This window comes from Dermacentor silvarum, chromosome 6, assembly GCF_013339745.2.
Source record: "Dermacentor silvarum isolate Dsil-2018 chromosome 6, BIME_Dsil_1.4, whole genome shotgun sequence".
Taxonomy (NCBI): Eukaryota; Metazoa; Arthropoda; class Arachnida; order Ixodida; family Ixodidae; genus Dermacentor; species Dermacentor silvarum.
In genome coordinates this window covers 68959057-69474156 of record NC_051159.1, presented here as the reverse complement: position 1 = coordinate 69474156, position 515100 = coordinate 68959057, and the positions used below count along the sequence as shown (strand labels likewise).

The window sequence follows — 515100 nt, the reverse complement described above, 5'->3', positions numbered from 1 at the left end:
AGTCACAGGGGCGGCGCCATTGGCCGCTCTCGGCGGGGAGGGGCGATGGGAAGGGTCCGCGGTGAGCCGCTCATAGGCCATCGCTTGGCAACTGAGCCGTTGCCCCCGGCAACCTAAGCGCGCGCCTGACTTGAAAGCAAATAAATAGAAAACAGCGAAAAACTGCCCCTGCCCACCGACCACGCCGTCTAGGGGCGCCGGGAGGAATCGATTGCTGGAGATAACGCAAAGTGAAAAGACGAGAATGAAAGAATGCGTGGAGCACTCTCCAAAGAAAAGAAGAGAGATACAAAAAAAAAAAAAAAAAAAAAAGATCTGTGCAGTTCTTGTGTGGCGCGTGGCGCTACTAACCGGATTGTGCTCCGCGCAGCATAACATGTGCGCCCTTAATTTCTCAGTTCTCATTGTATTTTTTTTCTGTTGCTTGTATCGCCACCTCGCTTAGTTATGCGGTCCAACTTCTCTAGCATAGCGGTCGATTCGCGATCGCGCCTGCGAGAACAATGGCCCGATAGGGACGAGAAAGAAGAACGCCTGTACATCACGACCTTCTTCCCAAAGGTTCGAGCACTCACGATGCCTCGTTCGTTGCATCCTATCAATAGCCGGTGCCATCTTTACGAGCTGCAATTACATCGATGATCGAATAGCAAAAACAATGGAGGGCCCGTGCCCACCTGCGGTGTTCGCTTCGTGATCGTCGAGCGAAGACAAAAGCGATCGCCTGCTCCGCCGAGATGCGTGTGTGTGCGTGTGAGGCCTATGCTTTTGTTCCTCGGGACACCTTTCGACGTTGTTTCCCGGCCTGCACGGCGATCACATACACAGTGCGCCTGACGTCACCGCTAGTGCAGACAAAAGCGGTAGCGTCGGCCGGTGGGCGAGGAGGGTGCCGAGGAGGTGGCAGAGAGGGCTAGGGAAGAGAGACTGGCTCCTCACTGCGTCGATGTTGCGAGGAGGCGCAGCCAGCCACGCGCCCAGCGGGGGGAAAGAGGCAGGGCGCCCTTTTATGAGCCAGGGGGATAAGAAAGGAGATTAAAGCCCGCGTAGAGGCGAGCATTTGTTGCGAGCCTTCGTCCAGCCCAGGGGGGTAACCGCCCGCGCGGAGAAGTCGGCTGCCCTGCACGACCCTCGCCTCCGCGCAGCCTGCAGCCGTTTCGCCGCGTGCAGCAGTGTTTGTCCGCCCGGACTCTACCGCGTCGTAGACGGGGCCGGCAAGCCCGTAGTCGAGCCGGAAAACGCGCGCTGCAGCCTGCCGCGGCGGCGCTGTTTGCTTACTCCGGCGCCGTCGACGCAGCCATCGACTCCCAATGTGGCCAGCAGAACGCTGCTCGGTCAGCGAGAGCTGGCTCGTTTTTCTTTCGCGCCGAGAGGGTGGAGGGGGAGGCAACGCCGCCCTGCCTCTTTCGTAATGCCCCCCTCTGCAAGCGAGGGCGAAGATGGACAGTGGGCTGTCGCGAGCCGGGCTGACGCTGCTGTTGTTGCTGCTGCTGCCCGCCACTTTCCAATGACGATCTCTACAGCGGGGGAGAGCAGCGCCCACCTTGCACGAGGGACAGGTGAGTTACGCATTGCCGTAATTTCTGGTCGTGTGCATCCCGGACAGGCCCTTGCACGTCTCGCGTTCGCCGTGTTCCCTACAGTCGCTAGCTCTCGAGCTCGTGTACAGTGTATACTATGGCTGCGGCCTTGCACGAGCGCGAGAGGCCAATGGCGCCCCTGTAGCCATCAGTTCGCGATGCCCTGGCGAGCGCTATCATATGTCCCGGTGCCTTACTGGATCTGTATACGTTCGGCGTAAATCATGGCGCCAAGAGCCCTTGCCGTGCGGGGCTCGGCCATAGGAGCGTCGAGCTTCGAGGAAGTGCCTTCATTGTGACCCGCGGAGCTATGAGGCATGAGATGGGCCGGGAAAAGCGCGAGGTATGCGGGTGGGTCGATTCTGCCGCGATTTCGTATAATATAGGCCGGGGGATCTGTCCCTTCGCGGCTAGCGTATAGATATATGTGCTCTAGCCCTAACCGGCCGGGTTCCCGCGATACTTTCATGGCAACCGATCCTGCGTGTAACGCCTTGCTTTTTTCTTATTTCTTTTTGTCTACTGTGTATAGGAGGAACATCTTGTTGTGAACAGACTCGATGTCCCGCAAGCCCGTCCCAGCTTACAAATGTGTTCGGGTCGCCTGTTACGTATACTGAAGGTATACCGGAAGATTACTTACTCAGGATACATTCAGTATACGAACAGGAGGCGCCGTGGAGAGCAGCGCTCGCATCCATCGTCCCGGAGGCTGGAGTCCCGCGGGATGATGGCGCAGGGATGCGGGACCAAGATGGGAGGAGGATGCGGAGGAGGATCGACACGGGGACGCCGTCCAACATGGCGTCGGGAGGAGGCCCCCTGCGAAAAGCGGAGAGAGGAGCCAGCAGAGGGAGAAGAACCTGGCGTCCCGAAATGTCGCCCACTGCTGGCCACGTTTCGAGGCAAGTATTTTCGGCTGGGTCTTTTTTGCACGGACCGTTTCCTATAGAACGGCAACTTCGCAGACCAACAAGAATCACAACTGCGACATAATCAGGAAAAAAAAAAGAAAACAGTGACAGCGCGGCCTGAAAATGAAAGGTTATGTTAACAACACTACTCTTTTCTGTCTTTGTTTCACCCTACTACGGATTCGACTTACCGGCTGCGAACGTTATCCCGATTTCAGATATTTATAGACATAAAAGTGAGAGGCCCCCAACGCTCCAATTTTAACGGCAAGTTTTTGTTCGGCTGTTTTTGTTCCCTTTACTCAAATGCTGTTAATGTGGGTGTGCAATCGCTCGTTTAAATTGTTTTGTTCGAAGCTCCGCATATGGCCGAATAAAAGCGCTATTTTCTCCTGTTCGCTAAGCTCCCATCGCTGTTTACCTGAATACATGTTAAAAAACAGCGCTTTCTTCGATATTTGCACCGTTTGTAGTTTGCCCAAGTGAGTCAATCTAAATAAAGATTTTAATCGTTACCCTTGTATACTTCGCAATAACATCGATAACCGCGCATCTAGTAAATATGTAAAAGAAACAACAATGGCCTGCCATTTGTCACGTCCACAATTGACCATCACTGTAAGCTTCACAAAGTTGAAGCATTCCATAATATGGCGTTAATAGCAGAGTTAGAATTCTAACTTATTTCGTGTTTAAATTATTCCAATCTAAATTCGAAAGGAAGAGTAGCACAGCTAAGGGCCTGCAGCGAGAAATACGTTACTTTTATTTATTTTTCATTGCAACGTATTATAATAAAATCCTCCATGTTTCTGTTAGCCACTTACCATATATTGATATCGACAAGGAAATTGGTTTGCGTGGTCATTTTTTGTTTTGATGTTATTTATTGTATTCATAAACAGCGCTTTAACGAATGTGGCCCCTTCTCGTTCATGCATTGTTACAAACATTCGTTCACACAGATTCACTTCGTCAATTTCTAGCTGTGACAAAGCGTGCTCGCATGGTAGCAGGACAGTATTATTCGCGCTCTACGATCAAATGAGCAAATTTGATACTTTTCAAAAGGACCTGTAAATTGAAATGCATAGCAATGTCGGAAAGATGTGGGTAAGAGGAGGCCAAGAAATATTTGCTTACATTTTTTTTCTATCTCTTTTTTTTGCCTTGACTCTCTATAGCACCGGATAATTCCTTACCGCGAATGAGGGAATTAAAATAATTAAATGTAGCTGGCAACTGCGCTGTGTCAATGCAAGTAGCCTTGTCATGGCTGTGCGACTTTGGAATGCTTGTTCACGGAAGCGAATTCACAACTGCAGGCTTTTCCACCTCGTTTTGATAATGCTTCAGCATCTGAACCTATTGGTTGAAGATTACGCAAATGTACAGTCGAAAACAAAAGTTCGGGGACCACTGCATCGGCAAAAGTTTCTTTAGCACAGTTTTGCGACGCGAAATTGCTTCACTGGTCGAACAGACACACGAATACAATACCACTTCACAAAGGCTGTAAAGAGACACATTTTCGTGGTACCATTGGACTCCAAACTATTGCTTGCGACTGTATGCACACAGTTCGCGCAGAGTACGGCGTAAACCTCACCCAGGGTGCGTCATTGTGTCTCTGTTCTCACAACCACCGAAGGGGTCATCATCTCCATAACCACAGTAATACATCGGAAGCGTTTTCACACAACGCTATTCTCGCTTGCGAGATTTAAGCGAAGGGCGTTGATGCTGTAAATGATGGAGGATCTCTTTATTTGCTCAGGCAAAACGCAACTGTAAAGGAATATGCTTTGCAGGATTTCTTTTCTTTGCACCGCGAGTGTCTCTACAAAGGTGTGTCAGTCGTCGTAAGTTTGGTCACGATCGTTAAAGCGACCTGCTAAAGCGATGGTGTGGAAATAAAGTGTTGACACAGACATCACTGCAAACAAGAATTGTTTCATGGTGGAAGGTGTACATTTATGTACGCAGAGTAAGTTACTCGATGCCAGCGGTTTCTCTTGTTTTTGTGTTAGCGCACTTTAGGGTCTCATATTTAGTAAATTTGACAAACCTTTTCAGCGTGTTTACACGAAAACATCAGCTTCAAGTTGTACTTGATGATTTTGGAGATTACATCTCTCATATTATACCTTATCATTGCTCATAATTAAATATTTCTGTACAGATGAGTGTGCCGTTTCGGTTTCCTAATCTTCTTTACGGCGACGTTTTACAACAAGTATACGTATGAAGTTTTCTTTGCTAAGGTGATCCATGGTTGGAATCTCTATTTATGTTCTTCATAAGTGCAAATTCTGTGTGGTCAGTAAGTGATGGAAATAGGCTATGAGGCATGTGGAACCACCACCACACACAGAGCGTGCAATCAGTGCATTATCTCAAACGATTGCGTCAGCTATTCTCTCAGCTGGGGCTTAGAGTAGTTCGAGTATGGAGTACTTAGATGGAGTATGGAGTATACTTAACTGTTACATTAGATTCTTGCCATATAAACTCAATATAACGTTAACGAGTGCATTCACATTGTCTCACATAAACATGACTGGAAGAAAGTAATGTTATTGTTACCGGAGTCTATAATTGTAATGGGGACAAATGAACTTAAGTGTTAGTAATGAAGGATAATATTGCCACTCGTGTGCGATATCTTTTCTGCGCGCATGCCGCGAAATTAGATTTTACAATACTGCATCGTAGAATTCAGTGTAATCTTTTTTTTCTTTTTCTTTCTCTGCATACCTGTCCCGACGCCCCATTGTTTTCCCATTAAAACGACGTACCTGAACGTAAATTGAGTCACTTCTGTTTCAATCGAATCAGTCAGGCAGCAGCGCAGGCTAACGAAATTATTCTGCAAATAATTGAGCGTAACTAATTTTTCTATAGGAACCCAATTGAATCAATGCACAATTGTACATTGTCGGCGACGTTAAATTAACTTGAACATTTCTCCCTGGGCCGGATTTTTGAACATTTAAAAAAAGAGACAGTATTTTGTTGTGGCTAACCTCTGCCTACCGTTTCTTTTTCTAGGACGATCCTCCTGGACCATTGGCAACTTACGGATCACCGAAGTTTCGGAATCACTGTACACATTCATGCTGTTCGTGAGTTTTGAGCTTCTTTAGCGCGTTGTCCGGCACATACACTGCAATAAAGTTACTCAGGGGAATATTTTTTCACTCATTTCATCGTCTTTCGGACTGTACACTCTCCCGATTAAAACGTGCTGTCATCCTTGGCCTCTGTCTAAAATTTCATTTCGTACGTACCGTTTGCTACACGAGGCACCATATCTGGTTCATCTTCGCTCTGGAAGAGAACGTGCAGTGAGTATCAGAAAAAACTTGTGCAGGCGCACATCTCAAATAAATATTTCGTCATGCCATATACGCTGATTTTTACCTTCATTGCTATCGTTTCATCTTTAAGTATACTGGATAGGCGCTGTTGAACATGAATGCTCGCAAGAGGGTTGCTGGAAACGGTGACATTTGCAAGCGCGTCCGGCATTGCGCAAGCTCAACGCCAGAACATGAATCACAGTATATGTAACAGATGAGAGAACGAGATAACAAACGAGTGAAAGCTGATGCAGCTTTCCCACTTAAAGCAAATCAGGAGATAATGGAACGAACTTAATTATTTATCTTTTAACCAGACTTATGTCTGCATGTAAAGTTCTATATACAGGCTCGTCTGTGTTGCACAATAGTCGCCTGCAGTATGCTTTACGTTAATTGAACGATTCACAGAGGTGTCGTAGATATTGCGCAGATACACATACGCGACCACCTATAGAGCCCAAATATCACAGACGCTTACATAATTGCTTCCTGCGGCAAGTGTTATTTGCCAATAGTCCTCAATTCTGGATGATGGTTCCATTGAACGTTTCGGCATGAACGTATGTTTGATATATATAGTTTCACGCCAAGGAAATGATGCTGTTTCACTTTGTTGTCTCTTGGCCACATATAAAAAAGGACGATTACTAGCGCGGTGTGGTCTGTCACACTCAAGCTTTACGCTGAACAGGACTAATCGGTTTGGTGCAATTATTTAAAGAAAACATTACTTTTTATTGCAATGCCTTATGCAGGCAAACAGCTTCTATGAGACTATGCTGAATATCGAAGCAATTAAACACAAGTCATACACTTCAGACTCCATCTCCAGGTGGTTAGATTATGTAGGAATATTGGTTTAGTTATTAGAGCCGCTTTATTCGGTCCCAGGAATCCTTGTGGCTGGGCGCTGACGCTTTGTACACATACGTGGGATGGTCTTTATCGTGCTAATATGAATAGACGTACTTGGGTATTCAAATCATGATGTCAATGACCGTATAAGTACCTCAACAATCAAAATTTTAAGCGTGAAGGCCGGCAAATTTCTGCTCAAATTTATTGCTGCGGCCGGCTCGAATGAAGATCGCTGTTATGTCGCCATGTTCTTTTTTTCCACGTGTGTTGACAATTGTTGACAATTGTTGACAAGCCACGTTGACAAGCCACGTTTGTTGACAATTGGCTTAAATAAGTGCAGGGCATCTTTGAAAGTCACAAATAAGCAAATACGCGTCGTTGCGTGTCTGGTATACACATTGGCTCGAAGCGCTAGGAGTTGTTCAGTGAGAACGTGCATTCGAAAGGGCAGCCCCTCACTTTCCGTTCGCAACACAAGGCACATTCTTTTGTAACAGCGTACATTATGCATCGCGTTTTGTTATGCTTTTTTTAACAGCCAAATATCGGTGTGTTTCTTTTGTCATTAAGCACACTGCTTGATTATATTACCACATCTGTTTTTTCTCGTTCAGATTCTCATTAACATTTATCCGTGCATTTCTGGCGTAAATTGCATGGTTGGGCTATGGATTTGCTACCATATTTTACCACACATTTATTATTTAGCTTCACCAAGCCATTTTATATTTGCACTATCAATCTTGACCTCAAATGTGCACAGATTTGCGGCTACTGCAATATGGCTGATTTGTATGCTGCATGCGCTTTAAGAATAAATGAAAGCGTCGAAATATTGCTTTTTCTTTCTTTGCTGATGACTTTTTCTGGTGCAAACAGCGCTTGCTCACGAAAGTGACCATCATCAGCTCGCAAATGATTACAAAGAAATACCTGCCTCTCATCTGCGTCCGTTCGTTTTCGCAATAAAGTAACTTTCATTGACAGTTTTCCAATACAGCGCTGCAAGATTATAAAATACTTCTTTCACAGCTCATTCATTAATGTTTGAAAGTATTGAAAGAGCTCCCAATTATCATGGATAACTATGAGCAACAAATGACATTGTCAACAAGCTGATGGAGAAAATTCCGGCCTTTTGGAGCATCGACGTGCACGATATACCATACAACTGTTGGTATTAGTTTTAAAATGATTTTTATTATTGTTTGCCACTACTATTTAATGAAACCGAAGGCTCATTTTAGTTTTTTTAGTTACTGTTCCTTTCACTCTTCTTGCTCAATGCACATATATATCGGGAGGGTCTCGACTATGGCAAGCCTTGATGTCTTCAGGTATAGCATACCGGGGTTGCCTGACTGGTTGCTTACTGCTAAGTTCATGTACTACACGTGATGCCTGTGCTTGAAAGGACGTTCCACATTCGCCATAATTGCCGTCAGCGGCACTCGCTAACACTCCCGTGGCTAATCTTGTACATACACAATGGGCGTATGCTATGATATCATTAATGATATCACGCACCACACACGTAATGCGAAGGGTGCAGGTTCGGTTCCCACCTGTGGCAGATTGTCTTTTCGTGCACTTTCATTTTCTCTTTCGCAGTCGAAGATGGTTGCCTGTTCCGTATGCTTTGCGTATACAGGGAAGTTATATTTTACCTCGAACTACATGCAATGAAAATGTGAGTGAAGCATTCTGGTCTACAAATTCAATGACTAACATGTGTTCTCCACGGTTCCAACACATCGGGCATTGTTATTTCATTCATCTAACTGCAACATCCAATAAGCAGCACGTTGTCATTCCTCCTGCAAGATTATATATACACCTTCGTGGCACCTACACATTTTGCTGGAAAAGTGAACTAAGTGACTCGAACTTGAGTCTTCGCCTATCAGTGGTCGCCAGGTTCTGTGGAAAGTCATGCTATTAAAACAATTTCTCTTGTGACTTAGTGCCTGTAGTGCACTTCGCCTTCATTACTCAACTGTCATCAATCGTGTGAGGTATATACAATGTTGTTCGATTTATTTTTTTTCTCGTATGCAACATTGCTTTCTCTAACGATGGTGTTGCTTAATAATGTTGCGGTGGTAAGCGTAACTGACATTCGACTGAACCAGGTATGTTGAATGTGTGGGGAAATATTCTGCGATTAAGGAGCGATTTTGCTCGGCTAGCTGGTGCGTATCGACTGGTTCGGTATAGCAACAGCGTGCTGCAATGCCGAGAAAAATGTTATTGTTTCATTTGCTGTCGTCCCTTGTCTTTCGAAACGAACGCCGAACGAGTATATTCATAATGTTTGTTGCAAGAACTCTGAGAAAGAATTGAGGTAAACAAAAATACAATGCAACCGAAAACTTACATGATTATATTGCTGCCGCAACTACTACTTTCCCTTTCGAGCTGCTGAAAACGTTGTACCATAGTAATTGCACTTAGCGCTGCGTCAGAAGTGTTCTTTTCATTGCTATATTTTGCACCTATAGTATTTTTGCAATTAAATAAATACGTGACACGTTGCAAAGACGCAGAAAGTATTGGTTACAAAAGAAATATAAGGCAGATGTGAGTTTGTTTTAGATAAGCTAGCCACAGAATGGCAATATTTATTTTATGTTTGTTCTGCTCACGACTGCGACGTGTCGAGTAGCTTTGATTTATTTATTCTATTTTTTGGGGATCGCACACTGACCCTTCATCTCATGATATACGTTCCGTGTACGGAAGGTTATCCTGTAAGTCATGTGTGTCGTACTGGCCAATCACAATGGTGGACTTGACTCGAACTTCCTATCATTATAGATGACAAATCTTTTTTGTAAAATGTAAAAAAAAAGTAAGTTTGCTTTTTAAACGATTTATTGCAAGTTCATGTGAGGGTACAGCAGATAGCATACCTTCGTGTACCTTCGTGTACATGTACTTTGGAGATGTCTTTAAATTTTGTGCGTTCATTGAGGTTAGGGCATCATTTGTACTTGCTCAAGGAAGTCATTCTGCCTTCAATAAAAGAAGCAGTCAGTTTTGTGGTATTCTTATCAACCCGCCAGCGTAAAAAAATGGCTGTCTGAGAAAAATACAAGTTCTATATTAACCTAATGAGCCGCGAAGGATGACTTTCAGATTTCCGTACAAAATATAATGAAGGCCTCAAACCAACATATAATCTCGTCGCTTTGAATTCGAGAGTGCCGCGGCTCGGCTATATTTCAGTTGTTTGACAGACGCATTTGCGGCTCTTCAAATGTGTTCCTAAATAATGGTGCGGGCTTCACTCTGTTTCTTGGTTTTTTTTTCACACGGCAGAGAAAATACACTAATACTTCAGTGTGCAATTTACCAGCCCGCTTCATATCCGCTTAAGGCATTGCTTAATTCTGTAAGATACAGCTGCGATTGCGATTGAAAATGGGGCGCTTGATGTTGGCAATAACTCGATTGTATGTTGCGTATCGTAAGCTGAGGAGTGAGGAGGTAAAAATGTATGATATTTAACTGCCCAAAAGTCATTACAATATACTGAAGGCCTCCAATTCAATGTGTCTTCAACCTTTCTTGTATTCTTGCCGCACGCTGTCTGAAAGAATAAGTTACTCCCATAGGACGCGGAGTGTAGCTGAGGCATGAGTAATAATTCCTTCGAATTAAATAATGGTTCTCGCATATGACAGAATACTTTAGTGTAAATAAAAGCATGCAGCAAGGATGTGGCTTATCACAATTTAAACATCTACACCTAATTACTCTTGATTCAGAAATAAATTTGACCATTAGACCGGAGTGGTACGAATGACTTGCTCGAAACATGTTCACATATGATGAGTGTGGAGAAAGGGGAAAATTTCTTTATTAAATGGAAAGGAGGTCGGTATGAGGTTGACACCTCTAGTATGCTGATCTACAGAAAGTGTCTTTTTTCTGCACGTAAAACTCTAACGGAGCACGTGAATCAAATACAAGCACTTACCTGTTTGGGCTTGGCACCCACAACGAAACGGCTCGAAGAAATCAGCGAGATCACACAAGTATTTTTTTTATTTATTCAGAAAGTTTCTCTTTATTGCGGATCGTAGTACAAGTACGTCATGCAGAGCATCATAATTTCCAGCACATGAAAGGAGGCCTCATGTAACATTTCGCAGACTGAAAGGTCTACGTACACTTCACCTTGACGGTTGCATATCCTGCACTTTCTATTCGCGTAACGTTTGGTGTATTGATGTTTAGGATAATGTTTTTAGAGCACGTGTTGATGTGTGTGAATGCCAAATAAATTACAAACGAAGCTTTTTCGGTCTTCACGACATACACATCGTTTACGTTTATCTACAATTTGTAAGGAGAAGCACGCATGGTTGTCCTGAACGACTGGGATCTTTTTTTTTCACATGACATTGCTCTTGTAATCATGGTCTGAGTAATTTATTAACATAGAATCGCAAGCCAAGCGATTTGGCAGTGCAGCGATGTTCAGGATGAAACACAGTCCCGACGTACAGCCACATATAAAAAGTACAAGGAGGTAATATGGTGAACTGCATTTATATTCTGTGGAACATTGAAAGAAGGTTGTACGCTTGCGGTACATTGTTTCTCGCTCAAACATTGCAACAAAGTTCCATTTTTTGTATGCGTTGTTCAATAATGCCCCTTATATCTTTGTTTGCCTTGTTTGTCGGGAAAATACACGACAACCGTCGCTGTGTGCTCACCTCGCTATCGTCGAAGCTAGCTGCTGCAAGACCATCGAAAATTTTCGCTGCTTGTTGGTATGTAAAAACCAAGACGAAGCAGATCAATTACGATGGAGAATTCTGCTGAACGATGGCGGTCCAAAAAAAAACTACAACACAACATTCTTGTTGCGGACTTGTTAGGATAAATGCGCATGTCACATTATATTATAGAAAGCATGACGCGTTAGCATCCAATGTGTGCATCTGGGTATACATAAAATAAGCCTTATTTGCAAGATGTTGGCCGTGAAATGAGCGGCCTGTGAGCATAGCTTTCAAGAAAAGAAATAACGACAAGGGCTTTTGCAGATACAGAACGAGAAGCGATGACGATTTCTGTTACATATGTGGTTTTTCTGAGCCTTCTTCAATACGTGCGACGCGCCAACAGTGATGAAAAACGCATAGACAGGTTGTTCATGTGGGTCTTCGCCTTAACGCGGCGTTATCTTGTGATAGGTGCGTGTGTAGGAAATCTTATCGGCTTCGGAAAATAATTATTTAACCTCTGTTACAGCTGACGCGTAGAAAACAACGCGAGACGGCAATGTTTCAATTCAACCGCATCTTTTTAAATTTTACTAGCAGGACAAGTGCGCGCGTCGCATTTATACGCAGGTTTTCTACTGGCAGTATGAGGCTAGCAGCCCCGTCACTCTGAGAGCCGCACGCAGCCGTTCTTTGAGCTTAGTATATTGAGGGATCATTTCTTTACGTCATCATTTGCTACTGCAATATTTACTTTGGCTCAAAACTTCCTAATCCCAACAAATCAGAATTGCAATGTTTGTCGTGAAGGCCGCTTTAACAAAGTACTTGTGCTGATCCCTCCACTATTAGAAAGCAATAATCAAGATTAAACCTTTTTAGCACCAGAATGAGAGTCATTGCGTGTTGGTGACCTTCACTCAGAAGTGTGAAGGTGACCACCCTAGTGTGGTTCTAGTTTGATTTTTTTTTTGCTTAGAAACACTTCAAAATCATAAATGCCCCGATCAGTTTCATTCTGGCTAATTATAGGGAAAGAAGGGAGAGGTACCAAACTTAGGAACGGGGATCTTTCCTTTAGCGGTCACCAAAAGAGACTCTCCTATCGTACAAAAGTTGAAACTACTTTCGCATTTTATATAGTAACATACTATAAAACCAGACAAAGAATAGAGGAAGTTATTTGCTATGTTTGTCTGAAATGTAGAAGTAATAAGGAAAAGGGAAATGAAAGTGGACGAAAAGATAACACGCTAGTTGGTATGAAATCACTTTATGGTGTATTATAAGTTGCATGGCTTAATTGGATCAAGCTGACACGGTAAACATGAAACGGTATTCGTTCGTTTTGGGCTTGGATGTCAGTCTCCCTGTGTGTATCACCTAAGCAGCGGTACTCACGCCTGGAATGAGGTCTTATACAGGTTGTTTTCAGTGAGGCACGACATTAAAGGAAACATGAGAGCAATGATCACCATGGCCGACTAATGTGCAGAACTTACGCAATAGTAATAGGAGATTTCCGCGCGCTTCGGCGGTAAAAAACTTGGCACCACATTGAGCTCTGTCGTACTACCTGGAATACTGCGAGAAATGTCACATTTACGTTCGCTGAGGACGCAGACGTTCTGAAAACTATAAAGCGTCAATGCCAGTAGAATAGAGTAGCCAAATTTATGCGAACAATACCAGGCTCCGTTTTCAGGAAAGCTCACATGACTGCGTGTATACGGAACGACCCCGTGTTATTCTTTCCCGCTTCTTTTCTCCGCTGAAGATAATCGTGTTTCATGTAGACCATAAGGAATCAAGGGAGAAAGATCTGCCTCATTAGCACTTGTTTAGAAAGTATTAGCAAGTGTTTCAGTTGACTGTTACAAAACAGTGAAATATTTGCGTTTGTTCAGAAAACATATCTGCACATAATCTCCACTCTGCCTGTTTCGACTAACTTTTAGGTAAATATGGGCTAGTGTGCATAAGTGTTTGTAACGCTTGGTTTAATCTTGTGCACATAAGTGTGAACAGTGCGTTACGATCAATGCTTGCGCATTTTGTGCAGCTATAAGGTGCTAGCGTATATAATTGTGTGTATTGATGTCGTACGTAGTGTGTGAAGAATTAGCGTATTGTATTGTACGTATTTCAAGGCACATGTTGGTTTATGTTCAACTATGTGCAATTTATACTGAATTACACAGGGAGCGAGAGGCTTATTCTCTGGCTATTATGGACTTTAGCTCTTGCCTACCTTTCTGTAAGAAAACGCCAGTAAACTTCAAACTTTAGGTAATGGTTTAGGTGAGCGCTGAATTTTTTTGGCATCCTCAAAGACAAAGCTGCAGCGTTGCTGTATCAGCACTGCAAGCCTTAACTCCTCTCAAGAGAGGAATGTCGGTGCCTTGGTCGAAACTGGGTTGTAGTTTGTCTTCCGTATTATCGACAGACCGAGTGTGCTCTTAATATTGTCTATTGGTCCGTAATAGCACAAACATAACAAAAAATTGAAGACGTTTATCTGAAGCAGTCTCTTCATTGGAATTGAACACATTGTCGCAACTGTCAATGTGGTAAAAGGGTTCGAGAGCCTTGTCAAGCGGTCGTGTAGACTGCTTTTTCTCTGAAACCCCCAGTTCGTACCGCGCACTGTATTGCAAACTGAAATAAAGCTTTGATTGATTGAATGGGAAGCCGCATACTCAGGCGTAGCGCCTCAATGAATTCGAACACACAGCCTATATGCAGGTTGGCTTTTTTCGTATACGGGATTCGTTGTTTTCAGCTAAAAGCGTAGTTTGTCATAATTTGGTGCCGTCTACATGCCCAATAAATATCTAAGTAAGCTCGAGTTCTCCAAGAAAGGTGGTCTTCCCATGAAAACATTTCTCTCGTTTTTCGACAATTTCTTGCGGACACGCTTTAAACGGGCTACGTTGCATTCGCAAAAACAGACCCTACAAATATTTATATTCTCTTTAATGTCAATGAATTCACTCAACGCTGTAAATCTTCCTTTTATTTCCGTGAAGCAGTTATGCTAATATTTAATATAGCTTGCATGTCGCAGAAGTATAACTTTGTGACTGTATTATTTTCTGTCCTAATGCAGAATAATTATCTACATATTTATTTATGCTGGTCTAGTCACCGCAGGAATCGAGAAGCGTAATGAAAAAAATCAGCTGTCATGATTGCACAAAAAAAAAAAACGTTTTGGTGAACTCGCGATAAGTATCTGGATTCAGGTTTCTACATGCTGCATAAAAATCTTAGTGAAAGGGAACGGCCCTGCGTCGTACTTCTCTTATATCAGATGTTTTTTTAATTAACCTCGGTGATTTACATTGATAGTGGCTTGGTTTTGCTTTATTCAGCGCTCTAACTAGCATGTGACCGGGCTTGTCATAGATTTAGACCTTGATTCTCATTTATCTTGATTGTGTTGAAGTCACAACGTCAACATACGCACAGTTTCTTTATCTGCACAATAGTACTCAGCTTTTATCTTCTCCATTTTTTTTCTCTGAATTTGACTTTTTTTCCAACAAGTTGATTGGTTTCCGAAGAGTTTCACGGTGTTTAACGCCTTCTGTAATTGGTGATCTCCCAATTTTTTTTATTGTTTCACGCATTGAGAGATTCCTCACTAGATTTCTTTTCGCCATGCAGACGTTGCAACAGATTCGTTTCGTAGGATGCGCATGAGAATTGCTGGGAATTTTACACGGTATCCGCCTCCGCAGCTGCTCGGCAACTTGAAGCGTTGGCATACAAATTTCGCTCGCAGCCCTGTATCGCTGAATATTGTGAAGCTGGGTAAGGCTGGACAGTTCGGTGAAGAAATATGGTGTTCTAGTTGAAATGTAAAAGCATGCACCGACACAATATTTTAAAATTCGGAAGAAAAAAAAAACACATGACGAGCTTTCCTGTGCCCTTGGCAGAACAGTAAGCTTGCGCCACTTTTGTGTCTGCCCATTCATGCGTGATTTGGAAGCAGACAACACAGCTACACAGTTATTTATATAAGACCACATTATGAATAATCAAAAACAACAATGAAAAACAAATTGAAAACGTCGTAAAGAATAGCTTTGATGCATCGCCGGCAAAAGGAAAAAGAGAGAAACAGCCGAATCGAGCGCCATTACTTCCTTGCCCCGTTTACTACATCAGCGAAAGGAAAAGTATATAATAATAAAGAAAAAATGATGACATTGAGATCGATTGAGCTATATATAACCAACGAATACGAACACCCAAGGTTGAAAGTGGAACAACACGCATCGCCAGTTACACGAAATTCGTATATCAATAAGTCGCAAACACGACGCGGAGCTTGCGCGACTTCACGCTATGTTGTAAATAGGTGCACCTCATGTTCGCACACGCACCAACGTACAGACGCCGCCTCCCGTGAGATAAGCTTCACGTTCTGCGGATATTTCACTTCATTCGAGTATGTGGCACTGTACACAGTATGTTGTCCACATAAGTCGCTGCTTTATTGTTAAATTGTCATTCCTATTACCTTGGGATTAATTCATTGTGTGATTAATTTCTGTGGGTTCTTCGGGCATAAAAATATTGACCAGAAGTAAGTCAATCACAGAGTCTTAAACGTAAGCCCACGTCTGCAATATCTATCAGCCACTTGCGCACTTTTTTATAGAGAACGGTAAGATCACGTGCTTGTAAAAGGAATACTATACGGAACTTTGCCACTCGCAATGCAGTTTGCAGCTTATCTGTACCACATCGGTGTTTGAGGAATAAAAGCTTTACAATGCCGATGTGCTAGTGAAGTACACTGCTGTAGTTTTAACATGTGTCTAATATACGACGCAAGCGCGTCGTTTATATTGCATAGTCCGCTTGTTTGATCAACGATCAACAATTTTTGTTAATGCGTATTCTTTATTCGGCTGCTCATAAGAGATAATTAGCTGAGTTGGTTTTGCATAACTACACGCTAATGCGTGAAAGGGGGCGAAGTCTTGAGGAAGACGCGAAGACCACGCGTATACGAACTGTTTCGCGTGAGTTTGGGTATTCTGGGGCCTTCAATATATTCAGTGATATACTTCCAGGTTTTATATTTGCCGTTATACATGTCTCGACAACGCTGAAGCACAAAATAAGGTGTTTGTCCGCTGTGTATTATGGCAGCGCGGCATCTGATAAAGGTGTTGTTTGTCGTTTATGGCACACTTCAGAAAAAGAAATATTGGACAATATTGCCGAATAAGCCTGGCGTTATCTCTGCACCAATTCAGCATTCCCAACACGCTTTTCTCATTTTTCATTTCTTCGCTTCAGACACGTTACATACAGGCCAGGGAATTAGGGCAGGGCTAAAGGCACAAAGTACTGTCTGACATGCTCATATATACTGAGGAATCCTAGATACGGTGCTGTACAGGAGGTTTCCTAAGGGAGCGCTAACTGAAAGACGCGAGTGTGGAGGCTATAATGGTTTTTAAAAATGCTGAGCTACACAAAATACATATATTCTGGTGATTTACTGTTCAAAGTTTAAAAGTTATTCGCACAATGGGCCCTGTTGGGTTTAGTTGCTGTTAATTTAGACTATTTACGATTTGTTACACAGCGTGGTGTAATTTTTTCACTGTGCTTGGGAAGTTAAAGGGGTGAATAGAAATCGTAGTAATATTTGAATAACAGTTTGTGGGCGACTGCATCGGCGCTAGGCGTGTGTTATTGGAGTTATGTAATGAAGCCTGACACCGCATCTTAATAATAATTCGTGCTGTATGTTTACTGTCATAAGTGATGCCTCTAAAACTTTAAAAAAAGGTAAACGTAGCATAAAAACTGCGACGGCTGTAACTATTTTCAAATCACAGCCCAGTTGCTTTTGAATACGGTGATATCATGCTTCATAAAGTTATTGTGGTAGGAGAGTAGTCAGACCAAGAGAAGTAAGAACAAAAGAGTTTCAAGACTGGTTAGTGTTTGATAACGGGCCTGTGATAACTGGCCTGTGATATAGAAAACAATCAACTCGGATTGTTCACTTCATGCCACGATGTTGACGGCCAAACCTGAGTGTAGGCTCGCGCTTTTGTATTAACACGTCCCCAAAACCTTAAACCAAAAAGAAAATTTTATTTCATTCTTTTCTGCAGACATCTGAGCATATCATAGATGCTTATTCCAGTATCATGGAGGACGCTTACACTGACATTCCGAAAATATTTGCGTAATATACGCATCTCAACGCGCACGTGGGGTTTGAAAAGTGCAAGGGCACCAGATATTTCTGTGTGCGTGCTAAGAAACTTGGCACTGCTCTCTCATCAAAAAGCCCAACGGCATCCATATTTCTCTCACGAAAGCGCTAATGGCCCCGAAAGGAAGCAGCTAAAAGCAGATTGCTCTCATAGTAGGTGCTTATGCGCCAACGGCACGCCAGCAGAATGAGTTATCATTGGAATGTATACGGCCAGATGCAGGCATAGGGTTAATGGCTTGCACGCAGGCAGGTATTTCAGCGTTTTATTTTTCTTTGTTATCTGCTACTGTCGCAAAAAGCTATACTGCAAGACTATTGGCCGGTAGAAGTTGCATCTTTTTGTTGCGAATAAGTACGCTTTGGCAACGCGGGCCGTCTCGCAGTTTTGCGCAAACCCTTTCATCCGTGCTTTAAGTTAGTCGATGAACATTTTCATTCACCTCTCAAGCATTAAAGCGCTATACCAGGGCAAGTGACTCCCTGTAAGACGATTTTCTCACGTATATTATTATGCTATATACTACGCAATATTACTAAGCTCCTTCGCACATTGATCGCGGCTACCGCACTTTTTTTCACAATTCTGCGATATTTTTCACAATTCTACTCGTGGCGACATATTTGACGCAGAAGGAAACACACAGGTGGGGCAAGTGCCGGCCAAGTCTACCAAGCTAACCCCGTCTTTAGCACCGCCAACAAAACAATCTAAACACCAACATCAATTACAAGCAGTATACAAAGCATTATTTTTACCAGAATTTATTTCACTGATTTGAACGAATGGTACAAAGAAGAAAAGCACCACCAAATAAATTCTTGTCCCTGCCGCTAAACATGGCCCAAGTGCACACAGCATACATGTATTTGGAGGTAGCGCAAGGACACATGGCTAGCTTTCAAACTGTACCAATAAATGAAGCCTTTTAGTATTGTACCCCTAGTACTAAGCGTATACAGACACCATATACTTCGCAACATTTGTATGTGTATTGCTGCTGTTCAATGCAAAGGGAGAGGCCAGTTATCTTGTTTTTGGCTATGCAGCTATAAAGCAACACGGGAACGGTACAAATCAGAAAGTCATTTTTACAGGTGAATTGCCGATGCGTACTGGCCTCGCCCACGTGTGCACACGTGTGCACACGCGCGAAGCCTAGAGCGCACAGCGTTCATAACAACTAAAATTTAAAAAACTATATTTGCGCTGACAGTTGCAGGGTGAGATTTCATTAGACTTGATAAGATGTCCTTTTTGTTTTTTGAAGAGCTGTTGCTCTGCTTTGATGGAAACTATCAAATCATACAGTTCAAGCTGAGTTAATGATATGGTATGGTTAAGTGTAATATGTTGAACAAGTTGCGGCATCATATTCACGCAGGCAACCGTTTTCAAGACTAGCGAAATGAAAAATTTGTTTAGACTTTGCGGTTCGATAATTCATTAAAGGTTCTCTTTCAGTATTTTGAGTCGCACATAGAATTAGCAACTTGGAAACCTTAACACAATCTTTTCGAGATATTTATTTCCTTAAACCAACTCATATTTCATATACTGAAGCCAAGTACAACATTTACTATAGTAGTGCTATATTGGATTTAATGAGGAGTCAGAAAGAAGTTGAAAACCTTACCAGGCAATATTTGTTTTGGCAGGTACAGTTTTGGTATTATCAAGAAATTATGCTTTCTGTGACAGATTTCATCCTCACGTAGTGGCTAGCTCTTCGAGTAATGTTTAAGCGTATTTTCCTTATCTGATGAAAGCATTCGTAACAGCATATCTCTATTTTATGCATGACAAATATAATTTGGCTAGCACTCAACATGTTCTACGTGTCGACTTCAAATCAAATATCTCTACTTCAACCACTTCCATGTGCGCGCGTTTACTCCCTAAGCACCTGTAATATTGTCTTCAGGAAATACACAGATATTTTTGTACTGTTTCAACAGTTACCAAAAAGTGCATAGGTGTATTCTACCAACCATTTGGTGAAATAAGTTTCGTAGCTTTATGGCTGGTAACTCTCGCCTAAAGAAAGCCAGGCCCCTAGTGGAAAATTGATTGAGGTGTCGCGAAGACTTAATCTCGGCTGACATAAACAGCTTCTCTATTGATGGTGTTGATGCGTGTGTGTTTTTATATTTGCATACTATTTAAGTCGAAGCTGCTGTAATCCTGCACGCTGCTTCTTTTACGGCATTATCCCGTTGTATATTGTGGTAGTGGAAGTTCTCGAATGTTATGAAGGAAATCCAGTCTGACCTAACCTCTGCCATAGTGAGCGCCACTTGCGTCACCGCCAGTTCTCTGGCTTAGAGTATACAATGGTCACTTTTAACTTTCTCACAAGTAGATGAAAAGGAAGCTAAATAACACTGAGAAATGCTTCGCCACTCCAAACATTAACATAGATTAAGACGTGTGCGTACTGCGCTTGCTCTGTGAAGGAATATTCAGCTCTCATTCTTATCTGACTTCATCCTGCCAGAAATAGCCGTCCCGACGTTGTCCAGCGTATAGACCCTGTTACTCGTTATTTATTTCAGTTTCCAAGGGGCCAAGATTTTTTAGACCTTCCACGGATATTCATTTTCGAGCTTTTCCGAATCTGAAAGAGGATTGGCAGGGTCGAATTAACTGAGAGCTCACAATTTAATTTATCCTCGTGGGTTTATTTTCTTTGCAACAAAATTAGGAAGACGGATACTTTTAGGGGTGTTCGAATAGTGAAATGCCCGAATTGAATCAAATACGAATATTCGAGAAAGTTATCGTCAAATATCAAATCGAATATTGAACAATTTCTCATTAGTAAACTTCACGAAATGTAAAGTTCCTTTTGGAGACCACTTGTTAAAGATTATTGCATATTTACATTAATAATAATAATAATAATAATAATAATAATAATAATAATAATAATAATAATAATAATAATAATAATAATAATAATAATAATAATGTTTATTTCACCTTGAAATATACATATTGTTTTGGTGCGTCGGCCCATCCAAAAAGAAGGCTTGTCGGGCGGCTCTCCCGCTGCAGAATCATTCTGAACATGACCTCACCTGCATCGAATGATGTTCCTTCAGACACCATAAGTGTTGTAATCCCTTACGTGCGAACAGAAACGAATATTCCGCAACTTCGAATAGTGAATTCTTGAATCGAATAGCAAAGGTATGGCTATTCAACTCGTATTCAAAATCTCGAATATTCGCACACCCTAACTTTATTTTTCTTTCTACTCCCAATCAAATTCAACTGCCACTTCCCAGGCTAGAAAGTGTGTCATGGATGGGTAGCAGAATGTGGTAACCAATGAGCTCCAGAAGGGTGAACAACTGGGTTAGTTGGTAGATATACACGGCATTCAAGCGCAAACAAACGCAAGCACTGAGGCCGTACCCCACAAGCGCTCGACTCATTGGTGGCATTGAAGTGCTTTGCGCTTGAAGACCACCGATGAACTACACGATTTCGTAGCCACCTTTTCTTTCTTTCTTTCTGTTTTTCTTTCTTTTTTTGTCTACCGTATCATTAGTTCATCCCATTGAAGAATAAATTAATATTCGCCGCAATTCTTTGTGAAGATACACAGCACACTAAGTAACATAGTATGACGTGACACCTGCAAGTAGTACAAGATTTGCGCATCTCAAGTGCCCATAAATCTGATGAAGTGTTTCCTTCCAGTGGGACCGGAATCGACTGTTTCCTGGCAAACACTATTTTGCATTCTTTTGCCTAAAAATGTGAAGCAGAAAGCATAGAAAAACGTTCGTTGCCAAAAAGTATAGCAGAAGAACCCTTTCTGCCTCATTTAATACTGATACTTTTATTGCCAGAAAAACCGGTGCAACAGGATGAAACAATAGCTTTTCCTTGATACGCGCAATATGTGTGCACAAATTGTCAAAATACTGCATTCCGTGCGTTTTTTATCGTTACAGCATTCCCACGTACTCTGCAGTGTAGATATAGGCAAGTGAAGTTTAGTGCCACATTTCGCATACTAAAGTTGTCTCGTCTCTTAACTTTTACATCTCCCCACATGTTGCTAAAAGCGCGCTCCTTGAAATAAGTTTTAAAAGTGATATATTGGGTTTGTTGAAATTTCTATTTTACCGCTCCGCGCACCTCTGGGTCTCACTGCTCATAGCTACTGTGTCTGTGTTCGTGCCAAGGAAAAAAATTGCCACTGCTTATTTCCGCTTGAGCAAGATGCCGAAATATATCATTTGGAAGAAGAAGAAAAAAAAACGAAAGCCTCAAATGAAAGCACATTATACGAGCCATGTTTTGAGGCAACAACTACAACAACAACAACATTAACCTCCTGGGATGTGAAGACAGTTAAGAAGTATAATCATTTCCGGGTCGGTTCATAATATTGACTTGTATGGTATGAACGTGAAAAACGTTTTTGTTTACATGGCACCCTTAGATTCCAGAAGCGGCATCTCCGTGTACACGAACAAAGTAAGCATCTCCTCGTGTTTTATATGGTAAAAACAGCTTTTCTTCGCATAAACAGGGATATAAAGATGCAAACTTGATGGGTAAATTGACACACTGACCTTGAACCGTGGATTTTAGTGTCATTTCGTGGTATTCGAAACGCATTTCGTGGTTTTTTTTTCCTCGCCTGTGACAATAAAGCTATCTATGGTGTCAATTTTCTCGGAAGATGGCGACAAAAGTGTGATTAAACCACTTTCATAGAGTTCTTGAGGCATCTGAAATCTAATGCTGTGTTATTATGTTACGCAGTTGCTTCATAATAACTTCTGGGAAGAATGAAAAGCAACGTGCAATATAATGTACGTGGAATCGAAGCTTTGGCCGAGAACTGCTCATCGAAAGCATGAGTATACGGTATACGAGATGACCGTGGACGACTGCACCGGCAGTGTCAACAGCATTTATTTAAAATGAACCGCGACTCTGACTACCGGAATACTACAAGCGATGTTGGTGCGCTTTGCTCACAACAAAACAAAATATCCACGAATGTTGCTGTACATTCTCGCGGAAACTAAACTGTGTCGCATGTACTTGTGCATTTCAACTTCGAACCTCTGCAGTGCAGACGCGTAGAAACGTTAACATTTTCACGCCTACTTTGATTTGAAAAATATAATCGGTCAGGTGTACTGTAACCAAAGACGGCGCGCGCCAGTGTGCGTTCGGCACGTTCGACATGTTCAACATTTCATTTAAATGTTTCATTCCATATATATGTGCCTAATTTACACGCTGCCCGTTTCAACTTTTTGCGATAACATTGTGAACAGTTATTGGTCTTGCTCGTATGATCTTGCACTCGACTTGCCATGCACTGGCAGCCAAAGGCAGCTTTGGTTTGGCAAGCCTGATTCTCTTTACTGTAAACTTGTGTGTGTAAAATAAAAGCAAACCTACTAATATTACTACAAGTATTACGTGCGTCTGGTTAACATCCCTGCCTTTCCTCTCTTCTATTTATTTCTCTCTATACTATATATTATGTGCGACATCGCCATCTACGCGTAATCCGGATGTTATAAACCGCATGGCAGATAGGAAATCACGAAACTATTCTGATTTCAGCGATAGCTTGGAACATTGATTTCAAACGTTTACCTAGCATTTATTTTAGGTAAACGCTTGTGTGGTTACGTTACGGACATTGGCTAAAACGAACAGAGTTAAATATCGCATTGCGCACATGGCTCTCAAATTGCACTGCCAATATGAACTTTCCAAGTTGTGTATACTTATAAAATGTCATTGTACTTTGTAACAAGGAGAAAAGTCAAGTTTGACCACTCATTTCTATTTATTGCCATTGGGAATACATTAATTCTTGTTCTGTGCAATTTCGCTGATACCGAAATCAGCATCATTTTCAGTCTTTAGATTTTTTTACTTCTAAACAAAACTTTCAAATATTGCATGCTTACTCTCTTCGTAATGATGAACTTGCAGGTTTCAGAAAACTTTTCTACGCATGAGAAAATATGAAGGAGATAAGAAAAAATGCTTAGTTTTTTTATCGAGGCAAGCAGTTTGAAATTGAAATTTTCGCTGTATAAGTGCACGTGTGACCAATGGAGTCTCGGTGTCGTTATAATTTTTTTCAATGCTTCTCAAATAAAATGCGGATGGATAAACTCCAAATCTTTCATAGGAACTTCTACAATTTATGAAAATGCAGAAGATTGTGAGCTGAATATTTTTTTCTTGCCATCTTACCGACGTTTATGTCCTGCATGAGTAGATGCTCTGGTTGAAAACACAAAGCAAATAGCCTCCAAACTTTGTACGTGAGAGAGTTTTTCTTTTTTCTTCTTTTTGCGTTTACTATGTACTTGCGCTTTCGACTCGTCTTGTTAAACAACAATAAAGTTTGCCTCGGTACCTTTTTCTCTTGTTAAGATAAAAATGTACCTCTATTTTTTTTCTAAAATGTTTGAAGGCCTCACAAAATTGGCAGAGTAACACGCAGCTACGAAAGATTATGTCGCATGTCATTGTGGAAGATGGGCTAAATTAGAGCTGTTGCGGAATTATGTGGCACCATGTAAGTTCAGTGTTGCGCGCACCTTATTTTAAAAATACTTTAACCAATTGAGTGTTGCCTTTCAGAGTTAAGTTCTGGTTCGCGGCTATTACGGTGCAATCTCAAATAAAAAAGTCGTATATCGCTTTATTTTCTGCGTATATACCTGGTTATGCTATAGTTAGCATTTGCCGTCTTGAATTTTTTACTGTTGTTCCCGTAACCCTTATTTGCAACAAGCCAATTAACTGGTTTCTTGTTGTGCAATTCATTGCACGCGTGTTTCTTTCTCGTGCAACTTCTCGTGTCATATATTTATAAAGCTTTGTATCGGCTTTCGTGTTTCTTCTTGCTTCCTGTGTGCTTTCTAGCCTGTTCCTTACGCACAATTTTAGTCGCCACGCTCTGTTAAAATGTATGTCCAATGCAAGCGTATTGCTTGCGTTTGTATCTGCTGTAGGTTTGTGCGCGTGTATGTTTGTATACGTGATTGAGCTTGCAAGTTTGTGTGTAAAGCTTGCGAAACAAATGGTGGCAGACTTGGATATTGTTGCTATTCCATTGCGTCGCAAGAGTGTATAGCGCGATGAACTAAGAACAGGACGACATAATACAGGGATGAGGGCTATATTCCAACTATAAGATTTATTGTGAAAATGCGGGCATTTTACCAGAAATGTGGTAACGCCTTGGGACTATATGCATGTATGTTAGACGTATGCGAAAAATGAAACCTGCGGCGCTGTTGTTTTGGGTGCCACCAGGCGTTAAAAAATTACGACTCGAATTGCATGAGTTGGTTCTGTATTAGACATCATTCATTTGTTTGTTTTATTTTCAATCAGCTTACTAAACACCTCCTTTGTCTTCATCAATTCAGTCTTCAAATTTGACTTCACTGATTTTCTTTTTTGTATTTATATGTAGTCGTTATGCTGTTATCTTTACACTGACAGAGATTTCATTTCATTTTTACCTTAAAGACCCCGTTCGGGGTACTACATAAGGGGTGGTTAATATGTTTACACAAGAAAATGCAGGTGTTACGGTGAAATACAAGTTTGAATAGTTTCCAAGAATTCTGAATGACATGTGATGGCAGCGGCATTGAAGGGTAGGTCGTTCCAGTCTCTGGCAGCCCGAGGAAAAAATGAAGTCTGAAATGTGACAGTTCGTGTGCGAGGACGAGCCACTTGCAGTCGATGGCTGGTGCGCTGTGACATGCGTGAGGATGATGCGGTGATGTAAGGTGGGCGACTTAGCGGGCTGTAAAAGAATTTGTGATAAAGAGAGAGCGTGGCGATACGACGACAAAAAGCAAGAGATGTCAAACTAGATTCTGTCTTTAAGCGTGAAATGCTGATGTTATATGAATATGAAGAATGGATGAATCTAGTCGCACGATTCTGAACTGATTCGAGTGCATTGATGATATATGTTTGGTGAGGGTTCCAGATGGCAGCGGCATATTCCAGTTGTGGTCTGACAAATGATTTGTATGCGAGTAGTTTGACGTGCTGCGGAGCTTGACGAAGGTGACGTCTCATGAACCCCAGTGTCCTGTTAGCTGACGAAATTACGTTAGTCGCATGCGCATTGCAGGAAAGGTTGTGGGACAGGGTTATACCTAAGTATTTATACGCTAGAACTGATTCCACTGGGACGCTTGCGATTGTGTAGGTTGAAAGATAGGGATTACGACGGCGGGAAATTGACATAAGTTTGCATTTGCTAGGGTTCAATGACATTTGTCAATGGTTGCACCAATTTTGCACGTTATAAAGGTCATTCTGCAGAGATGCTTGGTTATAGATGTTAGTCACAGTTCGATAAATCACACAGTCGTCAGTGAACATACGAATAGAACAAGATACATGCAGCGGAAGGTCGTTAATGTATATTAGGAAAAGAAGCGGTCCCAAGACTGAACCTTGAGGGACGCCTGAAGTGACAGGGAGGGTTTTGGAGGAGTAGTTATTAACAAGGACGAACTGGGAACGATTTGTTAGGAATTGTTTTATCCACTGTACTACGTGAGGATCTAAGTTCAATCGGGATAATTTTATTATTAAACGGTTATGAGGTACTGTGTCAAAAGCTTTAGAGTAGTCCAGAAAGATCACATCGGTTTGAACATTGTTATCAAGGTTAACGTGCAGATCATGAAGGAAGATAGAGATTAATAACAGATAAAAATAACAGTACTGCTAACAGAGCTGCTGTAGGCGCCGCTATACAAGGTCATTTTTTTACACACTGGAGACTTAATCGCACGTCCAGCGTGCGGCGCACTGTCCATTAAAACCTAGGCTTAACGACAGTTCATCGGCAATAAAAGCTCACGTCGGAGAAATAATCGCTTTCTTAGTGCGCCCAAGCGCGCAGTCCTCAATCTGAAATGAAGCCATGAAAGATTTTACGTTCGGTTATAAGAAATATCTGTCGAATCTATCGCAGCTTCCGAAATCGTGTACACCTTATGGGCTATACCGTGGCTTCAGTATCACGTTTACGTCGTTTGAGGAGGTAAAAAAAGTGAGAGAGTGAGAGAGAGCTGTACTGATGGCATGCCGCAACCGCTTCTATAATGAGAAAGCTTTTTACGGCCCTTACCCTCTCTGTCTGTGCACTACGCACAAGCTGCCTCATAATAGGCCCTCGCTTATCTTAAACGAGCCGATATTGGCAGCGGCCATTGTCTTGCGAATCGGTAGGTGTCTCGTTTTCGCGCAGATTATCATGTAGGGAGCGAATTTCGAACGCGCCCTCCCTGAGCGCGCGTTAAAGGTTCCGGCGGCTTAACGGCGGTTCGTCCTTCGGCAGTGGTCGCAACTGCGTATACCATACGAGTCTCGCTCGGGCATCCGGAACCCATATACGGACCCTGACCCTGACTGGTTTCGGACCCTATATAGCTGCGCTCGCAGCGTGTCACCGAACACGAGACTCGTACACTGTATATTACAGATGCGATGGGTTTTTATTTTGCAGAGGCTTCGGCGTGGCAGCTCGTGGTGGCCAGCTTCACCAAGATTGCCCGTGACGAGGCCAAGTTTAACGACTCGTGGCGGAAAGCTTGGAGCAGTGCATAAAGCGCGTCCAGCCTGTATGCGTGGCTGTCCCGTGGACCCGAGGTAGGAAAGCGTGCACGCCGCAGGAAATTTGTTTTTTTTTTCCTCTTCTCTTCTCTTCTCGACGCCCGCCGTCACGCGCCGTAATAACGGAATTCCTACCGCAGCGCGGACTTTGATTAACGAGGTCTGTCTGCGTGATAAAGTGCGCGCCGATCGGCGCAGAGCGTTACTTCGCTCCCCCGAATCCCTTCCCCACGCTCGCGCATACAAGCGAGCATGTAGGCGATGGCGCATCCTGCGTGTTTGTATTGGCGCAAGCGCATCATAGATTGGTGTATGGAAGCTTGTCACTTTCTGCTTCGAGGGAGAGAACGTGGGCCTTTCGTTCTTCATACACTACATAGGCGTACTCGTGTAGTGCAAGCAATCCGCAACAACAGAGAAAGGCAGCTTTGATTTGCCGTCCATTATCTGGCGCGGCAGTAAATATTCTCCCTGCCGAAAAGCGTCGTAATAACGACGCTCGTACAGCCGATTTCTCGACGCTGCGGTTGCGTGTCGCGGTTCGGCGATATTGAATGCCGTGACTGCGGATGGCGCGGGACGTGCGTCGCTTCAAAGAGCCAAAACGATTGTCTGTTTTGTTGTACGTTGTTATAGCATTCATTTTTGTATTGCTTTCCATCGACACGTGGTCTTACACTCGCTGGCGCTTCTGTATTCAATGACGCACTGCTGAAGAAGCTTGTCTTCACCGCAGACACCAGCGAGATGTTGCGAAGCTTGCGGCTCTGGAGCTGGTCCAGTTGCGATGTATCTTTGAGCGATGTAACGGCGTCATGATCCGTTTAGCTTTCAACGTTGCGTAGAACCAGGTGGCAAGAAGAACCAATGCGCTTTTCGTATCATTCGTCTTTGTGCCATCACTTTCGCCGGCACTTTTCTAAGAACGGCTGTTTCAGTGTGGAGCAGGGGGCAGGAGTCAGGGTCACACCTAACACCTTGCTGCGCACAAATGCTACCGAACGTGCCTAAGGTGTGAACATGCTTTCTCAACATGTGCGTTGAAGGCCGTAACAAAGAGAAAGCTTGGGTTAACTGCTTGCGGCATCGAAATGGATGAGAAGAAAGGTTAGGCGGTGCACCTTTACGCTGCTGTTATTGTCAAATAACACCTTCGCACCAGCGCATTGGTAACGTATCCTGACCCGGAATAAATCACGTCTGACAGCGTTCTTCAACAGGTCACCTGCAGTGACCACTAGAGAAAGTTGAAGTCTCAGAAAGGAATGTACAATTTTCGTCTAAAAGTATAGCAACGCATATGGCAACGGAAGCCAATTTGCCGTATTTCCTCTGTGCCAGAGTACGAGAAAAAGAAACGAAGGCAGCTGCGACGACACGATGGAACCGAGGGGACAGATGTTTGAAGTCTCTGGGAAGGAACCCTGTGGCTTCTATACAGACTCAAAGCTTCGCGCAACCAGGCTTGAAAGCGCGAGCAAGAGGTGATGACGTTTACGACAATGCTTCTCCACGTGAACTCCAGCGTTCGGGTAGTTTTCGGGCATGTGTGTGCGTCCGAGACAATGGACATGCGTTCGCTTTTATCTCGGCGCCTGCAAAGCATCTCCTGTGCGCGGTTCAGAAGACTTTCAGAAGAACTCTCGGAGGCGAAACAGTGCTAACAATATCTGCGCCGGCTTCTGTTGGATTCGGGAGAGAAAGAAAAGGGAGATTTGTGGCCCTCCCACGTCAGCCCGCTGGAGACTTTCCAGGAGAGAGCGCCTTGTGGGTCCTCCTATACCAACCCCGTGGCACAATCTGCAGGCGTTGATTGTGCTCGCATGATTGCTCTCTACCTGCCTTCTTTCATCTCGCAAAACCGTTGTGACTCGCCTCCCTATTTTTTTTTCCCGTGGGACCTCTCTCGGGGCCACTGAGCTCGGCGTGGTGTGGTAGGGGGGCAGCAAAAATAACCAGACACAAAAGTTTGAAAGGGAAGCGAACCAAACCAGGTTTCACGGTGTGCAGACTCCCTAGGCCGTGCCTGGACACCATTGGTCCAGAATCCGGACCACTGAGGAGCGAGCGAGATGCTTTGTGGGAGTGAGTGAAACGCTCTGATTGGCGGATACTGGTGATCTTCGTAGTGCTAGAGGCAGCGGAACGAAGAACGTAAAAAAGAAAGGAAAGAAAGCATGAATGCCGAAACGTTGCAGGCTGCTTCTCACGGGCGAAAGCCTCTGCAAGCCGCACGAGAAGACACCTTAGAACCGAAGTTGGGCCGCGACTGTGTCTGGACCTGTTTAACGACGTACACACGGCTTCCGCGTTGCCAGGTCGTTACGTTGGAAAAGTGGCGCATGATTAATAAATAAACACTGCAGCTCGTGGGTGCGAGAAGACGCTCAGGCTTTCGTGAGCATAATACTCTAACACGCACAACCAATATTACAAACAACGAAGGCACGAACGCAGAAAGAAATACAGTCACAAGAGAAGTAGTTCCTGAGTTCCGTAATTATGATGGTGCGCTAAAGTAACACAAAGTCGAGAACTTTCCGACTTTGCTTTCTTGGGAGACACGTAGTCTAGTAAGTCTAGCGCATCGGATCTTTCAGAGGTGCGTAAATACTACAAATAATATTTACAGCAGACGCTGAAATCGGGTAACGATAAGCTGAGCCATATAGCCTGACGACGCAGTGCAGATGACAAGCGTTACTAAATTGTGCTATGTTGGCTTCCTCACGTTTTCTGTGTCAAAAATTTCATGCATCGCAGTGAAACTAGTCCAAGAAACAGTTTGTAAGGTAACGTTGAAAGTCAGGTAATGGAAGCTCTGTGCAACAGCCCAAATTGCAGAGCTGTGAGCTTGTTCCAATTAATACAGTGGCGTTTGGCATGGCTCATGGCGATTTTTGCATCGATGTTGACGTGCTTCTTAGTAATTTCTTGAGTTAGAACTCCGTATTCGCGATACACAATAGGTACCAAGGGAGGGAGGCGCAGTCGAGGACGGCGGAAAACTAGGTGGGGTTATGAAGTTAGAAGGAAGGAAGGAAGGAAGGAAAATAAGAGGCGAAAGGCAGGGAGGTTAACCAGGTTAAGTGTCCGGTTGGCTACTCTGCACGGGGGGATGGGGTAAGGGCAGAAAAGATTAGAAAACAAGAGAAGATTAAAAAGAAGGAAAAAAACACATCTGTCCGCACAATTCTATAGTTTTTCATGAAGTCCTGGTTCTTTTAAAAAACGTACTAGCGCTTTTAAAGCAGTTCGTTCCGACGTCGGCTGGGACCAGGGACCAAGAATTCTGGCTTTCGTAAGGGGACGGCTGTCTATCTTGTCGAGCGTGGTTCTGAGGACTTTCCTTTGTGCACTAAAACGACGACAATCACACAAAATATGTGCTATAGTCTCTTTGCACCCGCAAGTTTCACAATCTGGACTTGTGGCCATTCCCATCAGGTAGGAGTACGCGTTGGTGAAAGCTACTCCAAATCTTAGGCGACAAATGAGAGTTACCTCCCGTCGTGGTAAGCCATGTGGAAGGCGGAGCTTCAGATTAGGATCCAGGGAACAGAGGCGCTGGTTTTTAAAGTCCGTTGAATTCCAGTGGGCTAACGTAAGCTCGCGAGCAAGCGAACGGAGCTTTATTGCTGCGTCTGTTCTGCACATAGGGATAGCGACGCAATCGGTACTGGTATGTGAAGATCGAGCGGCTGCGTCCGCTTGCTCGTTTCCAAAGATACCACAGTGAATTGGCAGCCACTGAAAGAAAATGTCATGTCCTTTGTCAACTGCCTGATGGTAAATTTCGCGTGTGTCCGCGACAAGTCGTTCATGGGGTCCACGGCGTAGTGCAGAGAGCAAACTCTGGAGGGCGGCCTTGCAATCGCAGAAGATAGACCATTTCTGGGGCGGTTCCTGGTCGATAAATTTCATTGCTGCACACAGAGCTTTAAGTTCGACAGCCGTCGTCGATGTCAAGTGCGATGTCCGGAATTTTATTACTGTAGATTTTGCTGGGACAAATACTGCAGCTGCTGAACTTGAGTGACATCCCACCATGTCACCAGCAAAGGTGTGCCACAAGGCGGAGTGTTAAGCCCCACGCTCTTCAACGTAGCACTGCTAGGCCTTGTTGGATCATTGCCAAGGACGGTTCCTATATCCATCTATGCAGATGATATCTGCATCTGGGCGGCCGGCGTAACTCGTCCGCAGATACGAGCGAGACTGCAGAAGGTGGTCACACAAACTTCGTCCTATCTGCGTATGAAAGGCCTAGAATTATCCTCCGAAAAGTGCCGATTAGTCGCATTTACGCGCAAAACAATGACTCCATATGTTATACACATAAATGGACAAGTAATTGCTTACGAAACAACACCGTTTCCTTGGAGTCATCATCGATCGTGATTTGTCTTGGACGCCACATATTTCATATATGGGAAAGAGGTTGACTGCAATAGCACATGTATTCAAATTTGTCGGCGGAAAGTCTTGGGGTGCATCTGTGCAATCGATGCTACAGCTGTACCATGCATTATTTATCGGCTTCCTAAGATACAGCCTGCCCGTGCTGGGAAGCACCAGTAAAACGAACCTTCGAACACTCCAGAGTATGCAAGCCCAAGTTCTACGGACGTGCCTCGGCCTCCCTAAGTGTGCATCCACAGCGGCCACAATCTCCATAGCACGTAACCACCTTATATTAACACACCTTGCAGTCGACGCTCTAAGAGTGCACATTCGACATGTCGCAAGGACACCCTTTCACCATCTTGCTTGCTGCCAACAACTAGGCCGCATACGAGTTTTAGCCGTTTCCTGACTATACACGGAGCATCGCTACCATCGAATTACGTCCCTGCAGCATGGCCTTTGTTACCACTGTGGTCTCTGCATTCACCTCGAATATTCCTCACCATTCCAGGCGTAAAGAAGAAGGCACAGATGCCGTCAGCAGCATTGAAGCAGGCAGCATTATTGCTACTACATGAGGTCCACAGTGACCGCTTACATGTTTACACAGATGGGTCGGTCATGCACTTATGAAGTTAGAAAATTTTCAGGCGCAAGTTGGAATCAGCTAGCGCAAGACAGAGGTAATTGGAGAACGCTGACGCTGAATATAGGCCTTCGTCTTGCGGTGGACCTAAATATAGGCTGATGATGATGATGATTCGTGATCGTGGACCTTTTCTTTCTTTTATGCATCAACGCATCGCTGACCACAAAAGATCCCAATAACCACTGCCTGATAGCACACCGTGATTGTGTCTGGTCGGTTAGTAAGCGATCAGCAGAGCATTGTAAAAACTTTTTTTTTGGTTTTGTAGATAGAGGGGCGAAACAGTGACTAACAAAAACGAATGAACGTAGCACATTCACGTGACATATATTAACTCAGCAAAAGGTGTTGTTATTTCTCCTGTATTTGGCGTTTACTTGATGTACCGAAAAGCAAGAAATTAGTTTGGCTTTATGATATTAAGCAAAACATATAGGCAAGATATAAGTGCGAGAAAACTTTGAAATCGCTTGACAGCTCTCTTTTTTTTTTCTTCGCAGGGTACATACTGTATCTGATGCGCAATTCAACTATAACACTTTACGATAACAATACAATAATACTGTAACTGAGTTGTTAGCTCGATAATACAACGTGACAGTCTGTTTAGTCTGAAACCACATGTTTAAAAAATAAACACAAAACTGAGACATTCAGAAGCCATTATTACTTATGCGGACTTCGTTGCTTATCGACGTTGCAAACTGATCTTACAAGTAATAATATTTTGACGGGAAAGATTAAAAATGAATGGTGTACAAAACGAGAAATTTGTTATTTTTTATCACATCTTTGGTGTGGTATCTTGAAGAAATTAACTTAACAAATGTGGTTAACGCAAGTCATTCGTATATTGCAGTGACTCCGTATACGTCTCACAATTATGATGCTGTATGTCCGGTCATCTACCCTCAAGGATACACGTGCTTAAACTCAGTTTAAGAAATGTGCGTTCCTTATAGTTATTTTTCACGCTGAAATAAAACAGGGGGTTACATGCCTCTTGTTTGAGCTTTTTGCGCTAGTTCACAGTACATAGATTTATGGTCCATGCCACCAACAGGGAAAATGTCCGATAGACGAAAAAAGAAAAGAAAACGCAAGGTTATTCTCACAAGATAGGCATACTACCTTTCATGTAAACGCTTACAAATTGACTCGCGTGTTAGTATACAAAGTGGCAAATTACTATGAAAAATGTAGCTCCCAGCGCCGCGGTTATACTGAGTAGTGTGCCGGAACACAGGGTTTCACCTGTCACTTTTTACCAGTCAATTCAGTTAGTATACGCGCATTGATATTCTTAATCAATATCCAACAGTTATCATCAGTTTGGGTTTATAACACCCCCTTTTCGCCAATTATTTAGTGATTATAACTATCTAGCAAAAGAAAACTGAAATCCGCATTGTCCTAACTTTGCGTGTAAAGAAAGCAACCTTCACAGGTTGTTCACACGCAACACACAAACTGATAAGAACGCGCACTGATAAGAAGGAAAAAAAATTCGTGAGGGATAACATGGTAGGAAATAGTGCGAAGATTTTTTACACTTCTGAAGCGTCGGAACGGTTCACTATTTGCTGATGCTCGTCATTTTGCCACTGCCTATAACACAAAGATGACAATTGCTAATGTGCTAATTTCAAAACGCGCATGTGACAGACAATTTGCACATTCTGTCGTGATTGCACTAAGCAGAGCAGGCGCTAGAGCGGTTAATTAGAACAGGCGTCGACAAATTGTGCCAGGAAACGTGTTACTACCGACTGCTGCTGAGTGCAGCCGATTGCGGCAAGCAATTCTTGCAAACAAAAGGCTTTCTGATTTAACCAACTCACTCAATTTTGTCGTGAATGATAAAGACGCAAGCCAGTTCCAAAATTTTAAAAACAAAACAAAAAGGCGTCATTGCGCTCCCGAGATAGAGATCAAGTTCTTTGTGAAACCTAAAAAAGGGGCAATCATTCCGGTAAGCGAATATAGCCGAAGATTTAGAGCAGCCCACGTGGCTCACACAGTTACAAGTGGTGCGTACTCCGTCATGAGCAAATGTTTACGAACGAGAATGCGTTACTTCTATAGATGGGGTTTGCACTAACTTTGTAGCGGTCTTGTGTGGCTATTAAGCCGAACAATTTCTAGCTAGGCCCTCATCAGCTCTCTGATATATAGCGTCCACATCCCTGTAAGCGAATACCACCGAAGATTTACAGCAGCCCATGTGGCTGCTGTAAATCAGATCGAAAGCCCGACACATCAAGGACGATATCTGGTGTCTGTACTGGAAAAGTATATTTGAAAAAAAAATTAAGTAAAAGCGTGAACTTTTTTTGTCGCATTACCCATTAGGCAATTGTATTTTCTGCAACCATGATAACCAAAAACGACGACATTTAGGCTATCGTACGCCGAGTTCGCATTCAATAACTTGGTTCCGCTTCCGCCTCAAGACCTATGCTCTCATGCTCATCGCTTCTAAAAAATTAAAATAAAAATAGGTTTCTTTATGCTAGAGATCTCCTCCAATAAATCTGCGTTATCCGTATCCTACAAAGTGACGTGTCTGTTATCCCTGCAAAAATACGACTATAGAGGCTGCGATTTAAGCTATATACGATGCTGCATATACCTTTCAGTCTAAATGCACGAAAGTGGCTCTTCTTTATAAGATAATACGCATTGCATCTAACTCCGCATGACTGTTGGCAGGCACGGAAATGTAGCATGCTGTTTGGAATAATAAAAAAGAACTAAAGCTAGTTAAACTACACGGTTGCCAGAAAGAAAACCAATAACATCGTCTAGAGTTAACATGACGGCATTCTGCATTCGAACTGTAGAGAATAGGTGCGTCTTTTAAACGCGCTGATATGTAAATCAAGTTTGAAGCAAGGTTGAAGCGTACAGCATATCCGGTGCCACTAAAGTACAAAATATCTTATCTTAACGTTGATCTTGTGTTGAGTAACTATTTTAGTTTATATATTACTGAAATAGAAGTCACCAACCAGAATTTTTAACTACCGTTAACTTGCGTAACCGCACCTCGTTGGTCCGGCATGTACCTATTGTGAAGCAAAGCGTTACCGCTTCGGGGAGCTTATTTACAAGCAGGTTCAAATTATTATTGGAATAATGCTTGTTTGTAATATCAAATGCGCACGTAATATTACATTAACGCGCTCTGTATAGGTGTCATTTCGACGTACGAACACCCGGCAAAAGCAATAGCTTATGAAGGAACACAACTGAAGGTTTGTATTTTCGTAAGTTTATACTTTTGCACCTTCAACATGGCGGTCATCTGCCCACAAATTTACCACTCTGTCTTCATGTGTGAGGGACATCACATTCCAGTTATGGAACAAAGTATATACGAGCGAAGTATACGGAAAACCTCCAATGTACATCTTGGTATCGTACTAGCTCTGCACTCAACACTCGATAAAATGTAGTAAACAAACCAAATAGATATTGTCAGGTTGTCGGGACGGTGAAACTTAAGACAATGATAAATGCGTGACTTAAGTTCATTCTTTAATGGGCGAACTTGCGTCCAGCAGAACAAGCACCACTCAGAGCAGAACGATATATCGACAAGCACAGTCGTCCGCGGGTCAAACGTGTCGGTTATTTATTTATAGGTGACTCATCGTACGTTCCAGCGGTAAACGCTGGTGCTCGCCTAAGATGAAGAATGTACAACACTATTCGCGACACGCATGGAAATATGTTTAGACCAGGTTGCCTCGCTATAGAATCAGCGACAGCATTAGACAGTTCGGATGTATGAACACGCGTCTTGCGCCTAGCGGTAACATTTTAACAGCGCTTGTCCGCTGAAAAACGGTCATAAAAAAAGAAGAAAAACGGCTGCACGCATGTAATTATCGTTAAATTTTTTTCTTATATGTAATGTGAGAGATCTGGTGCACAAGAGCAAACCATATGTTTCACGTATGTTTGAGTAAGGCTGACACTAACGCATCTTCATTGTTGCTTGAATACAGTCACACAATAGGGTGATAACGTGCACATAAGAGCCTCTCTTGTTCCGTTATCTTTCTTGTTCTGGTCTAGTATAAAGTAGGGATTTCTCTCGCTCTGTTGTTATCGTTTAACGCTCATGAACGGCCAATCCTTCTGATAACAACATGTAACGTATCAATACTTGTTGCTGTGCTAGTTGGTTCATCTTACTCCGCAAAGTGTACGAAATTCCACTTAATTTCGGCAGGGTATATATTGGCCAGACAGGCCGTTGCGTCAATGATAGGGCAAGGTGTCTCTCAAGAATAATATTAGTGCACTGCGAATCCTGCACGTGTGAGCCAGATCTTTCGCATATCCGCATTCTTGGTAAAAGCAACGGTTCCTTGGCACGGGAATAATAAAAATCATCATCATCAGCCTATATTTATGTTCACTGCAGGACGAATGCCTCTCCCTGTGATCTCCAATTACCCCTGCCTTGCGCTAGCTGATTCCAACTAGCGCTTGCAAATTTCCTAACTTCATCACCCCACCTAGTTCTCTGCCATCCTCGGCTGCGCTTCCCTTCTCTTGGTATCCATTCTGTAACTCTAATGGTCCACCGGTTATCCATCTTACGCATTACATGGCCTACCTAGCTCCATTTTTTCCGCTTAATGTCAACTAGAATATCGGCTATCGCCGTTTGCTCTCTGATCCACACCGCTCTCTTCTTGTCTCTTAACGTTAGTCCTAAGATTTTTCGTTCCATCGCTCTTTTTGTGCTCCTTAACTTGTTCTCGAGCTTCTTTGTTAACCTCCAAGTTTCTGCCCCATATGTTAGCACCGGTAGAATGCAATGATTGTACACTTTTCTTTTCAACGACAGTGGTAACCTCCCAGTCAGGATTTGGCAATGCCTGCCGTATGCACTCCAACCCAATTTTATTCTTCTGTAAATTTCTTTCTCATGATCATGGTCCCCTGTGAGTAATTGACCTAGATAAACGTACTCCTTTACAGACTCCAGAGGCTGACTGGCGATCCTGAATTCTTGTTCCCTTGCCAGGCTATTGAACATTATGTTTGTCTTCTACATACTAATCTTCAACTCCATTCTTACACTTTCTCAGTTAAGGTCCTCAATAACTTGGTGTAACTCGTCCCCATTGTGGCTGAATAGGACAATGTCGTCTGCAAACCGAAGGTTGCTGATGACGAGATGACGGAGGTACGGGAATTAATGGAGGCTTGTTTCATCAACATGAAACGTGACGTCTGTGTCAACGATACGTCTGTGGCTGTACGCAGCACTGAACGCCAGTTTCTGCGCTGTATGATTGGAAAATGATGCAAACTTTGGTCGAGTACTGTGCGCTAATGTACGTGCGCACATGGCCACCGTCTTCTATAAATGTGACCCCGTCTGCTTTCAATAAACCAGTTGCATGTGACGCTCTTTCCGGTCCTGAAGCTTTTTTCTGCCCTTGGTTGCCTCTTAACTTTGCGGAATAACATGTATTCAGCACAAGTAACGTATGGGTGAAATAAATGCCTTGCGTGTGACTGACAAAGCACGAAAAGCAAATAATTGGAATGCAATCGCGATAGACGATCCCAGCCCATTTCTCATCCTTATATCTCGTTGTGCTAATGTATACGATGAGTTTGAGTTTGAATTTGAGTTTATTCAACCACATGGTACATGAGAAATGTGCATTTGTGGTTGGGTATGACGGGAAAAGAGCTGCATAGAAGCAGTTTGACGAGCCCTATCAGTCCCTAAAGCAAAACAAAAGCAGCAAGCACAGGCAGCAGAAAACAACGGAACATAAAAGTACATATACATATATGGTCTTTCACAAGACGTTGCAAACAAAACATTTACATAACGCGAAAACTAGATGCTCTGTAATTGTTGAAATAAATACACCATTTTATATAACTGTTTTTGATAAAGTACTCATGTTCTCAATTGTTAGTTTCCACCTATTTAGTACATGTAAAAGACAGAAACGAAGGGTTTCAACCGCATAGTTAGTTCGAGGACGTGGTACATACCAAATCTCTGTATGTCGAGTTGGACAACATACAGAGATTTACGACACACGATGAGTGTTTTGCTTCGCTTTACCTGCTAAGCTCCTTTACGGGAGGACATGGCTTACGGGAATACATGCTGCTGTCTCGGTTTTCCTCATCTGGGACCGAATTGACAAAGCATTTAGTTCATAAGTGTTCTTCGCCATCTGGCGGCAGCCTTCACTAATATTATGACCAGCGTAACGATTGGTTGGGAGCTTCTCTTACGAACTGCACTAGTGTATATAAGAGCATTTTTGAATACCGGCCCTGTAGTCGGAATTCACAAATGTTTCTGTTCTTATGTGCGTTTTTTATTGATATCTTATGTGCGTTCTTTTCCACGGACCAGCGCCGCCTTCGCTAATGATACGTCCAGAATCAAGATTGGCTGAAATTTTTCTCTTGGGAACATTTCTGGCGTAAGAGAGCTTTGTGAACACGGGCCCCGTTCCGTCAATCAGCGGTTTAAGCCACGCGTATCGGACTCGCGCAGTTTTCTACCATTATGCGTTTGCACGAATGCATCTTTCTCTCAATGCTCGAGCATTGACGAGTATTGTTTAACGCATCTCCAAATTGGACAAGCAGGGCGGCATCCGTCGACACCTGAAATGTGAATGGCTGCTGACAGACCGCCGCGCCGTCTTGGAGTGATCCGAGGAGCTTGATATACAATGTGGGCTCCGCGCGACGCAACGAGCTTTTTTTTCAAAACCAACCCCTTTGATACGGGAAGCCGCAGACGGAGCGGTGCCTTCGCTGAAGGGACTCCCTCGCAACGCGCTCGACTGCTGCGTGGCTTGCTCCAGTGGCAACGGCGGCGGCGGCGGCAGCTGTTAACTGTCAGTTGTGTCTCGCCACGTGAATGAACCGGTTGCGATGGTGCCACGGCCGGTGTTACGACGGCTTGCGCGGCACGCAGCACACTCACGCACAAACACGCGCGAGCGAGGCGTAAAGTCCGCCGCGGCGCACGAACTGGCTCCAACAAATTAGAAGGACGTTGCAGATATATATATATATATATACTGGCATGCACGCGACTGAAAATTTTAAGCCGTTTACTGTCGCGGTGCTAATTAGGCGGATGAGTTGTGACTCCCGCCAGCCGCCTCATTGGTCGCGGCAGAATTTTCGCGCTGTAGGATTTTTCGGGCGGTATATGCAAGGAGGTAGAATTAGCAAATCTATGATTGTCTTGATAGGGTTATTTTTAAATTTCATTCAAAGTTCTTTCTCTCTCTGTCTGTCTGTCAAAGATCTTGCCATGGAGTGCGAATCTTATACACCACGTAGACAACAATGTAGGAACAACACGATGATTACTAGCTTTTCGATATACTCCTACGGGTAGAACTTTATGTACGAGTTTACGTCTGTAAGCTGTACAAAAAAATAATTACGGTGATGCTGCCATTCATGTTTCAGGAGTTCACTTGGACTGTCATTTGCAACAAACGAAATCACTATGCGCGACAGAAATATCAGCAGTCTGCCAGTGCAAAATGGCACCTATACTACGGTGGGTTAAAACGTGAAAGAAAGTGACGTAAGACACGGGAAAAGTGCAAAACTACGATGCCTGTCCTTGTATTATTTCACTTGGTTTCGCATTCTAACACACCGTAATGGGTTTGAACCAGCTTGGCCTGGCAACAATGAGTGATAGGGCACCTTTAGTTTAGCACAGAATCGGTATGTGATGGATGCAAATGTAATCGAGCGTTGCATTATGCAGGGAACTCAATTACGCCGCGAGATTTTTTAATCAACCTAAGTGAAATACCTTGCACGCCACCTTAATGGCGGCATGTATGCTATGGTGAACTCTGCCCTGCCTGCCTGAGTCTAGAGAACATATGACGTCTTCGTTGCCAAGAGTTTAGCGCACAGTGTCACGTCGTCATAGCCGGAAGAAATGCAAATGAGCTGTTGGATAGAACGCTCCAAGTAATTAGCGCTTCCTGGCATGGCAGCGACAGAGCCGAACGTTGCGCAAGCGCTTACATAAAAATGAACGCGGCACGCCTCAGAGAATTCCGTGAATCACAGTTGCTGGGCTCTGCGTGAGCTAGTACACTGTTTACTCCCACTGCCTTCCGGAAATCTGTGCTAGGTGAGAAAAAAAGAATAAAAAGCAAGAAATGAAGGTTTAGAGGAAGGTGTACCTCAGGAAGCGCATGTATACACATATATGTGTACCATATACACAGATATATGTGTGTCAGCATGTCGAAAGCGAAATGACTTAGATTCACGGGTGCACTGTACTGGCAGCGGTAGAATGAATTCTGTCTTGTGTCAGTGTCAATTGTTTGATCTCAGCACGTTGACGCATTGCATTGCAGCACCCTCCAGAATCAAAATTTAAAGGCGAAATGTATACATTACTCCGATTATTCTGTCTCTTCTAATAAAGAATCTTTGCTGTCAGAACATTGCACAGGTTCTTTCTTGTTCTTTTTTTAATACGCAAAAAAATTGAGAGGCCTAGAATTGAGAAAAATTGAGAGAGCAAGGCCTAGAATGAGGGATGAAAGCGGATGTGCTGTGCGTTGTTAGCATGGTCAAAAATTAATAGGCCGCTATTAATTACGATGGAGCAGATGATCCTCTATAGTTTCGGTGAAGAAATGCTGTATACGCTTGCATTACAGTATGCTTTCAAGAATGTTTCTGTTACTACTGCAACAAAGTCAGTGTTCATGTTACTCCAGTTTTCCCAAAGCAATGGTTTTTCTTTGGAAGGGAACGACTTAAGACTGGAAAAATAATCTAGTGGAAATAGGTGTGACGGTCAGCAAAAGGAGAACAAACGCACATATACTGTGCCTAATAGAGAGTTATCTGAAAACTAAAAGGTTGATGACATGAAAATCAAGTACACCGCAATGCTAGAATGCCTTCATTGGCACATTAAAAAAAGAAGACTACGAGAAAGGTTGAAATGAATTTCTAACCGAAGAACTCTCTCTCTCTTTGTTCCAAGTGTTCGGTGGGACAATACTTTTAATGCGATACCATCATAGGCCCACTCCTCCCACTTCGGTGGTATCTATCCGAAAATAAGGACCGATCCCGAAGGCAATGCGGTCTAACATAGTGTCTCTAAGCACTAGCTGTCACCAGAAGAAAATGCGAGAAACTGTTACGTGACGCACACGCGAGACGTTTCAAAGAGCGACTTTGGCACTATAGAAGCACGCGTTTGCTTGTGGCCTAACGGTTAGAGCACTGTGCTGCTGTGCTGGAAGACAGAGGTTTGACCCCACCCATCGGTCACGCATACTTTCATCGCATTATAGGTGTATTTCACCCACTTTAGAGGTATCTAACAGAAAACGTTTTTGAGCGTACGCGAGTGTGTCACAGTCAGCATGAAATAGCGAGTTTGTAAGGAATACGAGGTAAAGAAAACATCACTTTGATAAATAGGAGTGTGCAAAGTCGCCCTCGACACACGTGAGCGTAGCTGTCGAGCCGTCACATTAATCACAGCCTAAGTATGCATACTTAGAATGTTAGCCGTGCTGCATAAGTTCTGGTCAAGATTTTCGAGCTCAAGGCAATTCTTTCAAGACGTGCGACAAGCTTCAAATGGTGCGACAAGCTTTGGTACATAACAATTACGAAGTATAAGACTTTAATGTCCCAAGTAGCTGAAATAATGAATCTAAGATGAATGTGAAAAGTCTGAATGTATTTGCATACTAATGAAAGCTCACACTCGCTAATATGGTTCACAAGATAAATGCTGTATCACTACATTGTGTAGTAAGAGCAGCCAAGAAATATTTTGCAATAAGACACTGACAATTAATGAGGGGGCAAGCGGAAGTAAAGCTGACCGAAGATTTGGGAAGATAATAGTGATAAGTATACTCATCATTAAGACGCTGAAATATTGGTCACTCAGTTGTCGGAGTGAGATTTAGCTGAAAAACAAAGGCCCATATAGAAATGAAACAAAGCTCAAAAAGATTACGTGGAGAGCAATATCAACAAGGCTGCCAGTTGTTTTGAGTAAGCATGATGTTCCACTAATGGATGGACTTCCATCTATGAAATCGTCTGCGTAGAAGAGCTTTCAGTGTATTTAACGAAAACAAAAAAAAACTGCCTGCATTATTGATCGTATTGTTTTAAACAAATATAAAAGTTTGCGAAAATGTTGCATATAACACAAGTTCTTTCCGTAGAAACCTCGGACGGAGGCACTGTTTAACAGTTCTCGGCCTTAAAGAGCGTCATTCCTTCGTTAGTACGCAAACGTATGGCCATGCAGTTTGTTCTTATAAAGTCGTCGCGATATTTATTGGTAAATTCCGAACAATTTTGGTGCATATACTGCTACGTTATTATAAACATTAGTTATACATTAGCAGCAGCATAGACCTTCAAAACAGAGAGTTATTCGTGACCCTCACTCTAGTAACTATCGCTAGTACACCAGTTACTAAGTTAAGGATTTCAATTTGCTAATGAGTACAATTTTTAGTGTTGGATTCATGCAAAACGTTGAAATCGCCAAGCAATACTATGGCACTAACACAGTTCCTTGTAAAGGCTTCTTTCGTTTTTTTTTCTACATTCACCAAATGCTAAATGTAACATTAACGAGGATGTTGATACATCTTAGTGTTGGTGTTCGTGTTGCGTTTGTATTCTCACCCTGCGAGGCCTCTATTTTACTTGCGTCATACAGCATTTGTCTTTGCCTAAGACTGGGGGCGCTGTCGCCATGGTTTCAAGTTGCTCTGGAGTTAGCACTTTCGACTACAGGTAGAATACCGATTGTGTCTGAATCAGTCACAATATGGATTGAATATATGTATATGAAATGTGTTAACTATAGAAGCGGGTGCGCGAGCAGCAGAGAAAATTGTAATCCATCGGAACACGCCTTGTGGCTGAAAATGCATAATTTTCCGGTCGTTTTAGGACTATAAATCCCCACTAAATTACGACTTAAGCACGTGACATGTATGCTATTTCATCCGTGTTGAAAAATTTTCTTAGGATCCTTGTCAAACGTTGTTGCGTTGGCTTTAAGGTTACCGAACACATTTTTTTTGCTTAGAGTGCCGGTTTTTTTTTTCCTTCGCGTCAATTAGCGAATAACCACGTATTTGTTTTACCTGCTTTCCAATGAGCGCCAGACGACTTGTTCCTTGAGGGTAACACGCTCGATTTCTTTAAAGTCCATTCCTCTCCCGTTTTAAGTTTTCGGCAGCGAGATCGGAGCGGTATTTAAGCTTGAATCAAAACAAAGACGAGGAATGGTCATGTGGGATAATTCCACCCATATCGATGTCACTGCCTCCTGAAACACGCCAGTTGGAAGTCAGCGCTTGTCCTCGCCGCCTCTTTTTGCGCTAAGTGTCTGTTTTTGAGCTGCTAGTATCAATCCCCAAACACGCCTCTTCGCGCTAATACGTTTCAGGGCCCTATGCCCAACGAAAATGTTCGCAAGTGCCTTCCGCGATTATCGTGACCTCGGCGGTATCCTCCTGCTCGCAGCTATCGCAATCCTGATTGGCGGCCGTCGGAACGCTGGCAGCTGAAAAAAAAAGCACTTTTACGCAAAGAGGGGTTCTGTCGGTACAGGCCTTGGCCCGTATTCACAAAGAAGCTCTCAATGGTTTGTAAGCGCACATTCCAGTCAGTCCTGTTGCTGGAGTTATAGGGAAGGCGGCCAGCCGATGGCAAAGAGTAATTTACAAACGAAAGGCTTTGTGAATCCGGTCCCTTGGGCCGAAGTCACAAAGCATTTCTTTCGTAAGAACATTGAGTAATAGGTCGGGCACGTTTGCTAATTACATGTCCACTGTGAAGATTGTCTTGAATTTGCTCTCACAAACAGTTCTAGCGGAAAAGTTTCTTCGTGAACATGACCCTTGGTCATCGCATTCCTTCGAAAGCACATTGACTCCGTTAAGCTTAACGGGACGTTCCTGAGGAGAAGCGGCAAATTTCGACATATTTAGGGACACGGTTTTAGGGTTATGTTGAAATTGATATTTTAACCTGTGTTTCCTTGCCAATATTTTTGTTGCAAGGGCGTATAACACGAAGTGGTACAACAGGACGGTAACAGGCAAAGACGAACACTTAAGAACAAGCGTCACCCTCCCAAGTTACTTGCTGTTTTACTGCTCTTTTAATTATTGGCCGTTATCACCCTTGTCATGCGGCCGCTTGTGCGCCAGAATGCGTTGTTAATATCAGTTTGGGTGAGTGCAGCGTGTCAGGTGTATGCGTTCAATGAATTCTCGATTTGCCACCGTTTGTCTCTAGCAAAAGTTGTGACTGATATTTGATTGAATGTCAACAAAAGATTAGCTGAATACAATAAAAACTCAATGAAAACACACAGTGACATATATAACGACCTTTGTAGGGGGTTCCAGAACAGACGATGACGCGTTATAAGTAAAGACTTGTTCTCAATTGGACAGTGCTAAGCAAGACGGTAGCAAAAGGGATACTGACACTACGCTGTAGATTGTAACAATATGCGTCTTCTTTCCGCGTTATTAAGTCTTCTTTCCGCGTTATTATTATTCTGGCGTTATTAAGTAGTGACCTATATGCTATAATATTCTATTTTATTTCCCGGTGTAAAGTTTGTTGATTTACAGTACAAAGTTGATTCCAGCAAGTTGGAATCAGCTAGCGCAAGACAGGGGTAATTGGAGGTCACAGGGAGAGGCCTTCGTCCTGCAGTGGACAAAAAAAAGGATAATGATGATAATAATAAAGTTTGTCAACTATACTTTGCCCTTTTTCTGTCACCAGCTTATGGCAGTACGTTTCAACTAATTGTTGTGGGAAAGGGCGATGTGCTGAGAATCACAGAGTGGTGGTCTTTTTAGTGAGTATTCGGTGTAAGGTAATTGAAAATAAGCTCCATGATTGCTTTATGCTTGACAACCCCTTTAAGATTTCAGAATTCCAACTGCATCTTTCTGATTTAACGCAGCTGGTCAATGTTGCACATGACCTTGGTTTGCCAAGGAGTTGACAATATTTAACCGAATGCAATGAAGGGACTCTTTTTGTTTCTAATCGTCGGCTTATATGAAATAAACACTGATAGCAGGCTAATTAGCAATTCCATTGATAGCTTAATACTTATTGGGCACAAAAAGAAAGCGTAGTTCCTATGGAGATCTCTCGCGTTACGTCGGCTTTGTGTTGCCGAATTCCCAGGTGATGTTTACCTTTGTCCAGCTACCTCATTACATCATTACATCATTAATTGCTAGCATCGGCTTATGCAAGACGTTTTAGTGTAAGAACTCTTTTTTTTGTGAATACAGGCCCTGGTAATTACCAAGGTTTATGCCTTCTATTGACTTTCTCTTATTCCTTCGAAATAACGTCACATCAGGTGCTTCTCATGATTCCACATATTTTCATATCACGATGTGCACTCGAAATGCCATGTTCCTTAGCTTTTAGGTACGGAAGATGCAAGAGGGTGATTTTGTTAGACCTCAGTTTAGCTGCGACTGACGTCAGGAAAGGCTTCTTGCAGAAAATTGAAGTCTGACTGCAGTTATGCTTTATTTTTCCTAAATATGGGCGTCCCATGGAGCTGCATGCATGTGGTACTGCGTGAGAAAGGCTTTTGAGTAGGGAGATTCGAAGGGTTGAATTTCCAAATTGACTCGACTACGACTGCCAAGGAAAACAACCCTCCGATGAGTCAGTATAATATCGAATATTTTCTGATTTCTGACATAAAGTCAGAGACGAATTTTGCGAGGAGTTTGTCAGGTAAAAAAAGAAAGAAAAGCTAATTCGTATATAGACTGCCTAAGAGCGAACCATTCCTATTGAATGAATAGATGGATCAGAGCCCGTGCGTTAACTCGCTCAAAACATGGTGCCCTGGCGCGACAACCGCATCTACCTTGCAGTAGAATGACCCGGGGACACCTCACATTTATCTGTCTCCCTCGAAACTCCACTGAGTGTGTTTATCTCTTATATATCCAAAAGAAACGAATATTCGACAACTTCGACTAGTGAATTCCCAAACTGAATACGAATTTAACAATAGGGACTATTCGATTCGCATTCCAAATTTCGTATATTCGCACAGCAGTATACTTTTGAGGAAACTGTCGCGTGGTACACCAGCTGATGTACAGTCACCGTCATATTTAACTCAAACACTCCTTAAGCGCCTGTTTACTTCGTTGGGCTTAGGTGTTGTCCTTTCCAAAGGATTCGATGTGAGCGCTTCACAGCCCGCGTTACTTAGTTAAACCGCTATAGTATATATATATATATATATATATATATATATATATATATATATATATATATATATATATATATATGGCGTTTTAAGGCGTTTATATAACTGCCTTAAAAACGAGGACACACGATACCAGGAGGGTTGTTTCTTTCGTATTTTCGCACAGCTATATAAATGTCTAAAAGCTCTGCATCAACTAGCCCACCAGAACGTCCTACTATATATATATATATATATATATATATATATATATATTTATTTATTTATTTATTTATTTATTCAATGTTATTTTATGTTTGATGGCGGTTGTATACTTCCGCCCTCCATCTATCGACATATACAAGTATCCCGGAACTAAAATTTATCTCGGTATATGTGGAAATTGGCATCGCTTCACCACTGGCTGTATTCAGTTGCAGAAAAGAAAGGCGGCCTCATAAGGATAGCCATTCAATTCTAGTTAATTAGGGTACTGAAAATGTGGATATCGAAGTCGCAGCCCAGAAGTCGTGGCCAACGGGCCGCCCATTCCATTTAAGAGTGTTCCTCGTCTCCGCCGATTCTTGGCAGCACCGCTAGGGCTTTCTGGTCTTGCGGCACATAAATAGCGTTGAATCCACGCATGTGTATAGCACCTAAAGTTTCTATAGACCACCATTGTTAAGAATTTGCTGCCGAAATGTTTATTTCATTTTAAGAGCGTTTTTAAAGGTATCCGAGTTGCATGCCGGTGCATACGTTGTAAAGTACCACCAAATATAAAAACATCATTTCGTTCAAATTTTGCAATAAATTTTCTTACAAGTCATATCATAATCGAAATAGGCAGTGATGGACTATGCATACTATTTTCAAAGGACTTGAATGTTATTGCCGCCTTAAACATTACACAGTCTAACTATTCGAGCATTGGGATAAAATTGAGTTGATTTGAAAGAAATAGACATCGGAATGCATTGCGCGACTAACATATGCTTCAGGCTTTTTCCAAGGCAATTCTAGCCCAATTTATCAAGTACCCGGGAGGTTGTCTGCTCTTAAAGCACGTCCATTGTTTTCGTTGAATACACCTGTATTCGCTGGGACTCGTATGCTGCTGAGTTAAACAGCAAAGGGGAGCTCATATCATTGGTGCCGCCTTAACATTAACAATTAGCCGAAATCGCTCGGCACGACAGAAACTAAACAAAAGCGTGGGTTGCCGACCCTTTTGGGAAGCTTACCAAGAGCAAAGCAAAGTAGAATCACAAGTAGTACAGGAGAGCAACGGCATGCGCATCGCAGCTAAAATTTCAGATTTTGTGTCTTTTCTTTCTTAAGGCTGATTTCACTAAATAATGTTCTTCGCAAGACCAGCATATCGTTTACACCTAATGCATAAATGCATTGTATCTGTTTTACCTAGCGGCGTGCGGAACATCTTTCTCGGGGAATGTTGCTATTTCCTATAAAATGTATTCCGCAACATCTCTGGTAAGCTTCTTTTATCTGTTCATATTTTGTATTTCCAATAACTGTAATGCCCCAAAAAACGGCAACGCAGGGACACAAATAAAGAAACAAAGAGATCAAACGCAAAATAGGCAGAGGATAACTTGATACAGTTGACAGGCACCTCTGCGCAGCATAAATGTTGCACCATTTTGCTAAAGCTTTCGCGCCATGGTAAGGCTCCCTACGGTCATGATAGTCTTCACCTTCTAGCTCCCCCCGATTCTGACAGCTTCAAATGGCATGCCTCGCTCAAGGCTCTTTAAGAGCGTGAAATGTGCTTCTTCGAGAATGTGGAACGCAGGCAGCGCCCCTCTGTATACAGCATTCGATAACCCATGAGACGCGTCACTGACACTGGTGAACGAAGTAAAGCAGACACGCTTTCTCAACGGGAGCTTGTCACCACCGCTCCAATTAGGGCAAATTCCTTTGTAATCGCCTCGCTAAAAGCACAGCTCCGATTACAGTGTTTCCGAGATAGCCGTATATCAGGAAACGCCGGTGAAAGTTTTGCAGCTATAGCCAGCAGGTTGCTCTCATCACCAACAGACCGTGAGAGTACTCCGCAGCCGCTTGCCCAAACGGACGTCCAAAATAAAAAACAAAACAAATGGAAACACAAGCCGCGATGCCTTTTTTCGCCTGTGCCTCGCATGTACACACCTCGCGATCCGCATCTCTATCCCCATTGGTCGGGAGGCGAGCGTGGCGCTCGCTCGCGATTGGACGAAGCACGCTTGTCTCTTTGCCCGTCTCGTTTTGTTCTTTTTGCGAGTTCTCGTGCACCCTTGTACGTCTATACTTGCTCATGAAGCGAGAGGACGGTAATCGTGCGGCCGGTCAAACTCGGAGTGCCGGAAAATCACGTTCAGCTCAACCGGAGGAGGCGGGAAGAAAAACAGAGATAGGACGTCGGGGACGTTCGGTGCGAGCCCTTGCGCGCGTTGGTACCTCGTTGTCGATGTTTTTTGTCTGTTTTTTTATATATATTTTTAAATCGGGCACGCTTGTTTTCTTGAACGATCCACTTGGTTGGGCGAGGCGTAGAACTCGCCCCTTATCCGCTATGGAAGCAGTGTACGGAGGTTTTGCGACGTTCATGAATCAGGTACAGGGAGTGCGAATTGAACGAACCTACCCACCTCCTCCCGCGTCCCCTCCCTTCTTCCTGCCCCTCCGTGGTGATGCCTGTTGTGAGCTGCCTCGGTGCTCAGAATACTATATGAGACGAGAATCTTCACTCCGCCCGAGGTAGATTCATGCCATCCTGCTCAATGAAAGAAGTCGATGGAAACATATAGCTCGAGCGTGCGTGGAGTGCTGTACAGTTGCTAGGCACACATACTACATTCAAGCTCGCTCTTTATCAGGTGTAGTCGTGAGCAAAAATACGTTCTTGCCTGCGGGAGGAACGTCGGATGTTATCTTTCAAACATAACGAACGCTCGGGATAAGATTAAAGAATAGATAGAAACAGAGAAGAGATGATGATGCGATACATTGCACGGGGTCATTAGTTCGCGCTGCTGCCTTGTCACTTAGGAGCAAAAGTTCACCGTCGAGATTCGTGCAGTACTATAGCGGAAGATTCATTCGTCGCCAACCAATGTTCGACGTGGCCAGAAGCGTTATTCGTCCCGAGTTCAAGCGCATAATAGAGTTTCAGCGTATATCTCGTTTCCGCTGACACGCCATCCTTCTTCTCTGTTCGGTTATAAATTACCTGTATTCGATAGGTTAAATACGTCCCGTGCCAAGTCTGCTCCAAACAAAAAGCTTTCACAAAGACAACCAGAAGGTATAAAATAATCGCACATTTATTGCCATTTTGCCAACAGTTCAGTCAACTGAATAAACACGCCAGCTGCAGCAGCTATCTTGCTATCTTCAAGCACGGATGGGCAGCTCTTGAACATTCTCCGGAATATTAATCACGAGGACCAAAAGCTGGTTTATATGGTTACCATCTGATACGCTGTGCCTAGCAAAAAAACAAACGCAAAAATAAAATCGAAGTGAACAGGACAGAGCGCAGACATGTGAGTTGACGGATGTAATACTAACGGGCTCTCCTGTCCACTGATATTTATTTTATTTTTGTCGATATGCATTAGGCACATTGTACAAGACAAAGGAACAATTAACAAAGTTGCTAATTTAATCTCATTTTGTGAACACGATTAATCACAAACGCTAACCGCATTTCTCGACTGGACATCTCACCTAAATAGTCACGCGTATGCAGTCTTTTTTCTACTGAAAGTATTTTCTTACCACAGCACTTTCTTGGATATGGCATTTCACCTGAAATTAACGCATCTGATTTCAAGGTTAATGAAGCATGCAGTCACCCGGCGTTCGCAGTTTTTACTTCATACGTGATTACATAATACGGCGTCAGCAGCAATAAAATTTACTAAGAGCCTTGAACCTTCTGGATCCAAGCCACAAACGTGATGGCAATTTTAGGACTCACAGAGAATATTTTCTTTGTTTGCTCAGACCTGAAAAAACGGACGAGAAATTCGACCATCAGGTGGCATGATAGCCAAGAGAGGCCTATATTTCTCCCCCAAAATAAGAAGCACCTCATTAAGAAACTTCTTTGCCGTTGCTTGATAAGAAAAAGGCTAAACCATCGTTTGCAACGCATTTAAGTCGGATAAAGTCAAAGAAAGCCACGGCTATCAAGAGCCTGTAAAAACACGCTCATTTGCGCGCAGACACCGTTGTTTGACGCTTTTGCATGTAGCTTTTCACAGAACTAAATTGTGATCCAATTTGAACTTCAAGGGCAAAAGCAAGCGAAGTAAGCAAAGGAATTTGCAGAGTCCTCGGACATTCGTTTCACCGAAGATGTTTTCAGCTCAATCTTGTACTGAGCTATTTCTTTAAACCCCTCTAAATATACTCTCACGTTGAAGCTTTAGCAAAGCAGCTGACCACATGGAAGGGCTTGTCACCAGATTCATATTCGCTTATTTCTCAGACTGGATAGAGGTAAAAACGGGACTTTTATTGCCTAATATCATTAGTTTGTTTGCGTCTCCCTTAGACGCCGTTAGACAAAAATTCAGCGCAATGGGGAAAATGCATTTTTGTCGTATTTTGTAAAACATATCTTGAAAATGGCACGTCTCAAAATTCAATGATGGCGTCAATCCTTCAATCATTGATCGGCTTCGATTTCTTAGTGCGGCATAAGCGTAATCTAATTATTAAATAGTTCACATAAAAATCGACTCGATCCTATAAAATTACGGGTATTCAGGCTGTAACACGTACTACTTCGCAATTCTCACAGAAAGTACATGGTTTCTGCACTTTAATGAAAACGTATGCGGAATTCTTAGCAACCCATGTCAACATTCAGTAACGATAAACTGGAGCCGTTAACATCGTGAAAACACGTCTGATAAACAAAAATTAGGTTGTGCGAGTTTGAAAAGCCACTTTTTTCTAAGTTCGTAATCAAACCTGTCCGCCGAAGAAGCCGTGCTGTTCGCATAACGTAAGCACAAAAAAGTCAGTCATTGTCACTATTCTTCATGCCGGTATCTCACAGACACAATCGCATTTACGTATCTGAGTGATGTATGGTGGCAGACCGGAAGCGCACAGGACGGCTGCGCTCGGCCGCGTGACATCAAAAAATATAACTTAAAAAGCGATGGCAGGAGAGCGATGACGCAGGATTCTAATGATAACATTAACGCCGAGAAACGGGACACAGAGCTTGATTCGTAATCTCTCGCAGTGTGCACTGAATTTCGCACTGCTTGAAGTTATTACGCGAGACGCTATGACAGTTTGGCTTATCTAATAATGCAACAAAGAGGTTGCAACTTCTCGAGATTTTTTATTGAAGGATACGTCCCGAAATAACTTCAAATGAACTTAAACCACCTGTTTATTTTTCTAAATGGAGAAATTCTATCGCAGTTATCTTGTGGTTTTCCATTTACCTCAGCTTAACGCGTAGCCATTACCCCTACTATAAAACCTACATCCGATATTGTGCAACGTTATCTTGATGTTTATTGAACTATGTGTAAACGTATTCGGAGAAGCACCGTTTAAAAATAGAAGCGTAGCGAAAAAAAGGCATGGCCATTTACTTTGCACTTGGTGACTGGCCGTTTGTTAACTCTCTTTCCAGATGAATTCCTAACATCTCTATATTCTGTACCGGGGCACCAGCACAATGCTAATTGAGAGTACGAAACAGCCGTATGTACGCGCAAATACATCCGGTCTTTCCATATACCTTGAAAAGTAATATCAAAACTAAAAAATTAGGCGCCTTGTTTTGTTTAGCATTACGGAGCAGAGTGGTTTCAGAAAAATAAATGATTACATCAAATGCATAATGCATCAATCACATCAATCAGCACAAGCTCTGAAAAAAAACGCGATAAGTGTGGAATGAAGATAAGAAAGTAAACGAGAACAAAATGGAACAAATTGAATCAATGAAGTAAAAACCTTGAAAATATTGAGTACAATTAGTTAAAATCCTCTTGAAAAGTTGATGTTTTGCTATATCTGTGGTCGAAGGAATATAAGTATTGCCGTAACAAGCAATAAATTTTTCTTGTTTATTCAATAAACTTGAATAAACTTTTCAGATCTGTGAACTACTGTAACCTTCCTTGCCGTCCTCCTTCGCTCTAGGGCCAATAAAATGCACTTTCCTTGTATTTATAGTTTAGTTAAATGAACCTGAATTTGTACGCGGACTTTCTTGCAGTTCGTTCAAGTTACTTTAACAGGCACTTTACTATAGCTGCATTAAAAAATGATGCACAATGCCAGCTGAAGTCTTGCAAAATAATAATAAAAAACAAATCAATTAGAATTGTGTGGCGAATGCGGTATGACTGTGCAAATAGTACTCGTGTGTTACCGATGGGGAAATGAATTTGTTCACACCTAATAATATTACCAGCGCACTAAAAAATGGGTAAATTCACAAGCCAGCAGCAATGTTTGTAATATTATCAAACATAGTCGATTTCATGGGACACCCTGCTATTTTCACAAATAAATGCCTTATTATTTGGAATGCTGCCAGTGTTTACACATCTAGGCCAAATCCCAAAGCTTTTTGCCTGTAAGTGCTCTATGCCATTGGCCGACCCGGCCGTCTTCCCTAACAGCGGACCAGCATCAGAATTGGCTGAAATGTTCTCTTACAAAAAATTCTAGCGTAAGATCTTTTTGTGAATACAGGTCGTGATTCTGACTAACAAAGAGCACCTTTAATACTTTCTAGAACTTCTTGTTCCTTTCAGTTCGTCGCAATCATTCGCAGTTATTGTAATTTTACATTCGTCTGACCAGTCTAATAGTTCGCATATGGTCTGTTATGCGCTGTTTCGTATAGAACGTTTGGAAGAGCAATGAATTGAAGCACTTGTACTGGAGCCAGTTGAACTAAATGCTTAAAAGTAATCTCGCCATCAGGTCAAAAGTGGCGTGTCACCATGGTTACGCAATACATCCGCTGACTACAACGCACACATTGTTTTAATGAAGCGCGGCATGTCTTTTTACTAAGAAAATTATACTTGCGAATGACACGGACGTCACCAATGTCCGGCATGCCATTACGTTTCCGGCTTTCAAAATAATCTCGCTTGCATCGGAGTCTATCAAAAGACAGCGTCATAGCCATTAACCACTGATGTTTTCTATGACGGAACGTTTCCCTAATTATTCAATACGTTTCCTAACAAAAGATGTTGTACTATAAAACGGCAACCAAACCAACTTTTATTCAGCGGACACGCACACAGCAACAGTGGGTCTTATGGGCTGGATGCTGGGGACGCTGCTGAGGTGAACATGTGCTCAGAAATGTGCAATTCACAAATGTGCAAAACACTCAGAAATGTGCAATTCTTGCATGCATGCTTAGAACTTCGGCTTTAGTCCAGCGATGAATCCTGCTATGTTTGCAGTTATGCGAAAGTGCAGCGCTAAGAAGCATGCTTAACATGTAGAAGTATTGTTCGTCGCGCATGTTCGTGGATAAGGGAAAACAATATTTTGTTTCGCTCGATTTATTATGGACAAAATATTCAGATAGTAATGTTAGTGCAGAGCCATCAAGCTTAAAATCAGTTTCGCGTTGAGGATGCAAAATATCGCTGGCAATGATACCCAGAAACAGAGGTTGGGCAATAAATAAGGGGGGGGGGTCAAGTGGGGGGGGGGGGGGGATCGGTGCGAATGCGTAATATTCAAGTAAATTGCGAAGACAACCATGATCGACAGTAATTAAGATATCACCTAATTAAACAACTAAAGCAGACCCTCAGTTAGTATTTTCTGTATTGAGTAGACAGTATTCCATTTTGAGTGGCTGCATGTTAAAGGACAAGCAATAACATTTCTGACGTCATGTCCTGCATGGTTGTTTCCCTTGCTCAGCAGATGCTAGGTAGAAAATTATATTGTGTCAGGAAATACTGGTATATCTGAATTAATATGGCTCTCCATACTTAAATACAAAAAATCGCGGTATTTTAATGTGCTGATGCAATTTGGGATACAGGCTTTGTTCTAATTTCACCTGAAGCCTTGTGTATGTCGGTTAAAATGAATAAAACAACATGACATAGGTAATTTAAACACTGATGCAGGCAATATGCGTTACAAAAAGTATCCTCAGAGGTCTATCGAAAACCTTTCAACATTTCATCTTGTAATTTCTGGCTGTCAGCTGTGAGCATATATTCATGGAATCTATTACGCGAATGAATGGATCATGGTCCCTTACCTCCTTTGAATATCTAGCTCATTGGTCAGAGATGTATGTTCTGGAGCATTAGGATTAAGCAGGTGCGTAAGAATTCGGAATTGATTCGCATAGAATATAATAACTCGTTTACCATGTCCATATAGTGCACACTGATTTCTGGCGCCTTCGCGCTCACGTAAAAATCGGTTATAAGAAATGACGTGATCGTTATTTTCTATGCTATATAAAAAGTGATATTTTCGTTAATTGGAAAGACCCAGCAAAACTTGAGCTTGAGAAGCACAACAAACAAGGTAGAACCGTCGAGTGACAAACTTGTTTGTGAATATCAAGTGCATCGGAGCTCAGAAATGCATTCTAAACATAACGGGGAGAGCGTGACACCGTTCATATGTCTTGTTGACAAGCAAAAAAAAAAAAAAAAAAAACACGAACGGTACAAAGTAAAAAGTCATACCTGATGCCATTTCTGTCCACATCGGCGAGCGATCTGATAAGCAACCGCGCCGGAATCCACAAATTTTCCTCCAACGAATCTTCCCGAACGACGCCGACCGAGCACGGACGTCAACACCTACTGGCTCGAATGTTATGCGTGCATCCATGCCAAACACGTGCGGCCTCAGCGCTGATTTTTGCCGATTGCGCTGCACGTTTAAGCTCGAGAGCCTGCCTCTGAACTATACGCGGTGCACGGACGAAGCCGTGACAGCCTGTCATGACCCTTCATTTCGCTCGAGGGACAATCGAGCCATCGACCGGAACAACCTCGTCCACGTCACAGCAAGGGGGAAGGCGCGCGGCGACGGCGAGGGGCCGGACGCGCGATCCTAAAACAACTAATGGGTTCTGCCTCCCCTTTCTTCGCAGGTCGGCAGGTTCTGAGTGGTACGTTTGCATTTCGGTCACCTCGGTACTCTCTCTCGCTCTCTCTCGGCCACTCCTGTTAGCTCTTCTTCTTTTCTACCTCGCAGCAGTGGCCACTTGTCGGCAAGACAAGAAGGGATGATAACTTCGAACGACCATTGTCGGCGAGCCATTATGGGAGGCGCCGCAAGGCCTCGTTTTAGCGTTCACTTCTAGTTTATGACGGAGCACGCCGGCGTATACACGGTAGCAACACGCATGAACACTCAGGGAGAAGAGAGGCGAGAAGCAACGAACTATCAGAGCCTGAAGAAACTGCGGAAACTTTTGGAAAGTGGAGAAAGGAGGTGACGAAGGAAGGGCCTTCTCTTCTGGACTGACCACAAACGGGTCTGGCGCGAAAAGCATAATCACCACCATGCTGTATATGATGTTTGGAACGGGCACTAGGTGTTACATTATTTAGGACAGGCAACATTGGAAAGGAAGCACTGTACGATAAGAGGCAATTACCTACTTCTTTGTATACTTCGTTCAGGTAATTACGAGAAGGCACAGTTGCATAATGCTACCACTTTGTGCTCTGCATGCAAAGATGAAATATACTTGTATAGTACCAAACAGTAACGTTGTTACGGCAAGAAGTAATAATAATAAATGAATACATACATACGCACAGCATCATAAGCGCAAGTTAGAGTATATGCTAGGACATAACCATCATCAATATCATCAACAGTACCATAATTATACCAACTGTAGGACGAAGGCTTTTCCAGCGTTCTTCGATGGCAACTGTCTTGTGCCAGCTGACACCATTTATGCCTGCAAATTTCCTCATTTCATACCTATATACTTCTCTGCCGACTACGCTTCCCTTCTCTTGGCACCCATCCTGTAACTCTAATTGACCACCAGTTAGCAGCCCTATGCATTAAAATGTCCCGGCCAACTTAATTTCTCCTTATTATTGTCAACTATAGAATAGCGGCTATCCCTGTTTCCTCTCTAATTCACACCACTGTCTTCCTATCTCTTGACGTTACACCTATCATTGTTTGTTGTATCATACTAAAATTACCATGAGCACCAACAAAATTAGGATCGTGAGATTCACAGGATGATTGTGAAATGTTCTTAGCATTGACACCTTAGATTTGTTTACCTTTGGTCTAGTTCATAGCCTGCTACTTATTGCAAAAGCCAAGGAGATTCGTCATGAGCACACTCTCGTTTTTTACCTTATGCAGCCGGCGTGCTATATTAGCACGACCAACAAAGAACACGCCCCAATGTGCCAGGTGCTCTTACAGTATACAATCGCCACTTGCGACTGTATTTCTTTTACCGCTGCTTTCCACTGTAATAACAAACTTTTGATATGACAATGATACCAAAAACAAAGTTTAATTAAGCTAACTGAGCATTGAAAAATATCTCATGAGGTCAAGAATTCACCATTTATGTATGGTGCTTCCTTGGTGCCAGCGTGGGTTATTGGGGAGCATGCGCAGTATGTTTCGTGCTTCCGTCTATGCAATACAGGATACGCCCATCTGAGCTATCGAACACTGCAATCTCGAAAACTCATTAAAGTTGTACTATCGTCATAACTTATCGCAATAGCCGATCGTGATGAGGTTTTGGAGTGAGCTATTACTGATTGCTTAATGGCAGAATAGCGAACTGGTAGTAAACGTTCTTGCACCAAATATGTACGGGGTAGAAACAAACGAAGTTTTACGTTCCCGAGATCTTTGATAAAGCTCGGGCACTGAAGGCGCGTTGCAAATATTGCAGGGGATAGTACTGCGAACCCGTTGTTGTTCTTTCCGCTCTTCTTGGTGATGACGTTCTCTTCGTAGCTTGGGAAGCTGCGTCGGATTGATGAGCAGTTCATAGACCCAAACCTGAAAAGAGCGCAACAGGAATGCAACGTAAGGAACAGGCGTGCCAGGACACTTCACGCAGCAGGTTACATGGTCAGTTCTTACACGCGAATAGAAATCACGGTTTTCGCTTTTCTTAATTTTCGCATTCAAAGTATTAATACAATGAGAACTCCTGTTTGGTAGGAAGAACACCTTCGTACGCGCATCAGTAATCTTATTATTGGGAATTCCTAGTAAGGAAAAGTGATGAATCGAGACGTTGCCTTCCACATTGTAGTAACTATGCTTTGTGTTCTTCTTTCGTCTCTGCCTGAGAAATCCCTTGCTACTACAGAAGTGTGAATGAATATGTTTGTAGAAAATTGTTTTTCTGTCCCGTGTTGAGGGGCATGTCATATTTTTCAATGTACAAAGGAATCCGCTATAGGGTAGTAGCTCACCTGCCAATTTTACTATTTCTAGTGGTATGTATACAAATTATCGGTCAAGTTTACCCATACGTTTATCATTATGATGTGTTTTTGGTAAAAAGTGGTTTCAATACAAAAGCAATGGCTACTATAACCACGTCTGATAGATGCAGGTGTGGCCAAAAGTTCACCTTCGTATACTCTATAGACGTTTTCACGAGGGCGCTTCCGACGGTCTGGCGTGGAGCGTATGTGTCAGTGTTGCCTGTTTGGTCTGGACTGTGAGCTTGCCTTGCGCTTGCGTTGCGGAGTGGTAGCTTTCCTTCGATGTTTCCGTTTATTTTGGTCACGGATTACTTACGGTCGTAAATAATGGCATATACTCGTCAAGAGGCTACAGGCCAGCACTGTGCAGTTTATGGGTGCACAAACAACCAGCGGAAAATAACGATTTTGGGACTAAGTGCGTGCACAACACAGCGCTCCGCGAGACCACTGCCGATGTGGTATGTTCACGCTGCACCAGTTTCCTGCATCACCTGATGACTTGGTATTTCAGTCTAATGTGAACCAATGCACACATCAGTAAAATAATTCATTTTGGTAAACCCTTTTCGGCATATTCTCCAATAGGTTGCGAGCATTGTCGGCTTTTCGATGAAATATTTTCTCGTATGTAGTGGCAGAGCAGAGGCTACATTTGTTATTCTTTCAAACACGACTTCATTCCATTGCCTAAGTACGAGGGTCACATGGCGCACTTTTGATCGTGATCGAGTCTGATCTGTATCGAATTTCTCGGTCGCGATTGGCTTCTTTTCTCAATCTGCGGAAGGGAGCCAATCGTGGTCGAACATTTCGATTCAAATTCTGCTCGATCGCGATGAAAAGTGGCCGTGTGACACCGGTATGAGACAAATTGATGTATTCTGCAAGAGAACTAGTCGGAAAATACACTTCGCAACGATCTAGAATAATCGTGCCCTATGGAAGATGTATGCAGCCCCTGTGTTCGCCAAAACATTGTCTCTGCGTTCGTACGCGCCCCTGCACATAAAGGTAATTTCTAAATCTAGAACCTGGGCTGTATCAGTTCGCCGAAGGTACCGCGCAGGTCGCGCGCTACGCTTCTGCTTAGACATTTGGGTATAAGCACCCTGCGCTGTACCAGATTCAATAAATTTTGCATGACTGAGCTGTTGACTTGCGTCGGAAGCGTATGGAGTAACCACCGCATAGTAACCACCAACCGCTGACACGCGTCGGCGGGCCGCCGGCGCCAGCTTCTAAGCATTGCCCGACAGCTACATACGCGCCTGCTTTCGCCAAATGAGGTAACCTTCAACTACGAAACGTAATGGTGATTAGATTCAATCGAGGACTACAGTCACATGTGCCCAGCATTAACAATGAGTAAAAAATTATTACATTCGAGAGCAGCAAAGAACGGGGTACGAAATGCAGCTCCACTAGCGTCAAACCTGGGAAAGTGCGAAGCAGTGATGCACCGGTTCTGGAGTAGCGCTACAGCCCGGACGGGATCAACCATGACGGACGCCGAAAGCCCGGGCCCCTAAAGTGCTTCGTGTGTCCGCGTTTGTATGCGCTAAGCCAAGTTGGCCATGGTAAAAATATGGGCAGCTCAAAAACATCATATATGGCATTTGATGCAGAAATACGCAAAGGGGAAGAATGATTAACAGCCGCGAGTTCCTCCTTCGAGTTCCGTTTGTTGGGCTTCCAAAAAACATAATTATTCCTATATAAAAATTACGGAAAATTCAGCTCTAATTATTCTGCAGCACATTTCCTGAATCTTTCTCTTCTCAGCTTTAGATGTACATCTATAGTGTGGGGAGTGGGTAAAGAATGACCCTCGAGTTTTTTTCAAACTTGGGCCAGCTCACTCTTCTGCTTTTTTTTGTAGAAAGTAAACATCTTGAAGCACTGAATAGCTTATGAAGATTAGTTATCTTTATAGAGAATTAATTAGAAGTCGTTCAGTCATTAACCATGGTGCCTCCTTCTCTGTGTAACATGCACTTATGATGCACGTATATTTGTAATGTAGTGTAGGGATTCACCTCGATATAAAATTTCAATCCGATTAATTGGCACCTTTTAATCGATTAGTTAATTGATTATCCGGATTTTCGGATTTAGTTGCACAAGCGATAAAGATCAAAGCCGGTGATTTATCACGGTACATTCACTCTGTAGAAGAAAAAGATCGGGCTAGTTCAATCAACAGTTATCTTTATTACTTTGAACGACACTGTGCGCAAATGGACAATGAAGCTTGTCACACTCAGTCAAACGCAGTCACAGGTTCAGTTTCAGAGGCAAAGAAGCTTGTTAACGCTCTCTGCCAGTTTCTGGCAGCTCTCTGGCAGATTTTGGACATGTGAGCCTAAAGGATAACTCGCAATAAAAAATATATATTCGCGAATAAAGCTTTAGTCGATTAATCTGAAAGTTAATCGATCAATCGCCCAGCCCTAATGCACTATACTGAATGATATAAATCTGAACAGCAGAGTGCGTAGTTCTTTATGCGAGAACTAGAGTAAAATCAAAGGTTGCGAAGGTATATGGCCAACTGTGATGTGTCACAAATACCGCTCGTGGCACAGCGCTGTTTGTCCTTGGTCAGAATTCAGAATTCAGAAGCGCTTTTATTTAGGCAATAAATGAATAACACAATTTGTGTATACAGAAGGAGCTCCCATAGTCAGTCCTCGCGCCCTTTGAGCCTATCGCTGTAGGTACGCTACTCATTTCAATTTTTCAGTAATATACAATAAATACTATTTGCTTTGAGAGAAGTTGTGCAGGGATTCGTGCAGGTTAACGATAAGATTTCAGCTAATATATTGTTTTGTGGGCTTTGCAATTATCGGAAACCATCGAATAAAGAATAAAACATGTTCACATTCGTTTCGCTCGTCAAACTGAATAGTCGTTATTTGATTTGGTCCTCGAATGGAATCAATCACAATAAAATGTTGTTTTAGATATTCGGAACTGAGTACTGCATGATATTATCTGAAGGTGCGGCACCTGTGTCCTCTCGGCGGATTAAATGTGAATGTGTTTCATTGCAACATACTTGATACAATAGTCACAGCATCTGTCGCAGTCTTTTGAACTAAACCAAAAAGTTTTTTTTTCGCTCTGCCATCACCGCAGATGACGTGCATTTCTTGTTTGGTCACGAAGTTATGCACAAATTTTCGGTGGCCCACAACATTGCCTTTGCAAAATTTGTATGGCCGCGTATGCTCCCAAGAGTGCTGAGCTTTCAAATGGGTTAGTTGTTCCTCATGCAACATGTGGGTTTTTAATAAAGCACGCTTTGTTATGTGCAGTGTAATGACATATACTTTCTACTGTTGTGAATACCGCGATGTGAAAATGGTTTGGTATTAATGGTGGGAAGGTTCTACGTTATTCACAATCTATTCGATAAGTATTCTATATTTAATTCGAATTGCTTCTGACACTTTTGTATTCCTTATCGATTCGATTCGCTTCGCTTCCAGCGCAATTCGATTTTCATTCGATTCGGCCTGAAAACCTACTACTCGCATGCCCCTAGTTTGTGTTTCGTTGTTGTATAAGTGTAGTGCAAGGCGACATGTCACGCTGGATAGGACCACTCAGTGCAACTGGTCTGATTGCTGGTGTTCACGCCAAAGGGGGTCTACTGGAGATATGCAATATGCAACACCCGCATTCATACAAGCTCCGGCACTGCAGACGTGACATTAGAAACATTCAATATACAATATGGTATGCGCAGTTGGGCTTGCGCAGTATAATGACATACAGACGCGTTAGTAACGGCATAATGGTTCTAGGTGATCTAGAAGTATAGCTTTGAAGCCCTAAATCAGACAATAAAGGGTGGAAAAAATTCCTTCAAAATTTGTATATTCATTTTTTTCAGAATTTCTTTCATCGAAAGCAACAGTGTGGCAAATTGTCACAGAAATGATATTTTTTGCGTTATGTCTGTTAAGCGCAATATTTTAATGACATAAAAAATTGCCTATTTTTTAGGTTTGGTTTGTTGGCTTCACTGCTGGTTTGCTTCCTGAGGAAACGAAGCAGTGACTGCGCTGTATAGCTTTTCTGAAGAGCGATTTCGCTCGCAAAGAGTGTTTTATACTAGTTTGTTTTGGCTATTCTATACGAAGTATTTTTGCAACATGCATGTTAATTTGTTGGGAACAACTGTGTTTCTTCAGAAGGTAGCTTTCGCGTTAGTTTCGCTTACGTTTTCTTTCTGTTCCTTCTTTTTTTTTTACTTTTGTTAAATTTCTGGTTGTGTAAAAAAGAGCACCATGCCGTTAACTCTGTTTTTTTAATAGCCATCGTTTTGATGACCAACTCTGTAGGACTACTTTCACCTTCCAACGAGAAATTACAGCACCTGTGCAACAAATACAACAAGAATAATCAATATTCTAGCATCCATGGCCTCTTGTTTTTATAGCGCGACACAAGACGTTGCCCAAGCGTTGTTCACTATATTACTGCTAATGCACCTCTCTGCTGACTGAATTTGTGTGAATTTGCGTCTAGGTGACAAATAATAAAGAAGACGTATTTCTCGTGAATACAGAGGTTACTTTGATTGTTCGAACATGTGATGTAATTTGTTATAAACTAGCTCGAACTTACTAATCATGAGCAGAAGTCAAAGGCAACTGTTCTTGCGCTTGCCGTAGATATTAGACGTGGATAATACCGTAGATAATATATACATTAATAATAACCTAACATGTAGTATATACGTAAAACACCGTAGATATAATACCTAGTTATAAAACGTACGCTTAGTAATCTCAAAAGCTTGATAACTGCTCCTTCCCAAAAAGACCCGTTTGAATGCTAATTTATTTGGTAAACGTTTCTGATAAAACAGTTGGGAGTACAGTCATCCGCAAAATTTTACGGAACATGAGATCTGAGAGAAAGCTGAATATCTACGCAGCCCTCCCAACGCAGCCTAGTATTCGCATTTACATCCTCTACCAGTGTTTGTGAACAACATTGTGATGTTCGGTTTTACTGACTACTGTTACAGGCTGCTCTGAAATGGAACGTTTTGTGCGATGCCTTTGTCCGTAAGCTTTTCTGGTTGGCTGTACATCGATGCCACCGAATAATTTAGCCCCTACAAAAGCTGATAACTCAATATAAAATATGAACGCTGCAGATAGGCAGTGGTCATACCATGGAGCATGCATGACACACGTATTACGTAATATAGCACTGTTGCAGAGCAAACGGCATGAGCGCACATTTTATATATTTATTATCATGCAGGTTTAGGATGATAGTTTAGTTTCGAGGCAAATAGAGTCTTCCTTTTTTCACTGAGACCGTTAGCGTCAACCAGTCACCAACTCCACTCCCGTGCACCTCAAAAATACTGTACGATGAGCGAAAAGCCACACTTTGCAAAATGACACAACGTGTGAGAAACAGGATAAAGGTCATTTTTGTACGAGGACGCTGCCTTATCAGCTTGCGAAACCCGCCGGGGTGGCTCAGTCACCTAAGGCGTTGCGCTGCTGAGCACGAGGTCGCGGGATCGAATCCCGGCCCCGGCGGCCGCATTTCGATGGAGGCGAAATGCAAAAACGCCCGTGTGCTTGCGTTGTAGTGCGCGTTAAAGAACCCCAGGTGGTCAAAATTAATCCGGAGCCCTCCACTACGGCGTGCCTCATAATCAGAACTGGTTTTTGCACGTAAAACCCCAGAAAGAAGAAGAAAAGAATCAGCTTCCGAAGAAACACGCCGAAATACCACTACAGGGTATAGGCGCTAGCCTGATCCCTTAAAGTTTCTAACCATTTTTTGAATATTTTCGAATTGAGAAACCGCAGACGTTTTACTGAGCTGAAGCAGACATACATTGTCATTTCAAGGTTTCGAGGTTCAAGGTTAAATGTTTCAAGATTACAAGCTTACACTTACCTCGATGAAAAGCACTGGTTTGAACAAATGTGAAACACGATTCTTCACACGTCCCGCCGGGCATGGCGAGAATCGTCGAAATATTTCCGGTCCTTTTCCAGGTGGAGGTCTGCACATAAACAAACGCAAATTAAGGAACAGGTGGCAACGATGCATGTGCGCGTATCACTACGCTTACTGTTTCGAGAACTAGTCAGATACTACTAAAGATAACTGCTGTAAATGTCCTGAAAAAAAAACTATGCTGATCCAAAACCGACATGTCGGAATCTATGCAAAGCGAGGCTTTACATACCGAATGACCAAAACAAACAAAACACCAAGTAATTAAAAAAATGGTTCAATATACTGCGCTATTCAATTCAGAGGTTTGTGTGCTTGGAAGATACCTATTAGACGACAACGTTACAGGTTTAATGTGGGATATTGTGTTATTATTATTGTTATTACGTAGAACTGGAGGTGCGCTTCCTGGCACTACTTTGTCGGTCAGCACACAGGGACCTGTGCATGGCCTCACTTTCATGTACGCAGATGCAAAGCTATGTTGGAATCTAAATGACGAGAAGCTTGTTTGAGTTAGCGAGGTGGCAGTAATAGCGTACGAGACGAGCCCAGCTTCGTCGCCTGTAGCTGTTAGCTGTCCTCTGTTATGAGAATGACGGCGATGTATTATATTTGTCGAGGAATAATGTTGATCAGAGGTGCTTGGCACAGAGAAATGTGACACATATCTAAACACATTTAAGGATTCTATATCCTTTGTAGTACAGTGGCCCATTAGTGGGTATTGACCAATAATGGGCAGATGCCTGCCGTGGCCGTAGTAAAGGTAGTCAGTTACGTAGTCAAGGAGTACAGGAAGCCTGGAAGTACAGGAGTACAGGAAACCTTAGCAAATATATATAAAGCGTCCGCATCTACCTTATTGCTTCATAATAAAAGCGTAAAAATACCGATCGAAACTGTCCAGTGTAATTCCCTGCATGCTTAGAAAACTATTCAAGCTATTAAACTTAGAAGGATTAGGAGTGACGATGAGCGGGGAATAGCTGAGAAATCTATACGGCTTGCAGATGACACTGTCCTGTTCAGCAATGCTGGTGATGACTTGCAAGAAATGATTGACGACCTTAGCCGACAAAGTGTACGAGTAGAATTGAAGGTTAGTGTGTAGAAGACAAAGGTAATGTTCAATAGCTGGGCGAGAGAACGAGAATTCATTACTGACAGTCAGCCTGTAAAGTGGGTGCAAAAATGCGTTTGTACAGTATAACGCTATCCTTGAAAATATAACTGTACAATCATTGCATTCTACCGTTACTACCAGATGAGGCATAAGCATGGACGTTGACGAACGAGCATTATGAAGACGAAGTCAAGGACCCCGCAACGAGCGGTGCCGAAAAATATTAGGCGTGACATTAAGAGACAAGAAGACAACGGTGTTGATTAGAGAGCAAACGGGGTAGCCAATATTGAAGTTGACATTAGGACGAATAAATTTAGTTGGGCAGGCCATATAATGCATAGGGCAATAACCGGTGGTCTGCTAGAGCTACAGCGTGGGTACCAAGAGAAGGGCAGCGCAGTCGAGGGTGGCCGTTAATTAGATGGTGCGATGAAATGAGGAAATTTGCAGGTATAAGATAAAATTAGTTGAGTCTAGACAGAGGTAATTAGAGATTGGTGGGAGAGGCCTACGTTCTGCAGGGGATATAAATATGGTGACGACGACGATGGTGGTGATGATGATGACAAAGACGATGACCACCCAGCGACCCAAGTCCTATTCAGATCATACAAAGTTAAATACCCAGTGGTATAAGTTGTCCATTCGAGCCCATACCCAGTGGTATATACCCATTGCCCCGAAGTACTTGGGCGAAGATGCTATAGCGAAAGGTCTGATGCCCCAAACATGAGGCACGTTTGTTTATATTTCCCGATCCCCACACGCGTACGGGCCCTCGTGCCCCGGTCCAGCTTCAACTTTCTCTTCTTCTAGAGGTGCCTGCGCACTCTTTGTTGCTCCGTTCCGGACGTTTACTACAGAGACAAAGAAAGCTTAACAAAAAAATTTGTACAGAGAAGAAGTGAGAAAGTCGGGTTGGGCTGCGTGTTTTAGTTTAACCGCCAGCTTCTTGGCCCATCCCCCGTGGTGGGTATGCGCCATGGCATAGGAAGCAAGCAAGCCCGAGGTCGCCGCAGCTGGCTTTGCATCTTCAGTCCACGTGGTTCAGCGATTCCTGGGAGCTTCTGAGTGTATCAATGCTTAACGTGGACTTCAGGATCCTCGGGGTGAACGTCTCCGACGGCCTTTATTTGGCGCCACCAGAACTTTCACAGAACCTGTTGCCTATGCCCTGGCTGAAAGTTGGAATTGCCAGCACAGCGTCCTGCGATGATGGTCGAGGAGCCCCTGCTAAATTCAGGTAAAAGTTCGAATCCGAAATGCCGATTGCTGCTTCCACGAACGGATACTCGAGCAATGAGTCGAAGTCGTCGACCACTGACTCCTTTCGAGAAGTCGGTGGTGACCACAGGCGTTGACGGACCAAACTGAGAGTGTTCCTGCTTTGACGCCGAGTAGGGCCGCGAGGAGGAGTGCACAGGACTTCAGCTCCAGCAAAGTCAGGGATGAAGTTGGCATTTCCAGTCGCTGCTACGTAGAATATAAAGCTTGACTGAATCGCATTCTTCATCCACCGCTGGCTAATCATCCTAAATTCGGCGGTGCCCACAGGCACTGACGGGCTAAGCTGAGGCCATCCCGGTTGTAGCGTCGGGGAGGAAGGCATGGAGCAGTGCGCTGGAATTGAGCTCCTCCATTTTGTCCGTTGGCGCTGCTCATATGACACAGCGTCAGCATCTTCTAGTGTTCGTAAGGGAGCGTCATGCAGGTGCACGTTCTCTCGCCTTAAATCAGTTCGCTTGAAGCCCAGGTCATCCACATCCGCGCTAGCGTCTTTATGGCGCACTCCAAGTTTCAGATCAGACTGTTCGAGGGTGAGTGGGCAGGACTTGAGCTCCGCCGCTCTGTTCTTGGCATTCGTAAGAGAGCAACATGTAGGCGTGTGGTCTCACGCTTCAAGGCAGTTCGCTTGAAGTCCAGGTTGTCCACACTCTGCTCGAGTGCCTATATGCCACGCTCCAAGTTCCAGATCAGATTGTTCGATGATTGGGCTGGATGATCTCCGCCGCTCTGTTATTGGCGCTCGTAAGAAAGCGCTATGCAGGAGCGCGTTCTCGCGCCTCAAGGCAGTTCGCTTGAAGTCCAGTTCGTCCACATCCAGCTCGAGTGCCTATATGCCGCGCTCCAAGTTCCATATCACACTGTTCGATGATTGGGCTAGAATCGAGCTCCGCCACTCTGTTATTGGCGTTCGTAAGAGAGGACCATGTTGGCGTGTGGTATCACGCTTCAAGGCAGTTCGCTTGAAGTCCAGGTCGTCCACACTCTGCTCGAGTGCCTATATGCCGCGCTCCAAGTTCCAGATCACACTGTTCGATGATTGGGCTGGAATCGAGCTCCGCCACTCTGTTATTGGCGTTCGTAAGAGAGCGCGCTCCCTCAAGGTAGTTCGCTTGATGTCCAGGTCGTCCACATCCTGCTCGAGCGCCTATATGGCGCGCTCCAAGTTCCATATCACAATGTTCGATGATTGGGCTGGAATCGAGCTCCGCCACTCTGTTATTGGCGTTCGTAAGAGAGGACCATGTTGGCGTGTGGTATCACGCTTCAAGGCAGTTCGCTTGAAGTCCAGGTCGTCCACACTCTGCTCGAGTGCCTATATGTCGCGCTCCAAGTTCCAGATCACACTGTTCGATGATTGGGCTGGAATCGAGCTCCGCCACTCTGTTATTGGCGTTCGTAAGAGAGGACCATACATGTTGGCGTGTGGTATCACGCTTCAAGGCAGTTCGCTTGAAGTCCAGGTCGTCCACCCTCTGCTCGAGCCCCTAAATGGCGCGCTCCAAGTTCCAGATCAGACTGTTCGATGATTGGGCTGGAATTGAGCTCCGCCGCTCTGTTATTGGCGTTCGTAAGAGAGCGCCATGCAGGAGCGCGTTCTCGTGCATCAAGGCAGTTAGCTTGAAGTCCAGGTCGTCCACATCCTGCTCGAGCGCCTATATGGTGCGCTCCAGTCTGCAGATCCGACTGGTCGAGGATGAGTGCACTAGACTTGAGCCCCTCCTCTCTGTTCACTGGCGGTGCCGATCAGACAATTCCAGCACCTTCTGGAGCTCGTCAAACAGAGCGTCTTGCAGGCGCGTATTTTCGTGCCTCAAGGTCAGATCAGACTGGTTGTTCGAAGTCGCGTGAGGTCAACCTGCTGTACGTCCCCAATCTCACCTCTTAAGAGGGCCTCCTTGGCATGGATGAGCTGATCTTCCAAGCCTGCTCCGCACGTCCCTCTAAGCGTCGACAACCCTACCAACGAAACCCATGGCGCGGGCGAAATCTGAGGTGTCGCTCGGCTGCCGGAGTGGAGGGATGTGGGTGCCACCGTTGCATCGTGCATCGCAGAGCTCCCAAAAGCAGCTGACGATGGTGGTCCAAACGTTCAAGTGGAGACGGCGTCGAGGCAGAATGTCCCAACTGATTCTGCTGACCGCTCATGGCAGCGGCTCTTGCACAAGAGGTTCCACTGTCCTCTTCTTCCGCAGCTCACGGCACGAGTTGGTGATGTGGATGATAATGTCATGTACGTGCAGTGCTCAGCGATTGAAACGCCATACTCGGACCGCATGGTGGCCGGTGCTTCTTGCACCCATAGTGATTGCTGGATCATCGCTGATGGGCCGAATGCAGAATCACAAAAGCTCCCGCTGCCATGTGATAGAAAAATACATCAGCTTGGTGTCCCCAGCACCCGCCGGTGGCGCAAGAAGCACCGGCAGCCACGCGCTCCGAGTATTGTGTTTCAATTGCTAAACACTGTACTTTCCCTATACGGACGGTGGCCCATGAATCGAATGACCAAATGAACTATAATCGAAGAAGCTTTCTAAGCTGAAAAAAAAAATAAACTGCCCAATTCTTGGCCTATCCCCAACGGTGCGTAGGAGCCACATGTGCCTAAGAAATAATATAAGAAACAAAAAACAAAAGAAAGATGGTGCCAAAATTGCAAGCGTTATGCGTTATTACGAAGTCAGGTGAACTGAGCCTATACCATGAACATATATACAGGGTGTCCCATCTTTCACGCACAAGATTAAAAAATACGCAAATGCCACGTAGCTGGACATAACCAAGGTAATGTTGTTTCCCGTCGCTTGGAGATACTCAGATTATTTTGTTGCATTCCGCCTAATTACACAATTAGTCTTAACTAATCATCTCCTCAAATATTATAATTAAATGAAAGCTGTCAATGATAAAATTGTAGAGCAACATGAAAAACTCCCGATACAGCTTTCTGTTGCTCAATACGTGCTACATAAAAGTGTTTTTCCGAGCGCGAAATAGGCCCGCGAATACACGCAAAATTGTCGCGCGACTGGCCGCTCGAGGCACTTTGCGTGCATATTCGGGGGCTTCTTCCACGCTCGGAAAAACACTTTTATGTAGCACGTATTCAGCAACAGTTTTTCATGTTTCTCTACAATTTTCTCATTGTCATTCTTTATCTAATTATAATATTTGAGAAGGTTATTAATGTATTAAGACTAATTATGTTTTTAGGTGGCTTGCGATAAAATAGTATGAGTATCTCCAAGCGACGGCAAAGAACGTTATCTTGGCTCAGTCCAGCTACGTGGCATTTGCATATTTTTAAATATTGCTGCATGATAGTTGGGACGTTAAATTGGTATGTTAAACTATAATCTATGAAGGGCCATTACATAAAAAAGTTCGCAGTTTCACCCGAAAGACGAAGCATGAATTGCGATAGCAAAATAGTAGAGAGCTATACGGAGTAAGGATAGTAGTTTTATCAGGGACATGCAGCAGCACCAGCAACGCGCAGAACTGTTGTCTAAGCCGTCGGCGTTTTGCCCGCGTTCGCACCGAACGCGCGCGGTGCTGGTGACTGGTGTCGGTGCCTCTCCAGGGCGGCTTGGAGGTTTTCGACGAGATCAGAATGGGACACTCGTTGAGCAGCGTCGCAAGTCTTTAAGGAGTGAAAGCGCGTCCCTTGCGCGCTTTCACTCGCACATAAGCATACAGCGCGCGGCGACGATTTCATCGCTGTTGACGTCATACGGAACCTCACGGCGACGGCGACGCCGACGGCAGTAATCCGCTTTGAGTGTCCATATAATTGCTATCGCAATAAAAATCAGTCTATAAACATGTATGAATATCTAAGGCACATGTTGGAATCTATGTGAAGCGAAGCCTTCGTAAAGCGGGTATTTAAATGCTATAAATTTGCCCATTTCATTTCCTGCGTCTTTCGTATAAAAGAAACTGGCGCGCGCATGTAGGCTCGTCTAACCGTGGTGCGCAATGTGACAAATCGTATATAGGCTTGCTTTTCGTAATTTCCTATAATATTTTAATTATGCCAGCCATTTCTGGACCCAATACTCTACTCCGTAGTGGCGCGGACATGCAAATAATTGGAGAACTAAACACCATCCCAATTACTGGTGTTTATTACATCAATGTTTCGTGTGTCGGCTCCGCCGTGCAGTATTAATTGGAGCCCTTAATTCTGAACACGTGCACCCTGTTGCAGCTCATAATGCACGCGACTGTGCATCCCGCTTCTTGGCCAATCCCCCACTGTGGGTATGTGCCGTTGTATAAAAATCACAATCATCATCAACACGCGGTGATCGTGACAATGGTGGCTGGCGTTGACACGATGTGTGCCACCCGCTTTTTTTAAGTGAATCTGAATCTGTTGGTCGGGCGAGAATCCGACCATCCACCGACCGACTGATCGACCGACTCAGGCTAATCCATGGAATGGTAGACAGAGAAACCTTCGCCTTAAAAATTGTAGTGAAACTTTGATCATCTGTACAACGAAGATAAATATAGACATGACAGACGGAAATCATTTCTCGACCACGATTACAGTGACCAGCACCCACAAACGTGGGGGGAAAAGGCAAAGAATGTTTCGGTCTGAACTTAAGTTTAAAGTTTAGCATTTATACTTAAGGAAGTTTTAAACGACTTCATTGAAAGTCAGCCTCGCGGAAAACGTATAAATTTATGCGAAGATAGCCATCATGAAAACATGCCAGCAGAGTAACCGGTGTTTTCCTATTCATCACTGTATCTGGGTATTGGGTCTTAACTTACTCTGCTATAGTATTGAATAAGAATAGCGATGTGGGCGAGTTGGTTTTAGTTCATGGTGTAATTTCTGCAGTGCGAAGCATTGAAGTGCGGAAAGAAAGGCAAAAAAGGGCGAAGGGGAATAGCAAGAGAAGAACAACCCCTCTCTTGCTATTCCTTCGTCCTTTTTTACCTTTATTTCCGCACTTCAGTGCAATTGCACCATATACTATAGTATTCATTCGAAAAATAATAAATAAGCTTAATAACTCTGGCGAACTTGGCATTCAATAGGAAACATTTGGACACGCCAATCCCGGAAGTATTGTCCACTCATGCAGAAGCGACAGACCACTGTTAATAAATAAATACCGTTGTGTGAATAAAGCGAAAAGTTCTTGTTTTTCTAGCCGTTATTACACATGCAGAACCTAAGCCTAATTTAATGAAGCCGAAACGTACTACTAGTAGGATCGTGGTTTAGCCACAACTGATTTTTCATCCATTATTACTGAACTATACATATTTTAACACTGAACAATCTGATATCACTATAGAAATAACCAGCAGATGTCTGCGGCTGAAACCTTCCCTGGGAGAGATTGCCCAGCGAATCAATTTTGCATGTTTCTCTCATGTTCGTAACTCGGCAGTGCCGGATACGAAGAAAGCATGGCGTTGACATATGCGCGGAAGTAATAGAGGTCCAACTTTGTCCCCTCCTCCCCAACCCTCCTTCAACGGACACATCTGTCACACTTTCGTGCGTGCTGGAAACCTCGTTGAGTGAAGTCCCGTGATTACAGCCTCGAGTCTCCGTGTTCGCCACTGTGATCAAAAGGCGATGCCGAGAGCCTGTAAATTTGATTCCTATAGTCATACCCAGAACATCGTGTACGCAAGTGTACGCCATGCTTTTGTGCTTCGATTAGTAATAAAACGAACAACGTGCGCCTCCAAAGTCATAAAGATGCACTTACACGGAACAACATCTGCGCCGAAAATTTTAACCCATGCATAAAATATAGAGAAAGAAGGGTTATGTCTCTTTCTTATGTGTGTTTTCTTTTTTTCCCCTTTGAACGCAACATTCAGATTCGACGGTCGTCGAAAAGAACGTTCGAATAGGGCATACGCCGCTTAACTCGAGCTTTATTCTTGCTCTTGCGGTGCCACACGTTATCTTTTTTTTATTTTTTTATGTACTTCCTTTTCTTTCGAGGAACAAAAGTCAAGGCGCCAGCGATTCAGACGGAGCACGTGCAACGCGAAAGCTCTTTCTGCAACGATATAACGACCTCGCTGTATTCCGCCCGGCGCGCATATTTCTCATACAGTCATCTCTGCGAATAAAACGAAATCGAAGGCTGAGAACACGCACACATGCGCAAGCGCGCTTTGTGCTTTTCTTTCTTTTTTTCCTGTTCTACTTGATTTCACGCCGATTTTATTCGCCTTGCACCCGAGCCGTATACGGAGCCGTCTCACTCTCGTCGATCGCCCCGCGTCATTCCACAAACTCGCGTTATGCGGGGCGGGTTATCCTCGCGACGTCGAATCCGATTATGGACGCGTCCGGGTTCGCGGCCGTCTTTTCTCCCAAGTCGTGCGCACCCTTCCGCGTCTCCTGCGAGCGGTCGGGGACGCACGGGGTGGAGCTTGAACACCCGTGGAGGCTTCGTGCGTTCTCTCTGATGCGGTGGTATACGGCAGTCAGGCAAGGAGCAACAGCTGAAGCGGCCGTATTATACCGTATACGAGCACGAGGATCTCTCTCTGTATAGCCGTAAACTTTCCACCGGCGACATCGCCTCCCTCCCCCTTTCCTGTATACTATGCGGCCCTTCTGGCGCATCTGCATGAACGCTGGGACCGTCTTGCTCCCAGCCACCACCCATTCCCCTCCGCTGCCCTGTATGCCGCCACATCCCCGAGTTTTTGTTCTTGTTCTCTTTTTTTCCTCGGATCACGCCCTTGGTCGCAACCTGATTCGGCCAACCAGACTTGCAGGCGCGGAAGGTTGTAAAGAAATCCCTGATCCTTCGCAGGGACCAGGCACAGGGTGCGCGATCTGTCTCAGAAAACTAAAAAAAGAAATAAACAGAGAGATAACTTTCGTATTTTTTCTTCTACTCGGGGCATCCTCGAATGTGCCATGGACGTCGCTGAGCGCACGCACATCCCCGTTTTCAGCTGTGCTTTACAGGCGTCTCACAAGCGCGCGGCCGCATAATACTTTCCGGAGAAGAAAACAAGACGAAGAAAACACAGAGAGAAAAAAAAAAGGGGGGGGGGGAAGGGGGGGGGGGGCAAACAGAGCCGGAGTACAAAGGGGGATGTCTGATCCGATCCTCACGCGCCGAGCAGCGCTCGCTTCTCGGCTCCCGAGGGTGCCCGTGTGAGCGTCGTAAATTTTCGATTTAAAGTCTGCGGAGCTCGAAAAAAAAAATGATGCTTTATTTTTTTATTTATTTAGGGACGCCTCGAATATACGTATACGCGGCAAAGACTTGAAGCCGCGCCGTTGTGTGCTCGCGACACGCCGTGCGAGCCTCTGTAAACGGAGGCAGCGCTGCGCGAGTTCTCAACCGGGTTCTCGCGCATGTGCACGTATTGGCAGAAACCTTGGGTGGCGCCTGGGTTTGTGCGCGGTTCCTCTTTGTACGTCACCGTTCGTGACGGCCGAGGCACAAAGGAAGGTCGCCCATACGGTGCGTCGCCAAGGGGTTCGGGAGGGTGTGTGAATGGTCGTCCGCTCCTCGTCGTTTCTCGTCGGGGCGTTCACAATTGATCGCGCCATGGGTGCTTCGATGGGAGCCCATTCGGCATCTTCGAACCAGTGGCAATCAAGCAAGCAAGCGAGCGAGCTCCTTGTCGGTTAACTCGGCGAACGACCGTCACTGTCCCTCTGAATGCCGGACGGGGCTTCGAGTCAGCGAGACCTGCGCAAGGGTGGCCAATGTTGCCGACCCATTTACGTCTTCCGGTGCATTTCGCGAATAGGCGCGTCGAACGCCCATACTCTGCTTGAAGGTGATGCTACTGCCGGCTGCACGCACTGTTCATTGTTCAGCCTTCACGGAGGGACGTTAAATCCCTGAATGTTTTCCGACAGGACACTGACTCTGGCATTTGCAGTAATTTAGTATCAAGAACCGTCGTTTATTGCTCCTTAAGCTTCTGCATTGCAATGCACAATATATCTGGAGATTGCAAGTTCCGGAGCACACAATGCGCGCACTTAGTGTTTGTAAAAATTTCGCCTCGGCGAAGATCGATTCGTACAGCGTCATCCGTTTCCTGTATTGTTCACATGACTTTGCCTAAATATGTGTGTTGGAATCGAGCGACCTTTCTATACGCTTTCACCGCGCTTCGGGACAAGAGAAAAGAAATCGGGTGGACGCGGGTTCAGGAAGCGTTTACGAGCTAGGGCTATGGAGTGTGGGCATTTGCGTTAAGGCTTGGAGACTCTCATGCGCAGTTCATACTGCGGACGTCGCAGGTAGAACCTGCGCGTTGACTGACGTCGCTAATAACTCAGACAATAGGACGCCACAATCAGCTTCCACTGCTACAGTTGTGTCTGCTCCATCTGTGAACCGCGTAGTGTGAATGACATGTTAGAACCAGCCGTACATACACCTACCACTTTTAGTAAATAAAAGAATAGATACTCCGATGATCACAGATATCGGGAGACACAGTGCACGCACTAAGTGATCCCAAATGTATCGTCTCCGCGAGGATACGTTCATATACAGGGTTACCCGTATTCCGCATTGTGTTGATGACGTGCAACAAGTTGGCCTAGTTTGATTACCTTCATGATGAAAATAAAAAGCACGCTTTAGATTCATCACGAGCAATGTTGTACACGTTGTTGTTCCTTCATACATTGTCTATAACGCCATTTCTCATAGCCTCCTTCGTTCTTTGCAACATTGCGAAGAAGCGCGTGCTTTTTGCAATCGCTTCTACGGTAACCAAAGATGTGCTGGAGAAATCAGAGGCTATCGTATATAGAGCGTGGTAATGTGGGCTTGTTGTTGACGCATCTTTAATAGTTTACCGTAGCCCTGTGTGTGTCCTTGTGCGTCGTGTGTCTTCTGTTGTCCTCTCTTTTAATCGCGATGTTCAAGTATATAGATCAGCTTGCAGTAGCGACATCCGAGTGAAAGAAAAAAGAAATAAATAGCAGGCAGCTCTTGAGTGATTGGTGGGACGGGGAGCCATCGGATGGAGCTTGTTTGTTTCGTACTGTTGTTTTCCCTTTTTCTTTCGGTGTTACCACGGGAAGACAAGGACGAAAGAGGCCGCAGCATCCCTTTCGTCTCCAATGCGTGCGTGTGTCTGTGGCACTGGCTGAGACGCGTATACATGTAGACGCTCGATGGCGGCAAGTCCTTTCAAGGCACGGAGCCACGTCGCCAGCTCACTGGCGACGTGGCGCCCAGGGCCAACACAGGGGCATCTATCACACAAACAAACACACAAACACAAAGAATGGTGTTTTTGTATACGTTGTATTTTCGCGGCGAGCTCGGAGACCAAGCCATAGAAACAGGGAGCCAGCCCTACACGTTATACCATCCTATTCGTGCGGTTCAAGGAGTTTGTTCTCAGCTTTTTTTGTGTGTGTGTGTATTTATTTGTGGCTATAGAGCGTGTCTGGTGTATCGCTGAAGTCGGTGGTGGCGCCAACCAAGCAGAAGAGCGCCTGCCGCCTCGCGTCTGGGATTTGGCCGGCGTGCACCTTATATACTTTACGACGTGTCCCTCGTGTCATCAAGCAGAGTTGGAGAAAACTCGCCCTTTTCTTCTCCCTGTCATCGAGCGCATTCCAGCAAAACAAATGTGACGTCGGATACCGTCGCCGGCCATAAAGGTCGGCCAGAAAGGATCTCTGTCCGCCGCTGCCGCGTCGGCGTTATTGATCAGGGCAGCAGTTCGGAAAGACGCTCTCGTGGTCGGCGTGAAGCTTGGTTGAAGTGAAAATGGGACAGTTCTTAACTTCCTAGGAAGGATGGATTGTTACAAGCCACTCGCACCAATCACGATGGTCGGGAACAAGGGCGAGGCGGAATGGTTCTGCACGAGGTTGAAACAGGTAGAATCTTTCAAACGCCGAGTGTCTTTTAATTCGCAATAATGTGAGGTCGTCACTCTCAGGATAATTTACCCATAAGGTTATAAACGTACCGGTGCCTAGCGCAAAGAAAGCCGGCCTTATTCACTCGATACAGCATGTGCGACAAAACATAACTTCATAGCCATCGTCATTTGCTATTTTTTAAATAAGTTCCTTGCCTACATTGCTATAGTGATGACACTTCAGAAATGTCCTATAGATATTATAGTCGTCAGCTGCAATATTATGCTGCTCTGTACGCCCGCTGCCCTGTACGTTTTCAGTTCTACCTGCGTGTACCGCGTCAGATTACACCATAGGCCACGACATTGCTGTCGGGAAGAGGTGACAACGCCAGGCTGATTCTGCACTCCATACACATCGCCTGCTTGTCCCGTCGTTATTCCGACCCATGCCCCTATATGTGTGAACGTTTCACCGCTATCCACTTCCCTTGTATATGACACTCGTTTTGATTTAACTTAGTTGTTTCGGGCATGCCTCGCACACCAAAAGGCGCGCACATCGACCACAGTCGTTTCATAGCCGGCTTCGCGCCTATACGTGCGCGCTCGCTTGTGTCCGGGAGGTCGTTGAGATGGACATTTCCTTGCTTATTTCTTCCTTCGTGTTGAACTATACAGCGTGGGGCTCTCCCACTTCGTTCCCTGCAAATCCCGCAGCAACGGGCCTCGGGTCATTTCAACCTCACACCCCCAAGGAGTCTGCGCAGTGCCGCCAAACGCAGGGCCTCTGCTGAATTGTAGCGCGGCCTCTGTTTGCTTCGCCTCCTTTACACTCCGTCGCTTCTCGCCGCCGCCCCAGCAGGACGCGAAAGAAAAAGGAATAAGTCCTTTCCTCAGCGCGTTTCCCTATATATACCACTCTCGGCTTTGTTCTCGGGCGCTGCCAATTTTCTCGTCTCGCGAGTCGGCTCACACATTTACGATGGACAATCCAATGGGAGAGCTCCTCGGGGTTGCGCTCCTTTTGGCGCGCGGCAATTCCCTGCCACCACCGCAGTCGCCGCTGCCGCAGCGCGCTTCACCGACGTCACGACCCGAGCGGCTGGCGCGCCTAGCGCGCTGTGTTTGTAGTAGCACATGTCCTGTGTGGCACGCACACACACACACACACACACACACACACACACACACACACACACACACACACATATATATATATATATATATATATATATATATATATATATATAATGTTTCTGTGTGTGTTGCTCTTGCTGTCTCAATCGCGGCCGCCTGGCCAAGAAGCCGGCCTGTGTTATAGCAAGGCGTCGCTTTCTCACTGTTCTCTCCCCCACCTCGCCGGTGTTCCTGGCTCAGACTCTTGCGTTGTCTTTTATTTATTTTTTTCCTTATCTCGCAGTTGTAATATAGCATCACTTTACAGCGCAAGACGCACTTTTGTAACTTTGGCCATTGTAAGCGGTTCAAGTGACCTGAAAAAAATTCAATTGCTGCACTTGTATAGCTACTTCTTTTTTCAAACGGTAAATAAAGAAAATAGCGTTGACATTATGATATTTATTTTTTACTGTCAATCGAGCTCTGCGTGCTGGTGAACACAACGTGTGAGAGGTTTCGCAGGTGTCTTCTAGGCTCTGCCGTGTTTCTTTTTTTTTTTTGTCGAAATAAGTAAATAAAAGACCGAATCTAGCTTGAAACGAAGGAACGAATGTAAGCCTTGCAGGCTAATAAGATGTTTTACGTGTGGTGAAGAAAGCATTGTGAGCAGATGTGTACGAACAAGAAATTATGAAACCTAGGGATGTAATCTTTAACGCTTACTTTAGCCTGTGAACACTAAATGTCTTCATTAATCACTGAATTTTGGTTGCGACAACGCTTAAAAGCATGAGACTGCGTTTGCTGTGTCCGTAGTTGATTGTCCGGCTACCCTATCATTCTTAATTTCATCATCGCTCTATGCCCCCAAAATATAACTGTAAATCACAGGTAATCGAACTCAAGCCCCTGGAAATGTACTGTATATATGGATGCGGAAGCGGTAACCACTGCAGAATTTCAGAGCTTACTTGACTCACTCTTTACTGCATTTTGAATTAAACAGTATAGCTCTCTACAAGTGCTAATGTTCTAGTATACAGATGGCTATTACTCAAGCAGGCAGTCGCATGCATCCAGCGAATACATAATTTGGAACTGCGGCTCTTGAGCCGCCTACAGTATAGTATGCCACCGTTTCCCGTTTTTTGATGATCACGTGTTTCAGCAACCTTTTGCACATCCTATACTTATACAGCCGTTATGGAGACCAATTAGCACAAAGATATTATATAGAGGGTCCTTGTAATTTTTGAAATGCAGGAAATAATTGAAAAGGGTGTTATATCAACAATTCCCAAAGTGGGTTCTTTGGAGAACATCCCGGAAAATGAAAGCGTCCCTGAAAGTCTGTAGTAATGTAGTGTTTGCCTGGCAATCTTTGCGAGGTTTTGGTCGCCCCGCAAACTCTGAGACTGGTGGCGTCTGTGCATCTATTTCGGAGGGCACAGCAAACAATACGAATATAGTAGCGGAAGAAGACGAAGTTGTGTGCATGACGTAGAAGAGATTGTTATTGAAAAGAAGGCTGTGTCTGCAGCGACCACCTGCTGCTGTCGCGGTGTATATAAAGACTTCAGAGCGGGAGTAATCCATGAAGTAGGCTTTTGTTTAAACTAATTAGTCTACGATTTAACTTTTTAATTAACTAATCCACTGAACATGTTACAATTGCAGGAATAAAGGCAGTATGTATATAACGCATGTCCCCTTACCAGGCAACCCGAGAATAGAACTATAGTTTTCACTTCTCCAAGTTGGCGGGGAAATGCATTGACGTTGTTGTTTCTTGCAGGAATTAAGCCATCCTTGAGGACTGCGGAACTGGAGAATGCGGAACGTCCTAGCATTATTTGGCGAGTATTGAAGACCGATGCATGTCAAGAACCCTTTTTGAGATGTCCTTGAGAGAAGTTGCGGAGTAATGTGAGGGTGCTCATGTATTACGGAGAAGATGTCGTAAAGTTGATGTCGATAGAGCCACTCGAAAACGTTATGCGCGTGTTTTCACGGTGTCCTAAAAAAATAAAAGGGTATGTCATTGACCGTGTTTATATTTATGTTAAATGTGAGACATGTGGGTATGATGTGCAGGTAAATTTCGAAGTATCTGCGTTAAATAGGGGCTTAAATAAAAATTTCTAAACTCTCATTTTCTGCCTGTTCAGAGGTGTTGTGTGAAACGCTTATAAATTTCCCCAATAACCTTGGAGAACCAACAATACCAGCAATTTATATTTAGAGAGATTAGGGTCCATGTTATGAGTGGCCAGCACAGGAACGTTGAACTGTGCATATTAGCTTTAGCTTTTGCAGCAAGACACTCACACAAGCGTTCCAGAGCTTAAGAAGCATATTCTATGAACCACATAGAAAGTTTGCCCAATGTCTTTCGATAACTAAACCTGCCGCAATTAAAGTTAACGTTTCATGTAAATAAGGAGAATCTTATGATCAATGTGTGGGTAAACTTTCAAGAGCGTCAGCTAAGTACGGGATTTATGAAAAAATTCATCGGCCCTTCAAGCACTCCGTGAAGATGGTTAACCAGCGAAGCTGAAACGTGCGGCCCCGGTGTGAAGAAATTAATCCCTCCTTGAATCCTGGGTTAATCCCGAGGGTTCATTGAAGTATTTCTCAATTATGAGGTTACACACACGTTCGGCGGTCACGGAGAGAATGACGTCACTGACGGTATGCCCGCAGTCCACCGGTGTCGCTTGCGTTCGATGTCTCGAGTTTGCTCGGTGGCGTAGTTAGCCGCATTCACCCGCCATTTCCGCTTGCGATTCTTCGAAATTAAATTGCTTCAAAATCAAATCTGTCTGTTACGTAAGACAATGAATGGCACATATACCCGTAAACGCGGCCTCCCCATTGCGACGACAGAAGAGAAGGGAAATTCTACGCTGGAATGATTACCAGCAACGCGGCCAGCTGTGGAAGCGCAGATGACGACGACGAATGCGGGAGCAGTATAGTAGCACGAGCGCTTGCCGAGCACGAGCACGAGCCAACGAGCCAGCTGCGGAAGAGGACGACGACGCTCGAGCCAGTGCTGATGTTGATAGTTTTCTGTGAACAGGCGATTTCGCCTAGCCATATAAAGCTTCGCTTTTAAATTTCTTCTGCAAGTGCTTGAAATCCTAAGTCGGTCATTATTCGCTGTTTCCCAGTGCGCCGTAAGAAGTGTGCGTACACAGTGAGTTCACATCTGGAGAAAACGGAGGGTGCGTTAAGCATAATGCGTGGCGAAACTTTGGTTTTTACAGCGAAGCTGTTAAGGGCTCAGTCTCCGATGGTCGCGTCCGCGTGTAGACAGCGAAGCTGTTAAGGGCTCAGTCTCCGATGGTCGCGTCCGCGTGTAGAAAAAAAACTCTCATTGGCCGTATGCTGTATGTGCGAGTGAAAGCGCGCGAGGGACGCGCGCTTTCACGGGGTGCGAACGCACGGTGGACAGCAAACGCGATTTCTTCCGTCGCGCGAAAGGCCGTTGGGGTACGGGAGGGAGGGCAGGCGACGTTTAGCTGCGGCACCAAATGCGTATCTTGCGACCGGGCGCAAAGGGAACTGGCGACTCAATCACAGTCAGAGAAGATTTAACATAAAAGGCATGCGCTGCCGGTGTTTTGTTTCACGACATTTGTTTTTGGGCTGTCATTCTCGAAATTCTGAGGAGCTGTATAAACTTGGACATGTAGCAGCACCAGCAACGCGCAGAACTGTTGCCGACGGCGTAGGCGTTTTGCCCGCGTTCGCACCGAACGCGCACGGCGTTGGTGACGTGTTTATGAAGAATGTGCCAACCTTTGCCGTACACCCAATGGCGGTGTACCGTAGCGGCCATAAGGCCATTGTCCATGTGGTCACTAAATAAATGCAAACCACCGGATCATATATATTTCTCATTCTTTAATAGTTGAAAATAACCAATTACACCATCACATCTTAATAGTCATAATTGGAAATACATAATCCCCACCATAGTACAGCTTCGCTAGTCTCAGTGGCTATGGTGTCGGGCTGCTGAGCACAAGGTCACGGGATCGAATCCCGGCCACTGCGGCCGCATTTCGATGGGGTCGAAATGCGACCCCATCGAATTTAAATTTAGGTGCACCTAAATCGTACTTAGATATAGGTGCACGTTAAAGAAACCCAGTTGGTCCAAATTGCCGGAGTCCCCCTCTACGGCATGCCATGCCTCATAATCAGATCGTGGTATTGGCACGCAAAACCCCATAATTTAATAATGTTTTTCATATTTTCATAAATTAATTAATTCCATATCCACCCCAGTTGAAGAGCTGACAGTTTTTTTTTTATTAACTTAAAAAATAATCACTGAACTCTCGTTTTCAGCCTCTTCATGTGTTCCACGAGACACGTGTACTATACCATAGGTTGTCCCGATGTCATTGGTGAACAAAACAAGCTACTTCGTTTATATTAGCTGAAAATAGGAGGAAGGTTATGTATTAAACGTAGCGAAGTACGAAACGTGTAGAACAATAATGGCTTTTGCAGTAAATTACATATTCAAGCGCTCTGGAGCATTATGGATGCGTTTTACGAGAGACGCAGAATTTAGGCCGCTGTGCTATGAGAATTGTAACCGCAACCAAAATTAAATTTGGTTAAAACGCGGAGGATATTATGGCTAATGAGCATACAAAGTGAGAAATCTGCGGATAATTAATGGGCTTCTAAAGAAGTCCTAAAGGAAGTGCTCGAAAGTGTTATATACAGCCGTTATTCGATATGTTTTCCCACTGTCCCAAGATAACTTTATAGTTAAAAATTATCGCGTTTTACGTGCCAGAACCTTCATATGATTATGAGACACGCCGTAGTGGGGGCCTGACTACCTGAGGTTCTTTAACGTACGTGCACATAAAGTTAAGTACACAGGTATTCAATTGCATTTTGCCCCCATCGAAATGCGGCCGCCGTTGCTGGGAACTATCTAATTATCAACAAGTGTACATTATGGGTAAATGAGGGTTATGTTAAGTGTAATGTGCGACGAAACTTTTAACGTTCCTGAAATAATTATAAGCTTTGAAAATGTTACTGAACCTTCGTTTTATACCTATTTTCGTGGTATAACGAGAACAAATTTGATTTTAAGAAAAGGGGTGGGGTGGAGGGGATGGGAAGGGGAGGGGCATAGTGGTAGATCTGCATGCGAACTTAAGTGTGTGTGGCTGAAAAACGGCCTTTGCTAAAGTTTTCTTAAAGAAGTGCCCGAACGCGCTATATGCGGGCAACGTTTTAAAGTGTGTGGTTTTATTATAGGCAACTAAAAGTTCTTAGTACTCGAAAGCAATAGTTGCGCTGAAAATTGGCCTGTGATTTTATAAGGCAGCACAAGTCTACTTTCTTTTTTTCTTTCCGCGAAGACTTCCTGAAATGTGCATTGCAGAACAATACTGTGCGGAACACTCATATATTGTGTGGACAATAACTTCAAAAAGAATTAGTCGTCTCCGAACTTGTGTTAGGTGGAGATACCTTGCCCACTAACATGCTTCAATTGCACAAATGTAAAAATGTGCCCTGAAGCAGTTGAGCAAGTAGCTCTTTTAAATTAGTTCTGTGATTTAGTCAACGATTATATCTGTAGCACTATTTCTCATCTCCTCTGGCCTCTATAACGGGCTAAAATAAATATTTGTGCGCTGAAGTATTCTGCGTACTTTGAAAAGATTTTCGATTCAATGGAAGCGCAGATGTTATGCGGACATTGCTCAATAAAGGTAGGAAGTATACGTAATATATATTAGAAAATAAAAAAGGAGTAATCCTTTGACTTAGAGATTGACTCCATCCAAATAAGGGAATTTATTAGCCCGACGTTTCAGAGCCAATTCGGCTCCTTCTAATATGAGTCGAAAGTCACGAAAAGTGTCAAGAAGGAGTCCTCCGTTTAGCCGTCTTCCTCGATCATGACGTGCTTGTGTAAGTTATTCGATATGTTTGATAGTCATAAATAATTGCAGGTAAAAATGAAAGGGAAACATATTGGCAGTCCGACATTGCCCTGCAAGTGACATTGCGCTGTTAATGTGCAGAGGACCCGAGGTTTCAAAGTTCAATGGTAGGTTTCATAAATACCCCACAGGAAACTGTGCCAAAGAACAGTAATCTATCTCTAGTTGTAAGCTGCTACAAGCATCGAAATACTATGTTTGCCTGTAAGCGAAATGTATAGTTGCTGAAGATTTTCATCAATGCAACGAAATCTGCTGAAGAATAACAATGGGGCGGAGTGCATTCTGAATTCGCTTCAACGCAGGCCATAGACAGTGGCCTTACCGATGTCCTTGAAGGATAAAAGCATTGAATAGCTTTTACTTGTGACGATGAAAAGTGGAGGTTAGCAATTAAACATGTAAGAAACTTGAAAGAAAAAAAACGACGAATAGGAAAGTGATACAGACGCAATGTTAACATGATAGATAGAGACCCGTATACTAGTGTACTGTTGCTCAAAGAAGGGGACATGATAGTATAGTCGAGGTTTAGTTGAGGAAGTTGTGCTAGGAAAGTCATGTATTCCGTGGAACAGATGACCGGTGCTCTTTGACGGTATCGGAATGAGCTCCAAGAGGATATAAACTCGCTCGATTCGATGGAGTCTTGAAGTTTGAATTTTGTCGGCGGGCTCAGCTCGCGTATTAGAGGGTTCATTATGACATCTGATAGAGATCCTTGTCCTTGCAACATAGCTTAAGTAGGTCGACGATGGTTATAATGATATTTTGCTTTCACCATGGCAAGCGCTCAATATTTCACTACCTATGCGCTGACCATAGCCTGAATATATTCTTTGTTTACTATAGGTGCATCTTAACTGAGATATCTGGCGTTGTGTCCATCATGTTCACTCGGGCCCTTTTCAACGAGTGCATTAGATCATCCGGCAGTGAGAAACCGTTCTCTAAGGGTGTTTGTTCAGTACAGCATTATGCAATCCGGCTTCCATCATTTTCAAGGTCGACTCCCTGCTCTTTTTTCGCTATATTACTACTTTTCCTTTCGCATCTTCTCACCCTGCTCCCTTTTTCGCTCCTTTTTTCCTCCTTATCTCCTCTTCTAGCACTTTTGCGTCCACTCAAGCATCGCCTTACCCCTTTGCTCTTACTTTCTTTGACTCATTGGTGAAAATAACAAAACGGGGGCTCTAGGTGGACTACACCTCGCGGCAACCAAAAGTGGACGTCACGGCAGCTGACGCCGCATATTTCACCTCGTTTTTTCACGGGGCTTACAACGCCAGCCACTTTCGCACTCGCTCTCTCTCTCCCCTCCCCTCCATTTCTTTCTCCAGCGCGGCCACTTTCGGTAGAGGCAACCCTTACCACGCAAGACGACGGAATGAACCGGCGGCCGTCCGGCAAGCCCATCTCTCCCCTTTGGCGCTTCTCAATGGCACCGGCCGCTCTACAGAGAAGGTGCCGACGCCACACGGCCATGTCCGGAGACGCGCCGAGGCGGCGGCGGTGGGCCATCTGTTGCCGCACATCTTTAAACGACGTCTCGTGCCGTCGCCGCTGCCGCCGCCGCCACCACTGTACACGAGGGCATCTCTCTCGAATTAAAGACGAGGCGTGTGTGTTGTATGCTTTCCCCTTCTCGGCGCCGCATGAAGGAGACCGGTCTTCTTCGGCCACCGGGGGTCTTTTGCGGCCGCGCTCTCGGACTGCGGCGCGCGATCTCCTCTTTTTAGGGGGGACCACTTGCAAGGCGCAGGGAAAGACGCCTTGGAGCGAAAGCCTCTCGGCTGCGGGTAATAAAGAGTAGCTGGTTCGCTCTCGGCGTCCCTTATTACCGGCCGACCAATGGAGTGGCCTCGACAAATGCCAACTTGCCGCCGCTTTTTCTACGCTCGCGGGCTCCTCTTTCGAGTTTATGTATGCCCTCGGCCCGCGGGCTTGTTTGTGTATATGTAAACTGTGTACGCCGCGCGGACCGCGCGAGCGCGAGCCAGCCCCGTCCTTCATTGCATGCCTTCCTATAGCTCCGGCGGACGCGCAGCGTTTTTCCCTTCGGTGCGACGCCGATCCCGCTAAGTGCGCGTTCGTGCGCTTCCCGTGTGGGCCGCTTCGACGCTAATCCACAGACGGACGACGGCCCGCTGGCAGAGTGAAACGTCCTCGAGGTCGCCGCAATCCTGATTCATGCCGTCCCGGCGCTACTGTCCCGTGACGAGTCGCTGCTAGACACTTTCGCTTTCTCGAGTGAACAGCGAGCGTCACCGTGTCCTTGGTGAAACGGATGAGGAGCGTGTACGTACGTCTCAACGTTGGTGAGTGCGATACGGTTTGGCCTATACACGGCTCGTCTCGGTCGCGGGCGTAAAGGATGCGTAATGGTCCGACGTTGTGTCTGTTATTATGGCCCCAGCATCATCAAGCGGCAAGTCTATACATTATACTTGTGTTTGCATACAGTGATTCCACCGATCGGTCTTGAAACATGCGTTTGCTGCCTGCAAGTTTCACCTACACTTGAGGGCGCTTCCATCACTCCGTACCGGCTTTTGAAAGTATTGAGTTGCGTAAGCGCATGACTTGGTCTACCTGGAATGATCTATGCACACCTTTGCGCCAAAGTCGCTTGAGGATAGTGGCATCAACTGCCTTTGCACCTGTTTGCAAAAGTCGAAGCACGATATTGATCGGCGCATATTGAGGTGCTCGTCTTCAGGTACTCCAGGTTCTTGCACGATACTGAGGTGCGCATAATTGTTAACAGTGACAAGTGCCGTTTCTACTTCCAAAGGACAATCAGATTATCGTCCTGTACCTGTCATTCACGTGGTTTATGTGTGCAGCAACACTGCCTTTCTGTGCTTTCTTACTCAAACGCGGCACAACCCAGCGCCTCAGCTTGAACAAAGTATGACGCTTGAAATTCCAAGCCATTGTGGTCAGTTCTCACGTTATTTTACCCTCCCGGCTCCAAAAGTGCGTGTTGCTTTGAGTGGCTCTAGACAGACTATAATCGAAATGACAGCATCCCCCAAAATCTAAACATTAGCTGCAAGACGTAACATATGCTATTAATGGAGAACCTGTCATTATCTTTGAGTATGCCAGCCGCCCGTCCAAGCATTCAAATATCTACAATGTGCCTTTTTAAATGACAGTCTTCGCACCGAATTTAAATACCATAGCCCTATTTTGAGCATCGCTCCCGATGCCGCAGCTGCCAAAGCCGTTTTTCCTTTTTTTTCTTACCATTTTTGCTATCAAAATCTGCATATAACACACAACTTCGATTTTTTTTTTGCAGCTGTGCTAATGTAAATATTTGCTCGATAGCTGAGTGCCAAGTTTTTAAGGTTTTAACGGAGAGAAAATTGCACCACTTGTGAGGACTTTCCCAATGGTCGAAAACGTTCCTTCATAGTTGGCAGTGAGTTTCAGAGTGATCAGGAGGATTGCGTCAGCGTTTTCAAAGTCGCTATGGAGTGTCAGACATGCATGGTATATCACAATTTCAGGGCTGCAAATTATTATCACAGCTAAACTTAGAGGTCGAAATGCGATGCTAAATATGGAACACGGACTCATATATATAGTAGAACAGTCCTTGCAAAGATGCCTTCAAATTCAAGATAGCCTTGTCACAACTATATATATATATATATATATATATATATATATATATATATATATGCTTCGATGAGCATCTTATGGCTGAAGGAGTCGACTTTGCGAAAACTTCACTCTTGAGCATGCGTGCGTAAAGAGAAAGAGAGAGAGAGATAGAAAAGCGATAAGGGAAAGACGGAGATGTTAGTTCAGTTCGCTACACACTACACTGTGAAAGGGTAAAGGGAGCTTAAGTATGAGGAGAGAACTAGGTTCATACCATGCACGGACACACACAAAGAATTAACTGTTCATCGCTCAATTGATCACAAGCGGTCATACAGGCTGGTGCATCTGGTGCATTTTGTGTAGGCCAAAGCAAATCCCCAACCCTTTTGTGACTTTTGCACATTGCGGACGCGTGAGGTCGTGGTATCAAGATCTTCTCTACTATAAAATACCTGTCAGTTAATGTCCCTAAAGCTTTCCGAAGGGCAAGCTTGCCATCTTCGTATGATGGACAGTCACACGGGAGCCGTTCTTTAGGTTTATTCTAAGCCACATGTCTACCAAGTGGCACTATTCGCTTACAGAATTAGCAATGAATATGCACTCGTAGAAGAAACTCCTACTCTCAGGCGACATAGTATAAGGTCGAACAAGTGCGTGCCTCGAAAGAGAAAAGCCATGAAGAGACACCTAAATTGCTAAATCGCTCTTTTGAACGAAAGAACATTACTCAGATCGATGCAGTTAGCATGGGCTATATGCTACGTCATCATAATCATATATAGCCAAAGCAATTTGCTGATCTAGAAGAACTACGTGCAGCGTACAATTAGACACTTTTATGACATGAATCAACGCAGACTCGCAGCGTATGGGTGCCTCACGACTCAGCTTTCACATCTTCATGCCACGTGGGAGAATCTAGACCTGTAGACGCTACATAGACCAGGAAGTAGCCACCAAGCAAGAACTTTTGCGAATTCGGCCATGGCAAATGATAAAGTTTTATATAATTCGCCGTGTATAACGTATTATTGCTTGATTGAGTATACCATTATGCATGAGGCGCTGCAACATATATATCTTAGTGAACGTACAGCGTTCAGCAATGTTTCTGCAGTTACAAATATCTAAGCGAGCTTGGCGCATGCACAGCCCCAGAGTGAACAACCTGCAGTATGATTACAGTCGGCTCTGATTGCAATCGTAAAGCTTTTATAGAATTTTCGTTGTCATATTGAGCCTCAAACCAAACAATAGCACAGTCGACCAGTTGTTCCTAAAAAAATATAAATAAAACAGTGCAATTATGACTTGTCACATCGGAGGTAAAATACTTACGACACCATTTCGGGTCATTAACTTCCCCCATACCTTCAATCAAGTACAGCCATCGCTTTCTTTTCGCGTAGCTGAAACAGTCATTGAAATATTCTATGCTTGATTGAACAGAACGTATTGATGCGCAAGAAGGACAAGATTTGTTTTCCGTATGGCACTTTGGAGCATCGCGAACTTGGTTGATTGTGCGTCAGATTTTCGCATGGTACTCTATAGGGTTCCGGTTACTTCTACTCATCGTCACGTCATAGTCACCGCCACGTCCTAGTCATTGTCACGCGATAGTCATCGTCAGTGCCCACGAAGCGAGTGTAGACAAGAATCTTGTTCTTCCACTGTGAACAAAGTGTATACCGTTCGCTACGAAATTATGAAATGTGCAGGGGCCAAGCCGAATACGGCTGCACCTGACCCTTGAGCGGATGCTCGCTCTCTTGAGGGAGCAGTCACTCACTGGAGTGACTCCAGAGTCACTCCAGTGCTTCAAAGATGTAGCTGCGAGATAGAGAACCCATACCTTGCAGATCTTTGAAGTGTGTGCGTGAGCAGCAGGAAAGCTCGGACGGGTCAGCCTGGCAGAAGCCCTTGCCACTGGCGTAACCGCCCTTCCAGATTTGAGAAACGCTGTTGATATGAGAGGGTTGTGGCTGGTGATGAAGATAAGCCGACATGGAGGACTTGGCTGCCGGAGCTACTGTGCCCACGTCACTTGCCCACATCCGTCTCGTTCTCTGCGCAATCAAGAAGAACGTACGAACCTTACTTTATTCTAATCTGGGAAGTTCAGGAAACCAATTATTGCCCTAATTATGTTGTACTGCTTCTGCGACTAACGCGGCATAAAGCATTCCAGCACCATAGATACGCGTAACACTCCAGCATTTCTATATTCGTTACTCTTGAACAGACAGAGAAGGCGTCAGTTTCATTATTTCCTTTTCTTTATTATTAGCCATGATGTATATTCGAGAAAATAGCCCATAAATTAGCCACAAACTGTCTTGCCTTTTCATTTACTTACTCTTCGTGGTGTTTATATGTGTTTATATGATTAATAACAATAATAATAATAATAATAATAATAATAATAATAATAAATTTGTGGTCTTTCTGTAGGAGTTCTGCTTTGTTATTTCTACTCACTGACGCGTGTGAAGTAGTACGTGTGAAGTAGAGTAGCGCGAAGGCTAGGGGATTTAACCTCAAGATTCTGTCATCAAATTGCACCTACTGGCGAATCGTAAGCTCTTATCTGATGGATGACATTTATCTTCATGCCGCATACGCAATATATTGAACAGCGTGAAGCTATAACCTAATTCATAGCTTAGCGTCTTCAATGCTGTGCAAGATATAATTGTTTCATTATTTTCCGTGTGAAAACGAAGATTTGATTATGAGGCATGTACAACATCTAGGGAGCATGACAAATATTAAGTAAATCTCACTGTTCTCGTGAAGTAAATGCCTGGTGCTTTCTTTCTTGCTGAAAGAGAGTAATTGATGATTGATTGCAGGGGAAAAAATTTCTAAATTTCTCGTCATTTCTAAATAACGGGCTTGCTTCGACATCATTTTCCGTCAATGTGAACTGTGTAGACAGAATTGGTGCAGTGCATTTTGACTATAGATACTATAGCTAGCAATCTTGATTAAAAACCTGTTCATGACGAAAGTGTTTTTAGAGAATCACCAGTGATACTACAAGACATTAACACCAGCCATTTGGCTACGAGTTGACACTTCTGTTTATTCGTATCATGTAGATTTTCTTTAATGTGTAGACTTGGTTGCAAGAACCGGCAGCTTTCTAAAATCGCTTATCGTGCTTTATGTAAGTAAAGAAGATTGCCAACAGAGTTGGCTAAAACACGGGTCCTTCTTGCTTGACTGCGCAAAAAAAAAATATCTGCGCGTACATATATGTACTTGTATATGCACACGGCATATGCATAGTAAGTGCGCTCACTACGTTTGTGTTAAATGGTGGCGTTTGCCTCTTTTCCATATTCTGCGACTGTAGCTTTCGGCATTGAAACCTTGTCTTATTTATTGACAATCGTTAAACTGGCTATACACGTAAAACGTGCTTGCTCCGTCAATAACTAGAAGGAGCTTCATACCTCGATTACCAAAAATTTATTCGGAATCCCAACAAGAGAGGAAAATAAAGTATGAAAGGAATGTAACGCAATGACAAGGCCACTCAATATATTAGTTTCCCATGAAATGAAACGCACATACGGTAGCGTCCTGTTTTTCAGTTAAGAGTTACGCTCTGACGAGATTCAGCGTCTGGGTCTCGCAACTGATACGTCGTTCAGTACAGGAAACGTAAATTACCTTCTTGTTTTCCTTCGTCACCCTATAGTGTGTCGTCTTCCAAGGCGTCTGTCTCGATGGTGATACCATCGTTTTCCCAACGCGAGACCGTCACTCTATGTGGAGCTTCTGTCGAAAGATACGGGACCGGTTCTGTTAGGATTGATCTTTTCCGAGGCCCCAATAGCATTCTCGTATACACAGGCCATCTTGGGAGGTCTGCAGTCCCGCGACAATAATTTTATTTTGTTTTATGTATGCTTTATCAATGCTGAATTTCATTCGTTTGGTGGTACTCATTGAACTTCCCGTTTTTTAATGAAGAACTTGCATTTCAGCAAATGACTATTGTAATATCCGGCTACGTTACACAGCAGGATATTCCGGGAATGCAGCCATGGCTACATTCCCGTATACGGTAGATCCTTTAAATGGTGATCATTTCACTTGTGTGTGTGTGTGTGTGGGGGGGGGGGGGGGGGGGGGGTGGTGCGTGCGTGCGTGCGTGCGTGCGCGGGCGCGCGCAATTATTGGTGTATTTACGAGAGAACAGATTCCTATTTCTAAAAACAAACACGAGTGTTGTTCTATAGTATACAAATGATAAACCAGACTCTGTGATTTATATGAAAATAAACAGTATATACTTGATGGACATTAAGTGGTTAGAAAGGGGTTAAGTGTACGAGGAAAGTTACTGTTTCTTCTGCACATCACTTTCTCTTGTGATGCTGTATAATTAACACAAGAACTTTCGTCATAATAATTTTTTAGGAAAAAATATTTTCTAACAGAACTATAAACCACCGTATACTACATAGTTTGCTCTGTTAAGACTATGACATCTGCGCCACAATTGCCAGCAGAGAAAGTCTGAGAAACTCTGAGTGTTTTCATATATAAGAGCACTTATACATTTGATGGCCTCGTCTTGGCTTAGTTGCATGGTATAGCTATATTTCAGGCGTACTTCTTCGGGCATGCGCAATCATTTCAGGATGAATCGCATGGCAAAGTTTCTAATAGAATTATTCGATTCGACGATGTGATATTTGATTTGTGTGATTATTGCCGAATACTTGCACGGAGCAACTACGACTGTTGGAGCCTGCCTGACATAGCAAACGGTCTGTGCATATGGTACACCGGTTCCTTAAGGTGCTCTTGGTAAGCTTAGCAGGAACTGTGGGGACACGTTTAACTTTATTGCTTATTCCCAAGAGATCGAGATAAGTGGACTTCAAAATTACATCTAATGCTTGCCGCACTTGACCCGTGTTGCTTGAAGGTTTCAATTCAGGTTGCTTCCTTGCACCTTCCTCTTCCTCCCCCCCCTCCCCAATAACAACAACAACGGCAAAAACAAGAAGAAGAAAAAAAGCTGGCAGCTTCACAAAACATCTTTTTTACTCTGTTACTGCCTAAGGTTATGAGAAACACTAAACTGTAATCCATAAAGAAAATTGCATCGGAGGAAGTGTTGAAGCTGCCTAGCGATCCTTGATTCGTCTAGCGCGAGTTAGTGGGCTTATGTGGCGAAGGATTCTTTTTTGCTATGCAGCGAGACGTTAGCCAGCCTGTGGTATGTGTTATTGCTTTCTTGTGTTCTTTATTGGCTTCTGCAGCCGGGCAGGCACGTTACGTACAGTCTAGGCATGTCCAAAAATTTAAAGAAATAAATCGGGCTAACTGCGGATGGCAGTAGCACATACCGACATCATTAGCTGCGACCCCTGCAGTTCGTGCATGGATGCTTGTCGGAACACTAAACGCAAGAAGTCAAAGAGGAAAGCAAAAAAAAAAGAGAGAGAGAGAGAGAGAGAGATAAAGGAAGCGACCGACCGAAGTAAGAAGCAAAACAAAGGGGGGTACACCACGTGCACTAGACAAACACAGTTCCCTCCTCTGAAAACGTCTCGACTTTCCACTAGGGAACCTGTCCCTGACTCTCCCGCCACCTGGTGTCTCCCTGCCGAAGTTCCGTTGTTAGCCGACGCACGGCGGCGAATAAGGCATCTCGAGTTTGCAGGAAAAGCCGACCGGCACAAAGAAGACGCCGCCTGCAGCTTCTGGCATCCCACTCGGCGTGGCTTCGCCACAGAGCGTGCCTTCTTTCTGCATCCGTCGCCATGTCTCCTTTCCTCCTCCTCCTCCTCCTCCTCCTGCTCCTTCCGTTGATAACATCACCGACCGCAAGTTTCTCCCGAAGTGGTGCGGCGGCGAGGCGAGCTCTCCTTGGTTCCAACCGTCTCCACGTGCGCTGCACTTTCCCGCTCTCCCTCTTTCCGCTCGCCTTTCATTTTTCTTTGATTTTCGTTTTCGCCACGCTCTTTTTCTTTTTCTTCTTCCCCTGCAAGAATAAGAGAGAAACCATGAAGACAAAAAAAAAAGAAAGAAAGAAAGGCAATCCGTCAACATAATGAGACAAGGGGAGGAGCCCGCTTTTTTCTCTTCACTTTTATCAGTCCATCGGCCCGCGGAGCTCCGCGATTGGCCGCTTCCTTATCAGTTCTCCTCTCCGCTTGCGAGATAGGAAGGACTTCAGCGGGTTTTTTGAATGCATAATCCGGCCAATTACTGGTCTCAGTTGAATCCGTAATCGTTGGTGGCGCGCCACTGACGCGCACTTTCTCTCTTTCTCGCTTCAGCAGCGCCATATTGAATCCTGGTGGGTTTCGGAGGAACTACGCTTATCGCCATGTTAGTGGAGACTCGGGTGGCTTTGCTTGGCCTACCAATGAAGAGCGTCACACTATGGGTCTGATCGATGCGCCACCGTTTACTGTAGCGGCCAATCAACGTAACTGAGGACCGAGAGCCTGCCGATGTTTATTATGTTTTTCTGCTTCTCTGTGGTAATGTAAAACGAAGTTACTTTCATTAACTTGTTCTTGAAGATCCGCAAATGTTAATTGTCGCAGGTAAAGGCGCTGCACCGTTCTGCTCTTTTTTTGGAAACATCTGCAAGGCAACGGAACATTAATACGCTTTCTTAGAAACGCTTTCAGAAAATGACCTCAATCGCAAAAATTCTCGCTAGGGAAATACCTTAAAAACCTACAAGAGATAGTCCAACACTACCGCAATCACACACGTGTTACCGTTTCGTTAATCCAAAATCTCACTCCATAGTCCTACGGCAGACATTCCTCAGTCGATTCGCATGCATAGTGTAATTTCATCTGAAATAAATTTCTACAAATCACAATTATACTCGTTCATTTACAAATAGATTGCTATATAGATTTAAAGTAAGGTGTCGTTTTGTAAAAGTTATCTATTTAATGCTTCAAAGTAATATAAGCTATTCCGGAATATTTAAATTATGCGGATCATATCTTTCTAGCCATTCATAATAACTGTGTCGCAACAATGAAAGAGCAAGTACTTCAACACCTAACTGCAAGTACTATAGGGATCTCGCAATTAATACGAACATTTCAAATTGATATTCGTGGGAGACGAACAGGAAAGCAAGTATACATAAAATAACTGACAATTGATATTTAAAAAACGCGTGCTGTGAAAGATTCATAGCTCGGTAATCGCTTGTACTTTACGCTCTTGCAAGATTTTCTGAAAGAAGACAGACACAAGAAAAAGACACAATAACCAGAAAACCTAAAAAGACCAGCTACAGGCAGAACATAGCTACAAACTGGTTCAACCCGTTGCCAGGCCGGCCCATTTACTTTCTTATAACGCGCCCCGCAAGAAAAAAAAAAAAAAAAGCTTGACACCGAGTAAGCGATAACGATAGAACGAATAAGCAGCCGCAGAGCGTGGTCGAAATTTCGTGACGCGTGTCGTGCAACCGAGCATGCGTTTTCCATGCATACTGAACACTTCCGTGTGTAATCTGTGGTCGAGCTCCACACTTATAGGCAGTGCCCTGTGCCGCGGACACGCTTGAGGCCCTGCTGCGATCTACACTGCCACAAGCACTGGCTCGCGCGCTTATACGGCGTCGGCGCCCGGCCATAAATAATGCCTCTGTCGCGAGGGTCGACCCTTCCATGAATTTCAATATTTATAAGAGAAATTTACAGTGACCCACTTTCCATGGTATCTTTGAAACTGTGTGCGCGCCGCGTCGACGTGGTTTGCGTTTTGTGTCGTTCTTTAGTTCGTACATATTCGTTGTCACGAAGTTGTCGAAGCTCTGGTTATCGACAATTCATTGCTGGCGCGACGGATCCGCAGTTCGTTAACTACACTTTTGTCGTTGCTAACCATGCCGACCTGGATAAGCGATCAGGTGCCCTTTGTACAAAATTCCTTTAATAAGTGCTATAGCCTGACTAAGGACTCGTCATTGACATGCATCAGCATTTCACGGGTGCCAGGTTGAACGTTGTATAGTGCAGGGAGAGGGAGATTTATTGAATCCTGGAGAGGCTTGCCTAGTGGCATGCATGCTTAACATGCAACTCCAGTTGGCTATATTGGATTAAAAATGAAATGATGTGCACAGTTCACAACCAAGATACACAGCATATCATCGGGGTCCACTTTCCTTCTATGCAGAATAGCAATGCAGGCAGCCTGCTAAGTTTTCATCTTCAGATTCACTAAAATGATTGTAGTCCATTTACAGTATTTGTATTACAGCATACGGTAGAAAATTATTCAGCAGCACTCGTAGATATAGCCATGAGTTCCTACAGCCGCTTAACTTATATACTTCATAAGTGACTTGTGTGTATAAACTGTTGCTGTATATTCTTGTAACGTTCTGTTATGGTGATTACTTGTGCCGGCTTCATTTATGCATTTTATTCGAGTTTGCTCCTATTGTGGAGATTCGTAGGGGACCTGCCGCTTGAACGACATATATTGAGGCGTGCAGTAAAATGATAGCGATTATACCGTGAAATAAGACTGCCTCTGGAAGGCCTAACAGATCTTACTCCTATAGCTTATGTCACAAGTGCGGATATCTAAATTACCATGATCATTCTCATAGTGGACAATTTGTTTGGTTACTATTGATGAAACTTTATCGCATCTATTCGCGCGTATTACTCAATTTGACAAATGCATGCTATTCCAACCGCACTCCTCCCCGTCTTCCCGGATATAGTACCTGTGACCGAATGCGACAGTTTCGACACGTTTCTTCACAACGTCCTGCAATCAACGGGACGACGCTTTTGCCTTCTTTTTTTTAATATATTGCCCGGGGGGATATTGAACCACCTTAAGTGCTAACTGCAACAGCATTTTATACTTTGGCTAAGTTGGTTATTCTTTAATGGAAGTAAACATGACAAAGCGGCTGTGCTGGTAGTCGTCTACTTTTTTTTTTATTAACAGTTTCTAAACAGTACCTTAGAAGACGACGGGAACACCTGGTGGTAGGCGGATAATTAACAGGTCCCAGAACCGCACACTGTCCATCATGTCTGGATGCCCAGGCGGGTGCTATACTTTTTAACGTTCTTTGTTCTGCACCATTTCCAACCAGTGGTAATCGTGGTGTTCCTTTTTTTTTAGTTATGATATCAGGGACATCGACCTTTGCGACTTCATTGTGATGGATCCGCTCGTAATTGAAACGTAAATTTGTGCGCGCATATATAGGCTGCTTCGTATATATACACTACCGGAAACGAGGCTTATTGCACGATCCAAAACTTCCTTGCGGAGGGCATTTAACGGACAGCGGCTCATAAGTGTACAATGGGCGATTGCAGTGAATTGGCTCGGTAAAATTTGGGTTTTGCAGTATTGTTCGCTTCAAAAGTATCCCGCTTCCTCGGTTGACGTGTGATCGTGCGGCAATCCGAGAAGAAAGGCACGCAACCTATCAAAGTTATCATTGCAACCACTCTGTCGTGCTTTTTTGTTCGTAACCTTGTTTGGTGCGGCCGCATCACCAGAAGTAGAGAGAGATGCCTGAATAATAAAACAGTTCGTGACAATATCAAATTATAAAGTCATTCTCAAAACCTCGAAGAAAGTGTAACAAGCACCATTCGCGCACCGTGATATCCCCCTTTTTTTTTTTTTTTTTTGATGTTCTCACCTTATGACTCCACAATGTTTTCATGCGTGAGTATACCGACAAGCCGAATAACGAGCACTGTTGCGATCCTTTTCCACAGTTGTTTATATACGAACGCCGTATACATATAGCATTGCTTCAAGGTTCTGCGTCAACGTATAGTGAGGAATGATTATCACGCGTATGATACCTCCAAAACATTGATCACTGCATACAGATCCAACTGCATGCAGTTCAGTAACAGTGATTCAGCTCTCTGCTTAAGCTCACCCATATTATAGGTTGTCGCATCTTAGCTCTAGTGGTGAGCAGACGCAGACTTTATGGTGTCGGTGGGACTATATACCATCCATCGGCCGGCCAACGCACCAGCAGTCTCAGTCCCTCAAGAGGAGATAGGTACCGCTGTTCGTCCTGAAACAAAGCAAACAGGAGACTATGAATTGAAGCAGGTTCAATAGAACAAGAAGCAAAGCCCACTTAGTGCCAGGCGATATACCGATAGTTTACTAACGCACGCATAGCCGCTCACACGCATGCGCGCGCACACACACAGCAAAACACACACAAATACAAACGCACATCGCACACGCTGACAGAGAGAGGGAGCGAAATAGAAGAGAGAGAAATGCTTGCAATATATAATGGATCGAAGGGAGAGCAAGTAGGTAATCTTCGGAGAAAACGAAGATTGAAGGCTTCGTCCGCACGTCGGAAGAGGCCGCTAACAGAGAGCAGTCGGACAGGGTAAAATGGTGAGTGCGGAGATGCCGGCTGCCTGGAAGGCACCAACAAGCAAAACAATAAATTTGGGGGCAGGCCCAAAAAGACTAAGCAGCCGAAGGAAGGCACGCGGATACGCGAGGCCTGCAGGCAGCGACGATCGAGGCCTGTGTCGAAGAGACAATGGGTCCCATAAATCCGTCTCCCAGCGACGTGGGCGTAATTGAAATCGGAGCGGGTACACCGAGGAGGAGGAGACGTTCCTCTTCTCTGCGTGTGTGTGTGTGCGCGTGTGTGAGCGAGTGTTGTGAGCAGGCACAAATAGTATCCCCGCTCCATGGCTTTCGAAGAGCCCGCATGGAGTGAGTGAGTGAGTGCAGATACTCTTTGTGTCGCTATCTAAGTCTGGTTTTCTTTATCACTCGTTACTTGCGTTGCCGCTAGTGCTGCCCACTGCCCTTTCTTTCTTTCTTCTTTCTTTCTTTCTTTCTTTCTTTCTTTCTTTCTTTCTTTCTTTCTTTCTTTCTTTCTTTCTTTCTTTCTTTCTTTTTCTTGAAAGGCAATTGCAGTTTAGTTTGCTTCTTCGTATCTCCTAGTGGCGGGTGTCATTCGTTCCATCTCAGCAGGCGACGTTACAAGTGGCCAGGCAATGAAGCAGCCCTCCCACCGGCATCCTCCTTCCATTCACGCAGGCGCGCTTTAGTTTCTTGCGGGGTCTGTTTACTTTTTGTTTCGCTAACGTGTGTGCATTTTTTTTTTTCTGTCATGGGTGACGAGTGATACATTATTTAGAGGAAAGTAAAAGAATTAGACAGGGATTTCCGGAAAAGTACCAGCTTCCATACGCAATTAATGACAAGAGTGAAAGCTCGTAAGGAGTCATATCTTAAGACTGGCCGTTTTTCTGGCACACCTCGTCGCTTCTCGCTTTTTATCGTGCGATGCGATTTGAAATTTCTGGCAATATAAATATATATATAGACGAAGAAGAAGAAGCGAGTCCGCTTCCGTTCTACACCTCCAGCATAAGAAAGGTTGAGCAAGCAGATCTTGGGTTTCGATCAACACCAGCCGAAAGCAGGCCATTATTTATTTTTGCTCGCTCTCCAACTGCGCAACCAGGTGCTATTCACCTTGACAAATTTGCATAGTGTTTACCTTGAGAAATGTTTGGGGATCGCTGGCTGCACCACAGCCGCCGACAGGTTGCGCCTGAGGCAATAGATTGGTATCGCATCGAATGCGCGAAACCTTCGAAACGTGAGCGTTTTAGCACCTTGCCCGTATAGCTTCTGGATCTTTTATGGCCGATATCATTCTCATTACACGTGCCGCTATTACCTGCCTATTTCGCACGGTTTAGTATGGCCTTTTACGCCACACACTGAACCAGAGTTTTACATTTGACATTGCTTTCCGCATTACGTATGCAGCGTTAATGGGGCACTAAAACCACGCTAACTAGTTGCGTGGTTATCCAGATTTCGCCGACGCGCGCCTATTTAACTCGCCTCGTACGCAGTTTCAATTACAAACTTAAGCTTCAGTTTTCAGATACGAAATCTGGTTTTCAGGCGCGAAATCAGGAACAGCGTTTCGCACGCAACCCTCCACACCACCCCAAAGAAGGAAGAAAGTTGCAGGGGAGGAAGGCTGAATGAGCACACGACATGTTTTGCACGACATTTATTACACTGTTCAAGAACTTATCTCCATTACTGCAACGATTTCATATATGCGCTCATTAGTGTAGCGTATATGTCAAAGCAATACGACTGAATTTCACTTGTGCAGGTCGTTCGGCTTCGAATATACAATTATTCTATACAGGCAACTAAAGCTATATTTGCAAATCAGTTCTGCGGAAGCCCAAACATCGAGGAAAGCTTATGAAGGGGAAAATATTTCATCCAACCGGCTGTAGCACGAAACTATAAAAAAGGAGACCCCTACGGGTTTCTCAAAAAGAGAACACCGCAGTTGAAGAAAAATTCGACGGACCAGGACAAATTTTTCTTCAACTGCAAGGTTTTCTTTCCGACAAAGCCGTATTAATTTCCTTTGCGGCTTCGTGTTAGTGTCGGTTGGATGAATTGTTTTTCTTTTAGTAAGGGTATACGCTGTCGATAATTTGTCCTTGTAATATGGGCTTGTTGATTGAGGTTAATTGAGGTTAACTTATGAGTGTTTGTTCCATCCATGTCGCAAGACATATGAATGGACGGAGCTAAGTTTATTAGTTACTAAACAGAAGACACAGCATAGTCCTGTGTCTCAAGCTTACTTATTCTGAACGAAACATCACCACCATAATCGTATTTGTTCTTGCTGTCGTTTTCAGAAGGAAGACCGAAATTGATCAAAGTTTCCATTCTTATTTTCGAGTGACGGAAAGTTGGTTAGATGTCGATGGTGCTATTGCAGCCGCTGTCGCAAGCGGTGGCCAAAATGTAATCGTTCCATGGTGGGTGAACAAATAATTCCTCAGCCCGCAGTCAACATTTCGACAAGAGCAATTGTCGATATAGAAATGAGTTGGAAACAAGTCCCCATGCTTGTCAAAACCTTGGGTCCGCGGGCTGTGCATTCTCCTTTGTTCACCGGCTGTTGGCCAATTCAAATCTCCACTTTCCTGTGACTTATATGCATGCACACATTTTGTATGCATGTATTTGATCCGGAGTGTAATAGTCACCCTTGTCATAAAGCACAATGTAAATCAGCAATAAGACAATTCAAGACACTCATAAGACAACGCTAACCGCGACTAATCGAAGCAGTAGCGTAGAAAACTTGATAAAAGTATCAGTGTCGCATGTCCTGCTGACTATGTCTTGCTGTGAAACGCGCAAATCTTCCAACACATTTTTTTTTTTTTTTGCTTTGACAAAAGCACTCCAGAACTTGCTGCCACTGCCGACGACTCTTAATTCTTAACGCTTCACCGCACAACATTCAAGATTTCGACGTTGGCAAAGTTGATGCATGTCCAGTATATGAAAACACTATTTTCTTTCTTCTTCTTCTTTTTTTTTTTTTTGTACGTGAGGAACGATGACCCGAAATTCTATAGCCTTATGCCCCGCATATTATTTAATATAGTTTCATTTTTCCATGTCGTACTTTTCTTAAGCAGTAAAAGAAATGCTGGCTTAAATTTGTAATTTACACGCCTCCTTTTTCTTTTTGCTTTTTTCCTGCGGGTGCGTCAGCAGAACTCAATACGTTTTCGTCTTCGTTAGTCTTCCTCAAAATGCGTAAAATCTTGGCTCCCGGGTAATCCAAAAGCAGTGTTTGAACCTCCTTATATCCCATTTGGCAACTGTCTATAGACTATATGCCCTTTAACTGATTTTTCTTGTTCCCTGATACTCAGCGCAGGTCTGTGGAGAAGTCTGTTGTACATCACATCCAGGCAGCACGCGTCGAGATATTGGATAGGCGTGTTCGCTACTACGTAAAAAAAGATCCCGACGTCGTGCCTACCCCTAAAATGAGTCAGGTCCGTTGGCCCTCCGATGTGAGAGAAATTCAGTGCAAGAGGCTAAGCAGGCCTAGCCTCCTGAAAACGAACCCGGATGTCCTGCTTCCTGAATAGCGTCAATCGATGAACGAAGGCTCCACGGCCATTGCGTGTATAGGATCCACTGCCATTGCGTGTATTTTTTTTTATCTTCGCTGACTAACAAAAAGCCAGGGAAAGGCACAGAAAATGGGACCTGCATGCACGCCTCGTAAACCTGCCGTCCGTGGTTCTACATATCGAGGGAGGAAAGAAATGCATTCTCGATGTCTCGTGTGGGGCCTGGCGCTTAATTTGTATGCAGCGTCGGCCAGCTACCCATGCATCGCTTACGCGTTGCCAGTGTGTGGGCGAACCTATGCACGCAACTACGGATATATAGAATGCTGGTATTTATCTCCGCATTCGCTCGCTTGTTGGAACGACGCAATCGGCGAAATGAAAACCAGAAGAGGCGGCGCGCAGGGGGTGTCAGCGATGAGCTAAAGCAAGCGTCTGCGTTAGGATGGCTTGCCACGTTCGCTCCCGTATATATAAGATGAACACGGATCAGTCGCCTTGTTAGGACGATAAAACAGGCACGCTCAAGAAAACGAGCAGTCATAATGTCCGGCCGCTCGCCGTAAATCAACTTTGTGCTCGTGCGCTCTGCTGGACTCTGGTATCAGCTTCATGATATGTGGCTAGGATCCATGGGTTCGCGTGCGAGGAGCCGTTGTATGTATACGGTACCGTCCACAGAAGGGCGTACATTGCGATAAGTAAATTTGGTGGCTTTGCAAGCGAAGCTTGATCAATCTTATTTTTTCAAAGTGCCCAAATTGTAACGTGTCAAAGTCTAGTTCGTGTGCGACTATTCCAAATTAGAATCTTTCGAGGGGAATGGTGTTTTTTTTTTTTTTTTGTATCTGCAGGACGCACATTCAGCGGGTTTTCTGTCTCTCTTTCTCTCTTTTTTTTAAGTTCTGCAATTATGTGACTCTGCAGGACTCTCACGTAAAATATTTCCCCTTTTGTTCGCAAATTGAGGCCCGCAAATGAGCAAGTATTTTTTTTTATCTTTCCTATTTGCAATTTGCGATTTAGTCAACTGGAAGGTCCTTCCTGAAGCCATGATATTATAAAATACATGCTTCGCGAACTGTACAGCACGTCTCAACGTCGTGAAATCGTTCCAAACCATTGTTAAATGCACGACAGCCGGTGCTTCATCGATATAAGGCATGCTATATATCTCTATATACTGTGGCCGTCAAGGCGCTCCTGTTAGTAGAAGCATGCGAGCATGCGAACGACTGCAGCTATGGGTATTCAGGAGCACCTATAGAAAACAAATATTTAGTATCAGCTTTCGAGAGCATTACAATATCACGGCGAACGGAAGTAAACTACACCGCGCCCGGCTAGCGTTCACTTCAATTCACGGATAAACGTACTTCGAGCTTTCATGCATGCGAACCAGGGGCGCGGCTGCAGCCTTGGAGCTGGCACCGCGGTGATCTCCTTCGAAATCAAGGTCGCGAGTCAGCCAGCTGCGAACAAGCCTTCTATCGCACTACCCCCACCGACTTTTTTGATCCTAATCCCAAAAGCAAAGCCTCTGGTTCGACTCCCATACGCGTTACGAAGGCGAGTTATTGGAGCGGTACAAAACGAGCCAACTGCGAGAGACACGCCTTTAAAAACGGGTAAGCCTGCAGGGGACAGCCATTCATTATGCGCCGACACACGGCGACAACTCTCTCTCCCTCAAATCTCATTGTAGCATGCGCAATCCCAGCAGGAAAATGCACGTTGACGACCACGTTAAGAAGGATGTTGCGGCGGCTAAGATTGGGCGAGCATGCTATATGTGCACGTGTTGAGTGTGCGCGCATACGAGTGCACTGTACAAGGTGATCCTGCTTTTTAGCCACAAGAAAGCCGTGGCCGCAGCCTCGTCTTGTTCGCGCCAGGGACTGCCTGTGTCATACGGCGCTCTTGGCAAATAGGAGAGAGAGATGAGAGAGCAGGATCCCCTCCGCTTTTCGTCATTTTACGGCTCTGCTAAACAAGCGACCCTCTCTCCGCGACCGTGCGACTCCCGAGAGGGAAAGGCCACCGGGATTATCAGCGAGAACACCTGGCCTTCGTCTGGTCGGGTCTCGGGCATCCATTCTTATACGTCGCTCTCGATACTGTTTGTTTTATTTCGCCTTCTCCGTCATAGTGCACTATTAAACTTAGTTCTGCGCTACGCGGATGCGTTGGGGAGAAAAATATAGCCCACCTTCGTAGAAATTAATTTGCGTAGACAGTCAAGGAATTGTCTAGAGCATTGTTGTATATCACGTTACCTGTTTAATAACTTTAATAATTAATGGGCAAAAGTAATTAACAATTCGGCACTTTTTATGGGTCTGTTGTGGTATCACAGAACGGCTCCTTCGGAGAAATCGTTAGACTATAGTGTGTAAGATCACATGTTCACAGGCTGTCTATATATATAGACAACCTAAAGAGTTCCCTGAAAGAAACGTGCTTAGACTTTCTGTTGACGGTTGAAATAACTTTCTCTGCAAAAGGTAGCCGTGTCAGGTGTCAGAAAGACAGAAAGGAAATCGGCGCAGGCTTTTCAAAATGTAGACGATCGATAGAGAGCTTTAAAAAAATGCCGTCCCTGATCGACTTAGCGTACTAAAAGACCCTACCTTTTCTTGGCTTCTTTTGTTCTTTTCCTATGTTATTTTGTAGGCCCCGTCGATAGCGTCCCGTAACCTTGCGTCACCTATTTCTAAAACTCTCTAATGTCAAGAATCTGTCACTCGTTCCTCAGTGTCAAGTGAATCGGTTGGATATACGTTTCATTTCGTTCAACAAGAGCAAGTTTAATTTTTTTTTCTAGTTCAAGTTACTGGTTTAACAAGTGCCAAGAAGAGAGAAAACAGGCACAGTGTTATGCATACACTTACCCTCACGTGTGCTCATAATCGTGCAAAAAAAATCCGAGCGGCCAAAGCAAGAAATGCCTGGTGGTGGCAAGCGGAGGTCGCATAGCAAGGCAGCATGCACCAACGCGAGGCCGAGCTGAACACTTCCGGTGCTGCTTTGTATGCAGAGTCTCGCGGGCTTATAGGCGCGGTTCACCGTCCCATAATCCGCTTCCAATCGCGTACGCCGGCGCTTGCCTTCCAGTTTCTCTTTGTGTACCTGGCAGCTAGCGGCTACCTTGTTTTACCTTTTGCCTCATTATGTTTTGTTTTCCTCTTCTCAAAGCACTTTTCCTAATCGTATGTGCGTAAAGCATACAACTCGGTTCAGGCGCCGAAGGCGCCGTCCAGCTTTTCGGGTTCACATTAAAGACAAGCGCAGTTGTATACGATGCCCTCGTGCACCTTTCAGGTGGCCATGAGAAGAAGACGAAGAAAGAACCGTAATTGTTTGCCACGACGTGTTTAGCCTGCAGCAATAGCAACGGTGAGACGACTGGGGGCGTTACATAATTTCTTTAGTTATTTTAAGTGAATAAAAATGTAAAGCTATAGATCTATGTATTGCTCTTTCAGAATACGTTATGCTCAATTTGTAATGTCCCAAATCGCGCCGCCTCAATAAGCTCCTATAGCATGAAGTTGCTCGAAGACTTTCCGATAAGATGTGGTTCTTGTTCGCGGCGTATTCTCAAGTGATTTCTCTGTTTTCTTTTTTTTTTCTGTGTATAACAGTGCATTGTAAAATCATGCTAGAGACTCCATGTGTAATCAGCTAAACTTTTGTGAACTTCAAAGTGTTTGAGTGACCCGGTACTTGCGTATTGTGCGAGTGCCTATACTTGAGTGGACTCCTGACTTCTAATCTAAATCTCATTTTAGTGCACTAGTAATACCATCAGAAGCAGACTGTGTCACCTGAAGGCACCAACACGTGATTTAAAAGCAAGAAAAGCGTTTACAGTGTTTGCAATGGCGATGAAATTAAAACAAACGAGAGGGAAATTCAAGAAGCGCAGAATTCACAACCACTTACACAAGAAATTCACCAGTGACATAACAACGTTCAAGAACCAGTTTGTTTACGTTTATGAAGCGCCTAAATACGTAAATTGCACACAGGTCTGTTTTATGAATGATCATAACGTTCCGGCAACAGACGATAGTGATCGAGAGCACCGCAGTCGGCGCCGGGTAATAAATTCTGGCCACTCCGAATTTCCAGGTGTATACATACGCGGAAGTTCTTTCACTCCGACTCTATCGGAGTGGTAATCGAACCAGCGACCTAGTTCCCAGGGGCACAACGCCAAAAACCATCGAGGCTCCCTCCGCTGGTACAGCGCACTTATTTCTAGCAATCGCGTATTGATCGTTATTAATGACGTGCGATATAGGTGGCGCGCGCAGTTGTCACAATCAACCCCCATCTCTATGGCTCCGCAAAAGACTTCGAGCGAAAGAATGCGCGACCAGAGCTGCGCTATGTCGACGTTTCAAAAGTCTCGGAATACCTTCGCGAACCAGACAAGATCACCTTGTATATATATATATATATATATATATATATATATATATATATATATATATATATATATATATATATATATATATATCAGCTGCTTTTCGCTGCCAGTAGAGCCGGGAGGGGTGAGAGAAGTGCGGCAGGAGGTTTGCCCAACCGTGCACGGACCGTGTGCCGCAAGCGAAATACACAAAGAGAAAGACAGACGGCAAGACCGGATAAATGAGCGCATAGTCCTGATAAATGAGGTGGCCACGATGGGGCGGCTGCCAGCGAAGACCATCCCTGCGTGTGCATTCGCCCGCCGATGCGGGGGTCGTCTGTCGGCAAAGGCTCCTGGGCGATTGCCTCCGAGGGCTCGGGAAGATACGGGTGGGGCGAGGCGAGCGCCCGGGTACATCCGGACGTCCTGCATGCCCGCCTGCCTGCTCGCCGTGCCTGCCTGCCTCCTGCCAGCCATCATGCCGGGGCCCATACATCACATAATCGGCCTTGCTGCTTTTCTTTTTCTCTCCGCGTTCCCGCCGCGCCGTAGCAGCATTAGCCGAGGGCGTGTCTGCGTTCGCCTCCCTATCTGCAGGCTCGTCTCCGGGCGTGCTTCTGTGCTCCATACGCGCATGCCAGCCGCCTCTTCTGACCCTCAGGCGGCGCTCGAAAGCGTTAGCTGCATGCACACTAACGCCGCTGATGCCGCGCGGGGTCACTGCCTTCGCTGGAATGGTGTTGGCGAGAGGAACGAGAAGGGAAGAACAGGGGGAGAGAGCGGATTCGGATGCCTTGCTTTGGCCGATGTTTTTTCGCCATTATCGTTGTTTTATTGCTTCTGCCTTCGTTTAAATAAAGTTTATCGACTAAAATAAAAAGAAAAACACGGATATTTGTGTTTCGTTAAGTGCAGTAGTGCTTAGAGACGTCGTAATTCCGTAATCGTGTTCGATTTAGTTCGTTACAAATATCTGGTGACCGTCGAAGTACTCCAGAGCTGGCATAATGCACGAAAGCCTACTCAAGCGTAGTAGTCTAGCCCAGTTATTATTTTGTTATTTTGTTATTAAGCAGCAACAAAAACACAATCCACTACTTTGAGACGTTACTAGCCTAGCAGAATCTGGCAGCAGATATTTTGACACAAGCCAGAAGGCTAGCACAGTATCAGAAACACGTAACCCGGTCAGGATCAGTGAACTAGAAGCAAATAAAAGGATTCAAAACATAATTCTCGTCCTGCAAAATATTTGGAGTGAGCGTGTCCGTACCCACATCCATATCAATGTCCATACCCACGAATTTCAGGCACTGGGCCTGTGACCATCTGTCGAACTTCATCGCAATGCACCAGCGTATGTAACTCTAGGGGCAATTTCAACAACTTTCAGGTAGCAATGTCGAGAGAGTACGTCCTTCTAATAACATCCGTATTTGTGGCACTTAATCGTAACTTTCCTGCGATGTTGAAGCAGCATTTTGATACGGTCTTCACAGCAGAAGGCGACGAAGGCAATAGTGAAGCTCCCCGGTCAAGCGACCTTGTTGAACAACTGTTGCACTCCCACGTTGTTTGTTATGAGGATATCTTTTTTTTTTTTTAATTCCCTCTCTTTCTCTGCGTGTGCTTTTCTTTATCTTTCTGTCTCTCCATACCACTTGCACGTGCAGGGTAGCAAACTGGATATATCTTTCGTAATCTCCCTGCCTTGCGCATCTCACTTCTCTCCCTCTCTTTCAATCCTGACCAAAACGCTGCTTAACCGCAGCAAACACGGTACAACTAAGTGTCGTGAATGCGCATGTTAATAAAAGGGCGTACGTTGCCAACTGAAAGTTGTTGAAATTCGGGTGACCTTCTGAAATATCGTTGTTTGAAAATGCGACCCATTGATTTACGCTGTTGCACTGCGGTTAAGTTCGACAGTTAACCGAAGGGTTACAATGTCCAAAATTCTTGGACAAGCGCGGTGTCAATGCCCTATGTTCATTATTCATTAGCGAGAGGCCTAATTCAAGAAGGACCTCAAAGAAATAGCTTTTCTTCATTCTTTTCTTTTCTGCCCCCTTTTCTTTATTTATTCTTCTAACAATACATTCCGGAAGAACAATTCATTGCAGAAACAAAGTGCTCTTTGCTGCGGACATGGATTATATACTCACGACGCATTTTAAACAGCGAGCCGGTTACTCACGACCTAACGTAATGTTTCTATATGCAGTCCAGTCCTTCTAGGTTTCCTGCGCTCATTTTATAGAGCTCATATTAATTATGTGTCAATTCTTACGTTTCCCGTGCGAGTCGTGAAGAAGACTGATAAAATGTTCGTCATGAATGCTGAGCGCTTTAATGTTTAGTCTCAGAGGCAGCAGCACTACGATTGAAAATCTGATAACGGATAGTTTATGTGTATAACCGGTTATGCGGCACGCCATTCGAACGTGTCGAAAGCCTGCCCATAAGTGTAAGCAACTCAGCGGCCGGTATTGTCCTAAAGCGGGCCTCTGCACGGTCCGGCGAATATCGATCCAACGGGACTGCCCGTGTGCACCGACCCGTGAAATGTTTGCCATAAAGCAAGGCGAAGGCGCCAGATTTATGCGTATTCGCCAGAAACATAGCGATCTCCGTCTGTTTTCCTTTTTTTTTTCGTACTCAGAGAAGGCGACACCGGCCACTATGGCCCAGCGAAGTGGTCAGCAAGGCTCTGCTTTTTTTTTTTTTTTTTCAACTGTTGAGTAGATATCAAAAAAACTTTCGTATATGGCGGTTGTCGTGATTCAAGCGCAACAACATTTTGCGGGACATATGTAGCTTTGTATGATTCGTATGTTATACGTCTTGATATATAGATTAAGCGTGAGTTTGGAAGGAGGTGCTTGTTCGAGTATGCTGCAAAGACCTGCGTGCGCTCCCGTACTTCACTCATTGATCCGGGTAATATACTGACGTATTGTCAGTGAAGGCGGCCGGCCGAGTGCAAAGAGCACTTACGAACTAAAATATTCATGAATTCGACCTTATATTTACGAATGCTGATTTTTTTTCGGAGTGTTTATTGCCACAGGCACGTTGAGCATGAAGCCTAGACCATGGCAAGTCGACTCTTAAAGCGTCACATGTCGGAACTTTATTTATTTATCTGTTCTGCCGTCGTCGAGGTGCCTTTAGCAAAGTAGCTATCTACGTATGTTTTTAGCATTTTCCCTGGTACTACGGCAACGCTCCATGGTCGTTAGACGAACCTGTAGTGTTCCCAGTATATAGACGTGGCTATTTCTACGATTCATTAAAAAAAAATGGAGTTTTTTTTCTGCAAGTCAGATGTATACATGGCTTTCAAAATTACGAGTGTATACATGACTGATAACTGCAGGAAATATGCAAGGAGTTTATTCACATACAAAATGAATTAAAGATGCTAAAGTAATTTGGGGTCAGCGATATCCGGTCGCGACTCGTGGTACAACAATCCTTTCACAACGACATGGCCTCTTATTTTCTGTGTACAGTAGCTCCAGAAACAGTGGTGCACACAAAGGTATTGAACTTGGAATAGTGAGGTCGGAGCGACAGTTAGTGACGACACGGCGACGGCTTACGTCGAAACGACGGCGGCTGTTTATTCACCAGGAGATAATCGAAAAAAAAAAGACAAAACAAGTAATCACCCCAACTACTGCCAGTTTGGCCCGCCCTATTATGCCGCACGACGCAGAACCAAAACCATCTTCGATTTATCTATTTTTCTTTGCGAACAAATTGTCATGTAGCACATGTCTGTTTGACACTTATAACACGGAAGCACTGACTGCAAGCTTGCGGAGTTATATATATATAGTAACTAGATTTTTCAATGGGCCACGCGTATTTAGAAAGATGAGGGTTATCTTTGGTTTATTTACCGAGCAGTTTCGGTCGGAGCGCCCTTGACAAATTTCGGTCCACCGACCGACACTGTTGGCTAAGAAAACCAGATAACCGCGAAGTTGTGCTTCTCATGTTTATATATATATATATTACACAACGAAGATATAGTAAGCACTATCGCGCTTGCTCAATTAGGCGCTCACTTGCAATTAAAGTTTTCCTGTGGTCGTTTTACTAATAGATCAATACCAGATACAGTTTGCGCTAAAACTACTGCAGAAGACGGCTATAGACTGCTTCCAAACTGTGCCCGCTGCTGTTGCTCTCTAGCGCCGCCATCCGACTGGAAGGGACCTCCGGCTTCCCCGTCATCCGTCCTCGCGGCCCGAGCGCCTCATTCGCCCACCGCACCGGGGGAGTCGAATCACGGGGCGCACCCACAGTGCCGGTTCACGCTGGGGTGGCAGCGTCCAATGGCCGTGTCGTGCTCATCGATCGCGCGGCGGGGAGAGAGAGCCCTGGTCGCCGATGCCGCACCGCGGTTTCCATGGCAACTCACACGGAGACGCACCGCGCAGCAGAGCCGCCGCCGTGCCGACGGGTCTGGGAAGAAGCCGGGTTGTGGAGAAAAAAAAGCGCGGTTGGGGAGAAGGAAACCGGCTGCTGCTGCGCTGCCTTGCCTGCCTTCTCGTCACCACCGCCGGCCCAAAATGGCTGCTCACCGATGTACGCCAGCAGAGAGCCTGACGATTGAGTCGGTCGCGGAGACGACGGAAGAAAAACAACGGGCGGCTCTCCCTCGTTCGTTGAACTCATCACACGCTTGTCTGCTATACCGTGGAGAGAGCGTGCCGCTTGTGTAACGTCTGGTTCGCGTCAATGAGGCTGGCGTCACTTTCCTCGTGTCCTGCGTGTTTTTCTTCTTTTTTTTTTCTTTCTTTGGTTTGTTCCTTCTTTCGATTCGATGGCTACGCATACCGATCTGCAGGCGATCAAATGCTGGGCCTACGCATGCAGGATTCACTCCTATAGAGCTCGGCGGATATTCCCATATATACCAGAACGCCGCATGGGTAAAATGCTGTATACCTTTCCTGAAGAGCGCATTTTGATAGCTATAGAAACTCAACAGAAATTCACTGGAATATAAAGAAGAATTTTTGTAACGGACTGGTCGCTTGCGTTAGTATGCAATCTCAAGTCGCTCGAGGTGGAAGCGCCATGTTTCGGAAACGCGTACACGCGAGGTGTCGTGCAGGCATTGTCATCATCGTGGATTAAGTTACGTCCACTGCACAGCAGAAGATATTCCTCACAATATTCGCTTACCGTCTACCGAAACAAAGCTACACGCTTAGTTTCTAATTTCGTCGCAGTCTAATCCTCTGTAGCAATCAACTGCGCCTGCTTCTCTTGGCACCCCACTTTGTTATACGTGCACGTCAACCACCGTATATATACGTGTTATATGCTGATTATACGGGACACCGAAATATCCTCCGCTAAGTCAGATCCGTTGTTAACTCTTACTGACAGGCCAAACTCAGCCGTAATGACACTGTCGTCGCCATCGAGTGGAAAAAATATTTCTCCACTCTATTCGGTTAATATATGGGCGCGCCTATATGTCAGTGTTTGAAGCGGTGTCCTATCTTTGATTACGTGCTGCGCTAGTTGTCCTCCCCGAATACTCTTCTTTCTTTTTTATTATTCGTAAAGTGACGCGTGAGTTTGCCACAACATATACTCATGTGGTTACAGCACGAGAGCTAGTCCACGTTTATTTCATTCCATTCAAAACGTTATGGCTCATGCATATATGAACGCCAGCAACGACGCAATTCTCAAGCTTTCAACACGTCGCAATAGATTAAAAATTCGAATTCACATATTCGTCAGGCATGCATCGAATAAAAAATAAAGCAGAAGCAAAGAATAGATGCAATTACAAAATAATCATAAACAACCATGTGTTTACAGGATATTAAATAATAGCCGGTATAGTGTAACAATTATTTTCGCTATATAAACTTCATTCCTGTCTTATCATATACCACTCAGAACACGTTGATCCCGGTGAAAACGGAGGTCGAGTGTCAGTCTACAGACCACCACCAAGGAAGCACGAAAAGGAACAACAGTGAAATATATATATATATATATATATATATATTACCTCGGCCCGAGGTAACAGGTGCAATTGCGCAGTCGTCACCGCTATCCGTTCTTTAATCAAGAACGTATATTAGCTGCTGGTGCGAAATATCTTGTGCTTCCCCTAAAGTGCTTATTCTTTTAGCATTACCATAAGCTACATCGCGCATTTGTGCAGTTTTTGCTTTCTTTTTCCTTTCGCTTTTGCTCATCTCTCTTTTTCTGCCATCTCTAGTTCGGTTTACGCCCGTAACCCAGCACAGGGTAGCCAGCCAGTCGACACACCTGCTAACTCAGCTGTCTTTTCCATATACCTGTCCTCTTGCTGCCCATTACGAGAGCCATTTGCCTGAACCGGCACACAGAAGTCAACAGAAATAAGCTTTTGGAAACATGCTCAAACAGCGTGACTGAAACAAGAACACAAAGAGAAACCAATGCCACATTACAAGCGCTGACGGCCAACTGAATCTTTGTTTGAAAAACGACAGAATATATACGTATATGTCCAGCCTAAAATATAAAGGCTGGCGTTCTTCGAATAAAATATCAGTTGGCAGTCAGCGATTCTTCTGCAGTATTCGTTTGTCCGTATGTCATTGTTTCAGTCGCGCTGTTTGAGCATAGTTCTAAAGATGAATAAACTATAGCCTTCACCAAGATGTTACTAATTACAAACAATCCCTTGCTCTAAGCTTAGGAAAAATGTAGCCTTCGGTCAGACTTATTCGCCTGAGTTTTTCATAATAGTGTCAACAACACTGTCTCTTGTTTAATTTTTTATTATTATTGTTATTATTATTTTAGGTGAAACATGCCTATCCAGAAAAGCTAGCACAATTGGTAATAATCTTGGTAATACAGGAATATTGGGTCGTATACATCGTAACTCCTCGAGGTGACCTTTCGATCGATGCACCAATTTGTGTCGCCAGAAACAGTTGCAAGGCCAGCGCCACGCCCTGAAACCACACACACACACACACACACACACACACACACACACACACACACACACACACACACACACACACACACGCACACGCACACACACACGCACACGCACACGCGCACGCACGCACGCACAGTATTGAACACAAGAACTGCTGAAAAGAAGGTCACATATTATGATGCAAGAAATAGCACAGGCCCATACTTGAATGACACGTCAATGATTTCAAATTCAAGTAGATAATGCTAGTTTTATGTTTGCCCGGTCCTGATTACACATGCTCGAAAGTTGCAAATCACCATTGTGCCATATTTTAGACGCTGGATGGAATTACATATGGAGAATGCATGTATACGTACAGAAAAAATCATAACTTTTTTTAAGGGGTTGGGTGGGAGAAGGAGGCAGACGTTTTTTGCTAGGCTTGCGAAGTTTATGAAGTAAATTAGAAAAAGGCAGTGACGGCAAAATGATAAGCCATGCAGATATTTCGCACGATGAGAACAATAAAGTATACGCAATGATAAAAATGAACTAATAAATCCATTGAAAAATTATGCAGCATACATGACGCTCTTCAAAGATGCGCATGAGGGCAATTTTATGCAATACACACTTTCCAAAGTTTTTTGAAACAACTTGGATGTTATATTCGCTACAATACGGTAATTACACGTTCCCGCTTTCTTACACGCTTTCTAAGGATTATAGTTAAAGCAATTCGTCTTTGTAATTTCTAAATCACATACATATGGATTATGGATACACAAAAACATGAATATCCGCGCACTCAACAAATGAAGGCAAATGCAGATGGCCACGGCAAATTGCAAGACATTAAGTTAGATCCGCTGCAACCACTGAACTATACATCCCCAAAACCGCATAACACATTAAAACCTATTGCCTTAAATTCAAAAACACATTAAAACACATTCTTCGTGGAAAATTTGCTACTTGGAGCGGCATATGTTGAAAATTTTGAGATTTCGAGCATCATTCTCCCTGCTCGGCTGATGTCAGTCGATATCCGCCATATCGATATATGTTCCAACAATGGCAGCTTAGAAACCACATTGATTGATTGATTGATTCATTCATCCATTGATTGATTCATTGATTGAAGTAGGTTGAACGTCCCAATTTGGCACAAGGTCTTCGACAGAGGCCGTACCAATATTGAAAGGCTCCGGATTATATTTCGAAACCTGGCACCCCATTATGTAACGATTTTACAGCGAAGCTGTTAAGGGCTCACTCTTCGATGGCCGCGTCCGGAAATAGAAAAAAACTCTCATTGGCTGTATGCTGTATGTGCGAGTTAAAGCGCGCAAGGGTGAGGGACGCGCGCTTTCATGGGAAGCGAACGCACGGCGGAGAGCAAACGCGACTTCCCAGTGGAAGGGGAGTGGTGGGCGAGGAGGGCATCGAGGCACCCTAGAATGTGCGTGTGCGTGCCCACTCTCCCACGGTGGCGCATGCGTGCAGCCCTGCCGGCCTTTGTCGCCTGCGCCGCCGACTCTCTCTAGGCTCTCGCCCGCCTCTCCCCTAACAGTGTCGACAACGGCGTTTAGCCATTCGGTCACGTAGGCAGCGTTTTGACAGCGGTTGTGTGCGGTCACAAAAACAACGCGCACAATTGTTGTCGACAGCGGCGGCGTATTGCCCGCGTTCGCAGCGAACGCGCGCGGCGTTGGTGACGTGTTCATGAAGAACGTGCCAACCTTGGCCGTACACCCTATGGCGGTGTACCGTAGCGACCATAAGGCCATGGTCCCTGTGGTCACTAAATAAATGAAAACCACCGGATCATATATATTTCTCATTCTTTAATAGTTCAAATAAACAATTATGCCATTATATATTAATAGTCATAAATGGAAATACATAATTCCCACCATAGTATAGCTTCGCTGGTCTTCCATCTCCACCCCAGTGGAAGGGCTCACAGCGCGAAAGACTGCGCCTTTCTAACGCGTTTGTGCTAGCCCGTTACGGCCCGTGTAAGAAGCTGGTGTAAGACGCTGTGGCCTCTCCGCCTTACCCCCGTATTCATAAACGCTCCTCGACTTGAACTTCACTTGCCACCGCCTCGGGCAGCGCGTTCGAAACTCTCTCATAAAGCCGTCATAATGAAGGGACAACGCAAGCCATCCATCGTCTAAGAACAAATTAAAGTTGATTTTGTATATATACACACAGTGTTTCTCAGCGTCTTTACATGATGATCGACTGGGCGAATTACACGGAAGATTCACGGTTTACCGATGATTCCCTCCGGAGCTTCGCCCACTCATCATCATTCACCCCGTGGATATGCTGTGATTTTTTTTTTATGTTCCATTTCTTAGTGTCCTTCCTCATGATGGCATGACGCCAAAGCTTTGTTAATATCGTCATTATTGGCCACTTCCCGCGACAACTCATAAGAAATGTGTAGTATGGAAGGAAAGGAATCCATTTTCTGTAATTTATTTCGTTTCATTTAGTTCTTTCTCGTTTTATTGTAATGCAGCGCTGCGGGTGACAAATATCAGCGATGGCGGAAGCGAAACTTCGTCTTAGGCAATGGAAGAGGGCGGCAAAGAATTTAATACAAAATGAATCGTTGCAAAATATCATCCAAGTTTTTTACTGTGTGCCCAAGCTCGGCACACGAAGGCTCTTATGCTCCACCTGACATCAAATTAAATGAGGCCGTCGATCCCGGAAGTCAAACCTGTGGCCTTGTTATGAAGAAAAACGCCCACTGAGCCACTATACAATGAATAAGTTAACAATCAGAATGCATTATCAAGCGTGTCTCATATACTGACGTATATTTAACAGACTACGCAAGCTATACGGCTTAAATTAATGTTCTGCAGCCGCACTGTGTTTTGATTTCGCTGACGGTATAGGTAGTTGTCAGCAGAAATTTTCTAATAAAAGTAGACAGGACTGCTGCGGCTACAATGCGCGAGAAAATTATCACACTAACTTTAAAAACGTTTTTTGTGCATGGTAAATCGAGAAATGAAAGATTAAAGCAGGATGGTAACTATAGGTTGACAACGTAAGCAGTATAACATGCAGTCACACTTTATATGACAAGTGAAGGTCTCTGTCAACGTGGTATCGTTAAAAGTGTGACTATATGATAAACACGATATTACCTCTGGCTGACAAATGGATACATTCAGATTTAGCAAGTGCGGACCCCAGCTTTGATCGATTTTATGTCTCATTAAATCTGGACAAAAATATTTTTCTGTCTCTCTCTCTCTCTGTATATGCGTGCATGCGTATGCATGCGTGCGTGTATGCGTGCATGTTTGTGTGTGTGTTAATTAACAGTAAATTATGGGGTTTTACGTGCCAAAACCCCGATCTGATTATGAGGCACGCCATAGTGGGAGACTCCGGAAATTTGGATTGCCTGGGGTCCTTTAACGTGCACCTAAATATAAGTACACCGGTGTTTTCGTATTTCGCCCCCATCGAAATGTGGCTGCCGTGGCCGGGATTCGATCCCGCGACTTCGTGCTCTGCGTTTGTGTGTGTGTGTGTGTGTGTGTGTGTGTGTGTGTGTGTGTGTGTGTGTGTGTGTGTGTGTGTGTGTGTGTGTGTGTGTGTGTGTGTGTGTGTGTGTGTGTGTGTGTGTGTGTGTGTGTGTGTGTGTGTGTGTGTGTGTGTGTGTGTGTGTGTGTGTGTGTGTGTGTGTGTGTGTGTGTGTGTGTGTGTGTGTGTGTGTGTGTGTGTGTGTGTGTGTGTGTGTGTGTGTGTGTGTGTGTGTGTGTGTGTGTGTGTGTGTGTGTGTGTGTGTGTGTGTGTGTGTGTGTGTGTGTGTGTGTGTGTGTGTGTGTGTGTGTGTGTGTGTGTGTGTGTGTGTGTGTGTGTGTGTGTGTGTGTGTGTGTGTGTGTGTGTGTGTGTGTGTGTGTGTGTGTGTGTGTGTGTACCATGTGGAGATTTGTGCTGAGTCGCGTTGCATTACATGTGAAATTTAATCAAATCAATAACGAGCGATGAATTCCATTTTATTTTTTTTTTCACTTTGACACAGTTATGTCGCCATTTGTGCGGGGTGGACTGCCTGTCTTCTGAAGATGTTTATGCATCAGCCCCTCTGGTCTCCCGCAATATGGTTGTGCATAAAGTTCAATTCAATGCAATTCGTTGAAGGCGACAGCCCTCACGTCTGAAGTCTACAAATGGTTACCAGATTCTTCCCACCCGTCGGTGCCCCACGGTTCTCCCACGCGAGCTTCGGCGACATCCCGATGGCGGGGCCCACCGCGAACTTCGCCCCGACCGCGAGGGGGCGTTCGCTCCGCCACTGCGCAGGAAAAGTGGCGGGCTGTTTGTGCGGCGCGCACGAAAAGAGCGGAGAAGGAAGGAAACGCGTAGGCCTCGCTACTAGTGCGAACGCGCAGCGCACAAAGCAGGAGGGGTGCGCACTCGCTCGCGCACCGTGCGCTGTGGCCGGCATAATCGACGGGTTTATGCCTACCAGGGGCGCCGATGGGGCAAGGCCTGCTGCGACAGCCGCCGAAGGGGAGAGAACCACATGGCTTCTTACTGCGCGTCCTTCCTCCTCTCCCGTGAGCTTCGGCGGTGGATGAATGTTCTCGGCGAAAACCCGTGGTTGGCAAAACGAGGAGAGGAGGAGAGAAAGGAAAAATAGCGGGGCGCGCACGCTGAGTTGGTTGGGGAGGCTTTTTGTAGAGCGGTCCTCTGTCTCCCTCCTTCGGAACGGAGGTCCCCGGGTGAGCCAGCGTCCGTCGTAAATTCTTCAAGCCCGCAGTGACAGGCCCCAAACTAAGCGACATCCCTCCCCCACTCTCTCTCTCTCTCTATCACACACAAACTCTCTCTCTCGCTATGCTGTCTGTGCGCGTGAAAAACCCGAGATTTTTTTTCCGAGAACCTTTCTCTCCTCTTGCGGCTTCTCTGTTCTAATCTGCACTTCTATATTTTTCTATGGTTATCTTGGTTTGTTTCATTCGCCCCTAACCTAAATTGGTCCCTTTTTTTCTTGCCCTTGCACCGCCTGTGCTCGTTTGTCCTTCAGCCCAGCACCATGCCTCTCTTTTGACGTGCAAGTGGAGGCAAGTGAAGGCCGCCTGTTGTGTTGCATATATATATATATATATATATATATATATATATATATATATATATATATATATATATATACGAAGCGAACGTCAGTATAGACGAAAGCAAGATAGCGACTTAAAAAAGCCGATATCCAAAGCGAAGTCAAACGAAGTTCGAAGAAGCCCTGCCGGGTGAAATATGTGCCTCATGGAAATAAGCGTGCCGCGGAGACGAGACGACGCAGACCAATCTACCGCGGGGACACGGGAACGTAGTGTTGACAGCGCTGACAAGCGCGGATCACATTGGCATGCAGACCTCGTTTTGAAAAAGGCCGACCCGCCTGCTGTAGCCGCTCGCCTGCCTATACATGTCTCAGCTTTTTTTTTTTTTTTTTTTTCTCTCTCTCTCTTTGCGATCGGTGCGAGCTGTTGAGAAAGGGCCGGACGCGAGAGAATTCGGCCCCACGCGATGACGCTCTTCCTCCTTTGAATTCTCGGCAACCCTGACAGTCGTTACTAATGCCACCTGTCGATGCAAATGGTGGCGCTTAATCTAATTAGGTCCACCGTTTCTTGTTGTGTTCTTCGTCGAGTATTTATTCCTTCCTGTGGTCACAGTTCTGCGATAACTGAGGCGGGGTTGAAAATTTGAACGGAAGAAACTAACTTGCTTGATCCTCCCTTACGCGTCTCAACAGGGCTGTCTGTACAGAACGTTAAAGGAAACAACGCGCAACAACAACAAATCTGTCGTCAAGTGCCCAGTGCGCTTGAATATTTACCGATAAATCCGTCAAAATTAAGAACACAGTGAGATGATCATGTGCGAATTGCCGCACATAATCGAAGATGAATAATTCGTATTGAGGGCTTGATGCCTCGGAGAACAGACATTTTCGCGTCTACTTCCTCCTACCCGATCTGTCGATCAATGAATAATTAATGATCAGTTATTGATTGCAATGATCTACAACCATGTGAGAAAAAAAGCGTAGCTTGCACTGGAGGCGCAATGCTAAAGAGACAGCGAAGCTGATGGGCACTTAGCTAGTCCTGGCGTTTGGGCTAGGCTAAGCACTATACCAAGTCATCCCCAGCGTTTTCCGAAATTGATTGATTATTGATATATTAGCTATTTATTGGCTATTGATTGGGTATCGCAAGGTATTGGCCACGTATTTGGGCTTCGCTAAGCACTACCAAGTCATCCCAGTATTTTCAGGAATTTGTTGATCGATTAGCTATTGACTGGCAATCGATTGACTATAGCAAGCTATTGGCCACGTATTTGGGCTAGGCCATTGAAAAGGTCACGTGTTTTTTTTTTGTACCACTCGTCTAGACGCCGTGTTTCTGTACGTTGTATGAGTGATTCCCATGAATGTATGCACTGTTCGCTTCACTTTGCTGAGTGCTTGTAGCCTCTGCATTAATAGAACTATGAGCCATTGCATTTTTGCTTGCTTAGAGGGGTAGGAGCCATTGCTGATGATGACAGTTTTTGTACCACTGTTTCTTTTCTTTTTTTGAAGGCCATCAGGGTTATGAGCCACTGAAGGCTTTCGGCTTAATAAACAAATACCAAATTTTTACTTGCACACTTTCGTAGTCCCATCACTAAGCCGTATAAGACCCGGTGAACTATTTTGATCAATGTTTATTGATGCGAAAGCACCAAATGGCCCATTGAGCGAAAAAGCCGGCGGCGTCTGTACCAGCGAAACGGCACATTGGCTGCGGCGCCACGTCACCAGTGCGCCGCGACGGAGCAGAGTGGGCGAATCGGAACACCTGCTGCACGATAGCGCGCCAGGTGTAGCGTCAGGGGAGAGGCATCACCGCGACGCCACGTCACCAGCGCGCCTCGACGGAGCAGATACGGCGACGCGACGCCGCTGGGCGAGACGGGTTGCCGTCGGCGAGGCAGTCGCGTGACGCGCTTCCGCGGTCTCTCGTCGTGCAGCACGTCGGTGGCATTGGCATCGCTGGCTGCTGCTGCTTGCTGGCTCGGGCAGCACGTGCCGCTATCGTACATTACTCGCAGCGCAAAACTCCAAGGGCCGCTCAGCGGTGTTCAGTTGGACATTAATGCTGTCGCATTCACAACTCACAAGAAGTGCTTATATATAGGTGTCCTCAGTTTCGTTTTTAATCTGTAAATTAGTGACAGGTGCCTAACTTCGACGAATTAGTGATTTGTCATTGCGATATAGTTAGAGTACAGAATGACGGTATAGGCATGTAAAGGTCAAAATGTAGGCAGTAATGTTCGAGTTTTCCCTTTTTGTATAGTGAGCCACCACACCCCGCCGGCTGACACCTATAAGACCATAAAAAGATTTTGTTCACGTTCCGTGGGAACATTTTGCCAAAGTCGGAATGAAGGTCTTAGTACTAACATTGTATTGTTTGTTTTTTTATGTGACACTGGCCTAGAAGTTCGTTCCTGCGCTACGTGGCTCACTTGAGGTAAGTGACAGGAGTGGATGGGAGAAAACGCGGAAAGCAAGCAAATTTGGCTCTCCATGGCAAACCATGCCAGCAACCAGTGCAACCCCAAGAAATAATTGATGCCATGCTGAAAGCTGAGCCGATGTGATAAAAAGAATACAATCGGGAAAGTTCGCGAGACACTTGATGACAAGGGCGGCAGTTACTTGCTCAAGAAGCACTGAGAACTATGCTGTGCAACTTCTGTTGTTTTTTTTTCTCTCTATCTCTTTGGTGACACTGGTGCTTTGAAACATGCCCATCTGAACAATGCCCAAGCTGTACCATACTAAAACTTTTTCCTCTGTGAAGGGGCATCGTCCACTTTTTGAAGCCCAGTCGCGAGCACCTTTCTTGCCACATTGTAGCGGAGACAGTCACAGAGTAGGTGCTTGATCGTCTCCTCGGAGCCACAGTTGTTGCAGGCAGAGCTGTCGGCCATTCCAATGCGGAAGGAATAGGCTTTCGTGAATGCCACGCCGAGCCACAGGCGGCACCTATGTGTTGCTTCCGCTCGTGGTAACCCTGGTGGAAGATGGAGTTGCAGACGTGGATACAATCTGTGGAAGCGTGCATTTCTGAATTGACTGGTGTTCCACGGAGTCTGCTTAAGCTCGCGTGCGAGGGAGCGAAGCTTTGTGCCTGCGTCTGTTCTCGACAGTGCACATGTATTGATATAATAGGGGCACCATCGTGGGCCGATCGGGCAGCGTGATCCGCACTGTGATTTCCCGAAATTCCGCAGTGACCCGGTATCCACTGGTAGATGATGTTGTGCCCCTTGTCGGTTGCGTGATGGTGAAGTAGTCGGATGTCTGCGACTAATTGTACGTTAGGTCCGTGGTTGAAAGGAGACAGCAGGTACTGGAGAGCTGCCTTCGAGTCACAAAAGATGGACCACGACTGTGATGATTTGGGACCAATAAATTCCAGAGCAGCACGGATAGCTGCGAGTTCTGCAGCCATCGATGATGTAATGTGAGACGTCTTGAATTGGATGGTGACAGATTTCACGGGAACTACCACTGCTCCAGCTGAACTTTTGGAGTAGACAGAACCGTCCGTGTAAACATGGGTGTGTTCTCTGTGCTTCTCATGCATGAATGAAAGCACGGATTGTTTGAGGGCGAATGATGACATCTCCGTTTTCCAGACGGGTTTCGGCACTCAAGGCTTAAGGCTCTGCTGAAGTTCTTAATGGGTTGTGGATTGTGCGACCGACATTGAACGTTGTATGCGCGTAGGGTCACGTTATTGTGCGAATTTTTCTTACTACATTTTTATTTGTTTCTTCAATCACTTTTTATTCCCTTTACCCCTTTCCCCAGCACAGGGTATCCAGCCGGTACTATACACTGGCTAACATCCTTGTCTTTCTTTCCGTTTCTTTCTCTCTCTTTCTGTACCACACCACGCCTTATAATGTATCCGATAAATGTTTTTGCTCATAATTATTTTTCATATTACCGCGTTGGATCTTCATGTTATCTTTATGTTCTTATGTTTTGTGTATAAGGCTTAGAAAAACGCAATAGCCAACTGCGGTACCAAATGCAGCTATACAAGCATTGCCTGCAAATTTATTCAGAATAACACACCAGAAAACGGACCGCCGCATTCATATTGCGCACATGTGATCACGGACTTATTCCTCGACAGTTGACAAGAATGTTGCATTGCCTCAGGCTTAAGAAAGAGTCATGCAATTTCCTACAATTAGAAATGCAGACATCTATAACACAACCGTAACAAGTTACTACTATGCAGGTCGCAACTGAAGCCTCACCTAAGGGCGAAAATTAGTTTTCACAGAGGTTTCGCAATAATTAAACTCAACAGTAGAAAGCCAATCACAACCAGAAATTTCGTTAATTTAAACTAGATGCACCGCAACCCTTTACATGGAATACATTCAAGTAAACACAGACATAAGTGAGGCGTTCAAAAGAACTGTGATTCGCAGCTGAAGATGCCACATTTCAGTTAATATGTCCAAGAAACAAGAAATCGCTTCTCAGTGATTGCTTGGATGAGCCTCCTGCTCTTTCTTGCAATGATTTCGCGATAATTTTGCATAATTTTTGTGGTACATCTACGGATTTCTTGCGAACACGAGACTTGTGTACAAGAGTGGGATAAAATCTATACGGCGTTTAAACATTGCCGTGTACACAACTCTAACAATGCGGATAAAATGAGAACTCTCTAACCAGAGACACAAGGTCCCCAATCTGAAATCCACTGTTACCTTTTTCCATCTACTTATCAACCTTTGTGTCTTCGTAATGTCATGCTTGTATCATGCGTGGCGTACGCCGCATATTACAGATACATGATGCATATATATACCAGATGTTTTCCATAGCGATAGAAGTATATGTTGCAGAACATAGATAAGCATATGTCGAAACTGCAGTGTGCGCAGCGCACCTTTTCAGATCAGCGTTCCAGATAGTCATTTTCCCGACCTCGTAGGATAAATAATTGATTGCTGCCTGCACAAAAACCATTGTACGTCGAGATATGGGTTGACTCTGTTGAGATAGCTGTCGTAGCAATTTTTGGGCATCGCTGACGGCCCCCATGCACTCCTAATCTCGGTTCTCGCATTTAGAAGCGTACGCAACATCAGAGATAGGCAGCTGTGGAAAAACCAGTGAACTATGATCATCGCAGAATCTGATTATTATTATTATTATGTACTGACGCGAGCGAATCGCTGGACCCTATACCATAGGAGCCCCAACCACGGTACCCCAAATTTTGTTTTATTCCATTAAGTTTCTCTCTCTCTCTCTCTATTCTGTACTGAATACTTAACGTAATGATCTCATTCTTGCCATCCAACTCAGCAATTACTATTGCCGCGTGGACTATTTTAAATGCGTGTAGTTCTGTATTGATCAGAACCAGCTAAACCATTCAAGAAATATAGATCATGAAAGCTAATTCTACAAGCAAACTTATACTTTAATGCTTCTTCTATTCGGAAATATTGAATCGGCTGTTTGAAGAAATTTGAAGTATAGCTCGCAGTTAGTTTTAGCGTATACTTGCATCGACGTTGTATATGCATCCCTTCAACCCTTCTTATTAATTGTTTTCCCTCGGGCAGGGCAGAAAGAATCAACTAGATTATTAAGCACCGTTGAACGGTGACTTCAAGGGACCTGAAAGCCGGTATATTATATAGGCGCATAGAATGTAATAGCAAATGCGTCCTCTTGAGTAAGTAATATCTGCTACACAATATAATGCACATTTTATATCATGCAGAGGAAGGAAGCGGGACGCTAAAATGTTGTTTTTAGTTCATTGAACGCGATTATTGCAAGTATTCTATAATGCACACATTTACAGCATTAAAACAGCAGACGCTGGATCAAGCCTGCAAATGTTACAGCCCATTTCGTCTTTCATCTGTGCATGCATTTTGTTACATATATATTTATACATTTTTTTAAGATACAAAGGACTTTAAGATAGGAAAGATCTGAAACTTGAATGTGAGAGGTTGTAGTGTAAGTGCTTGTTTCTTAGTTTTTGGCATGTCTACATTTTTCTGGAATATTATATAAATCACTATTTTATGTCATGTTACTCGTTATTCACTTAATCTGTGCAACTATATAAGAATTTACTAGTGTGTAAAGAGAGCCAGACGAGACATTTCTGTGATTAACCAGCTTCTCTTCAATCCCTCCCCTTCCGTCTGTACTAGGGCTTTTGTGCTTGTGCATCAAAATGATGATAAACGAACAAAATAAATGCGGTCTCGCTATGTTCTGTCACAAAATATAATATTTAGCTTTGTTCTATTCCGAGGGCCGGTCGCAGACGCGAACACGGCTTTCTATACATATATATATATATAGGAAATTATGAAGGGTGATATCTTAGAAAACGGTGGTTTAATTTCATTTACAGTTTCCACAAGTTCTCCACATTTTGACTTCACAACTCGTCTGCTGAAATCTGCAGTAACCGTCCGTACGTTACTCGAGCAACGTGTAACGAAATTTTATGACTGCCGGTTATCTCCCAACTTCTGAGTAGTATATACACTAGCGCTCGGCTCTTCAACACACATACACTTCCACTAATGCCGACACTGTCAGAACACCAAAATCAAAATGTTCAAGCATTGTCAAAAGCGATACAACTAACTGCTTTTTTTTTTTTTTTTTTTGCGGAGATCATCGCTGATTGAAATAGTTTAGACCGATCACAGAGTCATGTCGCACAATGACGACTACACTTAGAACTTTATTTATATATTTTTGTGCATTTTGTTGTTTAATAGATTTGCTTTGCTTTTTTAATTCGTGCCCTCGCCGTGTGGACCTCAGCTTTGTAGTATATACCTCCCAACCCCATGCAATTGTGATGAAGCAAGTTACGCTTGATGTCAGCCATGTGCTTCACGCCCACGCAGGAAGAGCAAGGTTACGCCTATTATAAATAACAATAATCATGTAAACATATATAAACCCCATGTACAAAGAGGAGAAGAGAAGCGGCGAGCCTCATAGTGAAACTGTGGTTTTTGTACATAAAACCCCAGAATTCAATTCAAGGAGAGAAGCGGGCAATTATCTCCTAAAAGAGACACCACGCTCACCCGCATGAAGAGCAGAGAAGAAGAAAAAACGTAAATGGAAGATGAAGGAGATAAAGACAGGAAAAAAGGAACAGGAAGGCACACCACAACTCATTACACGCAGAGTATGCGAACATTATACATGAGAGTAAAGTCCCGTGGAATTGACAAAAATCCCAGCACAGTTTTGTGACGCCTATATATGAAGCGAAAAAGGAAAACAGTCATTGTTATCAATTGTTGTTCACAGTGCATTCTTATTTTAACTAAAGAAAATAAATATAAGAACTAACGATTAGCGTACTACTTCTAAGAAGTCACTAGTATCTAACCATATATAATGAGTAAGACATGCTCTTAAGAGAACAGCCGATTTTTAAATATTACACAGGGAGGCAGGAATGGTTTCTTGTGTAATGTAATTCCTGCATTGATGGAAAGGTCCAGAAAGACATGACGAATGTATCAAAACCAAAAATCCACTCCATTGCTTATTTATGCGTGCTATCTTTAACCGCTGCTCCGAGGAACTATACCTTCTGGAGCCCTATTGAACAAAACTATTATATGCCTCTCTTTGAGACTAACATTCCTCAAACAGTTCAGCGTATCTTCTTTAGAAGTTCGCCGTTTTCATTTTCCAAGAAAAACAAACTGGTGTTGCTGGAAAAATAACAAAGAGATCAACAGACGCTAGCTAGCCGTCTCTTGAAATCTGTAGCGCACTTACTCGAAAAAAAAAAATACTTTTGCCTTTGCTTACAGATTATAAATGACCAGCGGGAAAGCAACATCCGCGGAGTGCGCGCCACACCAAGGCTCAAGCAGAAGTTCTCCCAGACACAGCAAAGCAAAGTTTTTTTTTTTTTTCGGTAGATAAAAAAAAGAATAGAACCAAGGATGGATACGAAAACCGAAGGAGATCAGAAGGTCAGCGTTATCCACCTTAGACCACTTTCGTTTCACTCCACAGCGCGACGGATGGCATTTCAAGTCGGTGAGTTATGAGAACCGCCATCGGATAACGCACAAGGCATTACGCACACAGGCGGAGTGGAAGCGCGGTACTCGATATCGCCGTGCGCATAAATATACGCGCATCGGACCAGTGCTCGGCATCGATTATCACCACCGCGAAGCAAGCCAAGTGGCCCCATCGAAAAGCGTTTCGGGAGAGCCGCCAGTATACCGAGCTCCTGCGCTACGCATCATTCTTTTGCTTTTCATTTTCCTGTTTTCACCGTGGTCGCTCCATTATTCTTCGTGCCAAGATGGAAGTACACAGAAGAGGGAGCGATATATAGAGAGAAGCAGAGAGTGAAGGAATAAGAGGAAGAAAAAGCAAGAAAGAAAGCACGACCTTCACCTTACAGAGAGGCACAAAGCGCGGTGATAAGGCGCGAGTATTGAACCATAAATCTCTCGCCGGTGGCCTATCTTCCGATAGTCCTTGGTGGCCCGAGCGCGTGCGAGCAACTAGCTCGTCCGTCGGTCGCGCCCAAGTGTACGGCACGGCGCCGCAATCTGCAATGGTAATTTGAACGCGCTCGCTCCTCCGCTGGGGCTCGCACGATGCGTCCCTGCCGCTCGACTGGGAGAGAACTGGCTCCTAACGTAGAGGCGAGAGGGCGGAGCCGAGTGCGTCAGCCCACCGCCTCGCTCGCCATTGGACAGCGGCGACCGGGACCTCCTTGCGCGCCCCTCTCCACTCTGTCTGGAGCGCTGCTATTGGTTCGATGCTGTGACGTGGCCTTGATTGCCAGATGCGAAGGGCGGAGTGGACGCACCATTTTTTTTTTTTTTTTTAATCTCCACGTCGCGCGTTGTCGTCGACGTGAAATGAGGAATGACTTCGAAGCAAGAGCAAATCGGTCGAGCTGTTCTCCCTGCTTCTTTCTTCTCCTCTAGGCACGCCGCTTCAGGATTACGTCAGCGATTGTCGACTCATTACAAAAAGGCGCGCGCATGGGCGACGTTCTCTTTCTTTCCTCTCAAATCGCGAGAGACACAAACTATAGTCGCGACTTGCAATACTCGCCGACAGAACAAATCACGGTGTGCTCATTCTATTATTATTTTTTTCTTGCCCGAAAGAAATCGATTGGGAAGCAATGACGTACAACACCGGCCTTGCTGAACATTATACCTTAATGTAAACGCCATGATCAAGTTGATGTCGAACACAGAAGTCTGCCGCGTAGGTTGTCCGATTCTGAAAGGCCCGAGTGAAAGAAAGAAAGAAAGAAGAAGAAAGAAGGAAGGAAGGAAACAAAGAAAAAGAAATTAGCGTAGCTTGCACTGGAGGCGCAATGCTAGAGAGACATCAGAGCTGATGGGCACCTAGCTAGTCCTGGCCTTTGGGATAGGCTTAGCACTACCAATTCATCCCCAGCAGTTTCCGAAATTGATTGATTATTGATTGATTATCGATTAGCCATTGATTGACTATCGATTGGCTATCGCAAGGTATTGGCCACGTATTTGGGCTAGGCTAAGCACTACCAAGTCATCCCCAGCACTTCCCGGAATTTATGGATTATTTGTCGATTATCGATTAGCTATTGATTGGCTGTCGATGACTGACTCAGCTTAAATTGTCCCAACCACGCTTAGCTAGACTTAGCCAGGCTCAGCTTCGCGAGTTCACAGGGGTATGTGCCATTGCGCTTGAACCCTTTCTGCGCGACCGTCAGGATCGGCCCGCATGCCACTTTATTTCTGTTAACGTGCTACAAATTACGGCCGGCTTAAACAGCTCCGCTGTTAATAGAAAGAAATGCCATGCGTGTTGTCTGCATAGCTGTCTTGCAGCAGGTTCTTCTGTTTATATTACCAGTCACGTAACCATTTATACAAGACCATTCACTGGCACACTGCCGCTGATCTCCATTTCGTATTCCACACACACATACGTGTTACTGTTGTATAACTCCTCTGACTAACGTGTATGACAAGCGGTGGTCTCGTACGCCGACAATGGAATTTAATATTCCTACTGCGCTCCTCGTTATTAGTTTTCGCAAAAGGAATAGAGTAGTTGTAGGGTTGCTCCACATCACAGTGACTTATTGAATTTCAAGCGCGGATGTGTCTAGTTGCAGCGGGATCTCTATAAATACTGAACGAAGATCGCGCAAATGGCATGTGAAGTGATGGCATGTGATTAGACTTCAAGCGTCGTTTTTATATTTTCATATACCTGTAACCGTTCAGTGTTTTTCTTCAGTGCAAGAAGTACTGATGTGACTTTCCATAGTGTGGCTGTCTTATTATTTTCTTTAATTTGCCTGGATGAATGGCAGTGCAAGGAATTATGCTTAAATAACCAACTTTAAAGCGAAACACAAATGTTTATTCTAATGGAGACAGTACTATACCTGCATTTGTTGTTGTTGGCAAAGTGTCAATGCACTGAGCAAATTTAAGGCTGCCTTACTGCCGATAACTGTGTGAGTTATAGGCGAATTTGCACCCTTAAGGACCCTTAAGGGTGTAATTTGGTTCACACTGTTAAAGGGGGAGAAAGCAGAAATCAAGCTGTCCTCCTCGCGTTCGCGTAATGTTCGCGCAGTTAGCAATGGTTACCTCTTTCAGCTTGAATCATGAGTCCTCATGAATCTCATTACAAATCTTTTGTATTGGTAAGCAGTTAACTAAAGCTTTGAGGAAACACCATAAACATGTATGTCGGTACGGAGAGCTGTGGTGTAGAGCTCACGAGCAGGGTGTCACCATTCTTTCGTGTTTTTCCTTTCTGGCTTACAGTAGCTGAGCCGATGGTAAGAGTGATAAAAATTATTTATCTAAACATACTAAACAAACGCATGGAATATTAAAAAAAATAGTGGTAGTAGTAGTAGCAGTAATAAACTTAAATGATCCCCAAAATATCGGTAATAGCAATAAATACACATGAAAATAAATATAAAATAATACTGTATCTATAGGTCAACGCGTATATGGCTCTCAGTTCGGTCAGTTCTAAGAGGTACCAATCTATACGGACTGCTAGAACTTTTTGCATTAGCAGAGTGTGCACCTTTTTCACTATAGTTATGCTCATATGCCAAACTGTTCGCATTAATATATACGAGGGCGATTCAGAAAGTAATGCCTCCAAGCCCACTACTTTGCCAATATTACTGCAAACAATTTGAACTCTTTATCATTAATGCACCGGTGTTCAAGCTATACGTATATGTCACTACTTGCCTCACCTTCCTATATCTCTTCTCGTTCCAGGATAATCGAGCAATCCATGGCATCAAGTGGTGACGTCCGGTTGAAACTGCGGGCTGTAATTGAATTTCTGACTGCGGATGCCTGTGCGCCCATCAACATTCATCGCCATCTGACTGCACTTTACGGTGATGCCTGCGTTGACGTCAGCACTGTGCGGAGGTGGCCAAGGGCTGTGAAAGACCAATTCAATTACCACGTCACCACTGGTGATTACGTCACCACTGGATGTCATGGATTGCTCGATTATACTCTGGAACGAGAAGAGATAGGAAGGTGAGGCAAGTGACATATATATATAGCTTAAACATCGGTGGATTAATGCAGAGCATACGAACAGTCCTGTCTCACCGGAGAGTCTGCGAGCCTGTTTTCCATGAGGGGCAGGGAACAGGTATACATGTTATACTCACAATTCAGTGCAATGCTAGTGGCACCGACCCACACAAGTAAAACAATAAGAATGCACTGGCACTTCGCGAATTAAAAAAAAAGTAATAGCGAATTCGGGGGGTTTTACGTGCCAAAACAACGATCCGGTTATACATGAGGCATGCCGTAGTGGGTAACCATGGGTTAATTTTGCCCACCTGGGTTTCTTTACCTTCCACCTAGATCTATAGTATACACGAGCGTTTTTGCATTTCGCCCCCATCGAAGTGCGACCGCCGCGGCAGGGATCGAACACGTGACCTCGAGCTCAGCAGTGCAACGCCGTATACCACTGAGATATATCGCGGTGCATGGTTGCAAGCTCAGGAATGCATGAAATTCTTTTAACACATACAGGTTGCATTGTGAACAGAAAGCTACTTTATAAAGCTACTTTGTACGTAGAACTTGAATCTGAAAATATTCTCCTTTAGTAAGGTCATGAGTATACGGCGTGCATTGCAGCAATGTAAAGAAGATGTATGCGCGGTATGGTTTCTCTCGGTGAAATGGACACGAACGGCTGAGCCCGCAACGGTGAGAGGGGTGACACAACGATAAATTAATATATCTATGCACACTATTATTCACGTCGTTCTATGACAAGCTTTGCAGGTGGACGGGATTTTAGCGTTCTTCAGACCACCACTTGCGGAACAAATAGAATATCGACGCATGTTGCTGTGGCATCCTTTTTTTTTTCTTGCACAAAATTAAACGTCTTTTGTAGTCTCCGTCGTGAACTCATAGGCGGGGCAGGCAGGTTTATGAGTATAAAGGCATGGGCAGTAAACTTACAGAATTTTTTTTTTCGTTGTACCCTGGCGTGCTTTGTTTCCTAAGGTTACAGCGCTTGCAAGGGATTTCAAGGCAAAAAAAAAAAGAAAAAAATCTGGCTGAAGATGTGGTTTGTAAAGCTAATAGGAACTATATATATCGTGGTTTCACTGTAAGCTAAGGTTCACTATATACCCTTTTAAACATAAAACAATTTATTGTACAGAAAACTACTGTGCCTTGTTTTATGGCCGACTAGCTATAGCGCTGTCGGAAAAGGTACATGCTCTTTTAATGAATATGTTCTGGGTGGGACAACTGTAGATAACCGATTGCTACTGACGGCCTTTGCACTGCGTTGCCTTCGTATAAATTGTGTAAATCTAGGTATAATGTAGTGTCCCTAAAGGGAAGTCGTCAAAAATGTATTTCTTTTGACCTATTGCTGCCGGCAGACTTCCAAGTCGACTCTTTGTAGAAAATTTAAAGCGTTATTTGATAGATATTGAAAGGTCATAAAATCACCTGCTACGAATCTATAAGCGACCAATAGACTTCTCAGGAAAACGTCCCTATATACTGTGCCTGAACAAACACTTTTTGATGGCAGTGCCCTCGAGCAGTGTGGGAAGCGGTTGCTCGATATTTTTCGCCGCCATTCTGATATGCAACGCGGCAGAAAGTGTATCGCTTTAATGCGAATGGCATTCTTGGCATTGCAGACCAGTTTTCTTTCCGGCTACCTATCTAACCAAGAGTATGGGCCGATCTCAAAGTGCAGTCTAGAAATGTGGGCCGTTCCCGTTGGTACGTGCCACTGCGTGTGTTATTGGGCAGGCACGGACTTCGTGGCAGCACCTCTAGGTGGCGCAACGTGCCAAGAAGAAACCGCGAGAGAGGAGCTCCTGCTACAGTACACGCCTCGCACATGATGCGTTTCGGCTATTCGCATACTTATTCATTGCAGATGACTTCTGCCCAAATTTCTTTTTTAATTCTACGTTCATTCTTATCCTTGCAGGGGCCCTATCGAGCCAGCTGCGAAATACCTTATAGCCAAGTGCTCCTGCACACGTGGAAGTATAGAAGCCGAAGAGGACCTTTGGCAGACGTCGTGCAGTGCTGTAGGACAGAAGGCAGTATTTACGACCTGATTACAGGACGCCAATATCGAACCGGACGAGAAAAGCTGGATACCAGATTGCCGGGCTTGCGCGAGAACCGGTAAGCAATCCCATATACGCTTGTCCCGCTGTATGCGAGCAAAGTGTAGCGGCTTTAGTTTAAACGGGCGCATGAAACAACATGAACCTGTCATCTCACTGCAGGCGGTTGCATTCCTATGGTTCAATGCATGCATGGTGACTGGCGTGACAGGTATATTTGCATATGTACACAAGAAAATTGCTACTGCGTGCACTTTGCTGCCCCCGCTGCAAACAAGGGTGGTTATATTATAACAAGGTCCATGATAAAAAAAGAAATATGTAGAATAGTGTTTGCCTGAGCTCGTTGGTTGCACATAGCACAAATGGTTTCCAGCAGACCGTATGGACACGGACAGAAAGGGACGACGACACACGCTGGCGTGTGTCGTCGTCCTTTCTGTCCGTGTCCATACGGTCTGCTGGAAGCCATTTGTTCTATGAGAAATATGTAGGTGAGCGTTGATGACCAGTAGAAGTGGCAATAAAAAATTGACTGTGGCTTAACTCAGTTATGCGTGGGTGTGCGTTGCGAGAGGTACGGTTAATAATATTGTTTAGCTTGGTTCTCTCTACGGTTACATCTTTATCGTTTAGCTTCGTACGTCTGAGTGTTTAGGTTTGGTTGTTACATCTCCTTAAGTTATGGTTACAATAAAGACTAGACAGTTTTAAAATGTAACGCATTTATTTTGAGTCTTCATCTTGTTGTTTCTTAATTGTCACAAGGACGGCCCGATGGTCGGTGAGGCGGGACGATATGGGGTTGTCGTCCAGTGACTTGAACACGTTTCGGGTGCTATCCTCATCTGAATCCACTCGCCTGGCCGCTTCGTACTTACGATGCTTCTCAAGGCGTGCGGCTCGTTCTTCCTCCATCTCCTCGGCTCGCTGCCTCCTCTTGGTTTCGTTCCGACGACGAAGCCTGGCTACTTTCAGTCTCTCCGACTCACTTTCCATATCTGCCGACGAATCCCACTGAGCCGCCCCTTCTATATATACGATGCAATGCCGGCACCTCCTTTATTGCAACGCGGTTTCTCCGGCTCCTCCTCTTACGTCATGCCAGATGCAAGCGGCGAACGCTTGCAACACAACTGCGGCGGCGGCGGCGCGTCGCCGCGCCGTGGTAACTCGTCTAGACGACGCCAGATGGCGCGGCGAGCGGCACTGCCAGTGGCGGCGGTTGCTAGGCAACGGCTCAGCTAGTTTATGCTAATTTACGTAAATGTGCGCAGACATTATTTATTTATTTATTTATTTATTTATTTATTTATTTATTTATTTATTTATTTATTTATTTATTTATTTATTTATTTATAGATGCCATGCATGCACTGAATAATGAGGATTATTCAGGAAGGATGCATAGTGGAATCACGCGCACCTTACGTAACCGATATAGAGATGTAAGTTGCATAAGCGCGTGGTATATTATCAATGAAATGCAATATCGTATACAGCGGACAGATACATTAGTGAAGTAACAGTTAACAAATACAACGGAATAGTTAAAGTTGTAATTCGACGAAACGAGCCAAGTAGAAAGCATGACGTTGAGATACAGCAGTGCATGAACAATAAAAAAGTTTCAGCCATTCCAATGGGGTGGAGATGGAAGACCAGAGAAGCTTTACTATGGTGTGAATTATGTATTTCCAATTATGACTATTAAGATGTGATTGTGTGACCAGCAGGGACCATGGCGTTATGGTCGCTACGGTACACCGCCATAGGGTATAGGGCAAAGGTTGGCCCGTTCTTCATAAAAACGTCACCAACGCCGCGCGCATTCGGTGCAAACGTGGGCAAAACGCCGCCGCCGTCGACAACAGTTCTGCGCGTTGCTGGTGCTGCTCCCCTCCCTCCCGACCCCCCAAGGCCTTTCGCACGACGGAAGAAGTCGCGTATGCTCTCCGCCGTGCGTTCGCTCCCCGTGAAAGCGTGCGCCTCGCGCGCTTTCACTCGCACATACAGCATACCACCAATAAGAATTTTTTTCTACACGCGGACACGACCATCGGAGGCTGAGCCCTTAAGAGCTTCGCTGTAAAAAAAGGAAAAAAAAAGGACTGCTAAACGTGTTCGCGAAGGACTATTATTGGACTACGCAAGTCATGCTTGACACATAGTTATTTCCCTGTTTCTGCCAATTCTTGACTTTTGTCTGCTGTAGATTTGGCTGTAGTGAGACTCTAAAGAAAATAAAAGGTCCTTAGCTGTCTGCGAGTTCAATGTGCCTTTAACAGTCCCAATAATTTGTCACTTGGCCGTGCTTTTGTACAGATATGCAAACTGTCATTATTCCTGTTTACGTGAGTCAATTTATGCTTAAGATGACAGCAATGTTTATGGCTCACCGCAATCATGGCGATCGAAAAACAGAACGGCATCGTGCACCAAGCGTTTAATTACAGCTCTTTAAGACACATTGACAGCAAAGTAATGCGCCTAAATTGAAAGCCAGCTTTAGCTTATACAAGCTGCTTTAATGCCAGCTTTTACCTGACGCATAGCACTCTAACTGTTGGCCTAGTTGGTGCTTGGTGAAGGACACGTTTTTTTTTTCTTGCTGCACATTAAGACACGAACAAAAAAGGGAGAAACATAAGTACCCGTGCCATCGTCTATCTTTCTCCCTTTTTGTTTGTGTCTTAATTTGCGGCAAAAGAAACATGTCCTTCGGCACAGCACCATGTGGTATGCACTCGCTTGATTGTGCAGGAAAGATAATATATGCCATATCAGTTTATCTAACGTATGTGCCCTGAGACAGCTCCCAAGATATTCAATGATATCGTTAATTATGTATTTCGTCCCGCTGATCTTGCGACACCCAGTTTAAATGTATATATATATATATATATATATATATATATATTGCTCCACACCAGACGTCGGCGAGATTCAGCGTCGTACAGTACTTATACTAACATGCAAATTGGTCTCATGTATACGACACTTCGTTCCAATTGCGCCACCGGGTATACCAGAGTAAGTCGATTCTTATTATTTTTTTTATTTTTATCGTGAAGGCTGACTGCAGTGTTCGGCTGCAGTACGGCCGTGGAGCACCCACATCTGCGCAGTATGCACCCTCTGTGTACCCGCGCATATAATTACCAGGTGATCAGGGAGCTCTGAAAATGGCGCCGTGCCAGAGAATTCTTACGTACGCTTCTCACGTTCGAGATCCGTGCTTTCGGGTGCCATATAAGACAAGTTGGCAAGCGCTTGTTTATGCAAAAGGCTGAAACTTTAGAGCCGCGTTGATGGGGCCGGTAAAAACCACTTCTTACGGCAATAAAGACACCTTTTCTTTATGGGTGTCCTTGCCTCCGTGCAAAACGGTTCCCTCGCTATATTGCCAAAATCCCGCCCGACTAAGCCCGTGTGGAATAGCAGAGAGCGCCTATATCCCCCTATTCTGTGCACAAAGCTCGGAGCGACTGACTCCATTATAGCGTATACGTAGTACAGTTGAAGCACTGAGGAGGCAATCTTTTTTTCTGGACTGTTGAACACTTGTCGAGTAATTTTGAAACGTGCAAACTGTTGCATAATCGTTAGTCTACAGTGCAATGACCACGGTACATAAATTATTTGTGTAGGAATATTTCGTATTACTCTTATTTTTCACAACTTTTGTCTTGTTTATTACTTCTTTTGTTGCAGAAGTGAAGCAATTATTACTTTCTTGAGCGTGCATTGATCACGCATTTAAGGTTAAACTTCTACCTTGCGTTGCTAGCGAATTCTTTAAAACGCCAGTTAGTTTTGTGTGGATTCTTTTGTATAATCTAGCCCTACTTTGTTGAAGCTTAGTGGGCCTTCCTAATTTAGTTGCACCTGGACTAGCATAGCCCCACTAGCTCTCGGCAATATTTTTTTGTAGTGTCAAGCGCAACTCCATGCCTGAAAATGTAGTAGACTGGAGGAGGATTCGAACTTACGAACTTCAGATTAGAAGCCGGGTGTGATACCTCTGCTCCACGCCACCAAAAACCAAGAGAACAGGTTGGCTTCAGTAAGCGATATTCTACGATGGATCATATCAATGTCATCAATCAGGTAATCGAGAAATCTGCGGAGTACAATCAACCTCTCTATATGGCTTTCATAGATTATGAAAAGGCATTTGATTCACTAGAGACACCAGCAGTCATAGAGGCACTGCATAATCAAGGAGTACAAGAGGCATACGTGAATATCTCGGAAAATATCTCCAAGGATTCCACAGCTACCTTGGTTCTCCACAAGAAAATTAGAAAGTTACCTATCAAGAAAGGGGTCAGGCAAGGAGACACAGTCTCTCCAACGGTATTCACTGCATGCTTATAAGAAGTATTCAAACTCTTAGAATGGGAAGGCTTAGGAGGGAGGATAAACGGTGAATATCTCCGCAACCTTCAGTTTGCAAATGACATTGTCCGATTCAGCAACAATGGGGACGAATTACAACAAATTATTCAGGACCTTAACCAATAAACTGTAAGAGTGGGGTTGAAGATTAATATGCAGAAGACAAAGATAATGCTCAATAGCCTGGAAAGGGAACAAGAATTCAGGATCGCCAGTCAGCCTATAGAGTCTGTAAAGGAGTACGTTTATCTAGGTCAATTACTCACAGGGGACCCTGATTATGAGAAAGAAATTTACAGAAGAATAAAATTGGGTTGGAGTGCATACGGCAGGCATTGTCAAATCCTTACTGGGAGCTTACCACTGTCGTTGAAAAGAAAATTGTACAATCGTTGCATTCTACTGGTGCTAACATATGGGGGAGAAACTTGGAGGTTAACAAAGAAGCTCGAGAACAAGTTAAGGATCGCACAAAGAGCGATGGAATGAAAAATGTTAGGCCTAACGTTAAGAGACAAGAAGAGAGCGGTGTGGATCAGAGAGCAAACGGCGATAACCGATATTCTAGTTGACATTAAGCGGAAAAAATGGAGCTGGGCAGGCCATGTAATGCGTAAGATGGATAACCGGTGGACAATTAGAGTTACAGAATGGGTGCGAAGAGAAGGGAAGCGCAGTCGAGGACGGCAGAAAACTTGGTGGGGTGATGCAGTTAGGAAATTTGCGGGCGCAAGTTGGAATCAGCTAGCGCAAGACAGAGGTAATTGGAGATCGCAGGGAGAGGCCTTCGTCCTACAGTGGACATAAATATACGCTGATACCATCATCATCATCATCATCATAGGCTGATGATGATGATATAAATCGGCGCGTTGACCAACCGACCGACCCGACCGACTGACTATTTTACTTGTTTGTTCGAGTGATTGACTCACGATTGATATTGAGTTATTGATTGATTGATTCTTGTCTATTTTGTCAGTTGCACTGTCGCTGCTTCGGCGTTCAAGTGCTGCACAATAAATGGCCAATAAAGCCATTTAGGGCTATTGCGCATATCGGAAATCAATCTAGCCCTTATTCATTCATAAACTCATAACTAGGGCCGAGGGTAACCCATAACAATCCGTGACGTCAAAATTGGCGGGTGCGGTAATTTAACTTCAAGCTGGCATTGTCACCATCGTTCGTTTTTTCGTCCTTTATACGGCTTAATGATGCTCAGATAACTCCAATACTGACCTTCAAGGGGGGGGCGCGGCCTTCGAACGACCTCAGTACTCCAACGCGGGTAGTTCTTTTCTTCTTTTTTTTCGATTTTGCACTTGTGTGGTGCCCGCACCGATGGTGGGCAATCTGTATTCCTTTACCTTTTATCCTCCCCCTTCTCCTACCTTCAACAACCCGGATATTGTGTCACGTAACCTCCCTGCCTTTTCTTTTATTCCTTTGCTTTCTCTATGAGGTACTCCAAAAATACATTCTCTATGCCTATTTGACGAGGCATCAAAGCAGCTATATACTATTTTGGAGGTAGCAGTTATGCGGACACTCAAGACGCGTTCACGCTGTCAGCTTTGCAGCCGCTATTTTGCTGTCACGGTATGGACGGCGCATACCGTCAAAAGGTCAGGAGAGGCCAGGTCTCCAGACACGAGCAGTGCGTTTTCGCTGCAAAAACGACGAAGGCAACTGGATGCACCATCACGCTCCACTCAATCGGCGGGGAAACAGTTGGCATGAGCGTGGCGCGCGCACACATAAGCGTTCCTGCTGAGAAGCTGTGTCCATGCCAGACCGTAATCAAAGAAAACTGCCGTATTTTTTTGCTTTTTATTAATGCGGAAAATTCTTCTCCGACTCTAGCCACTTCTAATGCGAAATCATTGCATGTCCCATGATGCACAAAAGCCGCCGTTGTTCGCAACGAGTGCCAGAGAAAATCATCATCAGCGTGGATTCAGGTGGATTAAAGTGAATTAAGGTGGAATAAAGTGGATGAAGGTAGGTTAAGGTAAATTAAAGTGGATTAGGGTGTATTAAAATATATTAAGGTAGATTAAGGTGGAATAAAGCTGTTCAATATGAATTACGGTGGATTAAGCTTGAATGACGTGGATTACAGTGGAATAAGGTTGGTACAAATTAGAGAAAGGTGGATTAAGGTAGAGTGTTAATTTAAAGGGATAACTAAGAAAAGTCATCACGCTTTCGCATTCAAATCACATATTCTTAAGTGACTGTGAATATTTTTTTGGAGAGCGAGCCTATCTCACCGTTTTTGTGGGCCTATCCCGGCCATAGAGCATGCGGTCTAAAATTGTGTGGCACAGGGGCGACTGGATATGTACCTCTGGCGCTACTGGGTATATGCCATTGGTTTTTAGTATGCTTTCAATCTTATATCTTGCCATTATAAACATTCTCTCTCAGTCATTATAAATATAAACACGTTAGCCTATAATTTTTCTAAGAAACTTTTACGTGCCGAAAGGACGATCAAGGCGATTCATTGTTATCCTCCAAGCAGAGCTTGGCTGCTCTAACTTAGGGCAGCTAATGAGAACATGTTCTACGTTCGCCATGAATGGCCACGTGTGCAGGAAGTCATAGCTGAACGGCGTATATGAAAGAAAAAGCTACCTGCACACGACACTTCCAAACTGAGGTGATGAATCATTGAGTCTGCATGTATGTCGCTGCCAGTACCAGCAGAGCTCAACAACTACAGATGGGGGCCAGGTTTATGCAGAAGGTTGTTACCAGAATCGGCATTAAATCGATTAACTTGTGTTGTAGACTTGCACAGTTATATTGTTCTAATGTTAGTCAGTCTTCGTGAATCGAGTTAGTGTGGCAGGAGCAGAATGTTGTGCACATCTCTGGCCAATTTGTCGGCTTGGGTGTTTCCTGCGATACCGACATGTCCGGGACTCCATTTCAGCTTCGTTTGATGCCCTAACGATATAGCTGTAGATCTATTTTCAGGGAAGTCTGATAGATAATCATTACGTTTTGATCACTCAAGCATGCAAAAACGCTACATGCATTCAAGAGCGGACCTCAATTGAATCTGTTATGAATAGGCCGCACGAGAGCTTTATCCCAGGCTTGAAACAAGTGAGCGGTCAATAGTATCGCATGGATCTCTGCTGTAATTGATGATGTCCTATGTGAAAGACGGCAAATTTGACGTATTTCGAGTTATGGAATTAAAAATGTGGGTGCTGGTCCTGACGAAGTTGTTGAACAGTCAGTATAAGCGTGTCTGCTTCAGTGCGATAATCATGTGGGTGACAGAGTTAATATTTTGGCAAAAAGTTTGCAAGCAGCATTCTTCTTGTCCATTCGAACAGTGTCGGCATTTATCGGCAGTGGAGGGAAAAGCCAAGGGGGGCGATGTGAATCGAAACTCCAATGCGCCTGGTGTGGAATCGAGAATGAAAGACCGCCAAGTAATCGGCTGAAGAGGCTGTCAGGTCGTGCAAATGTGTTAGGTAGGGCATCCGTAGAAAACATTCGAGGGTTAACTCTGAACTAGAGCACTGCATTGGCCGAACTTTACGGGGACGGCTCGCCCTATGAGGCCCGGACCCGGCCTGGGTCCATGCCTCCATGACCAGACCCGGCCTGGCCCGGGCCCGCCGGAGGAACTGAGCCTCTGCATGCCTTAAAACTGTCATTGCATGGGCGATGTATTCTAAGACATTACAATAATACTGTATGCAGTATATAACAATAAAACATCGCGAACAATTGCTTCATAAAAAGCACGTGTACAGCTAACAGGAAAGGCCGACAGAATCAAAACCTGGTTAAAATATTTCTGGCAAGGCAATTTATTGTACACAAGTGTACAAAACTTCTTGTGTCCATCTTATGGTGTAAACCCCAAGAATTATACACGCTAGTAAATTATGTGACAGTTTCGCCACAAGGCGAAGCATTTATTTTGTTACGCAGCATGGAACAAGATGGAGTACTAACTAGCCCGGTCCCATATCCTGCTTAAGCGTGACCTATATCTTCGACGCTTTTGCAGCTAAACGCAACCCTCCATGCACGGAAATATACGCATGTGCGTCGATACCGTGCAGAGCAGGACGGCGGCGGCGCGAGCGCCTTTTAAATGTGCTAATGGCTGTCGCAGTAAAATGGTTCAAGTAAAAGGCTGTTATAGCAGCAAAACATCCTTAAAATTTATTACGTGCAAAAGGATCTGAATGTTCAAACGCGCATATTCTAACTTGGGCACGAAAAATAAATGTTGGAAATGCACTGCCATACCAACCAATCTGTGCCCACGAGGAAGGAATTCTCAATGCGCAAATTTGAAGAAACAAAAATTTCTGGGTTTTACGTGCCAAAATCACGATTTGATTATGAGGCTCGCCGTAGTGAAGGGCTCCTGATTAATTTTCACCACCTGGGGTTCTTTAACGTGCACCCAATGCACCTATTACACGGGCATTTTTGCATATCACCCCCGTCGAAATCCGGCCGCAGCGGCCGGGATTCGATCCCGTGCCCTCGGACTTGGCAGCGCATTGCCTTATATCCACTACACCACCACAGAGGGTTTTTTGAATAACACTGCGAATACTGTTAAGGCGGAAGCAATGTATGCGTACTTGTGTGACCATAAAGCAATCTTTAATGTGGAGCAATAAATAACAAAACGATTAACATGACGCAATTGCAATAAAATATCGCAGTTTCGCCTAAAAGGCGAAGCATCAATTGCGATGGAATAAGGATAGTAGTTTTATCAGCTGTATAAACTTGGACATGTAGCAGCACCAGCAACGCGTAGAACTGTTGTCGCCGTCGTCGGTGTTTTGCCCGCGTTCGCACCGAACGCGCGCGACGTTGGTGACTGTTGCCGGAGCCTCCATGGCGGCGACTCGACGGTTTTCGACGAGATCAGAACGGGACACTCGTCGAGCAGCGTCGGAAGTCTTTACCACTTTCTCCCCTCCCAACGTTTTTATATAAATACGCATTTGGTGCCGCAGCTATACGTCGCCTTCCCTCCCTCCCTCCCATCCCCCCACGGCCTTTCGCGTGACGGAAGAAGTCGCGTTTGCTCTCCGCCGTGCGTTCGCTCCCCTTGAAAGCGCGCGTCCCTCGCGCGCTTTCACTCGAACATAGAGCATACGGCGCGCGGCGACGATTTCATCGCCGTTGGACTTCATACGGAACCTCACGGCGACCGCGATGGCAGAAATCCACTTGGAGTGTCCATATAATTGCTATCGCAATAAAATAATCGTGTCGAGAGCGATCAAATAGTGCAATCGTGATAAGCGGTACCAGCTAGACCATATCAAAAGCGTTTCGGGGTATAATTTTCTTTTTTCGCGAGAGCAAATGTTTTTGTAACAATAAAGCAACAAAAATAATTTGAAAGCTTTTTACGCAATGACATCAAACAAAAAAGGATTACAACTTCTATCTTTTATTTTGTTTGCCAAGGTAATTAACAGCCAGTTTTTGCCAAGTTTTCACTTGAGCTTTGCACAAAATGAATCGGATTTATGCTGAGCGCCCGCATGTGTTCGAAGGTCCGAGCTATATATAAGCTCATCAGCCTATAGCTCGGTCAGGTGATGATGTTGGCTCATAAACTCATTAGCCCGGGCCAGTGCAGTGCTTTACTCTGAACTGCATAAAATATAATAATTCTCCTGGATATTGCTGGTAGCTATATATTGCGACTTGAGGTTTACACAGAAAATATCTATACCCCACACACAATTTCTACACCAGGACATTATGACAATCAGTGTTCAGGTGAAGTCAGAATCTCTCGAAAACGCCCGGACATTCTTATAGGCATTTTTTGTACTCGCGCAACTGATAAATGAAGAAACATGCAACCATCAATTCGTATAGTTTGCTACTGTTATGTAAATTTTCGATATTCTTGCCGTCATAAATGGCATTTCGAAATAGCACCACTTGCTCCATCTCTATACGATCCATACAGTTGAAGGACACAACACCAAATAGAGGTACGTATATGATAACACATAAAACATAGGCCACTGCAGACAAGGAATCAAAAATTAGCATTCTGCACCCAGAACAACAAAGAAATGTACCTGGTGTACCTAACTATGCACAATACACACAACACATGATGCAACAAATGACAGTAGAATAACACACAAATAATACGACATGACACATAACACAAGGAATGATCGACAAACAGCGCGGCACGATTGCATCAGGCAGACTGACATCATATTTTAAATGCCTGCTGAGTGTACAGTGCTTTGCTTCGGCCACAACTACAACGAAGGACGGTAAGTACAAACGCTGCAGTGATATTGTGAATACAAGGAGTACGCGACTTTCACGTTTAGTTTGTGGCGCGCTTCCCACAGACGTATTAGTTTCTGAACACAGCAGTATATTTACATTAGTTTAGAAACCAACATCTGTCTTCGAGCCACATGTAAACCGTGTGCCGGAGCGCAGTCATCCAAAGCACCCCGTGTTAAAGCGTAAAAGCTGGTCAGTATTTTGTTCCGAGGAAACCTCGAGCCGAAAGCAGCAAGCTCGCATAGCTTTATCCGCAGAGAGCAACCAGACGAAGCAACGCGCAACGACACATTCCGCGTCATACATTTCCCAGCCATCTGCATGCAGCACGCAGTTATCGGACACGCATCTCGAATGTGCTTTCTCGTGCTTTAAGGTGCGCCGTGAGCAGCTTCCCGCAGACGTGATGGTCACGAAAGGCCGCGCAGTTCTGTCCTAAATGGAGTGTCGATTGTTCTTTAAGTGGCCAGCGACATTAAGATGACGTCAAATGAGGACACAGATCTCCGTCATGGCACGCAAACAGACCGGTGATAACGGTATATCCTTTAGTCTAAGCACGTATAGCCTTCTGTCCACACGTGCACGCGTGAGAACAGCACCTTGCGCGGGCGCTGAAACGCGAGGAACGTATGTAAACAGGCAAACGCGAAAGTCACTGTGTACGAACGCGTGACGACTTTTAGTGCTACAGAGAGGGAGAAAAAATGGAGAGAGTGTGAGACATACAATGCGCCTTCACCTGCAGCGACCACACGTTACGGAAGATCTCGAGACAACGTAAGCTATTCACCGGGCATGCTATAAGACTCACGGTGCTGCGTACTGGCAGCGTTTTACGACCTAATCGACGTGAAATACTGGTTTATTGTTTGTACTGCGTAATATGCGTGGCATGGCTCCTGGTTATGCATATATCGCCGTGTGTGTGGTTGTCTATATTACACGGCTCCTTGTGTCTGCCCACCTCCAGCTGAGTAGGGCAAGGTAACAAACACATTGTTTACCCGTGGCTGGCAACCGGCGCATATTCAAATATGGAAATGAGGAAAACGAAATTAGGCGTCTACGTCAGCGCGTAAGGAACAAATGTCGCAGGCATGATGACTAAGAGACAAAGCGAAGGTCACTCAGCAAGCCACTTCTGAAATAAACATGTGCCTAAAAGTAAATGACATAGCAGATAGAAGCGCTATACTCGTGCGCGCAGTATGGTTGTCTTTTTTTTTTTTCTGCGTCATTTCATTGTGAGTGGTGGTGCTAAATTGCCAGCAAATTCACCAACTCAATAACCACAATAAATTTCGCCATCAACATAAAAAAAATACATCACAGCACTTTTATTTCCAATACTCACCCATAATTGAAATATCCGTTAGTTGATCGTTCTCACTGTCGTAATACACGAATTTTCACCAGTAAACACTGACCATACACCACAAATAGGTATTCACACGTGCACACCGACGGAGGCACACAGCGACGCTTTTTCGGCACCTGCAACAGAAAAAAAAAAGAGCAAGAGTACGTCAGTTAACAGCGGTTATAGGTCCCATTTTCCACATTCTGCGTAACACCCTATATTATCCCTCAAAAGAAAGAAAGAGGAAAGCTTGAATGGTTGCTCTATGAGCCAGTAAGGTGTAAGCGTCATGACGTCATGACGCAGAAGGTGGTCACGTGAGAGCGCGATATCGCAACTTTTTGTCACTCGCTCCGCTCTCTTGGCATAGGCTTCCACTGCTGCTACTCTTTGCGCGGCGGACGCGATGTAGCAACCTAACAGATCACCGAGCGAGCTGGAGCAACTGCTAAAACGTCATGATGTCCTACTCCCACGTGACCACCTTCTGCGTCATGAGGGCACGACACATACACCTTCTGGACAGCAGACCGAAAATGGATCTATAGAAAAGCTACTGCAATAAATTATTTAGGGCCCTTCAAGGCTTGCCAGTACTTTTTCTAGGGTCTGGAGGTCCAGGACTTGCATGTAGCGCGGAAAGTCAAAAGTCGAAATAGTCATGTCAGTACTCCGTTGAACTACATTCACTTGTGCTATACTTACATTGCAATGTTTACTTAAAACACTTCGGAAGGATATTTTCAATAAATAACAGCCTACACATGCATTTCGTTTTACCCGTGCAATAGTTTTTAGCCGTCTAGCACTCATATGGTAGCAGTGTACCTTTAAGGTATATTGCATTGGGCACATTGGCAATATATTTTCAAGACCAGGAGATACGGTCTGATATCGTTTTCTAACATCAGATTAAGTTCTTTCTTCTTCCTGAGGTTTTACGTGCCAAAACCAGTTCTGATTATGAGGCACGCCGTAGTGGAGGGCTCCGGATAGAGTAAGTTCGTTGTAGCAGCTCGTATCAGCCACGATTGCCTACCATTTTATGTTCAAGATTATTAGCGCAAATACATATATACAATACGTAGGTCAAATATGGTACGTTTTGAGGGGGAGACCCAAAAGTAACTACTGTGAGGGGCCTCCGATAAGAATTACACCGAACAAATTTGCAGTAAGTGCAACAATGAACAAGAGGTTAAAAATTTATCTGGTATTATAAACAATACGGCTTAGATACAGGCAGTGCAAGAACCTAATAGTTACACGTAGTAGGGTACTGCAAGAAATACTTTTTCAAGGAAGATCAAAAACTGTTTAACCTCACCAGTTTCAAATGGGACCCCAAGTTTTTCCAGACGAAGATGACACTGAAACAGCGACTTAATCCTTTCCCGTAAGTCTGTAGCGACTTTTCGCAGGAGAAAGTTACTTGATAACGCATTCATTGGCGTATTTTTATTAGCGAATCGATAATTGTTTCAAAACATCAAGGAAAGAGACGGTGAATATTACCCAAAGGAATATCGAGGTCTCCGTGCTGCTGACTCATAGTGTTACTCGTAATAGATTGCACTACGCAAGATATTCAGTTCGTACCTGGAACGTACAGTCTTTTTCAAAAGTATAAGGGCTACGTTGTCTGGGACCACCATTTTTTCTTAAATGGTGGTCCATTGGTCCAAATGGTTTAAACTATTTAAAGGAGTCCCGGTTGTATGCCAATAGTTCCAACATGCTGGGGAATGAAAAGAACTCCAGTTATTTCACATGAAAGTCTGATTCCACAGGTCCGAAGCGTCAGGATCACCACGGGAACCACAGCACGAAACCGAACGACATATATAGAAAATGCACGTCTACGTTTTGCAATGTCTCTGCATGAGTGCGCACGTAGGGCACAAGAAAACATGCGGTTTCTTACTGGTAATTAACTTTTATGGAACGACAGCTACAGCTTCGTGGAACGCTACTGTTGTCCCGTGTATCGTGAACTGCTGGCCATTCATGAGCTAGTAACGAATAGATCAATCTAAATAGTGGAATGTCAGTTAAAAAGAAGAAGTAGCTTTCAAATTTATTATTTCTCTTTGGAAGAGATACAAAACTATATATTAATGAACACGTTCATGAGTCTGACAAACGTAGCTCAGTAACGTGCTCTGGGACAAAAACAGTTCACGAAAGTGTACTTATGGGTGTTACGTGAAGGGGTGACCGACCTGAAGACTATACATTTCATAAGGTGAGGTTCTTTCGAAATCTGCATGAAACGGGCCTCTATGCTTGCATGAAATTTCATTCTGACAGTATGCCATGTGACAATCTAGGCGAATAACAAAAGAAGCGTAGCCATGATCTAATAAATGATTAGCCTTTCTTTTTTCTTTTCTCCCTTACTTGAGCCACATGCATCTTCTGAATGTGAGACTTGTTTATCAAAATCGCATTGGTTAAAATAATGTATTTTATTTATATCATAGTCTCCGGCACACTTTCTAGTTTAAAACATAGCTCGAACCACGAGCAATGATGTACCCGCCGCGGTGGCTCAGTCAGCTAAAGCGTTGCGCTGCTGAGCACGAGATCGCGGGATCGAATCCCGGCCACGGCGGTCGCATATCGATGCAGGCGAAACGCAAAAACGCCCGTGTGCTTGCGTTGTAGTGCACGTTAAAGAACCACAGGTGGTCAAAATTAAACCGGAGCCTTCCACTACGGCGTGCCTCATAATCAGAACTGATTTTGGCACGTAAAACCCCACGAAGAAGAAGAAGACGACGAGCAATGATTGACTATTCAGCTTTGAGGAATTCGCGATTACCACCCGAAAAAAAAATATGGCAGACAAACGAAAAAAGAACATCGTAAGTTGGGGACCCTGATAAGATCAACTTTGCAAGCTCTTTGCTGCGAAGATTGTACTCAATTTACCATCGTAAATCCGGCCTCAAATTTTCTACTATAGTTCGCTGCTGCTATTGTGCTCCCATTTTTGGTAGTTCTTACAGCTAGCAAACATTTCAGGTTGGAATAAAGCAAACTTCTTGAACGTGTGGCCCCCTTTCTCCGCAAACCGGCGCCGTTGTTTTTAACGGCGTACAGCCACTCCACGTGGAGCTGCGTTCGAAGTTCAGGCCGCCACCGCAAGAGGCGCGCCTGCATAACTTTCCTCTCGCTCGTTCTCCTTTCTCGTTGCAGTTCAAGAGTTCTCCGCTGCCGCCTCCAGCGCTGTTGCGGCGCCTCCCGCCACAGAGAGCCGACATTTCCGGCATGCGCCAACGCGGGAGATTCAATCTCGCATTACCGGTGATGGGCGCCACCATTTGTACTCTCGAGTACGAGCCACCTTGAGCAACGTGCAGCGTCCGTAGACTACAGCTGTTCAAACATCAGGAGCAAGCATTAGACGGTAAGACCAGCTTGTGAGTACTATTATTTTCTTCAATATCGATTATATAATTCAGTGTACACCGCCAAATGAGTTTCTTATCAAACCGCCAAGCTCACTATACGGCTCTCTTCGTTTTGAACATGTGCACTGGCATCACTCGAGACAGCTCACACAGCATAAACCGTCCTCCACCTTTAAAGGATTCTCTAACAGTGAGTTCAAGTTCAAGTCAAGTTTATTTTCCTTGCAATTATGCAAGGAGCGGGCCGTTTCATAAAGCAGCACCGAACTGTAGCTTGGTTAGGCGAATGCCCCTATTTTGGGCCGCAACATGTAAAAGCACCTATGGAGAAACTTTAAAAAAAAATCTTAACGTATGTGTTAATATATTTGCTCAAGTTCATACTGTAACATGCATTCTATTGGGAAAGCGCAGTTCGCTTCAGCTAGTAGAGAGAAATGTCTAAAAGCTTGAATATTTGAAAAACAAACGAGCAAATTTGCTCGAAGGCCATGCTTGCACTAGCATGCGTCTGCAATAATGTATAAGCAGTAATGCACTTGCCATATCTGATTGTTTGCAGCGCCAGCAACCGGTGCCCATAGCTTAAAATGTGCAAGAGAAATTTTTTTGAAACATATTTAACACGAAAGTAAGTTCAAGGGAAGCTTGGCAAGCTTCGTTGTAAAAAATGAATTTTAATCAGGCGTATTTCAAATGAATTGTTTAATCGCTCGTCATGGCGTGAAATGTAGTGGTTAGAACACACGTTATTGCATTTTTTGGTGGGTCTGAATAAACGATTATAGATCACGTTGACCTGCTTAATTGAAATCCCAATCCGGGAAAACTTAGCTCGACAAAAAAAATTGTATCCCAAGTTCATGCGTGTATCTAAGACAGTGCAATAAATTATCATTATTATTGTGTTGTGCGGCTGCTGCTGTATGTCGCTGGAGAAAGTTATAGCTGCTCGTCATTAAATATTGCTCCCAGTGTTCCACTTGGAATCCTTGACGACCATCACGGGGTACTCCTGAGATCCATAGCTAAGCAGAACATAGCTAACACGTCTGCCTAGTCAGAAGGCATGTCAGTGCTTGACATTTCTTATCAGTGTCTGGTGAGGGAATCGATGCTTTAAGGTTGGTCTATTTTGGGGTTATATCTGCTATATGAAGCTAATTGTCTTGAACATGCAGCCATTTCTCGTAATCGCTCTTTCACCACGTGTCATCGCGTGAACAATTTGCACGAGGAGACTCCCGGCGATAAGAATTCTGTGAGTTGAATTAATTCCGCTGTATCTTTCTGGCGGCCGCGAATTGGGTGAATATTTGGCAACGAAATGTCTCAAACTTGTCTCAGGTAGCCGCGTTGCTTGAAGAACGCTAGAACCAACGTACATCCGTATGCTTAATATGAGCACCTAGAGAGATGCTACACTGCTTACGTAACTCCTAGTGAATTCTTTAATCATTGTATCTTTTTGTGACAGGTACACTGCATCCTATCACGATGTCTTGTCAACAGCACTGCTTTGCCCCTCTGTGCGTGTCACGCGGCCAATGTTCCGTCATGGAGACTATTCCAGTGAGGGTAAGCTCTTTCCGATCGAGATTTTACTTTCAGTATTCCTACAATTTCTGTCTTTGCTGCATGTCTCTGGTTTTCTCTGTCATCTGTGCCAGCAGGCGTCATAGCCCTTCTCGGCCTGTGGTCGTCTGTAGTTATGGAATTTGCGTCCCTTGCACTACGGAAATGTTGACACGTGTCTTAGTTACCGAGCATTCGTGTCTTTTTGGGCAAACGCAAGAGGAGGAGAAGTACGATCTCGCGTTTCTCGGAAATTCCCGGGCTATCACTCCATCAGCTAAACAAGCATGACCGTCTCAGCATCTTACGCCCTAGGAGTGTTAGCCAGCGCCACTCAGAACCATGGTGGGCGGATGTGGAACATCTCTTTTAGCGCGACTAGGGCTAGATCTAGTAAACGTAAATACCCAAGTTAGTAGACGAATTGATGGCCGTCGACGTAGAACAATTGGTAGTGCAACGCACGCGTAATGCGGAGGTTGCGGGTTCGGCTCCCGCCGGCGACAAGTTATCTTTTCGTCCACTTTCTTTTCCCTTTTCTTCATTATTTTCTACATTCCAATTTCAACCACATTTAATTTCCCCGATGCTTTCCTTGGCTTCATTGTCTGTTGGCTTTATGTGGTTATGATTACCAAAATCGAGCCCCTCGGTTCCCCTTCTTCTCTCGTATTCCCAGAAACTAATATTTTGATTGCAAAAGCGCACACATAACTGATCTAAACAGTCAAATTTAAATTTAACTGTCCTGTCAGACGACAGTATCTGGACATGCAAGCATAGATGACTCTGATCCAAACGGGCGTTGAGAAATTAAACGATACGGTTGTTCAGCGAAGCAGACTACGACAATTCAGATAGTGCGATACTCGGGGCAGATGGACATCGGCCGCACATTCACGCTTTATACTGTATATGCACCCTTAAATTGTGCCGCGAAACTTCACGTAATCATATTGTAAGCGCATAGGCCGACTAACACTGATTAAACAATTGATCAAGTGCTCAAAACAAGTGCTATGATTAGTCGCACGAAAAAAATGAAGAAAAAAAAGAGGTGTGGGCGCCTACGATGTCATTTTTGTTATGACCAAAATCGACCGGATGAGAAACAGGTGCCAAAGAATACTGATCATCAAAAGAAGAAGAAGAAGAAGAAGAAATATACCGGGAGCTGGTACACGTGCAGGTTACTGTCACTTTTTTTTTGTATGTGGCCTTTGTATTAAATTGCACTGTCATTTCGAGCATTCCGGGAATATCATGCCGAACCGACAGCATAATGCTAAGACTGCTTTCTATTAATCTGAAACACCTCTGTCCTGAATATATTACCAAGCAAGGCCATTCGTAGTAACATAAATACCATACAAAACTTATATTCATTTTGTTGAATTTATGTAACCATCAGGCAACTTCCGTTGCACGAAACGGGATGGCCTATTGGTCGACGCCGCAAGAGAGGGAAAGGTAGTGGTGGAGACTCGCATGCTGTATTGCTTTAGACGTGTCAGCGTACGCGGCATTTCGGTCACGGTTATTATGCGGCCTTTCGTCACTGTCGAGGCCACTTGCAAGGTGGCGGAACGAACGAGGTACGCCCTTTCACCGGAGGGCGGAGTAACCATGACACGCGGAGAGCAGCTTTTAATGCGCGTTCCTTATCGCCACGCACTCTCCTGCGTCGCCATGATGTCTTCGGCACCGTGAAGTCGAATTACTGCCGGAAGGAGTACATGAAAGCGCGCGCGTCGAAGAATTATGCGGTAGAAAGGCAAGCAAGAAAGAAGGTCGTCAAGATTTTTTTTTTTTCGGAAAAGGCAGCTTTGGCTTCTGGAGAAATACAGCCGCGTGCCTCGGCTATCAGGATAACTGCGGACAGCATGTAGCCCTGCCAAGATTGCATGTTGAGACTCGCGCTTGCATCTCAGAGGCTGTGGTGTTAAGCGCCATGTTGTTGGTTTGACTCCCGGCATTCAATCTATCCATTCATATGGTGAGATTAGAACGACCAATAATTTTCGTACGGAGACCTCACCTTCTGGTGTATATTCCAGGAGTTAAACTGGGGAAAAAAACCCACCAGTTAATGAAATAATTTTTCAAAAAACGCTAGTAAAACGGGAAAGGTCGAATAATTGATTAGCCGTTGCACTTCCCCCGACTAAGCGTGAATGCACCTCGCTTAATGGGAAAAAAAAAATGTCGCGTAGTGAATAAATACGCGTACTGCACCTATACGAGGGACACACCTAAGTATTTGAGCTGTTTACCGTGAAAGGGAAATAACTGTACCACGTGACAGGAAACTTGGATGTGTATACGCACGACGCCACCCCTTCGTTTACTTCGGATATAGTCATGTGGTATTTATGAATTTTTTTGCACACTCCGCTTAGTTTCGCGCTCAGTAATGATGGCGCAATTGTTTTTTCTTGGTGCAACCGTAAAGCATGTGGCCGGCTTTGAAAGTGCTGAAAAAAAAAAGAGAGTGCAATGCTTTTCAAAGGTGTGACGTCATCAACGTTCTTCGTGGAAAGTGTGCAGAAAAAATGGTTCCACATAATAACAGACCACGAAAGAAGCATGCTGGGACCGAAGCCAAGAAAAACACTGGTTAACTGAAGTATTTCATTTTGTAAGGGAATGTTATATACTTGTATACATTTATGTTTATATACGGGACGAAATGATTTAACTGATAATAAAAGAAAAGACTTGTAAATTTCTTTTCTAAAGAAATTTACGGGAGAATAAAGTTGGGTTGGAGTGCATACGGCAGGCATGGCCAAATCATGAATGGGAGCTTACCACTGTCGTTGAAAAGAAAAGTATACAACCATTGCAGTCTACCGGTGCTAACATATGGGGCAGAAACTTGGAGGTTAACAAAGAAGCTCGAGAACAAGTTAAGGACCGCACAAAGAGCGATGGAACGAAAAATCTTAGGAGTAACGTTAAGAGACAGGAAGAGAGCGGTGTGGATCAGAGAACAAACGGGGATAGCCGATATTCTAGTTTTGACATTAAGCGGAAGAAATGGAGCTGGGCAGGCCATGTAATGCGTGGGGTGGATAACCGGTGGACTATTAGAGTTACAGAATGGATACCAAGAGAAGGGTAGCGCAGTCGAGGACGGCAGAATACTGGATGGGGTGATGAAGTTAGGAAATTTGCAGGTGCTAGTTGGACTTCATCTAGCGCAAGACAGGGGTAAGTGGAGATCACAGGGAGAGGCCTTCGTCCTACAGTGGATATGAATAGGCTGGTGATGATGATGATGAAAAGAAAATCAAAATGCCATGGTTTGTCCTATTCTCGCCTGATATCAGGCCTCCTATTCTTGCCTGATACCAGGCCTCAAAGATACTTTATTCATATTTAGGGGAGGGGGGGGGGGGGGGGGGCAGATCACAGGGAGAGGCCTTCGGCCTGCAGTGGATATGAATAGGCTGGTGATGATGATGAAAAGAAAATCAAGATGCCATGGTTTGTCCTATTCTTGCCTGATATCAGGCCTCATACAGATATATTTAGGGGGGGGGGGGGGGGCGTTTGTCTTCGTTTTCTTTTATTTTTCTGCTTTTGCTATAACAGTACTTGGGACTTATGTGGTTCTAGTCGAGCCTATTATACCTGAATGACTGGGGTACTTAATGTCATCTTCCTTATTTCAGAACGGCAACAGCTCCATATTATCGTCGTAAGGCCCTGGGATACGAATCTGTACATGTTAAAGGGCAGTTTACAGATAGTCGTAGTAACCTACCTATCAACGTTTAGCCTTTATCGTCAGAATTTATCCTGTAGCGTACACCACGAAGGAGCAACTATGAAGACTAGCTCGTTACTATAGTGGATCACCTCTAATGTTAAAAAAAAACTGTGTACTTGTGGATTCCGAAACTATGTGGTTTTCAGATACTTTATTCATTGCTACAGCAAAAGCGAGCGAATGTGCACTGTAAGATGCCACTGAACGTGGAGCGCAATTTGTTTCAACCTAATGTGGCTTCACAAAAAGTTCTTCGTACATAGTGACACAATAGGATAGCACTTATTTTTTAAAAAAAGGGCAACATTGTCCTTGTCGCTATATATGGATAGATTATAATTATATAGATACTGTAGGTATATGTAAAGAGGTAAGGAAAGAAAAGTTTACTGAGTGTTTCTTTAATAATATAATGTATATAGTCAACCTTTCTTTCGACGAAACTGTGTGATCATTTAGATAATGCACTGCTCATAGAGAGCTACTGTCTTGAAGAAAACGCGAGGTTTAGGGTGTGGAAAGTTGGCTTTTTTTATCCCTTTCGCTCTTCTTTATTATCTCCACATTTCAAATAACAAAATATCGTTGATTTCATTACATTTTCATAGGCTTCATTGTGTGTTGGCTTCAGATATTGTCGTTGCAAAAAAAAAATATCCAGCCTTTCAGTAACCTTGATTCTTCTATTGAATTAACACTGCAAAGTGTGGCAACTTGCATCAGCGTATGCCGTGCCCCACTTCGTACTGTCGTCACCGTGCGCTTACAAATGAGCGCTAATATGGAAGAGACGTATAGACAAATCCTTATGAATGCTTGTTATCATTACTCACAAACGTTGCCTGCAGCAAAACCATTTTGATAACAATGTTTCCTTGTTTCAATGCAGAGGAATGTAAGCGAACCTGGGACCTGTCAGCCCGTGGAGGCCTGTTAGAAAGGCTGGTCTTACCACATATCCCGGTAAGCCTTCCCATCATTCATAAATGAAGTCCAGCGTCGCGTTGGACACACACGACACTGCAGTAGACTGCTTGCGCACATACGTGAAAATACACAAACGCACCCATGCAGAAACGCGCTCACAAGCGAACGTCAAATATGTAAGTCGGCGGCTTGATAAGACGCACGTTCTCACATTCACCTGACAGTTACGCTAAAGCATTCACATCACTCATAGTCTTCCACAAATGGCGTGAAAAATGCGCTCTTCGTCATTTCAGTTCGGGCTTTTTGATGAAATTGCCGGGAATTCATAACTCCGTAAAAATTAGCAGCGGCAGTTTTGCAGTTCTGATTGAAGAAGGCCGGACCCCGGCCGAAACGTCGAAATGAAATGTTTGGTCTTGCTTTTCTACACATGCGCCTGTACGTATTTCAACATATATATATAGTATTTTATATGATGATAAGTTAAGTGCCATATACCGGAAAGCAATTTATACCGAACTGTGTAATTAAGGTACTTTGAAACGGCACACAACAGCGGTAAAATCTTATCTAGAGAACCTGTCGTACGTTTTATTGATATCGTCATTCATGTGCTTATTACAGTGGTATATTTTGTAATATTCGCTTTGAATATTATATTTACATAGGCTTATTTCGCTACGGCCAGCACATACCATAATATATTTACGAAAGGTATCGAAAGGTGCAAAGGACCCGTACTGCACGCAGACAGCAGCATAGAGCGCACATGTCAACATATACTCAGTCAATTAAGATCGTTGAAGTGCGCCAATATGTACACTGCTCACTGATGGAAACGTGATACTCAGACCGCATGGCAGCCGGCGCTTCTTGAGCCATCCGGAGATATCTGGGGGATCGCTGGGGGACCAAATGCAATCGCAATGCGTCGCATGGGCTTATCGCCTTCATCGCATACCACAATTAATCAACTTGGGGTCCACATCGCCCAGCAGTGGCTTAAAAAAAGTGCCGGCAGCCACGCACTCCGAGTATCGTGTTTCATTCGCTGAGTATTATACGTCCTGTAAGTTTTTGTCAAACGCTTTTGTGATGATTGTGACGAAGCGCTGCTTATACGATGAAGACGATGAAGGCTCACTATTTGTGCATCTGCTTTGAGATATAGTTTTCGGATATATTGTGATGTTGCTGCTTTTTTTTTTTCGTGTTCCCCACAGTGAAAAGTTAGTTCTGCTGCAATTTGGTCGAACACAATGCGATCTATTGATATTTTGATAACGCAGTTCTGCTGCAATTTGGTCTAACACAATGCGATCTATTGATATTTTGATAACGCATGTTGATAAGTGTTTGGGGATTATTCATCTGCTTTCAGGCATAAGTCACTTCACACGTGACATGCCTGACTCTGTATGCAACAGTGTAAAGCTTGAAATAGAAAAGTGCTTTCCTAAAACAAGAAAAACGAAGGAGGCCATATTGAAAATCGTTATTCCTTGATATATCCATAATAAAATACTTAAAGGACACGAGATAGAAATATTGACTTAAGTTGTGTCCTTAAATCAAGTCATGCCGCTCGAACCGCAAATGTGTCAGTCATACCGCGACCTTGTTCTTGTCATGCAAGAGAGCGCGTAAAAATGAGAGGCTTGGTAAGGCTTTACCTAGAAGTTTGTTCATCAGCTCTGGCTTTCTGTTTTATTTGGAGTCTGTTAGCAAGTATTCTTGACTATTAATTAATAAATGAACATGTTATACAGCATTGCAAGCTATAAAATTTGTCAACCTGGCAAATCCTGTGGCTTTTTCTGCGACAATAAATAAAGGATACTTTCAATCGATGACGTCTCTAAGAGATCACGAGTTCTCGCTTTGAGCACAAGATGCAAGAAGTTTGGCATCAATTTTATTCCTTAGTAAGCTACCCTTTTTTGCCGAAGACACGCAGACAGGTGAAGTTCTGAAATAATAATGTATCAGTATAAAATTATATAGTGTCTGCCTTCTCTGTCGCTTTCACATGCTAAAGGTCACACTATTACATGTATTTGCTTTTTTTGTGCGTGTGTGTGTGTGTGAGAGAGAGAGAGAGAAGGTACCTTTGGCAGCCAATGTATTGTAGTCTTACGAGACGATTCAAGTAACGTCAAATCAACTTCTTATGTCCCGCAAATTAAGTCGCGAATAACGTATGTACCGGAGGAAGCGCATTGTGCTGGCATTTTTCATGGACGACTGGGAGTGGAGCCTGAAAATACTACACAGACTAGTGAACCTCGAGCCTACACTTGCAATACCAGAGCGGCGGGTTGATACGGATAACATACACAGCATGAATTACCTACATAACAATGGATAGTTGGCCGAGTTGGTACGGTCAACTATCCGTCAAACATTGTCTCTGTTATGTCTAATGATGTTTTCTTTTCTATGTTAGCGTAACCGCGTTCAAGTTTGTTTCAATGACATCTGTATTTTTGTGACTGATTGTGATTAGTGGTTATTTTTATTAGTTGTATGACTGACACTGTATGCATTTTTTTATCTTTTTATGTATACCCTCCCCCACTGTAATGCCTGTTAAGGCGCTGTGGGTAATAAAATAAATAAATAAATAAATAAAAAAGTTGTCGCAGTTTCACCTGAAAGGCGAAGCATCAATTGCGATAGCAAACTTGTAGAGAGCTATACGGAGTAATGATATTAGCTTTATCAGCTGTATAAACTTGGACATGCAGCAGCATCGGCAACACGCAGAACTGTTGTCGACGCCATCGGCGTTTTGCCCGCGTTCGCTCAAAATGCGTGCGGCGTTGGTGACTGTTGCCGGAGCCTCTGATATAAATAGGCACTGCGTTCCGCAGCTAAACGTCGCCTCCCTTCCCTCCCCCTCCCCCACGGCCTCTCGCTCGTCTGATGAAGGCGCGTTTGCTCTACATACATGGTGATTGTGAAGAACAGAGACGCCTACTTCTGCAGCCCTTAAGCGAGCACGGCGCAGAACGCGCGTTTGTTCTCCGCCGTGCGTTCACTCCCCGTGAAAGACGCGCCCCTCGCGCCCTTTCACTCGCACATACAGCGTTCGGCGCGCGGCGACGATTTCTTCTCCAAATGACGTCATACGGAACCTCACGGCGACGGCGACGGCGACGGCAGAAATCTGCTTTTGAGTGTCCATATAATTGCTATCGCAATAATAAAAATAAATAAAGTAACATATTCTTGATATAAGCCACCGTCCGTGTCTTCTTCGCGCTTATATAAAGAATATGAATTACCTAACATTAACCCAAAATTGAGTTCTTGATAGCTATGCCAATTCCTCCAGCTAGACTCTGATGAAAGTGATCTGCTACTCGTGAAGTGATGTTTTATATTTGCCTTCATCTGCACTCAGAGATCAACTTTCTTAAATGTTAATTGCAGGAGTTGTAGTTATTGCTTCATTAGACAATTTCTTGCATCGGTCAAAGCTCAATAAATTGGACCACTCAACGCTGTTTACACATATAAGGAAAAAAAGGAAGAGCAGCACTTTTTATTTTAAATGCAGATACCGGGGGAATTTCTCTCTCTCTCTCTCTACGAAGGGCGTCATAAAAAGAAAACATCATTTTCAATCGCATATGCGGTTAAGTATTCAAGCACTTGCACCATGGTCTCTTAGTTAATGTACTATATTTGACTACATTACAAAAATTATGTCATTGTTTTCCATTTCAGGCATCACAATAGTCCATGCCATGGTTCAATTTACGAAGCCCCAAGCATTGACCTATCTGTCAACGTTGAGACTTCAGAACAGTGACAGAAACTTCACGGTAAATGTCATTTCCTTCTTGACCATTTCAACCAAAAGCCTAACTAAGACAAAGCCCCCATATGTGAAATTGAAAAAGTGTGACGACTGCGTGAATGCACGACTGAAGAGACGACTTCAAGCAGATTTCGAGAAAAGAACGTGACATTACAACGGGTTGAAGAAATTGGTGATCTACTGACTCAAGGCGTCATAAAATTGTCATAGCATTAAGCTACTGTTTTACTGAAATGCGGCATCAAAGCAAGGTGTGTAGAGCACAGAAAAATACGCTTATGAAGTAGAAAAAGAGAAACGTCTGTTCCGCCTAATCAGCATCACCACCACCACAACCACTAGAACCATAATCATAGCCATCATCATCATCATCCTATTTGATGTTCACCGCAGGACGAAGGCCATTTCCAGATATCTGCAATTACCCCTCTCTTGCACCAGCTAAGATCCTATTCCAGCTTCCACCTAACGGATTGTCATAGTCAGACCCATTACCCTTCGTCATTAATTCCATCACCCAGTACAATTACATCATTGCTTGGTGCTATTCGGCCATGAGTGGCCCTTGCTCCATAAAGCCCCACATATTATCATCATCGTCATCATCATCATAATAATTCACCTAACGGGCCATAGATTTACTTCATTCTAAAAACAGCGCAACAGCGGACGGAGGACGGACAGAACGGACGAACGAACGAACAGAAGCGCTGACTTCCAACTGAAAGTTTATTAATAAGGGCACATATACAGGGTGTCCCAATTATCATGCACCAAAATTTTAAAATATGCAAATGCCACGTAGCTGGACAGAACCAAGGTAACGTAGTTGGCCATCACTTGGAGATACTGAGATTATATTTTGCAATCCTAAGAAAGAACACTTTCTCGCTGCTTCTAACAATAAACGTTCATTCCTCTTGCTCCTCCTCCGCCTAATTAGATAATTATTCCTAATTGATTGATAAACTTCTCAATTATTATAGTTAGATGAAACGTGTCAATGAGAAAATTGTAGAGCAACATGAAAAACTCCCGATACAGATTTCTGTTGCTCAATACGGGCTACATAAAAAAAATGTTTTTCCGAGCGTGAAACAAGCCCGCGAGTACAAGCAAGATTGTCGCGATGGGCCGCTCGAGGCGCCTATTCTCGTATTATATGCACTTAATTCCCAGATTGTGCGACCATTGCAGTGTGACCATTTACTGGTAATTACCACTAAAACTCCCAATCATTATAGTCAGAATTTTGATAATAGAAATTCGGACTGTAATATGAATCATGACTTTCCTGCGTAGTTTCACAATCTAAAATCACCGTACTTGCAGAGACTGCTATCTTTTCGAGTGACTCGGATTAATTAGAGGTAGATAACGGCTAAATAGTGTCTGTATAAAACACTTAATGATTGGATGGACCCGACGCCTTCCGGATAACCGACATGTTTCGGCCCCTTGCATGCTTGCGCTGCATAATCTTGAGCAAGCCAATGTGCTGTATTCGAGTTAAACCTCTGAAAATTTTTACCAACTTTTCCTTTTCTTCCATATACGTTTTTTATGTGTGTGTGTTTTCTCCTCTTGAGCCGATGTAGATAAAACAGGGCGATGAAGAATCGTTGCCGTACGGTCGACTATAAGCGTACTTTGCGCCTCCTCGATAAAAGGAAGCTTAATCTATCGCTACATATGCCCATAAACATTATAAACACAATAGCGTTCCACAATGTTATACAATTTTTATTTTATATATCGAAATACCCAGTCTAAGTCGGATATATCGAACCCACGTATAAAAAATTATTGCCTATAACGAACAGCAGTAAAATCTCCTTGACAAATTTTGTATACCATTTTTATTTGATATATCGAAATACGTATATATCGAACTTTTTGTGATCCCCTTCAGATTCTATATATCCAGGTTCGACTGTACATCTTTGTCTTCAGGACACCTCACTTTTCGTGTGCCTTGACTGAGCAAAATATTACAGCACGGATCGCGTCACAAAAACCTGAACGTCCACGCACCGTCCAAAAATAATGCAATAGCAGTTTCTTGTTGCAGGTTTTCCAAGACTTTCTGTAGTTTGTATTTCAGTGTGAAGACGCGCTTGAAAACAAGAGGCTACTGTTTCATATTACTGAAGCGAGGCCTGACATGCTTAAGGAAGATTTACACTCTCGGTGAGATTGACTCGGACCTATACGAGCACCGTGATTCCATCACTGTCAAACAGCTTAATTAGAGGATACCGGTTATGCACTTTTCTTGCTTTGCTCCCTTTTTTTCTGTCATAATTACTTCGCACTTAGAAAAATTTGGCTCATGCAGATGAGTCAGCACCGGTGCCTGAATGCGTACGCATTCCCACTAACATAGCACGCAGTGTATTTCTTCATGACGCTATAACACGATGCATAATAATCATTAGTGCCATGTCCATGCTTCCTAATAGCGCTCGTGATTCTATTTATGCAAAAAAAAGGGGAGTGAGGAGGAGGGTATGTTGCGTGCGGACACAAGCATCTGGAAAGTTCATGCACGTTGCTTTTTTGAGATAAATATATTTGCAATGCTGACAGTACAATGACACTCCATAATTGCCTGTCATTAGTGTTATACAGGTAATTTGAAATTTTGTCAGGCAATTTAGATATTTCTGCTTCAAGGATTAAAGAACCAATTATAGTAAGTTCACGGTAGAAAACAAGTCATCTACAGTAACGCCATTCAGCTGAAACGAACTCAAATGTAAGCTGTTCATCATAAAAACGCGCTAGTTCAATATACGGCCACGTGAAACACTTCACAAATGTTACTGCTTTAATTTTTGTCATTGCTAGCTACGGTTCTTCAACTCCTATTTTTCTCTTAGCGCATAGAGTGACAAGATAATATAATTCAGTTTGAAGCAAACTTATGCAATGTTCTTTCGCTCCGCACAATCTGCGAGACGTCCCAGGTTACAAAACATGGAAGATAAACGAAATCTATGGAAGCGAAAATAATAAATTTAGGACACAAATGCAATTTAGTTTCTTTTTTTGTCAAGGTTTAATGTGGACATGCACGTTGGTAAAATCGCTAAATTTTGACCGTTACGTCTTCGGCACGTAATCTAATATTTTGGAGTCTCCGTTTTCTTATTAAGTGAATTGACTGCGTTGACACGCCCGGGACGAACGTTCGACATGCGTACAAGACGGGTGCAGTGACCTGTGTTGCTAAATCTAATGTGCGCCGACTTAAATGCATAAAATGTTTTCGCCATTAGCATCCCTCAGAAGCGATAAGTCATGGGGTGAGATCAGAATACCCACCAGCCATTGACGATATGTATAGCCCCCAAACAAACCTACAGGTAGTTCGCAAGATGTGTCGTATTTCACGCAGTTACCCGTAAGGTTTCAGACCCTCGCCTCGGGGCTCTGACGCTGTGTGCTATTAGCTTTCAACTTTACATTATAAGTTTCAACATTTTTAGCAAGAGTTCTGTAGGCCATAAGCTCACAGAATAAATATACACGTCGGCACCTGACGTGCAGAGCTGTCGGCTAATTGTTCATCGTGCGTACTTATTTAGCGGAATACATTGTTTTTATCATTCGATTTTAAGCGCTGTAATAGCCAGGTAGCAATCGGCCACATAGCTTCGCGCTCACATTCCAGGTCGACAAGCAGTAACCGGCTACCTACCGTGAACTAATTGTTTCTAATTTCAAGCGCCACTTCCTTAACTAGCAGGGGGCGGAAGGCAGGAAACACGTCTTTCTATTGTTTTGGGCTTGTCTAACAGGTATTAGAAGCTTGCAAAGATACAGGGGACATCGAACTGCAAGCACCTCATTTGAATTTGAACTTCCGTTAAAAAAAGACCCCGCTTCCGCGAGTGAATGCTCGCGGAAACACCAGGTGCTCTATTTGGTACGTATTTTTATGCGTCTTAGAACCACTTTTCTAAGGAGCTGATGCGTAGTTGTTTATTGTTTGTGTCTTTTTGAGTATTACGGTCTTTGATTTCACTGAACTAGAATTATCAGTTAAAAATAAAAGCTTAATTTTAGCACCTTTTTTTTCTTGAAACCCCTTATCTTTCTCATCTTTATCTTTATATATATATATATATATATATATATATATATATATATATATATATATAGCTTTTAAGAAAGACATTTTATCGCGCTCACTCAATTACTGCAAATATAGGTCAGTAGTTGTCCATGCTTATGTACTCGTAGAAAACGCTGAGAAAGAATTGGCCTTTATGATTCTGTGTATTTGAAATAATGTCCCAAAGGGAAAAAATTACATATTTGTGGCATTTATCACAAAACTGCAAGAACACCTTTACTTTAGGTGAACTTCAAAAAGTACATGCGCTGAAGCATTTGTTCTGCAGCTACCAGGAACATCTGAGCTATATGAGCAATCACGGAACGGAATTAGGGTTTGGGATGTGAGAAAAGCGAGATGAATTATTATTTCTGGTATTTGTCCATAAAGTGGCCTAGCGGAATCTTATCAGAGAAGAAGCAAGGCGATAGACGATTAGGAACCGAAAAAAGGGAAATCCCATGAAAAAAATTAATGTGCTTCATATCTAATAATGTCATTGAACATATCGGGATCCTATACAAAAACCCGTATGTCCATATATAATCATGAGACGTTCCCCGTATGATATACGGGAACATGCACGTTTTTTATATAGAATGTTCGTATACTGGATATGGGGGTCATGTGAGACATTACCCATATGATAGTACATGGAAACACATGGGTTTTTAGGAATGTTCAAATAATATATATGTGAATCATATGGGACATGCCCCATGTGAGTTTGGGAACACACGTGTTTTTTATATCGATTGTTCATATAATGTATAGGGAGATCATATGGGACATACCCCATATGGTATGTGGGAACTTACGGATTTATATATGGGAAGATATGTGGGAGGATATGTGCACATAAGATAATTGAATATGAGGCAAACGAGATTTTTTTATAGGGAGGGAACGGGGACGAGGTAGGAGCAGAGATGAGGCATATCGAGCACTGTGTTATCAATGTCAGATATGTGTCGTCCTTGACCGTGTGCCGATTTGTTTATTTTGGGATGTTGAATGATAGGTTTCTAGTTGCCAGCCCAACAAATTACTACATGGCAACTATAAAGTTTAGATTTCAAAAACAGAAACAAAATACAGGCGGAAATAAAACTAAAAAAGAAGTTTTAGTCTGCTTCATCTCCTTCCCTTTATTCCTGCTGTCCTTTCCTGACTCACAAACGAGAACAGTGGCCCCTGCAATCAATATTTTGAATGAGTATTCGAGGCTGCTGTCATGAAACGTTTACTTGTATATATGTAAATGTTTCATATAGGCGGACCTCAAAAATTTTACATGGGATTAAGTTTCCTTTTTCTTTTTTTTTCTGTGAAGTCTGGATAGCCTCTTTTCTTCAGCACTTTCATGGAATAATTTTAACTCGAATTATTTACTTTCGTTACAAGGCTTCGTTTTCAACATTCTATTCTCTTTCTTTTTTTTTCTCGGCAAGGATTTTGTCTCTATACTACCAACACAGCCAAGCCACTAATTTCCACCTTTCAAAATTTCTTGTTGCTGCAAAATCACTCGCTGGCGCACTATCAACGCATGCAGAAACGTCAAAAAAGAAAGGCTATTGTTCACGCCTTATAATTTACTGTTATTTTGGCCATTTCGACGTTGTTCACATCGCAAACAGACTTCAGGAAAAAAGGCAGAGGGCGAAAGAACGCGAGCCATATATTCCGAATCCCACTGTTGCGTTGGTGTGAAATTGGAATAAGGCTGAGCTTTGCCGCTTCAGGTGTCCTCTTGCAATGGGCGCAAGTCCAGTGGTCACACTCAGTGCAAGTAAGAACAAAGCAAAGTTAGATATTTGCTATTGTATTTCTATTGTATTTCGATATATATATATATATATATATATATATATATATATATATATATATAAAGTGTTCGTGTTTTCTGCGTTTTCATGAACCATCGCTTTTTATACTATATATATGGTTGGTGTAAGAATACTTTCCCTCACCCCTAGTGCAGGGTAGCAAACCGGACGCTCTTCTGGTTGGCCTCCCTGCCTTTCCTCTCCTTGCTCTATCACTAAAGTGTTTAGGGGGTATACGATTTACCACTTTCACACTAAGTATCCTTCAGGCCAACAGCACATGCTTATAGCTTGACCGCAGGACAGCAGATGACGACCATAGATCGGAAGCTGCGAGATTTGGTCCTCAGATGGCATGTGCATTGGCACGTACGTTGCCTGCACGAAATAATCATTTATTTACAAAGGAGATTTGAGTGAAAGACCTGCACCAGGAGTTCGACACGGATGATTTCTATACAGCAGATATAGCATATACAGCGATATAGATCGAGAGCTTTAGAAGCGGGCTGCCTGTTTCCATATTAAAAAAAACAAAAACAAATATTCTTGGCATTTACGAGACCCATTCCTAACTCTATCACTGTCGAGGTTATTTTGCGGGCGTTCTATTCTGTCTGCATACAATAGCCATTATTTTCAAATGCGTGATGGTATGGGGATATTGTGCTCCGACCCATATGTCTACACGCTCTGATCATTTCAAGAAGATGCACGAATATTATTATCAGGCTTTCAGACTTGACAGATGTGTTTTAGTAATATCTCTGACTACAAGAGACCTATCAATGCTCTATATAACGCGCACAGATGTTTATTACTACTGCTCTTTCTTCGAAAAAAAAAGAGAGAAAAAGACGACGTGATGTTTGTTGTCGTTGCACTATGCAAGGACACAAAAAACACTGCAGCTTCAAGTAAATACACATACTTGAATGCACATGCGTGCAGACACACGCGTACGCGTGCATAAACAATACAAACGCGTGTGCGTATAGATACAGGGTGTTTTTTTTTACACTAACATATTTGTTACATGCGCTAAGTGTAGTTTTTGCAAAATGTTGCAAATAGATTTTTGTCCACTTTCACATTGCCTTATTGGAACATTGTGATGTTACGTTCCGTTATGGCCTTAAAGATAGCATTTTCTGTCACACGGGAAAGCTATTTAGTCGGAACAGAATTTCTCACTGTGACAACAGTTGTGCCTCAGTCGTTTACGAAATCTGTTGCATACCTGCCATTATTTGCGCTTTTCTACTAAAGTGCGATTTTCAAAGCTTCTTTACGATTGCTCCAATGACACCAATAATTTTAGAAGGTCTTGCTTGTGTTCAAAACTGACTTATGAAGAATACAAATACAGTTAGAGAGCGATTTTTGGGACCGTTCGTTTGTGTGTGTGTGTGTTTAGTTCTTCTTTTTTTTTTTGCTGTTTGCTTGTGGTGTGCCTAAAATAGACGTTAACCCTTGGTAACACTTTGACTTATTCCACGAGCTATAATAATATAATAATAACTAGTAAGTAGTTAAGGTTTTAGTAGATTAACAAAAGGATGCTCCGCCAAACCCGAGCCACAGACACCGCACAGGGCCTCGGCCAAGCATCAGTCATCCATCGATTATTCGGACCTATATAACCGCATTACCGCCACCCAACCTGAGACACAGTACATAACGCCAACCGCAATTTCGGCCGTAGTTATCATCCGATAAACGTCTTGAATATTTCAATTTGTGGCACAGATCATTCTATTTAGTCTGCAACTGAGAACTTCTAGACAACAGTGGTTAAGAAGAAAGCTTGTAATGTTTTGAATAAACAGTAAACATATTGACTAATAGCTTTTTTTTAGTATAATTCAGCTTTTCGTTTGGCTTTTTCTGCTTTGTTTTCTTGTATTTTGCTACGACTGTAGTATTCTTTAAAATTCCAGGTGGGCAGTTCTGCCCTTGACATTAAACCGCAATTCATAGCAGGGTATTTTATACCAGAAGTGTAAATAAATAAAACTTAAACACAACACCTTCAAAAACTCTTGCCGAAAACAGGAGAATTGAATTTTTTTATGAAACAAAACAGTATTGGAATTTTCTTTTTGTTTTCCCGTATGACAAATTCAAAATGACGAAGAAAAGAACCAGGAACAAAACAGATGTAAAGTCTTATTTCTGCGGAACTACCTCGACGCTCCTAAATTCACGGAAAAAAAATTAAGCCAGCACCGATTGTTCACTGCGAGCGTTCACAGCATGCTCTCTCCGCTGTCGAATTTTACTCTTCGTCGCGCTACAGACTTTATTGCTTGCCAAGGCAACGGGAAAGAAAACTGAGCAGCTAGTACAGCGTGTGCAACTTCAAAGCTTGGAACCAAATCAGGCTTGCTTGTTGTAAGGAACGGTGCGTCATACAATTTCATTCCCCGCTTAAACAACTTCTGAAGTGCACACAATAAACCGTGCTTTCACGTATATAGGAGAAGGCCGAAAAACAAAAATGTCCGGTATTTGTCACTTCGCCTATAAATAGAAGATAAGTAATGCGCGCTCGAATCCTTTCCCGATGCGATATGCTAATTCCGTTCATTTGTGCGCTCGCTTTCTTTCTTCATCGTGACGTAGGCGTCAGCGCGAGAAAAAACAGGAAAAAAAGAGACAGAGATAAAGGAGAGAGGGTATACGAACGAATTGTAACAAGGCAGTGAAACACGAGGAAATCCTCGAAAAGGTTAACCCGGAAAAGGAGAAAAGCTCCTCGCCGCCACAGCTCAAGTGGCAGCCAGGCGCGCCAGTAAAGAACGGTGACGGACAGTTGTTTGGCTGCCCGGTTAAGCGGCCGTATCGACTTAGGTCTGCGACGCGAAACAAGGCTGCGAACGGGATCGACAGCAGGTACGGCGTGCGTGCGTAAATCAGGCGCCGTTTCAAGGCGATCAATTTGCGCTCGTGCGCGCGCCAACCGACACAGATTGGCGGAGGAGAAGGCGGGCGAGAGAGGGGGAGGTGGCTGTTGGTTACTCGAAAGGAAACCCGAGCGCTGAGCCCTGTTTCGGCTAGCAGCTGCTAAAACGCGATCGGTGGCGCCGATGGCAACGCGCCGATCATTTCTCGCGCATTAGGCGCGTCAGAATAAAGACTAATGAGGCATTCAGCGAGGTGTTGGCTCTCTCTCGCCACTCTGCCTTCCTTCCTCTTCCTCATTTTTTTCCGAACATGCGTACTTTGTTGGTTCTTTCCGGGGCTGCACGGAGCGGGATGGTAGGCAGCGAAGGGGTGGGTGAGGGATCGAGAGGCGAGGAGGCGCTGGATCTAGACCCCGAGCCGAAGGCACACATACACACGCGCGGCTGGCACGACGAAGAGCGCGTAATTAACGAGCGACGCGCGCGGAAGGCAGCAAGCAGAGCGGCAGGCCGAGCGACGGAACGGGCATCACCGTCACGTGATTCCCTAAGCCGCGGGGGCGCCCGACGGAACGAACGCCGAGCGCTCGCTCGCGCGCGCGCGTGTGTGTGTGTCGCACTTGTTTCACGTCCGGCGTGAATGGGCGGCCCATTGGCTGCCGTGGAAAGCGGGACCTGGCCGGTTTCTGCCATTGGCGTGCCTTGTTTACCCTCGCAACTCACAGCTGATGTCTGCGAGGAGGCGGCGAGGGTAACCGCGAGGGGGGGCTTCTCTCTGCGAACACGCCGGAGGCAGCGGCGACGGGCGGCAAGCGACGGGGGCTGTTGCGGGCGGCTGGCTTTTTTTTCCTAGCGCGCGCGTGTGCGTGCGTGTGTGGTGTAGGGCTGCCGGTTCGGCGCGACGGACGAGCACGAGGTGCGGAGAAGGTGTCCGACAAAACCGCGCGCTGCCAACATAATGAGACATGAGCGTCAATTTTATGGACGGCCTCTTGGGAAATAGCGTCGCCAAGCCGCCGGACGCCGCAACGGTGGCCGCGACGGTCGCTTCCGCCGTGACGGCCGCCCCGGTGCCGTTCCGTCCCTACCAGACGACGACGGTGACGCGCGCCTCCTCGGACATGTACCCGTTCGTGCACGCGGCAGGGCCGCCGGCGACGTCGACGGCGTCGCCGCTGGGTTACTTCACGTCCATGGATCTGGCCAAGTCGGACGCGATGGCAGCGGCGGCGGCGGGATACGCGGCCGCGGCCCTAGGGCTGGGGCCGCACGCCGCCGCCGCTGCGGCCGCCAGCGGAGCGGCGACGTCGCCGGCCGCGACGGCGTCGTTGATGGCCTCCCAACAGTTCCTGGCCGCGGCCGAGCTCGCCTACCCGCTGCCCCGGCTCGGAATGATGAGGCCCGAGGACGCCCTGAACGACGTGCCCCGCTACCCGTGGATGGCGCTTGCAGGTGAGACGCGATGTCTGAGGAGGTCCGGCTGTCACGTCGGACACCCTCTGTTGACCCGCCGCACGTGCAGTGCACGTGCTGCCGAGATTCAGGACAACAATGGTGCTTGTGTCTGCGTCGAATGCGTATAAGTGACAGCGAAAAAGGAGCGAAAAACCGTCGAAGCACACAGACGCGTTATGCTTGACTCGAGGCACCGCACATGTTCCGAAACCAAAACGTGGCCTCTTTCGTCTCACATGTTCAATGACTCATAATGAAGGAATGAAAACACATCAGCAACAGGAAGCTACGTGCCTTTCCGGATGTCAGTGACAGATGTTAAATCATAACTCATAAAAAGGGAGTCTGCTAGCGGCATTGGCTTCAGCATAAGCAACCAGCGATATTGTATAACGAGAGTGGTGATCAAGAGGAGGAAATCTTATGCGGACTTCTTGTGGGAGCAATGACACGTGCCTCTTAAATATACGCGTACTTACAAATGTGTGGTGACAATGTTAAATTGCAGCGACGAGTTCATGCAAGCCAGGATGATGTAAAGATGTGCCGTAACAACTGCTCTGTATGTGGATGTCATATATCTGCACGATTGGCAATGTCTGCGGCTCTGTATTGCGTTACGAGAGACTCCGCGTCGCCTTATCATTATGCTTTTAGCTTCTAGGAGTTCGTCTTACCTGTTACTTTAATCCCAACCAGCGCATCCTTAACGATAAAATACTTTTCCGCCATTAGCACGCACATATAGTTCCGAGAATGCTATTGAAGCAAGTTCAATGTCTGTAAGCATGACGATCTTATTGACGTCAGTGACATACGCAGTTCTGAGAGGGACGTTCCGCAAGTTTTGGCAAAAGACAACCGCATCCGTGTTTGTGGCCCGTAGTTTCAGATATTGACGTACCACCTTATACGTATATAGGCGACATTTAAAGCTGCAGCCCACCTGTGAAACATTAAAAAGTCCCTGTTATTCCTCGTTTAACGGAACGAGCGCACTTTCACAAATATCGTCTGCTTATATTATTCGTGTATAGCGTGGCGAAGCTGTTGTCATTTCTGATTCATCCACCACGTGAGCATCCACCAACGTTCATTCCACGCATTCGTCGCCTCCACAATCCATGGCGCATGAACTCGTGGTCCATATTGCATGAGTCTCTATGGAGGTATATGCCTACATATATAGAGAGGCTGTTGCACAGTGTCACTGCCGTGTCTTTGTGAGATGTGTAGCGTATTGTGTGGCTTCAGGGACGTAGGTGTGTATTTACTGCAGTTCGATAACGGCGAGCAAACGAGGCAAGACGAACGAAGCACGCGAAAATCATTCTATGTTCATCGTTTCGTTTCACGAACGTACAGCTTCTTTCGTAAGTTTGAAAATCACTTCCCAAGTGAGAGCTATCGTCTGGCCCACTCTTGAGGCCATACCTAGCAGCACTGTGTTTGCGAAATTGAAGGCATAGAGGAGCACTATCTGTATAAAACTCATAATCAGAGTTAGTCTACTTATGTCAGTAGTGAAATGGTAATTCCAAAAGATGAAACTGAATTGAGACATCCTGTGCGTGATGACAAGAATTATTGCACTATTTAACAGTGACAATGCATCAAACTTGTAAACACAGAATCCTTTTAAATATTATCAATAAAGACATGATCTAAATACAACGTAAGGCTGTGAATTAATGAATATTTTGTTCCTGTTCTAATAATGTCCTGTTCCTGCTGTTTGTCCTCGTACTAATAATGAAGATATATATAGTCAGCGATGAAAACTTCACAAGCACCAAAAGTTCCTGAATAGGTGTTCCTGTATGTGTCCTGACGACAGGGTGCATGTGACGCAGCTGTGGTTTCGAACGACTTGGCTAATGCTGCACCTTCAGAAGGCGTGGCGACGAAGTGCAATAAGCTGCTTGCAGACATTTCTGCTTTTCCCGCATATAGGCGCAGGTGATACTGCGGAAGTTTGTTTACACACTGACGTAAGCTAACTAGCCCACTTTGGGCTATGCTATAGCCATCAGACCGAGCATTACCACGCCGTGGATCTTTATTATTATTATTATTATTATTATTATTATTGAAGTGATGTAATAGAAGAGGTTGGCGCCTTTAGGTAGCACCGGCTTCTACTCGTCGCTTGGCAAAGAAAAATATTGTCACAATGTTTCTTAGAAAATACGGCACATAAGTATCACAAAAACAGTCAGTCAGGCAATATCAGAAAGTGGTGTACATGAGTCCAGCGACCCACAGAAGGTAAACATGTATACAGTTGCATATGTAATCACGTGTGCTCCGCATTGTCCGAGAATACATAAAAGAAGTTCAGTTTCACAGACGCGTGCGCAGGCTGTAAGTACACACATAACATACTACATAAACTTTCGACAAATTAATGTGTCGCGTGATATCTTTCACTTTACGATCGCCAATCGGTGGAATGAACCTCAGTTGTCGCGCCCGGGCGAACGCCAGCTAAAACTTTCGGCCGTGTCAAACGTTTAATTGAAGTCGTTATTGTGAATGCCTAATGAAGCTTCGCCCTTATGAGTGTCGTAAAGCCCGTTTCTTTTTTCTTTTCTATTGCAACTGCTAGCTACAGGTATCTATATAAAAATTCGGGCATTTATTCATACTTGAGATAACAGTAGTTACTAGTGAACGTTAACGAATTGCCTGTATTTTATAAAATGGTTTAAAGTGAGCTATTTCGCCTTATGGCAACAGGTGCGATTAACGCGTGACAAAGAAAAATTAAAACACGGCAAAGGGGTTTCGTTAGAGGAAAGCCAAGGCACAGTTGGCTTTCGTAGCAAAAGCCAGAATACTGCAGAAACTCGCTATCATTAACATTTTTCTTGAATTCACTCCTTGCTAATGCACTTCTTTCTTTTAATATTTCCCTTTCTCGTTTTTATTCTTGATCTCAACAATATAATTGCAATGTCTCACTCGTTTAACTGAAAGAACGACAAATATCGTGATGACCCGGTGCAATAACCGTCTCGTTGGATGTGGTGGGGCAGTGTGCTTAGCTAAATTTCCGGAGCAATAATAAAATACGTCTGTGAACAGTACTACGCGAAAGGCATTCTATATAGACATATATAGTGGTAATGCGAACTGATAATAGAACTTGCGAGTTTCGCTTGGATTCGTGCGTTGGCAAATTCTCTTGGCAACGGCATGCGTTGCCAAGTATAGCATTGACTTGAACCGTTTCTTCGGTGTCTTCCTTGGAAATTCCAACGCGCTGACGCACCTGAAAGTGCGTTTAATTGTTCTACCACGAACGTTTACACGAAACGGTAAAATGTAAATTGACTGCGTATTTGCGTGCTTTACTGCAAATGACGTGGAAGCACGTATGAGCGTGGTGCTGCTACGTCAATACACGGCATGCAAGAAAAAAAAAATTATCTTTACATTGGCGTCGTGCAGTGGGCACACTGTTTTTACATCCTTGCATTCGAATAAGGTTCTGTGCGGATAGAAATTGTTGACTCGACATCGACATCGACACATCTGACTTGAACCAAAGGCAATTACAAACACTGCACACTGAACCGAAGTCATCATTTAGGAAATAATTTTGAAAATGCTTACGAACGAGCGGCTACGTTGACCTGGGGCCGAATTCACAAAGCTTTACGTTCGTAAGTGCTCCTAGAAATTGGCTGACCGCTTTCGGTAATATGTGTCGCGCATCAGGATTGGTTGGAATTCCCTCTTACGAATAATTCTGGCGTAAGAACGTTTTGTAAATACTGGCCCTGATTGTTGTCGTGGAGAGCACTGCGCGTAAGCTTCCCTTGTTCGACCAACCTCGATTATTCCTATGAACGTTTATTCCACTAACACCGTGGCTGCTTCAGCATCTGTTAAGTGCTTGTATGTTTCTTTTTGTTTTGTTGCCGATGCTTTATTCATGTCTTGCGTCAAGAACTATACTGTATGTACAGGCCGGTATATATGCTGTAGTTGAGCGCTCTGGAGTGATTGTCGCAATCATGGCTTCTTTACCATTCACAAAAAAAAAAATTCCGGACGCCGATGCCCGGAACTTCAAGTGTATTTACCTAATTACATGGGTGGGAGAGGACACAGGGGAAAAAAAAGCAGCATAAGCAGCTTGACGAGCTCATAGGCCTCCGCCGGTTCGAACCCTCAACCGCTTGCCAAGCGTACGGAACGCCATACAAAAGGTGACCCACCTCAATGTCTCGCTTCTCCTACGGAAGGGCGCATGTCCACAACTGACGTCATCTGTGGCTAGCGCACCTTCGCTGGCCAGTTCTTTCCAAGATAAGTGCTCGAAGTCCTCATAGAGACGTAAACTTCCTGCGGTAATATGATGCGTAATTAGATGCGTGCCCATAACAGCTCGAAATGCGCAATAAAAGTGCCGGTAGCGGCCTGGCATGCGCGACAATCTGCGCATGCGCACTACCGGCCCGCAATTGTTTTCGCGCGCTCAAGCCAACTACGCAAGCCGCTTACTAAAGCTATACTCGTTGCATTCGTAATTTACAGCCCTTTGTTCCGCCTGTCGTTACGTGCCTCAGCGCGCACAAAGAAGCGTAAAAAAAGGTTTCTTTGTCTCAGATGGCTTTAAGTTAGTTGCTTGTACGTAATTGCACACACATAAATGTGTTGGCCGTATCGCCCTGGGAGCGCCATACAATTCCTCAAGTTTTATCGCAGACTGCTTTCCTGTGCAAGTTCCCCTGGCGCGAACCAAGAAAGTGTGGCTTTTAACTCTGCATCATGTACCACTTTGCTTTTTATGAGCATGGTTTCTTATCTAGCAATCAGCTGCAAGGTTACCGAATTTTAATTGTATTGATAGTAAGGATATTCGTGGATGATTAAAGAAAAGTGTCCAAATGTATTTGGTTTTCTAATTTGTCTTTCATTCCCGTGATAGGCAATTTCGAGAAGAAAGAAAATTGCACTGCCTTCACGCTATACTGTCAGCACTGCCGGCTTAGAACGACAGTGGCGGCCCCTATAGCATTGTCTGGCACTCCGGAGTGACAGAGCGAGAAACAAATGTGCAGCAGCTGACAGCCAGGCAGAAATAGTAACTCGAACGCATAGCGACATTTCATTCTTATCAGATCATAACGGTGCTCGCGGAGAATGCAGAACATACGACATTTTTTTTCTTTTTATTTTATTTTATTTTCCCACCTGCGGCGAAACCGAACGCTTTGTTTTCGGCTAGAGAAATTCTGTAAACTCACAGTTCATACGGAGGTTACTGACCTTTCATGACTTATCGTATAGCTGCCATCAGCGCAGCACCGCCAGCCAAAGCCACGGAGAACGATCAATGAACTCCGGTGACGGCTTTGTGCGTATCAAATAACCGAGTGTCGCGTGACGCAGCAGAAGTGAAATCGGTAAAGAACGTTCAATCAAAACGACCGTTAATTTCCGCGAAATGTATACTCATTAGGATAAAAGATGAAATGAAATAAGGTAGTTTGACACCTGTTGTTATGGCCGTTGACTCAGCATTTCTATTGCTGACCTCCCAGAGTTGCTATTTAAATGTCGCTCTATAGTGAGCCGCTTGTTTACCTTTCGGTCGCAGTAACATGCAATCTTTGGACAGGAAATTAGAAATAAGGTGTCCTTTTTTGTTTTCTCTTTGCCTCAGCGTTGTGAGCTAATTGTGTTGAGTGATTATAATGGTGTAGGACAAACCACGTTACCTCGTACACAGCGCAATGGACGCAACTTCTACTGCCCTCCTTAACATGTCAATATTGTCTTGGTCCGTATCAGTTTGTCAATAACGTCGATAACACAGAAACGTGTGTACGTGTGTGCCCGTGTGCGCGTGCTTGCGTGTTTTCGTGTGGATATTGTTGTAACAAAGCCTAATTTTAGAAAAAACGAAAAGACATCTTTCTCTATCTGAACGTCTCATAACAGTTGTGAGGTTTAAAAAAACCTAATTGCCGTACGATGTACAACATACCTTCAAAACAGCTTGTCTCGTTCACTTAACCTATTGGCTGTCATGCTTCGTGCTTCGTGAACAGCGTATATATATAAACGCTTCTGTACTTAGATTTAGGGGCATGTTAGAGAACCGCAGGTGCTCAAAGTCAATGTCCCCCACTGTGGCGTGCCTCATACTCAGATCGTGGTTTCAGCATGTAACAACAAACCCAGAATGTAATTTTTCATTTAAGGGTGGATAATTGGACGTTGCTTTATAATGCGTGTAGAAATGATGCTTTCGTTCATAAAGTATTCTACGGTTTTGTCTTTCTTTAACGCATTTTTCATTAACCACTATACGTGGTAAACCATGTGGTCACGCTATTTTTGTTATGTTGAAGAAAAAAAAAATGCCAATACGGAAAGCAGTGCAAAAACATGATTCACGATTTTTGCTGACTTACTTATCATTTGTACCTGGAGTGCCATATGCAGCCTCATAGAATAAGTCATATATTTGAAAATTATCAATTTAGTGAGTATTCTCACCGCTCGGGAGATTCGGTGCAGAAGTGTGGTCTATGGACTACTTTCAGCATGTCATGTTAATCAGCAAGATGTTGCATTTGATGGCCTGATGTGAACAGTTGGCAGCAAGCAGACCCACGGAGCATTCAAGTGTTACAGAAGAAGAAACTACGTTCGCAGCGCTACTAAATTGCACTTTTAGCTGACAGGCTCTAAGTATATGTACAAGCAAAACAGAAAAATTTGACGAACGCAAGGAGTGATGACGTATGTCGCTGTCAGTCGCACCCACGTTTCCGCTATGGAGAACGTCACAACGGCTCCATGCATATCCAAGCTTCGCTCTTGAGATCGCGGCTGAAGGCATGCTGACGCACATGCTATATAGAGCAGTGTGCGAATGCAAACAGACTGCGTCATCGCATTTCGCGTTGACGATACTTATATGTTTTACGTGTGCAGCGGTCAGTGTTTTTAACTGCATAGAGAGAGAGAGAGAGAGAGAGAGATGCGAAAGAAACTATAAAGGCTGGGAGGTTAACCAGAAGGGCAAATCAGGTTTGCTACCCTACACTGGGAAACGGAGTGTGAGAAGTATAAATAAGAAGACAAGAAAGTAACGACAGACAGAGAGTACAGACAGGCGATCACCGCCGGTCACTAATGCCGCGCACTATATGACATCAACGAATCACGGGAAGAACTATGAATGCCAGTCCTGGCTACAACCCTTCGTACATACAGATCCGTCGTCTTTGAAGACTGTATAGCAGTTCCTTCGTCGCTCTCATGCATGCTATACGATGGCTTATCAGGTCGGCATTAAAAAAAAAAATTGTTTGCTCCGGCAATGGTTTGTGATCAACGCGAGCTAGCGCAGTCGCAAGCGATCGTCTCTGTAAGCGAGAATGCATAGTTCAGTAAAGCACTTGGCATCGTTGTTTGCTTAGTTAGTCCGAACATTTATTTGCGAACCGGCAGCAAAGTATATACTTCACGTTTCTGCATAACCTCGCTTTTCCAATGGTGAGGCGCGCATGCGACAGCAGATTATATTTTTCCGGGAAGGATGCAGTCAAAGTTGTCATTTGCTTTATAGGACGATGCGTACTAAAGAATGTGATCGTGTTGCGAAACTTGAGCATAAAACAAGGCGGGCGTAAGTGCAAAATCTCCTTTTAATGTACTTTGAATAAAAACGCAGGTTGCTTTGTCCCTATACCTGTACATGAAGGGCGGTATGTCAATAAAGTATTGGTAAGTTTGCGCTATATGATTGTAGGTATCGCTTGTAGCCCGCTTTTTTGCGCGCTATCCTTGCGCGCTATTGTGATGGATAAGCAACCTGACCGAGATTTTGTCAGTGTATGGCGCAATCCTGTAATCCTGTCCTTAGGCGGTACGCTGCCCAGTCGGAGAATTGCTATACATGAACATGCGCATGACTCGACTGCGCATGTGTGTAGCTAGCTGTCGCATGGCTCATGCTGCCTACTGAAATGAGAGCGGAATCCAATCTGCTCTATTGTCCTCTATATAATCGACTGTCGGGCTTATGTGCGCATGTCAGCAGAGGTTGAAATTGCGATGGATTAGCTGTCAGACGGGGATGTGGGAATGCTTTCTTGTTTTCACTTAGCTGTAATTGGCCGTGTCATGCGCGCATTTTCGCGTAAAAGTTTAGACGAATATATCCGGTCTTTTTCTGACTGGCGTGCTATAACTATTTCATGTTGACAAACAATACATCGTCATTCATCAGAGACGCACCTTCCTGCTGAGTTTGGCGGGTTTTGTTGATTTTGAAGGGGCAAAAAAAAAAAAGGAAGATAGTAACCGAGTTATAATGACAGAATATCCGTATATAAGTCTATCATTGTTTGCTGTGGGCCAATATATGACTTTGTTGCGCCGAAAATTGCCACCGATACTCCCGCGGCCGCTCCTCACTATGAATCACCTGCGACAAAACGAGCGAGTTGACTTAATCCCCACGTGACTTCTCTCTCTCTCTGCCGCTCTCTGTGAATCGGCCACTTCTGACGTCACGTCAGAGGCACCATATTGCAGGACAGGTGCCGCCACTCCTATTTTCCATTTACGCCTTCGCTGCGAATGCCGAATTCGTGATTACAGAAACCTAAACTTTCAATATATATAGCTCGACATAATATTTAATTTTAGCGTCCCTTTCACCGCACCCGGACGAAACAAAGTAATTTTGTCTTTGGTGAAAGGCGCTGAATGAGGACATCAAGCATCGATGAACGACATATTACGACCATGCATGCCAAGGCGGATGGATGCAGGGGCACACTGCGCCATCTATAACGTTAAACTGAACATCACATCGAACTTCGTGTATCACGTGGAACGCGTATGCGTTTACCAGTACAGCAGCAAACTCATTTCAAGCATCTGACAATGCCTGTGGCCGACTGCTGGAATTTGAGAGCGCTAGAGTTATTATAAGCCTACTGACGTGCTTGTTTTAAAGGTTTCCTTCATCATTCCTAAATATGTGGCTACTGCCTTAGCCTGCCCGTTTGATGACGTCAAAAATATGATTGACGTAATGAGGTAATCTACATGGGCGTCATCAGCTCATGCTCATTCCAAGAGCATTCATCCAACTCGTTTCCAGTGTGTGAGGCGCCGGAGTGCATTCGATCATCTCGTTTGTAATGTGAGAGGCATTGCTTAGAAACCTGCACTTAAAATTTCAAAGTGTGCATTACCGAGTACAAGTGCGTGTGGGGAGCCCTTACAGATTACCCTTCTACGCCATTTAGTTTCCTCTCCGACAAACCTCATAAACGTAATGAGGAAATTCGCAGTTTATAGAGCGCACCTGGATCGCGTATAGACTGTACGTGGCACCTGTGATGACGGAAAACAAAACGCCGCCGCGCTACAGCTGCAAATTTAATCGCGGGTTTCCCATTAGGGAGCTTTTAAGTTGTCTATATAACCGCTTCGACTTACAGGCAGACCTCAAGCGTTCTGACGCGGGACGATATATCTCGCCGGCTCAGCCTCCTTAGTGAGTGGGTTCTTTGGCAAGGACGTATGCTTATACACCCTGAACGCAGAGTAATCGAAAGGCGCAAATGGATTTCAGAAAGGCTGGGCATCGTATCTTTTCTTCGAGGACTCTCTTCTCTCTCTCGCTCGTCATTAACTGCTTTTCCAACACCGGCTTGAGTTTTTTTACGAACGTGGGTGGAGCGGAACGCGATCCTTATCAGTATTCCTATCTTCTTTCTTTCTTCTTAATTTTTTTTGTTTTTTTTTTCAGCGCAGGTAGTACGCTTAATAAAAGCAGTGGCGTTGTTCCGGAGAACCACAAGAATGCACCACGTTACGCGCATAAATGCTTGCGCAGAAAAGGAGGTTGACATTAATGGCGTTTGTTAAGGATAAAACGAGTGTGTCTGAGAGTAAGATAGTGAGTCAGTCTATCGACGAATAAATAAAATCGCTTCAGCCAACTACGTCTCAAGGAAAGAATGACGTACACGGCGTGTTGGACGCCGTGATTTCAGTCGGTAAGATTTGAGATTTAGGCTGCGAGAACTGGTTTTTTAAAGCAAATTCGCGGGCTTGGTGGCGATTGGAAGTGCTGTTGAGGAAGTGTGAACAGTTGCCCCGTTGAGATAACAAACGAAGTGGCCACTTTAAAATGTGATTGTAGTGCAAAATAGTTTGCGACGGCAGAAATGCTTTAAAATGGACGCCTTATATTTTTGTCTTAAATGTGCGGATTCACTGGAATAACTTAGTCGTTTATTATTCGTTGTGAGTACGCATACAGCTGTTCCATAAATGTAACTGTATTTAGTGATGATTCAGAATTTGGCGCTTTGTGTTTGTTAAATGACGTTGTGGTACGCAAAACACGCTTGTTTTTGTTTTATTTTTGCAATTTTGTCTAGAAGTTTTGTTTCTCCGTCTTTCACTGGCATTTGCAGATTGCAAATGAATGCGGGTCAAATTCATTGTCGGAAATAAGAGATGCTCTCATGAGCATGATTTCTTGTTGCAACCAAGTAACAGGAAAACTTTGGTACACTTGCCATAAAGTTGCCTGATGTTCTGTTTTAATTAAGAGTTTCAATGAGGTTCGCCTACATAGATTCGATTTTATGTCATGTTCACGTTAAGTTGACAAATGTTTTGTTTTGCGTTTGACCAACACGATGACCTAAGACAGCATAAATGCATCGTGTGGTGCAACTTTCGGGAGTTTAAAATGGATATATACAAAACCCTCTTTGGCTCACTTTATTAGTGATGCACTCTGGTCGACTTATTAAACATGAAATCATAATTGGCACCGATATATACGATGCTTTGAAAACAAGGCTTTGTATTCTCAAATCAGTCAGTCTCCTTGTTTGTTAGTTTCTCAGCAGCCAGTCAGCTTGTTTTGTTCTTTTCTTCATAGATCAGGAATATTGTTAGGAATTTATTGTTGAGCTTTTCTTGTTCTAAATGACGAATATAATCGTGCACGTTTTGACACATTCACCGCAGCAGAAAAAAAACGTTTATTTACAGCGAAAAGCAGTCAAGCACGCTTGAATCTGCCTACGTCAGCGATGTTCAGTTGTAGAAGGTCATAGAGCGAGAGAAAGTATACGGTGTGTGACAATAAGGACAGGAAGGTGTATGCAAATGAAAGAACACTTTATCTATACAGGCATATTTCCTATGCACCTTCGTGTCCAAACCCGTGTTACATAAAGGGCAAAGTGAGATTCGGGTGACCTCCAAGTAATTCAAATACCGATTAGGTTTTCTTAAGGCGAATGTCTATATACCGCTAAGAAAGAACAAAATAAGCAGTTCCCAGAAAAGAAAAGAAGAAAAAAACATTTTAATGTGGCACGTTTTGTCCTTCAGTTTCAGATATCCCTCGATAAGAGAACACGGGACGTATTCTGAAACGTTCCACTTCGGCGATATTTCTTTTTCGCTTTCAGGCGCGCGACGATTGGCTGTTTTAGCAAAATTGTATGAGCTGATTGGCTGGTTACGCCCGACGTCATTCAATTTTGCTCAACCAGCCAATCAGCGCGCGCCTGAAAGTGAAACAGAAATATCGCCGAAGTGGAACGTTTCAGAATACGGCCCCACAACGCGAACAAGCGTGGTGTCTGCGGTATACGTACGCAGTCTGGGAGAACCGAAAAGTTGGAGGAATCTTGAAATAATATCGAAGAAGCAAGCAAAAAAAATTAATCAATACAATGCAGGATCGTGGTTTTGAATCTCCTCCGCCGCGGCATGGATGGAGAAGTTAATATTTCGCCAGTAATAGGGCACGCAGACCTCCCGTCGAGTCCTCATCAGTTCGACCGTTTTTCACGAACGCTTGGTGCTATTTTCTTTCTTTCTTTTTCTCTTTCTTCTCTCTCTCTTTCTTTTTTGCATTTAACGCTCGCCGCACATAGTCCCCGGCAAGAGTCGCGTCAGAAACCTCGGCTCGCAGCGTCACAAGCCGATGCGGTGCGCCTTCTCGCACCCTTTTCTTTTCGCACGTCCCACATAACCCTTTCCCATCCACCGTCACCTCCAGCCACAGCTCCCCCTGCACTCAGAAGTGCGCTGGGCGTTTTCAAGTGACTCATTACGGGTGCTCTATACTAATACGCAAAAAGACAAACGCCTATATCGCCCGCTGCCGCCCTCCCCGATCCGTACAGCGCGGTAGAGAACTTCGCTGCCGCCGCTAGTATATACCGCAGCCACTTGAGAACACCTTCGCTCTTTATTGGGCGGGATTTATATGCCCGCTCGGCGCGCCACGATGGCTCAGGGAACTGGGAACGCGTTAGGAGCTCGGATGCCGTAAATCACGGGCTTTGACTTAAACCCTTCTCGCACCCCTCCCCCCCGCAAACGCCCCCTTCAAACAGCTTCTCTGAGCCCTGTTTCACGGTGACCTTGAAATTCCTGGCCCGGCTCCGCCGTCTCTCCGAGTGTTCTGTGAGCTCTATAACGCTACGTAAATACACAGACATCGCGCACTACACTCCGCGGGCCACACCACATGCCGAGAAACAACCCCGAACGCTTTTGTCCCGTGACGCTGTTTTTTTATGTTTTTTTTTTTTTTTTTTGGGGGGGGGGGGGGGGGATGAAGCGCTGCTTGTGGTGCGTGCGCGTACGCACTTACGTTTGTGTGCGTGCGTACGTGCGTACATGCGAACGAGCTAGAGACGCTCCGATCGCAGCGGTCGCACTACACGCTTCGCAGAGTCGCGGCTACAACCAACGAAAATCTATTGTCCTTTAGCTTGTACGTATGTACTATAGGTGCATCGCTGATATCCTCGCCATTTGCGGCGATCTCAATTGGGGCACACAGTCGAAGCCAATGCTATATACGCAGACGCGACGCGGAACAGGTTTTTCGGCCCCAAACTGTGTACAGTCGACATGTAAGCGAGGGATTGAGTTAATTTTTTCTTCTCCTTCTTTTTATGATAACTGCGCGTTCCGGGCGTTTTGTTTGATGCACTGAAAGGCTAGCTGGGTGTGTGGTGCCCCCTCGCGTTCCTGTTGGTTCGAGGTGCGGCAAACAGATCGGCCGCTCCCTGCACACTGTGTACTTATACACATGCGCGCACTGTTCAGCGCAGCTTTCTTGACAGGTAAATCTCTTTCTTTCTTTTTTTTTACGCCTGGCTCCGATGTTCTTTTATGTAGTACAAGCTGCGACAAGTAGAACGTGTGATTTAAGTTTGATTTGCGACTCGAATTCTACATCTATAAAGTGTCACCCCCCGCCCTACTGGCCCTCTCGAGCTACTCTCCTATTGTGGCTTCACCTCACCTCGCGCAAGGCGTCATAGCTCGTGGCGCTGATTGTGCGGCGTTTCTATTTTTGGCGCTGTTTCGGTCGCGCCCCCGCAGTCTCGTTTAATTTGTCCCCATTCGAGGTTTAAAAATGTCCCATTGTTGTGTCGAACGTATCGGACGTTGTCGCGGGCTGTATTTACGGCTCGGGATAAGCCAGACTACGGCGCGCACAGTCGGAGACGAAGCGATCCTAAATTTTATATCCCCGCCATGTGTCGCACGTGTATACCGTGTATGAGTATACGAGCACGTGCTGAAAAAGGAAAGGAAGAAGAATGGAAATGCGTTGAAGGCATATTCTCTTTGCGTTGCGTTTCCTTTATTGAGTCGACCCTGGAGCAGGAATATTTTGTTCTTGTTAGCTCACCAATATTATTTTCACGCAAATGCAATATGCAGTTGAATCTCGTTGATACGATTCTGCATAATACGTTTTTTGTTATATACGTTTTTTCTTACATATATACGATTATTTTCGGATAGTACGATTGTCGGATGATACGTTTTAGTTTCCGCTTCCCTGTAAAGATCGTATCAACGAGATTCCACTGTATACCGCCATTTCGCCTTGGTTTCCATGGAACGACAACTGAAAAGCGGCGAAACACAATTCAGTTGCGATGTCAAAAAGAAAAGAAGGAAAGATGGCAGCTACCTCTCAGGTGAAAAATAATCACGTTCGTAGTTTCGAACAAGCTGCTGGACACTCAGAGCTGTAACTAGCCCAGTATACCGGGAATTATGGCTGTGTACGTTTAACTGGAGTGTTAGGTACAATAAACATTCCCAACGATGCCCAAGAGTGATGGGAGTCAGGAATGCCATTTTCGAGCTAGCCAGAGTTCGCGCACAGACTTAACAATGTATGCAGTACGGAAAATCGAACGCTATTTCCATGTGCCATGTTATTACTTCCCTTAGCTCTGCATCTCGCTTCAGTCTCTCACGCAGAGCAGCTTGCACATGCAATCGTCTCGTTTTCTTCTTTTTTTTTTTTTGTATCTCTGTGTACAAGGGCGAACCATGTTTTCTTCTGTTTTCTGTCCAATGTGTGACTACATGCCACCGACATTGCTGAACCATAATATAACCTCGGTGATCACTCGCGTCTAACTCATGCACGATGCACTGAATGGCTACCTCGTGAGGAATTTCAGTTCTTAGCACTCGCACGTCGTCTTTTACCTGAAGCTTCTTTAACCTTTATTCTTGGAATTACTCATGAGAACGTTTTATTATAGCCTATGATCACGGGATAGCCTGACACCTATGGCATCGTGTTCCCTAAAGGATGTATTTATCACTGGAGAGACGAACAAGAAAGCAAGACACAACCGAGGACACGGGCGATAGCATCCAACTTTTTTATTCAGGACATACAACGCAGTCATGAAGGCTTTTCCATCGGGACGTGGGGACATGTTCTCCCTATAGAATGTGTTACGAGGCGGTATGACGTACACGCATGCAACCGCTGTCCCTATTAATGGATTTGAGCAGGGGCTTATGTTGACTTACCACAGTCGAGGTTATACTATGGCGATGTTGACTGGCGGATCTACATATACAGTTTTCCTCTTATTTGGACACCGGTGTAGCTTCCACTGTGTTCTTAAGTTGTCGCTGACCATATACAGGTTCCTTTCTCATCGTGATGTCCTTAATCGGCATGAGATGTAATCGATATTTTTTCTTTTCCTGTTGTCAGCGCGTGTCTCTCATTCTCTGCCTACCTTTATCGTCGTCATCACTCTCTGTCGGTTTTGTGTCAAATATGTACACAAAATGAAGTAAAGGTATCCTTGTGACGCATTCCGTGGCAGCGTCAAGCGTCACGTTTCACCAAGAAACAGACCCGGTTCGGTGCGTTCCCAGATCGTAATTATCTTCCTCACGTACACATTCCATTTTGTTGTCAACACGATGATGATAAAGATGGTGATAGCGATTATATAAGAAACCTAGCTACTACGGCGATGGCTACGACCTGCGAGCTTACGCGTATACGCCCATATCAAACAGCTTCGAATTCTGTCGTATTGAATCTGCAGCGGTTTCCTACCATTAGGTTAATGGAAGGCGCGTCAGCAGTCATACAGCTCACGTAACAGTTGTGTAGAACGCTTGAAAGGTGTTCTCAGAATATTTCAGTATCACATTTCGGTGAATGAAAGTTTATGCTTTTTTCGTCCTTTCTTCTTGCTTTGCTTTAAAAAAAAAGTGTCGTATTTGCGTGGAAAGTGAGCGTTCCGCTTTGCGCGTTGCAGTCAACAGCATCAAACCATCCAGTAAAGATGGGTCGCCAAGCCGTGCCCGGGAAGTTATCCAAACGCTCTTGACAAGCGTGAGAAAGGGTGTAGTTTCGTGCCAAGCCTGTGATTCGATCAGCTGCCTGGCATCGTACTTTACTCGTGTTTATTTTTGGGCCTACAGAATTACGCCGACCCCGTGAGGGCGGCTGTATGCATCTATAAGGGCCTTAGCATCTTCGTTCCCGCCATTACTTGCTTCTATACGTACCACGAAACGTGAACAGCCATGCGAGTAAGATGCATACCGCACCGTGTGCGTGCTCTTTGTTGTTCGTTGAGTCACGAGTGCGTACGCTTCGATAGTAACGGCGCCTATTGAGAATCAATATGTGGCCGCAACGTTCGCGTATGGTTCGAACTCACGACCCTTATCCGGCTTGGTTGTTAATCCCGACGAAAGCAGGACGCGAGCGTCTGTGCAGCCGCGACGTGCAACCGTATATTGTATGCTACATGCTCGCACAGTGGCGCGCATGACTGCGCGGCCAACACCGCGAGCGTTTACGCTATACCGAATCGACGCATGCGAAAACACTTAATCCTCCATCCCTACCACCCTCTCCTCGCCTTCTTTCATCCCACTGCCATTTTGTTCTCGAGGCACCAACGTTCACACCAGCAACAGTTGCAGGGACGCATGGAGCATCGAACCTCTCTCTCCACCTCCCGCGCGAGGAATTATTCTGCGCGGCCCGAGATTGTAGCGAAAGATTAACAGCGAAACATAACAGAGGCAAGCCGAGATTTCCTAAGCCCACCCCATTCCAATTGCGCGGTAAATACGCGGCTCTTTCTCGTCTTTAACAAAAAAAAAAAGAAAAAAAAAAGAAGAAGACGACGACCCTCCTCTCCCTTTATCTTTTTTATGAACCAGCCCGCGCGTGTATATTCAGGCCCCCATCTTACTTCGGTGGCTAATCTCGTCTATCGATTGCGAACCGCAGATCTATATACAAACACACATGCCGATCTATATACTTCTTTACGACTCCTCTTATTGCCGCTACCTTGCGGGTGCGTATACGCTGTATATAACTACCCTCTCTCTCTTCATACTCGAGGTTTCTCGAAAGCCTCTTCTTTCTCACTCTTCGTAGCCCGAAGCGGTTTCCAGGAGCCGCTTTTCCCTTTCCCTTTTACCCTCTCACCCCGCTTTCAAGAGCCGTATAATCGCGAGCGGCACAGCGTACGTATAAATCCCGTGCGCGGGAGAGAAGGAACTATATAGCGAGCTATCGGCTACGCTGATCGCGGGCGCATTTGACGTCGTCGTCGTTGTGTAACCCGCGCCAACTGCCGCCGTCCGACGATAGCGCGACGGCGGGAAAGGAGGAAGGATGGTTTACCCTCGCACAAAAGGATAAATGGCCACCGGGGCCGCTAATGTGACTCTTTGTAAGGTAATCACGGACCGCGACACGTTAAGGGCGCCGAGATCGGCCCGCGTGGTGCGGCAGCAGAGCTACCTTGCGGGCCGGTATGTAGTATAAGTGTATACTGTACAGGCTGTCTTATATGCCCTCGCGAAGAGTGCATGGTTCTCGGTGCGCGCGCGGATCTTATAGCGGTGAAGACGCGAACGCACGCACTCACACGCGCGGCCACTTTGTCGATGCCGTGTCGATGGCGCGCCAGCTACGCGCTGCTCTTTATATTTCGTCCGCAAACGAGCGATAAAGCACGCATTACAATCGTTATGCGGTCGGGTGCGAGGATAACTGGAACGACTTCGTCTTTCTTTCTTTTTTTTTTCTTTGCGGTTTCCTCGGTTCATTATTGTTACTGCTCTTTTCTCGGGCGCTTGTGCGTGCGTTGTCGACGTCGTAGAGTCGTTGGCGCGTCGTTTGGCGCTCCACGTTGGGTTGTACGGCGCGAGTGCCGTGAGATACGCTGCACCACCGGGTGACCTCGCACTTTATTTTTTTTTGTCTCTCTCTCATACACGGCGTCGTCTTTAGCAGCTTGGTCACGTGCCTCGTATACGACGACGCACGTATTGTACGAATAACCTGACCCCTGCGCTGCGCGGCAGGCGGAAATGGAAAACTTTATTTTACGTTCGTAATGGGTGTCTCGGATCTCCTACGCGGCACTTTAATTACCGGTGACGATGGCGGCATAAAAGACTGGTTTTCTTCTTTTAATCCACCACGAAGAAAAATGCGTCCGTTTTTTTTTTTTTTTTTTTTTTTTTGGGCTGTGGTGACAAAACGTGGGAGACCATGCTTGCTAATAATTATATTCTGGGGTTTTGGGCACCGAAACCACGGTCTGATTATGAGGCACGCCGCGTAGTGGGGGACTCTGGATTAAATTTCACCACCTGCGGCTCTTTACGGCGCCACCTATAGCTGAGTACTCGAGCATTTTAGAATTTCGCCCCACACCGAAATGCGACTGCTCCGGCTGGGATCGAACCTCCGAGCTTGAGCTCAGAAGCACAACGCCATAGTCACTGGGCTACCGCGACGAGGGACCATGCATGCTTGCTTAGCCTTCGGGCTTCCTCTACGTATACATATACGAGAAGACGATCCGTATACGGCTGAACGCGGAGCGCTACTCGGAATCTGCTCGTAAGCGCTTAAGGCGATTTCTATTCTTGCGGTTGATGCAGCTGTTTTGCGCTTCTATCTGCATTTATATCCTATACCCGTATTATAGACGTGGTTTCTGCGGTGTACCGCCCGTGAACGTGTCCGGAATACAGTTTTCCCACGCTGCGGGACATGTTACGGCATACGCTGAGAATGCAGTCAAGTTGAGTTAAGTGGTATTGGTTACTGTGATATATATATATATATTGTGCGTGTGATAGAGAGCGGTGTCGGTGTGCGCCACAAGCCATGAAGCCGTGTGACTCACCACGGTGATTCCCGTACCGAGATTTGTATATACACGCTAAATAAACTCACGCAGATAACATCAATTTGGAGCTCGGCGAGCATAACGACGTCTTTCATGGCTTCTGTGTTGTTTCGTGATGTGTAACTCACTCACTCACTCACTCACTCACTCACTCACTCACTCACTCACTCACTCACTCACTCACTCACTCACTCACTCACTCACTCACTCACTCACTCACTCACTCAATCAATCAATCAATCAATCAATCAATCAATCAATCAATCAATCAATCGTGCAAGTAAGCAGGAGGCATGTGAAGTTTACACACGCAGGAAGTAAGCTGACTAAGCCATTGTCATCCATTCTTTCTTCTCAGTGACAAAATAGACGGCTTCGAGCAAAACCTCAAAAACGTTTGCATGCTCTGCAGATGTGTACAAACATATGATTGTCAGTAAAACTGTATACAGACTAATAAAGTTTCTTCATCATCATATGCGTATTTTCACTCTCATGTTAAAGGATATCCCTAGCTGCGGGCTTGCAGCAGCATTAATCGCCGATAACAGACAGAGCAACAACGCGTTTGTGCAAGAGCAGCGACTTCCAGCTCACAAAGCCGTCGCCAAGCTGTTAACTGTATAGTTTGGGCAATCCCACATGGGTAGCTGCTTGCTTCTTCTTTTTTTTTTTTTTTTTTTGGTTGCGATGTACCCACTGGGCATTACGACACCGAAAACAAGTCTTACGTGAGCATGCCAGTCGCTGAAGAAATCCGAAGCGGCGAACCGTAAAGTTTCCAAGAAATGCTTCCTATTTTAAGATCACCGCATGCAGAACATCACGTTGATTGTTCTGATGGGCGCGATTAGTCATATGCGCTTCCGGTGTTGCTATTAGGATATGGATCATGTCGTACGTATGGATGCAAGTGCAGGCTTAACTAAAGTCATTACACATCACCCTTTGTTTATCCTCTTTCACAACCCGCGCTTACTGATAATAAGAACATTCCCGGTGCAGTGATCTTGTTTTCCACAAGTACGTGCGCCAGTGTTCCGACTTACCTGGCTATGGTAATACACATCAAAAAGAGCTTGGTAATGTGTTGCTCGCAAATCGCAGTCTACAAGGAATATCGGGCGGCGCGTCATCGTAAAAGGCTATAGACGTCATGAGATTCCGCTGTTGCAGCGACGTCCGGTGTGACCTGTACCGGCTTTCTTTGTGAAGCCGGTCGTTAGACTGAACAAGCTCCATATCTTTCACTTTTATTCCGCATTTCTTGAAGTTAGCTTTGATAGTGATAGAGATAGCTCGCAAAGTGACTGTAAAGAGTAGCACTAAATGATTTCTGACTGGCGAAGGTATTCATGCGAAACGATATTTTGATTCATTTAGCGAACAAGGCTGTTTGATTTGGAGATAAAAGGAGAGATCAACTTTATTTGCAAAACGAAGGGAAAATATTATTCTTGCTTGGATTCCGTGCTCAAATCTCAGCGCCGATATGTCGAAATATTTTCTTGTATAGTTGGGCGTCTTGGTGCAGGTCAAGCCCTCGAAATTCGCCAGGTTGACCATTCAGTTCATTTAAATGTATTGTAGTCCTTCCTTCCTATAGTGAACGATGCTAGACCCGAGACGTTTGATATCCAATCTATGACGTCATGCCGAGTTGGCGCTGGAACTAATTTTGGGTAGCGTCGCCGCCTGTCTTCGATTATTGCCTATTTTCCAGCTTGTCAAGCCTTCCCACCACGTTGAGAAGAGCTGTTTCGTTATTGCAGAAGAGTAATTTTAGTTATAAAGCTTGCGTTATTCTTTTTTCTTTAGTGTTCGCCGAAGGGTAACTTCTCCAGTATTCGTTGTGTCCGCCACATGCGTCACTATCATTTTAATTGTCGATATATGGTCAACATTAAAGAAAAGCCTGTTTCTTAATTCCCACCCCAAATTCATCACTGCCTTTGAGGTACTCGTGATCATTATCATCATCACCGTCTTCATAATTATCACCACCACCACCACTTTCATCATCATCATCATCATCATCATCATAAGCATAAGTGTATGCACAACATTCTCCACGCCTCTCTATAGGCGCGAGCCCGCTTGCAGGTGTGCCCGAAACAGAGCTTCTACGAAGCTCCACTATACGATGACGAACAGCGCGCGCTCATTGTGCCAACAAAACCTGCGGGTCAGGAAGCTTGAGTGTTGGATATGGTGACGGCGCTGTCAGATAAGGCACCTGATAAGCTTCAGCCGCAATGCAGCAATTAGCGTGAGCCGCAGGCAGTAATAATTCATTGGTTGCGGCAGTATTGCATTTGAGCTGGCCGCATTCAAATCAAACCAAATAATTTCTTTCTTTCTGTTTTTCACAGACACGCTTTCTACCCGATTAGGTCACGCTAATTAATATCGCTTAGCCCTTAAATAGGGTAAAGGAATGCGTTAGGAAAACCGTTATTTTACGTCTACTGGCGAGCGTATATAGTGACCTCCTTATGCTGGTAGAGCGCACTAAGCGACTTCCAATTTGGCCTTTTACAACTCGGCGATTTGCATTTCAGTGTTAATGGGACCTTCACATCAGAGTGCCTATGTAACGTAGCGGAAAGAAAGGGGAAGCTTAAGCCTTGTTAGTTAAATCGATGACGTTCACTTGAAGCTCGCATCGGCCCATCTAAGCGCACCTCCTTTTTTGGCGTTATCGTACACAATCAAAACCGTGCGCAATTATTATACATTAGACGTAATCTTGATGCACTGCTAGCGCTGAAACATTTAGCACGGTGCATTTTCACGTTTTTGTATAACGTAACTGCTGCTTCTGAATATGAAGTATAATGTAGCGTATAATATAGCGATTTTATTGTGTCCATATTATTATTAAATTTTGTTTTTGTTTTTTGAAAAGGTACATGTTTCGATGCAGGTGTTGCTTGCAGCTCCTAATTTGTAAGCGCTAAAAAAAAAAAAAAAATCCATAGTGCCTGCACGTAACGTCCGACGAAATGCATGGGAAAATTTTTGCGGAAAACGCTGTTTTATGCATAGAAGCACAAATTTAACTGGAACACCAATGCATTTCGTCGATCGGACACTTTGAAAATTAATATCTCGAAACTGTTAAGTCCTGAGAATGTGTTCCAAGTGGATACGCCTTGCGAACTCAGCGGCTATAATTCGTAGATCGAAAGATGTGCCGTAAAATAATTAACGAAAAAGTTAATTAGCGTAATTGTGTTAATTATTCAATTAGGCGTTTTGATTTCTCGCGAAAGTAATGACCGCCTCATCGAGTAGTATAGATCAAGGATTATAATTGCGCTATCTGCCACAGGCAATGTTTAAAATTTTGGAGTAGCTAAAATGGAGCACCCTGTATATTCTTGAGCCAGAATAATTAAAAGAATAGACTAGGCTGTCGGCGTCGCCATAAGGGATGACATCGAGCGGAGGACATAATGGTGCGATATATTACGGTGCTTTAATAAGTGCTTCTTTGACCTCTAGTCACGAGAGCTGCTCTCCTCCGTGAGGGATGCTTTCAGAGCAACGTATTTTTCACGTCGTATATATAGCGCATGATGCGCGAAACTTACCTTGAAAAGCCGCATCAACACTTTGCGTGGTGATATACGGCCTGCTCACGCAGATGGCGACGACTGTTTGCAGTCTTCTTTTTCCTTTCTCTCTTTCTTTTTTTTTATTCGCAAAACCAAGTGCGCCATATGGTCTTACGCACCTGCGTTTGGCTGCTTGTGCTTCGCGTATATACGCCTATATGTCATTGTGCAGATGTCACACGTTCGTGAGCCTCCTCAGCGCGCACAACCCCGTCGGCATCCTGCCTCACGCGTCTGAACTCCCAATTGCCCGGTGTCAATGAAGATTTCCGCGCGTTTGCTTGAAGCGTCAACCACATAAGGGACGTATTTAGGGCGTATTTTCGGCGTGTCGTCAACCGGGCGTCAGCGCGCCTTTTTTTTTTTTCAGCGCCGCAGGCGCACTAACTGCGCTGGCATCGTGTTTTAAGCATATACGTCATGAGGTTTACACTTTATAGCTGCTAACTTTTGGTGCACGTATTCCGGTTGGAACTGCAGCGCCGTTGTATATCTCAGTCTGAAATGGACGCGTCGGTGCCTGGATACGTCGCACCGAAAATACGTCGAAATATAGGAGTGCGTGGCTGCCTTCTAACGCTTCGACGAATCTTGCTGTGCGGTTATCGCAAAATTATTGAATAAGAGAATTGTCACAGAAGCGTATATATATATATATATATATATATATATATATATATATATATATGTCAGGAAGCGAGATCAGTATTGACTAGGAATCAAACGCTGGTGGCTTGTGTTCTATAGTTTCTATTAACATTAAGAAGGGGAGTCATGACGGCCGTTTAGCGAGTAGAACCGAGGATCGATGATGTTGGGAGTTAGGATCGCAGGAAAAAAAAAAAAAAAAACAAGGAACAGATTCGAAAGTGGCAAAGGGCAATATATTATAACCGTATGAAATCAGGAAATCGGCATTCACAATATTTATTCGGTTGACGGAGGATATGGGTCATATAACTAGGTATGGGAGCGGCCTTCGTCCCGCAGTGGGCCTATATTTAATAACGACGACTGTGGTTACTTGCTCTGACCTTTAGCGCGCGCTCTCTTGTAAGCCCTTGTAATGAACACCGCGTTGACACATTGTATATGCCACACTATATATTGTACTGGCGTTATCGGTAGGAAACTTTTATTGGACATCGCACCACAGCGCATGCACAGCCCATTCTTGGAACCAGCCGCTGACGTCGGCAAGATGCCTGAATGGCGCAAAGCACAAAGGTGCAGGGCGTTAAGACGCATGCACGCAAAAAAAAAAAAAATATGCGCGCGCGTTTCTCGTATACGCGTTCGCCACAGGGCGGCGGCGGCGGCTCTCCTTGAAGGGCGCGCAGTTCGCCTCGCGGTGCCACGCAATCATCGGAACCGTTTGTGCGCATCGCGGGCGCCGGGCGCGGCCGCTGAGGCACCACACATGGTCTCCAGAAAGTATCCGCGCGGAGACGATGGCCCCCAGAATATGTGAAAGGACGCCCTTCCGGTGTTTATGGAAGGCGGCAACCCCTAGCCGACGCACGGACGCACTTCTTAACGAACGGCACCCGCAAAAGCCGCTCGCCTGAAGAAGAAGCGCGCGCGCTCTTGCCAAAACTGGAAGAGGAAAACCTGACGAGAGGCCATTCATTACCGACGCCGCTATGCCGCGCGGCAAACTATACTGGAGGCTGCAGCTCCTGCAGGTCCGATGCCACGTCCCATCTTTTCTCCTTCATTATTTGTTTATTTATACTCTCGTCCCCTCTATGCGTGCGGGGGTGGAGGGAGGGGATATATAAAGTTCGTCGTCACCGCATCACTCCATCTGCGGAAGGCTTCCAGAACGAAGCCGGCTGGTTGGATGACGTGCCGCCGCGGTGTTGGAGCCTGTGTACTTCGCTTCGCGGAGGAACTCTCTTCGGGATTCTCGGGCGCTGCTCGCAAGAGGCTATAGAGAGATGGTATAAGCGACGGCAACGTCGCGGTGGCTGCAGGGAGGGTCCGGCACTGGGCGAGGGGGAGGGGGAAGTGGAGGGGATGGCGTTTGTGGGCGAGAAGCAATCTGAGACTCCGCGGTGCCAGAAGTGCGTGAGCCCTGCAGCAGCGCGCCCGAGTCGCACGCGGGGCTCGTCGTCCGGAGCCGTCCGTGACTGTGCGTCGCCGTCATTTGATACCGCGATGAGGCTTCGCAGCTGTCTTTCCCTTGCCCCCCCCCCCCCCCCCCCCTGTCGCCGCCGCTGTCCCGTCTTTCAGTCACGTCGTTCTCCAGCGTCCATCGGGGGGAAAGGCCTCCTTCGGCGATGGCCTCCAGAGTGCAGTTATGTGCGTGGCCACGGTCGTTCGTCCTTCCGACTGCCCCAGAGGCGAAGGGGGAAGGAGGGGGAGAGGGGAGGGGGGGCTAGGGTAGGGCGAGCCCCAGGGTTATAAGAATGTCTTTTTCGGCACGCCTGTGCCTTCTCCGCCGATTTCTGTCTCGGCAGCGTACTGCCATCCCCATGCGCTCTCGTCTTTCTTGCAGTCGGCCAGAAGCGGCACCAGCAGAGCGGTACTGATGATGGAGCGAGCAGCTAGCTCTCGGCCGCAGCTGCCTCGGTCGGTTTACGTGCCCATGCCATCGAGGTGCGCGGCACGCCTATGCAGAGAGAGAGAGAGGGCGACGAGGAGGAAGGGAGGGACGCATTCGCGCGGAGCTGCCTTCGTGAGCTGTTTATGAGCGGCGAAATGCCTCGTGAGTCTTTCCGCTGGCCGGCTCGAACATGGCTTCCGCGTGCGTGGGATCGCGCGAGCGGCGGCTGCCAGAGCTTCGGAGGAGAACCGGTGGATGCGTTCTCTCTCTTCCTGCTAGTTATCTTAAAATTTATAACGAGGTGAAAAAAAAGAAAACGCTTGCCGGCTGAAGGAAGAGCTTCCCTTGGCGGCCGCATAAAGTGTCTGAGAAATGCGATGGCAAGTTTTATAAAGTTATAATTTTTTATTCTGTTTTTTTTTTTTTCGTTCATCACTACTAACTCAAACCGTCGGTACAGGTGTGCGCTTGGTTTTTTTCACGTGCTACATTTTCGTTCGTTTTTTTTTTTTCCTTGCTCTCTCTTTTCAGTCGCTTTTGGCATTAAAACGTTGTATTCGGCTGCGAGGGAAATTTCTGGGAGAGAAATATGCCCCTTGACGGAAGTACGTAGTCGCTGCTTTTCAGTAAGGCTCCGCAATGACTATAGAGGTATTATCTTGTTGTCAAACGTCTTCGATGTCGTTCGAAGGCGCCAGGGTAGATGTGCAGTTCTCAAACAAGTCACCAAAGAACGCTATTCAAGTTCATCGCTAAATCGAAAGCCGTCGGCTCTGAGAAATCCTTCACTGTCGGAATCAGACTTTTAAGCCGCGGTGTTTCCTATAAAAATCACGAACGGTAGTTGTGGCTCTAATTTGTGCGAGCTGGGCAAATGCCAGCCAGCATTGGTACGATGGGCAGTACATGACTTCGATGTACTCACTTTACATTATTACATTATTTTATTATTATATTATTCCATTATTAACATTACATGGTAGTACATGCCTTAACTTTATCTTATGGCTCAAACGGCTTTGCGATTTTCAAATTTATCACATTGAAGAAGCTATTGCGTTATCAGCGCACTAATTCCCAACAATTACGCGTATGTACGCAGAGCTTACTTGTCCTTCTGTGTTTAGAAAGCTATGAGGGCTTGGAAATTTAGAAAGCTAAAGCCTAATAGAAAACGTCACAAGTATGTTTGAAGCAGCAAGCATAAAGGTTAGACAAATACCCACAATTCCTATCTTAGCAAAACGGCCACTAGAGTTCCTTCTAGTAATGCTTTTAGGAACCTCTATAGCGTTTAATAATATATAGCTTAGGTATACGACGGTGAAATCACGTGCGTCGTCATAGTTTATAAATAATGTGCCGCGCTGAAGCGTATGTGCTATATTGTCGCTTATACTGCAAAATGACAATGCTCGCTTTGGGTTCAAATTTTTCTCCAGGAATGGCGTAAAAAGTACTGAGCTATCCATTTCTTTTCCTGTTTCATTGCGAGATGTAAATGGGTCTTTCTGAAAACTGAGTAAAGTAACACTGCCAACGTCGCCTTTAGATTCTGGGCTCTCACGGATACAAGGAAGAACTTGAGTGCTTTTATTATTTTCTTACGTTTTTATCTCTCTCTCTCTCTCTCTTGTGCGTGTGTATCCGGATCGTTCGTTGTGCGCCCACAAAAACGCGACAAACATTTCTTTGAGCGCACGCGTAGGGGTCGCTTTATCGCGAGTGCTAAAACTCGCGCGCAATATCCACATTTGTCTGCATGCAGGGTACATTAACGGTACAGATAGTGTGCGCGCTGGGCGCGCCTGTGTGTACGCGGCCGTAAGAGCTTCATTTTCTTCCTCGTTCGGCTCGATATCAAAACGCGGTTTGCATATACATTTGCGGTTAGATAATGGTAGCTGGAGCAGGGTGTGGGGGGGGGGGGGGGGGTGAGGTGTAGGGGGGAAGGGTGTCTGGTTGGTAGCGAATGTAGGACACCACGGCTCGGCCGAAGTATCAAGCTGTGCTCGCCGACGCCGAAGACGACACCCTCCCCCTTCTCTTCGCGCCCGTTCTATAGAAGGCGTCGGTGGCGTGGAACGGCCAGGGCGACGCAGTTCTCGACGCAATAACAGCCTCGTCGAACATAGCTGATCGCTGTTCGACAAGGCATACACGACGACGGCGCTACTACCATTGCTCGTTTGATTGCTCGGCGCCGTCCGCGCAAGAAGGGCTGCGTCGGCGCGTGCGCCGAATCAATAACGCAGTGGCCGATCGAGGTGAAATCGGGAATTCGCATCGGAGCCATGCGCGGAGGAGTGGCATATACATAGTGCCGCGTGTACAGGCCCGCAAGACTCGTGTACGTGGGTGGGAGCGAAGAAGCATGCACTCGAGTGGAGAAGACGGAGAAGCAGCCTCGTAAAAATCAGCCACCCCTTCATCGGAATTTCTCTTTTGTGCCAGATCGCGCGAGGCGAGTTGTGTGGAGAGGTGAGGAGCAGTTGCACCGGGAAGACAGTGAGGCACGGCCCCTGCAAAAGAACCTTGAGGACCTTGTCCAGATCGTCGCTTCATGTCGCCACGCCGCCGACGACGATGAAACGCCGCGGAGTGTGAAAGAGCGTGTATCTGAAGTATATTACTTGCCTGCGCCAACTGGCCTCGCTCTCTGTCTCGCACTCTACGTAGTCTTTGAATGCGGATAAAAGTGAGAGAGAGGGAAAAACGGAGAGAAATGATTGAAAAGGCAGACCGGCCGAGGACGAGGCGGAAGCATCGCGCAGGATGAGAGACGTTCAAATAAGCGGAGAGTGCGCTATAGTCGAACAATCTCAATGGAAGAACGCCATCTGGTATAGCATGTGAGGAGCTACTGCGCGCGCGCGGCGCAGCTGAGACGTTTTCCTCGCCGTCAGGGTGGTAAAGGGGGGAGAGCGATAACGTTTCTTTATGCCCCCCAACCGGGGCTGCTGCGTCTCCGCAAACGTCTCCGTTTACGCGCCGCCGTCGGTCGTCGTCGTGACGTAGTGCGCTCACGTTCGTGTTCGGTGGCGTGCGCTTCGTTCGTTAATATGTCTCAGAAGGCGCTGCATTTGGCGGGAGCCTCTCGGGGGAGGAGAAGGTCGATCGATTAGTTAGGCTACACGTATACCGTTGCAGCCCGCGCTGTTCATGCCGTTGAGCAGACTGGTTCCTTTCTATGCAAAAAAATATATATAATAAATAAAAATAAAATAAAACGTGTAACGGTCATTCGTTGGTTTTGTACACAGACATATTGGGGAGAGATCTTTTACGCCTATATGCGTGCATGTGTAAAGACGAAAAGGTGGTAGTACGGAGGGAATATGTGTTCTACGCGCGTTTGGTCTCAAGTGTATATGTATTTGCGTCCCATAAATGCCATTCACGGCGCGATATAGAGCGATGAACGCTTTTCAAAATGAAATGAGCGCGCAGATCTATATATAGACCACAGAGAGGGCGCTTCGTCGATTGATCTTTCCCCTTGTGACAGAATTTCGTCGAAAGGTCTCTGAAAAGAGGCGTGCCAGGTTCTTGGAATTCAGCTCGCGCGGTTGCAAAGCGCGCTGTCTTCGATTCGCAGCTGCTGTGAATATTGTGGCGTTTTATAATGTACAGATACGAGCGGCACCAACTGGAGGGTTTTATATCAACGAGCTCGATTTTCGTGCTCCCCATTAATGCGTATGCGCTATTTCGGCGGGGCCGTTAAACGCCAAATGTGGAGCACGTCTGAGCAGCTGTCGCGCTTTCGAAGTGCGTGTCTCTCTCTTCTCCGGGTAATAAAAAAGCTTGCATATGTTGGTCTTTGCATCTCGCTCGCTATAAGTTGAGTTTCTTTGCCATAAAGAATATCGGCGAATCTCAACCGCAGTGTGAATGTATATTGAACGTCGTGGTTCGGGAGCACACGCACAAGGGTGTGATGAAGAAGGACTTTGCACGCTCATTGGCGCAGTATAATGACTACCGTATGATACCGAGATAATTGCGGCGCAAGACACTGACTCGAAAATTGAATGCCTCAATGTGGTGCACATAATGAACCGTTAATTTTCTCTTACGCAATATTGATTATGTGTCGAGTCAAATTGCAAGCGATTGATGCCGAGCAGACAAATTAGAAGCGCGCCTGCGTCTACTTCGCTGGCGACACTTTCTTTCTTTCTTTCTTTCTTTCTTTCTTTCTTTCTTTCTTTCTTTCTTTCTTTCTTTCTTTCTTTCTTTCTTCTTTCTTTCTTTCTTTCTTTTTTGCTTTCTTTCTTGCTTTCTTTCCTTCTTTCTTTCTTTTTCTTTCTTTCTTTCTTTCTTTCTTTCTTTTCTCCTTTGACCGTACGGTGGAGCGACAAGACGACAACGCGACGATCTGATTAAAAAGTGCAGACGCAATTGCCGCAACGATGAAGCATGCGATCTCTCTTATGTAACACAAGTAGATTGAGCACTTTCCTATGTATTGAAAGCACCTGCAGCATTCATCAATATGCATATGGTGTTGCTCTTGACTCTTGCTCTGCTTGTAGCCGCTGCGTGGACTGCATTGCCTCAGTGCATAATATAGCTGATACCAATACACGTTCCGTGGCGGCGCTCGTGTCCTCCACGTGTTCGTCCACGTAACCGGCATGGGTGGGGCCTCTTTTGAATTTAGAGAAGCGGAGGGCGAAATCGGTTTTGAAGAAAGACTCAGCAAGAAGGATAAAAAGAAATGGGCGGCTGGGCACAATTACTGTTCACCTGAAAAAAAAAATCACCAGGATGGGAGGGATGACAAGAATTGATACAAAGAAGGGTGAACGAATGTATGTTCCCTCTTGATTCACACTTGAACTGATTACACGTTGCGTAATACTGATCAGCTTACGGGTCCTCGAGCAATTCGACGCAGTTTGGATATAGACCGTAATGTCGTCCCAGACGACAAAAAAAAAAAAAAGAACCCGTAAATTGCATTTAGAATACAGCGATAAGACATGAAAATCATGGATGCAGCACCAACTTGCCAACCCATAGCATGATGGTATATCTTCATGGGTTTGTTATAAAAAAGAAGGAACTGTTTGTACCATAAAAAACACAAGTAGCCGATTACATCGCTCATGTAAAGGGTATTTTGCTTTCAGAGTCTAACCGTGACATCCAAACAAATAGAAACAACGGTTTGCCTCGTTAGTATAGCATACACACCGCAGGAAATAAAAACAGATTTGAAAAGCAATTATATCTCTTAGCTGTCTCTGGGTCTTCATAGAGAAAGAGAGAGAGAAATCATAAGGAAAAGGCATAGAGGTTAAAAAGGCTGAGCCCCGTTGGCTACCCTGCACTGGGGAAGGGGGAAATAAGGCCTACATAAGATACTGTGACGCGCTTTTGGACAAGGTCCACACATCGGAAGACGAAACAGATGCAATTGCGAAGTGTTTCAAATGATTATTCACTTCCTGAAGTTATATAAAAAAAGATTTAAGAAAATAGAACAAGTCCCTACGTAGACGTTTCCATATAGTTTACATATGTACAGTCGAACCAGGATATATCGAACCTGAAGGGGACCACAAGAAAGTTCGATATATAGGTAATTCGATATATAAATAAAAATTTCATACAAACATTTTCGAAAGGAATTTTACTGTTGTTCGTTATAGACAATAATTCGTTATATGTGAGTTCGATATATCCGGGTTCGAATGTAGTTATATTGCGTTGAAACGCGGGTTGCCGAGACCTAGACTTCGAGCTCACTAGCGAAACAACGTCGCGGGTCCGAAGGCAGCAGCCACGTACGTGGTACGAGTTGTCGTGGCATCCGACGTAAACGGCTAATCGTATATGAGATTGCATCCAACACGTTTTCAACCGGTTCCAACGCGCTTCCAACAGCTCGAGTGAGGCCGTCTTTCTCACGCACCACACGTCGCATCTCGTGCCACGTTTTAGCAGCTCCCCTGTTCGAGTCCGCTGAAGACTGGACAATCAACGCCCAACGGACGGAAGAATCCTCAGGCACTGCATGGTTCAGACCGTATCAAGACAGAGTGCTCGATGGTGCTAGAACGCGTTTGAACGCGTTCTCGCACCATCCAGACTCTAATGGAAAGTACTAAGTCGAGCTAGATTGAAAGATTATAGGCTTCTGTAATAACGAATTGGTCATTCGTAGCGAGAACAGCGCTTTTTTTTTTTTCAGCGAAAGAATGACGGAAATGTGAAATCGGAGTGGCGCCACCTGGTACGGACTATGGAAGTTATCGTGTGACGTCAGCACTGACCGATTCTCAAGAGAGCGGCGGATAGTGAGGTCACGTGGAGATTACCTTAACTCGTCCGCTTTGGGGCGGGCAGTTGCCAGATTGTCACTTTCGGTGCCGATTTTCTACGCAACGAAGCCACCTATATTGGCACAGAAAACCATGACAGACTTTTAGACGAATAATCTATCGATCTAACTCAGCTCAACATCTTCTTTCTGTCTCCCTTTAAAGAACGGTGAACTAGGCTGCATAAGTCGTTTCGCGTGTCCTTGATCTATCGCACTTTTTTTTTATATCACCTTTGCTTCTCACATCCTAGGACAGGCTAGCCAGTCGGACTGTACCTTGACCAATCCCCTGTATTTACCTCACTCTGCTTCTCTCTCTGTTCCTGAGCCCCATATAGCTATTACTCTATGGAATAATCATTCGATTGTGGTACCGAAGAACGTTTTAACACGAAAGTGTTTTATGCCGGGGTCCACCAAGACTTCACTGACGTATTTCCGTCACGGAAATACGTCAGCTTACAATGTACACGAACATAATACAAAGAAAGAAACCGGAAGAAAAAGTTCCACAAACATGCAAAATCTGGAAATCGAACCCACGACCTCTCGGTCCGCGACGATAGATCGCCGAGCGTTTAACCCATTGCGCCACAAACGCATTTGTAGAGAGCTACACAGACGCGCCTTATATATCTAACACTCCTCCGTGTACCCGCGCTCTTGCTCGGGGCGGTGCCGCCGCCTACGAGCAGAAAAGAGAAGTACTGCATTATGACACTAACGCGCACCGACAGTGAACGCTTCGGTGGTCTCAGCACTACGACGCCTCGATGCCAGCATTCGAAGGGACGCTGGCATCAAGAAGCACTACCAACGCCAGGTGGCGTTCACCGTACTCAGCACAGCGGAGCGTGGCCTCCGCAATTAGCTCTGAAAATGTTTCTGAAGTTGATCGCGGAGGCTGCAATTATGACGCGCTGTACGCGCTGATTTGACTCGGTGACGATTCAGTTACGTGCTTTGTCTTGCGCGTTGTATTAGTGTGTCAGTTACGTGCTTCGTCTTTCGCGTTGTGCTAGCGTGTGCAGCGTAGTGCAGCTTCCATATGCACGACGGTTGCTCATGGTCATCGACGTTGGTAGTCGTGATGGAGGAGACGTGCCACCAGGCGTCAGCGTGGGTGCATCAACGCCTAAGGGCGCTTTAGCCACAAAACACCAATAGACATTATATATCAATGTGCAATAAACATTATACTACTTCTGTGAAGACACGTTTCACTTTCGTGTTCTATACCGATTCCTATATAAGAGGGATCAACCACATTTTTTTACGGCAAGCGAGAATTCTATCGAGATTTCGCGCCTTCAATAAAGTGAGACGTGGTAAAGAGTCACACAGTTCAGAAGCGTTCATAACAAAAATTAGGGCAAGATAATCTCCTTTGTGAAAAACCCACAAGTGTCTTTGTCTCATCTGCAAAAGACGCATGCGAAGTTTCGGAAGGGCTTAATATCAATCGCTTTGTTTCTTGTGTGTGTGTGTGTTTTTTTTTTGTTTTTTTTTTTTTTTTTTGCTGCCAGCAGACACTGATGTTATCACGTTTCGATTACGGCTCGAGACAGGTTTGTCGCGTTGCCGGCATTCTATATACAGCGTACGGCGCATTCTATATACAGTCAGGGCAGGTCTTCTTGCCGCAATATTGACTCGGAGCTGGCGTTTCGCTCGTTCGCCCGCTGATGATCAATTAGCCTTAGTCTTCTTGCCACCCCTTAGTTTTGTTTAGTTTTGTTTATATCTGATTGTGGTGTGTTAGACGCTGCTCCCGGCAGCCGCGGCATACACATATATGGGCTACATCCATTTTTTTTTTTTTTTTGAAGTCGCGTGGAACTTGTCTTTAAGAGGAAGTAGGCTGCCAAGCAAAACCATATTCTGCAGCCGATTGCGACGATGCAATCGGAAACGGCGCCCCTGCAGTGCAGTGTGCAGGATGAGACGGAGGGAAATGGGAGGGGTTCGATATTTAGAACCGAACCGTAGCCAAGAATTGCCGTAAGTAAACAAGAAAAAGGAAGCATTGGTAGTTCTACTACTATTTCCCCGGCGTCTCAACACCACCACTGCGCGCCACATCCCGCCTCGTCGGCTATCTCGTGCTTCTTTATAATGGGCGCAGCGGTTGCTTTTGTTATTTTCCCCCAGATGCGCCCTCTTAGTTAAGCATCTCCATTTGGAGTGCAGTGACCTTGTCTTAGCGGTAAATGCACGCATTACGGCTCTCGTTTCGCATACGGGTGGTCCGTGCCCCGACTTCAACCGAGCCCTTCCTGCCGTATATGCCACCACTATCTACGTTCTTTTTTACCGCGGTTCATTTAGCGCCAGCAAAACGGCCGCGGTATACGAGATAATCGGGGCCGAGCTCGAAGCGGACGCAGCGGCGTATACAGCAAAAAAAAAAAAAAAAAAAAGGGGGGGGGGGGGGGCAGCACGGAAAGAGATGACGCGAACGAGAGGAAATGCCGAGATTAACGTGAAACGTGCCTGATATACGGCGTGGCTTGGCGAAGCACAACGGCAACAAGGCAGGCAGGCAGGCAGGCAGGCAGGCGGAGAGGTGAAAATGCTTTTATTGTTCGCGTAACTGCCATGTCGCTCTTCGTGGCCGTCTGGAACAAACCGCGAGGGAAGCGGAGAGACCAGGGAAAGGGAAATTCATACAGGCATAGGGCCCCAGCCGCTGCAACATCCCGTGGAAACTCGTGCGTTAGTAGGGACCTCGATGTAGTATGAGACGATATACGATAGTACAAGGTGAGCGTGCAAAAGCAAACAAGTGTTTATTTGCTTACATCGAACGAAACAGCTACATTGTGTAACTTTTGTTCTCGCGGGATCGCATCGGCCGTGAAGTATTCTCAGGCAGCGGTTGTTCCCTGGGAAAAGTTTCGAGAATATATGAAGAAACGTCTACGGGCGTTTTTCTGCGATGTTTACGGGCGGTCTATGACGTGTCGTGCTGTTTCGTGCTGACGCTTTCTTTCGACTAAACTCTAGAGAATTTCTGCAAGATCGTTCAAATGTTCCTGGAGGTGGACCAGAGGAAAGGTACTCGTTAGTGATTTCTCACCTTGGGGCAATACATGGGAGTTATATAGCCAACAGCACAAGTCTATAAGATTGCAGAATGATACATCTAAGGTCTTGAGACAACCTATAGATGGTTAGTCACTGTTACTTCGAATAACATACGACGTAAAACAAATTATTGTAAGGTTTGGATAGTTCTTGCCACATACAGCACTTTATCAGTAGCACTGTTGTGGCTCTCATAAGCGGAAATGTCTTTTTTTTTTTCAAGTTACCATTCATAGCGAACGCGATCTGCGGCAACTTCATTGAATTATGAAATATTACGAAATATTTCGCGGACAATAGATCGTGAGATTCCGCGCCATAGCCATAACATATCCAATTTTCCTTGTGTATCATGGCATTGTTCGGGGCTCTATAACTCTTTTTCTTTCGTGTGTTTTCCACTTGCAGAAACCATTTCACGAAAACCGCGAGAAAAACGAAGTCGTTCGCAGTGTATACGTATGCGCGGGACAAGACAGCACGGGCAAAAAAATATCAAAAGTACATGTGGTCGCTTTACTCGCAAGAGCTTGCGGTACATCGCTGAACATCCGTCTCTCGTTCACGCACCGCGGCACCACGTGGTGCGGTGTAGGAGTACGCGAGCGAGACCCGCTACGGTGTCTCGCGAGAGATACAGAGAGAGAAAAGCTAGCTGGTTGGCAGTCACGTCGTACAGCGGAAGTCGCCTCTCTCCACCACGCCGGTAGGGGGTCCGCGCGGCAATTGAAATCGCCATTGTCGCCCGAGGACCAGCGACGGCGTCAACGCTGGCCCAACTCGCGCCGTATCGCACATACATTGTTTCGGCGGCGACAACCTTGCGTGTGGTCGTCCATAGAAACCAGCGGGGGAGCGCCCGCTCTGCGTCTGTCTGTTTGTCTGTGCGTGCGTACGCGTTGCGCGGACAACCGCTCGCATGCAGCTTCACGTGGCGCGTTTGTGCGTCGTCCTCGCCGACGCCGCTGGCTTGTCGCGGTCGAAGCGTGGTGTACGTACGCTGCGTCCACCTGTAGAAGCGTGCAGCTCTTCGGAAGCCATACGCGATGCGCCGACGTGGTCGCTAGTGCGGGCCAAGAAGTATAAGTTCTTCGCATCGACGTTGCCTATACGTTTCCGGGATGGAGGGGCCAAGATTGGAACGAGGTGACTTTGGTGTGGAGTGCCTCGCTGGTACTGGCGTATACGCGACGACGGCCATAGTCTGTGTGCCACACACCGAGTTGGTCTAGCCATTGACCCTGCGCAAGTAACGACGGAATAGACACCGCAGATTCGGTAGTGCTTTATTTGTGGCTGACTGTATACTATATAAGGAAGTATCTATAGCTTTCATTTTGGCTGTACACGCGTGAACGTTTTAGCCGAAGGTTTCGCTCCGCGTTGCACGTTTCTCGACTCGCTGTTCCCGACAGCAGACGACGTTTTGCGGGCGTCGCGGAGGAACACGAATGTGGCGCTGCGTTCGCACTTCTGATTGGTCGACGTCAGCTGTAGGCTTAGTCGCACTGCACGGATTTAGGGAGACAAGAGCGCGTAGGTGCATAGTTCCGCGAGGCTGCAGCTGAACCGGCGTCGCGGAGATACGCAGCGGCGCGTGGTCTGCGTGACCGTTTTCGACAATTTGCGCGGTGTTTAATCTCGCGCTCCGCGCCGTTTTGTGCCGCTCGTTAAGGCCGCTCGAAAAAGGCCTGTTAACGAGCGCCCGCCGTCTCCGTATACCGACGTGTGTTTTTATTGGCAGGCAGGTTTCTGTGCTGGCAGGAAGGAATCCAACGTCCGTTTCGGCAGCGGCGTACAGCGTTCGTAGGGCAACACATGTCGAAGCGAACCCCCCTTCGGGAACGAGTAAAGTGCATGTTGGGCGTTGGAGGTCATAGAAGTATACATACAAGAGCATGTTATGTTGTCCTCGGTGTGTATTTGTAACCCGGTTTGTAGAAGGCGGAACCGAAAATTCAACAAACGCAGTTCTTCTTCCCCATTTTTGCCGTCGGATGTTACGAACACTCCAGCAACAAGAAGCTAAGAAGTAGTCAGCATGCAGTTAACGTAAATCAAACGTGAACCGCTTTAACGGTGAATTAAGTATACTCCTTTACGGGCGCTTGCAATGTCTCAAGGAGTTGTGTGTTATACGTCGACGGTTAACAATAGCGAAGACAAACTTTGATACATTGCAGATGCTTTGAACGTTGGCCTAGTTGGTGGTGTTTAAGGACTGGAACCAGCGAAAGGAAGCCGACAGGAGGACGACAGATGGGGCTGACATCAAGCATGCACTTGTCAGCGCTTCTGTCGCGGGCACTTCGGTTTTCGCGTCTTGTTTTGGCATGGTTCCATTCCACTAACGCTCAGTTCGTTTCCTTCGTTTGTTACGGATTCGGTCTTATTGCAAGGAGGACCGCAGAACTTCTAGCTTGCGGAGTTTCGACTAGGACTCAAGCGTTCCTCGGGCTTTCTCATGACAGACATGTTTGCTATATATGTTTATCTATATATGTTTTTCTACCGGTTCTGCGGTAATTACGCTTCCACTCAGCCGGTCCAGTGTACGTTCTCGGTAAGCAAGCGGAAGCAGCGTTGCGTCATTCATCCCGTCAGAAATTCCGTCTTGCGGTCAAACGGTGCTGTGTATCGTAGTTAATTAACCCAGCTCCTAATTATCTATCCCCGTAGTAGTGAATCAAGCGCGAGTGGGCTGCCTGGGATGAAAGGCTTATCGAAAAGAGTGCTGCCTATTTAGCTGCGTGATGAGCCACGCCTGGGAAACTGAAAATAAACGCCAAAAAAAATTAGACGCATTTACTCATGCACAAGTGTGGAGTACGGCATGCAGGTCACGAGGATAGATATAAATTTGGCAAACTAAAAGGCGCGTTACGTTTATTCACTTAGAGATGCTCGGTTTTATCTTGCGGTCTGCTGAGGCTCAAACGGTATGCTGGCAAGCGGGTACTCTATGCCTTCCAAAGAAGGTCTTTGCCTCGACGTCTTACGTCGTCACACACACATTCAGCGAGGAACGGGGTGCCTAATTCTTTGACATTGCTTCGCTGCAGATGAGCTCAGTCAGACGTAGGTGCAGGCCGCATAATTGGGCGAAAAAGTTGGAAGAGCACATTCGCACCTTCGCGGCCATCGTCAGTGTCACACCATAAATGAATAAATTGCGGGAGGCACGCATACGAGCAGAAAAAAAAAAGGAAAAGAAGAAAAAGAAATGCTTGCACAGTCGTAGACAGCACGCGTTAGTATATTTAATCTCAAATGTCTATTCTGCATGGGCATCAATAATAAAAAAATGTGGTTGATCCCTCTTATATAGGAATCGGTATAGAACACGAAAGTGAAACGTGTCTTCACAGAAGTAGTGTAATGTTTATTGCACATTGATATATAATGTCTATTGGTGTTTTGTGGCTAAAGCGCCCTTAGGCGTTGATGCACCCACGCTGACGCCTGGTGGCACGTCTCCTCCATCACGACTACCAACGTCGATGACCATGAGCAACCGTCGTGCATATGGAAGCTGCACTACGCTGCACACGCTAGCACAACGCGAAAGACGAAGCACGTAACTGACACACTAATACAACGCGCAAGACAAAGCACGTAACTGAATCGTCACCGAGTCAAATCAGCGCGTACAGCGCGTCATAATTGCAGCCTCCGCGATCAACTTCAGAAACATTTTCAGAGCTAATTGCGGAGGCCACGCTCCGCTGTGCTGAGTACGGTGAACGCCACCTGGCGTTGGTAGTGCTTCTTGATGCCAGCGTCCCTTCGAATGCTGGCATCGAGGCGTCGTAGTGCTGAGACCACCGAAGCGTTCACTGTCGGTGCGCGTTAGTGTCATAATGCAGTACTTCTCTTTTCTGCTCGTAGGCGGCGGCACCGCCCCGAGCAAGAGCGCGGGTACACGGAGGAGTGTTAGATATATAAGGCGCGTCTGTGTAGCTCTCTACAAATGCGTTTGTGGCGCAATGGGTTAAACGCTCGGCGATCTATCGTCGCGGACCGAGAGGTCGTGGGTTCGATTTCCAGATTTTGCATGTTTGTGGAACTTTTTCTTCCGGTTTCTTTCTTTGTATTATGTTCGTGTACATTGTAAGCTGACGTATTTCCGTGACGGAAATACGTCAGTGAAGTCTTGGTGGACCCCGGCATAAAACACTTTCGTGTTAAAAAAAAAAACTACAGTTATCAAGCTACTCATGCACGATTAGCTATGCTAAAATCAGTTGTCTTTAGAAAGAAGCCCTCTAAGGGGATTTGTGACATTGCTCTTGGAAGTCCCGCAACCTAACATTACGATGGTCTACATCCTTAAGGCTTGGATGGTGCTATAAAGTGGTCTCTGGAACAACAGACTTTTTTTACCTGCTTCAAAGCGCCCACCTAGCGCCTTTAGGTCTGCAATACGGTTCGTGCACGTCTCCGTAACCCCACCCTCTCTCTCTTCTTCTCTTCCCTTTCTTCCTTCCCCCAGCGTAGGGTAGCCAACCGGACTCTTGACTGCATGGTTAACATCCCTGCCTTCCCTATATCCCTCTCTCTCTATGAGCGCCGTCTGGTTGACCTCGCTGCGTTTCCTATCCTTGCTTATCTTCTCTTCTGTGACTTCCACGAGAGCCGTGATAAACCGGTCCACAAAATGAGTTGCTCAAATAATTTTCAAGATGGCTGCAGTGGCCTAAAAATCTCAGCTCGTGACATATTTCCTCATTTCGTTGAATCCCCTCGGTATCACGTTAAACACACAGGCACACAGCCTTCTTCACAGGTTAAACACCGCATACTAATATATATTGGTATGTTGCCTAGACGTACGGTGCTGGAAATTAGAACTAATTTGGTGATCCTACCTTTCGCGCGTCGATTGCGCGGGGGGGGGGGGGGGGGGTGACCGCGGTTTATCGAGTTATCTCGTTTACGTCGTTGCTGCCGATGATGATGATGATGGTCAACATCAGCGGGCTTAATCCAGGCAACGACGGCGTCATACCGATGGGGGTGTAATACGAAAACCCTCGTGTACCGTACATTGGGGGCACGTTAAGCAACCCCAGGTGGTCAAAATCAATCCGGAGGCCCCGACTACGACATGCCCCATAATCAGATCGTTGTTTGGATACGTAAAACCACAGAACTAATTTTTATAAGTGATGATGATCATCGTCATGATCACGAGAATGAGTTTGGTGGCAGTTCGAATCCGGCCTGGTGATGTACCCGATGGCGAGATTGACTGCACCCCGAGCACCTTTTGCGACACAAAAAATAGCACTCTGCAGGACTTAGTAATTTATCGCTATCCCCAACAAATTTGAGACATGTTGTTTCTTCTATCACCTTTTATTCCCTTTACCCCTTTCCCGAGCACAGGTTAGCTAGCCGGTACTTATACTAGCTAACCTCCCTGTCTTTCCTTCCCGTTCGGTCTCACTCTCTCACCGCGGGTATTATAATCATAGCTATTCAGACACATTAATTGAATACAAGGCGGCGTCGGCTCTGCAGCGACAAAGTGGATATACTGTAAAGGTGCGTTCACACTAGCGGAATAATCGCGCGTGGCATGTCGCAGGCGGCAGTAAGTGCGCCGCGAAGACAGGCGAGCGGCAACTTTTTTCCTGCCGCTGAGCGAATGGATCTTGGAGCTATCTTTTCGTGGCAGGCCACTTGCCGCCGATGGAAGACACCAATGAGGAGCGGCCGATTCATTCGAGTGGGCAAACACTGCAAAGAAATGCTCCCCCCCCCCCCCCCCTCTCTCTCAGCATCGCTGATAGCAGCCGCAGTGAATCCAGCTGATAGCGATTCGCTCGCTTGCCGCGGTGGCAAAGGCGCCAGCAAATGTGGCCATGCCAATGCTGGCGCGTTCTGCCACCTGCGGAATGCCGCACGCGTTTTTTTTTTCCCCCACTATAGTGTGAACCCACCTTGACAACGTGAAAACTGTAGTAGCGGCATAGGTGACAGATTTAAATGGAAGGCTAATGTTTCCGTTGACTGCTGTAGAAGTTGTAGACGGTACCACCCGTAATGAACAATAGTCGTTCTGCAAGATTATATAGAATGTAAAGTATACTACGCATTGTATGCAGTGCAACCCCTCTGCTGTCGAAAAAGCTTGGCGAAATGACTCATTTGCGCTTAGAAAGGAGATAGGTGACGTAGCTTGTTACTCGGGAAGCATGATGGGCGTTTGAGCTGTGTACAGCTCACGAGAATCGGAAAACCATCGCGACGCCCAAAACTGTATGTCTAGCAGCATGCCCAAAGATCAGAAATTCTTTCTCTATTTTCTCCCTGATCCACGGACTTGCTCCTTTTATGTTTTTCTTTTTTGTTATAGACTTTGGCAGTGCTTTGTATTTTCATTATCTTCGTGTTTTTGTCGTTTTTTCTACTTAAGATTCCAGGATAGCTGGCCCTTTCTGTGGCAAACTACCCTTGTTTCACCTCTATAATGAAGACCAGGGAGCATTTCTATCGTACTTCTACACGAACAACGCAGACGCAGACTCGGAAATATATAAGCACGCTTATAACCCTGAGCTATGGCGCAATTACGAAAGTTCGAGCGTGTCACTTTTAATCCTGTAATGCCAAGCGCAGTTGCGCATCAAGGAAAACTTAAACAAATTGTTTACTTTCATTTCTGGTCATGAAGAGTACATTTGTACAAAAGACTATGACATTTTATCTGAATGATAACCTAATTATTATAGTATTCTGTGATGAAAAAGACGAAGACCACCAACGGCAGCTCATTAGATTAGGGGGTTTTACGTGCCGAAACCACGATCTGATTATGAGGCACGCCATAGTGGGGGACTCCGGAAAATTTTGACCACTAGGGGTTCTGTAACGTGCACCTAAATCTAAGTACACGGGTGTTTTCGCATTTCGCCCCCATCGATATGCAGCCGCCGTGGCCGGGATTCGATCCCGCCACCTCGTGCTTAGCAGCCCAACACCATAGCCACTAAGCAACCACGGCGGGTACCAACGGCCGCAGTCAGCGCTTCACGCAAAACGACGCTGCAGTTAGGTAGGATTCAAGGCACTGCCCAAATGCACTGCTCTAGCAGCATCTACCGCCTAGAGAAACCTCAGTTTAAATTAATTAGTAATTAGTTTATTTTGCTATCCACAGTTGAAACTTCACTCAATCATGGAAATAATGCAACCATGGGTTTTGCAGTACGCTTCCCGCGTTAAAAATCAGCATTTTGAGGCGCCAAACTCAATGCAGCATGTGGCACGATATGTCGGGCATTGCAGGTTTAACTAATGAGGTAGGAGTATATGACCAGTCCGCAAGAACGACCAATATACGTCATACGAAAAGTGAGCGGTGAATCCGTTTTCGAAATGAAATTGCCGCTCCAGAGGCCATTACTGCGCGTATGTTCTCTAATAGACGGTCGGGTGTCCCAAATAAGTGGAAACACATCGTGGCCAACATCGCACGCTGTAAGTTGCGCCTGAAAAGTCATTAGCGGCGGATCCAGGTTGCATATAGCGAAGTTCACATGTCTCCCTTGTCAGGTATTAATTGCGAAGCTTAAAGCTTTGACGCCGCACTAAGCAGGTCGTTCGGGTGATTGCTCAGCCGGAATACGCCATTAAAGCCTGTCACTCAGTTTTGTGCGGTCCAACGCGACAGATTTCGAACATGCGTGTGATTGCAATTCCCTTCTTTCTCTTCTTTTAAATATTTTTTTCTTCTTCTTTTAAAAGGAGGAAGAATAGGTGGTTGCTATTTGGTGGGGAAATATCATGGTATTCACAAACGTGTCTCTGCTCAACATCGCTGTTTCGACTCTACCGAGTGCAGGGCAGCAATACTTCTCGATTGAAGTACTCCTACGGTAGATCCATTGATTCGTTGATTCACTCACTCGCGGCTCGGATTCAAACCTATAACCTTTTCACATGTTCCTATAGAGACTTCCCACTGAGCCATCGTTGTGCGCGATGATTGGTTGGTTGGTTAAGGTGTCACAGGCGGGGTTCTTACAGTCTGGGCCGGAAATTACTCCGCCTTTGCGTCTCTTTCGCTGTTCAGGAACTCGTTAATTACCATACGCCAATGAACTCAGTGTCGCGTATATATGCGATAAGAAGGCGTGGGGCCTCCTTAAGTACCGTCCTCGGCCCTTCGGGGAACATTATCTGTTTCACATGCACTCGCGTGTGGAAAGCCTCTTGTTTGTAGATTGTCGAGTAGAGTCTTCCTTGGACGAATTGATGGCGCTTGAGTTACACTCATCGGCAGTTTCTTCGATGAGGAGCGCTTGACAAACGGCAGTTTAAGTGACTTCGGGTAGACGATGAAAGTGCCCGACAGCAGAATCGCATGTCAGCGCGAATTGCATTTTGAGGCCTTAGCTGGCCGCCTGAGGACAAAATCAAACAGCAAGAACTATTCGCAACAGGTTGAAGTGTGTGTCTGCTGCAGCGAAACTCTGAAGACGGTTCAGCACATTTCGATGAAATGCAAAGACGCTCCCCCAACCAGAACCGTAGGTAACGTCCACCTTCGAGGAGGAGGAAAGAGGAATAGACGGAGAGAGAGGGAGGTTAGCCAATTCGCAGACCGGCTAGCTACCCTTGAAGAATAGCTAGGGTTTAAATGTGATGAGTGGGTTAACTGGCCAATGGTCGAGATAAGCAAGATATGTTTAGAGAAATAAAGTAGGGAAGAGGTGGGGACGGGATCGTCACAGACACAGACAACTTTAAGAGATAAAGCAGAGTTACGGTGAATCCTGGGTTACGATACGATAACACGTAAGCAGCTTGCACAAGCCAGGCGGCTATTTGTCACCTAGCTCCCCAATTCTACGGGGATGTTATTAGCTGTCATCATCATCATTGGCATCAGCCACCGCCCAGTTTCAAAGGGGATGCCATGAAATCCACCCGTCCACATAATCGATGAGAAACATTCAGTCGTCGAAGCATTGTTATTTTTGCAAATGATACTGAATGTTCAGGAGTTTAGAAACGTTATATTTAAAAGCTGGACGTATTCTTCGTTGTATGACGGGCTCTTTTGACCAGCCCTCAGCTTTAGATACCACAGTCATCACACCGACACTCCACATTGTCATAAACAGTTACGAGAACTCTGTCCAGGTGAAACGTATCCAAACGCTTGATCGCTTCTATGCTCATATACTCCACAAATACCAAAATTCTGGTACCAGCCCGTTGCCTTAAAGCAAATGGCTTCATCTGTCACCAATAACTTATTTCGACTGTCGCCAAGCGCCGACAGCATCCCTCGACGCCTTTTCAGTCACATTCTCGTGTAATATGCCGTCTTACATTGATTGAATTGCAGTAAAGAAAATAAATAATTGGAAGTGACGGGACAGAACAGAGGAAAAAGTGCGAACTGACATCCATGTCTGTAGTCAATTAATTAATTTATGGGGTTTTACGTGCCAAAACCAGTTCTGATTATGAGGCACGCCGTAGTGGCGGACTCCGCAAATTTGGACCACCTGGGGTTTTTTAACGTGCACCTAAATCTAAGTACACGGGTGTTTTCGCATTTCGCCCCCATCGAAATGCGGCCGCCGTGGCCGAAGCCTCGGAAGCCTCGGACATCCCGAAGCCTCGGTCCGTCCGGCAAACGCAGCGAACGAATCCCATTAATGATCGCGGTAATTGACTACATCGGTAATAAACTACACCGTGCTTTTACGGTGATAGGAATGCTACGCAATGAGGCGTGCGTAACACGAAAGCCGGAGGGCATATGGATCAGTATACATGCTCAATGCAAACAAATATCACGCAAAGCAATGAGGACGGGTGAGGAGGACGCACGTCCACACTTGCGCCGTGCTCGTATCCGGCTCCGTTCTGCTCGAATCGAAAGCCAATCAGGCACCGGCGCTCACGGCGTGTAGAATCCATAAAACATGGCGCGATTCTCGGGCTTTCCAACGGCGCAGCTTCTGTGAAGCGTGTCTGTACACAGCCAGATGAGACCAGTTCCTGAGGCGCGACCTAAATGCCTGCGCCTCTCGACTTTCGCACCTCGTTTGGCGCGCCTGAGCGGCTTGTCTCGGCTTCCTACGCGTACGTTCACTGTTGCATGATGATGGCAGTCTCCTGTCTTATCGCTCCATACTGTTTCCCTAAAGATCGCTTACGTTCTGTCCACTTCATATTGCGTTTTCGCGGATCGTCCGTCGCGTTAGCCCAGTGGCTATGCCGTTGCGCTTCCAAAGCTCGAGGAGGTGGGGTAGATCCCGACCCTGGCGGCGGCATTCCGATCGGGGCAGAATGCAGAAGGCGATCGCGTACCGTTCATTGGATGCACGTTAAAGACACCCCCCCCCCCCCCCCCCCTCAGGTGGTCAAAATAAACCCTGAGTCCTCCACTGATAATCAGATCTTGGTTTTGGCACGTAAAACATCAGAATTTAGCGTGTTAGGTTTCAACGATTGGGCGAGCTTGTTCACGTGCAAGATGTGGAAAATGCATTCACGATGCCCAGAATTCATTTAAATTTCTTTTGAGTTCTTCAGTCTTCTTGCACTACAAGCTATGTGCCAGAATTGTTTGGTGGACTGTTCAGTTTATTTGGTTAATTTTCCGAGCGACTTTCACCTTTCTCTTATGATGCATTACTGGAGAATGTCGAGGCGATCTCTCTACCGGAACACTTTTAGAGTCTAACAAAGGTTCATTTTTCTCGTACGCACGCCCGTTGCGTATTTTATACATCTTTTTGCAATAATTTCCTACGAAACTCCCATCTTCTTTCAATCCCGTTTCCCCCTTACCCAGGGCCCAGTAGCCAACCACGCTCAGCCTTGGTAACTTCCCGGCCTTTCCCTTATCACTTATCCCTCTCTCTCTCTCTCTCTGCTACAATCTTCAGCTCAAAGAAGCTGACTAGTTTTCTGCACTCGAAACTTGCACATCTACAGATTGGTATGGTGCGATAAATAAGGCGTCAGGAAGTCAATTTATTGCCTACGAGGATTCAATCGCGAGCGACCCGGCAGTGCGTAAAAGAAGTTTTGCCAATACGAGCCCGGTTATCTAGCCACACGAACACTGTACGTAGTTTATCAATATAGCTCTAACTGGAGTTAATAACAATATTAATGGACGCCAACGATTACTCTCCTTTAGCTGAATATATCACATTGCAGCTCTAGGAATACGACAATACCTTTGCCACAAATGTAGAAAAGACCCCCTTTCCTTCTGCCACGTCCTGTAATCATTTTTCTAATTGGTGAGGCTTCGAGTCGCAAAGCTTGCAACTCGGGTATGAGGAACGCCGCAGTGAAGGACTGCTGTGGAATATCTTGCACCAAGTGGCGCTCTCTCACGAAGACCAGAATCCCGGCTGTTTAGCGATGCCAACTTATCGGAACGTGGTCCCTGACCTCTAGATTAGCAACAATGTGTCAAAGCCGTGGGTTCGCTATGTCAGGTGCTGTTTGGTCTTCTGCAATAGCAGCGTATTATTCGTAACTCCTGTTCATGCACTGAAAAATATGCATGCACTGAAAGATAAGCAGGGTAATATCAGCAATTCGATGACATAGTAATAGCAGCGGAAGAATTCTATGCTGACCTGTACGGTGCCCAGAGCAGCCAAGCTACTTTCATTCGAAGTAGTGATGCACAGGGTACAGAGGCTCCTTCTATAATTAGCGATGAAGTTAGAAGGGCCTTGTAAGACATGACCAGGGGAAAAGCTGCTGGACAAGATGGAATAACAGTTGATTTATTCAAAGATCGAGGAGATATCATGCTTGAATAGCTTGCGGTCCTTTATGCCTCACGCCTTCAAGTGTACCAGAAAGCTGGAAGAACGTCAACATTATACTCATCCAATAAGAAGCGAGACGTTAAAAAATTGAAGATTTATAGACCCATTAGCTTGCTTTTAGTATTGTATAAATATTCACCAAGATAAGTTTCAATAGAATCAGGACAACACTTGACTTCAATCAACCAAGAGAACAGGCTGGCTTCAGGAAGGGATATTCTACGATGAATCATATCCATGTCATAAAAGAGGTAATAGACAATTAAATGTGCGTAGTACAATCAACCTCTCTATATGGCTTTCATAGATTATGAAAAAGTATTTGATTCAGTAGAGATACCAGCACTCATAGAGGCATTGCGTAATCAAGGAGTACAGGAGGCATACGTGAATATCTTGGCAAAGATCTACAAGGATTGCACAGCGACCTTGGTTCTCCACAAGAAAAGTAGAAAGATACCTGTCAAGAAAGGGGTCAGGCAAAGAGACGCAATCTCTTCAATGCTATTCACTGCATGCTTAGAAGAAGTATTCGGGCTCTTAGACAGGCAAGGCATAGGAGGGAGGATCAACGGCGAATATCTCGGCAACCTTCGGTTTGCATATGACATTCTCCTATTCAGCAACAATGGGGACGAATTACACAAATGGCTGAGGACCTTAAAAGGGTGGGGTTGAAGATTAATATGCAGAAGACAAACGTAATGTACAATAGCCTGGCCAGGAAACAAGAATTCAGGATCGCCAGTCAGCTTCTAGAGTCTGTAAAGGAGTATGTTTATCTAGGTTAGTTACTCACAGGGGACCCTGATCATGAGAAATAAATTCACAGACGAATAAAATTGGGTTGGAGTGCATACGGCAGGCATTTCCAAATCCTGACTGGAAGCTTACCACTGTCGTTGAAAAGGAAAGTGTACAATCATTGCATTCTACCGGTGCTAACATATGGGACGGAAACTTGGAGGTTAACAAAGGCCCTCGAGAACAAGTTAAGGACCGCACAAAGAGCAATGGAATGAAAAATGTTAGGCCTAACGTTAAGAGACTGCAACAGAGAGATGTGGATAAGAGAACAAACGTGGATAGCCGATATTCTAGTTGACATTAAGTGGAAGAAATGGCGATGGGCAGGCCCTGTAATGCGTGGGGTGGATAACCGGTGGACCATTAGAGTTACAGAATGGATACCAGGAGAAGGGTAGCGCAGTCGAGGACGGCAGAAGACTGGATGGGGTGATGAAGTTTGCAGGCGTAAGTTGGAATGAGCTAGCGCAAGACAGGGGTAATTGGAGATCACAGGGAGAGGCCTTCATCCTGCAATGGACATAAATATAGGCTGATGATGATGATGAGAATGATTCGTAAGTCCTCGCATCTTTGCGGACCGTGTAGATTCAACTTAAATATACATAAGGAAAGGGTGAGTTGGGGGGGGTGGGGGGGGAGAGAGATTTTAAGCCTTGGAAGTCGAGATTTTGGGGAAGTCATGGACATCAGTAGACTACACGCTGAATTTAGTCGTACGTTAAACATTAACATTAAATAGTCGCTGCAAACACGCAGAAGGTTAGGTTTTCCTGGCTCCGAGAATTTCTAGGCTGTGGCGAGCTCCTTGGAACGTCGAAAAGAGAGAACGTATGCAGCGAAACCGAACAATGATAGCGATTATGATAAGTCGATGATGCATTAAACGCACACTAGAACCTATATATACAGTCATGGAAAACTGTCGCACAAACACATCGCTTAAACGCCTGTAGCTACTAACGGGGTTAAACAACTGCATGAGCAGTCTGCATTATGACGTAAAAGATACAGACGGAAGCATGTATCTTTTAGCCTCGTATTCACCGGTGCCGATTCTAAAATTAAAAAAAATGAAAGTATGGGGCTTTACGTGCCAAAACCACCATCTGACTATGAGGCACGCCTTAGTGGGGACTCCAGAATAATTTGAACCACCTGGGGTTCTTTAACGTCCACCTAAATCTACGTACACGTTTTTTTTTTTTTTTTTTTTTTTTTGCATTTCGCCCCCATCTAAATGCGGCCGCCGGGGCCTGGATTCGATCCCGCGACCTCGTACTTAGGAACCCGACACCATAGCCACTAAGCAACCAGCGCAGGTGGTGCCGATTCTCTATTACGATGAGAACGAAGTGGCGTAATCGTTGAAGTAGCCATGCATAGTCAGATATCGACGAAGGGAGTTCATCCCAACGCCATTGTGATTGTTGCTAGGGTCTCTTGGTCCGAAAACGAGCACAGCTGCCTTGCGCCCTGTGAATCCGAGGAGCTCGCGGCCAGACCCCCCCCCCCCACCAATATCTGTAGCTTCGCTTCGCTTGGCCGATTCGCAGTGCGCAGGCGCGAAAACATTTGGAGCGCGTACAGTGGCGCGATCGGTGAAGTCGATGTTTATTCGTCGCCGCCCCAGGATGCGCATTGATACACAGCAGCATATTTGCTTGACAATCAAGGAAGAAAAGGCTTACACCCACCTCGATATCCGTTTGATCGCGGGTGGGCGTACGTTCTCGTCAACTGTTTGTCAGCTGGGCAGACGGGTATTCCGTCTCTGTTGTTCAGGGAAGTGGTTGCGATTCGCGCGTTTCGTTGTCACGTGAACCCAGATTTCTTATTGTACGCGATATCGAGTGGGAGTGAATATTGGTGACGCTACCATCATTGCTTGAGAGCGTTCGATGTGGCGGGAAAGTGGATTGGACAAAAGACTTTCGGCGCGTGCTTTCTCCGTCAAACCTGGTATCGATTTTGCGTGTGTCCGAAGTGGTAATGCGTAACTACGGTATAGCGAATGGTAGGTATACCTAAACGGTAGATGATGATGATTTAAAAGCCGACAAATTTAGATTGAGGTACAAATGTTGTATGCATAAGTAAAAGGAGGCATGGTGATTTGCTTGAAGGGCGGAATAGATCCGTCGAGGCCACGGAGAAATATGCGTTGCTAGCATTTTTCGCAAGGTGACAGTTGCCACCGTACCAATACAAAGAGGAAACCTCCAAGTATCAACCTAAGTATCTATGTATTGGCTTTGACCTCTGCGTAGTCATATGAGCCATTTCACCCAAGGCTGGAATTTGAAAAAGAAGTGGGCCTTTAGTAAGAGGTACCGAAATAAGGTTTTCATATTGTCTAATTAGCGATGCGATGAAACTTGTAACCTTTCCGGCGCGAAAAATAAAGCTCAAAAGTTTACATCACTTCAGTCTTCGTTAATCGAGCTCCGAGTTTGCCGTTGTAATGCGACTACAAAAGTTACGCAGGTCGTTCACAAGTTGGCGAGATATGATCGCTCAGACGACAGGACGAAGGCATCTAAGCCAACTGAAATGGTTTCGCTCTCTTTCTCTTTTCTCCCTCTCTCGTGACTTTCAGATAAACCTTTCAATGTATAGTGTTACCACCTCATGCTTTCTGCCTGACCACCTCCTGACTGCGCATGCACGTCACAGTACGTCACGTGCAGTAACTCTAACATAGTATCTTAGCACGGCGTAGCCGCTCTACACATAGCTTTCACCGAGCCACGCACGCGCAGTAAAGCCTGCGCGTTCACAGTTGGCATCAAACGGTATCGGTAAGGGCAGAATGCTATACGCTAAAATAATGAAACAAGGTGGTATGGCGCTACTGTAAAATAATATTTTGCCTAGAGAAAAATAATAGAGCACCCCCACGAACCAACAGCCTCCGAGGCGGACAAGCGCAGCCAAAGACGCACACGCCCAAATTGCGGGATGCCCAGCGGCGACTCTGCGCTGCCGCTCGAAAACCCTTTGTTCTCTCTCTCTCTGCGCCGATCGGAGCCTATTAAAAGTGCGCGGCCTCGCGCCGATCTCTTCGCGCCTGAATGGCTCCGGCGAATCCTTGCGCGGGTTTTTCGGCCCGTCCCGAGCGAGGACCGCCGCGAAACGCGCTTTAGAAATAATAATCCGCCGCGGCGTTCGCCTTTGAACTGCGCCGCGCAGCCCCCCGAGACAACGGAGCTCCTCGGCGAAGGACGACGACGCAGCCGAACAGGGTGCCGACCACAATAGGGGCTCCCTGTGCGTCGTCACGTATCGTGTCCGCACTTCGCCCGCGGCCGCCGAAATGTCCGCGCGCGCTCGAGGCGTTTATTTTGGCCTGGCCCCGATTTCGGTCGGTGCGCCGCAGCGCCGCCCGCGCGCGTTAAACGGCGAGCCGTCGCCATATAGCACAGGCCGGTATACGGCGCAACGAGATTGCGTGCGTTTTTCGTTTCCGGGAACGTATTAGTGAGTCGGGATTTCGAATGAAAGCGGTGGGGCAAGAGGTAGCCGGGTGCTTGGACAGCACATTAGCTCTGTTTTCGATTCGCCTGCACCACCTGAACCAGTTCACAATGTGCTCCGCCCTGTCATTCCAAAAGCCTGGTTCAAGATTTCGCTGCGCCTCTACTTATGCCGACTTGGCGCAGGCGTGAAGCCGCAGCGTAGCATACGACGCAGCACACGGACGCGAATGCCGTTAGGAACCTGTTGATACGCGCGTCTGCTGTGTCTATACGCAAGCGCGGGGTGTACTTACGACTCGGAAGACGATCGTACCTGCAGTTAAAGACCCTCAAACTTACGCGATCGGTGCACATTAGTTGTGAAAAAACAAAAAAAAAAAAGCAAGAAAATCATAACGCCTGCACCGCGTCGGCACCTTGACATTCCTTTCGAGTGTCACGCCGTGCCTGGACCGAGGAAATCGGGCTGTACAATTTCCTAACTTCTCGTGCACCGCTGTGAACTGGTTCAGTGTGGCGCAGGCGAATCGAAGGGTCCTTTTGTTAATCCTTATACGAACTGGCGGCTTATTATTGTAAGGGTTGTAAGGTCATCGTCATCCGCCTATATTTATGTCCACTGCAGAACGAAGGCCTCTCCTATAGCAAATCTCCAATTACCCCTCTCTTGCGCTAGCTGATCGCAACTGGCGTCTGCAAATTTTCTGATTTCATTGAACTCTGGGGTTTCACGTGCCAAAACCACGATTTGATTATGAGGCACGCCGTAGTGGGGGATGACTTTCGCATACGTGGATTTCAGGGAGAGGACGGTGTGGCGTGTAGGAGTAAAAACGAGGCGGAATTTCAGTTATTAAACCGCTTCAGTAGGTAGCTGACCTTCAATTCGTAATTCTATTAAGGCAGTTCAGTAAGATTATTTTCATATGCCTTGGCTGTTCTCGTATCTATGAAGGTCGTCAGGTGCGCCGCACAAAAACGCAAACTTGTCGTGTACAGTTTATCATTGTCAGTTACACTGCCGCAGTCGTTGATTATTTGCGTTTGAAACCTCCAGCAGATATACGGATATTCGGTGTGGGGAACGGATGAGGAGGAACGGAAACATGAGCCTTAAGGGAGCTGTGTTACCTACAAACTTAAGTAGTGCCGTGCGAAGCTTCACTTGGCCCGTAGGTTTGCTCACCAACCATAATAGCACCCGGAAAACGCACGCTGAAATAATCAGGATGAGGGCAGAGATATAAGCCAGTCTCAAAATGACAGATTGATTACTAATGCCGAGGAATATACCAATCGAATATTCCTGCTGAAGCGGAATTTGCGTAAATTGCAGTGTACGCCTTCGGAGGAACGCGAGGAATATGCCGATAATTGCTTGCTATAGCGGAAATAGCACAAATTTTAGTTTACTTCGTAATTACCTCTCTATTCATCACTCGCACCATGATCACGCGACAATGCAGTGGCTGGATTTTTACAGAGAGCGAAAGGGAGAGAGAGAGAGAGAGAGAGAGAAGTGAAGGAAAGGCGGAGATGTTCCAGACTCACGTCCTATTTTCTACCCTACGCAGGTGAGAGAGTGCTAGGGGATAAAAAGAAAGCAATAATGAATAGAAAACAATGAGCATGTTGCTTCGTCCGTAGCTAGATGCACATTGAAGCTATATGTGGAGTTGCTCACGGAGGTATGTTGACTTCAAGAGCTGAATAAGTGAACGTATCGCTTTCTGGGGTTGTGAGGCACGTGACCCCGGTACTAGCACTTTCGTCACCGGGAATGATCTTGAATCAAAGTGATCTAAGGTGGTGAGGTGTAGGAGGCCCGTGGTGTCAGAGTGGGGACACTGAGATGCAGAGATGTTAGATAGACTGCTCCCACCCACAAATGTTGAAAGTCACTCATCGAAATCAGAAACGAATTGCTCTTTGTGAATTGCATCTTTAGAAACGGCAGGCTCCATCATCCGCGTAAACAGTTTGTGTCAAATAAAAAGCGTGTCAAACAAAGTGCGCGGAAAATGGAAGAATAAAGACAGATTTCATGAAATTAGAACAAGGGTCTGTTGTAGTGAATCGCTTGTCCATACGCTGGCACGCTGAAATCTGTTAATCATTGATTACCCGGTTAAGCCAAAACCACTTCTCGAACGCATGTTAGAGGGACTGCGGTGAGGACCAACCCAGTTCGACATGTAATGCGCTCTGCTTTACGATGGTTGGATGAATGTTAGGGTGGGCTTTGTGTATGCGCACTGGAGTATCACGCGGCCTCTATAACCACCCGCTGTCTATATAGCGATGAATAGCCACGCTCGCGTTTCACGAGCGTGGCTTATCGTAACGTGTATACTTGTAACCTCGCTTAGAGCGTCCGCGATCTAGCGAGATGAGAGGACGCTCATTGCGTGCACCGTTTCAGCGTCGCGCCGAGCTTATCTCGCGTCCTTTGTGACGCGAATGGCACGGGTTTGAAAAATGAAAATAATAAACTTGTCCTGAGTGCACATCCACAGAAAAGGCGAATGGGAAAGGGAACAGATGGAGAGGAAGTAACCGGAGCACTCACTACACGTGCTTTATCTCACGTGATCTAAACGTTCATGTTCACATACCAAATGGATGGCGTGTTTGCTGTTATACTTTCGTTTCAATCTTTATTTTCTTTCTGCGCGGTTATAGTAGGTATGCGAAACGTGCGCACGTTTTGTTTTTCTTCTCTTCCTTTATTCTTTATATTCTAGTGTGCGCGTTGATGAGGCCTCGTGTGTATATATATGCTGTTTGGATGGTCCCTGAATTAGGTTTTACGCCGCCGACAAATTGTTTATTTCGCTTCGCGCTGTCTGTCCGTCACAGCGAGCGCAGTATGAGTGATGTTCGTGATTAATATAAATGCCGATCCTTTGCGCTGTCTTCTTTGTCATGCAGGGATGGTTATTACTTGCACGCGCGCGCGCCGACCGAGTTCTTGCGACAGCAGACCGCGAAAGTGAACTATACAATAAGATACATTGCCGCAACGTATATACTTCACGTAAGTAATTTGCTTTCAGTTTTATGTCCTTGTACGTGTGCGATATAGAAAAGTGCTCGAGCCGGCTATCATTCAGAAGAGCGGTATGTCGAGCGAAATGTGTGCACATACTTTTTTGTCAGCCGAGAAGAGAACACTGGTTATAGTTATTCCGAGAATCTGACACGACGTTCTGCGCAACTACGTTTTCAATTAACCCGTCTCCCGACACTACGTAATAGCGCTGTTTTTGGTCGGTGAGCGCTGCATTCCTGTTATATATAACTTTTTTTTTTCGTCCTTCGCATCTCACACCACCTGCGCAATTACAATTTATATTTCAGCCAATATCGCTTAGCTGACGGATCAAAACGGCGTTATCTGAACATTAAGCGGCGAGCACTAAATTCTACAGTTCTTCGGGCCGGCCCGAATATGATACTAAGCGATACCATGTACTTGCATGTAAGCTGTAATTTATGCGTTCGTATACTAAATGATATGAGGCAGGTACACTCTATCTATCGTTACAACGTGTACTTGTAGCGGACACCCGTACAAAGTTGACGCACAAGGCGCGATAGTGTGCGCATGGCGTGCCGATAGTGGCAGAGCTGGGTCTCATTTTGGTTTCAGTTGATTATTTGCTCATAATAAATTTACAAATATGTGGATTGTACATGCAGACTATTGCCCCAGAATCGACAGACTTAAAAGGGTATACCTGTCGTTTGCACTATAATAAGAAGAACTAATGCACAACATGTGGCTATAGACATGATTACAAAATTCGCAGTGTATCTACGAGCACAATACACATTATCTCGTTAACTCAGAGATATTAATGTCACTGGGGTCGCCAGTGGAATGCTTACACCGAGTAAAAAAGCGGACGAAGGTTACATAGATGAAACGATAATGAATTCCGTAGGAACGGGGCTTAAAAATTGGCCGTGAATTTGCCATAAGTATAGTTATGCGGTTTGCTAATAAGTACAGTAGTTGTTACAGAAGCGAAACGTGCGGAAATGCAATTGCAAATGCGTTTGCGTTAACCTTAAATGCGATGAGTATGATGTGCCGAGTTGTACTTAACCGGAGCGATAGCAAACTGAAAAAGAAGTGAAAGCTTCTTGAAAGGATCAGTTGTGATCAGTTTTGACTTGTGGAGCCAAGTGAAAGAGCAATGTTGACCACAGTAAGCTTTATTGGAAAAATGCTTGCTTTAACTACAGTAGACAGCCTATTATTTAATGTGGCTGCGTTGCTCATTTTTACCTCCACTTTACTAGTCCTGCGTCTATCCCAGTCTTGATTCAGTCAACTCCGTACTGTGCTTGCAAATTTCCCAAACACGTGGCTGTTTTAAGCTATAGGCCTCGACTGCACCTGCTTATAGGACCAGTGCTGTTCTCAGACACCGGTTGTCTGTTTCGCTCATTACGCAGCTTGCCCAACTCCACTTCTTTTTTTATTTAAACCTTTATCTAGAATATGAGCGACCCTCGTTTTGAAGGGGGGGGAATGAGGTGTTCAGTTATACTTCCGTATTTCTATCTTATTAACTTACGCATGTCGCTTACCGTCGGTCATTGCATTTGCAATAATGGAAAATTTTCGACCAATGTATGGCATAATTCAGCGTCCTCATTAATCACTGGCGGCGCATGCTGCAGTGGGAAGTGGGGAGAGCATGCACTATCTCTGATATGCTTCAGCGCAGCCAGGATTGCGTTGAAGATAGATAATGTCGTTGAAGATAGACAATTCACATTAACTTCGCGTTTCTGTTTTACCGCGGTTTATAGCTTCGCTTCAAAGAATTTTTTTTATCAGGTTTCGTTGCAACAGCTCATTTCAGCGCTGAAATATTGACCATAAAAATGTATTTTGCTTGACCTTGAAGAGCTGAGAAAACGGCGTTGAAAAATAATCTTTGTTCACGAAATGGCTGCTTTATAGTTTCGTTTTAAACACTTGCGCTTCCTGATCTCGCATTGACTGGAGCTGGGTAACATTTCGGTGCATGAGCTCTTAGTTTTCTGTTGCTGATTGATGCACATATTCGGCTCCACAGAGTAAACCTTCTTCTTCTTTCTGGGGTTTTACGTGCCAAAACCAGTTCTGACTACGAGGCACGCCGTAGTGGAGGGCTCCGGATTAATTTTGACCTCCTGGGGTTCTTTAATGTGCACTACAACGCAAGCACACGGGCGTTTTTGCATTCGCGCCTCCATCGAAATGCGGCCGCGCCGCGGCCGGGATTCGATCGCGCGATCTCGTGCTCAGCAGCGCAACGCCTTAGCTGACTCAGCCACCGCGGCGCGGGTCGCAGAGTAAACCTTGATTATTTGCGCTATGCGACCAACGTAGGACACCAGCTGGAAATAGGATACACGAGTGCGGAATACAGGTTTTGTAAGCACGCAGCCTGTTTGTAAACTGATTTCAGCTAGCGTGCGGTTGTTTGCCTGGTGCATTTTGCTTTAACGAAGGCTTCAACTTGTTGGTGTCAAACTTTCGTACCGTCATCTAGGCCTTTAACTCCCGACACATGCGTTGGCAAATACCTCTGTCAGTGACACGTACCCCTCTCTCCCTCCTCTCTCTCCCTCTTTGTCTCTCTCCTTCTCTCTCTCTCTCTCTGCAGTTACAGAATGATCAAAAGGACATTCGAGCAAGCACTCAAATGAGTGATAAAACGAGTAAACAAATGTACACCAGTAATCCAGTACACGTGCGCTGTAACTAGTAGTATGCGAGAAAACGTGCGGTGAGTAGAAAGTTTTTGCAGACGTTTTAACAAAAACTCGGTGCCCCACTTTCCAAAAGTGATCTATTCGTAGAAGTTCTTACTTGTACATTTCCGTTGGGATAGGTATTCCAAATAAATAAAGAAAGAAAACACGTTCCGCGCATTCTAGTCAGAAATGCTCATTCGCCGTGTTTGCCCAGAAAGTCGTCAGAGCCGAGTCATACTATTTGCAACTACGCAGCTAAGAATTAATAAGGGCTCGGCGACGAGCCTCTCGTTCACATACATATAAACGGCCTTCCGCGAGACACTTGTCATTCGATGTTGCCATGTGCTGTTCCGCGCGGGCGAACAAATTGGCTTCAAATGGACTCGTTAGGGGCCGTCATTTGCGAAACCTGTCGCGTGTCAAGCGGCCATAAAACGTCGCCGGGAGAACAAGAACGCGCATCTATCGCAACCTGTTGTGCGCACGCGCGCCGGTAAGGGGCACGTCGTCATTTTTTGTCGTGACAGACGCGGTTGATTAGTTCCCGCAGCAATCCACCTCACCCGACACACACACATTATAGCGACCGTGTCGAAATCGGCTGGGCCAGGAATACGACTGCGTATTGCCTGACTCACGCCGCTTCCGATTAGACATCGAAAGTGATTTAGCGCGAATGAGGTCGCCTGCGGTAGCTAGTGGAAACGAGGTAGAGAAAGAAAGATACAGTGTAGCCTATATCTTACGGGCGTGCTAATTGCTGTTAAATACAACCTCAGTTACGACCGTCTGCAGTTATGCTTCTACTTAAAGTGAGAAACCGAACCGTTGTTGTTCCACTGACTGTAATAAATGAATGTATAGGCAAATGTGGTTTCAAGGTTGCCGCTGTAGGCTCTAGGCTTACGACAAATCGTAGGTGAGTTTGAGCTGAACCGCAGTAAGGATGCCTTTGTAGCTAGTGCGGTTGTTCTAAGTTTCTAGAAGCCACATAAGTTAAGGTTCGCGTTCAATTTGATTTTGTGTTATTGCACACTTGCTTCTTTGTTTGTGTCTTTCAATGAGAACTAGAAGAAGAAGATTGTTTCATGTACCATACAGAAAATTAGGAGTGAGAGAAAGATCTCCCTTTAGGCAGCTTGGCGAAGCTCTCTAACCCCTGTAAACTTGGACAGCGTCCAGCATTAGGTCACAGACTTATCGATCAATATATACCTTGCGTGAAAACATTTATACGTACAATTCACTCAAATTGTAAAAAGAAAGAGACTCTTCGGGAAAAAATAAGATGACTATATGAGAGCAGCAAGAGATGGCAATAGCAGCGACAGGACGTAAAACAGCAAAAAATTGCGCAGAAACCATCGACGACGATTGTCAATGTAACGAATAGCCGAAAGCTTCTAGAAAGCCATGCGCTTTATGAAAGGAATGGCGTGCACGAGAGCCTTGATTTGTTACAGTTAGGACATTTAGGTAGCGCTTGTTGTTTCAGAGTGTAATTCCATAGAGATCCGTTAACCAGCACATCTGAAGCGGTGTCGCAACCATCTCCTACAGGCTCCACGGGCTGTTCTTCCCGAGTGATTCACTATACAGCGCCTAAACCTCCGGACAGACCAAAGCTCTCGCACGACAACACGTGTCGGCATGCCCGATTAATCCCCTTGCACGTGCAACTCTGTTACAGACGATGCCACGATGGTACGTCTACAACGGAGTCGAGTATAATGCGTTCGCATTGTCGCAGGCTTGCTAATTCTCACAATCTCCGCTAGAGTCCCGGAAGATTATTGGAATTTGTCGAAATATTTTATTTTACCGCTGCAAATGGCGTGTCTGGAACTCATAGGTTAGTGAGAACTACGTCCGCAATGAAAGTTGATTTCTTTTTTTAATCTCTTATATTCACTGTTTTTGTTTGTCGCCGAACGACAACAGCCCACGCCGTTTACATAGAGGTCTCTGTGAAGGCTATGACAGTCCATCCCCCGACCACCAACCTCGAGAACGAGCGAAGGAGCCAAAGCTTTGATAAGGGCTACGACAATGACAGCAGCAGCAATCGCCTGCATACGCATCAAAGCTGTGCAGTGCACAGGTAGAGACAAGGGTCCCACAGAAGAGGACGGCAAAGCACAGATACGATACTTTACGATTCAACGCCTCGTTACCGCGCGTTCGGAGAAAAGGTGCCTAGCAACGAATTGTTGTAAAATTGAGAACTCAGCACTGATGAACAAAACTATACAGCACTTCATGTAAGCAAGGAGGCAAATCAACGATACCTCTAATGCCTTATATGAGTGATTATATGCTGATTAATCAAACAAAAGAAGTTATATTCGTAAACACCGCACGCATGTCACTGAATTCTAGGGTGAAACGTCGCAACGTATTGCTCCCAAATCACCAAAGCATCAACATGAAGGGACGTCGCATTAAAATTTTTTTTCTTCATTTACTGATGCAATTAAGAAACCTACGTATAATAACCTAATGGGCAAAGTTATGAAGCCTATCTCTGTTATAGATATTTTTCACTGCTGTGTAAGTGCGCCTTTTGTGGCGTCGTTGGAAAAATTGTTTTGAGTATGTGCAAAGTGTTAGGGGCTTACGTTTCGCTTTTCCTACCGTGTATAATCGTGGGGCAGGCTGTTTTCGGTGCAGCCGAAGTCAGAGTGTAGTAAAACATACGTATGTTGTACGCATGCACAATATCATCGTAAGGATCGATTGTCGCATTGTTGGTTTACGAAAAAAAAATTATTTGAGGAGCGCTTTTGAAATTGAGTGCGGCAGATCCCAATGCATATGAGCACGGAAATGCTTAGTGTGAACAGTGTACTTAAAACGAACTCTGATAGTGGGCAATACTATCCTGAAACGTATATGGTTTCGCGTTTATCTTGTAGCGATTAGAGTACTGAAGCTATGTAACGTTGCGGTCGCATTCCAAGCTCGTGATGCACATTCGGTGAGGCATACATTTATTCCTTGCAAGGTATTGAATCATACCTCGCAGTCCCACATTGCGGGCGTGCACCTCAGAGCGTATAGTCAATATATGCAAGGTATTGCAGGGATGCGTCGCAATCGCAATCCATAATCGCGAAGCGCGTGATCTTGACGCATAATTTGTCTATTAATGGCACTGGAGCATACGTAACAATCTCGTGTCACAAACCCGACGCCTGTGGTTGGCAGTGTAGTTATCTTATGCAAGATACCGAGGCACACATAACAGTGCTCCTCTGTATACTCGCGCGGCACATGGTAATAGTGTTGCATGTCATAAGCATACAGAACAACGTATACCCGTATTCGCTTTTGACAGTCATATTGCAATCGTAAGGCAATGTGTAAGCACGGGATGTATAGGTGTGGAACCCGCAGTCACTATAGTTGCGGCCTGAGCGGGAGTATGCGTCACCATCGTCGTGATCATCATCGTATGTTTTGTACAGTTCACTGCAGGACGAAGGATTCTCACCAGCGATCTCAAATCGCCCCTGTTTTGCGACAGTCGATTGCAGTCTATGCAAAAAAAAAAAAAAAAACTTCGAATGTGATCGCACCTCATAATAACGTCCCTCCCTTACCGTGTTTCTCTTCTAGCAATCTTCCTGTTAGTCTATTAATAGACCACCGGTGATTTCCTCCAAACACTAGCATGACCTGTACAGTTCCATTTCGTCCTTCTAATGTCAACTGGAATATCAACTAAACCTGTTCGCTGTGCAATCAATACTACCGATTGTCTTGTTCTTCTGTATTAATTGAGAAATATGGGAATTTGGGCCACAGAAAGGTGGGATATTCTAAAATCTTACACTTATAAAAACACTGAAAATAAATAAATAAAGTGAAATAATTAAATACATTAACTGTCGTGATATATAGCAAAATAACAAGATACCAACGTAGCCAGTTCATGTATCGCAGAGGAAACAAAGAAAACGAAAATAAAAGGTTATAAGAAGCACAAGACTAACACAAGCATCAACAGATCATGGGAACAAGGAGATTATTAAAAATTCACGTACTAGTATTCAAAAAGAAGGTATCATGTCACTGAAAACGAGAAAATCCCGCAAAGGGGCCCTGAGTGCTAATCTCCGTTTGTTGATACACGGCCAGGGTCGAGTAACCTTTTGTACAGATAAAGGGCGCCTACCTAAATGGTATACACAACTGCGTAAGATATCTGTCTCTTAACCTTACCCCTATCATTTCGCCCGCTCTCCAGTCTCTAGTTTATTCTGGTGTTTCTTCGTTATCCTTCAAGTTTCCGCACCGTAAATTAGCACCGGTCTAATTGGCGCTGCAACGACAAGTAAATCGGATGCCGTGAGGGCAGCTGTGAAACGACGGCCGGGTACATGAAACAAAAAAGCGCCGATTCGTGATCGCGTTTGCCGTTTGTGAATGCGCGCGAACATGGTACGGCGCACAACGGCGCGGCCGCCGATGCTGCCGCTGCCGCTAGTGTTAACGGCGTCACAGGCCATTAGCGGGGCTTCTGGGCACGCATTTATGCAAGCTTTTTCGCCGCGCTGCCGCGTCATGATCACTAACAAGGGCGTTCGCTGCCGATGTCGCAATCGCGGAATCGCTGCCGTGCGTTTGCCCCGCTGGGGACTCCCACCCCCCTTCGCGAACGGTGGAAAATTCCGCGCTGTCATTCCAACCATTTTATATGGTGGCTTTTATTGTATGCGGAATTAAGTCGACGGGTTCGTCTGTTTAGCAGAATTTAGCGCCTTAATTTTTTAGCCTTTTGCATCTGGAAAAGACCATACTCTCTCTATCTCTGGAACTCATTACCGGCACCGATATTTAAAGCCTTGGGGAATGCTATTGGAAAAGATAGATTAAAGCCGTAATTTTTCAATAGACCTTTAATACCACGCCAGGTATTTACGTCAGTTTGTGAACACAATCAAGGGAAGGTTACTTGTAAGTTGTTACGCATTTGTTCTTATCCGAAGTTTGCACAAAGTTTTATATATAGCATAAAATTGTTTTCAATGCGCTTGGCCTATCAATCGAAATTTCTTGCCTGGACTTATGTTGTTGTGTCTGTCTTGACACATTATGTGGTGTAAATTTTCATTGGGATTGGGTGCTTCTTTTCTCTCGGCGAATATCTTATTAGGGAAACCTATAGTATTCCGCCTTCTTCTTTTTTTTTTTTTTTGCTCGTGGGGAAAATAATATTACTGTTCTTTTTGTTTTCCTTTCTTTTCTCTGAGACTCATTACCGATGGCTCATTTAAGGCCTTGACACAATGCTATCTAGAAAGAACAGATTAAGGCGGTAATTTTTTCAATGGTCATTGTAGTAACACTTTTCGAACGAATAAGCATCCCGTAACTCTTTCAGAAAAAACGACGCTCACTTGCAGATGAACTTGAAAGACACAGTCCTTACGTAAGACATTGCTTGCGAAATAGATTTCGTGATAAAATGACTACAACTGAGAAATAGTAAACAAAACAAAACAAAAAGAAAAGTAAAAACAACGCAAATGGCGGTGATGACATTAGCAGTGTCGAGATCAGGGTTATTAGCATGAACAAAGTAACGCTGCGTATTTCGCGGGTTAGTTTACGTGAAATTGCTTCTAGACCGCACGAGCGGTAAGCACGAGTCGAAAGAAATTTTCTTCATCGAACCGTTTTTGGCTGAGAAAGATACTGCGAAGCCGGAAGTGAGCGAACATACCTCTTCAATCACGGGGCCGTCCATCCGTCTTCCGTGGGTTCCGTTCGACTTGCGTAACCGCGACACCCGCCGTCGCTACGGATGCTATAACTCCACTGCGCGCAAAATCTTGGTCTCGAAGTAAGCACGAACATAATCACAACTCGCCTTGCCGTGCAATGACTTCCTTTTGCAGATCGCGAACTCGGGATCCAGCGTACAACGTCTTCCGACACGCGTCTACAGCCTGACTCGTATAAGTGAATGTGTATCTGGCCTTCGGAGCCTCGGAAGGGCTATGCAGTAATGGCTGACCTCTGAACTCATTGGCTTTTCGACGGTGAACGACGGAAGAGACCGCCATTATTGGGCTGACTCGTGAGCAGAGTGTAAATCTTTCCGTCTCTGGCGTTCTGTGTGCCCTCTCCACTTCTGGCTTTTCTTAGCAAGCAACTTATAGTTGGCTGTATACGTGCGTCGGCTCGGACGGTGTAGGAACCGACCAGAGAATGGGCAGCTGTAAATGGATAGAGCGAGGGGCATTCCGACATGCACTCTCGCTCTTACCCGACCTATTCGCCGTCTTTCACTATCTCGTTTCCCTGAGCTTGCTTCAAGAGCGAAGCGTGCGCGCGACAGAAGCGAAGAGGACGTCTCTTGCACAAAGAACCATTTTCGCTTTCTCCTTTTGACGACCAATGGGACTTTCTGAACCTTGCCTTTGACAACGGCACTGTGCAACACTGTTGGCGAGGCATGTCTTCTAGCCTAGAAGCTTCGCTTTACCCTCTCTCTATCGGTTATGGTCACTTTGCAGTTACTTCAGTAGGACTTTGCCAGCATCATCCTCCAACTTGTAAATCGAACCGAAAGACTCTCCAAGGATTCGAAGAAGTGGTCATAAAGTACATCTTGTCCCTAATTCGCCCTCACCCGATATGGAAATCGATGCTGCTTCTTCGAGTATACCTTGACGCGCCACGAGAGTGTTGTAGTGCATAAAGGTATTTCTGTTGCTACGCAAGTGTACAACTCCAGATTACTGAAGTTACGGGCTGTCGGTCTACGTCGCGTCTTACGGTATTCCGTTAGAACGAAATTGCCGCACTGCCGGCAGTGTCTGGCAGCGTCCCAAATCATTCCACTCTAAAAAAGAAACATAAAATATGAGTAATTACTGGATTACGTATACTGTATACTGTGCATAATATGTAACGTTTGCGCATGGTGTAATATTAAATATTTCGCTATAATGTTGAAACCATCTGACCATTGCCCGTATGTATGTTCCATAATTCGCGTTATGTTTTTCGGCGTTCGCTAATTTCACTCGCAGCCATAAAAAAGAAAGAAAGGGAAACGCACTCGCACTGCGAAATTGTGGTTAATTTATCACAGGTCACGGTCTGTTGTTGTGTCGTGTTCAAGAGATGGGCTAAATTTAATTAGAAGATATTTGTGTTTCGCTGCTTTCAGTGGAGATTTTGGAAGCAGTTGTGTTCCCAGCTGCTGAATTGACGATGCAGGGTAGGGACGTTCTTTGCCAGCCTGAAAAGGAGAAAAATAATGAACACGCATTAGTGCATTATAAAAACAAATCAGCGTAAAACAATTGTTCCAACAAACAGACAGTCAACTGTTTGCTTCCCGAGTGGCGTGAAATGCAGTTTAAATTTCTTTTCAAAGAGCGGAAGGGCAGTAACTTGAACATTTTGCGTACAATTGTTGAACATAATTTTGGTACGATTAATTAGTTCAACTCAGCATACAAGGTTTATATATGAATTTGCTTTCTCTCTCTCTCTCGCTCGTTTTAAATAAACAGGTATATAAACGAGGATATTTAAGGAAGGATAATAACAAGGATAACAAACAAGGATATTTAAACATTTCCAGCCCAGGATTGGGCCTCTATGTGAATCAGACAAGCGCAGGTGATCGAATAAAATGAGGTTCTCTCTCACTTACTCGGCAAATTAGCGAACAAGTGTGCTCAAAAACGTGGTTCTCGTTTGGTACATATCGGTTATTATTACGTATTTATTCAAGTTCCTAGAGCGCCATCATCGGCATTATTATATAGGGGGCAAGTGAAGCAAAACACGCACCTTCGTTACACAAATAATGACGGATACAATAATGACGCTGTACGCACAATACACAAACAAATGCAACCACGAAGGCAATGAAGGCATGCAGTAACAGGTATACGCGCGCGTGATGTGTTCTCTGTTGTGCCCACATGCTACGTGAATGAGCAAGCGATGCGTACAAGACCAATCAGGTTTTGCCTATCTCTAGCATGTAGCTATATGCGTAGTACATGTTCGGAAGGGATGCCAACCGCTTTAGTGTCCCCAGGTGCAGCGAAGGCCTTTATGCCGCTCGCATTCGAAGCCTCGCAGCAATGTCTGCTTCAATTAGGGTCTCAGCATCTGCACGACGGGCGTTAAGCGGCGGCGCTGCTTTACGTTCTCGGGGACATAACGAGTCCCATATCGGCGCCATCCCAGTTGGCGCTCTGTATTTTTTTTTCCCCGGCCCATCTCTGCAAGTCACCGCCGACAATGAGCATCACGCTGAGTTTCCCGTGGCCCACCAGCTGAGATATGTCGGGAATACGGAGTACATAACGTATACACGCGGATAATAAGGGTGGCCCCCCCAGGGGGGGGGGGGGGGGGGGGGGGGGTCGCTGGGGGCCTCTTGCGGCACTGCGAGCGCTGCCAAGGCAAAAAAAAAAAAAAAAACGTGGAGGCAATTAAGGCACCTGTGCGCTCCTAACAATGCGCGACGCTAACTTTGCATGTGCCCGCTCTGAGGCCGTGCAGATAATACGAACGGGGGGCTTGACGTCGTTCTTATAACCCATTTCATTGTTTTGCCGGCCCTCCCCTGTGATAGCTTTGTTTTGCTATTTTCGCTCCCATAGTGAGGCTATGAACAACAGGAAGAGCAGATTAAAAAAAAAATGATAAGCCCCATCCTTGCGGGCTGTTTTCTCCGAGTGTATTTAAACGCTTTGCACTTGCTACTGCTTCTCTAGGGTGATATGGTTGTGAACTGTCCCCGGTAGAATAGAGATCATACGCGTATCTCCCAAGTCGCGCCGCTTAACGTCGGCGTAGCGGGAAATAAAATGTTTGCGGCTCACTCGCGCCACACTGTGTTGTCATAAGAGGAACGTGTTGTTAACAAAATGGTCCAGAGCGTTCTTGTGTAACGAAGCGCGTGGTGTGGTATAAAACCAGCAATAGCTGACTAAGAAGGAAGGTAACACACGTGACGTCGAATGAGAAAGTGCGTTTAGTTTTGAACGTTTGTTATAAGTGGCAGGTACCGGTAATCACACTTAGCCGTTGTCGCAGTTATCAGCGCTTCTGGACGCAATACCGACTTGACTCTGAGGAAGTGTATTACTTCAGAGGTGTTATAAGTAATGTGGGCTCAGGGCGGGGGCTTTCCAGATAGGCGGCATGAAATTCTCAAGCTATAATTTTTCTTGAAACAATGGGCAGATGCTTGGGGACCGGACTACTAGATGTAACACGCACCAGTGTGCCAAGAATGATGAGTATTCCAATATTTATCCGCTGTTTTCAGATTTTGGTCTCCCTCCGCCAAGAGCCCTTCGTGTCGCGTAAATGCTGACTATGCAATGTCCCAGAGGCTATTTGTACCAGAGGAAATTTTTTTTCTCCCCCGTTGCGCTGCTGAGCACGAGATCATGGGATCGAATCCCTGCCGCGGCGGCCACATTTCGATAGAGGCGAAAATGCAAAAACGCCCGTGTGCTTGCGTTGTAGTGCAGGTTAAAGAACCCCAGGTGGTCAAAATTAATCCGGAGCCCTCCACTACGGCGTGTCTGATAATCAGAAGTGGTTTTGGCACGTAAAACCCCAGAAAGAAGTGTTTCCCTCCCCAAGCTCACTTACGCCCCGAATAAGCCTCGTCATGCAATATCATTTTTCATCGTTAATGCACCTCGTATGCCGCCGCCTTAGAGACACGTACGTATTACGAAGTCAGGTACTTTTGTGCATAAGAATGATGCATTGATGATGGCACTTTCTGTAGGTACGGCAGTCTGAGTTAGCCGTGACTCAGTCGCCAAAATTGAAACAATACGTGATTTCACTGGTTTTCGTGCAAGTCGTGCTTCGTAGATGCCTCTCTGCAAGCCCCAGCAACCTATATACGGTATACACTGTACAGTGAACACCATTGAATGGTAGCTGGAATCGTTATATTCATTATGTGGCATGCACTCGTTGTCTGTGAAGCGATAATTTCACAAAAGGCGTTCTTCTTGGGAAAGTTGGCGGGGTCCGCTAAACATTTCGCACTCTTCGACCCCTTTCGCCTGATCGACTCATAACTGAAAACTTGTCTTAACTGCTACGCACATGTATGCATCAGCAACGTTTTCACCTTAGATGTGTATCAAATGTACAATTCTTAAGCAGTTCTTTCTACTTTCTTTACCCCTACACGGTACCATTTCAGTTTTATACGAAGGGAAAAAGAAACGCCGTTCCATTTCATTCGAATTGCTTCCTCGCCTAATGAACCGGAGCGTGGCTGCGAGTCCGTGATTCGGCGAGTGAACTCGAACAGAGATTTCTTTGAAGCATGCCTTGATGAGAAATGCGGGAGAAGAAGGGGAAGTTATACAGAAAGAAAGGCAACCGTCGGCCGTCGACGAAGTATCTCGAGCGCCGACGAGACCTCCTCAGGCACGATGACGCGACTGGGGCGCCCATACATGGGCGCGCATTTACAAACGGCTCCATGACACCTGGAAAAGAAACGAGGAACAGCGAGTTACTCGGCGTTTGCGCGCACTTCACTTGTTCCGTGCGCGCAAACAACAGAAAGATATGAAGCCAGAGCAGCACGCACAAGCAGTGATTCCGGTAATCGCTCGCGCCCGGAGAACAATCATTGCTTAAGCGCCTCGAAGGCTAATGCGCGCTCTGCGTGCGCCCGACCTCCTCCGAGACTTGAGAAAGCGCTATAGCGTCGCCTTGTGTACACGTATCTATAGGCGTCGTGAATGCTTATTAGATTGACAGGCGCCGTGTACACAGGCGCAATCGCGCGATCGCGTTGCGTTGCGTGTGTGTGCACCGGAAAGGTGTGCTCGGCGTGCCCGGATTGCGTACACAGTACGGCCGCTGTCAGCCTCATTAGGAGTAGCTTCAGTGCAAGCGTGATTCACAGGCAGTAGCTTCGCACGCGCGCGTGCGCGCGAACGGGTACCAGGCGCTGACTGCGCGCGATATCGCTCGAAGTGGCAGAGTGCGGGGCATTCGAGAAAAGAGCTTTTGACGGCAATCGGCGGGTTTGTCGCTTGTCTATGTGCCAGTGGATATAAAGCGCGCCAGGCGTCGGCGAAGCTGCAACAAGCGCGGGATGCTTGCAGGCGACGCGTGCGTGTCGACGAAGCGTGCGCCCACAATTGCGCGAAGAGTGGTGCATGCGCGTTTGATTGGGTTGTTCGCTAATAGACGTCGCTCGATCGCCGCCGCAGCCGCCGTCGTTGTCTACTACTGTGACTTACGTGTAGTTGCATGCCCAGCTGTAAATGGCTGCGATGAATTTCCCGGCAGTCGTACGCGTAAGCTCGTGACACGGGCCTCCGCCGCGGTCTTCGACCCTCGATCTTCAGAGCCTGGATGTCGCTGTTGGGGAAAGGGGAAAAGGGTGTGTGAACGGAACGAAAGGCTTTAGTGAATCTGGGGATGGATAAAACGTGTCTTACGAACACCTTTTGCACGCAGGCGCCGTCCCCATTGTACTACATATATCTCTTCTTCGTATTTTTGTGATTGCATCTGTATTGGGATACAAGTGCGCGAAATGCCAAGGGGGATATCGCGCCAACCAAGCTAATTTTTTTAGATAATTTCTTCCACCATGCACAGCCCAAAACAAATGACCACACATATGTAGTGTCAAGTGGTGCGGCTTAATTGTGGAGGACGGATATCCATTTATGAAATGGTGTTTTCATGGACAAGTTTCAGTACGCACCCTGTACTGTTTCGTTGTCCCTCACCTGAGCGTTTTTTTTCTCTCTTTTTTTAGAAAGCGGTATTCAAGATAGAATCCGTAGTGAGTTGCTCGGTTAAGCGTTTCCGTTTTTTTAATATTTAATGAGATTTCTGCTATTACTGAGCATGCCCAGAACGGGGACCGGCTCGGTGTTGCAATTTCAGCGTGTCCTCAAGGTACATGGATTAAACATGTTCTGTCATCGTAGCTAATATTTCTTCTTGTGTAAAAATACTTTTGTTCTCTTGGATTCTGCCAGCAGGTCAATTTATTGTATGCTGAACCGGTGCCTTCAGCATTACCATGATTTAGCTAGAGCATCCCGAAAATGTAAGATATACATACAACTTTTAAAGAATTCACTTGAGCAATGCCTGCATGCGCAAGCGAGCGTGTAGACAAAAAAAATAAGAAAAATAAACGCACACACACACAGAGATAAAAAAGCAGTTGAAAAGGTAATCATCTCTTAAGGCAAACATTAGTCAAGTTGATGCAACATAAATACTTGATGTTATCAGTGAAATAAACAGCAAAATTTAACGGACGATGCGCGTCTACCTGCAACGTTATATATATATATATATATATATATATATATATATATATATATATATATATATATATATATACCGCCATTTGTGACCCTGCAAGGAAAGAAATCAAACGCTTGGAGTATTATCTGCCGGACATGAACCCCGGTTACATATAACGGCCAAAACGCAGAAACTTCAAGCGTTATCTAGAACGAGGATGCCGAGGTGGACGGTTGATACATACACGCGCAAACGGTAAGAAATGCCAGCCAGCTACAATTTTTAAGCGTACTGAGTGCCGAAGTTTGCGGCGTGTTTATATCAGCGTCACAGATGCGTGCGAAACGTCGGTGCCCACGTGATTTAACGAAGCCCATTTTTTACTCGCGGTCATGCCTTCTTGTTGTCCTTTGTTTCTGTTTTCTATCCATTATAAGAACACCTGCACGACAAAATTTCTGTCAGCGCAGATACGCATATGCAGCAGGTTAACGGCACCACTCTTGCATGCGTCCTCCTCAATTTTGTTTGTCTGTTATCTTTTTTTTTTTTTCGTTCTTGTCTCCCCTTCTTTCCAGAGGCTTTTATTTTTCTACTCGCACATCACGCCGTTCCTGTTTTTGATGCCAGTCTGATAGCCATCTTCACGCTGCGCTAATTTCCGGTCTCTGCAAGCGGTCTCCGCGAAAAAAAAAAGAAATAAAAAGAAATATTAGAATGTAGACGGGTTCCCTCTTTTATGCTTGAGTTGAGGAGTCCAGATTGAATAACAACGAGAACAGCGAAAGAGGTTACATGGGTGACACTTCGTAGTGCCGTATACGACCTGTGTTGTCTGCGGCAGCCGAAACGTCCGCGGCTTTTGCAGCCGCCTTTTTTATATACTACATGTTTAAATATAGCGCGACATTGAGCTCATATTGCTACAAAGTTTGCCGCCTCCCTATACTCCGTCGCTCCGTGCCGAACCTGTCGAGACTTTTGTATGTGTTGCGACGATACCTAAGAAGCAGCCATGCTGATTTCTAATTTAAAATGTTGCTTTTTTTCTTCTTTTTTTTCAATTTTTTTTCGCTGCGTCAAAATGGCACCATGGGCGTAGTAAACGCTGGAGTTTCCTTTCGTCGTGTGGGATTGGGCTGCGTGGTAACAGTTCCGCCGAAGTGAGTCGAGCGTTTTCTTTTTTCCTTTTCTCAAGCATGATGTTCAGAATTACAGAATGTATAATTAGCGTCAGAATAACGACACAGACCATGTAAAAATTATTTCACAGACTAGGGTCCCATATTACGAAGACCATAGATAGACCCATGCATGATGGAGAATACAAGGATTAAAAATAGATCGCTAAGTGACAAGAAAACAAAAGTAACACTTATGAAGCAGTAGTTACAACGAAAAACAACAAAATCATAGCTATATAAAAAAAAACAGCGATGAATACATAAAACGAAAAAAAAATCCACATCATAATACAAGTTGGTAGTAGAGAGAGAGAGAGAGAAGTTTAATGATGCGAAATGCAGAGAGGTCGGCCTGAGGTAAATTCCTCTAGCCAGCTACTCGGCGTTGGGGGAAGGGGAAGAGGGGGTGGGGGAAGGAGAAGTTGGTAGTAATAAAAATGATTATGATGGCAGAAGGAAAAATTTCAGAGCTTTTTTTTAATGTATAATGGTTGGACAATGACTTTAAGTTTGGTGGGAAAGACTTACGGAATGAGATGGCGATGAATGACAAGGTTTATATTCCGTAATTAGTGCGAACTCGTGGTAATAATAAACTTCCTTCCGACGCGACACGCATACAGTTAGCGTTTTCGAATACGTCGTTGTTAATTAGTTCTAAATGTAGTTGACCATTTATTATTTTAGAAACCAAGCAGGTACGATTAAATTGAAATAACTTTCTAAGAGATAAAATGCATTGCCTAAGTAATACAAGGACATTAGAAAGGCGAGGACTGAAGGTAATGATACGGATTGGCTGGTACTGGATGTGTTGTGCCGATGAAATGTAGGATTGATATGTGCTCCCCCAGGTAGCTATACTGTTGTTTAAATGACTGCGGATGAATGAAATACAGATAGAGAGATAACAATGCATTAGTCGAAAAATATGGCCTAGCTTTAATTAATGCACGAATACCAAAAGCAGTTTGGTTCTTGACGTCGATCATGGGCAAACCAAAATTAAGAGTTACGTCAAAGTGCAGTCCAAAAAATGAAACCCGAGACACAAGCAGAGATAATATTAGGACTTAGCGCCAGAACATGCGGAGTAAATATCAGCTTTTGAAAGGATCTGAAAATCATGAATTTAGTTTTAGAAGAGTATAAAGTTAGATCATTATATTTGCACCAGTTGGCAACTTCATGTAGTACAAAGTTTAGCTTTGATGTTAGAGAGAGAACCGTTTTGTCTCTACAAGATACCGTAGTATCGTCAGCATATAATCCGCAATGTCCTGAACTTAAAACGTCAGGGAGGTCATTTATATTAATGATTAAGAGTAGGGGACCAAGAATGGACTCCCGAGGAACACATTGGTTAGTAATCTTAGTGTTTGAGTAAAGCTACCCGTGGAAGGCCACGTATTATCAGTTAAGCAGGTAATTCTTCAAGGAGTTTATGGGGGACCGGTGATACCGTAAGAATCAAGCTTGCTGAATAGAATGGAGTGATTGAACGGGTCAAAGGCTTTAGTCAAATCCGAAAATATGGAACTTGAGAAATTACCACTATCAATTGGATGTTTGATGAAGTTAGTAAAAGAAAGTAAAGCATGGTCAGTGGAGCTTCCTTGACGAAAACCAAACTGGCAAGGTTTTATAATATTAAATTTCGTTGGGTAAGTATTACGACGCTTGGGAAACAAAATTTCAATGATTTTACTTAGTGAAGATACAATATATACAGGCCTATAATTGCTTCTTTATCACCTTTCTTAAAGATTGGTATGACTTTAGCACGCTTTAATGAATCATTAAAACAACCTTCAGCAAAAGGAAGGTTGATTATATGGCTTTAGCGATCAGAAATCAAATGAGCAACCATCTTTAAATGGTGTGCACAGATGTTAGTTAGACCGGGAGAAGTATTTTTTTTTAATTACGAATAGACGACACTATTTCGTCAGACGAAGCAGCAAAGAGAAAAAAAAATGAGCGTGGTAAACGCGGCAAACGAGATGAAGAAACGTCCTTGTGACTACAGGATGACAAACAGAAATAGTCAGAAAACCCATTTGCAATATCAGCAACGTGATGATAAGTGATGTCATTGTAACTTATATTATTATAGACGAGCTAGGAGCAGGCATATTTAAAAATTCATGGAACAGTTTCCATCGTTCTTTAGGGTTATTCGAGACTTTTGGTATTTCTTCTTGCATGCCACGGTAGAAGTGCTATAAGAATTAGCTTCCAAAAATAAAGTACAGAAAACATCAACTGCCTGTCGTGGATCACTTAGAGATTTCACTTTGGACCAGTCACAATGAGAAATAGCATTAACACAATTTTTTTGACCGAAGTGTGTTATATTAAATGTTGTGTTAATGCTATCTAAAGGACTATCAAACGTTACAAATATGGGATAATTATTGGTAATAGCCACATTAACTACGCCATACGTCTGAGGGTTGAAGTTAGAAAAAGCATGATCAAGAAGAGTGTGAGTTTAATATGTATACGGCCGGTGTACTGTATGGTGACACAAAAAGTGTTTTATGCGTTCTCATTGCCGTCAATCTGAAAAGCGCAATGGTCTGCTTTCCTGTCCGTGCCGACCTGCAAGATACATAGACATAGCATTGTTCAACTATGTCTTTCATGACTGATATTACGTATTAAGCACAGAACTGCATGTTTACATATTATGGATATTCATGTATACGTGCATCGTTGCCCTGGGAATTGTGTTTTCATCACGCGTATGATTTGCCTAACCATTAAGGCGGCTTTACGAATGAAAGCAGTGCAAAATATGTGACTTTGCAAAGAAAGTATTTCCAAACCGTTAACTACCCAAGTTTGCGAGTAAATTGTGCTTTTCTTTCTTTTTCACACGACTGCATCTAAGCAGCTGATTGTTCGCTACTAGTCGCTACTTTTGTCCCACGTTTTGTGTCCTGTCAATGACGTCACAGCGTTGGTCTCTCGTCTCTGAATACATGATTGCAGGCCTTGGTTTTCTATTCTCACTTTTTTCTTTTGTTTGTTTTAGTACGAGCCTGCGATTGCCGAAATATCCAAACTTGATAGTTCATGAAACGCACCTTTCTTTATCAGACGAAACGCTTGTGTAGTACGCTTTAGGAAAATGGAGAACAGTCTAAGACGCCAAAGTTATTAAAACGCCAGTCATACCCTACTACCTATGACGCGTGCGACAATGTCGGCTAAAAAAAAGACAATAAATCAAATTAAAATAAACAGCAGTGATCTCTGCAACGTGTTCGCCACCAATAATTTAAGCTCGCTGTTGTCAAAATGTTCGTTAGATTTAAGGCTGTCTGTAGGAGAGGCCTCATTTGAATATATAACGCGTAAAATACCCTCTATGCGTCTAAGCTAATTTGTCTGATGCACAAGTTATCGAGAAAAGGTCGAGCGAAATAGAGCGTGCGGTATCATAGGTATTATTGTAAATGTCAGAAAACTTGCCCTTTGCTGAAAAAAAAGCTGTATAGAGCTCTATAAACTAAACATAACTGCTCTGGTATTACAGGTAACTTCATCTACATTCACTACACGAAATCTACGTCCATGATACAAAAAAAAATTGTTTTTGACACACTCGTGTTTCTGAGGTAGTTAAGACGCTAAATTAGTTAAAGTTCGTCAAATTCCAATGCATTCTTCAAATGGCTTTCGCGTTTTCTGCCTCTCGTTCTGATTTTTTTTTGTATTAAGCTTTCATCTCGTGCAGGTTGCTGGCTTGCTTCCGAACAGTTTCGCAAGATCGCAAGGCCCAGGTTTTATCGGGACCTGCAATAACCGTGCCTTTATATAGTAATAATCTGTGGGCAGTCATAGTCTCAGTATAGTGCAAGTCACTCATAACAATGTTCGTAGAAGGCAAGAAAATTCGGCCGTTGTGACCGAATATTGCTACAGTCTGGACGGACCTCAAAACTCGTACGCAGACACGCCCTTTCGAAATTACACGTCGGTAAATTGCCGTCTTCAGTGCACGGCATGGCATCAAAAGCGTGAGCTTTCAAAAAGACTCTTCAATTATGTGGCTGCATTCCCCTGAGAAAGAAACAATGTGCAAAAATTACGAAGTGATACATCCAGCCTCACCTCTAGCGCTTTATAACTATTGAAGTTAGGTGTTGTTTGCCAAACTGTTAGAAAAGCCTGCGACGTATAGAACCTGCTTCACACATGCCGACTGCAAAATTGCATGGCATTCTGCTCTTGACAGGCTGGACTGCGTACGGGAAACGGTGGGCCAAATAAGCGGGCGAGCTTTTTTTAGACCGTCCACAACTGCTGCGTCCCTCAACTACATTGTCTGTTTTCCGAAATGTCACTGTTTTATTCTATTTGTCGACCTGTTTCTTCGAACAAAAATTTTTTTGTGACATCGTGGTCACAGAATTTGTTTTTCGGCGATAATGACATATGTATTGCGAATATTTCTGCATTGATCGAGTGCTAAAGTTGTAAACGCCAACGCGACGTATCGCTACGAGAGATATATCGTTATTTTTACAGAGTCTTAATTATGAAAATCGTCAGTGACCTTTTTGTGCTGAAATTCGTATCTCTCATATCGTCATTCTTACGCGCGTGGACAGGCCTCTGAGAATATTACTTTTGCTGAGCGGGATGATTATTAGGCTCGTAGTTGAAGTGCTCAGCCTACTCTGTAGTTCTTATTAAAATGACGCTGCAATGTTTCCGTTCGCATGTAATGGTGTTTCAAAGTGTCAACTTTGCATTCAAGCCAAGGATTGCTACAGCGCAATATTTTTGAAGGCAAAATCTGTAGCAAGGCAACACATATTTCGCACGGATTGGGTGCTTGTGTCTGTGTATACGTGCGTTCATCTTGTGAAAGCTCCGTGACTCTGAGTGCATTTGTGTGCAGCGGCGATTCAGCTTAGCATGAGACTACATATTCTTTGTGGACGTGGAACTGAAAAACTGAACAACGTAGTTGCAAAATGATCCTGGAACGACGCACATGCCAATGTTCTCTTAAAGGAACAATAAAGGAAAATATTAAGCTGGGTTAGATCGATAGATTATTCGTGAAAAATCTATGGTCGCTTTCTGGGGGCCAATATCTGATTTTGTTGCGTAAGAAATTGCCACCGAGGGTGCCGCTGCTGCTCCTTAATACGAATCGCACGCACCAAATGAACGAGTTGACGTAATCCTCACGTGACCTCCCTCGCTGCCGCTTTCTGGGAATCAGCCAGTGCTAAAGTCACACGAGTGGTACCGGAGTTCAATATAGGCGGTGCCACTCCCTATTTTTCACTTTGTCACTTACGAGCGCTCTGTTCTCACTACGAATTAGGAATTAGTATTACAAAACTGAAACTTTCAACATATACCGACTTCATCTTTTCCTTTAGTGTCTGTGTGAGCTCTTGATTTTTCCGTACGTATCGTTTTTGTACAGTATACGCCAATAAGTAGACGATGCCCCATCAAGGCTAGGTATTCTTGGGATAAAAATATTTGGTTAGGGTCAGTGTCTCCCGAGCCAGTGTAGCGACATGTGTCATACGACCGTTGCTACTGCACGTGAGGTAAATTTGTGAGGCCCCTTGACTCAAACTGCGATTATTTTATATTTTCTGCTAACTTACCTCCCCCCCTCCCCCCCCCCTCAATTCTTTTCTGTGTCTGACATACCTGGTCTTCTCACGTCGACATGTGCCAATAATTGAACAGTGTTTCTAAGTGAATCAGCTAAGTCACCGGCGATCGCATCGACTTAATCAAGCTTGTTCATTTTTTCTCGCAGGTTCTGCGTTCCGGGCTGCCGCTCACAAGCTCCATCATCGGGTCGAGGAGTATCCGCACTCATTCCACCTGTTTTCAGGTTTGTGTACACGCTGCGTTTTCATTTCTCGCTATCAGAGTGCCACTTCATTCCCAGTCACACTCGATCAAGAGGTGCTGCGCAGCTGCACAAAAGCTCACACAACACACTGATGGACTATAAACACCTGCGAACGAATGAGTCACGTGACGTTTACGGGCGCGGGCATAATACTGGCTTCCATTTAACGCCGCGCACAGCGTACGAAGGAGGCTCGTTCGCAAGTTTCTAAAGACCGCGTAGGGTAAATGCCCGTTATACCCGCGCAATTACTAGTTTTCATTTCGCCGTTAATTTCCCTCGCTTCACGAAAGCACGAAAACGTGCGACCCGGACCGGCGTGTTCGCGGGCATATTTCGTATTCAAGCAGTATCGCTCTATTCACGGCCGAACTGCATAGTATAGCACTCGCTCGGACCTCGAAGCCACATACAAGTGAGTAAGCTCGCGATGACGAGACCGAGGTTGCAACCTTCCTTTCGCGAAAATTACGAACCGTGGCTGTTATTTACGGTCCTTCTGGAATGGGCACCGCCGATTGCTTCGCGGAACCGCCGATTGCCTCGTTGAATACGGAATTGTTCTTGCTGACGGCGAAGTGCTTAGTTTAATTGTGCACGAGCAGGCCCTGATTGTCCCGCGAGACGGAACGCTCCGACCAAAAAGGCGTGCGACACATTCACGTCAACAGCCTCATCGTGCTTAGATGCGGGAATGATTGGCCTCTTTGTGCGTACATAATATACCGCTTGTATGAATCGCACTTGCTTTGATGCGATCGAAAAAACGTGGTCCGAAAAGCATTGGCGTGGAAAAAGGGGAAAAAAAAGAAAAAAACGAAATTACGCGTTCACTTGCTCGAACTATGTTGGAAATAGACTTGCTGGTCGAAGAGGAAAAGTACTTATTTGTTGCGTTTGTCAGCTGAAAGTGGTTCATGCGGCAACGAATAAATAAGTTCTTTTGATGTTCAACAACAAATATGATTGTTCTTGATTTCACTTTGTTAGGACCCCCATTCAAATGCCCAAAATTAACAAAAAGAAGTCATTTTACGAAATATAATGGCGTCGTTGATGAAAATGAAACATTTTTGTCTTCCTTTAGGGTATAGCGTAACACAACAGGACGTTAGGTTAGTTGGTGACCTTCACAATTAAACGTGGTTAACGCTAAGAACACCACACAAAGAAAGACAGAAACAAAACAGTGCCCTAGGTAGAACTAGTTGGAAGCAACGAACTGTGTCGTGTCTATCTGTATTCATCATATCGCAGACGTGCAAAATGCAGAGAGCACAGAAGTGTATTACTGCAGCGGAATTGACATAGCTTTTCGTTCGTATGTGCCATTAGCCGTCTGCTTTCGCTAATAAATTGTTCAGCATCACATTTGTCTGGAATCTTTGCCCGTATTCAAAGAAACCTCTTACGCAAAGAATTGTTCCTTAGACAAAAAATTAATCAAATGTCATGCTGGACATATTAGAGACGGTATCCAGCGAATGCCTAAATGAACGTACGAGTGCAATGCTTTGGAAATTCGGTCCCTTTTCTTACGAACAATTTCAGTTCCAAATCTTGTTGTTATTACGGGGCCTGTTTACCAGACAGTCGCTGTGCGAATTTTCTACGATTTTTATACCCCCCCCCCCCCCCCCATTTTTTTTTAACAATTACCACGAACATTATCGCGCAGGTCCGAATGGTTGCCCGAGGCGGCGCGGCAGGCAGACGTACACGCGCTACCAGACGCTGGAACTCGAGAAGGAGTTCCACTTCAACCACTACCTGACGCGGCGGCGGCGCATCGAGATCGCGCACGCGCTCTGCCTCACCGAGCGCCAGATCAAGATCTGGTTCCAGAACCGGCGCATGAAGCTCAAGAAGGAGCTGCGCGCCGTCAAGGAGATCAACGAGCAGGCGCGCCTGGAGGCCAAGCACTCCGGCAAGCCGCCTTCGAGCGGCTCGGACACGGGGTCCGCGTTGCAACAGTCTTCGTCTTCTGCCTCCGCGACTTCGGCGCGCACCGGCGGAAGGTCCGCTTCGGACGCCGCTGTGGGGGTCGAACCCGGCGACAGCGACGACAGCGACAAGGACGACGTCATCCTGAACCCCGACGAGCCTTACGACGACGACGACCTCGAGGCGCCCGAGGCGCCGGCCCCGCCGCACCGGCCGATGCCGCTCGCGCTGGGCGTCGTCGACGTCAAGGGTGCGCCGTCGGCCTGCGGAGCGCTCCCTCGCGCGTGACGTTGTTTCTGCACGAACATCCCCCGCGCCTTTGCGACGGAACCCCACGTGAGATCGTGCTTCTTGGCGTGCCGGCTAGCCAGCCTTATATACGTGGACGTGCAAAAGTGTGCGTGAATTGTTGCTGACTTGCGTGGGTTTCTTCGCCTTCGAGTCAAGTACCTTTTCTTTTTTTGTAGATAAAAGAAAGGAAAGTTTCATTCTGGACAAACAAAGGTCGCGAAGTCCGTCCAGTGATCACCTCATTCGTACACCATCGTCAGATCTCCCTTCCCCTCACGTAGAGCTCGGGATAAAGAGTCCTGAGGTGCCTTTTGCCTTTTCTGTAGTAGTGAGGCTATTTAAGATGTTGTAGCGTGTGACTGCGACGTGTATGCGAAAGCCTTCTGATGCGTGCACGGCGGGTCAGCGTGCTTTCTGTGGGACCCCCTGCAATACGACTTATAATCAAAAATAAGATAGCATTGTAAAGCTATAACTCTCGTTGTTTCCTGCGTTTGTTTTCTCGCCAATCATTCGTGCAATCCATTCTTGTTTTAGACTTGCCCGTCTCCTCGTTTCGTACTTTGTGTTTTTTTTTTTCTTCTTTTATTCTGTCTCCTACGGCCGAGTGCTCCAAGCATTCAAGGAGCAGTGATCACGGCATCACCAAAGTGGCGCAATGTGTAATCATTTGCTTTCACCTCGTGTCGTGTCTTTCCGTGTCATGTGCAGAGCGTACCCACGGAAATAGCTTGTGCTTCGCTGGGTTTGACAGAGCCAACACGTAGAGAAGACAGGAACATTTGCAACGGGCATTTATTTTCTCAAGCTTCTCTCACATTTAATTCAAATGCTGAAGCTGTTGCTGTAGTTCAGTCGTGTTGATTTTACGCAGTAGAATGGCAGATAGATTTATTTTAAAAAAGTTGTCAGCTATTTAGAATGTGTATTCGCTATACCTTGCAGCCTTTTCGGCACATATACGTATCCTACCGAAAAAACAAAGTGACTGCTGTGAATGTCCATGGTGCAAATGTATACGTAGAGTGTGTATCTCCGCCGATTCCCATGTGTCGTTCGTTTTGTGTTTTGTTGTTTGTTCGTTGCCTCTGATTAGCTGAAATAATCAAATCCCACGTGGAGTCGAGTCGGTTTCAACAAGCTGAAAGAAGAGCGTCGTGTTCGTCTGCGGTTCACCGAAATTTACGGCGGTACCTTAGCGGCCGAATGTTGTTGCGCTGACGCTGTTCAACTCGGCAATCGATAAGGCCGCGACAGAAATGTATAAAATCTTGCTCGTGGCACGACACCATGGTTATCTTTTCTCGTAATAACCTCTTCTAATCACTCATCTGTCTTCTTGCAAAGATACGTGCACGAGAACAAATTCATCCTCGTCAATATGTATTTGGTCAAGACACTATAGCTCTCATTATCTTCGGAGAGCGAGCTCGTGATTAATCGCGCAAAGCCTCTTCTTCCGTTACTTCTAGTGCTACACAGCATCAGTGTAACGTAAAGCAACACGAACTTGCAGTACAAAAGACAGTTCTCAAAAGACATTCGACCTCTTCAGGAGCAGCACCGGTACACCACGTCCCGAGCAAGCTTGTCTCAACCCCTCGAATGACGCAAAGCTTCAGGTCGAATTATCACCTCGCGCGGCATCTGATGATTTCTTATCTCCGCGCGCGAACCATTTTCTACGCATGCGCGCCGCGTTGCGCATCTGAGTCGGCCGAGGTTACATAGAATGTATACATTCCCGGGAGAGTCAAAACGGTGCCTTTAAGTGCCACTACCAGCACGTGAGTCGAGCAGTCAAAGGCGGCTCGCTGAGGCTCGTTAGGCTATTCAAATGAGCCCACCCTAGTGCCACCACTTCCGGCTAAATGCATCTCCTCACACGGCGCACAAAGCCGCAGCAGCGCCACGCCGGGAGGCCCGCGCGCTGGCCGATAAGCGTGCCACTGTGCAGGGGCCGCACGTATAGGCTCTCTGCGCTGCACTCAGTCGCCGACGAGCAAACAGCACGGGGTCATTGGGATCGCGGGCACGCATGGATGCGCCGAAGGCGCATTACCATAACTGCGCCCTGTTCATCCGCCGCTGTTGCTCTCTCCTCACTTTTCCGCTGCCCCCTTATTACGGTTATCGCCAGCCAAACATAGCGAGAATGCCCGAACAGCAGAAGCACTGCCGAGGTGTATATAGTGGAGCAAACGTACGCACGCTTATGTACACGAGCGCGCTCTAACCGCGAGAGTGTGAGCTATAGAGGTCGCCTGATTCGGGTAAATGAGGCGTCCGTCCGTACGTCCGTCCGTGTGTGTGTGCTTCGCTTGCCAAGCCCTTTCATTCTTTCTCTTTCGTGCCGCGAGCAACGGACGCGCCAGAAACAAGAACAAAGGCTAAATCTGAAAACACCGCGCACGCCAGCGCGAACGTTGAAAAATTCCGTCGTCCAACTCGCGTCCTCCCACATAGACACTGCCGTTGAGCCGTGCCGAGAACGAGCTTAGAAAGTGCCGGGAGAGCGGAGCACGCAACGGGCTATGAGCCGAGCGATAAAGGCTTCCGAGCGCGGCGGCGCACCACACACACGCACAAACACACACAACCACACCAAAAAAGAAAGAGGTGCATCTCTGGCCGTTGAGTTCCGCAGTCAGGAAAGCAGTCCGTCATAACAAACGCGCTTCTCGGAGCGATGCGGTCCTTTGTGGAGCGCGACGTGCGGATGCGTTTCGTTCGGGCGCCGCCGCTGGCACCGCCTCGGCACACGGCTGCTGCTCGCCTTCGAGCGCCCTGAATAACGGCTCCCGACGGCGCCACCGAGTCTGGGTCCCGCTGGTGCCGCCAGCGTTCGGTCCGCTGCCCGCGTCTCGGCGGCGGCGGCGCAAGAAACAGAGCTGGCTTGCAAATCGGCCGACCCTGGGTTTTGGGTCCTGTAAACAAATCGCCTTCCCGCAACGACGCCAGTGGGCGTTCTAGATGGGCAATCGCATAGGTGCCGGAGATAGCGCTGTCTTCCGCCTGCTGCTCCCTTCATGCCAACACAAAGGCAGAGACTGTGCTGCTTTCCTATATAGACGCGCTGTCGGTTTGTGACACGGGTTGTGGATGTTCTGTGGAGACGACCCGGTGAGCCAGAAGGGAGAACCAGAAGGAAGTTTCGTGACCCGCGCTTATACGAAAGATCGCTCGACCTTTGAATGGCATTCAACCAGTACTCGTGCCGCGCGAATTGGTCTCGCCTGTCGAATCGTAGCGACGCGAGCTGTGCCTCTGTCTTTCGATCCGCTTCGACGAAGTGCGCAGCCAAACCTAAAGCAGTACTGATAATCGGACCCGTTGTAATTTTTGGTATAGTTTCCATCGGTAAAGCGAACGGTGTAAAAGTAGGCGCGTTTGATTGATTATTTGGCTCATTGCTAAAGGCCCGTCACTCAGAATCGGCTGTCAAAGTGGAAAGTTCCAGCATAACAACAAACGGTTTAGGCAACGCAGAGCAGAGCTCTGCGTAGGATAAGTTTGTAGTCAGAACGGCTTCTAGCACTCTTGATATAGTGTTGCAGGTGTGGAGACGCAGTTTCACATTACAAAGCGCCAGGTCTGCCTTTAAGTAGGACGTAAAAGCGCAGCACTTGTTCTTTTATATATACATGTATATCCAAGACGACAGCATATATAGGGGCTGCATGGGCAAAAACGTGTCCCTCGATTACGTCTGTATTCGCGCTTGCGCAAACGCTATCACATCAGCAGGTTTTCCTACACATCGCGCAAAGAGCAGCATGCTCCTTGGGTGGCGTACAACGAACTGCGATGTTTAAACGTTCTGATGCTTGTTGAAACGACCAATCTTCGTGCCCTCTCCTGTTCTCCAGCTCGTCGTGCCTTATGGAGGGGCCCCAGCAAGTGTGTCGCGTGGCCGCATGTCAGTTCGCTTCGCCGCTGCCTTATATCATTTGCTTCTGTTGTGAGTTTGCCTCTTTTATACGTGAGCTTAGTCTGCCGCTTAGGGTACGTACAATGTCGTGATTGTCTCCGCCGAGATACATTGAATATTTATGAAGAAAGCTATATGATCCGCCGGTCTCATATTTCACGATGTATCTGTGTGAGTGCAGTGTTGTGTGTCCTTTTGTTGTGCTCAGGAAGATGCGCTGTGCAATAGAACTGTTCAGAGTGCCTTGTTCCCCCTTCTTTCTTCCTCACAACGTGTCCTTATTTACGCGCTCTGCAGATGTCGTAGCCATTCGAGCCTTGGCGGCTATTGAAGTGTTGTCGCTAACTGTGACCTAAACCTTGGCGAAAACGGCACGAACAAGGCAGTAGAGAGTTTTAGTACGCCGTTCGTTGCGCATGCACTGGCGTTGCATATGCGTGCGAGCACTATGTTTCGCGCAGCGCGCATGCGCATAGTGCGATGCACAACGAAACGTCGTATGTACGCGCCGGGCGCGTATACGATTCTTGCGAGCGTACCGAGGGAGGCATCGCGTGCAACTCTCGTCGCTCTCGTAATGTTCGGGACAGCGCGAGACTCCTTGCTTTTACAATATGGTGGCGTCAAAACAACCCGCAACAAGCTGCTTACTTTAGGGTGGCGTTTAAATTGGTTCACGTAACGGAGTATTTTCGTGTGTACGAAAGGTTCGTGACACATGCCGTGGTGTTCCGTGAAAAGATTGCGTACAGCATACAGCGTACGTGGCGTCATGGACAGAGTACTAAAGCTCTCGAATGGTTTTACTTTTTTGCGATTGTCTGTGACGTGAAGTGCAAGCAGGAATTTCGAAACCATTGAAGCCGACTTCCAAAATAATATCGATGGAATGAACTCTGTTCATTTTGCTAACCGAAGTGAGCAGTGGAGGCGGGAAACATAAGTTATTTTATTTCAACGGTGTCATTAATACGTGGCGTCTTATTGGATTCAGGAGCCAGACCAACACAGGCCAGTATATTCCGCGCAACTGGTTTGAGGAAAACAAGCATGTTTGCTAGATGTGATAGGAAGTATACATTTTTTGAGGTGTGTAAGTACTCTTGGAAAGCACGCTTTTCTCGTTAACATGAACGACTGTGTGTGTGCCTTCGCGTTGCATGTTGAAAGAAATGAAGGCGGCAGATGCAAACGTCTTTTGATGATAGTGAAAAATATTTCCTCCCTCATCCGGCATAAACGTAAACTCGAACCGCAATACTATTTGGTGCCGAATAGGGATTAATCCTAAAAAGATACACAGTATACCTAGACTTCAGCAGGTTTACAGTTTTAGCCTTTGATACGATCCCTTCCTCCAATTCGATTATCGAAACACCTAAAGGCATCCGGATCTCTTTAGCTTGTAGAACACTTCAGCTGATATAAGCGAGCCTACCTTTATACTCACTTTGTATTAAAAATTATCGAGAAGTGTTTACTGCATTTAAAAGGACTACAGTATTTGATCTGGACCGGAGGCCATTTGTTTGAATTCTATCTAACGCAGTTTTTCGCACTTGTCGACGCTAACAGCGGCTAGAATGGTTTGGTGCATACAGCCCTCGGCGTCTTGGTTGTTTAATCTTCTTATTTTCTCTTTTTTGTTTTCACTGCCAGGAAAGCACTCAGAACGCAGATAGGGAACCTTGACTTTGCATGACATGTGAAAGACTATGTTGTTTTGCTCTGAACCGTGCGGGGGGGGGTAGTAGAATATTTCCCGAACAGTGGCGCTATTTTCTTCGCTTGTTCATACATATAAACAAACGATCGGCATTTAACAAGTGACGCCTGTGTTTTGTTGTAAAGCGAGAAAATTATTGATTTTTCACAAGTTTATGTTTTTGTGGCACTTGTCAGCAACCTGCGTGGAGCGAGAGCTGGCCGATCATCTTTGATAGCAAGTGGACTAATATTTGTTTTGTTTTTTTTTCTTTTTTTACTGTGAAAGTGAATCTTTGCTCCGAGCCGTGTTCTATGTTTTCTTTGCATCGGCAGAGACAAAATGCCCTTTCCCGTTGCAAGTGCATAGAGTGTGTTCTAAAATGTGCAAGGTACGAATTTCTGAAGCTGTTAATGCTTGAATGTGTTCGTTTGTTCGTTTCAAAGATTATCGATTTTGTTCAGGAATAAAGTGCCTACATGAGACTCTTTGCTAGCGTAGTTATTTTGTACATCTACAACAGCCACTCGTGTGGAGGTCGGGTGCAATGGTACCGTCGAAAATGTTCTCAGAATTATGATCGCGATAACGAGGAATGTGATTATGAATACGACCTAATATCTATATAGGGCGACTGGCGTAATGCTCTTCTATAGCACTGCGAATACTGTTTCGGGGGATAGCACTGTGGAGGCCGCTCACTCGCACGTACAACTATGACACACCAGCCGTGCAATTAGTGGCTTAATAATAACATTGTTTTAGCGTTACGCTATATAGCTTGTAGCTTCAGCAACAGTATCGTCCGGGTCATCCCAAACCGCCCTACACTAGCGAATTTCTGCATTGATGACAGAAAGTCTCCATCTCAATCATATTCGAATGCACTGCCATTATTTTGGTGTCTTTTCTGCCGCAACGGTCGTAGCCAGTCTGTTACACCCATTTGGAGCAGAACGTGAAAGCGCTCGTGGTGAGATTTTAGACCGCGTTGCAGATCCCGATGTGAGATCAAAACTTAGTGAGTTTGGCTAAAAGTGACATCAAAGAGAGAGAGAGAGAGGTGGGGGAGGAGATGAAAAAGAGGAGAAATGCGGACAGGTTAATCGAAAAAAGGAAATCCTGTTTGCTACAATATACTGTGGGATGGGGAAGGGGCAGGTAGAAATATAAGAAGGAAATGGAGGGAGACACAGAGCACATCCACCCGATCACCAGCCGTTCAGAATCACATCACACGATCACACTTAACATCAGTTTAAGTAATGTGTGCAGGTTTACCGTCCTTAAGAGGAAGCTTTAGCTCGGGAGATGCGATCTAGATAATTGGAACGAATGTGTTCTTTTTTTTTCTTGGCAGCCACTGCACTGATTTTCATCGGGTCATTTGAATATAGAATAAGAAAAAAGTTAAAATCTAGTGACTGTAGGAATCTCATTATTTTAGTTAGGCCATCGAGTCTTTGTCTTTTATTTGAAAAAAAAATCAGGAAACAAAAACTAAATATGGAAATGGAAAAATAATTGAGTACATTGTTTTCAACTCTCTACTAATTAATAAATAATCATATCAATATTTTGTAAATTGCGCCTAATAAAACTTATAAAGTGAGAAAATTGATGTGCTTGCACTGCTTTGAAATATACCAATACTTTGTGCACGTAGTGGTATATTTCTTGTACGCACTGTGGACAATTCCACGTAAGTTGTAAGCTTATAAATCAAGTTTGTCCGCTGTAGATTCTCCAACAGATGCAGTATACGGAGCTGCAGTGTCTGTTCTGGGCGCAAATTTACGGATTTGTAAACTTCGTGCTTCTTGTTTTTTTTTTTTTTTTTTTTTTTGAAACTGGTCGATTTTCAGCAACTTTTGCAAGAACGTTGAGGTGCAAAATCAAAATTATGCTTGCTAGATTCCCAAAATATTAACTTCCTCTCTCAAGTTCAACAACATTTACTCAAGGTGGTCCCGCGGATGTCTCATACAAGCATTCCTCAGTTTTGCATGTATTCGAATACAGTTCTCCCCTAGATAAAGATTCCACATAAGAACCAAATTGTCAAATGTTAGCCATCATGATCCAGCGTACAGTAACATGCAATTAACATCGATTAACATTAATTAACATCAACTTCTGCTAAATCAGTTCGTGCCAGCTCGTTGTACTTAAGAATCAGACCATCAAACGTTCTTGAAGGAAACTACAAGTATGTATTTTCACTGTAAACGTACGGTGGGCAGCTGGCACCAAAGCTTACATCTGGTTACAGCGATCCTTGCAAAATACGGGCCTATAGTTTTTCGTGAAACACCCGCAAGGTATGGCGTGTACACTTGCCTGTCCGCACGTGCATCGAGCTACATGATGTGCCTCTAAGTACTAATATTCGGCAATTCCTGTGGAATTTCCCTGTTGCAGTGGTTAGAACACTTGGGTCGCTATCAAGCAGTTATGAGTTCAAACCCCGCCATGCACAGCTGTGTTTTTTTTTTTTTTTTTTTACTCTGTCGTTTTTGCGACAGAGTTAGGCATGTGGGTGATTTGAAGAGGCGCCGCAAACATTTTCGAATGTAATAATACATACAATAAAAATAATAAACTTGACAACTTGCGGCACAAAGGAAGTACACCTCAACATCAGTAGTCGTACATGTGTCAAAATTTAGCTGCGTCATTGGTAAACCGGCAGCACGTTAGGTAAAGAAGAAGAGATAAAACTTACGTGTGGGTCTCCTTTCCGAGAAAGGCCGTGTCCAGGCGACCCTGGTTTGCGGTGGCTCGTTCGCCAACCATGATCATCGGCGTTCTCGTCTGAACGAGGGAACAAAATTAAACATAACAAAGAGCCAGCATTAACGCTCTTACGCAATCGAGCAAGAAAAGACAACCTAGTTGGCAGGAGCTGCGATAAGCTTTTTTTATTCTTTTTTTTTATAAGTTTTTCAGCCTACTGTTCCGCAGTGCTTCATTACCCAGCTGAAGAGCGCGGTAAAATTCGTCTTTTCTAAACATGCCTCCGCGTAATTCTCTACACAGTTGTCGAATCGCTTGTTTGAAAAGAGTATTGGTGGTGTATGCCTTACATGATGGTATACTGTTGCGACAAGTTCCTGCTAACAATGCGTTTATATTATAATTTTCACCACGAATTAGTCAGCTCTAACACCGGCGGCTCTCTTTTACATTTGATATGCAAATTAGGGAATGTTCCAGCAGGCATCGTGATGACTCAATCAGTGTGTTTTTGTGCGTTCCTGGATGTATCTGCGTTCGTGATTGATCTATTGATTGATTAATTCTGGGAAATGTGATTGGAGTTTTGTGTGCGCACAGCTTTAAAAGGCCACTCTGTTAATTTCAACCAACTATATACGCGTACAATACTAAACAAAGAGAATCGTTTCACAGCCTCTGCAGGCTTTCTCTGTCAAAAACACGAGGAACAAAAGAAAAATCCCTAACAAACAAATTTTCTGTTGACTACGGATTCCGCGATTTCACTCGAAGCACCTGTATATACTTGCCACGTGGCAGCTTACGGCAAAAACAAAATGATATACGCCCCCTCGCTAAGGACAAGTTTACCCCGAAAACCCATTAGAGGAAGAGCGCGGGCGGCCGCGACAGCGCCGTAAATTGAAACAATGGAAGCGCAGTAAAAGGTGTCACAAGCCGGAGCTCCGCAGCCACCGAGTCGCACGTCGCATGCAGCAGAAGCAACGAGGTGGCTCTGAAGAAGAAGAGGCGCGACAAAAAGTCGTTCCGACGCTCTCAAACGACGCCGTAGCGCGTGCGGCATCGTGACAGCGGCTTGCAAGAAGTCGTTGCGCGAGATTCTCTATTGTTTCAGGCCAGTTGACACTGCTGAAGAAGTGCCGCTTGCGACGAGGCCTCAACTCACGCCCCCCCCCCCCCCCCCCCCCTCCTTATACTCCTCGTCGCTATATAACGCCTCGAAAAGGCAACCGTTATTTACGGCCAACAAGAGGCGCTGTATTCGCGCCACTCGGGTTTGAGGCGGGCGGGCAGCAGGGCTTCTTGCATGCAGGAGACGACACTTGGCGGAGGAGATACGCATTAGCCGTAAAGCACGGAACAAAAAATACTATCGCACGCGCGAGATGATAGGAAGGGGGCAACACGGAAAGCTTGTTTGCTAGAGGTACGAGGCTGGCGGCGATTGCGCAGATCTATACGAGCGAAAGTTCTTTTTGTTACCCTAACAATATTATGACGCAGCGATTGTCTGAAATTAACTCGCAACTCGTAAAGAGAAAGATTCAGCCACTCAAGCGAAGATGGTGCAGGGATGGAGGCGGCGCCTTGCATTCTTACAGGGAACGCGTAGGGTAATGCGAACCCGAGCTACTATCTCTTGATGGTATCAAGTTTTACATATTTGAATGCGGCACGCAAAAATTCTCATTTTGCGCTGCCTACAAGAAAGCGTTACTGCAGGCGCCATTAAAGGAAGAAAGAATAAATTGACAGACTCATCTGTATTCAGCGTCTATACGTATTACGAAGCATTCGTGATTTGTGGAGAATTGTTATGTGAATAATTTAGCTGTTGCATCTGTTGTGTATCGAACGGTTATAAGCTGTAGTGTTTATATTATTAATAAAAAGTAGGACAGCATGTTTGTAATGGCAGGACATAGGATTGAAAGCAATCTTATGCCCGATGGCACATACCTGGTCGCTCCTGTGGCACATAATTTTAGACTGCACTATCACCGGGATTGACCAGCGATAACGTCGAGACATGCTCCAGTACCACAGTGATCGGCCAAGAAAACAGCGAGATATAGGCTCGCCCACCAAAAAGCACCTGGACTACTCGAAGAAGAATGCTTCGCATTAAAAGCGATGCGTCCGTGCCATTGAAAGAATGAACAAAACAACCTCGGGGCACTCCGGAAACGCTGCCCACTGCTATCACAACACTTACGAGACTGCTTAGCCGATGTAGTTTAGGAAATCCGAGGGCGAACTTGGTTTATACGTTAACGTTCCTATACAGATGGAACGACGTTCACCTAATGTGGCTTGTCTTATAGCAGGAATATTCGCAACGCGACCCGACCATGCGGAGGAGACGACGAAGCTCAAACCAATAAACAAGCCACTTACTGCGCATGTTACGTTTGTTAGATTACAATTAAACGAAACCGCCGCCTAAGATTCACATCCTCCCACCGATGCGGAAGGCGATAGCAAGGACCACTAAAGGAGAATGAGATTCAGATGGATTGCCTCACGGTACGAAGGATACTTCGTACTATGATATTAGCAGGCTGTGCTGCGGTCTCTTCTCCACGCTGGGACTAACAGCTATGTGTGGGAAAGGACGAAGTGCAATCTAAACGGTTATACCAGGAGAAAATGAATTAACTCAGCGGTCCACTGAAGAACATAAAATCAAAGAAATCAGACTCGCATGGCAATTAACAAAATAAAATGAAAAAGTTACGGAGATGAAATTGGCAACGAGGAAAGTGTGATAGCAACGGGGCTGGGAAGCGCCACTGGTCATCGGTTGTGATATGACGTCACGCTCGATGCTAACTTCAGAATTTCCAGCAGCATCATCTGTGGGCTACATCAATAAACACTGAGTAAAACGTGCAGGTGACACGCTGTTACGCGATCGTCTGAAACGGTGCAGCACTTTTTTTTTTACGTAATGGATATGCTTCATGCTTTCCGTGTTCAACTTCGTGTGATTATTAGTGTGTAATATATATATATATATATATATATATATATATATATATATATATTATTTCTACGCAGCGTCTTAAGTCCCTATAAACCCTTGAGGCGTCTCACGCAAACAAGGCCAACGAGAAATGTGGCGCTGCATTCGCTCATTCACTGTGGGAATCAGGGAAAGTACATAATGTCTTTCTGCGAATTGACAAGGATCTACGGTGAAAACTCATTGCAGCTTTTATTATCGTTCTTTGTGGTACTGTTGAGTTGAGGTCCATGCTACAGCCTCACAACGTTCATTTTCACCCGTGGAATGTTTTACATTCACAACTTATTTATTTCATTACCGATAAATCTAGACGATGTTACTGACCGTGCTTAACCATTCTTTTTATTCTAAACAATTAATTTTTGTTTGTAGAGGGAAAGCCAGGGTAAGGAGGTTAACCAGACTGAATTTCTCCGTTTGCTATACCTTGCGTGTTGGTGGCATAAATGAGGCTTAGAAAAAAGGTGGAATTAGAGGTGGAACAACAAAACAACGAGTGACAAAAATCAGGAAACATTTAGACGTTCGCAGAATCCTGTGAATTGTGATAAAACACAAACATGTTTTCACGGTCTTCCGATGAGATGATGATCAAGTCACGTGTATAGGTTGAATGATTATCTCCTCCGTAATGTTTGCATTGTTCTGGAAACCTGAAGTTTAGAAATTGAAGGCTGATCGACACGGTTGTGATACGCCAAATTCGCGCTGAAAAATTTGATTCCAGAATGTTAATGTAATAGTCCACAGAGTTGATTTTCCATATTCCTAATGCCATTTTTTATTTCATTTCGTAATCAGATATTCCGCAAAAGCTGGCGACGAAAGCTACCAACATGCCAGTTTCAATCAATGGATCAATCAATGGATCAATCAATGAATAAATAAATCGAACAACCAATCAATCAATCAATCCACTGAAGCCAGAACCCCTATCTTCAAGCAAATACATGCAGTACCCGTCATTCCTACGGAGTCTCAACAGCCATTTAGTGCAGTGCAAGGAAATTGTGCACAGTGGCGCCAGACTTTCCCCTAGTGTTTCCAGAAAGAAACTCTATGCGTAAAGTCTAGAGAAAAGCATATCCGGAGCTGTCAGGGGGAATTAACTGAACTGGCAGCAAATCTGACAGGCCTGAAGTGCACATTATAACCCATCCCTATGCTCCAAGCATCGCCGACAGTGACAGGTATAATGCGTGTTACGTCGGGTACTCGTTCAACCGTGCACAAGCTTACAAGCATCTCGCGCGCGCAGAAGATACTGCCACGGTTTACACCGAGGGCGGCGCAACTGCATGCTTGAAACTTCTTCGCCTCGCCGTTTTGGTGACACGCACATTCGCGCGTCACCGACCAGTCGCCTTTCCTCGATTCCGTTCGGTCGAGCCGTTGACTTGTGCGTCAGCATCTGGAAGCTCCGTCGCTGGAACGCAGTGGCCTGCTCGTCCGTGGTTTTTTGGCCGTGGCTTCGCGGCGAGATCCATCCTGCTCAGCAAGCAACTGCGGTGAGGCGACAGAAATGAGCACAAAAGGTGAGCGCAAGTTTCAAGGCATCTTTCTTTTTCTTTTTGGTCTCGTTTGATCACCTCGATTCGCCCTTGAGTATAAGGCATCGAGAAGTAAGAAACGAAGTGGGTATAAGGTTAAAAGCACAGCAGCTGAAGTTCCGTGTCAGGCGTCTGAGGCGACGCGGATATCGCTATAGCTGTTCACTACAACGCCACAACGAGAACTTAAACAGGCAGTGCCCACTTCTCTCGCGTTTTTAACCGCTATACCTCACATAAAGGAATCTCATCTGCATCCGCGCAGCACTAACTCGATACCGATATCTGGGCGACCCAATATTTTTACGCCTATCGCGAAAGGCGTGAGTGTTCGCGGCGCTATTCAATTAAACACGCTGTACAGGCACATTGAGATTAGGCGCTTTCCACGCCATTAGTCTTCCATCTATAGCTGCGGCGAACGCTCAAGGTAAGCCGAGCCGATAAGCCGCCATCGGTAGGGGCGTACTCGGCCGGGGGAAAAAAAATATGTATAATTTTAAAATGAGCCAAACACGGCCCCCGAACCATTCCTGTCCTAACGTCTTGCATGAGCTGTTCTGCGGGTCTCATTTGCATATGTGAACGCCGATCGCACCCGACTCGGGGCGTTATCGGAAGGGCGACGCCGACGGAGCTTGTCGGAGCGGTAAACATGGATGTCGTGCGAAACGCTCCCTGCCAAATGGCGACAGCACATGCGTACTACGAACTGACTGCGGATTATAAAAGGGAGATAAAATATTAAAAAAAGGCTTGACAGCGATATTTGAAGTGAAACGCGCCGGCGCACTGCTGCACTGGACTTTTCATGGTAGCACGAAAAAAAATGTTCCTTTTAGGAGACAATTGAAGAATGATTCAACCGTTGGTGCTGTGTGTTCGTTATTAAGTTTAGTTGAATTAAAAGATTGCAAGAACGAATAGTACAGTAGAGTAAGCAAACTACAAATAGCAATAAAGCGCACGAGAAGCCGAATATCGTAAAGCTAAGTAGCGGTAAGGAACTAGAGCGTAGGAAACAAAACCGAAGTTAGCAAGGACATTACAGAAGATTAAAAAAAAAAACACGAACCCTGATAACAAAAGGAATGTGGCCTTATAATGAATGTGAAACATGCGTCGAGTTAAACGGGGACGCACACGTTGCCCGTTCAGAATTTTAGTGCGTCGTGTCGCTCGTTAAGGTAAACTGGCTGATTTGTACTGAAATCTCCTGCAGGTTTACTGTTCCACTGAATAACTTGTTGGAATCTCTAAATGACATGCATGCTTGGTCTACACTGTTCATTTCACTTTGTGATTACGTCGGTGCGTTTCTATAGTCATTTTACACATGACACGGGAGTCACAGGGAGACGGAGACATAAACGGATAGACTTAGAGCTAATCAGGGAAGTTCCGAATGAAGCCTATATGTTTTGACAAGTGCTGGCATTGAGAGTTGGCTGAGAGTCGGCACTTAGTAATCAATTAATCATCTTAGTAATTCACTTTACTCTGTCAACGTAAAGTTAGGATAGGGCCGTGAACTTAATTTAAATGCGTGTTAAAAGTCCCCAGGTGGGTCAACATTATCCCATAGCCCTGGACAACGGCGTCTATCACAGTCTTATAGGTGGCGCTGCTTGTAAAAACATTGTAAATGTCGGTCATTTAGTCTGTCTTCAGTTGGTAGGTCGATTTACGCTACACCAGTGCTTACACGTGCACCATGTGACTCGCAAAATGTACTTATGCGCATTATAGCAAGTCTTTAATTACGACCGAGTTAACTTCGAACGGAAGTGTGCTCTGGCGTTTACAAAACATTTCAAGACATGCGTGTGTAGTTTCATTCACGCCGTTACACACACTCGCTTTTCGCATCGCAATGGAGAAAAGATGCCAATTAACGTAATGTTTAAAGACGTCATGTTAACAAGTTTTATTCCGTAGATGCTATAACTTATGAAAACCATAAGATGTGCCACCGTACCAGTAATACGCACTCTCTGTAAATATTCAGGCTCTCACGCATTAGAAAAAACATGAAATATGCCATTTTAATCATCCAGTGGTACATAAGTTTGTTATAACCTTGTTAAGTGAGCCTTGTAGCAGCAGCAGCAGCGCGCGTGGACTTCCACAGAGCTCAGTCACTGACTATGGATAAGATTGCTATTTTGTCCTCTTGGTGTGCCGTAAGTACAGATTACATGGCGCGTCACGGACAAAGACGACAGGGAGATACAAATGATCCCTGTTCCCTCTGCCGTCCTTGTCTGTATAACGCTACTAACGCACTACGCAATCTGTATGTACTCAAGTCAGCGAACACTTCGTTATATTAGGCCGCGTGTCACGTGGTACCTTCTAGCTCGCCAAGGCAAGCTATACGGTGGGGGTCGACAGCAGTCTACAGCGCGCCTCATGCTCCCGGCGGGAAACAGGCCGTCGTCGCAAGCGGCGGAGACGCGGCGGCAGCACCCGAGATATCGCGCGACGTGTCCACCATGCACGACGCATTCGCCGAGTCTATCTCTATTTGTGTGCCCCATGGGAATGGCGCGGGAGCCCTTCTCACGGACCGCGGGCATTTCACACGCGACCGCTTACACGGCCATACATCACGGAGGCGTGCTTCCAAACTTGCGCCCGCACGTTATCTCTCCGCTTCCTCGCCAAGCGCGATCTCTCCGGCGGCGAAGAGGAAGGAAGGGTGGAACCTCGATGAAGAAAACGTCGTGTGCCCGAAATCTTCGCGTGTATACATACATATCTCGTGTCGCGCCTCTGGCGGAGCTGCTGCCCGCGGCATATACCGTATTTAATCGAATGTAGGCCGATAGTTTTTTCTTTCTTTAAGCACGAGTTTAGAAACTATCCCGTAGGTCTAGTTAGATTCTAAGCTATAAAATAGGCTCGCCGCTACAACGCCAAAAAGACGGCACTGTGGCCATTACGGTCAGCTGCCGCAGCCTCACAGTACTACAGTTCACTGTAACGGTATGTCATTTTGAGCGCTTCGAATGCGTGCGGTGCGAGCGCAGTCAATTCTTTTTTTTTTTTTTCTTTCGTTCAAAGTTCGCTTTCGGTGGGACCCTGGCACCGCGGTGTCAGTACAACGGTGCCCTACAGTCAGCCGGGCAATTGCATGGCTGGCAATAGACATAATGTAATTTGCTTTTTGAAACTATTGTCGTTTACTATTATCTTGGTGAGCTTGCTTTCGAGGACAGTTATTTATCATTGTTTATTATTTTCTGACCTTCCGAATTGGGAGGATCGGCTTAGGACCGAGGCCTGACTAGGTTCGAGTAAATACGGTAGGAAAGCGAGCGAACAGGAAAGGGGAGTACGACGCAGCGGCACCAACCCACAAAACAAGAAAGCGAGAGAGAGGCTCAAGTAATACAGCCAAGACGGGCGGCGACGACGACCACGTGTACATCTGTCGCCTCGAAGCCCCGCGTGCTTCATTCCTGCCCTGGCTGCCGGGTACACCGAGAGCGACAAACGCAAAATTGTATATTTTTTTTCTTTCCTAAAGCCAAAATAGATTCCGATTCCTGTTTTACGTATGTATATGTTACTTGCACGCTTCAACTCCGCTCGGCGCGCGACGGCGCTCGCATGTGGGTGGTGGCGGCGATGGTGGTGTCGGCGGCGAGCAATAAAATAATTCTGGGCGACGGGCGACGACAAAATGGCCGATTTGCAAGTCAATTTGCCGCCGCGGCGGGTCGCTCTCTGCCGCGTGCGAGAGGACACGAAAACGACGCGTTATTTCTTGCAAATCGCGCGATTCCCCGCTGCGTGCGTGTCAGCTATGCGTGTGAGAGACGCGTTTATACATACGCGGTGTGGCGTAATCGCCAATGTGTGAGCGAGCTTGCGTGTACTATGTATGCTGCCAGCGTGCGCGCGCTCTCGTCCAAGGGAGAGAACGGAAGGGGGGGGGGGGGGAGGAGGGGTACAACCTGTGTATACCCGGCACTTATCAGATAGCGAACGCGAGAAGCGATCGCCCTGTACGGCAAGGCGCGGGCGATATCTTCGCGCGCAACGCATTTTCGATTGCTGGCAAGGATTCGCCCATATAGCCTTGCATGTAGGCTGCGTTTTGCTTTTTCTTTTTTTTTTTGGCCTCGCGACTAAAAGCCGAATTGGCTCAGGTCCTCAACGATAAGATGCACTTCGTGTTTTCCTTAACTTTTTTTTTTTTAGATTTCTGACTAGCGCGTACTTGAATCGACTCGTATAAAACTTTGTTCTAGGGACGCCCCCGTAATTGCCCACATGGGTATGTGAGGAAACCTTCCATTTCGTCGAAAGAGGCTGTTTAATGCGGGATGATGAGATCTCGAGGCAACCATTATGCGTTCCCTGTCGTATGCTGAGCGGCGCTGGACACGCATTGCTTCCGGCTTTGGCACAGATTTCGTGTCCGATATGTGCATGGATGACACATTTCAACGAGGAACGGTCCATGTATAGAGGCAGCTTTACTTTAAGGCTTATGTCCTGTGCGAATAATGCGCAGCATAAAAGAAGCAAGGCTCGCGCTGATCGCAGTTACATAAATGCTATATAACGCTATAGTAAGCGGACTTGTAAAGCTCACCGCAGGGCCGTATACGTTTAGTGTAAGTAAATCTCAACGCTGCTCTCGCATACAATTTAAAGGCTTTGTTTTTAATCTGATGTCCAGGAAATAGCGTCGAGCGTCTTGTCAAAAACTGCACATCAATCGAAGTTGCTGCTTGGAGGAAAACTGATCAAAAGGCTTGTTTCTCATCGGACACCAATGCCAAGCAAACTACCATTGAGACAAGGTCGACAAATTGGATCGGATTTTCCGCAGTCATGCACGATGAAATTCTATTTCCCTGAAGAAGATATATATACATACTATCCCAAGGAAATTGCCACACGAATTGTGTGTTGGCGCTGTTAGGTCACGTGTTCAAACTATGACGTCACAGATTTGCTTGCTCTTTCTGCCCTGCATCGTCGTGCTCCAAGCATACTGCTTTGAGTAGAAATGATAGGAAATCGTGAGACCTTTGCCTAACATTTAATTTAGGAGGATAATGATGATGATAACAATGTGCAGTTGAGTGAATCAGTAGCATTGACAGGAAACGAATCACTAGCCCGTGCTGCTTGTCGTCAAGTTAAACGTTCTTAGTCCTACGTGGCCCTTCTTTGCTATAGTGTCCTCGTGTTAATGCGCAAACGACAGCTCTCCCCATAGCATTGGACAAACTAGTAAACCGATCCCTCTTCTCTGATAGAATTCTTGGAGCCTCGTCTCGGAGCGGTGGCATTAAAGACTCGGCTGTGTGTGCGCCCGTGCGTGTATGCGTTGGTGCGTGAGTACGTACGAAAGTGCATAAAAAGAAAGTCAAACGTCAAGACTCTTGCCAGCCTTTCCTATGCGTAAACGAAGTAACCTGCATTGAGCTATAGAATTTTTTACGCAACCGATTTGGAGCAACAACATCATTGGCTGTTAACGCAATCGTTTCCTGTAGAACTGTATCAATGAATGCACGGTATACGGGGGACATTTCGCATTCGCGTTCACCTGACGCTACTGCACGCGAAATTAAGTTGTAGGTACATAGCAGCCCCAGGATATACGGCAGCCGTGAATCGAAAGTAAACTATATGTGCTGATTCTCGAAAAATTCCGCGGCAAGAGGAACTCTCGAAGAAACACGTAAAACCGAGACCCTGCAGGTGCCATTCTGGAAATCATGAAATTTCACCATACATTATATATTTCCACCATGTTTGCGTTTTCAAACGATGAGAGAGAGAGACGTCCGAGTCGGAACCGACGAGAATTGGCGAGAGGGTGAATTCGACAATATGGCCGAGTTGGCCTTATCCAGAATTCGCGACACAACCATGGAGTACAATTCAGACTGTGATTCTGAATCTATTCTGAATTCGAATTGACTTTGAGGCTGACGAGTGTTCGTCGCTCCAAGTCAAGCGCCCCCACAGTAGCGTCCGGCCGGCACACACACACACACAACGTGCTTCTGCGGCTATACTGCTATACAACGGCGGCAGATGCAACCCGCCCCCCCCCCCTCTCCCCCCAACCCCCCTTCCCTTGTGTCTCCTCTCAGTGGCGTCGCTAAGCCGGTCTGGTCGACGGCTACGCTAGCGGGCGAGGCGGCTAGCGGAGCGCGAGCGAGCGCGCGCGGAAGAGACGAGCCTGTCCGGCCGTAGATCGTTGGCGCGACGGCTTAGCGTCCATTCGTATGCGACGCGGTGACCGGGCGCCGTTTCATTTCCGATCGTTCGCATTCGCGGCACGCGGTCCTGTGTGCCACCGCCCGACCCCCTTCCTTCCTTCCTTTCGTACTGCGTCGACGTGTATACGGGGGCCTACTCGCGGAGAACGGCGTACGTAATGGCCACGGCTCAATTTTCCAGACCAGCCCGTCGACCTCGCGCGCGTCGCCGGCTCGCCCGGCTTTTGTTGACCGTGCGCGTAGCGCCATTATAAGTCCTACCGGCCGCGGCCGGTTATAAGTGGCCCGGCGACGCTGGGTGATGGGGACATCGACGTGCGTGATACCGGGTCGGCGTATAGCGATCGCGTTAAGTCTTTAGGCGTTCGTTTGTGGCGCGTATGTGCACGCGTAAATGAGTGCTCGATTACACGAGACCTCGTGTAGGGTCTCGGGTGTGTAACCATGATACGAGTCACGGGTTGCTTCAGTAGAGCGGCTCTTTTGTTTTATATTGAAGCGGGGGAGCGAGTTACAAAAGAAGTACTAAACTAATCTCTAGTTCTTTTGAAATAGAGACGAAGGGAGTATTGCAATGCACAGGTGCTTGGTGAAGCTTGAAGAAGCGCCAGAAGGAAAGGTGGGTGGGGTCGCCATTTTGGATTTACCACGCCACCTGCTAACGACGTCATAGGTTTCAACGTCTGCTCTAGTATAACTATTTGTTCGCCAAGTAATGAAGACCTGTTGCACTGGAAAACGGACCTGATTTTCATCAAACAAAATCAGCCGAAATGCGCCAAATACCGTGAAATCCACGAGGCCACGTTGATGTGATCGCAGCCCCGATATCGCCGGGAACTGTTATCAGGGAACTTAGGCGTTCGTTTTCTCCTCCATAAATAGGTATGTTAGTGCTGAATAAACTATAGAGTTCCTAATCGATGCATTATGAGTTTAACCTGATCTATAAAGTTCCTTCGTAGTGTCGCCGCCGTTTTAGAAGGTCGTTCTCAAGAAGATATTTAATGCACGAAGCAGCTATCAGAGAGAGCGAAAAGTTCATGGTATATTGATAGGTTATACTCACGGGCCTACTCGCAGAGAATGGCGTACGTAATGGCCACGGCTCAATTTTCCAGACCAGCCCGTCGACCTCGCGCGCGTCGTGCTTTCTGCCCATATAGTGGCAGAAAGCACGAGTTTTTCTCATTGTCTATGGACGCTGCCTTAATTGTCGCGGATAACATCTTCATCACGCATATACGTAGTGAAATGTCAGAGGACATATACTACGAAGCAAGCCGGAACTATGCTTCAAGCTTGCTGCACTTCATGGTTATATCATATATTCCCGGGCATCCGCATGGAGTGGTGAAAAGAGAGAGAAATAGAAGGAGAGGAAAAGCAGGGACGTTAACCAGACACACGTCCGGTTTACTACCTACTGTCTGCTTAACTATAGCACCTAACCTCATGATGAAGAAGCAATGTAGAGAGAAAATACAGGATAACCAGACTGAGTAGATAAGTGATAAAAATGTATCAAGGGGAAGGAGGCTGATAACTAGAATGCATTCTAAATTTCCGGCACGCTAGTAGTATTCGCGCATCATACTCGCTTCATGCTTAATGGACCTTGTACTCTCTAGTATTTTTTTTTTAAATTGCGATAGCAGTGACGTGGACACCCCATGGGAGTTAATTCTCACCGTCAGCGTTGCCGTGCCGTTCCGCGTGTTTACGTATGTGCATGCTATGTTTATACATGCCGCATATGCCGTATATGAATGTTATGCTATATTCAACCAGCATGTTGCTCAAACCAGGTCTTGCGTGCTTAATTGACTAAATTATTCCTCATAAGCTTACGAATGGCGGCCCGCAAACAAAAGTCACGAAACATAACAATCACAGCGCGTAGCCTTTATCTTAAATCTTATCACACTATTAACTGCTAAAAGTGAGAAGCGATGCCACTGCTCAAGCATGAAAGTGATGTAATTTTACTGGCGCGGTTCTTTACGGATAGCGTAGTGATGACTGAGCGATGTTATTACAGGACCTACACGGTGTGTTAAAGCTTCTCGGGGTACCCGAAATTCTGTCGCGTCCGCGTTAGTCGGACCCGCGTATATAGTTAGAACAACGTCCGAGGACTTCAAGCGCCACGCTAAACCCTTGCTATCGCAGTCAGCGCTTCGCCCTTCGGCCGAAACTGCCTTTTTTTTTCCTTTGCACCAATCGTTTTCTGTGTGTTCTTACTTCTTTCGTTTTATTCGGATATATCTTCTTATTTTCCTAATTAGCGTGACCTCGTTGTTCCGCGTTCCTAACCACGTACCTTATGTCACGTACTAAGTAGTGCTCGTATCTCTGAAAGTGACGGACTGAGAGTACCGTCTTAGCACACCCAACGCAGCCTATACTTTACATCAGCGTCTACCGTGACGGGACTGCAGTGTTGAATTATATTTCGTATGTAACATATCTACGAGTTCACGGACAATCAGCAAGACACCCGTCAAGACAGAGAGATTGTTGCCCCTAACGCCGCACAGTCGCTTGCCTCCTTCGTGGTATCTTTCACAGCCATACTTATTGCTCAAGCTGCATGAGCGGTATTCGTTAAAATATTTGTTTCTATACATAAGCAAACATATAATAACTTAAACCACCACTTAAGAACTGCCTTTTCGCTGCGTACCTTTTATGCTAGGATGAGAAAGAAAAGTGGGGAAATATATACATATTTTCGTGGTACGCTACTGAATGAGGTCGTGGGGTTGACCGACGAGGTGCTTACGTTCACGGCGCCGTCATGAATGCTACTCGGAAGTGGTGCACAGCCATCCATCTACGGCCTTCGAGATTGCGCGCGATGCAGGTTTTGCTCCAGCCGTCGCATTGGCACGGAGAGAGCGTACCTTAAGGAGTGGGCGTAGCCGGCTCCTTCTCCGCACCGCGGCGCTCGCAACTGACGACCAAGGACCAAAAAAGAACTACGAAGATTCAAAAGAATGAGAAGAAAGAAATTAGAAGGAAAAGTCTGTACGATAACACAAAGGGCAGTGCCTTGCTATCTGAGGCTCGAGCTGTGCCGAAGAACAAAACATACTGGAGCAAATATTCGGAACTAGGTGTGACATGTGTATGCTGCAGCAAAAAGCTAGAGACCACTCAGTACATCCTAACGGAATGCGAAGGGATTCACCCAGTGAGAACCGTAGGTAACGTATACCTCCCAGAAGCGCTTGGATTTAAAGTGGGCGGAAGCATCAACCGGTCAGCAGTCGAGTTAAGCAAGAGACGTTTAGAGCATTGGTGAAAAAAAAAGAAAACAGGGAAGAGATTGATGCGACCGGATCTGTTACACTCATAGGTTGCGGTAGAAAGTATATTTTGAAGGAAAAGGCAAAGATTGAGGTGTACACAAAAATGCTAGATAAAAAATATGTATAATATATCTGATTAAATCAGAGGATAGGTTACTATTTGTCACCGCCCCTTTTTAAAGCGCATGCCATTAAATCATCATCATCATAATTTTCATGCGTCGAGGATGTTTCGGGAGATCCGGTAGTGTTACAGCGGGTGGTACGAGGCGAGAAAAATTTATTCCGCAATGCTAAATATGATGGCTTGCTGCTTTGGAAAGAACGGCTGAAGGTCTACGAGGGACAAAGTGTATACTCGCGCCAGTTATTATCAAACAAGTTCTTCTTTCTGCGCACACACTCCCACTCCACGTGGGTATACGTAGAAATGAAATCTATGTGCAGAACTTCATGTGCCAGAAACGCACTGCACTTCCAATCTTGCGAATTATTTGTACGTTTATCATTTTGTGTGCTGGTTTCAAAGCTTCGAAAGAGTCGCCTCCTGATGTTGGCGCGTGCTTTCGTCTGTGCATTTCGCCGCCGTGATAGGGTGTGAATTAATCAAGACTTAGCATGACTGCCCTCAGAAACCTGCTGCAGTTGCTCGTGTACTTAAGTTTAGGTGCCTGTTAGAGAACCACAGGTGGTTAAAGTTAATCCGGAGCCCACTCACTAGAGCGTGCCTCATAATCATATCGTGTTTCTGGCACGTACATCCCAGAATTAATTCAGTTTAAATTGAAACAAGTTCTTGTTTTGGGACGTGCCACCGATTGCTACAACGCTTCGTCGTGCCAAGTCCCCAACTGTAATGTGGGTCACTTTGCGATTTGGCTCTGAAATCTTGAACCCTGTTTACTGAGAAGAAGCAGTGTTGTGCGTATTGACATGGACATCAGTTAGAGGAAAAAAGCTATTCAAAATAATTATACGAAAGTACACAAAGAAAAAGAACTGTGGTTGTCCATGTATCTAGTGTAGCCTTTGTTTGCAAATCGACAAACTTAACTCGCAGGTTTAAGTATGCCAGTATAAAGACAAAATATTCAAGGTGAAGTGTCGGTGAAAGTGGCACCGCATTACACTTTTTTTTTTTTTTTTGCTGCGGAGAGCGCCGAATGGGACGGCAGGAGCAAAACTACCAGTGAGTGCAATCTCAGAGGCCGTCGGCCATGACTTAGATGTCACTCCAAGCAAGAACCATGATACCATGGCGAGCTTGCGCAATCCTGCACGCCTACGGAACATCAACAACTTTCAAGAAACAGCTTCAGGGATGAGCAAACTACAATAAAACCCTTTCGTAGACGCATATGGTGCGCTGGCATCAGGATCGGTCCCACACGTTCATCGTTCATTTAAAGCGAATCCTTCTTTGCATCTGCCTCGGAGATCGGCGCTCCTTGCCTTTTTCTCGCCGGGTATCTTTATGAATATATATATATATATCTACATGTGCTTCGAATGCACATAGCTACAAATGGCTTTATATAAACCCTGTATGCTGAAAGCTGGGTAAACCATCCGTTCGTTTATTCGAGGTTAATTTTAAGCTATACGTATACATGAAAGGTAGACTAAAGTGGCTGCTTAAGGCCAGTTCTAGTAAGTGTCGTAGCTCAAGGCATATTCCCATGCACTACCTGCATGCGTTCCGTGCTATGCGAATGCGTTTGAATGCGATTAGCACTCTTTGGGAACTTCACACACCCTTTCGGCATTGACTGGAGTGGAAAAACTGTATTTAGGTCCTGCAGGACGCGCTTAGCGCGTAGCGGGCGTCTACCACGTATATATATATAGGGGCCGACAGGGAATATACCTGGCGGCCGCTTCGTACGGACATGCCTTTCGGCATGTCCGTAGGTTATTTAACCTCTTTCATGCCAATTGGGGGCACTGCGTATGTACCACTGGGAATGTGCACGAATAGACGCAACTTGGGGATAGACGCAACTTGGGATAGACGCAACTTGGGGATGGACGCAACTTGGGGATGGACGCAACTTGGGATGGACGCAACTTGGGATGGACGCAACTTGGGATGGACGCAACTTGGGGATGGACGCAACTTGGGGATGGACGCAACTTGGGGATGGACGCAACTTGGGGATGGACGCAACTTGGGGATGGACGCAACTTGGGATGGACGCAACTTGGGATGGACGCAACTTGGGATGGACGCAACTTGGGATGGACGCAACTTGGGATGGGCGCAACTTGGGATGGGCGCAACTTGGGATGGACGCAACTTGGGATGGACGCAACTTGGGCCATTGGGCACGTGACAGTAGGTATGTGAACATTCATAGCCAAAGAGTTTGTGAGTGGCACTGGGTATATAGGGGCTCAGACAGACAAGCAGATCAGAGCGAGATATATAAAAGGAAGGCAGGGAATTTAACCAGTCAAGAGTCCAGTTGGCTATCTTACGATGGGGTAATGGAGAAGGGTAATACAAAGAAGAGAGAGAGGTGTAGAGAGACATACACGGAGGGCACTACAGAGTCAAAGGTGCTTGCACTAGCCAAGCGTTCTCAGAAAGCACAAAAGTGTCTTCACTGCCTTCTGAGCCGATGATCGGTGAGGACGGTGTTTCATATTATAGGCTTTTCGCTCAGAAGACGATCATCTAATTTCAGATAAAAGACGCAAGACGTCAAGTCGGCACAGAAAATTGAATAAGTGGGCTACAGAGAAGTGATAAAGTCGGCATCAAAAGCAGCCCAGTGGGGAGAAACAAAGGGAACAGAATCGGACCTGAGCTTGCATTGAGCGAGCAGCGTTGACCTATCATCATCATCATCATCATCATCATCATCATCATCATCATCATCATCATCATCATCATCATCATCATCATCAGGCTCTATATATGTCCACTGCAGGACGAAGGCCTGTGATCTCCAATTACCCCTGTCTTGCGCTAGCTGATTCCAACTTGCGCCTGCAAATTTCCTAACTTCATCACTCCACCTACTTTTCTGCCGTCCTCGATTGCGCTTCCTTTCTCTTGGTATCCGTTCTTTAACTCTAATCGTCCACCGGTTATCCATCCTACGCATTACACGGCCTGTCCAGCTCCATTTTCCCCTCTTAATGTCAACTAGAATATCGGCTATCCCCGTTTGTTCTCTGATCCACACCGCTCTCTTCCAGTCTCTTAACGTTAGGCCTAACATTTCTCGTTCCATCGCTCTTTGTGCGGTCCTGGACTTGTTCTCGAGCTTCTTTGTTAACCTCCAAGTTTCTGCCCCATATGTTAGCACCAGTAGAATGCAATGATTGCACACTTTTCTTTTCAACGACAGTGGTAAGCTCCCAGTCACGATTTGGCAATGCCTGCAAACCTAAGTTTATTCTTCTGTAAATGTCCTTATCACGATCAGGGTCCCCTGATCATGATGTGTGTGTGTGTGAACTAGGAGAAGCTATTAGTCACATCATAAGAAGACAACAAACAGAGACACCGAGAAAAGCATAGGGGAAAGAAAGCACTTGTATTGAAGAAATGATAAATTAATGAAATAAAAGTGGATGAAAAAAAACAACGGCCCGCAGGTGGGGCATGAACCCACATCTTCGCATTATGCGTGCGATGCTCTTACCAGTTGAGATGCCGCGGCGCCGCTTTCCCATACACTTTCTGGGGCATTTATGCTTATTTTCCAGAACTCCCAGGGTTAGTTCTAGTAGATAATAGGAAGCGAATTCAGGGTCCAACAGCTCACTCGAGCGTCTAGAGCGCTACAAGCACTGCTTCACAAAAAGTATAATTTGACATGTACTTCGGTAGCATGTATTACGTGTACAGCGCGAACATAACAGACGTAACACAAAGGTAGGACGACGTACTGGCCAAAGTATTTGTCGAAGCTGTGTATAGATGATCCAATTCTGATCGTATTCTGAAAGTATTGTGCGGTTTCTAAGAGAACATAACCTGGGGAGTAGCAATTCAGGCTTTCAGTACTGAAGTCATGGATCTTTGTTACTTGTTGCGGCAAGGAGAATTGTTAAAAAAGTGTGAAAGCTTGTATTCGTGATTTGAAGCATGAGACAGCGCTCAGTGACCAGTACTGTATACTATTGAATTGTTCCGTGAGCTATTTGCTATGTTCGTGAGTTCGACTGTAGTCAGTGGTTACATGATGCCTTTAGATACAAAAGTATGGTGCTTGTACTGGTGCGAAAGTTACTCTTGCAATGAATAGAATATTATTGAGCCATTTGGATAAGAAAATTCAAGAAAGCTTGCGGTCTGGCATTTATAAGTTTTCGATATTTATGAGTATTTAGTCGTGGCGGAAAATCCCAAGTTAAATAATGCAGCGCTCGTGTGGTGTTGTCTTTTCTTTGTGTTTCGTCTGATTTGTTCGCGCTATTCGTACGCACGCTGTTGTACCGACTCGCCCAACTTGCTACGGTTATTTCCTATTCCACCGCATCAACCACCTTGTTTGCAGAGTGGATATTTATCTTTATAAGAACGCGTCATGAATAAGACTGCGTTCCCGAGAGGTGAGTGCTGTCATTCTCTTTGTGTCTCTTTTGTCGCTGTCATTTCTTCATTGTTTTGCGTTTTGCACACTACGTTCCCGAGCATTCGGCGGCACGCGACCATCGAAGAGTGGCCTCGGCCAAGAGTGATTCACCAATACAACGAATGTATTTCTCAAGTGTTTTCTCGGATACGCATGAGGGCGTGATCTATAGGACGTAGAGGCGCGAAATAAACGAGGGAATAAAGACACGCACAATGTACGCCGTAGTTGTTTATGTTCCGGTTATTTCGAGACATTGCTTCTATATATTAAATGTGAACCAGCTAGCGCAAGCGGCAGGGATAGATGTCTAGGAGTTTCGTGTGAACAGGTACATAGCGGCCGCTTAACTCATTCCGTGGCTATAAGAGCCACATAACAAACAAATAAACAAACAAATAAATAAATAAATGAATGAATGAATGAATGAATGAATGAATGAATGAATGAATGAATGAATGAATGAATGAATGAATGAATGAATGAATGAATGAATGAATGAAATTAATTAGGTTTATAAAAAAAACTAGCTGAACAATTACCATCCAGCCCAAATATTCATACTGTGAACGTGCGCTCTGTATATTTGGCACTAAATATATGTCGTCTCTATGAATAGAAAAAGACATCAATTTGAAGCAAGTTATCCGCGTGAACTGTGTTACCTCAATTCCTTTTCTGTCGTCTGAAGCTCATCCAACGAGTGCCTTGTTTCTTTGAACGAGGCACTCGTTCCATGGAAACCAATAAATAAATAAATAAAAAAACTCGGAGACAAATTTTGGGGCCATATACTTATATATACTACATACCATAAATATATATCATACAAAAATACTTGGAAAGTAGCAAATGAGTCACTTGCAGCAAAATGCAACCACATCGTAGAGAAATTTTTAGTGGATACAAGGTTAGATCAGAGTTTGGATAAATGGCGCTGTACATATCTATACCTACATGGTGTGCAGGAAATGGTGAAGCGGCATGGAAAGAAGTTAAATGTTGAATAAGGCTCTCCATCACGGCATTCTTGTCTTTATTATGATCATCTTTATAATCAATTTATTGCTGTATTTATTTTCGTATTATGATCATTTTTTTGCTATACACATCAGAGAAATGGAGAAGCAGGATATACTATATATAATGCACCCTCTCTCTCTCTCAAGCTCTCCAAAGCTACCAATTCAAATTAGAACAAAAAGACAAGGAACGGCTAATTAGAACAATGAGCGTACACTTTAGGGACATAAAGCCGAAGAAGGCACAAGGACGCGCCCTCAAAAGCCACATCTGGCGAAGCAAAAGCTGACCGAGCTCCAGTGTAGAGCAACGACCGTGTGTGCCGCATCCGTGACCTTGGCGCTCATAAAATTTTATGGACGAAGCTTCCCCTGATATAGCTGTAGCCAAACGTGCTGGCCCTCGGGCACACGCACTGTGCGCCTACAGCACTGGTGGCTCTCCTCCACAACGACGACCTTCTGGCTCTTTCTTTCTGCCTGGAAATGAGCTCCTATTCCACGGCATGGGTGGTGGTGGCTACATAGTGTATAGCTCTGAGCGTTTTTCTTACCGCCGGTGTCTGGTGTCGCCGATTTTGCTACTGTGCTTATCTTTAGGAAAAGGCCTTTTTTTTTTTGCTGAACGAGCCGTTTTCTGTATATACCAACGGGCGTTTTTGAGGTTTCTTGGCCAGTGTCTGACCAAACAAACACAAAAGGAAAACCAATGTGTCCTTTAGCTTAGATTCACAGTCTCTGTTCTCAAAAAAAAAAAAATGAATAGGAAAAACAAAGAACATCAGTGACGGTCTTCAATGACATAAATGTTCAGATTGAAGAGAATTTGAGACTTTTTTACTTCCCGATTGACGGCGGTACACCAAAGGAACAACTTATTCCTGGCCCTAGAAAAACGCATTATTTTTATGGTCGATGAAAATAACTGTCCGGGGCTGATTACGCGCTTATTCAGCAATAGTAGATTTTGGATGCTTCAGCAGTTTGCTTCACGGTCACCAGCTCCGATATACCAGCCAATATTAATTACCAACAAAGTTTATGCGGGACGTGGCATCTTGATGTACTTTATTATTCCAAACTATCAGAGTGCTTGGCAGTGGTTACTGTGTGTAACCACTGCCAAGCACTGCCAAGCCCGGGCCCGGCCCGGGCCAACGTTTTTACGTTGGGCTACCCGCCCGAGCCCGACCAAAAGTTTTATGGCGAGACCCGGGCCCAGAAATATTCTACGTTACCTGCCCGAGACCGGTAAAGATCACCGAGCGGCGTAAAAAAAAATAAAATGAGGAAGAGAATGAAAGAAATTTATTCTTAAGGCATAATGACATGTCATATGCAATTATGAACACCATTTGAGCGGTCCGAACGCAAATACCAGCGCACGAAGTAGTAGGAATGACCCTGCCGAGCAGTATCGCCAGCAGTTTCCAAAGGCGCGATCTTGATGCGGCCCAATCCACTTCTATCGCAGCGCCGCCACAGTATTTTTCCACGTCGGGCTCCTCACTGCAAAGCATGCGCCGCCCTAGCCGCTCCTCCTACTCAACCGTATTCTAGTACACTATAGCCGAAGCACAGCCACGTCCGGTCATGAGCGCAGCGCATGGATGGAGTAAATGGAGAAATAATGCTTCTCGTCCCTCCATGGTGCAGCGCAATGCGCTGCTGCTAGGCGGCCGGTTGAGAACATGCGTTCAATCATGGATGGACGCAGTGCCATATTTCAGCCGCGTGAGGAATTATCTTACAATTCGCCTTTGAAGAATCGGGAAGTCGCGAACGCGCTTGCACCACGCTGAAAGCATGAATTACACTGATTTAGGTAAGGAATACAATGGCATCCTTTGGTTTTAGACAACTTCGGTCTTTCTAGACTTTTACATTCTGTTCCAACCGCGCAAAATACGAGAGAAGAAGAAAAGGGAAGTACACAGGAGTGGCACTGCTAGCTTTCAGCTGCGCCGGGGCAACAGGTTTTTCAGAGTCGAGACGCGCGAGGGTAACTCGCTGCACGTTACATGCACACCACCAGAAAGTCCGAGCCCGGCCCGGGCCCGCGTCAAAATACCCGATCCCGGCCCCCGGGCCCGGGTCAAAAAGCACATGCCGCGGCCGAACCCGGCCCGAGCCCGAGAAAAAACTGCCCTACCCGGCCCGGCCCGGGTTTTCGGCTAAGCCCGAGCCCGTGGAGTGCTCTAGTCTCTCTCTCTCTCTCTCTATCCTCCTCTCTCTCTCTCTCTCTCTATATATATATATATATATATATATATATATATATATATATATATACATACATATACGGAAAAAGAACAGATCGCCAAGACAAAATCGTTGACAAAAGTTAACCGTGACTGCTTATAGAAAACATGTATCTCTTGTCATGCTTCGTCCACATCACCTTTCTACCGACAGCCGGTGATCATGAAGATGCCAGCGGTGAGTAGCGAACGAATATACAGCCTGCTTTTATGTCGCCTTTACTATGTCCAGCGCACATGTCCTGGTTCACATGAGCAGTTTGCTTAGAGTTTACCTAAGGCCTGGTAATCAAGGCTGGCAGTACTTGTAAAATAAATAATTAAGTCAAATGGATTCAGTCCTACAACTGTTAAACACGCTCCTCAATGTCACCCATCGAAGGGTGACCCGACGCTTCCTGCGCAATGTTTCTCCGCCAGTGATCTGTTACATTTTCACGCCTAAACATTAAACATTTGACTACATTTAATAAGCCCGTAACGTAATAAATGAAATCAATAATCGGATGACATTTCGTTTGCTCTGGAAGTAGATACCTTTTGGTCGGGGTACGTTGTGTTTATTTGGTCTAATATGTGTGTAACGTATTAAGTTGTTTCTTGGGATTTATTATCTTCACACGCTAAAACTTACACTGGTTGTTTCGAGATGGATACTACGCCACCTATCGGTGTATCAACGAAAAATAGTTATGGGTGCTTTAGGATGAATCTGCTATGTGTTCGGATGAAAACTCGCAAAGAAGCCCTTGAAAAGCAAGTATATAGTTCCATCACAGAAGAAAGCGTATTGGTTTAATACCACAAAGGGGAAAAAAAAAAGAAACGCGTACGTAAACAATTAATACTATTTGTTTCGATGTAGGCTTGTCACAACACATAATGTTTGATATACACCTCTATATGATACACGTGTGCTGCAAGGCACACTGTATCTATTTTGCTGTATACAAGTTAAATGGTCTCCTGTGTATACAAGTCGTGGTCTCCTGTGTATTGTTGTGATCCTATGAGTGACGTCCCTGACTCCCGGATTTATTCGTATGCAATGCGCGCCGAAGTTCAGTCCACCAGTGTACACTCACATGCTCCTCCCACTACAACACTACGAAGAAACTGGAGCTGCATTGCGCACTCAGTCTCCTGTATGTCTTTGAGGCGTTTCAATGACTGCTCCACTCTTGCGGCCGTCCACACAATGTCGAGCAATTAATATATGCTGCAGTTGGACGATTGATTTTTGATGCGCCTTCCGCTGTTGCAGCCGCTCATAATTTTTAGCGTTAATCTTTTGCATCGACTGCAAATCTAACGAAGACCCTTCGAAATAACCTGCGGAAAACTGAACAAGCGACGGAAATGACGCAATATTAAGGAATCGGAAGAGCGCGCGTATGTTCCCTGTGTTTCTCCGTGCGGATGCTATCCCCACTCCACTATCTATACTGCTCTTTAATAATGTGTGTGTTGCAAAAAAAAAAAATGTTGTCTCTTATTAGGCTGTATAGTTCTGTTATCAATTGAACTGACAGGGCGCTTTACTCTCGACGCTTCCAGCACGAGTAAATGAAGTGTTTAGGTACAGCAGGCTTTCCCCCGCCCCTCCAAAAATAATGAAATAAATAAAAAAGAAATATAAGTAAAAACATGCAGATATGAGCAATATGCAGATATATGCAGATATGAGAAGCGAAACTTTAGTGAAGCGGTAGGTAAACGTACAACGGCAATGCGTTGCAATTGTGTGTACTTTCATCCTATGCAACGTGTATAATCTCATACAATGGTGATGTTTATGCACCGCGAAGGTCATAACTTCTATATCTCTCGTCTCACATTGAAATATCATACATACATGTACTTACACTTAAGGCTTATATACTCCTTGTTTCATAGTAATACATGACCAATATATATATGTATATATATATATATATATATATATATATATATATATCGAGTGGGTACATTCTGCTAAAATCAAGTAAAGCGAGGTATTCATTCAATATAATGCGCAATTCCATTAAGACGTCGTGTGCATTAGAGATGCCTATTTAGGCGACATAATATGTTTAAGTTTTATGTAGTAATTTATTTTTCCTTTCAAAGAGCACGAATGGGCGTACTCGCCCTCCTTTGGAGGTCAGCATACGGGGTTTGGGCAAGCCCGATTGATAGTGCTTGGATTCAGAGCAGATGTGATGTTTATATATATATATATATATATATATATATATATATATATATATATATCAGTGAAGTAAAGAGTAACAGGAGCCGGCACAGAAATAGTTCAAAAAATAGCAAGCACGTAGGAAAAACATAAGACTACTGACGTTTCGGCCGGGCTCCGGCCTTCATCAACAGTGATAGTGAACGTCAGTAAAGTGAACTCAGTGAACGTCAGTTATGTCTGTTATGTTTTTCTTACGTGCTTCTGTTTTTTGAACTGTATATATATATATCCACAATTATATCTGGCGAGGAAACGACGACGAACGCAAAGCTTTGTTTTAAATAATGTGGTCTATTTCCGAAATTTTTGCGAGGGTATGCATTTCGTTCAAGTCAATGCATTTAGACAGAGCATCGGGAGCTGGTAAGTTGGTTTGTTTATATGTCTGTTTGTTCTTTACCACACAGCCCATCTTTGAGCATCGCAGGTGGGGTTCAGAGACACAACCAAATTAAACGGATAGAAAATGTGCTATTGAAGAAAACCAATCGCTTGCGTACGATTACAGTAATGTGTAGCTACAATATATGCAAGATCGCCACAGAAAAGCCACAAAACAATAAATAGATACTTAGCTGGCGTATCACACGCAGAAACTAAAGGGGTTATTTATTTCGGTGAGTGCGGAGATGTCGTTGCTGCTTGCCGTCCTAAACCGACCGTCTTGACGTATGCATCCAAGTTTAAAAAAAATAATAAAAGTAAGCATGTGAACCCTACATGCATGTGCTATCATACGAGCGAGCGCGCGTCCATAGAAACTTGTCCGCACAACTTCGCTTTATCGATTCCGCCGTGCATGCGTAAACTAGTTATATTGCGACCCATTAATAAACGTTACCAGATCAAATTGATCTGTTGTACATACTCACGCGGGACAAATCCAACTCTTGCTTGCGTATAACGACGTGCAATCGCTCTGGACGACGAAGGGCCGTTGCGTTGAATGCAAAGTGTCTCGTTAGCTGGCAAGGAAACAGGTTCTTCGCGCCGCTTCTAGGGCGTCTCCGAAAATGCTCTTCCTTGTCCGCGGCCATCGCTGGGCGGAAGTCGTATTCCTGAAATGGAGATATACAAGACGAAAAGAATTAGGCGCCGCATCGTGCCACACGCGACACCCATTTGTAGCCCATGCAACACCGGATGGCGGCACGTCCGCCAAAAACGATTATGTATAGAGCCGATTAAAACTGTAATCCCCTGTATCGCGCGCGTGCGAGGAAGTTGTACGTTTTTGTGATGCATGGCGTGGGACCTTGAACAGGTTTATTCGGAGCGGTTGTTGTTGTTGTTTCTGGGACCTGCTTTGCGTCGCCAGTGCCTGTAGTGTCCAGATGTCGCCTAGAAAACATATACGCGGGTCGTTTCAGCGAAGACTTTAAATGACTTATTAAAAGTAGTGCGGTTGGTTAAACAAAGAAGCAATTCTTGCGGTAGCACAATCACGCACTTTCCTATTTGTATGATTGGACACCTGTATAGTCTTATACTTAGCGCCTGATCTTGTGTATAAAATACAGTCACTTATCTTTGAAATTATTCAATTTTTCCCCCACAAAGAATTAGGAAAAATGTATATCCGGGACGTTTATTACGAGGATGCACACGAGAGGTTCCATTTTCACGCAAATGCTTTTTCTGAATTTAGCTTGGTGTCATAAAAAAAAAAGAATTGTAATGCAAAGAAAAAAAAACTATAGCATCGTGAATTCTGATACTGGCCCTTTTCCTCTTTCAATTCCCACTTACACTTACCCCCAGGCATTGGAGTGCATGCAGTAAACCGGACGCTCGTCTGGATGACGTCCCTGCCTTTCTTCTCCTTGCTTTCTCTCTCTCTCTCTCTTTGACAGTGATAATTTGACATAGAATACATGGACATGCTAAATAGCTTCTGCTTAGAGTACTTCTACGAAAGCATGTTTGTGATTCTGTTTTATTATGTACGTTCCCGTTGACTGTCGTTTCCGAACACTACCAGAGGTGACAGAAAGTGTCATTATATACGTGGGTAACAATGTCTCGAAATAAATGTCAGCCTTTACAAGGGCTCTTCAAACGTTTATTAAAAAAAACGCAGATCAGACTGATTTATTCAGGAACTGCCACTTTGCATTCATTGAACTTACGTCCACGTCCACACCAGAGGCAGCCACTCGCGGTCTGTTGCTCCAAAGGCTGGCTGGCACGGCGCTGGCTTTCGCGATGGCAGGTTAGCTGAAATAAAAGCGAGTTCTCATTGTTGTTACTCTATCTTCAGAACGTCCCGACTCTCAACATTCATGAAGACACAATATTTCAAGCATGGTAGCTCTTATTTTATGAGGTATTATATGTGACGTATGAAGAAGAATGTGAACGCCCGACATAACAGCACTATGATTGGTAATTTAAAATACAATCGGAAACGAAAGTGTAGGGAGCAATTTTTTCCCTTATTTAAGAGAAGCAATAAGATAGCAAGTCCCCTGTAGCATTCGACTGTTTTTGGTGCCACGTGTGGAAAAGTCGGTTTCGGTTAGATGAAGCCAGGAATGACACCCTAGCCGGAGTTTATGCTACATGAACATACTTCAAGCCAATAGAAGCGAAGATGAGGTAAAAAACCTTTTATTTTACTTTCTAATAATTAACGTATACGTTTGTTTTGTAGTACGATTGTATCGCTGCATGTATGAAGAAATAAATTCATGTATCTTGCGATCTTGCTGTGTATGCTTACCTCTAAGCAAGATCCTTTATTATAGACAACAAATGAGTGAATCTATGTGGCGTTATATAACTTAACGAGTGCAGTGACTCTCAAGGTTGCGTCCGTGCGCGAAGTAAGACCGAGTGCTAATTATCAACGGATGTATGTACGCTGTGAGGCTCCGTGGAATATTTAAGCTGTAAACAGAGAGGGAATCAATGACATATGAAAGGATACATTCCGCGCCTCAAAAAAGTACTTTCTTCAAGTTTCTTGCCACAACTATGATAGCAATATACTACGCGTTGCCCTGTATGGATGACTCCACGGTCGAGCGTCTTTTTCTTGATGACATCAAATCGTTCTCTACAACTTCCCTATTGTTATTGGCGTTTTTAAGTTTGCTTTTTGCTTGGTCTTCCATCACTTTGTTATTTTCTTAAATCTTCGCAATTACCGCGTGCATTAAGCTTTAGATAAAAACAAGACAAAGCAGCAGAGCTCAGCTTATCGCAAATACCAAAATCTTGAGGGGAAGAGCGGCATAGAAAACGATTGAAAGGCATAATGAAAGACCACACAAAAGCGGCGCAAGGAAGAAATGCAGAGTAACCGAGTCCTCCGAGCCGCGAGCGTCGAGTAATCACATTTTGCTGGGGAGAAGAGAATTGCTAGAAACTCGCCGCCGCTTCGCAAGTGTTGGAAGTGTATAAGGGGGGGGGGGGGGGGGGGACACACACATCTGAAAGGCTGTTCGCATTCTTTTTTTTCCTTTTCTTGTATATATATATCTGTATGCACTCAGCTTCTTCGCGTCTGTTTTCCATTTGCCGGCGTCAGTGTCGCGAGCGCTCCCTTCCATCCCGATTTCCTGGCGGCTCCTCCTTTTCCTCTCCCCAACGTTCTCCCCATATATCTCCCTTCTCTTCCCTTCTTTCTTGCTTTTATCTTTATTTGTATTTCTATTGACTTCCCTGCTTCTAACGCGCGGCGAACGCGCGACAGCCTCCCTCTCACCCTTCCCGTCTTTCCTCCCTTCAATGTCGTGGCCCGTTTTTACGACGCGGCAGCCAATGGCGCGACAGCGTTTCCGCGGGTTCCGGTTGCGAGTCGATCAGGCCCGCCAGCATAGTTCGTCCCGCACCGCTCCCCCGAAGCTTCTTTGTTTCGTTATTTCTTTACTTTCGAGCTGGCGTCGCTGAAAGAAGGCGCCGGCCCCCGGATTCCCCTTCCCTATACCTCTCTTACACTAGGTGCTGCGCTTTCCTCCATTTTGTTTTGTTTTTTCTAGCTCCCCCACCCCCTCCCTTTTTTTTTTCTTGCCGGATCCGTATCTTACGTTGACACTTTCTGGAGAAGCGGGAAGAAGGGAATTCACATCCAATATCACCGAAACGGGGCTCGGCACATTGCCGGTGCAGCGAACGCTTGAAGCATACGAAGTGTGGAGTGTATAGGAAAAGAAGAAGAAAAAAAAGAATCTGCATTAATAAGAAGTAGCGAGAGCGGGGAATTTTCGAAGGCACCCACACGAAGCTGGAGCGAAGCGAATGGAAAGCCTTGCTTCTGCGCAAATGTGCTGGATTTTACGTTCTTTTCTTCCTTTCGTAATATCTGGAAGCACCTGCGGCACACTGCACCTTTTAGCATTCGCGATGAAGCTGTGTCTGAAGTATTACTGCACCGCACGCGTCGTTTCCAGTCTGCGCTGAAGTTTTCTGAAGGCTCTGTGGTGTGGCTTCGCAGTGCATACATAGCTCTGTCTTTCTCTATACAGGTAGCGATCGATGCAGATTTCAACTCAAACTTCGCCCATTCTTGTGACTAAGGAAACAAAGGCTTGAAAATGTCGGATGTCTTTATTTCGTTTGCTTGCAGAGAGAGAGAGAGAGAGAGAGAAGTAATAAGGGAAAGGCAGGGTGGTTAACCAGGCTGAGCCCGGTAGGCTACCCTGCACTGGGGAAGGGCGAAAAGGGATTGAAAGAGGACAAGCAAGAGAGAAGTTCACACCCTGCACATTTACACAGTCAAGCGTACATCGCTGAATTTCGTCACAGGCGGTCATAGAGGCCAGTGCACCTCAAAAAACGCAGCAGTGCCTTTGTAGCCCTGCACATAGCAGACGCACGAGGCCACAGACCCAAGATCTTCTCCTCCGTAAAAGGTTGCCCTCATGCCATGGTGTCCAGTCTCTTGCATACACAGTGGCTCGGCGTAAAAGCGAGCGCTGAAGACATTTCTCTAGTAAGTACAAGAAATGCATGAGTTGTACCCGCTTTTGCTGATACGCACCGAGTAGCGCATGTGTCGAAGAATACGGCCCGTAGTCCGTCTAATTTCCTCATAAAAGCACGGATAGTAACCTATCCGTGCCAATTCAAACTCAAGTTCAGACGATCTAGCGGGTAGTAGATGGTTTGAGTGCAACTCAGGCGCTCCCGTTTATACCAGCTTGCCCTGCGCAACCAATACAAGGAGCTATCGGGTATCCTTCACGCTTTCGATTTGTCATTGGCGGGTGTCAGCTTAGTGAAACGCAGTTGAGCATCTTCTTTTGTCGCTGCTTACGAAGAGGCTATCCCAGCACAACGCGCGCTAGTGCACAATAGTGCGTTGATGAGTCTCTGAATACATAATGTGGTATCTGTGTGGCAGTTACGAGGTAACCTTTTTGACCGAGAAGCGCGTGCAAAATTTTTACCGTTTCCTTCATAATTTTCTATTCGAGCGCGCTCGTCTTCCCCAGGCACTGAATGTAGAGCTAACGCGCTTTTATGAATCAATTTGGAGCAAACAGCCAGCTAGTACAATGAAGAAAGTGCCTCGAACGGACGTGCGTCTTTTTTTTTTTTTGTTTTGTTGTTTTGTTTTTTTTTTTTGTTTCCTCCGTTTCTTCCTGCGAGTCATCTCTTTCAGGGAAAGCGCAGAAAGTCTATCCATTTACCATGACAGGAGTTTACGGCTTTGGTAAGAAAAAAAAATGAAAATGAAACGCATCGCGCTGCTAAATTCGTCCCGACGGGACTTGCAAAAGAAGCCACGCACGCGGTCTTATAACTCAGATCTTCCGTTGTGCGCCTGACACATTTGGGAAAAAACGACTGCACTAGTGATAATCATCGCTTCAATAACTGCATACGGCCACCGTTCCTGCGCCACGTTCTTTCTTTTCTTTCTCTCTCTCTCTCTCTCCCTCCTCTTGTCACTCTATACCCTCTTCTGCATGCAGTCCATTATTCGAGTCCTCTGCGGCCGTCGCATGCAGTCCATTGGGGAACATACTTGAAATACGGCTGCCGTATGGTGTCAACACAATCCTGTGTGTGGTGCCCGCGCAAGTTCCGCTCCGCTTGGAATTCCCACGAGCCGCGTGGAGGAATGATCACGAGCTTTGCGGAAACACGCCACACCTTCGTCTCCTGTCCTTCCCGGACACTGGGGTCCAAATTTTTACTACCATATACGTCGAGACTCGCGGAAGTCGGAGAGCTGGCATCGTGCCACGCAGTGCCGGCGCGGGCCAAATTCTGTGAAGTCCATTGCATATAGGGCTTCTCTGCCTCTTCTTATTCCATGGAAGATGCACGCGGCTGCGGTGGACGATAGTGAGCAGGGGGCCGAGAATATATTTATACGCCATCGGGCTGCTGTAAAAAGACAGTTTACGGTTTCCGTCCTCGACATAAATTCTGCTCGGTCGCGCGCGGGCTCTATTAGGGCGATGGTATACGCGTGACAGATCGCGTCGCATAAGTGGGACGGCAATCGAGGCGGTTCCTCTTCGGATGATTACTCATTCTTGGGAGGTTTTATTGTTATTCTGTTGCTCTCGTGGCGCGTGGTTTCATCAATGTGGACGAGCTCTGGCGTCAAGCGACCGAGCGGACTCGCGACGGACTTTCGCGAGTCCGTGTTGTGGTAAGTGTTGACAGCGCAAACGGCGAAGAGTACGGTGTTCTTATTGCTACGCCAGAATGAATCGCCAGCGCGAGAAAACGAAGTCAAAGGCGTGTTTCTCTTTCACTGGTGTGATTAATTCGCATTTGCATAGTTCCGAGACTGTAGCATTTGTAGCTTGTTGGGTCGTTGCTGCTATAAACTAGAGCTTAAATACGAGACAAATGTTATGAAAGGAGAGAGAGAAACAAGCTTTAATGACATGCTGGAGGTGTTAATTAGCCTGGCTGTTCGCCTGACATGCTACTCCAGGTGCTGGGTGATGATTATGACCTATACAGTGATAATCACTTAACAGCACATACCGTCACAAACACATTGTGTAACATGTGAAGTCATAACGAGGTTCATTCAGCTGTTGATCAACGTCCATTCTTCATCTGGCGATCTTTCTTCAACGGTTCTTTCGGTGCAGAGGGACTTCGACGGGCCATAAATTTAAAGAAACGTACAAAAAATATATTGGCCTGAGAAAGGTGTTTGACTGACTTAACGTTACGCACAGTCAGTTGAATTGGACTCCCGAAAAATACTTGAACATGATATCTATAGGCGAACTCCTGAAGCTCTGTTTTATAACAACGGTTTTAATTAAAAGAGGGGATATTTAGCGTTGTGTTTTATCTTCATTGGAGTGTAGTCAAGTTAGTGTTCTCTCCTAGACGTCTGTATATATATACTATTTGCTTTTCTTGGGAAGACTTATATACATTGTTTATTTTTCTGTCGCATTGATTACATCACTCACATTATTTCTCCGGAGCCTGCGAGGAGGATTGGCCGCTGCCCCTTATAAACACAAGCACTCATAAACACAAAGCCCTGGAACTTCTGAGCAATTCGATTGGCCGGCAGCGCACGGATTTCATGCAACACTCAAATAGCGCCCTTCAGAGGTGCCGCCGTCCTCGACTCTCAATAGAGACATGACGAAAAACGTATAGAAATATTGAACGAATCTTTTAAACTTCGACCCCGTCTTTTGAAAAATAATTGGTCAATAAACGCTGTGGAAGATAATTGCGGCGCTTCCTATGTCCAAATTTAAATGGACCCTCGACTCTTCTTGAAGGCGTGTGTTTCGACGTGACCCAGATTTCATTGGATAGAAGTTCTTTGACATTGCTGCAGCACGGAGTTCTGACTTCACACATCAGAATTCGCGGTATTTCTTCCACAACTCTCTATATTAATACACGGTACATGACGTCATCATAATATTACGAACGGGAAGTCAGTTTTCTCTACGGAATCTATAGCCACCTGTGTTCGTGACATTCACCGCTATTGCTTGTATGGGTTCGACAGTATAATGCCAGAACGCCTGTCGGCGGAGAATTGATGGCCATTGCAGTGTATAGTGTGATTCCATCTCGAGTAGGTAATGTAATACAGTCTTCCGCCAACCTATTGCACACATGGGTGTTGCTTCATATACAAATCACAACTGCGAAGTCACTAAATACAGTAACTGCGTAATTGCAGCAAATAACTCACAACTTTCTGTTACGCAGTGCACCTTCGCAGTTGAAGTCGTTATATAAAAGCTGCTCGGAACACGGGAATAACAAATCCTGACAATAGCACGGCTTTCTATATATGCCTGTCCCCAAATTGTGCCAGCACAACTTCCACTATATAGGCGAGACGAACCATGGGTTACTGAGGGACCCCGTTTTTCGATAGTAACAAACTAGAAACCATATGCAGCCAAATACAGCTTAATGTGGTTTTTACAGCTCTTGCAGCATTGACAAAGAAGCACACTGCCACCTGATGTTATAAGTACACGACGTGTTGAAAATTTCCGCGTTTGATCAACAAATCATGACTTTGGTTCTTAGAAGCAAAATTAGTAACACGTTGGCGTGCGTAATGCTTTGAGGGTAGCAACTAGACAGATGACGCTGAAGTATCAGATTCACAGAATACCAGGAGTAGCGACACCTGCCAGACGTGCATACATTCCTTTTCTTGTGCGCGCATATAGAAATTCAGGACGATAGGCAAGGCACTGACCATTCACGAACCATTTTTACAATGTGATAACCTTGTGGCTAAAACCGTCGTAAAAATGGGGAGGGAGACAAAGTATAGCTGATCCCAAGCTGGGCTGTTCGCTTTTGCCTGAAGGTCACAAGGGCGCATGTACAGTCTTTTCGATTAATATTATACTATATATTTTGGTGGTAGGAGGAAGGGGTGGGGGGGAGTTGCCTTGTAAAGGGCTTAAGGAATCAGGAATATTCACTAGTGATTCGCCTATAAAACCTGTGGCATCGAAGCAGCGCGAAAGGCCCCTCCATTCGGTGGCACCTGGAAAGGGTGCATGAAAACTGTGGCGACGGTCAAAATTGACGTCAGCATATCGACCTAATGCTAAGAGCCACGCAAGAACTATGGATCACTGTCCTAACGGAGTAAGGTGGTTCCCTTCACGGACGACTGGTTCTGCACTCTTCGTCTTTCATTCCACCCATTGCTAGTACAGCGATATATAAATCTGTCATCACGTTTTCATTGAATCTATTATCTTCTTCAATAACTTACACAAGGTATCAGAAGGTCCGATCTTTTGATGCAATAACTACCAGTGCTCTGGCTATAATTTCTTTCTTATTTTTCTCTTTTCGATGGAAGGTGTCACAAGTTATGTGGGGACGACTACACATCTGTCTTATCCGCGTCCCGCGGCTTTGCACTCGGGCATTATTCCCGTCTCCCCACTGTTACGCGCTGTATATCTCAAAACGTCCGACCGGCGGCTTCTTTTGTCCGGCCACGAATTATTAATCCCATATGACATCCCTCTGATCGCAGGTTATGCCGTGACAGGGAGCAAGCTCTGCGGTGGCGCCTCACCGGTTTTGAGGTCACCTTCAGGATTACCTGCGAACCTGAGCCTGTGGTTTGTTTGCCGCTACGCAAAGCAGCATGCCAATGGGAGCACGGCGTCATCCCTGCTTCTTTTTTTTTTTTTCGCGGCCGCGCTTGGCAACAGAAAGAAGCAGCGGTAGCATGACTCACACGAAATAAATTATGAACCGTTAGACCGCCGTGGGGTCACCTTGAGGTCCCCTCCCACTAAGCCACAATAGATAGCGGGGACCTTGGGTACGTTTTGTTCTGTTTTGTTCTTTCATGTTCTTTCTCTGTTCGAATGACTCGCTTTGACGCGGCGCAGTTCAGTTTCATTTTTCACGAGGGGTCCTTCCCTTTTTCTTCGCCGAACCTTCAGCGTTGTCCAATGGTGTGCGCTGTACGCCGAGGGGCACCTTCTAAAGTGAGGGATTTGTGTATCAAAACCGCTCCCAATAGCACTTCGTGCGCAGCTGGTGCTACTGCAAGTGGCGCAGTTTCGGGGGGTGGTCCTTCCCGAGGCAGACCTGTTCAGAGGACAGAGTACTGGGTGTACCTGTAGCTCCGGGTGCCGCGTTACTAAACGTGACCCCGGACCTATGAAGCACATGCAGGCCTAGAGCAGCTTAGGCGTTAGTTCCCGGACATGTCACGGCGGCGCTAAGGCATCAAATTCTGCCGCTTCAATGTTCCTATCGCGGCGAAAAAGGAATGTATATGCGCCAGGAAACAGTTTCTTTATTGGCCTCTGCAGCCATACTTGATTCTGAATATTATAATAACTCAATTCGCACGTGCGCGTATTTGTCTCAGTAGATTTACATACGTTCATATTGTGCAATACGCAAAAATGCCCATGTCCCGTGGATTGGGGGCACGTTAAAGATCCCCTGGTCGTCAAAATCAATCCGCAGTCCCCAACTATACGGCGTGCCTCATAATCAAATCCCGGTTTTGGCACGCAAAATCCCGAAATCCAATTCAATTGAAACTTTGTATGATATAGATAATGATTTGATGTCTGCTTCAGAAACAGTGAAACATTGTACGTATTCAAACCGACAACGTTATTTCTGGAGCACCGTATGCAGCCCTGTGGCACTCAACTGAAGGACATGCAAACTTTACGGTGTGGCCAATACGTGTGTAGAGCCCTGCATGTTCAGCCAAAGTTTAACATGCCACGCCGATAAGAATTGGAGTGCCATTGAAACTTAAAAAAAGACTAAGAAGTCTAAAAAGATGGAAGAACTATATATGCATAAATATAATTTTGATTATGCCGACTGGTTTAAACGAATTATAAAGGACGGCCGTTTGCCTGACAGTAACATGGAGCTTTTTCCATTCCAGTAACATGGAGGGGAAAAACAAGCTTTTTTATATCGGATTCTAATCGACAAAGTCAATTCACTTGACAAAACTATCGAACGATATCAAAGCGATGTTTCTTCGCCTCTTCTTCAGCGTTTGGCGTTCGTCGTTTCGTCGCCTGATATATTTGTGGATATATTTACAGAGCTTATAATTGCTCAGAGAGGGGGAGAGAGAAGTGATAAGGGAAATGCAGGGAGGTTAACCAGGCTGAGCCCGGTATAGCTACCCTGCACTGGGAAAGGGAGAAAGGGGATTGAAAGAGGAGAAAGGAAAGAGAGAGGTTAACATCCTTCAAACTTACACAGTCAAGCGTTCATCGTTGAGTTTCGTCACAGGCGGTAATACAGGCCGGTGCACCTCCAAAAACGCAGCATTGCCTTTGTAATCCTGCACATAGCAGGCGCACGAGGCCACGGGTCCAAGATCTTCTCCTCCGTAAAAGGCCTGTCGTCTAAGTGCCCCAAAACCGTCCGAAGGACATTCCTCTCATATTCGTATCTGGGGCAGTCGCATAATAGATGTCACTGGTGGTTTCCTCAACACCACATGGGCTGCACTTGGTCCTATGCGCCGTTACAATTAGGAATAAACAGGTGTTTGTAAAATAAACTCCTATTCGCAGGCGGTACAGTAATGTTTCTCCCTGTCGGTTAAAACCCAGTAAAAGTTGTAATTGCATATATGGGTCCATGGCATAAAGGCGCCGGTTGGTAAACATGCAAGTACCAGCAACCGGACTTATCTAAACGATGTGTGCTGATCACCGCCAGACTATAGCGCAAGTAAGCTACCTCTGTTCCGTGTAATAATGATAAAAAAAATAACTTCCTACATAAAATCTCTACACATAATGTCGACTCATACGAACCTCTAGAACACACCGACCTCATAAAGCAATAACGCATTATATTCACTGATTTCTTTGATTTACTTCATTTTCTCTTCATTAGCCATGCATTCGGTATATGTTGCACTGGGTGCGTGCCCATTCTCAGATAATCCTGCAGAATTTGTACGCGCCAATATGACACAAGGGATATATAGAATTTTTAAATGTATGTACATATATGTACTAACATATATACAGACAACGGAAAAACAGCGAGGTTAACCTGACGATATCTCCGCTTTGCTACCATATACTGTATTAGGGGCAAGGGGGGACAAACGAACGAAAGAAAAGAGAAAAGAATGAAAACGAAGGAAACAATGAACAATGTATAATCGTCTGTGAGGGCGCGCTGTAACAAAGTCTTTGAAGATGCCACATAGTCAATGTGATTGTCCTACTGAAATATAAAAGTTCCACATAACGCACAGTCACGATTCGTCGCCCAATCCAGTGTCTCTTAAGGCTCGTCTATGGTCCGGCGTAGCCTGCGCACCAGCGAGCGTCTGGCGAAGTCCACCACGTCACGCGCGCTGTGCTGCACGCTGTTTAAAGTGCACCGTTTTTATAGACAGCGACGCACGTCGTGCGTTGGCATACAGCAGCATACCGGATGGACAGGTGCTAGGCGCGCTCCTCCGGATACGGGCGCCACCGGGATGCCCAGGCTCGCCTATCTATACTGTGTTCTGCCTGCAATCGCGTTTCATTCGCGCGCAGCTGCTGTCTCCGCCGCTATACGGCTCCGATCACGCCGAGCTAAAAAGTTGCCTGTCCGGCTGAGCACTCCGGGTAACGCGGATGCCGGAGTCCGGCGCCGAGATAGAGCATGTTCTATCTCAACGTCGGCGCCGACGGAAGCCGGTTACAACAGCCACGTTGGCGCGCCTCTCCCTCCTCTTCCCAACGTAACGTAACGTAACGTCCCCCTGCGCCTATGTTACGCGGGGCTGGAACTACATGGCCTTTAGGAAACGCTGCAGCGCCTCTATAGTGACTCGTGCTGATGCCCGTGTTAGGCCAGTGTCCAAGAATTCTGTTTTCTGTGATTGGGCGCCTGTCCAGCGCTGCTTTTTGCGGGCTGAAGCCCTCGCGAAGATGATGCGCAAAATGTTTCACTGGAGCCGCAAAATTCACGAAGTGGGCTATGAGCCATTCCAACGAGAAAGCACGCATTTTAAAATGCTGTTCCAAGCCATAGACGCGCTAGAAGGGAGGAGTCACGTCGGGAGAGGTCGGGCGGAATACGAAGTTGTAAATTAGGGCGCAAAATATGCGCTTGTTAATTCGGATTAATTCCACCCATCCAGTGTTAGGTGGCGCGAGCACGCGAATTTTTTTTTTCGCTGCGTTGGATCTCGAAAGAGGCATGGCAGCACAGCTTGACGCCGTCGTGGGCAAATCGGTGTGCTGCGTCCGCTTTATAGCTTCTATGGATGCCGCATTGACTGTGAAGGCAACCACTGAAATATTATCTCGTGTCCTTTGTCCATTGCCCGATGGTGGACTTGTGTGATCTCGGCGACGAGCTGCTCGTGTGATTATGTAACATGTGCCAATGTGACAAAAGACATGACGGTTGTGACCTTTGCGATGCATAAACATATACCATTGCTCGAGAGTTGCACGTTTGCATAGGATGAAAGTAAACACAATAGTACCCACCACCGTAAGTTGTGTGACATATATTTAGCCGCTACACTAAAACTTCGCTTCTCATTGACTCCGATAGAATGTGCCATGCAGAGTAGGAAAAGGGACAATTAATTTGGTTAACTTCTCTGCCTTGCACTTCTTGTTTTCTCTCTCTGGCTTGGACTTTCACTTTGTTGATAGTACAGAAAGAAATATATGTTGCAAATCATGTCAACGTTAGGTGCAACTTAATGTTACGTAGAAAAACCCATGTCTGACAGTTTCGGCTATATCGTGTGCACGGACTACAGGATTCTTCAAGGTGAGTTCCTTTTATGCAGATTTTAACCGAGCCCTTTGAAAGACTTACGTTTCTCTATAGCGTTGCTTTTTTTTTTACTCGCTACAAAAGATTTTCATGCCTTCGTTATTAAATAAACACATGACTTGGCCCATTGGTCCATCAAGTGGCTCTTGGCCTTCTTATTGCATGTCATGAAAGCGTTGGGTGTAACGAGAATTGTTACACACACACACACGCACACACAAAAATGATTCGCTTGAAGGGACGCATGAGAAATGTGATTGGATTTTTTGGATCGGTCATAAACAGCAGGTTTGTTGATGTGTAATTTTCTTAAAACTTGTGATCGTTTTGTAATTTTTTTCTATTACTGCCCCATGAAAAGGAGCTGCCATCACTTATATGAAGCGATTATATATCCTTTTCTGTTACTTCAGTAATAACGGGTGCATTATATCCCGGAGTAGCTAAGTTCAATCACGTACTGTACATAACAAATAAATAATAGGAAGGTTTAAGACAGAGGTCGAAGCCTGCAACTCGAATGTACCGTATATGCACTCCAATTATCTCCCTAACACTTTCTTCCAAATGGCAGGAGGCTTTAGCATTACTTCTTTCACGGTTTTGATAACTGACTGCTATTTGCGAATGGGAATTCTTTCAAGTGGGAGCTGCTGCTTAATTAGAACTGACATTAGACAATGAGCAAATTGCTCCCAAATCTTACATTTGCTGGGACAACATTCTGCAGCATGCACATATGAATATCTCTCGGTGAAAAATGGCCTAAACTGCCTCTCTGTATGCAACAAACAGCCTGTAACTCTCAACATGAAGCCAAATCTGTCAAGAATCCTGTGCTTGTGCAAATCCCCCCCAAGATCCTGGGAGAGAGCCAACGAATCAGCATAATACGGCGCGCCGTCTTATCCGAAACCCCGAACACGCGTTTGCGGCGCCCATGATTACTCCCGGCTGCTACCAAGTTCGCGTGTTGATGGTGTTGTCGAGCATCTCTTCATATGCGCGACTCACCAGCGGCTCCCATTAGCGTCGGCGCCGTATAACGCGTGACGACATGTCGTCAGCGTCGTTTACAACCACGGGCTCTCTGCCCTCCCTTACAACGCACCATAAGTGGCGCGCCGCCTCTCGGGCCACGACACTCTTGCATATCCTTTTTTTCTTTTTCATCGTTTGTATCCTTTTTTTTTCTTTTTTTTTTGGTTCCTTTAAGGTCCTGCAGTTTATTCCTCGCCTGTAAACGTCTCCAGACTGCCTCTTTGGCGGCTCGAGCTCTTTCCGCAGCCCACATTTCGGCGGGAGCGCGACTTTCTCCGTCGCCGGCGTAATCTACAGGCCCGGCCGGCCACATCGAGCGGCATAACTCAGGCCTTCCCGCGCCAGCGATGCGCACTTACACGGGTGACAAACAGGGCCAGGCGGCCGCGAAGGCTGAAATATGGAGGCACGTCGTCGCTGCCGCCGCCGCATTCCTCTCCTTCCCCTACCTCTCTCGTTTTCTTTTTTTCTCTCATCGAGTGGCATCCTGTCAGCGGCAGAGGCGCCTCCCAGCGGACAGTCCTTTCGACTCTCGTTTCCTTCATGCTACGAGACCGGGTAGGCGCGCTGTAGAAGGCGGTATAATCCGCATCTGCGGGGGTTTCTGCTCGCGGCGCCGTCCCCTGCTTCTCCCAACCGAAGCACCAGAGCAGGCGCGGCAGGGTACTGTCATGGCGTGCCGTACCCTATTTGGAGAGGGGATGTGGGGAGGAGGGTTGGTCCGGGCTTCCCCTCCCCGGGAGGGCGCGGCTGCGCGCGCTGCCGATTCTGGCCCCTGGTGGCGGCGACGGCAGCGGCGGGGCTATCCGATGCGCGGGCACGCACGGAGCTCGCACAGGCTCGCAATAACTTCTCGGGTGCCCGCCATATTTCTGTCTTTGACGATGGACCATTTGCTCCCCGCTCGCTATCCGTGCCCCGAGCGAGCCGTCGCTCCTCAACGCCGGGGCGGACAGGGCCCGCCAATCTGCCTCGCTCGTCGAGCGGGAACGCCGGGCAATAAGTTGCAGCGGCTCCTCCATTTGCGCCGCCTGGCATCGCGGCGATAGAAGTTTCCCGACAGCCGCCACCGCCCCCGGCGGCATGTGCGGGCTCGCGGAATGCTTCGGCATCGCGTACACCTCGCCTTGTCTCGCGCACTCTTCTAGAGCGCCATTTGGTGCTGTTGGTTTCGGGCCCGTTGACGTCATCTTGCTGTGCTTTATATTTGGCATTTAGTTGTTTTCTCACTCCTGGCACAAGCACGAGTGCTCTGCACTTCGCTTCTCTATTCTTGCTTTGTCCTCGCATGCTTCGCTCCACTGGCACGCGAGCATATCGCCGGCCTTCTCCATCACTGTCGTGGGAAAGTAGCAGGCCTTTGGATGGGAGGCCTGTCACTGAGCTGACATACTGCGTCTCCGCTTGTTCTTGAAGCAGTTCGGCACGCCATTTCCAGCGGCTACACTGCGGCGTATTCACTTGCTAACTTCTTCTTTACTGTCTGGTGTGCCAGCTTTTCGTGTGGAACTCTTGCGCAGTTGGTGACGGGGTTCAGGAGAACTTGGAATGTTAACTCGTTGATGTGAATCGGTGTAAATCAAGTCGTGGAAATTATTGTAGTTTTCACAACACGCATTGTATTCTGGCCGCAGTGCTTACTGAACGAGTAATTACCTGTGCTATATCAGCTATTGACTGCTCCTGAGTGTCATTTTTCAAAATATTTAACAGATGTTTGCTTGGAGAATGTTTGCGGGAATTGTGATGAGTTTCGGCAGCGACATCGCTTTGTAGACATTCATGTGTATAACCATTTATTGCACTGTTAGTTTGTTGCAACTTTCTAACTATGGAAGGTGAGAAACATCGAGATTATATATATACATATATAGTTCTACAAAAATGGAATAAGTCAGAAGCTTGAAATCGTGAAGTTGCAACTTACGGATATACCTTGCTGTTTTACTCGGTACTGAGGTGTGTACCTGAATCTGTGGTCATGCTTGTGCGTGTTTGCAGAAGCACGCTAAATGCATCTGTCACAAGAAAGGAACGTTCAGCAGAGAGAACAAAATCGTCGAACTCTCTCCAACATCAAAGTGTCTAACACATTCGTCGATGAGTAACACGAGAACAAGGTTAGAGCAGGAGCCAACGTTTCGACAAGTGGACTTGTCTTCTTCAAGCCTTCAGGAGGCCCGGACTTGGGCTTTAGTTCCTGCTAAAAATAGTTCGGTGCTAATAAATGTTATTTCTCCCTCTCTCTCTTCAAGGCGACATATGCTCTCCTCGGCACAGTATATATAGGTAGGGTTATAGGTATATACTGTGCCGAGGAGAGCATATATGTCGCCTTGAAGAAGACAAGTTCACTTGTCGAAACGTTGGCTCCTGCTCTCATCTTGTTCTTGTGCTACTCATCGTCTTGAATCGCCATCTCCCGCATTCCCCTTGTTTTCCCTGGATAACACATGCGTCGAAATAAACCTCCTTGTACACATGAACTGATTATGTCACCGGATACCTGTAGAGTTTGGGTTGAATAAATATATTCGTTGCTCAGAATAGCGAGTTTTGACACCAATCGCTTCACTTTAAATGACGAACTATTCAGCGTGCCAAACTATCAGCTACAGAGTCTCATGTGCGTTTTAAGAAACCAGGGGCAACTAAGCAGGCCATGATATTTCGGCAGTTCGCTTTGTGTCAATTCGATTCGATTCATGTTCTTATAGCAGCGCCCGTGAAAACGGAGACATAAATAATGGAAGCTACAGATAGGCCTACTGAACTTCCAACACTAACTTCTAACCACGTTATTGCGTATAGGATGTCGTGAGGGTCGCTCGCAGTTCGGCCACCTACTGCCATGCACCAGCCGGCACGACTGCTTCTTTCCTCAAAAGGCAAAACGCTCTATACGACATCGCGAGTCTTGCTTCTTTGTAACACCTCCGCTGAACTTTCCACACCTTTCGCTTCAGCGCACATGTACGCACTCGCGAGAGGGGGCGGGGCGCAGGTTCCTTCCAATCGGCTGGAACATTTTCCTTTGCAAGCACTTTCACGAGTTCGCGTCTGACTTTTTTCTTTCTTCATTTTTACCCTTTCGCTGGCTGAGATGTATATCGAGAATATAAATATGTGATTAGAGAAGAGGAAGCACTTCCGTTTCGAGCAAGGCAAAAAGTGAAAAAGATGAGAAAGAGAGCGTGCAAGGGGAAAAAAAGACGAGACGGGAGATGCCAAACGGCCCGGCTGCCCAGAGGGCTGCGCGGGACTTGGAAAGATTCAAAATTTATACTGCGAGCTTTGCGAGTTTTCCGCGCGTAGGCAAAACAGATGAAAAGCAGCAAGAACAGCAAGAAAACAAATGTAATTGTAATCGAAAAAAAAAATCTGAGAGGATGGTGTAAAAAGGCAGCGTAAGAACATTTTGCTTCTCAACGTGTGGATGGAAGAAACCACCCTCGATGTAGTGTGGGAGAGCCCACCACTCGCTATCGTGGCTTCGTTCCCTGCAATGGCGTGCGGATCGGTCGTTGCATATTTATGAAGTTTGCACATCGAGGTGGCCTCCTCCTTCCTACATTATGATAACGTTTTTTTTCCTTTCCTTTTCTATCGCTTCTACTCGAGCAGTACCTTCAATCTGTTTTCCTTTTTCTTTTTTACCCTCGCTACACATTTCGGAACACTTGCGGCCTCGCTTGCTTCTCTTGGGTGAACGGTGAAAATTGCGTCGTCGCCGTCTGTGGAGATGGCGAAACTGCGCCCGCTTCGACGAGACATTCCTATATGTTTCAATAATATAGCTAACCAGAACGTGTTGCCGGGCCAGTTTGTTCATATATATAGGTGTAGGTTTAACAAGAGCACAGCTTAGTCTGATCAACAGCAGCCGCTGCACAATCGCTTCTCCTGCAGTGTGTCTGCTTTCTTTTGTTCCGTTTAAAGTGTACGCTTACAAAACCTGAAAGTTTCAATTTCACTTTTATTTTATTGCACTTGCATCTAAAAACAATTTTGCGAGTTTCTTTTAAACTGAGTGAACGGCGACTGAGCATGTATGAGTTTCTTCACCTTTTTTCTTTTAAAGTGTGAAGCACAAGCAGGCAGTTAAACAAAATAGAGATATGGCTCTGTAAGGGAATGCAGAGATCATTAATGCGATGCTGTAGTTGTAGTTGGGCATGACGTGGGCGGTTCTCATTGAAAGAATGTCTGGGCTTTGTTGGACAACGCGTTCGGACACATTCTATAAATGCAAACCAAGTGTCAAACTTTAGTGAAGACCCGCCTGATCAAAGAAAACAAGAAAAATCTGAGTAAATACCTGTGTTCTGGATCGAAGGTGATGAAATTTGAATAACGTGCTTTTTAACAAACTATTCTTCATACCTGTATTTTCTTTGCAACAGCTCGTAACGTTTGCTCCAGACGTTGCACTTAAAACATGAGTGAGGAATGTTCGTTGGCGTCGACATCAGGGATCCTTGGGTTCATAAGGAGAGAAACAACGCTCATTATTCTCCTACTTGTAAATCAACGACACAGTTGTGATCCACGTAATAAATTAGTGGTCCAAATTTGAACGGAATACCGGTGGGGGAAATATCAGCATGAATGAATTCTTACGCTCCTTCTCAGGATACCTGCACATCAGTGGGGCTGGACAACGAGATGTTAACTGACAGCAATGTTGACATCCTACGCAGACGCGCTAGCTTATCGATTCCACGTGTAATAGGATCACTGCTGAATAGAGCAAGCATTTTTCTATTAGCACGAGTACGGAAACTCTTCAATCCTCTACGTCACCTTTCCCTATATATCTATTTTTTTAGTTTAGTTAATTCTCGCAGTGGCACTTTTTTCTTTCTGTTAAGTACGTTTATTTTCGACGAGAGCGTACAATTCGTGGAGTACGAACCAAGTCTCGGTGTGTATATACTGGCGTTCCTTCATTTAACAGAGTGCCCTTGCTTGGGAATTGCTTGAAGCCGAGACGTGCAATGGCGCACCAAGCCGGATTCGATCCAGATGCTCCGGGTCCTCCTCCCCACAGAACCTACCCCCCACCCCCGTGTACCCCAGCCTTCGTTGCCGTGTCCGAATTATTCGCGCACCTCGCCTTGCCACAGACCTATATACGCCCCCACACTCCCCTCCGTTCCCTGTCCATCGGGAGCACCCCTGGTAGATAACCGGGCCCTATCCGGGAATCGGCCTTATCGTACTTTCTTGTTAGGCGCCCGGTCTCAAGCGGGGATTCGGGCGGCGATGCTGAGGAAACATCCTCCCCGGGCCCCGCAGCGCGCCCGCCTTCTTTTCCGATTAACCTTCTCCGTTCCTTTCCAGATCCCATATACTGCAGGCACGAAACAGGCACCGGGCGGCAGTGAGATATATAAGGCTTGCCCCACGGCTTGCCGAGAGTCCCGCGGTATAACAGCGAATGAAGTAAACAAAAAGAGGGAACTCCTTTCTTTTTCGTTCTCGAGGCCTCGATCTTATTCGCGGGATTCGGATGCTTCCTGCAGGTCCCGAAAATCTTCCGCCGTTTTATTTGTCCGCTTGCAGCGGCTGGAGCCAGTGAAGCAGGAAGGAGGAAATGGAAGAGGAAAGAGGCCTGGGGCCGACACTGTTGTCCCGGATGGGGCAGCATATCCACATATCTTCCTTGGCCGGCGGCGGCCTGTGAGGACTTGCGCGGAGGAAACGACATGGACCGGTCAACGTTTCGTTTCTTCTTTTGTTCTTCTTTTCTTTTATTCCTGTCTTTCCTTCATTCCACTGCGCTTCTACTTTTGCCCTAAGCAAGCCGCTGGCAGCGTGGCGTGTTCTGCACTTCGCTTTTCTCGCGCTTCGAAATTCTGGCTCAGGGCCTTCGCCGGGAATACGGGGCTCCTCCTCCTGCGTTTCCTGTTCGGCTTTACTGCAGCTTCTCCGGAATGTTCACTTATCCTCTTTGTCTTGCTTCTTTTCAGCACCGCTTGCTGTTTTCGATGCGTGGGCCGATAGCGAAAGGCGTCGAGCTAATTTGAAGAAAGCAGGATTGATCCCTGTGGAGGCTGCAGGCGCCGCGGGCAGATGGGACTGAAAGGAAGCAGAGTACTATTCCTCCTCTCCGGAACATTTTCTGTGTCTCCTTAACGCTTCTAGCTTTACATGTTCCCAAACTTTTTCGAGCAAGCGTTCTCTAATTTTTTTCACTAATAAGTTAGTACAGGAAATTTCAAAGAAAGGTAACATGAAAGTGAACAAATTAGCACGAAGTTGGCCCTGTTCGCGATTCTTCCCTGCGCATTCACTGAACATCAAATTGTGCTATTGTATGCACCGATAATTTCAGCAGACCTTCTTTTAACGCGATTGCGTTTAGGGACCCGTGTCGCAGAAAATCCAGCGTCGGAAACCGGCGTGTGATCGCGGGTGGCGGAGAAAATCATCCAACCACATCGACCGCACACAGCCTCCACGTGGTGCAATGTTTTGGTGAACAAAAATTGAATTTCTCACAGTGAAATCCGTCAGAAAAATGCTAAAGTACGACTTTACCCTTCGGCGTCGCATTCGCCGTCGGGTTATTTACCAATCAGCGTCGGACTGTAATTTGAATGTAAGAGAAAACCTAATTTTGCTACGAGGAAACTCAAACACAAACACCTTTTCCAGCATTTCTACCAGACCTGCGCGGGTCGGGACAATAGCAAACAATTAATAAAATAATAAAAAAGGTGCCAGGGCCTTCACATTTTAATATAAGACCACTTATATTGCCCCTGGAAAAGCGTCTTTCCAGCAATGCAGTTCAGTTTAAAAGTAAAGCCGACTTTAAGGAATCGGTGTAAGCTTGGTCTTTGTAAGCTGGCTTTCCCACGTTCAGTGTTGCAGTCAATGAAGCCTACTTGCCGCATGCGAACGATGCGATGCGAAGGGGTCCCGTCCCGATAACGCTATCGTGTTTTTGATGATCTGATTGTTATTTCGCAGGGAAGCAGCTATTCTAGTGTTCATAAGGCCTTCTCTCGAGAACGCTATCTAAACATAGAAGAGGCCTTAAAATTATTATTAAATTTATTAAATATTATTAAACTTATTAAATTTGTACATTCATTTCATTCAGAGCAATAATCACCATTGCCATGGTAATATTATTGATAGTGCACGAACCTATGTGATATATGCCTCCTGCAAAACAAAAATTGGTAAAAGCAGGCTTCTCCGCAACGTGCGTCTTACTGCGGCGAAGACACCTTTAGCGAACGCCTCCTTCTTTGATAGTTCGCACGCATCTCCTTACGCATTCAGGAATTGGCAAGGCCCGCCGCAGGCGCCGTATAAACTTTAGAGTCTAATAGCCGTAAAAAAGAGCTGTGAACCGACCTTTTCAGAGAAGGCATCGCTACGCTTCCCCACAGTGCGCGCCAGCGCACTCTGGATAGAGTTGCAAATGGGATGGACAAACATCATGCACTCGGGGGGTAAGAAGAATGCCTGTTATGATTTATAAAACATATGCGATGGGAAGTATTGTTCTGTCGAGGCGTACAGGCACCAGCAGGTTAGTATTTCAGAGAAAGTTATTTCCGGATGTCATGCTTAATTCATTCCTAAAGAAATGCCTATTGGGCGTCAGACAGCCACCTAGGGGGGGGGGGGGGGGGGGATTAGCATTCGAGCCTTGATATCTGCTCAGTGAGAGGACTAATACTTCAGGATAGTAAATTGCTGATCTATTTGGTGCGCTGTCAGCGCGTGCGTATGAATCCTGGTAGGGGGTAGTGTTTTCAATAATTCTAAGCTGTAACGGCATATTTCCAGTAAACTTCTCTCGCCTTTCCGTATTATACACTACCGCTCCCTTTTACCCCACCCACTAATTGCTGGTTCCCTTCAGCCACCGTGGTGGCGTAGTATCTTCAGCGTTGCGCTGCTAAGTCCGAGGGGGCGGGATCAAATCCCGGCCACGGCGGCCGCATTTTGATGGAGGCAAACTGCAAAAAACGCCCGGGTACCGTGCATTGGGTGCACGGTAAAGAACCTCAGGTGGGCGAAATTAATCCGCAGTCCACCACTACGGCGTGCCCAATAATGATATAGTGGCTTTATCACGTGAAAACTAATTTAATTTTGGTTTCCTTAAGCTATGCGTGTACATACGTATACAGCCTATCGCAAAGAAGTAACGACTAGTCGGCCATTTGTGGCCGTAGGCAACCAGTCTTTACTTTTTTTTTGTGATCAGGCGCACAAAAACAGTTTAAGAGGTAAAGATATTGCACGAGTTGCACCGGTTATCGAATGGAACGTGAGTCGCGCAGTCAGTAGCGCCTCACATTTGGTACCATGAGGCACCACTGTGCCCTCGCCTCACAACTTCGCGTTTGCGCGGCGTCTGTATATGTATAATGTATGGTTATATTACTTTATGTATTATGTACCAACTCGTGTACTGTTACGTCATTTTTAAGTCTATTATTTTTTTGCATTCGTGATCTTATGCTGTCTAGAAGTACTGGTATTCTTTATTATTAAGAGGTTCCACTACAGTGTTTCCCTTTGGGACCCTTCTCTGCACATTACCTATACCCACTTTTTTATGTGCGTATTAATCCCGATGTACGTACGCCTAAATTTAAGCGCACGCGCAAATTTCCATTACTCTCCATCTAAATGTGTCGGTCGTGAGTGGTAATCTAGGCCATGGCCTTGCTCGCAGCACCATGACGCTAGCCCTACTGAGAGGTCTCTTGTCGCATCCCTGCTAGCCGGCCACAAGCGTACATCGTACATGTACGTTCGGAAGTCCAACAGGGAAGCCCCTGAGCCTCTAGCAGTATGCGACCGCCGCGTCCAGCGAGCGCAGCGCCCTCTATAATTGCGCGCGCACTCGGCGTCAAGTGCTATAACAGCTTCGTTGGCACGCGGGCTCGCGTTCAAACAGACTCTGGCCGACGTGCCACTTGCAAAGCGAACATTTGCTCCGCTGCAGCCGTGCGTGTATGGCCCCACGGGCACTGCGCGTGTAGTGCGGGGAAGCTCGTGGCGATTTACGATGAGCGATTAGACTTTACTGCCAGAATAGTGGCTGTGTTTACGGGCTCGTATATAGCGCCTCACGGTCAAGTGGCGGCCAGCGCCAGGCTATATACGTTCCTGCTCTTCCTTCCCCCACGCTGCCCACACCTCCTCTCTCCCGTCTCTCGCCCGCCGCCCAGGCTCACGGCCGAGAGGTGAATCGCTTGTACTAATAAAGGCGAAACATTAAATCTGCCCTTGTCTCTTTTTCGCTCAAACAACGATTTCTATTGCCGAAGCGTCCGCGGATATAGTGTTTCTTTTTCTGTATGCCTCCTGAAGTTCCGATGAGGAAGCATGTAGCGTAACTCACGTAGAGAAGCTTGCGTTGATGGTTGATGGTAAAGCGGGAACGTTGGAAAGCATCCATCGGGAACAGCTCGCGAACGGACTATATAATCGCTGTCCTGTGTTCTTTCACATTGGAAAACGTGAGGGCATATGCATGAGTTAGGCGTCGTGGTATTGCTATAATTTGTTTTCTTCGTGTAACCTAAGCTTAATAAAAATGTTCATTGATTCGTAGCAAGGTGTTCGCGTTTTAGCACTTTCTTGCTGAATAAACTTTCGGTCGGTAGCAGCGTTTGTAATGTGTTCTTATATAGTCGTTCTCGTCCGTTTGCACGCTGCTTACAATGAGTTGCTTGCGTAATTAGTGTAACAGCAGGTCTGGCATGTGACGCGAATTGTGGCTGTGAGTGAACTAGTCATCTGAGGGTGTGCGCACGCTGATTCTCCTTCGTCCTCCTTATCTTAATCATTAACCTATCCCGTTTTTCGAGTGATGGGCATCCAGCTAGGCGTCAGCATGCACGGTTTATCTTCCTGCATTTCCTCATTTATATCGATCTCTTTTTCTCTGGAATGCGTATGCGGAGAACGCTGAATACACTGGTCACCAAAATGCTTACGCAAGCTTGCGATATTTGGTGACGTTACCGTTTTCGACTAGTTCACCCAGGCAACGCTGAAACTGAGAAGCGCCCGACTCAGACCAAATATGGCGTAGCCTTATGCTACATCTCGTACTGCTCGCCTAATCTATCTTTCTGCTGCCTCACTTCGACGGTGAGGCATTAGTGATAATCCGATGTTGTTAAAAAAAAGTTGTCCAACCTATAGTGGACCTGCGGGTAAACAGACGCGGCCGCGGCCGACAGACGCGGCCGAACACCGCCTCTCGCGGTCAGTCGCCATTGCAGGAATATGTTGCTGCTGTCACAATTTTTACACCGGTATATCTTATGCTTTCTTTTTTATTTTAGGCTTGATGTTAGAAAACCACGAATACGTGCGTAAGCATATACGTAGTCATGGTAATTCTTCTTTTCCCGCGAGTTTAGGTCGTTTCATTTGATTTGACAAGGGTGCATGAAAAGTTTACGTTTCGTAACATGCAGCTTTACTGGCAAGGACGGGGCCGTCAAAACTTGATCAGTGAAACCGGAGTGTATGTGCGCGCCCATTTAATCCACCAGGGTAACTTACTAATAAAATTACTTTTTGTTTACTGCTCTCTTCACAGCATTTTTCTCACATGGCGTCTGCTCAAACTGCATGTTAAAGTATTTGAATGGTTTGCAGAATTTCGCAGAATTTCAAAGGTAATTAAACTTTACAGAACACTCGCCTGCTGCTGATGTAAAATGGAGGATTCAGCAAATTAAATACATAATCTGTTACAGTTCTTTGTAACGCCGATCCGATAGCGTTTCAGGAGCAATTATGAAGTTGTCAGGTTAAAAAAAAAACTCAGTATGGTTGTTTTGTTACGCCTAAGCACTGTGATTCCATCCGTCGCATATGCCGCGTCCTTATAGGTGTATTTATATTAATGCTGCATTGAGTTCATTCGATGCATGCTGCTTAAAAGTGGCATGGTGCTGTTGTAAGAAGCAAACCTTAGTTGCTCTGAACCGCAGTAAAATAAATATTTTAAAGATATTGGTATGAGCAAATAGTGTGGGTGATCTCTTTAATCGACTTTCGGAATTACTTAGAGAGCAAGTTTAACTGTGAATTCAGGAATTTGTTCAATGCTTGTTCAAGGAGAACGAGCACACAGACTGCACACAGACCACGCTAAGAAAGGCACGACACTTCGCTGGTCTGTGTTGTCCGTCAATTTGTTCCCTATACGATGCAACCTTACCACCTTGTCCAGCTGACCAATCCTAAACAATCAGCGCAAATTCGGACGACGGTTCCAAAGAATAAACATTGTAATGACTTAATTAATAATTACGGATGGAGCGAGAGACACAAATAATGCAAATCTGAGAGTAGCGATGTGTGCGATTAACACAAGAACAGCGCATGCGTCAACACTTCCATTCAACTCCACTTGTTATGTGGACGGCATACTTAAACTTAACTAAATGACAACTACTTCAAATGTGGGCTGTAAAGGTAGATGTAGATTTCATTATTTATTTCGTTGAAGGTTCTGTACTCTGCAGAAATACTCATCCTTTCTGTCACTGAAAGAGGAGAGGAAGTATGTCATGCTCAGACAGCAGACGTTCAGCATAAAAACTACATGGTTAATATTATCCAGCACTTGGTAACCACGATGCACTCGTAAAAAATGTAGCGAAGAGATATTAACCATGGCCGTTACTACCTCCGGCGAACCATTACTGACTTTTACTATGTATTTACTAACTAACTTGTCCACGTCAGTGCACGTATGCTAGGTTGGTAAAGTCTAATACCTCATCGTGGTCTTTGTCTATTATACCTTGCTGTCACAGTTTCGTGCAAAATATCAATAAGCGACAGTATATTTATTATGTGTGATTAACGGTTACGTGCTACGTAGTCGCACAATTATGTGCAGACAGTAGGCTATATAGATTTAGATTCATAACTATTTACCATAATAGCTAGGCGCTCACTGATACTAGTTGTGCTCCCCCAAGGTACGGCTTTAAATAATCCCGAAGTCGTTCATAACGTACACGTTGCACAGTAACTTCGTCTTGTTTGCTGTTAATTCGTGACTTTCTGTTCACAGTTACCCGAAGCTTTACAAACTTGACAATTACGTAGCATGGCATTTGTTTACCGTGTTATGTTTTTACAATAGCATTGACATAATATGACAATGGAAATGACACTTATAAAACAAAGTGTCCCCGATTATGTTGCTGGTAATTATAATGTACTTGTCTTGGTAGCGGTTCCTACGTTTTGTAGTTGGTAAGTGAGCGCATTGGTAACGGGTTTTGCCTTTTTGCGAGGCCAATAAGCAATGGTTACTACCTTTCTTTAGTCGGTGAAATTATTACCACTGTACCGTTACCACCTGCATTTACTACCTGCACTTACAACCTAGGTAATCAACATTGTAACAAGCAATTACTACCTAAAGATTTGTAGCTATAATTACCCTTTTTCTAAGAGAGTGGGCCAAGAACTAGCAAGAGACACATACATACAAAAAAAGTAAAAGCTTGCCTTAAAAAAACTACAGGGAACCTCCGCTAGAGTGAATCATCTCTATGGGTGAAGTCATCGTAAATGTGTATTTTGGTGCATTGTGTCGCAGCGTAGGGCACATTGGGAGGAATTCATGAAACAAAGGTCATATGTAATTGGAAAGTAGAGTTCAGAAGAGAGATACTCGAGTTAATATGACACCACCGCATATGCTCTTCGATTGTTGAATTGTAGTCCAAATCGACGTGCATTGCGCGTTGACAGAAACAGCTGTGAATTTTCAAACCGCAGGCATGTTTAATAAAATGTTCGTGGTTGTTTAGGAAACAATCTCGTTCAAAAAAAGAGAATTCAGAGAAATGCGACAAAAAATATTCTCTGAACATGGAACTTGTGAGCAGAAAACTTGTAAACGTCCCGATGCGATTACGTCAATAATCATGTTATGATAACAAAGGGGGAAAACATAGTTTCTACTGTTTCAGTAAGAGCAGACGTAGCGAATTAGAACAGCACTAGCTGCGTGCTTATTACTCTCAAGAAAGAAACCATCCCTTTACCGTCTTTTTTCCAGCTGATGGAAAAAGAACACGACGAGGAACCAATACAAGCCGCTTCTAAAGCCTGTTTTCCTCGAACGTCAGCAGCAGCAGCGGTGGCTCGAGCCGAGCGTTAACTAAATTATTGCTTCCAAAAAGAACAAGGCGCACAAGCTGGACACATAAGTAGAAAGAAAGAGTAAAATGGCCGAGCAAGAGGAGGAACAGGGTAGAAAAGCAATTTTGGCTTTGGTCAAGCGTAAGAAGAAATAACGCGCGCCCGGCCCGCTGTTCCGGCCGGCAACTGTGCCGCTTGTTGGCTCGCCGCCATAGCACCAGCAGCCGCGGGAACCGCTTCGATTCTCCGGGAAATGGTGAGGTCTCTGGGAAGCGTTTCCCAGAACCGAACGCGCCTCTCGAATTCCAGCACGCGAGGCGCGAGCAAAGCACCCCCCCCTCCCCCCCTCCTCTGTTCCCTCTCTTCCACTTCCCAAACACGCACATACGAAGCCTAACCTCCGCTACTCAATTTCCCCAGCCCAGCAGCGCTGCTAGAGGTTCTTTCCTTCTCCCCTATCGGGGTTCGTCTTCCACCAGTGCCGCAGCTCGCTTCGGCCGAACGCGCTCTTTACTTTTTTTTTTCGTCCCCTTCGTGAGGGGAGCAACCGCGGCCGAGCACTTCCCGTCCCTCCCTGGCAAAACCAATTGAGAGCCGCCGCCGCTGCCACGCCGCAGCAGTTGCTCCCTTCCCTTTTTTTTTTCCACGCGAGAAGGAATGGAAAAGTGAGCGCCGCTCCCTGCTGCGTCTCATCCGCCTCTTTCTCACTTGACGAAGAGCCTTCTCGAACCCCCCCCCCCCCCCTTTTTTTTTGCGCCATTTGTATTTTCTTGTCCCAGTCGTCTTTGATACTTGCTGTTATCGGCCTGCACGCTTGTCCTGCTGTTCGCAGCCCCCCACGTCCCGTCTTCTCCCTCCTTTCTATCCTGGGTTCCCTCTTTCCCTTATTCGTTCCCGAGTACGCCACCCGCATCCTATGAGGCAAGCCAAAGCGAAGGAAGCGAGCCCCTCCCACCTCCCTGCAGTCTGTCTTGCTTTTCGCTTTTCGAGTTGCGAGACTGGAGGCGATGGCGCGGGGGGCAGAATATCCTTAGATCTTCGTTGGCGTGACCGTTTTTACTTTTCGGGGCGCAAGCTGCTAGCCGGGGGAGACAGGGAGCGAGGAAGCAAGGTCTAATTTACGTTGCCAAGGGCAACCGGCAGCTCAGGCAGACCCCGGCCACTGTCGACTCTCTCTTATACAGGCGGCTTAGCCTTGTACAAGTTTGGAATGGAGTCTCATTTCGCTTCTCTTTTTCATTGGTGCCAATGAGAAGAGCTGCATGCGGGCCGAAGATGCAGTTGCGCTGTAATTGTTGCGCGATTCTCGGTGCCTTGTTGCTTCAAGCAAGGCGGCAACACTATTCAAATTAAGTTCGGTAGTGGAGGAGAAGAATAAATGAAAGGCCTGGAGGTCAACCAGGAGTGAGCCCTGTTTGCTACCCTGCACTGAGGGGAAAGAAAAAGCTTTCGGGTGGGCTGATTAGTAATTCGTTGTCGCTCAGTACGTGCGCTGCTCTCGAGACCGAGGTCAAGGGAAAAGTATCACTGTTTGCACTAAAATAGTAAATCACTAGCAAAATAGTAACACTATTTCCGTGTGAATGTTGTCATTCATTCTCTTGACTTCTTTATTTGTTTTTTTCCAAGCAGAGAATGTAAGCATCGACTGTATTCACCGCTACTTCGGAGTCACGTTTACTCTGTTATACGGTTGGTGATTTTACGGCGCCTTAGAAATCGACATTGTTTTCCCTACTCACAGCGCTCGTAAAGCAAAACTCAAGTTATCACTGCTGCTGCTAAGGAACTTTTAACACGCGAGGTAATTACATTAGTGGAAAACTTTGCTTTACTTAAGTATTAGTATCTGTCCGTTACCGCCATAACGTTGCCCAATACCAGAGTTCATAGCATATAGACCTGAACAGAATTACCCATGTGAGTAAAGCGTATAACGATGTGCTAATGTGCAGCCAGGCGATACCCGTCACAGGGCAACTGGGCCACAGGACAGATAAGATAGTTATCACGATCTAAGTGAGATAGATTCTCTCAGTGCATAATTAACGGTGTTTAGACAACAAACCATGGTCAGCTATAGTGATCACTATCAAAGACATAGTGCGGAACGGCGCGCACTCAGTGCAATAAATGGGATTTGAGCGCCCTTTTATTCTCTTTAGAGGTACGTTTTTTGACAGTGAGCAAGGGGGTACGCAATAACGTAAGCGTCTCTATCCTTGTTAAGTATTACGAGCAAATTTCATTCATTTGAATGCATTGTTTACCGAAAGCATTCTCTTTTATAAATTATTTTTTTAGGGCTTCACGCCAGTAAGTCAGAGGTCCGTGGAACCCGCTGTTTCCCCCCACACTACTGCCATTTACGTTCATGTGCAGTTCTTACGAAGACTTCCAAAATAATGCCACTTTCAAACATTTTCAGCATTCTCTTGAGTATTTCTTTTGCTGCGCCTACTATAGGCGATGAATGATCGTGCCTGTTTTTTTCCGCGACAGGTTATCCGAACAGAGGAATTTCTCTCTCCCACACGTGAACCGCGACCCCCGAACAGAAAACGCGCCGTGCCTATTGGACGACGGGTGCAGTCAACACGGCGGAGAAGGTGCCCCAAGACGCGTCTCTCCTAAACGTCTGGAGTGATACCGGACGTGTATACGACGTTTGTCGTCGCCTCACTCTGACAGCAGCGCGCGGACTAGCCTCAGACGGCCTGCCTTTTCTCGGTTGCGCTTGAGCGGCATCGATCAACGTCTACACGGCTCCGCCTGTCAGACGCCCGGAAATTTATTTTTCCCGCGAAGTCAGCTTTCACTCGATGACGAACACGACGCCATTCTAGAGCATGAAAAGCACATGCCGACCGGTGCTAAAAGACATTCTCTAACGGCTTGACAGCGACTTCTGACAGAAATGTTGTGCGGGCTCAAGACTTCAGAACCCTCTTTACCGCCCTCCCCCTCCTTTTTGATGTATTTGCTTGAGGTTAGGCTTAAGATGGCGCCGCAGATAAAGGCTAAATTGTTCACTACAAAAATTTCCTATTTCTCTTTTTTTTTCCAAGTACAGATTTATTTGTCTACCCTCCCGGATGGCTGCTGCTGTCTGCTGTTTGGTCGGTTAGGGTATCAGTATATATATATATATATATATACGAAGGTTATATGCGCGCCGAACGAAAGTACCAGAGAACGGGCTTATACTTCTCTTGTCTGCTGGCTGACAAAGTAGTGCAAGTAAACGCACCTCCGTTCTGCGTAACAAAAAAAAAAAAAAAAACATAAATTGTTGCATGAAACCTGGACGTATAATGTAGACTCACTGGTATCTCTAAAGCACACGGACCCGTTCAAAGAATAGCACATTATGTTTACAGACACTTTGGTTTAATTGATTGACTTCGATTTAGCCATGCGGTATGAGCTACTGGGTGTGCGCCTATTCTTGGCCAATCTTTAAAAAATGGGTATGTACCACGATGACACAAGACAACAGAAAAATTGCATTAGAGACAATTGCATGAGACTTGTAAGTAAAGAAATACATGTAATTAATTACTTGCAGTATAAAACATGTTTTGGGTCATTTTTCAATTTATCGATTACATTCCTTACTCGGCAACGCTCACTGTAATTCAATTATATTTTCACTAACCAATTACACGTAATTAGTTACATTATTGGTCAGACAAGCTGCAATATGTGACGCAAACTTGATAAGCTCAATTTGGCGGGAACTACAGTAGAACACCTGAGATCGTGCCCCGCAGCAGCCTCGAGATGTGTCTGTTCTGACGAGTAAATCCGGGTGCTCAATATTTGTTTCCTCGTGTTTACGCTTTTCAACATGTTGACCGACGAATTAAACCGGTGCTTGTATGTCTCGATAGCGAAGGCCACTATTAGGACGTTATTGCCAGGACGATTTTTACAGCTTTTCATTGGCCGAACGGGGAGGGTCGTCTTCAAGACTCAGCAAGAATGAAGCGTTGCCCGTCACAGAGGAAGCAGATGCTGAGTAACGACAATCTTGTGCGCAAGGTGTCCGTACTTTACAACACTGCCCTGCAGATTCCCAGCCAGCACATGCAGCGAGTTTTCAGTGCCGCTGCCGATGGCTTCACGACAAAAAGGAGTGAAGACGACAGATGACAACGTTTAAAAGCAATTGTTGGTAAATGTAAGCAGTGTATGAAGCGCTGCAGAAGACGCACTGAGTGTGCCAGGCGAGTTCGTTCTGTTTACGTATCTGTGCAATGTTATTAAAATGTCGGAGGAAAGTAATGTAGAAGCAACGGATTACTTTTGACTAATTCCCGAGTAACTTTCGTGGAGCAGTAATTGGTAACTGTAATGAATTATAATTTTTAAATGAGGTTTCTGTAATTGTAATCGGTTATATTGTATTTTCATAACGTGTAAAGACTGGTTACAATAAAGTTCACTTTCGCGGTGGACTAACATGAGCATTGAATGGGATTACAGGTTGCATAGGAATAAATTAAAAGAAATCGTATTCATCAGCGTTAATTGTAAAGCAATTAATTACCTGCTTTACTACAGCTTTGCCTCATATATTCTAACATGTGCATTGGATCTGCATATATTTTTTCCTTCTTAAATTGAAATTTTTGTCAGCGTTATATATTTTATTCTTCTATTCCGAAAACTGCACTACAATACATTAACACCGTATGCACTTACTTTCATGTTGTATATCCTCTAAATTGGACACACTAATACACACTTTTATTGGCCTTTCTGGCTGTTCGGAAACAAAATTATTAACGAAAACTTAGTTGTATACTTAGGTGTACATATATTCCTTAGAACGTATACTTGGTTGTCGTATGAGGAAACATCAGAAGAGCATCATTTCACTTTGTGAAGACATGGGCAGTATTATACCGGAAAGCGAAGTCGCTAATGTCCTAAACATGACATTCTCTTCGGTCTGTACTGATGAATCCACTGACAATATGCCCGACATCTTACCATACACTGATGCCCATATGAATAGCATTGCGTTTGACCCACCTGGCATTGTTAAAATAATTTATTCACTAAAATATTCATCGTCAACCGGAATTGATGGAATCAATGCTAAGGTACTAAAAACACTAAGCATCATTCCAGTATCATTCTTTCCAAAATTTTCCAGCATCTCTTAATACGGGTACTATACCGGTTGACTGGCGCGTTGGCAAGGTAATCCCAGTTTTCAAAAAAAGGTACTAAGTCTTCTCCCAAGAACTATCGCCCTATTTCAATCACAAGCGTCTGCTCCAAATTAATAGAACATGTCATTTCTCATAGTGTAGAGAAATTTCTATCGTCCATCAACTTTTTTCATCCTAACCAACACGGTTTCCATAAGGGCCATTCCTGCGAGACACAGCTCGACACTATTCTTGCACGACATTCAATCATCGCTTGATAGTAACGTACCTGTCCATGCATTTGGCCTTGATTTCGAAAAAGCGTTCGATAAAGTACCTCATGCTCGTTTACTACTCAATCTGTCACGATTAAATCTGCACCAATCAGTTCTTAATTGGATTCACGCATTTTTAACAGACCGTCATCAGTTCGTCTATGCTAATACATGTTCATCATCGTTTACGCAATTCTCATCCGGTGTCCCGCAGGGCACGGTCCTCAGGCCACTTCTGTTTTTAATATATATTAACGACTTACCCCTTCGTGTGTCATCGAAAATGCGCCTCTTCGCCGATGATTGTATTCTGTACCGCCCTATAACAAACTCTTCCGATATCTCTATCCTCCAGAACGATCTTCATCATATAGAAGAGTGGTGTAAAGTTTGGTTGATGTCTCTCAACGTTAATAAAACTATACTAATTTCATTTCACCGTCGTCGCAACTTTTCAACTCCTGAATACACCATTAACAACTCTCCTATAAGTCTCAGCTGCTCGTTCAAATACCTCGGGGTTCATATCTCCCACGACTTAACATGGGCCAATCATGTTAATCAAATTAATAATTCTGCAAACCGTGTCTTGGGCTACATCCGTCGCAATCTCTCCCTTGAACCTTCCTCTGCTAAGCTCTTAGCACTAAACACACTCGTCCGTCCAAAACTTGAGTATGCAAGTGCAATGTATGACCCTTTCCAATTGAACCTAATTAAGACAGTCGAAGCAGTCCAGAACCAAGCTACTAGATTCATCTTGAGTGATTATTCATACAACTCTAGTATCACAGCACTGAAATCACAACTTGGTCTACCCGCCCTGGCTCCTTGCCGCAGAAATTCGCTACTAAATTTTTATTACAAGTTGTTTCACTGTTTTCCGCCTAAAAATGAGCTCATCGTTCCCGTCCACCGCCATGTCACGCAACACCCATCCAAACGCCGTCATCCCTCCACGTGCCCACACCACAACATTTCATCAATCGTTCTTTATTCGTACTGCGCGTGACTGGAATCGCCTTCCCGGCCGTATCGCTACGATCACCGACCCTGCAGAATTCAAATACGCCGTTGAAGAAATCACACGCATCGACGCTAACCCATAGGATTATCGTGTACACTGCTGCGTATCATTATTACTTTATTTCTACCTGCCTTTTATTCTCTGACTGACTTGTATTCATTTGACCTGTATTCACCAATTTTTACTGTAATGTTGTATCCCCTGTACCAACCCATCATGTAATGTCCCTCACGGGACCCTTGAGGTATAAGAAATAAAATAAATAAAACATTGTCTTATGGGTGGGCATGCTTATCAACTAACAATAACTGTAAAGTGATAATGAAAGATCAAAGCACTTCTAGGCCTTTCGATCTGTTTTTTTTTTGCAAACAGCTTATAAACAATGGTGTTCGAAAACCGGAAATTTTAATCACCTGTGGTGTATGAGCTGGGGAATATTTGCGAAACAGGATCAGATATTATCCGACATAAGTAGGGGTTGTTAGGTTCATTTCGGTTCGGATGCAGTTTCGACCTACAGTTTCGACCCCCCTGATTTCATGGTACATTTTGGAGATTTGACAAACGAGGGCGTTTGGGTAACAGTGCAATCAAAATGTTTAATGAGCGTAACGACTGGTAAATTCTGACGTTTGTCGGCACAGGGTCGCACCTTCTATATGGCGTCATGCAACATTAGGTTAGTTATTTAAAATACTCCAGGAAATGCGTTTTACTAGAATTGTTTCCGTGTAGCTTTTGTTACGTGAGGACACCTGGATGCAGTACTTAGCGATATGATGTAGGAACCACAAAAATAATATAGGAAACAATCTTGGATGGCGGCCCGCTTCACGTCTCCTGATACAGTGAATCACGGTATCTGGGTGCTGAAATATTGGAACCCTTTTATGGCAAAATGCTCCATGAAAAAAAAAACATTTTTCCACAATTTAAATTATACTCATTATTATTATTATTATTATTATTATTATTATTATTATTATTATTATTGTTATTATTATTATTATTAATTTTATTGCATAACATTCCAACAAAGCGTCATGCTTCTTTTCGTATTGACTCTTTAGAAAGTACAGATCGTGATTATGCTTTGCAGCAGAGCACTGCTATTGCGCAGTGAAGCCGTGTTTTATGGTGAGTTTGTTTTTTAAGCAATCGCAAAGTCATACGATATCCAAGTCGATATCAGACGATCATTTTTATATAATACTCGTATTTTATTAAATTCGAAAATATTACTATTCGAACATCCCTACTGAAATTTTACGAACAGAAAATACCCAACAAATAAATGGTCGCCGCCTGAATGCATGACGCTTTACTGCACAGCTATGTTGTTGCGCTGTGAAGCCCTCTTTTTATGATGAGTTAGTTTTTTAGGCAATAAGGAATCAAAGAAACGCGTCAGAAATAGAATACAAAAATTGAAGGTTTAAATTCATACCTTTATAGCTTTGTACTGATGTGAAACACACTCAAATTGAAAATAATTATATGGTTTTACTGATTGTAGATGGAGTACTTACTGTCAGTGTTTCCTCAAATATATTGGGCGAGTTTTGATTTGTTCGATATGTGACGCAAATAACCATATAAGATATATAACCATATAGTATATAACCATATAAGATATAAAAATTACCATATAAGATACACAATAAACTAAGCTGCAGGCTTGCAGAAATATAAAATGCGACCAGACAGACAACCATATATATACAGGATGTCTCAACTATCACGCACCAATATTTAAAAATATGCAAATTCCACGTAGCTGGACGGAACCAAGGTAATGTCGTTTGCAATCGCTTGGAGGTACTCAGATTATTTTTTTGCAATCCGCCTAATGACATAATTAGTCCTAATTATTTAATAAACTCGTCAAATATTAAAATTATAACATTGTTGTAGCGCTTGGTGTGTGTGTCCCTTCTTCGTCCTTGCGTTTCGTCAAGTTAGCTAGCGCTAATTAAAACCACGCTTAGTGTTAACCGACTAGCGCAATTTATCGTTCTATTAAGCTTTTCAGGTATTCGATTATTTACAAACGTACTGCCTATCTTCGTTTCCCTTCAGACTTATGAATGTGGTGTCTTAATCTGAGAATATGCAATCGATTGTTGCCACCGTTTCAATGGCAGTGAGGCTTTCCCGATTTCTTTATTATAATAATTCATACGACCGGTACACTTGCGACCCCTCATACAACTTTATATATATATATATATATATATATATATATATATATATATATATATATATATATATATATAAGCTTCTGCAATATGTAACCTTGCTTGAGGTGTATGTCACTCACGTATCGTAAGTTGTTCATATTTTCGACAGGCTGTCAGGTAAATAACACATTCATTTATTATGACGGTTCCTACTTGCACGCAAAATACCTTTTAACGATGCCGTCCAAATATTGCTGGATTTTATTTGCTTTCATTTCTGTTTTTGAAGCATTGAAATGCCCGTGCAATGTTTACGAAGACGTTGCCAAAAGTATTTGATATAATTCCACCCCGTAGGTGCGGCTGACGGTGTGCTTGAGTTTGTTTCTTCATTATGACTCCTTACATCAGTGTCAATATGCGTCGTTGATACTGGCCAAACGAAACTTCTGTTCTATAGCTGTTATTTGTTATCATGAGATTCCCGCCTAAAATAAATATTGCTATATATTGAAAAGAGATAAAGCAAACAACACAGACAGTTCCTTCAAATAAATTGAGTCTATTTTAACTATAGGTATGCACGAGTACGCAGTAATGCTGAAGAATAGACCAATATTCAGACATAACCCAAGGACTCACTCGGCATTGTGTGAAGTCGATGCAAACGGGAACAGGCAAACGCAAGCGATTGCGTTTGCCTGTTCTTCTTTGTACATTTTACACACACTATTGTTTCCTTGTGAGGTGCCATAACGAGGCGCCATAACTGACAAACACTTGTGAAATGAGTGGCTCATACGAGAGCAGTCATGACAGCAAAAGAGAAATCTCAAGTGACGATTAATTTTTTAAATTTTGCGCTGAATACATTACAAACAAGAATGGGAGTGATCGTGACGACTCAATAAGTAGACGTCTCCACTATAGAGACAGAGAAAACGCAATGACAGCTAAAGTATACTTGCCGTGCTGAAGAAGGTAATTGGCAGAAATAAGTGTCACAAAGATGGTTATAAGTAGGCGCACATTATGTTACAGGTACTGCATGCTCGACACAGGATAGAGGGCAAGTTTTTTCTAATAAATAACGCTAACGCAAAGTTCATCAACTAGCTTCCTTAATGGTCACTGACTAGTTTCGCGAATACGAAACTGGTGGGTGAAAGACAGAAACATTGCAAGTGCGTTACCATGTGGATTGTTGCAAGTGGGCCCTTGATTGCTTTACATGTTTCCAGCCAGCTCGTAACATTTACTTCTCGTTTTTTTATACAATATCGTCATGGCGAACGATAAACTTTTATGAAGTGCTTTGATGGCAGAAGCGTACCCTAGCAAACGCGCTTGGTTGCTTTGATGTGTTCATTTCTAGGATGCGGTCCTCATCTTTAGTAAGCTACTACTAAATTTCCGTCTACCTTATATGCAACTACTGATTCTTACTAAATATTCTACTAAAATTATACTAATAATCAGGTGTGAAACTCGTAGAGCTTTTTGTTTCTGAGTGCACTTTTGCATTGATTGGCAGCCTTCACTAATAATACGTCCAGCATCCGGACTAGCTGTAAATTGCTCTTATACGAATAATTCTACATTAAAGTACTTTTTGCATATACTGGCCCATATATCAAGTCCCGGATCAGGACGAATTTTTCTTTAACTGTGATGCCTTCTTTCCGACGAAACCCGTACAGAGGGTTTCGTGCTACAATTCAGGTGGATGACAATTGTTTGCTTTCAGAATGCATGATACATGCATCAAGTTTACATTTTATGATTTTCTGAAGCCGCACATCGGGTTCTATAAAGCAAGCTATCTAATGTTCTTTTATTCTCTCGTTCCTTTTACAAATGCGTTATCTCCTTCTATGAGACATCTACATTGCTTTATGAAACGTTGTAGGAACTCGAGGATATAATGCATTGACTCTATAATGCCTTGCTAACCAGCGTAATATTGAGTGTAATGTCCTTATCACGTTCAATATTTTCTGTCTGTTGTCTGAAAATATTAATTGCGAGTACTTTGTAATTTCCACGTTTTACTGAAAATTAGCGTATACGACTTGCGTGGTGTGTTCTCTCGGCGTTATGTCAAGCAAGAATTTCACGAGAATAATCGTTGATGACGCGCTGTGTATGTGACAATAACCTCCGACGTAAGCACGGCACCTGACGAGGCGTATATCTTCAAAGCAGAACTCATGCAGGACGGAATAACATCTGTGAGAAAACATGGGTGAATGGTTTTGAAGCGCAAGAGCTGACGCACCAAAAAGGATGACGGAACAAAAGCAGTAGACAGGACAGCGTTTCAAAGTTCGAAGAGGTTCTGCGATGAACATCAATCAACTAACCCGAATTGATGTTTTCTGAGCGAAAAGTACATTAAGGTTTAATCAAAATTTCCGTGATAAAAATTGAATCGGACCGAACTCTACTAAATCTAGCATAATATAATTCCCAACTGTAGACGCACATCGGACGCGTGCTGCGTGCTACTTCAGCAAGGACAGATTCAGTTGCTGAACAAAAAGCGCACCGTATCCGAATATTAGCTTCAAGATTGCGCATAACAAACCACGATGTACCCGATATTAAAAGTATTAGCGGCATAGAAAAATAAAGAACGTTAATGTGCGATTGTGCCAAAATAAACCTAGAGCACGCGTTCTATACCCGGAGTGCATGTACATCTCCCGTGCTACGTGGAGAAAGCAAACGGCCAGTTTGTTCATTTCGCTCGTGTTCCACTGCACTGTTTGGCGCCATGCTATAAGTGTACGAGATGTGAAACGCCCCGTGGCCACCATCATTGCGTTTCAAAAGCCTATGCGTCAAATTGTGACGAGTCCGGATGAATCGGATCGACACGATTCATCTGGATCGAGACGTGCAGCTCTTTCGCACGAAAGTCTAAGACACTCCATCAATGCCGAATATCTACAACAAGCAGGCCTTCGATGTTTCAGGCAAACGTATACGTATCTTCAATTAATGCACCGTGATGGTGCTAAACTTTCTCACGCGAGCGACGTGAACATTTTTTGATCAAATAGAAACAAGTCATGTCCCATTCGTATTCACAAAAGCACAGCTGTTATTATTATTTTAGAGATTGAATACAGGAAAGAAATGAGCCATATTTTGTCAGGATTCACAGCCTGCTTTTCTCTCTCTCTCCGTGTTGTGTTCATAATACGCTTCCGTGATTTACATTAATATTACCCAAAGGTTTTATTCATTTCATTCGTTTCTATCGAGTGTCTACGGAACTGCGCTGCTGAGCCCGAGGTCGCGGGTTGGATTCCCGGCCACGGTGGCAGCATTCCGATGGGGTTGAACATCAAATAAGCTCGTGCGCATTAAAGAATGCCAGGTGGTCAAAAGTAATCCAGAGCCCTACACAACGACATCCCCCGTAACCCACTGTGTAATTGAGAAACTTTAAACCCCCAAATTAAGTAATAATAATAATTCATTCATTTTATATCATTCACACCATCGGGTGGCTGATATACCGGCGAAAGCGTGGCCGTGGCATCGTGCCAACCAGTGAGGAAGGGCCAAATGAATTGAAAATGAAACAAATAGTTCGATTCACCGTCAGAACTCATGGTAACAAACGGTATATGGTTGCTTGCTTTACGCAGATCAAAAATTGCGATTGACTCACATTCCTCACTTTTTAGTAATATTTTAAATATTCAACCTTCAAAATACTCCACTCTCCGACCCGATATTTTTGACGTTATGAATTAAAAAATATATTTAGGTGTAGAAACATGGGAAGGTAGGCTGCGTCAGAGCCGGCCATCCCGAAATTGCAAATTTGTTACTCAAGCAATAATAAAGAAAAGAAAGAAAACAAATATAAAAGAATATCAAAACACACGCGAACACAAGCGCACAGAGGTTGTCTCATCTATGGACATTAGCGCCGGAAGCATAGCCCAGTAAGTGTAGCATGGTAGCTCATTACACGTGCACAGGAGGGAGGAAATCCACACAAGTTTCTTCATATACACATAAGGACAACACCACCTGCGAGATCAGCTCGTTTAAAAAGTAAGTGGTCAAATGTTTATTTTTTCCAAGAACTATTAATGACTGGAACTCTTTATTGTGCCCAATTGATTCTGTCACGGATTGAAATGTATTACATTATTCTTCATGTGTATTTCAATGTTGTTGTGTCCACCCTTCTTGGGCATGTACGTTGTCCGCAGTACCTTACAAATGAAAAAAATAATAATAAACATAAATAAAAGAATACGGTCCCACTGAAAGCTCTGGGCGGAGAGGCAGTGCAACGCAAAATCACTTCCCACGAAGCACGAGCCAGGTTTAGCCTCTTTTTACTTTCAACAGCTCGACTTGAGCGGTAATAAAACTCACGCTGCCCGCTGAGCTTTCTGCCAGGCTGTCGTCCGCGAAGGATCTTCTTTCTCGACACGGCGTCTGGCGGTGCACTTGCGTTTCGCCAGCCATTCGTCAGTGTCGTCGTGGCCCTCCTTACCCCGGTGCTTCCGCCGGGGCTGGCTGGTGCTTTCCAATTGGCTGTTGAGGAAAGAGAACAATGATTGACGTATCCTCCAATGGGGCCGGCAGGTCGTTGCCGACAGCCCATTTACGTGACAGCGATACGCTTTCAAGGTCTCTGGCCAACCTTGGAACTAAAAGAAACAACCTCGGATATGATGCGGCAGGTTGGTTCAAGCACGATCATGCCGCGATGTGCGCGTTCCTAATTCGGCTTATCCGCCCGAATTCCAAGACGCTGTTGAGCGAGCGCACTGCCACGTAGCGGTGGTGGAGGTGTGCAAAGTTTTGTGTGTTTGTGTGTGGCGTTAATGGATCTCATGAACGACGGAACGCGAGTGATAGCGGTCTTAGGCCACCTAGGCATTGCAGGTAAGCAAATATGCACGAACGGTGACCTGCCTCAGGTAGCTGTTTCCTTGACATCATTGCCGATTCTTATTTCGGCACCAAAGTAGCACTTGTTTCATTAATCAGTTTCCATAACGCATTGAGGCATTGCCAGCATTGAAATATTAGACTATATGAACCTCAAAATGTTGAATTTTTGCGACATACTGAAATCGTACATAAACATGTGTGATAGCGACTGGCCCAATAAGCTTTTCATGTATTTTACAAATTTTGCTAAGCTGCCAAGGTGAGTTCTTGTGACTATTTCTTTTACACCTTGTGCTCTTTCTTTGTCAAACAAAAACCACTGCGTGATATGCAAACTATTATTGAATTTTTCTTTCTTTTTCAGCGATGACATCTCAGGATTACAACGGTACACCAGCCCACCTGACCACCTGCATGAAGCGGTAATTGGGAAAAGGTAAGAACAGTGTCATTCATTCATTCATGCCAGAACACTTTACCGAATATAGTGCAGCTGCTGGCTGCTTCATTATTACCTAAACATTATGCTAGCAGCCAACGCCCGTATGCTACTAGAGTAGCCGAAAACTAAAGAGGATGTAAATTTTATCAAGATGACAACTTTACATTAACTATGCGCTTTATTAACTATATGGAATTCTATATGTTTACATTTATGCAGACATGTACAGTCATTCACAACAATAAGATTATGTTACATGGTTTGATGCTTATGCAAGCTCGCGTCCTGTGTAGCAGTGGTCCTATGTCATCGACATTAATAGCGAGTGGAACTTGGATGAAACATATATGACCATAACATAAAATATCCCTATCCCTTAATAGAGATTTGGCGCCTTCTAAACATAACCACTGTATTTGAGCTAGGGAGCAATTTCTGAGCAGCATGCTAAACCGCGTCGTACTGACTTACGGTATTTTTGTAGACACCGTCCTTTCGTTGCGTTCTGTTTATGATTTCTTGACGTATCAGTACACGGAATAAGATTCAATACTAAGCTCAGCACTGCTTGCAACATTTGGCCCTGCCTACTTCAGACGTCAGAGTCTGAAACTGTCTAAGCAAGAGTGTCTAAAACTTCCTTTACAACAGGAAATGTGTACTTGCATAGGCCACAATTTGCCTCCGAATCAGCTTCAAATTTCAATAGCTAGAATACTGGCCAGTGTTCGTAACAACACATTTGTGCATTCACGCTGTTATTTCCATAGTGAGGCGGACGATGTGCCACTCGTCTGCTATTGTTTTCGCCATTTTTACAATGACACTTGGATGTGTGATGTCCTTAGCTGTCGCTCAAGCGCCTATTCCTTTGGCTTGCGCAAGTGTTGCAATATTCCTGTACAGACATATTGAAAGAACTTGTATCGCTTAACGCTGTCAATCTACCACAACACTTCAAAAAGCGCTAACAGTCTTGCTAAGTTAATGTCGTCAAACGTCTATTCTGATTGCAAGCACATTCGTTATGCGAACGTTTATGAGTATATCATCCTCAGCATCCGGCTTCTAGCCGAAGGACATACTATAAAACCTTGTGAGCCACAGTGCATTTCTGGGTCGCAATCCCTGACCGCCATATGGCGTCCAATTGTGCAGTGCACCATCGTGGAAATCTGGTTTTTTCAAATGGTTGTCGAAAAGGGGGTGTTTCCCCTGGCTTTTCGGCACGCATGTATATGCTGGAACGTATCACTAAACTTAAAGGCCAATCACTCAGACAAGTCATACATAAGTGGATGTCACTGGTTAGCACAGAAGAATAAAATAAAATGAAACATTTCTTGGAGGAATCTCTGAATCAGAACTGATAAAATTTGGGGAATTAATGTCTTTTTGTCTCTTACTGAATACAGAACGTAACAAAGACAGTAATTCCCAGATTTAGAAGTTTTTCAAAGTATGTGAGAGTGCAAAGTGGCGCTCTTGTTTCCTTTAAAATGGAGCGGATACTAATTTTGCAAGTTTGTAATTTGTGATGTTATTCTTACTTTCCTCCATAAAGGTCATTCCAAAATGTTGTGACACTTAGGCACAAATTCCCTGCTTATCAACTAAATAGCGTATTCTGTCGTATACGCAATGAACTATCTGAGCAACCCATTTAAGACTTCAGTGTCTATACTTCGGGTCTTGTATAGTTATCCGAGGTAATTGCAATTCATATGAGCGCTTGTCTTCCCCATTTTATTCCATTCCCACACCGTACACCACAACTTCGTTTCAACAGTGCTTCTCTATAAAATTGTTGCAGTTCTGCAGTTATTTATGTCTGGTGCATTAAAAATGTACTATAGGTCTCCGTTACCGATACTGAAACATACAGTTCTGTGCCTAAATGCTGACCTGTAGTGACAATAATCTATCGTCGAGCTAAAATTTTCACTGCTGCAAGAAATCTAATGTATATTTGGTTCTATATAAAATGCGAAAAATGTATTTTTCGTTCACATATGATCTTTCATTCACATCTACGTTAGATATGACTGTAAACCGCAAGAATGTCCTCCATAGCTAAACATTATAGTGTAGCCATCCAAGAACGACATTCCAGGATTTACCACACACCGCATCCCCTTACGGAAGTGAATTAGGCGTGCATATATCAGACATTTCGGGACAAACAACGCGATTTTGCATTAGGCGTTGTTTAGCCGCGGCATCTTACCTTTTCAATACTTTGTTTTTAGACAAACGTTAAGTTTCCTGAAACCGACTTAGGCATGTTGTTTTTCTGCGGCAGAAGAGTGATTGGCAATTTCTCGGCACAACATTCAGGCTTCTTTCCGGCCATGGCCACCCGCACTATAGGCAGTTTAGCAATTTACTTGTTGAGCAATTGTGGCATGTCAGTGGCGTTACTGACAACGTGTCGGACCACCGGACTGATAAGTGGCTTCTGTGATGCATAACTTATCATTATCCTATACTTTTCCTCGGTTCACGGCTTGTCGAACATGGAAGACAAAAAGTTGGGCTTGGGGCAAACATTTTATTTCGTTATTGCCTCAACTGCATCAAAATGTTCTGCCATAATCCAGAACAATGCCTGATTCTACCAAAGTTTCGGGCAGATAGAACTGCTCCTGAATATTCTAATCACATGCACGGTCAACTTCTCTGTTCGCTGTGGCCGGGAACCGGACCGTTGTTCCCTTATTCAAATGAGGCCGCGCTACGGGCTTCCCCTCCTGGTGCTTCTCAATTTGCGAGAGAGGATGCCGCGTCGTGTGTACGTGGCAACTGCATGGGGACGAATGCAGAGCAGGAGACGGGAAGGGGGAGGGGAGGCATCCCCGTGGGATCGGCCCTAATGAAAACCGATGGGAGCAGACCGGACCGCCTTTTCCTGTCTTACGTAAGCGCGAGATCAAGGGTGTCGCTGGGTCGGAGGGTTTCCCGGGTAGGAAGAGCTAGGGGAGGAGGAGGGGGGAGATGCACCGCCTCTTCACGAAGCTTCTTCTCTAGGATGGAGCCCACGACTCTGATCTCACGCGCGCTCACTTATTCGGGCTTCCCTTCCACGGCGAAGATCTGCTCCATCCATTTTTGCCTCACACTGCCCTGCTAAGAGCGAACTGATACATGGCGGGGCAGAACGCGGGAATGCACATTTTGATCGGCCAGAGGCAGTCTCGGAATAATGAATTACAACAGCTTAGTATGCTCCTTCTTAAGTATTATTTTTTTATTTGCTTATCATTGCTGGATTACAACCCACCTTTTATTTGCTTATCATTGCTGGATTACAACCCACCTTTCTTTATCTCAGAATGTGAGTGGAAATGCAGCGCTTGGAAAACCTTATTGTGGTTTTGTGTTATTAAACATCTTGCAGTGCTGATGCACAAATTGGGGACAGCGTGACCATAAAGGCAATGTGCCTGTTTGTCACCATGCATGCGTGCGTTCGCGGTGTGATAATTAAAAAAGAAAGTATTAACTAACCACGAGCCAACAATTGTTTCTCTTGAAGTGCAGTCGTATTCGGTAGTTAGGCTTGACAATTGGGAAATGAACAAGTATACGGCCAACAATATTACATCGTGTACATTTCCGCGTCTTTATTATTGCTTAAATTGGTGAACGTCAGCTTAAGCGTCATTTTTTAGTGCTTCTTGGGGGATCAGTACGTGTCTTGGCTTGATTGTCGTGCATGGGGAAACAGAGGAAAGAGACGCTTGCTCCATTCCTGTTGATCCATCCCTTGAAGTATACCTCAGAGCTTGTCCAACCTGGCGTGTTCACCTCCAAGCATGTGCGGCATTGTTGGTGCTTTCACGGTGGCATGGTCTGGTCGAGGCCCTTGGAGTCCTGAGAGTAAAAAAAAAAGAAACCTTAATGTAGCATTCCATGAAAATTAATTATGCCTTGACACATCCAAACCATGCATAAATGTCTCTTGAAATTATCCAAGGAATCTATGCGATCGGACGTACACATTTTGTATTTCGTTCGATGAATAATTCAATAATTTACGTGAGTATTATAATAGAACGATACTGCTGCAACCAACAAATATTACAACGGCACAGTTCTACCAATAGTTTGCCGAGGATAGAAGAACGTTGAATATTTAGTTTTGTGAGGTAGCGCGTCTGCATGGGGTCTCTACTGGCAATATATATATGGTAGGTGAAAGAAAAAAAAAAGGGAAGAAAAGCCAGCAAACTGACAACTCCAAGAAAATCACAAACTATGGGTACTGGAGAACCTCTCTCAACTTATTAAAGAACAAAGACAAAAGACACGCTTTCGGCCTGCGTTTCGTGCACTCTGACACCGCTGTTCTCACTTTAAACAGAAGACCTCCCCTCCGGGAGGCGTCGAGTGGATGCGCGCCGCATAGTACGTGCGCTTTCCCATAGCCGCGTCGATAAAGGCGAGCACGCACCAATTTACTCTTTCGCTGAGTCACGTATTCGATATTGCGTGCCTCCGCAAGGTGAGGTGCCATGGTGGCCCTCTCGAGAGGGCACTGGCTCACTATACAGAGGGTCACGGTTGCGACTGCCACCGTTAGCTTGTGCGACTGCACCATCGCTAGCTACCTCCTTTCCTAGTACGAAAAGCAGTACTGACACCACCTACTGGCAAGGATCATTAGAGTTATATGTAGTACGTATGCGTTATAACGTCACAGTTAGCGTTACCGTCACTGAGAAAGCAATCTGAAACACTTGGGATGACTTCTGTGGACGTCGAGTTCTATTCAGGAAGCGATAAAGCAAGGACGTTCTTCTGTTGTATGACACATCTTTGTAAGCCAAAGCACGGTATTATGAATGTTTGGAAAATTTAGTTGAGCGTAGCATCATAAGATTTCACCAGCGATGCTTCTTTTTTTCTAGGCTCTAACCCAGAATTCTCTATCTAAACTCTCTCTCTCTCTCTAAACTCTCTATCGACGTGTTAGAGATGTGCCACATTAGACTTGTGCATATATTTTGCCCTTTTGATGCGTAATGAGCTGCTAAATCAAAAGTGGTATGCTTTGCGGTGACTAATTGAGGTGGCAGGTCAAGCTTTATTAGTTCGGAATGCTCACGGTGACAAGCGCAACTAATGCGATAGCTGTAAATGTGAGGGAATATCTAATATAAGAGCAATCTTATACTATAGAGGCGTGGCGCCCTTATGAGGCTCGCGTTATTTACATGGCGTGCTTTGAAGTTATTGTCACATTGTACTAAGGGTGAGGGATCGAAAGGTGCCGGAACTGCGAGTTGTGAATCTAACTTCCATGTTGGACGAACTTGTGCCCAGAAAAACAAGCAACACTGAAATCACAACGATAGCGGTGAGCACAGCCGTCGGTCGTCAAACATGACCTGGCGGGTCAATCTGTTGGTTATTAAAATTTGCGTCACTGTGCATTCGCACAGTGATAGCTGGTACTCGCTTACATTCGAGAATGTACTACAACGCTATATAGTCACGTCACGCGCGCAAGCTTATTAGACAAGGTTCTTTCGCTATACAATCGACAACAGCATTCAATAAATTTTTAGTAAAGGTGCGATAAATTGATAACAGTGATAATCCGATGACAAATGGTCACCGGCGAAAAGCAAGACAATGCACGCGTGGCACTATAAAAAAGCATCGTAATTTATCTAACCTTTCTTGCAACCAAGCAGTGCGGTGACGGCAAGTCAAACTCATGAGATTTGAGTTCGTAGAACTTTATCAGAATAAAACAGTATTTAACCTTATCATAATTCTGGTGAAAAAGTATGCTATTGAAGACTTTCAAGAGGGAGCAGAAACCTGGAATATCCAGAAAAGCATTCGTGCTGTTTTGGAAAAGTTCGAGCTGGCTCACACTCAATGGAGCGAAATAATTCTTAGACTAGGCGATAAGGGTGTATACAGGGTTGATTCCAACTAGGTTACACCCCGTCCATCCTCTTCTTGAATAGGAAGACACAAACATGTTTATATACAGTGTAGTAGTGCAGATAGTGCCATTGGGTAGTTATCAATAATTAACTAATTAAATTAAAATGTGCTTATGAGCCGTTTATATTTACGCTTGCTCAGACGTTGCAAGTGTGGAATTGAAGCCGATCAGTGCTGGACGCATGTTTGCTTAGTAGGAATCGTGATAATAGCCCAGTCTCGATTATGTCTTATTGAGGTCGTTCTGCTTAGTGCGGAAGGAATGTGTGTGCACACACCTTCAGGGCTAACAAAATTGAATTCTGCTATTCTGAGATGCATGAAAAGCAAAAATGTGCAACGATTAGAAAATTAAAAAAAAATAAATAGGCCAAATAAATTTCAATCATTCAGTGAGAAGGCATTATTACTTTTTACATATTATTGAGTTAGTTATTACGACAGATATGCAGATGTCCTTGGCCCCCCAGTAATGCGTTGCCGCAAAAAAGCATGATTGCCACTGCTGTGTCGTAGGAAATTTTATCTCTTACAATTTGAAACATTTGTGATACTCAGTATGTGCAAGCAAGGCGTCCGTGGCACGTAACAGCCATTTATTTGATGTGTCTATGAAGAGAGTTAAAGCGGAAAAGGAATAACAGAAACTGCCTGAGCCTGAGTAATTTTCACTACTGTTTACCGCTATTGTTACCACTATTGTATTGTCTAATGTATTACTATAGTAGAGCAGACTTCATTTGAACACATAGTTGAACAAATTATTTAAGGCTATTTGAGTCCTGCTAATATTTCTTTCTGGGGCTTTCAGGTCTAAAATATTCATTTCACGCAAAAAAGACAAGTAAGAAATCTCATGTCAGCACTCTGTTAAATCGACCAGGTGTCTGGCCTCATGAACAGGCTGTGGGACTCGTCTGGCCAGGTAGTGAGTTGCCCTGCAGAGCTTTTCCTTTTTCAGAGCTTTCTGTAGATTTGATCTTCACTTTCATAAGCCTAGGAATCTCAGGCGTCTTCTGCTACAGAATCTGAAAACACACCTGTCGCTCACGATGAAACTAGCTTTGGATAGAGGCTCGCCATTTAACTTTTCATGTGCCGGAGCACGCGGCTTACGCTGAGTACATGTATCTCAGGCTGAACACCGATGGCGATTTATGTGTGACAGTGTTCGAAAAGTAAATAAGCTAGTAGATTAAGGCAATTTATTTGGTATCGAGCTTCAGGACTTCTGAATTATGAGACTGGTGTTCAACTGACAGTGTCATCAAGACGCCGGTATCACATACCTGTGTGCCCGATTAGAGCACCTACAGGCTATATGATGATTTCTGGCCTGCGGTATAATTAAATGAAAAGAAAAAAAAACATATCAATGCACATTAACCATTATCAGACTTGAGAACATCTCGACTTGGAGGAATGTGACAAATTATCACTGCCATAACGACATCCCGACTCACACGATCAACGGCAATGATAATTGCAGCATTCTGTATAGTGTTGATGTGGAAGGAAAAAAGTGATGCTGCAAGGATTATGCAAAAGATTCACACACGCAAACGAGTGCACGGCTGTCATATGCGTAACATTTTGGTTGCACTCCGGTGGTGGAAATGGCCACAAAATGTTTTATTAGCGTTCTTGTATTTGCCTTAAGAGTTCGCATGTAGCGTTCACCAATATACCTGGCTGTGGTTTGTTCAGTCCGTTTTATCGCATGTATGTCACACGCATCTGGTATCCCGCATTCATGAAAGATCCTCACTCTACCTATATAGACGAGGCATTCGTCGAGATAGCGTACGCTGTAAACTTTGCCTGCATACGCTTAACTAATAGCTCACGAATGCTTTGTTAAGTTCTTTGGGAGCTTGACAGAATGTCATCATTGTACTCATTACAGAGTATATATTTGATAGGTGTGGTAGGAAAAACTTTATTTTGTCAGCGTCAGGTGGGGTTATTATGCGTGGTTTCTTCAGGCGGGTCAGATATTTTGTAAGCACGTTAAAGATCCCTAAGTGGTTATTCGTAGTTACGGAGTGCCTCATAATCAGATTATGGTTTTGGCACGTGAAACCCCAGACTTTTTTAATATTTTGCAAGCATAAATTTTGCTATCTCGACTACCTTTACTATATCGCTAATATAACCTGCTTGGTCTAAGGCTCTGTTTTCCGTCTATTCATGATATCAAGCGTCTTTCTCAATATTAGGAACACTCACTTTTGCACCATTTGAGAGATTGGTCAACGTTGTTGGTGAACTTAATTTTGTTTATTTGGGCAATCTCGCGAATGTATGCCAGTGTGCTACCATCTACGAAAAATTTCATTTTATCTCGGAAGCTTGTGCTAGTTTTCCAACAACGATACAAATGATCGAAATGGACTGCATTGCTATCATGCGGTTTCTGGTGCCCTCAAGTACTCAACGCTTGCAATAACGACAGCTATATTTTTTATGAACATATGAGGGCGAAACCGATAGCACAAAAATGTGTAGCCGTGTGTTTGATTTCTAGTAATAACAAATTCATCGTTGTGCTTGTTTTACATTGGCTTATTGCGCCGCCGCGCTGCAACACCCATTTGCTCGCTCACTCGATCAATCGCTAGGACTCTCAACCCCACATTCAATTACCCATAATTCGACCAATCAAGTATTCAATAAATGCATCCATCGTTAATACTGAGGCATTCTCATTTCTCCTATTTCATTCAAATGACCAAAAGAACGACATTCCACGCGCGCAAGGCATCCTTACTACAAATCAAATCAATATTTCTTTACGCTGCAATCAACAAATAGTCACGTAAAGTGAAGGTTTGGGAGTTGGGTGCTGTAGGATGACAATTTCCCAAGCGCTAAGGAAAAATGAACGACTAATGTTGTCGAGGATAAAAGGACTTAAATATTATCCGGAATGCCGACAACTGCACGCTTTAATACTCTCAAGTGAACATTTGTCGTGGATCAAGGCTATGCCCACAAGTTCACACACTCACATAGCTACATGAACAATTGGCTCAAATAAATAAGGTGATCCAAATGATTGGGAGGCGCTAAAGCGCGCCTCTTTCGCGTTTTCTTTTTTCCGTTTCGTTATGGAGAAACGACTGTCGCCACTTGAGCACCAACAGTTGCGTTGTCTTTACTCTGTGCCCGAATTGAAGACAGCGAAGAAGCTGGCGTCGGGTAGTGGCAAACCGATCTCTTATTTCGACGCTCTGATATCTTTAATATTCACTATCATGTTGCACTGATGACCAGGAGGCCGCGGGTTCGTTTCCTGGCCTTGGCGGCCGCATTCCGATAGGGGAGTAGTAATGTAGCCACTCTCGCATACCGTGCTCAGGGTGCACGTTAAAATACCCCAAGTGGCAAACATTAATCCAGAGTCATCTGCTCCCCCATAACTTACTGTGCTGGTTTAGGAACGTTCAACCCCACAATGTAATTTTAGTTGTATTAATATTTAGGCCTCCACTTGTTCTCTTCGGGTCTTAATTAGGTATTAGGGTATTCTCGCGCGTATTATTTGACTGCTTATTAGGCTCCTGTAATCAGCAGCGTTTAGTGCCCTAGTAAATTTCATTTGAGGTTCGCTATGCATGCCTTTCTGCAATTTCTTTCTGTTTAGGCCGAATAGTTAAATAAGCCAACGCGTAGTCTATATACTGCTGTAGTCTATAGGTAAAACTAAGGGCGTCACGAAAAATGTATGCGCTATAGAAATGCGCCTTGAATCGGGGAGCCCGTACGAGCCAAAGAAAATAGGAGAAACGACGTGATTTCTTTAATTTAGTAAAATCTGGGTTTTATGTTCCGGAACCAAAATATGATTATGAGTCATGCCATAGTGAAGGACTCCGAACTAATGTGACCACCTGTGGTTCCTTAACAAAAACCCCATGCACGGCACAAGGCTGTTCTTGTATTTAGCCACCATCCTGATTCCGCCGCCTCCACGGCGGGTAGAAAGGGTGAATTAAAGCAGGTGCTCCGTTGCGTGGATTTTAGTGTTCCTGACATTTTTACGTGACGATCCGGAAACCCGTCACCAGTCAAACTGCTTTCGCTAAGATAGCCAGGAAACGCACAGCGCCGACGTGGCCGCCGATCGATGCGATGTAGTGTGGCGAAGTTCCGAAAGATGGCAGCACGTCCCAGAGAGCCCGGAATCGATTTTTTTGTCCTGCCTGAAGATGGCGGCCGCTCGGGAAAAAGCCAGCGGCGGGTGCGAAGGCATGGCGTTTATGAAGCTTTTACCTCTGCTTTTTGCATTTGTTCTCAACGGAAACAAATAAAGAAAAAGAAAGCAATATGGCATTCAGCGCGTGTCTCGACGCCATTATTCGGCTGAGACACGCGCTGAACTAAGATGACGCGCACGGTGATGATGATTATGTACAGGTGAAGATGAGGATGAATATTGTGCTATATATATATATATATATATATATATATATATATATATATATATATATATATTCAGTAATAACGGAATGCTTAATAGCCTAAGGGCGTTTAATTTCTGCTAAATAAGATAAACAAATAAGATAACTCAATATAACGTTGACTCTGAAAGACTGTTGTCAGTGTTCTTGCTTTCTTTTTATATTGTGCTACGATGCATTGATATATGAATGAAATCACCTTATGGCTATTTTATAACTTTATATTAAAATGCATACAGGGACTCATGTCAACAAAATGAGAAATTTTGCGCACATTATTACTCACCTGCACAACCTATAAGTGATCTAATGACACGAGATGACAGGTAATTAAAAAGTGCGAATATGATCAAGTAAACGCGGCAAATATGGTGACATTCCGAAAAGATCAGAAAGCATGGACGACATGTAGGCCAGTGAGTGCCACTCCTTATATGAAACCCTTTGACTTCGTACGGCATTTGTGTGTGCCTCACCTGGCGTGAGATATCTAAATTCAGAGCATTGTGATTACTGTTTATGAAGGGGTGGCGTTTATTAAAACCTCTTTGGCTTCGCGCAGGCCGTAGTGAAAGTGAATTGTGAGCGCGTAATCTCGACAACGTGCAGGGTAACGCCTATGTGGCTTGCTGTACAGCTCTCTCTCTCTCTCTCTCCTCTCTCTTTATTATGGCTCTCTTTTCGGCGCGTTTTAACGCCAGTAACGTCTTTTACGGCTCTGTTTATTGGTCCACGTCTGTCGGAAGGATCCTAAAACCATTGTGGCCGCCGTAAAAAAGAGCGTATACAGCAACGTTCTCGACGTACGAGAACCCACAATTTTTTTTTCTTCTCATACCTGGCCTCTGCACATACTCGCGGTACTTTGCTTTATGCGACCATATTTCCATCAAATTGAGTCACTGAAGATGGACAATGTTGGGAGCTTCTGTTTTCATGTCAAACTGTAGGTATGTTCTGTTTACACGTTTTTATAATTTTTATTTTCGGCAGACAGCTTGTTGGGGAGATATATAGGAACGGAATAATGTTTTCGACCACTCACACAATGCTGACAACGAGGCACTCCCTGGTCAGGCGCCACTCAAATGAAGGCCTAATTGAACACTTGCGAACGAGCGTATACCGCAACGACATCGACATGTTTCGAGTTTTTTCGTGGTAATTGAAAGCCGTGCGTGTACCAGTGATGAGTTGTTGAATAGGTATTCAGTAATACTTACGTACTTTTTCGGCCTGCTCTCCGTTTTTGGCTCTCTAATTTCAATGTAGTGATGCCAAGATGTATTGCAGATTAAAAGAATCGTACTAGCTGGTCGTTTGCGCTGCGCAAGTTTTGTTCGGGTGCGAACGTTCGGGTATATGTTAGAATAACATTTTCGAGCGTAACTCTGGTGACGCCAAAAAAGTGCCCATTGCGCAAGATATGGAAATGGTTGGCACGGGCACTGATGCAATTGACTGAACGCGATCACAGCTTGAAGCGCGGATTATGCGCACTAGTATTGTACCTAAGAATAATTCCTGGCGCACCATATTGCGCTCATGCGTTGAGCTTCGAAGGAGAGTGGCTACGTAATCGTCTCGTCTTGCATTTGTGCTCGTATTGTGTTACGTAAGTGCAGTATTTGCGTAAGTAGTGCATCCATTACACTGACGTAAAACAGCACACTCTGGCCTGTTTCCACTCGTGACTTCCATTTGCGACATCAAAGACCTATTTGCTTCGACTGAACCTCTTCAACGACAGCCTTAATCAGTTAACGCTCAAATTATGGAATTGTTAAGGACGTTATAAATGTGTTCAACGCGCGAGCTTCTGATCGTGATAAACAGACAAAAGGGGACGGCTCGAAGTCTATGAACGCTCGAAATGAAGTGGCTCATTGCGAGGACGAGACGGTGAAGGCGCCTCATCGCGGACGAGGAGGCACGCCCGTGCAATTGCGTGCGCGGACCGGAATTTACGGCGCCATTACGCTCCAGCGGCGCAGCGTTTGAAGAAAGAGCGTGGCCCGCGAGAAGCCGCAGGAATGTCGGCTCATATAATGCCGCTTCAATTTACGCACACTTCTCAAGGAAGGGCCAGCGCTATAGGAAGCATTCCTCGCAGGCTCGTCGTACGTCTCAAGCTTCGCACCAGCCGTCTAACTTTTTTTCTTCTTAATTTTTCGAGTTTCCTCTGCGTTTTTTTTTTTCTTTCGTATTCCCAGTTTATTTCTTGCTCTGTTCCTCAACCATTTTCGACATCGCGTGCGCTTCGCCTCGGCTATGGAGCGGCAGTTCGAGTGCGTAGGGGTTCCTGAGCCCGGACCCGAGGCCTCCCCGCTTATTTCGCGCGTCGAGTCCACAACTTATCTTGTCGTCATTCTGGGATGGTCGTGAACTTTCGTATAATATACGTCGCGCCGTTTGGGCGACGCAGAGGAAGGCTTGTAGCTTCTGCCCCCACCATTATATGTAAATTCTCCCGCTTCGGCCATTTCTCCTCGGGTCCCCCGTGCAGGTCCAGCGCAGTAAATTACGTCTGTTTGAGTGGGCATTCGACACGCAAGTTTTAGCTATATCAGAATATAACAAAACACATTGCGGAAGGAAGAGAAGGGTGGTCATTCGAACATCAATAACAATACAGCGGCGAACGTTGACCTCGCGCTAACTTCATAACGTTTGAAGGGCAAGTTCGCGCCAGTAGACGTTGTTATTGCATGCAAACTATAGCTTACGAAAGCTTTCAAAATTAGTCGGTGCGCTAACATAATTTGGGCGTCTTCCTTCAAGGTCTTGCCTTTAATGCGCCTGTATAAAACTCATGATCCTCGCTACCTCAACATATATTTTTTTAAACTAGAGTACTGAGACAAACTCAATCAGCTATTTATTACCGTTACTTTATTACGAAATGATAAGTACTGACATTGTGCAACGAATTTTCGTTTTCCACTATGTGGTTTACAGAGTCGGCCAGAAACGGGGAAGCTTCGTATACGCAGCTGATGGCTAGGTTTCTTACCTTAACTTGCATTTAACATGTGCACTTCAGGAGACATCCAACCTAACAGACCTTGTGCCTCGACCAAAGAGCAGTACCTGTGTCGTATAAGCGATGTCAATTGAAGTAGTCTGTACTGTTTCGCGAGAAGCTAGCAGTATTTATTAAGTTATGATCGGTGTTATTGCATTTGCTGACTTGACAAATTCTCTTATAGCGATTGTGAGTCACTTCTTCAGAGCATGCAGTCTGAGGCGAATAACTCCAAGAAATACAAGTAATAATGCACTTTTCGCTGTCTGAATGCGTCCGGATCTAACCGTTTTCCCGCGAACTTGGTTCACTGGGTAGGCCATAGTATAATGGTAGAGCATCTGCCGCTATGCTGGATCAACTTGGTTCACTTAGTATGTGCCACTGAGCATGCGACGCAATTCAATGGCATTTTTTTTGGCGCTGGGCGAAATTGAACCCACGTCATATATATCCAAACACTCTTGTCTGAAATATATATTTAGACACGCGCCACGCGCGGACTTCGTGGTGGCGCCGCTACGACAATTAATCAATTGGTCAATTCAATCACATTAAATCATTTTATTTATTCCAGAGTACAGTTTGAGAATTGATGCTACGAGGCAAAAGCCAGTTTAAGCAGCTTGACTAGGTCCTAACAACTGTGATGAGGCAGTAGTCCCAACATATCATCGTAAACATAGAAATACAAAAACACAATTTAGTACAAACGCACAAGGGTTGAGTATTTTACCGAGTATTGTGGTCATTACACAATTGTGGAACTATATAATGACCCTGGTAAACAAGAATGATGACGAATCGAATCAAAAATAGAAAAGGATGTAGTTTTTACAAAGTACTGTGATTACACAATAGCGAACGAGCGCGATAACTTCAGTAAAGCAAACAGCGATGAACTAATTAATATTTAGAACATACCAAGAATACTCGGTGAGAATATCAGTAGTTGAAACGCATAAAAGAAATTAGGAGAAGAATGGCGCATGAACAAAGTGTTGTCTTAGGTGACTTAGCATGTAATGATCAGTATCGGTGTACTTACGTATTACAAGAGTAAATTGTGTTCCAGCAATTGCAATATATATTTTGTGTGGTAGCGTGGGAGAAGCCATGCAGGCGTTGCGCGTCGATGGTGTTGCACGAGAGAGGATTCTGGCTGCATACAGGCCTCATACGTGATGCATTTAAGTGGTATTATTATGTGAGTATTAGTGTGTAAGTAAGTATATTATTGTGTGTCGCCACATATTCCCAATGCTAATCGTAGCATCGTAGGCATTCATCGGGAGATGGGTTCTGCTGTACTTTTTTTTTTTACTCCTTTTCGACATGTACAACGTACACCACAAGTGAGGTATAAAGTTTTGAAATTCCGGAAAAGGAAATAAACAAGAAAACCATCTACAAAGAGAGAGAACATGTACTAATGCTTATCGTTCCTCTTGCTGAGTAAATGGTATGAAATTTGGATGCGGGAGGGGCATAGGCTCTATTTAAACTTATATTAACGTTTTGTTTGTTCACACCTACTGTTACCGTTCATTGTTTCTTTCTACTCAAGCCTAATTGGCTAATTGTATTCAACTAACTCAAACTGATGCAAGACTTTCGTACCGAAAACGCTAGCGTCCGGCTCCTAGTAAAAGGCTTCTCCGCACAAAGACTCTTAGTGAGGCAAAGCCAGAGTGCCAGGCGGGAGATGGCTTTCTTGTTCGACTATGCTGCAGTCGCAGTAAGTGACACTTTCGGATGTCAAGCACAAGCTCCTTAGCAGCTGCATTCTTTAATTATTTTTAGTACACGACGGGAAGTTATGTTATTCGACTCTGCTTAGCGATTGTTGTTACAGAAAATTAGTAAGTATAGCCAAAAACGCCGTACATACTTTCGACAAAAACAATAGCAGGCACTTTTCTAACCAGTGTGTTTTTACTGTGAGCTGCGATTTTCTTGGCAAGAAAAAGTTCCGGAGAAGAAGACGCATTTTAACATCGTGCGCTGCCCATATGTACATTGTATAAATGCTGCAAAATGTGACGTGTACTTGCATGACACGTTTGTTGTTCACACAATTTCTTGGAAACGTTTCCCTCAGCACAATACAGCGGTGAATGTTATGCTTTAAAGAAATGTGAAAAGATTATATTATAATGCTTTTGGATGACTCTAGAGATGGAGGATTCGTCATGCGAGCGTAACGTGAACTCATAGCAGCGTGAGAGGGCACGTATTCGTGCCGTGCGAATTCATTTTCTACTTCATAAGGGGCAAAGCTCGATTGTCTTTGACAGTGCCATTCTAGGTTAAAACGGTATTAACTTTAGGTTTACAACCAGATAAACGTAATAGATTTCTGATGCGGAATTGTTGAAGAAAAAAAAGGAAAGAAATATCGTGCATGCCGCGCGTAGCCGTCTCAACTTCATCATCCTCATTTTAACCTAATTGTGCGCGTGGGAAACTTCTCCTGAAAAGGCATAGAGCATAAAATTGTTTAACAACTAGCCGGATCGTTCAGTGTCTTTCCTGACAGCTCGCAATAAAGCTAATTCACGTAACGAAGGTTGCTGATAATTACGTACAGCGGCAGTGCGTAATTAAACAAAAGTAAAAGTTCTCTCCGTCCGTGGGACGTCTATACTTCGCAAGACTGCAGACATTGTCTATATAGTCTGGAACCAGCAAATAGTGCGTCCATTATGTGATATACAGACTACTCATTCATGTTGAACTTTTTGCACGTACCTGTAAGCGGCACGATACAACGTTTTTTTCTTCGATACAACGACATCTGTTTATTGATTTCTGATCTCTCACGTCTTGGGTTTCATCGGCGTAGTCGATCCGATGAAGATACAAAACAATCGCTTCTCACACTCATCGGCGCGACGCCTTTCACAGAACAGGAAGAGAAAGGCGGTGAAACACAACGTGTAGATAGAAAACACGTAAACAAGCCGAGGCGTGCCCGGCCGGCTCGGAGATCGGGCGTGCGGCCAGCAGCATCAGCGGCGGCGGCAGCAGCAGCAGCCATGGCACGTAAAACAGGTTGTAAAGATGTACTAACCTCAAGAGCCGTTGACGTATCAGGCAATAACCGAAGGACAAGAGATTGCGATGTAAAACCCTTCTTAACGGGTCATTGGTCTTTTATAGAGATATCCCATAACTGTGGCCGAGAATAGCGCCGTTTATGTAGCACTTAAACGCAGCGGACCCGCGGCGGGCAGTTGCGAGAGGGCGGCGCGCTTCGCGGCGGCGGAAAGGAGGGAGGTCACCGCGCGGCGTTTTCGGCCATGGCCGCGCTCAGCTCGCTTAGGACTCCGCGTTGCCGAGGCCTCCGAAGCCGCGACCGCCCGAGCCTGGCCGGTGTGCCCTGGGCTTTTGCGCTGCTGTTCGCTGCAGTGAAGACTACCAACGCCACGGTTAACGCAGCGCGAAGCCTCGGCCTCCTACGAACCCTGGTTATCGAGACCACTTTCCGTAGCACCGAGAACAATCGGACACCCAAGCCGCTGCTACAGAATTATTTAGTAACGCAGGATAGAGCCGCCGCCACTGGGTCAACTGTTATCAACAACTTGGCAAAGCTGGCGCCCTCCCCCCCCCCCCCCCTCAAAAAAAAAGAAAAAAGAAATATAATCTGACGTCTTTTCTAAGAAGCAAATGCGTTCAAGGAATAAACTTTACATAAAAGCAAGTACACTCGCGCACAGGCACTGTGCAATTGCACAGGTTGGCCGATGACGATGAACAGGTAGTTTAAGTAAAGGTGGCTCCTGGTTCAAAGCTGTGCTCTAATATACATACAGTATGGTCTGAACATGAAGCAGTGTGATGGAGCTCGAAGCGAACGAATACGACGAGGACTTTAACAAATGTTGATATAGCCGATACTAAATAAGACACTGTTAGGCCAGTTTCTATTTTAACCCCCTGAAGAGCTCGCAAAGCGCATGTGTGGGAGCGGTGGTCGTGCCTACCATGTTTGTTTTTGATTGTACAATCCAAGTCCGAATTAAAGACAGAGGAATTTGGTGATTCTTGTTCTTTTAGCGTGTACTCTTAAGGGTCAGCAGGGGTCTTTAAGATAAGTATTTCCTTGTTGTTCACAAGCACTATAGGGAGAGGACGCGGCAGCCATCTCAAAATATATATGCATAAGAAATTGACTAAATCATTGGCAAAATCACACGTATACACTGTCAAGAAATAATCCCAAGCAGGACATGTGGTTGCTGAGAAACTTGCTGAGAACGTTTCTGTCGAGTTAAAGGCAAAGGACGTGCAGCTAAATTGTTTGTTGGTTGTTGCTTTTCAAACCATGTAACAACTTTACATCTGGTGTTACAGCGATCGCCGTTCTACATTTTTACGTAAAATACGTTCACCAGAAAGGTGGCTGATGTAAGCAACATGTAACACAATAGAAAAGTAAGAAGTTTCGCTGTACCGTATATTATTTCACGCGAAATAAAACTGGCCACTCGAGCGAAGAACCCATCCGCCTCCCACATGTCACCCTGCTGCTATCTATACCAAGTGGCCGTATACAGTCCTGCTACACAAACAGAAGGTGCGGTTAAAAACATTCACTACACTTTACCGATTATAATAGCCGACAAGCGCTTCTATAAGAACTGTGCTTTACTCAATGTGTTCGACACACGGGTGCATACCATTTTGCGTCACTCCGCGTAAAGAACGCAGCTTGCTTCATCTAGCTTAGAAAACTGTATTCTCGCCTTACGGATGTTACATTGGCTTTCCAAGCAAGTGTTATATTGTGCATATAACGGACAGCTCAAGCTCACAATGCTGTCATTATGCGAAACTTACTGGGGCAAATACCTTTATCGTTATTTTACCTGTTAATATTGTAAGAACACCTCGCTTTGCTACCTGGAAGCAATATTACGGCAGCATCGAGCTGATGCGAGCATTGTAACTGTCTATAAGTTGCCTGGCACATGGTAACAGTCATGGTTTTGCCGTATTATAAGAATACGCTCGGCCATGTCGACACTAACGCCGTCTAAAAGGCGCATGTTTCAAAAGGTGAGGCCACTCTATATTGTAACAGATGGCAGATTACAAAAACCGTTCGTTCGGAACCGTCGCCGAATTGTGAACACCCTGGCTTATTGTAGCACCGCGTACTGTAAACTAGGGGACGGGGGGGAGCGAGCATTTGTCCAAAAGTACAAAAGAAGCTACACAACCAACGAAAGAAAAGCGTCGAGTCAGCGTTAAATAAAGGCGGCCCCGCGGGCCCCGCTGCGCCGGGAAGGAAACGAAAGGACAGGAGAGGGCAACGAGAGAGAGAGAAAGCCAAAGCCAGAGCGCCAGCCTTCCCCCCTCACCCACTGCACCAACGCACATACACACACTCAGACGTACGCGGGCAGGTCTTGCGGGCGCACGCGAAAAAGGGCACGGGCGTGAATAGATCTAATCGCGCGCTCAGCTCGGAAGTCAGTCAGCGATGGAAGCGGCGAACAAAACGCAGAAAGAAGGCCGGCGAAGCCGGTGCATGAGGAAAAGGAGGGGAGGGACAGGACAAACGAAGGGACGGCTGGAAATGAAGCGAGGAACAGAAAAGATAAAGCAAAAATGGCGTCGCCGAAACCAGGGGGAAGAGGACGGGTCCGCGCACTGCCCGGCAGTGTGTGTGTACGCGCGTGAGGAAATGTAAGAGCGCGAGAGGGGAGGGAGGGGGGTGGAGGTTAGACATTTGGGGATCATATTTCTTGGAACGCTCGTGGGGCACACACATAGCACAGAGCTTCTGCCCCCCCCCCCCCCCCTTCCTCCGACCTGGGCTCATAAATAACTCGCTAGCCTGTTCCCATTGGCGGCGCGCAAGCGGCGGGCGATTGCCTTTTGTGCCGCAGTGCGCTTTGCACAAGAGGGAGAGAGAGAGAGAGAGCCACCCACCCTGGCTGCCGAGAGCGCACGCACACGTTTTCGCGGGGTTGAACGTGCGTCCCCCATCCAGGCGCGGCGGCATCCGCGAAGCCTTCGTTCTGCCCTGCGTGCGTGCGTGCGTGCGTGCGTGCGTGCGTTCGCTCGCTCGCTCATGCTGTCTATCGCGGCAGAGCTGAACGAAACGTGGAGCTGGCACGGTTCGCGTGTGCGTGTCTGCCCGTGCGTTTATATCATCCGTGTACGACCGCATACTACTGCGCATTTTCGTGCTCGGGAACTGCGCCTCTAATTTGACTTGATCTCGCAGCGCAGTCGGGATGCGTCGATGAGGAGGCAGTGGTTTTAGGATGTGGGTGGAAAGGGTGGTGGTGGTAGTGCTATCCACATTCAGACTGACTGGCCGGCCGGAAACCGACATGCGCATCTGGGTATGCGCAGTAGCTTGCTTGCGAAGGCCGTACCATTGGGAGGAAATTGAGGGAGAGGGTGAGATGATGACGCTGCTTCCAGTCGACAAAACATTCAAGACGATTTTGCGGCTTGTTTGGTATCGTATGAAATTTCTCCGTATATGTTTTTTTTTTTTTTTTAGTGACAGTGTTCAACGTTCCTTCATTGGGCATTCGAATTCGTAAATTTTACAACCATAATGCACATTGCTCTTCTATATTGTCAGTTAATTCATTTACAGGATACTGCCGGCGATGAACTGGCCTAAGCAGGAGTGGGAAATCGTTCAGTACACAGACTGCAATGACAAACAGAACAGTTACAATATGTGGATACCCTTCCTCGTTGTGTTTTTCATCTTATTGCAGTTGTTCTGATTCATGTTCCTCCATCGGCTATGATCTGATGACATTCATCTCATATTCTTTAGGGCAAGAGTCTCAGAATTTTCATACGGACACCCCCGTATACATAGCGTGGTTTCCTGTGTAAGCACAAGCAGTCACCCATTTCTGAGTGTATTATAATCACAGTCTCTGAGCATGCGTTTACCATTGCAGGGAGGTTCGTTCAAGCTTGGAATGTCTGTCTCGATAAACGCAATCACTTTCCTATTTGTCGGCGCAAAGCTCGTATTTCTTTGTGTTTATAAGACACCATCATGTCAATAGAACTGGGGTTTTAGTAACAATATTCTCGGACAGTGTCACACGGTTTTTTCGCGTTAGCACTGGACCAGCACCAAGCGTATGTTTCCATGACGTTGATTTAGACCTCGCTAACTGGCCCTAAATGCACGGCTTTGATGTCGTAATAGTGAAGCAGACTGAATTTATGGCGAGTATTCGATTTTAGTCATAACTAACATAACGTGGGCCAGTTAATGGTGCAGCTTTCTGCCAGAAATGACGTAATCAACGCAAGCATCATTTTAGTGATATACTCGTTGATACTCCTTGCAGTGATATTTCATATACTGCTATATTGTTACGCGCCAGATGGCAGGTTCCTTTATGCAAAAGAATCTTAGGAATCCTTCTAGAATGCCGATTTAACCGATCATCTGAGGCACATCATAATATAGTAACATTATGTGCCTCGCAACTATTATGTACCTGTCTTTTGACTACCGCTTTTCAGAATGAACAATGCATTACTCGAAGTAAATTCTAATAAATTTTAAATATATCTGGCACAAGATCGAGTGCCTCACACTTAGAGAAGGGCGCCTAACATCAGCTTAATATGGTACTCACGTGCGTGGACGCCATTATGCATGGATTTCTTCTAATAAAACGCAGGCGCCAAGCAGAAGTGGCTTCAAGCTGTGAGAAAGACAGCCTGCGTCGTTGCACGTTGCCTCGATAAGTAGAGAGGTTGAGCTAGAGTAACAAGGTGTTCTTTTGTGTCTGCATGTGTTTGTTTATTTACTTCCAGGTTAAGCGTGGGATTGTTTTTTTTAAGGAAGGAAACCATGTTCCGCCTAGTTCCTAATTTACAATTAGACCTATGTACATTGATGAAGTCTTGCAGTGGCCAAGATAAATTTTCCGAGATCTAAAGTAGCATATTGCGTTGTATGTTCTACGTTTAGAACAATCGACATAAGTTGTTTCGGACATCAAAGGCCCGCTTACAACTAAGAAATATCTTGGTCTCATTTACAACTAGACCAAGATCCGGCGCGAGAGATCGTGGCTATTAGGGACACTTGCGACGTCACGTGCCGCTTCGCACACGGGAACATCAAAAGTACGTCATGCTTGCATTAGTTGTGCTTGAAACAACGCTTTCATGCCGCGCTGTTTTGGTCAGTGAGTGCCTGCCTAAGCAGAAAATTCTCTTAAGGTTATTTTTTTTACCTCCACGCTTCACGTATTCGTACAGAACCAATAATTTCAACGCCGGGACAGAGGCATCCCTTCTTTTTTTTTTTTATTTAAGCCTCGTACCATTCCAGTCACCTTAGTTTTCATTGTGAAATGAACCAAACGGGTGTGCTCTTGTGTTCTTCGTTTATTTTTTATCCTTCAAAATTTATATTCATGGACAGAAATGTCGAGAGTGCACAAAACACACGTTTATTTCTTCTGCAAGTTCCAGCAACCCATTCCAGCGGGTCACCAGAGAAGGTTCACGTCCCCCTTCAGGGCAAGAGCTAGCACTCCTGCGTCTGTCGGTGACACTCGGGCAGGCCGACAGTGGTATGGGGAGGGAGGCAGGGCGGGAGTTCAGAGAGAAGTGAGAGTAGGGTCCACCGGCGGGGGCTGCCGCCCCAGTGGGCCTCGGTGGCGGCCATTGTGATTCGTTCTCATTGCTCCTCGTCCGTCTGTCTCCCGGTTCTCCTGACCGTGGGCCGAGGCACTCCCAGAGGAAAGAACACCTCCTCCCCCGACCTCTTCCCTTTTCTTTTACAGCCGTCGCCCATAATCAGAGAGGCACATATTTCTGTCGCCGCGGGCGAATTATGGCGGCAGGAAAAGCGTGGAGTGGGCGCACTTGCTCCTTTATCCTTTCTTTTCCTCGTCTGCTCTCTGTGTTCACTGCACGCAGACGAATCCTTTCGTGCTGCTTCTATCGTATACGCGACTGTCGGCCTCTTTCTCGTACTCCCTACTTTTCTTTTTTTCTTTTTCTTTCTGTTCGCATCGGCCTGTCAACCTTCGCCCATTCGGACCTGTGTTTCTCAACTGGAGTCGGGTCGAGTGTTTCGCGTTTGGCAAGCTTTTTTATGTTAATTTCGAGCGTTTTACTACAAGGACTCTCTTTATTTTATGTCACAGCTGTACCGCACTCACTTTCAAATGAGTGTGCTGAATCCCAAGAAAGTGACATTTTGCTTCGCTTACGTGTCTGCTTCGTGTTGTTTAGAGCTTGGACCCTCTTAACGGCGTTGCTTCTTTAAACTACTTCATTGCTTTTTGGCCTATTGGTGCGACGCGAAAGAAGTACGAAGATACTGCTCCTCAAAAGTTTCTTCTTTTACTCAGTATTAAGCAGAATTATAGCAAAATTATTAGGATGGGCAGCATTGAGCATGCTATATAGCTGGAAACTATTGTGTACCATAATCTACCTGCGGTCTATAGGCGACATCTAAAGCCCCTTGTATCTTCTCATCCTTTCTTTTTCACGCCGTCGTCAGACGCCTTTCAACCATTAGGAATTCACTCAGGAGCGAATCATTGATTCAGATTGGTGGCCTCAGATGCAGCGAGTCATCCGCCTAATGTGACGTTGTGCACATTTTGGAGCATAAGTCTCCACGAAGCAGTGTGTGCGATTAAATAGGCATTTTTAATGGAGCCGCATGATTTTCGATTATAATGTGCCTATTGCACCACCGCTCAAAAATATTTATATTCTAGCACAATCACCAGTAGCCATCGATGGCTAAAGGACATGAAACGATGCAATGCCCTTTGTTCTCTTGTTTCTGCACCCTTCCACTTTCTCTTTCTATCCCCCTACTCCTTCCCCCGTGCAGGGTAGCCAACCGGAACTACCTCTGGTTGACCTCTCTGCCTTTCTATGCATCCTTTCTCTCGCTCTCTTGTTCAGCGAAGTTTTCTCCCAATACAGTTTAACTAAGTTCGCTGCAGTGCAGTGGCATCTTTTAATGATATCCAATTACTTGTTTTGCCCCAATCCGTGAAATTATCACCGCGAATATCCTAATCGTACCATCCATCAACCTGATTCTTCCTTGCGACGTGCTGTATGTTTCGCCCTATATTCCCGCATTCTGCATGTTGTACATGTCTATAACGGACCACACGCTTCTCAACTATAAACAATTAGGCAGTCACCAAAAACGCCATTCACGTCAGCTAGCAGAAAAGTTTGTCTCTGATTGCTGTTTTCAGGAGATTTTATTGGCGAAAGCTCCACGTCGCCGTCACTTCTGTCGCAAGCAGTCAGTTTCTCTGACAGCTTCTTTTCTTGAAGAACAGAAACGCTTGGTTTCTGCCACCGTCTGCAACGACACATCATCGTGTGCCGTCTCTTGACGGCAATAAGACGAGCATTTCTTTGTTCACTGGCACGACGCCGTCGTTTGCTCTGCAACGCGGATTATAAGCGTTGCCGGCGCGCAGCCAGCATCAAAAGTATATATACCCTCTCGTCGGCCGGGCGATATATGGTGTCACCGCGGACACTTCCTTCGCTCCGGGTTCCAGCCGGAGCCTGTGCCGTCTGCTGGGGCGAGATAGGGCGCGCCTGCAGCCGACAGGTTGGCTCGACGTACAAAGCTGCAGCGCTTACTGGCGAGTTAGAGAACAAGAAAAACGGAGGACGAAGACGACGATGCTTCCGACTGGAACAAGCCTCGACAGAGAGGAAGGAAATGGAACGTGCAGGAGGAACTCAGGCGGAACCGGATGTTATTCACTTTCTCTTTGCTGCCCAACCGCTCGGCTAAGCTGAACTGACTTCTTTATTTTTTCGGCCGCGCTGCGATGGAGCTGGCGCCGCTTCAGCCTCGTGTGTATACACGCTAGAAGCAGTTTTTGCGCAGAGGCAGGAGACTTTTGACTGTGAGTCGCCGAGTTGCACTCTTGAAAAGATTGCGCTCTCGGCCTCAGACCGTGTGCGTGTATGTGTGCGCGTTCGGAGATGTGAGGAAATGCGAGCAAGAAAAAAAAAAGGCAGCCAACTCCACCCGTACTCGCAATTTCCTTTCTTTGCACGAAGCTCTGCGCAGCGCGCCAGGATCTCCGAACCACTTCTCACATTTCTCCGGCCCACTTTTACAGTCGGTCTTTTTTCTTGTCCGTTTGTTGTTTTGTGTTTCTCCGCAGCTGAAAATGTCTTCGCTGCGCCCTTTTGTTCCTGGGCGCTGATTAAACTTAGATTTGCGGATAACAGTAACAGTTTCTTCTTTTTTCTTTCCATTCGTTTTAACTTCTTCGCTCTTGTAGTGTGATTAGTTCCATTGCGTTTTCTTTGGCAAAATAGCAAGCATTTTTGTTCTGTGACATACCTCTGCATCACACAAGATTCAACAGCGATCCCGAAGTTCACATAAGCGTAGGAGAGGCATCTTTATGATGGAGGTGTGCAACCCGATTTCACATGCTCACTCGACTTATCTTTTTTTTATGCAGATAAAGTTTAACTTTATAATAAACTTGTAATCCATGCTAGTGATGATAAAAATTTACTTGAGGCCAGCTTTGGACGAGCTATAGAGGTATAGAACTTATAGGATACGGAGACACGGTCGCGCTTTACTACGGCCTTCGAAACGTCAGATGACATAATGTGAAGTGCATATCTTTCAAATTTTCTTGAATTTCGCAGTCTGCTTACCTTGCTGTTCCTCTTGTTCCCTTGCTTGAATGAAGGTGCAGTATTTGAAAATGATGCATTTTATTTCCCGAGTAGTTGATGTCAAGTTGTTGTCAAACTTTCGACGTCTCGTCAAAGGTTCAATTTCACGAAGCAGCTCATCCCGGTCAGACAATAAGTACGAGTAAAGAAATAACCATAAAATAAGAAAAATAATGAAGAACGCCTCCCACGGGCAGTGATTATCTAGGTTGACGCTGTTATCATTCAAGTGATGGTGTATATGTAATTTGGAGGTAATTCGTAGATATTTTACTATTATGTTTATCTTATGTACTTAAGAAGTGTTAGTTCTCGCTTCAGGCACGTGCCCAATGGCACATACTCAATGACCCAAGCTGTACTAGGTCCGACAGCAAGTAGCAAGTTAGCTATTTGAGCGCATATCCAGGGGCCCATGGTGGATGCTTGGCAAAACAAATGAGTTGTGGCGCAAGGAAAGAAGAAGGAAAACCAAGGGGAGACAGGATAGGGCGCCAAACTTTCAACTAGTTTTATTCCCAGCACCATCACCCAAATATATACATTTCCAAAAATGCGCACAAAAACAAGGCGCAGCACTCGTCACAGGCTGCGCCTCACTGCGCTATCTAAAAACAAGCATTCACTTTTGTAGAGGGAAACAGAAGGCACGCTGACACAACCCTTCCTCCTTATGTGATGCGCCTCGAGCAGTTCACGGGCTAACACTTCTCTGCTTCTTCCTATCACGCGCGTGTCATCAAACCGCGGTGCACAGCCATGCGAGGCACAATGGAAACGCAGGTGTGAACCCACACCATTTTTAATTGATAAAATATGCTCCCTTAGGCGGTCATTAACACAGCGGCCTGTTTGGCCTATGTATGACTTGCCACAGCTCAACGGAATTTCGTAAACCACGCCCACCATGCAACGCAGTACCGGCTTACTGGCGTGCTTCTTTCCGCATGAAAGCTTGGCCTTTTGAGATGAAATGCGGGCGCACAGCTTAGACAACCTGTTAGGGGCCGAGAAAACGACTGGAACGTCCATGCCTGTTAGCAACTTTTTTCAAATTGTGGACGATTTTGGTATTTTTTTCTGCTGAAAAATTTCTGTTTCGGCCGGTTACTTCTGTAGCACCAAATCCTCAGAGTTTCTTATAGAAATAAACCCAACTCACCAGCTCAATTATTATAAATTACCGCGTGCGTCCAGCGATCATCACATCCTTTTTCTCTATCTCTCCTAATTCCCACTAACGTCGCGAGATTTCACCACCGACTCGTCTTGGCGCACTCTGTGTGGTTCAGCTCAAGAACTCAAGCTAGCATCAGTTATTTTTGGGTGTTACAGTGCGTGTGTTCACATATGCTTCAAAAATCAAACAAAGAAACAAAACTAAACGTAATACATTCCCCGATTTAGTGTCTTTCTGTAACCTCGTGGATTGTATTTAACCATGGCGTTCAGATGGGCGTCGCATTATGCAGAAAAGTGCAGGTGCTCCTCCCACGACTGTTTTATGCATGCGTTCGCGTTTACTCGTTGCATTTATTACGCATCTCCTGGTCATATTAGTTGACAGGCACTTGAAACCGCACCATCGCTATGTTTACTACCCTCTCTCCTTCAAATGATTTGGCCATTTTGCTCATAAATGATCATTCACCTCACAAGAATGTGACTGTAATCACCGAGTCAAATAATCGGGGACCCGCCGTGGTTGCTCAGTGGCTATGGTGTTGGGCTGCTGAGCACGAGGTCGCGGGATCGAATCCCGGCCACGGCGGCCGCATTTCGATGGGGGCGAAATGCGAAAACACCCGTGTACTTAGATTTAGGTGCACGTTAAAGAACCCCAGGTAGGTCCAAATTTGCGGAGTCCCGCACTACTGTGTGCCTCATAATCAGATCGTGGTTTGGGCACGTAAAACCCCATAATAATTAAATAATCTGGGGAAATCTCTTTTGTCAAAGCAGTAGTCATTAGCAACAGCATACGTCGTTTTAACCACTGTTGAGCTGGGTTTCTTCTGTTTCTTTTATGCAATTCGTTCGATAAGTGCTGCCAAAACTCAGTAGAAGAAAATGCCAAATCTAAGGTTTATAAAACGTCCTGTGGCCTGCTTAGATTGTCGCTGATCGCTGTACTAGGGCGGCAGACCAAGGGGGAATTCCCATTTACTATATAGGTTCCGTGAATCAAGCAGGTGAAATTAAAAATAATAATAATAATAATAATAATAATAATAATAATAATAATAATAATAATAATAATAATAATAATAATAATAATAATAATAATAATAAAACTAACCAAAACGCATGTCAGTAAAGTTATTTGAATATGAAATAGCTGTTAGTTTTTGTGGAGAAAATGGACAACATTGCGATAATAACATACAAGTATTGAGTTATAGTGGTCCTTGCTTCTCATTGTGGTGCACTTTTGGGAGTGTATTTTAGGCTATGCAGGCGTACAGAATTAATTTTCTTAGTGTAAACTTCAACACGGAAATTTGAGGTTGTCGCAATTCACTATGAATTGGAAACGTTTGAATCATCCGGGATACAACTATAACTCTGCAATAACAGCAGTTGCTATAACTACGTTAACTGCAATCATAACTGACACCAAAAGCGGACAAAATAGCGATATATTATGCATCGCTCTGAAGTATAAATTAATTACAAGAAATTGTCTGTAAAGTTTACGAAAAACTCTTTTAACCGAAATAACTATTTCATGTAATGTGTCTTCTAGGTTCTCAAAGTGCTGCACTTCGATATCAAACTGATATCGCAGTGCAGCACTTCGAGAGCGAAATTGCAGTGAGAGCAAAAGCAAAATTGAAGTTGACGCCGAGATTATTCTTATTCTTAATTTCTGGGTGCTGTGAAAGTGGGATAATGGAAGAATGGAAGAATAGGCAATCATATATCTGCATATCAAACTAACATGTTGTCAAAGAGCAAGGAAAGAAAGAAACATAACCACATACTGGAAGATGCTGAACGCGATCAGGTTCAAATAAGTGCATACAGACGAATTACGATCACAAGTGTGCACGTATGTTCTTTTTTGTGACTTCGCTTTCGAGTGCTATAAACTATAGCAAGGCTAATTCGTTAAAAAAAAAAAAAAAACCCGGCGCTACATTGTCATGTACTTAAATAAACCTCGAGTTAGAATTTATCGAATGTCTGCGTAACAACACTGAAATTCGGGTAGGAAAGTGACGTTATTGTTCCGAGGTTTGTTTTGTTAAAACGCCGTGACCCGTACTCACGAAAAAGTACTCACGCTAGAACTCTCCGCAAGAGCAGACGACAGCCACTCGAGATGACGGACGTGTTTTTAGCGAAGACAGTCAAGAAACAGCGAGCAGCTCTTACTAATGAAAAGCTTTTTGAATTTGGCCCAATATTTTTATAAACAACTTGGGGTTACTGCGCCTCAAGATGCATGATAGTGGAATGCTGACCGCATTAATGTGCTTATGCTTCGTAGTAGTGTAGCAAGAAATGTTAACGCTTTGGTTCCGACGGTTCGACGTTCTGTTGTACAGTACTAGGTCACTGGTTCGAAACCCTGTCGTGCGACTTCTTTACAATGTTGGCGGAACGCGGAAACCACGCATAATAATTATTCAGGTTGAATACCACTATTTATTGCTCGAATTTGTTCATCATCTTTGGACTTCAGCGTTTTTCATAGGCTCGCAGCCAATTGCCTAAAAGCCTAAGAAAACGACCTATTGCAGCGATTGCAAAGGCACATTAATATCCCGGGATTAATGTGTACTATAACTGTCAAACGTTTGCGAAGCACGAATACCGTCTCATGTTTAATTATTGGAGCCTGCGGCCAATTGAAGAAATAAACAAAGCAAGAAAAAAAAAATCACAGAAAGCAACGCTATGTTGGTCGCATTTACTACTACGGGACGCAGCTGTGATTTATGGGCTGTCATGATGCCAAAATAACGTTTTGATTTACGCAATGCCTAATGCACCCCTACCAGATTTTTCCAAAACACTGCACATAATGCACCCCTGTTCGTAATATAATTGGCTGCAAACCCACGTCGTGAATATTTCCGGTACTTTTGCATATTCACACCGTGATCCTGTCGCTGATAGCACACGCCAACATAATTAATTTCGTTTTGAGATATTTCTTGTGCGAGTCTTTGCATGAACTGAAATGTGAAGTTTTGACAATATCTTTTGTTTGTTTGGTGACGCTATTAGCTCCAATAGAGGGCCATTGAAGTCGTTGTAATCAAATCTCGTTCACTCGCCGGTAGGTAACGGGCGAAGATATACGGCAGCAAATGCCGACGAACACGGGCTCGAGTCTTCCTCATGCAGAGCTCGATGGGCCGCAGCCCTGCGGCGTCTCGTCGCGTTTTGCGGTGGACTAGCGACATCTGTCGGAGCTCGCACGCGTTGCAACGCGTAGGATGCGGCAGATGGTGCCGCTCCGTTCAAACGAGTTTCCCGCAGGTCATGTTTACAAACCCATGGAGGGGTTGCCTAAATGTAGCTTCTGTGGCTGCTGCCTATCTGTGTTTACCGTACAGGTTTTACCGTACCGTCACTAGTCACCAGATTTACAGCACATCTCCTCTATGCAGTCGCGGCCGCAGAGGTGAAAAAGACGGAATGGAGCTCGGCGGCCCTAATTCTTCGTTGCGGTCTGTTTAAGTACGAGTTAATTCAAATGGCAGCGGCATGCCAGTCGGAAGAGGTAAATGACGTGGGCTTTGAGTTGCTTGACTTTTGGGGGACGGTTGAGATGAACTATAAGGTGCGCAACAGTTGATGCAGTGGCATACAGTTTTACCTCTTCACTTTACTCCACATAGCTATGGGTACGAAGAATCGTTATCCAGATGAAGCACTAAGAGAAAGCTCTTGCACAGACTTAAATGAACATTTACGTAGCTGTTCCTTACAAGTCCTTCATTTTGAATTCAGCCAATGCAATCTGACCCAGTGGCTGCTTTCACAGCGAAATAACTGACAGCTTATTTTTCATTTTGTCCGTCAGGCAGTGTGCCGTGAAATTTTTAGAAATGCCTTGCAGTACCTTCTTTTGCGTATTTGCTGCAAACAAAATAAGAAACGCCCAAGAACACACACACACACACGCACACAGTAAAAGAAAGAAGAAAAAAAAAGAGACGTTGTTTGCAACGGTTAGGTGTAAAATGTGAATTATATCCTCAAGTGCGGACGGCACAGTGGGGAAATGAAGAAGCAAATTGATGATCCAGCCTGCATGTGCTATGTCTTTAGAGCGAAGCAAACGAAATAAAACAACGTGAAACAACAAAATAAGAAATACAGTCGGTTATCATGTTTCACACGTAAAACAATAGTCGCGTATCAGCAGTGCAAGCAGCATATTTGCGAAACTATATATAGTCTCTGAGTGCAGCTAATTATGCTCTAGAGAACGTGCGTAACGTTTTTCCTTTCCTTAAACTTGCGCTAAAAGCACCATTCACGTTAAAGGGTATTTCTGACGCCAGAATTTGTCTCACATGCACGTTCTGGGAGTGTCTCGGTGACACAAACGAGAAGCGAAACATCAGAGAGATCAATGCTCATCCCGAATGGTAATATGCTTGAACGTTTAAATATTTATAAGGTACAGTCGGCACGCATAAAAGTGCGCTGAGGCAAAGACACAAAAATAACGAAGACGCGGCGCGCGATGTTAAGCTTCAGACACTGTGAAAAATAAATGTGATAAAAAAAACGTAAAGTTACATTTTTAACGGCGGAAGTGTTTAACTAATATATACATAATTTACAGAAAGCTTTCTTTATCTGTTTACGCTGAAGCAAGTGTTTTAACAGACCGATGATTTGAACAGAATTGGTCCCTATACGATAAATTGACTGAAATTTCCATCAATACTGTGAGCGAAATGTGATTTGTTCGTCTCTTTACTATCCTCAATTACTGTTTGTGTGCAGCTTCACCAGCCAGGTAACTACAGGCAGCTAGATATTGTAGGCGCGAGCCTATTGGTCTATCGGTTTTAATTTCGAAAAAAAAAAAGATACAGCTGCTTTCCGCGTGAGTCGTGCCACGCACACCATGACTCTAAATACCGGTCGAGTAGAGATACTTGAAGGCTTCGCGTAGTACTGAGTGTTTTGTCACCGGATGCCTTGCTGCTTCTCATATGATCTATGTAGCGTGCTTAACTGTACTTTTATCATATTTTACAACTGCATACCATTCTTCTTTTTTCTTCTTTTGGGGGCTTTACGTGCCAAAACAACTGCATACCATCATTGGCCATCTCTAAGTGGAACTTCATCCACCTGGCTTGCTGAATGTAGCGCGAAGGCCAGGTAGATTATGTGGTGGTGGTGGGGGTGTTGAATTGTATAACCACAGGAAGTTTTAGGCTGGTTATTGACAATTGCTCCACCTGGGCGGCTCTTGCAGTGTCAGTGGACATGTTTCCTTAAGTCGATTACATTCAAAGAAAAGACAGTCACATACAGTAGGTGTCTTATTGTTTCTCGCAGCCACAGGAACTAGACTCATCCCCGCCTGCCATTCAAATACAGGATGTGTAAGCGTTTGTGAATGCAACACGCAGCCGAAATGGACATACAATATCTAGTGGTTTTACATATATAGAAACAAGGTAATAGGAGCAGATCCATCGAGGAAGTTGAGCTGATGAATTGAAATGAATAAAACCAACAGAACCATAATTGCCGCGAATACAAAACACGGGAAAATATTCTAGCATTATTCAAACATTAACTAGCCGAGCACGTAGCACCCAATGACTACAAGAGTACCTTAAAGAATAGAATAACGGAACGGTGGAACAAGCTTTAGTAGTTTATATATCTAGGTATGTGGGTGGTGGCGCTGGCTAACACTCCCAGGGTTAGTTGTAGTTGTAAAAATATAAATACCCCAGAAAGTGGATGGGAAAACGGCTCTGCGGTAGCTCAATGGTGAGAACATCGCACGCGTAATGCGAAGACGTGGGTTCGTTCCCCACCTGCGGACAGTTGTTTATAAATCCATTTTCATTTCCATTAATTTATCATTTCTTTAACTCAATTAGTAAGTACAAGTAATTTCCCCTATGTTGTCCTTGGTATCATTGTTTGCTGGCTTCTTATGATATGATTATATATATATATATATATATATATATATATATATATATATATATGCATGCAACAAATCAAGCTCGATTGTACGTCACCTCGTAAGTGGTACTGTAAGTGCCTCGAGCGGCCACTCGCGCGACAATTTTGTGTGTTCACGGGCTTTTTTCACGCTCAGAAAGAACACTTTTATGTAGCGCGTATTCAGCAACAGAAAGCTGTATCGGGAGTTTTCGATGTTGCTCGACAATTATCTCATTGACACTTTTCATCTAATTATAATATTTGAAAAGTTGGTTAATTAATTAAGACTAATTATGTAATTAGGCGGAATGCAAAAGATAATCTGAGCATCTGCGAGCGACGGCAAACAACATTACCTTGGTTCTGTCCATCTACGTGGCAGTCGCATATCTTTAAAGTTCGGCTCAAGTTACGTGGGACACCCGGTATGCACACTTAGACACTTCACTGGAGAGCAGCGCCTTCTTCCTTCGCGTGGTCACTGCCGAAAACTCTTAACAAAACGGCTGACACTGCGTGAGGAGGCGTTGCTCAGCGGGCGTTCTTCGAACGCCTTTCTACGTTTTTACCTCTCTTCTTTTGCACACTTTTCGCTTCCTTCGCTCTTGTAGAAGTTTGAAAGTTTCGAGAGATGGAAAGAAAAAAAAAAGTGGAGGAAAGTGACAGCCCCTAAAGTCAAAAATAAATAAATAAATAAATGAAAAGGAGAAAAACTGGAGGTATCGGCATGGTCGAGTGGTGTCTGAATCCACGTTCGCTAGGAGGCACGGATGGCGCGTTGGGGAAGGATGTACTCTCCTTTCGAGGAATTCTTTCCCTCGAGCCAACCCCTCCCCACTTTTCCTTTTTTGGTTCCCTGCCGAACCGAGGGCCATTCCCTCCCGCTGCCACCCAACGTATCCGCTTTGTCCAATGGCTCGGGTCCGTCGCGCGGGGCTGATTTGTAGCCTTTATTGAGCAAGATCATCCCTTTCTTCCTGCCCCGGCCTGCGTCCGCTCTAGTGCGTGTATGTTTGTGTGTGCCCATGCTTAGACTGCCGTTCGCTTTTCCCTTCGGTTGGGCCTGACTTCCTGGCCTCGATCGGCTTTTCCTTTCGACAGCGGGCACGCACGGTGTGCTGCTGCCGGCCTGCGTCAGTTCTAAGCCTTGTTGTCCTCGGGAAGACGGCGCGCAGCTCGGCTTCCTGCGCGATAAGATGCACCCGCTCTTGCAGGCCTGACGAAGAGCATTCCCCGCTCCCCATCTCCCCCCTTTTTTGATCTCTGGTTTGTGAGTCCCCGATTGGCAGGATGGTGGAAATGTGTACACAGATGGGCCTGATCTTGCGTTTTTTTTTTCTTCGGTGCTCACTTTAATCCGCCAGTTTTTGCCACTGTCGTTTAGTATCTGTGCCTGGGGAAATGCAGACTGTTGCCATGAATCATGTCAGTGGTGCGCTCTTCAGAGAATCGCGTTCGAGCAACCGAGAAGAGGTGAAATCAGGAGGATTTGAACTATTCCGGCGTGGAACGACCACTAATTACACGTTCGTGATGTTGCTCTCGTTCGATATTAAAAGAAATTTCACTTTGTTAAGTACTTCTTAGTCTCATTAATATTTTTGTGCGCACTTTAACGCTTTCAAGCCGGCTAGGAAGTCATGAGATCGGGATAAAGCTGGACCGTATGTAGTTCAAGCGCACGTTGCACATTCTTTTTTTTTTTAATTGCAATACCCTCTGGGTCCAAGTGGCGCGCTAGATGTAATGTATTATTGCAATTGTTAAAGTAGTGATTGTTAAACGAGGAAAAGCCGACTTGTCAGAAACTTGTTGGAAAGCGAGCGACAACTCACAGCTCTCCAGGTATAAACTATAGCTTGTTAATTTTTGTTAAGTTGGGAGCATATGCTTTGTGAACCAGAATGCCAATATTTTATAAAACATTTTCCCTGTTACGTACTGCAACTTAAAAGAAGCCGCACTGCAGAGCGCTATGAGAAAGATGTTGAGCCTCGGGCATTTTGACGACCGTACATGATCTTTGTGTGCTTCTATAGGTTCACAACGCTTCACCGACGTGTGTGATCAATTGAGCCCGTAAATAAGTTTCTTTTGTTTGTTTCTTATTTTCTTTTTCAAGCGCGCTGCTTTCTTCTCACCATTAACGCTATTACTTCAGCATTTCCAGGGCGCGTGGCTCTTCTGGGCGTTCCTGGCACGAATGCCAGCATCTTGTCTGATCTAATAAAGCAGGCGGGACTTCTTCGACGAAGCTATAGACGCGAAAGTAAGAAACCAGGTCGAACGCAAGAAAGACGAAAAACGTAGATGGGGAAAAGAAGATCCTGAGATCCGGCATAGATGCACTGTCCCCGAGTTCGCTGGCGCAATCCTTCGGGCATTTTGCCCAGCATGGACAGACGAACAGGGCTGCCGAGGAGAGAGCACTTTTCCTGGCGCATGGCTCTTGTCTGAGCGCTCTTGTTCGTGTTCGCTTCTGGCAGACAGGGCCCTCTGCTGCCGTTTCCTCTAATTAAGCAAAAGGAGCAGAAAGGCGCTTAGCCCACTCCCACTATACTCGAATTCCCCGCCACATCCTCGTCCTCTTTCTTCTTCTTGCCGTTCGCTGCTCTACCCTTCCAGTCTCCGAAAGGGGCTCGGCTTTTGTTTTTGTCCTCGTCGAGCGCTCATATCCTACTCTCTGCAGCAGCAGAAACAGCGGCACCTTATCGCGAGATGGACTTGGGGCAAATGTCTTCTGCGCAGTGCGTCGGCCACTGGCGTGATGCGTCTGTTTGCGCGGGTTCCTTTTGTTCTTTTACGCCGTTTGTCTTCCCATTTAGCCGCCCTCGGTCGCTTACTATTTTTTTTCTTTTTTTTTGTACTCTTCGCTTCTCGGAGCTCGAGCCCCCGCTCTCTCGTTCTCTTATTCTCTGGGTTCGGCCTGCTTGCCTGCCGACTCCTCTGCCGTCCTGCCTCTGCCAAACGTACGCCTGTGCGCTTCTTTCAGTCTGTCTGTCTTTATTTCCTCAGCGGACTCGGCTCAGTCTCATCTTTTCGCTTCATTATGTTCTTCTTTCTTTCCATTGGGACTTTAGTCTGTTTTTTTCTTAACCCGGGCAGCACACACAGTGCCCTGCTGTCGAGCCGTGCCGGCAGCCTTTCCTTCATTCATTCCCTCCCGCGGTGCGGAGAAACCCAGCGGGAGATCCGACCGGGGGCTCACGTCCCGAGAAACTTCTTTTTCCGAGCGATTCGCAAAATGAGGGGGGGGGGGGACCCGAGGACGAGCGGGAGGACCCAAAGTGCCGAAACGAGAACGTTCAATAAAGACCCCGGAGAAGCGAACAGGACGCACGGGAGCACGCCTGCGAAGAAAGAAAGCGGAAATAATAATAAAAAAGAAGGGTATAGTAGAACAGTGCTAGGGACGAATGCGTGAGCTTGTATGTGTGCCGCTCGAGTCTAAGGAGACTGCCGACTAAGAGGAGGAGGAAGAGAGGTGGTGTGAGGATGGGGTCCCCGAGACTTTTCTAATCAGCCAAGACCGATATGAAAGGATTTGGATGAAGCACCGAGCGATAGGGACCGCGGCTTCAGCCCTGTACTCCCGAGTGAGCACCCTCGAGATTAAAGTTGAGCCTTAGGCTTTTTTTCTTCTTCTCTGCCCACTGTCGCTTGCAGTTGTTCGTTTGCCGGTCTCATTAGAACGGTCGGGGCTTTGGCTGGCTCTGCACTGATCGCAACTACCTTTTTTTTTCCCTCCTTCGCATGTTCGCGCTCGTAATCCCGACGAGGTGCGACTGGTTTTCTTGCGCTTTCTGTAGAGAACTGATTCCCCCATCTGCGATTACCATGCCTGGGTATGGCTCAAATATAATCGTAAAGCAATATACTTAAGATGACGAAATCAATGTCCTTAAGTGACTGAACTAAACCCACCTTGCTTTTTAAATACCTTGTCTTAACCTTACTTGATCTTGTGAAGGCTTGAACGAGCGTCGCATACCTGAAACTAAGGACTTGGTATTTTACTATCATAGAAAGTAGATCGCTGAAGAAGTGTAGAGGGTGACTTCGGATCTGAACTGGCAACAGCTATAGGCCGACTTGCCTCTTTTATGCAAGGATGGCACAGGTCAGAGTGGATGTAAGGCTATTTTTTTTTTTTGTTAATGTCCTTATTGAAACATTCTGGTTGAGTCGTAGCTGATGTACATTTCTTACGTTGGAAATGGTGCATAATTTCACTTTTCTATGCGGCTACTTCCGCACAAATGTTAAGAGTGCACTCGTAATATCTGTTTTTCAGTTTTCTATCGAGTCCGAACTTTACATCTTTCAGTCTTCGTATCTTTATGTACAATCATTTTTGAAAGTGTCCAAAGATGTGTAAATGTATTAATGAAGATTAAAGTTTGGAGAAGTACGTCTACAGGCCATGCGTGGTTACCAACCTATATAGCCTTGCAGCACTACGAAGAACATTTTTGGAGATAGCGAACACGAAAGGAACACGAAATGACACTGTCTCCAAAGAAAACGGAACGCTGAATCGAACACTGAAGGAAGCCGCCATCAGAAATGGAAAAACAAACGAATGTACGCGAATGAGCGTTATGCTATTTCTCACTTACAACCAAACCGAAGGTTGAGTTATAAGACTATACCGTTCGACATTTTCTTTATTAGTTGTGGAATATAGGAAATTTTCGTGCACAAAGGGCAACCTAAATGAGAACCGTAGCTAGGAAAAACAACCGAGAAAAAGGAGATAAGGAAATTACAGAACACCATCGAATGTCTACATAACGAAACACTAACAAAACAAGCCTACGGGTCATGAAGAATGAGAGAATAAGAAAAAAAATAGGAGTAGAGTAACAGAAAAACAATGAACAGGTCAGGGTAACAAAAAAAAAAAAAAACAAACTTGGAGGATGCTTAAGCTTTGCCTTTAAGAGTAGAACGCGATAGAGTTATCAGGACCCGTTCGCATCGCATCGTTCGCATACGGCAAGCAGGCTTCATTCACTGCAACACTGAACGTGAGAAAGCCACCTTACAAAGACCAAGCTTACACCGATCACCTTAAAATCGGCTTCACTTTGAAACTGCAGTGCATTGCTGGAAAGACGTTTTTCCAGGGGCAATATACGTGGTCTTATAATAATATGTGAAGGCCCTAGCACCTTATTTTATTATTTTATTAATTGTTTGCTATTGCCCCGACGCGCGCAGGTCTGGTAGAATTGAGTGTCCTCGTAGCAGAATTAGATTGTCTCGTACATTCAAATTACAATGCGACGCCGATTGATAAACAATCCGACGGCGAATACGACGCCGACTGGTAAAGTCATACTTTACCATTTTTCTGACGGATGTCACTGTGATAAATTCAATTTTTGTTCACCAAAACCTTGCACCACTTGGAGGGCCTGCGCGATGGTTGGATGATTTTCTCTGCCACCCACGATTACACGCCGGTTGCCGACGCCGATTTTCTGCGACATGGGGCCCTAAACGCTATCGCGTTAAAATTAACAATGCACATAACCTACTGTTTGCAGAGAATTAATCAAGTCACGGTTCATGACAAACTCCCATAGAGCGTGAGCCTACACATTGTCTTTTGCATATAAAAATGGTCGTCAAATTTTCAGAAAAAGAATCAGAAAGCAGGAAAAATAGCGTTCTCCAGTCTTTCCAGCTACATTTACCTTGGAAATATATGCCGGTCAGGGCGAAACATCCACCGCCCTTACATGGACCCTCCCATCAATCGTGGGTGAGAACACTATTTTTTCTAGCGACTTCTACCGAGGAAACACGAGGATGAAAATAATGATGTAAGACACGCCTACAACGGCCACCACAAAATCCGCAGGAAGCGCCCTGACGAGCTATCTCTAAGAAAAAAAAAAACAAGAACGAGAAACGAAACAGTGTTCACACTATAGGAACATACCTAACAGATTGAGGCAACCACAAGAAGAGGTACACAACATGATAAAATGCACTGCAGTGCCATCAGAGCCCTTCTTACCCGCACGAAATTGAGGTTTCACAGCGAGTCGGAGAAGCCTTAGTTAGCTTCTGTGCATCGGGCAGAAGAGCCGACGGACTGGCCGAGGTAGAAGGGAACGCGAGGGCCACATAGCCTACGCGGTTCTCGGCCACCAAGTGGCACCCCACAGCGCCAGGGCGCAACTCCCACTCGGCAATGGGCCGAACATCTCTCTTGCTGCCCGTACGGTGCGGCTCGTTTGAAAGGAACGAGTTGCCATCTTGAAGAACAACGTTTCATTACTTTTTTTCCCTATTTCTTTCGAAATATTGCTTTTCTCTCGTATAGTTCCGAGGCTCTTCGCTCGGTGTCGCTCGTTCGTCCCAGCTGTTGCTAGAGATCGACCGGGCTGGGCGACGGCTTGTGCAAGGAGCGGCGGTGGTGAAAAAGGAGTGTTCCATGGCCAGCCACCCGGGGAGTACGCGTCCGTAAACATATCAGAAGATGTAAGATATGAACGAAGGGCGAAAAAGTGTTCTCGCTTTGCTAGCACCTTTTCGACTCTCCGTCTCCCCGCCCGCTCGATGGCGCGACGGTACAAATTTGCGTCGAAGTCTCACTTAGCCGGCTGTCTGCTGCATTTTCCGAGGAACGCGAAAGCTCTGCTTGTCTGGCTGTCTCCTTTCTGTATTCTTTGTATATCGGCTGAAGGAAGCAGGCTTCCATTTGTGGTTCAATTTCATTGTTCTCGTTCGCCTTCGTAGAATTCCCAGATGCCCTAAAATGAGGAGAAGGTCACAAACAAAGTTCTTTATATATAGGAAGGTGCCAAACTGTCTTCAGATCGCTAAGGAAGCACGACAACGCTGAGACACAGGCGCCAACCAAAAGCTTTCAAATCTTTTCAACGCACTGGTCGAGCTTCAGAAACTACCTTCATCGACCCTCTTCCCAAAAATAAAACGAAACAAAGTTCGGTGAAGTAATGATGACTCGTCCATGCATACGCTCCAGTAAATACAACGTTGCTCGATTTTCTTGCGTCGCCATTGCGTCAAATGAGGCTTGAATTTCGAAATGGTATGGGATATCGTCCGCGTGTTTCTATTTTGCCTTAGGATATGTGAAATGCAGACACGCCGATTTTCTTTGTTTCTCTCTCTCTCTCTCCCCGAACGATACCTCTTGCTGTTCGACATACGCATGTATGTTCTTCCGTTTTCCTCACGCTATACGTAAGTCCTTTCTGTCAAGGGCTATATACGATATGTGCATGTTAGAGACGTTATACCGCGCATGTTTTCTGTCGCGTCGTCAGTGGGCGTCGCTCGTGTCGTGTTCCCAAAGACATGTATACGAGGTTGCCTACGCGTGGTGGGTGTGGTCTCGTGTACATCTTGCGCCCTCTGGTGTTGCTTTTTCTCTAGCTTTCTTCTTTTTTGTTTTCCTTTCTTTTTCGTAACCTACACATCCCGTGCCTCGTGACTTGTAAGCCAGAAGGCCAGCGTCTGGCAGTGTGTTTGCAGTAATTATGCATCGCTGATTGCGAGTGTCTCAAACATGCAGCGCACACCCAACGTCATCTCGTAATTAAAACTTGCCCTTTCTTTCTTCTCAAACGCGCTCACCCTCGAAGGGGCGAGCTCAACGGGTCAAACAGAACTCTGGCACCCTCACACCCGAACGGCGAGCTTACAGATTGCGCTTTTATTCAAAATCACGGCGTGTCCCTCTGCATCAGAATATTAATGTCATCGCCGTCCGCCCCCCATGCCCCGTTTCTGCTGAATCTTCCCCGCAAACAATTCCGTCAAACACCCTATGCGGTTGGTAGCGCTGGGGTCACAGGAGAGAGCATTGGCGACTAGGCGGGCACGGATTTTCTTGTATTTTTTTGTTTTTCTGGAGGCGCAAAGCGCGAAGAAAGAGGCGTGTTTGTTATGCCCGCGACGACGAAGACCTTCAGAAGCTATTTGTATTCGCGAAGTCACGAACTTAGGAGGGCCATTGAAGACTGAGAAGCTCGCCGCGCTGTTTGCCAAGCAGAGAACTCGGGGTGTGCCGAAAGTAATCTCGGAATGGAGTTTGCGCCGGGGGCCCCGCAGATTCAACGGGGGCCGGAGCCCGCGCATACTCGCGGCTCGAATCTCCTCTCTCTTTCCTGCCATCCCACACATCTTCACTCTCCTCCTCCTCCCACGAGGCACAGCGGTCGACATTCTGCCACGCAGAAAGCTGGTATTTCACATGCATTCAGAAAGAAAAACTAAAGTATGTACAAAGAGAGGGGGCGATTCCAGTGCAGCGGCTGCGGCTGGCGCCGAGCGCGCGGGTGGTGTGGGGCGCGTATTGGTAATGAAGGCGAATTTGCATGTGAGAACGCCCGCGCCAGGGAGGCGTCGCGACGAGATTTGCGCCAGCCGCGTCTGTAAAAGGATAAGGGAGGGGAAGGCCCTGGCTATACGTGCGAGCGAAGCGTGCTTACGCACTCGTGTGTGTGTGTGTGTGTGTGTGTGTGTGTGTGTGTGTGTGTGTGTGTGTGTGTGTGTGTGTGTGTGTGTGTGTGTGTGTGTGTGTGTGTGTGTGTGTGTGTGTGTGTGTGTGTGTGTGTGTGTGTGTGTGTGTGTGTGCGTGTGCGTGTGTGTGCGTGTGTGTGTGCGTGCGTGCGTGCGTGCGTGCGTGCGTGCGTGCGTGCGTGCGTGCGTGCGTGCGTGCGTGCGTGCGTGCGTGTGTGTGTGTGTGTGTGTGTGTGTGTGTGTGTGCGTGTGTGTGTGTGTGTGTGCGTGTGTGCGTGTGTGTGCGTGTGTGTGTGTGTGTGTGTGTGTGTGCGTATGTGTGCATCTGGCGCCAAGAAGTTTTGCGTCGATCAGATCTGCTTGAGGCTGCGCGAGGCAAGGAAAAGGGAGCGTACGAAGAAGTTGAACGATGAAAATGGGAGAAGAAGCCAGGCCGTTTGGTGCTTGTGTGACTCGGTCCAGGGGTGGGGGAGGGTGGTGGAAGGCTTAATTTTTGTAAAGCTGTTCGCTGGAGTCGAACCACTACTCCCCAGGGGGCGCCATGTTTGTCGCCGTGCGCTACCCAACTTGTGCAATATTGCCAGAGCCGCAGTCTTTCGACAGTGATCGGAGGGCTGCTCCTCCAAGTTGCTTAGCAACGAGTTCCTTAGCAGAATACCTTAGTGTGTAAACAACAGATTGTACAGTGTGGTAGAATTTCTTGGCTGGATGCGTTAATGAGTTCACAAATAGTCACCGCCCAGTTAGGAAGCACTGATCTAAAGCAGCACTTATGAAGCGCTTATGAAGCGTCAGTGAGCAGTTGCTTTCGTGGAGGGCATCTGATAGAGACTCTCTCTCTCCGACGTTCCTTTCAATATTTCGAAACGTGTTTGCTACACTTTGCGAGGATGCAACACCAGAGGGAAACAAAACAAACGGCTAAGACGGGACCGACTGGCTGGGTTACGACAAGTGGCACCTACTAAAAGACACTTTCTCGGTCTAGAAGTCCAAGTTGCACTTCTTTTTTTTCCCTTTCTAGCACGACATATATTATTCTTCCAGAAAAATCGGTCCCGTCTGGCTTTCGGCCCTGAGCGGCTTGGGGCCCTAGCCCGAGTGTGCGCCGATTTCTTCGCTTTTCGTTCGGATCCCTGCGCGTACGAACAAAAATAGCAGTAATGAAAAAAAAAAAAGGCGAGAAGCAATAGCAACGAGCGTGTGCAGCTTATAAATGGGCCAAGCTCACGCCATAGATTCACTGCGGTCTTTCGTGCACAACGAACAAAGTTCCCGAACGGTGACGCCACCACTTCGCTCTGGTTTTGTCCCCCCGACCCGAATACACTCGGAGACACTGTAGAGATGGGGAACTGCAGCGGAGAGCTCGGAGGGCAGCATAACCCATGATCTGACAGTAGACAAACCCCGCAGACCCCGAGCGCCCGTTCTATACAGAGCTATACTCTCACACACAGACACACGCGCATGTGCGAGCATCACCCCCAGGGCGCCGTATTTCTCGACGGAGACAGTAAGACAAATGCTCCCTTGTCATCGGAGATGTCCCCGAGGGTAGCAGCGCCGGTATCCGCGCTTTAACGAGAAGCGGCGCACGTAATCTTCCACGCCTCCTTCTCGCCCCTGAACCCCGCTGCCGACCCCGACCGGTCGGTGACGCTCTGTTCTCTAGCGCCCCATCGCCGGCCGTGAAGGCAGCGGTGACTGAGGCGGCGGCGTATAGGTAAGGTATACGAATGTAACTTTAGGCTGCGCTATAGGCGGGCAGCTTGGGGAGTTCGACGTCGGAACGCCGTGCACATTGCGCTCCATCGGGCGCGCATCGATCAGCAAGGCGCGCGCCGCTCCTGTCTCCTCGGGGCAAAAGCGCGGCGACCGCTGCAGCGAATTTTATACGGGCTTTTTCCGTTTGCTTTCCTCCTCTCCGCTCTCTATCGCGAACCGTGTCCCGGTCGGCGCTGTCAGCCTGATCTCCCCAATTGCACGCCATCCCCCCCCCCCCCCCCTCCCTTCTTATACCATGCAGGCCCCGACGGTCCGGTCCCCTGATCTCTCACTGCCCTCCATCCCGCCTACCTCGTGTCTGCAGTAATAATAATAATCATAATCATGTATAATTCCAAAAGAAAGCGATAAATTGCGGCACCGCGCTGTTCGTTTGTATTTATTTTATTTCTCGTCACTCGATCCCTTCCTTCTCGCTCTTCCACCCTCGCATAGCCTTTTGCTGAGTTGGTTCCGGCGCAGGCGCGGTTTCTTCATTTCTCGTTTTTTTTTTCTTTACGGGATCTCTGAGTCGAACGTCGATCAATAAAAGAAACGATACAGAAAAATACTACGCTAAAAGACCGCCGTATTTAACTTGCCGCGTCAGCGTGGATATTGCAAATACCGTGGTTTTGGTTCTCTAACTGACAAAGTTAACCGATATTATTGCTGCTGTAAAACTTGGACCGGGAGGTTGGGGAAGACATCGGCTGTCACTTTAGGTATTCAGACGGCACAACTCAAGTTTTGTTATTTCGTTTGAAGAGCTGCGAAAAGCGTTGTCAAGGCACGCGACGGAGTGAGTGGCATGCTTCGCATTTAGCGGAACTATGAGAGAAACGCATCATTCGCCAAATGTAGCGGTATCTGAAGATTGAGCGCATAACGATAACGGTAAGGTTGATTGGAAGCCCCAGTTCTAACCGTGCTTAAGTACCGTATCTCAGAATGGCTGCGTACGAGCACTTGTGTCTTTCATTCATTAATTTATTAATACTGACAACCTTTGCAGGCTATTACAGGAGTGGAAGAAAAAAAAAACATAAGTATACATGGGCATAAGTTCAACAACCACATCCTACACAGTATACGAACAAATGCACCGGACAAGAAAGACAGCTGAATTACAGAATACACAAGTTGAGGCAGGGACTTGTGCTATTGTCTATAGATGCGCTGTGGTGTGGGAATGGTGCGAGGCGATCAATAAAGGCCTCAAGAGATGTCTTTACGGTACATAAAGACATCTATGCACTGTCTTCTATCGCTGATATACACTGTCTTCTATCGGGCAGTGTATATGCATATGATACTGCGCTTGCTGGTTATTGGCAATCAAGTTCGAAAAAAATTCTGCTCCAACTATGCGGCTTTTTAAAATGCTAACGAATAATCTTAATAGGAGCATTCTCACTTCGGCTCTAAATGCGCAAAAAAAAAAAAACTTTTGCACAGCTAACGCTACATTTGTATCAGCTTCCCTTACTTGTCGGTAACAGTTTTTGTTGTATCCGACGCGAAAACGACACGCTGCCGTAAAAACGTTTCTAGCGCGAAAAGTAGTGCTCAGAGCTAGAAATAAGCTTTTTCTTTAAACCGTTACATAAGTTAAGGTTCCCAACAACGGCAAACGGAGACACACAAATGGTTGCTGTTTGCGTTTTTAGATGCAGGGCCATCTGTACCATTAAACTTTCTTGTTTGCAACAAGGAACACGATATACGAGAGCATAGAATATAAATAGTTCTGTGAGCAAACCAAAACATATAAAAGGCCCGACCGACAATCTATAGATGCGGACCACAATTCCTCATGCGGACAGACTTGCCTATAGTAAGTCAAAAATAACTGCAGGCACCAAAGATATATCCCACACTAAGTGCTGCTAGTCAATGAAGTTGGCATCTATTCAATATGATTTTTGAGTGTGTGCTTTTAGGCGGGTTCAACAAGTGCGTAGAACATGACCTTTTGCCTACACATAGCACTCTTATTTAACTACAAATGAATCAGATTCACCCCTTTTTAAGGAGCACCTTCGCAACAGGTTATTCATGTATATTATTTTAAAATAGATGAAATGTTTTCAACAAATATATCGCCGTCTTCTCCCGAACGTTAAATTACTGCACACATGAAAAGATCATGTCATTAAGTTTTATCATAGCAGCTATTAAGCGGTTCGCTAGCACGCGCGGAGCACTGGTTCGCATTAATAAAAGCAAAAAAAAAAAAAAAAGACGCTGAACAAGTTAAACACTTTCCGCATATTCTGATATATGGACCAAAGGAAACATTTCAGCAAATATAGGCAGTTTCCTTCAACACGAAACGAAAGAAGGAGAAAGTAAGAGAAAGTAAAAGAGGTTAGCGCAGAGTTTTGCGATACCACATAACGGACGCTTCTATGGCACGGATAATTTAGCCGGTCCACGTAGCTCATGTCCTAAAACCTTTCCCAGTATTTTGTAGACTGCGAAAGTGCAATCTTTCACATTTATGCATTCAATTCGATGCTTAGGAGCCATGCATTTGCCATTTCTTTAGCAAGTCCTCACGGCAAGAAAAGTTTGTGTATTGGGGATTCTTGACTCGAATGTTTCAAAATCCTGCATGCCTTTTTTTTTAAATATAATTGTACGTAAGTACGTGTTTCCAGCGTCTCGCCACTCAACAGGTGAGAAAACGTCTGTATAGGCACATGCATTCGACACGTTTGTTCCGTCGGCACGGCCTGTGGCAGTTATGGCCCTTGTTACAGCCCGTAAACATTTTATTTCCCCCACCAATCTGAAAAGAGACTCACTTAGGTCGCCGGTGAACGACGTCGTAAATGAGGCTTGCGATAAGGGGTATAGATTCTAACTATACGATCCACACATATGCATCGGCCGTATAGTTCGCAAATATTTTGCCTTTTGACTCCGATGGGCACGAGTATACACATCAGGCGCACCAATTTATATCTAAAATCTGAAAGGCCTCCCTGAGTTCCTCAAAGCATTTATTGTACTAAATATTGAAACGCCTGAATTGAATGTATAGCTTAAACGTCACGCTAGGTGATATTAGAATGCTTCCTAAAAAACACACAAAAAAAACAAAAAAAAAGTCACAAGCATTGTTGAAATGCACACGTATACACGCCTGTTCTTGTGCATGTCAAGATATCTAATTTCTTAGCCTTGGTTAGCTATGATTTAATTAGTTTACAAGCAAATTAGAAAAGTTACAAAATGTCTCAAAGTCGCCGCCATGAAAGTAGAGTGTTTTTACCTTGTTTTGAAGTTTATTTCATAGTTGCAGCGCAACCAGTGTTTGTGCAGTACGTTCTACCACCTTATATAAACATTAGTTTTTTGTTTTTGTTTTTCTAAATATGTCGCGGCATCGTCTAGTAAGCTAAACTAAGGCATGCTTATAGCATCTACGCTAGGCTACTCTGGCAACAACGCCTAGCACCCACGTCCCGAACTCCGGAACTCCGGCAGCGCACGTCCGCCCTGTGACTCACTGCGCGACGTTCTGCGCGACGCGGCCGCCATCTTGGCCGGCAGGGTCGTGACGTCAGCAAAACGCACCGACGTCACGACAGCGAAAACGTTTGAGTGGTCGAACTGCCTCCCGGCCATTGGCTGTTTTACCGACCTCCCTGCAAGTCTTAAGAGTGAGGGGAGGAAAACGACAGCGGCGGCGGCGGTGGTCGGGACGCAAAATCGAATCGATTATCGATTTTGTCTGTCACTGCACCGGCGTCTTTCTTCATGTCCCCCCCTTCTCTCTACTTTTTTTCATACCCTCCTCCTCCTCCTCCTCGTCCATCCTCCATTTCCGTGCTCTCCCAAACTGCTGCTGCTGCTGCTGCTCCAGCAGCTCCTGCGTTTGCCCTTTGAGGCGAGGCAGCAGTATTTCCCGTGCCGGCTTCCTGCTTCTGCCCTGTAATTTCATTTTGCGCCCGAACAGAGATGGAAGCGCGCGCGCGCGGCGCACACGGCGTGGCGCGCAACGCGATGAAATACGCCGATGGGCGTTCTGTTTCCACGACGCGTGCGTGCTATCCCCCCCCCCCCCCCCCCCCCCTCTCGGCCCTGATCCACGCGGCTGCACTTCGTGATCCGCGCGGTGTTCGCGAACGCGTCGGCAGCGGAGCCTGCCGCTCCGCTCTGAATGTTCATCGCGTGTATTGCGCTGTCTGTTCGTCAACTCCGTTTATAATGCAAACGAATGAAAACTCTGTGTAGGCTCTGTATAATGCGAACGCAGCTTCGCTTTGTGTACCACTAGGTAGGGCTTACTCGAATTGCGTGAATGTTACCGCCATTTTGTATAAGCAGGGCCTTTCTGGCTTTCTTTTTCCTTTAATTGATGTTTTATTTTCGGTGCTCGCTTCCACGACGTCTGCGACGTCGTGATGAATTAACGAAGCTACGGAAATACGAGCACCAAATGCGTATATGTTTGTCGTTTGGGGTAACGCCGCCACGAAACATGATTCTTGATAAGATTAAAGAAGGGAATACGAAGAGACTGAAGATTAATATATATATGGGAGGCGTCACGCGACATCATTTTCATAATTCACTGTAGTGCTCCGTGACATCTGCTCTTAAAATAAATCATTGGAACATCTTGTTTTTTTATACAATTCATTTTCCCCTTTTATAGGAAATAACAAGCTGGTGCTGCGTACGTGCTCATTCAGAACGGGCCGACAGCACCACATATTGTCGGTTTTTTTTATTCATAACTGTATTTAAGGAGAAGTTTGGAGCCTTTATATGGCACTTGCTACTCCTCTTGTCTAACATGGTAGTTGTGTTCATAGTGCACATGAAAGGAACAACGATTACAAATAAAAAGTACACAGGGACATTCGTTCGCGTACAAAAATATAAATGTTCGCACAATAGTTTTTTTTTCTGTTTTATAGTGTCAAGCTAGCCTTACGATCTCTCTGCTCCTGGGGAAGTCTACAAAAGAAACTATGAATTTTTTCTATTTGTAAGTTAGGAGATGATGGCGTCTCGCAGAAGGACCGGCTAACATACGAGGCTGACAATGTGGGCTTTTTGGTCCGTCATATTGAATTTGGATTGAAAGTAAAGACCATGGACATGGACACAAGAAGTGTGCTTGTCGTTCCTCATTGTGTAGATGTCCTGGTGTTGCGATACACTTCATCCCAGTTTAATACCAGCTACTGCTCTTCTACTACGTGCGGCAAAAGGCGAAATAAGTTGAGAGGAACAAAGCAATAGTAATACAAAAAAGAATTGAACGACGAGTTCCCGGAAGACTTTACAAGGAGTGACAGTATTGCCACAGTTTCACAAGCTAGAACATGAGCGCAATGCGGTCCGCATAAAAAAAAAAGAAAAAACAAATCTTAGAGATTTATATAACACACCACACACCCCAGCACAATATCATACAATGCGCAAAAAATAAAATTTAGTCCATCAAAACGTCATCAATGGGCCAGCGAAATATTTCACGTTAGGGCACGCGATATGAATTCATGCCCTCTGTTCTCACCTTCTATCAGAGATAACATTTTTCGACGCTTTCAGTTAACATTTGAACGAATTATCTAAGGCGTTAGTTTACTGAGATGCGCCAGAGACTGCTTGATCAATAAGCGATAACCGCAGAACATCTTAAGTGTCTGCCTGTTACTGAATGTGAAAAATGATTACAGATTCATGCCCTCAGTCTCACTGCGCTGCTTCTGAATACTGCAGTCGCAGTATCTGTCCTAACTTGCAACTCGATGATAGGCTTTTCTTTTATCTCGAATGCAATTTTGATTAAAAAAAGACTTTCGATATACTCGCAAGCGAGTGCAGGAGTGCTAAAAGTTGCGATACCTTAAGAGCTATCACATATTTGCAAATTTGCAGGTGGTTTTATGGTAGTTTGCGACAAGTTTTGTAAATAAGTGACTCATAGTTTGTAGCAACTCTGAAAATAACGCAAAGTGTTTGGACTGTTAAGGCAAACATGTGTTTCGGCTTTGCTAGTAAAGGAACAGTTCGCTGACCCAAACGGTAAACCTCATAACTCTTTAGGAAAATGAAGTGGATATTACTTAACTAGATCATTTTTTGGTGTAGAAAATGAAGGCTTGTTTCTTTGCTTCGATAACCATACACTTACGTGGAAACCTTTTCTGTGCAACTGTACATAATGCTCAACAGCTGAAGGACATTTGTGGAGAATGTAACTTTTTATATAGCGTGCAACGGTCAGTATTTATAATTTTGCTAATATATTCCTTGCATTATGAGCATTGTCATGATCACGCAACAGTTAAGAATACACTTAACTAGCGTAACGATACCGCACCAGACAAACATGAATGTTTTTTGTTTTATCTCTGATGATCAATAAAAAAATATTACGAGGATTCTGCAGCCGACCAAGCCGGACGGCACGAAAGAGGGTTAGATACATATACTAGATTAGTTGTGTAATTTTAACGCTCATATTTATTCCAGTGGTTAATTTTTTAACACAGTTTATCATGTTGCAGGCGCTGACGATGCCGGGAATCCTCATTAATCTCTAATTGGCAGGGTTGCTTTGCATGATTAAAAAAAAAGAACACAGAAAGGCCACCTCTGAGAGCGGTATTAGTGATTTTTTCCTGTGGCGTTAGCTTCGTTTCTAAAAAAGTTGCATAATGCAGGGCCCATGCTTATGCTCATGTTTATGTTCTATTGTTCATAAGAGCGCTTTTGTTCGTCATATCCGCGGTACATTTGGTAACGTTAAATAGGCATCGAATCAAGTCTATTTTGAACGTACGTCAACATGAAAAGTGATTGCAATATGAACAGACAGATGTTTAGTCCAGTGCCTTTGCGTATTCGGGTGGTGACAGGTGCCATATTGACATAAATATAAATTAGTTATACTGAGAGAAAGAGAGATATATAGAAGATAACATTCAGGGAGGTCAACAAAGGTCGTTCCTGGTTGGCTACCCTGCACTCGAAGGAAGGGAAAGGGGAGAAATAAACGTTCTCCTCGTTCAGAGAGAGCCATTCTGTTACCTTTCTCTCTGAATGAACATCTTTGACCTTGACACGAAGAAACTTCCCTCTTGGGGCAGAAGCGGAAAACTGAATTGCGTATGGAATTCTTCGGGAAGAAAAGGAGCACACAGTAAAAGAAATTAAATCAAAAACTTCACTTGCGAAGCAGTATAAGTTTTCGAGACCGAATATTTTTGTCGAAACGCTTGCAAAGTTTGAATAATGGGTGCGTATACAGAAACGGACAGATTTCATGTAGAAATATTATTAGTAGTTATTGATTGGTTAGAAAACATATACAAAGGACGGAGAAGGAGGTAAGGGAAGAAGCTGGTTGTCAACTGCCATTGAAATGGGAAATACGCATGCGTATTCTTTAGCAAGGATTGTATAGAAAATGAAATTTAATATAGGAAGGGAAGCAAAGAGTAATGAAAGAACAAGATTACAGATTACAAAGACTAAACTACAACAAAGACGAAGAATATAACATGACAGTGTACAAACACCCAAACATATCAATGTAAGTAAAGTAGCACTAACTACTAAAGAATACAATAAAGAAACAGTATCGTCAGCGGCAAAGAAAAAATTAACTACAAACGGTAAGCCAATTCAGTTTCTTGTGGAAAGAAGGGCACATTGTGTATGATGGCGTCGAAACACGCAACCATTCGGATACAGGTAATCATCGAGGGACATACACAGCAGGCCAAGAAGGCGACAGTCCCTCAGAAGCAGCATACGCTGCGCAAGGATGGCTTCGACCTCGTGTTTGTGGTCTAGGCTTGCCTCATCGTGCTAGAGCCCTACTACTCAAGCTAAGGGTTAGCTGTGCCCTGGTGTGTTAACTTTTCCACTGACAAGGACGTGTGGACACTCCGCCGTGTGCGTGTTGCAGTTGCTGCGGGACGCTCAAACACCTGATATTAGAGTCCCCTGTTTTCGATGTATCGACTGAAACCATTAGCAAAAAATGCATTGCTGTTAACTGGAGTTCTAAAATTTATATACATAGAAGAATTTGCTTATTTCTTTGATGAAGCGAGTCTCTGAATTGCGCAGAACCTTTTCCAAAGTCGAAGTTTCCTGGCACGTCACAAATTCTATACTAGCGTGATGCTGCCCTGCCAAGAAACTGTCGCTAACGCGTTATCCAAGAGGTTTTACGCCGGCAAACGTAGTTTTGTAATGATAACAACACGAGTTAAAAAGGCATCTCGACTTTGTATGAGTTCTACGGCACGCACCAATATAGAGATGACTTGTCATGATGATGGTTTTTGAATAAGATTACGAGCACTGGAAAGGTGGGGAAGGGTGTCGAATGTTGCCCTGACTACAAAGTACTACATCTCCTTGCCGAGTATATAGCTATCTCTCTATAGCCAGAAATTTTAGATACGACGCAGTATTCTTGAATTTAATTGCTTTGAGGCAGGTTGTTCGAGCGAATAGCCATATATCTTACATGAAGGTTGCCGCCCTTGTTGCATCTGGTATTACTGATCTGTAAAGAGCAAGCATTGCGTCATATGTGCCTCTTGCTTTCACTGAACAAAATTTGGGGTTCTTTGCTCTGCGTCCCAGGAATGCCTACAAGATAAACCTATACTTCATCAAGCAGGTCTCCCTCCGGATATAAAAAAAACCTTCGATATCGGAATAGCGCGCGTCTTGCGTTTTGCAAGCGAGTGTCTCGGAAAAACAGACCAAGCTCAGTGTCGGAACTTTCTTGACACTTAAGTTGTTAATCCCCTAAGGTCCAGCTGTAGCACTTTAATCAAATGACTCCTTTAAAAAAATTCGCGTTTGTATCCTCCTCCTCCTACATTAATTTCCGCTTCATGCCATTTAAACACCTCATCCGAAGTAGCAAGTCTTGCATACAGGTATAACATGGCTGACATTTTCAATTTCCATATAACCCTCTCTCTAATAAAACAGACCAGCACCATTCTTTGCTATGGTGATTCTGACAGACCGTGAGGTATACAAACAGGTTTACATTTGCCACGACGTGTGCTCAGAGTAAAAGAGGCTGCAAAGATGTTGCACCTGCACAGAAAAGCTGCTGCACTTGCCGTGTCGTTGTCTCTTCATGCAGCATATGTACGTGTACGTTGTGGGATATCCATTTCCTACAAGCTAACTTGAGCCTTTTCGTGCGGCAAACCGTCGTTTCGTATCAAGAGATGCCATCCGAGTGGGGTATTCGACATGTAGTACGGGCCGAGGCCTATACATTTGAGGGTCGCAGATCCTCCCTTTTCTTATCAAAAGCCAAGGCTGCAAAAACACTTTGGTCGCTTTAATACGCCGCCGCAGCCTTACCAATTGAACATAGATCTATACTGCAATGAGACGCATCTGCAATTTTGAACGCACACTTAAGATTGTCATTACTAACCGGTCTCTCGCCGGATAAAGTGACCTGCAGTGACCCTCCTTTATCGTATGCGATGCTGTGTGAGCAAAAGTGGACTTTGTAGATGCTTACCCCTTTCGAAATAGAAAAAAAAAGTAATCTTTCTTACATCTGCCCTTTGCTTGGTTTCCGAATGGTGGTTTTCTTAGACGGCATTCTGTATGCACTTAACAAGCCCCTCTGCGTATCGACAATAGACTCTGAGGCTCGCTCGGTATCGCAGCGGAAATAGGCAAGAACTTTCGTTGCACTCTATCCCAAATTGACCTTGCAGTCCAAGCAATGTGGCCATCTTACTAGCTAGTGAATCGTATCATATCCGTGCGACATCTCTTGCAGCTGCTGTCGCCCTTGTTCAGACACCAGCTGACAACCGGTGTGTCTAACCTTGTTTAATTCGCCATGCTTGATTTTGAACGCCCTTTTGCCTGAATTTGCATTTTATACGAACGCTCCAAGCTATTACTGAGCACTTATATGCAGTCTTTGTGCCCTCGGTTGCATTATAGAAAGAAAAAAAGAATGTGATTGCGCACCTGCTCACAAAATTAGTTATTCTTCTTCAATGATCAGCCTCTTCCTCCCAGCTAGATGTAAAGAAAGACAAGTGCGGTTAAAAACTGTTTGTCAGGCTGTATCAAATATGTTTGAGACCCAATGTCAAATTTTAACCATATGATCCACTTGCTTATAGCATATAGCTGCAGTTTCGACATGATCGCCGCCTCTGAAATGTCGTGAGAACTTACAGTCCGGAAGCGTATATGAGTAGAAATATGTGCCTCTTTAGCTAGACACAAAGAGCTTGCACAAAGATGGAAACGTGAAGTGACAACAATGAGAGAACGATGCAACAGTATGAAACGAAGAACAGCACGAACAGCAACAGCCAATATTTCGACAATGCGAACTTTCCTCGTCAGTCGACAAGACAAACATTTGACTTGACTTGTCTTGTTTTCAAGTACAAGACAAGTCGAAGACTTGTCTTCGGCCTGACGAAGACAACGTTCCTGTCAAATGCGCTGGATCCTGGCTGAGAAGTTTGTTATTCTCCCACTGTTCTTCTAGCGTAAATTGAAGGACGAGTGATATAGTAACTAGGTTTCGGAAAGCTCCAATTTTTCTTCTTGAAGACTTCAACTCGTATTCCGTGAATTCTGGTTCTTAATTCCGTCACAATTATTTACTGATGTCTGTTACATATTTAACGTTTCGAAACTTGTTACAGAGCCTACTCGCGTGACGGTGTCATCAAATAACACTCTCGATCTTGTCTTCACCACCAGTATTGAATTTGCCTCTTCGCTAACACTGTTGCCGGGACTAAGCGACCATTCTGATATTCACGTCGTCGCAACTTCCCTAGGCTCCCTAGACATGTACGTGGTTATACAACAAGGCAGACTTCGTAGCAATTACCGATGAGTTTGAATTATTTGTTGATTCATTGTTCCCATCCTTTTAGGACGAATCTTTTTTTTTTTGTAAGCTTGCCTCTTTTCAAAACAAAAGTAAACAAGAACACTTGTCGACAAGTATATTCCTGTACACCGCCTACCTTGCTTTGAAAAAGCGCCTTGGTTTGACATAACTAACTTTACTGTGCGTCCTAAACAAGAACGAACGCATCTTTTGTCAAATCAAGCTATCCCATTCTACGAGCAGCTTTGCCACGTGTCTTGTTCATCTCAGTACAAATGCGCTCTGCGTGACGCAAAGCGAATTTCGTTTTACAATATCCTTCCTTTATTATTATCTGTTATTCTTCGTAAGTTATGGAACCTCGTGGGTATGCGGGAGTGAAAAGATGTCAGCGTAAAAGGTGATTATGGTTATATTATTTCCAGGGATATATGCAGCGAGGCTTTGAATGACGCGTTCTGCTTATCAGTTATACCTGTATGCCCGACCACGCTTCCAGAATGAGCTTTTGTAGATGTTGTGCCAATGAGTCCGATTTCTGCTGATTGTGGCGGAATTATTAAACTTATCCAGGACAGAAAGTTGTGTTCTTCTGCAGGAATCGGTGCCATAAACTACAAGTTTTTGAGGAGTATACTCAGGGAGTATTCAAAAGTAATTTTGTCGTGTATCTTTACGCATTCGCTACAGAGCAGCGAGATGCCGGCGATATCGTCATGGAGATGGTATATGTTTAATTCTGAACACCTCAAAGACCCCGTTTAAGAGGTTTCATTTCATTTCACTTATTTACTCTCAAGGCCGTACAGGCATTACAGAGAGGAGTGGCAATAGAAAAAAATGGCTAAAGATGCAGCACATGATTACAGATAGCCGACTTGAACACATCATGATCTGTGACATAGTGACGATGGAGGTGGGAAGGCGATTCCAGTCTTGACGTGTTTTCGGGATGAAGGCTTCGATGTATGCATGGCTTTTAAATTGAGGCACCCCAACCTTCATTCGATGATCAATACGGGATGACAAATGGCTCGGAGGCGAAAAAAGTGTCATTTTTAGATCATTAATTATTAGTGTAGTATATTTTATGAAACAGGCATAAGTGTGAAATTCGACGTCTAGTAGAAAGGAGAGGTAGGTCAAGCTTTTGCTTCATGCGAGAAACGCTGGCTAAGAGATCGTAGTTAGAGAGGATAAACCTAGCTGAGCGGTTTTGAACAGATTCTAAGGACTGTGTTAACGAGCTAGTGTACGGGTCCCATATGGGTGAAGCGTACTCGAGTTTAGAACGCACGAGCGTTTTACATAGTAGCGGTTTCAACGGAACGGGAGCGAGGCGGAAATTCCGCCGAAGAAAACCAGGGGTACTGTTAGCTTTGTTAAAACATGGTGGATATGTTTCTGCCATGACAGGTTATTAGTCATATGGACGCCTAGATACTTGTAGCTGTCGACGAACTGAAGAGGGCAACCGTTAAGTTCATAGCCCTGAGAAATGGAGAGGTTAATTTTTTGAGACACCCTCATTGCTGTACATTTATTAATGTTAAGTTTCATAAGCCATGTATCACATCAAGAAGAAATTTGAGTTTGGTCAGAATGAAGAACGGAGGAGTCAGACTCATTGGAAATTACGCGGCACAGAACGCAGTCGTCTGCAAAAAGAGCCTTACATTAGAAGTAACAGAATCAGGCAGGTCATTAGTATAAATTAGAAAAAGAAGAGGCCCAAGAACTGACCCCTAAGGAACACCGGATGTTACATTGCAGGATTTAGAGTCATGATAATTAACAGAGACATACTGTGTTCTATTCTGCAAGAAACATTCAATCCATTTAAGCAAGCTACAATCAAGATGGAGTGCGCTAAGTTTCAGTAGTAGTAGTCGATGTGAGACGGTATCAAAAGTTTTCGCGAAGTCTGGGAAGATGCAGTCACAAACTGAAGCTCGATCTAAAGCGGAAGACAAATCATTAGAGAAGGTTAATAATTGAGTCTCACAAGAATAATGTTTACGAAAACCATGCTGCCGTGACGCAAAGAAGTTGTTAGACTCGAGAAAACTAATCAGGTTGCAGTAGATTATGTGCTCTAATAACTTGCATTGGATGGAAGTTAAGGATATCGGCCGGTAGTTTAGTGGGTTATGAATAACACCAGACTTGTGGACTGGAATCACCTTCGCCATCTTCCAGTCGTCCGGCAGTGTTGAACTCTGCAAAGACTGAGTGAAAATATACGACAAGAAAGCAGATGAATACGCTACAGTACTCTTAAGGAATATGTAATTTATGTTATCTACACCTGCCGATGAGGAAAGTTTAGCTTTTTTAATCAAATTGTATATGCCATCAACGTCGATCGAAATGGGCTCCATCTCAGGGAACGTATAGGCACGTGCGGACGGTGAAGTATCTATTAGATTGTCAGAAAAAGATAGCGAAAATGTGTTGTTAAAAGCCATTGAGCAAAGCTCACGGGGGACAGGAAATCCAGCGTCAGTTTTCAGAACCTTTTCTTGAGGTTTGCGTACGTTGATAACGTTCCAAAACTTAGGATTAGTTGCGAGCAGATGTGGTAGTGTTTCTGAAAAAAAATGTAATTCTTGGCTGGAGCCATTTTATATTCAGATGCGATAGGCAGCTTTTGCTTTGGTTTCCCCAGTCAGCGTCGAAAATGCGTTTTTTTTCTTGTTAAGAAGCTGTTTAAAACACAAGTTAAACCAAGGAGCCCGATTGCATGGAGATAATAGGCGAGTTGGAATATACTTTTCAATTAGTGTTGCAACCTTGTTTTTAACAAAGGAGCCAGTTTACTGCAATAGACCTTTCCCAGAACTATGGAAAAAAAGAATTCGGCAAAAGTGTGTAACTCGTTATTGATCGAGGAAAAATCTGCTCTACTGTAGTCACGAATGTTCTCACAGTATTTTAGATGCTGGGGCGAGCGTAAGGCGATTGCAAAATGAATCACGTAATAATCGCTTAAACCAGGTATAATTGATGATGAAGAAATTGAATCGGGAGATGTGGTGAAGACGAGGTCAAGGATGTTGGCAGAAATTGCAGTGACATGGGTAGGCTCTTTAACAAACTGGGTGAGACCAAAGGTCGAACATATATCAAGAAAGGTTGAACATTGGGATGAGGATAGTCACTGATGGGAAGTCAACAGCCCAGTCAATGCCGGGGAAATAAAGATCACCGAGCAAGAATATTGGTGCTTTTGGATATTCAACAACGATTTGGTTAATACAGTCAAATAAGTGGTCGATAACAAGCGGCAAATATCACGTCTTTGTTATTTATGTTAATACAACAGCACAAGAATTCAATCTGCGAAGGCACGTGGTGATATCAAGAGGTGATATCAGATGAAACAGCAATCAAGGTCCCACCGCCACATTGTCCTATTTGGTCATTTCTATATATATTATAAGCCTTACTGCAGTCGAAAAGTTCCGAATTTTCAATTTTATCAGAAAGCCAGGTCTCGACTAAAACAACAATATCTTCATTACACGTGTCGATCAGCGTAGACAGGGCATCGCGCTTATTCATGATGGAGCAGATGTTAGTCAACAGCGCAGAGTAATCGTTGTCATTCTTATTCTGTACGGCCGCGCGATGCTAAGTCGAAACAGGGAATAGGGTATTCGCAGGGAAATTTATTGCGCTGCTGCCTACATTACCGCTGGTAGTAGCAATACTGTTCTGCTGAAGTCCATAAACAGTATCGGTTTGAGAGCAATACACGTAGCACGTTTTGTTGATGAACAATTTGTTGTACCAGAGATGTTAAAATTGACCGGAGGACTCCCCAAATGCAATTAACTTATTCCTAGCCATTCTAGTTGCCTGACAGAAGTCTTCTTGAATAGATACCTTGAATTCTTTCAGTTTCCTCTTCTGTGTTAATGTTTTCCTTTACTTTAAATCATGCCAGTTTCACTACCACTGATCGACGCTTCTTATTTACAAAGGCACCTAAGCGATGCGCACGCTCAATTCCCTCTTCGGGTAATTGCAGCGCGAAAAATTGCGCAAGAATTGAACGAACTTTTTTTTCTGTTTCCGTCGAAGTTTCAGAGGTACTATCGGCGATACCATAAAACATCCAGTTATCTCTCCTTCACCTGTCCTTGAAATCGTCCAGACGAGATTGCACCGATGCATCCTCACTTCTCTTGGTTTCGGTAACGATGCCTCGGATATGAGCAGGTTCCTGCTGAGTTTCAAGTGCAGCAACTTTCTCCTCTACGGACGCTAATCTGGCATTCATGCTTGTAACACGCTCCTCAAGTTATTTTTGATTGGCTGTCACTTCATTAAGAGTGAGATTAGCTCAGCGTGACGCACATCCATTTAGTAGCAAGAGAGTCAATGGCCTCGAGAACCAGGTTAGTGCTACAACTGGGATCAGGGCCAGGGTTAAGCTCAATGTCTCCGGACATCACAAGCAACTTTGTAACATGTACACAGTTGGTAAATAAACACCACAACGTAAGGGTTGGCCGCTGTACTTTTTAGATGATATTTTCAATGATGCTTACAAACATGTCGCGTGCATGGGGCAGAGTTCAATATATATCAATCAAGAAATTCTAAAAACTGTGCATATTTTGTGTATATTTACAAGCCCGTCAGATGCAGAGAAACCTTTTAAGGGGGTGCACAAACAACTCAGATGTGTAGATATAACAGTCTATACCGACTGCAGTGAATAAAGGAGGAATGGAATATATAGCAACGGCGGGAAATTCACTGTTGATAGAAATGAGCATTAAAATGTCTCAGCTGTACATTTGGAAAGTTTCATGTTGGTTATAAAGCATGCACCCGGAGACCAGTGAGGTTTCATGAGAGAAATTATGTTTTCTGGGGAAGACCGATGCGCATTTTATCAAAAAGTAATTAAAGCAAGGGAAGTTAGAACTCGTGAAGCATTCAAGGAAATTATGATAAAGAACAACGTAGTAGAAAAATTATAATGAGTTTCTTTCTCGTTACTTCACTGTTACTGCACTAACGAACAGCTGTGTTTTTACTGTGTTCCTGTTGAACAGATCTTTAACCGCACCGGCACACGGACAAAAGGTTGCAAGCAGACTATAGACAGCGCTTCTGACTGCTTTTCTGTAACTTATCGTCTGTGTGCCAGGGCGCTTACAGATCTATTCAACATGTACTTTAACCAATTAGCATGATTCACTATCTTTTTACAGTCGGTCTTCTTTTAAATGAAAAGCTGGAGATCTTTAACTGGCATATGGTCTGGCGCGCATCTCCATGCATAGGGTGAAACATACGATGTACACAGTGATCAACAAGCACACAAATGGCACAACTATCCACAAATACGTACATACACTCAAGTGGCTTGTAAAAATTTATAAAAGCCCGTATTTTTCAAAAATATTACAAGGGATTTCGCTGTACACAGTGCGCACTGTGACATACAAGGCAAAGTTCAGTAACCGAGTACTCTGCTGCACTAACTTGTCAACATATCTTAAACGAAGTAACACAAACAGCCTCGGCACGATCATTTCCCCGCTGATACCAAATGATTTCAACAATAGTCCTCTTCTGTTGAATAAGTAGTGAATAAGTAGTTCAATATATATATATATATATATATATATATATATATATATGTGAAGAACCGTAGCTAGCTAGTCGAGTCGGTAAAATTGCATCTGTGGTGTCGTGCTTTCCTGTACGTTTCTGCCTGTTTAGTTCGCGCTTTAAGTAAACATGCAATAGATCTGTGCGCACGCAAGAGTGGTCCAGCATTTTGTCTGGTCATGCATCGAAGCCAAATATGATATTTTACGAAGCGCATGGAAATGCGACCTTGCACCTGTTCGTATAGAGGTGTTGCCTAATCACGCATATATGGGGGTTAATGGTGCATATGTATTAGATAAAACTGATCGGTAATATAATAGCTTCATTGACACGTGCACAGTGTCGGCGCATAAGTGTAGGAGTGACCGCACGAAAGAAAGAAAAGAAGAAATTTGCAAAGACGAAAGCCGGGTGATTCCTGCAGGAATATTTTTGAAAATTTTTGCATAACTAAAAGTCAGGATCTGAAGGAAAGGAAAGAACGAATGAAACTTTAGGCTGCTCTATTTTTTATTTCTTGCACCGTAGGAATTGATATTCAGACATTACACGCACTGTTAGAGGTTCAATCTTCAAAGGTACTCAATATAAGTTCGAAAAAGCGTGAGCAAGAAAGTTACGCACGTTAGGTATAATTTATATATTTGAAGCTGCAGCGAGAAAACAGCCTTGTGCTGAGAGCTTTAAGCAATAACCAGGGTTGGCTTGTAAACATTTTTAGCAACTTAACGTTCACAAGGGGATAATGATATGGTAGATGTGCTGTAGTGCACCATGCTTGAGTGTTTCCTATACTTCACAAAACGATTGAAGCACATCGGCATTTTATGCGATGACATGCAGATATCACTATCATCTTTCATCAGCTATGTTACGTGATTTATACCGTTTCTAAAGATCTTCTGAAGAAGTAGTATTTAAAAGAATTTCTATAATACTTAGCTTGGGTGCAAATACCCGGTAAAATTGGTTACACAGGCAAATGAAGGCGACTGATATATCAGGGTTTTTTTAGAATACAGTTGAACCTCAATTTTAAGAAACCAGACTTACGAAGGAAAATTGACCATCTCTCCCGGTTTTACGAAGCCACCGCGAAGAAAACAGGCGGAAAAATAGCTAAATATGCCACAGGGGTATCAGCGTGCGCAAGGAAAAAATTAATGAAAAGCCAAGCCACCTTTAAAATAAGCCATTCTTGCTCACCTAAATAGATTGGCACTACATCCCCGACATTCAACTGACATATGTGAACTACACTGGATGCATGGATGCTATGAAAGTCCCCTTTGAAACGGGGTGGTGGGTTGCGCCACCAAGCTCTTGTTATTATTTTGCCTAATGTCCTACCTTTATGTTTGAGAAAACACACAAATAGAAAGAATTCCAAGAATCAAACTTTTTGAACCATTCCTGGGAACTATGTTTCTGTACATCTGCGTTGTTCGTGGTCTCCCTACTTTTCTTGCGCGGAACCTCGAACTGCTTCTTACTAATCCCTATAGCGGACTTGTTTACTTTCCACCTGCTATCCCTGATTACTTTCCCACTACTTCTCTCCTAACGCGACATCTGTCGTTCAACCGCTGGACTAGGAAATAAACAGAATGAAACGTGCCTATAAACAAGTGCCGAGTGATTGAAAAGTGGCTTTTCAACTTGGAGATCAGCAGAGAAATGAAGATCAAAGTTTTTATGGCGATCGAGATTGACCTACAAGAACTGCGTGACGCCCTTACTTAAAAACCACAGGCAAGCCAAAAATAGCCAATAATTTTTTCACTAGAAATAAATTGGTGCCAGTCCACTTTGCAAAATAGGGGGTTCAACTGTATACAGAATTATAATTTTTTGTGGCAGGTAGCACAAATCCATATTACTCTAGCTGGATTACTAGAAGAGGCGGATATTATTAGGACGTTAAATCGAAACGTATAATTGTTAATTAACAAAAAATTACGAATAAATTTTAGCTAATTATTTCATGTAATTACTAATTACAAATTATTGCACTTTACGAATTGCAGCCAGTGAGGTTGAAAAGCGTATCCATTTGGAAATCAGAATGACATCAGTTCTGAGATATTCATTTTCAGTGTAAGTGCAGCAAATACATTGATATTCCAATTGGTTTTGTGTTCAATGCATAAAACGGCCATTTTATTAAAAAGGCAAGTGCAACAACAGTGCATTTTTTTTCACAGCAAATCTGGCAGCGCTTATCTGCAAACCGATGGTGCTCCCCAGATTTTCTTGACTTAAGATTTCCTGACTATATTTTAATTAGTTACGTTAGGGCGCGTATTGTAACTGAGGAATCGGAGGTGGTTAGTGCGCAATACATGAACTACTAAGCAATAACTACGAGTGCCACAGCAGTTTCGAGATATCCCTCTGCAATCTTCCAGGGAAATGTCCACTTTACGTTTATAAACTGCGCGAAAAAAACGAGGACACAAGAAAGAAACACACACGACACCACGAGCGCAGTTTATAAACGTCTAAAAGCTATGAACCAACTAGCTTGCCAGAATGTCCTACTAAAGTCCTCTTTACGCAATGCGCTACGGGGCCAAGTCAAACACCAATGCATTTAATGACACAGATTGAGGACAGATATCTCAAAAAAATCATCGATCGTGCACCCGTACAGATGGTTAACCAGCGAAGCTGAAACGCGCTGTCCCGCTATGACCCACACGTGATTCTTTCTTTCTTTCTTTCTTTCTTTCTTTCTTTCTTTCTTTCTTTCTTTCTTTCTCTTTCTTTCTTTCTTCTTTCTTTCTTCTTTCTTTCTTTTTCTCTTTCATTATTTCTTTCTTTCTTTCGTGTCCCGGGCTCATACTCGCATATTCAATGCGGGTATGCGGCACACGTGATTCTATTAACGTTAATCGTGACGTAACTGAAGCGCATGTGATGTTATTGTTGTCATGACTTATCATTCATGCTAGTCATACCCTTTCATACCAATTTTGGTATATACCAAGTGAACGAGATGCGAGTTTTTTATAGGTTTTTTTTTTTTTCGCCGGAGGGTTTCTGTGGTGGGACCACGAGTGTTCTCGCCTAGGCATACACAGCTTCGCTGTAAGAAGATCACAGGTTAGGAAAAATGAAGAGAAAAAGCTGCTGATAAATTTGGGAGCCACATGTAAAAGGGCCCATTGCGAGGAAAACATGACTGGTTGTAGCGTAAAACTGAGACTGCTACATGACTAAACTGCAATAAACACTAAAGTTGCAGACTAGAAGCCCAAATCCCAGGTCGTCATGCAGGCTTCCGCAGTGACAAGGAAAAGAACGCTTGCACTAATCATTTTCTTTCTGAAATGCTACTATAAAACTTTTGTCGTTGTTTCACGTCTGATAATTTGCGATATTTAGTTTAGAAGTAATCCGACTCTATGAATCTCTTATTGACAAATACTGTTAGTTTAATATTCAACAATACCAATTAGTTCTTTTCCGAGTACGACTATAGGAAGAGTAAACCTGTATAATTCGGTTCGTATTCGAAACTTGGAGTCCTAATTGGACTCCCACTCCTAATTAAAACGTTGTGACTATTTATGCTTGGAAGGCGCGATATAAAGGCGCCAGGGTAGCCTAGCGGACATGAACAAGAACAACCCTGTTCAAGTATTTTTGCCTCAGTGGTTAATGAGCGAAGGAAACATGCAAACGCAAGGGACTAGGAGAATCCAGTCATGCCGAATAAACTAGCTGAGAAGAGGTGGAGAAGTTGGTGGAGCAAGCAATACCACATGAAGTTGAAGCGCTCTCTGCAGCGAAGTCTGATATTGATACATTTTACGCAGGTGTCGGAGTACAATATGGGAATAATATATGGGCTTTGAGTGACCAGGTCAGCTATGTATGTAGTTCAGAATGACTGGACTTGAGGGGCTGTCAATTTGTGCAACAGCGAAAAATTATTTGGCTTCGCCCTAACAAGAACTACAGTGAGCATTTACATACAGAACACAATGTGAATAATAAACGCGCCGGAAACCATTGAGAATGTCGTTAGATCTTATTATTAGAAAAGAATGGGTTAGGGTTAAGCGCAGTAAATAGAGGGAGCAAAGCAATCAGTTCAGCACGGCACAACTCCCTTAAGGCTTCGCTGATGCAATGCAAGAAAAGTACGAGCAGCTGACAAAAATAATAATAAAAAATAAACTTCAGAAAGGCTTGAGACCGGTCTAGTAGGTGCTCCATCTTCTTAAAAATGAATGTGCGATCAATAAACATGGTGAATAGCGCAGACGATGGGACAAGGCACGTAAATGTGAATGGCACGCAGCAATGTTTCTTTTGTGCAGCCATTTCCGCTTCATAGCTAGCTTAAAAGAGAGTTTCGAGTAAATGTGCAAAATATATTTTATATTACGAATCTAGCAATCCGGAAACTCGAATTGTCACAGTGACATTATTTTCACACAATAAATTATTTTGTTCAATAGGTGAAGATCATAAAACTCCGGGTGCACCGATACTGAAAATTGAAAAAAAAATGATCATAGCAAGTGAATCTTGCGATTATTCAAAAGTAATCTTGTATTCATGTTTGAGCTGTTATGCTTAGGCCATCTCGACAAGTCACCTTCCGCTGACTTCGTTATGCTAAACGTGCCTTCTCGTGTGACATGACTGAATTCGTGTGCCTGTGTAGGACAGCAACTACTCCAGAATTCAAGTTGACGGTTTCCTCCTTCTGGTCTAAGAAGCATAGCTACTGGAGAGAAAGCATAAAAAATGACGCAGGACGGCCTCAATTTCACATTTATGCCAGTAACAAGACCGATTGCGCTATTACTTATCGAACTATTACATGAACTTATCGCGTTTGCTAAAATAAAAATTAGCTCCGAAGTACTTTCGTCACGACATGCAAATAACCCAAGGAGATTCTTTATGATTGGTTATGAGTAATAAAGATTTGATATTGCGATTTTTGTTGCCCCAGTGATGAGAAGTCCCATTCTCCAGACGTTTACTCTAGGACAAAGCCTCCAGGCCGAGGGTTTCCTTTGTTCGGTAGCTGTTAATCAATTCTTCTCAATGTAATGTTTCGAAACGTATTTGTCACGAGTACAGTAGTCAGTGGGCGCCGACGTACAGAAATATGCCATAAAGGGACGGGCGAATCTACAAAAAAAAAGCCTGATCTAATGCCATCAAATGTACTCCATATGCTTTTCTTCGTTGCGCAAGGAGACCGTGACAGTGGAAACAAACGCCTTCTAACACGCCTGACAAACGCAGGCATAAGCGACATTTTCCAGGAATGACGCGGGGAGGCACACAACGTCGTTTGCTGGCTCGTCGAGCGTAGGCATTCGATCGACTATCTTCTCGTTCCTTCAGTTTCATCATTGCGTAAAAAGAACGGTACGCGGGAGTATGGCGATCTGTTTGTCACGATACAATTCCCTTAAGACTTCTCTGAAACATTGCAAGAAGAGTAGGACTACTTGATGAAAGAAATGAATTTTAATGTTGCAGGTGTTGGTGGAAGCAACTTCGTGAATTACGGTGAACATTTGCAGAGAAGCATGGGAGGCTCTCTAGGCTGCAACAGTTACGCAAGCGTTTTATCATTTTAATCACGGCCTCTGGCATCGCTTGCTATTCAGCAGAGGTGTCCATGAAAATGGAGCATGTAAGCCGGTAGAGGGAGTGTGATTGCGGAGAGGAAGAGACGCTTAAAACCAAATCAAAGTGGGTGTTGGGCTACGGAAACTCGGCGTGCCGGTCAACCCGAGCAATGGGCGTTACTCAAATTTTCATTTTTTTTTCAGGCAGACTCATTGCTGAGAACACGTATTATAGCTTTTCGTTGCAGTGGATTCATTGTGACTAACAGTATTTGTAAGAGAGATAAAATGGAGGCGCCTTTAGTGGATAATAAATGAATAGAAGAGGGCATCTACAAAAGCACATGCACGTCGACCGCAGCTTTTGTGCCTTTAGATTTTATGGCAGCATTTTCATTAAATTGATAAATAACGCTGTGATAATATTGTTGCCAAAGAGAATACATTTGCTTATAATTTCTTCGTTGTCTTGTCGTGGGCAACTATTGTCAACCATGGGCGTAACCATGGTTGACAATTGTTTTTCGAAAATGTCTCATATTAATACAACTTGAGAACCTTACTGGAGTTTGAACACGATTGTAGATGTTCCCCAGAGTGAAGAGTTAAAAGGTCTTATTAGGCTTAATCAAATAACTAAGTTTTTTTCTCAATGTGTATGGGAAGCTGTTTCACAAACAGTTTGAGAGATTTATCGTGGTTAAGTGTCTTAGTAACATACTTCATCAGTTTAAGCTATATCAGAGATCTGTAACATTGCACGCATAGCTTGTAAAAGAAAATGCACCTAATTTAAACAAGGTGCCCTTGTGACCTCCAGAGGGGATTGTTTGGATAGTGTAATTGTTTAAAGTCCTTTGTATACCCCTGTATACAAGTGCGGTGCCGGCAGGCCCACTTCTGTTCATATTACTATATGACTGCGATCTTTTTCTGTTGCCATAGCAAACTTGTACTGCATAATACGATCGTACCCGGCAGCTTTTGTGTAGTATTTTTTTTCCTTTTAGGAGAATGGTGTTGCCTGTTTAGTTAAATCTGTGTGCACTGCATTTATATGCTTAAACGTAAATGTAAAATATTGATGAGGTTATCTTTACATTCAACTGACTTGACGGTATTACGAAGTGCAGGAAGGCTTTAAAAACAGAAATCCCAGTAATGTGCCACCATCATTGTCATTCGTTTTTATTCTTCATGATGTAAAGCAAAAAAGGGTTGTTTTGGCAAACCACCTCTCTTTCAATTCTTGGTGCCCGCAGTAACAAGCATTCGCAGATTACTGGTTAATGCGGTTAACTTTTTTTGTACTTTCAACTTGCTAATGTGCTAAGTTGCTAAGTTGATGTCTTGATTTTAAAACGCTATTGCAACATCAGGAATATTAAAGGTAGTGATAATTCACCCGTTAACTAGGTACCACGTGTGTCACATCCTTCTCTGAAGCTGATATTCTTTTTTTTTTTCTTTTTTCTGCCCTACTGCTACGTGAAAGCTCACGTTACTACTTAGTAGCCTGATGTCTAATTATTTCACACAACTCGGCATTCCTTAATGTGCATGAGTCTTGCTGAATGGTCTGGATATCGATTGTTTAAAGTCGGTACGTGAAGGCACACTTCTGTTTATAAGAATACTATTTGAGCGCGATCTTTTTCTGCTATCATTGCACAGTACTTCTCAGTACGATTGTACGTTGTTGCGCAATGGCCATGCAATTTTTCCGCTGCCTAAGTGTTGTCGCCGCAGCCAACAATTAAAACGAAATTGTTTTGTGAGGAGCCTAAAGCATTACAACAAAATTAACTAGGTGCTCTAATTAAAAGCTAAATTTGTGTATATGTCATCCTTCTTTAGTTCGACAGCATCGATATTTCTTTAGGAACATACATCGAGAAAAGCTATAAAAATGCGCTGAAATTCGGAAAGTAGTTGAGTTTCTTCATTCTTGTAGAACCCTAGAATACCTTTGTGTCAACTTATGCTTTTACTGGGAGCGCCTATACTTTTCGATGCCCAATGCATATTCCTGTAAGATGTACTAAATAGCTTAAATTAAACTGTTCGGGCCCCCGAATGCTAGTGTTTATAATTCAGACCATCTACATACCAATTTGTGCTTCCCTTTTTTCCGCTTTTCTAGAGTCATGTTTGTGGAATACTCGTAGTGCTATATGGCATTCGATGGTCATATAGTTTACTTAATTTCCGGATTGCAAGTCGGGGAACGAAAAAAAAATAAGTAAAGGATGACAAAAAGCACTTTTTTATTATTGTACTTAATGTAGCAATAAAAATTACAGGATGTTTCTGTGCATACCTGCTTACAACATTTAGAAATCATGTCTGAATTGTGTTCATCGGCCAAGCTCTTTCGGATAATTACAGGCATGCTGCCTTCTGGGGAGAATAAATTAACATCGGAGAATAAAACAAGAAATCGAAGCTTCGAGTAATTTGTAATCCAGTAATAAGTTAACATGTAAGTTTCAGTGTTTACAAGTTTACATTTTGACCACATAATTTTAATCTGGATTGCAGCTTGAAGCGGTAACGCAAAAGATGACATGTACTCGTTCTGATGCACTGCAATCTGCGCGCTACTGCTGTCTACCGCGAATAGATATCTCTGTCTTCAAAGCGTCGTAGCTATAGCTACGACGATTGTTACAGGTTGTTACGATTGCGATGCCTAACCCGTTGCTCAAAATGACTTCAACTGATTTCACAGCATAATGTACAGTGACAGTACTTAGACGCACGACGAAAGAGAACGGATGATATCCCGTCGAAGATAATGTGTAACCTGGGTTCTTGATATGCAAGTTCCTGTATATCGAGTGATCCAGGCATGAAAGTTTGAAAAAAATCAGGATTAGGGATATACTTAGTTGACATGTAAACAAAATTGTTAACTGTATAATTTCATACATCAACTAATCACTGTCCCCATCGATGACGTTGCATGTTTTGCTTTAAAGTATCATTCTCTTCCGTACTTTTTGTGATGCGATACAGTGCATTGCAATTTATGTAGCCAAGTGCTCTGCAGATCGATTGCATTTTTTGCATGTTAGAAAAAGAAGGGGGCCAATTTCTTACGACCTATACCTGCTGGTAATATCTTTAGTGTTTCTCAAGGCACTGTTCTTGGCGTGCTTGCCCACAGTTATTCACTGTACAGTTCCCTCCGATGAAGAGATGCAACTTTCACGAGCTTCACATGGTATTCCGAAAATAATTGCGGTGGGCAACTCAAACATCTATGCATGTTTGACTGGCCTATGCTATATGGCAACTTCTTGGTCACCAGCTGTATTGAGTCCGCTCCTTGCGGACTCAATGCACAAAACTTTATTCGCCGAACTTGTAAGACCGACTTTATAACGCACGTACGAGTATTTCAATATTTCGAGAGCCAGAAAAAAGAAACGACCATTTTAGTACAATTAGCATTCGTTGGGAACTTTTCGCACATTTCGGTATGTCCCTAGGTATGTAACCACTTTCAGCGCCAACTTGGGCCGCTCGGTATGTAAACGTCCAGAATCCTCCAGAATGACCACCTACCACTGGGTATAAGTGCCCGGATAACGAAGCAGAACGAGTTGCAAGAAGTCAAGTCAGCAACGGATATTTTAAGAAGCCAGCTACAGTGAAGTGAAAAAGTCGGCGTCAAAAACAGCTGGGCGTAGAAAAAGAAGTGAAGTAAACAGAACGGGACCAGAGCGTGCATTGAGCGAGGAGCATTGAACAATAGGGAAGTAAAGAAAATGTCGGTAAGTTTCGAAAATTGAAGAATTCGGCTACACAAAAGTGAGACATTTGGCAATACGGTGCGTCACTACATTGCTTCAATGCTAATAGCATTGACGCCTACATTCATCGTGAAATAGGTTTTGCTGGAATGTACCTACGCCTAGGAAGCAAACGTTTAACAGGTTATTGGAGGGCAAATATTAGCTAACTGCAAGCTTAGCTGTGGACCACTGACCATCATCGCGAACACTTGCTCAACCATGGAAACGTTTTTTTCGTCATTTCAAGAAAATAGCCCGGAGATGTACATGCAGAGTTCATAACGATTGGAGAAAGGCAGGTGAAAATGTTACCTCTGGCAAGGCGGAGCGCATTTATAATTTCAGTGAGCTTACACGTATTTCAATGCATTTCACTCTATTTACTCGTAGTCTATATACCGCTTCAATTTCTGAGCAAGAAATATATACGTTCACTCTAATCAGCTATGATTACCGTGCTTGGGCAAATTACTTTTTATGCTAGTTATATCAGGCGGAGAATAGTAGCGAACATACCTTCGTTAAAACACAGCTTTTTCCCTTGAACTATAAAACATCGAACTGCTTTGCCTGGAATTGTTCGTTCATTGCCACTGACCGATTTTTTTTTGTCTGCACATGATATGCGTTCTTTTCTCCACACCTGCAATTGCCCCAGCTGAGGTGAAGTTTGTAAAAGTAAGTGAAATGAATAAATATGAACGAAATGCAACCAATAATAGGCTTTTGCGATGTAGCACAATCGCATGTCAGTGTCCTGTGAACCAGTTTTTTCGACCAGATTTTGGAATGAATTTCTACTGACAGTAATTTAAGCACCACACTTCCAAAGTTCGACCAAATATATTACAAATAGCATGGAACCCACTTCAAATTTCAGCTCGAAGTCACGTTTCTCTCTCGCGGGACACAGGGAAAGCCTACACATGACGTTTGTACAGCGCTTTCCAGCAATACAATAGGTAATTTATTGCGTAATGAGTAATAACCTACACACTAAAAATTATGCCTGGTTACAAAGCGTAACATTCCCCTAGCTTCCACCAAATAATAAGTCCGTGCCACACTCAGTGTTCTTAGGACGTATAGGCAAATGTTAAATGAAACACACTTATCGTTATAAGTGTGTTTGGAGTGCTTGCATAAATAATTTACTGCAAACGTTATCAACCCACGCATGCTAAAATTTGCGCTTCACCCGTAACATCCGTCCTATGTTTATAAAATGTAATGCTGTAGCCACTGTCTGTTCCCTAAAGGAAACATTTTATGCGCTTCCTATGTGATGCCTGAAAAGTGGGAGAAAACGAGAATTTATCTGCCAAGCCCGTATGTAACCCTCGAACTCTCAGCTTCAATGCCACATCGCCCTTAACATGGCCACAATTTTTGCCAGATGTGAAGTCGGTGACAGATTCATTTCAACCAGAACACTGGAAAGCGTTGACTTTAACCGCTAAATAACGCTATGGAACGCCTGTACAACGAGTTTTCTTAAAATGCTATTTTTATTTACACAGTTTAAACTGCGATCCTGCATATACATCGCTCATAGTATCACCTCGTCCCAGTTATTATTCAATATTGGTGTCATGTTTAGATCTCATTGTAGACATCAGGAATAAAATATACGAGCTTCGTATAACACCTCCAAAAGGAAACAATATGGCTATTTAGTAATTATTTGCTAAGCCCTAATTGATACCCAAAACTTATCGCCCACATCACTCCCAACAAGTACCCCCTCCGCCATTCTCTTTAGATGTAAAGTCACTAACACTTTTGGTTCTCCCAGGACATGGGATGAACGTTCTGCGAATTTCATATAACACCTCTAAGCATGCCGAAAATGAGGTTATAGCTATTTTTGTTTATCCGCAAATTAACCAACACACTTCAACCTCTTCCCGAATAGAAGCCTTAAAATTGTTATAATTTATTACAAAATTTAAACTTGGTGCATACTATAGGTCTCCTAGGACATCAAGAAAAGTCCCATATAGCGTTTTCGAGCGCCTCTATAGTGACAAGAAGTTATCCTTTAAAAATTGCTTCGATATTGATTGCTTTTGGCATACACTTCGCAGTAGTATGATGATGACACCAGTGCTTAAACTCCTTGCGCGAGACAATCGTACATACAGAGAAGGTAAAATAATAAATGTAATTAAGGCCAATCCGCTCATTTAAGAATGTATCGCTGCAACGTTCTTCTGATAATGCACGTACAATATCATCATTTTCATTTCCTTACACAAATATTTTGTCTATTCTCAAAGCTTATGCTTTATTGCCACAAAACGAGCATCCATAACTGCACTTTTACTTATATTTCTTTTTTCCTCGTGCGAACGTGCCTTAACCGTTGTGGCAGACTTCATGTATAGCATTATCTCCTGGTTTCAGCACAAGCTTTTATACCTTTATTATATATTGTTTTCTTGAACGTTGAGACAAACAAAAAACTATAGCGACCTTATTCTCTGTATGATTCTTGCTCGACGCTAGGCGTTTCAGATGTGTTGTATGGTACGAAGGAAGAGTAATAGCGGCATTGTGCAGGTGTATCTATAGATAAACACGTTGGAGTAATCTATCTGCCAACTGTGACGCAATCAAAACTCCACACGACCAATTGTATTATCTACGCGAATCCCTGCCTACTGATATATTCACTGACATGGTTCACGCCTTGTTAAAGACTGTCAGGCCACAACGTATAGTTAACTTTCTGGGCGTTGGAATCGCCCCGCTGACGAACTAACGTCGTATAATTGGAATTTCTTGCACAATCCGCTACATTTTATTTGTAATGCAACTGTATACATGAATATGTGCTTGTCTATCGGTGTTGCGTGAACTCGAATTGCGTATCTTAATTAATTCCCCTTATGTCAGACCTGTACACCTGAGTGTCGGCACTGTTTTATGTTTCAATGTGCCACAAAATGCTATCATGTATTCACGGCGAAAAATATTAATAATCTTAGGAGTTTGTTTTCTCCAGCTGGATATATATATATATATATATATATATATATATATATATATATTAGAGGGTGACATTCACTTCCGAAGTTGCCGCTATAGATATTTATAGTTTCATTCCCGTTAGACTTTTTCATTTACCATACCAAAAAGTATTAAGAAGCACGCCAAACATTGTTAGACACACGTAGTCTTCAGAGTCAGCACAGCGAACTCAGCCATAACTAGAACACAGTTTCGCAATGCAAAACAATAAACTAGATACCCAGGTGCAGCACTGCTTCCCGCTTTACTTTTCGAAAGACAAAAATAATTATCAATCTCAACCAGTCAACTTCATTCCGAAAATAACAGCGTGGAATCACCATGTTAGCCACTGTTCGCAAGACTAAGTAAACGAAATAGAAGTCTACCAGTAATGACAGCTGAAGTGTGTATTCACTTAGCTGAGCATGCAAATTGCTTGCATTGCTCTCTCCTGAAGCATAAAGTATAAAACAAGTCTATATTGTCAATACGGTTGTTCTTTAGCACCTGGCGGAGTATATTTGCCTCAGTTCCTTTCGCGCACGTTGTAAGCCAAACTTTTTATCTTTATTATGTCATACCATCTGCCATGCGAGTATGCCACCATGAATAATTTCTTGAAATAGGCTTATGAAACGTATCGTAGGGAGTTCGGTCACGGTTTTTTTGTTTATCATGAACAAAGTGAGACGAAAAAAAGTGTAGGAATTAACCGTTGCCATGTAAGTGATTGAAAAAGAAGTAATTAATAAAGAATGTTGTACATGATCGACGAAGAAGTCCGTTTTGTGCAGTAATCGTATGAAGCGAGCCATATTTCTATTTGCTCTCTGTTTAGATAACATACACATAGACATATGGTTGGAAATTCGCAAACCTTCTCGCTTTTGAGCTTAAACAGCGTGAAAATATAGTTAAGTCTTCTCGGAATGATGCCTGTGATTTAAATTGACTTTCAGAAGGATTTGCCAGAAAAAAGCTTCATTAACCTTGCTAAGCCCAAACACAGTTCTGCATCAAGAAACATTAAAAGCTGTTTGCCTTTAATTCTTGCCATCGAGGATATACTTATACAAGAAAAGGAACTCATAATTCAGTAAAACTTACTCAGTGTGGTAATTAATTCAGTAGCAATCGGTTTGCTCAACTATTGACAACTGAAAATTTGCTCCAGTGTATCAAAAACCTGCAGGCCATGCGTTAAGTTCCTCGCCCTTAAATCAGAATTTTGAGGTATCAACTCACTAGCAAGAACTATACGTTGGGAATTATAATGACATGGTGTTGCTTCATAAGAACAGTAAATATTTAGCCTGTAACTGGATGATGGCATCAGCATATTTTGATGCACACAGGAAAGCGACGCCATAACAATGAAGGCTACAATCTGCATGGAAACATTTAGCTTAACCGGGACACTGTAAACAAATAAGGAATACATAGCTAACTATTCCTTCAAGTTAGCGTCCGAATATTAATTTATTTTCTTATTGTTCTATATTTTCTTCATGTCAAGGCAAGTATTAAGGTCCCGTGGCTATGACACTGCATGTGCTTCTGTTATTATTTGTTTCTCACCAAACCGAGCCTAAGGTAATCTTAAGCAAATTACACAAAATATGTGCTCAATCTTCTCGTTTGACTTTGTTATCATGGTTACGGGATAGTATTCCGCTTTAGGCATGAGACTTCAGACCTACGGTTTTCATGGTAATTCAATCTGCAATAAATTGTATTGTGCGCAACACAAAGTTTGAAAGAACTCATTTGGTTTGTCGCTTTAATTATTTTGTGTACGCATTGCCATCTTTTTCCGAATAACATGTTGTAGAATACAGGAAATGCCACATTCACCTGTTCGTCTATAGATAGTTAGGAGACTTTAATAAGAATATTTTGAAAAGATTAACAAGGAGAATGACCAAATGCATATTCGCGTGTAAACATCTGTCAAAGTAAGAATAAAAAAAAGTATTATTCTGTAAACATTTTCGAGCTGCATCACAAATACCGTATTTCCAAACATATCTAAAACATTTGATTGCACAAACTGCGACAGAAACCGTCATGGTATGATGTGCGAGCCACAATGTTTGTTTTGATTTCGCCGACGCAAGCTTGTGCAGCGGCGATATCGACCGGCTTCACTCCTTCCTTCTCTCTCGCCTTCATCTTGCTTTCTGGATGGTGCTTATTTTTTTTTCGCCGTCGCGATCGCTACTCTACGCCTAAACACGGTATTATCCCAAAACATCAGGAGAACAAATTCGTATTATCATCTATATGAGTTCCTATACACTTCCTAGATTAAACAGTCACGCGAACGCCGTTAGCACCGCGTAAATGCCTTAGAACACGCAGGCCAGCGCTCTAAGGGGAGGCAGCCTCGCTAAGCCTATTCCGTCGAGCGATTCGTTCCGTGGACGCTCGCGCCGCTCTCCAGGCGTTCAGCTAGCGGCTGACCATCTCTCGATCACTACTGTGACTTCGCGTGATCCAAAAGGTCCGCAGTCTGCATTTGCATGACCCCCGAGCATCAAAGGATCGAATCGCTTACCGCTCTGGAGAACGCCATCTTGGACGCCTTCCTCTGGGAAAACACGGAACGGCTCGTCGGAACCAAAAACAAAAGAGGTAGCTACCTCGATCGGCAAACACTCGCTTCAAATCTTGTCGTCAACATCGCCGAAGCAGGCGCACACGTTCGTACTTTGACACCGCCGGACTGCATTTGGGAGCACATATTTTTGCTTAACTGGACACGCGCGCGGACTTTGCTTTTTCTAACTACGCGTATACACCGCGTACAGAATAAAAAAAAAGGTGGCACAAATCCAACATGGCGGATTCCCAAACGACGTGCATCATTGTCCGCTTGAAGTATTGCACCAATCTACGCCAGTGGAGAGGCACGCTACAGGATGGAGGAGGGAGAGCAGGAAAGCCCATAAAACGCTTCCGCGGCTCGGGCACGTACTACGATTCAAAGAGAAAAGAAAGCGGAGAGGAGGAGAGTAGAAGGGAAAGCAGGCCTTGCGCTGTAAACGGTACAGAGGCTCTTTCTCAAAACTAGAAAGCGCGCTGTCACTAAGCGAAAATAATTACTGCAAGCGCGCGCGACTGACAAGCACAATTTGAAGGAAGCGCACAACTGATTATTCCTGTCGGCTCCGCTAGTGACCTTCTTCGTTTTCTCCTTCTTTCCCGAAGCGTGAATTAGGGCCTAAGAGCCTGGTTAGCGTCACACACCGTCCGAAAGCCTGCCTGCCTGGCATACATCTGGGACACCGAGGGCGAGAGACCGCTGTGAGGGGGAAACAAGGCGGCCCGCTTGTCAGTCAGGTGTTCTCGCTCTGCCATTGGCCGAGGAGCCAAGATGGCGGAAGCCATGCGAGCCTGCGAAGCGCTCTCGACCAATCGCGACGCGAGGGCCGGTGCCAGCCTGATGAGCCGTCTTCCATTGATACCGGGCGAAAGTGGACACCCTCCCCCCTCTATCGGCGATGATAACTGTAAGCTGAGTAAAGTTTTTCATCTAATGAATAGTTGTTCCAATCGGGAGCGCCATTTTTTTTATACATTCCTGAAAAGCCCCGAGGCGAAAAGAGTTCCTCGTCTGGGCCGACAAAGCGGGACGCACAACCTCTTTCCTTCCGCGGCGTGTGTGATGTTTGTCGTCCTCGCCGCAGGTGAAAGGATTGACGGTGACGGGTGAGTCGACGGTGTTTTCATTTTGGACCTAAGAGTGTGCACGCTAATGAGCTGCGGCGTGTGTACGCGCACTTAAAAGGAGGCGCCGTCAGATTCTTGGCTTCGGGCGACGTCGCCGCCGGCTTGGCTCGGCGGCTGGTCGGCACGGACCCCCTCCGGCATGGCGAGCGCGCGCTTCGTGGGCGGACTGCGTGTGGAGGTGGCACGGAGATTTTACACTAAGATATAGGCATCGTTTCGTGAAGAGTGCATAGATCTTCTTGACCAGAGTGTTTGTTTCCGTCCTTATTTGAATTCCGGTTCGGGAGTGACCACCTGGACGAGGCGTACCATAGAGTGACTTACGGGTTTGTTGTTCTTCTGAAGAAAGCGAAAGCTGCCATACTCCCACAGACATCTCGGTCGCGTCAGCGGTGCTAGATGTCGGGCGAGGGAAGAGTTATTAACCGAGAAGCAGGTGTTTTGAGATTAGATAAGCGAAATTGTGAAATGTTAGAGAAGGGTGTGGGTATTTGTTGACAGACTGCTTGCTGCACTGTGCCCTTGAAGCGTGCCGCGGGGAGGTGCTCGGTCCCTCTTATTGTACTCACTCATTGTGTTACCGTTAGATACTTGTTAACGCTGAAGTTCGTTTCAGTCGATAACTTGCGTGAAGATACAGCGTGACAATCCTTAGACCAAATGCTTGTAGGTGGTTGTCGGGGGATCTCCGTTGATGTCCTGTGGCAGTACCTCCGCAACTATTTCTGAAAATATAAAAAAGAAGAATCAAAACTTAACGCTCTAAGTAGATTAATTTTGATTATTAACAAGTCGAATGCTAAAATGTAGCGTGCGTTGTCCTACCTATATATGCGAAAACAAATTACAGGAACATCTTTCGTGTTTTCTTACAATTGTCTGCAACATGTTTATTCTTACAAACAACGCTTCGCATTTGGTTACTGATGATAAAATAATGTGTATCATTCCGAAATATTTGAGAATGAATTTTCAATGAACGGCGTTCTGACGTGCAATTAAAAAGATTGTGCCGCCAGTCCAATATTTTGTTTTCTTTATACCGGTGATCTTGTGTTCTCTGTATATATGATGACAACACAACAAGATAAAAAGCTCGGTGTTTGTTAGAGCTATTGTCTATTAAATTTATGATCAATATATGAAAAATCAAGGCTGCTTCGTCAGCTATATTGTCAAAATCAAACTATCCTCTCAAACATGTGACGTTCAATATCCTTGTACAGCACAATAAGCTGTTTATTCTCTTCAAGTCATGAATTGTTTCTATAATGGGTCTCGGAAGGCATTTTCCCGTTCTCTTGCTATATGCCTGCTCCAGCCTTTCTTTCCCGGGTGCTGTCGTTCTTGCCAACAGCTACCTGTAAACAAATAAAATTAATTTAGTCGTTTGCGAGGTTGCATTCAAAGCAAATTAAAGACGGAAATCAAATAAATGCGAAGAACATAAATTTGTCGAGTGCTCATCCTTGCGCCATTTATACATTTCCAGGGTCGTCTCCGATTGGAGCAACAAGTGTCTGCAGAGCACTAAAATTTTCGATCCTTGCTTTTGCGAACTTGACAAGTGTGTTCTGCGGACAATGTAATGAAACTCTAATCATAGCAAGATCACTTTAAACATTGATATGCTTGCTCTATACCGTGGCACGTACAATAAGTATATAACATTTCATGTTGTTTACTTACAGAATACGGCTCGGATTAATAAAAGCTTGTCTCTCTATTTGTTGGTTCAGTGTAGGCACTACTTACTTGCTGCAGCGCGTAAATTTGCGCTGCTGTTTTGCACATCGAATTGGTGGGCATTGAATTTTTGTGCCTAATATTGTATTATTATTGTCCTCAATTATTATCATGCTAATATTTTATTACATTCTTTTCATCGGTTATTTTCTGCAGTAATAGATTCTTGACACTATCTGTACAATGCACACGAATACAACCCCATGGAGCATGGACACGTTGAATCTTATTCTCTCTCACCCGCAGATAAGAACGCAAAACCACTTGCATTAAAGTATTCGTCAAATGTTCAAACCTGCCAACAATCTTGTTTTGTTTCGTTCGTCTTCACCGTCAAACATTTACCTATGTGCTTCAATGCTACAAAGATGTACTCCTGTGCTATAGAGAAGTGATGTGTACTATTAGGATATGAAAGTTTTCAGCTGAAATGTTCCAGCTACGTTAATGGAATGCTCAAGTTGTAGATTTTTTTATTGTGTTCTGCCCCGTCTTGTGGTGCAAGAAGCAACCATGGATCCCCGCCTACTAACTCCAGAGCACGCGCTTATGCAAGACAATTAGATCTCATTTTGCGAGACACTATGTGGCGCCTTAAGATTACAACGCGCTCCAAATATCCTGATTGGAAAATCAGAGAATCTCCAGAACAACAACACGAATGATAATACGAACACCACAAAACAAAAGAATAAAGTGGACCTGTTATCCACTCTTGATTATTAAAGAAAACCAGCCTACGTGCCCGAAATTGCGCTGTATTGTGAACAAAAAGAGGTCATCACTGACAGAGCTGGTTACGCAATGCGCTTTTGTAGCTGCCTGCAAAGTGGATGATAAATAATACTGTGCAAACATGCTGAAAGCATAATATAACCACAATAGATTCCTTTAGCTGTCTTCCACAATTCCAATTACAGTTTTCATGTGAATGCCTCAATATGTTTTGAAAACGGGCAACATTCATTAGGTGACATATATGGTTATCATGTGAAATAGCGATGCTTTCTCAGTAAAATTCGATTAGAGCACACCAAAAGTAACGTGTATAAAGAAATTAAGCAGTACGCTTCGCGCGTGGTGTTATAATGTGAAGCAAGGCAAAAGGCATAGTCTCTTCTTAGCATGCAGAGTGATGGCATCTGCGAACATTTTCTATAGGAAGCAATGCTGTCCAAATCTACCCTGCGAAGGGACACTCGATAATATCACAATCGCAGGCAGCTAGTTCAAGACAGAATTCTGTCGAATACGTCCTTACAGCGCCCTACATACGTGCGGGCGTCTCCACGCAACAGTCTGCAAGAGTGATTGTTCCCTTACCAGGTGCACAGTTTTTCATAGTTAAAAAACCTGAATGACAGTGAATGCTGATATTAAACAGATTGCTACGAACATCAAAAGTGATGCCCCTTTTTATCTCAAATAGTGGGTGCGGAAAGATGCCTGAAGCAATATAGATCGCTCTATATTTATGCCCATCACCGTTTCTTTTGTGAATGGGGAATTTTCCACACGGATACTTCAACCTTCTGTGGTATTCTGGAGCTTTCACTGTGCTCTATTAAAAAATAAGACTGTTCGTTGCATCTTGACAGACGAAACAACTAAAGGCTCAGCCGTATTGTGCACGTTGACCTTCGGATCAAGTGTACGCTATCTATTTTTTAATTGTGAAACTATGAATCAATAATGAGCGGATGTTTACATTCGTGGGTATTGTCTATCATTAGGCGCTAGCTATTTGTCGTTTGTTTGTTAAAAGCATTCTCATTGTAGCGACCTAATTGCGAAGGTGCCCAGAACGAGATAGCAGACACTCGAATGCGCAAGGAAGAATAACAATATATATATTACGAAAGCTTACAGACGAATGGCCCAATACGCAGCACTGAAAGACAAGACAAACACAGAGCTAACGAGCGCGTTTACTCAGGCCTACTTTGCTTTTGTCCAGTCGACTCAGTTGTTAAATTTAATTTGTTATTAAGTACTCCATCCCACGCTCACACTATTGCTTAACAGATGATGCACAATACTGCTATAAAGAGACCTAGGTAGAAGAATTAGACTAAAATGACGACTGTCCTTGTGTTTGCCATCCCGTCTGTGCTTGGAGCTGTTTCTTATGATCAGGTGTAAGTTAGGCACGCATGCCGGAGAAGGGGTACATACTAAGAATACTATAAGCAAATTTGGCACCAGCGTCTGGGGGCGTGAGAAGGATCGGCAGTGCATGAAATTCGCTCAACTTCGTCGTTAGAGCTTCTAACAACCTTATGGTTTGTTATGTTAGCATTTTTAAAACAGTTATCTTTGTCCGGAAAAAAAACTGTATGGCCAGAATTATTCTCATTGAACGTCTCATTTCTACCGGTCAATGATTTTGAGGACATTACAAAGAAAATTATTCCTTTAGTATCTAAAGAAAATTAATCATGCATGGTGTTACTGTCACTTAACAAGCATCATTAGATTTAGGCACAATAATGCCAAACGTGCTGTTAAATGTTTAGCGCTGAAAATTACGTCGTGAAATGAATGTCAAATGTATTTAAGTACTCTTTATACAATTTCTGAGCCTATAGATAGTTAATACAGTTGAAACACAAGGAACAATAAATCAAACTACAACGTGTTTTGGCAGCGAATCCACCCCAAAAGAATGATGTACGACTATAACAGCACATGGATTTATTTTCGTGCATGCATGGGGATACCTTGACTGTCATGATTGAACGCTGGCGGCAGGAGATTTTTGACTGGTAATCTTAGTATTAATCTCTTTGGAAGCTGATCCATTGACAAAGAACTTGAATGGTGTTAATCGTCTATTTTGCGTTTGTGTGCCCACAAAAAAAAAAAGAGTGCAACCTTGAAGCGTGAGTGGCTAGGTTAACACCACATGGTCGGCAATTGTCAGATTGCGTGACGCTGCTGGCAATCGGTCCGGTTGTGTATCTATAAAGTGTATCACTGTGCGTTCACGAACAATACGTATACTCTTTGCGACATTAGCAAAATACGCCACCTGCATTGCACAGATGAGTTTAGAATTAACTCAACGCGATAACACTGTCCTCTTGACGTAATTATAGCAGTCTGATCCTGCAGATGCGCCTTGCACAGAAACTGAAGCTATGCACTGATTTCACACAAAACGCAAACATTAAATGCATGGTAGAAGTACGAACAAGAAGTTTAAGTCACAATGTAATGAATTCTGGAAGTTAATATCAATGTATTCACTTATTCACTTCTCAAATGTATTCGGCAGTTGTCTCGCTGGCCGCTCGTCTCTCGGAACTTTTGCGCTATGACTGTAGCCACGTTGGCCTCTACAGGTATTCACACGAGGCGTCTATTGTACTGCAGCGCAAGAAATACACATCACACACATACAAACAAAAATAAATTGACTACATTAGAACGGTTCTGGTACTTTTTTTTTCGTGTGGCACGTCTGTGTTTTGCACATTTAGGAAGCGTATTGCAACCAACTTGCTCCAGGTCTTCGGTTAACGTTTAAGTATTCTACGGCGACCTCTGTAACGATGAAAAATGTTTTCTTATAATGGCAACTGACGCATTCTGTACTCAGTGTCACTTTATGCAGTCTAATAAAAAAAAACGTTTAGAGCAGTAAGGAAGTGCTCCTATAATTATGAATACTAGGCTCTTTCTATGTCTTTACAACATAATTTTTGAACGTTCGTGAAAGTTTTTCAATCGAACGACGTATGAATACAGAGTAAACACAGTATCTGTGTATCAAATATAACACTACATAAGGCTTCTGTTGCTCTTGCAGTTTCTAAATAAAAAAAACTTAGAAAATCTTATTTCTGTACCCAAATAAACTCGATTCCATTCTCAAATACCTTAAACTCAGCAAATTCACATTGATCATTGTTGTAGAGGAAAGAGAGATAATTCAACACGCTCTGTGAGATCATGGCAAACGGAATGAACGAAAAAAATGCATCCCGCGAATACGTCTATGTAGGAAGCTAAGCTATATTTATATACCCCGATTTATGTCTAATAACTTTGCGTATTTCCAGAAGAATACAATGATACGAATCACGTTATTTACTAAAACATGGTACCTCCTAATAAAATAACGAATATACGCAATGTTAAACCCCGAATATGAGGAAATAGTCATCGAATAAATTGAATGCGAGTTTTCATAACATCGTATTTCAATATGAATTCTTCGGCTTCTGCTCGAAATCTTGTTTTCGCATACATTAGTTTTCATGCCAGTGATCTGCTGACGAAGTAACATCTGCTAGTGTCGTAGTAAAATTTCACTAACAACGCCCTACTGGCACGCTTTGACAGAAAATTTCCTAGAAGAGCATGTACCTCACAGGAAGTAGTCGTTAATTGGACAGCCCTACGATGGGTAGTTAGGTTCTATACTAGATACGAATGAATCTGACGCAATATCCTTTTTATTCCGTCAATACGACTAAAGTGATTTTGACCAAATAAGTAAACATCTCAACATTGAAGCACTCAAATGATAGAAGTGCAGAAATGAGGATTATAACATGGCCGTCTGCATTAAAACAAGGTAAGATGAAGTTGTATTTCGTCATGTGCCCGAGGAGAGGCCAAAGCTAAGAAACTGCTGCAAACGTTCTTGTGGGAAAGTTGATAATGTGAACACTTAATGAAAGGTACATTGCAAATGGACGCAAACGAAGATTCAGAGAAGATGCGCGAGATGACAGACCTAACAAAATATGGAAATCAAAATGTGCCTCATACTTGTTAGCTGTCATTTTTTGTGGTGCTGCGAACAATTATGTTACTCTGTATAATGCCGAGAAGAAAAATCGAGTGATTGGGTAGAGCAGAATAAGTCCAAAATATTCACTTCTTCTACAGCAAAGTGGTAAGCATGGTTCAAAGCAACAATGACGCTGTGCAGTGCGTCATGCAAATAAGCGAAGCAGAGCCTTGGCAAGTTGGTTTTTGACCAAAAATGGTGTTGCGCTGCATGGTGCATAGTACAGGGACACTTCATGTTTTTTTCAGGTGCTGTCTTGTTCATTACCATGCAATGGAAAGCCATTAGGTTTGTGTCATGCAAATGGTGAAGCTAACCAACTATTAGGATTACTAGAAGGCTGATTAATATAGGCGGCTCTTGTGCGTTTTCATATAGCTTGGAATTGCTTATACGATCGGAAGTGTCCTTCCATGCAAAAAAGTTATCGCGACACATAATTCGGATGATTTTACTGACCGAGAATAAGAGCTTGTCAACTGCCTGCATTGTTTATCGGCATATTTAACCTGGAAGAATGACGGTGGCAGTGATTCACTGACATCCTTACCATATTGACAGATCCACTGATTCTTTCTATGGCTCTGTATATAAACAGTGCGTACAATAAGTTGCGGCTTAAATAATAGAAATGGATTGCTATAGTGAGGCCGGTAACAACTCCAGTATTTCCCTCTTGCTGAAGACTGCTTACTTGAACCTAATACTAGGAATTTTGAACGAACATAGCTGTTCTTGAATATATTTCAAAATTTTAATTTTCAATATTGTTTTCCAGGTAGCAGTGGTAACTATGATATAACATGTTCTTTTCAAATAAATGTGGCAAAAGAGGCAACCAACCAACAGAGTGTTGACGGCAACTGATTTGCACTTACGCATTGTAAAATTACGAGAAGGTAAAGGTTATCAAAGAAAATGCACATGCACCACACAAGCCGCGTGAACCAAGCTGGCTCACAGAAATGTAAGGAAGCACAGGATGTTCCAATGGTGTTCTGAAACGTGACCCTCCTACAGAACGTATACTCGTGTGTTTACACATGATTACATAGCCAACCTATAGGCTAACTTTATGACAAAACGCAACAAGTGAAAAACTTCAAGGAAATATTGCTTTCACGAACCTCCAAAACAATGCACACCATCCTTAACTACGGGGCCTTACAAATACTTGCCGAGTACGTCAATGAGTACCTCAACATTAAAACTTATAGCACTTATAGCTCTCTGCTTTGATTGTTGCAATGTCCCTGGGATGAGTAGCTTGTCAAAAACCGACGAGGAGCAAGAATGAACTTTAAGTCATGTCCTAGACATCGCCCGTGTGTATTATGCTTAAAGCACTCGAGGAGATGACGTATGTCCTCGTCGTCATGACTTGCGAAGCTACCGTATTGGAGACGAGTCAGCCTTGAAGAGGTACAGAAAGTGTTTTTGCAGCGAAGCTGTTAATGCTATTAGAAGCGCTATAGAAAACGTTGTATGCCAGTTTTCACGGTTTTTGAAAGAGCTAGTTCACTTACAACAATTATATTTTGTTAAACTGTAGGGCTTGTTAAGCGCATTAAACAGGCAAATTTTTAAGTGCGTGTGTCATTTAGGAGCTAAATTATAATTGCTACATCCTCGTCCCTGGCCCGTTAAGGACGCTACATGAAATGCTTCAAAAGGTTATCCGCTTCCCTGGGAAGACTAAGAATGGAAGAAATTTTATAGTTCGTAGCAATGGGGCTCGATTTATGGGTGACGTGTTCCAAAAGTTTGAAGCGTGCACGTTAATTACGTGTTTTTAAAGTAACTGAGTACTCGCCTTCTCTAATATTTATGTGATGTATAAAGCATGTAGCTGTTTTCCCGAGTTTTTTCGAGCAACTATGTGAGGCAAGGTGTTTATATTTCGTTGAAGTAGAGAACATGTAGCCAGGGACAAGTGATAAATGTTTAATCTGTCTTGATTAACTACAGTCTTTGTAGAAATTTCATGTGTACCATAGTGTCATACTGCCGTATTCGCAATGTCTCCAGACTCCTAAAACAACTGCACAAGAAAGCAATTTCCAATTCTGCGAAAATAGACACTTAAGCGTAACGTTCAGTGAAATTTTCTTTTTTAAAATTAAATTGAACACTTGGAAATATTTATGATGCCTTGGTTGTTTACATATTTTCTTGTCTCAAGCCCGGTATTTAGTTGATTTCTTTAGTGTGGTCGGTGAAATAGACAATCCATCTTGCTTGTAATTACGGAAAAAAGTGGAATATAATGAATAATGCGTAGGCAAATTTCAAAGTGTGTGGGTTAATTACATATTTTGCAGTAAATTACGTATATCAGTTCATGAGAGTGGCTTGTTGGGCTAGTTGGTACATGGTTATACTTGGAATGCCAGCCACCTTCCTGTCACTTTGTCTATGTCTTCTTCTCGATTTTTTCTACTTCCAAGTTTGCTGGCATTCCAAGTATAACGTATATCAGTGCTCTGACGCGTTGCATGTCTATTTTGGACGTAGCGCAATATTTAGCCCGCTGCCCTGGCATGACTTTACGGGAAGCACGAGATCAAATCTCGCGAACAGCGGCGGAGCGGCATGGAATATCTCTGTGCTAAGTTAAAAGTGGTTGAATCAAATACAGCCTTTGTAAAAAATTGTTAAGAAAGTGTTAGAGAGTGTAAAATGGCAGCTATCAGCTATGATTCCCAATGCACCAAGATACGTATTGGCTACACCATGTTTATATTTCTACAGCGAAGTTGTTAGTAAGACTGAAGCGCTCGAAAATGTAATATGCGTATTTTCCGGGTGTCACGGGAAAACTAAACGATGCATTGAGTGTAAATACGAGGTGGGAAAGGAAAGAACGCTAGGGGTGATGTGTGGGCAAATCTTCAAGTATGTTGGTTAATTATGGGTTAAATGAAAATTGACAACTCATATTTGCATTTGTTTACAGGTGTTATATCAAACACGTAGAAAATTCTGTTTGGGTCCTGTGAAAATTAATTACGTCAGCAAGTTTATATTTCGAGAGGATAAGGGGCGTGCTATGCGAGATGTGCGCCGAAAGATTGAAGTGTGTATAGGCTAAATAAAGGTTTTCCGAATAATGACAAAATATTTGTATTCCTTTTGTATGTATGGGAAGAGGGGACGTGGGAGGTTCTTGGTGATCTACGATCAAAGTTTAAACTGTGTAGGGTAATTACAGCCTTTTTGGAAAGTTACACACACAAATGTTCAACACCGTTTTACAGATGTATACGCTTTATTTATAAGTCACCTGAAGAATCGAATGCGGCACCGAGCTCACATTTGGCAGAAACAGTTGGCGTGTTAAAAGCGATGTACGACCAAGTTTGCGGATTATTGACTAGATTTGCAGATAATTACTCAGCACTCATTTTTCTCCTATCTTCAAGCTTTGTACGACGCATGCCGGTTTTTGTGTACTCAGCGAATTAAACGTGGCATGAAGTTTACAGATTGTGGAAACGGGGATGGAGGGGGGAGTGTTATGAATAATGTCTGATGAAAGTTTACAGACTGCAGTAAAACAGCCCTCACAGTAAATTACTTATACTAGTAATTTGTACGTAGAATACTTATCTGTAGAAAGTTTGCCCACTATCCTGGCACCGAGTTGAAATTTGATAAAAGAAAGGGATACATTATGGCCGATGTGCACGCAAATTTGCGTGTATTTAGGCGGATTGCGGCCTTTGCGGTATATTACTTATGCAAGTACTAAAAAGTGATTCAGCCGTTATCCACAATGTTTCAAGTTCTCTTGGGGATCTATGCATGACGCCGAATTCACATTTGGTGAAGATTCTAATCATATTACCGGTAAGATGTGGCGAAAGTATAAACTTTCTAGCTTTGCAGATAATTATAGAATACTCATTTTCTGCCTTTCTGTTTGTAAGCGTATACAAAGCACGCGGAATATTTTCCCAGTGTCCTAGGTGAATTAAATTTGCCAGCTAGTTTATATTTGGTGAAAGGGTAAATTGTATAGGTGATGATCATGTAAATACTAAATTGGCTAAATTAATTACGACGTTTGAGGTAAAATATTTATTTAGGGGCTCGAAAACATAATCAACAGCTTATGTAATAGCGCGAAAAAAATAACAAGGAAGGGACGACGATAGACAGAGTGATAACAGCGCTCTTTTCACTCTGTCTCTATCGTCGACCCTTCCTTGTTATTTTTTCGCGCTGTTACATAAGTTGCAACGAACCAACTAGCCCAGCAAGCAACGATTCTGTAATCTACAGATTATCCACAATACTTCACTGTTTCTATGGACAGTTAGAGGGGTACCAAATTTAAACTTCTAGGAAATCGAGGATATAATAAGGGTCATGTGTTGTTAAAGTCTAAAATATATGGGCTAACAACGGCGTCTACGGTAAATAATTTACAAGCGCCCCAAAGCTTTATACGAGCATTTTGTGAACTGTGTAGAACGTTTTCCCGCTGTCCTGGGAGAACTATAAGCGTGGTGCCGAGTGAATATTTGACGGCATTATGCGCCATCTCATGGTTTATATTGCTGCGAAGTGTTAAGTGTGTGGTTTATTAAGGCTTTCTTGGTAAATTACTTAATGAACCGCTCGAAAGCGTTACAGTAGCGCCATATGCGCTTGTTTTCGCGGTGTCCTGGGAGAAAGAAACGTTACCCCGCGTTCAAATTTGCAAGAAAGGGGGGGGGGGGCGCATTTTTGTGGTGAAATGTGGGCCGTGAAATGCGGGGTTCATTTAAGGCATTAGAAAATTAAAAGGGCTGCTGGAAAGAAACGATTTTCCTCTAAAACCGCGCTGCAGGCGGCGCTCTGCACAGCCCAGGTTTGGAGCCTTGCCTAAGCAAACCGGTGGCAAGAAATGACGGTATCCGATCATGCTGTGCCGAGCGAGATGAACGTGAAAGCATGGGATAGCTGGAAACCGTGTTTACGAACAAAATGTTTTCAACAAGTTCAGTTCAACAATTCAACAAATTGAGCGCAACCCAGGAACTCTGGGTGCAATGTAGTAACCCTGGGGCTTCGTAATAGACTACGCGGACAGCGCTGAATCTCACACTCATCTATTAAGTTTGTCGTTCTGCAAACAGTCCCAATCTTTCCATAGATAATTTGTATAGCCATAGGAAAATTGCGCACCAGCGAAGTCGACACACAAATATTGAAATATCTTGTAGCCATTCTGGGATTATCAATGCGACGATCCTTACCAGTTCTTAGGACGTCTGGTAAGGTTACGAAATAATTTTCCCCAAGGAAGTACACACATTAAGCGCAAGAAGTGCTGATGAACTTTAAGTACCAGTGAAAAAATCATGTTGGATGGGAAATCAAACAAATATTTAGCACACTTCCCAGTGAAGCAGCTCAATTTTAAATCGCATACACATCGGTGACTCAGACACTATAAGCTTATAAGCCACTAGAAGCACTATAAGACACGAGCCAATAAACTTGCATTGAAAAACATTCCAGGCCTGTTTTTTATATATATAAAAGCTTCACATTCTCGATTTTGCAACACCAAATCTTTCATTTCACTGCGTCTTATTTGATATACCTCTCTGAGAAGCACTTAATATTGCGCCTTCCAGAATCGATTTTATTTTCACATGGAAACGAGGGGTTATTTACAATCAGCCAGCTATTTCAAACACTATAACAAATAATGGTAACCTTATGCATAATGCACATTGACATGGGCTGCATTGATGCTAGTTATAGTGCCATTCAATGACTTTAACTTCAAAGAACATTCGTTGTCTGAAGCGGCTTGAGAGCAACCAGTTGCTCTGAAGGTAATTGTATTCAGGAAATTAAAGTACAAACGATGCACTTGTTAGTTTTAAAGTAAAAGGTTTGCCTGCGCAGGACAATGCGTATTTGAATTTTGGAAATAATACCGCGAATGAACAGACGGACCCAAGAAAAGCACGACCCAAGCGCTTGTGTCGTGTCGTGTGTTTATTTGCGGGTATTTTGGGGCATTAGCCGAGGAAGGAAGGAGGCGGGCAGGTTGTTGCATTCAGTGATAGTCGCGAACGGATGTGCGCCACAGAAGCTCGGACTACAGTGTGCCGTAAGGGTGGAATTGCGCAGGTGTGAGATTCAGGTCGCGTACCTCGGTAGCGACCTCGAGTGTCAGGGCAGAAACAACATGGTGAAATCTTTGTCTGCAACGAGATCCTGGCAACAGCGAACTGGCTGTTCACCTGAGCCAGACAGATCTGCCGGTCTGAGGGCCAGAATTTCAGCAATATAGTATTCCATCACGCGAAGACACCACGCGTGCTGGTATCGGCGGGCAGCTCGGGATCATTGTTTTGATCGGTGTTAATTGTCCGAAGGTCACGAATATTGCGGCGTTAGCCGAGGCATATAGAGGAGGCGGGAGCCAAATAAAAAACTTGTATTTAGGACGAGATCTAGTTAACACTTAGCTGCAGTGTCTTACACTGCATCGCAAGAGAAGAGCACAGCGAGGTTTCATGTCCCTTCCTAGTCGACGGTTCTATATGTTTTTCGCCTGGGGCAGGTTCTTCATGTCCCGTGGTCACGAGAAGAGGAGGCACTTCGTCGTCATTGTCGGAGGCTAGCACGTTGTCTGCTGCACAGTGAATTCTCAGCTGCTACACGCTATTCCTTCAAAAACACGTACCAATGATAAACACATCCCTACGCTTCAAAGTGTGTTTTCTAAAACGTTGTTTCGCAAACATATGGAAAGGTAACCAAACAAGACATTACCGATTATTAAAAGCTGGAAACAGATAACACGCGTAACACTTATAAGCGATTGTCTACGTTGGAGTCAAATGGCTTGAACACGGATGTGCAAGTCAGCTTCCCATGCGTCAGGAGCAAACGTATGTCGGATAACAATGGGCTTAAAATAAAGCCTGTGGCACATATACGAACCAGATCTCAATTTCAGTTTTACTTTATTCAACCATGAGGTAGTTTATCAATGAAGGCTATAGATATAATAAACAGCACAAACCGTCGTTCTAAATCGCAACGGCGAATCTTACAGTATCATTTTAAAAACAAACACGAAAATGATGAAAGGTCCCTGCACTGTTTGTATATACGCCAAGTGGGCTAAAGCAAACGGTAATCGGGATCTAGCATTGCTGGAGGACACTTGACTTTTTTTGCACCTGGTAATTCAGCAGCCTTCTCTATATCTTTATATGCAGATAACGAGAAGAATGGCATTTCACTGTATTATAGAGATCTCTGATGTGTGAACAACACAAGTAGCGTAGCATGATGATCCAAACGGGTCCAAGGTAGCGTAAACAAAAATTAACGATGGTAGTCTGCAACCCACTTATATATGTAAGCCCCGCTGGGATATAAAAAAAGCTCAACGTGAGCAGAATTAAGATACGTATATTATCGCGCCAAGTAATTCATATGGTCTAAAAAAAGCCTGACGAATGTGATCGTGTCAGCTGGGATAAAGCAGCAGTTAAAATTTATCAACACTAATGTGAGAAGTCCATTTCCTAGACTCCTCACTGCCCTGACCAGGCAGAAATGAAGGTTTAAGTATTTTTCATTCGTGCAGTGATAGAAATTATTGGCGCGCAAACAATGTAGTGCACCTTTCGCAGCGCTGTATATTTCGGTTGTCTTGCTGTATATGGGCACATCAGTTCCAGAATAAAATTTCTACATTTATCACTACGTTACGAAGCTGATGTTTGGTGTGATGAACATGGCAGAAATTTTGCATAAAAAGAGTGGTTTCAACTGCGTACGTGGTGCTTGTTTTGCTTGGTAAGTAGCATGACAAAGCTTATAGGGCTTAGTCCTCAGATGGACTGTACTTTGGTGTCGTATAGTTGCGGTCGGTGATTTCTCCTAACTTTCGTCGAAATTTTCACAGGGGGTTAATTCCCGAGTTGATTCCGCAACCGTCGTACATTGATGAATGTAACCACACGTCAACACTTCATCCCCAAATAAAACAGTTGCAAAATTGGGAGGACCTTCCCTTCTCGAAACACACAGAACACACACAGTATATATATAGCGTCTGCATTGAAGTGTATGCTGTGTACAGGAAGATACACGTATATATAGCTCACCAGGTCAAATATTTCATCGATTATGTTCCCAGAAGTGGAATATCTTCCAATTTCGATATTTGTGTTTTTCTGCTTGCCCTTTCTTATGAGATGTGAAACATCACTGTAGAAAGTGGAACAATGCGTACCGCGTGCATGCCACCACGCCTGAAAATCACCTCATTTGTATACCTTAGGCGCAAAATAGTTTTACTGTATTTTGAGACTCAACATTATTTTTATTTATTTATTTTGGAATACTGCAAGCGACTGATTTGGCTCGAGCAGGAGGGGCTTCATGTAAAATATAAAAGCACAGAACCAAACAACGCAAGAGATGAACACAAGAAACAATACGTATCGTAAAGAAAATTAAAATCCATGTCATGAAATTTATAGCTGTTGTTTGATCATCTCAAACGGCCATCATCTCAAAGAACTAGTTGGTGCTGGAACCATAGAAGCATACATGCGAATGCGGTCTCACGGTTAAAGCATCGTGCTGCTGTGCTGGGGAGCCTAGGTTCGATCCCACCATCGGGCAAGTAATTCAGTTTCGTTCTTCAAGTTTAAGCTATTGGGCAAGACAGCAACAGGACCCAGCAGCCACGGTCAGGAAAGTCTGGGAGGGCTTGCAAAGAAAGCTTCGCTGCAAATGTTACACGCCGTCGTATCAAATAAGCTCTAAGAAGGACAACTTTGTATCTTTGTATCGAAATCGTTTTGAGGGGCTATGAATATGAAACAACACCGCAATGTGCTCCTATATTTCTTAGACCACCTGCGCTATTTACACCACCATACGTCGCGAAATTGGAGCTATTATAGAGAATAATATTGACATTCTCGAATATGAGCTGTGCGGCTTTGTGGTAATCTCGCAAACATTTGATTCCATGACTGATTGAAATGTTATTGTTTTATTCAACATCAGCGCCAGTTTTCGGAAAAAATTGCATTTTCAGAAGCCAGGAGGTTGTCTTCCAAATGATATACGACTGTCTAACCATCAGATGTGGTGTTTGCGCACACCTGCGACAACGTTCATAATGTGAAAGCGCTTTACTGAACGTTATACTATTCAGATATTTCAGTTTACTCGGTGACGCAGCACGTGAAAAAGGCGGCGGTTTAAGCTTGTAATATGCTTCATTTGTTTGAAAAACGGGGGTTTAGTAACCGAGTTAAACTTTTTAATGAACAAAAACATATTCGGCCTCTTAAACAGAACGAACCAGCCGGATATAGTTGCCAAAGGCAAGGAAACAAGGCAAGGAAACCATCATTATTTTGCGCATGCCTGCGCAAAATCAGGATGGCACATCTGATCGGTTCAGAATATCGGGCGTTAACTTGGCTTTACCCTCTTCAATAACAGACCGCAACCCACTTACACTGTATACTTATAACACTGCATTTTAACGCGCTTTGGCGCACCGAAGTCAGGAGTAGCTCGACTTATTGCATATCTGATAAGTGTATCGCTAAGACTTTCGTGCAGAATAAATTGCACTGCCTTCTGCAGTTTTGTAGGACCACGAAATATAGGATAGTTTATAGTGAAAATTCACTGAGCCATTCGTAACATACATAAAAACCTGCCACAAAAACCATTCTGCCAGAAGATTAGTTCTTTAATATCGTTCTTTCTACAATAATTCAAGCTCACAGCATTACGTTTCAGAAAATAAGCTCGATGATGCCACAAAAACCATTCTGCCAGAAGATTAGTTCTTTAATATCGTTCTTTCTAGAATAATTCAAGCTCACAGCATTACGTTTCAGAAAAATAAGCTCGATGAGGCAAAATATTTTTAAACTTTTGTGAGAGGTATAGTTGTGAAGAGGTCATCGTGGTAACCAGGAGATGGTCACGCTATCTATAATAAGACATCGGCTCAAAATATTTATTTAGGCACTGCACAGCAAAACTGATGCGTAATGCGACAGTCAATGCCAGAAAACATATATGGCCTTATGCATACTCGTCCTACTTCCAATAAAACGTTCTACTTGCTTGCCATAAATGACTGAGTAGGTTGTTTTTTGGCAGCCTTTGATATATATGTACTTTCCCAATTTTATTTCTGTCCACAAGAATAAGAACACCATCACTTATTAACGGGCGTGGGGATCCTATATGAAAATTCTTCAAACAAAGATGCCGGAGGATATGACAGTGCATCAGTGACAGTGTACTCTGGTCAGGACTAGTGAGCAGCTAATTATGTCGCCGGATCTGACGAATGTGTTATAAGTTATCAGAAATCAATGTACGTATCACAATAAATAGGAAAATATAGCTTGTGGCCAAAACCGTTTTGACTGACAGCTTAATCAGGCCTAGTGCACAAGCATAATACGTTGTATAAGAGAATACGTGGAGCTCACAAGGTGCTTTGCTGCAAAAGTACTACCTGACAAAACAAATAAAACAACGTTTAAGCAACCGCGACCTATGGGGCCAACACTCGCCAATGCTATATCCTGAAATGGACTCTGCTAGTTGTTCTAGACGAAAGTGTTATCAGTCTTCTGCCACTAAAACAACTGTTCGAATGTTTAGACTATAGACGCTTCGATAGAACAATAAATCACACGGCACTATAGCGCGAGGTTCTGTGCATGACCGCCACCAGGACTCCAGGACGACTACGTGTATATTTGCATGTGTGTCAGCTCAGGTCAGAGATATTTACATGCCTGCTGCAAGAGTACGTCGTAACTTTCGAATAATCATTCAGAGACGTTGAAAGTGCACACTGCAGTTGGAAAGTGCACACTTACCGTGGGCTCCTAATTCTTTTTTGTTAATGTTTGCCGAAACAAACCTATAGTCATCATCGTTATGACAAATTCTTTTTTTTTTTTTGATAGTGCATGAGTCATACTTGAGCTCGAAGTATGAGTCCAATATACATGACCACCTCAGTTCGTTCTTGTTTCTCTGGCATTTTTTTTTCTCAGAAAGTTATAGTAATCTCAAATTTCACAGCAAGATCGCATTTCTGGCCAGAAGCTTTCACTAATACACGTGATACTGTTGTTGGTTTGGTTTGTCTGAAAAAAAATCTAGTCAAGAACATAGTACCGCTAACTATATAAGTACGCGCTCTAAGTATGCATAGCGTGCTTAGATTACGTTTTCTCGACAGTTGCGCCTGCTTGGGTCACGGAGGACCTTGTACACTCTCATTTATCAAACTGACGTTTCTATACCTCGTATCTCTTTTGCAATCTTGCGGACAGTGTGACACGATCACGTTTGCTGAACACACCTCGTGTTTTCGCTGAAATGACTCCAAAGTGCGTGAAATCTGCCGATTTATGAGAAGTGAAGTCACCTAACATGGTCATGAAACGCTGTACATATTTATACAATTATTTTCATGCTTGAGCATCGACTGCAGTAACGTACACTTCATTGTTAAAGACAGGAAACAGCAGTGTTAACAGCCCAATATGGCAGCTCCTAAGCGCTTGCGTAAAATAGTCTTATAGAAATGTGTGACCGATGGCGGGATGAAATATCTATGCTCTAACCTTTTGGCTACGATCAAACGCATGTTTCTCTCGTGCCAAAATTGCTCCTTAAAACTAGCGAGTGCGTCACATGCCAGTTTCTGGCATTATGCACTCGTGACAGTTTATAGCGCTTTGAGACGTTCTGTTAGGCTGCGCTGCCTTCAGGATCGGCCCACATTTTTCGTCAGACGGGCAACTACAAAGTGTGTGAGGTCTATCTGTTATGCTATCACAATTGAATAGGAAGAATAGATTGAGAAAACACCGCCATAGCGTACATCGCTGAAAAGAGAGCTTCCGCTGAGACGTGGATTGGTTATGTCGTAAGTCGACAACCGGAACTCCACGCGAACAACGCCTAATGTTTATTGAAAGATGCAAACCAAACGATTCGGTCTCCTAGCGAAATTTCGCGATAACAAAGTAGTGCTAACCAACAAGATCTTCGTATCAAAGTTGTCACAAAAAAGTGCATGCGCATAATAATTTCGATGCTGCAGTCCATTTTTTTTACAATGAGGCCTTTGCTTTCCTTATACCATTAAAAGCGCGATCAATATAGAAGAGGGGCCCCGTAGAACACGAGCAGTGCATTTGGTGCTGAGACTTCCATATATCAGAATGTGTTGTTTTTCACTCAAGTAGCTACTCCGCTCATCATCACGCCTTTCTGCGGAAGCATGCTTTGGTTGCCTCATATGAAGAAATCTTGCTTAATAATAAAAAGAAAAATTTCATGCTAGGCTGGAAGTGAATATAGAACTACTCGACCCCAACAACAACCATTGAAATATAGCTATAACAGTAGGACTGCTGACATGGGTTAGAGGAACTTACTTTATCTAGTTGCGTAAGACCGAATGAAAGTGCTGAAGATACTATTTGCTGTTTATTTTCACTAAGCGATTGACAAAAGAGACTGTGGATTAGTAAGTGATTCGTGTGGAAAGGGAAAGGTTGACGCTATCTTCTGCAGCCCTTGAGGACTGTGGAGATGCCATCAGAGAGTGACAACCATGCGAGGAGGATTTGCTGTTAAGCCAAGACATGTAATGCTTCACATGCCATACGAGATACGCGAACTAATGGACGACAACCTGCGTATCGCGGAGCAGTTACTGCATGTCATAAAAGAAAACAGGAAAGAAAACAGGTTGATCACTGAATGATGTGTTAAATGACCGGCCTTTTGAAGGAGTTCATTTTTTCACTATATTTGACCACTTTGAGTCATGCATCTTTCTCGGTGCATATGTCATGCGTATTAATCAATTGCTGTTGAAACGACCCCTAATTAACCGACTCAGACCCCGTTGAGCTGTCTTATTCTCCTTGTGTATTTAATTTTGTTCTGCGGTACAGGACTCGAAATTGATATGCAGGTATCGGCGTCTCGGGATGCACCAACATGGCCATGATTATTGCTAGGCAACAACACGGTTAAAATGAGAGTTAGAACACAAGTAATTCCCCCTTCAGGCCATAAGATCTTGTTGACTTTAGTTCACTACTGCACTTGACTGACCAATCACTTGTGTCACTGTAGCATTATGCAACCAGATTTCTTTGGGTGAAACCATAGTTTATACGCTTGGTAGTGAGATTCATCATGTCCAGAAAGAGCGCGTTTTTCTTTATAGGCGAAGTATTCACAGGCGATCCATATCATGAGGCAAAATATGATCGAAAACAAAGAAAGATGAGCGCATTTCACGGGTACTCGTAAATATATTAACGAAGGTTTATCAGCATCACTGAAATAAAAATTAGCGTAACTTGCACTGGAGGCGCAATGCTAGAGACAGCGGAGCTAATGGGCACCTAGCTAGTCTTGGCTTTTGGGTTAGGCTAAGCCCTACCAAGTCATCCCCAGCATTTCCGGAATTTATTGATTATTGATCAATTATCGATTAGCTATCGATTGGCTATCGCAGGGTATTGGCCACGTATTTGGGCTAGGCTAAGCACTACCAAGTCATCCCCAGCATTTTCCGTAATTTATTGATTATTGATCAATTATCGATTACCTATCAATTGGCTATCGCAGGGTATTGGCCACGTATTTGGGCTAGGCTAAGCACTACCATGGAACACTAAATGGAGCTGGGCAGGATGCGTAGGACGGATAACCGGTGGAGCATTAGAGTTACAGAATGGATACCAAGAGGAGGGAAGCGCAGTCGAGGATGGCAGAAAGCTAGGTGGGGTTGAAATTAGGAAATTTGCAGGTGCAAGTTGGAATGAGCAAGCGCATGACAGAGGAAATTTGAGTAGAGCACTGCACGGGCCGATTTTTTCAGCCCGGGCCCGACCCGGGCCCGTTTTTACGTTGGGCTGCCCGCCCGAGCCCGACCAAAAGATTTATGATGAGACCTGGGCCCAAATAATCTGCGTTACCCGCCCCGACCCGGCCCGAACCCGGCCCGAGACCGAAAAATACCACCTACTGGCATTAAAAAAAGTAAAATAAAGAAGAGAATGAGATTAATTTATTCTTAAGCCGTAAATACATGTCGTATGCAATTATGAACAGCATTTGAGCGGTCTGAACGCAAATACCTGCGTGCAAAGTAGTACGAATGATCCTGCCGAGCAGTATCGCCAGCAGTTTCCAACGGCGCTACCTTGATGCGGCCCGATCACAGCGCGATGCGGCTCTATCGCAGCGCCGCCACAGTATTTTTACACGTCGGGCGCCTCACTGCAAAGCATACGCCGCCCCAGACGCCCGACTCGGCGCACGATAACCCGTGCGCCGAGTCGGGCTGGGCCGGGCCCGGGCTTTCGGGTAAGCCCAAGCCCGTGCAGTGCTCTAAATTAGAGATCACAGGGAGATGCCTTCGTCCTGCAGTGGATATATATATAGGCTGATGCTGCTGATGACGAAGCCCTACCAAGTCATCCCCAGAATTTTCCGGAATTAATTGATTATTGATCGGTTATCAATTATCCATTGATTGGCTATCGATTGGCTATCAATGATTGAATAATTTTAAGTAGTCCAACCATGCTTATCTAGACTTACCTAAGCTAGACGTTTGCTTAGCTAGACGTTTAGCTAGACGTTTGCTTCGCTAGTCACAGGGGTTAACAGCGGGGCTGGATAACCTTATATGATTAATGGCCCACGATGTGCTATTGCGCATGGACCCTTTCTGCACTACTGCCAGGATCGGCCCATGATTTCTGTTCACACGTTACGGACTAACGCTCGGCTTAGACAGCTCCGCTGTTAATAAATACTGCTGCCCTCTGCCTGCATTCAAAACATTTCTATTTCTTCTTCCAACAATTTCTTTCAAGCAACAATTTTGCTGGTTTGTTAGTACCGATGGCTGTTTTCGTGCTAAGAGTATTTAGGTGTTTAACATGAATACAAGTCAAAGCAATAAAGAAGATGAAGTTGAACACCACTTGGTCTTGCGAAAGTGCCACTCTGGCTTTTCAAGTTCTTCAGAAGGTCAACAAAACAGAAGAGTGGTTCTTGAACGATTGCGACGTAATTTATCCTTCAAGCTATACAAGCAGCTCTGCTTTTTGCGACAAGTAATAAGAGGAGATGTACAACTTTGCATACCAGGTTATCCCCGCTTATACTGATGAGTGTAAACAATAGCTGTTGTGCATTGCAGTGCAGTCGTTATGGTTTTTCGATCACGCCCCGGAGCTCTAAGACCTTTTATTTTCTTAGAATTGTTTTAGTATTTTTTTAAGTACTCAAAAATTGCACGTAGTTATAGCCCTACTGAAAAGCGCCCATACGTTCTGTACCATAATACTAAATTGTCATATGAATTTATATTGAAACATACGGATTTCATACAGGAACTCATATGACCATATAGGATTATGGGTACAAGGCATAGGGGCCACACAGGCTGTTTAAATAAGGAATTGGGGAACATAACAGGAACTTACTTTCGACTACCTTCGCATCAATCAAACTTTCGAAAACTATGCAAGAAATGATTGTGGAAATTTAGTTGTACTGGCCAGGAGCGTTCATTCACGTGTAAAAACTTTGAATGGCTTGTCTGTAACTCATTTTTTTCAAGAGAGGTGACTTGATGGGCTTTCTCGCCCCGGGAATTAGCCACCTTCTACAGATATGTGCTATATGTCCTATCTATTAGTCTGTTAGACGTTAAATATTGTTGTACGTGTTATCAATGACGAAAATGTGAATTTATTCCAATCTATGACTTTCTATGTGCACTGGACACTTGTTCAAGTCAAATACAATCCCTCTATTCCTCGTGACGCTTTCAAATCAAATATTAAAAAGTACTACTATGCCCCGTTTATGTGCCCATGCACCGTTAAGTCCAAAGGGCTAAAGAACAATTGGTTCCAACTGAACCTTACAGCAAATTGCACCAATCAAAAAAGGGTTTTGAAGCAAATTAACACTGCTCTTAAATATGCGAACTTTATATTTTTGTCAGGAAACTTGATCTTCGCAAAATACAAGCCTCGCAGAAAACACCTCAAGCTAAGCATACCACTCCGACTGGCGTGTCACCTCGGCTATATATAAAAGGAACAGGCTACTCTTATATCCCATTCGCCTATATATTTAATGCGCATTTCGAAAATGGTATACGTGGGTACATCACGTCTCCTCCGACAAGGCGCCATTATGAGAGCAATATTATTATCAATATTACTACCGTAAGCAACGGCGTAAGCGATTACATCCTATTGCACCCCGATTTAAATAATGTTCATGATTCCCTCATTTACACTGTGCAAAGCTTATCAGCAGCTGAGAATGATAAAATGTTCCACCCCTAAAAGCTATAATTGACAAAGTGCCATGATTATTTGCACACATTTGCAGCCGAATGATTAATTTTGAGATGTTTCCGAACACAATGAAAATTGCCTGGGTTGTAGTTGCCCATAAGAAAGAAACATGCAACGACTTTACTAGCTACATCATACAGGCTTATCTCGGTGTTAAGACATTTTTTTGTTAAGATGGGTCCCCAAACACTTCATGTATAGACGTGTAGTCAACTTCTTATTTTCAAGGGACTGTACTACATACAATCAGCGTTAATTTCGTCACCGAAAAGGCATTGTGCATTAATAAAAGCATTTATGCATAATATCAAGAACGAGCTTCTTACTTTAGGAATTTCTAAAGAATATGAGAAGATGTCTGACTTCATAAACCACAATGTCTTACTACGTAAACCTGAATTATATGGAACTGAAGATAGTTAACAAATCCTAATTCAAGGAGACCTAGGTAAACGTTTCCAGTTCACTTTTCTAGGTGATAACACAATCTTAGAACATCGCTGTTAACTATGCTCTTCAACTAGAGGCGTTTGTAGGCACATTGGTAATTATATGCATAAATGTAACAAATATTCCATCAACGAATGAAATAATTCTATATAGTGATTTCAATAACACTTTATTTTCTGCTCCAAACCTTAAAGAGCTCGATGAGACTTCAAGCACGCGGTTAGCAGAACTTACTTAAACAAGTAAAAACATAGTACTAAGAAAATAATGTTTGTGTTCTTTTATCCAATTAAAGTTAGCGCAGCAGAAAACTCCGAGCTTTAGAACTTCAAGGGCCTATAAATGTTTGTGTTGCGTTTCAGATGCATCTAAGGTGAGCTAGCCCGATCTACACGATTGTTAATATTGCGAGGTCATTTGGTGTTGCACAGGCCTCCTGGCCATCTTCCACGTCCCCTTAACAATCAAATACATTCTTCGCTTTTTCGCTATAATATCGTGTAGCCTATTGTATTTTATAATGGGTACCTCCTACTTCAGATTCAGGAAGAACTTTCTTCACTGCTGCGGTGAGCGACCCGAATTCTTCAAGCTGGTGGCGAGCATTCAAGTGCTGCGGTACTAATGCACCAAGACAACCTCCCACCTGTTAGCGACGTTTCTGGCATATTTGAATGCTTGTTTTATACAGAACTCTGGCAGTATTATTACTGCCATGATATTCCGTCCTAAAAAGGGTTTTATGAAAATCAGGTGCGAAAATATCTCTAATGGCACCAGTCCGGCTTTAATATCGTCATTCAAGCCCGTTTCGGTTCACTGTAAAACTTCAACATCAGCCTATAGCCTATGTCCACTGCAGAGGAAAGGTCTGCGCCAGCGATCTTCAGTTACCCTTGTCTTCCACCTACTCATTCTGTGATGTCCCTGCAAATTTATTTTTCTCACTCCATGCTGTTGAACAATGCCTTAGTATTTTGCCGGCTAATTAATAATCAAATCAAGGTGTTCGCACAGCTGCGTGAGCTCGTCTATGCCATGCAAGCGTAGTCTATATCTCTTAGGTGCTGCAGAGCGTCTATTTAGGACTTTGCCGACAATAACCCTTGAGATAAACTAGCCATTCCCTTTTGACACTGACAATACAAAAGCAGTAGACTAAAACAGAAAAGAAAAATATTAAATTCGCGCACGAACGGAATATATTGGCGCGGGACACCCAAAATTGGCCGTCTTTTGAAAATGCCTTTTTGTTAAAGGGGCTTAAGTTTACGAAAAATGATAACAGGTTTTTCGTAGTGACCTACATTCCCTAATGTGTCAGCGCGGCGAAGTGCTTAAAAGCTCTACTATTTCACATGTATACCGTATGTTCCATGTGTTATGCATATGTACATAACGCAAAAGTGAGTCATTGTAAAGGCAGCCGCTTTCCTTCGTACGGGCTGTTTAAGACCATGAAAGACTACAGCACGTATTTTCTGGTCTCACGGTGCCTTGATTTTATGATGCTTATTTGATTTAATTGCCTTTAAGTGGTTTGCGTACACGTTTTATAACCTATATGGAGTATGTATAGTCTCAAACTGCGTTCGGCAACTTGCGAGAAGCCTTTCTTTCTGTCTTCTTTTTTTCTTCTTCTTTTCTATTTTTTCATAGCATGAAAACGACAAACTATTGGCCGGGCAAGACGTGTCAGGCTTATATGGTCACTCTCCCCATTTTCCACACTCTTCTCGTCTTGATATTTCTTCGAACGAAGAGCCCTCCCGTACAGCCACAGGGGACAGTGAACCACACAATAGATCATGACTCTTTCTTGCTGCTGTTTTTTTTTTTCTGCAACTTGGATAGCACAAAAGACGTCCGTCTGCGCTGCTCCACAAACCCGCTTAGTGTAGTGAGGGAAGCTGACACAGACGCCGGTTGTCTGAAATGTAGCGCCGACAGAGCCATAAAGAACCGACGGCAAACACTGCCTCGACACGGCTCGCCGGCTCAGGGCCAAAAATGCCCAGCTAACTGGCGTCGCCTAGTTCCGAGTGGAAAGGAGGGGTGGCCATCTTTTCTTGCACTACCCACGTATACATTGGAGAAAATTAGTGTCTGCGCTCGTCAAACATAAATCAGCTCGTGAGAACACGTGAGAGGACCATAAAAATGAAAGCGTCAGCTCGGCTTGCTTTTTGAGATGGAAGACGCGACACATCACGGCCGCTGGTTGCAGCCTCTCCGTGGCTGCTTCACGCCATCCGTGGCACTGAAGGCTTCATGGCGTGTGACATTGAACAACGTGGTAATATTGTGGCAATGCAATTTGGAGACGTTGATGTGTTCAAATGAAAGCTATGACATCTCTATGGCTTGGACAAGGTTTATTAAGAGTGTGACCTTTATATCAAGTCAACTCCGCTCCTTAAAGTGGTTTTGGCATTTTTCAGGCTGTATTCATTTGAGGGCGAAGAGGAGTCGCATCCAATTTTTCATGCTCACAGTAGCGTAATGACTTGCACGGCGACTGCATATGCGTTTGCGTAGTGTTCATATGTCATTTTACTTGTAATATTGAACATCACAAAAAAACAGAATCGTACAGTGAAAGGGGCCATTGCAAGTGAGCGCCAACTCACTTCCAATCACGCACTCCGCTCAACTTCCGACGAAATGGGAAAAGACCGGGGAAGGAATAGAAGAATGAATCGAACAATAAAATGCTACAGTCAGCGCCACCGATATGTGCAATGTCTAATATGCATATTGTATGAAGTCGGCTCGCGTGTATGACATGCCTGCCATCACCTTGTACCTGAAGAACGTGCTTACGCCCCGGGGAGTTATTCTCGCAATAGAAACTAAGATATATAGTGCGTCGCCATGCCTACTGACGCTCTCTGTCTGTGAGATCCGAGGCCTGTAATTACGTTCCTTGTATTGCATTTGCCTGACGAGCGGAAAGATTAGAAGAGAAAATACGTCCTATGGTACTTAGGTTGCAGTACACACACCTTAGTAACGTCCTCTTCGATAAATATTATAGAGGAAATACTTTATTAGCAAGCGCCTGTTTCCGTAAGGGTACACTGAGAAGCTATCCGAAAAAGCAGTTATATATTACGCTTTCAGCGCAGGCCGACCAGGTTCTTAATAAACCTTAATAAACAGAACAGCGGTATGTAACACATGAAGCCCATGCCAGCGTGGCGTGGAAGGGTGCATGACGTGCCGCAAAGCTACAGCCACTGTGAGCCAGGAGCTTACCTTAAGCTACAGCGCAAGCATCACTCACCCGGCCTGATAAGCAGCGAAACTTAATTTTATGTAGACGGAAGTCCACAATATAATTGTTCATGAATTGAACAATGAATTTAGGTAGGGTCCTGTTGCATATCTAAAATAATTACAATCTCGAACCTGAACAGCGCGTACAAATTAAAAGGAGCATGAGAGTGAAAATAATGCAGTGTGAACTTAAACTATGAATTTCGCTAATTCCAAAACTGATAAGAAAATCCGAAATTGTGACTCACCAAATCAGCGCTATTGAGTTAAAAAATTTGACACGCAAAATGCTATTTTTAAGCGCTAAGTGTATTCCCAATATATCAGAAGGTATTGAACATGCTCTTGTACAGATGCAAATGAAGAATAGCACATTTGCCTTCATTTTCGTTCTTCTCGCTTAGTAGCTCAGCATAAATTTTAAGTAGGTAATTAACTAAACTGTAAAACAGTGATTTCAATACGCGATGCTATTTCATTGCCCTTTGATATCATCATCATCAGCAGCAGCAGCCTATATTTATGGCCATTGCCCTTTAATATACGCGACTGAAGATATTGATTGTTCTCCGAAGTGGATTTTAATATGGCACATTTATGGGCGGATAACTGAAAGACTTCTTGAAAGCGGAGACGCCTTTAAACTCTGGTTTGGAATATTGTAATTTCTCACTTCTGGCAAAATTCCACATAAGATTGAAAGTCCCAGGATTGCGTGGCACACGCAGCCCATTCACAGCGTAAGCTGGAGGAGCGCCTCCATCTTGGCATAGGAAATGGTAATACACTGATGAGAACACTCACCACAAGGTAAATTGTGGTTACGATAACTATGGAAATAAAATAGAGACGCTAAATCACAGTCGATACTGTGGTTCTTTTATGGAAAACAATAATTTGCGCTTCAAGCGTTTGAAGAAAGCCGCTGCACTCACTGAAACCTTGCGTAGCCGTCGTTATACTAAAACGAGACCTCTGGCAGGCTCTTGGATGATGCCATTTCCATCTAGATTACTTGCCATATTTGCTGTCCATATGTTTATATTGCCTAGCGTACTTATTAACCTTTCCCAGTGGCTGTCTTCAACCGGCTAACACATGTTCAAAGTTATTGCGCCGCGCAAGATGCACCTTTCTGTATCGGAAGTTTCTCTAATGTTATCGTCGATTCTATCCGTTGTTTGTTTTCGCCGAGCGTTGGGTAATCCGACTGCGTGCGCGACGAGAATACGAATGTGCATCCTAGAACTTACGCGAGCATTAGCGATTACGCTGGACGGATCAATGAGCCATGTATAAGTATATTTTCGACGATCGACCAATGTGCTCGCCGCCATCATTGTACTGAGTGTTACTTGTTGAAACTTTTTTGGACGAGCGCTAAACGACGAGACAATGACAAAGGGCGTGCTAGTGTTGTCTTTCCTTGTACCGTCGTTTAGCTGCTCCTCCAAATAAGTCTCAAAATGTACTAAAAAGCTCAATTTTAAACCCTTCTCAGTGTTACTTGCTTCTCTGGGAGCAGGTTCGCGTGTACCTCAGTCTTGGCACTTTCCTCACCGTCCCTACGATGAGACAATGCATTTGCATTAACCTCAGGTGGCCAGTCTTGTGAACCTCGTAGGAAGTGCAATTGAATGGTAGGCGCAGTATGTATTCTTCGTTCGCGTACCTGCATACATCTGCTAATATTGCGTACAGCAATATTGTGCGCTCTTGATTCTTCTGTGCTCAGTGGTATGTCTTGGGGAAAAGCTTCACTTGACTTCACTTTGCTTCATTAGCCCCTGATTAGGATTGCCAGTTAACAAGGACAATTTTGAGGAGATCAGTCACACCTAAACAAATTTTTCACTTAGTTCTCCCGTGTTCCGAGGGAATATTTGTGCTCTGCATGAAGTCATATAAACACTTGAAGACGCTTCTTTAAAGTTCTGCAAACCCCGGCATCCTGTTCAGTTTTCAGTGTTCAGTTCAGTTTTAAGTGTTCGCTTTCTTAACAAAGCGTTTTATGCATTGAAGCACAAAGGTAACTGCAACGCCAATGCATTTCTCCGCAAAGTTTGGGAATTTATATCTCGAAATTGGTGTCATCCTGAGAATTCGTTCCAAGTGTATCCGCCTTGCGAACTCAACCGCTAGAATTTGTGAACTGCAATATGAACCATAAGGTACTTGGTTAAAAACCTAATCAGTGAATTTTTGTTAATTAGGCGATTATGCATTTCAATTTTTTGTGCATGTAATGTCCGCCTCTTCGAGTAAATCAGTTCATGAACTAGAATTGGGCTATCTGCCACAGGCAACCATTAGAAATTTTGAAAGTGTTCGCTGGAAACCCTGTATAGAAGATTGATGAAGCATGGATAATTCTAATGATTTTACCTCCAGGTTTCTCTTTCAATTCATTTACATTAATGGTCAAAATACTAGTAATCCACTTGAAATTTCAGGGGCGTTTAACAGTTATTTCCAAATCAGTTTTCACTACAGATATTCTTGAGGTTCCCCCTTTTGATCGCGTTACAAATACTTCAATAGATGACATAGAAGTGAGCAAGAAACGTGTTTTTATTCTTATTCTAAATATTGATTCAAAATAGAGCACAGGCCCGGATAACATTCCAAACTCATTTCTTTTACGTTACTCCTTATGGACTTGCAAGTACCTTACCATTATCTTTAAAAAATCCTTGTCCACTTGGGTAGTCCCAAATTCATGGAAGGTTGCTAAGATTCTCCCATTATACAAATCAGGTGATAAGCACATTTGAAAAATTGTACACCAATTTCAATAACCTCCTAATGTGTCAAGTTACGGGAGCATATCGTCTATAAACATATTGCCGGGTTTCTTCAGTCAAACAACATCTTGTCTGCTTAGTCTCTGAGGTCGTAGAATTTGCCCATGACATAGGCCAGTCACTCGATATCGCTGATCAAATTGACGAGTTATTTACATGAGGCGTCGTTCTACGTCTTATTTCATATACTATTTTAACCATCAATCCCAAAACAGAGTTAACCAATATAAATATTTGGGAGTTCTTTTTTCGCAGGATATGTCCTGGTCCTCGCACATTGAACTAACATGCAAAAAAGCCTTTCGACACCTTGGCTATTTGCAGCGCACGCTCCGTTCCGCACTAAAACGCATTAGACTGACAACCCATATAACCCTAATACGTCCGATATTGGAGTACGCCTCTATCACATGAAATGCCCATCATGGAATCCCCATATCATAAAAAAGACGTAAAGTTGTTAAAGTCAATGCAGAAAGAAGCTGTTAGGTTTATCTGTCGTTGTTATGATAGACATTTTTCACGCTCTTCCAACCTTTATAACCTGAATCTAATTACACTCCAGAAATGTCGCCACTTTGATTGTTTGAAGTTTTTGCACAATTATGTAAATTCACCACGTTGTTCTTCTCAGGATTACATTTCATTTTCAGCCCCCTCAGATACTCGACAATATCATGCTCTAAATATTGTTCCGTATAGTTCTCGTTCAGACTTGTTCTTGTACAGTTTTTTTTTTCCTTTACAGGATTCAGTGCTGGAATGCTTTGGCCGGAAATGCGCGCGAATGCCCTTTAGATGAATTTCTTACTGCTATTTCACAGTTGTAATGTATATGTAAAAGTTATTGTTCTTTTCCTACTCCTGCTATAGCCAAATGCTTGGCTGTAGTATGTGCAAATAAAATAAATAAGTAAATAAATAAATGCTCAGGCCGCCGTCACATCACTAAAGTCCCCGGCCTACCTGCGTCGAACGCACACTTAGAATATGAAAGTCTGAAGATCACAGAAGGGCCAGCGCAAACATTTCACTATGGTATCTCAGTGGGTACTAGGACTTCACAGCGCGAACACCTGGTATGGTCTGAAATCAAAGTGCTCAGAGTTATTCTTCACATAAACTAACATTAAATTGTCCGTTCCGCCAAAGTTGAGCGACGATAGAATTCTTGTAACTGTGGCTTGGCACAGCATTTACGCGTCAGCATTCCAGGCGTTTCTAGTTTACAAGTTCTGTTGTGGCGTCGCTGACGAAGCTTGACAACTCCTTCTCGAGCATCCATGGCACGATGCTGCGCGGCGAAGACTATATGCTGATTTCTTTCCTTTGCTGTTGCGCGCAAGTTCGCAATCGTTCACGATATTTCACTGTATCCGGTTTTCCAGTGTATTTAGTGCTTACAGTTTTGCTTGCCCTGCGAAGAGGGGCAGCCGGCTCCAGTAGAAGCACCTGTCTCTAATTTATATGCGCATTAATAACTAAGACAAATTTCCGACAGAGCATGGAATCTGCATATATTTTTTTTACCGTTGTCATATTGCGACACCTATTCAGTGCACTCTCAGCTCTCTAAATTGTCGGGGTAGGGTAATATTTGAAGTTTAGAATACGAAATACGTATTCATATTTGAAAATTAACTGTTCAATATTCTCGAATATCGGAACTAGCCAAATATTTCGCAACAACCGGCTCCTAAAGTGCGGTTACTGTTCTCCATCTGCTAAACAAAGGATCCCAAGTTACCACAGCAACAAAAGTTTTCGAAGAAATGCAGAAACCAAATGGGTAATGCAAACTTTGTTTTCGGTGTCATAACCTGTGATCTGGCTTGTAGTCTGTAATTTAGTGTTTCTTGCAGTCTAGTCATATAGTTTTTTTTTTTTTTTTTACGCTACAGCCAGTGATGTTTTCTTTGAAACGGGTCCTTTTACATGTTTCTGCAAGGCACAAATCCTTAAGAAGCATTTTCTTTTCATTTTCTACAAATTCTGATTTTTAAACAAATTTTTAGCGTTTCTGGAAAGCTGTGTCATACAGTATCGCTCATTCTTGCATAGCTTGTTTGCAAGAAGGCTGTGAAGATGCTGCAAGACTATTCGTGCAGTCCTTTTAATGACAAATAGGGATATTGCGTTTAAGGCTGATCATGATTGTCCGTCATATAGTTGACTCTTTTTTCACTAGTCTGTGCAGGCGTGGTGCCTAAGTATGCCAAAATAAACATTTTTGCTGCAGATATGAGCGGCTACGTCTGACTGTTCGATATTCGATTCTATATTTCATACTTACCATTCGTATTCAATTCATATTCAAAAAAGTTGATATTCGTTCACCTCTACTGGAAAGATTCTTAAGTTACCGTTTCAGAACTGTGTGTTCTGTGCAACGCATGAAGCACTACATGAGTAACCATTTATTCCTTATTATATGAGGCAGCATTACTAATATTAAGCTACTATGGTAATGTAAATATTAATAAGTACAATATGGGCTTCGTTATTATTAACTTATAGTTAAAGCTCAGTTATTTTCTTTGTACCGTCCTCGGCTAAATGGAGAAAGGTTTGTTCAGAATTGCAGCATGTGTGAGCTATATAATTTATTTCAAGCGAAATGATTTTCATGTTTTTCTTTCAGCCCGGCCCGCAGCAGCAAAATTGCAAAAAAAGATACGCAAATACGGCGCATATATTTTATGTAAAGCGAAACTTGAGTGAACTGGTTAATCAAATTCTATACAACTAAGCGCGATGCTTTCAATCGTGTTTATTTTCATATTATGCAACGTTTAATCGCTTACAATGCTTATACTTCAGCACTGCACAGGTCACAACTTTAATGTGTGCAATTTTTATGTTTATGCACTATAGCCTTCACAAACTATGCCGAAATGCAAATGTCCTTGTGACATCAAGCGGATTCACAGCGTATTATAAGGTGTTCAGCCAGCGATGTGACGTGGACCAAGACAATGTGCGTGTGACGCTTGTCGAAGGAAAAATGGCGATAGGAAGTGTACGGCACAGAGTATAAGGTGGGCCGGAGGGAAGTAGGCAAAGAAATGTTTTCTATTTATTTATTTATTTATTTATTTATTTATTTATTTATTTATTTATTTATTTATTTATTTATTTATTTATTTACATTACCCCTAATTAAGGGCCCTCAGGCGAGGGTACTGCATTATGGGGGGAGACACAACCTCGTACATGCAAGATACAACACTATAGCGCTAGAAATACAACCAGTGGAAACAAAGTATAACTCAAACATGCAATATAGACATGAAATAAAACTACATGAAATAAACACACGCAAGGAACATAAAATAAATAGATATGAACAGGGGGTATATGCACTAATTCATGAAATCGCACGAAACTTTATACACAATATGCTAATATGTACATATAACAATACGTAATAACTAATTTGCTCCCACTAACCGTTTTCTTGCAGCAAGGTTTGGAAAGATGGTAAGTTAACTTCAGGTAACGCGAGATGGTAGGTTATTCCATTGTATTACTGTGCGAGGAATAAATGATCTTACGTAAAGCGATGAGCGGCACGTTATGCGTTTTACTTTGTTAGCGTGGTCACGGCGCGGGAAGACTGCAGGGGGGTGCTTTAATAGTAGACGTTTTTATATGAACTCCTATGTGCTGTCGCTAATTTTCGGTTCATTTGCAGAACAGTGTAACAATATGATGGGGAAAGAACTAAGGCTATCATATACGTATAGCAGAAATATTTTGCTGCACGCGAGAGAGTTTAAACCAAACTATATACTTGAACCTTACGGAATGACATGGCGTGCTTTCAATGCAGGTTGAACGATGAAGACGTTTTCTCACCCGCAAGGCTCCTGGATACTGCACCATAACGATGCACATACATGCCTTTTGCTGCAGAAAATGCTACCAGAGACGCGTGAAGTGACGCCGCTTACGACTAGAAGAAACGTTTCACCCTCAAGCTTCCTCCCAATTCCCAACACCCGCTCCCAATCAACCTTTCGTCCTTCATTGATGAAGAAAAAAAAAGAACTGTGATGCGCGATGTTTTGTCCAAAGTGACACGTTACAGCTGTGTGCGTGTGGTGTGTGTATGTGTGTGTGTGCTTTAATTCGTATCACAACGACACTGTGTGACTCTTGACGGAGGTGAAGAAGACTGGACGAGATAAGTATTACAGGTTCTGGACATTGTTTTGGACGTCGGCCTCTTCACTTGCGAACGCCTAAAGGTCAGTGTCATGCAACCCCGTTTCTTACAGGGAATTCACGTTACACTTCCCAGGGCTTTTCGCCCGAACCAGTTCGTGCGTTGTGCCTCAACGCTAAACAACGCCGCTGAGCGGACCCAATGTAATTCGCAATTCAAGGAACCATCCCGCGGTTTCTTCTGCTTTGCTTTCAGCATCTGTTCGTGTATATATATCGCTGCACATCTTTATTTGGCGTTTCTCTAACATGCTCCTTACCGAGCATTAACGTTAGAAACTTCACCCAACAGGAAGTTGGCATTACTCTTTATCTATGAATACAGCAGCGCAGTTAAAATTGGCGCGCAAAAATTATTTGTTGTTTAATATATTAACCAACGTGTTAAACGTAATAAGCTGCAAGTAATTCGGTAAGAGATACCGGATTCTTTCTCGCTTATGGAACAACCTTTTCAGAATTGAGACGGAATGGCCGAATGAAGAATCTGCACACTGATTTCTTCGGGAGATGCAGCACGGTACAGGGCATTTAACTCACAAGCAATCATATAACAGTGCCTTCTTTGCGTCAACAACATTGTCAACAACTAGCACAAGGTGTACGTCGTGTCATTTTTGCCAACGTTGTCTTTGCAATTATGAGTCTATCAGCTCCGCACAATATGATTCTCTACAATTCCGCGCTTCTTTGTGTTCTGAGGCGAACCAACTGTTATTGGGGTGCACGGTAAACATTGGATGACTGGGATGATGTTAGCGATTAAGTATCGAAGATGTCTGCACGGTTTCAAAGGCGTCGAAATAGCGTAAGGTCGGGAAAATTGAATCTGTCATGTCACGTCAGTAGGCAAATGCAACCCTCTAAAGCATGCAAATACTATATGGTGAACCCACTCCCCTTTTTGAATATATAAGGTCTGTGGGCTTAGTAGTGCGAGTTCACAACTTTATTCTTAGAGGGCTAATATTAGCCTAGAAGGCTTTCGGCATAGCCTCACGTAATAATAGAAGCCGAATGTTACTATGCAAAGGAGAGTATTATATGGCTGAACGTGTTAGGCAAGGTAAACAAACCTCTCCAGTGGGCTGAATTTTCTACTGAATTTTCTCGCATCAACTGCATCTTTATACAGTACCGACACTTGTGGCAAGACAGTAATAACATAATGGTATACAATTGTGGACTGCACTAGTCCTCAGAGAATAAGGTTTGACATTGGCAAGATATGCCGCATAAAAATAAATTCTTTATGGATACTTGGAAATGCAATTTACACTCCAGCAAGCTGTATACTTTTCAGTTAATGGAAGTATAAGTTTAACGTGCAGGAAAAAAATTATAGGGTTTCCGTGGCTCGTAAGCACTTACGTTCGACGCCGTGCACCAACTGCGTCGACTATAAAGCGTCGCTGTCTCGTAAATTGAAGTACGACTTCAAGCACGAAATTTGTGTTCTTTATTTCAAATTGAGAGGCTAGATTCTTTCGGCCATCATGTAAATACTTGCTTCTAAATTATTTATTCATTGTACTGCAATCGCCCACAGGTCACTATAGTGTAGTGGGGTGATAATAATGAAAGATAATGTTGCGTCATATACTAATTCATTAAAGGGAAACTAAGACATCCACCCAAATGTAGCAATTTGCTACATGTAGCAATTTGCTACATTCCGTGCTCACGTTGGTTTCGACGGGAATTCAGGGCGCAGGCTCCTTTCCCAAGCGTATCACCCCTGAAGGAAGCCGAACGCCAGGCCGGGGTACGCTTGTGCCCTTTTGAACCAGTGGGTGCCCGGCGGCGGTGGGAATCGAACCCACAGCCTCCCGCAGCCGAGGTGGGCGTTCTACCACTCCACCTAGCGATTTTCCGCTGAACTATTGCGTCATATACTAATTCAATACACCAATACAAATTCTACATGTCTTAAACACTCTTTCATAGATTTCGTCAGGCTTTAAGTTAGATCAGAGACAGCGCGTGCGCAAGTTTAATAAAGCTTTCCGTACACGCTATCGCAAGCTTTCGAATTTTATTCCACCCCCTCAGTTCTGGGGCCACTTCTTATCTCAGCGCCATCGTTCGAAGCGCAGGGCGTTCCGATGGACGAAGTTGCTCTAGAATGAAATCTCGCTCGCGCCGCCGGTGGGGACAAGTCTCATTGCACGCGGCAGCGCGGCGACCGGAGGCCGCCTCGTGGCCGACGCAGGAAGCTCCCTTTGGCATGCACGAACGCCCAGCCCTGTCTGCCGCAGCCGCGCGGTTTTTACGGGCCCACATTAAAACGCCGTAAAATCCTCGTGCGAGACACGGCAGTGCGCTCTCCCTTTCCGCTCGACAGGTGCACACTGTATACGGACCCTTCCTATATACGTATACGCCCGTACCGAGACGCAGACGTGATGCGTTTCCGTGCGTGAGTGTGTATGTGCAGGCTTAGTTACATCGAGGAGGACATGCGTGTCTGTGCGTAACGTGTGCGTTAGTCCGCGCTTATCGGAGTTCCGATGTACGTAATGTGAACCGCCATATACGACGGTTTTCGCGCGTTCGCGCGCGCTATCTGCCTGTTTCAACCGCGTGTTTCTGCACGGTTCGCTGCAGGAAGCGAGCAAGCGAGAGTTTCCGCATTGTTTTTTGTTGGTTTTCTTATATATATAGTTTTAAGGGCTATCGGCTCGGTTCACTTGCGTCGTTTGTATTTGTCGTCTGTGGTCAGTGCGCGTTTAACTACTTTAACGCTTCATACGTACGTCCATGTGTATTGCGTGTAAATTGGTATACAAGTGGCATTCATGGCCTCGTACTTCGACGTGTGCGATAAACTTCTGCGGAGAAATACGCGAGTCGTAGAATGTTCGCTGAAGCGCTTTCGTGGACGTGTATAGCCGTGCTTGCTGGTTGTTGTGAAGTACTTTAATTCTTCGAGACTCGTGAGTGGTAGCAACCATGTTGGTCGGAATAGGTGTGACGGATGCTCAGCCGGCATACCTTGGGCTAAACATATAGCGAGCAGCTGACATCTCATCCTATGGTGCCAGAATGACATTGCATTAACAAAGAGAGAGCAGGACGAGATTATTCATTTTATGGTCCCTCTTGCTGCTACACATCTATCATATTGAACCACAGTCTGCATAAAGTCCCACCGTGGTAGCTTGTGGCTATGACATTAATTGCGCTGCTGAGATCGAGGTCCCGGGTTCGATACCGTCCCCGGCGGCCGTATTTTCATTGGGGCGAAATGCAGAAACGCTCGTGTATACTTAGATTTATGCGCACGTTAAAGAACCCCAGATGGTGAAATTTAATTAGGAGTCCCCCACTATGGCGTGCCTCATAATAATATAATGTCTCGCGTCAATGTCGTGGCTTTTGGCACTTGGAACACCAAAATTTAGTTTAATATTTTATGTCCGCACAAAGCTCTATGCAAAGAGATAAGAGAGAGAAAGAGAAAAAGTCAATCCTCCTTGTGCACAGTATAAGAAAGTATTTTCGGAATGGTACATGTGTCTATAGCGCGTTTTTTGCACGATTTCTTTGATTATCGTCGTGAACTTACACCGCTACTTCCAGCCTTCTGAGGAACTTGTCTCGGTGTTATTTCAGGGCCATTAGTTAGGTTAATTGAGCTATGTGCATTATCGTTCATTTGTTTGCTTGCATAGTTTGCTTGTTTTCCGGGAGGCGCACGCAAGGTTCAGGTACGCGATTACGAATTGAGCCAGCAATATACTAGAAATACGAATACTACAAGACAATATCCTTGTAACGTTATCCAGTTTAAGATTGCCTACAGCACGTATGCCAAACGTGTCATGTACGTTTTCTCCAGACACGTTCACTTGCCACAAAACGCACGTATGGCAAACAGCAGTGGCCTAATTTCGTTCTTTTTCCTAATACCGAATGAGCACCTCAAGACATGAATGAGGCTAATCGGGACACGTATATATACCATAGGCACCGAGATACTTGGCGCGCACATTCATAACAGCCGGTACAGACCACGAAAAAACTGATAACTAAGTGTACGTTCATTCATTATTATTTTTTGCTTGTTTCTGCACAACTTGCATGCCGCCATCATTGGCATGCAGCCGTAGCGCATTTGCATAAGTAGCGTAGACGCCCCCTTTTTTTCAGAGTGCAGGCGCGAATAAGGTCGAAAGGCCTCGCTTACTGACCAATGAATAAACATTTTGCCAGCTTCGTATTATTTGCCAGTTTGCTGGCACCACTATGAACAGCTCGAATTTCATAATTTCGTACGCACGTATGCCGCCCTCTAGCGGCTTATTGTGTAAGGTAACCTGGAACTGACCACCACATGCTGCTGTTTCCATTTCGACCGACGTAAGGCCGGGAGTTTGAAGAAATACGACTGGTAAAGCGGCTAAACCGTGTATTTTCGCTTGCTCGTGGGAAAATTCTAATGACTCAAACTACTCAGCCCTTTCTTGCTAGTGTTTCTTGCTACATTCGCCTATAGCAAGGAAGGCGAAATCAGGTCATCAGTGGACCAGTGAAAGAATGTGTGTTATATTTGCTGTAAAATATCGGGGCTGTGTGTTCGTAAAGTATAGCGAAAAAAAAAACATTAGACTACTTCAATTCAGTTTTTAGTGCCGCATTGAACGGTACCCCGTTCCACATAACGTGCTTCTATTGACAGGGTTGGTCCTAATGTTTGCAAAACAATTATCTCGAGTCTAATTCTCAGAGTAAAGATAGGCAGTATTCATGTAGGATACTTCAGTTTCTTTACGTGCACGACCAGTGTAGACGGTAGATAATCGGTTCGTAATATCTTGCGCGGGTTAAGTTCCGAAATGTAATATAACCTTGCAACGCACAAAGACTGCTGACTGCATACACTTTTCTCGCTGCTACGTTTAAATCAGGCTGTTCTCGTTATTTTGAGAAAACAGATCTTGGTTTTTCCTTTACAAGATAAAGAATCCCTCGCGGTTTTCTCGGTTTCTATAGGCTTGCAGCTGAATCATCGGCTGGTGTAACGACCCTTAAAAAAATACATTTACACAGTTTATAGACCGTCTATAAACAGTTCTGTAGACTTTGTCTACAGACAGTTCTATAAACAATAGTCAATAATACGTTTGAAATCTCTATAAAGAGTATATAGAGATTCTACGGACATTCAATACACGATATTTGATACAGTTGTAAGACAATGTGTCATTAGACTGTCTGTAGATCTGATACCGACAATACTCGATGAAAAGTGTAAGGCCATAAATCTGTCCATAGACTAGCTTGCACAGTGTCTAGAGGTTGTCTATAGAAGTCTATTTAATTTGTTTATGGAGCCAATCAACCTTTATGTACATGTGTCAATGGAAGTTCTTGTTGAATGAGATTTTTTTCCAAGGGACGTGCCATGTTGCAGCAGTGAATTGACTGTCGAACTGAGGGTCAGAGATTCAGACAGCCTTTTACGATTCTCTATGACACACTTACTAGGAACGTAATGAACTCACTTGCTATGCACTCAAGAATATCTCAATATATGATATAATGTCTAATGATCACCATTTTGTATCATTAAACAAGATAGAGTTTTCTGCACAAAGCTAACTTAAAAAACACAATACTTGTTAGATGACGATAATGTGAAGCGGATTAGAAAGCATGGGCAAGTTTACAAGGTTGCACAGTATGACTTCCCGCAGAAAATAGCAAAGACTACTGGGAAAAACGTTGCCTTTAGTCGTGTTTTATTTTTTTATCACCACTCAGGCCAAGTAATAGCACTGTGAGCCGATACTGAATTCACAGAAGAGTGGGCATCTATCAGCAAGCTTTAAGAAAATTTTAAGGTTGCGCAGCCGGGTCGTACATTTCTCAGCGCCGCACACGCTTCCACTTAGACATTGCGGTAGTTTGCGTTTAATGTATACCTACCGAAGCAACCTTAATATTTTACCAAGCTGAGTGGCACGAATAGAATCTACATCGTAATTTTAGGTTGTCCAGCACCTATATTCGCTGTATGACGTGGGCCTCAGTGGAACATGGTCCAAAAAGTCCGTGCCCGCATAACAAGAAGGATCGTAAGAAAAGAATCGTCAGCGCGTGTTATAGTGAAACTGCTTTTTCTGAATAAAATACTCGCTTCGAAGAGGCCACTCACTAATAACAAGACGGGAAAACAGTTACAAAAAAGGCACACATCACTTCTTTATTAGCGTTACACTGCATAGAATGTTACTTTCTCGGATGTTGCTCCCAAAATATTATTCGTTCATAACTTGAACTTCGTCAATACGACATCATTCGATATGTCTGTCTGCTGTTCCCATAGTACGTGTTCGTTGCACTTCTCATCCAAATGAATTTTTCCTCTCTACTCGCTAAATTTGCTCATTCACTAGTTGCACAATAATTGCAAAGCATGCGCCCCCCCCCCCCCCTCCTCCCAGCAGTATAGATGACTCAAGGAAAGTAGGGAAGCGGTTCGTTGCACGGGTCTCAATAAATTTAAATCACTTGCAGTTAAATATTTTAAACATCTCAAAATAGTCCGGGGGAGCTTAGGCACGGGGGCATTTATATGCGGCACTCCTTTTCGGTTTCATTCCTTGTCAGGCAATCTTCCAAAGTAATTATTCATTGATTTATGATCCCCATTTTTTGACAATCACGCGGCCAATTCAATTAGTCGACGCAGTTATATACAGCTACAGGTGCTTGGAAATGGTTCGTGTGCTATTTTGACGTCGGTGAGCAATCCATTTACAATCCTTACTAAAATAAACCACATTACTGGAAAAATAAAAAGAGCTTGATCATCATTCTGCTGCCATTTGCAAAACTTATAGCCTTTTACGCTTGTTGCCACTCGCTTTTAAATGCGTCTGAGTACGTTAAAGTTTTGCAGTTAGTTTTGATGGCGCTAGTTCTTTCCATCCTGAAAACCAAGGACAGTGTCAAAGATTATGTTCCAATTTTATCCTTGTGCTTTTTCACTGGTTCGACGGTGCTCGTTTACGTTATCACCTAGGCGGTGATTTCATAGCGATACCTTCCGCTCGATTCTGTGCCATGGACTCTTATCATCTACCGTTTACGGCCGGCTGATCCCATTGATAACGCGGGTGGTGCATCACTGAGCACGGACGAAGAGCGAGACGAGCATCAAGGAATATCATCGGAAAAATCATCGCTACAAAATTGAGGCCCCAGATTCTCTGGTCGCAAGTTGGAATCGGCTAGCGCAAGACAATGGTAATTGGAGATCGCAGGGAGAGGCCTTCGTCCTGTAGTGGACATAAATATAGGCTGATGATGACGATGATGAAGCTGCAGATGATAATCAAGGAATATAATCAGGGCGAAAGGATATTCTACCGGCCATTATTGCATGAGCTGGATAATATTAGCAGTTGCACGTTTTTAGAAAGCAAAGCGGCCATTTGTCTCGCTTTGTCTAACACAACGCGGAAGCACCGAAATAACCCATCACGCGACCACATTAACCTGTCGGAATTTACAGCGCGGTAGTAAATCGCACCAAACATACACTTTCAGTTGGAGTATGTTAGATCAAAACACGTTTCGTTCATAATGCTTCTTTGTTCATAAATTATGATAGTAGCCGAAGTCACAGCTCGCATAACTCTTTTTGTTCTCAGCGGCGATATTTCACGAGACAAAAGCACTACGCGCTTCGCCAGCGCTCGACGGATCTCTTGAAACTCGTGACGAGTCCTGTCTGAAGCTGTGACATGAAATAAACTGAAATGAAACCGCTCTGCGCTGTCGCTCACCGCGCGGGGGCGTTGAGAAAGGAGGTGACTGGAAACCAGTAAGGGGCGGCAACGAAGAAAGGGATTGGCTACCGACGATTGGGCGGGGCCGAAAGGCGGGCTGCCAGTTTTTGTTGCGTCGTGTCCCTCAGAGATGGCGCCAGCGCTTCGGCATGTTTCAGGGAAGCGGCTCGAGATGGCGCTGCCTGTGTTAGCGTGCAGTTGCTCAGCGTCCGTGAATTTCCTAGACTGATAGAATCGTCTTCCAAGCAGCTTCTGTGATATCGTTTCTCTTTGAATTGTTGAAGAACCACCGTAATCTAATAATAGTAGGGTGACTGCAGCGACCAATTACTTACATCGTGCCATTAAGTTTCTCATACTTCTTTAGCCTGAACTTCGTATTTCCGTTGTGCTGTACGCAGGGCAGTACGCAATATAGCTTGAGCTGGTGCGTTATTGCTTGCTCGTAATTATTGTGATTATGATGAAAATTGCGATAACTTCCTGAATTGGCAAGATGGCATGGTCACTGCTTGCGTTCTTATAGTTTTAATCTCGTCGTCCGTGTGCCGATCCGTCTGCCTACTTATGCGTTTTTATCTCGCAAATTGTCTTGCAAGAGCTGGCTGCTGCACCGACAACGGTTATTGCAAAAACAAACGCTTACCAGAGTATTCTCTTAAAGGTATCTTTTTAAAGCGAATTCGTTCTATATACCGTAACACGCAACGCTATTACGCGGTTTAATGAGACTTCCGTGGACATTCCTGGATTTACGGGCATGCAGTCACCGGAAGAGAAAGAAAGGTGTTTACTACGTGACGCACTGTAGCGCAGCCAGGATTTAGCAGGGAGTGTGCTCAGCCTATACTCATGATCTATTTCTTTCTTGTGATAATTTGTTTTTATTGAAAATCTGATGAATTCGGGGTGTTTCGGAATGAATTTTTCTCATGGTTTAACTTAACCTTCGCGAAAGAAGCAGCAAGTCGGCGCACGTGAAGTTGCAAGTTTCAAATATACGTATATGAAAGTTTACTGACAGCATCCCTCCTCTATAGTGCTCGACAACTTACGCCGCGGCAACTTAACAACGCAACTTCAGTGACTTGCTTAACCGTGCGGAAATCGATCCTCGAATAAAACGCTTCATCCAAGCTGTCCAGCAGCATTGCCATGGCGGTCGGTCACTACCATGCGTTAAATAAACGCTCATGTTGATTTTCACAGCTGTTTCACAGCTGAAGCGAATGGTAAACTTTTACTCCGCAGGATGCCTGTCACAAAGTATATGTAGAAATATGAGGGTCATTCCTCAACCTAATGCTCGAAATCCACATGTCAGTAAAGAGTGCACTAGTATTTAATTAAGACCACTAGCAGCGTCGCTTCCAGTGTACGAACATTACAAGGTATTCTGTTGGAGCTGAAGTCATTCAAATAATCGCGCCTGTTATGTCACTTTCAGAATAATTATAGTACGTGCGCTGAAACAACTGAGTCAATAACAAATAAGTAAAAAAGTGGCAAGGCAAAATCTCTACGTGTTTGTGTGTGTGTGCGAGAAGCAAGGAAAGGCCAGGAGGTTAACCAGATGGTAATCTTGTGCAAACGTATTACATTACTTGGTACAGATACCGAATATTCAAAGGATACTTTAGAATAGGTATTTTTCTTTCTCTCATATTAACTATTTTTCTCATTTATTCTCCCTTTATTTTACAAAACTACATATTAAATCTGGCTTTTTCAGGGGAACAGAATGTATCAATCGATATGCAACATGACTGACATAGATGCTGCATTAAAGGTCCTCCGTTTATTAGAGATCCGTTGCAGTTTGCTGAATTATACGGCCTGTTTTGTAGTAGTAACGAAAAACATTGTCCATTTTCGTAAGACCCTGCATGAGTGGTTTACAATCCTTGGACGCCAAACAGCAATTGCCGTAAGTATATATGCGAGGAATTATCGAACAGCTAAGCATCGTTAAATTAAACCCGAGCTGAAGAGCTCTATAACTCGGTATCGAATCCCGGCCGCGGCCGCCACATTTCAAAGTGGGCGAAATGCAAAGACGCCCGTGCCCCGTGCAGTGGGGGCACGTTAAAGAACCTCTGGTGGTCAACATTCCCCCCTTATGGCGAGCCTCATAATCAGATCGTGGTTTTGGCACGTAAAACCTCAGAATTTTTAGAGCTTTATAAAGGTAAGATGGTTCGAGCAGGTGAAAAAACGTGAGTACACAAGTTAAAGAAAGGATACGGGACAAAGATGGCGTTAGCTTGCGTTTTTTCGCCTATTGGAACTGTCTTAACCTCACCATGCAAAAGCATTAATATTGAGTAAGTTGTCAGCAGTGTTTCATCATTTCTATTTCGGTTGACAGCAGTATGGGAACAGCAATGCGATTGCTGTTATTACCACTGATAGCATCTTCGCTGCACAATGCAGTCTTTGCAACGATGGCAGATCTAATGATGACCTTTGTTTCAGGAAAATATTGTTTTTCCGCAGGGTTACCTACGCTGAAAACTCTTCACCCCCTACAACGTTAAGGCTTTTATTTGGAAAACTTTTGTATGACAGTCGCCCTCTCACAAAACGCATGCAGTACGTCGAACGTAGCATCTCCTTGTGTATCACGTGAAACTATCTAGAGGTATAATGTGAACTGCAAATGACGGAACGACACTTAATCGGGACTTTTCCTGGCACCAATTTACTGGCGCGCGCTACAGCAGTAGGTTCGTTAAGGAACACATTGGCATTCGTAAATAAAGAGGTTGAAAGCAGGATGAACGGACTGCACACACGCTGTATACACTGCATGTTGTGTTTATATGTACGCGTAGAATAAACAGTTTTATTGTACCATCTTTCTTGGTACACATGTAAACATTTTCTTCAGTCAGCGCAACTCTTCCCGTCACAACACAGTTAGCTACGATCCACCATTGCCTCTGGACGCCATACACCATCATCACGCACACGCATCCACTGCCTATGCTCATGACGCATTTGCCCGTGCTGACATCGCCCGCCAGGTTGCCTGTGATCGCTTATCGGCTTGACAGGTTAATCAAAAATGTCTTTATGACCACTCACGTCGGGACGGGAACTTCCCTCCGGCCTCACTCGTCTTGGGTGGTGTTGCCAACATTGTTATCAACTGCCAGTTTCGTTAAGCCGTGTTAAGCCGTGTTAAGCTGAATGTGACTTTAACGACATGCTCATCGTAGCCTCTTAAACGGAGATGAGAGGGCGAAGTAACAGAGAGCCATGCGTTTATATCACAGATCTATAATTATATTACTGGAGGTGAAGTTGCCGCTGTGGTCATCTAATCGCTGGTAAAATCAAATTAGGAGGCTTAACATCTGAAAGCAAGGCATGGGCTAGGGAGTGGCTGCATTGGGGTTCTGCGGATACATTTCGACCACTTGCGGTTAACGTTCACCTATAAGTCCATGTGCACGAGTGTTCTTGCATTCCGCCTCCATTGGAATTATTAACGCGGGAACCCAGGCTAGGAATCGAACCCACGGCCTCGTGCTTAGCAGCAGAACGACGTAGCTCTGCATGCCGGTCGTTCAACAACTGTCGGAATCACGGGTATAGCACGTGATGTTTCTGTGATTTCGCACGGATTCGCTGCGAGAGAATGTTGCAGCTTGCCTTAATTTTTGTCCTAGTTTACAATTTCCGCGTGCTCGCCTTGTAGCGTTTCGTTAGCTTTTTTTTCAGCATAGTGAACATTCCCAATGAAATCAGTTCGTCGCGTTCTCTTGGAGTGCATGAACTTTCAAGTACGTGATCGCTAAGCATAGATCAATATTTAATCAGTAGCAGCCAACACAGATAATTACGATATTACAAGGAGTTATTCTTGCTCGTATTATCCCGATAACAGCGTAACGGTAGAAATTGACAGGCGGAATGATGCTTGCCTTTGCCGTAAAGCAAATATTCGATATGAACTTTTCTTCAACAAGGTCGTTCGGAGCCGGAAAGACAAAGTTTGGAGAAATAAATGAACTTCCCATGATACCCACGATGACTTAAAAGCTATGCTGGTAGGTTTCCGCTGGTAATAGCACCAATTTTTCTTCTAGTATTTCGAGCAAGAAACTAGATGACTGATATCGCACGTCGCTTCCGGTAACAACATACAGGCAGTTCCCAGGACTCCACCGTTTGAAGAATGAACCTTTACCACTGTAGTTTCCAGTGGGCTTGATTCAACCCTACTGCGAACCCCAGGCGCACAGCCTGCACCTGCGGTATTCAGGTGCACAAAGTCCATACAGGTGCGCGAAGCGCGAGGCTCTGTTCACAAGCTTCTTAAGATATCCGAGTGTCCACTCTTCAGGAAAGAGGGGTAGAAACAGAAGTTGAAGGTATGAAGGGGTTTTACAAATAACGCACCCCGCAGACGTCATCCAGAGACCGGAAAATCTCCTAAATTGTTTGTGGAGTCCGCAAACAGTTTTAAGTGCAGATAAATAGCTTTTCTCCGTTCGAGAAACGGCTAAGACCATAAGGAAATAAAATTCGCTTGCTTTATTTACATTTGCAGAAAGGTTTATTTGTTTCACATCCCTTGCAATGCTTGAATATGTTACTGCGAATGTCCTCGTTGAACGGCAAGGAACATGGCACAGTCAATTAAACTTCCCACTCCTTTATTTATTTCTGCAAGATAGGCATGGCGTAGATTTTTTTTACGGGAATCTCTGATAGCAAGGACGCTTTCATACTGTGATCGATTTCTTATCCGTGGGGCTTTCTATATGGAGAGTGAAGGTTTTCATGTGCTAAGTGATATGCAAGTTACAAGGAGCTAACATAGTGGAGAGAACTGTAGCTAGCTGCATAAGCAGGGACCTTGCAAGTGCTTAAGAACAGTCTTGGAAAAGTCTATTCAAAAGGTTCATCGTATAGTACAGACGTCTTATGCTGCTTCAATGTGAGAACTTAGTGCGACGTACAGTTGCATATTCCTCGAAAATTCGCGAGTATTCATGAAAAGCTTTTGCGCTAGAATTGTTCTAAAGAGAAAATTTCAACCAATCCTGATGCGCGACATAGTATTAGTCACTACAAATGCCAATGACAAAGAGCATACGAACGAAAAACTTGTGAATTCGGCCTCAGAAACACCTGTCTTGCATAGGTATGCATATATCAAAGCACATAAGACTAAATCATGTATATTATGATTATATTCACTCATTATTTGTACTTGCGTTAATAAACACGTCTCGCTGCGCTCTTATTGCGAGGTTCACGACGAACTCTAATGCCAATCAATGCAAGGAACCCGTGACCATAGCGAACTTTCCACTTCCGTTGATCCTATAAGCTTAGACAGTGTTAGGGAAGACTAGAACGCGCACCATAGGCGCAAGACCGTGCGGCTATGTCGACGCCATGACAAACACAAAGCGAAGTATGTCGAAAGGCCGCCGTTTGACATGGTTTTCTCGGTTGCCTTTCTAAGCCGACAGACGCGGCGATATTTTCCCACAACAAGCTCACTGCGTAAAAAAGGAAAAAAAGAAAAGAAACTGATGCTCTCCTTTTTCGTAGAAGCAAGTTTTCGCCGGCTTCACAAGGCTTCGCAAGAAAAGCAGGCATAACGCGGTCGCACCTGAGGTATGCTGGACACCAAAACCCGGATGGAGCTGCCGGATTTTGGATAAACCGATTAGCCACGGATCAAGGTCCTGCAGGCCGCATCATAAATTTCGCGCGCCGATAGCAGATCTATGATGGGAACCCAAGCTAGTCACAAAGTAGGCGTCACACTCTTCGAGGAACCACAGCTTTCGCTGAATAACCTTTTCTTCCGTGATTTTTTTCTACTTTTTCGTTGTTAAGCGTCCTTTAAGTTCACTGCAACACCTTCCGTCTAGCATCATGAACAACGGGTCCGAGAGGAGAGATGGGAGGCGCGAAGCATGCTACAGTATACAATCTCCGACTTTTTTTTGTGTCACGCATGGTCGTTTTTCTTTCGGTGGTCATCTTTGTGCGACGCGCTTGGGGACACCCTGACATATACGCTCCGTACCGGGACCGGCCAACCAAGCGAAGCGAGGACAGAATAGGTGGTGGCGCTTTCTTTTTATATTTATTTGGTTTTCAGAGCTGTACAACGTACGGGTCTACACTATAGTTACCCCGAGCGTGGCTTTTTGTCCCGTGTACAGCCAATGGGGTCCCAATTCGGGGTCGCCTCTGCGTCGCCTGGCAAACACCGGTGGCGCGACAGCGACCCAGATCCACCCATGGCTTCTCTGGTCCCGAGCCCGGCCCGGGCGGCGTGAGCGTGTGTGGAACTGCGGCACATGGCTCTGCCACGGGGCGTTGTGCGTGGAATCGTGCGCAGATGCGCACCCAAGGCGCATGCTTCTTCACCCCACGGAGACGGGAAGGGTGCACCGATGCACAATGCTTGGGAAACGCCGAGCTGTCCTGCTTTTGCGTCACCCGGGTTTTCCTCTCCTTCGTTATTCTTTTATTATTCGTCGCTGTGACTCTTGCTTTCCGTGGCCTTCCGTGACGCTGTTGGTCTTCGCGTGTGCGTTCGTGTCGTGGTTTGTGTGCGGTGCTCTGTGAACTTCCGTCGACCTGCGGTTGGCTGCATTGTCCCGGGATACCACGCTGCGTACTACATTATTGTGAGTATGCCGCATTCTCTACCTTCCTGGGGATCTTTTTTTTTTTCTTCGCTCCCTTGTGGTTTCATATCGCCAGGCGTGACTAAGGGTGACGAGTGGGGCAGGAAGAATCTGTATGTCTATACGCACGAGGAACTAGGTCGCCTTGAATCATCACCTATGGCATTTTCTTTGCTGCTTCACAGTTTTGTCGACTTTTACTTATATTTCAAATTTTGCTTCGAATGAATGCCGCTTGAATGAGTCCCCTTATCACCTGCGTCAGCGTTTTCTTACTGTGTGGTTATAGTAAATGAGCATGAGAATTGACATTTTCGGCTGCGCATGTCTTAATACAGGTCCCAACACAGCAAACTTACACTTTCGCGGTTTCATTGTATGTTTGGTGAACCGGCTTGATGTTTATGACGATGCTTGCATTCCTGGTTTATCTGAGTTTGCAGCTTTTCACCAGCCGTGGTAGTTGGATATCCCTGTTCTGCACAGAACTTATACGGGAACTGTAAAGCATTTCCGGCTTAACCATTGTCAGCAGCGTCTGCATTTGCATCTTTAGCTCACTTTAAAGGGCGCGTCTTTAGTTCCCAGATGCTTGATAGAACTGAGCTGTATATACAACAGGCTGATAAGAAATACTTATCAATAACGCATTTACGATGGTGTTAGCATAAAAAACATGGTTCCTATAATGCACATGGTCTAAACCACGCGCGTTTTACACTCTCTTTTAAACAATCACTTTCATTACTCAAACTGGGGTGTGTCTTCTTTAGGTTAATTAAGCTAATAGATCTCTCCTCCCTTTTAGACAGGCTCTATGAAATTTAGCGCACTTAATTTACCTTGGCTTCAACTTCAGCCTGATACTTACATTGTTGAAAGTATAGCACTCGACATTCATTGCCACTTTATTAAATCACTGTTTTTTATTGCTAATCAATATGTATGACTGACCATATCCAGTACACCAAAACATTAGACGCACGATGAAACATGGGCATAAATGTTTTGTTGGGTTCGCGTTAAATAACTCTTCAAATAATTTTTTTTTCACACCATGGAAAGACAACATGCAAGCACACACGGACAGCGCTGTGTGGGCTTGTCTATAGTGCTTGTCTTTAACTGCGCTGAAAAAAATAATATTTGAAGATAAATCGCGACCAACTTTAGCCCGACTTTCACTTCTTTTATCTTGAATAACTCTGTTTTGGTCTTAACTGTCTACGTACCAGCGTATTCACTGCAACTTGAACGCGCTGACAGATTTTTAACCTTTTTTATTTTTTCAGTACTTGCCCGCTCTTTGACCAGCCCAATAAATCAGTGCATATATATCAATGGAACTGAAAAAAAAGACTATATCGTTCCTTGCACTAAAATAGTAAACACGCAACCGCAGTTTTAACCACATGCGCACTCTAACAACCGCGCTCGATTATAACGTAATCGCGTCTTTCAATGACCATTATACCCTTGTAGCATTCTTGTCATTTGTGCCTTTAAAGCATTTTCCTGTATATTCCTGTAAACCTCAGCACACTTGCTATCTGTTGAGAATTTATAGTAGCGAACTGGGCGAGTTTGGTACTGCATGGTTCGTTTTGGAAATCTATTTTTTTTGTATAATTATTGTGCTGTTAACGATGGTGTTGTCACAACTGACATCCTGCTGCGCCAGCAATGAATGATTACTTGTGTTCTGAAAAAGCTGACCTGGCCGCTGAGGTGCTTCCACGAGCTGCTGTTTTATTCGTATACACAGAACCATTGAATACGATTGCTATAGAACTGACAGCATAAAAGAACAAACAGTTGATGTTTGACGAAGAAACGTATAGCTGGAATACGCTGCATAACCAAATTTACAATGACGACAAATATCACCTTTCGATTAGTGCATTAAGTTATTCACGGATGTTTCGCCCCTCTCGTTCTTGTACGCATGCACATTATACCAAAATAATTGATATATCAATGTGCTTTCAAGATTAGCATCCCATAAAGTTTTGGGTTTGTTTCTGAATTTCGACAATTCCGGCATGCAATCTGTCATTGTTTTATCACTATAAGATATATGTAATGGCTGGAGCCTAAGAAATAACAAGTAACAATAACGTTGCTTTTAACAGCCTCAAATAAATCATTCTGAAGCTTTCATTGTTTAACTTTACTAACATTTCGAAAGAATGGCCACATAGTTCATGACCACACAGTTCGATATTGTGTTGTCTTCAGCCTTTTCTCTCCCTGTTGATGATCAGTAATGGGAGCTATGAAAGGTATTGAATCTATGATGAAAGGAACACTACATTTATTCCATGCACCTTACATGATATTATTCTTTCTTCATACTGTATATGCATGTAGGATAGTTTGACGTCTTAGATGATGGCTATATTACTTCTGACTTAGTCAAACAGCACATATCAAGTTTAGCCGGCTCAAACAAACAAACAAATAAAACAGGGGTCTATTCATGGTTATTAACGTCCCGGAAGAGAAACAAGAAATAATCGCTTGCTATATAAAGTTTCAGTTTAGGAATAAATTATTTGAAAGAAACTCAATCCTTCGGAGTGAAAGCTCTTTCCTTTTTTCTCTTTCTTTGTTATGCGCAATATTACCGACTTACTCTCGCCTAAAATTAAAAAAAAGAAATCACTTGCTTGTCCAGTAGTAGTAGCCATAAAACTGCCACCTTAATAGCTGAAATATTGCAGCAGACAAGCGATGTCTTAATAGTCTAGATGGATAAGTTAGTGATGTTTGGAACCGCAGTAACAATGAACTTTGTGTGTCACCCTTCGCAAGTTTACTCATAATTTATAACTGTGGAAGAAACACTTGTGGGCATGCATTTCTGTCATATTGCAAAACAGATTTCGCATTGCTTATGTGCAGCATGTTCCTTGCGTAAGCCCAAATATATGTAATCAGATCCATGTAAGCTCTCCGGTATATGTGGGCCGGGCAATCGAAATAATTATTCTAACATCAATGCATAATACGTAGCTTTGGTTAGTTCTATACAAATAATAACGTAAACAGTCCTCATCAGAGTAATATTGATTTCAGACATCCGTTTACCGGAACATTGATATACTAAGGATGGCAATAAATTGCGAAACGTTAAGCGTGGCTTGTTTTCTGCACCAAACGAACCCATTAGCTGTTTCGGACCATATATATAACACTATTTTTGTTATTCCCGTTTCTTGTGCTACGTTCCTACTGCATGAAATAAATCTTTTTATTTCTTTTTGCACTGTATAACATCCATGTCTACGTGCTCTATATTTCTGATGCAAGTACTACCGTATACTGCTACCTCATTTTTCACAACTCGCGGCTACGCATGCGGCCTATGCAATAACATCTGTTTCCTGAGTGCAAATAAGACTCAGCGCTCGTATACAGTTTCGGGCTATATAGCACTGCACCGGGACTCTGTTTTTTCCATAATACAGACCAGGCACGGCGCTCATTTTCCACGAAATGCTTGCCTGCCTACTGCGCGCTTGGCGTTGAAGCACGTATTTGCGCCCAGAAACTACTCGCCCAAATGCTTCAGCTTCACCAGAGCTCGCGCCTCTTCCCCGACGTTGTTCACTAGACTGAAACGCAGCGAGGCATGGCTGACCTGCTGAAACATTCACCACTCCAGCCCGGCTGCGTGCGGGAGAGACGATCCACTGGGGACTCTGGGGCGGCCTACATCTTCCACACGAACGCACGAACGCGCCCCACACTGCGTGCAGTTGCAGAGATATTCCTGCCTCCGCTGTAGCGTTGCACGTAGTACGTCCGTGAGTATGTGTGTGTGCGTGCGTGCGCGCGCCTTTGCGTACCTTCCCACAATGTGCACACCCCGTGTAACGCTCGTCGCACCTGAGCCACGCTGCTCGGTGCTCTCCAATCAGCACAGAGCACTCACTCCTCGGGCAGAACTCGAGAGGCGGCCTCCGACAGGCCATCGCGTCCCTCCCTTCTCGCCTCTGGAGCCCCACAACTTATCGAATCCCTCTTCAATCTCATCTCCTCTCGAGAGGCCAGCCGCTCGGGCCCTCGGGCCTCATTCCTCAGGGGGGCAGTGTTTCTCAACTCTGTGCGCCTCTCTAGATCGACAACGGCTCACCCGCCGGCGCTGTTATACCTCCACGGCTTCTCCCTCCCCCCTTTGCCCTCGTTCCGCGCATTGCATCGAATCTCGCATCCTCGCCCTTTTTACCGACCGTCTTCGCCTTCCTTGAATCAGCGAGGCGCCTTCGAAGCGCGCTTCTAAATCTTGGCCACCGCTGATTCCTCCGCGCACTCTTACTGGCTCGCGACTGCCGCAGCCGCTTCTGCCGGCCTCTCCTTCACCGGGACTCCAATAACTGCGACAAAGAGCTACCGCTCGCATTCGTTGTGCGTTTAGTTTACTATGGGCACGGAGACAGCGACGGGTCTTTCTCTCTCTCTCTCTCTCTCCTTGTGACCGAATGCACATCGAACGAAGAAGCTTTCAGCGCGCCGTACAAAACGGCGCCGAATGGTTTCCCTGCGAGTTGCCGATAAGATGAACAGCCCATGCGCGCGAAGGTGGGCGGCGAGTCGGAGAATATAGAAGAAGCAGAGCTTTTGTCGCGTTTTGTGGTTCGGCAAAATAGTTCTCCTTCCTCCGAAGCTGAAGCTTGCGATCAAAAGACCAGTCTATAGGCCGTTGGTAGCCTGGTATACCCTCTAAAGTAACGAAGAACATCCAAGTGATAGGTATAGGCACTGTGCAAAGTGGTGAAGAGTCTATAGAGCGATTTTTTGCACGGGTTTCTGCGTCATGACTTCAAATACATGGCCATCGCCTGTCAAATATATTTCTGCGACCTTCGTTAAATCTTTAGCGGGCGACATTTTTTATGTGCTCTGTGTATGGGCAGGGTTCCTGCGTGGATGTCAGTTATCAGATATAGGTATTCGAACAGAATCAAGGAAATTGTCAAGGCCCTAGCGTTTTAGCTTGTTGACTTCTTTTACGCCGATGAAGTCGTCGTTGGGACTTTAGTAAGGCTGCTCTTACCTGATCGTGTCTTTACCAAATGTATTTCATAGAAGCCTCGACGATCATTGGACACCGGGAGAAATCCTGAAACGAAAAAAAAAAGCAACAAATAGAGAACATTAGGCTTTGTAAACACCACACACAAAGGGATTGTCGAACAAATCACTTAAATCTACCAAACGTTATTTGCGAATATCACGGTGGTGATTAAGTACACAGTTAAGAATATAGAAGTGAGCAAAGACATGCTCTGCGTCTCGCCGTCAGATTTCAAGAAATAAAAGAACATGACTGAATGCCAGAGGGAACTCGTCATAACACTTTATTTATATGAAATGCGAACGCAAAACGTTCTCTCCAATCCATTTTTAAAGCCACAATTTTCTTCAACTGTGCGGTTTGTGTGTTTCATTCTCGCCGTGTAAGTGACCTTGGCACATACTATATATATTGCATTTCTGATGGTTAATTTCGAACCGGGTACCCCATTACAAAAGCCCGGGGTTCCGAACACGGGCGCATGAATAAAAAAGGCGGAGTAAAAAAAAAAAAAACCTTTACAAACTCTTCTCGTTCAAGCTAGTGCTTTCAGACGCTTGGCGCGTCAGCTTTGTAGCAGGGCAACAATTTGCTTATATACAACGTGAGCAAGCGCATGTCCTAGCTGGAGACGATGAGGAGAGTTACGGAACGCCTTGTCGCCGGAATTCATTGCGCGTCACTCATCGATCGGTGCTGCGGCGTGTTTCTACAAGGTCATTAGTCATTGACGTTAGTCGTCGTTTCTGTTGAACGATTGGTATTTCGACAAATGTATGAATGGGCAAATAGCTCACTGCCTGTTTCACTAACACATAATGGCATTGTTTAGACACTTCAAAATATTTTCGCAGTGTCGTCTTTAAAATGCGTGACAAATTCCGGTGTATTTATTTGTGCCGTGCCTACCGCAAGTGATCAATCCATCACCATTATCAATCAATGAATTTAACACTAGGGAGTGTACGAAGTAAGTTCGAGCCCTTCTAGTCTTGAAAAAAGAAATGGAGAAAGTGCGTGCAAAATACTTGGGTTTCAATATTCGTGGGCATTATTACTCAACTTTAACACTCACACAATCATTTTTCTTTTTCATTTTCAAGTGTTCACCTAAGTCATTCGTTTAAAAGTAATGGTGCTGTTCTTACGCTATATACAAAGCACGTGGTTTTACGTTCTCCTGCCAAGGGTTTGATTTAAATAACTTTTAAATACTTAAAAAAACACTCTAGTTGAATTTTATACTCTTGCCTGAACTTGGACGTTCTCAAAATTCCTCAACTAAAAAGTAACAGCACCGTTCTTCGTGGTACACCTTTGTGTCACAATGATTATTTCCTGTTACGTGCTTCAGTTATTGCGCTGTCGCAAAATTCGACAGCTCTTACAAAACAGCAACTCACCACGCATAGACTATATGGCTGAAGGTACGTGTAGAAAAACGGTCAAATATGCATATGTAGAGTCGTGATCAAAAGTTTGGGGACCAAAGGTGCCGCAATTAAAATTTTTGTTTCGCAGCCTGGGCATTCCAACTGAAATCAAGTGTGCAAGCGTGCGCGCGTATGTTTGGACAATACAATGTATTAAACCAATTCCAGGCGGTGGAGCTGCGCTTGAACATATTTTAATTTTTTGCTGATGTCGAGGTCCCTAAACATTTGATGGCGACTGTACCCATGAATTTCTGCGTACAATGACCTTAATGCAGCATGAAATTTTCGTTTTCAAATGAGCAAGTACTCATGCGTTAGACAAACTCTACAGTGAACTCCTTTGCCGGAAAAATGAGAGATTTCAAGGAATGAGTGAATTACTGCTTAGTTTCAGCACAACGATAGGTGGATTGCTTATAAGAGCGGTAATGATGGCGTTAAATAGCCCCTCTCCTCATATATAGCAGGCAACACAATAAATTCTGAGGGTTACTTTTTTTTCGAGACCGAATTCGTCAGCTATGGGATAGTTTGAACCACCCAGCATAAATGAGAGAAGAGTGTAAGTTGTAACCAAAATTAATTAATAGGTGGTAGCTTTTGGTAAGTTGGCACTCCATGATTGCAAGAAAATTTATGCACACAAAATATACAGGAACAGCGAGAAGTGCGCCCTGACAATATACCTTATGTCGCGCCGAAGATGGGCTTTTCGCCCATCACTGCCCGGTGTGTGGAATCAAACTTCTTTTTGAAGAGTGCATCGTACTTAACCAGCATCCTTTTTGTCTTGATAGACAACGAAGTTCTGATTTGTTGGGTTTTCTTTTAATGGCCTGTCAAATATGATAGAATAAAAACGATCTCGTGCTTTTTTATATCCTTACTTTTGTTTTACACAAATGAAAAGTGTACTATTGTATGTATTACTGTTAGATGTTCTAAGTGGAATTCATTTGAACTGCGCTTTTCTTTAATATATGTATTGATGACTATCCTGTGTAAATGCAATTTTGTACGATGCATATCGATGCAAAACTGTTTAGGGATTATGGGTCCTCTGTCAGGCTGCATGCCTTTAGTCTCTGCTTCCTCTCGAGTGAACTGAGTAATCAATAAATAAAAAAAATTCCAATCGTCGTCAGTTGACATGGGAGGACATAAAATCCGAAAGGGGAAAAAAAGAAAATCGGATGGACGGAAATGCACCAAGCAATCTTTCAGGCGACCATAAACACAATTTACACCGTTTGGGGCGTATCTTTGCCTCGCAAAAATAATCGTGATATATCTTGCATGCCTTCCCTTTCTTTAACGCTTCGCATTCGCTATTTCAAGGTCGCGAACGCGTGCGTTATCAGCGTGACACAGCATTTTTGGCGGGAAAGTAGCGAGCGCAGTTTTAAAGAAAGGAAACGCAAGCAAACCAGATGTCTGTTATTGTTTGGGGACAAGACATGCTTTAAACCGTGTAAACTGTTTTTATGGTGCATATATAGTGTCCTCAAGAAGCTGGAATCTCGAAGTGAACAAAAGTAGTCGAACAAGATACAATGTCAGACAAATGGTCGTTGTATAGTTACTGCTTGTCATAATGTTCACTTTCTTGGAGTAACTGCAGTTGGTAATAGTAGAGGTAGCAACTTTACTGGCTGAACAAGGTCCTTCAATTATAGGGACTCAGCTACCAACTCCAGGGTACAGTTAGCACGACCGGATACAAAGTTTCTCGCTTATAACGCATTTATCCGATCCACTCAATGGAATATTTCCAAGCGGGTCTGATATGCGGTGTAGGCTAGAAACTTGGTATCCGCGGGAGTGCTAACTGACTTTTAGAGTTAGTAGCTCAGTATAATTACTAACGGTGACCTTGTTAACTCAGTGCCGTTACTAACTGCAGTTATACCAAGGTAGCGAATGGGTGGCCAATTTTTTTAGTTAGTTTTTAGTTAGTAACCAATCTTTTATCTAGGAGTCGTCTCTGCAGCTGACGGTTTCGACAAGGAGATAATGACAAGCTCCCTTGTCGAAACCGCGCCTCCAGAGACAGCACTTGTTCGGCCATTCTCAATACGAGCTTCTAGTGAAACGTTTGCTGTGCGTATTCGTTTACACTGAGCTTTATCGAGCCTAAATGATCATCTATAGTACCTGACATGTTCTCGCATGCCCCAACCAATCTTTTTCCCCTCTCCCCTCTCACTCGTTCTTTTCCTCTTCTTCGTCTTCCTCCTTCTCTTCTGCTTTTTGTGTGAATATCTGCTTGCTAGCTTCTTAACTTAGGAATTTCAACCATTTCAACCATTTGAAAGAAACTGTAGCCGCTTAATTTAGTTATCACTCCCTCGAACGATGGTAATGCCGCGAAACTATTGGAATGCAACGCACTACTCTATTTAGTTATACGAATTACTGAAGCCTGTTCTTAAGAAAACAGTTGTATCTTCCAGCTTCATTTAGCAATGATTCCAAGCCTTGCAAGAAGAGTTCACCATATATACAATAAGTAATTTTACTCTTCTCGCACGGCTGAATTCATTGTACACGCATTTAGCTGTCCGGCGAAACTTGCATCTGGTAAAACGTTCACCTATACACAGCGCCTGTGTGATAGTCGTACGCCACCACATTCCTAGATTATCCGCGTGGCTATATACAGCTGCACTAATACGGTCGATTGCCTATATCCCCACGCGCGATCTCCATAAGCTTATGAATGCGCTGAGTCCTTCATCATTGAACCGTTTAGCTCGGCCGGCGGTCTGCAACCGGCAAGCTTAGGGTGCACGGCGTTCGTTTCCAACACCGAAACCCGGCCTATAGCCACCCTCCATGCCACGGTGATGATGATGGAATCGTTACTACGTTTCATATATCACCACCCCTTCATTCCAGCTCTCTCTCTCTCTCTCTCTCTGCCCTGTTTTACTATCTCCCTCTATTTTTGTCTAAACCTTTCCAGCCCCTGTCTTTCCCCGGGGCCGTTCGTCGCTGCTATACGACCGGGCTCGAACAAAAGAGAATTATCGTCCTCTGGCGCTCGGGAACGATGTCGCGCGAGCGCCAACAAATTCAACCGCACTCAGGCGTTCACGCCGCGGGCACGAAGGGCGAGGGCGAGCGTACGGCCCCCTCCCCGTCGGCTTCGCCGCCGCTGTCGCTGCAGCCGATGCGGCGCTGGCGCTGCCAGTTCCTTTCCGACTGCGTCGTAAATAAGCTCAGCGCTGCTGCTCGCGCTCCACTCACTTTTCGCCAGGCAGCGGCAGCGGCAGCTGACGGAGCGCGTGATATACGCGGTAGCCGCGCGCAGGAGGTCCCGAGCGCCGAGACTGCCGCGAACGGGTGTAACTCACAACGACTTTCTTCGATGCCTACGCCCCCCCCCCCCCCCCCCCCCTTCTGTACCTTCCGCTTACGTCTCTTCCGCCAGGCTCTATTGCTCGGCGCGTTTAATATGAGAGACTCTCGGGCACCCTATATACGATTCCTCTGTTATTCTGCTCAGCAGCAGCCTGGAGGCGCTCATAAGACGTCGTTTCTCCCTTTCACTTCGAACGCCAAGAAGCACAACGTCGTTGTTCGTTCACATGCTCCCCCCTCCCCCTCACCTACCCACCCCTGCGTTCAACACCGCCCCCCCCCCCCCTTCCCCCTTCACTACTCCTCTACCCTTCGCCTGTGCAGTGCTGTCGATCCTCTCCTCCACAAATTTTGTTTTCTCTATACTCATGCTCACTTGCTGACAGTGCGTCCCGTATGAGTATTATAGCAGTCATATCTGCCGGTACGCAGCGCTTTCTCTTCAGTTTATACGACTTTCTCGGACCGCTTTCTCAGGATATATCGGTGAAAGTACGGAAGGCAGGCCACACGTTCTCCCGTGGGAGGCGGTGTCTGTACGTGTGTGCGTGCGCGAACCTATATCGTACTTACGTACAACATAGCGTGAAGTCGCGCAAACTCCGCGCCTGCGTTTGTGACTTATTGATATACGAATCTCGTGTGACCGGCGATGCGTGTTATTCCACTTTGAACCTTGAGCGTTCGTATTCGCTGGATATATGGCACACTCGTTCTCGATGCCATCCTTTCTTTCTTTATTCTTATATGCACTCACTTTCGCTGATGGGGTAAATGGAGCAAGGAAATGGTCCGATGGTTGCTCTGTTTTCCGTTCGCCGGCCGTGCATCACCGCTATCCCTTGCGACGTTTCCATTTCTGGCTTTTTTATTCTACAGATTGTAGACTTATAGAAAGCACTGTGTTGCTGCGCCGTATGCTTCCAAATCACGCATGAATGGGCAGACACAGAAGCGGCTTAAGCTTACTTACTGTTCCGTCAAGAACCAAGGAAATAAAGTTGTGTTTTTTTCCGAAATTATAAAGCATCGTGTCCTTGCATGCTCTAGCATTTCCGTTAAAGCACCATATTTCTTCACCCAACTGCCCAGCAACTCGCATCCCTCTACGTGGGCAGCGTAATGCGTCCACTGTTCGAGTTGTTTCGCTTTGAGCACACAGTCCTCGGTGCGAAAAAAAAAAAACTTTTGGGACGAGCTGTGTCTAGTCGAAGGCCTCTTGAGTATACATGTGTCAGTATAAGATATCAGATCATAATTTTTTTCAAAACAAACCCTCCAACCATGAAAAAGTTTTGCCCACTCGGCATGAATGATAGAATAGTGGAAGTTTAGACCAAAAGTATTTAATTTAGAGCCATGGCTTTAATGCAACGTTGTAGATACAACACTGCAAATTACATTGAGTCTGTGCATGCACGTGGGAACATATAGGCGCACACGGACGCCGGTCTCGAAAGACACGCCATCATAGAAAAACTGTGCGTCCGAATGTATAATCTGCACCTATATGTAAACTAAAACAAGAATTCACTTTATTGAAAGGCAATCTTCTGTTACCGCACTTACACAATGCCCGATGTCGCTTCCGTGACAGCGATCTTCGCTTTTCCTTTCTTTTCTCTGTGCAGAGTAGCAGGCCAGAGCATGCTAGCTCAGGCCTACCTCTCTGCCTTTCTAATAAAATCAGGACATAACAAACAATTCGGGCAGTGCCGACACCTCCGTCTCTTCCACCGCCAGCCTCCGCTCGCGTTGGAAGACCGCACTGCTCAACTCGAACCTGACAGTAGAACTCTGGGCCGTCCAGCGAGCTGAGGAAGCCGCTTCGAGACAGGGTCTCGGAACCGCGTCCGCGGCGGGCGCCCAGACCCACTAAAAAGACGCAGGACTCAAATCTGATTGATTTGATCTTCTTCTTCTTCCTGTTCTTCTTCTTCCTCCTCCTCCTCAAGCCATGATGCACATGTGATACACCACATAGCAAGAGAGCAGATGGAATACCAATGTGGTGTCCCTTTCCCAGAAATGCCAATCGAGGCAGCTACCACGAGGAACACAAGTATACGCGTGAGAAGACGGGCCACAAATACAATGATGTCAATACACAGGAGACATCCTCGAGGACGAGCCAAACGATGTGCACCACACACCAGCAGCGAAAAGCGACTCTATGACATGTGATATGAAATTGTCTTAGACACGAGACAACACGCAAACGCATCGTGAACGGAATACCTTGAGAAATCCAGCCAGCCAGATTGGATGATTGTAGTCTACCTCGCCAGAGCGATCAAGAAGACATTTCCCTTCTGTAGGCGAAGCTCACCGAATTCGTCTATGAAGAAAATGAAATACAGACCATCGCCTCCACGAGAAACGCCATCGAAGGCACGAACAACCAAGGCCCCCGTACAGAAAACGGACCCGCCGGGGTTGCTTACAGAGTAGGGCGTCGCGCTGCTAAGCAAGAGGTCGCGGGATCAAATCCCGACCTCGGCGGCCCCTTTCGTTCCGTGCGAAATGCATAAACGCCCGTGTACCATGCATTGGGTGCACGTTAAAGACCGCCAGGTGCTCAAAAATGAATTCGCAGGCCCCATCTGTGGCGTGCCTCATAATCAGACCGGGATTCTGGCATGTAAAACCCCACAATTCTTTTACAGAAGACATCCGCGCACACATCTAAGGCAACTATAGGACATCCTTGTCCTTGAAATATGATGTTACAATGCATTTCTAATCCATAAATGCCAGGAAGATGTCCACCTAGTGGGCACGGTCTTGTGACAGTACCATCTGCCAGTAGTGGATTGTCTCCGTTGTGCTGTCAAACACAAACTTCACTTTTCTGCAAGCAAGTTCACCTACTCTGCTGCTTGCAGGTGAAGCTTCTAGCTTTTATTGCCTTTGTGACCTCCAGCATTCAGGGGAGTGCGGCGTGAAGTACACCGCGTATATATATATATATATATATATATATATATATATATATATATATATATATATATATATATATATATAATGTGTGTGTCTTCGTTGTGCTGTCTAACACTAACTTTACTTTTGTTCAAGCAAGAAGAAATGTGAAACAAACAAAGAAGAAGGTTTAGCGAAGAGCGGAAATCCCACCTACTGTGAGCCATTTCCAAATTGTGTAAGCGTTTTTCACATTTACGGAGCACGCAGTTTTAGTAATAGCACTAACACCACAGTTGCTGATCCCGTGAGCAACCAGAAATAGTTTTTATTGCGTGGTTTAAAATTTCTGGCCTTAGATATCACTGTACCCAGGCGCAAAGCTTGCTATCTTATAATGTTTCGCGCACAGCAAGATTTCTTTGTTGCGGCTGAAATTTCAATGATAGCAACACAGAGAACAGATTGCGAGAAAACGAGTTTTCTGTGGGCTTCTTACGACACTCCCTACAAACTTTATCAAATTGACAATAGAATAACTAAATTTAGCTAGTTATTTTTCTTTTGCTTATTTCAAGATGGCGGAACAACGAGCTACGATTTGGGGTGTCAAAGCGAAGTTTGTGACTATAATTTCTCCAAATATTAAGAAAGCTCCGAAAACAAACACAAGTAATTAGTACCTAGTACGGCGTTAAATAAATGGCAAATATGAAATATAAGCAATGCACGGATTTTGCTTCGTTTATGGCACAAATAAAAAAAAATGTGCTTTACTCTCGTGTGCCAAAATTAATTGTTTTAAGCACCCTATAGGGAAGTCCATTTGCGCCAACAGAAAGTGTAGGCTTTGTCTGTCCTTGAAGGCAGTGTAGCACGTCTTATTTTTCAACCGTCGACAGATGCCCACACGCGATACAGGCTCTTGCTTTCATTAGCCTAACTGCATTTATCCCTCTCAGTAGGCCAAGAATAATACCTTGCACGCCTGGTATCGAAATTTGCCCGTGACCAACATAACGCGAGTTAAAACTGATGCCTCATGATGGGTCCTATAATCTTGCGGTTATGCAGCTTTGTTTAGAAATACTTTCAGTTAGCTTGATATTAGTAAGCAAGTTTAAAATGCAAGTTAAGGCAAAACAGAAGTTTTGTCACAAATAAAATAATGGCATCCTTGCATAAAAACCCTAAAAAAATACGTAGAATCTCCTCAGGGAGTTATCTGAATGATGCGTAAGCATTGCGTAGTAATGACGTGGTGTTGACTGCTCACACTCAACATGGCTGGTAATCCTAGCACTGCTCAGTGGCTGCGGTATTCTTGGCGCCATTGCGGTAAATGCGACAGAGCTGCGGCGACACGAACTGCTGTGGAAGGCGTGAACTGATGAGGCAAACAAACTACTGCAGGTGGCGGCGCCAGGCACGCTGCTGACGTTCTGATCCGAAGCCATGGTTTTTCCACAGTTCTGGCTTACTAAAGGTGTGCCTTGTGCGTGCCTGATTGCACGCGTCACATAGTCACGAAGACGCGCTCGTACCACTGCTCGCGCGTTCGTTGTCGTCGTCTTCCACAGCTGGCGAACTTGAAAGCGATCGTCTTACGCTGAAGACGGACGGACGCTCGGACATTTTTCTCGTTGGGTAACCATAGAAATGCTCACGCATTTAAAACAAGCTATAAGAGTTAACAATGCATTCGAGTGAGCATGTCAAGTAATTTAGTGAATGTCTCTTGAGCGCGCAGGCTTTCGCCTTCACCCTTTTTGGCGTATGATAAAGTATAACTGTCAATATTTTGTTTCGCACTTTAAATATTTAGTTTGAGAAGATTTACAATAAAAGGCATGCGCTGCCGGTGTTTTGTTTCATGACATTTGTTTGTGGGCTGTCATTTTGAAAATTCCGAGGAACAAATATATGTAAAGAACGTAAAACAAATTGTGAGCAACTTTAGTGGTAAAACATTGCTGCTGGCTCTATCTTGAAATGCGATCGTCTTACGCGAAGGACGGGCGGACGGACGGACTCTCGGGCAGTTTTCTCGTTGGGTAACCATGGAAATGCTTACGCATTTAAAAGGAGATGTCGTGAACAAAATTTTTGGCAGAGTCAAGTGTTTTAGATACCGACATCACACGGGCACTTTTATCGATCGTGATCGATTTCCATCCTGCAAGGTGCACAATGGGAGCCAAGTGAGATCTAGAAATTCGATCCCGATCGGGCTCTATCGCGATCAAATGTCTCCCGTGTGTCCGGGATCACACGGACCACTTTTCGCCAACGCCGTCTATAGACGGCGCTGGCAATATCTTATATGCATATATGCACGCACAATCAGCACTTGCTGGCGTTTACATACAGCGCTTTCTTTACGACTTACTTTGCGTTCTTATCTCCATCTCGCGATCTGATCTACTTTCGAGCAGGATTTTAAGTGTGTGCACCTTTTTTTTTTTTTTAGCGAGAGAACTCGGGCGAACAGAGATAATTATTTCGATAACATGTGAATCCTCATTGCGCGGACCTACAGGGAAGTGTATAGTCCTAGGCTACAAAAGACACATTAGGTAAATAAAGTCCGAATGGTCATGCAGATGCGATGTTATGCTACCGTCACGCACCCTTGAAGTCGTCTATTCGGTTGATGCAATTCATTTCTTTTCACCACTTCGTATATATAGTGTTGTGTAGCTCTCGCAACTACTGAGCTGCGAAACTTTGCTGAGTATATGTGCGCTATACGCTGCACTTCTGGACAACATTGCGAACAACATTTCTCTGTAGCATGTTTCCGCTCTAACTGTTCTTCTACAAATCGGTACCGCGCGTTAAGGAACTGTGGCCTATTATTATCCGTTTTATCGTTCTGTAGCCTCCACAGTACAAAACAAGACTGCTGGAACAGCAGTCTATTCTATACAACACTGTCGTCATTAGGCAGTCGTCGTTATACGTTCGTCATCACGCCGTCGTCGTGACGCTGTCGTTTTGCCATCGTCATCATTTAGGAATCGACATCTCATTTTCGTCATGTCTTCGTCGTTATAAGCGTTTGTCGTTCCATCAACGTCATTCCTTTTGCTTCATTCCATCGTCGTCACTGCGACGGCGTCATAACGTCGTTGTCATGCATGGCGCCGTGCTCATAGACGACCTTGGCAAGCGAGTGCCAAGAGGCAACGTGGAACTTTACCGGAGTATTGCGCATACCTGAAGAAGACACTGTTGTCTATTGCGCATGTCTTGAAATTCGTGTGTGGTGAATCATGAGAAACGTCTGTATACGATCCGTGCTACAGTTATGCAAGGCTTCATGTCTAGGTTTATTGTGTTACACCCTGCCCGTGTTGTCCGATGTGTGCAAATCAAATGTTCGCTAATTGGAGAGTTTATAGGGCCAGGCACTGCGCACCTGTCTGGGACTACACCTCGAAGTGCTTCAACTTCATCAACAATCGTGCTTGCCAGAGATAACCCAATGCAACTTATATCACTGTTGCTTGTCTCTGGACCCACATTCGACATATTGTGACGGAAGCGATATGGAGGCGAAGGATGTATTTACAAAATATATACAGAGGAGGCTAGGGCAAGGGACGTCCGATCCGGGCCAAGAGCTAGCGTCTTCATCATCGTCTTTGGCGCGCTGCCAAGCATCGCGTTGATCCATGTATGGATTGCTCCGTAACATTCACTCTCCGGCGGCTGAAGCGCCGTCCTGGCGCTTGCTATGAAGGCGAGGAGCTAGAAGAGCAGTATGGCTTCAAAATGGAAACATGAACAACTTCAGTTGGCAGCGATGAGGTCGAAGAATCAGGATCCAGGAGTACAATTTCGCAATTTACGTCACCGAGCTGACGAAGAACCTTGTAGGGCCCGGTGTAAACGTGAGAGGAGCTCTCTGATAGGCCAATACGGCGGCATGGCGACCATAGGAGCACCAGGAGCCAGGCGTGAAGTGCACGCTTCTGTGTCGGCTATCGAACGGGACTTCTGGGCTGCTTGTGAAGCAGAAAGTCGATCGTGGGCAGTTGACGAGCTGCACGGGCTCTAGCTGCGACGTCCTGGCGTATTCAGTAGGCAAGTGAGGAGCCGAAGGAAGGAGAGTCTCGAAGGGCAACGCAGGATGTCGGCCAAACAGCAGATAAAACGGTGAATATCCGGCGGTGTCATGCCGCGAGGAATTCCGATCGCCATTTGGCACTCTTGCTCTCACAAAGACCTCGAGCGCCATTTTCAGAAGTTGTCGCCACGCATCAAGACAGTATTCCATCCCGGCATACACCAGCAGCGAGATATTCAACTCCCTTGTGGTGTCTCCACCAGCCACAGGTGCGCCTTAGTATTCCGGGGATAGCCAAGAAAGCAGATCATACAAGAATAGTTTTAAAACTAACGACGCTGCTGATATTGAATGAGACATAAGGACGCCGTCTTGTGGATTAGAGCATAAAGGTAACTGGAACACCAATGCATTTCGCCGGACACTTTGAAAGTTAATATTTCGAAGTTGGTGCACAGCAGAGAATTCGTTCCAAGTGGATACGCCTTGCGAACTCACCGGCTGTAATTCGTAGATTTACATATGTGCCATAAAATAATGAAATAAAAATTGAGTTAGTTTAATTATATTAATTATTTAATTTGGTGTTTCGATTTCTCATAGAAGTTATGGCACCTCATCGAGCAATTTAGATGAGAGATTAGAAGTGTGCTATCTGACACCGGCAATTTCATAAATGTTTGACCTTCTAGAAAGAAAACGAGAACACCCTACATATAGTTTTGCTTTTAAACCGGTGCCGCAATTCAAGCTCTGTTCAAGGTGTGTCACCAAAGCGTGGATGTTTTAGAATCATTAACGTGTGTTCTCGTTAGCTAGGTTATTCGTCCAGATGAATCATGAATGGGCTTTGCAAAGACAATACAGGTTGGCGGAGCAGTCGATGATTCTCGTGCTGTGGTTCTCATGCTGTCTGCTCCATGATTATCTCTTTGTTTTCTATTTGCTAGGTTTTGATTCGTTCGGCCTTTGTTTGACTTGTGTTTGACAAACGTGTTAATAGGCATATAATACACTCGGAAACAATATTAAAATACACTTTGGAGTTCGAGCATTTATCCGCATTTCACTACAGTCTGTGTATAATTTAGCAGGCGCCTAGGGGTTAAGCCACAATCATTATCGATTTACCCATAAGACGAGGTAGTAGATAACATGGACGCTAGGGAAAGAAGTACCCTGCTATATTTTCACTTTGAAGGCACCTTGTCTGCTTCTTACGTTTGTTGTCATCTATAAATAAGATCCGGAATGTAGTACATGGTTGGGCTGACTAATATAAATTTCAATTTTCTTGGCTTATTTCACACTATCAATGAATACAAACTGTCCTTGTTTTAAGCCGCTGCCGCAGAAGACAATAATTCGCAAACGCCACTACACGTTTATGTACTCACCGGGCACACAATCTGGCAAATAACGATTTTAAAACATTTCTTATGTGGGTTGGCGCTGGCAAGCCTACATGAAGAGGCAAGCAGCTTAGTAATATGAGGGCCAAAGTAGTAGGGAAGAACTTATCACTGGCTGTAAAAAAAATTGCTCTTCGAGCGGCGCGAACGTGATTCACTATAGATGCGGATCAATAAGGACATCTATATCCATTGACGAGACGATGTCCACCCATGTCTCGTACCGCATGGTCTTAACGCTGTTGCCGTTTACATGCGGCCATTCATATGAGTGAGTCACTCGTGTATTCCCACGCCGAATTCAGTCCCAACGTGTGCCTTTTTTTTTCCCCATTAAGCGCCGCCCTGACTTCTCGAGGCCACTTGAACGAACACGAAAGAAACGAGATACGGGAAAATGTCAGTTTAGCTGCACTAATGAGCGAAGAGAGTTATCTTAATTGCAGCCGGTCGAGGCGGCTCATTTAGATAGCGGGGAGGCCCTCTTTGCCGCCAGCGTTCCCGTGCCGTGGTTCCACTCACGGCCGTTACGTGGAGCCGCATCATGGCGTGACGCTTTCGCGTAGCTCGATGAAGCCCGGCTTTCAAAGCCGCCATGACAGTCGCTGAGTGGCTTCGACTGGAACGCATTTCGCTGACCATGTTTGGCGACTTGGGAATACGAGAAAACGTGTTCAGAGCGAGGCCAAATGAAACATTTGTATGCGCCGTCGATACGTGCTAGGCTCACCTCGTATAGGAAGCGATATCGGCCATTGTACACAATGGCGTCTCGTATTACAGCCGGGTAGCTCAATTATCTGGCTCTGTGGAGGTGGTCGTGCCTTGCTGGCTGAGAGCTTTCTTGTTAGCTCGGCGAAATCTTTCTGTTGGGCCGATTCATTTATCTTTTTACTAAATTGAGACCAGTAAACAACTAGAAAAGAAAGCGTCTGCTCGTTTCCTCAACTATACATGCATAGCGAGAGCAGGTGGCGTGAAAGATGTTAGGTGTTTACACTCCAGCCTGTACGCAACTAAATATATATATATATATATATATATATATATATATATATATATATATAGCGGCAATGCTGTCGGAGCGGCGCTGCCTCTGATGGTCTAACATGTCGTTCTGATGAAGAACCAAAGGGTCCAGCTTCAATTACCAGCTACAACGGCCACATTATGCTGAGACGAAATGCAAAACATCTACTGTACTGAAATTTCAGTGCCGCGCTTCCGGATGTACAGTTTAATTCGGAACACTGCCATGCGAGCTCCTTGCAACCAAGTTCCCAGAAGTCAAAACCGCTGAATTATACCAATCAATCAGACGGGACGCCTGCAAAGCAATTAAATCTACTGTGAGGCCCCCACGTGATTATGTGTGCTTCTATAGATATGCTCCGAAACTTTCGTAATATGCCGCGTGCCTTTGCTATCAGACTTTTAAACATTTTAGCGGAGCAGTCAAACTCGTCGTCTCACCATTTATTTCTTATCAAACGTTGAAAATTTACAAGCAATATATTATTAGAATATCTGTGTTTCATTTACGCAGATAAATAGGAGCTCCAAGGACCGCGGTGTCTTCGTGGTCAACACTCAAGAACATATAACTGTATACTGCAAGTACACGGTAAACTTTCCGTGAGCTTGCCAAAGGTTTCTATTGTCCTAGCTCCAATTTGTGTATTAATACATAAGTTACTCGTTTTCATCTGCAAAAGAACAATATGTAACTTGTTAAATACAACGTCTGTCGTTTTCAGCGATATGCCGGAACCTTGTGCAGAAACTCCCCTAACGGCCGTTTCAGCTATTGGGCGTCCACGGGAAGAGTCGACAAAAAGTATAAGCAGAAACATTATGGAAGCTAAGAAGGCACTGAACCACATCCGCTGAGCTGTTTAACAAGATATAAATTGTATATGAAATGCATTATGACATAGCATCCTTGATTTACCTGAGGCCTGTACGAACGTCAGCCGGCGACTTGCCGATCTGCCACAGCACCTTTGATTTGAGCAAAGGGTATAGTTGGTTTCCAGCAATCCTTAGCATTCAGACTCTTTGTGAACCTGCAAGGAAATGCGCACTTAACTTTTTCTGAAATTGTCATGGTCATCACTCATCAGTATTTTTACAGCCGATAATTCAGTGTTTTACGCATGTTTTAAGCACACCATCCGTCAGTCCTTCAGGAAGGCGCGTCCCACGTCAAAATCTAACACTGGTCAGCTTGCGAAACAATGCCTTACATAGTGCGTGCAAATTTTAAATGCGAATGATGTGCTTATGCCGACAGATGGGGTGAAAATAGCTACCAGTGTCACCAGCCACTTATCAGGAATTCCGGAATTCCCTGCATGAATCTCTAGGAAACTCTGAGGGTTGGCCGTTGGATATTTTGCACCCATAAGTGTTTTTAGTGCGTCACACATAAGCTTTGCCATAGTAACTGCGCAGAGCTTGTGAAACCTTACGCCAGTTATCACAAAAGAAATAGGGGTTGCCATTGTCATTAAGTGCACAAGAGTGCCTGCAATTGAAGAACTGGCAATGAAATTAATCAAAATCAGTGTGTCGAGTACGCTATTTCTGTCAGCAGCGTAAGTAGATGTCAAGACTTTTAACATCCCTCCGTTTTATATGAAATCCGACTAAATGCGTAAAAAAATCACTCCGTTTAGGTGCATGTCCCAGGCGTTGGTAACACTGACAGGTAGTACTGTCACTACTGTACAAAGGAATGCAATGCAGTGCTTATGAGCTTGAAAAATGGACACAAACAGCTCTTCAGATAAGCCACAATGACGTAGTCCATGGGCACTGTCAGATGGCTTGCTGAAACACTATAGACGTTCATACCATGGCTCTGGACATGCCCATCACTTGCAAAACTGGCCAATGCAACTGGACGGACCCCAACCCAGATGCACCGGTACACACTCCAAAATTTCAAATCTTGCCGTACACAGTATTAAAACGACTAAAACGACGTAGTTCCTCTCCGTGTGTCGCTTAAGATTTGATCGCGTTGACATAACCACGTGAATGTGTTACAAGCATATTGTTTTCTACCTGCTGATCAAGGCGCAGCATTCCAGAGCACTTCTGTGTGCTGAAAAAGCGGTATTAAGGCGCGATAAGCCGTAATTGTGGTGCTCAACTATATATCATCGAAATGATGTTTCTTTTTTTTTTACTCTCTCTCTCTCTCTCTCTCACACACACACATCCTTCATCATTTAAACTCAGCGCCTTTCTTCATTTGTTGCTCTGAGAAGCATTCGCTGAACAAGAAACTCCTCATCCAGAAGTGATTTAATGTTTCGACAAAATGAGTTGTTTTCGTCAGGGCGAGCCCAATGGTCAGAACGTCGGCTCCAGACCGAGGCCTCACTTTTTCGCGCGCTCTTCATCAATCAGCCACCTTGTAGTGACTGTTCCGTCTTGGTTGGAACTCACTTTCATTTAGCAAAAATCTCAATTCTGTCATTTATTTTGTCACAAGTGAACGCCTTCCTTCAATGATTTTAGTCAGCAGAATTTTAAACAGCAGCTGCACAAAATATGGCACAATACGAAGTGACCAGACAGCGTTTATTAACAGCTTTAGGAACATCAACTATCCGCGAGAGTAAAGATAATATTTGGCACATATTTGGCCTGTGGTTAATACTGGGGTTAATTTCCGAATTTTTTGTTCCTGTTAATTCTCTCTTTGTGGGCAGTAAGCTTCTCGCGAAAGTGCACATCGACGTCATGAAAAATACTTAAACAGCATTATAGAATAACCGCTACACTACACACGTCTGTGTAGTACGTAACTTGTTGCCAGGTTGGTCCAGTGGTGGAAAGGAGGAAAAAAAAACACGGACATTTAGCTTCCGATAAATTGAACCCCCCTGCGTATTCAATGCGGCTCTACTTCACTTCAATGTACTGCACAGTATTGCTATACAGCACGGACACTTTGCTGAACGCACTGCTATTGAATCTGACGTGACGTTCGCTGTCACACTGCGTCAGCAGTTGCGAAAGAAAAGCGAAAGAATAGTTTTTAATTGCTCGTAATGCTTGCAGGGAATAATTTAATCGTACAAGTGCTTCGAGCCTGTGATTCGATCATTTTATAAAAGAAGCAATAACGCCGACTGTGCAATAAATCAGTGTTTATTTATCCTTTAATTAGACTCCCCAGAATAACGCACAAACCGCCATACTATACCAATTCCCGATTCTGTCAGTAGAGTCTACAGCGCCTTGCAACTACGTCATATAATTTCGACAGCGTTATGATAGAGTCCATCATAATTCCTGGCTGAAGTGGATAAGTTTCACGAAATAGAATTCGTCGTGTGGTTCCCTTCCCTTGGTACCTGCCCAGGGCTTTGTCTACCTTAGGTAACCAGTAGGAAAATAGAGAATTCCAGGAAAGAAAGGGGGGGGGGGGGGGAGGATGTGCGACGGGAAGAGGACGGTGCCTCGACAAACATATGGCGGTGACAATGGTAGCGAAGCTGGGTCGCAGTTCGTCCCCGCGGTTGGTCGGGCCCATCCAATGGGGTGTTTCCGGAGCCGGCCGCTTCCGCCGCCTCTGTAGCCTTCCTGTGGGCCGATAGCCACGGGGGGAGCCACAGCGAGCCGGTAGGAAACGGTCCCCACTCTCCACGTCAGCACGGCTCCGTTGCTCGGCCACCGCTCCTGCGATAAGCCACAAAAAAAAGAAAAAAAAAACGCGGGTAAGCGAGAAGCAGAAGGTGAAACATAACTGCCTCGAAAAAAAATATATAAAAAAAAGAAATGTGTGGGTCGTTGAGGTAGATACCAGACGGTTTCAAACTGCGGGAAGTCATACCTGGAAGCACATTTGAGAAGAAGGGAGAAAAACCATATAGGAAAGTAAGGGAGGTTGCCGACGGTGGTCGTAGATGTGAATGGGTATAGGTGGAGATAGAGCCGCACTGTCCAATCCATGCTTCCGCTGCCGTCTGCACTGAGTAACTGCCGGCTGTTTTTTGCCCAATGGCGTATCTTTCTTGCGGTAACGGCCGCGCGTTTTTGCTTGGCCACCAGCAGCGAGATACAATCGAGCTGCTTCCAATGAGCGCCGTGTTAAGCAGCGCGAATACCTTCAAATCGACTCTCGGCTGTGGTCCTGCGGGCTGGTTTTATTTATTTCACGTTCTTGTATCTTTGGGAGCCACAGTCCATCAGCGTTTGCAGACTGCCGCTTCGCGGCACCATCGTTTTCCTCTTTCGTGAACTAGAGAGCACCGACTACCGCTATGACGCTCTGGCCTCTGACGCTCTGACGCTCTGGAAAAAAAGAAAAAAGGCTAACTTGGTCAGTAAGTTGCATCGACTATTTATGGCGATGTGCCCTGCAGGACGGCGACGTTTACTTTCAGCGCTACACAGACTGAGAGCCACACACGTTACTTGAGAAAAGTTAGGTCGGCTCAGCTTAACAGATTGCACTTTAGATCATTAGGGATATACGTGTGGCATCGCTTACAGACGACACAGGTGGTGCAGGTGCCGTAGATTGTGGCCACTGACTTTCGGTCTAACTGGCGAGCTCTCCACTTTCGTTTCTCCAGAAGAAATATGAGCGACGGAATTTCCACCCAACAAAGGTTTTTGCTGAACAATGCTGCAGAAAGGCAAAGGTCAAGAAATAAATGAAGGCTTCTGAGAATACTTCTTTTTTTCTTCCTGTGCAGCAGCTTCTCGCAAAAAAAAAAGAAAAACAAATAATAGGAAGAAGAAGAAAGGGCTAGAAATGTACACAGTAAATGTTACGCATTCTGCGAGTTGGTGCACGCTTCCTTCGGCCATTTTCCTTTTAAGTGGAATGGTCCGTGAACTTCACCACTGAAGAGTGTTTGTTGCTATATACATATGATCGGGTGCAACTTAAGAAGACAGGAGAGGCCCCGCCCAGATGACCGAAGCGCAGCAGCCGATTGTCTCCGCGACTAAAGAAATAATGCCGCTGACGCGATTCGGCCCAGCTCGAAGCGCGGGCTGCCGTGTTCTCCGTCGGCAGGGTCACCGGCCGTCCGGCTCATGACGTCAATCTAGAGTGCGCGCCCATTAGTGGAGGCTCATGTGGATCCGCCTTTGAGGGGCAAATGCCGCTGCCTTCTAAAGTTGTACCCGACTATAGAGAATTTGTAAAAAAAAAAGCGCTATGACATTTTAGCCAATATTTGCTCAGAAGTGATGAAAAAATGCTAGAAGTGGGGTTTGCGAAAGGGTTATTTCAGTGACGGGAGCCGCAAGCCTCTTAACTACACAATTAATCAACCCTTTGGTTTGATTTGTGATAACATATGTATAAGGTCAGAATGGTACTTTACTGAACCCTTTATGTCGGGAATACTAACGGAATTACTAAATGGGGTTCCACGTGTACGAGTATTTAATTCGTAGGCAGCACAAAGAACGGAACGTACCATAATTGCAGTAAATGAAATTGACTGTATTATTATTTTTTGGTCCTTGAGCGTCTTGTATGACTTAAAAAAAAGACAGACAGACGAAACTTGCATTTGGTAGCAAGATTGTCGATGTAGTGGGCGCGTGAAGTGAATTTCTTATGATAGCTTGTAAAGCTTCCCGTGACTCAATTTGACATCATTCAGCACGCAGCTATACGACTACGACGAAGAATCAAAATGTGCGCGAGTATTTTTTATTTCCCCCTCTTGGATATTTCTACAGATCGTAACAGCGACAGAAAATCGCTAGACATTTTCGTATTCCCTACCAGACCGTTCTTATTCCCAGAATATTCGAGTTATGATGGGAGACTTTTATGTTGGAAAGGTGGATAGGTCAGCTTGAAGAACATATTTCTCATTTGCTACTCAAACAGAGGGAAAGAGAGAGTGGCAAACACGGGTACAGAAGAGGTAGATAGGGGCAAGAGGCGAAAATGGCGACAAAACAAATGCGTGATGACACACATGCGTTATATAGCATTGCTTCGGGCTCTAACCACAGGCATTTTTTGCTTTGGCATCGTCTTACCGTGACACTACCGCGCTGTGCTGTTCTCCCTCGACTGTGTTCCTACAGTCCTGTAGCTGTAGTTCCTACAAAGTAAGGAAGGTCACGTTTGCCCAGTTCAGTGTGGTGTTGTTTACTCGAGGCTGAGTTTCAGAAGGCTATCTTCAGGCTTCGTAGTTTGTAAACTTAAGGCGCATTCTCCTCCATCTTACGACGAGAATGCTTTCTCCCACGGCGTATCGAATTCGCTGCCTCGGTGTGGATAGAATTGTCCATGGTCGTTTTCTTCAATATGGTGAGCTTTATTTATTCTTTTTCTCTCTCTCTCTCTCTTTCATCGCTCAGGAACATGCTCGGGGTGCAGTCCCCAGGTAAGCTTCTGCTATGCGTAATTTGCCATATGCACCTTTAGACGCTCCATGTGTCATTCCTGGCACCGCAGTAAAATTTTCAGAAAATTATCTCTCGCTACCAGGTATCCACGCACAATCACATTAATGTGTAGAAAGCTCCAATCAATGTAAACTACCCTGGACTGAGGTTGTCCCCGATTTAAGCAGCATTTATTCGGTCACTGACTCCTCATTTGGTTAATCCTTTCATCATCATTATCACCACCATCATAATCATCATTATAATCATCATCTGGTAATTCTTAGCAAATAAAATGTTTGTTACCTTGAGAAAAAATAATTATGCACTCCTTTATTAGTCTTTTTATACGATATGACTACGCGCCTGTTCGTGTATGTTCGTGTTAGAGTTGGGAACAGGGGGGAAAATGTTTTCTAAATTTTGCACATTATACCGTATGTAAGTAATTAAATTATGTGACAATCCGCAGTTTGGAGGAAGTTTCGCGAAAGGAGGAAACTTATTCTCCGCCGTACACGCCAACTTCACCCTAGATATTCCTCATGTGAGCAACCCTTTGTTTAAACACAGTCAACACAAATTAGGCTAATTGACGCATCCGTGTACGCATCACGCGCGGTACTCTGCGTGTAGTCTGCAGTTAGCTTCGTGTCGTCTTACTTTTGCTTCATTGTTTACCTGCCGCTTCCGCTGCTTGTGCATAGGCAATTCAAGCAAGCTGTGCACGATTAACGTGAAAGCGTACACCTGTATTCTTCTTGTTTATGCATTTCGTAGAGTGCGACGTGCACTTGTTTACGCTGGAGCCTGCCGTTCCAGCGGCTTCATTCTATACACGCGGTTCAGTAACCTTGTGCACTTTCTGCCCACGGGTACGCGGTGCTCTACGCTATTTTTGGCAGACCTCGCGTCTCTCTTTGCAGGCGCGGTAATTGGCGCGTCGAAAGAAGTGTTTTCTCGCACTCTTCTTTCTTTTTTTTTCGTTCAACCAGTCGCACAAGCCGGGAGCGCGTTGTCGAAGCTTTGAAGAATAGCTTGACGCACATGCTTCCATGCATGGAAGGCAGGCATTCTTAAGCGTTCGAGCCGCGTACCCAAGTTTAGTTGCTTTCGTCGCTGTTGCTAATTAGGCTGGCTCAACACGCACTTGCAAGCCTTTTGTATGCAAAACTTTGCTTTCGCAACAAGGAAACAAATCCTAGAGATGTCGCACGCATGCGGGTTGATGACCGCGCAATACGTTCTTTCGTAACTTTGGGTAGGTTTTCATTGCGATTGGTCAAGCTGTCTCTTTTGTCCGTGCCAAGCTTTTTGACTCTTTCTAATACCTTCAGTAAGCGTTTGTTTAGCTTCACCACTTCAAGCACACGTGACGTCTCGTAGCACATTTTCTAACACCTCAGCTTCAAGAGCACTTGTGAGCAATCAGAGACCTCAATCCACTCAATGTGACGATAGCCATGAATCCACACGCGGCTTCCCACTTTCATCAAAGTTTTGGCGAGGGTTTCCTCTGTATTATTTTTTTACTTAAAGATAAAACAGACGCAAGATTAGACACTACGTCGGCAGACCATGTAACAACCCTACGGCAGCGTCGGTGATGTCTTCAGTGTACTGCTTTTTTCAGATCCTTCGATTTCTTATTACGTCACCACCGATTCCCAGAGGTAAAGAGTGGCTCAGCAATGCGTTCTTTCCACGGGAAGCTCATACCTGCTTATATTGTTATATTCGTCGGTGATGAGCCACCCAAGGGAAGATGTCTATACCAGCATCGAAATTGCTACCGAGAGACTCACTCTCATCAGGGCCTTGGAAACTCGATTACGTCCGGAGTGGATTAGCCGGCCTAAACAGATTAGGCACCTGTTACGGGGCACAACGCGGAACGCCTCGTATATATATATATATATATATATATATATATATATATATATATAGAGAGAGAGAGAGAGAGAGAGAGAGAGAGCCGCTGCAACCTGTCGTGAGTGAGAAAGCCAACACTCCGGATCGGGCTCACCCGAAGACGAACCAATGCCGGAGGCGAGCCCATGAGAGGCGAAAACTTCGTTATCTCTACCGCCGGTTCCCCAGGCAGTTCTTTCCGCCGTCGCGTGGCAACCCTTCTTCTGCTTTCTCTGACAGTAAGTGCGCAGCGAGAACAAGAAGGCCGGGGGGTGAAACGAAGCCTCGCAGGAAGTCCTTGCACCCAGGAGGATATGGAGCGCGGAGTGAATGCTCTCCGAGAGACGGGCCCCCATAGGGTCAGCTTCGCCGCAGCCCTCCACGCGTTCTTTCGATGGGGCACCGCGGCAGAAGAGATAGGCAGCTCGCAGCGTTGGCCTTACTTAGTGAGCGTGGCTTTTCAGCCTCGCCGCCATCATTCCGGCCAGCATTCGGGGTGGCCGTGGAACGGAAAAGGAGCAATGCAGTCGGTGGCTTCCGTTTTGTGCTGTACTGCTGCTTCTGCTGCGCTGTTCTGTGTGTTTGTGCGCGTGTGCGGCTACGAGCTTGCCAGGGTTTCGCGAATGCCAGCCTCTTCTTTCTTCGACCATCACACTCACTGCGGGTAGACACCCCCTCCTCCCCCCTCTCCTTCTTTCTTGGAGATGTTTCCGTTTCTTCGAGCGTGTGTGGTGTGTTTGCCCTGTATGTTGCTGTGTTTCGCGGAGAAGCCTTTGTTCTCTGCGCCGAACGAAGCCGGCTGCGGGGAGAAGACGGCGGCGGATGGTATAGAGACAAGGCCGATCCCAATTCCGGTTGCATGGTTTTATTCCCGCTATAAAATCAGTCTGAGGCTCCGCTGGGGCCTCATAAGTCAGGCTGTCCGATGCGGCGTCGGGGTATTGTATTGGACCGCGTATGGTGCGCGAGAACATGGGCTATGGCGCGCATTTTTTTTTGCTGCGTTTGCCGAGACAGCAACAACAAAAATCATCACGCGGGGATCGGGAAATGTCCGAGACCTGCCGCGTAGGTGGCGCTCAGTAGAAGTGAGCAATAGAGTGATACGCCATGCGCTGGAAGGCACCGTGGTAGCCGAGTGGCTATGACATTGCGCTGCCAAGTTCGAGGTCGCAGGTTCGTACACCCGGCCGCGGTGGCCGCATTTCTATGGGGAGGGGGGGGGGGGGGGGGGGAATGCAAAGACGCTCGTGTATGTAGATTTCGGCGCAGGTTAAGGAACCCCAGGTGATGAAAATATAATCCAGAGTCCTCTACTACGGCGTGCCTCATAATCAGATCAGGTTGTGGCATGTGAAACACCAGAATTGAATTTTAAGGCACTGACTTGTAGGTAAAAGCCACCTTGACTTGCTCCCTTCAGGGCCTGAGAAGCCACTATACCATATATTCAGCGCATAGTTATACCCTTTGCGTTTTTTATGCTAAAATAATTCACAGCTTGCTGAGTTGCCAATCCTTTTAACGGACACTGCGCAGTGTTCGGCAGGCAACGTTGCAACAGATATAGCGTATATCTTTATATTCGCAAAATGTAGCGCATATGGTATATACTATGCGCCTCCTAATCATAAATACGAGTGGACCTCCACTAGCATGAAATGCTCATAAAGTCATCTTCCCATCAAATCGCTTGAGGTAAAATACGAAATATATATTCGGGGGGATCATTTTTTTAAGTTCTCCCTAATCTTTAAAAATCACCCGTGTCAGATACCATAATTCTTGTTCTTGAGATGGATTACTTAAAGAGGTGGACGAAAGATATCGAAACACATATTCAACTAATTAAAAAGAATTCACTACTTAACTTTTTAATTAGTTCCTTTACAGCACGTATTGCAGTTTACAAATCGTAGCCGGTGAGCCTGCAAGACGTACCCCCTATAGAAGCGAATTTCCAGGATAACACCCTTATGGGCGTAACCTTTACTTCCCTCCTGACTGCAGCTTTCAGAGAGTACAAAAGAGTTCAATGGTGGGATGCGGTTGTATCAGATCATAAAAGTAGATATAAACACGCTACATAAAACCTACAAGAAGCGGCAGAACATTCGACTTCAAGATACCTGGCCCTATATACGAGAGACATTCAAGCATCAACTCTACGAAAGAGAACCTTTGTGAGTTTGGCTCCCAGGAGCCGAATTGCCACCTCCGCTAGTAACTTCAGCATCAGGATTGGTTGCAATTTGGTCTTGCGGGCAATCCTAGCGTAAGAACTTTCTTTGTGGATGCAAGCCCAGATTCTTCTTTATCTGTTCTTTTACCCTAGCCGCTGATGTAGTCGGCGTGGTTGTCGCCGTTGATCACACGTGTCAGGCAGTGCAGACCCACGCTCAGACATGGCAGTGACAAGCAGTGCTTTTTTTTTTTTTTTCGACCTCTCACTTTGAATCAAGCTTACATGCGAATGAATCATTGAATCCGGGGGAAACCCATTTTAGGATCCCTGTGCAACCGAATTAGACGGCTGCAAAATATTTTACGAGCCGATTCTGCCGCGCAAAATCGCGTATGAGTTCAAAATATAGCTCGATGGATTTGATAAAGGAAAGTAGGTTGTATAATACAGAAGAATGTGGGAATTCGAGGGCCTCATAAATATAAAAACTAATTACAGGCAGCGCGTTAAATATTAGCATGCAGGTATGTAAGATGACCTGCAGCGTTGCGGGCACTAAGAATTTTCTTTAAAAAGGGTGTTGTGTTTTTATGACAAGTTGAACCCACTATAGTGGGATCGCACGCAAGCTACGTGTCAAGACCGCTTATATAGTGCTGTCCGTATCTGTCAGCCGAATGTCAAAAATAGTGTGCAGTAACAGGTACATGCTCCACGTCGAAATGAATATATCAGAGAGAGTTCTGCGTGAATCGCGCAGTCATTTCTCGCAGATAAACCATTCCTCGAAGTGCCGTGCCAAGAAAAAAAAAAAAAAAAAACACGGAGAGTGTTGGCGCGGGCGTACATACTGGAAAGAGGCAGTGGTGTTGCCACATTGTTCGATGCACGGCGAACAGCGTTTCGTCCCTGTCTATATGCGCTCGAAATGAACCGAGCGAAGAATACGGACGTGCTTTCAATGGTATATAGGCATCCACCACCCCCCTCCGCATCCGCCTATTTCGACGTGCTGTACGCGCAGCTCACAAAAGGCGAGCCGTCGTTCGGTTTCGACGAAACAATGGGGACGCGTCTCTGGCGTTCTGAACCTGCCATCGTTTTTTCATTATGCGCCGGTTGCCTTCAAAATTCGACTCGGGAGTGACGGGCGCGTCTTATAAGGCTCACAAGCGAAGCGAGAAAGAGAGATATCGTATGCAGGCAGCGAGCGCGATACGGCACGGCGGCGCGCCTATCTGCGCGCCTGGGAGGCCGGAGGGCGCTGTCATGATGGACGAGACACGCCGCGGGATATGATGTTCCCGCCATAAATCTCGGCCGCCTTTCTCTTGAGCGCAGATGCTTCTGGCGAGACGACGCTTTCTTGCGCCGGAGCGCACGGTTCCCGTGAATGACAATTTTGTTGTTGATTAGAGAAACGCGCCCTGTTCATGTGTGTGGAGAGTACATGTGTTCTACGCCTCGCCGCAGAGAACGGCTACAGGCGCGAAGGTGCCGCGGTGTGTGCGCATGGGAACTCAAAAACAAAATATTAAAAAAAAAGATTATCAAGCAGCCCGGTGGATGTTTGCATGCACACGTACATAGCCATGCGTGCATACACTCACGCACGCACGCACGCACGCACGCACACCGGGTCGTCGTTACAGATGTTCTAACTCGGCGCGAGTACGCAGCATTGTTGGCCGAAACGTCGAAAGGCGCAGCGGGCGGTCCTGTTCAGGCACTGCGCCGGGATTGGGGGGGACGCTTCCCGGAGGATTTACGGCTGCGCTTTTTTTCTGGCTTTCTGGCGCGGCTGAGCATTTCTCGGCGTTTAAATCATTGAGAAGCCGCAGCCACTGCCGGGTATATATGGAGAGGAGAGCACCTATAGGTTGGTGGAACAGACTCACACAAACGTATGCATGCACGCTGGTAAGCTTTAAAAAAATATGTAAAAAAATGTTGAAGCGAATGAAGTAAAGAGGCCAAGAAACCTGTTTAAGCGGTGCGAGAAAGCGTTGCATGCGTTTGGCGAACAACGAAAGATACACTCGTGATCGTTTTACCACCGTTCGCCACGAGAGGTCGCCGCTGCTTCTTTCTATTCGAGGCAGTTTGTATATATATATATATATATATATATATATATATATATATATATATATATATATATACAGTGCATGCATGCATACACATAAAGGAGGTGCTGCTGCAGTGAAAAGAGAGAGTAGCAGATTGACGTAAACAGCTTTAAAAGAATACCTTGCCCGAGGATTCGCGAGATGTGAGAGATGTTCCAGCACGTCGAGCGCGGCTGGCCCATTCTTTGTGTTCGTGTCGAACATTCATAACTGAGAATTTTAAGCACTGTCGCGTCTCTATCTGTCACGCCGAGAAGTAGATGTCGCTTTGTGGAAGATATATACACGCGCATACATTTATGTGCCGAGCGGGCGAGGGAACTTTGAACGCTCGTTTGCATATATACCTTCACCCCCAATGCCAGGCACTCTGCGATTTCTTTTGTGCTTTGTTTCGGCTCGGACAGTGTCCTCGAATATATAGTTACGGTTTGTCTCGAGGCATTCTACGAGCCGAGCTGTGCTTGCCTAGAGGCGTTATGCTGTTTCTTCTTCTTGCTTAATTACGCACCTCGCGCAATGACGCTGCGTTCGAATAAATTACGCAACGTGTAGATGTAGCGATCGACCCTCTGCCGTAAAAGGCATAAAATAGTATGGGGTCAAAGAGTTCACTGAACTGTCGAGGCAGCGACACCCGATCAAAGACAATCTTTCTTTCTTTCTTACTTTCTTTCTTTCTTTCTTTTTCTGTCTCTTTATTTTTTTCCCATGAGGCAAAAGAAAAAAAAAGATTACAGAAAGCCTAAAGACTAAAAAAAAGAAAAAGGCTGCATCACTGCATCACATGTACTGATGTAGTCTTCGTTTTGTCGTGTGCTGCTATATGATGGATAAGCTCCAGCTCTCCCCATTCGCCATCCTTGTGCACGAAGGTGAAAACTGGACCATTTAGTTTTAAACCGCATCCTGCGGTTGGAAAGAAATCTCCGCATGCACAGCGGTAGTTGTAATGGTCGGCGCTGCTACGATCACCTTAAGCTGCTTCTTATATATATATATATATATATATATATATATATATATATATATATATGAAGTATGCGATGTACAAGTATGTTCAAGTTACAGGGTTAATAATGTCTAGAAATTTGCGCGCGTTTTCAACTAGCGAAAAAAAGTTAAGGCGACATTCTATGCACAGCTGAAATCTTCAATGCTTGACGTCTTGTATGTGGCCCAATAATCTACGAATTCCATACGATTCTTACGGCTTCCACGTAGGATCTATAGAAAGTACGTAAGAATTTTTCATTATTAAATGTGTGTGTAAGAGAGATTGGCAACAGGAGTGACGACCACTACTCCTTTTCTCTTAGGCAAACAGTACATATCATAAATAGGCTGCCTCAAAGAAACAAACGAATAAATAAGATGGAATACATAACAAAAAGAGCATGGCTAAAACAAACACACAAACGAGATTAGATATCAAAATTAAAGGTAAATGAAGGTTCGAGAGCAGTAACACAGAGTTCACACAACGGTTCAAATTAGCACGTTGTCTACGTCACAACCCTCAAAATTTGCGCAGCAAGTGATGTGATTTAGGATTAAAGAGCAGACACTTGCAGTAACTTGTATTTCGGCAGAGCACAGTCTACAATACATTAATTATACGCATTGGATCGCAGATTTTCTAAAGGAAAGAACATAAGAATTTCGTGGGAATGGTGTGAAAGAGGCATGACATGTATAGGAACTGATACATCCTAGTGGAGCTTATTTATTTTACTTCAATTTGGCCTATCCCTCCAAGTTGAGAAGCAATACAACCAAAACGAAAACAACTGCATTGCCACAATCACTGAAAGCAACTAAGCAGGCTAGATCAGCACGGCGGAAGTCACGTTATGCGATCATACATTGGCCGCAAACAGCGCCGGTTGGAATAAGCCCTTTGAGTGCTTCTAAAGCCATTTCTATCTTTTTAAATCCTTCAGCTTCCCCTGTACATGGTAGCAAACCGGACTTTTTCTGGTTAACCTCGCTGCCGTTCCTGTGTTTCTTCCTCTCTCTAACTCTCCATCCACATGCTTCTAGCAAAACGTATGGGAGACTTTTGTCCCCGAACTGACCTCGCAGACCATAGTGAACGCAACATCACTGACCGTGAGAGAGAGGGAGGCTGTTTGAGGTGGCGTAAATATCGCTATCGAGACAAAACGCCGTGCATCACTGTAGCCGGTGTATGTAGCACGGAGTATACTCCCCAGTATACATTTCAGAGTCTAAACAAGGTGGGTGTCAACTCTGAAACGATACAATGGGTTGTAGTTTTGGGGTGGCGGATGCTTTAGGTCTAGAGAATAGGGATAGTCAAGCTGGTCGTAGCCAGAGGAAAGCTCTCGCGATTAAGAGCGCAAGTTTCTCGCGACAACCCGATGGTCTTCCACAAGCGGAGCATTTATGATATCTCTTCGTCTCGAATGTCGAATAGATTCCCAAAACAACTCCTTAGCGTCAGAATTATCATAGCTCGATGAAACACCGCGAGTTGCTATCTTTCTTTCTATTGTTTTCTTCCTCCATATTCAGGGGGGAAAAAAAGCAGTTATCATTATTTAACGGACAACTGAAAACCCTAAAAAACGAGAGCGGGATGCCAAGGAATTGATGCATTCGGCACTATAATGCAGCCCTAGGCTGCAGCGCTCCCTGCAAAGCCAGGGAGCGCTGACGCCGCGCGTTCGATAATGTATGGAGCGCACAGGGCGACGGTCTTTACTGAGAAGTTATCTCCGTCATTCCGAGCGTCGGGATGGCGGCGCTCTGAGCGCGTAACATACGCGGCCGTGGAAGTCACCGAGGCGGGGAAGCGCTGCTTCCTGGGCGCCAGTGCCGCAGGTGTCCCGCAGATAAGGCGTGCCGTTATTTGTCCCATGCCCGCCTGTCCCTCCCCCATTCGCCCTCACCCCGCAGAAGCTGCGACGAGGTCTCGCTGCAATACGACGTCGCCCCGGTAAGCACCCTATAGTCGATCGCGCCGTGGTCCTCGGCACTCCGGTGGAGCCGTGCGCGGCGCGTGGTATGTATATTGCTCATGCGCCGCGAGGGATGCCGCGGTGCCGAGCCAAAGAAATTTCAGAGGGACGCGGCGTTCGTGGAGCTGAGATCGCGTATATTTAGAAAGGCGTCGCCGATGGGATGGCGCTTAGAAACTGCCGCGAGAGTGCGCTTGTCGCTGTAGATTTCCCGTGTTGCGGGAGACACTTTCCAGCTTTCCTGCATCGTGAGAGCCCGGTGTACTGCGACGAAGGAGAGAGCAGAGCATGCCGTGACGTTGCAGTCGGGTGTACGCGTGCGCGTAACGCCTGTTTGCACACTTTTATTTTGTTATCGCTATAGAGACTTGGCTTTCGTTAGTATCCGTCGCTTTCGCGTCAACTCTCTCTCTCTCTCTCAACCTCTTTATTTATCTCTGCTTTCCTTTCTATCCGCTCTTTCTCGCTATCTATCTTTCTCTCTCCCACACACACTCTTTACCGCCGCTATGTTTAGGCGGCGACCCGGGCCCTCTCGAGCGCCTGCGAAATGTCTTCGAAGACGAGTCTGAGAAGTGCTCGCCCGTGGCCTCAACTGCAGTGGAGTGGATATATCGTCGAGTGACGCTCCGCGAAGCGATCGAGAGGCTCAGAGAAAAGCGAAATGCGCCGCGCAGGCCGCAGATTTGTTGACGTAGGGCATGCGTCGGAGAAAAGTGTTTATTTCGCCATCAACGGCGCGGCGTATTTTCAGTTTTGAGCAGCAACAAATAGGAGCCTACAGCTTTCAGATACCGAAACCGTTACAATACGCGACTGTCTTCGCCTTGGTGCCATATTTCCCCAAAACAGTTCACAATATGCTATATAAAACAACGCTGTAACGAATACACCTTTGCTTCTGTGTTTCTGTGTGCGTGTGTTTCTTTTTCTATGCTGGGAATGTATGCCTGGCCATGTGCCTAGCCTAGCCATGCCTGGCCATAGCAAAGGTCATGTACGCAAGAACGTACACCAGCACATATCTGTAACACGTAACACAAGTGTTAGTGTCTCTGAATAAGGCAAAGCACGACTTCATCATGCGCAAAGCATTACTGTAGCTTAGCCCCAAGGCACAAGTACTTGGTGCAATTTCCATATGCTATATATCTATTGAAGCCGAATATGGCATTCACGTATATTTGCCTTCTTGATTGTTGTATGGAGGGTAGAGCGAGAGATAGAGCGAGAGGCGAGAGAAAAGTAGTAGACAGTGTTTGTACTTCAGCAGCTCTTTAGCACAAAGATAATTGCCCTTTAAATCAGTCAATCCGAACCGGGGAAAAACGATTCAACGTGACGATCTCTCAATTTTGTTTGTGCACACTCGCGATCGCACATACGCACGCACACACGTTCAGCGATCACGATAGAAGCTGTTTACCTAAACACTTGTTTATGCAGTCCCTTCTCATACCTCACGTATGCGCTGCTCGCCTTGCTTTCCAAGCTGGCATCATAAACCTACGGTTCCATACGTTCTTGCAGTATCTCGCTGCCAAAATAATTGGCACATTGCCACCATCAAGTCCTCGAGTACTTGTCAGTTAATGACGGAACGAAACATTAATTACTTTTCAAGAAATGCATTCCTGAAATTCAAATGCGCAAAGTAACAGCGCAAGAGTAGAACCTCCTTTTATTGACAATGGAAAAAGCCACAACGCTGGTTATTTAACCACAAGCATCTAGCCCAATTCTCGGAAGCAGCGCTCCAAAACAAGTACGCCGTGGCCTAATGTGACAACTATATTCCCACAGCTAGACTCACATGTACATTTTTCTCACATCAAATAAACAACACGTTATTGCGATTTTTATTCTTTCGCGCGAAGGATCGTTCTTACGCGCTCCCCGGAGGTCCGCATAAAAAAGCCAGATTGACACCGCTTTTTACGACAATGGTATACGTTCGTGCTACTCAGCGAGACAATAGGTGTGCATACGTGCATAAGCTCACTTATTTGCTAAATTGAATGCGACCTGCGCGTGGGGCCCACTACAATACCTGCTCCAGCCACTGGCGTCAGCCAATTGCGCAACGCGATGCCCGACTTCGTCGTGGGCGGTGTCACCCGTGGCCCTTCCTACTTGCGGGAAAACGCAGCGCGCTTTTTTGAGAAAGCTGGCTGGAGCAAGTACGTTCGTTGAACGCCGGTGCGTGTATAAGGGGGGTCAGGTGTGTTGTGACGGTGACGCGTTTTCGCGTGTTTTTCCACACGCAACAGAGCTCGACACTTTCATTATACCGCCGCCTCTTCAGTTCTCTTCATTCTTCGCTCTCTTTGTCAGAGCGCTCAACAAATCACGCTCCCGTTTAATGCCCGAAAGGAGAAAAAAGAAAATGGGGAGAGGGGAGACAGTCAGGCGTGATTTACATACGTCTGTGCGCGCCAGTATTGAGCGTCGCCTACTCGTAGGCAGAATTCCCAGGAACAAAAATGTGTGCGAGCCAAGCAAGCGGCGCCCAAGAAGTGCTACTGAAGACTTTTCAGTTTCCCGAGCGCGCACTACGTCGACCGAGCGACACATGTCGTCTGTGGCGTCTGTTTCCTATAACAGGGTTGCGATATGTGCATTTATATATACCGTTGACTGCACAATAAAATCGCGATCGTATCCGTCGGATCAATGCTGCACTGAAAATGAGTGACCTAAAGAAAAAAGACCTCCGGTATTGCTCGGGAATCACGTATAAAAATTACGAGATGGAACACTCTCCATTGTGAAATGATTTATTGCGGAATGATCATTGCTACATGGTCAATTCCGCTATTTGAGCGAGCTTCAGCTGCCCCCGGCGCATGCGCAATTCGGAATATGGCAGGAGGAATTTGTCTAGCTGATCGCGCGTCACCCTTTGATGAAACAATAATGATGCCGTTTTCCTCTATGCACTGTGAGTATTAGGCGAAAGCTTCAAAAACAGTGCGTCATATTGCAGTTTGGCTTTGTTGCTCCTTTTTCCCTGATATGTTTCTTAAATGCTCACTCGACGTGCATCTCGTTCCCATGTGCCATGTTCTATTATTCTGATTACTTTTGTTAGTACTATACGTTATGAGTGCTTTACGATGTTGTCAACTGACAAAACTGATTCGTTTACGGGTTTGCTATAGGTTTGCAGGTGTCCATAAGTACTACGTATTCCGGGCACCGTTACCCCTTTGTATACAGCGATGTTGTCCGCGGGAAAACAAAACAATTTTTTTAGATCAGGAAGGAAGACAAAACTGGAGGTTACTAAAAGGGGTTAAGGTTTCTGATAAGTTGGCATTAAAGCTAAAAATTTTCATGAAGACTGCAGGGCCTGTAAATTAACACAGTTTCTACAAACGTATAGTGACGGCATCAGTCGCTGCTGCATGGTAAAGAAAGGGCCAACTCCTTCAACGAATCACCACATCGTGAACAGCGCTTGATTAAAGATGAGCCGCATTATCGCACGCATGCTTTGTAACTCAACTTGGTTGCAATGCAAACTGTGCACGGGCTCGACGTATAGTCCTCACTTCGTCACCATTTCTGGTCCAGTGATTCCAGTAGGAATCATAATGCATAAGGGATATCCGACATGGAATAGAAAAGAAGGGAAGCCGAAACTATGTCTTGAGAAATCGGAAACACTGCAATGCTGATTACTTATTTTATTTATGTTGAATTACCATACAGCAGCTCATTGGTTCCCTCTGAAATCTAGAAAACGTCCACACGTTGGCGAATGCCGAGGTTATGCGCCTCGCATCGTTGAAGCCTGCCATCTAAGGCGTGTAAAGTGTCTTATACATCACATAAAATAATGTTTGAATAATTCACACCCATTCCTGATACAATTGTGTTTGAAAGTGAGAAGCTTGAACCCACACAAGCTCCTCCAAGCATATTGATTTGGCGACAGATGAATCTTGCATCTTGCAGAGTGGGGTTTAAGATTATTATGCAGAAGAAAAATATAATGTTCAAAAGCCTGGCAAGGGAACAAGAATTCAGGATTGCCAGTCAGCCTCTAGAATCTACAAAGGACTACGTTTATCTAGGTCCATTACTTACAGGAGACCCTGATCATGCGAAGGAAATTTACAGAAAAATAAAATTGGGTTGGAGTGCCTACAGCAGGCATTACCAAATCCTGACTGGGAGCTTACCACTGTCGTTGAAAAAAAAGTGTACAATCATTGCATTCTACCGGTGCTAGCCTATGGGGCAGAAACTTGGAGGTTAACAAAGAATCTCGAGAACAAGTTAAGGACCACCCAAAGAGCGATGGAACGAAACAAGTTAGGCCTAACGTTAAGAGACTGGAAGTGAGCGGTGTGGATCACACGACAAGCGGGGAAAGCCGATATTCTAGTTGACATTAAGAGAAAAAAATAGAGCTGGGCAGGCCATGTAATGCGTAGGATGGATAACCGGTGGACTATTAGAGTTACAGAATGGATACCAAGGGAATGGAAGCGCAGTCGAGGACGGCAGAAAAATAGGTGGGGTGTTGAAGTTAGGAAATTTGCAGGCGCAAGTTGGAATCAGCTATCGTAAGACAATGGTAATTGTAGATCGCAGGGAGAGGCCTTCGTCCTGCAGTACATATACATATTGGCTGATGATGATGATGATCACTCTTGCTTAACATGAAAAACTGCGTTCGAAATTTTATTACTTTGTTTCTTTCTATTTGTTCGTTCAGTTGCACAGAATAAACATTTGTTAGTTAAAAAACAGTATTACACCAGAAAGGATCAGTTATTGGGGCGCAAAACTGCTTTTTTGTATGGATTCAAATCACCGCGTAATTTATGCAGCGTGTCCTGCATGAGTGTCCTGGGAATATGAATAGCTTCTCTCTGCAGGAACACACACATCGCAAGAGATTATGTTATGATTATACGAAACCTTACACATTGCAACAGGCTCCTTTGCGATGTATTGTACCAGCTCACTTATTCGGCTTATAAACGCATCGTGTTTGGTGTTTGCTTGATAACAAGAACGCTATGGTAGGCCGCTTTTTATGCGTTTCATTCGACGTGCAAGGTCGTTGAAACTTTGGGACACACCGTTGGCATTCAGTGACTCTATTCAGTGATATATATTTAGCGCTCCATATTAGCACCTTTTATCCTATAAAATAGAAGTCATTTTGAATACCTATCGGACTCATTGATGATGAAGTGATTTTCCTAACTGTGGACAACTCTAAGAGCACACAGTTGCTGAAGGCAATGCGCAGGTATGCACGTCACCGTGAAAGCTCATTCGACAATCGTTGATGTGTCAGAGTAGGTAACTTAGATTATTACGTATTGGATATATAGCAAATGAAACGTGCTAAACACGCTCGCAAAACAAGTCATTTATGCTGTTATGTTTCAAAGGCTACATATTTATATGCGTCGCTGTAGTACACCCAGCATAATAGATGCATGTATTGATTACGAAAGAGAGAGAGACGGGGCGAGAGAGAGAGGAGCACTACATGTAGCGCCATCTGGGTGCTGCGTAAAGAACTGCGTGTTTTCGTGCATATTTTATGCCCAAGCACGTTTTCCCATTGGCTTATCATTGCTATTGTTATGTTTGCAATAACCAATAGCGTTTATTGAGCCCACCGTATTAACTCGAACCAAAGCACCCGCCTTTCCAAAACCTCGGAGTATAGAGGAGGGCTACTAAAACCGAATCGTAATTAATTATATTCACTAATGCATTTTAATATGAAATACAGTAGATTGAAAACAATTCTCACTGTTTTTATTCGCGGAGTGCAGAATTTCGCGTTAGTGCGCTATTATAAAGCGTAATTACACAGTATTAACCACGCTGGCCCTTATACTTAATGTATAATGAAACTCGATTATTTGCATTGATCTTCATGTACACGTTAATGAACATCAATGGTCCAACTAATTCTAGGCCCTCCAAGAAACCGTCCCGCATAACCTGCAGTGCAGTTTCGGCGTGTCAAACCCAGCAATATAATTTTAAAACGACTCTCCTGCTTAAGCTCACTGTAAGAGTCCGGTAGATTCTATGTCGGCTCGTCTTGAAGGATCGTCACGAAAGAAGCACTACACTTTTACATTAGTTATCGCTGGGGTTTGCTTTCATTTCTACATTTGAGGTATGGGGGGCGTTTCAGTGACCTATTTCCTTAGTCCAGCAAGCAAAAACCATACAACAATTTTTACGGCATACATTTCCAAAATTCATAGCTCATTAAAAGTGCACATTAAGTATCCTAACATTTACGCTTTAACACGTGCTAAAATTGCGAAGAAGGAATACCATGTCATATCCTAAGGCACACAACAGCACAACTTTCCGAAATACCTTTCTGCGCTCGCAGATTGCGCAGAGACTGATGCGAGATGCCCCCCGCAACGACAACGAACAAGAGTCGTTACGTAACGGACAAGCCAGTTTTTCAACGGCCCACGAAAACGGAATGTCCCGTCACGTGGTGCGGAAGAAAAAAACGGTTGCGCGCGCTCCAATTCCGAATAGTCCGCCGCGCGTTTTTTTAAAGCCAGCAGTGCCGAACGCGTCAAGCGGAAGGAACCAAAAATATAGCGATACCCGGTAGCACCGCAAGGCAAACACATACGCGCACCCAAGGAGCTGCCAGTCCATCAGCTTACAACAGCCTCTTTTCTTCTCTTCTTTCTTCGCGACGAGCCGTAAAAACCATCGTGATTTACATTCTCTCACACGCGCAGAGTTTTCTCGCGCTCGTCGCGCCGCCGCCGCAGCCAAGTTGGCAGCACTCGCAGAGCCTGCATGCTTGCGTATATGTGTACGTCGCTGGCGCGTTCCTTCGGTGACTTCGCCTCCGCCCTGACGAGCCCTCGGTAGGCACTCCAGCAAACTGTGAAAGGAAGCATTCCTGTCTATAGCGCAACCCTACTGTGAATGCCTAGGAACCATTGCACGAGGCGCGGAACACTCGTTATCTTCTTGCTTGCTTGCTTTCTTTTTCTTTTTTTTTTTTTTATCGGAGTCGAGCGTTTCGGCATCTCGCTCACACTCACTCAAACCCTGTCGCGTGGGCCCGCGCAAGGTGCTCGCATCGCATCGCGGGCCCGATTTGTTCACTCTCGCTTCTGCGAGCCGCTGCTGTATACGTGAATGCATGCAAGGACGCGCGCGAGCGCGGGCTAGCTGTCGTCGGCGCGGCCCGAGACCAGAAACAGCTGTAAAGTCGTAAAAACGGGAGCCGCGGGCCCGCGCAGTTGCCGGTTGTTGAGAGTTTTACGCCGACGCTCGTGGGACGGAATGCCCACCCCGGAACCGCTTGGAGTGTTACGTATATATAGTATATATACGGGACTCTCGCCTTTCTTCGGGCTCGTGCACCCGCTACGCGGGAGGCCTGTCTGCAGGGGCAAAGGCGGTGCGTGTTGTTATATACAGACGAATGCGTAACGCTCCTGCGGTCTATGTAGGTGCCAGGGAGTGGGGAGGAGGTGCTCGGTTTACGCGCAGTATATATATGCAGCCGTTTACGACATGTTAAGCGCGAACGATATGACCGCCAACCAGCCTGAATAGCGGCGCCGTCAACGTTTCTCGGGGAAGAACCGGCGTTTATCGCCACATTCGAGCAGCTTGCTGCCAGACACTGCAGCGAGAGACCTCTTTTTGGAGAGCGCGGGGCGTCCTGATGAGGTGCTCGTCATTGAGTCTTTTTGACGTGGTTGTAAATCACTCGAACGGGCAGCCGGGATAGCTAAACGAGCGATAAATTTAGCGGCTCTTCTTATTCAAGGGCGGACCGAGTTGTAAGGCTATAGATTTTGCCACTTCGATTTCAAGCTCGCGGGTTCTAAAACTAAAGCAACAGATTGGCAGATGCTACTGCTATCACTGCTGTACTCAAATGCTCACAAAATCTTATGAAGACCCATCATGGGCACTCAGGGTTGTGTCGTTCCATGCAACGGTTCATGAGTTCGCGAGCTGCATTACGGTTTCGGCTTTCGTATTCCATTGAAGGCAAAATTGAAAAAAAAAATTATCGTCTTCCATATCGATGATATAGAACGCCAGATAGTCAAAGTTAAACCGCAGTCGCCCACTACTGCCTATTTCTTGTTCCAAGAGAAATCGTTGTCCGGGGCTTAGACGATGAGCAAAACAGAAAAGAAAGAGGTCTGATGCAGAAGAAGACGCGACATCTTATGATGACAGCTTGAAGTAAATACCACGTATTTACTTCAATTACGACAGCGTAAAGAGAGGAATTGGGAAAAAAATAGTTATTGAATTTTGTATTGGACGGATTCGACATTCCTTTCAACTTGAACAAAAGTTTGCAGATATATATAACATTGCAGTGTGTGTAAATATTCGAAATATAGATTAGTGATTTATTTAGTTCGCAAGACAACGATCTGATACACTTCTCGGTTGGTATTTTGTACCGCGATCTATTTGAAATCTTCATCTATTTTCGGTCATTGCCATTTGCTCGGAAGCCTCCGGGCCACCTTTATCTATGGGATTGACTAGACGGGTGCAAAATAAAGAAAGAAAAAAGTGATAGATCATTGGAGGGTATAGAGGCCCTGATTTCGAGAACCAATAATTACTTGAGCAATCAGAAAGCACATAACCGACAACGATTCCCGGCACTTGGCGCTGTTACGCAGGATATGTTTGCGCGTTTAGACTTACACCTTCGACAGCCGGAATGCGAACTTTTTGAAGCACCGCGTGAGAAGGGCTCAGCCGCGCATAAATTTGAGTAACAGATGGGCGCCCTCCTTCAGTACTCCGCAACTTCCCTTGTTGGCTTTACCGATTCCAACCAAGGTGGTATACCACTTCAATGGCGTGTTGAAAACCGCCCAATGGCAGCGAAAGGCCGACATGAGGACAAAACGAGCGCCACTACATTGGACGGCGTCGTTTCTCACCAACTATAGAATGAATCTCGACACTATAGGACTGGTTTTTTGTAACGTTTCTGGCTTTTTCAATATATCTAAAGACCCTTGGGTGGCATGGTGCACCTATAAGCTTCATGGTTCACTTTGTGGTTGGGCGCAGCCCATGTGGGAGTCACTGGCATCGACTGTGAGTTTCGCTTCCTGAGGTTGAAAGACGAGCCGACTCTTTTCTTCGAGGTGGCCTTCTGGATCTGCGTTTCCGCGCACTTTTTTCAATAGTCTACATTGGAGAGCATCCTCATCCGTCTTGTGGTACTTGTAAATGAAGAAGGAATAAGAAAGAAAAAGAGAGAGTCCAAAGTAGGAAGCTACTATACAGAGAGACGACACGAAGGAAAGAAAAGACATGTGCAACTCCCTCCCTTCGACTTGGATCCAAAAGCTTGCCTCGGTTTCTTCGTATTATTTATTTTTCTGTCGTTTTCTAACTCCGAATCACTGAAGCTGTCCAGAGCAGACATGTAAACGAAGAGAAACATAACAAGAAGAAAGAATTCAACAGCACTCAGAACCACACAAGAAACGAACTCGGATCATTTCTCTCTCTTTTTCGCTCTCTCTCTCGGCGCCGGAACGCTAGCCACCCTAGCCGGGAGCACAATGGAGTCGAAACGCGGGGACCGCCCATGGGGTGCTCCCCCCCTTGACTGGGCTTCCAATCAGAAAAGAAGCAAGGCGCACTGGTTCCGTTCCGTTCCCTTCCGTTCCGAGCTTTCTCTGTCCCCTAGCGACCGCGACGTGGCCCTGCGCTGCTTCGCGCATCTGTTCCTTTTTCTGTGTCGCTTTCTCACTTTTGGGGAGAGCAATCCCTGCAGCCCGCGAGGGAGCGCTGTTTTCCCCATCCGGCCGGCTGCAGCGCCGGCGGCACAGAGCAGCAGTTCCAGTTTTGTATCTGCGCTTCTTCCTTAGTTTGGCTGTTACTTTTCTCCATGTTGACAGAGTCTGGACCCTGCGTGGTCCTTCTTTTTTGTTCGTGCCTGGTTTCGTTGTTGACGCTCCGCAGCACCGCTTCTTTCTTTATTTTGCTATCTCTCTGCTCCTTTTAACATCAGGAAGGACGTGCTTTCGAAGGTCCATGCGCGCTTTTGCACTGCCAGCGAACGCTTCCTCTGTCCCGCAACTTGCTGTGAAAATATGAAGGCTGTAGAGGTTGAACGCACTCAGCAGTCACCAAGAAGGCAGTTCATTGCTGTTCTTGCTTGGTACGGTGCTTATTTCCTTTATTTACATATTCCGGCGTGCTTTCTTAATTAGTGGCGCACGGAAATTAAACGAATTCATTGGCACGATAACTTGCAAAAAAAAAAGCCTGCAAAATTTTCTGCTCTGGAATCTTAAACTAAATGGTTATAAGCGATACATGTTTCTACTACGACACCCGTATGCAATCTGCCACCTTAGAGTAACAAGCAGTCTGCCTTAATTCCTGGCTTGTCAAGGCCCAAATACTAGACGTATTAGTTTAAGAGTGTGTACGAGGTTACAGTGGTTACAAAGGCTACCACGAAATTGCAGCTTGTTAGTCCCACAGTGTCATCACTCACTGAATACTTAAGCAAGGCGGACGCTCTTTCGTTGCTTTCGAGCTTAGATTACACATCATTGCTTCACAGCCGCACTGATGCATATGCCTTTGCTCGAACAGCTGGAACTACAGCACGTGCGCCTAAAATATTGTTCAGCGAACTTGAAGTTCCAAAGAACTTCATGTTCGCTCTACTTAGTTTGTCGACCGATCCCTTGTTTAAGAAATATTTCCATAATATTAACAAAACAAAGTGCACTGTCTGCAGGATTCTTGAGCATCGGCAAACAGATGTGCTGAAAGACACTCTATTTGTAGTTTTATATATGTAGATCTAAAAGAAAGTTGGAATATTGCATGTAACTTCCAGGCATAAGCGAATTAAATAGCCTAGAATCTTTGTGTTTGTCTTACCTATAAGGATGAAATAGTGTGCGCCATAACTGGAAAAGCGAAAATCTCGTGTCATGAGTGAGTTTATAAATTCAAGTTCAATAGAAATCTACTGTTTATGAGAGAACATGAGCTATGGCATGCAATTAGTACGGCTATGTAGTCTCTCGCGAAAAATAAGAGATACCACGCCAGAAAAGTGGCAACTTCCAAAATGCCTGACTGGATATTTTGTTTCGTGTATTCTGCTGGTCGTTTCAGAACGCTGGGGAGGCGATAGAGTAGTGCAAGGCAATTTAAAATTGTATTATGAGAACAAGCGCATGTGAGAATGACAGCAATGCTTAGTTATCGCCATGGAGCCCGCTCATGCCGGGGTTAAATTTCGTGGCTGTTTCATACGACCTTTAGTGTGTTACGGAAGCGCTCTGAAACGATCAGTCAAATATGGCGCTGATTTCAAGAGGGCGTCCTCGACTGTATATGATTAAAACTTCTTCAAAAATATTTTTTTCCACATGCAGTCCCACACAGGATGCGTACATCCTATAAATATATCGTGTTTTAAAACTTGGAATTCTAGACACTGCAAGTTACTACTCGCCGTGGTGGCTCAGTATCTATGGCGTGGAGCTGCTGAGCACCAGGTCGCGGGTGCGATTCCCGGTGTCGGCGGACGCATTCTGGTGGAGGCTGAGTGAAAACAAAAGTGCCGTGTACCGGGCTTTGGGTGCACGTAAAAAAATTCCAGGTGGACAAAATCAATTCGTAGCCCTCCACTTTATACGACGTCCCTCATAAACCGCTGGTCAGTTTAAACCCCCCAATATCACCTAATTTAATGACAATGCAGGCTGGATCATGCAAAAGTATCACATATTATCGCACGCGCAATCATACGTCAATTGTCACTGTCACCTTGCATCACTTGTTATCCCTTTTCTTCTCCCTTTTCTTCCCGCTTCTCCCTCCCCAAATGTAAGGTCGCCAACCAGGTGCCACTTAGCTGGTTATCTTTCCTGCCTTCCCTTTTATTTATCTCTCTCTCTCCTTGCAGAAAAATTAATGCAAGCTTTAGAAGGGTTTTCAGGAACATTGGACCCAAATTTCATAGGCACCATACCGGCACTCCTACAGTTAGCAAAAAGTGTAGGCTGCGCGCATGCGCAGTTGGCATGGTCTTTCTTAAGCGCGCTAAGGTCCTTCTTACGTGCGAGAGCCAACTGCATATTCTATGTATAAAACTCTCTCGTATTACACTACGTGCTAAACATCAATTACCGGGGGGAAATAAATACGAGCACACGTAGCGCCATCTGTGTTCTTTGGGCGTAACTATACGCCTTGTTGTGCATATTTTATGCTCAGTCATGTGCCTCAAATGAATAATTATCACGTTAACTGATTCAGTATCAGCCACTCAGCGTCCACAGAATGAAGAACAGTGTGTGTGGTATAGCTTCCCACTGGTTTATATGGCCAACCGAAACATCACATACAGGAAAGACGTTTGAGGGCCTGACGCATATTCAGTCTTTTTGTGACCAAGTTGAGATCTTGCTTAGAGTTACTGCATAGGCTCCCTTTAGGGAGCTTAAAGGGAACCTATAGGCAGCATATACAGTAACTCTAATCTTGCTCTCTCCGACATCCACCGCTGCTCCTTGTCCTTTCTTATTGTTGTTATCGTAGACCAGTTAAACCTGACAGTGTCTTACATATAAAAAAAATGTGTCCTAAATATAACGTACCATTGACTGGTACCTGCATTCAGACAATGTTTTCCAAAAATTTTGATGCGCCGCAGTCAAATCGCATAGCGTGTAGTAATCAGCGGTAGCATAATAAAATTTTGTTCAAAACACAAGCTTCCCCCCAAGTCCTATAGTGCTTATTATTGTAGGGTATCCCTTCGAATACGTGCATAATTCAAGGCAAACGCTCCCAACATTTACACTCAGCTCTTTTGCTTAGATTTGGCGAGCGTTTCGTGTGATTCAGGTAGACCGTGTCATTATAAATTATTTTGTGTGTATGAGAGAGCGGGCACAACTCTTCGTTTGTTTTTACCTCTTACATGCAAACAGGGAAATGTATAAGAAACGGGCTGCCCATGCATTTGTAACCTGTAAGCCGCTTCGACACTGCCTCGTCCCGCACTGAAATGTTCTAATCGGTGTTCCGACATATCACTGCCAAATAGTACGTTTAGCCTGTCAGCACGTGTGTGTGCGTGCGTGCGCATTCCGTAGGGTTTAGACGCAACCAAGGACGGAAAAAAACGATCAGGACAGGGAAGAGCGTCATTGTGCGTGCGTGCGCATGTTTTGCGTGCGTGCGTGTGCACTTGCAAAAACGTGCATATCTCGCAACCTTTCAGCCGATGGAAGTCAAGTGCTACTAGTGAATTCGCGTGGCCACCTGTTTTATAACTTTCTGCGCCTATTCAAATTTTGTGAGCCAAATTTTTAAAGCAAAGCTTTATATGGCTAGACGAAATTGCCTTTCCACAGGAAACTATCATAATCACCATTGACTCGAGCGTCGTCGTCTTCTTCCGCAGCTGGTTTTTTTTTTGGCTCCTGCTCGTGCTGGGCACGCGCTCGTGCCACTGCTCCCGTGTTCGTCGTCTTCTTCCACAGTTGGCTGCGTTCGCTAATCATTCCAGCATAGAATTTTTCACTTCTCTTCTGTCGTCGTAATTGGGAAGCCGCGTTTTCGGGGTATGAGCCATTCATTGTCTTACGTAACGGAAATATTTAATTTCGAAGCAACTTAACTTCGAAGAATCGCAAGCGGTAATAGCGGGCCAATGCTGCTAACCACACTTCCGAGCAAACTCGAGTCATCGAACGGGAGCGACAACGGCGGACTGCGGGCATACCGTCAGTGACGTCGTTCTCTCCGTCGCAGCCGAACGTGTGTGTAACCCCATAACTGAGAAATACTTTAATGAACCCTCGGGATTAAGCCAGTGTTAAACACCGCTGCCGCACATATTTCAGATTCGCTGGTTAACCATCTTCACGGAGTGGAAGGGCCGACGAATTTCTCTTCTGCCTACCTCGCAGAAACCAACCATCAGTGTTCTTTTACGGCAAACGAAGCAGTTGTGCGCATGTTGTTCAAGTTTGTCCACGAAAGAATGCCAAGGTCTGCAAGCTTCTCATTCGTAGCATTGTTTTGTCATTGGTAGGGGCCTCTGCAATCAAGTTGTTCCACGTAACAATTTGCTGGCAACTGTTCTTACGAATTTTCTTGTGTAAGATACGGTTTGCGAGTCTGGAATTCGTATCTCAGTAGTGGAGAACAGGGTTGTAGCGCTTAAAAGTCCTTACTCTTAAAATCCCATAAACCCGCCAACTTCTTTAACCCAACCCCTTCAAGCCACAAACGAAGAGCCCGTAAATAATCCGCTAGCACGCAGGAAGTCAAATTATAGTCGCTTAGCTCTGAGGAACTGTTAACGCAGGCTCTTACGCAGGTCTGAGGCGCGACCTGCGTCGGCGGCTTTTCCTTTTGGGTGTTCCCCCCCTTTTGGCGGTGCCGCTCCATTGTGCCGCCTAGGTTCAATTCGCAAGGGCAGCAGGGGCGTGGTGGTCGCGATGTTGGGGAGCAGCTGACTGGGCGAGCTAGCGTCCTTCGCCGCCGCTGCGGGGCGAGTCAATGCGCGCGCTTTTGCCGCCAGAGGCGAGCACGGAGGGGGTGGCGGCCGAAGCTTGGGGCGTGCGTTTTGTGTCTGTGCGTCTGTGCGCCTCCCCGCCGCTCTGCGTGCTCTCGCTGCGACGGAGGGCGACCAGCCACGCGGGCGCCATCGCACGTCGCTGGAGCGGCGGCGGCGGCCGCTATTATGCCATTCCGCGAATCGAAGCCAGGGCGCTAGAGCGAGAGAGAGGGTCGCGCCTCCTTGCGGCGGCGCTGGTCATAACTGGGACCTGACAGCAGCCTTGCTGCCTTGAGGAATGTTCTGCGAGCGTGCAATCCGTTTACATCGACAGACTATGCACTGACTTACTTTTACTTCTTTCCGCTTTTTTCCGATGTTTTCTTTTTTTCCTTTATGTTATGAATAAAAAATCGGGGAAGCGTGGTGCTCTAGCCAAAAATTCTATTTGTTCTTGGTCAGTTTGTTCTCTGTGCCGTGTTAGCACTTTTATTTTGTTTTGTTGTGGCATCATTCCAAAACAGCTTGACAGCGAAATTCGAGGTGTCGGTGTTCGGGTCAGTGGGGGGAAAGAGAAAGGGAGTAGGTGGACTTGTTTTTCGTACAGCAGGATTATTTACACTTGTATATACAGAACACAGAGAATGAACTCGGAAATGAGCCAATAAAGGCCGAATATTGCACTCCTATATAGTTGGAGAGGCGGAAAACACGTTTGGCGCAGACGTCATGCTTGAAGCTTCCAAGTGTTCGCTTGGAATTGCTGAATGCATGATGAAACAAAGTACCCGTAGTGCTTTTCATTCCTTTTTTTATGTTCAATTTCGACAGTTGCAGCTTTGCTGGAACGACGAGAACTATACGAGACAGAAGTGGCGAGAAAGTTATTCGAATTTTGCCTATTTATGTCATTTTGTGAAGTCCCTCTTGACTGTCGTTTTTTTTTTCATATTTTTTATGCTTTGGAACTGACGCGTTGCCAACACGTATGCGTTGTACGTGCAACCCAGAGAAATATGTGTTTGTTTTACTGGAGGTTGAAGAAAACACTTCCTCGTGTAAACACATCGACGCAAAGGACGTGATGACATAGTGGCATTCTAAACGTCATAGGGCGGTTTTACTTCACTGCAGGTTTTTGGACTTACCTTGCGTTTGTTCCTTTCCACAGAAGGAAGAAAGTGTTGCCAGCTTTAGCGCGTCAACGCGTACTCATACAGCAAAAGATAGAACACAAATCTCCCTTTTTTTGGCATTCCAGTCCAGTTTAAGCGCTATAGCATGGCTAGTAACCAATTGCCAACTCGACTACACATACATTTATTGATGTAAATTGTGTGACGTAGCATATATAAATCTAAATTCGATGACAAATTAGCAGCTGTGAATATGCATGGACAGAAGCAAGATGCACGTCGCCAGTTGCAAAACCAGAATCGCGAAAACTGGTGGCCCGACTCAATTATCATGTTAAATGTTTTCTGTCCGTAATCTCAACTAATATGCAAAAGATAATGTAACAGGGCGTGAGATGTATGGCAAAAGTTGTCGCATATAGTGACGCTTCTCGTATGGAACGTTACTTGGTTTGCTACATCGGGCGCTCATAATGTTAAAAAAATTTGGCGGCCCATGCATTCCAACTATAAATTCTGTCGGTTTATGTCAAAATACTAACTGTGTATAAAACGTAATAAATATTCTAGAACTCAATATTCAGTTTATTTCCATGTTACAGCTCAGGATATTACAACAATGACAACGTAGATATGTGACCCTTGTAACCACAAATATCTCCCACACACGTGATCTATAAAAAAAAGGAAAACGCGAATTTTGAAATGGTCAATGCAAGAACTTCATTTATTGCATATTCTTCCTCTGGCAATGTAACATCGATTTCTCTACGCACAAGCCTTTACAAGGACACTCCATGACCAATAAAAGCACCGTTTTCCGCTCCTACAGAAAGGGGGGTGTCAAAATCAAGGGATCGGGCATAATACATTGCAGCACAGCTACTCATTTAGGAAAAGATTACTTTTCAGCTTAATGTTACGTTGTGGTAATCAATGAGTATAGTTTCGTTGGAATAGACTGAACAGAGACTGCAAGGCGCAAGAAGCAGGAAGGAACAGTAATCAATTTGTCCAAGCGTCAATTGTATATAAGTTCGCTTATTATATAATGCAATGTAAGCTTCTAATATATATATATATATATATATATATATATATATATATATATATATATATATATATATATAACAGTGTTCCGTAAGAAAAGAACTGACTTCTGTCTTTTATTAGGTCAATTCTTCCACAGACATGTAGCGAACATAAGCATATGCTCTGATAAGAGCACATATATAACTGAAAGAAAATTGTTCTCTGTTCAAACTTTGCGCAGGGGAAACAACTTAAAGAAAGTGACAGTCGCGTCTTCACATTAAATTTAAAACTTGTATATTATGCCAATGATATTTTTGGCAAGTGAAGAAAAAAATGACATCATCTGCAGATGTCTCCATGAGGACAGAATAAACATTGCACAACCTATAGGGGCTAATGCCACAATGACGTGTCTGTCCACCCTTTCTACGCAGAAGCACGTATAAATTCACAAAAAAAGCACACCAATAACACAACACAGAAGTGTATCAGTTACTTAGCAAGCAGTTACAATTCATGTGCAGATGAAAGTGTTTGCTTCTGTTTACATTATTATTTAATTTGCATTGGTTCAAGTGAATGCAAAAAAAAAAGACAGATTTCTACCTTTTATTTTTTTATTTCCGTGTTTCTCAATGCGAACCTGCTATTGCTTCGGTTTCAGAGCAAGTGACAATCTTGACAAGCAATCTCAAAATTTTTAACTCAATGTAAGGCTGCAACATACTCGACATCATTCGCCACCGGTACGGTGTAAGGTTTAGCTGAGAGTTATTAGTTGACATCCTTGGTTGTGACCACTTTTTGTCTAATCTGAACGACAGCTATTACGACACCAATTCATTGGACATCATTAGAACTATTTAATTAACTCACTTTGTACATTCTGTCTTTGCCCTTGAGTCAAGAAACACGTATGCACTTTCCGTGCTGTAAGTCCTAAAAGTATAATGTTTCAATGCAATCGCGCGTGCCATAGTTCTGCCCGAAATGATGGCGAGCCTTAAAGCTCACTTTCGACAGCATATCAATAGACAGGAGCACGATACATTCTCCAGGTTCAACCGAATGCCAATCACGCTGGGTTTTAAAAAGGCTCATAGGACATCCATTTGAGCATGAGTAACTTCAACAGCAAACAGCAGCGTCACGAGCAGTAACAACAACGACAATGAATCAACAACAAGAGAGACCACGACAACAACATTAACAACAACAATAATAGCAATCGACACAGAAACATGGCAATGTTCCATCAAAAAAAAAAAAAAGTGTAAGGACTAGCCGGCCACTGTCGACTGACCATTGCATGTTTTTTTTTGTTTTTTTTTTTTGGAGCACATGCATTAGGTTGAAGCACATTCAAAAGACACAGCACGAATGTATCATTAGCATATCACTTGTGTATTATCTGTTATGTTCACAGAGTTTCACATGAGCTCTAAATTCATATTTGAAATTTGTCTGCTTTATATGATCTAACAGATGCGGTACAAAACTTTGATAGCTTTTCCTTTTCTTTTTTGTTCTGCTTCAAGCTTTCTTAAGCATGCAAACCTTTCGGAAAATTGCGTACAAACTTACAGGCGCTAAATCAAAATTATGTTTGACACAGTCACCAGTATTGTTAAAGTGGTTGCCTTATGACAGCATTTCTGCGTTTTAGGTGTATAGGAATAGTAAAATCGGAGTTTCCCGCGAACAAATGCTTCCTGTTAACGCAGTAAAACATAAAAGAAACTAGAAGCATATACAAGTCATAACCAATTGACACAGCATAACATCACATAACAGAACATAAAACATAACAGTTATCAAAAAGATAGCTACATGAAATGGCCAACAGTAGCCGAACAAGGCATGTCTCAGCCTGTCTCAACAAGGAAGTTGGTCTTCGTCAATGCCTATCGTTAGACAAGTGCCCTTGTCGAAACGTTGTCTACAGCGTGAAGCTTGCCTTGTTCGCCCATTGTTGACAAACCAAAAAACATGCGCTATAAAATAAAGATTTTGCACCTTTCTAAGGATGACTTTCGCCAGCAAAAAGCAGCATGCAAGACCGAGTTGATTTTCATGCCTAAGGCGGCCCTTTTGCCACGGAAATGCACCTTCACATAATATGAAATCTTGGAGTATAGATTTCGACAATCTCGGTTTTTATGAGTGCTTGGTTTCAGTAAATTTAAACACTGCTGAACTGACTGACCGAAGAGAAGCAGCACAGCCTTATCAATGCTGTGTTTGAAGCAAGCTAAAGCATTCACGGAATTATTATAACGTACACGAAAGTCTGACGGAATTTATTTTAACATTTTTAGTGTGGCTCCCCCCGTGCCTGGTTGTCAAGCACAATAACCGTTGGTCAACCTCTCTGCCTTTCTATACATTATAAATCTTTTATTTGTCTCTTGGAATATGACTCTGCACAAAACTTCGCAACGATCAAATAACGCAAGACACTGATATTGTAACAAACGCTATCTTGTAATGGGCACAATAGTTCGTGGGCAAAGCTACCTGCCGACCAAACGAAAACCCTTAAGCTCTGCTTATTGTCTTACTTTTTTCCTGCTATCAGGTGAATTATGATGTATATGGGGCTGTGTATGAGAAATGTATCTGGCTATTGCACCTTCACCAACGAATTAGTAAATTGCAGATTGCCTAATGCCATTTGATTTTGTTTTGAGGCAGTGAATACTTCTGAAGATGGTTTAGAAGAAAAATTCTCTATTTTTGTGAAAGAAGCGATCGTGCCATTTCTTCGTCGCTTCGAAATCAGAAGCCTCAATATTTCAATAAATGTTGCTGCAATGCACAATTATTATCATGGTTCTAATTTGAGAATTAAAAGAAATGCCGTCATGTTGACTTTAATTTGAAATTGAAAGTATTGAATTCATCTTTTGTTAACGCTCATGAGTGGTTTACTTCTAGCAAAAAGAAGCAAGAAACAGGCTGTGTGATATGTCATATCAAACTAGTGGGCCCAAATTTAAAAAAAATCACTGTTCTGATAGCCAATAATGATATGGTCATTGGCAGGTTCTGCGAAAGAAGAGAGGTCCCAGCTTCAAAGGGCAGGTCTTTCACTCGCCAAGATTATGAATGCAGGAACGCTAAATTATCTTACCGGTCATTTGTCGCGACCGTCATGTTGATTTCAATTTGAAATTGAAAGTATTGAGTTCATCTTTTGTTAACGCTCATGAGTGATTTACTTCTAGCAAAAAGAAGCAAGAAAGAGGTCGTGTGATATGTCATATTAAACTAGCGGGTCCAAATTTAAAGAAATCACTGTTCTGATAGCCAATAATGATATGGTCATTGGCAGGTTCTGCAAGAAGAGAGGTCCCAGCTTCAAAGGGCAGGTCTTTCACTCTCCCTGTTTATGAACCCAGGAACGCTAAATTATCTTACCGGTCATTTTTCGTGGCTACTTTTCTGCATAGCGAGAGTGCCTGCAGGTGAAAACTTCGCAAAGGCAATATAGAGACCACTGACACCCAATTTTGCTTGTCCCTATTTCTAGCATTTACGTCACTCTCCGTATCAATGTACAAAATAAAAGTATGAAACGAGTGGTTAACATCGGTGTAACGCCATGCACGAATAGACGTTGGCTAACCGCAAACCTAGCACTATCGCCGAATCACCAACACGCGCAGGTGAGCTGTATGAGATACTTTGTTTTCTCGCATTAAATTATTTATCATGCTAATGAGGTACGCTCAACCACACACACTAATACTAATGCTAGGAAGTGCAGATTAGCATTCTGGCTCATTATACTTTAATGGTAAATTATTGTCAGGTCTAGCTCATGTCCACTCATTTGTGGCCTAAACATACAGCTACGGAATCTCCAGAATGTACGACCGTTTCCCACTTGAAGGCGCTACAGTCCTTTCGTGCAAATTGAGACCGTTTGCGAAAACATTTGAGGCTTCTGACTTTACAAATAACTTTAAAATTTTGATGGTCTTAATAACAACTGCGGACGTTGTGCTAAGCTTACAATAGATGTCGCCACTCGCGACGGGAAACTAAGCGCGAGCGGATCAATTTTTGAACTGCTCTGCTGCCGCTATATAGGACTTCGAAAGAAGGCTGTAGGTTCTCACCGTGTAAGCTTGCGTCAATTTGTTTGCGATATTATTTTTACGCCCGGACGCGCAGGCTCGTCGGCCACTCCTAGAGTAGCCGACGAGACCAATGTTTCAAACATTGGTCAGAGAGCCTTTAAGTCTATTAATATAGGACGTCTAAGGACTGTCAAGCAACACTCATTGGACTTCTGACGTTATAATGTATGCTGCTTGTTTTCTGTATGCATTCTGCAAACAACCAGCTCGTCCGTCTACTGATCGAAATAGACCGAAAGAAATAAGCTGTTTAACTGATTTTCTCCATAGAGACTCTATAGATTTGATAAATCCAAAGGACGACTCATGGAGGATGCACGGAAGTCTATTTAGTATCTGTGAGAAATGTATAGGTTATATAGGATTACGAAGATTAATGTTTAACAGTAACTCTTACTCGCATCAGAGCATAACTCTGTCAAAGACAATCCGGAGCCTGACAGAACGGGCAGATACTTGGGCCCGTCGACAGGTCTCTGGACCAACTCATCTATGTTGATTCGGCTGAGACAGAATGCGTGCATTGATGTACAGTATACGGGGAACAGAACGCTACCGTAGGAGGTTACGTAATAATCCCTAGTGATCTCCTTAAATTCTAGTACCAGGTGTTTCACGTAACTTGAACCAAATCTTAGATAGATTGGTACGCCTTAGAGAAATGAGACCAGCGATATATTGTTGCGTAGACATCTTCAATTACTCAGACTAATTTTTGAAGTGCGATTACTTAGCTAATTAATTTAGCTAATTATGCAAGAATTTTAAGATTTGTTTAAGGGCACATGTATTTGAAAAGCTGTCCGAGTGCGCTCAGAAACACCCCTTGAAGTTGTTTTCATTACATTTCTTTTACGTGGTTCTTTTTACGTGGGCTCTGAAAAAGGCACCCACAGTATATTAAAAAAAAAAAAAAACGAAGCAACTGTGCTCATGCGCATTTTAACGGCAACCCTCTCAGCCGTGTTGTGAAGAAATGAAGCCCTCGTGCCCGTCGTACAGAAAGCCGACGAGTGTGTTTGCATTAGCGTTCAGCGCCTGCCTGACTCTTGTCACTTAGGATCATGGCGGATATCGATCTTCACAAACGAAGTTGCTGATGTCCGATGAATGCCGCGGCTGATCGTGTTGCTTTCTTTTTTTTCTTTGCAATGTGCATCCGGGCGTGTTCTTTCCGAATCACGATTGAACTATCTGCTATCCAGACGCGCAAGAGTGCCATTACGTCTTTATTTAATTTTTTTAAGACTTCGAGGGCTTTCTTCAGAGACCACTAAAAGCGAACCACGTTAAAGATAACGTCACGAAAACAACTTCACTGGGTGTTTCTGAACATGCTCCACAATTTTAAACATGAATTAGGCCCTAAAGAGAACGTTTAAAAGGTTGCATGATAAAACTATTTAATTATCTGAATAATCACACTTCAAAATGTAGTCTCAGTAACTCATGAGGACTACAAACAATATTGTTGTCATTGGTGTCATTCACCTATAGTGCAGCAGTCTAATGAAAGTTTGGTTGAAGTATGCGCGAAACACCCGGTATGTCTCCCCGACAGTTATTGACTTCAATCAAAAATTCCACTTTTGTTGTTATAAATGCAATACAGAGGATTGTTTCACGTTCTATACTTGTTGGTTCACTAATATTTCACTTGAAAGAATCTGATTTCAATAGAATAAATATCCTTTGCAGTTCACCAGAACGTACCCTGTTCAGTCTAAGTGATGCTGCATGCAGAAGGTGTTTGTTGACCCGTGTATTATATAGATGGCTCACATAAGCTACCTATGAGACCTCTTGAGCCTCATTCCTGAGTAGACATATGAACTGTGTCGCAATGTGTAAAATCTTGTTTCTGTTTTGCTTTTATTATTATTATTATTAGCTGCCAACAATGTAGGATTAATCGGAAAGATGTTTACCTATATGTTACGGGTACAGGAGCCGCTGTAAGGCTTTGCGCGCCTTTAGCTCCGGCACCTTTTTTGAACTTTATTCAAAGAAAATAACATGCATGTAATATACGTGCATCTGAGGAGCGGTAAACTAGCGTTTTATTAATGCCCCTCTAATTGAAATGCAACTTAGGTGGCCGGGAATCGAACCCGTGACCTTATGCCCAATAGCAATGCACGCTAAAGCCACGAAGCGACCTATTTGAAAGATTTTTCGCTGGGTCATCTTATGTAATTTTTGTTACTCTATGTAGGTGCATTTCTTGCTTTCGCTATTTGGTGTTGTAGTGGAGCGCCGTGTCTCGGGATATGTTTGCTTCGTTTTATTCTGCGGGGAAGTACATTATTGATGTCCCTCCTGCATGCGTATTTTAAGTATACGTACATACTTACATACATACATCATCTTCATCATCCTATATTTATGTACACTGCAGGACGAAGGCCTCTCCCTGCGATCTCCAATTACCCCTGTCTTGCTGTAGCTGATTCCCACTTGCGCCTGCAAATTTCCTAACTTCATCAACCCACCTAGTTTTCTGCCGTCCTCGACTGCGCTTCCCTTCTCTTGGTATCCATTCTGTAACTCTAATGGTCCGACGCATTACATGGCCTGTCCAGCTCCATTTTTTTCTCTTAATGTCAACTAAAATATCGGCTATCCCCGTTTGCTCTCAGATCCACACCACTCTTTTCCTGTCTCTTATCCTTACATACATACATACATACATACATACATACATACATACATACATACATACATACATACATACATACATACATACATGCATACATGCATACACACACGCACACACACACACACACACATATATATATATATATATATATATATATATATATATGCATACATAATATTCGCAATAAATATATGTCACAAAAACACAAATTAAAAGCGAGTGATAAGAAAGTCTACATATATGTTTATTCAAAATTTTAGTAAACAACTGGTGCAATCGCACTGTAAATATTGTACAGTTATAAACATCAGTAAATTATATGCACAATAGTGAAAGATAAAATATGTATGGGTACAAGCGGTGAACGCAAATAAAATGCGAAATGTATGTGCGTCTTGGCAGTTGATTAATTTATATGAGTTGTTAATTTTGTAAAGGCAATCTTTTATGGAATCCCTAAAAATTGAAAGTGAATTACATTGTTTCAAATCTGTTGGTAGGGAATTGCAGAGTAAAAGTGCAATAAATTACCGTATTTAGTAAGCACTTTGGTAAGCAAGTTGCCCGGAGTTAAACAGCGGTTGGACTTAATATTAATCGTCATACATTGTAGAAATATACTGTCACAGAGGCAGTGATGAAAAACCATTGCAAATACAACAAAGCAAAATCATGATGTGTCAGGATTGAGGGGGGAAATAAACATGACGACACGAACGCAGTCTTTAATCGTTTTCTTCCTCTCTTTCGAACCACGTCCACATATCAAATGTCAAAAATAACATTGAGATAAATGTGACCCAAGGCGATGAAGAAACAAGGGAAGAAATGTGCAACTGGCGTGGTGTAAGTGAAATAATGCAGATGGCTTGCTTCAGGAGAGTAAGAAGAGGTGACAGGTGGAGTACATATGTGCTGCCCCATGGTTCTATGCAATAATTAATTTGCTTGAACAAATGTATAATATAAAATGAGATGAGAAGCACTTTTAACGCCTTCAGCCTTGCTAATTTTTTTTATTATATAGACTAAATTGTCATGGAGTGTTAAGCTAATGTCGACAAAGATACATAGAAAGTTAGTTGTGCTGCTAGTTTTACTTTTCTGAGATAATATGGAAAGATAAGGACATACGGCAACATCTCGTTCTGGGGACATGTAGAAGGCAATAAACACTTTTTCTGGACGTTAATTTTTATTTATCAACATAGAACCAATTTGCAAACGAATTTATATCTGATTGCCACTCCGACATGAGGTGGTTACGATTGGGATCGAAAAATGTTGTCGTGTAAAATGCACATAATGTAGTTTGGGAAAGGGCTAAACTCATGGCGAGATCAATGTATTTAAGAAGATAATCGGTCCCGAAAAAGAACGTTTATGAACCCCACTATTTTTCCCAACTGCATAAGAGAATAACAACATTGACAGAGATGGAATGTTTTCTGTTGTTTAGGAAACCTTGCAAAAGTCCCGTTGCACCGCAACTTTATAGTTTTAGGAGAATAATGTTAGTATCAATAGTGTGTCAAAATACACTGCGAAGCCAACGAGAATCGCTACATTGTGGCTTCCATTATCAATAAATGCTTTAATTTTATTGATGAAGTCAGCAATAGCAATATACGTCGAAAGGCAATTACGGGGTCCGAATTGATAATTGGTGGGTATACTGAATTTTGTAAAATGCTTTGTAAGCCGTACTTCACTATATTAGGAACAATGCGAGAAGTTTTAAACTGAGCTCGTAGCATTATGTTTGTGTACTTTCCAGCTGCGGATCAGTACATTTTATTCGTTATTATTAATAAGATACACGTAAAGTTCGTGATGCTCGTACATTAATGTGCATAAGAAGTTTCCTTCTAACTTAATCAATTCACAAAGTGGGGATAATATCTAAATTACAGAATAAAATGTCCAAAAATTAAGATATTACAAAATATCCCCGAAATACACTGCTGTGCAAGGCAATGCTTGCATACTGTTCCGAGTCACACCTCGAAGTAAAAATTTTAAAATTTATTTCATGTTATTCCTAATGTATATAGTGACCTCTTACAGGCACCAACGTATTGCAACACAAAGTCGAAACCAGTAAGTACCATTTTTCACAAATGTACTTGCACGTACCAGAGGAAAACTAACATGCTTAAGCCGCCTGAACTGAGTTCAAGAGAAATAAAGGAACATCTAAAGCAATACAACGTTGGTAATAAAACAAATTAAAGTAAGTGTCAACGTCTGAATCTTCATGTTCAGTTATTTCAGTAATAGCGGTCCATAGCCCGTCGTGGTACGTCCCAGTTGAGACCGTAGAAGTTCAAAATTCGCGGGCTGGTGGCTGTTTCACTAGGTGCCAAACAGATGGCGCCACCAGCGTCTTTTTTCCGCGTAGAGAGCGCAGGGCATTTATTCGAGTTTCGCGCTCTCTCCGCTCATGCCTGGTGGCGCTGCCTTCAAAAGCGCTTGCCGACGCGACGTGCGGGTGCTGTGAGGAGAGGCTCTCTTTCTCTCCCTCTCTTCCTCTCCACTTGTGGACGGACCCGAACGGGGCGACCGGTCCGGCTCTCTTCAGTTCATCCGCGCGCAACTTGCGATGTTTTCGGACTTACAAATGCTACTTGCAAAGCACTCGTTGACAGTATTCTTACTAACGAGTCACTCACGAGTCACGTCAGGCAGATTCGTGCACTGCCTATCCCAGCAGTTGTTACCGGGCGTTACAAGCGTTTGCCTCTTGTATTACAAGTTGTAACATTTATTGTGGCTACCGTATTACTTCGTATATTTCGCCCGGAGGCTGCTATTGGTGTGGTTAGTGTAGTTTTATACAATGCGGTATGTGGTACAGTATCCATGCTGATGTTGCATACCCGGTGTAGATCAGCGCGCATTGCCTTGAAGTCCTTGTTTCGGCTTTTATTTTACTTCCTTCAGTCTCCTACCATCTCTTCATTGTTCTTACCGCTTAGCTCTCCATAGATAGAGGCTTTGTGCATCTCATGGTGCTCAGCGACTAATTTCACGGCAAAGTTTATTTCTATTTTAGTTTAAGATAACCTAAGCCACTTTTTTTTTTTCTATCGCGTGTATATGGGCGCTGATGCTACTTTTCCATTCAAGTGCGCGACTGCAAACTCGACTGCTGGTTTTATTCTGGGAAATCTCAAACGCACGGACATATTGTAAACAGGAAGCCAATGATGTAGATATGGAGGCAACCTGGAATAGCCATTATTCTAGTCGATATTAAGCGGCAGAGTTTAGTCTATTAAAGCAACAGAAGGTGCCATGAGAAGTAAAGAGATGTCGATGATGGCAGAGAAACAAGATGTTATGAGGAAATTAATATATATATATATATATATATATATATATATATATATATATATATATATATATATTGTACCTTGTACCCTTAAGACCGAGGTATTACAGGGGGCAGTGGGTAAAAAATTAAAATAAGACATACATAAGTAACTAACAATGCAGCAAAAGTGGTTTAGTTAATACAGCAAAAGGGATTAGTTAATAGTATCAAGGAGCGATGATGTCGGATATGGCCGAACGAAACTTTGAGTTGTCCTTGATTGCAACAACTGCACCGGGAAGGTGGTCCCATTCTTGAGAGGTCCTGGGAATAAATTATTCTTGACAGGTTCTGGTGTGGCAATAAATTATTCCAACCTTATGGCTATGATCAATGCGAGAGGAAATGTAGGTAGGAGATGATATAAGATTTTCGCGCAGGTAGGAATTGAGGAAATATAGTTTATGAAATAAAGCAAGGCGGGAGCACTTACTTCGGGCGGAGAGTAGAGGAAGTAGCAAGGAATTTTTCATCGAAGTTACGCTTGAAGTGCGAATATATATAGTAATGAAAGAGGAGGACGTTGACCTCAAGAAGAGGAAGAGCTGTACTGTTTCTCGAAAAAAGATGGTGGCATTCTTCGGAAGAGATTTCTGCATTGAAGCTCAACAAGCTCAATGACGTCGCTGATGCAGCCAGGTTACAACATGCAGGCGTAAGCGATGGGGTCAGCTGGAGCAAGACACGAATAATTAAACATAGCTGGTAAAGGCCTTGGTGCTTCGGTGGACATATGAGGGTCATGATGATTATGATGGTGATGACGACATATTTGAGTTTTAAGTTGTCTTCTGGAGGAATCCATATAATGTCCCACCCGATTCACCAGATGTTTCAGCCACGTTAAGTAATTCTCAAAAACAGTTAAGCAGAGATGACGATCTAGATTATCTTTTGTTTTTGGATTGCTGACATTGTTCGCACCGGCGGTCATCAGACATTTTCAGGTAATCAACGATTAAGTTCCTAATGAAATAAGTTCATTTACTAGCTTTTGATTACATTAGTTCACGTGTCCCAATTGCGGAGCTGAAGACTGTCTTTGCTCAAGCTATACTCATCTAGCACGCAAGTATCACAAGACTGTCACCACATGCGAGATAGTACATGTCCGCACACTGGCGTTCCCAATTTTTTTTTTTTTCGTTTGAGTCCGTATTGACGATTTGGTACTTAACAAAAGAATTTTTGCATATGACTCATTGTCGGAAGAAATAAACACGTATGTGAGAAGATATTTTTAACGGGGCGTAGTGATATTATATCAAAGTCAATTTTCGTCTCAGCCTTTTCTTGAACTGTACGGCACATTTTGTGTGAATTGTGAACCATGTCCAAGCTGAATTTGCGTGGATTCATTTGTCTCGCTTTTTTTCTTTTTTGACTCGTACATACAATATATTTTTCTCCTAGTTTGCTTATGCGCTTGTATGTATTGAGCAATTGCTCGACTAATGGCGACGCCGGTCACCTTGCAAAGGAAGATTGAATAGTAAATATTCGTGCTGGGGCCTGTCGAGAAGCGTTTCATTACAAGAATCATGTTTACATTATTCCATGTCATAAAACCAGACACGTACAAGTTACTCAGAAAAAGTAATTTAGCCACGCTGCTGAGTGCCAGGCAAAGAATTAACTGAGTAGGGTGCTAAATACGGCATTTCAACAAGTTCTTTAGTCGAATACTAATTACAGTCGAGCGCCTCCACAGCGAACGACTCTATAACGAAATGGCCTGTATAACGAAGGAATAACTCCGTCTAGGTTCTACTGTGCTGTGAGGTGCGTGACATATGCAACGAAGTTTGATTACAGCGAATGATTTTGGTATAACAAATTATTTCAGTGGTCTGCAAGTGCTGCGTTATGAAGGCGTTCTGTTGTACTTAAAAAGTAACTCTTTACGTGAAAATTACTTTCAAGTTAATTGTAAGTCATTTATTCCTGGAGGACAACCCTCAACTCCAGCATGTCTGGTTTTATGACACGGATAATGTAAACAGTTGCCGTCGCCCTAAAATAAAGTAGCTTCGAGTACCGTGGTCGTAGTTCTGAAGACTGAAGAAATTGCATATTAAGATTTATATTTTTATTGGTGAGTATTTAATACTTTAAGACGGATAAATGCGTAGGTGACTGACGTGTGATTTAGTTCCTAGTGTTTTTTCTTTTTTTTTTAGTCTACAGTTAAAGATTTTTTTTCTTTTTTGGCTTATTGCTCCCCGGAACACTCCATGTACCGTACACCATCGTTAATGTTCTATGATGCTCTACAAAGTACAAATTTTAGGTGGAGGTTTACCGTTACTTGAAGGTCCATCATAATGTAATTCCCATGCATAAGCTTTCTGTTGTCCTGCCAATGCTTTTTATGATAGAGAACTTAACCGAAGGTGCATGGTAGTCGGGCCACAAACACGGTTCACTTGTCATGATGCCACAAGTGCCTTACAAGTAACTTACTTTACGAGTAAACCTAACTATCGAAATATAATTAAGTTATAGTACTAATTACTGACTCAGAGAAGTAATTACAAGTTACCAAATTACTCACAAAAGTGATTAAGTTGTAGTAACTTACTTAGAATACTCAGGTTATGTGGAAGCCGGTGGTGGGGTGACCATCCCTGCAAACATCGACAGGGGTGGTCACATCCTTCACTTTCATGGCCATGGACGCCACAGTGGTCACAGAACGCGTCTGTGCATTGCGCATGGTGATGACCGCTGGAGCCACACTGACGACGCACACGTTGTAAATCGCGGTAGTCGAACATCATCGCACGGCCCGATATTCGTATACGCAGTTGGGAACGGGATTCACGGTGCTTATTTTCCATCTGAACAAAACGTGGGCCTGTGAGACTCGCCTGCCGTTTCGCATGATATCATTGATTACGGACAGAACCTTGCCGTATGGTGACAGAGCCTGGACAAGAACTTCGTTAGGAGCGGAGGGCGGCAAGAAATAATTGGCAGTTTCTCCCGAAGGCCGCTGCATCGACAGGGATGGCAAGGTTGGACTTTGTGCTTGGACTCTTCCGATGGTGTTCAAAGTATACGCGGGTGCGACACCTTAGCGTGACGCAGCACTTAAGTAAACTCTTGCTGGATGGAAGTAGCAGCACCATGTCAACTACACGAAATGTCTGGCAATGCTGGTGTGATGAAGAGCGCCGCCACTGGTGTTGGAGACGTCACACATCGAGAGCGCACGAGGTGAGACACGCGCGAAACCGTCGGCGTTCGGAAAATGCGCCAGGCGTCTACACGCGCTGGCTTGCGTGCGGTAAATTGTTAATAATGTGCATTTCTGGCCTCTAGAGGCACGCGCGTGTGGCGTCTCCTTCCCAAGTAAAGCCTTAAAAGTAAAAAAAAAAATCCGTAAACTTGTACGATTAATTTGGCACTTGGCAGGAGTTGTTTCTGCGGCTCAAAGAATGACAACAGAGATAGTGGAACGTTGCTGCAACGTAGCGAAAATGGAACAGCGGCAGTGCAAAGATGGCCGTCCCCTGATCGCCGTGCATCGCGTTAGAGCAGCGATGTGTGATTTGTGTTTTAAGGACTGAAGGCGTTAAACCTGTTGAAATTCATCGTAGAATGAAAGCGCAGATGATTTGTGTATTTTCCTGCAGACGGTCTGTGTGCGGAGCCCAGCGTTTAAGAGCGGCATATCCTCTGTGGAGGACGCCCCGTGACCGGGCCAGGCACACCACGCACTGAAGGACGAAAACACTGCACCAAACCGTCAGCACGAAAAGCCATGCTGACGCTAGTATGGGATGCAAAGGTGGTTATTCTGCACCATTTAGTGGAATGAAGAGTAACTTTGACCAGCAATTCTGATGCAGATCTCCTGAACAATCAACTCCGCCCCGCGATATGTAGTAAGCGACGAGGATCTCTTAAATTGTTTGAGCACGCCAATGCCAGATCCCATGCTGCTCTTTCAGTGGTTGCTGTATAATGCGGGACATGGAATCTGATTGTTCTATACACCCACCATATTCGCTCGACCTCGCCCTTAGTGATTTTCATGCGTTCGAACCTAAAGCAGAGATGGAGGACAAGCATTCCCGAAGGGGTAAAATCCGCTGTACAACACAGCATAGTAGAATCTCACAGGCTGTGTGGTAAAATATTAAAATGTCCTGAGAACCTACGTGCTTTGTTGCACGCTACTACATTTTCATCAGAAAGCGTCCATGAGGTTCGAAAGCGTCCATGAGGTTCGAGGCACTTTGGATTCCTAATTTTGTACGTGAGATACGATTCTTTTTTTCTTTTCACCATTCAATTCCGGCTGGGTGCGCGGCCTCCATACCGTTGTGGCATTTTTGGGAACTAGACTCGTATTACCTCATTCCTGGCCATTCACGGCTTCGCTGTCTTTGATGTATCACCAGTAGCTCGTATGTTCATACATATATGAAAAATATTTTTCTAGAAGTAATACTTTCTTCAGTAACAACCTTTTTGCTTATGGGAATGTCGCTTTGAATCGGTCTTACCGCATTGGCTCTATTAAAAAAAGAAGCTTTTGCATATATTCGCATTCCAAACATGCAAATGATGCGGAGTTGAATGCTCCGAAGATAACCGCCTCCATCGCTCAAAACTAACGCAGACTGTATAGCTCGTTGGGCGGTGTCTTTGCACATATAGCTGCCACGCTGTATACACGTTCCGAGTTGGCTCTGTTGCACGCGATTCTCAATTCGTTTGCTCTCGCAGCGTGCACCACCGATCCTCCTCACCGCAATAAACATTCGCCCCCTAACCGCTTGCGGCCATTATTATCTCTCGACCAAACAGCAGCGCCATGCAAGCCAATCCGAAGCGTCCCAACACGCTTTGAACGCATTTGCGTTTTCTTTCTTTCTTTTTTTGCTTGCGAGTGCGTGTGTGTGTGTGCTTGAATCCACTCGATCGTTTGTTACCGCGATCGCGGTCCCCCCGATCATTCTACGTGCCCGCGCACGCGTACTGCAGCTGTACCGGATGAAAATTGAACTCGATCGCGAGGAGGGAAAGGCACGAGCGAAGCAGAGGCGGGGTCTCCATCTTCCCGCAGGATGGATGGCGCTCTCGCAGTGAGGAATTCTCCTCCACCGCCATCCCTGGCCAATAACTGTAATGTGCTCTGGGACCTGGAAAGGCGCAGCTGGGGCCCACAATGAGTCCGGACCCAAGGGCCCATTTCTCATCTCCGTGGGGTTTCCAAGGGGGCGGTGCGCCGTTTAAAAGGAACAAATGAAAAGAAACCAAGTAAGAAAGAAAAACGTGCTCCTCGAGGATTGAGCGAGGAGGTCTTATGCAAGATACTAAACAAGGGAGAGGGGGTAACGGGGCATGCGTGGCCAGTTCTGCACACATAGTATAAAGAGAGGGCTGCAGGGACGGTGGTTCGCGGAGTTCTAACCACGGCGTTCGCAAGCGTGACCATGGATCGCTCGGTGCGTACGCACAAGCGTGTCTATCTGCCGCTTACGAGAGGAGAGAGGGGCGATTCGTGCACCGTGAATGTGCGGAGTGAGCGTTGCACCCCGTGTGGGAGATAGACACGCTCGCTCATGGTGCGTCGTGGGATCTCCGCGGGCGCATCCCTCGCGGGAGTGTACTGTTGTGTATAGGGACGCGTGTTTGAGCTCGCGTGTGCGGAACGGACCGGGGGTGGCATCTTGAAGGGTTTTAATTTGCATACGCTTGTCCTGTTGGGGAACGGGGGGGTCCTTAATTTATGGGTTGCCCCGGCTGGCGCGCGCGGTGTGGAATCCGTCGATTTGCGATGCCGCGAGCAGGCTGCAGCCGTTGGTCCTGAGTCACTGTCGGGAGATTCGCCACACTTTTGGCGAATGGACAGAAACGAACACTTGAGGGCTACTTCAACAACGGTGGAAGCCATCAAATGTGTAGAAGTATACGCAGTCTCACGTGCAGAATGGTTTTGTTTCAGTTTATTTGTTGCAGTTGTGCTATCGGTACAAGGTATTGCAGATATACTGGTGGGCTATGTATGGTTTGTTAACCATGATGTAATACGGCAGCGCACTTTAAAACACAGGACGTAACACATTGAACAGCACTCGTGCTTGTTCGGGGTCTTACGGCCTTGTTTTGAAGCACGCTGCCGTATTCCAGTATTGTAGATATTCGCTACATTTTAAAAACGTGTCTAATGTGCTGCTAAAGTAAACTGTGAGATACCGCAAGCTTGATTGCGCTGGTAGGCATATGTAATATACGTGTCATCAATCCCATCTCAAATCAGGTTCCCATGTCCAGGTAACGTATCAAGCTGTCAGCAGCTGAACAGTGAGTGAAACAGAGTACTCTTTTCTCCATTGTATCGCCCGGTTCGCCCTGGACAGTAGATATACGCGTATTTCTACGCCCACACCAACGTGAGCACGTGGGGGGGGGGGGGGGGGGGGGGGGGGCTTGCCGGACTGGAGCTAAGAAATAAGGACGTAGGTGATACCAATCAACATTTCAACACGTAATTAGGCTGCTTAGCCTGAAAACTACGCAAACACAAGAAAAACAGCCCACAGGACAAGCACCAACTAACAAATGAACTTTATTTGACAACAATTAATCAGCCCTGAATTACAACCAGGTCGCATGTATACGATCATACCAAAGCACTTGCCAACAAATAAATTTCACACTTATAAGGGACTCACGCGCATATGTACCGTAGTTTTGCATGACACAGACGTCCCCACAAACTCAAATTCCTTCTTATACCGGTACCTCATTGCCACTGCTGTGCGCCCAAAGAAAGGCTTACAGTAACAGGAATTACATTGAGCAGACAGATGTGAGCACGGAACACCCTTGAAGTTATTATTGTGCTGTCGCAACTAATCATGTAAACCTGTCAACAAGAAAGTGGTATTTTATTTAGGCACAAACAAATAAAACAATCACACACATCACAATGGCCCTTACCAATGGTGTTGACAGCCTTTCTATCAATCGACGCACAATATTTTAATTTTTTTCTACTAAGGTAAAAACAACACCGAAATCGAAACCCTCTCCAATCTTTGTGGATCGATGTGAAAGACAGTTCACGTATCATACATATATGGGACATCACAGGCACCGTTCTGCACGTCTTATTCTCAGCAACACAAACCAATAGCAAAAAAAAAAAAGGAGAGTGCTTTCACGTGTTCACCGAGCCCTAGAAAGCCAACGAAAATAGAAAAGAAAAATAACATCACTGACTCGTGTGAATTACCCACCCATAAGGAGGTTCGCATGTAATGGTGTTTCTAAAGCATTGATAAGTACTGAACTGTCGCGCTCTTTTCTTTATTTATGCGATGAACAATTCTGTAAAGAAGGATGTGGTTCCGTGTAGTTTAACTCTGAACGATGAGCGATAGTTAATTTCAAGAGTATAGGTCTTTTCACCCGTTTGTGATGAGTTGCAAGCAAGGCATTAGAGGGTGTTGAATACTGTAAGCTGAATACTATGTTTCTTCATCCTGCACGATCTTTGAGAGTTTTGTGTTCCTGGGACATGCCAGCCAACGAGTATTGATCAGCATTTTCATACGTAGCACGACCTAATCAAAAGGTCATACGTGAAACACTGTCAGCTATAATGGTAACGGAAGAATCATCAATCCTTCTACAATTGCAGCGTATATGAAGCGTTCCCGACTTTTATTTGTCAGCCACATTTATTTAATATAATCTAATTAACCATGCTCCTGCACAGTAGTCGGCCTTCTATATCGTAGAAAAAAGTAAGGCGACGGGTTTTGATAATTATTTAGGAGAAGCCAGTTTCTGCTTTCGCTTGGAAACGCTGATTTGACAACAACTGCTCTGCAGTAGCGCCAAGTTGACAAGTGTGAACATTCTAAATGGTTCTTTCTTCTCTATTTGTTTCTTTTCGCGCGCATCATACCAGAAACAAACTGAGCAATATACAAGCGAGAAGTAAGCAAGGCAAATCGGAACAGGAAGCGACTGCAGCAAAGCGCTTTCACTTGTTTCCCCGCACTCGAGGTGCTTGTTTTCGCGTTCGCGCCGGATGATTTAGTTACACTTCCTGAGCCGCCGGGACTCCGGGCTAACGTTCTTCCTCGCAACCAGTTCGTACACGGTAAATAAAGGAGAGGAAGCTCCTTATAAATCTCGGTCCCGAAGTTTTCTCTTCGCCGCTATACGCGATTGCCTCCGACGGTTGCGAACATTTCTCCGCGGAAGTCCCTGTCTATTTCTTCTCCGATGCCTCCGAATGCCGCAATATTTCTTGTCGGGACAGCGTCTGCGACTCCGAGATAGGGACGAGACTTCCACAGCATGCGCCTTCACTTCCTTCCATTACTCTCGCTTGCTGCTACTTCTCTATGTTCTGCGTTTTGCGTTCTTCCATCGCGTAATGTTCTTTTTCTCGTTTTTTTTTTTTTCGTTTTCGTCATCACCCTGAATAAGAAGAAAAACCCGAACTTACTCGTTCGGAGGCAGCAAGCAGGCAACCACGGCACTATCATGCACGCTGCCGCAAACCCGACATGCCATCCCAGCCTTACCCCCTCAACCCCACCCAACCTCCCATCTCCCTTTCACTCCACAACGCCTGCTTCTCTTCGCTTCTGTCAATTTTCTCTATTTTTCGTTAGCGAACGAACTCGTGCTCGTTGATGCGCGCGCCGTTGAGCATGTTTCACTCTCACGAGAAAGCGTCCCGCGAGCCCGGCTTTGTCGCTTATTGCGTCTCCGCGCTGTGGCTTCACCCAGTTTTTATGACAGTTTCTGAAGAGAAGATGCGCGGTTTGAGTGGACGCATGTGGCCGCATCAGTTCATTTACGTTCTTTATTTTTTTGCATTTTTCTTTAGTTCACTCTGTGTCATACCATACGCAGTCCATGGGCTCATCCTATCTATTATAATTGCGTTATTCTTGCAGATAGGATAGGCTGCAACAAGCTGACAGTTTGCGTCTCTGATCTCACTCTTACAAAGTACAAGGAGGAGGGATTTCATTTTGATCTCACGCAGAATCGACGGAACGCAATGAAACAAAGCTACAGCAGTTCCACATCCAACGTGTTTTTGCCTTTCGCTTCGTTGACATTGTACGACCAGCGGAGAGGGGACGAGCAGGGGGGGAAGAGGGGAGCGAATCAGCGACGGGGAGCATCAGCGGCGAGAAGGACTTTGTATACACAAAGATAGCCGCGACGTCCACGAGCGCAAAGTCCTCTGCTGTACACCGGGGGATCGAATTGAGCCGGCCATAATGAAGACGGATGGAGATTTATCGTGATCTAACCCCAAGCCGAGCCAAGCGGACCGGCGGCTCTCCGTCTCCCGCTCGGCGCTTCCTTCTCGTTCTTCGGCCTTTTTCCTCCGAGTGGGGCGCCGCACTTCGCTGCGGCTCACTGCTTGGCGCATGCGCGAAAGGGGAAGAAGGAAGCAGCCGGCATGCCCCGGGATCTCTGCGGCGCCTCCGAGCCATATATCGAGCGAGGCAGGGGTTGGGGGGGAAAAAGCGCAGCCGAAAGGAGAAAAACAGCGGGAGCGTGGAGCAAGGCAGTAGACTTGTTTCGTTTTTACCGACCATCCTCCTGCATGGGATGACCAAGATTAGGGCGACCGGAGAACAGCGGCGCGGGAACGCTCCCGCTAAGAAGTACGCCCTTCTGCCCCCCCCCCCCTCCCTCCCTGCATCAGCGTCTCCTCCCTACGCGCCCCTTTTCTCCCTTCACATTGCTCGCTCCCTTCAGTTTCTCCCCTGTCCTCTCCCCCTCTCTTTCACTGCTGCGCGATTTCTTCCCTTCCCCCTCCCCGAGGCCATTTTATGCCGCAGGATCTCCCTCTTGCATTGCTGTCGCTATATCCCCTCACAGAGAGAGAGGAAGAGGTTTGAGCGGGCCTCCCGCTGTGCTCACTGCCTTCCCCGCTATACGTTCCTTTCCCCGCTCTCTCCTGTCTCGCTGCGCTAATGGCGGACTAGTTCCGTGAATTTGGGGCTCCATATTGCGCTCGTCGTTATTACTGCTCGTCGCCGTCGTCGTCGTGTCATATCACATCCGTTCATTCCGCGGCAATTCCCGCTGGCAGCTTCGGTTTGGTGCCGGCAGGCGCCGTTCTCCGCTGCATCGGCCTTCGCCGCCATCGAACCGCAGAATTACGACTCGCGCTCAGGGCTCCTTTTTTTTGGCGTTCTCGCTCTTCTTTCTTTGCGTACGATCTTCCGAAGGAATGATGTGGGCTATTGTTTGCACTGGCAGGCGCCATTAGGAGTTAGTTT

General features: G+C 44.6%; 2 protein-coding genes and 3 long non-coding RNA genes across 5 annotated transcripts; 4 read left to right on the top strand and 1 right to left on the bottom strand.

Moving 5' to 3' along the window:
* Window positions 1-1076: 1076 nt before the first annotated feature.
* On the top strand, window positions 1077-2601 carry LOC119455557 (uncharacterized). The gene is made up of 2 exons (XM_037716957.2): window positions 1077-1559; window positions 2113-2601. Exons 1-2 carry the CDS (start codon window positions 1412-1414, stop codon window positions 2574-2576), a joined length of 612 nt encoding a protein of 203 aa, XP_037572885.2. The 5' UTR covers window positions 1077-1411; the 3' UTR covers window positions 2577-2601.
* Window positions 2602-131190: 128589 nt separating this feature from the next.
* LOC125946256 (uncharacterized) lies at window positions 131191-148485 on the top strand. The gene is made up of 3 exons (XR_007467502.1): window positions 131191-131455; window positions 146693-146916; window positions 148385-148485. It is a non-coding gene; the product is annotated as an uncharacterized LOC125946256 (long non-coding RNA).
* A 17929-nt stretch (window positions 148486-166414) lies between these two features.
* LOC119455555 (homeobox protein abdominal-A homolog) lies at window positions 166415-251071 on the top strand. Its single transcript, XM_037716956.2, has 3 exons — window positions 166415-167323; window positions 242613-242690; window positions 244390-251071. The coding sequence occupies exons 1-3, from the start codon at window positions 166837-166839 to the stop codon at window positions 244941-244943; spliced, it is 1119 nt and encodes a 372-aa protein (XP_037572884.1). The 5' UTR covers window positions 166415-166836; the 3' UTR covers window positions 244944-251071.
* Window positions 233334-253471, bottom strand: LOC119455556 (uncharacterized). Its single transcript, XR_005192984.2, has 3 exons — window positions 253308-253471; window positions 234596-234716; window positions 233334-233830 (listed from the first exon to the last, which is right to left on the bottom strand). It is a non-coding gene; the product is annotated as an uncharacterized LOC119455556 (long non-coding RNA).
* A 4015-nt stretch (window positions 253472-257486) lies between these two features.
* Window positions 257487-428816, top strand: LOC125946255 (uncharacterized). Its single transcript, XR_007467501.1, has 3 exons — window positions 257487-257884; window positions 319458-319529; window positions 428168-428816. It is a non-coding gene; the product is annotated as an uncharacterized LOC125946255 (long non-coding RNA).
* The last annotated feature ends 86284 nt before the right edge of the window (window positions 428817-515100 follow it).

Coding starts and splice junctions, on each gene's coding strand:
- LOC119455555 (XM_037716956.2), top strand. CDS start 166,837: ATGAGCGTCAATTTTATGGACGGCCTCTTGGGAAATAGCGTCGCCAAG. Junction 167,324..242,612: donor CCCGTGGATGGCGCTTGCAG/GTGAGACGCGAT, acceptor TTTTTCTCGCAG/GTTCTGCGTTCCGGGCTGCC. Junction 242,691..244,389: donor CTCATTCCACCTGTTTTCAG/GTTTGTGTACAC, acceptor ATTATCGCGCAG/GTCCGAATGGTTGCCCGAGG.
- LOC119455557 (XM_037716957.2), top strand. CDS start 1,412: ATGCCCCCCTCTGCAAGCGAGGGCGAAGATGGACAGTGGGCTGTCGCG. Junction 1,560..2,112: donor CCACCTTGCACGAGGGACAG/GTGAGTTACGCA, acceptor TACTGTGTATAG/GAGGAACATCTTGTTGTGAA.